The 525,390-nt window shown below is 38.5% G+C and overlaps 2 protein-coding genes, 2 long non-coding RNA genes, 1 other non-coding gene and 2 pseudogenes across 8 annotated transcripts; 4 read left to right on the top strand and 3 right to left on the bottom strand.

The window, feature by feature from the left end:
- The first annotated feature begins 42,893 nt into the window (after window positions 1-42,893).
- HECW2 (HECT, C2 and WW domain containing E3 ubiquitin protein ligase 2) lies at window positions 42,894-447,240 on the top strand. Of its 4 annotated transcripts, none has more exons than XM_035305193.3 (29): window positions 42,894-43,001; window positions 209,737-210,063; window positions 296,694-296,801; window positions 308,275-308,369; window positions 313,392-313,467; window positions 317,892-318,061; window positions 320,695-320,837; window positions 322,818-322,918; window positions 323,349-324,698; window positions 325,874-325,957; window positions 335,906-336,056; window positions 336,759-336,862; window positions 337,367-337,491; window positions 350,781-350,966; window positions 363,755-363,889; window positions 367,213-367,315; window positions 369,720-369,816; window positions 382,726-382,809; window positions 388,457-388,566; window positions 398,855-398,975; window positions 400,465-400,578; window positions 412,127-412,279; window positions 414,792-414,890; window positions 418,216-418,345; window positions 419,856-420,002; window positions 420,647-420,761; window positions 423,791-423,876; window positions 424,863-424,975; window positions 440,248-447,240. In XM_035305193.3, exons 2-29 carry the CDS (start codon window positions 209,772-209,774, stop codon window positions 440,357-440,359), a joined length of 4,704 nt encoding a protein of 1,567 aa, XP_035161084.2. In that variant the 5' UTR covers window positions 42,894-43,001; window positions 209,737-209,771; the 3' UTR covers window positions 440,360-447,240. The 4 variants fall into 4 exon arrangements, with proteins under 4 accessions (XP_035161084.2, XP_035161082.2, XP_078184192.1 ...); XM_035305191.3 differs by lacking the exon at window positions 42,894-43,001 and adding an exon at window positions 43,046-43,146; XM_078328066.1 differs by lacking the exon at window positions 42,894-43,001 and adding an exon at window positions 178,065-178,159.
- LOC100411538 (cytochrome c oxidase subunit Va pseudogene) lies at window positions 256,897-257,623 on the bottom strand (annotated as a pseudogene).
- On the bottom strand, window positions 382,737-392,149 carry LOC118154634 (uncharacterized). The gene is made up of 3 exons (XR_008482208.2): window positions 391,989-392,149; window positions 385,383-385,476; window positions 382,737-382,870 (listed from the first exon to the last, which is right to left on the bottom strand). It is a non-coding gene; the product is annotated as an uncharacterized LOC118154634 (long non-coding RNA).
- On the top strand, window positions 410,456-410,574 carry LOC118155204 (5S ribosomal RNA; annotated as a pseudogene).
- LOC118154633 (uncharacterized) lies at window positions 424,860-432,781 on the bottom strand. Its single transcript, XR_004744766.3, has 4 exons — window positions 432,671-432,781; window positions 430,343-430,467; window positions 426,664-426,750; window positions 424,860-424,936 (listed from the first exon to the last, which is right to left on the bottom strand). It is a non-coding gene; the product is annotated as an uncharacterized LOC118154633 (long non-coding RNA).
- On the top strand, window positions 425,525-425,629 carry LOC118155163 (small nucleolar RNA U13). Its single transcript, XR_004745382.1, has one exon. It is a non-coding gene; the product is annotated as a small nucleolar RNA U13 (small nucleolar RNA).
- Window positions 447,241-470,647: 23,407 nt separating the features above from the next.
- STK17B (serine/threonine kinase 17b) lies at window positions 470,648-505,833 on the top strand. Its single transcript, XM_002749582.7, has 8 exons — window positions 470,648-470,880; window positions 479,093-479,258; window positions 485,622-485,834; window positions 494,676-494,820; window positions 496,671-496,797; window positions 499,363-499,411; window positions 500,852-501,031; window positions 501,447-505,833. Exons 2-8 carry the CDS (start codon window positions 479,137-479,139, stop codon window positions 501,727-501,729), a joined length of 1,119 nt encoding a protein of 372 aa, XP_002749628.1. The 5' UTR covers window positions 470,648-470,880; window positions 479,093-479,136; the 3' UTR covers window positions 501,730-505,833.
- The last annotated feature ends 19,557 nt before the right edge of the window (window positions 505,834-525,390 follow it).

Genomic DNA, 525,390 nt, shown 5'->3' with positions numbered 1-525,390 from the left:
ATTCTCTCTTCTACCTGAGGGTGCAGCCAAGAATCACTTCAGCCCTCCCAAACGCAATCAGATCTGAGATGAGTTCTCATTTACTTAGCCTGACTATTCATCTTGCTATTCTAATCCTTTCCATAGCGGAGCCTCAACGTGAGATGGAGAGACTGCCCATCAAACCACAGCCATATTCATCAAGCTTTGAGCTGATCCGATGAAGGAGAAATGAGTACTGCTTACATTATTCAGAGGAAGAGACCAAATAAAGCTTTTAATAGGAAACGAAAATGTATTTTAAAGCATTCGTGCAAAAAGCCAATTATTTTCATTATGTATGTTTTATCTTACAATGACCTCTCATTTATAGTGGAATTAAGAGACGAGTGATACGTGCATGCATTCCAAAGATATCCACGTGCTTCTGTGTAATGAGAGTTTTCACCTCCTCACATCTCCATGTTAAGCTGCAGTCAAGGAATCAAATTGATTAGTGTTTTTTGTTTGTTTTCCCCTATCCACGGTCTGGCAAACCATATAAGAAGCTAAGTGATTACAAAGTTAGAGAAAAGGATTTGAAGTCTTCAATAAACTTGAAATCGGGGAGTACAATATTCCAACTTTGTCCTTTTTCAAATTTGCTTGGCTGTTTCTTTAACTTTCTAGTTGCTTTACCTTTCTCCCAATTTTTTTGAATCAACTTGTTGATACCTACAAAAATTCTGCTGGGATTTTGACTGAAATAATGCTAAACACATCGATTTTCTTGCTGATTTCCCTCTTGATTTTCAGTTGATAAATAGTTCTCAGACATTACCCCATTTACCAAACAAGATAATTTCATTCATGGAAATCCTAGATATTCCATGAGGACCACATTCTCTTTCACTACACTACCCTCCTAACTGGTTTTTCTATTACCACTTCCCCAAAGTATCTTTCATAGGACTACCAGAAGATCTTTCAAAAAAAAAGTAAATCTGATTATCTCCTGACATTGCTTTAAAACATTTAATGGTTCCTCCATTGAACTTAAAGTTTTCCATTGAGCAGAATGAAGACCATACTGCTGATAGCTTCAACCAAATCCTCCAGCCTCCTCTGCACCTAGTGGCCCAGTGGAACTCTGAATTCAAGCCTGCTAGTGTAGAATGTCTTTGTGCGTGCAAGTTATGTTCACTCTGCTGGGCATGGTCTTCCTCTCATCAGTCTCTCAAGCTCAAAAGAAACTTAGCCTCTTCTGTGAAGCCATTCTGTTCCCTCCCAAAGCACTTTGTAACTATCAATATATCTTATTTCCCCTTAGTTGAACTGTAAGCTACTTAAGGACAGGAATTCTATTATTTATTTTCAACACCAAGTACAATCCCTGACACACAGTAGGGATTTGGAAAGTTTTTGTTAGGTGAGTGAATGAATAAATTTTGAATGCCTCTACCAGTAGAAGCTGTGTTTCATTCTCTACTTGTAGGCCAGGAAAAGGCCTACAAATAGAATATGCTGCTGATGATTTGCCATTGTAGTTACACAAATGGCAGTAAAGTCACCTGCAACTACTTCCCCTTAGAGTTGGAAATGTATTCCGTGGACAAAGAAATGCAAACAAAACAACCCAAAGTTTTCATATCCTTTTTGTACAATAAAAAAAAAATAAGAATGGCAAATTCACAAACTGGTTCCTCACCTTATGTGGGCAATCCAGATATTTTGGTGAAGTATTGGGTCTGGGTATAGAGATTAGTACTTGAAAGAGTCTCTGGCTTTTTAATGAACTGGTGAATCAGCCCAAGGCTGAGAAGATAATTCTGTTAATTGAAGCAGCCAAGGGCAACAGTGTTTCTTACAAGGTCTCTGTCATTTAGCTCCAACTAAATTTTATAGTCAGGTAGATTCTCACCTTGTTCCATTAACCAAGCTTATGAATAAGGTCAAGGCTATGATGAGTTGCTGCAGATCTATTTTACATTTCCTAAGATTAAAGTAATCTTTTGTACTTTCTCGTATCACCACACATGATTCTGACTGTAACCTGTGGTGTAGTAGTTACATTCCCATTTTATTGATAAGGTAACTGACACTGGGGGAAGTTAAGTAACTTGCCTAAGGGCCATACAACCAATAAGTGACAGAATGGTTATTTGAAGTCGGCTCTATCTCGCTTCAAAGCCTGTGCATTTTGGTTAGACCCATCTCCTACTGTCAAGTGATTCTCCTGCCTCAGCCTCCAGAGTAGCTGGGACTACAGGCACATGCCACCACACCCGGCTAATTTTTGTGTTTTTAGTAGAGATGGGGTTTCATCATGTTGGCTAGGATGGTCTCGATTTCTTGATCTCGTGATCCACTTGCCTCAGCCTCAGCATGATCCACTGTGCCTAGCCAAAAATTTTTTTTTAATGAGGGAAATTTCTATGTACTTACACGGAAAATTCTATAGGATATATTTTAAGTTGAATGAGTAAGGAGGTATTCTGTGACAACAGGGGTGATAAGAATTTTATATTTGTATAAATAAGCACTGGGAGTACACAAAAAAAGTGTCTTTTATTATCTGTGTAGATAATGTGACCATATAATTTTTCATCCAAACCAAGATAATGTATCTCTCCACATAGTTAAGGTCTTCTTTTATTTCTTTAGTGTCTTATAGTTTTCAACATATAGATAACATATATTTTTGTTAGATTTGTATCTAAGTTTTCAATTTTTTGTTAATAGTTTTTTAAAAATTTCAAAATCCATTGTTTGTTGCTAGTATATAGAAATATAATTGACATTTGTGTATTTTGATCTCTTATCCTATGACTTTGCTAGACTCCTTTACTAGTTTTAGGACTAGCTTTAGGCCTTTTTTGTGTGTGTATTATTTAGGATTTTTTTACATAAACAATTCTGTCATCTGAAAGTAGAATTTTTTTCCCCTTTCAATCTGAATGACTATTTTTCTTGACTCATTGCACTGGCTAAGACTTTTGTATTATTGAATAGCAGTGGTGAAAGAAGGATGTCCTTATCTTCTTTCTGTTAAGTATGATGTCAATCATAGGTTTTTATAGTTGTCCTTTATTATATCCAGGCAATTTCATTTCATTCCTAGTCTGCTGAGAGTTTTTATTGGAAAGAGATTTGAATTTGTCAAATGCTATTAAGATAATCATGTTTTTTTTCTTTAGTTTGCTAATTGGTAAATTACATTGGTTGAGTTTTCACAAATTGAACCAACCTTGCATTATTGGTATAAGTTCCACTTAATTATTCTGTATTTTCCTTTTTTTTTTAATTTCTAGACCCGATTTTCTAATAATTTGTTGAGAATTTTGTGTCTATGTTTGTGGGAGATATTGGTGTTTCTTTTTCTTTTTTTTTGGAAAAAGAGTCTCACTCTGTCACCCAGGCTGGAGTGCCATGGTATGATCTCAGCTCAGTACAATCTCCACCTCCTAGGCTCAAGCAATTCTTCTGCTTCAGCCTCCCAAGTAGCTGGGACTATAGGCATGCACCACCAAACTCAGCTAATTTTTGTATTTTTAGTAGGGAAGGTTTCACCATGTTGGCCAGACTGGTCTCAAACTATGGGCCTCAAGTGATCTGCCTGCCTCAGCCTCCCAAAACACCAGAATTATAGGCAGGACCTACTGCACCCAGCCTGGTCTTTTTTCTTCTTTCATTATAATGTTGTTATCTGGTTTTGGCATTAGGGTAATGCTAGCTTCATAGGACTCATGGGAAGTATTTCCTTCTCTTATATATTCAGAAAAAGATTGTATAGAATTGTGATTGCTTCTTTCTTAAATGTTTCCTAGAATTTTGCAGTAAAATATATGAGCAGGGAGTTTTCTTTATTGAAAGTTTTTAACTACAAATTCAATTTCTTTAATAGTTGTAGAACTATATGGGTTTCGTGTTTGTGTGAGAGAGTTTGGGTAGCTCTAGCTTGTGTATTTTAAGAATTGGTCTGTTTTATCTAAGCTGTTGAATTTATGGGCATAGAGTTGTTTGTAGGACAAGTCCTTACTTAACATCATCAATATGTTCTTAGAAATGGCAATTTTAATTGAAAGTTTAAGGAAACCGCTTTTACTATAGTCTAATTGATATAAACAAGACCTAGGTGCCTATGACATAGTTTTGGTCACAAAACATCACCAAATTTCTAAATAAAGACCAGAATGCTTCTAATATTAAATATTAAAATAAATGAGAGCTATACATACATTTAAGAAAGATTAATAGGCCAGATGCAGTGGTTCATGCCTGTAATCCCAGGACTTTGGGAGGTCGAGGTGGACAGATCACCTGAGGTCAGGAGTTCCAGACCAGCCCGGCCAACATGGTAAAGCCCCATCTCTACTAAAAATACAAAAATTAGACCGGTGTGGTGGCATGTGCCTGAAGTCCCAGCGACTGGGGAGTCTGAAGCATGAGAATTGCTTGAACATGGTAGATGGAGGTTGCAGTGAGCCAAGATTGTGCCACTGCACTCCAGCCTGGATGATACAGTGAGACACTGTCTCAAAGAAGAAGGAGGAGGAGAAGAAGGAAGAAGAAGAAGAAGAAGAAGAAGAAGAAGAAGAAGAAGAAGAAGAAGAAGAAGAAGAACAACAAGAAGAAGAAGAAGAAGAAGGGGCACACACACACACACAATCAGTTACATGGGGTCCATTTTGCACAGCAATTTACCTCACATGCACACCTTTGGGATTTGGGAAGAAACTGCAGTAACCAGAGAAAACCCACAGACACAGGGAGAACATGCAAACTCCACAGTGTGCCATGAATCAATTTTTTGTTAATCATCTTCATCAAAGTTGAATGAAATGACATACTTTGAGGACCTTCTGTATTCCTTTTATAATTTTAATTTCTGTGGGGTCTGTCATGGTAGCCCCTCTTTTGATAATTTTTGTCTTCTCCCTTCTTTTCTTGGCCAGTCTGGCTAGAAGTTTATCAACTTCCTTGACAGAAGAATCTGATTTAGTTTCATTATTTTTTCTATTGCTTTTGTTTTCAAGTTCATTGATTTTTTTTCCTCCCAGGTTTATTATTTAAACTTTTGAGAGTAAATGGTAAATGGGGACACGACTAATAATTAAACCAACACAAAAGGCATAAACTGGAGCTGCTCTTGGGGAACCACAATGTATGATCACTCTGCCTATAGGATATATAACAGGGAGAAGAGAAGCAGATGGGAAACTCTGTGGGAATAAAACTTTAGAGTGTATACCTTTTAGTATTAGTTTGATTTTAAATCATTTGGATTTTTCTTCAGCTTTATTGAGATATGATTCACAAATAAAAAATGAATATATTTTAAATATACAACAAGATGTTTTGATATGTGTATACATAGTGGAATGATTACCACAATCAAACTAATTAACATATCAATCGCCTCACATAATTACCTATTTTTTAAATAAAAATACTTGAGATCTACTCTCTTCGCAACTTTCAAGTGTATGTTATTATTAACTACAGCTATCTGATATGATTTGGCTCTGTGTCCCCACACAAATCTCTTCTCATGTTGAATTGTAGTCCCCAGCGTTGGAGGTAGAACCTGGTGGGAGGTGATTGATTGGATCATGGGGGGTGGTTTCTAATGTTAGACCATCACCTTAATGCTGTCTTGTGATACAGTTCTCAGGAGATATGGTTGTTTAAAAGTGTATGGCACCTTCCCCTTCCCTCTCTCTCTCCTGCTTCGCCAGGGAAGATGTGCCTGCTTCCCCTTCACTTTCTGCCATGATTGTAAGTTTCCTGCGGTCTCCCCAGCCATGCTTCCTGTACAGCCTGTGGGACTGTGAGTCAATTAAACCTCTTTTCTTTATAAATTACTCAGTCTCAGGTACTTTCTTATAGCAATGCAAGAATGGAAAAATATACCATCATACTGTACATTGGGTCTCCAGTACTTATTTACCTTATTTATGGCTGAAGGTTTGTACCTCTAATATCTTCTTTTCCCCCTTCTCCATAGTCTCTGGTAACAACTATTCTCTTCTCTGTTCTGTGAGTTCCACTTTTCTTTAAACATATAAATTAGATCATGCAGTTTTGTTTTTCTGTGTTTGGTTTCTGTTACTTGGCAAAATGTCTCCAAGTTTAATCCATGTTGTAGAAAATGGCAAGATTTACGTAGTTTACAAGGCTTGATAATATTCCATTGTATATGTATGGCACCTTTTCTTTATCAATTCATCTGTTGACAGACACTTAGGATGTTTTCACATCTTGGCTGTTGTGAATAATGAACATGGGAGTGCAGAAATCTCTTTGACACACTGATTTCACTTTCTTTAGATACATACCCAGTAGTGAGATTTCTGGATCACATGGTGATTCCACTTCTAATTTTTTTGAGAAACTTCCATACCATTTTCCATGACAACTATACCAATTTACATTCTCGCCAGCAATGTGTGAGTGTTCCCTTTTCTCCACATCTTTGCCAACACTTGTTATCCTTTGATGTTTTTGTAGTAACCATCCTAACAAGTGTGAGGTAATATCTCACTGTGAGGTGATATTTCAGTTTAATTTGCATTTTTCTGATGATTAGTGAGGTTGATCATCTTTTCTTATAGTTGTTGGACATTGTATTTTTTTTTTTTTTTTTTGAGACAGAGTCTCACTCCATCCCCAGGTGCCAGGCTGGAGTGCAGTGGCACAATCTTGGCTCACTGCAACCTTTGCCTCCCGGGTTCAAGCAATTCTCCTGCCTCAGCCTCCTGAGTAGCTGGGACTACAGGCATGCACCACCACACCCAGCTACTTTTTGTATTTTTAGTAGAGATGGAGTTTCACCATGTTGGCCAGGATGGTCTCTATCTCTTGACATTGTGATCTGCCCACCTCAGCCTCCGAAAGTGCTAGAATTACAAGTGTGAGCTATCATACCCGGCCTGTATATTTTCTTAAGGAAAATGTCTATTCAGGTCCTTTGCCCATTTTTAAATTGGGTTATTTAGGGTTTTTTGTTTTTTGTTATTTTTTGCTATTGGATTTTATGAGTTCCTTACATATTTTAAATAACTACTCTTTTTTTTACAAATATTTTCTACATTTTTATAAGTTTCCTTTTAATTTTGTTTGTAGTTTTCTTTGTTAGGCAGAAACTTTTTAGTTTGATACTGTATATTAGGTAAATTTAGTTTTATTACTGTACATTGTTTATCTCTCTTTTTGTCATCTGTGCGTTTGTTATCAAATCTGAAAAACTATTGCTGAGAATAATGTTATGAAGGTTTTCCCTTATGTTTTTTTCTAGGAGTTTTATAGTTTCAGGTCTTATGCTTAAGTCACTAATCCCTTTTAAATTGATTTTTGTGTATGGTATAAGAGAAGAGTTCATTTTATTTATTTATTTATTTTTCTTCCTTTCTTTTCTTTCTTTCTTTCTTTCTGCATGAGGATATCCAGTTTACCAGAATCATTTATTGAAGAATCTATTTTTTCCCATTGTGTATTCTTGTCACCTTTGTTGAAAATTAGTTGACCAAATATGTATGGGTTTATTTCTTGGCTGTCTATTCTGTTCCATTGGTCTATGTGTTTGTTTTTATGCCAGTGCCATACTGTTTTGATTACTACAACTTTGTGTTTGGAAGATGTCTTCAGCTTTGTTATTCTTATTCAAGATGGTTTTCTCTATTTTCTCTATTTGGGGACTTCTGTGTTTTCACAGAAATTTTAGGACTGTTGGTTTTTTTCTATTTCTGTGAAATATGCCACTAGAATTTTAGCAGGGATTGCATTGAATCTAGAGATCATGTTGGGCAGTATGGACACTTAAAAAATGTTAACTCTTCCAATACAGGAACACAGGATATCTTTCCACTTCTTTGTGTCTTCTTCGATTTCTTGCATCAATGTTTTAGAGTTTTCATTGTATAGATCTTTCACATCCGTGGTTAAATTGATTCTTAAGCATTTTATTTTTTATGCTATTATACAAGGGATTGTTTTCTTAATTCGTTTTTCAGATAGTTCACTGTTAGTGTATTAAGCAAGCAACTGATTTTTGTATGCTAGTTTTGTGTCTCACAATTTTACTGAATTTATTAGCCCTGTCATTTTTTTAAGGTAGTTTTTGGGATTTTCTATATATAAGATCATACCATCTGCAAACAGAAGCAATTTCACATTTTTCTTTTTGATTTAAATGCCTTTTATTTATTTTTCTTGCCTAACTGCTTTGGCTAGAACTTGCAACACTATGTTGAATAGAAGTGGTGAGAATGGGCATTCTTGTCTTGTTTGTGATAGAGGAAAAACGTTCAACTTTTCATTTTTGAGTATGATGTTAGTTGTAGACTTGTCGTACATGGCCTTTATTGTGTTAAGGTATGTTTTTTGTTGTAGCTAATTGGTGAGAGTTTTTATTATAAAAGGATGTTCAATTTTGTCAAATATTTTTTCTGCATCTATTTTTTTGAAATGATCACATATGGTTTTTATCCTTCATTTTGTTAATGTGTTATGTCACATTTATAGATTTGTATATGTTGAACCATCCTTGCACAGCAGGAATAAATCTACTTGACTATGGCATATGATCCTTTTAGTGTGCTGTTGACTTTGGTTTGCCAGTACTTTATTGAGGATTTTTGCATCTATGTTAATCATTTGAATGTATAACCTATTTAAAAATTAAATAAATGCATTATTCAAATATCTGGCATAGTTTCTCTCATGTAAAAAGATCTCAATGTAAGCTCATTGAATAAATGAATGAATGAAGCAATCTGTTAGCATTGTGATAAACTGGGCTTCATTGAAGAAAATGGAGGTAATTATTATATATACAAATCTGAAAGTCTATAATGTGTAGCAGAACTGAATGATTGATTTGTTCTGCATTCCTAAACTGTGGGTTTGGTAACATAAAGTATTATCAACACAGATTTTGTTTTTTTTGTTGTTGTTATTTATATACTTCTCTGCCTGATTTCCAATTCATTTGAGGCACCATGCGTACAAAGAAAGAGTAAACTGCAACTTGCTGTACAAAATCAAGATGAAAGAAAAGGAGACTCCAGATTCTCTGTAGAGGTTGCAATTGAGAGTCTCCCTATCTCTGATCCTTTTCCTCAAAATCTGTGTTCCATCTACATGGTAACTGTGAGAATTTTTATTTTCATATATGTTCTAAGTATATGTCTGCAGCACAGCCAGTGTCTCTTCCACACAACTTTTGCACAAGAAAACCCACACAATAATAGGAGAACTGATTGGAAATAACATTTATAAAGTCATTATTTAGAATTCAATGTCTGGATGAAATGTTGTAACTGCAGTCAGAACTTTGATTCATTTGTTCCTGAGACCTAGCTGCATTTTTGGACATTTAGTACGTCTTTGAATTCCAGAAGCCAATAAATCAGATGAATAGAATACAGTTGTTTTATTTATGGAATGAAAAAGGCTATAACACTATTCCTTCTGTAGATTTGGGGGAAAATTATGTCTTTCTTAGAAACATATGAAAAACATGGGCATGTACATATATACCTTAAAGAACTGATTTGATAAATTAAATGCAAGTAATACATTCGGATAAATACAGTTGTTTCTTTATATCTATGGAGGATTCATTCCAGGACTCTTGTAGATAAGAAAATCTGGGAATGCTTGAATCCCCTACATAAAATGGCACAGTATTTATATGCAATCTATGCAATCCTCTCCTATAATTTAAATTATCTTTAGATTATTTATAATATCTAGTACAATGCCTATGCATCACTTCATTTATGTGGATCCAATGTAGTATGTGGTGCACCACAATTTAAGTTTTGTTTTTATGGAACTTTTTTTTTTGAGACAGAGTCATTCTCTACTGCAGTGGCTCAGTCATGGGTCACTGAAGCTTCAACAACCTCCTGGGCTCAAGTAATCTTCCCACCTCAGCTTCCAAAGTAGCTGGAACTACAGGTGCACACCACTACTCCTGTTTAATTTTAGAAATGAGGTTTCACCAAATTACCAAGGCTGGTCTCAAACTCCTGAGCTCAAGCGATCCACCCACCTTGGCTTCCCAAAGTGCTGGGATTACAGGCATAAGCCACTGCACTGGGCTTTGTGGAGGTATTCTCAAGTTTTCTTTCTCCTAATATTTTTTATCCATGGTTGGTTGAATCCATGGATGGGAAAGCTGTGGATATGGAGGGCTGACTGTATTCCTGAAAAGAATAAGAATGTTCCTGGTTATAGTAATTAAAGATTAATATAGCCCTCCAAAAAACACAAGGCAGCTAGCCTGATGGCTCATGCCTATAATCCCAGAATTTTGGGAGGCTAAGGGGGGAGGATCACTTGAGGCCAAGAGTTTTGAGGGTACAGTGAGCTATGATTGTGCCACTGCACTCCAGCCTGGGTGACAGAGTGAGACCCTGTCCCTAAAAGTTATTATTACAACAAGAAAATGTCTCATAAAAGATGTAGAAAATTTCAGGTGGGTGACAAAAGTGGTAATCAAAATAATATTTTCCCAAGACACTGATTTCCAAACGATTGATTTATAAATCCTATTTCTCAGGATATTTTCCTTTCTGGGAAAGGTTCTCTGATTCATTTCTAGATATTAATTGTATTTTGATACAGATGACACTTTATTGTTACAACAGTGGTAACCCACTACAAAATACAAAAACATATATTCTACTAAAATAATTAAAATTGAGCTTAAGGTATTACTTGGATATCTTGGTGAGACAATTATCAGATGGTAAAAGGTTAAATCTTTATAAAACTTTCTTTGGTATGATTACATTACAAAGTAGAATTGTTTCTCCTCTGGCCCTCAACAAAGAGAAAAATCCATATTCACATTGCTTCCTTTGCTTCTTCCTCATAATAATCAGTAGAGAAGACTCATCGAGGTAGTACATCAATCAAACATATTGACAAAAATCAAGTTTCTACATTAGCCCTGAAGTGCATATTGTCTTGAACTTTTGACAGCTTGGCTGCTTTCATTTTATACTCCCATATACTCTCTTCCTGGAAAGCATCCTGGTTTCTATAAATAACTGTTCATGGAAAACATTCTCTCTAGTTACAGTGCTACCAAGATACAATTTTTTCCTTATATGAGTGGACCAGCTTAATAAATTCAAAAGGGCTACCATTTTAAATGATAATAAAAACAATTAACCAATATGCCTGGCTCTACTATTCATTTGCTGTGTGATCTTGGGTAAGTTCCTTACACTGCCTGTGTTTTAGTTTCCATATTTGTCAAATAGAGAGTATTAAAGAAGTTAATAAATACCATTAGGAGACAATTGTCTTTAGGTCTTTCACATTTCTACAAGACTTATTAGAAAAGGCACTGAATGCCTTTTATTTTGGACTGTCTTTTCAAGAATATTTGCATAGGGAATAGCTTTGGAAAATGGAGACAATGTCTTCCTCTGAAGCGAAGGGCAGTCTTGCTTATCATCAATTATAAAAAATGTGGATTCCCTAAACTCAGGGATCATCCACCAAAACTCAACCCACTACATGTACAAGTACCCATCTGGACTGATATGTGACATCCCTCTGGTACTTTGGGGCAAGAGCAACTAATACGAACATGCTGATGATCATGTTGCTTGCTGTATCATGAATAACAAAGTCCTTTGTCTCTGACCCAGGAGTTTCGGGTCTCTGCTAGCATCTGTGAAACTGGCAAAATAACTTCTTACCTTGCAAGTAAGGTCGACTCTCAGACCCTTTACAGTTCTTGACACATAAAAGATTAAGAGTCTAGAATATGGCCGGGTATGGTGGCTCATGCCTGTAGTCCCAACATTTTGGGAAGCTGAGTCAGGTGAATCACCTGAGGTCAGCAGCTTGAGCCCAGCCTGGCCAATATGGTGAAACCCCATCTCTACTAAAAAGATTACAAAAATTAGCTGGCACGGTGACGCGTGCCTGTAATCCCAGCTACCCAGGAGGCTGAGGCAGGAGAATCACTTGAACCCGAGAGACAGAGGTTGCAGTGAGCCAAGATCATGCCACTGCACTGCAGCCTGGGTGACAGGGTGAGACTCCATCTCAAAAAAATAAGTCTAGAATATAGGAAACGCTTAACAAACATTAACATTATTAATATTTATTACTATCAACATTATATGGCTTCAAAAATACTAAGCTCTCATCTAGCAATTATATTTCTGGGTACTTATCTGGCTTAGAGTTACAAGGTAATTTTTTTTTGAGATGGGGTTTTGCTCTCACCCAAGATGGAGTGCAGTGGTGCAATCATAGCTCACTGCAGCCTAACCTTCCAGGCTCAAGTGATCCTCCCACCTCAACCTCCTGAGTATCTAGAACTACAGGCATAGCCACTGTGTCTGGTCACAAGATATGTTTAAAAGGATGGATAGTAATTGCAAAATTGTTTATGACAAACAAAAAATTATAACCAACCTAAATGAATATTCTAAAATACCTTATATTACATTCTTATAGAACTTTCTGTAATTTTTTTTTCTTTTGAGATGGAGTTTCACTCTTATTGCCCAGGCTGGAGTGCAATGGTGCAATCTTGGCTCACCACAGCCTTCACCTCCCAGGTTCAAGCGATTCTCCTGCATTAGCCTCCCGAATAGCTGGGATTACAGACATGCACCACCATACCTGGCTAATTTTGTATTTGCAATAGAGACAAGGTTTCTCCATGTTGATCAGTCTAGTCTTGAACTCTTGACCTCAGGTGATCCACCCACCTTGGCCTGTCAAAATGCTGGGATTAAAAATGTGAGCCACCGTGTCTAGCCGAAATATAATTCTTATATTGCCACAGTAATACTGCCTAACAAAACCAGTCTAAAACTCAGTGTCACACATAATTAGCATTTGTTCTCACATACTGCCTATGAGTTATCTGGGACAGTTCTGCTTCACATGTCCCTTTCTAGGGCTCAGGCATATGGGACCTCACTACCTCACACATGCTTTTCTTGGCCATGATAGAAGAACAAGATGACAAGTCTAACAGCACAAGCACATTTGAAAACTCTGCTTGTGTCACATAATAATATCCCAATGGCTGAAGCAAGCAACATAACTGAGCCCAACGTCAAGGCAGAGAAAATCACATTGAGGCCGCCCATGGCAAGGGTGTTGGATATACTACAGAATAGTAAAGAATTAGAATCAATAATTCAATCTACCATACTCATTAACAGAAAAGCGGTTAAGTAATAACAGTATAGCCAAACTAAACAGCTATCAGAAAGACTGAGTACATCTGAATGCTCTAAAATGGAAAATGTTCACAATACATCACTGATTGAAAGAAACAAGTTATAAAATATCTATAAGATGATCCTATTTTTATTTTTAAATGTATTTACACATGTTTATTTTATATGCATAGTAAAGAGATAAATATACAGAGTGTTAGTATTTATCTGTCAGGGTTGGAATTGGGAGATGAAGAAATAACTTTCATTTTAAACTTTCATGTACTTTTGTATTGTTGGAAAAATGTTTTATATACATGTATTACTTTTGTGATGAAAAACTAATATAAATAGAACAAAGAAATAATAAAAGAAAATGACTGACAGCAAGTATTTTTATTTTCCAGGTATTTTCTAGTTGGTGATACATTTTCCATCCCCTTTCCCTAGCACACAAAATAATAAAATAACAAATCTAATATCTAGGCGTTGTAGATCTGAGATCCTTCCCCTGCAAAACTTCATCCTGCTTTAGAAATGATCTACCTTATTCCTCATAGTTACCCTTTGAATTGTGGGGTACATCTTAATTCTATTAGGTATCTTCAGAAGCAGAGCATTTCTAAGAGTATTTGAAGATTTTCTGAGTTTCTTGACAGTTATTTCAAATATAGTATTTTTCTGTTTTAAAAATTCCATTTTATTCTTTTTAATAGTTTCTATTTCTTAGTTGAAAATATCTGTTTTTCCATTCATTTCAGGAGTGTTTGCCTTTACCTTGTGGAGTATGGTTATAATAGCTGCTTTGGAGTCTTCATATGATGTTTCTAACATCTAGATCAGGAGTTTGCAAGCCACAGCCTTTGTGCCAGATCCAAACTGCTGCCTGTTTTTGTATGGCCCATGAATAAAAATTGTTTTGTTTTCAGTTTTAAATGGTTTGGGAGAAAATCAAAGAAAGACTAACATTTTGTGTCACATAAAAATTATGTGAAATTCAAATTTTGGTTTCCATAATACAATTTTATTGGAACATAGCCATGCTTATTTGTTTACATGTTGTCTGTGACTTTTTTTGTCCTAAATGACAGAGTTGAGTTATTGTGATGGAGACCATTTGGCCCACATGCCCTAAAATATTCCTTCCATCCAGCTGTTTACAGAAAAAGCTTTCTCCTGATCTGGGTTAACTCAGGTTTTGCATCTGTTGATTGTCTTGTCCCTTAAGAATTGGTCACTTTTTCCTGGTTCTTTGTATGTTGAGTAATTTTGGATTGTATACTGGACATTTTGAATATTATCTAATGACTACAGGACCTGTCAAAGTCCTCTAGAATGTTGCTTACTTATTGTTTTAACAGACAATCAACCAAGTTAGGTTCATACCTAAATCTCTATTTCAATTACTGTGGGAAATAATTCCAATGAAATTTTAGTTTTCAAAGGCTTCACTATATTGCTTTACATCTTTTTCATGTATGCTCAGCTCAGGGGTGAGCTTAGAACTTGTGTTGGTTTATACTCAGAATTAAGGGATTTTCTTCTCCAGCTCTCTCCTCTATATTTTCCTCCTTCTCTATAATTCCTGAAGGCCCCTCCTTGCAGTCCTCTGTTTAGAAGGCTGGAATTTCTCTTATAATTATAGATGCCCATGCTAATGCACCATTACACACAATTAGAGTTGCTCTTAAGTCAACACCAGCAGAGAGAAGAGGAGCAGAGAAGGAAAACTTACCCCAGTACAAGTTATTCACTAAGTTTTGACTCCTTTCCACAATCCACTTGCTATTGTTTTCCAGAGTCTTGAGGTAGCTACTTTTTTTGCATATTGTTCAGAGTTTTTATTTACATAAGATTTTGACTCCTGCCAATAAAAAAGGTTGAAATTTCCAGAAAATGAGCACATCCTAAACAATGTCTTGATAATCTTTATATCACTATTTGGGAATAATTGAGCTCTAAAATCTTGGTCTTCTTGGGATTAAGCATATGCAAAAGGCAATATCATGGTGGATTTACCCAGGACCATCAATTCTCATGACTCCTGAGGTTCTTTACTAGTAAGAGTAAGTGAATGAATTCCTATGACAAAACAAAGTTGACCTAAGAAAAGAGGTTTATAGCTGATCGGAAAATGTAAGTGTACTCAAAGTATTTATTCTGTTAGATTTAATACAAGAAGTTAAATGGTCAGTGAGGCGAGAAGTCTTGTTTTCAAGTGACAGGAAGAAGAGAAGAATGAAATAATTATTTTGCAAGTCCAGAAGTGAGGTTAGGGTGATAGAAAGACTAATGGCTCCCCAAAGATATCCATATCCTAATTCTCAGAATATGTGACTGAGAAATATGTTTTCTTCATGGCCAAAGGGGCTTTGGTGATTAAGATAAAAATCTTGAGATGCAGAGATTATCCTCTGTTATCAGGTCCAAATATAATAAAAGGGTCTTTATCACAGAAAAAAAAGAAAGAGGGAGGCAGAAGTGTTAGAATCATAAGACTTATGATGATGGAAGCAGAGGTCAGGGAGATGGAGCGAGAGAAAGAGAAATTTGGAGATGCTCTACTGCTGACTTTGAAGATAGAGGAAGTGGCAAGGAGCCAAATAATGCAGATACCTCTACAATCTATAAAACTCAAAGAGCCAAATTTTCCTCTAGAATCTCCAGAAGGACCAAGCCCTGTCAACAACTTTCACCTCTCTTCAGCCCTGTGTCTACAGAGTTAAATGGGGCGTTACCCTTTGGAGCCATTTAGGGCAACATCAGAGCAAGATGTTAGCTTGGGTCAACTGCACAACCATTGAATAAATAATCTGAGTAAATGGAAGAGAACATAATTATAAGCCAGAACCACCTGGGTTACTTGCAGCCCCCCTTGACTAGGGAGAAGGTAATGTAATTGCGATTACAGTAGAAACACATGGAAAAAGTAACCAATTTTTGAAAGGAGAGAGGGGTGCTGATTAGCCAAAGAGAAGAAATCTTCATCATAGTTGGTCCTTTCACAGATGAGACCCAGTAAGGCCATAGCAAGAACAATGTCAACACATATCCCCACATTTCCATTGTGATTACCAACTTATCATACCATTTCTAAGACCACAATCTGTCTCCTCTTCTATCAGCACATCTGCACTCACTTGTCCACTTTACTAGCTATATCAGTTAATATTAGATTTTGCTTTGAGTGACAGTAAATGCAAAATAATGATAGCTTGAGGTATGTGTCTGTGGTAGGAGGGGGAAAACTCAGTGAGGCATTCTTTGTTGGATCTTCTCCCTTTTCTGTTTCACTTTCTCTGCCCCCTTATTTCAGCTGCCTGGGATCATCTCCTAAATAAACAATTTGCATTTCTCTACATAAATGAAATCTGGAGGTAGATAGTTCAGGGCTGGCAGATGCTTTGCAGTGCCAGGGCCTCAGAGACTTCCTATCTTGCCGTTTGCCATCCTCAACAAGTTATTTCAACCTCATGGTCCGAGATGGCTCCTGAGGCTCTAGCCATCATGTCTGTATTCCAGAAGGCGGAAAAGAAGGAATAAAGAAGAACCTGTCTCTTTCCTAAGGATATTTCCTGAAAGTTGGATATATTCCACTGATCAGAATACAGCCACATGTAGCTGTGAGACAGGACAGAAAATGGAGGTATGTTCATGACAGTGAGCCCACAATAAGCTTCTGTTACTGAGAAAGAAAGGGGAAATACATATTGGGAATAGCCAGTGGCATTAGCCATTTCACCTCCTATATTCTCTAGGAGGTTGAATCATGATTGCCTCTACAATTTACCTAATCAATCAGTCTACTTCTGTTCACATATAAAAATCATCTTCTGGACTCCATAATCTGTTGCTTCTGATGTCATCATGAACACTTAGACATACGGATGGGTGTGTCAGTCTTAAACTCGGACTGCTAGCTCTTCCCTCTCTCCATCTAGGCTTGATTTCTACCATATTGTGTTTTATGGTTATTAATTGGTGTAAGGTAGAGAGCTGTAAAAATGTAAGAACTCAAAGTTAATATCTATTTCCAAGGATTCTGTTGTCTTTGTATGTCTACTAACCCTCTTTTGCCTCCCGCTGTGTTGTCTTCAATCTCTGGTTTTACACCATCCTCACCTCACCATCTTCCTCTTCCTCCAATGCCTCCAACAGGTCCAGGGAGGGAGACAGCACTAATAGCATCTGTGAAAAGTACATGATTTTCTCTCCCAGAAGGCCCAGGAAACACTTTCTCACATGTTTTTGGCTCTGGGTAATGGCTTCAATAAATTACTGACTGGGAGAATTTTGCCCCCTTATTATTTTATTTTATTTTATTTTTGCAATAGGTTCTCACTCTGTTGTCAAGACTGGAAGGCAGGGGAATGACTTTAGCTCACTGCAGCCTTGAACTCCTGGGCTCCAGTGATCCTCCTGCCTCAACCTCCCAAGTGGTTGAGGCTACAGGTACACACCACCAAGCCCAGTTTACCTCTTTAATTATTATCTTCTCTTTAGAACATACCCCTGGCTTTTGATCTTCTGTTTATAGATATGCCCAGACAGCCATTTGTTGGAAGAGGAGGGAGTGTGTGGAAAAGAGTACATAAAAATAAAACAAAAAACATCATTTGACCCTGGTTATCAAGACACCAGCCTGAAAGTGAGTGGGGAAAGTAATTGAACTAGAGGGCAAAACAATCTGGCTCTGTCAACTTTCAGCTCTGTGAGTTTGGGAAGTCACAATCTGAGACTCAGTTTCTTTATTTGCAATATAAAGGTGTGATAGTTAAAATAATAACTAAGAAAAACTCAGTGATTACCTCCAATTTGTAACATAAAGAATTTTCTAAACTGTGTTCACTTCTTTTATCTGTCTATCTTTAGGGACTGTAATTGGACGCTGAGCTTCAGTACTTTGCCTGCAGTGGCCATCTGGGAGGCACTATTGAGCTCTATCTTGCAGGGTCCTGGTGGCTTTAAAAATTTTTGTCTTCATTCTTTCACCTTTCTGTAGCATGTAACACCATTGACCATCCTTGTTCTTTTGGGCACTCGGTGTTTCTTTGTCTTAGTGTAGAGCCCTCTGCATCAAGCACAGATAGACTCCTAACCTCAAAACTGAGCTGAAGCTAGGCTGTCCACTCTAACAAAACTTAACGAGTCTCAGGACAGATGGAAGCACAATGCAAATAACTGGCTACCAGGCATGGTTCTTTTTGTAACTGTGGTTCATCCATAGGGCTGCTCTTTTGCCTGGTTATCACATATTTTCCCATGGCAGATGCCAGTTTCCTTTACTCCTTATGAGTAGCTTCATGTATGTTCTTAGAGCCGAGGCCTAGAGAGCTGAAAAAAAAATCGCTTCTCATCTGATTTAGGATCCTCCTCTTCCCAAGATGATTGGCACGAAAACAACCATGCCCTTCATTTATTTTAATCAATTAATTAATTAATTTTTATTTATTTATTTTTGAGACAGAGTCTCGCTCTGTCATCTAGGCTGGAGTGCAATGGCATGGTCTCAGCTCACTGCAACCTCTGCCTCCTGGGTTCAAGGGATTCTCTTGAACCTCTAGAGTAGCTGGGATTACAGGCCCCTGCCATCATGCCTGGCTAATTGTTGTATTTTTAGTAGAGACAGGGTTTCACCATGTTGGCCAGGCTTGTCTCGAACTCCTGACCTCATGACCTGCCCTCCTCAGCCTCCCAAAATGCTGGGATTACAGGCGTGAGCCACCATGCCCTCCATAACAACTCACATATCCTACTCAACGTGACACCTCAGAGCATAGTATCCAGTATCAGTACAGGAGATGCACACCTAATAATAGCAGGATTACAATCTTAAATGCCCCACTTCCAAATAGCAGAGACAATAAAACATTTCTTAAATATTTCTCAAACCTGTGTTTTTATATTTTCAATAATATCATATGCTTGACAACAGCAGTTCAGTCCAAGGTGAGCTTTGCTAAACCCAGACTGGTTCCTTTTATGAGTTCTTCTTCAGTGTGAGATGAATAAAATGTCTGAATATGCTTCCTGCAAGTTTGAGGATTACAGGGCCTGATCTGCAATAACTGCTCAAATGATAACACAATAATCTCAACAAAACCCAGCAACATTTGCAGGAACAAGGCAGTTTAAATCTATTCACAGGAAATATTTCTCCAAAGAGGACATGGATGGCAGATATTCAGCTCTGGCTATATCAATAGAAAAAAATGCATGACCCCAAGTGCAGTTTAGCTTCTTAGAATTCACAGCAGACACTTGGGTGTCCCAAACCCCCTATGGTTTCACCATAGCTGTGATGGACAATTCCAAGCATAGTGCCATATCCAACCTCAAATGTGGGTAGTGGCATCTCTCTGCCTTTCTACTTCAATGCTTTCTTTGAAAGACAGAAGGCCACTCAACCCAACCTGAGCAGGTTCAGCTGAAAAGTTCAGGGAAGAGCATTGGAGGAGGTGGCAGTTGCTCCTAGGGCAATCCTCAACCAACTCCATTTGCCCACAACTCTATGAGGCACTCTTTGTTGGCTCTTCTCCCTTCTCTGTTTTACCTTCCCTGCCCACTTATTTTAGCTGCCTGGGATCACCTCCTAAATAAACAATCTGCACTCAGGTCCTTTCTCAGATTCAGGTATTGGAAAAATCCAATCACTAAGAACTCCAATACCTATACTGTCTTATATGGGCTCTGGTTTTCTTTTGTGCAATCAAATGTTTTATTTGAGTTTTTTCAAATTAAAAATATAACCCATATCAGGGCTGCATTCAATTCTCAGTACCTTCCTTCCAATACGCAGGGACTGATTGCAGCTCTGAGATGACACTGAGACCTAGCCCAACTTTCTGCTATTTTCACCAATGCTTCGGAGATCTTAGGCCTGTAGGGCCAAGACCCAAGTTCAAAAAACCATGTTAAACCTCCAACCATCTTTTTCTGTAAAGAAGCAGCACTTTTGAAAAACATGCCCTAGAAATGGAAGCTTAGTCCTGAGCTGCAGGCAGAGGAAAGGCTGCTTCCCTATTTCACATTGCTCCTACAAAAGTCTCTGCCTTCTCCCTGTGCAGTTAATAACTGCATTTTTCTGCCAAACTGTATATGAGGTATCCGCTGACTTAATTCATTAACTGACCACTTATTGCTTGGATCAGATACTATGCTAACTGTAGGGGTAGCAAATTAATAAGGCAAAGTTCCAGAAGACAAGGACCTCACTGTGTTGTAAGAAAGACTGAAACCCAGACAAGTAACCCAGCTCCTGCAGTAGGCTCAGGAGGGGAATCTAATTAGGATAGGGGTCTAAGAAAGTTTTCTGGAGGAAATAATGTCAGAGTTAAGTGAAAAGCGATGAACAGGAGTTATCCAGTTGACTAAAGACAGAAAGGGAGCCCCAGGTGGGAAGAAGAACCTGTGCAAGTGTGTTAGGCACTGAGAAAGCAAGGTGCATGTGGGGAACTGAAAGTGCAGTGTGACTCGAGCAAAAATGGTGAGGAATGAAAGTAGGCAAGTAGGCACTAGTTAGACCAAAGCTGTGATAAGGACTCTGAACTTTGTCTTGAAGCTGTCTGGATTTTGTCAGTAAACCACTGAAGTCGTTTATTTAGGGAATGAAATGGATAGATTTGTACTTTAGAGAGATAAATGTGGTAGTTCTATGAGATTGAATTGGAAATAGTAAAGAATAGAGGTAGAGAGACAAATTATAAAAGGCTATGGTAGTGATATGGCAAGCAAATGATTCTAAAGATCTACATCTCCACAGATGCCTGCATTACTTTCACTATCTGAATTTACATATGGCATACTTGACACTGAATTTTGTGTGTGTGTGTGAGTAGAACATCTATTTGAAGTCTATGGGATCTAGTTTGGGAACTGCTGAATGAGAAAGCTATTCAGGAGGCAGAAATGATGGCCCACAGAGACCAGTTAAATGTGGGAGTGGAGAGGGAAGAATTCAGAATGATTTGGTCAACAGGGTACAGTATGGAGCCATTTAATGAGACAGAGAAAAGAGGAAGAGGATGAGATTTGGGGGTATATATGTTGTCTATTGCTGTGTAACAAATTTTCACAAACTTAGCAGTTTAAACAACACATTTATTATCTCACAGTTTTTTGTGGGGGAGGTCAGGGATCTGGGCACGACTTAGCTGTGTTCTCTGCTTAGCCTCTTTACAAGGTTGTACTCAAAGTGTTGGCCAAGTTGCATTCTCATTGGTTGTTGGCAGAGTTCATGTCCTGTGGTTGTAGGACTGAGGGTCTCAGCTTTTTACTTTAGCTCCTTAAGGTCTCGTGGGGTTTCTGAAGACTAGCCACAGTTTCTTGCAACCTGGGCTCTCCCAACATGACTGCTTAATGTTAGTAAATCAGCAGAGAGAGTCTCTAAAGTGATCCTGCTTGCAAAATGGAATGTTATATAACATAGTATGACCACAGGAGTGACATCCACTACCTTTGCCATATCCTACTGGTTAGAAGCAAGTCACAGGTCCTGCCCACAGTCAAAGGGCAGGGATGACACTGAGGTGTGAACACAGTGAGGCAGGGATCAAGGGGCTACCTTAGAGTCTGTCCATCCCAAGAGGAAAGATGAGTTTAATTTGAACATTTTGAGTGTCATGTAACATTCAAATACAGATATCCAGTGGAATATGTGGATCCAGGGCCAGAAAAGAGGTTTAGAGATGGAGCTGTAAATTCAGAATCTACTTGTAGATCCACAACCAGTAGGAAAAGCAGTGGAAGTCGATGAGATTGCCCAAGGAGAGTGTATATAGTGAGAGTAATGCAGGCATCTGTAGAGATGTAGATGAATTAATATCTTTTCTCTAAACTTGAGGACAGCCAATGTGTTCTCCAGCCTTCTCATTTTCAGAGTGAACAAGATCCACTTCTGTTTTCCCTACACCTACTCCCTTTTATAATCCTTTATTTTGTTTGCTCCCCTCTGAATTATCTCTTGTTTCTCTATGCTACACTTAAATAAAGGAATTAAAATTAGAGGCAAAGCTATAGTAACCAAATCAGCATGGCACTGGCATAAGAACAGACACATAGACCATGCAACAAAATAGAGAACCCAGAAATAAATCCAAACATTTATAGTCAAGTCATTTTCCAAAAAGGCATCAAGAACATACAATGGGGAAAGAAGGATGTCTTCCATAAATGATGTAATAAATGATGCTGGGAAAATGGAATATTCCATATGCAGAAGAATGAAACTAGATCACTGGGAGGAAATATCTTCAAACTATCCTTCTGTCAGGAATTAATAGTCAGAATATATAAGGAGCTCAAACAATTTAATAGCAAAATAATAATAATATTGAGATTGAAAATGGGAAAAGATTTGAACACACATTTTTCAAAAGAAGACAAATGGCCAACACATATATGAAAAAAGGCTCACATCATGACCATCACAGAAATGCAAATCAAAACCATGATATATCATCTCACCCTATTTAAATGACTTTTATCAAAAAGATAAGAAATAATAAATGCTGGGAAGGATGGGAAGAAAGAGGAACTCTCATACACTGTTCATGGGAATGTAATTTAGTATAGCTACTATGGAAAACCGCATGGATGTTCCTCAAAAAACTAAAAATAAACCTACCAGATAATTCAGCAATCCCACTACTAAGTATATATCCAAAGAAAATAAATTCAAAGTGTTAGATACATCTGCATTCCCATATTTATTGCAGCACTATTCACAATAGTCAAAATATAAAACCAACCTAAGTGTCCACCAATGGATGAATGGATACAGAAAATGTGGTATATATACACAATGGAATATTATTCAGTCATAATAAAGAATGAAATTCTGTCATTTGTATCAACATGGTTGGAACTGGGGTCATTATGTTAAATGAAATAAATCCAGCACAGAAAGACAAATATCACATGTTCTCACTCATATGGGAGCTGAAAAGTTGATCTCATAAAGGTAGTAGATTGTCAATTATCAGAAGCAGGAAGAGTAGAGGAGAGGATGAAGAGAGGTTGATTAATTTCTTCTATCAAATGTATACTTTCGTAGAAGAAATAAAACCTAGTATTTGCTAGATCAGTAGGGTGACTATAGTTTACAAGAAGCTATTGTGTATTTCAAAATAGTTAAAAGACAATAATTTGAATGCTTCCACCCTAAAGATACATATTTAAGGTGATATATATATTTCAATTGCACTGATTTGATCTTTACAAACTATATGAATGTATTATCATGTGTACCTCAAAAATGTGCACATCCTTTATTTATCAATTTAAAAAAAGAAGAACACTTAAAGGCAGTGCATTAATAAAGGTTCTAATTAATTCCCAATAAAGCAGAACTATTTTCTGGGTATTTCACGATTTTTTTTTGTTTATGCCAGTAACATCATTTAAAACTTTTAAACAGTCTATTGCATCCAAAATGGTGTTTCACATATCTTACACAATATTGCAGGAAGCTAAAGATAACTGAAATTTTTACCAAAGTAATATCTTGGAACATATCTAAAGTAATTTAAAAGAGTAAGAAGTGAACATGTAGTTATTGACGTGTTTAACAAACTAATTATGGCATCCCTGGTGAAGGGTAACAAATAAGGGAAAAATGTTACTTATACATTCAAAAGATTAACCTAGTTTACTCTCTCAGATTTGAGAGTCAGAATTTAGAAGAAAAGCACATATTGCATGTGCCATAGAGTTATATAAATTAGACAGTAATGTTAGTTCTTTCGGTGTTACACCAAATGATCAAAAAAGCCGAAAAAGAAAGTGCATCAGGTTGATGACTTAAGGGGTATGGGTTTCTTCTTGGGGTGATGAAAATGTGCTAAAATTGATGTGATGAATGCATAACTCTAAACATAGTAAAGACCATTAAATTGCACACTTTTAATGAGTGAATTATATGGCATTTAATTATATCTCAATGAAAAAAAATTTTAAGGCAGGGCAATGGTATTTATGGTATTGATTTGCTAACAGCATTTGTTTCTGCTGTCATATCTCTGTTTCCCACTAGGGCAAGGTGAAGGTAGAACACTCAGCAATTCTGAAGTTGTTCAATTGACAAGAAGACAGAAACTTCTCTTTTCTTGCTACTTCTGTAAAACATCAGAGAGGAAAAACAAATCTACCCTTTTCTTCAGGGAACTCTGGAATCAATCTCTCTCTCTCTCTCCTTCTCTCTCTTTTCTGTTGTTGTTGCCAATTCATACTAGTAAACAAGTGTAGTGTCAGAAACAAAACTTGTAGTTTAATAACTTGGATTTTTAGTTTATGGTTTTTTTCTGTATGGAAAGAAATAGTTTACAGATCATTTTAAAATTAAGTTTATGTACTATCTGCTAATATTTGTGTTAATTATGAAAATACAAAACAATCACACTGATAATTATCTATCTGCCTTTCCAAATCAATTTTCTCCCCTTCTCTTTCCTGTTTTGTGCTGTAAGAAACTGACCTTTATGGACAGCATCATATATTATAGGTTCTCCTGGCTTCTGGTTGGTTTTGGTCAATGAAAGGCACAGACAGGGGAGGAAGGAAAGAGAGCCTGGTGTTGATTTCCCTAGCAGACCTTGGTTTAGGTAGCAAGTGAGATCCTTTAATTTCTCTGCTGAAGTTCTCAGCTCTTTTCTGACTCCTGTCCCACTGCTGCAGCCCACACCAGCCTCTGGGATCATTACTTCCTTCCCTTCCTCCTTCATGTTCAGAGGTGGTAAGGGTCTCTCACTCTCATCACTCCCTGAACGTTTTACCATGTCTTCTTGTTCTTTGAAATTGTCCATCCCTCTTTAAATAGTCCCTTCATTACCCCTCTATTTATTCTCTCTCTAATTGATCCTTTGAGTGTGCCATCAGTTTCTTGCTGGGATATTAACTGATTGAACCATAGTATATCTTGTATCTGAATATATGCACATGAAGAAAAATGTTACCAAAAATTAAACAAAAAGCCCATGAACAAAGGATGAGAATTATATACATCAACCTCAGGGTAGTGGTTATGTCTGAGGAAGAGAGGGAAAATGGGAATTAGGACTTTTTAGCTTAGTTCTTTTTACTTTAGTTCTTTTTAGGAATTTTTCTTGCTTAGTTCTGAAAATAGTACCTAAATTCTAAAAAAAGATGTGAAATAAATATGGAAAAGGGAAAACAAAGACCGAACATTTAAGGACCTAGACTGGTGGTCCAAAAAAAGTAGCTGAGTCTATACGTATAACAAAGACAGGCTCCTATTGTTCTCATGAGATGGTGCAAATTCTATTTCTGGGTTCCAGGAGAAATCTCTTAGGAAAGTGGTTTGCTGCCACCTTAAATGTTCTAGACATCCTCGGAGTTAACATGCCCGCATACTATGGCACTTTATGATTCCCTCCCTGGTTCTCAGCCATGTGGTTTGTATGGGACAGACCCCACTCCTATCTGTAGGGGTAGATCCTGATTGGCATAAACGAAACCAATTAACCTGTTTCAGCTTCTTTTCCCTGAGGTGTTGGTTCAGAAATGCACACTTAGCCTGGGCATGGTGGCTCAAGCGTGTAATCCCAACACTTTGGGAGGCTGAAGTGGGAGGATTGCTGGAGTCCAGGAATTCAAGACCAGCCTGGGCAACTGTATTAGTTCATTTTCACACTGCTGATAAAGACGTACCTGAGATGGGGAAGAAAAAGAGATTTAATTGGCCTTACCGTTCCATATGTTGGAGAGGCCTCAAATCATGGTGGGAGCTGAAAGTCACTTCTTACATGTTGGCAGCAAGAGAAAATGAAGATGAAGCAAAAGCGGAAACCCCTGATAAACCCATCAGATCTCATGAGACTTATTCACTACCACAGAATAGTATGGGAAAGACTGGCCCCCACGATTCAATTACCTCCCCCTAGGTCCCTCCCACAACACATGGGAATTCTGGAAGATACAATTCAGTTGAGATTTGAATGGGGACACAGCCAAACCATATCAGCAACATAGCCAGAACCCACCCGATATGGTTTGTCTGTATCCCCATCCAAATCTCATCTTGAACTGTAGTTCCCATAATCCCCACATGTTGTGGGAAGGACCTGGTGGAAGGGAATTGAATCATGAGGAGGTGGGGTGGTTACCTCCATGCTGTTCTTGTGCTTGTGAGTTAGTTTTCATGAGATATCATGGTTTTACAATGGGGTTCCCTGCTTTGATTTGCAGTTCTCTTGCTGCCTCCATGTGAAGAAGGATGTGTTTGCTTCCCTTTCTACCATGATTGTTAAGTTTTCTGAACCCCCCCCCTCCCGGCTCATGCTGAAGGGTGAGTCAATTAAATGTCTGTCCTTTATAAATTACCCAGTCTTGAGTATGTCTTTATTAGCAGTGTGAGAACAGACTAATACACTGTCTCTACCAAAAATAAAAAAAAAATAGCAAGGTTTGATGGCATGCACCTGTATTCACAGCTACTTGGGAGGCTGAGGTGGGAGAATCCCTTGAGCCCAGGAGCATGAGGCTGCAGTGAGCTATGCACTTTAGCCTTGGTGACAGAGCAAGACCCTGTCTCAAAAAATAAAAAAAGGCAAGGAAATTCACACTTAATTAGAATCAATACTCAATAGAAGACCTTGTAGGAATCTTCAGTAAAAGAGAGGCTTTCACTCTTTTTCTGAGATCATGGAACTAAAGATATGAGGAAGATTGGATTGTTGCAGCCATCTTGAAACCATAAGAGGAGCCAGCCTGTTGATGAAACCCAAAGAGGCAGAGTCAACCTAGGTCCTGGTGTTCCAGTTTGACTTAAAGTCAGGCTGTGCCTGATGCCAGCCCTAAATTAAGGTTTCAGTTATAGGGGCTTACATACTCTTTTTTCTTTTTTGTTAAGTTTAGCTTGATAGCTCAACGGATACAGAGGCACACAGTGCAATGTGACTCTCAGCAAATACCCCTGGGCCAATTGACATGGTAGATTTGCTGAATTAGTTTGTTGATGTTAGTTAGGCAAGAGTTGTGTTTGACTGATAGTAACATAAACATCAACAGTGACTTATATACTCAAGAGTTTATTCCCTCATGTGCAATAAGCACAGAGTTTGGCAGTTCAGAATGGGGTATAGGGGCTCTACAAAGGCCTAGGCTTATCCTACCTTTTTTGCTTCACTATCTTAGACATAGATTACATGCCTGGTATTAACCTCACAATCCAATGTAGCTATTGAACTCCAGCCATCATGTCTGTCTTTGAGGCAGAAGGAAGGAAGGAAAGAGGAAGAAGAAAAGAGTGTGCTTTCCAGCTAAATCAGCATCCTTTAACCATTCTTCCCCAAGGGCCCACCTGTTTGCTTACTATTATCTAAAATTTAATATTATAACTTTTATAATATTATATAATGTATAATATTAACTATTATAAAGTTTAATATTAAATAATACATACTAATGTATTATTTTAGATGGTGATACAGCTACATGTGGCAGACTGAATCCATGAAAACCTGTGACTATGTTATTTTATATGGAAAAAAGACTTTGCTGATGTGATTACATTGAGGATCTTGGGATAGGGAGATTGTATTAGTCTGTTCTCACACTGCTAATAAAGACATATCTGAAACTAGGTAATTTAAAAAGAAAAAGAGGTTTAATGGACTTATAGCACCATGTGGCTGGGGAGGCCTCACAATCATGGTGGAAGGCAAAGGAGGAGCAAAGGCACATCTTACATGGTGGCAGGCAAGAGAGTGTTCAGGGGAACTGCCCTTTATAAAGCCATCAGATCTTGTGAGGCTTATTCACTATCACAAGAACAGCACAAGAAAAATCTACCCCCATGACTTAATTATCTCCCACTGGGTCCTTCCCATGACATATGGGGATTATGAGAGCTAAAATTCAAGATGAGATTTGGGTGGGGAACACAGCCAAACCATATCAGAGATTATCTTGAATTATCCATATGGGGCCATTGTAATCACAAGGATCCTCGTACGAGAGAAGAAAGAGGGTTAAAAGCAGAAGAAGGAAATAGACATTGGACAATGAAAATAGAGGTTGGAGTGATGAGTTTTGAAAATGGAGGAAAGGGAAACAGGTGAGCTTTAGAAGCTAGAAAAGACAAGGAAATAGAGCCTACAGAAGGTAGACCTGCCTGACTTTAGTCCAGTGAAGCTGATTTCAGACTTTTGACTCCCAGGACTGCAAGATTATAAATTTATGGCTTTTTAAGGTCATCAAATTTGTGGTCACTTGTTACAACAGCAGCAGGTAATATATTGCCCCAGATGAAGTCAATGTTCTGTTAGCAAGGAAATAAATTTTATGAGTTTCTGCTGGAGTGGTAGGTAAAGAGTGTCTGCAATGTTATGCATCTCCCAAACCCACTGCAGCTTGGGTGTAAGTTGAGAAGATAATTATCATTACATTCTACTAACCATAAAAATATGGGTCATCTAAAAGATAATCGTCTTAAGTCAATGCACTTTAATTTGGAACCATATTTGGTAGTAGAAAAGTCCCCACATTGTCATTTTTATCAATTTTTTAGCACAGAAGAGGCATTTTCTCTTTTTTTGTGGTAATGGTGGAGCGAGGAAGAGGAATAATAGCATCTTATATTTGCTACAGCTTTAGTTAACAAAAAAATATATATATTTGCAACTGGATTTCAAGAAGTGGTTAGAGAGCTTATAGTTATATTAGAAAAGCTACCAGTGAAAGTCTGATTGTCATGAATACAATGGTTACAATAAGAGTATTGGGACAATTTTAATCACAGTGTAATTTTCTAATGTTGTTGATACATACTAAGCATTTTAGAGAAGTTTGCATGTTGAATGTCAATGAAGTCATAATGAATCAGAATTCCTCACCAAAGTGGGAAGGCCAGGAAGGTTTTCCTGTATCTTTTGACAGCTGAGTGGTAAGACAAAACTCATTATAAATAAACCAAATGAAAAGAATCAAATGCCTAAAATAATAAACTATTCATTACTAAAAGTAATTATAGTATGCTCAGAGAAAAACGATATTTTCTTTAAAAGAGTTAAGGCAAAGTGAAAAGAAATTCTTTATTGTGGGGTTTCTTTAATGATTATTAGTTTCATTTCTTGAATGATGTTTAAACAAAGTCCCTCTGGCATGTCAACTGTTGCCAGATAGGGCTTAGCTTCCTAAGGAGTTCATTGAGATAAGAGGCTGCTTTTAATCAACAAGCTAAAGGAACCATATGTAGGCTGTAGGCTGAGCACATAATGTTTGATCCTACAAGTCAACAGCCAGACAAAATAAACAAGAACCAAAGTGACCACAGTGCAGATCTCTGTCCACATGCAAAGCTGAGAAAAATGCTGGCTTTCAAATGGGGAGCTGCTGGCACCATGGCAGTTTCTCAGATGGCCCTTGGGCTTGATTTTATGATTTTTCTTCCCTTTAGCTTATTGTGGCACTCCCCCATAGCTTATTTTTGTATAAAATCAGCTAAACAGGACTATGGAAAAGTAGTCTTTTAGGGGTGTGTGTGTGTGTGATTTTATTTATATAAAATAAAATTATCGATTTTAATCTTTTTTTAAGTGTAAAGTTCAGTGGCATTAAGTATGTTCACATTGTTTTGCAACCATCACCACCATTCAGCTCCAGAACTTTTTCATCTTTCCAAACTGTATTCACTAAGCAAAACTCCACTTTTTCCCCCCCTCCCTAGATCTTGGCAATCACCATTATACTTTCTGTTTCTATAAATTTGACTAGTCTAGGTATATCATATAAATAGAATAATAAAATGTTTCTCCTATTGTGTCTGGCTTATTTCATTTAGACTAATATTATAGCATGAGTCAGAATTTCCTTTCTTTTTAGGATAAATAATATTCCTTTGTTTGTACATGCCACATTTTATTTGTCCATTCTACCGGTGATGGACATTTGTATTGTTTCCACCTTTTGGCTATTATGAATAATGCTGCTATGAACACTGGCATATAAATATCTGTTCACATAGGAGCATGGTTTTTAACTATGGAAGTAGCAATTCACCTGGGACATAGTCTCAAAATACATATGACAAGAAAGTGGGAGGAGACTGTCTTAGTCTCTTTGGGCTGCTATAACAAAATGCCATAAACTGGGTAGCTTATAAACAACAGAAATTTATTTCTCACAATTCTGGATGCTGAGAAGTCCAAGATCAAGTCACCAGCAGAGTTGGTATCTGTTGAGGCCCCATTTCCTGATTCGTAAATGGTATCTTCTAGCTGTGTCTTCACATGGTTAAAGAGGCAAACAAGATACCTGAGCCTTTTTTTTTAAAAAAATAAGGGTACTGATTCTATTTATGAGGGCTCTTCCCTCATTACCTAATCACCTCCCAAAGGCCCCACCACCTAACACTATCACACTGGGCATTAGGTTTTAACACAGGTATTTTGAAGCATTCAAACATTCAGAGCACAGCAGAGACTCTAAGTATAGAGGTTTTGACTCAGTGCCTGTGGAGACTCCAAGGCACACATCTGGTTACAAATCACTTCTCTTATGTATCAAGAAGGCATATAAACAATGACATTAAAAAACTGAAACACATCAATGGGACTCTCCAGAAATAGCCTAGCCTAAGAAATGATTTCTAAGCATTTTTGTGAATGAGACCAGAGTGTTATCATCTGAAAAAGTGTTATGTTTCATCTGGAAGATATCTGAAAAGGATTAATATGATAGTTGTAACACTGGACATTGTTACTTGAAATAATGTCACGGTAGAAGCTTTTAGTACTGTCAATGAGTACGCCATTGGAGAAGCAGAGTTGGGTGGTAGTTTGGTCAGTAGGTTTACAACATTGTCCCAAAGAGGGCAAGCTTTGGTTCTAAAAGTGGTACTGGTAATTTTTAAAAACTTTTCATTGACATGCAATGTAAATACAAAAGGTACACCCCTATTATAAACGTACAGCTCAATAAAGTTTCAGAAATGAATCTACCTGTGTAACTAGCACAAAGATTAAATAAGAGAATACCATCAACTTCCCAGAATCCCACCTCATGGCTTTCTGTCAATCATAACCTCCCCACCCAAGGTAACCACTATCCTGACCATCCGATATATGCTTTTTTGTGCCTGTCTTTTTTCACTCAACATTACACTTGGGAGATTCAACCATATTGTTACAGACAATGGTTGTACAGACTCTGACTTACAATGGTTCTACTTATGATTTTTCCACTTTACCATGGTGCGAAAGCAACATGCGTTCAGTATGTACCTCAAGTTATGATGGAGTTATATGTGGATAAACCCATTGTAAGTTGAAAATGTAAGTCAAAACTCCTTACGATGGGTTTATTGGAATGTAACCCCATCGTAAGTCAAGACATATTGGTATTTAGTTATAGTGTGTTAATTCCTATTACTATGTAGTATTCCTGGTGTGTACTGTTTTTGGTTTTGTTTTTTAAATGTAGGCATAAAACTGTGTATATAATAGCAATTCATATGTCAACATAAATTCATGGAAAAATTCCTTAAAACTATCCAGTGCCTCTAGTTTTAACTCTGTGCTCATCATGATATAAACATCTGATCTGTTATTTGGGATTCTAAATGATATTATACACCAGAAGGGAGAACCTTGGATGGATGGCCTAATAGTTTTGATACCAGTGATTCTCTTCTATACATTAATAAATTGAAATGTGGAATTATCAGTGTCCTATGGGTGTGTTTGGCATAAATAGATTCCCTATGGTTATTATCTCCAGATGAATTGATAAAATTAAAATTTTTGAACCTTCAAAATGTAAGTAAAAATTCTCAGTGAAGCTAGGCCTGAAATGATCTGATGGCAATTGATTTGGGCTGCATTGACCCAAACTCTATTAATCTGAAATGTAAAGACTGTCTACTCTAAATATACTTCTAACTGTGTCTGAATTTATCATTTCTTGGAGTGTAAGTATCCTGAAACAGAATGTCGGTTGAAAGCTCAGCAGAAAATAGAAGGCATGCTGAGCTGGGATGTTGTATGTAATGTTATGAAACGTCTACTCGCAGAGGCTTGGACAGGGTTAAGAAAACTAACAAGGAATATTGAGGGACACGGGGACCTGCAACACTGGAATGCTGCTGCTATTCATAGGCACAAATGAACAAGGAAAGACAAGGATGTCCCTGGAGTCCAGAGAGGGCTGGGGCAGTAGAAGGGGCATGGACTGACAGGAGGGATGCTGGACTTGCATCACCAAGTCAAGAGGGAAGTTGGGAAGGAAAAATCACTCTCACTTTTTTCTCTCCCTCCTCTCCAACCTCCTCCAGTTCCAGAGGGCAAGAAAGCCTGTTGTGTGATTCCTAGGGTCAGCCTCCCAGGACTCAAAGAAGGGCAGGGAATGATAGAACATGGGTCTCCAGAGAATTGGCTTGGCATACAGAGACAACCTGTGCCAAAGGATAAGTTTTGTGTGGCGTAACATCAGCCCAGGACATAGGTAAAGAGTAACACTTAAAAGGGCACCATTAAAAATTTTAATTTTATATAATTTTTCTAGGACCTTACATTTTAAATTTAGCAATGTATTTTTTATGTTTCTGTTTCACTTTAGCTTTCCTTAGATTAATTGCTGCATCAGCTGTCACCTGTGTTGTAAATCACAACATAAACTCCTTGGCACGAGTTTCAGTAATGATACAGCTTCTGGGAAAGGTGTCTTTCTTTTAGCCAAAAGCTGTAGCATCACACACAGTCTTCTCAACAAACACAATCTGTTTTGGGTTCGAATTTGGAGCCAAGTGGAATTGCTGAGTTGATCTGATCTATTTTTCTATCAAAAAGAAAAAAATTATATTATACATTTAAAGCATTCACTATACATACCCAGATATATACATATATACGCATATATATACACATACACACACATGCGCGCGCGCACACACACACACATATATGGAGTCTTGCTCTGTCATCCAAGCCGGAGTGCAGTGGCATGATCTCGGCTCACTGCAAGCTCCGCCTCCCAGGTTAAGCGACTCGCCTGCCTCAGCCTCCTGAGTAGCTGGGATTACAGGCCACTGCACACCTGGCTAATTTTGTATTTTAAGTAGAGACGGGGTTTCACCATCTTGGTCAGGCTGGTCTTGAACTCCTGACCTCATGTGATTTACTCGCCTCAGCCTTCCAAATTGCTGGGATTGCAGGCGTGAGCCATCTCGTCCAGCTGATATTTCTTAGATGTATAATTACGCTTAAGAGATTCACCCATATTGTTACAGATGGTAACCAAATAGTAGAGGATAATAACCGAAGTATTATCCTCTTGGGAATCTCTTTCTACACATCTGTTTATTTTGCCTTCTCATCTCAGGAAGTTATGAAGATGTCTATATCTATATCTATATATATCTATATAGATATATATATATTTTCAAAAAGTGATTTGGGATTTTTCAAATGTAAATACTAGTGAAAATTCTATCAGGGGGTTACTACCATCATGAAATATACTAACAAATAAAAACAATAAGGAAATAAGAAATTTTAAAAAGTGATTTAAACAAATGGAAAAAAAATCTGAGCAAGTGAGTAATTTGAATGAGAGTGAGAATAATTTTAGGTGTCTTCAGGTAAGAAGTAATTTTAAAACTATCTTAGAAGTAAGAAGTAATTTTAAAGCTATCTTAGCTTCATCCAAGAGATGATACATCATGGTGGAAAAACCACTGGATAAGGAGTCCAAACCTGGAACTCATCCTGGTAAACAACTTATCCTTTCTGTGCTTCAATTTCCTCACCATTAAGTTAGAATAGTAGTGGAACTAATTCCTCAAAAGGGAAATTATATATTGAAATTATTGAGTTCAATACCCTTTGCCAATAATGCAAGTGTAATATATTTTAAAGACCTCCTGATTTAGTTCTCCTCATTGTTAAGCAGACCTCTTTTCCCATCCTTACCTCCATGGAGGCTTAGCAGTGTGGCTAGGTTTGGAAGGGAACAAATGCTGTAAAGGCACTGGGAAGCCCAGAGGCTCTGCTTCTGACCAGAGGAAGTCCCAGAAGGAAGCCCCAGAGGACGGGGCAGTGAAAGAAAAGACATCTCTTCCAGGTCTGGCAGGTCATGGGAGAAGGCAGAGATAGGAGAGGTTCACAGTTCCTCAAAATATGTGCCCTTGCCAGGCTTTGGCCCAGAAGTGTGGATATGTTAGGGCAGGGACTCCTGCTTCAGCTTATAGTTAAGAGTGAGGAAGGAAACTGCCTCCCAGGATTCCCTGGTGTCAACCTGAGACCAGCTGTATCCAAGTAAATTCAGGGTGCAGTGTCACGGTTAGGCAGAGGGAAACCCTGAGTTTAACTTTATTTACTGAGCCCAGGTCACGGAATTAATGGCATGTATGACTAAAATGTTAGAGGAATCTATAGCAGCAGCAGCAGCAGCAACTATGAGGAGGTCAAATCAGCCAGGGAGCAATGCTGGGCCTTGTGCAAGCTGAGAGACCAAACTGTGAGTCACAGCAGCCACGGGCTTCAGTTGCATTAAGCGGAATCAGCAGGGTGGACCAGTCAACTTTCTGGAGTCCAGGAAACCCAGATGGCCACTCCCCATGAGAGGCCAGCATGCTCAAGGATGCCATGTGGACAGCTGGATCCAGCAACCCAGCCACGGTCATGCAATCACAGAAGCCACCACTGCCACCTTTCTTCCCAGCCACCAGCTTGAGAATGGAGACAAATCTGGGAGACTGAGTCTTAACAAACTAAACAAGTTGAGAATTAATCTAAACAGATTCCTTTAACTATTATGTCAGACTAATTTTTATCAGGTTGGGTTTTTTTTAGATTAAAAGAATGTTTTTGTTACCAAGCAGAAAAGACGAAATCATACACACAAAACAAAATGAAATACAAGTATTAGTAGTGATAATACATTTCCAATGGAATCATACATATATTCACACTACACTCATAACTTTGTATTAGTCTGTGGAATACTGGAATACTTAACTCTTTTGAATAAATGGATGAATGAAGCTCATAAAAATAATAAATTTTTTAGAATCTTGGTATGAGCAAATGCTGCTGTAAAGAATTTAAAAACAAGGTGATGGTGGACAGAATCTCTGCTACAGTCAGTACCTTTGTACTTGCTGTTTCTCCTTCTTCTTTCTCTGCTTCCTCTTTCCCTTCTCCTTCTTCTTCCACAGAGTCTTGCTCTATTCCACAAGCTGGAGTGCAGTAATGGCATGATCATAGTACACTGCAGCCTGGACCTCCCAGGGTTAAGCGATCCTCTCACCTAGCCCCCTGAGTAGCTAGGACTACAGCCATGTGCTGTACAAATTTTTAAATTTTTGTAGAGATAGAGTCCCACTATGTTGCTCAGGCTGGTCGCAATCTCCTGGGCTCAAATGATCCTCCCATCTTGCTCTCCCAAAGTGTTGGGATTACAGGCATGAGCCACTGTGCCTGGCCTGTTTCTCCTTAGAATGCTCTTCCCTGACATGACTGCTTATTTGGTTCTTTGATTTTCCTCAGGTCTTTATTTAAAAATAATCTTCTCAGGGAGGGTGTTTCCCTTCACTATCTAATATTCCAACCCCTTGAAAACTTTCTATCTCCATCTTCTTCTCTTTTCTTATACATTCTCTTGGGTAGTAGCTCTTTTCCAAGTAGAACTCAAAAAGCCGGACTTCCATGTTGCAATACTGCTGTCTTTCAAAATGTGGCCTTCATGGTCTCTAGGGAAGGGAAAAGGAGACAGAGAAGGCACGGTGTGTAATTTACCATCTCAGCACCGATGTGATCCATATTCTGCTCACATTTCATTGGACGGAATTAGTCACATTGCCATTTAACCACAGAAAGGCTGAGAAAGATATAGAAGCACACAGTTATTGGTAAAAACAAATTTATTGCCTTCTGGTCACCAAATATCCATTTTAGGCAGACAAATGAGTGAAGTCTCTGAGTGTGGGTGAGATATGTGACTTGCTTCTACCTGACAGAATATGGCAAATATTATATGATGTATAAATTTACATCTATATCTAGATATAGATAAATGATAAGATGTCATCTTCCCTTATTAGGTTATAGTATATAAGGCTCTGTTTGACAAAGAATGGAAAGATAGGTTCTTCTGCTTGCCTTGAAGAAACAAATGGACATTAGTTCTAGAGTCACAAGGAAATGGATTAAACCTCTCAACCTAATGGTAACCCTGAAGCTATCTGGCTATACCCTCAAATCTGATATTTTCCTCATCCCAGTTTAACTGGGTCTTTGTCTCTCATGGCATTTATAAATCCTATCTTTTACTGTTGAGATCTAAAAGCAGTTAGCTTTTCTATGTCTGCAAAGACACAAATTCCTAGGCTGTCTATATTCTCTTTTTCCATATTATTTTCCCTATATCTTCTACATCTCTTTTTCATACATTTCTCTTTTTTTCTAACATTTGAACACTGGCTACTTCTTTCTTGAAGTCATCCTGTTTTGTGAAACCTTGGAATGGATAGTTTTCATTACTAATTGTTTCTTTTCAACCACTTGCCTTAGAGCTACTGACTCAGTAGGCACAAGATAAGCTTCAAGTTATCACAATAACATTTTACTCACTGTTTTGCCACTGCATATTATTATCATCACCTTTCTAGCTTCCAACATTAGTTTCCTTGATGCTTGCTATTGAACTCCTGAACAACATATTTTAAGTTTTCAATACCAATTTCCATTATAGTCAGGATCATTAATACTGGCTGCTGTAACAAACAATTCCTGCATCTAAGTAGCTTAATACCTTCTTTTTTGCTCACATCACAGGTCCCCATCAAATGAAGGCTCAGGGATCCAAGCTTCTTCCTTTTGTGAGGATACTTTTTCAACATATAGCCTCTGTGGCTTCCAATGAAGGTAAAGAGAATGAGAGAAGTCACACTATATTCTTAATCTTCACAGCCACAAGTAACACACATCACAATTGGTTAAATTCTGGATGGAAAATTTAGGAGAGCATATGGATTTTGTAAGCACTGACACTCTGTCACATGTTGCTTATGATTTGACCTCTGCTTCCCTATCCCATTAGAATATCAGCATCACAAGGGCAGGGATTTTTGTCTATTCTGTACACCTCTGCATTCTCAATAGTTAGAAGAGATCCTGGCTCATTAGTAAGTGGTTATTATTTACATAATGAATATGTGAATCAGAAAACCCAGACATTCTCACCATTGGCAATGAGTGAGAATTAGACGACAGAAAGGATACTGAGCAACCAAAATAGATATCACAAAATTTATGCACCAAAGATCATGTCCATTATCCACTGAATCTTCTCTCTCCCACAAGCCATTTTAGACAAAGTTCTAATGAGTATATTTATTTAGTTTATCAATTCCATATAAACCATAAGCAGGAAATTAGAATGAGATAAGAAAGATTATCAAGAAAGGAAAAAAATGTGAGGTTCTAGAGAAAAAGTTACTTTTAAAGTATAACAATAAAAAACCCAGTAGTAGCCTGAGGTCATTTAGAGTAGGGGCAAGACCACTTATACATACAAACTTCTAAGAGTATCACTGAATTAGAGCATGATAAATAAATAATAGCCATTACAAAAATAATGAGTCAATTACATTTAGTATATTTTCTTTAAAAAGGCTGCTGTAACAAACAATTCCCGCATAATTGAAAAGTCGTAATACATCTAAGAATATATTTTGGCATTTAGATAGGTATCCTTTGGTCATTCCTCAAATTCCCTAGTTGTAACTATTAATTAATTCTCTTAGGATGGTTGACAGATAAAATACTACAGAAATGACTCTCTCAAGGCAATATTGTGCTTAAGTTAGTCATCTCTTCAATTGGAAGCTCCCATCTTTTTTTCTTTGAGATGGAGTCTCACTCTGCTGTCCAGGCTGGAGTGCAGTGGTGCAATCTTGGCTCACTGCAACCTCTGCCTCCCAGGTTTAAGCAATTCTCCTGCCTCAGCCTCCAGAATAACTGGGATTACAGGCATCCACCACCACACTTGGCTAATTTTTGTATTTTTAGTAGAGACTGGGTTCCACCATGTTGGCCAGGCTGATCTCGAACTCCTGACATCAAGCTGTCCACCCACTTCGGCTTTCCAAAGTGTTGGAATTACAGGTGTGAGCCATGGCACCTGGCCTGGAAGCCATCGCCTTTTGTTCCCCCCCGAGACAGAGTTTCACTCAGTTGCCCAGGCTGGAGTGCAGTGGCATGAACTCAGCTCACTCCAACCTCTGTCTCCTGGTTCAAGTGATTCTCCTGCCTCAGCCTCCTCAGTAGCTGGGATTACAGGCACATGCTACCATGCCTGGCTAATTTTTCGCATTTTTAGTAGAGACTGGGTTTCACCATGTTGGCAAGGCTGGTCTTGAACTTCTGACCTTGGGTGATCCACCCCTCTTGGCCTCCCAAAGTGTTGCGATTACAGGCACGAGTCACCCTGCCCAGCTAGCTCCCGCTCTTTGAATACTACGCAAATTAGGTCACATCCAGGGAATCAAGTTCAGCTGAGGGCAGCTTCAGGTTCTGTGAGGACAGATTCAGGTTCTTCAGATTATACAATTCAGGACACTGGTTAAGAAAAAAAATACACATTATAAATACAAAAAGAGGTACTGAAAAGAATATATATCCAGAATAAAAAACTCACAACAGTTTGTGCATTTAAAAAACCTTACAAGGTGGGGCACAGTGGCTCACACCTGTAATCCCAGTACTTTGGGAAGCCGAAGCGAGTGGATAGCTTGAGGTCAGGAGTTCGAGATCAGCCTGGCCAACATGGTGGAACCCAGTCTCTACTAAAAATACCAAAATTAGCCAGATGTGATAGTGGGTGCCTGTAATCCCAGCTACTCTGGAGGCTGAGGCAGGAGAATTCCTTGAACCCAGGAGGCGGAGGTTGAGTGAGCTGAGATAGTACCACTGCACTCCAGCCTGAGCAATAGAGTGACACACCATCTCAAAAAAAAGAGAAAAGAAAGAAAAATAAATCTTACAAATATTAGATCACCAAATGCCATGATTTTTAAATTAATTAACTGCCTGACAAATCTCTGTGATGTTTTTCCTACGTATTTTGGCTTTATACTCTTTGATTTATTCTCTATATGAAGATGATTTTGTGACATTATGTTCTATAGAGTTAATAGATATTCCGTCTTTTCACTAAAGTTGATTCAATTTTGTTTTTATTATTGATAGTTTAGATGAGTTTCTTTTGAGTCCACAATGCATTATTGGGAAAGTACCATATTTTTAGAATTGTTTTCAAATTTGGGAAAATTGCTATCAAATTTCTTTCACATATAAACAATAAGATGTGGGAGATTCTACTTCTAAATCATACATTTCAAACATTATTTATCTCATTATTCTACTTCTAAATCATACATTTCAAACATCATTTATCTCATTATCCATATGCTTCTGTCCTGGGTGCTGAAGTATGCAGTCATTAATTCTTGGTGGTATAATTTCTGTCTCTTTACCTTTGTGTCACAACACTGAAGGGCCCAAGTGACTGTAAATCTTTGCACAGTCAAAATAGATGTCACTGTTACAATGAGCTTTAACACCCACAGACCACATAAATATATTCCACATATCTAACTCAACTTCCCCTTAGCCAGATCTTAAAAATGTCCACAATCACTCCAATTCTTTCAGACACAAGGGGAATTAGGACAACAGGGAAGTTAGAATGAAAAGAGAGAGCAGTTTTGTCTTAGTTCAAACTACAATAACAAAGCATCCTAGACTAAGTGGCTTATGAACAACAGAACTTATTTTTCATCATTCTTGAGGCCAGAAGAATGAAATCAGGGTGCCAGTGTAACCTGCCAGGAGTTACACTGGGGTGTAGTGGTGCAATCACAGTTCGTTGCAGTCTTGAAATCCTAGGCTCAACTGATCCTCCTGCCTCAGCCACCAGAGTAACTGGGATTACACCTGCCAGGGTGCCAGTGCCAGGGTGCCAGGGTTCCAGTGATGTGGGAAAGGCCCTATTTCAGTTGCAGACTGCCATCTTTTCTTTGTATCCTCTAGAAACAGAAAGAAGGTGAGAGAGTTTTCTTTTTTTTTTTTTTTTTTTTTTTTTTTTTTAATAAGGGCACTTATTCCATCATCTCCCAAAGGCCGCACCTCCTAATACCATCATATTAGGGGTTAGGATGCCAACACATTAATTTGGGGGAGGACAACTATTCAGCCCATTGCAAATCTCTTGAGATTAAAATATCTTACTTTGGAAGCTTTAACAAAAATATGAGATCACCCACACAGACATGTCTCTTAGGCTCCTCTTTTGTTGGAAGAGGGTTGGAATTTAAGTTTCTTGGAATCTTCCTTTGGGTTTAGCTTTGGCCATATGCTTCGGAAGGAGCATTCGCAAACCTGAGCACATCCATAGAAAGGAAGTAATCTAGGCTCATGAAGGGTCAGGACACATTGCTATATGACAAGCAGTTATGGGTCATACAAAGATCTTGGAAAAGAGACAATTCAAGTGGTTCACAAGTTTGTCTTTAGTGCTTGGAGTCCTGTCAGGTGGAAGAAGTATTTAAACTCAATATAAGGGATCACTTCCTAACGTCAGGCTAGTTTCAATGCAGAATTGGCCAGCTTGTGTAGTATTGAGTTCTCTTTAAGGAAATGGTTCCAGAAGAGGATAAGTGAGACCCAGTCAGGGATCCTGTGAAGGGGAGTGGTGGTGATGACCAATGGGGAGTGCAGTGTGAAAGAAGCTACCTAATCTTTACACAGCTTTGCAAGTCTGAGATTTTTAGGATGACTTTGCTATTAATGTTATTTGATGCCTTAGTCTCGGTTTTATTGGTTGATACATATAAACTTTTAAAGGTAGTTGGGGCTGCTTTTAAAGTGAGAGAAAAATGTTTTTTAAAACCTAGGGTAATGGTGATTCACTTTACCTCTATTGATTTTTAGGCTTATTTGTTTTCTTCTTCCTCCTCCTTCTCTTCCTTTCCCTACAGGGTGACGGGGTCTTGCTCTGTTTTCAAGCTGGAGTGCAGTGGTGCAATCGCAGTTCATTGCAGTCTTGAAATCCTGGGCTCAACTGATCCTCCTGCCTCAGCCACCAGAGTAACTGTGATTACAGGTTCAGGCCACCATGCCTGGCTATTTTTATTTTTATATTATTTTATTTTTAAAAAGTTTATTATACTTTAAGTTCTGGGATACATGTGCAGAATGTGCAGGTTTGTTACATAGGTATAGGCGTGCCATGGTGGTTTGCTGCACCCATCAACCTGTCATCTACATTAGGTATTTCTCCTAATGTTATCCCTCCTCTAGTTCCCCCCCACCCCCACAGGCACTGGTGTGTGATGTTCACCTTCCTGTGTCCATGTGTTCTCACTATTCAACTCCCACTTATGAGTGAGAACATGTGGTGTTCAGTTTTCTGTTCCTATGTTAGTGGGGTCTCACTAAGTTGCCCAGACTGATCTTAAACTCCTGGCCTCAAGAGATCCTCCTGCCTCAGGCATAATTACAGGTGTGAGCCACTGCACCTGGTCCATTTTTAATAGAATGTAACATAGTAGTTCATCAATACAGGAAGTTAAGGATTGCAGGTGTGGGGTTGCTGGATTTGAGCAAGTTGTGAAGGAGAACATCAGGTGGGAACCACTAGGATCCCTGTTCTTCCAGCAAGAACTGGAATTGGACCTTATGTGGGGCGGGTTCATTGATTCTGTGGAGGAGCCTAACAGTGATGCCTGGGCTGATAGATACAGGGACTAAGGAGTCAGGGCTCCTTTGTGGCATGTGACAAAACACAGTTGAAACGGATTTGAAATAAAAGGGAGAGGATTTATTGGCTTCAAGGATAGAGTTCACTGCAGATACATTTATCTGCTGAGGTTCCTGAGAGGGCAAGATAACACCTTCTCACCCTCAACTTTTTTTTCCCTCAAAGTTGGCTTCATTGGCATGCACTGTTGGTCCTTGTTACCATGGGCTTATACCATTCCGATTTAGTTTTGCTAGTTTAAAGGGCGTATTTTTTCTGCAGTAATGCATCCAAAGCCCCGGATCGAGTTTCTGGACCAACGTGCCCATCCCAGAACCGATCACTGCGGTCCAGAAGATGACTGGCTAGTTCTGGGGGATGAGGTGGGAGGTGTCAGTACCCTGGAACCACAAAGACTCATTGTGGGTGAGGGGGAAGGGCAGTTCCCATAGGAATAATGAACCACTGTTACCAGAAAAGGCAGAGAGATGGATAATATTGAGCACACATACTCAAAAGTCCCAAAGGAATATCCATTATTTGGGGACTTCCTTCATATGGATATAAACTGTAAAACTGAATAAATCTTCCTGATGTCTGGATAGATGCAAGGGGAGGGACACAATATCTTTACATTTCAGCATTTTTGCTTTTTCTCCTAAGTGGGACTGAGTTGATGAAGATGCTATGGAAGTAAATAGAAAGCCGAAAGTATTAATACAGTAATTTTTAATTTTAGTGCCCTCTTTGGGCAAAGTATCCCGGGAACGCTTTCAATAATCCATTTTTCATCGTGACCACACCCTGTGTGTGCGACATAAGTATTACCGTCTTGCCCTTGCAGTTGGGGAAACCGAGGCATGACACTCCCCCATTCAGCTTTCTGGTGGGGTTTAGGAACAGTCCTGTCTGCATGACCTCAGTGGGTCTCCTCCATCCTTCGCGACGACTCTAGGAAACCTGTCCTTCAGCTTCGCAGAAAGAGCAGCTCAGGCTCCGCCGCAGCCTCGGGAACTCGTCCTCCGCCCAGCTGCACCCGCCCCGTTCTTCCGCACCTTCCTCAGGGAGGTCCCGCTGGCCAAGGTCTGGCTGTCCCTCCTGTCCTCTGCCCCCGCCTCCCTTCCGCCAGTCCCCGACGTGCAGGCAGCTCCCAGCCCAGCGTCCTGCAGGGCTGTGCGGGCAGATGCTGCCGAAGCGTCCAGCGGGAGGGGCGCCGGCGGGGCTGGAGGTGAGGGGGCCGGGCCCTTCGCTCTCCGCGGACCTGGACGCCACGGCTAGAGCGGGCGCCGGGCAATCGGGCGGGAGGAAGGTGGCGGGCGGGAGGCCTGGAGCGGCGAGAGGGTGGCGACGCGGGCGGGCCAGCGTCTGGAGAGCGAGCGGCAGGGAACCCGGGCGCTGCGGGGCCGCTCGGAGCTGCGCCGCGTTCGGCCGCAAACCTCCGGCGGCGCAGGATCCCCGGCGCCCTTCCGAGCGCGGGCGGGAGTCATGGTTTCGCGCGTCCCCGCCGCCGCTGCTGACTCGACACAATCCGCGGGTCTCGCGGGGGCCGCGGCGTAACTCCGGGGTGGGCGGCGGCGCGGAGCCGCCTGGGGAGCTTCGGGTGTAGCTGCGAGCTAGGAGGATGCCAGCACAAAGGCAAGCCGAGACTCAGCTCGCTGAGGGGGGCGGCGGGAAGAGCGGCTGAGGGGCGAGCCGGGCGCGCTCGGCCCCTGCTCCGAGTCTCTTCGGGCACTTCTCGCGCCTCGGCGTCCGGGACTGCAGCGCGGAGACTCTCGGCTCCGTGCGCGGCAGCGGCCGCCGCGGCCGGGAGCTGCATGCGACGCGCGGCGGCGCCCCCGGCCGCCTGCTTTCTCCGCGGCGCGCACGGACCGGCCGGAGAGCGCGGGGGCCGCGGGTCCGGGCGGCTGCGGGGGCGCCCTCCCACCCCGCGGCCCGGTTCCCACCCGCAGCCCGCGGCGACGGGCGCAGAGCCCAGGTGAGCGCGCGGCCCTCGCCGCAGGTAGCGGACGGCGGGAGGTGGCTTTGTTTTCTTTCCTCGCGTCCCGGCGCTGTCATTCATTTGACATTTCGGTTTCCGCTGCCCAGAATCGCGGGCGAGAGAAACCAGAACGTGTTTGATGGTTTGGTTCTCCCGGGAAACTGGGACTTTGGGGTCTATTTGAGCATCACTTGAGGGAGAGGACGCTTCATTTCCTATTCGGTTGGGAATGTGCCGCGAACATCCTCTGCTGGAGCTTGGGGCCTGGAGGAAACCGGGGCTGCAGATTTAGACGTCGACGTTTCGGAGGACGAGCGACTGCAGAGGTCTGGCTCTCTCATGCCTTGTCTTCTCTATTAGCAGCGCTCGGGTGCTTTTCGTTTTTTATTATTATTAATTTAGAGAACATCTTTACAGGCACATTTGTTTCTTTTAGAGTTGGAAGTCTTTAGAGTCGGCACAGAGAGCTCACAACAATTAGAGTTACAAGGGTTCAATCGATATTAAACTTCACGAAGGAAAACATTTGTGATCATTACAGATAGAGGTGGATGGCATGCAAACTTCGGGGGCCTTTAGCCTTTCTTGGATACAATTTATGCTTTCACTGTCCTAGACTCAAGCAAACTCTGTCTTCCTATGTATACCTTTGTCGAAGTGTGAAACTTGTCTTTTTTGGAGTAGTGTTCTATAGTTTGTCATTTAGAAGAAAAATCTTTCAGTGTAATTAGTAGAGTCCTCCATGTGTTTGTCTCATAACTATTTTCTTCTGTTGCCTAGAGAGAGCTTTTTTCTCTCTCTCTTCCCAACAGATGGCTGTATGTTCCAAGAGGTTATCTTTAAAATGATACACACGTTACCCACAAAGAAAGAAAGATCAGTTATTAACTTTATCTTTGGAGTTATTAAAACAAAAGGCCTAATCTGGGTGGGGATATTATTAATGGTGTGAAAATCTGGAGTTTGCTAATCTGTTTGGTCATCAGAAGAATCCTGCAGGGATTGTTTATATAGCGTGGGAAACAGATGGCATCCCTAGCAGACTAGAGAAGCCAGGCATAAAGTGTCATTGTATTCTTCAGAAATTATCCACTTCACTATTAGAGGTGGAGTAGGGTGTGGTGGATAGTGGCAAAGACATAATTTTGATCTCCTAAAGGAGACATTATAAAATTACCATCCAGCAGTATAGCCAGCTTTATTTATTTATTTATTTTTTGAACATTCAAAAAGTCCTGATTGAGCTATTTGTTTTGATTGTTTCATTGGCACATTTTGGCCTCTATATGGTTATGTGAAGCAGTTTGTTAACAAAAATGTCTTTGCATTTAAAAATAATCGTGCTGCTTCTGGAAGAAAGTCAATTGCACCTTTCTTAGCTCTTGTATACTGTCTCCTGGTTGGAAAGACTTTAGTCTGCTTTAGTTTGAATTTAGTTTTCTTCACCATCTCCATGATAGGTGGTTTCCTAATCCCCAGCATTTGGCCGCAGACTCTGAGGTTTGAGCAGTACTGTACTTCTGTGATGATTTCCCAGCCTCAGACATTTGCTTCACCATCGCCTCTATCAAGGTATTGGGCAACATTTGGCAATGAATCTTTGTGAATGACTGTGGTGTCGGTAAAGAAATGAAAATAATTCTGAACATTTGAGATAAACCAGCTGGAGCTTTTTTGCGCCTGTTGTGGATTATCTGTGTGCTGTAGATTGCAACTAGATCACAAAACTTGTTTTCCCTCTTTATTAATGTGAAGGAAAATATTCCAGTAAATTAACATTTGCCAGCCACAGGACTAAATTTAATGAAGAATATGAGCAATGTGTGACGCCTCTGAACAGGAGGCAAGAAATAAAAGTAAGCATTGGTTCTGTTTCACTTGGGCAATGTGATATTGGGAGAAAAACATATTTTTTTACTCTTTTAAAAGGCTTTTGCAACACTGATTTCAGCCAAAGGCAAAGAAACCAAGGTTGTTACCTATAGTTGTGGACAGATGCTATGGCGTTTTCTCCTGATGAATGTGTTTTGCAGGAGAGGTGGCTTTTGAGATCTTCCCAGTTTTAATATGTGCCCAGGAATCAATGAAATGATCTTGCATTCAAAATGCTTGTTAAATCTGTATCATTGGTATCTGTGTAACCTCTAACCAGGTGGCTCTCTTTGTTGTGAAGTATTCCTTTAAGAGAAACCAGAGGCTTCTCGCCTGGGGCTTGCTGTGGGCCTGGCCTGGATCCACATTCTTGTGCACTGCTGACTGTTTTCTTGGGAAAAACTGGAACCAGTTTTGCTCGGTGTGTTGGATAGGGTATGGCAACATTGGGTGAAAACCTTTCCAGCTCTGTTATCAAAAGCCAGGCCTGGCCTGAAAGAGAGAGGACTGTGTTTGAAGTTTGATTGATTTAACAGAGGCAGAGATTGCTTCATTACACACAGGATGCCTTTTGTATCAAGATATGAATGAGAGATTAGAAAGGTGACCAGATGCCCTGCTTTGCTTGTGACAGTGCCTATTTATTCCCGTTGATTTATCTTAATTATCAAAAGCGCCCCTTTTCACATGTGAAAGTACCCTGATTTGGGTGATAAGTTAATTATCTGGTTACCCTAGGTATTAAGGAATCCTGATTTTTTTTCATCACCCCGCTTCCAACACCAGATTTTGAGTCTTGCTTTGTTTCAGTCTTTTATTTATTAAATGGAAAGACAGAAAATCAGAAAAATTTAAACCTGAAAAATATATAAGAAAAAATGAAATAGGAGGAAGATAGGAGAATGAGATAATTTCTCGTCATATATTTACGCACATAGTGAATAAAATAGTTTTATTCTTAAGTTATTAATTGTCTGCCATGGCTGTAAGCCCATATTCTTATTGGCTTCAAGCACAATATGAATTAGCACCTGTCCATATATCTAGGGCTGACACTAATTGGGGCAACTCCTGTGAATGAGGATGGCAGTTTCTATAAAACTGGTTTGCAGACCTGATGGTTAGCATGGCTCTTGCAGGTAAGAATGAAAGTTTCAAGATCTAGTGTCTGGTCCAGATCTTGGATATTTACTGAGATTACAGAACACAAGTGTTGTTGTGAAGATTTGACTCCACATTCTCTTAGTTTCCACGCTCTCTGGGCCACCAGGATAACAGGAGGGCTTTTGTTTTCTGTACTCTTATGTCTTCAGTGTTTGGTTTGGGTCTCAGCTTTTCATACAGAGGAGTTGCAGAAAAGGAGAACTGGTGTGTCTGTTTATCACATGAAAATTCTCATAGGAGGTCTGAGATTATGCGGGTGACCTGGTAAGAGTTTGGGTTCTTTACTAAAGTTAGATATATGAAGCTTGTGGCACTTTCTTCTGCAATAGTTGCTATGCTCTTTTGCCAAAGAATTGCGTGTTTGTAACACAGCTCACTTGCTGTGTTATAATATACTATATATATATATTGAGGCAGGGTCTCACTATGTTGCCCAGACTGGACTGCAGTGGCGTGATCTTGGCTCACTGCATCTTCTGCCTCCCGGCTTTGAGCGATTTTCATGCCTCAGCCTCCCAGGTATCTGGGATTACAAGCGTGTGCCTCTACTGTCCAGCTAATTTTTGTATTTTTAGTAGAGACAGGGTTTCACCATGTTGGCCAGGCTGGTCTTGAACTCCTGACCTCAAATGATCCACTCTCTTCAGCCTCCCAAAGTTCTGGGATTACAGGCATGAGCCACTCCACCTGGCCTTTGTATCTTTTTTTATAAGTAGGATGACTATGTAATTAAAAAAAATCTAGACAAGGACACTTTTGAGAGTAAAATATGGTACAAACTATAAGGGGCATTAGATCAACAAGTATAAACTGAGACTGTGCCAGAAACACCAGGATTTATGGCTATTCTAACTATGACCCAAGTCATAAGCTTTTATATGAACTATATCCATATGATGGAGAAATGTCTTTAGCTTCTTCTAGACTTGTTTGACATATATGTTTGTGTGTGCAATGTATGTATACTGTATACATAAGCATAGATTATGTATCAGTGTGTTGTACAATCAGTGCATTGTAGGTTGGAAACAAACCACTTAAGAAGTCCCAGTAATTGGAAATTTATGTCCTTCCTTATCTCTTTCATTGGTTGACTTCTTAACTAAACTCTCTGGATCTAGCCTCTCCAAACTTTAAATCATCTCCTGATCTTGTCTAGTTTTAATACCATTCTGTTGATATAATTCTTTTGTTTAAAAACCTTTGATAACTTATCATTTTCTTTTTAATTCTCAAAGTAAGATCCATAGTCAGTTTGGTGGTTATAAGGGGAAAGAAAAGAAAAAAATTAGTTCATCCATCCATTCATATATTTGTTCATTCAGCTAATATGTATTGAGTTCCTTCTGTGAGTTGGTCTTTGATCTAGGTTCTGGGAATATATCAATGAATAAAGCCAAGATCCCTGACATTGTAGAGTTTTCTTTCTGTTGGGGGCAGGCAGGTGGGAGGTGGGAGACAGATAATAGACCAAATAGCTAAATTATATATGATGCTAGAAGGAGATGAGAGTTTTGGAAGAACGAGAAAGTAGGACAGTGTAAGTGTGGTTGAGTAGGCTTCATGGAGGAAGAGACCTTAAGCAAAGATTTAAAAGGAGGTAAGAGAAATTGCTTAATACAGATACCTGAGGGATAGAGTTGCAGGCAGGGAAGATGGCCAGTGCAAAGGCCCCCAGAAAGGAATGTGTTTGGATATGTTCAAAGATTTTCAAGATCAGCATGAGTGGGTGGAGTGATGAGGGGAAAGTCAGAAATGAGACCAGAAGGGTGGTGTGGGTGCTGCAAAGCATGTAGGGCCTTGAGATAGGCCATTTAATTCTGATTTCAGCAGACATCCCCTTATGTTCTTAAAACATATTACAATATTTAAGATTGTGTTTGTGCTGCATAGACTGCACTGGTAAGTGTGTATAGCTTACATTTTGTTAATGGTTCACTTCATGTTCATTAATATAATTTTTATATCATTTACTTATTTTTTATTTGTTAAAATAGTATTTTTTTTGTTTTTGCTCTTCTTAAACTGTATTCCTATTTCATAAAATTAGATAAGTGGTTCAAAAGTAGTTCATTGAAGTGTAAAAATAGTGATGAAAATAGAACTGTAAATGCTACATTTCAGAATGCCATAAAAATGCTTAGAAAACTGAATCCCACTGCATATGAATTGGGAATATATATGTGTAGAGACAAGGGAATCTGTGAGAAAGACAATTTCAGAACAGTAGCTGAAATTGAAAAATACAAATGGAAATAGGACAATGACAGTCTCAAAACCGTTTTATATTGTCCTTGCTATCCCCATTAGGACCAAATGAATCTGTAATCATGGCCTGTTATGAAACTCTGTCCAATAATGGCATGAAGCCATGGATGTTTTTGTGTCATTTTCTAACAAAGCACAGTGGCTTCTCTGTTACACTATTGAAGTTTTCTAGGACAAACACATAATAATGTGTTCCTTTATAAAATTAATGTATTGTATGGCCAAAGGTAGGTTAGAGATTATAATTCTATTAGCATCATTAAAGGATCCTTGTAGCAAAAATAGGAGTGAGTCATATTATTGAAGAGACACTTGGAAAATCAGCTGGAAAGTTAAAGACAAACATTATCCTTAGAGAGAAACCAGAAGTTATTGACAAAACTCCTTTGTTAAATGACATGGTTGGCTGTTGCATAATATCAGTGGAGTGGAGTGTGGAAGAGCGATTACTATCAAGTGCATGCTAGCAGATATTTCAGTTTATGGTAGGATGAAACCAGCAATGTCATGCAGAGAATGAATCAGCTTTTGGCATTGATTTAGAGATGAGTGCTTGGTGATGCTTTTGTTTATTTATCACTGCAAACTCATGCTATAGGAAGAGTTTTTCGTTGTTGTTGTTTTATTGGTTAACCATTATTCATGAGATTAGAAACGTTGCTCAGGGGACAGAACTGACAGGGTACCGGGCTCGGGTACAGATAAGGTGATGGCTTCATGAAGAAAAGAAGTTGTGCTTAGAAAGATGCCAATCCACATGCTACCCACTTCATGGAGAAGATGTAGTGCCTCTGATCTTGAGGAAATGCAAAAAGAAACAGTGGAAACTATGGATTCAACCAAACTGTGGCCCCTGAGTCTATAGTTTGCTGTGCAAGGTGATGGGCAGTGAGTGTAAGACTGCTTCCCCAAGCTGACATATGCTAGGTGTATAGCGAAAAGGTACTTGTTTAATATTTTATGTGTGGAGTAAGATATCTGTGGAGCAAGAAAAATGTTTCCTTATAACACTGATTAAAAATGATTTTTGTTATATCAAGTGTCATACCTAAGTCGTATGCTTAGCCTGTAGTGAACCATGGCAAGGACAGAGAAGGAAGGTAGAATTATTAACCAAAAAAAAAAAAAGCCACAATCTTAGACTATGAACTTTTTAAATAGAGAGTTGACAGTCCACATTGACTATAAATTAAGGAAGTGATATTTTCCATAATGGACAGCCCTTCATATAATAAACATAGTATCTCTCAGTGGCCTGCTAGAAGAATAAGAGCTCAGAGTAATAGAACTTAGACCCAGTAAGTTTTGATGGGGAGTGGATACAAGTATGTATTTGGTATTTGAGAGCATGCAGAGAACCATGGCGGGAGGAACCCAGACTTTTAGGATTTTGCATTAAGATACTGGGTGGCAAGGAGAACAGGCCAAAGGAGGTAGAGAAAACTGTCAGATTTCTCTGACAGCTGGACATGACCTTTCCTTCTTTCTTTCTTTCTTTCTTTTTTTTTTTTTTTGAGATGGAGTCTTGCTCTGTTGCCAAGCTGGAGTATAGCGGTGTAGTTTCAGCTCACTGCAACATCTGCTGTCCAGGTTCAAGTGATTGCCCTGCCTCAGCCTCCCAAGTAGCTGGGACTATAGGTGTGTGCCACCATGCCTGGCTAATTTTTTGTATTTTAATAGAGACGGGGTTTCACCATGTTGACTAGGAAGGTCTTGGTCTCCTGAGCTTGTGATCCACCTGCCTCAGCCTCCCAAAGTGCTTGGATTGCAGGCGTGAGCCACTGTACCTGGCTGGACATGACCTTTCTTGTGTTTTTGCCTTAGGCTTCATGTCATACAAATGGACTTGATACTCAAAGGTTTTCAGGACATGATCTATATTGCCATTGGCCTAATATAGAAAATATTGATTTCTTGTTGTCTTATAGTGGTCTTGGATTCTTTCCACATAGGCCCCCACCTCTTCCTTCCTCCATGTTTTCTTCTCTCCTTCCCTTTCTTCTTCTCATCCTTTGTTCTCTCCTTCTTTAAGCCATTGAGTTAGCATCTCTAATCTAGATGAGCCAGAAGGGGCTCATCTCCTGTATCACTGTTATCTAGGCAAATATATGTGCAATTCAGGGAATAAGGGAAAGGAGCCTCTAGGTAAGGGAAGTTCTGTACCTTGCTCAACTAACTCATCCAGCTATAGCATGCATTTAAATGTAAACTCTCTTTCTTCAATAAAGACGTATTTCCTTTTTTTCCCTCTTTGGACTTTTGATAAAGATGAAATCATTGTCCTTTGTTTAATAAGTCTCCTATTGTGATGGCCATTATTTAATGCTAGGACAAAAGTCATTCATGCGTTATTTATAGACCCTTACATGCCAGCCTCTAAGCTAAGTGATGGGTATAAAAGAGGTGAATAATCGGACATGTCTCTGTCTGCCCAGATAAAACAGAATATAGTGGAAAACAGGCAATACAGATATGAAAATAAGTAAGTATATAATTGCAAAGTAAATGTGGCAAAAATATTCATGTTTGTTAAATCTGGGTGTTGGTATATGTGGTATACCTCAGTAATATACTTAGCCCACAGTGACTCATGGCAAGGACAAAGAAGGAAGGGAAAATAATTAACAAGTAAAACAATGTGCCACAATCTTAGACTATGAAATTTTTTATTAGAGAGTTAGAAGTCCACATTGACTGTAAATTAAGGAAGTAATATTTGGTATATGGGCTGCTGTTATATTAAGTTCTTAACAATATGAACTTCTAAACATATTTTAAATATTTCATAAGCAACAAATGAAAGAACATAGTTGGAAGTATGATAAGTGCTTTGCCGAGGTGGGCTTTGGCAGAGAATGTTGCGTAACTGAGACTTCCTTTAGATGGAGTGGTCAGGGAAAACCTGAAGTGTAATTCATCACTTGTGTATATAAGAGGGATGGGGATAATTGGGAAAGGGTTCAGAGAAGAATCACAAAGATGATGACAAAGTTGAAAATAGCCCTGTGAGAACAGTCTCTGAGAACTGGGGCTGCTGAGCAACAATGGAATGCTTAACCTAATGCAGTGATTTAGGTTTTTTTTTTTTTTAAATTTACAGGGACTTTTACACATCCACATTCTCTTCACTTGTCTTCCACGGTGAACAGCAGGCAAGACAACTGATTTAATTTAGAATTATGGGTTAGAGGAGAATTGGAATTTTGTTCTGTACTTGAGTAAAAATTGGTAAGGATTTGAGAGGTAAACTAGTTTAGCCTTTCTGTAAAGAAATATCTCTTCAGTGTTTTTAATAGATGGTCATCAGATTCTTAGGAGATAGTTTCCATGCTTCCTCCACTAAGAATAGGGTGGTGGTGAGTGGGACACTCTAGTTTACTTTAATTAGACGGGTCTTCCTTCTGTCCCATAAATACCCTAGACTCATCTCCACCTCAGTACTTTTACTCCAGGAAGCACCTCCCACCTGGAATGCCCACCATTTCTACTTACTCTTTCAGGCCACAGGTCTCCATTGCCCTTCTGTATGGAATTTAAAAACAGTGTTTTTTTTTTTTTTTATCCAAATCATTTTTCCCACCTTATGTTTCTGAAAAATGTGGCATTTCTGGAATTCAATGTAGTTTCCCTTGTCAATGATTGACAGTAAGGATAACGGTGAAGTAAGTATCTTATGGGAGGAGTTGGGAGAAAGTGTGTTTAGCCTTCCACCCAGATGCTGATATGCTACCCTCTTGGGAATCAATGGTTTGTAGCAATTAAAATCTTAATCATCTGCTGTTTTAGGTGGTACACTACTTATTGTTTTCCATTAGTCTTTTTGCCAACTAGATTTTAAGCATTCTAAAGATATGGAAACTTGGCAGCTGCCCCTGTGTAATATCCAGTATTGATCATGTAGTGAATATTCAATAACCAATGCTTACTGGCTAAAGGAACCATCTGTCTCTTCTTCATGGATCATTATGAAGGTTGTTACTTAGATAAATCAGACATTAACTGACACAGAATGCTAAAAGATTAACATTTTCGAGTTTTAAAATGTCAGAAAGTCAAGTCTTGGAGGTCTGATTTCATTCAGATAACTCTCATCTCAGAAACTTTCTTCCTTCCTAAGTCATCTAACCTTTGCTATTTTTTTTTTTTTTTGAAACAGAGTCTCACTCTGTTGGATGTGCCAGGCTGGAGTGCAGTGGCGCAATCTTGGCTCACTGCAACCTCTGCCTCCTGGGTTCAAGCAATTCTCCTGTCTCAGCCTCCCAAGTAGTTGGGACTACAGGTGGGTGCTACCACGCCCAGCTAATTTTTGTATTTTTTAGTAGAGACAAGGTTTCACCACGTTGACCAAGGTCGATCTCTTGACCTTGTAATCCGCCCTCCTCGCCCTCCCAAAGTGTTGGGATTACGGGCATGAGCCATGGCGCCCTGCCTAACCCTGGCTATTCTAAGTGTGGTCCACAGTCCAGCAGCATCAGGGTCACCAGGGAGCTTGTTGGAAATGCAGAATCTCAGGCTCCACACTAGACCTACTGAATTTGAATCTGCATTTTTAAAAGATCTTCACATATGTTGGATACACAGTAAAGTTTGAGAAACATAGTTTTAACTAGAACTCAGAAGTTTAGGAGTATTTATCTTCAAAGAGAAGTGTGGAAATAAAGATTACATCAGTCTGTGGATGAGATCCTTAGTGCCTTCTGCCATGTGGTCTGGAATTTTGCTACTTTATAAAGGAGCTTGCCAGGCCAGAAGATGCCTCTGCAGGAGTTCCCTGGGGAATTTCAGGTATTTAGGTGATATTTAGGGTTAGTGATTATAGGAAAAGTAAGCAGTTGTTGGCATGAAAAACTAGGAAGGGTTGTCACAGGTAGAGGAGCATGCAACCCTAAGCCAAGACATCCTTTTATGATTGGACACAACTTCTAACTCCCTGGACATGGACTTGTTTCAGACTCCAACACCTCCAGAACCAACAGGTCACAAATGAAACCAGCTGGATGTGTTGTGCATGGTAGCTTTGTGGAGTGGTGAGCATCATGGAGGGATGCACTTCATCAAAAGGAAAGGCAGTGTCCCCACTTGACTCACCTTATTGTTGCCACATGGGAATTTGGGCCCAGCATGGGCAAATCTTCAGATTTTTCAAATGAAGCTAAACTTATTAACATGCAAGTTTGCATGTAAAAAATCTTTTGGGTATAATTTGTTGGTAAGTAATTATACTGTTTTTAGAAGAGCTCATGCCAAAGAAAATTCATGTGTTGTCTGTATCTGGTTTGCAGTACCTGTTTTGGATCAACTGAATGTATGAGGTGGTTTTGATACCTGGCTTCTTCAGTGCAGGGCACCAGACACAGGCATTATGGATCTTTATCAAGAAAATGAAATAAAAAGACATGAAGGAAGGGAGCTGCATATGCTTTGATGGCCTGACTTAAAAATCTGTGATAATCCGAAGACCCTCAATGGTGTTTGAAGAAAGGGTTAGGTGCCTAATGGAATAAAATCTAGGACTTATAAAAACAGTAGTTGGGGGTTGAGGCAAGGGTGAGGAAATACAGAAACAGAAAGTACTTGGCACCCCCAAGCTAGGATCACACACTGCATCGAGGCAGTCAGGGCAAGGAGGCTGGACCACAGTTGGGTCCTTCTTGTGCTAGGAAAGAAACGTGACTGTAGCTAGAATTTGAGTTAGTTTATCTTCAGCATCTGGTTATTGAATTTGATGGCTACTAAAACTGAAATTTTGTTGGGTTTTCAATTAAAGTTTGTCATGGTAAAATTACATATTTTGAGAGTGAAAACCAGGTGAAAAACCAAAGATTCTTTCTAAAGATTTGCTACTTATTTGTTAAAGACTAAATTTCTCCAGGGTAAGGATGGTTTATTTATCTTTGCATTCCTAGCATCTATCACAGTCCATGTCAATGAGTGCTTCTTGACCTGAATTGATTATAAGACAAAACAAAGTTTATTTTCTATCTTGGAAGACTTTATGTAGGTGTTCATTTTCTGAACTGAATTAAAAAAAATAACAGCTTTAGACCGGGCACAGTGGCTCACGCCTGTAATCCCAGCACTTTGGGAGGCCAAGGTGGGTGGATCACGAGGTCAAGAGATCGAGACCATCCTGGTCAACATGGTGAAACCCTGTCTCTACTAAAAATACAAAAAATTAGCTGGGCATGGTGGCACGTGCCTGTAATCCCAGCTACTCAGGAGGCTGAGGCAGGAGAATTGCCTGAATCCAGGAGGCGGAGGTTGCGGTGAGCCGAGATCGCGCCATTGCACTCCAGCCTGGGTGACAAGAGCGAAACTCCATCTCAAAAAAAAAAAAACAAAAAAAACAACATAACAGCTTTATTGTTAAGGTGTCTAATTCAGTATTTATTATTTTAGTTTTATTTTTATGTTTTATTTATTCATTTTTTTTGAGATAGAGTCTCACTCTGTCACCCAGGCTGGAGTTCAGTGGCGTGATCTCAGCTCACCGCAACCTCTGCCTCCCAGGTTTAAGTGATTCTTGTGCCTCAGCCTCCTGAGTAGCTGTTACAGGCATGTAACACTATGCCCAGCTATTTTTTTGTATTTTTAATAGAGACAGGGTTTTGCCATGCTAGCCAGGCTGGTCTTGAACTCTTGACTGCGAGTGATTCTCCTGTCTTGGCCTTCCAAAGTGCTGGAATTACAGGTGTGAGCCATTGTGGCTGGTCAATTTAGTACTTTTTGGTACATTATGCAACCATCACCACTATCTAATTCCTGCAACTTTTCATCACCTCCAAATAGAAACTGCATACCCATTAGTAGTCACTTCCCATTTTTCCTGCTCCCAAACTCTGTCAACCACTACTCTAGATTGCCTATTATGGAAATTTTAATAAATGAAATAATATAATATGAAGTTTTTGTGACTGGCATCTTTCACTTAGCATATTATTTTTAAGGGTTATGTATGTTGTAGCATGTGTCAATACTTCACTCCTTTAAATGACCAAATATTTCACTGCATGAATTTTGTTCACCCATCAGTTGATGGACAATGGGATGGTCTCACTTTTCAGCTATATTGAATAATGCTGCTATGAATATTTATGTAAAAGTTTTTGTGTGGATGTTTGTTTTAAGTTCTTTTGCATATATATGTAGGAGTAAAATTGTGGGCCATGTGATAATTATGTATTTGAGGACCTGATAATCAGAAAGTAGGTGTCCCATTTTATATTCTAATCAACGATGTAGGACAGCTCCAATTTCTCCACCTCTTTCCCACTTTTTTTTTTTTTTTGCCAGTCTAGCGGGTGTGAAGTTGTATTTCATTATGGTTTTGGTTCGTGTTTCCATAATGACTAATGATGTTGAACATTTTTCCATGTGCTTATTGGTTACTTATTTATTTTCTTTGAATAATTGTCTATTCAAATTCTTTGCCAAGTTAAAAAATAGAGTTGTCTTTTTATTGTTGAGTTTTAAGACTTTATTATGGATACCAGATCCTTAAGAGATATATGCCTTGCAAATACTTTCTCCTATTTTGTGGATTGTCTTTCACTTTATTGATAGTGTCTTTTGAAGTAGAAAAGTTTATAAATTTAATGAAATCCAACTTAACCTTTTTAAAAATGCTCTTTTAAAAGCATTGTGCTTTTGGTGTTATAATTGTTCTTGTTGATCTTTAGTTGTTCTATCCATGAGGAAAGTGGAATATTGATGTCTCTGACTATTGTCCATTTCTCCTTTTAACTTTGTCAGTTTTTGCCCATGTATTTTTATGCCTTGTTGCTAAGTGTATATATGTTTATAATCGTTATGTTTTCCTTTTCAATTGATCCTTTTATCATTACAGAATATCCTTCTTTGTCTCAGTAATAATTTTTATCTTAAAACCTATTTTGGCCGGGTGCAGTGGCTCACACCTGTAATCCTAGCACTTTGGGAGGCCAAGGAGGGTGGATTACCTGAGCTCAGTAGTTGGAGACCAGTCTGGGCAACATGGTGAGACCCTGTCTCTACTAAAGGACAAAAAATTAGCTGGGCATGGTGGTGTGTGCCTGTAATCCCAGCTACTCGGGAGGCTGAGGCAGAATTGCCTGAACCCAGGAGGCGGAGGTTGCGGTGAGCCGGGATCGCACCATTGCACTCCAGCCTGGGAAACAAGAGTGAAACTCTGTCTCAAAAAAAAAAAAAAAAGTGTTTTTTAAAAAAGTCTATTTTTTCTGATACTAATATTATCACTTGAACTCTTTTTTGATTGCTATTATCATGGTGTATTAGTTTGCTAGGGCTGTCATACAAAGTCCCACACTCTGGGTGACTTACACAACAGAAATTCATTTTCTTGCAGTTCTAGAGGCTGGAAGTATAAGATCAAGGTGTTGACAGATTTGGTTTCTTCTGAGGCTTCTCTCCTTGGCTTCAGGTAGTCACCTTCTTGCTGTGTTCTCATATAGTCTTTGCTCTGTGCATGTATGTCCCCGGTGTCTATCTGTGTGTCCAAATTTCCTCTTCATTAAGGACACCTGTCAGATTAGATTAAGGACCTTCCTAATGGCCTCATTTTAACTTAATTACTTTTTAGAGGTTCTATCTCCAAATTTAGTTACATTTTGAACTATTTGGGTTTAGGACTTAAATATATGAAGTTTGTTTTAGGGGGAAATTCATCCTATAATACATGGTACATATATTTATCTATTTAAAATTTTTATTCTACTTGTATCTCTGAATATAATGTATCTCCTGTAGACAGCATATAGTTGGCTCACTTAAAAAGTGTTTTCTGCCAATCTCTGCCATTTGACTGGATTGTTTTAATTTATTTACATTTAATGTCATTACTGATAATCAAGTAGCATTTATATCTGTCTCTTTCCTATTTGTTTTCTACATGTCTTATAGAAGAGTTCTCGAGTTCCATTACTGTCTTATCTGTGTTAAATATATATTTTCTAATGTACCATTTTAATTCTCTTGTTGATACTTTTCATAGGTCTTTACTCTGCAATTCCTGATTATATTGTTATGGTATTTTTTGAGTTATTTTCTTAGTAGTTACTCTGGGGATTACAATTACTTCTTAACTTAAAAAAATCCTAGTCCAGATTAATCAACTTAAATTCAGAAGTATACAAAACATCACTCCAACCCTTCACTTTGCTCTTATTGTAATACAAATTACATCTTTATATGTTATAAGGCCATCACTACACTTTTTAAATAATTGCTTTGCTTTGTGCAATTGTCATTTAAATTAGATAAAAAGAAAGGGTTATAAACAAAAATACATTTATCCTCTCTGTATAAATAGCTTTACCAGTACTCTATTTCTGTGTGGATTTGAGTTAATGTTTGGTGTTGTTTTTATTTCAGCCTCAAGGACTCCTTTTAGTATTTCTTTTAGGATGTGGTGGTGACAGATTCTCTCAAGTTTTGTTTATCTGAGCTTGTCTTAATTTTTTCTTAAGTTTTTGAAGGATAGTTTTTCTGGATATAGAAGTCTTGTTAGACCTTTTCTTTCAGCACTTTGAGTTGTTATCCTACTGCCTTTTGGCATCCTTGATTTCTAATGATAAATCAACTGTTAATTTTATTCAGGTTCCTTGTACACGATGGAACATTTTTCCTTGCTGCTTTTGTTTCTGTTCATTTCTCTCTTTGTGTTTTAACATTTTGACTATGATATACCTTGATGTGAATCTTTTTTAGTTTATCTTGTTTGGAGATTGTGAGCCTCCTGGATGCATAGACTAATGCTTTTCATCAAATTCAAGAAGTGTATGGCCACTAATCTTAAAAACATTGTTTCCTTCTTTCCATTTCTTTCTTCTTTTCCTGGAACTCCCAGTGTGCATATGTTGCTTTGCTTGTTGGTGTTTTACAGGTTTCTGAAACCCTGTTAATTTTTCTTTATTCTTTTTCTTTCTATTCCTAAGACAGCATAACCTCATTTATATATCTTCAAGTACATTGATTCTTTCTTATACCTGTTCAAATCTACTATTGAACCCCTCTAGTGAATTATTCATTTCAATTACTTTATTTTTCTACTCCACATTTTCTTTTCTTTTCTTTTTCTTTTTTTTTTTGAGATGGAGTCTTGCTCTGTGGCCAGGCTGGAGTGCAGTGGCACGATCTTGGCTCATTGCAACCTCCACCTCCTGTGTTCAGGCGATTCTCCTGCCTCAGCCTCCCGAGTAGCTGGGACCACAGGCACGCACCACCACACCCAGCTAATTTTTTGTATTTTAGTAGAGATGGGGTTTCACCATGTTGGCCAGGATGGTCTCGATCTCCTGACCTAATGATCCACCCACCTCTGCCTCCCAAAGTGCTAGAATTACAGGCATGAGCTAGTGCGCCTGGCCCACATTTTCTTTTTGGTCCTTTTAAAATTTTTTGTTTATATTGATATTCTTTGGTGAAGCATCATTTTTATACCATACTTTAATTCTTTAGACATGATTTCCTTTAGTAACATGAACCTATTACATAGCCTATGTAAACTCTTGGACTATTTTTTGATTGGCTGCTTTATTTTCTGTGAAGGGGCCAGGCTTTATTGTTTATTTGTATGTCTTGTAAGTCTGTTGAAAAGTGGGTATTTCAAATAATATAATGTGACATCAATTTTCCTCCCTCCCCAGGATTTGGTATTGTTGCTTGTTATTGTTATTTGTTTATTCACTTCAGAATGAATTCTGTAGTCTGTATTCTTTGTCATATGTGACTACTGAAGTCTCTGTCTGGTTATGTCAGTGGTCAGCTGATGAATAAAAGAGATTTCCTTAATTGCCTTGAACTAGTAAATCTCAGTCTTTGCTTAGAGCTCTGTGTGCATGTTGGAGGCATACCTTCAACAATCAGTATGGCAGTTGACAACTCTGTCTTAGCCTTTGCTTACTGTTTGCATGCATCTTCTAGGTGAGCCAGAGATTAGGGCCTTCTTAGGTATATCTTGGGTATGTATACATGCATGTGGCATTCTAGATCCTAAGGAATATGTCAGAGCTTTGCAAATACCCCTAGGGACATCTTATTTCCCAGATCTTCCTTTTAAATTTTTTCTTTTTGCCAGTCTTTCCCCCAGCCCCAGGTTCAATAGATCCTTCTCTTTGTTAGTATCAAAGCATTAAATAGATAAATAACATTATTATATTTAGTAAAATTTAATAAATGACTATTTTTAGTAAAATGATTAATTCACAAAAGTAAAAATAAAAGTATAGCGAAAACAACATAATTAGAAGTTATAATAAAAACTTAAGCACAGCACACCTGATTTTTCCCTCATATTTTTCTGGTTTTGAAGGCATATATATTCCAATTGGGCAACGTTCTGTGAATGCAGCCAGCTTCTCCACATGTGGTGTATATGAACGTTGAACATACCCATCTTGTAAATACTGATTCGGAGATTCAATATGTCCCTAATAAGTTCTAGCCTATCATTATCCCTTTTCCTTCTTCTTACACTTGCCTTGACAAAATGCATTGCTTGCATCATTTTGAAACATTTAATGTATCATAACTTTGTTGAAGAGGCTTCAGCTATTTTCTTCCTGTATAAGTGGAAAACATTTTTTAGATGATTGAAAACTGGATTGATCAATGAATCCAATGGTTCATTTTTATTTCTCCATCTATTTCCTTCTTGTTTCTAATCTTCTTTCAGCTTTATTGGGATATGACTGATAAATGGAAATAGTATGTTTATAATGTATATAATATGGTGTTTTGATATGTGTCTACATTGTGAAATGATCACCACAGTGCTTGTTAACATTTGTAATCTCACATGGTTATCATTTTTTTTTTGGGTGAGGACACTTAAGATTCCACAGCTTCTGCACACCAAAAGAAACAGTCACTAGAGTGAATCGGCAACCAACAGAATGGGAAAAAATTTTTGCAGTTTACCCATCTGACAAAGGTGCTGATATCCAGAATTTACAAAGAACTCAAACAGATTTACAGGAAAAAAACAAACAAGCCCATTCAAAAATGGGCAAAGGATATGAACAGACACTTTACAAAAGAAGACATACATGAGGCCAACAAACATATGAAAAAATGCTCATTACCACTGGTCGTTAGAGAGGTGCAAATCAAAACCACAGTGAGATACCATCTCACGCCAGTTAGAATGGCGATCATTAAAAAATCTGGAGACAACAGATGCTGGACAGGATGTGGAGAAATAGGAACACTTTTACACTGCTGGTGGGAGTGTAAATTAGTTCAATCATAGTGGAAGACAGTGTGGCGATTCCTCAAGGCCTTAGAAATAGAAATTCCATTTGACCCAGCAATCCCATTACTGGGTATGTATCCAAAGGACTATAAATCATTCTACTATAAGGACACATGCACACGAATGTTCATTGCAGCACTGTTTACAATAGCAAAGACCTGGAACCAACCCAAATGCCCATCGATGATAGACTGGACATGGAAAATGTGGCACATATACACCATGGAATATTATGCAGCCATCAGAAATGATGAGTTTGTGTCATTTGTAGGGACATGGTCGAATCTGGAGAACATCATTCTCAGCAAACTGACACAAGAACAGAAAATGAAATACCACATATTCTCACTCATAGGCAGGTGATGAGAAATGAGAACACATGGACACACGGAAGGGAGTACTCACTGGGGTCTATTGGGGGGAATAGGGGAGGTACAGTGGCGGGGGGAGCTGGGGAGGGATAGCCTGGGGAGAAATGCCAAATGTGGGTGAAGGGGAGGAAGGCAGCAGAACACACTGCCATGTGTGTACCTATGCAACTATCTTGCATGTTCTGCACATGTACCCCAAAACCTAAAATACAATAAAAAAAGATCTATTATCTTAGCAAATTTCAAGTATGCACTACAGTGTCGCTAACTATAGATATCATGCTGTTTGTTAGATTTCCCCTAACCTATTCATCTTGCATACGGTAACTTTCTATGTTTGATGACTATATCCCCATTTTCCCCAACTTCCCAATTCCTGGCAACCACCGTTCTACTCTGTGCTTTTGAGTTGGACGGCTTTCAATTCCAATTATAAGTGAAATTATGCAGTATTTGTCTTTCCGGACTATTTCACTTAGTATAATGTCTTCCAGGTTCATTCATGTTGTCACAATGGCAGGATTTCCTTCTTTTTTCAGACAGAATAATATTTCATTGTATATATACATATACAGTTAGGTATCACTTAATGATGGGGATAATTTCTATGAAATGTGTAATTAGGCAATTTTGTCTTTGTGTGAACATCAAAGTGTGTATGTACACAAACTTAGATGGTATAACCTACTCCATACTTACGCTATATGGTGTAGCTTACTGCTCCTGAGATACAAACCTGTACAGCAGGTTTGTACTGAATACTGTAGACAATTATAACACAATGGTATTTGTCTATCTAAACATTGAAAAGATATAGTAAAAATATGGTATTATAATCTTATGAGACCACCATCAATGTAGTTTAGATATTTGTCCCCTCCAAATCTCATGTTGGAAATGTCATCCCCAATGTTGGAGATAGGGCCTAGTGGAGGTTTGGGTCCCACTCATTTATGAGGGGGTGGATCCCTCATAAATGGCTTGATGTCATCCCGTTGGTGATGAGTGAGTTCTTGCTCTGTTAGTTCATGTAAGAGCTGGTTGTTTAAAGGAGGCTGGCAGCTCCTCACCATATGACATACCTGCTCCCACTTAGCCTCCCATCATGAGTAAAAACTTCCTGAGGCCTCACCAGAAGCCAAGCAGTTATTGGTGCTATTTGGACAGTCTTTAGAACCATGAGCTAAATGAACTTCTCTTCTTTATAAATATGTACTTTCACCACATGCTGTGGGGATAGGGCTTTTCCATTGAGTGGGCACTGAGTTAGGTTCTGTAAAGACAAATCCTGAAAATGGGGCTTTTCCAGCTAACTGCCAGGTCATATAGTGATAACTGTCTGGGTTATAGTGATAACTGCCTTTGTGGGGTGCTCCAGACCTGCTTGCTTCCTCTTCCATGCACTCTGCCAGAGTGCTGTTTTCCATAGTTACCATGGCACAAGGATCTCAGTTTTCAAGAGTCCTGTGATGCTGGGAAGAGAGTGATGGAAAAAGGGCAAAAAATTTAAAAAACATAAAGCTCATTGTTCTTACTGAGACTCAGACATTTTTCTTGAGTAAATCATCCTCATAATATAAGCCTATTGTTGATTTCTAGAGTTGTGAAAAAGTTGATTTGACATTGTTTGGTCATCATTCTTACTACTTTTATGGAGAAACAAATTTCTGGAGGTCCTTATTCAGTCATTCTGAAAGTGTTTTCTCCTTGCATTGAATTATAAAACTGCCTGCCACTCTCGTGATGTTTTATTTGATTTTTTTTTTTTTTAGATTTTGAAACATGGTTTTTATTGTCACCTTTCTTATCTTCATCATCTGTTTTTTCACCCCACCTCTCCCACATATATATATATATATATATATATATATATGTCCATATGTAGATTTTAAAATATTTTTAATTGTGGTAAAATACACGTCTTAGTCAGCTCTGACTGCTATAATGGAATACCATAAACTGGGTTGCTTAAACAATGAGCATTTATTTATCTGTTTTTTCACCCCACCTCTCCCACATATATATATATATATATATATATATATATATATATATATATATGTCCATATGTAGATTTTAAAATATTTTTAATTGTGGTAAAATACACGTCTTAGTCAGCTCTGACTGCTATAATGGAATACCATAAACTGGGTTGCTTAAACAATGAGCATTTATTTCTCACAGTTCTGGAGGTTGGACAGTCAACATCAGAGTGCCAGCAGGGTTGGGTTCTTGGTGAGGGCCCTCTTTCTGGCTTATAGAGAGCAGTCTTGTTGCTGTGCAGACATATAGCAAAAAGGGAGCTACATAACTCTCTGGCCACTTCTTTATGACCTAATTACCTCCCCAAAAGTTTACACCTCCAAATGCCATCACATTGGGAGTAGGGTTTCAACATGAATTTGGAGGTGGCAAGCACAAACATTTAGTCTATTGTAATACGTACCATAAAATTCACCATCTTAATCATTTTTAAATGTACAATTCAGTAATGTTAAGTACATTCACACAGTTGCGCAGCCAATCTCCAGAACTCCTTCATCTTTCAAAACTGAAACTCCAGGGCAGGTGGCTCATGTCTGTAATTCCAGCACTTTGGGGGGCCGAGGTGGGTAGATGGCCTGAGCCCAGGAGTTTGAGACAAATCTGGGCAATACAGTATGACTTCGTCTGTACAAAAATTTAAAAAATTGGCCAAGCATGGTGGCACATACCTATCATCCTTGCTACTTGCGAAGCTGAGGTGGGAAAATTGCCTGGGTCTGAGAGCTGGAGGTTACAGTGAGCCGAGATCAAGCCACCGCACTCCAATTTAGGCAACAGAGTGAAACCTTATCTCAAAAAACACAAAATAAAAACCTCTGAAACTCTGTACCCATTAAACAAAACTTCCTGTGTCCCTCTTCTATCAGTCCTTCACAGCCACTATTCTACTTTTTGTTTCTGAATTTCTGAATCTGATTTCTCTTGCTACCTCATATAAGTGGAATCATACAGTATTTGTCATTTTGTGACTGGCTTATTTCACTTAACATAATGCCCTCAAGATTCTTCCATGTAAGACTGAATAATATTTTCTTTGTAAGACTGAACAATATTTCATTATATGCATATACCACTTTTTATTTATTCATTCATTCCTCATGAGTGAATTCCTAAAAAATAGTTGCTTCTACTTTTTAGCTATGGCGATTAATGTTGCTATGAACATAGGTATACAAACATCTCTTTGTGACCTTGCTTTCAATTCTTTTGGGAATATGATTGGTTTATTTTTGCTTTGTATAGAAGCATCTACAGAAATCCCCAACTTAATAATTTTTTTTTTTTTGAGACAGAATCTCACCCTGTTGCCCTGGCTGGAGTGCAGTGGCATGATCTTGGCTTGCTGCAGCCTCCACCTCCTGGCTTCAAGTGATTCTTCTGTCTCAGCCTCCTGAGTAGCTGGGATTACAGGTGACTGCCACCATACCCAGCCAATTTTTGTATTTTTAGTAGAGATGGGGTTTTACCATATTGGCCAGGCTGGTCTTAAACTCCTGACCTCAAATGATCCACCTGCCTCGGCCTCCCAAAGTGCTGGGATTACATATGTGAGCCACTGTGCCCAGCCTCAACTTGATAATTTTTTAATAGACCAATAAATTTAATGATTTGCTCAGATTTTATTTTTGATACATTCTTCAGTAGACAGGGAAGTATTGTTTGCTGTTTATTCCCAAACATTAGACATCACCTCACTTGTTCTCTTGTTTTTAAAGTGGTAAAGTTAAAAATATTTTAAATGATACACAGCCATGTCAGAGATTAGGAAATGAGTACATTACAAAATTAAATGTCATCTGACTTCTGATTCCTAATTGAATTCTTAAACTGCTGTGCTCTTATTGTTTTTGTCCAAAAGAAAGAGTAGAAGGATAAGAAGTATCGTAGTTATTTCGAATAAGCAATTAGCACAGCGTTTCCTAGACTAAGTTTCATTGGCAAATTAGTAGGATATTGGGGAAATATATTTAGTGAAAGGAAGTGACAGTTTTAGTTATTGAGATAGATGTGAGTGGCTATACATTCTTTGTACCTCAGGGAAACAAACTGAAATACCTGCACTGCACAAGCAGGTAATATAAGTCTGTGAAGCAAACCAGGTGGAGTCTGGCAAGCTGGGCCTCACATGCACTTTCTAAAGGGACAGCTGCCACTAGCTGTTGCCAGTTATCATCCCATAGATATGCCAGTTTTTCAAGAAAAATCAGAAATAATAATTGTTTAATTTCAAAAGTGAGCAGATAATTTAAACATTTTAAAATAAAATACCATGCTGGCCAATCAGATAAGTTTGCAAGCTTGATTTATGACTCTGAGGTCAATAAATTTGTGAATTCAGAGGGTAGCTGGTTTGACAGATACAATATAAATGATATGTTCATTATATTCTGAGAGAATTGACTGGAATGATTATGATAATTACATTTCTAGTGTTGTAGAGTACCATAGGGATCATCTAGTGTATCCATTTTGTTTTATAGTTAAGAAAACAGGATCTTACAAAGTTTAATGACTTTCTATGTTTGTGGCCATATCTATTGAGACTTTTAGAACCTACAAAGCAAGCTAAAGGGTAACAGTGCCACGGTTGCCTTCTGAAAATACATTTGGATTTGTCTTGTGTCTTTTATTTTCAGAAACAAGGTATTACTGTGTTGTCCAGGCTAGAGTGCAGTGGCTATTCACAGGTATGATCCTAGCACACTGTAGCATTGAGCTCCTGGGTTCAGGCATTCTCCTACCTCAGCTTCCCAAGTAGCTGGGACTGCAGGCACGTCCCACCATGCCTGGTTCTTGTGTCCTTTTAGTAATAACTTGGGTTTATATAGAACTTTTCCATGTGCCTTTACATATATAGGTGTTATTCTCAATTGGCCAAAGAAGAGACTAAATCCTAAAGAAGTTTTGTAACTTGCTTAAGTTCACATGGCTTGTTTATGAGAGAGAGTATGTTCACACAGCCTGGTGTAGGATAAATTATATTTATCTTTGAGCATGATAATTACACTAGGACCACAGGCACAAATGGGGGGTCCTGGGAAGTCTCAGATATAGGGTCACCCTAGTGACAGAACTGATGTTAGGATCTAGTGCCTTTATTTGTAAAGTTTCCCCATCTTAGCAGGAAGATAAATAATATGACAAAATTAAGGTTTCTCAAGGGGAAAATATATGTGAGCTGAACAGAGAAGCATAAAAGGTATATGTGGAAAAAGTAGACAGAAGGCATTTTCTTTTTTAATGGTGTTTATTTATCAAGGAGAAGTTGATGCTTGAAATAGTTTTTGTTTCTATATTATAGATACTTCTCCACTTATGATAGGGTCATGTCCTGATAAATCCTGTAAGTTGAAAGTGTTATAAGTTGAGCATCCATTTTATACACCTACCCGACCAAACATTATAGCTTAGCCTTAACCATGCTTGGAACACTTACATTATTTAGCCTAGTTGGGCAAAATAATCTAACACAAAGCCCATTTTATTTTATTTTTTTAGAGACAGTGTCTTACTCTGTCACTCAGAATGGAGTGCAGTGGCACAACTGTAGCTCATTATAACCTTGAACTCCTGGGCTCAAGTGAGTCTCCTGCCTCAACCTCCTGAGTAGCCGAGATTACAGATGTGGTACCACCATGCCTAGCTATTCCTTTTTTCAGTTTTTGGAGAGATGGGGTCTCACTATCTCTTGAACTCCTGGCCTCAAGTGATTCTCCTGCCTGGCCTCCCAAAGTGCTGAGATTTCAGGCATGAGCCACCTTGTCCAGCCAGAGCCTATTTTATAATAAAGCTGTGAATGTCACTAGGGTGACTCTGTATCATGTAATTTAGTGAATACTGCATTCAAGTGAAAAACAGGATGGTTGTATCGGCACTCACCATTAATGTACACAGCTGAAAGCACATGGGGCCTGAAGATTGTTTGAAGCATTGAATTAAAATTAATTGTGGATGATGAGGATGCTACAGTGATCAGATTATCAATTTTTCTGTCTCCTGATGAGGCTCGAGAGTAGCTGGTAGGGGACCCTAGAGTATCTACACTTGTTGATGGTTTAGCGGGCGTATTGCTCTTCAAGAAGTTAGTAAGTATTGGTTGTTTACCCTTGCAATTGCGTGGCTGGCTATGATCTGTGGATTGCTGCACTACCCAGCATTGCAAGAGAGTATCACACTGTATTTTGTTAGGCCAGGAAAAAATCAGAGTTCAGAATCTGAAGTACGGTTTCGAATGAATACATGTTTCTTTCACACCATTGTAAAGTTGAAAAACTCTCAGTCAAATCATGGATAAGTCTGGATGCTCCTTGACTTAGATGGGGTTATGTTCTAATAAACCTATGGTAAAATTGAAATATCATAAGTAAGCTCAGCTGTCATTAGTAAGGGGCTGTCTGTATTTCTTAGTTTTTGGCTTAGTGCTGTGTTAGACTCTTTTTTTTCTCCCATGTATTTTACTTATACTTCAAGTCTCCATTTTGTAGCAGGTACGAGTGGGTGAAACTAAGTACTGTTTGAGTTTTTAAGTTGGCCGCACTGTCTGAGGTGCTTTTAGGAAGTAAGGTTTCATATAATGGGAATACAAAAGTAACTACATAACATAGAGGATTTTAATTTAGATATGTATTTTAGTGTCCTAATGACTATTTTCCCCAATTTTTAAAAAGAAACAAGACACACAACTTCATCCTATGAGGTTCTAATGGGTCCTTGACTAAATTTGGAAATAAAAAAGTAATAAAGAGAGAACAAATATAGCAAAATATGCAGACTCTCCAATTGGAACAATTCAGTGTTTCTAGGAAATATGTTTGAAATATTATATTTATTATTTTATTTTTAGATATGTGTAAGATTAATGTAAAATGAAAGATTTACTTAACTATGATTAAAATATTTACTGTATAACATTTATAAAATATTTTCTTTCAAGCTTTAAGATAAAATATTCCATTTCTCAGTTTCCAAAATGTGAGAAGACTTTACATAGTGCTTTCAGTTTAATTCTCACCAGGGAGGAATGAAATTAATCTAGAAACATTTATTAAGACATCCTACTACTGACATTTTTATTGTGTGAAGAAAGACTATGACTTTTGCCAAATAACATAATTAATTCCAGAATTTCTTTGTGATAATGGCCCATGTCAGTGTTAGATAATGAATTCTGGTTGGACACCTGGAATCAGAGAAGGATCTCATTCCTGCCCTTTCTGTCATCTACTTTCCTGGAGCAATAGGCTCTATAGGCATGTGGTTCGGCCTGCCTTCAGGGGAGTCTCAGATGACAGGTTTGCCAGGCATTTTACTGTGACAAACAAGGGTCACCAGTTTATGACCTTTTCCAGTTAGCAACATCTGCTTTCTTGTTTTGAGGGACCCAGCTGCTAAACCAACACTTCATATTTTATTAACATCAGCATTCTGGCATCAGTTTCTATGATTGGGTATGAGCTAAGCTGCCATAACAGATACTCCTCCAAAGCACAGTGGCCCAATAAAGACAGAAACTTATTTTTGTCTGACATTCTTTCTGTTATTTCTCTCTTATTTCTACCTGAGGGAAACAGGTGGGTCAGGATAGACAGGCTCTTTGAGCACTGCTCATTTTTTTTATTTTGTTGCTCTGCCATTTCTTGTCATCTGTGCGGTCAGCGCTCCCTCATTCACATTTGTACCCCAGCCTGTGAGAAGGGAGAGAAGCACATGACATGGAAATGGCATGTCACTTCCACTAACGTTGCATCAGTGAGAATTTAGTCTTATGACGATGCCCGCACTGAATGGCGGCGGGCAGATGTGTTCTCTCAATGGATGGTCATGTACCCAGCTGAACTGCTGTTGCTAGGAAAGAAGGAGAGATTAGATTTTGGGGAATGCCTACCGATCTACCAGAGTTACTTAATTTTTCGGAATCTTAGTTTTCTCTTATCTATAATTGTATCTACCTCAGAGAGTTGTCTCAAGAATTAGGTAAGATAATAAATAGAAAGTATAGTTTCTGAGGCTGAGGAGGGCAGATCACTTGAGTCCAGGAGTTCAGGACCAGCGTGGCCAACATGAACCCCATCACTACCAAAAATACAAAAAAAACAAAGAAAAAAGCTGGGTGTGGTGGCCAGCACCTATAGTCCTATAGTCCTGGATACTTGGGAGGCTGGGGCAGGAGAATCACTTGAACCCGGGAGGTGGAGGTTGCAGTGAGCTGAGACCGCACCGCTGCACTCCAGCCTGGGTGACAAGAGTGAGACTGCGTCTCAAAAAAAATGAAAATAAAAAGTATAGTTCCTGGCATTATAATATGCTCAGTAAATGTTAGCTTTTAATTATGAAGATGTTTTTCTAATGACAAGAGTAACTATTACTTTTTAGTTTTTTAATGCTTAAAGAACTTGTAAGCAATGCTTATTTTACTTCAGAAAAATTCTACTATTTAAAGCAGTAAAAGGCACAGACCTAAATACATGGGGATCATAGATACTACAGCATCATAACATCTGGGTTTTTTTTTTTTTTTTTGCTTATTTTTGAAAAAGCCAAATTATTAATGGAACAACCATTTATACTGTTTCTTAGCATGGTTTTAATGTAGATAAAACATAAGTAGGTTTTGAGGTAAGTAGTCCATAAGAGTAATTTTCCTTGCCAAAATTTTAGCTAGTTTCTTTTTCTTTTAAAATGGGTCATCGTTAGGAGCAATTCATTTATTTGGCAAGGTATTCTTAGCTTATAGATTTGTTGCAGAGGTGAGAATTCCAAAATGCCCATGTAATTTAAAAAGTTGTTTCCTGGTATTTGGCTGAGGGGAATAAACAATAAAGTTTTTAGTAGCCTAAAGAAAAACAAAAGCTAAAATATATACAAATATGGAAATACTGTACTAATATTTTAAACTACCTGAGTTTGAAAGTAGGGAAAGTAACCTAGTATTGTGACAATTCTTATGTACCATCTATTATTTGCCATTGATAGCTATAATGAAACATTTAAATTTATAACCAATTATTCTTTATTATTTCATAGACAATTATTTTTGAATAAAGAAAGATAACTTTATTTTGGATTTTTTTTTCTTGTTAATTTCAGGTGGTTACTTGTTAAGGTTCATTATAACTTTTGAAAGCTGTTTTTAGCAGAACTCAGTTTTCGGTCAAAAAGCAAAGATGAAAGGTGACTAGGAAATTATTCAAAGATTTTTCACTAGTTTTGTAAAATTGGTGGTTAATAAGGTTAAAGCAGTCTGTATCCATTAAACACGTGTCTTGAAGATGAAGAAGCTGAACTTTAAATCTATTTGTTCATCACTTCCCTACTTTCAAAGGACATATGGGGGAAAAAAGGAAAGAACATGTAAAGTTAAAATTAAAAAAATAATTTTAGCATCTCTAAAGCATGTTCATTTGTTGCATAAGAATTATTTGGTTTCCTACTTTTTGGGCAAAATGCCAAAAGAGAATATGTGTGCCATCTGCCTTGTCATCATCAATTTTAGATTAAAATTCCCCAAATTTAGATTGAGTTTTCACTGATTTAACCTGTAGCTCTTGGTATTTTTCTTCCTTGATCTCTGGAATAGCTTCTGGCTATTTTGTGGGTGGCTTAAAGATGACGTTTAGATGTGGTAAGATAGGGGTTGGGTCACTGCAGCTGCTGGCCTTGCAATTAGTTAAGTTGGACTTCATGATGAAGTTAGTGGGGAGCATTGGGCCAAAGACAGTGGTGAATTCACCAAAAGCCTTTTCTGTTTAATTCATTATTAGCTAGGCTCTCTTTAATTATCTCTGTGAAGAAATAGTTAAATGACTTGCCAAAAAAAAAAAAAAAAAGCAGAGCATAGAAATAAATTACCACTCAACTTTTAATGTATTGTCTGCTAGACTATACTGCTCATTAGACTTTTATTTGATATGCTATTTTATTTTTTAATTTCAAATGATAATCTATGTAAATTTGGAACATTGAATGTATAGGTTAGAGATGACTTTAATTGCTATCAGACTCCAAAGATAAGCTATAGGACGCATGAGGTTGAGAAACTTAAGTTTCTATGAAAAAAAATAAGATTAAGAGGGAATAAGGAAAAACAGTAATAAATGTTCATATTAAAAATCTTTCCCTTTCCCTCAGTTTTTAATTTTGGAAAACTTCTAACTGTAAAAAATGTTGAAATAAAAAGAAAAAGAAGAACTCATAAGACCCATCTGTTTTCTTAGCATTCTGTTACATTTGATTCTCTCTGTATATGATATATTTATTTAGAAAGCTTTTAAAAATAAGTTGTAGATATTACATTTTTTTTTTGAGATGTAGTCTCGCACTGTCACCCAGGCTGGAGTGCAGTGGCAAGATCTTGACTCACTGCAGTCTCCTCCTCCTGGGTTCAAGCAATTCTCCTGCCTCAGCCTCCTGAGTAGTTGGGACTACAGGTGCGCACCAGCACACCTCAGCTAATTTTTTTGTGTTTTAGTAGAGATGAGGTTTTACCATGTTGACCAGGATGGTCTCAATCTCCTGACCTTGTGATCCGCTCATCTTGTGGCCTTCCAAAGTGCTGGGATTACAGGCGTGAGACACCGCGCCTGGCCTAGTTGTAGATACCATTAAACATCCCCCCCACAAATCCTTCCACACTTCCTGAGAATAACGACATTCTCCTACCATCCCTGATATTATTGTTATTGTGGTTATTACTGTTGCTGAATCTTCCTAATCAATCATCCAATAATGCCATCTCATGTACATTTTATGTTGAATTATCCCATTTTTTTGGATCTAGGATGCAATACAATTTCACACATTGCACTTGATTGTCATACCTCTTAATCTCATTTTAATTTGGAAAAATTTCCCTGTCTTTTTTTTTCTTTTAATCAATGACTAATTTGAAGAATGTAGACCAGTTCTAGGATGTTCTACATTCTGGATTTGTCTGTTTCCCATTTTTTAGATTCACCTTTTTTGGCAAGAAGACAGCTGAGGTGATATCACTACATCCCATTAGGAGGCATAGGATTCTCTGCTACTGGTGGTTTTGGAATGGGATTGCTTGGTTAAGTGTTAACTACTGTAGCTTTCCCATATACCAGTACCTATGTCTTTTTGTGATTAGTCAGTAGTCTGTGGGAAGATACTATCTATGAGATCATGTGAATGTCCCATTCCCCAATAATATTTTCGCAGGTAATTCTAGGCATTCATAGGTGATTTGTGCCTGAATTAATTACAATGGGGATTGCAAAGGGATTATTTTCTAATTCGATAATTCCCTTTTCATCTAATAGATAGCATTTTGCAAGAACTTCTGGCACATCCTTCTACTCCCCCTTAATATGGATTCATGGATTTTTAAATTAAATGTATTATATTTAATAATTGATAATCAATGTTATACTTTTAGATGCACAAATTGTTCAAATCTAGCCAGTGGATGCCCCTTCAAGCCAGTTCCTGTGTTCTTTACATGACTCCTATAGTCTCTGAGCACTTTTTTTGCTTTTAGGAATGAATTTTGTTTTGTTTGTTTGTTTTTGAGATAGAGTCTCACTCTGTCACCCAGGCTGGAGTGCAGTGGTGCTATCTTGGCTCCCTACAACCTCTGCCTCCCGAGTTCAAATGGTTTTCCTGCCTCAGCCTCCTGGGTAACCAGGATTACAGGTGCCTGCCATCACATCTGGCTAATTTTTGTATTTTTAGTAGAGATGGGGTTTCACAATTTTGGCCAGTTTGGTTTCAAACTCCTGACCTCCAGTGATCCACCTGCTTCAGCCTTCAAAAGTGCCAGGCTTATAGGTGTGAGCCACCGTGCCCAGCCAGGAATGAATATTTTTATGTGACTATGTTATAATATTTATTTTATAATAAAGGAGTAGAAGTGGTTTAGACATTTTAAACAAACCAATTTTCTTCTATCAATTGTTTGATGGAAGGTTCTTATAGTTTCAGTGATAACTGAAATAATAAGTGTACACCTCTTATTTATTGAAGATTATAAGCATATCAAGAGGCTGGTTTCTGGTGTGTTTTTCAAAGCTAGTACTTTTCTCTTATTTTCGAGACAGGGTCTCTCCCAGGCTGAAGTGCAGTGCATAGTCATGGCTTGCTGCAGCCTCAGTCTCTCAGGCTCAGGCTATCCTTCCACCTCAGCCTCTGAGCAGCTGGGACTACAGGTGTGCCCCACTACACCTGGCTAATTTAATTTTTTTTTTTTTTTTTTTTGTAGGCAGAGAGTCCCACTGTGTTGCTCAGGATGGTCTTGAACTCCTGTGCTCAAGTGATCCTCCTGCCTCAGCCTACCAAAGTGCTGGGATCACAGGTGTGAGCCACTGCACCTGGCCAAAGCTGATACTTTTCTGATTTGTGATTCAGAATAAAAAATTCTGAGTGCTGCCTCCTGGGACTCACTGTGAATGGATGCCTAAGATAGAGAAATGCTTTGGGACAGCCCTCCTTACATGTACTTCTGCTCTGTCCTTTCCCCTGCTCATATGTTTTAGAAGTGCAGTGATAAGGCCTGGGTTTAGTGCTCATTTTCCATTATCTTTCCCAAATTTTAATTGGACAAAATCTAAATTGCTTCTCTGTATCCAGTTTACCTTTTATATTTCCAAGCCCTCTTTAAGCTTTAGCTACTGAAAATGCCATTGAAAACAGTTTAAATAAATATACAGGGAAAATATTAAATTTTAAGTATTGTTGAAAGAATGTGCTGTAAAGTATACTGAACTCCTCTTTTGTAAAGTTCTGATACAAGTGGCTTTACATCTTTATACATTTAAAGTACATATAAGAAATTTAGTATGTATCACTTGTGGTAATTGTTTCTAACTTGGTTGGAGGGTGGGAGGGTTTAAATTTGGGAAAGGGAAGGAACTATGAAGGAATCTCTTATGAGACTGTCATTTATTCCATCAATTCATTGTCTTTGTATATTCTGTTTAATCAACTGAGAATCAATTCAGCATGTCATTATTTAGGCTGCATTTCTCTATTCTTGGCCACAAGAGTGTTTTAAGAGACTTCATACCATGCTGGCATCTAAATATGCTGTCTAAAGCATTGTCATAATCTTCCATTCTCATAACCCTGTCAAAAAGGAAATAAAGTGTTTGGCATAACTTATTCTTAGTGAAATCCTGCTGTTTTCTACTGATTGCCTCTTTTTATTGCCTCTAGGTTCTCACAAACCACTTACCTTTTCTCCTAATCTTGCCCATTCCAAGACATCACTTCTTTCCCTGAAGTTGGATGTTGCCTGTTCGGTGGATAAGGCAAATCTCTAACTAAGAAGTCATTGTATGGACTCTTTTGTGGGAAAATTGTTTGCGTGGATCCACCAAGCAAATGTCTGCAGAGTCCATTTTGAAAGAAACTGACTTAAGAAACTGATTTTCTGGACACGTTGTATCAATTATTACTGTAAAAGAGAAGTCACTGAACTGGTAAAACATATCTTTTTTAGATTTTCCAAAAAAATTGAACATGTAATTAAGAATTGTTTTCAAGCTCAGTTCCCTGGGGCAGGGATAGAGGATGTGGGCATATGAAGATCTCAGATAAGAAACAGTGGTTGAGGCCAGGCACAGTGGCCCACGCCTGTAATCCCAGCACTTTGTGAGGCCAAGGCGGGTGGATCACCTGAGTTCAGGAGTTCAAGACCAGCCTGGCCAACGGTGAAACTGTCTCTACTAAAATACAAAAATTAGCCGAGCATGGTGGGCACTTGTAATCCCAGCTACTTGAGAGGCTGAGGCAGGAGAATCACTTGAACCTGGGAGGTGTAGGTTGCAGTGAGCCAAGATGGCATCATTGCACTCCAACCTGGGCAACAAGAGTGAGAACTTTGCTGTTAAATGGTGGTCTCTGTAGCAGCAACATCAGGTGCTTCATAGAAATACAGACTCTCAGACCCTAATCCAGCCCTGTTTAATGAGAATCTGCATTTTGACACCATCTCCAGGTGGTTCATATAAAAGTTAGGGTTGAGAAGCCCTGGAAATCAATTTCATGAGACCGTCCTGCAAGTGAACTGGTAGAGAGATAAAGACTCATCTTGTGAAGTACCTGCAGATACTAAATAGCAAAATTAGGAAAATCCTTTTAGAGTGAAAGGAATTCAGGTAATTATTGAATACTGTCGACTCAATACAATTGTTTAGTATTGACCTTCCCACACTATACCTTGTGAGATTTAAGATATATCCAAGTACTATGACTGTTATTTTCAAAAAATGATTTTTGTAGTCATTTTACTAGTCCTAGGCCAGAGTGCTCAAAATCTTTCCTTCCTTTTACTGCTTTTTGTATTCTTTGTAAAGGTGGCTAAATTGTTATGCTTTAGCATGAAGGAAAAACTCCAAGAAGAAAGGCTCAGCTGGGGCTGTGCCTCTGTTGTTTTCATTTTAACTTTGTTGGAGCTCCTTAAGCACAGTAGGGCCTCTTTTGTTCCATGGCACTGTAGGCTTGTCACATAACCCTGGGAGTAGTAATCAATTGGACCCCAGATGTTGTTATTGCATATTAGACCAGTGTTACCTTCAATAATGTTGATGGCAGCTTGATGATATATGAGGGTTTCCTAGCTTTCTAGATGTCTTACTTATATTGGGGGTGATGAAGGCATTGAACCTCCTCCCTTCATCCAAGACATTCCTACATGTTTCTGAGGGGTGGACACGTCCGGTAGGACTCTGATGGGCTGGTGTATGTGCTATTGAAGAAAATACTTTAAGCCAATGTCAGATTGCAGGTGCATCTTACTGGCTTACTCAGGTGGGAGAGTCTAGTGGGAACTGTGGGTGTTATGAGCTGCAGAGGGAATCAGTATGGTGTAGTGAAAAGAGCATTGCATTTGGAATTAGATAAATGTCGTCTGAATCCCAGCTCTTCTGCTTGTTAGTTCTGCAATCTAGTAACAGTTATTTAGTCTCTGATTTTTGAGTTCCATAATTGTAAAAATAGGACTAATTCCTATCTCTCCAGGTTGTTGTGAGTCTCTAATGAGATGATGTATTAAGAGCCTAATATAGTACCTGGCATAGAGTAGGTGCCCATTGAATGTTAAGTTCACATTACTAATCCATTTGGTATATTAAACAATTCCTTACAGTTTTATTTATGTCTGCCCTAGCTAAACTAAGTAAGGATTTAGGTAGCTTCTGATAGTTTTGCCCATCAAATGTATTTCCAAATGATTCTTTGTCAGGTAAGTGTCATCTTCTGTTATTGCCACTGCAGCAGACACAGGCCTTCAAAGGCACAATGCTGTCAGCCTGGCAGATTCATCAGATGGATCAGAACCAGCAGGGATTACATGTCCAGAAAGTTGAGATTATTTCATTTTACACATGGGATATGCCAGCATGTCAGTTAGAATCAAGGAAAAGGGACTATGTGTTTTAAACAATAGCGAGCGGTAAAAAGAGCTTTGGTGAATTAATCATGTTCAAATGGTTGCAGTACATGGAATTGTTTTCTGTGAAGAAGGCTATGAAATGCAGCATTTTATTTCAAAAACTATGCTCATGCCTATATAATATCCTGGAAAGGATATTTTCTTTTATAATTATAAAGGGTGTAGATTTTGATGTAAAGCTTTCCAAATTCGCAACTCTGCTTATGTCAGGAAACCAGGAGGTGTGGCACTTATTAAGTGCCTAAAAAGTGCCTCACAACTCTGCTTATGTCAGGAAACCAGGAGGTCTGGCACTTATTAAGTGCCTAAAAATCCTAACTTATTAAGGTTCTACCTGTGAATATTTGACTGTAGGCTTCTTCCATTACCTTTCTCTTTCTCTGACTCTGAACCCATAGCCCATCTGAGTTTGGAGGCTCTAATTTTAGATATCAATATAGTGTGTTGGTTATTTTTTAACTTTTTTTTTTTTTGAGACGGAGTTTCGCTCGTTACCCTGGCTGGAGTGCAATGGCGCAATCTCGGCTCACTGCAACCTCCGCCTCCTGGGTTCAGGCAATTCTCCTGCCTCAGCCTCCCAAGTAGCTGGGATTACAGGCTACTCGTGCACGTGCCACCACGCCCAGCTAATTTTTTGTATTATTAGTAGAGACGGGGTTTCACCATGTTGACCAGGATGGTCTCGATCTCTTGAGCTTGTGATCCACCCGCCTCAGCCTCCCAAAGTGCTGGGATTACAGGCTTGAGCCACTGCGCCTGGCCCTATTTTTTAACTTTTAAAGTGGTTAAGTGGTTGCTGTTTAGAAAATGTTAGAAAAATAACTTTAATCAGATTTAAGAAAACTACTGGATGAATATTTTTGGTTTTGACTAAATTACAGGTATTCATCTTTTAAATGGGGATTATAATGATACCTATTCCATAGGATTAGTATTTACCTCATAGAATAAATGAAGTATTAATAATATATGTGAAGTGCTTAGTAGATAGTACGTGGCATGCCATAGCACATTTTATAATACTGTTAAGTATTATTAATTTTTTGCTATTGGTTTCTCTCTGCTTACAAAACAGGAATTTTCACAGTAGAAAATGTAAAATAAAGAAAATAAAAATTACATAAATGCTCCACCTAATAACAGAAACTGGCATCTTAGTACATCTTCCCAGTTTTCTGTTTCCCTGTATACATATATTTTACATAAGAAAATCAAAATTATAGTAGTTTTAACCTTGGATTTTTCACTTATTATATTAGCAATATTTTCCCATGAAATATTATCACAATTTTAATGCCATTTTATTTTATTTAGGTCCTCAAACTTGTTTCCTCTATTGTTAGATATTTGTGTTGTTTTCAGTCTTTCATTAGTTGTTAGTAACTCTCCAGTGAATTTTTTTTCCCCTTGAACTGAGTTCTTGGAAGAGAAATTGCTGGATTAAAAGCTGAATACACTTTTGTGCACATTGCAAAACTGCCTTTTGGGGAAGTTCTATAAATTTATATTCATACATGGAATATATGAAATTTGGTGCCTACTCCTTCTGACACTGGGACATTATAATTTTTAAAAAGTCTCAATTTGATAGGTAAAAAGATATTTTTATGGAAAATTTAAATATTTTCTACTGGTATTGAACTTTTTATGTTCAGAAACTATATTATTCCGCATGAGATTGCTTATCTGTGTCCTTTGAACATTTTGTGGGAGTTATTTATAGAAATCTCTTTAATTTTTAAGGCTATCAACTCTTTTTTAAAAAATAGATATTTTATTGCACTTTGGGTTCTGGAGTATACATGCAAAATATGCAGGATTGTTGCATAGGTACATACATGGCAATGTGGTTTGCTGCCCCCATTCTCCTGTCACCTATATCAGGATTTCTCCCCATGTTATCCCTCCCCAACCTCCTTACCCCCCACTATCCCTCCCCAGTCCCCCCCCAACAGATCACAGTGTGTGATGCTCCCTTCCCTATGTCCGTGTGTTCTCATTGTTCAACACCTGCCTGTGAGTGAGAACATGTGTTGTTTTTCTGTTCTTATGTCAGTTTGCTAAGAATGATGGTTTCCAGATTCATCCATGTCCCTACAAGGAACATGACCTCATCATTTTTTATGGCTGCATAGTATTCCAGAGTGTATATGTGCTACATTTCCCTTGTCCAGTCTAACATTGATGGGCATTTGAGTTGGTTCCAGGTCTTTGCTATTGTAAACACTGCAGCAATGAACATGTGCACGTATCTTTATAGTAGAATGATTTATAATCCTTTGGATATATACCCAGTAATGGGATTGCTGGGTCAAATGCAATTTTTATTTCTAGGTCCTTGAGGAAGCCCCACATTGTCTTCCACAATGGTTGAACTAACTTATATTCCCATCAGCAGTGTAAAGTGTTCCTATTTCTCCTCATCCTCTCCAGCATCTGTCGTCTCCAGATTTTTTAATAATCACCATTCTGACTGGCGTGAGGTGGTATCTCAATGTAGTTTTGATTTGCAATTCTCTAATGACCAGTGATGATGAGCATTTTTTCATATGTTTCTTGGCCTCATAAATGTCTTCTATTGAAAAATGTCTGTTCATGTCCTTTGCCCACTTTTGAATGGGTTTGTTTTTTTTCTTGTAAATCTGTTTTAGTTCTTTGTAGATTCTGGATATTAGCCCTTTGTCAGATAGGTATATTGCAAAAATGTTTTCCCATTGTGTTGGTTGCCAGTTCACTCTAATGACTGTTTCTTTTGCTGTACAGAAGCTCTGGAGTTTAATTAGATCCCATTTGTCTATTTTGGCTTTTGTTGCCAATGCTTTTGGTGTTTTGGTCATGAAGTCCTTGCCTATGCCTATGTCCTGAATGGTTTTGCCTAGGTTTTCTTCTAGGGTTTTTATGGTGTTAGGCCTTATGTTTAAGTCTTTAATCCATCTGGAGTTAATTTTAGTGTAAAATATGCCCTTTCTGTAAAGCAGAAAGGGGTCCAGTTTCTGCTTTCTGCACACTGCTAGCTAGTTTTCCCAAGACCATTTATTAAACAGGGAATCCTTTTCCCACTGCTTGTTTTTGCCAAAGATCAGATGGTTGTAGATGTGGGACATTGCCTCCAAGGCCTCTGTTCTGTTCCATTGGTCTATATCTTCTGTTTTGGTACCAGTATCATGCTGTTCTGATTACTGTAGCCTTGTAGTATAGTTTGAAGTCAGGTAGCATGATGCCTCCAGCTTTTTTCTTTTTTCTTAGAATTGTATTGGCTATGCAGGCTCTCTTTTGGTTCCATATGAAGTTTAAGGTGTTTTTTTCCAGTTCTGTGAAGAGGGTCATAGGTGACTTGATGGGGATAGTGTTGAATCTATAAATTACATTGGGCAGTATGGCCATTTTCATGATATTGATTCTTCCTAACCATGAGCACGGAATATTTTTCCATCTGTTTGTATCCTCTCTTATTTCACTGAGCAGTGGTTTGTGTTTCTCCTTGAGGAGGTCCTTTACATCGTTTGTTAGTTATATTCCTAGGTATTTTTATTCTCTTTGTAGCAATTGTGAATGGCAGTTCGTTCTTGATTTGACTCTCTTTAAGTCTGTTATTGGTGTATAGGAATGCTTGTGATTTCTGCACATTGATTTTGTATTCTGAGACTTTTCTGAAGTTGCTTTTCAGTTTGAGGAGATTTGGGCTTAGATGATGGAATCTTCTAAATATACAATCATGTTGTCTGCAAATAGAGACAATTTGATTTCCTCCTTTCCTAATTGAATACCCTTTATTTCTTTTTCTTGCCTGATTGCTCTGGCTAGAACTTCCAATACTATATTAAATAGGAGTGGTGAGAGACGGCATCCTTGTCTAGTGCCAGATTTCAAAGGGAATGCTTCTAGTTTTTGCCCATTCAGTATGATATTATATTGGCTGTGGGTTTGTCATAAATAGCTTTTATTATTTTGAGATACGTTCCCTTCATACCTAGTTTATTGAGAGTTTTTAGTATAAAGGGCTGTTAAATTTTGTTGAAGGCCTTCTCTGCATCTATTGAGATAATCATGTGGTTTTGTCTTTGGTTCTGTTCATGTGGTGGATTACGTGTATAGAGTTGTGTATGTTGAACCAGACTTGAATCCCCAGGATGAAGCCTACTTGATTTTGATGGATAAGCTTTTTGATGTGCTGTTGGAATCAGTTTGCCAGTATTATTGAAGATTTTTGCACCTAGGTTCATCATGGATATTGACCTGAAGTTTTCTTTTTATCATTGAGTTTCTATCGGGTTTTGGTATTGGGATGATGTTGGTCTCATAAAATGATTTGGGAAGGATTCCCTCTTTATGGATTGTTTGGAATAGTTTCAGAAGGAGTGGTACCAGCTCTTCTTTGTATGTCTGGTAGAATTCATCTGGACCTGGGCTTTTTTTGTTTGGTAGGCTATTAATTGCCGCCTCAACTTCAGTGCTTGGTACTGGTCTATTCAGGGTTTCGACTTCTTCCTGGTTCAGGCTTGGGAGGGTGCAAGTGTCCAGGAATTTATCTATGTCTTCCAGGTTTACTGGTTTATGTGCATAGAGTTGTTTGTAGTAATCTATGATGGTAGTTTGTATTTCTGTGAAATCGGTGGTGATATCCTCTTTATGGTTTTTTGTTGCGTCTATTTGATTGGTCTCTCTTTTCAGCTTTATTAATCTGGCTAGCAGTTTGTCTATTTTGTTGATCTTTTAAAAAAACCAGCTCCTGGATTTATTAATTTTTTGAAGGGTTTTTTTGTGTCTCTATCTCCTTCAGTTCTGCTCTGATCTTAGTTATTTCTTGTCTTTTGCTAGCTTTTGAGTTTGTTTGATCTTGCTCGTCTAGCTCTTTCAATTTTGATGATAGGGTGTCAATTTTAGATCTTTCCCTGCTTCTCATATGGACATTTATTGCTATAAATTTTCCTCTAGACACTGCTTTACATGTGTCCCAGTGATTCTGGTATGTTGTGTCTTTGTTCTTATTGGTTTCGAAGAACATCTTTATTTCTGCCTTCATTTCATTGTTTATCCAGTCAACATTCAAGACCCAAGTTGTTCAGTTTCCATGAAGTTGTGCAGTTTTGAATTAGTTTCTTAATCCTGAGTTCTAATTTGATTGCACTGTGGTCTGAGAGACTGTTTGTTATGAGTTCCATTCTTTTGCATTTGCTGAGGAGTGATTTATTTCCAATTATATCGTCAACTTTAGAGGAGGTGTCATGTGGTGCTGAGAAGAATGTGTATTTTGTGGATTTGGGGTGGAGAGTTCTGTAGATGTCTATTAGGTTTGCTTGGTCCAGATCTGAGTTCAAGTCCTGGATATCCTTGTTAATTTTCTGTCTCATTGATCTACCTAATATTGAAAGTGGAATGTTAAAGTCTCCCAGAATTATTGTGTGGGAGTCTAAGTCTCTTTGTAGGTCCTTAAGAACTTGCCTTATTTATCTGGGTGTTCCTGTATTGGATGCGTATATATTTAGGATTGTTAGCTCTTCTTGTTGTATTGATCATTTTACCACTATGTAATGCCCTTCTTTGTCTCTTTGATCTTTGTTGGTTTAAAGTCTATTTTATCAGAGACTAGGATTGCAACGCCTGCTTTTTTTTTGCTCTCCATTTGCTTAGTAAATCTTTCTCTATCCCTATATTTTGAGCCTATGTGTGTCCTTGCATTTGAGATGGATTTCCTGGATACAGCACACTGATGGTTTTTTACTTTTTATCCAATTTGCCTGTCTGTGTCTTTTGATTGGGGCATTTAGAACATTTACATTTAAGGTTAATATTGTTATGTGTGAATTTGATCCTGCCATTTTGATAATAGCTGGTTGTTTGGCCCATTAGTTGATGCAGTTTCTTCAGTGTCGATGCTTTTTACCATTTGGTATGTTTTTGGAGTTGCTGGTACTGGTTGTTCCTTTCCATGTTTAGTGCTTCTTTCAGGAGCTCTTGTAAGGCAGGCCTGGTGGTAATGAAATATCTGAACAATTGCTTGTTCATAAAGGATTTTATTTCTCCTTTGCTTGTGAAGCTTAGTTGGGCTGGATATGAAATTGTAGGTTGAAAGTTCTTTTCTTTAAGAATGTTGAATATTGGCCCCCACTCTCTGCTGGCTTGTAGGGTTTGTTCTGAGAGTCTGATGGGCTTCCCTTTGTGGGTAATCTGACCTTTCTCTCTGGCTGCCCTTAGCATTTTCTCCTTAATTTCAACCCTGGTGAATCTGATGATTATGTGCCTTGGGGTTGCTCTTCTTGAGGGATATCTTTGTAGTGTTTTCTGTATTTCCTGGACTTGAATATCGGCCTGCCTTGCTAGGTTGGGGAAGTTATCCTGGATAATATCCTGAGGAGTGTTTTCCAGCTTGGATTCATTCTCTCCATCACTTTCAGGCACACCTATCAAACAGATTAGGTCTTTTCACATAATCCTATGTTTCTTGGAGACTTTGTTCATTTCTTTTCACTTTTTCTCTAATCTTGCCTTCTCCTTTTATTTCATTGAGTTGATCTTCGACCTCTGATATCCTTTCTTCTGCTTGGTCGATTCAGCTATTGAAACTTGTGTATGGTTTGCAAAGTTCTCATGTTGTGTTTTTCTGCTCTATTAAGTCATTTATATTCTTTTCTAAGCTGTTTATTCTCGTTAGCATTTTGTCAAACCTGTTTTCAAGGTTCTTAGTTTCTATGCATTGGATTAGAACATATTCTTTTAGCTCAGAGAAGTTTGTTATTACCCACCTTCTGAAGCCTGTTTCTGTCAATTCATCAGACTCATTCTCCATCCAGCTTTGTTCCCTTGGAGGAGGAGAGACGTTCTGGTTTTGGGTGTTTTCATCCTTTTTGTGCTAGTTTCTTATCATTTTTGTGGACTTATCTACCTGTGGTCTTTGTATTTGTTGACTTTCAGTTGGGGTCTCTGAGTGGACATCCTTTTTGTTGATGATGAAGTTACTTCTTTCTGTTTCTTAGTTTTCCTTCTAACAGTCAGGCTACTCTGTTGTAGGACTGCTTGAGGTTCCCTCCAGACCCTGTTTGCCTGAGGATCTCCTTCGGTGGCTACAGAACAGTAAGGGTTGCTGCCAGTTTCCTCTTCTGTTATCTTTGCCCCAGAAGGATACCTGCCAGATGTCAGCCTCAGCTCTCCTTTATGAGGTGACTCTTTGGATATTCGGGGGTCAGGGAGCCGCTTGAGGAGACAGTCTGTCTTTTATAGGAGCTCAAGTGCTGAGCTGTGAGTGCTGTTGTTCTGTTCAGAGCTGCTGGGCAGGTAAGTTTATGTCTGCTGCAGTGGAACTCATAATCACCTTTTTTCCCAGATTCTCTGTCCTGGGAAGGTGGGACTTTGTTTATAAGTTCCTGACATGCTGCTAATTTTTTTCAGAGCTGCCCTGCCCAGCAAGGAGGTAGCCTAGTGACAGTCTGCCAGCAGAGGCATTGCTGAGCTGCCATGGGCTCTGCCCAGCTGCTATATGAACCTCCTTGCAGTTTTGTTTATATAGTTAGAACTGCCTTGGTAATGGCTGTCTGCCTCAGTAATGACAGATGCCCTTCCCCTATCAGAGCTGGACTGTCCTGGTCCAGCTGTGCTTTCTGCAAAACTCTCAATCCAGAGTGTTTCAGATTGCTGGTCTTTGTGGGGGTGTGACCTGCTGAGCCAGATCACCTGGCTCCCTGTTTCAGCCCCTTTTGTTTTCAGTTGAATGGGTGGCTCTGTCTCCCAGGCATTCCAGGTGCCAGTTGAAACAGCCATACAGATTTCTGTGAGTTTTTGTGTAGAGACGCACTGTGCTGGCTGAAACAGCCATGCTGGGAACTTGTGGCACTTTTCATCCCGGGAATCTCCTGGTCTGTGGGCAGTAATAATTCGTTTGGAAATGTGGTGTTCACTGACCCTCTGCATTGTTCTTGCTGGTAACTGCACTCCAGAGCTGTTCCTATTCGACCATCTTGGATCCGCCCCAAGGCTATCAACTCTTAATCAGGGATATTGCAAATATTTTTCCATAGTTTTCAATTCACCTTTAAGTTTGTTCACAATATTTTTGATTGAGATTTTTAGTTTTCAGTAGTCAAAGGTAACAGTTTCTTTTTGTTTGTTGTTTCTGCCTCTGTGTTATGCTTAGGATGTCTATCTTTATTCAAAGATTACACCTCATCTGCATTTTAATTCATGCCTTCATCCATGTACTTTAATCCCACAGATATTCCTTGAGTGTCTCTTATACATCAGGGCTAAGAGAATTGTCAGACATAAAGTAATAAACCTTGCACATTTGGAGCTTCAGTCTAGCAGAACATTGACCTTAATAAGTACATGATGCTAAGTGAAATATGCCAGGCACAGAAACATAAATACTGTATAATCTCATTTATAAGTGGAATCTAAAGAAAGTCAAGTCATAGAAACAAGGGTAGAAGGGTCAGGCATGGGAGAAAGCAGGAGATGTTGGCCAAAGGGTACACACTTCTAGTTATAAGATAAATGAATTCTGGAGACTTAATGAACAGTATGGTGTCTATAGTGAATAATAATATATTGTATATTTGAAATTTGCTAAGACAGTAGATCTTAAGTATTCTTGCCACAGAAAAGAAGGTAACTAGGTGAGGTGATGGACATGTTAATTGGCTGGATTTTGGTAATCATTTCATAGTGCTTACATATATCAAAACATCATGTTGTACTCTTTAAATATATAGAATTTTCTTTGTCAATTATACCTCAGTGAAGCTGCGAAAAGAAAAAAATAGGCCTTAATTTATTTTAAATTTGCACAAATAAAATTAAAACTGTGCTAAGTATTATGAAGGAGAGGTAAATAGTAAAATCAAAATGTCTACTGAGGGTAACTGAACTGCTTGGAGAGGTCTGGGAGGGGTTTCCAGTAGAAGTCATCTTGATGGAAGACTGTAGTTAAATTACATAAGGAGGTGGTGGAGAAAGGCATTGCAGGCCTGGCAGACACCATTGTGGCTGAAGCACAAAGATCAAGCACGATAAAGCAAGATATGCCAAGATATGGCTGGAAAGGAATTTTGAAGCTAGACCATGTGGGGACTTGTAAGTCTTGTTATGGATTTTGATATTTTGTTGTAAGAGCAATGGAAAACCACTAATGTCATTTAAGGAGGATGTTCAAAGTAGATGATACAATGCTGTCTTTTCTTTTTAAAAATACTTAACTCTTTAATACTTTTGGAATTCGTTTTTATGGGGCTTACAAATATTTTTTTTTCCAAGCAGTTAATCATAGTCACTGTACCTTGTGTTGAATAATTTTTTCTTTTCTCATTTTTCTGAAGTGTACTTTTATCATAAAGTAAAATTTTATATATCACTTGTATCTTTTATGTAGTAAGATGTTTTGATAGGACCCATGTGCTATGATCTAAATGTTTGTGTCTGTCTCCACCCTTGCCAAATTCATATGTTGAAACTTAACCTCCAGTGTGATGGTATTAGGAGGTGGTCTTTGGCAGGTGATTAGGTCATGACAGTGGAGCCCTCATGAATAGGATTAGCAACGTTACAAAACAGGCCCTGTACAACTGCCTTGTCCCTTCCACCACATAAGGACACTGCGAGAAGGAGCCCTGTGAATCAGAAAGATGCCCTCACCAGACACCAAATCTGCCTGCTTGATCTTGGACTTGATCTTGCACCTCCCAGCCTCCACAGTGGTGATAAATACATTTCTGTTGTTTATAATCTACCCAGTTTATGGTATTTGTGATAGCAGTCCAAACAGAAAAAAAAAAATCCTTGATTTTTCTTCCTTATTTAGTCTTACTTTGGGGGAAGTATGTTCATTTTTGTTGTAGGCCACATTTATCCTTATCCTTGGTGTCTCTATTTTGGGTGATCTTGAAGGGTTGACAGTCTTCCTTTGGCCTTTTAAATTGAAGGGCCAAGTGCTGTGCACAGTCTGGACCTAACTGTGCTTTATCTTGGCCTTTATTGGCTGTGGATCTGTTGTCCATTGCAGGGATTTTTTGGTCTCTTGTTCAGGTCCTTTTATGAGGGTGGGAATTGATTCTTTAATGTTGTGGAAACACAAGTATTTTCCAAGCCAACAATTCTGCACACTGCACAGCATACTGCTATTCATTCTTGTAGGCTAAACTTCTCTGATGATTGACTTAATATTTGTGATTGCATGCTGGAAAGTGAAGACCCATTGCATTCTGGAAAGTGAAGCTGATGGAAATTAAAGTGGAATTGGTACAAGAACAGACTTACTAAGATATAGGGGAAGTTCTCAGTGACTTTAGAATGCAGGTTGAGGGAGTAGTTTCCTCCCCGTTGTGTGCAAAGCCCAGTTTCTGGGAGGTGGGGCACATATTTTGGCTAGGTGGAGAAAATTATGCTATTTGATCATCTTCTTTATTCCTTGATTAAGATCTCAGGGCTTCAAATGAGTTTTAGTTAATAGATGTTTCTTCAGTTTCTTTGTAGGTTATTGAGCCATTTATCAAGATTCCAGGACTGTGAAAACATCAATAAGTTGATGAGCCAGTGAACATAAACCACGAGTTGTTTGTTTTTTGCCATTGTAATTCAGAAATCTTTTTAAGAAAATCCCTCCAGCCCCATCTTAGATATCAGGGAGATACCGTCCCTGGAAAACAGTCTCTTGGCTTCTGTGCCACTTGGGGCTGGATTATTTTGTTTGAGTGAGATGTCAAGTTTACTGACTTGAAGAGTTTTTTATTAGGTTAGGTTAGGTAGGTTAGGTAGAAGTGACGCTAGCATATAAATATGCTTTGAGGTTTGTGTGGATTGGCTATTACTGATGGCTCAAGTTAACAGTGTTTTAGGTTAGAAACTTACCTAGTATGTGGAACATCAGTTTGATTGAATATAAAATTTTATAAGAAGGCTCCTTTGGTCTGGTGAGCCACTGGTCTGAAGACTTCTCCAAACTGTTCTGCAAATCAGAACAGTTTAAATCCAGATGTTTCCTAGACCAACAAATTGCTGCAATTTTCTATCATGTTTTCTTGGTCACTGCTTCATCCTGCTGAGGAGCCTGATGGCAGTGGGGTAGTGCTTGGAAGTATAATTTTGTTGAAGGGTGTAATGCAAACACTTATTACCATTTGTAATGCTCTTCTTACTTGCTGATTATCTGTCTCCTCAGTAGTCTCTAAGCAGTGCCATGTGTGTCTGTTTTATTCTCTACTGTGTGTCCAGGGCCTGGCACACTATCTGGTGCTCCATTCATTCATGTATATTTGATGAATGAATGAATGAATGAATGAACTTGAAAGAGTCTCAGTTCCAAGTACCCACAGGTTACAGGAAAGTTATAGACACGTTTTTGCCTTTATTGGTTAACCTGCAACTTTAGTTAATTTGGTTCCAAAACCTCTTCCAGGTGTAGAAAATCACTCCATGTAATGCATACTGTTGGGTGGAATTTGAACAAAATGGTATTTCTGAAGAAGAGCAATTGCATGTGAAATACATTGTCTTGTGACTAGCAAAAATAATTTATTAGCCTCTAGCTTATTTAAATTTGATTCCTAGAAAGCAGTTATAGTAAAACACAAAAGCCTGTGAGAAAGGATGGGATATTTTTCCCTTAGGCCCTACTCACCCACCTTTTCTGGGACTTGGGACACAATCGTCTCCCCTTGGAGCCTTATCCAGACTAGGAAATGGAAACTGTTTTTATTCAGTGGGATGGAGATTTGGAGACTTTCTGGGTTCTAGGGTTATGCCGAGAGGGATTTCATTTTGCTAGAGACTTCCTTAATGCTGGAGACATTTTGAGGCCAGATCTGGAAGTTCTTTTCTCCTGATTCTCTGAAGAGGAAGGATTCACCCTGTCACTGCCATTCTGGCCTCTACCCTTTATACAGAAGAACAGTCTAATGGAACCAAATGATGGAGATGCTTGGCCAGCCACAGAGAAGGATGAGAGGAAGCCTCAGGCTCAGGAAGAGGAGGTAAGACACTTACTGTAAGGAACCATAGAGAGAGGGAGACAGGAAGGACTTCCCTGGCCTCTCAAGGTGGTTTTGTGAGGAGTTGAACTGGTGATTTAGGAAACAATAAAAGCACTGTTTTGTACCATGCTCCTGACTCTGCGCTTTATCTTTTAATAGTAAGGCTTCTCTGCTAATGGACTATGAATATATCTCTGTTTTCTCTGAAGATGGAGACTAGGTCATCTTCTGTGAGCGAGACAGATAAAGGCTGTGTGGAAATTTTGAGGAGAATGGGGAAAGTAAGAAACAGTTGTCATGAAAGTGGACCAGAAAGCTGCCAGGAGAAAATTTAGAAGGCTTTCCAGGCAGCCAAGGGCCTAAGGGTCACTTTGTTGGGAGAATATAAACATCTTCTGACACAAACCTGATTGGTGAGCTGCATAGCATTTAAGACGCTTTCTTTGACCATAAATTTTAGGTTTGATTCATGACTTAAATATTTCTCCCTGGTACTCTGTTGTCAACTTGGCCATGCATTATATTCTTATCATTTTGGGTCAAAATACTAGTTTCCTGCATCTCTCTTCTCAAGGACAGGTCATGCCTTCTTTCCTCTTTACCTGTAGGACCTAGTCCTGTGGCACTGTCTTAATAGGGTCTGGGTAATGTTTGAATTAACTAGATAAGAAGAGAAGGGTGAGAAGTGATTCAGGATGGTATGTTGTCATGAAGGCTGAGGAAGTGATAGTTGACAGTAAGAAATGCTATAAAAATGAAATGAAGAAGTATTGCATATGAAGGAAGTCAGCTGATGACCTTGGAGAGGAGAGTGCCAGGCAAATTTGGATCCTGAAGACAGATCACAGAGGCGTGTGAAAAGAACACATGACTGAATATTATTGTTTTCTCAAAATTTGGTATAATTTTCAATTCATATTGATTCTCTTTTAAATCAGGGAATAATTATTGTACACCTAAGCTTAACAGAAATTAATATTCATGTTTACCATTTAAACAAAGTTATCAGATACTACATTTAGATGACCTGAAACTGTATAGCACTGCAGAGATGTTAGATCTTTCTTTATGTAAAATGTGCAGGGGAAAAATTATGTTATACCTTTATAAAGAAGCATATTAAATCCAGACATTTGTGTGTTTTAAATTATTATCTGGAATAGAGTAAACAAAAGCCAAGTTCTGCTAGGTTGTGTCTATGAATATCAGTTTTTCCATTTTCTAGAGTGGAATGATTCAAAATAGTTGTGTTTTTTATAGTCTGTCACTTTTTAACAGTATCTTGACATTTTTGTGGTCTTTTAAGGTCTCATACAAATGTTTTCGAAAAAGAGTATCTACTTACTATTTCTTTTCACTTAACTTTCTCCTGCTCCTGTCTTTGGGTATAAGAGTGATTGCGTTTCTTCCTGATAAAATGAAGTGAGTGTATCTCTTAGGCTGTTTTCTTTTTTTTTTTTGGGAGGAAGGCAGGAAGGGAGGGAAGGAGGAAGGGAGGAAGGCAGGAAGGGAGGGAAGGAGGAAGGGAGGAAGGCAGGAAGGGAGGGAAGGAGGAAGGGAGGAAGGCAGGAAGGGAGGGAAGGAGGAAGGGAGGAAGGCAGGAAGGGAGGGAAGGAGGAAGGGAGGAAGGAAGGAAGGAAGGGATGAAGGAAGGAAGGAAGGGAGGAAGGGGGGAAGGGAGGGAGGGAGGAAGGGAAGGGAAGGAAGGAAATCAAGCAATGAGAGAGACATTGCCAACCTGGATCTAGAGGTTTACAAGTTGATTTCTTTCTTTCTTTCTTTTTTTTTTTTTTTGAGAGAAGGAAAGAAAAAAAATGAGTAAAGGAGAGGAAGAAAGAGGAAGAGAAAGAGGGAGGGTGAATGGAAATATTGCTTTATTCTGAAAAAAAAAATGGGTATTAATAATGGCCACTCAATGTTTCATTTAAACCTATGAGTAGGTGTGATGTGGTATTGACAAGAATGTATATTTTGTGTATTTGAAGTGGAGAGCTCTATAAATATTTATTAAGTTTACTTGTTCCAGATCTGAGTTCGAGTCCTTGATATCCTTATTAATTTTCTGTCTCATTGAATCTAAGTCTCTATGTATCTGGGTGTTAGGATCGTTAGCTCTTATTGTTGCATTGATCCTTTTACCACTATATCTTTGTTGCTTTAAAATTTATTTTATCCGATACGAGAATTGCAACTCCTGCTTTTTATTTATTTATTTATTTATTTTTGCTCTCCATTTGGTTGGTAAATCTTTCTCCATCCCTTTGTTTTGAGTCTTTGTGTATCCTTGCATGTGAAACAGGTCTGAATGTAACATGCCGTTGGGTTTTGGCTGTGTCTTTTGATTGGGGGATTTAGTCGATTTAAATTTAGGGTTACTGCCATTTGATGTTAACTGGCTGTTTTATCCATTCGTTGATGTAAATTCTTCTTTATGTTGGTGCTCTTTACTTTTTGGTATATTTTTAGAAAGGCTAATACTGGTTGTTTCTTTCTGTGTGTAATGCTTCTTTCAGAAGCTCTTGTAAAGCAGGCCTGGTGGTAATAAAATCTCTGAGTACTTGCTTGTTCATAAAAGATTTTATTTTTCCTTCAGTTGTGAAGCTTAGTTTGGCTGGATATGAAATTCTGGGCTGAAGGTTCTGTTCTTTGAGGTTGTTGAATATTGGCCCCCACTCTCTTCTGGCTTGTAGAGTTTCTCCTGAGAGATCTGCTGTAAGTCTGATAGGCTTGCCTTTGTGGATAACCTGACCTTTCTCTCTTTCTGCCCTTAGTATTTTCTCCTTCATTTCAACCCTGGTAAATCTAACGATTATGTGCCTTGGGATTGCTCTTCTTGAGGAGTATCTTGGTGGTGTTCTCTGTATTACCTGGGGTTGAATATTGACCTGCTTTGCTAGTTTAGGAAAATTTTTCCTGAATAATATCCTGAAGGGTATTTTCCAGCTTGGATTCATTCTCTCCGTTGCATTCAGGTACACCTATCAAACGTAAATTTGGTCTTTTCACATAGTCCCACATTTCTTGGAGACTTTGCTCATTCCTTTTTATCCTTTTTTCTCTAATCTTTTCTTCACATTTTATTTCATTAAGTTGGACTTTGACCTCTGATATCCCTTCTTCTGCTTGAACAATTCGAGTGTTTAAACCTGTGCACACTTCTCAGAGTTCCTGTATTGTATTCTTTAGTTCCATTAATTCACTCATACTCCGCTCTAAGTTGTCTATTCTCAATAGGATTTCATCAAACCTTTTTTCAAAGTTCCTAGTTTCTTTACGTTGGGCTACAACATGGTCTTTTAACTCACCGAAGTTTCTTATTATCCATTCCTTGAAGCGTGATTCTGTCATTGGGATGCGCTCGTTCTCCATCAAGCCTTGTTCCATTGTTGATGTGGAACTGTGATCATCTTTAGAGGGAGAGGCGTTCTGATTTTGAGTATTCTCAGCCTTTTTATGCTGGTTTCTTCCCATCATTGTAAATTTATCCTTCTCTCATCTTTGAAATTACCAACTTTCAGATTAGGTCTCTTGAGTGGACGTCCAAGTTGTTAGTTCCCAGGGCCAGAACAGCGGCGTTAAGACTGATGGTGCTTTTCTGCCCAGGATTCTCCTGTCTGGCTTCCTTCTTGTGTCCAAAATAGGCAACTCTGCCTTCCCGGGGCTCCAAACCTCGGTCAGAAGGGGAGCCAGCCCTGTTTGCTCTGAGAGCTGCTGCGCCGAGGTGCTGGCGAAACCGCTGCGCCAGCCACAGGAGTCGCGCTGGTGACCCGTGTGACTCCTCCACTGGTGATCTTCTGCTCCGTGAGTGACCAGAATTTGTCTGAAAGTGTGGCATCCTTTAGTTCTCTGTGCTTTCACTGCGAGCTGCAATCCCGAGATGTTAGTGATAGGCCATCTTGGATCGTTCCCCTCTTAGGCTGTTTTCATTGTGAAACTTTTATTTTTTTGGTCCCTGAAGTATTGCATACTAAGGCATCTTCTAAACTTAAGTAGCCTGTGGAGCTATTTATCTGGTCTGTTGTGATGGAGATGAGAGGAACATTTGGATTTCATATAACTTATTAGTTGCCATTGGAGGCAATGGAATTTTTACTGGACAAAAGAACAAACACTTCGATTTCATCCTAAGTGGAAGTTTGAATGCTTGGCATTGTCTTGTGTACATGCTAGCAATGAGGCATGAAATATTTAAAATCTTTATTGATCTTATTAGAAATTCTTTTTTAGTCATTACTCTTCTTGGTTGTAACTAAGATTCTTCCACTGTATTTGGTCTTAAGTTACAACAAACTGCTAAGGCAGAAGATAAGAATTGGATGTTCTCATTGATCATGTATACATTTTCCTGAAAGAGATTATTTAAATAGATGCCTAATCAATTATAGTACATTCTTACAATAGAATTCTATTTTGCCATTTAAAATGACACTATAAGGAAAAATGGATTTCCACAAGGTGGTCTCTGCAATATATTTTTCAGGCAGTAAAGGTAGTAATAAAACAGCATGTATAACATTTTGTCATTTTTGTTATTCATTTACCTGTATATTTGTGTATTTATGAAGAGAAAAGTCTGGAAGGATATATGGCAAAATGTCTCTGAGTATTAGAAATAAGGGTGACTTTCACTTTATTCCTAGTAACATTTATAGAGACTAAAGTAATAGTAATTTTAAAAGGAAAAGCTGTTTTCTTAAAGCATTTTCAGTGAAAATGAAAGCTTCATGTTTCTTAATTTTTTTTTTTTTTTTGAGACACAGTCTCACTCTGTTGCCCCAGCTGGAGTACAGTGGCCTGATCTCGGCTCACTGCAACCTCTGCCTCCCGGGTTCAAGCAATTCTTCTGCCTCAGCCTTCTGAGTAGGTGGGACTACAGGTGCTCGCCACCACGCCTGGCTAATTTCTTTTTGTATTTTTAGTAGAGACGGAGTTTCACCACGTTGGCCAGGCTGGTCTTAAACTCCAGACCTTGTGATCCACCTGCCTCAACCTCCCAAAGTTCTGGGATTACAGGCATGAGCTACTGCACTTGGCCAATTCTTCTTTTTTTTCTTTCTTTTTACTTAGTTCGTTTCTACTTCATAGAGATATATCTGGAATGACAGACAAAACAACTTTCCAACTGTGATTCATTTTGTAGAGGAGTCACATCACTGTTTGAACTTGTATTTAAATTACAATCAGAAAATACAGCTCATCATCAGGACTAGGAAATGAAGACTGGATGGAGATTTCTAAGCAGAAATTAGAGTCCAAGCTTAGAATATGAAGTGAAAGAGTCAGTCAGTCTACCTCCATATGGCTTGTAGATGAGTTAACCAAACTAGTGTCCAATTCCAACCTGCATAGGCAAGGTCAGAGTAATGAGGAAATCTCATGTTGAATCGATCAAGAAGCAAATACTTTCTGACTATTGAAAATCCATCAAGAATTGGGCAAGCCTCTAAGGTCAGTGTAGTCTGGCAGGTTACACTGAAGATTCTGTGTTCATCAGTGAAGCTTGTCAGCCAGACTCTGCAATGCCTGTCCCCTCCAAGCACTGAATCATACTCTCTTACAGCTTTAGTTTGCCATTTACACACCTTGGGAGAAAGGGACTACAAGCCAGTTCAGCTTAAGAATATTAATTCATTGCCTGAAACATATCAGGTCGATTGGTTAATATACTTTGCTAAGTGTATCATTTCTTTTTCAGTTTTTCTGGGAAAATATCTGTGGAGGCATTGCTGAAGAAAACTGCTGGTATTATAATCTGTCTATGTAGGAGCTTTAAACAAAAATGCTTTTTATAAGATAACAACTATAAAAGTCAGTTGTAGTCATAGTAGTTTCAATGTGTAAATATGACTTTGATGTAGACATTGAAGGATGTGGGGACATTAAGAGCAAGACTGGCAAATATCAGAAAATGCAGTGTTGACCTGCTAAGTTGAATTTAGGTTAATAGAATATTCTTTGAAACCATTTAAAAATGTAATTATATGGATGAATCTTACAAACATCTTGAGTGAAAGATGACCCTAAATAATGTACAATATCGTTCTGCTCACATGCAGTTCAAAAACCAAACTGTATTGTGTTTGGGATACATTTAAAAGTGGTAAAACCATGAAGGAAAGAAAATAAGTCATTTTCCTTAAAGTAATGATAGTGAAACCTGCTGGAGGAGGGAGGGGCACGTGATCAGGAAAGGGCATACAGGGGTCCCAGGCTGCTGACAGTGCTCTATTTTTTGATCTGAATGGTAGTTATGTAGGTGTTTCCTTTATAATTATTTGCTATGTTGTAGATTGATGTCTTAGCATTTTCCGAATCTTATATTTTCCAATAAAAAGAATTTAAAAAGGGTAAAATGACTATCATACTGAGTATATACTCTTTGGTCTGAGACTTAAAGGGTTTCTAAGTTTGTGGGGTTGGATTGCGTCGCTGCAAAGTACATATATTGAAGCGCCAACCCCTTGTACCTTGGAATGTGACCTAAGTTGGAGATAGGTTCGTTAAAGAGGTAATGAAGTTAAAAGGAGGTCATTAGAGTAAACCCTAATCCAGCGTAACTGATGTCTTTATAAAAAGGGGAAACATGGGCAGAGAGAGATGCACAGAGGAAGACTATGTGAGGAGACATAGGAGGAGGACTGCCACCTATAAGCCAAGGTGAGGAAAGAACAGATTCTTCCCTCACAGCCCCAAGAAGGAACCGACCCTGCTGACACCTTGATTGTGGGCTTCAAGCCTCCAGAACTGTGGGAAAGTACCTTTCTGTTGTTTAAGCCACCTAGGCTGTGATGTTTCTTATGGTAGCCCTAACAAAGAAACAGTTCAGAAGACTGACAGACATTTTACCTTTTAATCAGTGGCTTTACTTATTACAATGACATGTTTTGCGGTTTTCAAAGTAGAGCAGGGGCAGCTACCTTTCCCATGTGACTCAGGAATTTCTAATTAAAGTGATTGAAAGCTGGGAGCAAGGATGTAGTTTATTCTCTGGTCATAGTTATCTAAATTATCTTTCATAGCCTTGACTATTTTTTGGTGCCTTTTCCTCTTTTTGTAAGCATCTGTATTATGTAAGATTTCATACCAGATTTCTTTCTTTTTTTTTTTTTGAGATGGAGTCTCATTCTGTTGCCCAGTCTGGAGTGCACTGGTATGATCTCGGCTCACTGTAACCTCTGCCTCCCGAGTTCAAGCAATTCTCCTGCCTTAGCCTCCTGAGTATCTGGGCTTATAGGCAGGCGCCACCACAGCCTGGCTAATTTTTGTGTTTTTAGTAGAGATAGGGTTTCACTGTATTGGCCAGGCTTGTCTTGAACTCCTGAACTCAAGTGATCTACCTGCCTTGGCCTCCCAAAGTGCTGGGATTACAGGTGTGAGCCACTGCATCCAGCCCATAGTGGATTTCTCATTGGTGTTATTTAAGCAATGAGTTGTATTTTTATATTAAAATCATCCATGCTGTGAAGAAGACCTCACTCGAATTCCCTCAGGTGATGAGAGATGTCCAGGGAAGAGGTCCTTCAGGTGTTGTCTTACAATATAATTCCACTCAGTTGCCCCTCACTTGCTGGTAAAGAGATGAGTTTCCTCGCTGACCTTGAAGCTGGATATGATCATGTGATGAAGTCTAGCCAATGGGGAAAATCTAGCCATTTCTCTTTCTTCCTTCCTGCTGACTGAGAGATGATGAGACTTGAAAGAACCACCTGTAAATAGAAGTGGAAGCCCTTCCTGTGTATTGCTTACCTCTTGTCTGTTAAATGTAAAATATAAATATTGCTTTTGTTCAAGCCACCTTGGTTTTTGTGTGGTGGCACCTGAATCTATATCCACAACTAATTTACACCAGTAGTTAGAGATAGGTAAGGACTATAGTCTTCTACCAATGCCCCCATCCCTCAGACATGAAAGCAAATCTTTATTTGCAAGAGGACACAAAAACACACCTATAACCTATTTTGTAAGTTTGATAGAGTCTACAACTCTGCCCTTTTAGGTGTTCCTGCATTGTTTAAGAGGTTCGCTTGGGGCAAATATGACACAATTATAAAGGCAGGATTCAGTTACACTTACAGTTGGCCTTGGACAGCCAGAATCTTCCATCTGAACTGTGCCTGAGTGCAGCATCCCTTCTAGTTAGTGTCCTGTTCTTGAGTCCAGCCTTCTGAACATGCTAGATTATACCCCATTATGGAATGCTGGGGTGTCCTTGAAGTGTTTCTAGTCAATTCACAAGTCTTGACCATCTCAGAATTCAACAATAAAAACCCATCTCTACATTTCTGCTATCCATTTTGATAACTGACAAACTCAGCTCTAGTATCTCTACTAGAGATAAAGATAGCTGAAAATTTAAGAGACAGTAGCCATCTCTTAATGTGGCCCTTTGATTAACTGAGCCTTCGTGCTGTATTGTAGAGGAAGCTTCAGGTCACATAACAGTGGCTGTCATACTTTCCCGATGCTTACTTCAGTTTCTTTCTGTCTTTTCCTTTTCCTCCTTTTCTGCAGTTGTATATGCTTCTTTCTCCCTAGTGTCCTCATAGCTTTTGCTTCTTGGCTTCTCCTGCTTTTTGTTCTGTCCTCCTATATGACAGCTCTGTCTGTACAAGTTGCATTCAAATGCACTGAAAAAGAATCTTGTTGTGTTGCCTAATCACTGTTCAGTACACTTTATCACCTGTGGGGTTGAGCTCTCATGCCTGACCACCTTGAAGGCCAGTGGATTTTCTCATGCCCAGTTCAGAGCTGAAATCTTTAGGTAGATCAGGCACCAACCCCTGATCCAGAGATAGTTGTAGCTGGGGTTGCAGGATACATTTCCAAAGGTTGAAAACTTGTGCCCCATAAACTGTTTCTTAAAGGGAAGTCACATACCAAATTTCTAAGACTTCTTTCCAGTATGTTCCTTGACGCTTGAAACCAAACAATGATGTAAAAGCCACAAGCCAGGTATTCTGGTATAATTCTGACAAATTTAGTTAATTAAATCTATTCAACTGATGTTTATAGAACATCTGCTAGACGCTGTGCTAGACTAGTCATGAAGTCATCTGAAGTCTAGTAGGGGAGACATGTAAACAAATGATGACAATGGTTTGAGGATAAAACTATTTGCTTCTCTTTGTGGAATGGGTTAATTAAGACAAGGAGCTGGGAAGTGGCAATGAGGGGAGGTCCTCAAAGAATGTAACCACAGACAGGATTTGTGCCTATAAGGAAGAAACCTTCATTTGCATAAAAGTTAGCTGTAATAGGAGCTACCTATTATTGTAAACTTGCAAAGATGCACTTTTGTCTTGTCCTGTGAATTTCTTATAGCAGTGAGCATAAACAACTCCTTGTCTTTGAAATAATGTGGGTTTAAAGAACTCACCTTTATCAAAGTATGAGCGATATGTTCTCCTTAATTGAAAATGTCATCAAAGATTGTATAGTCAAAGAGATGTACTTGGAAGTTATTGAGGATGTCATTTTGCTACTGTAAGTGATTTTTTGATGCCAGAAATCACTGGAATGAATTCACTGCATTTAATTTGGAGGAATTGAGTTCTCTTGGGCACCATAGAATTTTATAATCTATTAAGTGGTTTAAATTACTCTTAGACCAAATGATGCATCCTCTTAAGAACTTGGGAACAGGGGAAATCCGATTGCTCTCTGAGAGTTAATTTTTAAAGTTATTGTGTAATGGAGCAGACAGAATGACTTGCAGGCCTGCCAGAGCTGACTGAATGTAAGAACATGGTTTCACAGAGACTGTGTTAATGGCAGGTATGTTTGGTTAGGTGTCAGAGCAGGATGCCCAAGGATGATCCCTGGCTTGCCCTGGTGTAAATGCTTTCAACTAATGCTGATTAAACATTCAAGTGATACTGCAAACTTTCCTTAGCCAGTTCCATTTTCCCTATCAAAACTCTCATCTGTTAATCAGGACTTTTTGTTTGCAAGATATAGATACAACTCCACCTTGAAGTGGATTAAGTAAAAAGGGTATAAATGAAAAGTTCAGGGGGTACTGTGGTCTCAGTCATGGCTTGACTCTGATGTAAAGTGATGTTGTTGGGTCATGGCTGTCTCCATTTCTTCCTTCTGCTCTCCCCTTGGTCTTTGTTTTCAGTCAATGTTCTCCTCTTGAGATGGCCCTCAGTGTGTTCCAGCTCACATCCTTACCCTTTAGCAATCTGACTAATTACTGGGGAGTTTCAGCCCTGAGACTGGCCAGTCCTGGGACTTGTGCCCACCTATCTATCTAAACTGTTAGTTCTCATAATGGATGATGAGTGGTTCCCAGAAGTAAAATTGTGTAATTTTGTAAGAAGGAATGGATTTGAATAGGCAGACATCGCAGTCTATTCTGTCATTCTGTTATTTGACTGCCATGTGATAGGCTTACAGGAAGCAGAATTTTCTCTGTCAATGAATATACTGGCATTCTTTGTGTTTGGATACATATGATCACACACACATGCATCCACACACCCACTCACAGGTAGATCTTATGAGTTTCACTTAGGCGAGCTTACCCTTGAGAGAGGGGTCTACTTAGAATGTGGCAACTCACGGGGTTCCTAAGCTTCCCTGACTAAGAAGCAAAGTCTGGACTTGAGCAAAGCAAGGTATGAGGTTTGAGGTGCTGCAGGGCCCTTTTTCCTTTGCTGTTCCCTGTTTTCCTGCCCCCCATTCTTTTCTATTTAATTCCCACAGAGATTACCACATTGTGTGTGTGGTATGCCAGTTTTTAAAAAGGGCGTGGCAACAGAAGATGTGAATTGCCACAACTGATTGGGCCTGTCATCCGGCCAACTTTGTGTTTAATAGAAATACTCTCCAGGGACCTCTGATTTGACTTGCTGTTTGAGAAGTAGCGTCTTTATTTATCTCATTCCTATATCATGCTATGCAAATATGACTTGGGTTGAAATTCATTTCTCAGAAATGGTGGTACCTGTGGAATGGTGAGGTAGTTTTGCAACAGTGGGTTGAGACTTTCCAGTGCCTTTCAGCTGGAATGGTTAGAGCAGTCAGGCGTTGGGGAGTTGTGGTGTAAGAAAAGGGGATGGCTGTTCAGGTCTTGCCTGTCTGTCTCTCCCCTTCCTTTCCCTTTCACAGTGAGGGACTCATGATTCTTAGCTCCAGGACAAATGAGACCACACCAACCACTCTAGCCTTCCTTTCAGGGGCTCATGAGGCTGAGGGAGGGAGGCTAGCTTGAGTTGGGCACTTGGTCCTGCTAGAGGCTGGGCTGGAGGCCTGCCATCCCACAGAGGCCTGTGTGGGGCCTTGGGAGAAGAGCAAGGCCACACTTCTGGTCTTGATCTGAGTGGAGCCGTGCCAATTTTTCTGAGGAAAACTGGTTACTCTCCTTAGTACTGGCTGTAGTTTTTATAGTGCCTGCTTTGAGAGCTGCTTGAGGAGTCACTTTGCCTCCTTCATCTTTGTATCGCCTTTGCCTAGCAGAGTCCTGGAATGTGGGAGCATGGGGCTGCCTGATGGGTCCATGAATTGAATGCCCTGAGAATGCTGCCTAAGGCTCTCTACATATTTTATTACCAATTTACCTGTCTTTCTAAGAAAAGTTTCTAAACCATGCCTTAGAATATGAACAGCGGCACGCAAAGGATGATTACATACTGAGAAAGATAGCAACATTAAAGTTAAATTTATGTAATTACTTCTGCATCTGCATGTCTATAATATGATCAATAATTTAACATTTGTGTAGGGCATTTTATGTTGAGTATATAATTATATGCATATTTACAAATATATTAAAAATACATTATAATATTTCCAGATTTGTCTTTCTGGGTAGGCCTTTAAAATGTATCTTGAATGTTCTATGTAGGAAATACACATATTTTTAATTCTAAGAAGTTATATGCATCTAAATATGTGACATTCTTCACTTGTAGATTTGTATTTAACTTAAGTATTGATGTCTAAAATATTTTCGGACTATAGTAATATTTGATTACTACATAGAATCTGGAAAATATGAAAAGGCATAAAGAAAAAATAAAAATCACTGAAATGCCACCTCTTAGTGATAGCAATTGCTTGCTACTATTTGACAAACTTACTGCTGTCCTTTTTTCCTGTGTGTGTATGTATTATAACTGAATTTTGAGGATTGATTTTATATATATTAGATACATATAATACTTATATAGCTAATATCTAATATATATAGCTATCTATATTTATATATAGACATTACATATATCAAATATATCTATATATTAGATATATAGTATCTATATTAGATATATATTAGATATATATATAGAGAGAGGTATTTCTTTCTCTTTGTATTCATTTATCTATCTAGATATATATGCACGTATATATATATCTGTATCCTAAATTATAACCTAAATTTATATTATTTTCATACCCACCTGCTTGTATATATGGACTGTCCCTAGAAGGAGACAGAAGAGTCTGTTAATAGTGGTTGCTTCTAGGGAGAGGAATGGGTGGCTGACAGAAAAGGGTGTAAGGGAGGCTTTTCAATATTTACCATCTTGTTGCCTTTGAATATTGTACCATGTGCATATGTTACTTTTTCTAAAAAATGAATAAACTATCTAAAAATTATGCTATGAGCAATTTCCCATGTTAGTAGGAATTTTTTCAAACACGAATTTTAACCGCTGCTTATTTTTCTTAATGTTTATTTTTCATGTCATTCTGGTTTTCCAGGGTTGGGTTTGCCTTTCTCTATGTCCAGTGTGGTTTTAATTCTTTCTCTTGTTCTTCTCTCTTGTTTACCATACTTTTCTTAATTTGTGCCCTTGTCTTTTTTATGTTTCATTCTATTTCTTTTCAGTTTGTTCTGCTATTTCTTTGTATATTTACCAAATATAGAAATAATTATTTTTCTGCAATTATTCCTTTAGACAGTTCTTGCATACTATTGAAAATGTTGAACATTTTTCTGAAAAGATCTTCAGGTATTGGAAGGAGTTTGTTTTTAAGAAATAGAGTCCTTTCTGGTTTCTGGGACTTGTCATTTTGGAATGAAAGCAAAAAAAAAAAAAACCTTTAGATGTTTTCTTATAGGGATCTTTAAATGTAACCAATCAGTTAAAGCAGAGAGTCATGAAAGGTAGTTAAATTATTCTTTATGAACATTCACCAATCTTCTGAAATAAAACTAAGGTCTTCTCTTTGAGTCTGCATCTGCTAATTTGAGTTCTTCTGGGCTTTCTTGCAGAAGCCACACCCATAAGCCTTCCTCTGTGCTTTTCAATTTGATATTCTCATTAGAAAAAGAACTTAAGGACTCTTGAGAAGCAATCTGAGATAAGACTTCTAGAATTTTTTTTTTTTAGGTGGAGTTTTGCTCTTGTTACCCAGGCTGGAGTGCAATGGCGCCATCTCGGCTCACTGCAACCCCCGCCTCCTGGGTTCAGGCAATTCTCCTACCTCAGCCTCCTGAGTAGCTGGGATTACAGGCACGCGCCACCATGCCCAGCTAATTTTTTGTATCTTTAGTAGAGATGGGTTTTCACCATGTTGACCAGGATGGTCTCGATCTCTTGACCTCGTGATCCACCCACCTTGGCCACCCAAAGACTTCTAGAATTTTAAGATTTCCCCAATCCTCTAGCCATTCTGAATTTGACAGAAGTATTTTTAGTTACCTGACTTTTACTAAACCTTTCCAGAGCATCTAATGTGGTTTCCATAGATATAATCACTTTTTCTTTTGCTCTCAAATTTTTGTGCTTTACATAAAATTAAATTATACAATTAAATTACACAATATTAATTACATTACATAATTAAATTATATAATTACAATAACAAGTAGAGTTGGCATAAAGAGGTTTGTTAACAAGTACAGTTGGTTTTTGGGGACAGCCAACCCAGCTGATAGATACAGAGGTGTGCAGGCAGCCTGCAGAGCGGCTCCCAGGAGGTCCAGTGGGCATCGCTCAGCATGTTATGCAGCAAATGAAGAGCATTGGCTATCTGGGTGGTTGGTTAGTGAAGGTTAACTTGGATGAGGTTGATAAGGAAATTTGTAGTATAAATATACTGACTGATGGAAGGGCACATTGATGGATGCCTTTATGTTTAGTCTCTTGGCAAGATGCTACATTTACAAGTTTGCTTTGTTTTTTCTTTCCAGTTCTTGATAGTCACATTCTCTGTCATCAGTAAATGGGATAACCAGCCATTTCTTTGTATGATTATCCTATGGAGAAAGTGTAGTGCTTAAAAATATTGTGCTTCCTCATAGTGACTCCTGTTCATTGTTTTAGAAAAATATATGATAAAAGAAGATGATGTTTGAAATTTAGATTCCTGACCAGGTGCAGTGGCTAATACTTATAAATGCAGAGCTTTGAAATAGGAGGATTGTTTGAGGCCAGGAGTTCAAGACCAGCCTGGGCAACATAGTCAGATCCCATCTTTACAAAAACTTAGCCAGGCATGGTGTTGTACTCTTTTAGCCTCAGCTACTTGGGAGGCTGAGGTGGAAGGATCACTTGAGCCAGAAGTTCAAGATTACAGTGAGCTGTAAGCTATGATTGTGCCACTGACTCCAGCCTGGGCAACAGAGTGAGACCCTGTCTCTACAATAAAAATTTAAAAAAAAAGAAAGAAAAATAAAATTAGATTCTTTAGGCACAAATACTCCTCTGTTACTTGATTACTAAATTCTGATCAATGTCATTGACATTAACAGATTTCTCTAGGGGAGTAATTTAAAGATTAATAAGTAAGTCATTAATGAGTAGAGCAACTACTTGCTCTTTCAATTTTTAGAAGTTTAAAGGGATAACAATCATGGTGATAAAATGTTTATTTAAAAATTTTAACCTTTTTTCCCCAAAAATTGTATTGAGGGAAAAGTATAAAACATTTGCAGTATAGTGTTTAGTCACAAGTTGTAGTGAATGAAGTCCCCAAAAATATAGTACACATCAAGTTGACTTATCTTGTTACATTAAAAAGCCTACTTCTGTCAAAGTAGTTCACACAGTACATAGCACTCCAACAGTACCTACATACAAACAAATAAAGTGACTGCCCGTTCATCTCCTATCCTGAACAGCTTGGGAAACATTCCTTCCTTTTTACATGGGAAAAACAAAACAAATGATAGTACCGGTTTTGGAATTCTCTGTAACTAAACAAGGCATATTCATGTACCACACATCCTTGTAGTGCTAAGAAGTGACCTCTTCCCTTTATATTTTTAAAAGTGGTAAAATTCCTTTCCTTTTGTGCTATTGAACCTATGTTATATTCAGATCCTTTCAAGCACTAATAAGCAAAATACTTACTTGTTTGAGGAAGATTTAGGCAAATTCAAGGCCTTCCAAAGGGACTCTTATGTGAGACTACTCGCCCATTTTTGCTATATGTAAAAGTATTTGTTTATTGACTGAAGTTTTAGGGAAAGCTGTCACACATTTCCTGACATGTAAGCCTTACCACTTCCTGTGAAGAGTTCCCTCATTTCACACATTCGTAAAAATGAACCTCAGAGGTTAAGTGATTTGCCCGAGATCCTACAGGGACTGAGTGCCTCAGACAAGAACTTAGGAGTGTTCAGAGTTTCTCTGCCAAACTATCTCTAGTCTTGGCCTAAGACTCCTGGGCACTTCTGGACTTCTGCCACTATTCATGCCTTTTGGGCAATAGTTCCTGACTTTTAGGACTAAAAAAGTTGAATCGAGTCTTCCCTTTCAGATCACCACTTCTCATTGTTGGAAGCACTTGGTGCCTTTCTTCAGGGATATTTAGGAAACCCTTCATTTTTTTCACTTTCAAAGAGTTCTTGAGCTCCGAGGAAACTGCTGTGGTGGTGCATTGATTGTTATAAGGAGGTGGCTGGTTCCCAGGTGACTGCTAAGCTTTTATTGCCCGTGAGTTTTGATGAGCAGCCTGCCAGCTGGCCTCTCTTCTCTCTTATTACTGGAGCTGTCCTTCATATAAAATGAAGGTACCTGGGAAAAAAACTTATACGAGCAGAAACAAAACTGTCAGAACATGTTGGCTCATGAGACTGTTATAGATTAAAAAACTGAAAGTTTTTAATAAGACAAGTCATTTTTTCTTACATACTCAAGGGTGGGTATAGGGGTGCACTGGCTAAGTATGGGACTAACCAACCTCCAAGGTGGCTTCCCTGATAGAAAACTAATCTAAGCTGGCTTCCTAAATCTCCCATAAATGTACTATGGGACAGGAGTGTAAAAAATTCCCGAAACCTCTCTGAGGACTGCTAAGCGCAGGGTACCTTTTATGCTGCCCTAATGGATGTGGGGCTGCTGCACCTGCTAGCATATCATCCTTTTTACTGCCCTCGCCACGATTCAGTATTTGCCAATGTGTGGTCCAGAACTGCTTGTGTCACAGAATCTCTTGGGGTTGGGCCTGGTGTTCATAATTTAAACAAGCTTTCCAAGTGCTCACTGATACTCTAAAAATTGACAGCCACTGGCTCCTTTATCACCTTCCTTGTTTGTCTTTATCAGAAACAGTAGGGGATATGCCTTTCGTGAAAGGAGGTGGGGAGGTTAGGGGGAGATCTTGGTAAGGTGGAGAAACAATGGAGGTACTTGATTGTCTCTGTCGGACTCCTTAGTCTTTCTATTGAGTATCAGTGTTACAGAACAAGAGATCCAGATCCCAAGAGAGGGTTCTTTGATCTCCCTCAAGGAAGAATTCCGGGTGAGTCTGCAGTGCAAAGTAAAAGCAAGTTTATTAAGTAAAGTGGTGAAAGGACAGCTACTCTGTAGACAGAGTAGGACATTCCCGAAAGTAAGAAGAGGAATGCATCTGCCCTAGGTACTGAGCTGGTATATATGGGGGAGATGTAATCTGCTACAAGGGTTTATGATAAAGGATTAATTTTCTCAATTACAATCTTGTGCAAGAATCAATATAATTATCTTTAAAGCAAAATTAGGAATGCCTTTGTTCTCCAGATATTAGGATATCTGGGCACTCCCAAGTCTGGGTCTGTTTAGTAAACATTATTAATTTGTTGCTTTAACTGTAAGCATTTAGAGGTCAGGAAGGCCTGACTTTCTGAGAATGTAGCCCAGCAAGTCTCAGCCTCATTTTCCTGGCCCTCACTCAAGATGGAGATGCTGTGGTTCAAACGCCTCTGACATGAGTACTGTTCAGCCACACCTCAGCCCCTCCTGTTCTTCGTCCTGGTTCATGCTGTCCCTGGTTTTCTGAGATGTGGTTTCATAATTATGATCATCTGTAGTCTGGTCTGCTTGGCAGGCCAAGAGCTTTGCTCCTTCTGATCTCCAGCTTCAGTTGAATTAGAAATGTTTTGAATGTAGCTCGCTGGTCTCTGGGTTGGATGTTTCAATTCCTCTTGGATCTATTGGCTTCCATCCCAAGGCTTTTCATCTTCCTACCTCCCACCCTGTCCCCATACATGGACAGCACATTCCCAGATTCCACACAGGTTTCCCCAGTATTGCTTTGTCAGTTTCCTGTTTATGTCTAGGAGCACATTTTCCTGGAATCTCTATTGTAGTGTTTAGATCTTCAGGTTCTTCCACCAAAGCTCATTCACTCCTTATGGAACTGAATTGTTCTTTCCTGGGAGCAGGAGGCCTGAGATATGGAGGGAGAAGGAAGAAGAATAGCTCTCTTTCTTATTCCTAGGATGGGAATGATTTTAGGCAAAATTGAACAGAAAGGAATTGATTTTCACCCCTGCTTTCTTTTTACTAATTTCATCTTTCCTGGCCTCCTGTGTTTGAAATAAGGTGATTAAACCATGAGATATGGGTGATTTGTGTCCCTAGTGAACTTGGGGAGCTCTGGACTTGCTCAGTTACAGTGGCTGCTGTCTTTAGCACAACACAACATGCAGCCATCAAAGATCAAATAAGTTGCAGTGCCTTCTGATGGTGTATTGATGTTCAGTTTGAGTAGCACAGTGGCCATTTAGCAGATTCCATTTAGCAGATTAATGATGGGGGTAACTGACTCTGTGGCTTTTAGCCACTAGTCTGGAGAGTTGGATTATATGCTCCTGAAGATCATTTGCTATGTGACTTTTTGAGATCTATAATCTCCTTTTTTCCTTCAAGTTGGAGGTTAGTCCTGGGAGAAAGTCTAGGAACAAAATGGCAGACTCTAGTGGTTATTAACAACAAAACGTTTTTAAATTGCTTCTTTGCTTGTCAATAGAAGAATTTTGAAGGTTGGTGGGAGCAGAGATATATAGACAGCAGGAGTTTTGTGAAGTTGAGCATAACAACTTTTAGTATTTGTGGGTTTTAGACACATCCTCTGGAAAGCAAGTGCCCACTGACATTTCTGATCTTTCCATCTCTCAGGTAGTCCAGTGGCTTTTACAGTAGTACCTTATACAGAATACTCTCATAAATGTCACAGTTCAAAGTGGCAAACCACGCACCTAGGTGTACCAAGAAAAGTAATGCACTCAGAAGTTCTTTAAAGCCTGAAGGTCTCATCCCATGCATTTTATAGGAGCATCAAAGTGTTTACAGAACATGTTACTGGTCCATGAGGTTAATCATCCTTGGCTATTTAGAAAAATTGGCATTTATTTTCCCAAACCTTGAGTTTTTAGGAAGTCATATAAGTCTCAAGGGAACACATTACCTTTCCAGGTTGTTCTAAAGTGCTCCCAAATTATTTAGCCTCTATCAACCATTTTTTTCCCCTCTGTGGTTCTTTGATAGATGTTAGAGTGGAAAGCATTCTGATTGTATTCTTCATAGTCTAGTGATCCCCCTGGAGGTAGTTAGGTTTTTTTTAACACATACTTGTTAACTCAGATCTCTAATTGATGACATCTCAGGCAATGTATTGTAACAAAATGAGCCATTTCAAACATTCTAGACAAAAGTGAAGGGACAACATATAATAATTTATTGCAGTTTGTCCCTGATATTTATGGTCTCTTCTTCTAAACTTTCTGCTTTCTCTAACTTTATTTTTGCTAGTCTCGAACTCATAGCACCTCTACATTTCCAAGGTGACTGATGATTTGGGATAGATGAGGAGAGGGTAAGGTAGAGAATATTCAGGACTATTATGTAAGCATTTAGGGTTGATTGTGCCACAGACATTAGACCTAGAAAGGTATGTGGTAAGGGAATAAGGGATTTTGATGCAGCATTCTCACTTATAGGATCTAAGTGCAGTGTGCTAGAGCCTTATAATTAAATTGCCTTATAATTTGCCTTTAGCAAGTCTCTTATCTTTTAATAGGTTATCCAAGGCATTATACCAAACTCACCACTCTAACCGTTGCATGTAAATTTGATGTGGTATGGTCTTAAATGTTTAACATCGATGGGTTTGGAATCTTATCCTTTCCTATGCATTATATTTGAAGTGGTGCTTAAGAAATAACAAAACTAGCATGGTGAACAGACTGCATTTCTCACAGTGGTGGCAAGGATCCACCCACATCTAGTTTAGTACTGATCTTGATTTTGTGTTTCTTCATTTGGAGTCTCTGCCAGCTTTATGAATACAGCACTGATTTTCACAAACTGGGAAATCTATTTTTCTCTCTTATGGCAGTGTTGTAAAAAATGAAACCAATGAAGCTTTAAATATGAGATTTTAGGGGCTAGCATTTTTAGCATTTGAAGGAGAGTGGGGTTTTTTTTTTCATTATATTGACAATTTGTTTTCTTCCTAGTCATTTTGTCATGCAAATTGGTATAGATCAAAGGGGACATACATTAATTAGTTGGTGAGTTAGTCACTTTGTTAAGTTAGTATTTGCTGTTTCAAAAATTTCTCTATTAAGATGTGGGGAGCTAAGTGGCAATTAAAATAGGGTTTGATTTTGGTATCTTGGACTTGTAGTGAGATGTCTACCCTACCCTGGTCAATCTAGTCAGTCTCGCCCTGCCAGGTGAAGCCACTGGAGTAGGCAAAGCAAGAAGTATCTTGTTTACAGTACAGACTGACAATGGAAGTGGTTTCTGAGGCTGGGGCAGGTGATTGTGTTAAGCAGGTTCTTGGGAGCTACTTTTAGCTCTTTGAAAAATTTATATCTCAAAGCCCCAGCTCTCCCTCCTGCATCACAGCAGCTGGCCTACATTTACCAGAATATGCAGACTCTCTTCTGATATTTATGGGAGATGGAGTGAGGCATCAGAGACTAGAAGAGGATTCAGCTATCATTTCAACCCCGTTCTCATTTCTAAGGCTGAAAAGATTCTTTCATTCTCCTTAGGCTATATGTTATTTAAAGAGGAGAAAAGTAGCAAATTCCTCCCTAGTGTTTGACACTCACTGAATTGAGATCTCAGAGTACGTTGCTACTAATAACTTATACCTGTTTATTAATGCTGACATATGAGCAGTTTGGTGCATGAAGCAGGGAAGAGCTACCTAATTTAAGAACAAAGCAGAGTAACAATTTTTTTTCTTTTTTTGCACTAAGACTGGAGGCCCTGACATACACCGAAGATTCATTTACAGCAAGACTGAAGCTTTCCTGTGGTCAGGAAATACTTCTGTGAAATAGGACTATAATAGCTGATCTTAAAAAGGATGCTACAGTTTTATACATACTACTTTCAAATTGTCTGATCTTATTTAGTTTAAACACAACGTTGGGACTTTTTAGCAGATACATATTATCAGTGAAAGCAAATGAAATCAGGATTCTGGGAATAGTGTGCAACAGTAAATCAGGGAGCAGCTACAGAAAAACAAATCAAATCCCCATCCCAACTGACAGCTCATGAACAGTATCAAAGTAGCAGATGCACTGGGTAAGGTGGTTCATAGCAATGAGGGTATAAATTATGTATAGTAATTATTTTCCAGAAGGCTAGTATTATATTTTAGTCCCAAGGAAAATTTCGTTTCTTGTTTTCGATGCAAAGCAAAATGAAGCAGTTGTAAAGCTTTCATCTTACTTAATTAAATTCTGGAATTTAGCATTGACCTTATAACTTTTATAGTGAGATAGGTTGAGCAGAAAAAAATCAGGCTTGATTAAGGTGACAGTAACAGAGCTTCTTGTCTGGTTAAACACATTGCTAATGGAAAATAAAGAATGAAATTACACCTATAATCCCTTTTCCAGTGTCATGGACAAGGATACATGTGATTTTGCTGAGATTAAGGAATAGAAGCTCTTCCATCCTGCAGCCTGCAAACTGAAGGGGAAGGCAGGAGGGTGGAGAAAGAATTGAGAATTAGGTAAAATATACCAAAAAAAAAAAAAAAAAAAAGATTAGTCTCTCAGCTGCTATGATTCAAAGTAATTTAAAGAGCAAGATTTATCTGTGGTGATTGAGGTTGCTTCCTGTTATGGAAGGGGCTCTAGAATATCCCATGTTAATAATAAACATTTATATGGTAGAAACTTAGGACTGGAAATAGAGGTCATTGGTTGCTAATTTGTAATCAACATAGGGATCTTTGTTAGATTTTTTCCACAGAGGTTAAGATTACCTGTTTGAACAGTTTCATAGCATTATAATTTATAAGTTCACCAAACCATTAGTTGGCCAATTGTTAATTACCACAAATAATTAAAACATAGTAGCTAAGAATCTGTTTTGGCCTTAAAACAAACATGGCTAATATATAATTGCAATCTTATTTAAGGTAAGGATAGTAAGGGGACATTCAGCTGGTCTCCACACCAGAAAAATTACGTGCTATGGAACTAAAATGTATTAATATGATAGCTGAAGAAACTGTATGTTATCTAACTTTCTTCAACGTCCTTTTCCAAATATTTTGAATATATTTTATTAATAGGACATCTTGGGGAGCAATCCAGATAGAAGAGTTCCTTAAGCCATGCTAAGTTCTGTCAAATTAGTCTGTCCCTCCTCCTTTTCCCACCCCTTTGCTCTCCTTCTCCTTATTTGTGTTACTATAAGTAAAGTGAAATAATAGAAGCAATAAATATAGATGATAGTAAGGTAGTTGGTAAGATCTCTCCAGAGGTCATTGGGGCCAACATGGAGGAATGTCCTCTGGAAGGTCATAATGTTAGATGCCAGTTGTGTGCAGGGCACATTTCTGGGTGCTGCCAATGCAGCAGTAAACAAGCATGATAGGATTTCTTCCTTCAAGGAACTTATAGTGCTTTTGAGACTATTAGAAAACTAAGAACAGTGAAATATGTCAAAGTAATGATGAGAGGGTACAGGGTCTTCTTTTGGAGTGTGTGATAGGAATTCAATGGACTTGAAGATTGGGAAGAATCTCTCTAAGAATATGATTTTTAATTAGTGATTTAGAGCCTTATAAGTTAGCTAGGTTAACATTAATAGGTGGTAAAGGATTCTAAGCATAAGTAACAGCATGTGCAAATGCCCAGAGTAAGACAGAGCAAGGTCTCATCACAGTCCTGTAAAACATTTAATAATAATAATAATAATGTTAGTGCATTTGTTAAGGTACAAGCTAAGCTGCTATAACAAAGTCACTCCAAATTACAGTAAATCGAACAAGACAGTTTATTTCCCCTCTTGAAATAGTCTGGAATTAGTCAATAAACCAGGGTGATAGGCAGGTCTCCTCTTAAAGGTCATTCTGGAACTTGGGCTCTTGTTATGTTGATCACCCATTTCACTAATGAAGCATTATTTCTGGGCATCCCTTATCCTAATCAGTGAAACACTGTGCATAAAATGACAGCTGAAAGCCAGAGAGAAGTCTGCTATTAGAATACATATCAAGGGAAACGAAACCCAGTCTTCAGGTTAGAGGTAATACTGCGGAGGAAGTGAGAACTGAAGTAGAAGTTGGCAAGATGAAGGTTAGGAGGTGGGAGAGTTCTAGAGGGAAGAACATGTGCAAAGAAATCATGGTAGGGAGGATAATGTATTTAAGGAAATGGAAAACACTGGGAGTAGTGTTAGGACATACTTTAAGGCACTGCAACAAGGAGGCCACAAGTTACAATGATTCAAACAAGATAGAAGTTTACTTTTTTCCCATAGAACAGTTAGGATTTGGTGTAGTGGCTTGCGGAGAGTGGTCACCTGTATAGGGTCCTTGCAATGCTAGTAAGAGTAAATTCCTGATTAGGAAACTGGAATTGTTATATTTAGTTGTTTATGAATAACTAAATAACTGTCTTACTGTATTTCAATGTAGATTATAAGACAACTCCCTAAACCATGTTGAGGAGATTAGGATTTATCCAAAGGTAAACGTGAAACCATTTGAAAGGTGGGAATTAAGCTTGCAATTTATAAAGGTGGCACTGGTTTTGATGCCATGAATTAATAGGAGAGCAAGACGGTGTCCACACATTTATTTAATGAGGGTTGCAAAGTCAGATATTTTCTAAGTCTTGCTTAGAACAGGACAGCTAAATAAAGCAGGCCTGCTATAAAAGTGGGAGGTTTTGGGGAACTGAATAGCACGTGCCCCCTTTGAAGAGGACAAGCCTATTTAGTTCCAGGCAAGTGTTGCCATTTGTAAACAAGAATTAATTGTTGCCAGATCTTCTTTTTTTTTTCTTTTTCCAAAGAATCTTGGATTCTGATAAGAAATCTAATTCTTAAATGTTGTTATATAAGTAAAAATTAAACAATGTGCAAACAGAATACTGAGTAGGCCAACATTGTTAGGGCCAAATAAAACAAGTAGGAGGGGGATTTGGTTTGCCTGGCTTCCTTTGTGACCTCCAATTAATAACTGTGTTAGTTAGGGCAGGTTGGTAGAACAAAGAAATCCGGTAAGAAAATGGCCAAAAGAACAGAGATGTTTGTTTCTCATGTGACAGTTCCAGGTGGCCAGACATTGTTGCTCTTTGTCGTCACTCAGGCACTTTCCAAATTGTTACCTCCTAGTGTAGACTTGTTCACTGGTGTGGTTGTAGCTGGCCATCCCCATGTCTGGATTCTAGCCATGGAAGAGGGAAGGAGAGTATGGATGAACACACTCCTTGTCCTAAGGCCCTGGCTATCTGTTCTAATATAATATTTATGTGTATTTATATAGCATACTTCTCTGTTAATTTTTTTAAATCAGTATAGCTGTTTGACCCTGGCATGAAGGGCATTATTCCTTGTGTGACACATGAAGTTCTGGTGAGTCATGACTTGCCCAAGATCACAAAGAGAATTAGTGGCAGAAAGACCGGAATCCACCTCAATTCTCTTTTAGTAATAATAAAATACCTTTTAAATGTATTAATAATAATTTATATGAGTTCCTATTACAAAACAAAATTGAGTCACTCACCAAAGTGTGAAGGGAGATGGCAATATGTTTTTCCTCCTGAATATGTTACCATATTCCCCTTCCAAAATAGCATTCTTGATCACTGCTGGCATCAGGTAGGGAGTTCCACAATAGCCAGAAGTCCTTTGAGTTCTTAGTAAGATGGTTTTGCTCCGGCAGTACCAGAACACTTGTTTGTCTTAAATATTACAGTGTAATTGTGTGTAGGAACATTGATTCCATATGATGTGGCTTCTACATGTGGTTATAAGCTTCAGCTTCATTCGATTTCTGTTTCTGAGAAAATGAGAGAGTCATGGCCAGAATTGCTCTCATTAGTCAAATCACTCTCCTGGTTCTGGGTAACTGCAACTCCCTGCACAGATAAAGGAAGTCTCATTTGATAGTTTTTGGAGCATTTCACTAATATAGAAAAAGAGAAAGCCAGAGAGTTTCCAGATACCTGACTGTTCTCATTTATTGTTACCCAAGTCTTTGAATAAAGCATTTAAATAGTATATTTGGAGTTCTGCAGAATGAAAAGTTGCAGGGATGTGGAATTCTCTCTCTTCATTCTCTTATTAGAATTAGGAAAAGAACCAGGCATGACCACATAATTGTGACTGCTACCACGAAGAATGGGCAGAACAATGGAACAGTGATGTGCTGACAATGCCTTGGATGTGCACAATAGAAAAGCCTTCCTTTTTTGTTTTGTTTTGCTTTTGATGGAGCACTGTGTTCTGGTTGGTTGAGGCCAGGATTATAATGGAAGGATACCAGGGTTCTAGTCCTGGTGTTTCTGCCACTGATTCTCACCACTGACTTTGAAAATCTGTTAGTTGCTTTGGACAACAAATCAGTTTTAAATAGGGGAGGCTAAGTATGATCTGCCTCTCATGTGGAGAACAGAATAGTGTAATGTTGTTTTTATGTAATTTAATTTATGTAATTAAAAATATTACAGTTGACTCTGCTTTCCATTAATTAGTCAATTTCCAATAATGTAGATACCAGTGTTAACTTAATATTTAATTAATTGCTTGGTAATACATTTATACAATTGAAATCATTACACATTTATGTAATTGGATCATTTGAAGAGATATCTTAAAAAATGTAGATCATGTTTATTGTGGGCAGAATTTTGCATATTAAATGGTGGCTCAAATGATCTCTTGATAAATATAAGAACACCGATCAAAGTTACTATCACCATTACAGTTGCCATCACCTCCATCATCATCTTTTGAGTTCCTGCTATGGGACTCATTTTCTAGAAGAGGAAAATGAACCTTTTAGAGGAAACCAAGTCACTGAATCTTTAATGGGCTTTATAAACAAAAAATTAAGAGATCCTTATTATTATATTTTTAAAACGTAGAAACATTTAGAAATGAAACCTGATAGTTTTCAAGTCTGTGGGCTTTTCTTTGAAACATTAATTTACATAACTGCTTATAAAATTTTAACCAGTCATAAAAGTCATTTAATATGTTTCTTAAAAATTTCAAATGGACGACTTCTAGGACAGGACTATAAACCCCTGGGGCTTGGAATGTGGTTCAAAGTGTACTGCTGTATGTCTGAAGTTTCTCTGCAGTGTATTATTTTAAAAATTCATGCAGATATAGTATTCTGTTTTGTATATTTCTTGTTTTAGCATAAAAATACTGCTTTAAATTATTCAGCATAGGGTAAAAGTTGACACTCCAGGAAGGTTTTCTTGTGGTTTGCCCTTAATGTTGCCTCAGACCCTGAGTGTGAGCTTGGGCAAGGCTTTATGTTGTTCGTAGTGGCTGGGTTAAAATGAAGGGGTTCAAGTGACTTGCTAGTATTCATATATATGTTTCTGAAACATTATTGGTAAGCAAATTTTTTGGAACTAGTCTCTGTTAGAAGTTTTCTGTATAAAATTAGGTGTGAATTAGCAGTGATAGGATTTTCTTTTTTTTTTTTTGTATTCACTTTTCATAGGGAGGATGAAATACAGGAAAGACTGCAGTATAGAGGAAAACCCTTTGAAGTGATGAGCCTGGGTGTGATGCTGGTCTCACTACTTTCTAGCTTTCTGAGCTTGGGCCTATTGTTATTACTTTACCTACAAAAGAGCTTTGATTCTTCCTATGTAAAATGGAATGATACCCCCTACTACATTAACTTGTTGTGAAGATGAAATGCAATAATGTTTTTCTCCTGTTCTGAACCCTTCCCAGTGTGTTGGATGCCACAAAGCCACTGGGTTTTCTAGGGCTTGTTTGCTGGCTTTAAACATGTTCTTTCTTCTGTAAATCCTAAAATCATACTGTTTTAGCTAACTTCCTTGTATTCACAATATATTTTTTCTGACCTTATAAATAATTTTATGTCTTATACGTGGTGAGTTATTCTTCTTGCATATCTTTCTGGGTGAACTGAGCTTTATTTTTAACTAGATTGAATCCTCTCCAACTTAACCTGTTTTCGTCTTAGCTATCCTGCTTAACTGTGGGACGTTGATATATGTTCATCATTAAAAGCTACAGTTGAAAAACTGTTTTGAGTATTGTGTTACAAACTGATGTGAGACATTTTGGTTCTGCACTAGTAGGTTCTTTTGCTTTGGTGAACATTTCTAATCTCCAATAGTTAAGGGTGATTTCTTACAAGATTACGGTGAAAGCAATTATAGACTTTATTCCATTTCACATAAATGTGTTTATTAGCAAGAATGTAAAAACATATATACAACCTGTCTTAAAAGCCCTATGAATTCCCCGCTGTCTGCCCTTTTAGGTGCCCTTAAGGTGCACATTACATGATAGTTTTTCCTGAGGCAATTGCAACTACATTCTATCAGGAAGATTTTGTTAAATACAGAGGGTTGGGTAGACAAGAATCCATTGGAACAGAGACTATAGTTAGGGTCTTTAAGAATCAAGCTTAAGATGCCAGCCTTAATGGGGCAGTCTACCATGCTTGCTGAATCTTTTTTTTTTTTTTTGGTAATAATTTGAGATTGGCAGAAAAATTGCAAAGATAATACAGAGCTTTAATATACTTTACCCAGTTTCCTCTATTGTTAGGCTTCTACATTACCATGGTATATTTATCAAAAGTAAGAATTCAACATTGGTACATTATTGTCAACTAAATGTCAGAATTTTCCCCATAAATACCCCTTTTCAGTACTAAAATCAAATCAAAGATACCACATTGCATTTAGTCACTAGAGTTTTGTACCATGTTCATGGAAGGAGTCAGTCCACACATCTTAAACTCTATTAATTTCACCAATGAAAACTTGTCTCTAATCTACAGCACCTATGATTACCATCAGTAGTGTGGATTGGAGAGAAAGATCACTTCCTCTGGGAATGTAGTTCTCTTGAGTCAATGTCAGTTGCCCACCTCTGGAGCATGTCCCAATTAGGATGAAAATTAAAACTAACACATGATTCTTATAGCTCTGGTATTTTAAAAGTAAATTCCAGGTAATATAAGTGCCATCCCATTTATTTTCTTGGCTTAAACATTAATTTTTCTTTTAAATCTAATTACTCCTGTGATCCCTGGCAACAAAGGGAAATGTCAGAAATATCTGCACTCCATGAATCTGCATTTATCCTTCTCCAACTGAATGTTTCTGGGAAGCTTTTGCCTTTTTGCCTTCAGGGGTGAACTGGCCTGATCTCAAGAGCTGAGAGGCAAGAAAAAAGTTTTTTTTCTAGTATAAAGTATTACTTTTGTTTAAGCAGTTTCTTATAGAATTTCATACTTGTATGTTTTAAGAAATAAGAAGGCATGCATTTTCTTCAGAACATAGACTGGTTACCATGCTGATATTATAGCTCAAGCAAGTTGCTAATGCTATTTTCTGTTTATTTATTCATTCATTTTTGGTACAGTTGTTGAGTGCATTGTGGGAGGAATTGATGACAGTGTGGCATTGCATGTCTGCTCTTCTGCTGAATCTATGAAAATGGAGTAGGGTGGCAGAGGGAAGTCAGTTTCACGTGAAGTCGGGAGTTTCAATCCTAACTCCACCACCTTCTAAAGGTTTGAGACTGGACATGCTGCTTAGCCCCTTCCCACTTTGTTTCCTCATCTATAGCATGAAGATAAAGATAAACACCTCCTCAGAGAGCTGATGGTGACATGAGCTGAGGTGATCTATGTGAAGCACTTAAGCATATGCTAGCTATTGTTAGTACTAAATGTGTTATTTGGGAAATAGTTGTCAATTGAAACAATTCCAGTCCTGAAGCAGACATCTGTTGAGCTCCACATGTGATGCTCTGGACATGGCACTAGAGGTATAGAGAAATGACATGTTCAGGTTCTCAAGGTGTTACATATAGTAGTGGAGACAGACTGTGGGATACTGTGGGCCAGGCCTGATAGAAAAACTGGTGAGGAGGGTGAGAAGGCTGCTTGTGAGAGGCAGAGATACAGAGAGGAGATCCAGGTGGTCAAGAGGGCATCAGGCACTGAGCTAAGGCCAAGTTTTAAATTATTGAGGGAGGGTAGGGCATAGCAGAGGAGGACATAGTGAAGGATCCTGTGGAGCTTCAGAGTACAGAATCCTCTAAAGGGGTTCTTTAAGGTGATGCACAGAGCCTTTTGTAAAGTGAGCCATCATAACTTAGCTCTTATCTTATAAATTTGGTTTCAGGCATCCCATTTCTCATCACATCAGACTGCGATGACTCTGCATGATTTTGTGTTGTTTCTATATTATATTTTATTTTTAATCTCATTTTTGGATTACAAGAGATCTGTAACAGCATCACAAAACTTGGAAAACAGAGAAAAGGAGGAAAAATACCTACAGTTCCATTACTGTTTGTTAGTGTAGGGGATTTCTGTCTTTTTTTATTTAATCCCAGATGTGTCAAAAGCTTTCTTCCTCCCCTTTAAATTGTTAAAATTTGATTAACACAAACATTAAAGGATATCTAAATTATGAAGTGCATGCTCTCTAAGGGGCGTTGAAGGAAGAAAGGTTGCAGTGTGAAGGGATTATCCCATGAGGTTTTACTTGGGTGATGCTTAGTGGTGGAATTAGGGGAAGTTAAGCCTTTTTAATGGTAGCTGCCTCTCCAGTCACTGGTGGGCTGCTGCATCCTGAAACTCTGGGGAGGTTGAGTTGGGGTGGTTCAAAGTCAGAATTTAGCAGAACAATTTTCAGAAGTTTTTAACCTTATATGAGTGCCACCTCTATTATTGATTAGTATTTTTGTTCTATTTACTCATTTTTTTTTAATTTAATAAAACATTTTAAAAGGTAACTCTGTACCATTGTTATATGATTAAGAAAAAGTAACTGTAACGTTTTATTTTCAGTCTTTACATTAAAAATAAAACAATGTCATTAACTTCTCATTGGATACTGTTAGTTGCCAAAGGTTCTCAGCTAAATTTCTGCTCTTTGTTAAAATGGGAGATTACCAAATGTTGAAGATTTATTAAAACTATTCTACCATTAAATATAGACTTTATTTCAGTAGAACTATCAAAATAAATTTTTTATATAGTGGTGTCATTTCTTTTTCTTTTAAAAAATTGTATTTTTAGGAACATGTGACCATGGCATTATCGTGTGGTAATTTCATTTAAGAGTGACTTACTATAAAGGGTGTTATTCTTCTCTAATTTTCTCTTTAGAGTCTGGTTAGTTATTATTCCAAGAACCCTTATAAGGAATTAATATCTTTAGTATTGAATATTTAGAACTTCAAATACTGGTTTAGAAATGTACCGTAGATGATTTAATGAGCCTGAGGTATATTAGGAATAATTTTTCATGCATGAGATAAGTGCCTCCTTGTATGAATGAGTGGTGGGAAGTCCAAGAGTCACTGTAGTTTCACCAAGACACTGGTTTGTCCCACCATCAGGATACTCTGGTGTCTCTCTGGGAGTGAGTCTGTCATGTTAGGTGATGGCAAGAAGAAATTGGGACTTCTAGACCTATAAAACAGATTTGGTGGCTGCTGGATAATATATATACCTTTGGCTGAATGTAATCTATGACTTGGTATCTTTGTAACAACTTCTGAGGAATGGGATATTTTGCCTGGTAGCAAGCTTGTGAGGAATGGGATATATAGCCTGTACCTAGCTTAACTGATGTTTACTCAAACACCCAGTCCTCTTCTGAACAGCTCAGCTTGCAATGACTTTCTTACTGTCTGATTCAATGTAATTTAATGCCTAGTCTGTTACCAAGCAACATATCCTGAATTTTGGAAAATATGGCCCTAGGGAAAGCTGTGATTGCATAACTGGCTGGTTTTCTAGCAGTTTGGGGTAGATCAATGTTTTTCAGTGAGGGATTAGTGTTTCTTTTGTTAAATTTTGCTTCCCTATCTTGTGGACTGATACTATGAATTACTAGAAAAACAAAATAAGAGCCAAGCTTACAAAATATAATCCCAGACATTATTATTTGATTCAATAGACATAACTAAATTTTGTTATATAATAAACATAGCATAAGAAAAAAATTACAAAAATTATAATTACAAAAACTGTACACATGTTCCTTAAAAGCCTGTGTATAGACAAGTAATATAGAGAATTCTTATTATGTTTGTAACTTGGTAGACTGCAATCATAGCTAAACAAATGGTTTTAAGAGAAATAATGATTTCCTGCATGTTTATATGCATTCTTTGAACATAGACTGTCTAAATCAGTATTTCTTTTTTTTTCTTCTTTTTGTCTATATCAATATTTAGATTTTCATGCTACAAATGAGCTTGCTTCCTGCTTGTTAAGTTATCTAAACCATGTTGACTGATGATAATGCTACTCACCAGGCTTAACCCCTTTCTAAAAATATTTTAGGTGTTTTTTCTTGTTGTTGTTGTTGTTGTTGCTGTTTGAGACAGAATCTGTCACCCAGGCTGGAACCCAGTGATGTGATCTCAGCTGACTGCAAACTCTGCCTCCTAGGTTCAAGTTGATTCTCATGCCTCAGCCACTCGAGTAGCTGGGATTACAGACGTGAGCCACCTTGCCCAGCTATTGTTTTTTTGTTTGATTTTGTTTTTTTTTAGTAGAGATGGGGTTTCACCCTGTCAGCCAGGCTGGTCTTGAACTCCTCACCTCAAGTGATCCGCCCACCTCTGCCTTTCAAAAGGTTGGGATTACAGGCATGAGCCACCACACCTGGCCTAGGTTTTGTTTTAATAACACTCATAGTAGTGAAACCAGTTTTGTGGAGGGTATGTTAACAGGAATGGAAGAAGAGATTTTTAAAGTAATGTCAGCAACCACAGGATATTAACTTTCTACTTTTATCCAAAGTAAAGCTATTATTTTAAAAATTAATCTTTCACTTATTCTCAGTAAACCATTTCAACAATATTGTAGTAAACAGTTTAAACAATTTGCCTGTTGAAGAAATAAATGATTTCTGTGTTTTCTACCCTTTTGGGTTATAGTTGGAAAGGGCTACATGTTGTTACCTGGTCCTGCTGCATGTTACTGGCATGCAGGCTGTGCCACATGTGTTCTAACTGGTCAGTGACGTGCTTACCGAGCCAAGCCCATGGAAGTTGAGTTTTGATGTCAGAGTGTCACAAGATCCTTAGGGTGTGGCTTTGCCAGCTGGAAACCTCTGTAGCTGGCAGCACCTTCTGCCTGAGTTTTGTTTGTGTTTGCTGGGCTTATTCCACCCACTTGGCCCAGCAGCCTGCACCAGCCTGGATCCCACACCTGCCAGTGGCAAGCCAGGGGCAGAGCAGGAGAATTGTGTGGACAAGTGAGCATGGAGTCCAGCCATGGTGCACAGCCAGGCATGCCAGCTGCTACGGCATGGTGGGCAGCTCTAGGCACCAGCACAGGTGCTGGCTCTGTGTGAGGCTGCAGCTGGATCAGATATACTTCACGTGGCTTCTGCTGTGGGCACCTGTGTTTAAACAAGGGGAATGCAGTGGCCCCTGGAAGCTTGGAGATGCCAGGAACTGCAGAGCTCCAAAGAGGGTGTCACAGCTCTGGCTTGGGAACCCCTAGGTCTGGGCTCCCAAAAGGGCCGCAATCCTTCTCTCCTTCTGGTCACCCACAATGTGGTGAGCATGGTTGGGGGAGGGTATGCTTCAGCCCTGTTTGTGTTATAGCTCTTTTAGTCCCATCATTTGGCTGGTCCCAAGTTGTTGCCCTGCATCCAGGAAGAATGAGGTGTGTGGACAACTGGAGGGTGAGCAATGCAGAGAGGAGCTTCATTGAGTGGCAAAATGTTGTCAGCAGACCCAGAGTGGGTAGCTGCTTTCTGCAGGCAGGTCATCCCAATGAGGGTCCAACTCGCCTTGGAGAAGAGACCCAGAGTGGGTAGCTCCTGTCCTCAGGCCAGTTGTTCTGTCATCTGCCCCAGTCTGGCTGCATCTCAGATTTTTTATGGACTTCAGAGGGGAAGAAGTGCATGCTGATTGGTCCATGGGTGGCCATGGGCATGCCTGGAAAAAGCACCATAAGTTCTCAGTCCGATTTATGGAACTGACAGGCTGGCTCCCAGCTTTCATACTGTCCCTGGCTTGAAGGTGAGACTTCACCAGGGACCCGCCCCTCTCCACCCAGGAGCCTGTCTGCCTCCTGATGCCATTCATGGTACCCAGCCTTTTCTGCCAAGGAGCATCTGCAGGCCTGTGCTGAGCCCCACCATGGTCTTCTCCTGTACTTGTTGGTGCACAAAGTCTGGAGGGGGCAGGGGGCTGGTGTGTCAGCGCTGTGCTAAGGGCATGCACACCTGACTGGGTTGTGATAGTGCCCAGGCTCAGCCACAACTTTGCTCTGAAATTGGAGCAGGCACTAGAAGCGGGGAGAGACTAGGCAGTGGGAACAGGTACTTCTGAAACTATGGCTTTGGGGAGCTTCCTGGGCCTCTGAAAGGGCAGGGAAGCCTGGGTCTGCAGCCCTGATGGGGTGACTGCTGCTGTGCCTGGGAGGGCGGGGCTCCTGCTCCTCCAACTTGAAAGGGGGTGGGACTCCAGCTTGTTCCCGGCTCCCACCGGCTCTGGAGTGGGCAGCCCTGGCAGCACCTGCCCTGCTGTAGCCAGCGTCACGGCAGTGGTGGCTCCAGATGGGCTGCTGCTGCCATCAAGGGCAGTGTACAAATGCTAGAAAGGTTTGTAACCATTTATGCTCTGTTTCTGTACTTACTTCATGGATCAGTGGTAAACTGTTTGCCAACTGGTACTGGCCCATGGACCTCTCTTTGAGTACCACTGGTGTGAATGATCCCTTTTATCTGCTTTGTCTCTTCATCTGTGACTTATATTTTTTACCTCTTCTATCTCTATCCAAATCTCATACCAAATAAGTTGGGATCTTACTTTTGTGACCTCTTACTATGTTTATTTGTTCTGCACAGTTAAATATTTAATTATATACTGTTTTTGTATTGTCTGCTAGTTGTTTATGAGATTTTTTTCTCACCAACAAGAATGTAAGCTCTTTGAGAATAGAAGCTTAGCATTATGCTGAACAGGTATTAAATGCTTATCAAATACTTTTTGTTTTTGAGACAGGGTCTCACTTTGTCACCCAGGCTAAAGTGCAGTGGTGTGATCATGGCTCACTTCAATCTTGACCTCCCTGGGCTCAGGTGATCCTCCTGAGTAGCTGGGAATGCAGTGCCAACATGCCCAGCTAATTTTTCTATTTTTTGTAGACATGAGATTTTGTCATGTGGCCCAGGCTGGTCTCATTCCTGGCTCAAGTGATCCACCTGCCTCAGCCTCCCAAAGTGTAAATATCTTTTATATGGATTGCTGTGAGAGGTGAAATTACTTCCACCTTCATTGTGGTAGATTTATGTTTAAAGACAGCAACATTTACTTCCAAAACTATAGGATATTATAAAATATACTATTATATTATCACTGTAATTCATTCCTTAAATGTACATGAATTTTTTAGGCTTAAGTAATAAAGGACAAGAATAGTGGAATGGATTGACCTATACTTTTTTGTTTTCTTGGTTTGAAGTCTTGTGCTAATGGTATATTAAAAAGTAAAACTGTCCAGGTGCAGTGGCTCATGCCTGTAATCCCAACACTTTGGGAGGCTGATGAGGTCAGGAGTTCGAGACCAGCCTGGCCAACATGGTGAAATCCTGTCTCTACTAAAAATACAAAAAAAATTAGCCGGGCATAGTGATGTGCACCTGTAATCCCAGCTACCATCTCAAACAAACAAACAAAAAAAGTAACATCTGGCTAGGTGCAATCTCATGCCTCATGCCTTATGCTTGTAATACCAACACTTTGAGATACTGAGGCAGGATTGCTTGAGGCCAGGAGTTCAAGATCAGCCAGGGCAAAATAGTGAGACCTTGTCTGTGCCCTCCAACAAAAGTGAGCTATGTTTGGTGGCACATGCCTGTAGTCCTGGCTGGTCGAGAGGCTGAGGTGGGAGGATTGCTTGAGCCTGAGAGTTTGAGGTTGCAGTGAGCTGTGATTATGCCACTGCACTCTAGCCTGGGCAACAGTGAGCCCCTGTCTCAAAAAAAAAAAAAATGTAAAATAAGTCAAAGGGTTAGAAGAGTGTGACATCTTCTGTGCCTAGATAACTGGCATAAAATATTAGAGGAAGGCAAAGTGGTGGGCCTCAAATTTGCTTTATTTGCCCGATATAGTCTTTAAAAACTGGAATGTTTCAGATGAAAATATTTTCAGATTTCTAGCTTCTCTTTTGAAAATCTCTTACGTTTGGCACTGTGGGACCTGCATTCCTACGTGGTCTGTCATTGTGAGTGGAATGACAGTTGCCTTCTGCCTGTTTCCCAGGTCTCCACAGGTCATTCTCACAGCGTGTGCATACAGATGTCTTCATTCATTTTCTTCACCTGCTTGGCCCTATGGACAATGAAATTTGTGACCTCTGGCTTAGAGTAATGTGTTAAAATCTTTCCTGTTCCACAGAACATGCAGTGAACAGGCCTCAATGAGACACCGTCTAAAAGAATCCATCGATTTGCTTCATTAGTAACATCATAAATCCTGTTAGCAAGGGTGCCAACTTCCTGAATCACAGGGCCTTCTCTGAATGGCTACCTCTTTTTTTACCACTTCTCCCACTCTCCTGTGCTCTTACTCCCCTTCTGGCCTCTCTAGAAGCCTCCATGTTGTATCAACCTTGATTATCTACCTGCCCCTTAAGACTCTGCCCTTTGAATCACACACTTTTCTTATGCAGTACCAACCTTGAGATATCCCTGAGTTTGCCTTTTCTTTCTTCTTTGTTCAGGAATATTTCCTCATAGCACTTTTTATTTCTTTAATAACACCTGTCTTAATTTGTAATGATATATTTACGTGCTTACTTATTTAATACCAGTCTTTAGCTTGTGCAGACCCGTCTCTGCTTTGCTCACCAGTGAATTTTCAACCACTGCTATTGTGTCTGGCATAAAGTGAGTAGGTATTCACATGTTTGTTGGATAACTGAAATAAAGGTATCAGTGAAGTAGGCTTCAGGGTAGGTTGTGGAACTAATCTGTACCTCTGCAGTACACAATACAGCATTCAATCTTAATTTAAAGTCCATTTCTACCTTAAAGATTCCAGAAAATGTTTCGATAAGATCATTTGTAGTATTTTTAGAGGTTGTGATTTCACATTTAGGAATTTAATAGTATGTAATTCCAAAAATATTTACTGTTCCTGTATAATTATCACTCAGGTTACAAAGTCTAATTTTTACCAGCCTGGCCTGGCCCACATGGTAAAACCCCATCTTTGCTAAAAATACAAAAATTAGCTGGGCATGCTGGTGCATACTTGTAATCCCAGCTACTTGGGAGGTTGAGGTGCATGGATCACTTGAACTTAGGAGGCAGAGGTTGCTGTGAGCCCAGATCATGCCACTGTGCTTCAGCCTGGGCAACAGAGTGAGACCCTGTCTCAAAACAAACAAACAATACCCCCTAAACAAATGACAAAAAAATCCTAAATAAACAAAAATTCTAACTTTTAGATATTTTTCAAGAGAGTTGGGGAGTAGTCCTCATAGTTCTCACTACTACTTGCTTGTGGTTATAATCCTGAGGGGAAAAGTAAGTCACCATTAAATTAGCTTTACACTACTAATTAAAACCATAGTGCTGCACAATAATTAGAACTACTTCTCTATAAGCTCTTCTGGGCTTTTGACCACATTATTAAAAAAGATAGCTAAGTAAAAAAATGATATCATAATCCCCATATTTGTGGAAAATAACTATTAAAACCCTACCTTAAAAAAGTCAGTGTCTTGGGCAGGCACGGTGGCCCATGCCTATAATCCCAGCACTTTGGGAGGCTGAGGTCAGTGGATCACGAGGTCAGGAAATTGAGACCGTCCTAGCTAACATGGTGAAACCCCATCTCTATTAAAAACACAAAAAATTAAAGAATTAGCCTGGCTGTGGTAGTGCGGGCCTGTAGTCAGGAGGCTGAGGCAGGAGAATTGCTTGAACCCGGGAGGTGGAGTTTGCAGTGAGCCGAGATTGCGCCATTGCACTCCAGCCCGGGCAACAGAGCGAGGCTCTGTCTCAAATTAAAAAAAAAAAAAAAAAAAAAATCAGTGTCTTTAGTATTGAGGGCTAGAAGATTTTTTTTTTTTTTTAAACAAGGAACTGTAACAATTAAGAGAATCTTCTAAAAGAAAACCCCACAACCTGGAGATAAAAGCATGAAGACTTAAAAGTCTTCCTGAGTGTGTGTGTACATTCAACATGAGTAGTACTAAAGGAGTGTCCCCACTAGGTTTTCCTGTTTCTCTGGTTGATCTGGGTGAGAGTAGGTGGAGGAGGATGCTGGTATGACTATGAAATTCTTGCCAAGGGAGGATTAATACTGGTTTAATGATTATACTTTTTCTTTCTTCCCCACATCACCTCAATTTATTTTTCCTTTCCCCTGATGTAGTGGTCCCAGGACTGATCTGCAACTCAAGTACAGAATTCCTAAGGGCCTGATGGTGCTGGGTTGTGCCTTTATCCCATGTGGCAAAATTGGGACTGAGAGTGTATGCAACTATATCGCCTGCCTGGTAGTAAAGATGGCTATGTAACCTTAGCCCACCTGAATAGGAGTGTACTGATGCGGAAGGCACTTACCAGGCTAGGATTGCTGCCTGTAATCTAGACTAGCAGCACAATGGTGGATTCTCATGTTTTTTCCAAAGGTGGAAAAGTTTGGTTATTAATGGAGAGAAGGAGGAATAGTAGCCAAGGGTTAAGAAATGAATAAATAAATAGGTTATGAATTGAGGGGAGCACAATATTACATTAATACCTTAAAAGAGGCTCAGAGCAAGGGATTGTATTGTCTTTTAGCTCACTTATTCCACACACCTGAAAGAGTGAAGCTATGTGTTTGCCAAGACCACTCCTGCTTTTGGAACCTGATGAGATTGAATGGAAGCCTGCAAACTGGAGTGGCCTCACCCTGGGAGTTATTCATACAGTATAATGGACTGAGCTAATTGCTAATGATAGAATGGGATTCTGGTAATGTGGTACCATCTTTTGAGCTATATGTCCTTTTTATTTAAGGGATCCAGATTCAAAGACTTGGAGTGGACTGTGATACTGTGATATACATATTTGGTCTTTGTCCCTGTTTCCTGACATACAACTCCTAAAATCCCTGGTATCCCTAAATTGATGCCTTTTTGTATGATAATGATTGATTGATAACTGGAAACCCCTAGTAGCTTTAGGATTGCCACTGGTCACCAAAAAAACCACAAAGTCATTATTAGAAGATTGGGTTTTATATGTTACATAATATCTTTTGTATATATGTTTAACAAAATATCTTTTGTAATATACTGATAAATGTTAAAAAAAAAAACCCCACAATCCTATTAACCTATTTATTTTCCTGTATTTAAGCTGAAAGCTTAATGAAACTTAAATGACTTACTTTTGTCCTAAGTTCGGTAGAGGACTCATTTTTTTTTTCAGAGTAATAATTGTGGTTATTTGAAAGCTTAAGATGAAAATATTCATAAAAGAGATCCTGAAAGGAAATATTGAAGTTTCCTTCAGGGATAGAGACAATGGAGGAGGGATGAAAGAAAGGAATGGGGGTGCTCATCCCCTGCTAAGATGCTTTTGGGGAATGAGGTGATGGAGGAAAAAGAGAGAGTGGAGGAAGACTGGGGAGCCCCAGTAGGAGTGATTTGCATATCTTCACAGATATTAGTGAGAGGCTGGGATGAAGGAATTAAATTCGCTAAAGAACCAAAATACTGTTCTTTCTTATTATACCCCCACCTACATCCTACACACAACTCTCCGCACACTCTGAAGCTTTTTATAATCTGTGAACTTTGAAAGTCAAATATTTCCAGCTCATCAGCTGCAGCGAGCATCCAGTAGCTGTCTTTGGCCAGCTCTTAAATGATGATCATGAAGAAAATCTTTAATGGTTTAGTTTTCTAATTTGTATTTTAGCTGCACCGCAGGCAAGGATGGAAAATTCGGCCAGTTTGTCTTGAGCATACTCAGAGATTGATGGATTCAAGTTTCTATATTTGAGACAGATGGTTTATTAACTGTTCTTTTCTCCCTTCTGCAGTTGTAGTAAAGAAGTTGAAAACAGGTTAGAAAAAGTAGGTCAAGAGTGTTAGCTGAATAAAAGTGGTGTATTTATGTTTCCTAACATTTTCTTTTTCAGAAAGCCGTACTCTTTTAGAGACAGTTGCAGAGGGATAAAAATAATTGTTTCAAGTAATCCAGTCCCCCTACCATACATAAGTTGTATAAATAGCATGAGAAAATAATTTTCAAAACACACTAGCCTGTTATAAAAATTTCTGAAACAGTTTGAAACAATGAACCCTTGCTTCCAGAGCATATTGAGGTTAAAGAGGAATGTTAATATCACAGGAGAAAAGTTAGCTGGACAAATGCTTTGGTGAACTGCTCTTAAACCATCTGACCATTGGTTGGTGGGAGAAGGAATCCCTGAATTTTCCTTACTGCTAGAAAAGTCATTCCAATGGGGGACGAACACACTCGTAGAGTGTTTCCTCTCCTAATCATGACTGTTCTGTTGGGTGTAATGTTTAGGTAAATTTTAGAGTTGGTTGTTTGGAATACAAAGTGCATTTTTCCATGGAAATAATGTTTTAATTCAGTGATAGGGATGTGGTGGGTACAATTAAAAGAGCCATGGAATCAGAGTTGGAGTTAGATGCTGCCTTTCCTCTTAGTCAGGGTTTCTCAGTCTCATCCACTATTGACTTAAAGGAAATGCAACAAATAATTATTTGTTTTTTCTGTGTGTTCCCTGTAGGATGTTTAACAGCATCCCTGGCCTCTAACTACTGAATGCTAGTAGCAGCCACCCCAGTCATGACCATCAGAAATATCTGTAGACATTGCTAAATGTCCCCTGGGCACAAAGTAATTCCCAGCTGAGAACCACTGCTCTAAATGTAGAAGTTCTAAGACTTTGGTCATGTTATGTAACACTCCTCAGCCTGTTTTCCTCTGTATATATTGGGTCCTGCTTACCTCAAAGAGAGAATGAATGGTTCTGAATGTACACCATAGTCTAGCTACATGTGTTTCTATTTATATGTGTGTAAATTATATTACACACATATAAATAGATTCCCCAGTGTTGAGCCGTTCTTTTATGCCAATATTCCATTTATTTCTGGAATTAAAATTCCAGAAGCTATTCCAATATTTCATTTATTGCTGGAATAAAACCTGCTTGGTAATTTTATATGTGCATTGTTCTTTAAAATCCTTTCTGTATAGGTTTTTCTAATATTATATTTAAAATTTGTATATCTGGGGGTCATCAGTCAGCTTGGCCTGTAGCAATGTTTTTTGAAATATGGTCTGTATGTCAGTACCAAGTATTGGCAGAATGTGAGCTACTCTTAGGTAGTATGTGGAAAAGTATTTTAAAAATTGTATTAGTTGTGCAGTTGTTTTAATTTTGAGAAAGGATACTGGTTTTCTATTTATGATAGTAATATATTTTTGGCTACTTTTAAATTAGCCAAAAATTTAACTACATATTAATTAAATAATATTTATATGTACCCTATAGCAGTGCCTAAATATGTCAGAAACTGAAAAGGTGGTACCTGAATGACTTAGGTTTGGGGACCGTTGATCCAGGAAATAAGTGCGTGTGTGTGTGTGTGTGTGTGTGTGCACGCGCGCGTGTGCGCGCATGTGTGTGTGGGGGCATGTTCATGCTAGAAAAGGGGCAGAGGTGGGAAGAATCCTGTGTATACCAGGTCTTTAATGATGTCCTTCCATTCAGCATCATTTCATCATAACATCGACCAGAAGAAAAATGTATTCCCAGCTGGTAAAATTAGTTTCATCATACATCATTTAACTTGAAGTCACAGTTTCCAGACCTATTGATTCTGTTAAGTGTTTACTGCATATCTTTGTTTGGCTTGTTTTCCAGATTGTGTGAGTCTCATGAACATTCAGAAATTTTCCATATAGGGCTTATCAGTTCTTCATAGCCTTGGTGAAATCCACCTGTATAGCCATCTGAACTCAGTTTCTCCCGTAGTTATTGATCTGTACAGTATTTTCACCTCATTTGGGTCTTTGTTGACTTAGAATGTTTTTTTTAAGGTCCATGTCAGATTATGCCATCCCGTCTCTCCCCTTCTCACTGAACTTGAACTAGCTGAGCACTGGTCAGTTACTTTCTGCTTGACCCACGTGGTCCCATCCTTCCTGATTGTCTTTTTGAGAGATGCCCCTGCTCTGTTGCTTCCCCTTACTCACCTTCATCTTCCTTCATAGCACTTATCACCATATGACATGGTATGTATTTTTAAATTTCTGTTCTCAACCTTACCTCCCCCCAAAAATCTCCACATTGGGAGGGGCTTCATCTGTGTTGACTGTCATAGCTCCAGTGCTTGGCGTATAGAAGCTCCTCAGTAAATATTCATTGAATGAATTAATAAATATATATTTCCTAGAAAGTTACCCACCTGGGTTAGAGATCCAAATTTATTAGTATAAATCTATACTATTTTCTTGATAAGGATTAGCCATTTTGCCTCTTTATAATTTTAAAGAAAATTCTGGTTTTACTTATGCGTTTCCTCTTTTGAAAAATCAGACCAGCCTGTGATTTGTCAGCTTTATTGGTCTTTTCCAAGTATCATCTTTTGGCTTATTAATCAAGTCTAGTTTTTTTTTTTGTTTTCTCACCCTCTCTCTTTTTTTTTTTGAGGCAAAGTCTTGCTCTATCACCCAAGCCGGAGTGCAGTGGTGCTATCTCGGTTCACTGCAATCCCCGTCTTTCAGGTTCAGGCGATTCTCCTGCCTCAGCCTCCTGAGAAGCTGGTACTACAGGCATGTGCCACCACACCCAGCTAATTTTTGTATTTTTAGTGCAGATGGGGTTTCACTATGTTGACCAGGCTGGTCTTGAACTCCTGACCTCATGATCCATCCGCCTTGGCCTCTCAAAGTGCTGGGATTATAGGCATGAGCCACTGTGCCTGGCCTTGTTTTCTCTTTTCTTAATTGCTGTTTTTGACTTAATTCTTACTGATGTCTTGCTTTTGAAAAATTATTTTTAAAGTTTTTTTTTTAAAGTAAGGTGTGCTTATATAAAAATCAACTCTAGATGGATTAAAGATTTAAACATGAAGCCGAACACCATAAAAACTATAGAAGAAAACCTAGGCAATACCATTCAGGACATAGGCATGGGCAAGGACTTCACCAAAAGCAGTGGCAATAAAAGCCAAAATAGACAAATGGGATCTAATTAAACTTAAGAACGTCTGCACAGCAAAAGAAACTATAAATAGAGTGACCCAGCAACCAACAGAATGGGAAAAAATTTTTGCAATCTACTCCTCTGACAAAGGGCTACTACCCAGAATCTACAGAGAACTTAAATTTTCAAGAAAAAATCCCATCAAAAAGCAGGCAAAGTAGATGAACAGACACTTTTCAAAAGAAGACATTTATGCAGCCAACAAACACATGAAAAAAAGCTCATCATCACTGGTCATTAGAGAAATGCAGATCAAAACCACATTGAGATACCATCTCACACCAGTTAGAGTGGTGATCATTAAAAAATCTGGAGACAACAGATGCTGGAGAGGATGTGGAGAAATAGGGACGCTTTTACACTGTTGGTGGGAGTGTAAATTAATTCAACCATTGTAGAAGACAGTGTGGCAATTTCTCAAGGATCTAGAACTAGAAATACCATTTGACCCAGCAATCCCATTACTGGTTATATACCCAAAGGATTATAAATCATTCTATTATAAAGACATATGCATACATATGTTTATTGCAGCACTGCTCACAATAGTAAAGACTTGGAACCAAACTAAATGCCCATCAATGATAGATTGGAAATGTGGCACATACACACCATGGAATACTATGCAGCCATAAAAAAAGATGAGTTCATGTCTTTTGCAGGGACATGGATGAAACTGGAAACCATCATTCTCAGCAAATTGACACAAGAACAGAAAACCAGATACCACATGTTCTCACTCACAAATGGGTTTTGAACAATGAGAACATATAGACACAGGGAGGGAAGCATCACACACTGGGGCCTGGGGGTGGGGGGCTAGGGGAGGAATAGCAGGGGTGGATTGGGGAGGTATAGCATTAGGAGAAATACCTAAAATGGAGATGATGGGGTGATGGATGCAGTAAACCATAACCATGGCAAGTATATATCTATGTAACAAGCCTGCACGATCTGCACATGTACTCCAGAACTTAAAGTGTAATAAAAACAAAAACAAAAAAACAGTAAGGTATGGTTATTAATCTAACTTTATTACTGTTATTGTGAACAAGTCCTTAAAAGCCTATTTAAGGCATGGCGGAGCTGATGTCCCTGTTGACTGATACATAAGATTCTTTGGAGTCAACCATTCATTCAGGGAGGAAACTAATACAGTGGAATGATAGTAACCTTGTATTAATAGGTATACAGATACAGGTAGAGCTCTGTTTGGTGTGGTCAGAGATATTTTTAGCTTTGTGCTCTTGAATACCTTGCTTAATCTCTCTGCACTTATTTTTTTTTTCTGCTTGAAAATGTGTATAGTAATTATGGTTGGTAAAGTTTTGTGAAGAGTAAATGAGATAATCTATGTAAAAAGCACAGTTCCAGAGACTGGCAGATATGTTCAGAAACTCCTTTCCTAATATTGAGTGCATAATATATTAGGTTTGATCATACACTCTCTGTCCCAAAGAACGCACAAATAACCAATTAATTCAAGTCAAATAGAAGAGTTATGTAATATACAAGAGAAGGGTCTTGAATCCTTGTGAGAGTGAGGGCTGGCGTAGAGGCTTGCTGAACTGTAAAGAGTAGACCTGTGTGCTTGCATGGACCTGTTAGCGTTTCTTTAAATTGCATACCATTTGCCTGGTGGATAAATAGAGAGAAAAGAAGGAGAGTTCACTCCTATGATAATCATGTGAGGCAGCCTCCCTGCCACGTGTCCCTGCTTGGAGGGACTGAGTGGGCCTCAGTCAGGTAGGATTATCCCACAGGTGAGCCCAGGAGAGTATGTACTGTATCTCTTTGATTGGGGTTGGGCATAACAGGGTCCCAGCACCTGTGGTTAGCCAGTCATTGCATGGCCTCTGCCAGTTTTTAATGAAGTTGGCATTGGTTGCTCCCAGATTATAAGCATCTGTGATGGATTCGACAGTGGGAGGCCCTGGGTCAGTGGCTCTGCAGTGGAAGTCTCACAAAGCACAGTAAAGCCTGTAGTGGGAAAAGTACCTTATTTTTAAAAATTTGGGGGTTTTGTATAATTTAATAAACAACTTTTGAAATACTGCTACTTATGTTTGTAATTTTTTTGTTTGTTTCTATCCCTCTGATATGGGCAGAACTGGCCTTGAACAGAATCTTAATAAACATCAGTTGCCTTCCACTTTTTTCTTTTTCCTCTCTCTCCTGCTGATTCTGCTGGGCCGTGTACTTTCTTGTTATGGGAGACACCACTCTGCAACAGCAGAGTAGGGGCTTCTCCCATTTCCCTTCTCTTTGCTGCTGTTGGCTGACTGGGTGAGAGGGACAGGAGGGTATAAATGGTTGGCGGGGGGATCACTTAGTGGCATCAGGATAGTATGTATTGTACCCTTGTCCCTAGTTCTTCTGTCCTTTCCTCTCAATGTTGCTCTTGACTGACACTGAACAATCTGCTCTACCTCTGCCTATGGAAGAACCCACTACTGCCTATAGATCTGGGCAAGAGGCCCTTCCCTTTTGCTGTCCCTCTTCTATCTTGCCCCTCTGCATAGGGCAAGGAGTCCATAGGCCCAAGGGAGTGTATTTATCTGGAGCCTGTACCCTGCTTATGGTACTCTGGGGTATAGGATTTCCATGGCCTAAAGTCCCAAGCCTGTTTCTTGGGGTTGTTTGGGCCTCTTTGTGGCGGTTCCTATTAGAGGTGAACAGTGAAGCCAGTGTACACACTCTCAGTCCCATGGGGTGTCTAAGAAACAGCTAGTTGCAGAGATGTGAATAGAATTTGATGAGCTGGCTCAGGTGCCCATGAGTATGCAGAGGTGAGGCCCCTTGTGGTGCTGGATGGAGTTGGGGCAGAAGGAGAAAGGTACCTGTCACCTCCAACACGCCTGCATTCTGATCAGAATTTGCAATTCAAATCTGCCCTTTTAGGCCATTATGAAAGTCAAGGTAGAAGAATAGAGCATACTTATTAGCTTAATTTATAGCCTTTAAATATTTAGACATAGAGATTTGGACTTCCATGTATACTCTTTGCAAGTATAAGGGACAGCCCTGTGTAAGAACATTGCCCATGCCTGTTCTCATCTGCCTGTTGGTATTGGGAGGAGTGAGACTGGGTGAAGAACATGCCCCTCCCACCACACATGAACGCCATCGTGCAGGAACATCCATCGTTGTTTTTACTCCCTATTGTTCCTCAGACCCATGCCTGACACGTAATTGTTGAAGGAAGGAAGGAAGAGTCATGGGATCTGAGCAGTAGTAGGAGGGAGGGAATTATTCAGAAGAGAAATAGACCAGTGGAGTACAAGTATGTATAACATAATCAGTCACATTGGAGTGTGCATAATCAATTGCATTGGAGTGCAATTATGTGTAACAAACCAAAGCCAGCTGTTCCAAGATGCTCTCTGATACTAATAAGAAGTTTGAACTTTTTGTAGCATTTAGGGATCCTCAGTTATGTGAATTTGATAATATATTATTGTTTGATTTTGTATCTGTATCATTTTCTCTCTGAGGAAAGGGAGCTTCACAGTAATTTTCTAATTTGGATTTTCACTTTAAATATCCATTCTAGGATGATGTATAGTTCAATTAGGTTGAAACAAACACAACAAACAAAAACAAAGAAAAGTCCAGACTGCCAAAATTGGTTAAATGAAGACAAAGAACTAAGAAATACATTATAAAAAACTGTTGTAATTGTTGTTGATCATTGAGACTGTGTGTTTTAAGCAAAATGAGAATATTAAATTTTTTGACTTTTAAAAATATAAATACCAGCACTATTTTGAAAGCATTTTACAAAATAAACAAAACTACATGAGCTGGATTCAGGGAAAGTTCAAGTTTTCATACTAAAGAACATTGAACTTAATATGACTTGAGAGATTGTTTGTAATCTAAGCCATTTGCAGGGATTGGGGGACTGTGCTAGAAGAGAATGTAAAGTGAAATTCGTCCTATGTCTTTGCTCCTGTTTGGGAATTAATGATAGATGAAAGCTTAGCAAAATGTTATATATACAGTTTTATTTAGGCTTTGTAAAAGTATGCACTAAACATTATTGAATGCTCAAGAGAAATGTAACCATTCATGTTTCCAAACCAAAAGATATTATTTTTCTCTAAAATTTAATTAGAAGTAAGCCTAAGTCACGTAATGTTTTGATCTATGACAGTACTTACAGGTTTAGATATTGAGAGTCTTTTACATTTTAAGTAAGTATTTTAAAAAATCTAAAGCAGAGAAATTGTCCTGTCATAAATGTAAATGCAAAATACATGGAGAATTTAGACTTTTGGTTCTAATTTGAGAATTGGTAGTTTTTTCCTTAAAAGAAAATTTTTGGACAGGCATGGTGGCTCATGCCTGTACTCCCAGCACTTCGAGAGGCTGAGGTGGGCAGATCACTTGAGGTCAGGAGTTTGAGACAAGCCAACATGGTAAAAAATACAAAAACTTATATTTTTGTAGAGATTCCCATGCCTATCTCTACTAAAAATACAAAAATCAGCTGGGCGTGGGAGGTTGTAGTGAGCTGAGATCACGCCACTGTGCTCCAGCCTGGGCAACAGAGTGAGACTCTGTCTCAAAAAAACATATATATTCTTTTTGTCAATTTCTGTAATTGTGGCATGTCTTCCAGCTGTCTCTTTAATATGGTGCAATATTTAAAAGGAGAGTTTCACAATAAAGAAACCAGTTTTTGGAAAATATTAGTCACCTTTTATAACTTACAATTTAAAAAAGTTATTCTGATATTTTAGGGTTTTCATAAAAAGGATAAAATGTATTTCTGACATTCCAATCAGATTACTTATTGCATGAAAATTATGTTATTATTACTTCAGTTTCTGAAAAGAGCCACCTTCTGGACAAGGATTAAGGAGGTCTTAATCTTTACTCTTGTTAATGATTTAACCTAGCCAGTTAGGGCAGGAAAGTAAGGAAGCCCTCACTGCTGGAATCTTACCTTCCATCAAGATTCAGAAAAAATCTTGATTGGAGGCTTTGTGTCCTTCCAGTAAAGCTCGCTTTGATGGTAGATTCTAAAGTGTTGAAGCCTGGATAGGTGATCCTGTTGACAAAGATGGGGTGGAGGATGAAAGGAAGTAAGGGGAATATAGACAAGAAATGGAGGTGTGCTGGGGACTGTGGTTGTCCTTAAAATCCAGTTTAGTCTAGATAAGTTGTTTTCAAATGCTGTTCTGAGACAATGTTTTTATGGGCTTAGAAAAACATAGACAATGGACTGACTTTTTATTAATGCATAGGTTATTCAACCTAAGGAGTTAAATGGTAAAATGGTGTTTATTGTGCTAGTTTAAAAAATATCATTGTTTGATAAAATAAATGTCAGTTACTTTATGTCAGTCTGAAAAATGTTTTTGGAATTTTATTGTTCTTTGGAACTCAGAATTTTCCATTCATGCTTTTAGTGGCAGCAGCGATTACTTTATTAGCATTTGCTCTTTTTTTCCTCAGCAGTGGGAATTGTTTCTATGCAAATTATTTGAACTGCTCACATCCTTCAGTGGTGTAAGATTACATGTATGTATCTATGTAAGTATGATGAAGCGGTCCAACATACTGCTAATGCTTACAGTGTCTGGAGGTCATGGGATGGGGAAGTAAACTTTGTATTTCTCCCCTCACCCCCCCAAAAAAATTGATATTCACAGAGTTGGATCTAGTTAAAAAAACTTGAAGTTCTAGAGTTGTTTAAAGCATTTTTATATTATCATCTCATTTGATTCTTCTTGGGTCATATAGGTAGCATCAATTGTTTGATAATTTTAATTATGAGCAAAAAGTTTATATAATCTTTCATCTTTTTTTTCTTGAGGAAGAACATTTTTGGGGATGTTTGAGACTGGAACAAAATATGTGGTAGAACTTTATATAAAATGGAATCCAATATTCATTATTCTACCTGATGTCATATGTGTATAGAAAAGAGTAGAAATGTAATACACAAGGGAGGTTTGTTGTAACAAAGTTAGGTCTCTTTGAAAGGCCTAATAGTTAAGGCAGAATAATCCTTAACTCAGAATGATTCACAACAATGGAGTTAAAATAAAGCCCTATAGGAAAAGAACTTTCTGGAATAACTTGAGTTCTTTAAGGAGGTGTTGAGGGTTTGGTCAGCATCAATGTTTAGTTTATAGTAAGTACTTTTTGAACTAATTTTTGTACCTTTTAAAAAAATGCATGGATTTTAATGCATTGTCAACTCTTAGAGCGGGAAGTAAGTCCTAGAATTTAACTGAATATGAAAATTTGCAGAGTGGCAGGCCACAAGTTTGCCTTTGAGAAAGTTCGCAATAAAGATAAAATATGTCTGGAGCTGTCTGTAGATGCTAAAGAAGATGTGAAGCCCCCATCTAAATAGCTTATTTCCTAATAAGTTCTTCTGAAGTCTTTATAGGATCCCCTGCTTTGAAACTATTAGACACAGAGGGCATTGTTTATATTTATAATGTAAATAATTTACATTATCAAGGCATGTTTAAGTTAGGAAACCAGCATTGATTAAAAAAAGAATGCTTAATACTGGCAAAGGTCCAGTAGAATGAATACCTGTATATACTGCAGTCAGAATGTATTTAAGCTTTTTTTTTTTTAAAGAAGTTTGTCAATATGTCAAAAATTTTAAATATATTACTTTCCTATTTTCATTTCTGGTTTCTATTGTAAGAAGTAATCATGTTACAGCCCAATGGGTTCTTGCCCACTGCCCAAAAAAGCCAATACACTGAGATGATGGGTATTGCAGCAGAGAAAGTGTTTAATAATTGCAGGGCCAACTGACCAAGGAGATGTGGGATAGTTATCAAATATGCCTTCCTGAGAATTTTGAGGCTAGGGTTTTTCAAGGATAGGTTGGTGGCAGGGGGCTGGGAAAAGAAAAGGCTAATTGTTTGGGTCTGGGATGAAATTATAGGGGCGATCGAAACTGTCTTCTTGTGCTGAGTCAGTTCCTGAGTGCCAGTTGCCAGTCTGGGTGGTACCAGTTAGTCTGTTGGAATGCAAGATCTGAAAAAAAATCTTAAACACAAGTCTTAGATTTTACAGTAGGGATGTTTTCTATAGAAGCAATTGAGGAAGTTATAAATCTCTGACCACTGGCCGTGTGACTCCTGTTAGTAAGCAGTTACAAAAAAAAATGGCAAGTTATAAAACAGTGACTGGTTAGAGTTTAACTATACCTATATCTTAGCAAAGTTCAGGCCTCTACTATAAACTAGATTTATGGCCTTTCATTAGTTTTATAAAGGTGATTTCAGTTCCCTAGCAAGGAGGGGATTAGTTTTGGTAAGGGACTGTTAGCATCTTTGTTTTAAAGTTAAACTATAAACTTAATTCCTCCTATAACTTGGCCTATATGCAGAAATGAGCAAAGACAGCTTGGGAGTTTAGCAGTAAAACGGAGTCAGTTATGTTAGGTTTCTCTCACTGTCATAATTTTGCAAAGGTGATTTTAGTCAGAACTCCATACAAATCTTTATTCATAAAGATGTTCACCATGACATTGCACATAAAAATAAAAAAGGGACCTTTGGGCTATTTCCAGTTAATGGGAATGGTTAGAAAAATTATGGTGTAGTCATGCAATAAGATATTTACATAGCTTTTAAAATGATATGCTGAAAATCTTTAAGTGAAAAAACACATGTTATAATATTAAGTGAAAAAAACAGGTTCTGAGATTCATATAAGTTTCAATTATTAGGAGTGACTTTATCTCTTGTAGTCCAAAGTGCTTTTTCCTTACTGATTAGTTGGTACTATAGGGGCCAAGGAAGGGCTTTCCCCTTGACCCTGTGAAAGTTTGCTGAAAAATCAACTCTCAAAAGACAGACTAATTGGAGAAAAGGCATAAAAATTTATTTAATGAGTATACATAGGGGCCTTTAGAATGAAGACCCAAAGATAGAGATGAAATTCTCCATTTTCATGCTTAGGTTCAACAAAGTATGGACAGCCATGTAGAAATAACATTGGACAAAAAGAGTATGATCTAATGCAAATGGACTGAGTGGGGAAACCTGGAAAGGCCTGTCTAGATGCTTCTTTCCCTCAATGAGCAGCATTCCTTCCCTCTATTGTCATGTAATTTCTCTATGGCTAGGTTTTACACAGAAAGGTGGAGGGTAAGTTAGAGTAATATTTTTAGCTTTTTGGCTAGCATTGGTTCTGATTTCTATGACATGCTTTGTGGAAGAGGGATTCTAGTTTCTGTGGCTAGCCTCAGTTGGGGAGAATGGGACTGAGAGACAGGAGCACAAAAGGTGGTCAGAGAAAACCTTTTGCTTCTAAGGCTACTGCTGAGGCAGGCCTTCATTTGGGGTATTGTTTTCTGAATCCCGACAGTGTGTTATCATCACCTAATACTGGTCTTACAAGTCATTCAGTTAAGTCAACAATTATTCATCTCCCCTCTACTCTGCCAGATATTTAGCTGGTCCTTGAGATACAAAGATGAATAGCCTAAGAACTACAGTATTTGAATGCAAACTTAATATTTACTCATATTCATTTACTGGGAAGCTATAGAGTTTTAGTCAAATGTCACAGCCTGGATTTCTTTCCTGGGTGAAATGATTTGTTTGCTTTGGGAATCAAAGTGGTACAAACTAAAGTTCAGCTGAAAAGAGGCCAGGAAATACAAGTTACCTTAGGAAATCTTAAGTGGATGACTTGATGTGAACATTTTTAGCGTGCATATTTTGGAGGAACCTATAGATCTTAGAATTGGGATTTGGGAGTAAAATTTGATGTACTTTTTAATATTGTATTCACATTTCTCCCTCCTTTGGGCTCCTAGAAACCAAGCCTGGTTTGATTTCGTCTACATTATTAACTGGGAATGGGTCTGTCTCTCCCACTTAATTGAGAATTCCTGTAAGGCAGATACCAAGACTTAGGTGTATTACTCATTTTTTTCCCCCTAGTTTTTCATAGTGTCTGGCAAATGATAGGTACTCATTAATGTTTGGAAAAATGAATTACTGGTATAGTTATAGTTAACTGCCATAATATAGAATGGCTGGATGGAGAAGTAATGTTTGAGTAACATGGCCTCCACAGTGCTGTCACTTTTCTGCAGTGAACTTTTTGAAAGAATGTTTACTTCTCTTTTACAGGCCAGTAAGGTTATATAGTATTTCATCTCCTATACTATCTCATAGGACTTAACAAGTTTTAGACTAAATATAAAGCAACATAAGCTCCTTGGAAGGAAAGTGCTATGTATATCTGAATTGGAAATTCAGTTATTTTTAATTCTAGTGGGAGTTAAATGGCAAATGAAGAGTGAAAAAGGGTTAAGATTTGGATGAAAGCATGCTGTAAAAGAATATGAGCTTTATGTGTGATAATTATAAAAAAAGCGCTTGAGATTAGTCATCCTGATAGAATATAAACATATGAGAACTACTGTATATGTATGCATACATGTGTAAATATATGTTTTATATATACACATATATGGAAAATGTTTGTCAGTGTTGCTCATATCATTCATATCAACCCAGCATACTGCATTTGTGATTAGTAAAAAGAAAATATTATAAAAAACATGAACAAATATTCTGATTCTTATGTTTCAAATATAGTTCTGTTCTCTGAGGCCACCATGGCCCAAAGGGCTTATACAGCTCACATGTGCACTTGTGCACACACACACAAAAGTAAAGTTAAAAAATATGTGTAAGCTGTAGAGTTTCAGCAAGTTTTTTTTAAAAGCAGATCTAGAATTAGTATTTTCAACCTCTGTACTTACTGAAAACTCATATGTGGCCAATCATAGGGTGGGAAGTAGATCATTTTGTAATTAGAGTTTCTTATATTTTAAATAAAAAGTCTGATGTTTTGTCCAGGCATGGTGGCTCACGCCTGTAATCCCAGCACTTTGTAAGGCTGAGGTGGGTGGATCACCTGAGATTAGACGAGACCAGCCTGGCCAACATAGTGAAACACAATCTCTACTAAAAATACAGAAAAATTAGCTAGGCATGGTAGCAGATGCCTGTAATCCCAGCTACTCGGGAGGCTGAGGCAGGTAAATCACTTGAACCCAGCAGGTGGAGGTTACAGTGAGCCAAGATCGCACCATTGCACTCCAGCCTGGGCAACAAGGGCAAGACTCTATAAAAAAAAAATCTGATTTTGGAAAGATAAAGGATGCACATCTTTTCCTGCTCTAAAACCTTTAGTGGCATCTCTTGCCTGTGGAATGAAGTCCAACACCTCCTTTGCTTTTTTTAACCTCTACAGTCTATTTTATACTTTCTGCCTAGTGCTTAACATCATAAACTGTACACTGCAAATTCACCTTCCCCAGTTTTCTCTGTATTTCTGCTAAATATGATGCCAGCTGCCATGTGCCCTGTGCTAAGAGTCTTACTTAAATTATCCCATAGAATCCTAATGATGACTGAAAGGTAGTTGCAGTTATTCTCATTTGGGTTTACTATTTTGTCCAAAGTCATACGGCTAGTGAGTGGGAGTCCTAACATAAAGGCAGGCTCTCTAGAGCCGAAGCCTGTGTGCATGCCCTCTGGCCTTTCACGTAGAATGCCCTTTTGTCTGTCTCTACATGTCTAAATCCCACTGATTCCACAGGCTGAATTTATATGGAAGTTCTTCCTAGATCTTTCCTATTGGTGGTCCCTCTTTCTCCGACCACCCATCAACTCTGTATCTTTTTAGAGGCATCCATCACCTTTCACAGTATATTATGGTATTTTTATGTTACATGTCTCATCCCCCCACCAGATCACAAGCGTTATAGTATAAAGAATGATATATGTTACATATTACCACCTTTTATTGATCACATACAAGGTGCCTGGTATCATGCTTGCCTTTCCATGCAGTTCTTAACACTCACAGCAGTGCTGGGTAGAAGAAATCTGCATTTTATAGAGGAAGAGAGTAGGTTAATGATTGTTGGAGACCACAGAGTAGGTGCAACCTGGATTTGTAATATGAGAATCTTAACTCCAAGTTTGGAGCTCTTTTCACCATGTACAGAAGCCTCATCAAATGCTCAGTGGAATACTGATTGTGTCTGGGAAGCTGGCAATAAAGATCTGGCAAGTGTTTAAACAGTCACCTAAAGAGTTATGTATGAAGAAAATGTCCTGGAAATTGTGTCTGGGAAGCTGGCAATAAAGATCTGGCAAGTGATTAAACAGTCACCTGAAGAGTTATGTATGAAGAAAACATCCTGGAAATGTTCAGTAGTCTTAGACTTTTGGATTTCATATATTCAGTTGTGTATCTGACATCTTAAGTTTACAAGTATCTTGAACACAACTATCAACCCCTCAATTGTCATGCCTTTCCTATGTACTCTGGTTTTGTAAGTGGTAGTAGCATCCACTCAGTTGGCTGGAGGAATCTGGAAACTTCCTAAACTTGTCCCTTCTGTAACTGTCCTTCTCCTTGCCTTCTCCCCATTTGATTGAATACTAGATTCTGGAAATTTTGCTCCTTAAAAATATCTCTTGAATCTGTATCATCTTCCTTGTTACCTGGGGCCATTGGAGTTGTTTTCCAGTTTTCTCCTTTCGGTATTGTCCTCCACATTGCTACTAGGATGCCCTTTCTAACATGACAATCTGGTCATATCACTTTGTGGCTGGAAATTCCTTTTCAGGGCCCTTCCCCACCCCTGCCAACATATCAGCTTGGCATACATGTTGCTTTATGATTTAGATTTCAACTCTCTGTCCAGCTTCAGCTCCCACTACTACATTCTTGGCAGCACAGAAACATTTTTTCTGAGCAAGTCCTTCTCTCGGACTTTTGTTCCTCTATCTTCAGGATTCCTTTCTCTTCGAATGCCTTTTCTTACTGGTGAATTTCTACTAATTTTTCAGTACTGAACTCAAAGCCATGATGTCTGTGAGACATTACTGAATCTTTGGAGGAGGTTAGTCACACTCGTTTTGTTTCTAGTGCAATTCATACTTAATGTTGAATTGTAGTATATCTACTTATATGACTGTTTTATCTCTTAAATTTTGAGCAACTCGTCTTTATAATCTAGTACTGTGCAGGTAACCACTGAACAGTCATTCAATAGATGCTTATATTGGGAAGCCAGTTTCCAATAGCATGTCAAAACTTCTCCCTCCTCCCCCAAATTTAGGAACTAATGTTGACTATTCTATAAACCTGATTGTAATCTCTCACCTCCAGCCCCAAATTTGCTTTTTGAAAAGCATTCAAAGGACCTGGGAAATATTTCTCTTCTGTCTCTGGCTTAAATCATGACCAATTAAGCCCTTGACAAAGAAGACAAACAGATACCTAATTTTTTTTATTGTGCTTTAAGTTCTGCGGTACATGTGCAGATCTTGCAGGATTGTTGCATAGGTACACCCATGCCATGGTGGTTTGCTGTCTCCATCCCCCCATCACCCACATCAGGCATTTCTCCCAGTGTTATCCCTCCTCAACCTCCCTGCCCACTGCTGTCCTTCCCCTAGCCCCCAACCCCTCAACAGACCCCAGTGTGTGATGTTCCCCTCCCTGTGCCCATGTGTTCTCATTGTTCAACACCTGCCTGTGAGTGAGAACATGGTGGTGTTTGGTTTTCTGTTCTTGTGTCAGTTTGCTGAAAAAGATGGCTTCCAGATTCATCCATGTCCCTACAAAGGACACAAACTCATCGTTTTTTATGGCTGCATAGTATTCCATGGTGTATATGTGCCACATTTCCTTTGTCCAGTCTATCATTGATGGGCATTTGGGTTGGATAGCAAAAACCTGGAACCAATCCAAATGCCCAACATATACCTAATTTTTAAAATAAATTGATCACGTTTAATTTGTGGTGAATCAGTTTATTCTGTTTTTGAATTTTTTTGCTATGAGGGTTACGTCATACTGCTTTAAAAAAGATACTTTAAAAAAAAGAGATTAATAATATCTAATACACCGACAGACTCAATGGTTAAAAATAAGCATTTTCATCAGTGGCATATGTATATCTGAGTTTCTGTTTATGTCATCTAATTTTTTTTCTGTGCTTTGTTGGTGTCATTGTTCTAACAGGGTCTCAGGACAGGGTCTCTGAGGCTGTTGCCCAATCTGGAGTGCAATGGTACAGTCAAAAGCTATGGCTCACTGCAGCCTTGAGCTTCTGGACTCAGATGATACTCCACCTCAGCCTCCCTTATCGCTAGGACTACAGGTGCTGCCACATGCTTAGCTAATTTAAAAAATTTTTTGTAGAGATGAGGTCTGGCTATGTTGTCCAGCTGTTCTTGAACTCCTGGCCTCCAGAGATTATTCCACCTCAGCCTCCCAAAGTGCTCGGATAACAGGCATGAGCCACCATGTCTAGCCTGTGTTATCCAATTTTGGTCTTATTAGAAATAGGCAGACTCTTCTTAAATACCCTGAATGTGTGTATTTCAGTCAGCCATCTCTATTCTATTCCACCTATAACTTTTTGTGTATTTATTTTTCAGACTCAAGCTGTTTATTAAAGTTAACATCTCTGCTCTCTAACATCACAAACTTGAAAAGCCTTTGTTGTTTTGTCAAAAAAATGAGTCTGTTGAATTTTATTTATGAAATTTTTGTTGAAGTAGCAGTTTTTCTGACTACTTCAAAGGTATGTCTTAACAAAATGGAAGCTGATGAAGACAGTGAAAGATGTGATAATATTTACTTGCCACCACCCATGTTGATCTCTTTTCAGTATAGTATTTTTTCCCCCAAAATTTTCTTTTAAATTCAGGAAAGAGAATACTTTGGTAATAACAGCGGTATCCTTGAATTAACACCTCAGAAAGAAACAAGTATTTCATATGGATTCCACTCCCACCCCTTTCCCCTCAATCCTTTGTCCTCTGACTGAGGATGAATTTGCAGGAGAGTTTAATAATTTCAGTTTGATAATCTATTCTTTAGCAGGCTGCCACTTTATGGACTATGTGATTTTTTTTCCCTACTCTTCTGTAAGTTGCTTGTAGGTTTGGCCATTCCACATGAATGGCACTGGGCATTTTCCATGTGGTTTGTGGGAGTAACTTACATAGGAGATTTTTAGTAAGGGGCAGGAGGTCACCATAACTCTGTCTAGTGGCCTGGCATCATGGGAACTCACAGCCTGGGCGACGGTCCAGGCTAGATGTTGGCATCTGTTGGGTAATGAAGGGATAGTTGGGCTTGCTCACCGTGATGCCCCCTTTGTCCCTGGAGCATTCCGTGACCTGCAGGTTTTGTACTGAGGAGTGTAACTCTGAAAAATAAATGTTTGTTTTTCTCTATTTACCTTGCAACATTTTGACTATGTTAAATTGTTTTGTAGGAGATGGTATATTTTTATTTTAAACATTAAATGGTGGTGTATATTATTTTTAAATCAAGATTTTATTATAGGCTTAACATTTTAAGTGTTCATCAGATTCAGAGATATAAATTACTTATTTGAAAAAAATTTTTACAAAATTCTTTCTCTTTTAGTTCTTTTACTATTATGTTCACTTTAAATGAAAGAAGAGCTGATCTGGAATTACAGTTCTTTATAATTGTTATATTTAACTTAGAAGCCAATTATGTACTTGGGAGTAAGTTTGTTTTCTTTAATTATTACACTAGTATTGTAGGGAATTATAATACTAAAGAGTTTAGAATTGAGAGCATTTACAAATGATATCTTTGCTATTTTAAGTTATATCAACAATCTGATAAGGTAGTTTTGATTGCGATCAGGTTTCTTTCCTTAAAGACACAAAGCTCGGCCAGGCGCGGTGGCTCAAGCCTGTAATCCCAGCACTTTGGGAGGCTGAGGTGGGTGGATAACGAGGTCAAGAGATCGAGACCATCGTGGTTAACATGGTGAAACCCCGTCTCTACTAAAAATACAAAAAATTAGCTGGGCATGGTGGCGCGTGCCTGTAATCCCAGCTACTCGGGAGGCTGAGGCAGGAGAATTGCCTGAACCCAGGAGGCGGAGGTTGCGGTGAGCCGAGATTGCACCATTGCACTCCAGCCTGGGTAACAAGAGCGAAACTCTGTCTCAAAAAACAAAGACACAACGCTCTTGATTAATAAATCAGTTAGAAGACTTAAACTTCTCTGTTTTTTTATTTTAACATTCTAATATATATGTATAAATACACATATATATGTATATACATATGTATATTATTTTATGCTAATACATATATACACATACGTGTGTATATATGTGTATATATATTAAATATGTATATACAGATATGATTTTGTATTTGTTTTAGAGATGGGGTTTTGCAATGTTGGCAGGGCTGTTCTTGAACTCCTGGCCACAAGTGATCCACCTGCCTCAGCCTCCCAAAGTACTGGGATTACAGGCATGAGCCATGGTGCCCAGCCAACATTCCATTATATTTTAAGTTTGTTGAGTACAATAGAAATGGAATAATCCTTATGTTTAAATGGTCTATGTACTCACACTTTTCTTACAACTTTATTGAGGTATGATTTATATAACATAAAATTTTGAGTGTGTGATTCGGTAGTTTTTAGTAAATTCCCTGAGTTGTATAAGCATGACTAAAATCCAGGTTTAGAACATTTTAATCGCCACAGTAAAATTCTTCATGACCTTTTATAGTTAATTCTTTTCCCACCACCGGTCGCAAGCAACCACGAATCTACTGTCTGTCTTTCTGGATTTGCTTTTTCTGAATATTTCATATAAGTAGAATCATACAATATGTGGTATCTTGGTTTTGGTTTTCTTCACTTAGCCTGATGTTTTTGAGGTTCATTCATGTGACATGTATCACTACTTCATTCCTTTATATAGCTGAATGGTATTTCATTGTATGGACATACCATATTTTGTTTAATCTTTCACCAGTTCATGGACATTTGGGTTGGTTTTTACTTTTTGGCCATTATAAATAATGCTGCTGTGGACTTTCATATACAAATTTTTATGTGGGTGAAAATATGTTTTTATTTCTCTCAGATAAATATCTAGGTCTGGGATTGCTGGGTTTTATGGTAAATGTATTTTTTTTTTTTGAGACAGAGTTTCGCTCTCATTACCCAGGCTGGAGTGCAATGGCACGATCTTGGCTCACCTCAACCTCTGCCTCCTGGGTTCAGGCAATTCTCCTGCCTCAGCCTCCTGAGTAGCTGGGATTACAGGCATGCGTCACTGTGCCCAGCTAATTTTTTGTATTTTTAGTAGAGATGGGGTTTCACCATGTTAACCAGGATGGTCTCGATCTCTTGACCTCGTGATCCACCCGCCTCGGCCTCCCAAAGTGCTGGGATTACAGGCTTGAGCCACCGTGCCTGGCCAATGTATGTTTAACTTCTTAAAAAACTGCCTATTTTCTAAAGTGGCTTTTCTGTCTTGCATTCCCACCAGCAGTATGTGAGGGTTCTTCTTGCTGGAATAACTCTTTTTAAAATCTTTGAAAGCATTTTTTGGGGCCAATGAGAGCAGCTTTGTGAATGAATTTAGTTTGTGGGCAGATGTAGTTCCTGTCATTGTCAGGCAATTGGTGGCATAGTGTGGCTGCTTTCACGAAAAAGATGGAACAGAAAAGGAAGACAAAAATAAAGTGGAGGGAAAGAGGGACAGCCTTTGAACAACCCCTGTTTAATTTGTTGTTGTTTTGTTTAATGTGGGTTTAGTTGTTGGTTTCTCAGAGCTTTTCAAGTGTAATTAAATAAAATCCTTCCCAATGAGGGCCCAGCCCAGAGGGCAAATGGAGTTTGCCAGGCGATTGGGCACCTCTGTTGTTTTTTTTGAAGGGTGAGGGGTCCATTGGCCATCTCCCACAGTGGCTGAGTGTGGGAAGGTAAGGCTACTAACATTTCCTCTTGATTTGCAGTGATCTTAGTGGAGAGTGGCATGGACTTTATGCAGTATGGAGGAGGTCCCATTTAGAATTAGATAGCTTTGGCTTTGAAATTTGTCTCTGCCTCTTACTGTATAGACCTGTTCAGGTCCCTTGACCACCCTAGTCTTCAATGACCACATTCTTCTTGGTCACTTGGCTCTTCCCTGTTTGTAGTGTTCTCTGCAGAGGAACCTCAGATATAATAAGGGAGGCTGAAGTGTTATCCACTGAACAGAAGAAAGTAGGGGACAGTGCATTACCATCCTTTACCTTTTGCTGTGCCGCCTTCCCACTGTATCTTTGGGTCCTCAGTAATGAGACCTACTTCCCATGTCTGAGGCCAAGTGGATGGGTCATCCTAGACTTGAAATGGCAAACTTGAGTGTGTGAGGGGTAAGTGTTTGAAACAGGCTTGTGGTCTACTCCTTCACACACCAGGGCTGTTTTTCTTCAGAATTTTTTAGTTTAACGGTTTGAAGGAAAGGATTTGGAGTATGTTATCCCTGTGGGACTTTCATTACAGAGTGGAACCATGATGTGGGTTCTTTTGATCTTTCTTCTGGTCACTCATTAGTTCCTGTTGAATTTAGCTGTGTCCCTCCAGCACACCACTGAATTATAACAGTGTCTTTAGGAGTAAATATCTTTGAGGACCTTAGAAGAAAAACAGTACTTTGTGCAGAAAATGATAGCTTTGTTATGATAGGGTAGTTATATATCTCTTTCAGTCCTTGAAAAACCTCCTCACAGTTTCTAGCCTAGCATAAAAACAAAGCACCATTTAAAAATATGTTCAGTGTACGCTTCCATAAGCCTACTAATTTACGACCTCATGCTGTCTTCTGATTAGCAAAGCAAAAAAATGCCAAGGACATATTGTCTCTGTAAATTCCATATTTCTTGAGATCTTCTTTCTGTATAGGTATAGGTAAGAATTCTTTTAAAAAGGAATTTAAATAAGACTACAGGAATAAAAGGTAACTAACTCTATTTGCGTGACTCCCAAGTCTCTTGTTTGTTTTAGTTAGTGTATATATTTTAATATAGCATAGTATGTGTAGGTAATATGTTTCCCTTTGCTTTTAACTTCAGCGTATGCATTTGATGCCTGGAATTTTAAGTTAATGTTTGTAGAATGCTTATTATGTGTAGGCACTGAGTTTTGTGCTACTCCCAGGCATCATGTCATTTAGTTTCCACAGTATCTTATGTGAGGCTAGATCCTACTTTGACCTTAAAAGTCATGGTCATTGTAGAAAAACAGGAAAAGTAAAAATAAAAAACTGTATTAGGAATTCAACCACTTAGAGATAACATTTTAGATAAATTAATTTTATTCTTTTTCCCCCTAGAGTTTTATGGACTCAGTTATGTTTTATGTGGTGGTGGTGGTGGGGTGTGTGTGTGTGTGTGTGTGTGTGTGTGTGTGTGTTCATTCTTCATTATAAAATTAGGATCTCATTGTATATGTTGTTTTGAAATGTGCTCTTTATTGTTTTAACAAGGTATAGTAGTATAGTGGAATGAACATTTATCCGTGCCATTACATTTCCTTCTATGACATCACTTTAATGACTTTCCCTGTTTACCATAAAGGGAATAAAGCTCATTGTCATTCAGTTAGTCAACTCAGAAAGATAAGGAAGAAAGAGAAAGAATTGCTGTTTTGTGTTTATGGTTTGAGGCTTTTCTTCTGGTCTCGATCTCCTTTGAAAGAGCTATTTACTTGTGGGTGGAAATATTTGTCAGAAATATAATGTGACATGTCTTAACTCTTACTGGTTTTTATTGTATGAGGGGAAGTCATTCAAAATTTATGTCATTTTGAATATAAGAAGGATATGATCCTGTTCCTTATAATATGCCCTTGAGAAATGGGATCATAATAGACACCTTGGAGAATATGAGCAAGCTGACTTCTGTGTGTGTAGATCCATTGCTCAGTATGGTAATGACAGTCTTACTGAATAACCCCCAATCTTGGAATACACACATACAGATTCTTATTTTTAAAAGGAGGCACGGTAAATGGAGTTTCAAAAACATCATAGTGTTTGAAGCTATCTCAATTGTTAATTTGTAGTTCTAGAGCTTTATTGTTATTTTTAACTAAGGTTTGTTCATATTCCCTAGCCAGCAAATTTAAAAATAGAAATGTCCTGAAAGACCTAAGGACTCCTGTTGTAAAGATGTTGCATTCTGGACAGATGTCATTGATACTGTATTCTTGGGAGTACTCCCAAGAATGCACTGATCTCATAGAGTTGCTATTTTCCATGGATATTTTATCTTATAACTATATCAAAATGTTTGTGCCATGCATTTAGGGTCAGTACTACAGTTCTGAGATGGTTAAATTCATGCAGTCTTTGGTCGTTCTCTTAGAAGTCTGTGTGTGTCAGAGTCAAAATCTCTTGACAAAGCATTGCTCCATGTGGGATGTAATGCAAGGCACCCCTTCTGTTGGTACTGTGACCAGACAGGCCAATTTATTTCCCTGGAGGATGGGTGTGGTTCCGTGGCAGGGCTGAAGTCTCAACATTAGCACATTGAAACATTAGTAAGCAAGGTCTGGATAAGCTTACATTTTCCCAGGAATAAACAGGGAGGCTTTCTTCATGAGATAGCCTGAGCATTATCACCCAGAGATGGGGGATGTAGTGATAATTACCCACAGTTCATGGCACCACTTGGGCAATAACAGCAGTTTATTTACATCCTTGTTATTTTGTTCATTTGTTTGCTTTTGAGACAAGGGTCTTGCTCTGTCACCCAGGCCTCAACATCCTGGGCACAAGTAATCCTTCCACTCAGACTCCTAGTAGCTGGGACTACAGGTGGAAGCCACCACCCCTGGCTAATTTTTTAAAAAGTTTTTTGTAGTGACCGGTCTCACTATGTTGTCCAGGCTGGTTTTAAACTCCTAGGTTCAAGCGATCCTCCTGCCTCAGCTTTCCATTAAAGCCTTGTTTAAAGATTTAATATTAGCTCTGCTTTCCTAATTTTAGTGAATAGAGGTGAAGCTGCTTAAAATTCTCTAGGCTTATATTTGGAATCACATGTATAAGAGGTGGACACAGGATTTCTATTCTTGTTTAGTAGTTCCCTTAGATGCTGGGTCCCAGTTTACCAGGTTAAAATATCATTCAATTTATTAAACCTCTCTAAAAATAGTCTGAGTTTGCAGTAATAATTAAGGGAGCTTCATTCTCTGTGTCTTCTTCCCATTTCTGTCCCTTCCAGGTGAGGGCTGCCACCCCTACACCAGGCCCTTAAAGGAGGCTCAGTGTTGCCACATCTTTATCTTTTCTGTTAGGATCACTCGTGTGTATAATGCTGGAAGAATGCATGGGCTTGAGGGTTTTCCAGAATCATAGTTTTTCTCTGAGCCCGGGGGGGTTGCATCTGTAGCGTGTGACCATGTGAAACTTGGCCACCCTCCCTGTTCCCTGACATAATGAGAAGCTCTGTGTAACTGCTAGTCCCACTGGCTGACATCAGGGTTAGGAAGCATGCAAGCAGCTCAGCAGGGAGGCTCTGGAGAGCTCCCTCCTAAATGGTGAAAATACCATTTAGTTTGCATACAGAAATGTTGTGACCCCATGTAAAGGCTCCAGCTAGAACTTCTAGAACATTTTCTCATGTTTAGCATTGTTCTTTGCCCTTCTATTAAGCCTCCTTCCTTCCTTCTTCATAACCGGAGTCAGAATCCAAATCTAGACTACCACCAGGCCCTTTACAAAACCCACAAAAATTGCCATGTTTCTCACACTATTTTTGTGAGATATAGTGGGGAAATTATAGGTGCCATATTTGGTATTGGTAAGAAGAATAGTGTGGTATGTATGATGAAAGCCAATTCTGAATTGATTCAGGGATTTACCTTCCTTTGTTGTGAGAGTGTCTACCTCCTGAGTCACTGGGACTGCAGATGCACACACTGTGCCTGGGTCTCCCCTTTATTTTTCAGAGTACCTTCCTCCCTCACACTTTTGGTCACATTTTTCATCTTAACACTCATTTTTGTTTTTTTTTTTGTTTTTTTACAAATTACTTTATTTAAGGCTTGGCTTTTATGGGGATAAATCATCTTCTTTTCCTTAGTATCATCTCTCTCGCCCGTTCCTTCCCAGTGGCTTTCCTAAACACACCTTCCTTGGTCCCCTTTGTTACATGTTGATGTTTACTATGGTCTGGATATCACCTAAAATTTGTGTGTTGAAACTTAATTGCCATGTGATAGTATTAAGAGATGGGGCCTGTAGGAGGTAACGAAGTCAGGAGGGCAGAGCCCTTTCTGCTCTCTCACTCCCCTGCCTTCCACTTCCACCTATGAGGACACAACAAGGTACCATCTTGGAAGCAGAGAGACCTTGCCCTCACCAGATGCCAAACCTGCTGGTACCTTGATCTTAGTCATCCAGCCTCCAGAACCGTAAGAAATGAATTTCAGTTCTTTTAAAATTACCAAGTCTCAGGTATTTTGGTATATATAACACAGACTAAGACAATGTTCTCCCAGGTTTGTCTTTGACCTGATATTTTTCTTTTCTTGGTTTCAGCTGTGTGCTATGCTCCCAACTCAGCTTCTTTCGCCACACGTTTCTGGAGACACCCCTTCTTTAGTATTTCACAGATACAACATATGCTCCAATAGAACTCATTTTTTTTTTTAATATTTTCTATTCTCCAGTGGCTCTTTTTCTTGTGATCCCACTCTTAAGAAAATGTGGAGTCGTTCTGGACTCTTCCTCCTCTCAGTAATCACAGTCAGTTACTCACTGAGCCCTGTTGGCCCTTCCTCCTTGCTGACTGATAACTCTGTCCTCTTCTCCCCTGCTCCCCAAACCCCACACTGGGTTGATTCAGACTTGCCTCACTTTTGACCTAGAATCCTGCAACAGAACCTCTTAACAGTTTTGTTTTGCTCCCTACCCAAAGGGTTGCTTACCACATTGAACATTTAACTTTCATGCCTATATCCTTTCATCACTTTCATAGTTTTCAAGATGAAGTTGAAAGTCTTGCATATACATTTGGAGCCCTCTATGATTTGGCATGTGGAGTGAATGAAGTATGAACTTGCCACTCCCTCGGGTTGGTGGGGGGTGGTGCCTGGCACAGGGTGTATTAACTAGTGAATGTATGAACCATAGGTTGTACCCAAAGAGTCTTAGTCTAGGAGATGAATAAGAGCCCTTTTCTGGAGATCCCTTGATTCCTGGTATGGTACTATTTAAGTCTATAGGGCAGTAAAGGATAAGAACAGGGATTTGTGGATTCAGCAGCTGGGAAGGCAGGAGCAGAATAGGCTGACTGTGAGGAGGGACCCTCAGAGGGAATGGTGAACTCCCATTAAGTGCAGCCCTGCAGGCTTCAGGGTGTGCTGGGCAGCCTTCAGGACCACACTGTGTAAGCAACCCAAGGGAGATTGTGAGCAAAGTCATTTTAAACATAAATTCTAAAGAAAAAACTAAGTTTTGATCACTCAGTGAGTGTGCAGTATTTGGAAGTTGCAAGAGGAATAACCTCATTCAGTTATTAGAGTTACTGAGCTGAGTGGAATCAATAGCAAGGTTTTAAAAAGTTCCTAATTATCTTAACAGTAATATACATGGAATGAGTGCTCACTGTGAACGAGGCACTATACTAAACACTTCTTCATGCTGGAGCTCATAAACCTCCAACAACTTAATGAAGTAACAACTATTATTATTTCCCTTTTTAGAGAGAGGACACGAAGTCAAACTTACCCAGGAACTTAGCCGAATTTTTGTTGCCCAGTCTCAGAAGAGATATTTCAAATCAGGAAACAATTCCAAAGCTTGGACCCTTAAACATTACTCTGTCTTGCCTCTTTAACCATACATACATCACTATTATGACATCTAAAAATGAGCAGTTCCTTAATTTCATTAAATATCTTGGTCTCATTAATGTCATGTTTTCCCCCCCACAAAGATTCAAAAACCTTTCACAGAAGGCCCACACTTTGCAAGAGGCTGATTTTTTTTTTTTTTTTAATTGAGACGGAGTTTCACTGTTGTTACCCAAACTGGAGTGCAATGGTATGATCTTGGCTCACCGCAACCTCCCCCTTCTGGGTTCAAGCAATTCTCTTGCCTCAGCCTCCCGAGTAGCTGGGACTACAGGCACGCGCCAGCATGCCCAGCTAATTTTTGTATTTTTAGTAGAGACGGGGTTTCACCATGTTGACCAGGATGATCTAGATCTCTTGACCTCATGATCCACCCGCCTCGGCCTCCCAAAGGGCTGATTATAGGCGTGAGCCACTGCGCCCGGCCGAGGCTGATATATTTTTAAAGCCTCTTTTTATTTAATAAGTATTCCTCCACATTGCCATTTAAGTTTTGAAGAAATTGAGTTATTTGTCCTACTAGAATTTCCCACAGTTTGGATTTTGCTGAATGTGTCTCTTGGTGGTTTGGTTAATACAGTTCCTTGTCCCTTGTATTTCTTGTAAATTGGTAGTTGAAACTGGAGGCATGAGCAAATTTGGGTTTGATATTTTTAGTAAGACTGTGTTATGCTTTAGAGGTGATGGTGTGTTTTCACTTACTGGATTCTGAAAGTTTGTAGGAAAAGGACTGTGTAACTCCAAGGTACTATCAGTTTTCTTGAGAAAGATGTTTCTACTGCTTAATGGGAAGGTCTGGTAAACCTCCTCCCTGTCCCACCCAGCAGGGTTAGATGTCTTTCCTTTGTCTTCCATGGCAATCGATTCTGTAACACTTATCAAACTAAAGTGTAAATTTTCATGTCTGTCTTCTCTATTTTAATGAGCAGTCTTCATTCTTCAGGGGGTTGTATAATTGTTGATTTTTGTAACATGGAGCTCAGCAAAATGCTTGGCATGTAGACACACAAAATTTATTAAATATCCATCAAGTAAATAAATCATTAGAGATCAATGCATTATGAAGGCATGTTTTAATCCCATATTATTGTTATGCATGTCAAATTGTCTATATTGTCAGTATTTGGAGGCTACCATCAGGCTTGGAAACATGATAGATGAATTTTTTTTGTTTTTGTTTTTGTTTTTGGTTTTTTTTTGGTGCAACTGTGAAAGGAACACACATTGTGGATGTTCCTTAGCTTTGAAAATACTGGTCTGAAAATAATTTGTTCATTAAAGGGACACCTGAGTTTTCTCGAGGTAAGCCATAGAGTTGCAGCTGTTGACAGAATTGGGCTGTATTTGCACGTTAGAGCTGTAATTGCACATTAAGGCACACCCAAGAACACTGAGAAGGAAACAAAAAGCCAGAGAAGCGGAGCTGGTGTTGTGGTGTGTAACCGTGAGTCACACAGGGCACACCACTCAGAAAGGCTCTGCATCTGGGGCTCAGTGCTTGCTATCCTGAATTCTTAGTAACTTTATCTTTGAATCTGTGATTCTGTAAGTGAAGTCCAGTGGGACAGTTGAGCCTGCGTCAGCAGCAATGAGCACTGCCTTCTGCTGCCTCCTCGCCTCCCCAGATCAGATGCTCAGCAGCCAGCTCCCCTGCCTCTGGGTACTCTTGTCTCTCCTGGCCTCCCTCTGCCCCCATCGTCAAGCAACCACTATTGCCCTCTATCCGCAGCTGGAGTTTGGGAGTGGGAGGGTCAAAGTCTGCTATTCATACCCTGTGGTATATCGTTATAGGCATGGTGGTGGCTGTCCCCACTCCCAGCTGGCAGTGCCATCAGTTTTTCAGCAAGCAATTCAGGTGGCAAGCCTCCCACTCACTCCTGTTTCATACTGAGTGCATCCCAGCACAGAGGTTGTAATCCCTTTGAGTTTCCTGTCCACCATGAGCTAGGCAGCACATTACTTTGCAAGGGGAGATACCTGGCTCAGGCTCACTACCTCTGGCTTGGCACTGTCAGTCCAATATTGGCAGGAGGGGGAGTCCTGTAGCTGATGGGCCACACACTTGTGCCAGATCATGGGACTAGGCCCTTGGGTGTTTATGAGGGTCCATACTGGCTCCACGAGCATCCATCTGCTCAAGGGAGTTTGATATTAATAGCAGTTTAAAAGTACCATGAGAGGTTGAAAGAGAGACATGGAAGAAAGGAAAAGTTTTATAGTTTAGTGCCTTTAATGGCACTTTGATCCTACTTTTTCAGTAAGGAAACTCACACTTTTATTTTGGATTGAGCCCTGAAAATTATGTATCCCACCCTGAAGAGAAGGTAATTAGAAGGTATACAGAAAAAGAGGGCACCTGGACATTGTGCAGGTAGTTCTTTCTGTGGGGTAGGAGGGGTGGTCAATTTACTTGGATTTTTATAGCAACAGTCTCTTAAGGTATCTCATCTGAAATACCTTTTGTAAGAGCATTTAAGTCTCTTTTTGTTTGATTTCAGTGTTACCAAAGCAATCTTATGATTGTGGTTTGTCTTTCATATAGCTTAGCTACAGGGGAGAATGTAGTGATCAGGGGAAATTTAAGTTTTCTAATTCCTATGATAGTTATTTTTTACTGTAAACTAAACTAACTAGCATTTTGAATTTCTGTTTTGTCTGCAGGCTTGTTTTATGAAAGTCTGTCTTTGAAGATATACTCAGCTTGGCAGAAACCCACAGTATGTTTTTGAGCTTTGCAAGCCTGACAGCTTGAACCATGGTCAGTTAATCCCAGAATGAGCAATACTCTGTGAGGTCTCCAGGGAGATGGTCTGCCGGTGGTTTCCTCTGTGAATGAGTCCACAATATTGCAATGTGGCAGAGCACATATGTGCTCATTTTTCCAAAGCACTTACGCTCTGGGACACAAATAGCAACTGTGAAGCTTACTTGAGCCTGAACAATGCAAGCATAACTGTATCTCTTTTGGCAGCACCTATAAGCCTATGGCTTCTAAAAAGGATGAAATTAATATGTAATTGAAAGGGTTGGGGAGGCCAAGCTAAAATTGTGACATTCCACCTAATTTGAGAAAGATGAACAAATTTGTGGTCTTCAAAAGATCTTTTAAAAAACATTTGCTGCCAAACACCTGCTTTACCATATGACACTAGTAGTTAAGCAACCCTGAAAGCAGGGATGGGTTTTCACAGGAGAGTTTAATTATGAATCCAAAGCTTTCTTGAAACTTACTAATGAAAGCTTTTCAGTGTCTACTGACTACAAGTGATAAGGTGTTGACTAAAGAGACTGCAAAGGGCTAGAATTAAGTCCTTTCTTTTCTCCCAATTAAAATATTTATTCTCTAATTCATGTCAAAAATATTTCTTGAGTACGAGTACTTAATAAGTACAATGCCTGTATGTGTATGTACATATGTCTTGTGTACAGTGGCTCGGTTGAGCTATGCACAGAGGGAAACGTGAGTCAGGGTCAGACATTTGGCTTGACTATCCAGTAGACAATAGGAAGTCCTGTGTGGCAGGACTCTATGGTTGTGAGGGACCTCAAACTTCCTTAAGCAAGAAGATAATATTTTTTACTCACATCACTGAAAATTTCAGGTATAGGACTAGGTTTTGTGTGGCATTGTTGCCAAGACAAGGCCTTTCACCTTTCAGCTCAGTGTCCTGCAGTGGATCCAGCTCTCCATCCTCCCTATTCAATGTTCTTCCCAGTCCTTGCAGACAATTTAGGGACTGAGTTCTATCCCAACAGTATCTTGTTGACTTGTAAAATGTCCACATTCCAAACCCATCACTGTGGCTGGGGGATGGATTATGCTACCTGTCCTAGGCTGGGATCCTCTGCTCTACCCTTGGGGCCTTAAGGGAGGCCTCGCCTGATTTTAATGGACTGAGAGTTGTGGGGACAGGGGTTCCCAAATAGAAGTCAGTTGTTTCTCTATGTGGATAACAACTTCAAGATATTTTTTTCACTATATCGGATAAATGAGCACAAAGAGAAGTATATAAGGATAATCAAGTTTAAACCTTGTGTGGAAGGGCAGATAAAAGGAGAAATATATCTTATATTGAAGGAGTTGGCAAGTTGGCAGAGCTACATGAGAGCAACCCCCCCCATTGTGATTTGACTAGGAGTGTGGAAAGATATTTCATACAGACACCTTTTTTTTAATTGGGAGAGATGGGGAAAACATATGGCTGAGATGGGAACCTGGTTGGGGAGGAATATGTAGTTTGGAGAATAGGTATTTTTGAGGGAGTGGCAGTGGTGTGCCAGGAAAGACACTGGGGTCATGTTATAAAAATTCTCAAATGCTAGGTCAAGGTATTTAATTTAATAGGCAATAGAGAGTCTTTGAACTATTTCTAAGCATGAATAATGTACAAATAGAGTTGAAGACAGTAGAAGTAGTTTCAGGATGCTTTGAAGGAGGGAGCTGGTTTAAGAGATAAGGTAAGAGTTCTTCAGGCAAGAGAATGGTAACAGGAGTAGAAAAGCAGGGCAAGGTGGAAAAGAAAATATGGGGCTGGAAGGAAGATCAAAGGTAATTCAGAGCTCTTGGCTCAGGGTTCTATTACAGAAGTAAGCAAGTCTGGAGAGGTTGCTGGTGGAGGGAGAGGAGAGAGATCCTGAGTTTGTCCTTGGAAATATTGAGCACTGTGTTAACACAGTGTAATGTGCTTGGTTAAGCTTTGGGTGGAGACTCAGCCAATGGGACAGAATGCATAGCTGTGGCCCAGCGATTCAGTGGTTCTCTCTCTCTCTCTCTCTCTTCTTTTTTTTTTTTTTTTTTTTTGGCATGCAGGCACACCCAGCACAGTTGTTTTTTTTTTTTTTTTTTGAGAGAAGGAAAGAAAAAAAGGAGTGAAGGAGAGGAAGAAAGAGAAAGAAAAAGAGGGAGAGAGAATGGAAATGTTGCTTTATTCTAAAAAAATGGGTATTAATAATGGCCAATCAATATTTCATTTAAACCTATGAGTAGGTGTGATGTGGTATTGACAAGAATGTATATTTTGTGTATTTGAAGTGCAGAGCTCTATAAATATTTATTAAGTTTATTCTGGATCTGAGTTTTAGTCCTGGATATCCTTATTAATTTTCTGTCTCATTGAGTCTAAGTTTCTGTGTATCTGGGTGTTAGGATCGTTAGCTCTTATTGTTGCATTGATCCTTTTACCACTATATCTTTGTTGCTTTAAAATCTATTTTATCAGATACGAGAATCGTAACTCCTGCTTTTTATTTATTTATTTTTGCTCTCCATTTGGTTGGTAAATCTTTCTCCATCCCTTTGTTTTGAGATTTTGTGTATCCTTGCATGTGAAATGGGTCTGGATGTAACATGCCAATGGGTTTTGGCTGTATCTTTTGATTGGGGGATTTAGTCGATTTAAATTTAGGGTTACTGCCATTTGATGTTAACTGGCTGTTTTATCCATTCGTTGATGTAAATTCTTCTTTATGTTGATGCTTTTTACTTTTTGGTATATTTTTAGAAAGGCTAATACTGGTTGTTTCTTTCTATGTGTAATGCTTCTTTCAGAAGCTCTTGTAAAGCAGGCCTGGTGGTAATAAAATCTCTGAGTACTTGCTTGTTCATAAAAGATTTTATTTTTCCTTCAGTTGTGAAGCTTAGTTTGGCTGGATATAAAATTCTGGGCTGAAGGTTCTGTTCTTTGAGGTTGTTGAATATTGGCCCCCACTCTCTTCTGGCTTGTAGAGTTTCTGCTGAGAGATCTGCTGTAAGTCTGACAGGCTTCCCTTTGTGGGTAACCTGACTTTTCTCTCTGGCTGCCCTTAGTCTTTTCTCCTTCGTTTCAACCCTGGTGAATCTAACGATTATGTGCCTTGGGGTTGCTCTTCTTGAGGAATATCTTTGTGGTGTTCTCTGTATTATCTGGGGTTGAATATTGTCTTGCTTTGCTAGTTTAGGAAAATTTTCCTGAATAATATCCTGAAGGGTATTTTCCAGCTTGGATTCATTCTCTCCGTTGCATTCAGGTACACCTATCAAACGTAAATTTGGTCTTTTCACATAGTCCCACATTTCTTGGAGACTTTGCTCATTCCTTTTTATCCTTTTTTCTCTATTCTTGTCTTTTCATTTTATTTCATTAAGTTGGACTTCGACCTCTGATATCCTTTCTTCCGTTTGATCAATTCAAGTGTTTAATCCTGTGCATACTTCTCGGAGTTCCTGTATTGTATTCTTCAGTTCCATTAATTCACTTATATTCCTCTCTAAATTGTCTATTCTCATTAGGATTTCGTCAAACCTTTTTTCAAAGTTCTTAGTTTCTTTACATTGGGCTACAACATGTTCTTTTAACTCACAGAAGTTTCTTATTATCCATCTTCTGAAGCCTGATTCTGTTAATGGGATGCACTCGTTCTCCATCAAGCCTTGTTCCCTTGTTGATGAGGAACTGTGATCATCTTTAGAAGGAGAGGCGTTCTGATTTTGAGTATTCTCAGCCTTTTTACGCTGGTTTCTTCCCATCATTGTAAATGTATCCACCTGTCATCTTTGTAATTACCAACTTTCAAATTAGGTCTCTGAGTGGACGTCCAAGTTGTTAATTCCCAGGGCCGAAATATGAGCAACCCACTGCGACGGCCAAAACAGCAGCATTAAGACTGATGGTGCTTTTCTGCCCGGGAATCTCCAGTCTGGCTTCCTTCTTGAGTCCCTAATAGCCGACTCTGCCTTCCCGGAGCTCCAAACGTCGGTCAGAGGGGAACCAGTCCCATTTACTCTGCACCAAGAGCTGCCGCGCCTAGGTGCCAGCAAAACCGCTGCACCGGCCACAAGAGTCGTGCTGGCGACCCGTGGGGCTCCTCCACTGGGAATCTTCTGCTCCATGAGCGACAAAAATTTGTCTGAAAGTGTGGCCTCTTCTCGTTCTCTGCGCTTTCACTGGGAGCTGCAATCCCGAGATGTTAGTGATCAGCCATCTTGGATTGTTTGATCCAGTGGTTCTCAATCAGAGGCAGTCTGGAAAATGTGTTGGGGCAATTTTGATTGTGACTGGGAATGGCTACTGGAATTTAATGAACATTGTTCTGCAGTGTTGGACACAACCCTGCACAAGGAACAACTGTTCCACCCAACTATCAGTAGCACCTCCTGTTCAGAAGATTGGGAACTTCTTACTGATGAAAGCCTCAGGACCTTGTCAGTGAAAGAGTGTGCAGTCTAGATGGCAAACTTAAATTGTTACTCCTTGTTGTTTTCATGTCTATAACGGAATGATAAATATTATGCCAAGAGCCAAAGGTACTTTGGGGATTTTAGATAAGAACATTTTTGGGGCGGTAGAGAAGGGGAAGATGCGTGGCTGAGATAGAGTTAGAAGGGGTGTGAAAGGCCCTGGGTTCACTTTATTCAACTTGTATGTGCTCACAGTGATTAATTTTCTGCACCACTGCTTCTTTATCCATTGCATCAGAAAAGGAGGGGGAAACCTTGCATGTGAGTGATAATCCCAGTGGAATGAGTTGATGCTCTACAGTATTGTGGCCAATTCTGAATTACAGAACCCTCTCCTTGGCCCTCACATTGGCTGTGTTGTTCTTCACAAAGTAGGGTCTTAATGGGTGCTGCTTGGCTTCTTCTTTCTCTTGGGATAAAACCCAATAATCGCCAAGTTTGCCATAAGTTTACCCCTCTTCTATGTACCACAAATATAGGTTGTCTTGGTTGTAGCCTTGGCTCCTGCTTATTCTATCTAACTTTTGCTGTGGGTGAATTTCTATTTGGGAATGCACATCAACACAGAATTTCCCATGACGTGGGGAGGAGGTAACTTTCTAGTGCCTTAAACTGTGTTTTCCTCCATTAGAGGATTGGGTTGCTTCTTCTGCTGAGTTGGGGTCTCCTCTGACTCTTTTGACATTTTTTTTTAAGTGATACTGTTCTTTATGAAAATGTTTATGGGGATTAGGTAAAAAGTAACTGCTGAGAGTGAAGGTAAAATGAATAGTGGTAATAATTATTCCCCCTTAACATACCCTTTTAATCCACTCAGGTTGTTGGTTATAAGCAATAGAATGTTCAAAATTAAAGAACTGGATAAATAACAGTGACTGCAAAGCTACTGGAGAATATGAAAGCTGCTTTTTACATCACTGAACAGTGAAAGTAGTAATATCATTATAGACCAGCAGCGAGGAGACCTGTCTGTGGAAATGTGTTCATTGTCACAGGAACCATTGTGAGTCAGTTGAACAGGGACTTCAGTGGGATGTTTTTCCTTCTCTTTTCTGCCTGTCTAAATCCTACCACTCCTCAGAGCCTAGGTCAGGTCCCTTCTTGGCCTGAAGCTACTCCTGATGCTGGCGACAGTCTGATTTCTCCTTTTGAATTTTCTTCTGTTTCTGTTCCTCACAAGCAAGTGTCTAAGTGTCTTTAGAGACTCATTTCATGAGTGGGACCTGTGTCCTCTGTGAGGTGTTTAACTCCTAGAAGACAGGGGTGGTCTTTGTACCTCCTGCTTTCTAAGCCTCCTTCCAAGCCTGCCAGTGAGAGCTTGGAGTGTACCTGTCAGTTTTATTCAGATTTCATTTAAAAGAAGTATGTAGCATTCATTCATATTTTTCTGATAATAAGTATTTTAAAAGGATTAAAGGGAAATAATAGCAGAGACTTTGTATGAAATTATGGCCCTATTGAAAATGAAATCCCCTGTGACATTTGAAGGGATTTCGAGGATAGATGCATTGTATATCCCATTTAGACTTTTCCTTCTGAAACACTTGAAAGCTGAGAGCTGCCTGGAAGAGCAGTTTTCTTTATTTTAAAAAGCATATAAGATTTCATACAAATGGTCTATTAATTTCTAACTTTAATAAATGAATTCTGATTGAGTTTGACTTTTTTTAATGGCAGCAATTTGATGAATTGAATAGACCAATTTTTTATGAGACAACTGCTGGAAAAATATTCATTACCACATTCTCCCTCATGTTAAATATGGCTAATTTCACCTTTGCACGTATTCATTTAGCTTTTTCTTTTAATGAGTTGAGGTCATGATATTATTTCTGTCTAATTTTTTTTCAGTGCACAGGAGTACAGTGGTACAATTATGGCTCTTGTAACCAACTCCTGGACTCAAGTGATCCTGTCACCTCAGGCTCCGAAGTAGCTAGGATTACAGGTGCATGCCACCATGCGTGGACTAATTTTTAAAGTTGTTTTCCTTTTTTTTTTTGTGGAGATGAGGTCTGTTCATGTTGTCAGGGCTAGTTTTGAACTCCTGGCCTCAAGTGATCCTCCTGCTTCAGCCTCTCAAAGTGCCGGAATTATAGGCATGAGCCATTGCACCCTACTGAAAAACCTCAATCTTTTACAGTTCAGAATTCCACTGTTCTGTTTACCCCAAATGTTAAGCTCTCTTCTTTTCTGAGTTTATCAGTAACCAACTTAGATAATTGTCATAATATAAAACCAGTGAGAGCTTTGGACAAAATGTAAATGAACTATAATCTTTTTAGATTTTAAGATGTTTAATATCTTTTGAATTAAAAAAAGATCTACTTGCTGGTTATTAACTGAAATTTTTCATAATGGCTCTGTTAGAAGACTTAATTCCTAACATTTATTGAGAGATAACTTTCTGCCGGGCACTGTTTTAAGTACTTTCCCTCTGTCATCTTGTTTATTTGTCCCAACAACTTAATGATAGATGTGCTATTGTCCCCTGCCTTTTTTTCCTTTTGAGATGAAGTCTTGCTCTGTTGCCCAGGCTGTAGTACAGTGGCACAATCCTGGCTTACTACACCCTCTGCCTCCCAGGTTCAAGTGATTCTAGTGCTTCAGCAACTGAGTAGCTGGCACCACAGGCATGCTGCACCACATCCGGCTAATTTTTGTGTTTTTGGTAGAGATGGTGTTTTGCCATGTTGGCCAGGCTGGTCTTGAACTCCTGACCTCAGGTGATCTGCCCACCTAGGCCTCCCAAAGTGCTGGGATTACAGGCATGAGCCACCATGCCTGGCCAACCTGCCTTTTTTAAATGAAGAAACTGAGGCACAGAGAGATTATACAGCTTGCTAAAGTGATGAGCCAGAATTAGAACTGAGGCTGTTTGACTCTAGGGTCATTCACTACACCAAATGGGTTTTCCCCATGTCAGAGAAATGTATTGAGGGTCTATGTTAGATGGACATGGTGAGACACAGCCAGTCCTAGGCTGGAAAAATGTTCAAGAGAATTTGAAGACTGGGCAGAACAAGGAGAGTTCTGGGATTGGCTGTGGTTTGCCTGTATGGTCTCCTGTAGCAACACCCAGCTTGCCTTTTGAAACTGTCCTTCCTTGTAATGCCAGAAGTGGGCAAATGGCCCAGGCCAGGCCAATCAAAGGAGTCTTTGCACCTCTCAGACCACAGTGATAGGTTCATGGATGGGCACATAACCAACAGAGGCCAATTAAGCTGATGAGTTTTCATTCTGGAAATTTTATTGCAGTGCTTTAGAAAGAGATCCTGTCTTTTCACTGAATTTAAAGCTGGAAAGATGTAGGCCTGGTGCTGCTAGCAGGTATCTTGCAACTACTAAGGTGAGACCCTGCTAGAAAAAGGAGATCAGGTAGAGAAAAGCAGAGATTAGAAATCGAGAACAAGAGATGAAGTTCTGATCATATACCCTGGAACTGGCTACTCCTCAGATTTTTCAGTTATGTGAGCCTCTCTCCTTTTTCCCTCCCCTTGTCTCTCTCTCCTCCCCTCCCTTCACTCTCTTCCTCCCTCCTCATCTTTCCATCTCCCCTCTTCCCTTTGCATGTTCCCTCCCTCTCTCTCCCCATCTCCTTTATTCTCCGCTCTCCCTTCTCCTTACCTACCATTATTTTTAACTGAAAGAATTCTAGCATAAATAGTGATTAGATTTGTGAACTCTCTCATCTGGAAAGTTCTTCATTTTTGTCCCTGGCTTGAAGGGAGAACTTTTCAGCTTCTAACAAGGGTATGGAACCAGGTGGATGGGGGCAGCGTTATGTGTGTATGGGTGTCTTCTGGGCATCTCAAAGAAAACCATTGACAAAGGGCTTTGGTTGTTGATGGCCCCTGGGAGGCAGAGCCATGGGACCATGGGTCAAGCCACTGTAGGTGCATCAGAGAAATTTGTTCAGATGTGGAGCCCCATCTGTGACGACACTTCTCACTGGGCCCAGAGAGTTGAGGATCAGGTGTGGGAGTGTGATGATATATAGCATGTCTTCTGGTATTGAACATATTCTAATAAACGGGCCTCTGCCTTAAGAGTGATTAATTTGTTTAGTTTCATGCCCTTTGGGAAGAAATTAGAAATTTCAGCAAGTGCTTTTACCAAAAGTTTACCTATCCTGGGATGACATTATAAAATTCCATACTGTACCTTGTAGGAATCAATCCTTAAAAAAGACAGCAATGGAGACAGAATGAGAATTGCTTCCATTATCAGATATGAAATGACAGATAGCTTTCTATATAAGCTTTGCACCTTTTATAGATCTGTGTCGCTTCCTTACAGCAAGTCATGAAACAGATGTTTGTATCTACTAAAGGCCTGTGACCTCTAATGAGATTTTCGGAGCTGGTATCCAAATGAATGCTTGTGAAGAATTCTTTGGGAAGGCTTTCTTTTGCCTGTTGTGAGAACATCAATATGATTAGAGTAAAATGCACACTATCCTAATAAATATATGAATGTCTCTCAATTTATGACTAATGATATTCATAGTATCCACCCACCTCCATTTCTACTTCTGCCAAAATGCAAGCCATTATGGTAGCTGGTTGATGTGCACTTTCTTACATTTTCTGCTCATTGTTAAATTGATAAATGGTACGTGTGAATAGTCATCTCATTGTCCCCAAAAGATATTTGAATACTAATTTCCACCAAAAGCATATTTATAATACTTTGCTAAACATTTGACAAAACTATATCCTGTTTATTATGAGTGCTGTTGGCAGTAACCAAGATCACTAGCTTAAAGGCCAAGAGGAGGAGTTTATTTTAAAATACAGCTTCTTTGAATAGTTATTTATTGTAAGATAATACTACTTGATTTTGTATTACTTGTTTTATTAGAGGATTACACTCAAATCTAAGGTTTTGTGAAACATACTTTTCTGGCTCTTGAAATTGGTTCTAGAAAAATTTAGCTGCATTGTATTAGGCAAAATCCCACACGCTCACTCACATTTTCTGGTGATGTGCCATTTTCTAAATATGTCCTGCCTGTTCCAAAATGAATATCAATAGCTGGAAGCAGTTGGAGAATGTTAATTTAGCACTTGTGTTACAGAGTGGTGTTCACTTTCCTAGATTGTGTCCTGTCCCACATGGATTTTCAAGTGATTTATTATCTTTTTCAAGAAAAGCATCCAACACAAATAAAGCCAGACCTGTTACTGCACTGGTTGGAAATTATATCAACCTTGGTTTTGAAGCCTGGTGTGAAATTCAGTCTATAGAAAGTTGGCAGACGTAGGCAGTTTTAGTCATCTAGTTCAAGATATTTTTTTCACTAATAAATTATCTCTAAAAAAATACAGTCCTCCTCTAAAATCTCTGTTTTTTAACTTTCAGGGTCTGGATGTAGGTTACTTGGATGAGTGGTTTATAAAGTCTATTAATGGTCATCTTGAACACTGGTTTTAAACTTTTTAGAACTTGCACCATGATCAGTAAAAAATTATTTATAAATGACATAACATACCACTGTGCAGGAATATATTATATAAATTAATTTAGTTTTGCATCTGTTACATGGTTTATATAATAGATGAAACATAGAAATGGAAAAGATTTTATGGAAAAACACACAGTTTCAATATTTTCTTCCTGTGGCCCAGTGCACTCCACTTTGGGAGCTACTGACTTAGAAAACAAAAGATTATTCAGTACACTCAAATGGTTCTTTTTGAGCTATCACACTTATCTTAGTTCGATTTTTGAAAAACGTGGTTTTTGGTAAACTTCAGAATAAATGTGCTTTGAATACAACTTCTGGTCATGATCAATTGCTGTCAGTTATCTGTTATAGGAGCATGGTAACCAATTAACCAGGACAAGATTCTCCAATTTTACTATGAAATATTTAAGAAATATAAAAGTATAAAATGTAATATGACAAATGCACATGTTTTAATCTATCACCTGAAAAAAGTTACCTTCTCACCAGACATGATGGCTCACATCTGTAATCTCAGCACTTTGGGAGGCTGAGGTGGGTGGATCACCTGAGGTCAGGGGTTTGGAACCAGCCTGGCCAACATGGCGAAACCCCATCTCTACTAAAAATACAAAATTAGCTGGGCATGGTGGTGCATGCCTGTAATCCCAGCTACTTGGGAGGCTGAGGCAAGAGAATTGCTTGAACCTGGGAGGCAGAGGTTGCAGTGAGCCAAAATTGTGCCATTTCGGCTCTAGCCTGGGCAGCAATAGTGAAACTCTGTCTCAAAAAAAAAATTATTTCCATCTTCCACTATTTCTGAAATTGTCTTTTCTTATTTCCATGTAACTGTAGACCTATGGTCGGATCCTAAACAGTGAGTTACAGTTTTGCTTTTTTTTTTTTTTTTTTTTTGAGACGGAGTCTCTGTCACCCAGGCTGGAGTACAGGGTTGCATCTTGGCCCACTGCAGCATCCACCTCACAGTTTTGAGCAATTCTCCCACCTCTGCCTCCTGAGTAGCTGGGATCACAGGGACCTCCCACATTTTTGTATTTCTAGTAGAGGTGGGTTTCACCATGTTGGCCAGGCTGGTCTTGAACTCCTGACCTCAAGTAATCCTCCCATCTTGGCCTACCAAAGTGCTGGGATTACAGGCATGAGCCCCCGCACCTGGCCTTTTTTGCATTTTTTTAAACTTTATACAGTACATACATACAATATATAGTATTCATTTGACTACAACTATTTTTTTTGCCCCCTAAATGTATTGATTATGGGTAAATCTAGTTCATTCATTTCACAGCTGCATTCTCTAAAGTTTGAGGATGTCACAGTATATCCATTCTTCTATAAGTGACTTTTAGGTTTGCTCTTCTTTTTCTTTTTTTAACTTTTATTTTAGGTTCAGGGGTATACATGCATGTTTGTTTTATAGGTAAGCTGTGTGCCACAGGGTTTGGTGTATGGATTGTTTTATCACCCAAATATTATGCTTAATACCCAATAGTTATTTTTTCTGATCTTCTCCCTCCTTTTCTCCACTGTCCAGTAGGTCTCAGTGTCTCGTGTTCCTCTCTTAGTGTTGTGTGTTCTCATTGTTTAGCCCCCACTTGTAAGTGAGAACATGTGGTATTTGGTTTTCTGTTCCAGCATTAATTCGTTTAGGATAATGGCCTCCAGCTCCATCCATGTTGCTGAAAATGACATAATCTTACTCTGTTTTTAAGGCTGCATAGTATTCCGTGGTGTGTATGTACAGCATTTTCTTTATCCAGTCTACTGTGGATGGACATTTAGGTTAATTATATGTCTTTGCTTTTGTGAGTGGTGCTGCAGTGAACATATATGTGCATGTGTCTTTGTGACAGAACAATTTATTTTCCTTTATGTATATATTCAATAATGGTATTGCTGGATCAAATGGTAATTCTGTTTTAAGTTCTTTGAGGAATCACCACACTGCTTTCCACAAAGAATAAGTTAATTTACATTTCCAGCAGCAGTGTATAAATGTTCCCTTTTCTCTGCAAGCTTACCAGCATCTGTTAATATTGACTTCTTAATAATAGCCATTCCGACTGGTATCAGATGGTATCTCATTGTGGTTTTGATTTGCATTTATCTATTGATTAGGGATATTGTTTTTTTATTCCAAATAATCCTGCTAAGGATTAAAAAAATAAAAATCTGTTAATGTTTTCTTAGAATATACTTAGAGTAGAATTGCTGAATTGTAAGATGTACACTTTCTTGCATTCATGAGATACTCCCACCATTGTCCATATGAATTTCCCCTGCTCCTTATCTGTGTTTACACTTGCTATTGTCAGACTATTTTTTTCCAATTTGATGGATGTGAAATAATATCTCATTGTGACTTTATTTTTTTTGAAATGGAGTTTCACTCTTGTTACCCAGGCTGGAGTGCAATGGCGCGACCTTAGCTCACCGCAACCTCCGCCTCCTGGGTTCAGGCAATTCTCCTGCCTCAGCCTCCTGAGTAGCTGGGATTACAGGCACGTGCCACCATGCCCAGCTATTTTTTTTTTTTGTATTTTTAGTTGAGACGGGGTTTCACCATGTTAACCAGGATGGCCTTGATCTCTTGACCTCGTAATCCACCTGCCTCGGCCCCCCAAAGTGCTGGGATTACAAGCGTGAGCCACTGCACCCGGCCCTACTTAATTGTTTTGTAAACTGTTTATTAGCTTTTTAATTTTATTTTCTGTAACTTGCTTACTCATATATTTTGGTGTTTTCTTTTTCCTCTCTGAGTTTTATACATTCTATAACTATTCAGGATTCTAACCAGTTATCTATTATAGATGCTTGTGACCTACCTTCATTTAAAAAAAATTTTGTCTTTTAATAAACAAAACTTTCATATATAAAGCTTCCATATATTGATGAGTTTATTTCTCCAAGCTCTATTTTTCAGTTATACTAATAATCTAAATTACTTTGACTGGATAAGTATTAGTAATGGCAGAATAAGTGCTTTGCCTATCTTGTTCCTCTACTGTACCATTATTTTCTTCAATTTTGCTTAGTTTTTTATGCGTTACTTAAAAAATTGAGTGGGCAACCAAGAATCATCAGACATTTTCTGAAAACAAAACAAAACTCCAAAATATAACTTGAATATGAAAGCAAGAGGCACATATAAACAGAGAAAATAAAGTTTAGTATCCAAAGTGCTAATATGCATAAAGCAGTATTATTTAAGACTAATCTTTACTCATTTGCAAAATATCCCTAAATTTAGCAGTGTTAACAAATCAGCCTTAATGTGGCCCATTTATTTACTTAATATGTTTTATTGGGAAACTCAAAATTGTATACTCTTTTTTTTTTTTTTTTTTTTGAGACAGGGTCTTGCTCCATCACCCAGGTTGGAGTCTATAGCACTCAGATCCTGGCTCACTGCAATCTCTGCCTTCCAGGCTCAAGCAGTCCTCCTGCCTCAGCCCCTGAGTAGCTGAGACTATAGGCACATGCCACCATACCTAGCTAATTTTTGTATTTTTAGTAGAGATGGGGTTTTGCCACGTTGCCCAGGCTTGTCTTGAGCTCCTGAGCTCAAGCAATCTACCTGCCTCTGCCTCCCAGAGTGCTGGGATTACAAGTGTGTGAGTCACCACACTCAGCCAAAATTGTATACTCTTAAAGAGTTGAGTCTGCCTGTATTCCCTGTGAGTTCAACAAATACAATAATATGTTAAAAATTCTGAGACCCTTAGAAGAAAGGTAATATTTTCCTGTATTCATAATCTCTTGCCAGTCTTAGTGAGAGCAAAGTCTAGAAGTCTCACATTAATTCTGTGAATTAGGAGCCAGTTGCTTGCAATTGATGCTTGTCCAGATGAATAAGTAGCATACTAGAAGTATAGTAAGGTGGTTGTTTATTTGCCAGGTATCACTGTGACTTGGCTGTGTTATAAAACAGAATATAATTTTTTATTTTTTTTTGCTTATGTGAATGCTCTTCTGTGATCTTAGTCTTCTCTGATCAGTCTTTTGTAGTAAATATGTATACTATTTTTGTAAATAGATTGGGTATTTTTTTTAAAGAAAGAGTTGTAACTAGGATTTTTCTGATAATTAGGTTTCATTCTAGAAATTCTTGTAAGTTAAACTTCAATTTTTTTTAGATTCAATGTAAGAAAAAGTCAATTTCCCTTATAAAAAGTCATTTATGTATCTTTTACTCTTATGACCTCCAATTAGTCTCCTGCCCCAGAGATAACAGTCTTATTTTTTTCTTCATACTATATATATTCCTGGTTAACTACTTATTATCTCATAAGGATTATTTATATATTCTGGATATTAATTTTTCATCATATTTCCTTAATTTTTTATTCATCTTTTACCTTTGTTTATGAACTTTCTTATCACCTACATTTAAATTTTTTGTTATGACTATTTAATGTCATGAGTAAATAGCCGTCTCTATCTCAAGATCATAAAACAGATTTAATTTTATTTTAGTACCCCTTTACTTTTTATTATGTTTCTTATTTTTAAAATATATTATGAATATTCCTGGCCGGGCATGGTGGTTCATGCCTGTAATCCCGGCACTTTGGAAGGCCGAGGCGGGTGGATCACGAAGTCAAGAGATTGAGACCATCCTGGTCAACAAGGTGAAACCCTGTCTCTATTAAAAATACAAAAATTAGCTGGGCATGGTGGTGCGCACCTGTAGTCCCAGCTACTCAGGAGGCTGAGGCAGGAGAATTGCTTGAACCCAGGAGGCGGAGGTTGCGGTAAGCCGAGATCGTGCAGTTACACTCCAGCCTGGGTAACAAGAGCGAATCTCCATCTCAAAAAAAAAAAAAAAATTATATATATATATATATATATATATATATATATATATATACACATATATATAGTGCAGTTACACTCCAGCCTGGGTAACAAGAGCGAATCTCCATCTCAAAAAAAAAATATATATATATATATATATATATAATGAATATTCTAGATAGATAAAGGATGAGATATTTAGCATCTGTGAGTCCACCAGGTGATTCAGGAATAAACTACAACCTGTCTTCCTGAACTCTGTAGGTGTTCCTGCCCAGTTGTGTTTCCCTCCTTTTGCCCCAGAGGTAGCACCTCTGCCAAAATGATTAGACAATTGTCCCTATTTTTAAAATATATAGACCTCTTATTAAAGTCTAATTTCCTACAGAAACCTGGTTCTGTTTCTGGTCCTTCTAGTTTGTTCTGTTTAGTTGTCTCTACATTTTGGCACCCAAAGCATGTTCTTTTATTTAAGGCAGGGCAACTCCCCTTATATTATTCTTATTTTTCACAATTTCTTCTGGCTAGTCTCACTTTTTCACACACACACACACACACACACACGGGTTCAGTGACCTGCAGCAGGGTAACTCCCCTTATATTATTCTTATTTTTCACAATTTCTTTTGGCTAGTCTCACTTTTTCACACACACACACACACACACACACACACACACACACACACACACACACACGTTCAATGACCTGCAGAAGAAAATAAAACGATTCTTTGTCTTCCTTCTTGACATCTGGCTCTGATGGGAAGTACCCTATCACTCCCCTCTCCTTGAAAAAGAATTGTTGCTTCTTCCATCAGGATACAGTGTAGGGCAAGTAACCTGTCATTAGCCTGCTGAAAAAACATTTTGTAACTTAAATGTTGTCTAGGAGGATGAGGCAGATAAAGGTAGGAGAAATCTCAACAACCCAGGCTTTCCATAATTTTTGCTTGAACTCCTGCAGGCTTGACTTAGTTAACCCATATATGTACATCATCCTTCCCTTTTCTGTCCCCCTCCCTGAGTCCAAGTCCCATATTACAGATCTTGCTGACCCTAGAGTTATTTTGAAAAACATACCTCACACCTTCATTCATTTGGAAAATCTGTAGCTTTGGGAGTGGAAATACTAACAAGCAGGGGGGAAAAACTGAATAGTTTAGAGAAATGCTTCTTGAAGTGAGGTCTGCAGATGGCAGGGTCACCATCACTTGGAAGTTTGTTAGAAATGCGGATTCTCAGGCTCCACTCCAATCCCGCTGCTTAGGATTGGAGTGCTGCTCAGGCTGCATTTTAACACATGACTCTTGAGAAGTCTTGCTTTAAAAATCAGAATCCCAGTCAAGGTTGACCTGCCTCAGAAGTGTCCACTCCTCCTCTAATCTTTAAAAAGTAACTGAAGCGTAGGAGTGGGTGGGTGTTGACAATATTATACATACTCCATGCAATTTGAGGCTGTACAAGTGAGAGATGAATATTAGTTAATGCAATTAATTGAAACATTCATCTTTAACGAAACAACCTACTGGGCATGGTAGCTCACACCTGTAATCATAGCACTTTGGATGCCGAGCCAGGCAGATGACTTGAGGTCAGGAGTTTGAGACCAGCCGGCCAACATGGCAAAACCGTGTCTCTACTAAAACTACAAAAATTAGTTGGGCATGGTGGCATGTGCCTGTAATCCCAGCTACTTGGGAAGCTGAGGCAGGAGAATCACGTGAACCCGGGAGGTGGAGGTTGCAGTGAGCTGAGATCATGCCACTGTGCTCTAGTCTGGGCAACGGAGTGAGACTCTGTCTTAAAAAAAAGAAACAAACGGGAGAATGAAGGGGTTACTGGCTATTTGTATTGTCTGTATAATTATTAAACTCTGTTGATGCTGATGATTATTAGACTCTGCTACTGTATGTAAGGACACATTTAGCAAGACAAGAGAAAGTAATTTTGTAACATGGACACTTAGGGAATAGGGTAGGCCTGGATTGGAGGGGACTATCTGGGAAACATGACATTTACTTACTAAGAAGAGGAATTAGAGGGTGGGATAAAGGTAGCATGGGGGTTTTGCTCAGAAATAAGGAGAAAAATCTTCCCTTTTCCTGCTTTTATGTTGTGATAATTTATATGCTCAAGACCCAGTGCTATTATTTTAATTTGACTTTCCAAGTCTAACCTGGAAAGTTAATTGCCACTTCCAATATTGTTTCTGTTTACCAACACATAGCCATTTCCTGCATGTAGTGTTCCCTCGGAAGAGTCAAACACTGAAACCAACATTAGAACGAAGTACAGTAAGCGCATCACAGAAATATTGACTGGAGCCTCCATGTCTTCCTTTCTCACAGGATTAAAACTTGGATTAAATGGAATCTGCAAGAAAGCCCAGAGAAAGCTCTCAATAAATAGCAGCTCCTCCTCCCCTCACTCTCTCCTTCCTCTCCCTCCCTCTCATCCTATCCCAGGCAGTTTGATTCCAGATTCTGTAGAGGCTAGTAATAATACTAAGAATAGCAGTAATGGTAGACATATTTACAAGGTGCAAAGATAAGGAGGAAGTGATTTTGTATAGGAAGAGGTATTTGGGATTCCAAGGGAATAGCTTTAAGAATGCATATGCAGAGTTTTGAGAACCAACTTCATTTAAATTATAATAATTTACAATTTACTGAAGGCAAACGAGGCTGAAATTTGTTCTAAACCATTTCTTTGGGAACCCCCAACAACTTTAGGAGTTAAAGCTGATGTCAGCTGGTACTTGTAATCCCTAGCAGGAGGTTTGGGGTTACCAGTTGACATGGCAGCAGGCTTGGTACTAGTTTGCATTCTATCTAGTCTAGCAAGTCTGAAAACTAAGAAGGTTGGAGTTATCAGAGATCAGAAAAGAAGTTAAAGATCAGAAAATCTTTAACTTAAGGAGTCAGCAGAATTTGAAAGAATATTTTTAAAACATTTCTTTATCACTCTCATCATAGAACTTCAGTAGCTCCTTCTGCCAGCTGATTTTCCAGATATTGCCAGACTGACCCAAAGCCCATTTCTAGCTCACTTTATGCTTTTACCTGTTTTTCTGCCCATTCAGTTATTCTACTGGATATGACTCTTTCTACTCTTTCCAGCTGTCTAAAATCATGATCATCAATTAAGATCTGCTTCAAATCTCACCTCCCTTTCTTCTCTAAACTCTTCTGGAGAATTTCAAACAATTTGAATTCCTGCTGTTCAACCCTCTCACCAACTTCAGTAATATTTTTGCACCTGCTTCCCTATGCATTTCCTATGTCTCTTCCCTGTGAATACTTTGGAAGTCTCCTGAGGACTGAGAAGCCTATAATTTTTTGTTTTTACAAGTTCACACTTGTTTCTTACAAGTAATAATTTCGTAATGTAAAAGGTAACCCTTGATAGCTAAACTTGGATTATCTAAACCCAGGGACAGAATGGATTCGGATAACATTTTGGAAAGGGAAGTATTTGGAGGAGAGTCATTGAGGTGTAAATACTTTCGTCGTGGCTTCTTTCTTTCTTTTTTTTTTAATGTTAACTATTTCTTTTTTTTATTGCATTTTAGGTTTTGGGGTACATGTGAAGAACATGCAAGATAGTTGCATAGGTACACACGTGGCAGTGTGATTTGCTGCCTTCCTCCCCTTCACCTATATCTGGCATTTCTCCCCATGCTATCTCTCCCCGACTCCCCACCTCCTGCTGTCCCTCCCTTATTCCCCCCAACAGACCCCAGTGTACAGTGCTCCCCTCCCTGTGTCCATGTGTTCTCATTGTTCGACACCCGCCTATGAGTGAGAACATGCGGTATTTCGTTTTCTGTTCTTGTGTCAGTTTGCTGAGAATGAGTTCATTGCAGCAGTGTTTACAATAGCAAAGACTGGGAACCAACCAAATGCCCATTGATGATAGACTGGACAGGGAAAATGTGGCACATATACATCATGGAATATTATGCAGCCATCAAAAATGATGAGTTCGTGTCCTTTGTAGGGACATGGATGAACCTGGAGACCATCATTCTCATCGTGGCTTATTCTAAGCCGAAAACCTGAGGTCCCAGGATGGGGAAGCCAGCTCCAGCACACTGCTAAAAGGAATCCCCTGCTTTCAAACTTTTTATTCAAATCTTAGGAACCAAATATTGATAGATTTGGATAACACTGTTTTCCTCACTGTCAACCTCATGGATGGGGTAGAGAGAGTCTTTGTACTTGATCACTGGATTCTGCTGGTATATATGTGTGACAAAGAAAATTTTTAGCCGTTAGGTTAATATGATAGTTTCTAAAAAATATTCTTAACAGCCAGTCTGTTAGAGAGCCTATTAAAAGGTTATGGGATTGGATGTGAGCATAACTTTGTAGCTGTATATTTGGACAGCCTGTGAAAGCAGTTTCTTTGGAGGACTATGAATAGCAAATGTTCAATGAATATTGGCTAGATGGCTGATCAAAGAAATGGGCTAAAGAAAGGGGAATGATTCCATTGCACATCCAGTGGAATTGCATGAGGCTAAAGTGATAGAAAACAAGAAATGGTGAAGCTTTATTTTCATTTTCTGTCCTTTTGGATCAGTGGTCAACCAGAATGGCCACATATTTGCCTGGCACAGTTAGGAAGCATGAGTTTATTTGAAGTTAACATAAGCACAGAAATTTGTAGAGAAAGTTTACTAATCTTATCATGGAAAAGCAATAGTTAAGGCAGGCTCCCTAACCATTTCCCAGTAGGAAAAATGTTGACTTTACCTCAAGAGCACCCTAAAAATCATGATGTAAGCTGGGCCCAAATTGTCCTAGGCACATGGTTATTTTTAAATTCATGATTCTTACTTTGGAGGACTAAGAACACTGAATCCAGCATTATTTTAATTATTTGAATTTGAATTCCTAATTAAAGCTAACTACTGCTTCACAGATTAATCTAGATAAGAAAGTTAAAGCAATTCTGTTGCCTTTAATAAATACCTCTGAATCTGGAAGAAGACTAGATTAGCCAAAATCTTATTTTATAACTTGAGATTCTAAAAAGCAATAGCAAATCAGTCCCTTAGCATTTCCCAAAATATTCCAATCCATCTGCTTAAAAAAATTACTGCCAAATACTTTAATTTGTTAGAAATAAAACACTCTACTCTTAAAGCTATGCTTTGAGTTGTTCATTCTCCATTGAGGTGCATGGAGAACCCTACCTCTCCAGGAGAGCATATTAGGATTATAGGCAAATAAGGATATTACTATCCCCTTTCTTTAAGCAAACATTCTTACAAGCACAAAGTCTTACCCTACTTGGAGGTTTATCATTCCCTTTCCTAATATGAGCTTAAAAATATTGTCATTACACTAACCTTTTGCCTCCCCTGAATTCTTATGGGTTCGAGCATGGGATAATTATAGGCTGAGTTTTTGCCTCTTGTTTGTAAAGTCCTGAGAATTATACTCAGATCTTCCTTTGGATTTTTCCCTTTCTTGCTTATTTGGTAGTTTTATAGTGGAATGAGGAGTGAATGTTTCAGCTTAGTCGCCAAAAACCTGTCATATTTGATATCTTAAAAGGAAACAGGATCTGGTTTAGTTTTGATGGCATCTTCATGATTAGTAAAACAGAACAAAACAAAAATATTGATGATACTTAAGTTATCATTCTAACTCCCAGCATTATTATTGAACTCTGGTTCTACATGAAAATTTCCCCCCTCCTATGTAACCTATGCAGTTTTTCAGAGGGAATTCTGGGGTATGTTTAAAGGCCCTAAAATGGGAGTTTAGATGAGGTGATAACAGCTGGTAATGAAGTGGCAGCATATGCTTTTAGGTACCATTTGCCTAATGTTTTATGTTGAGAGATCCAAAATCAAATTGGAAGCGGTTGAGATGATAATGGCCCCAAAAGTGGGTAGCAATTTTAATGTATTCCTCTTCAGAAGTATTGGTTAAATTATTTCCAGAGACAAAGAAAAAGTTTGAAGATGGTAAGATGGATTTGGAAGTAAAATAAAAGGACCTGACTCTTTATAGATGGAAGAAGGAGGATGGGAAAGTAGCTCAAAATAGTACTTATTTTCAGTTCCTTTATATGAAGCTTTCAGCACAGTTTGATTTGTATTTTCTGGATCAAGGTGAAGCCCAGATATTGAATGTTGCTAGTTGGGCTCGGTTGCCTCTATGGATTTTCAGGGAAAGGAAGATCACTGGACAGGCTGCCACTTGGTTGTAGCAGTTTAAAGAGTAGAAGGTTTCAGAGTGAGGCAGATTATAACAAAGAACAATGTTAGCTAATAGAATTCAAAGAACAAAGAGATCAGGTAGTTCATTTAATCACTTTAGAAATAGTTTCACTTTATAATATAAAATACAATATTATATAAGCAAGTTCAAAACAATGATGAAAAAGTTACCACTCTCTTTGCAATTACTACTGTTATAGTCATAATGCAAACGAATGCCGGTCTACATTAGCATTCTCAAAAAGCCCAGCCTTGTATTTTTGAACTTTCATTTTTATTAAAATTTCCCCTTTGCAGTTGGAATTTTTATTTTCTTTTTTTGCAGGGTAGAGGGTGGTGGTGGGTGGTGTGCAGCCCGACTTGCATGACGAATCTGCATTGGATCTGTTTCAGTCCATTCCCAAAGATTCCAGGCAGCTCTGTTATTTTTTAGGGAACTCATCTCTCACTCAGTAGTAACCCATGCTAACAGTTACAGTTGATAATGCAATCACCTGTTACAATAATTACTGCTGCTTTTCTCCTAATCTCATGTGAAAGAGGTAAGCCACTCCTTCTGTTATATACCCAACAGGGTTATTGATGCTATCTCTAGTGACCATTAGAGAAGAAAGCATTGGGGTATTACATATCCCTATGACTAATGGCCACTTAGTGACTACAGAACTTACAAGTTAAATTTCTACCAAGACTCAGAAGCCCTGGCATAGCACCACTGGGGAGTGGGAGAATTTGCAATTTTTTTCACTGCTGGTGTGAGTAGAGGGCACTTCCCTTGTGTATTGGAGTCTCCCCAGAACAGGGCATAATGAATAAGTGAGAGCTTGTTTCTTTCATCGGGCATTTGTATCCATTTGTTTCATCTCCTTAGGCCACTCTTTTAAAGGCTTTACCTTGTGTTTTATTTTCTAGTCTTTGTTGTTGAGATGAAAAGCACAGTTGTTTTGACCTGACTTGTGTCTAAGATTGCTCAGAATTGTGAAGCATGTTGAAAGATCATTCCATTTTGTTTAACGTCTTTTTTTGGGCACTTGGGAATTGCTGCAGAGATTTACAAGTGTGTAATTTACCAAAAAATTCAAAACCATCTGTTTTGTAAACAAGTGGTCTTAAAGGAAGACCTGCTAATAAAAAAGAGAGCTGTTTTGGTTATGTTTCTGAGAAGGAGAGATTATATTAGGTTTTAAGTTTCTGTTCACCTAAGATCTGATTAAAGCATAACCAGAAATTGGCCATCTGGAAAGCAGTATTAATGGATCCAGAAATGTCACTGTCGTCTTGATCATGTAATCATATAATTTGCATGGAAGAAAAATAAGGTGGGCTGAGTAGAATTGAAAGTCTATGACAAAGTCAGAGTTCCTTAATTTTATTCTTTCTTTGTGCCAGTTTATTGTACATATCATTTTTAATTATTATTTTCCCCTTTCCCATTTTCTCCCTTGCTAAATTTACATTATGATAGGCTGCTTTTCAATATGTTTTGAAATATAAATTCAATGATTATATCAAAAATAACAATCCAGGTTTTATTACAACATTTTACCTTTGTAAAGTTTTTGCCTTTGTTTAATATGATTCAAATTATGTTATAAACAGGAAAAAAAACTGTTTCTAAATATCTGTGTGTGTGTATATACACTATAAATGTCATACACTGCCGATCAGAGTATAAAATGGCACAAACACTTTGGAAAACCATTTTCATACACACCATGCCATTTGGCTTTTCCACTCCTAAATATTTACTCATGAGAAATGAAATATATATGTGTGTTTACATATACACACACACACAAACACACAACACATACACGCGCGTGCACACACACACACACACACATATATATGAGTACAGAAAAGGTCTGGTAGGATGCTGACACATTGATGGACATTAGAGTTTTTTTCAGTTATGAGTTATTACAAATAAAGCTGCTAGTGAACATTTGTACATAAGTGATATGGATTGGCTGTGTCCCCACCCAAAATTGCACCTTGAATTGTAATCCCCAGGGTTTCTGTGGTTCCCATGATTCTCATGTATCAGGAGAGTTACCAGGTGGAGGTGGTTGAATCATGTGGGGGTTCCCCCGTGCTGCTGTCATGACGGTGGTTCCCCTGTGCTGTTCTAATAATGGTGAGTAGGTTCTCACGAGATCTGATGGTTTTGTGGGTGCTTGGTGGTTTCTCCTGTGTTCATTCTCCCTCTGGCCGCCTCATGAAGAAGGTGCCTTGCTTCCCCTTCCCCTTCTGCCATGATTGTAAGTTTCCTGAGGCTTCCCCATCCATGCTGAACTGTGAGTCAGGTAAGCCTCTTTCCTTTATAAATTACCCAGTCTTGGGCAGTTCTTGAGAGTAGTGTGAAAATGGACTAATACAATAAATCTTTGTGTGGATACATGTTTTCATTTCTCTTGAGTAAATAATTAGGAGTGGAAAAGCCAAATGGCACGATGTGTGTATGAAAATGGTTTTCCAAAGTGTTTGTGCCATTTTATATTCCGATCAGCAGTGTATGACATTTACAGTTGTTCTAGACCCTTGTGAGCATTCAATATGGCTGTCTTAAATTTTAGCCATCCTAATAATGGGTGTGTAGTAGTACAGTATTTTATTATGGCTTTTTTAGTAGTTCCTTGTTCATTGTTTTAACACTAGACTTTGGTTTTTAATGTAATTCTTCTGATATGTTTTTAGTCTCTGTTGCTTCTTGCCTGCCTGCCTTCCTTTCTTTCTCCCTTCCTCTCTTTCTTCCTTCCTATCAGGCTGTGCACTTATTCATATATGCTTTCCTTTTGTTATTACCCATCTTCAACAGAACTACATTTATTTTAATTTTTTTAATTGCATTTTAGGTTTTGGGGTACATGTGAAGAACATGCAAGATAGTTGCATAGGTACACACGTGGCAGTGTGATTTTCTGCCTTCTTCCCCTTCACCTATATCTGGCATTTCTCCCCATGCTATCTCTCCCCGACTCCCCACCCCCCGATGTCCCTCCCCTATTCCTCCCAACAGACCCTAGTGTACAGTGCTCCTCTCCCTGTGTCATGTGTTCTCATTGACACCCGCCTATGAGTGAGAACATGCGGTATTTTGTTTTCTGTTCTTGTGTCAGTTTGCTGAGAATGATGTTCTCCAGGATCATCCATGTCCCCACAAAGGACACGAACTCATTGTTTTTGATGGCTGCATAATATTCCATGGTGTATATGTGCCACATTTTCCTTGTCCAGTCTATCATTGATGGGCATTTGGGTTGATTTCAGGTCTTTGCTATTGTAAACAGTACTGCAATGAACATTCGTGTGCATGTGTCCTTATAGTAGAATGATTTATAGTCCTTCAGATATATGCCCAGTAATGGGATTGCTGGGTCAAATGGAATTTCTATTTGTAGGTCTTTGAGGAATCGCCACACTGTCTTCCACAATGGTTGAACTAATTCACACTCCCACCAGCAGTGTAAAAGTGTTCCTATTTTACCACATCCTCTCCAGCATCTGTTGTCTTTAGATTTTTTAATGATTGCCATTCTAATTGGCATGAGATGGTATCTCAGTGTAGTATTGATTTGCATTTCTCTGATGACCTGTGATGATGAGCATTTTTTCATATGTTTGTTGGCCTCATGTATGTCTTCTTTTGTAAAGTGTCTCTTCATATCCTTTGCCCACTTTTGAATGGGCTTGTTTGTTTTTTTCTTCTAAATCTGTTTTAGTTCTTTGTAAATTCTGGATATCAGCCCTTTGTCAGATGGGTAAACTGCAAAATTTTTTTCCCATTCTGTTGGTTGCTGATTCACTCTAATGACTGTTTCTTTTGCCGTGTAGAAGCTGTGGAATTTGATTAGGTCCCATTTGTCTATTTTGGCTTTTGTTGCCAATGCTTTTGGTGTTTTGGTCATGAAGTCCTTGCCTACCCCTATGTCCTGAATGGTTTTGCCTAGATTTTCTTCTAGGGTTTTTATGGTGCCAGGTCTTATGTTTAAGTCTTTAATCCATCTGGAGTTAATTTTAGTGTAAGGTGTCAGGAAAGGGTCCAGTTTCTGCTTTCTGCACATGGCTAGCCAGTTTTCCCAAGACCATTTATTAAACAGGGAATCCTTTCCCTAGTGTTTGTTTTTGTCAGGTTTATCCAAGATTGTATGGTTGTAGATATGTTATGTTGCCTCCGATGCCTCTGTTCTGTTCCATTGGTCTATATCTCTGTTTTGGTACTAATATTATGCTGTTTTGATTACTGTAGCCTTGTAGTATAGTTTAAAGTCTAGTGGTGTGATGCCGCCTGCTGTGTTCTTTTTACTTAGAATTGACTTCGCTATATGGGCTCTCTTTTGATTCCATATGAAGTTTAAGGTGGTTTTTTCCAGTTCTGTGAAGAAGGTCATTGGTAGCTTGATGGGGATAGCATTGAATCCGTAAATTACTTTGGGCAGTATGGCCATTTTCACGATATTGATTCTTCCTAACCATGAACATGGAATGTTTCTCCATTTGCTTGTGTCCTCTCTTATTTCATTGAGCAGTGGTTTGTAGTTCTCTTTGAAGAGGTCCTTTACGTTCCTTGTTAGTTGTATTCCTAGGTATTTTATTCTCTTTGTGGCAATTGTGAATGGCAGTTCATTCTTGATTTGGCTCTCTTTAAGTCTGTTATTGGTGTATAGGAATGCTTGTGATTTTGGCACATTGATTTTGTATCCTGAGACTTTGCTGAAGTTGCTTATCAGTTTCAGGAGATTTTGGGCTGAGACGATGGGGTCTTCTAGATATACTATCATGTCATCTGCAAATAGAGACAATTTGGCTTCCACGTTTCCTATTTGAATACCCTGTATTTCTTTTTCTTGCCTGATTGCTCTGGCTTGAAGTACATTTTATGTATTATAACTGTTGACTGAAGTATTGAATGGGGAGAAGATAAAGGGTGAGTTGGGCCAATATCATCATTAATTCAGGCATTTTATCTCAGAGTATTTCCCACCTAATTAATTTGATCCTGTGCTATGGTGTATTTCCATTTAGGAGTTTCTTTGCTGGGTTGGAGATGGTGGCTAACATCTGTAATCCCAGTACTTAGGGAGTCTGAAGTAGGAGGATCACTTGAGGCCAGAAGTTTGATACCAGCCTGGGCAACATAGTGAGAGCCTATTTCTACAAAATTGTTTTTAAAAAATAGCCAGGTATGTGGTGGTACACGCTTTTAGCCCTAGCTACTTAGGAGGCTGAGGTGGGAGGATCATTTGACCCAGGAGGTTAAGACTGCAGTGAGCCAGTTATGGCACCACTGCACTGCAGCCTGGGTGACAGAGCAAGACCCTGTCTCAAAAACCAAACCAAACCAAAACAAGACAATAAAAGCAATTGAGGTTTTTACCTGCCCTGGGGAGAAAAGCAGAAAATTAGACAGAAATAATATGTTCTCAACTCTTTAAAAGAAAAAGCTAAGTGAAAACATTCATTAAAAAAAGGTTTAGTCTGTTTTGTTTTTGTATTTGTACTCAATTTGGTTCAATTTTTACTTTATTTGAAATTATTTCTCATGGTTTGTATATGAGATGGCTTTCTAGTTAGGTTGAATATTGAGACCTTCTTATTTTGGTTGGCCTTAGGAGGAAAGTCAAATAAAAATGCCTCTCCTCTGTTAACGTCAATCAAAAGTCTTACTTCATATTTCTTAGTCTTTTAATTATGTCTATCTCCCCTTCAAACAACTGTTATTTAGTGGCTCAAATGCATCAAGTCTGACTCCTTGGTTTTCTAGATTTTTAAACCAGCCTCGTTGTAAACTGAAGAATGACAAAATTCGCAAGTTTGGAAAGGAGAGCTTTATATTTTATAAAGGATTGCAGCCTGCATGGTAGCCATTCTGACAGACTGGGAAGCATAGCCTTTCATGGGAGATGAAAAACAAACACTTGGAAGGTGAGAAGAATAAGACAGGGATTCACGCTCAAAGAGGTGGAGGAATATACATGTTCAGTAAGCAATAGGAGGAGTGAGGTGTATTTAGGAAGGGAGAAACATGCATATGCGCAGCTGAGTCTCATCCTTCTCCAGGGGACCCATAGTTAAATATGGCAGTGGTAGCATGATCCAGGGTGGAATTTTCGGATATCTGACTTCAAAAGGTGAAGCAGAGGATGCAAAACCCGTTTCTGCACATCCTCCGTGGACTGGTCAGAACCGCTCTGTGGTCTGTGGTCTCTTATCAGGAGGGAATGCTGGTTGGTTATTTTGTTGAAAACCACAAAAAGGAGGGGTGGTTTCGGAAGGGGTGGAGCAGGGCGTTCCAAAAGGCTGGTTTGTGCTTAATTCTTAGAGAGGAAATCCTAACGGTGGTTATGGAGGGAGGGGACGTAGTGAGGAACGTCTGACCTTCTGTCTCATGGCTGGGAACTGAGTTTTCAAGGATTTCTGGGGTCCCCTTGGCTAACAGGGGGTCTGTTCAGTAGGTTGGGGGCTTAGGATTTCATCTTTATTTTTCACTGTATTTATACAACCTAATTTTTTAACCACTCACCATTACCCTCCTTTATACTTGAATACTCTAATCTGTACTTTCCCTCCCTTTAACTGCTTTCTCCTCTTGCTCACTGGAGTTTCTAAGCCCATTTCTGTATTTCTCATAGTCTACATCTCCCATCTCTCTTCAGCTAAGCCTTCTCAAGCTTTAAGACTCAGCTCAGTGTTGCTGCCTCAAAGATGCCTTCCCGTTCTAATCTGATCTGCAGTGGTCCTCCTTTTCTGGAAATTTCTCCATCACTTATATGCAGAATTTAGCATTTTATTATATGTATAGTCTTGTGGTGTTTGTTGTGCTTGTTTGTTGGTTTAGCATTATCTCCCCAGCTGGACTACTCAGAGAACTACTAGAGAACATGGACCAAATCATTCCTTTCTTTACATCCTGCAGTACCTAACATGGTAGTGGGCAAATGCTTAATGAACAACTAGTAGTTAATTAGTCATGTGAATATATGAGTATTAGGCAGTGTGTTTACACCTTTTTTTTTTTTTTTTTTGAGATGGAGTCTCCCTCTGTTGCCAGACTAGAGTGCAGTGGGGCGATTTTGGCTCACTGCAACTTCTGCCACCCGGGTTCAAGCAATTCTTCCTCAGCCTCCCTAGTAGCTGGGACGACAGGCGTGTGCTACTATGCCCAGTAAAGTTTTGTATTTTTTGTAGAGATGGGGTTTCACCATGTTGGCCAGGACGGTCTTGATTTCTTGACCTCATGAACTGCCCAACTTGGCCTTCCAAATTACTGGGATGAAGGCACGAGCCATCTTTATCATCTGGTTGCAGTTTTCCATCTGAGTTTTTTAGAACCTAGTATGATGTGCCTTAGTACTAGTAATGCCAAGTCACATATTTTCATCCCCTTGGATAGAGCAGTGTGTGTGTGTGTTTGTGTGTGTGAGAGAGAGAGACAGAGAGAAAGAGAGAGAGAGAGAGAGAGAGAGAGAAACAGTTAAAAGCCAGAGACTCTCAGCATTATGAGATTTTCTTTTTCAGAGCCTGGATAATTCAGGTGTAGAATATAATAGAGGGCATAGGAAAGAGATAGTTCCCAATATTAAAAAAAAATTGGGCTGGGCGCGGTGGCTCAAGCCTGTAATCCCAGCACTTTGGGAGGCTGAGGCGGGTGGATCACGAGGTCAAGAGATTGAGACCATCTTGGTCAACATAGTGAAACCCCGTCTCTACTAAAAATATAAAAAATTAGCCGAGCATGGTGGCGCGTGCCTGTAATCCCAGCTACTCAGGAGGCTGAGGCAGGAGAATTTCCTGAACCCAGGAGGTGGAGGTTGCGGTGAGCCAAGATCGCGCCATTGCACTCCAGCCTGGGTAACAAGAGCGAAACTCCGTCTCAAAATAAATAATAAATGAAATATTAAATAAATTATTTATTATTAATTTATTTAATATATTAATTTATTAATTATTAGAGAAAGGGTTTTGCTCTGTCACTTAGGACGGAGTGTTCTGTCACTTAGGATGGAGTGTAGTGACATGATCATGGCTCACTGCAGCCTCAACCTCCTGGGCTCAAGTGATCCTCCTGCCTCCACCTCCTAAGTAGCTGAGACTATAGGCATGCGCTACCACTCCCAGCTAATTTTTACATTTTTTATAGAGATGGGTTCTCACTATGTTGCTCAGGCTGGTCTTGAACTCCTGGGCTTAAGCGGTTCTACCACCTCAGCCTCCCAAAGGGTTGTGATTACAGATGTGAGCCACTGCATCCAGCCAGTTCCCAGTATTGTAGACTATGATGACTTTTAAGAATCATAGCTATTATTCCTTTTGATTATTTGTTTAGATCAAATAGCATGTTGCTTTATTGATAAATACTTTGGCATATTTGGACATGCTTCCTAAGTACAGAGTGCTTGTGTATTTAATGCTTTTCAGGTTTTGTGGTAGTAGTGCGTTGTGAGTATGCTTTGAGGAAAAGACAAATAAAAGTGAAAACACGGGGCCAGGTGTGGTGGCTCAAGCCTGTAATCTTAGCACTTTGGGAGGCCGAGGCGGGTGGATCAAGAGGTCAACAAATCGAGACCATCCTGGTCAACATGGTGAAATCTTGTCTCTACTAAAAATACAAAAATTAGCTGGGCATGGTGGCGCGTGCCTGTAATCCCAGCTACTCAGGAGGCTGAGGCGGGAGAATTGCCTGAACCCAGGAGGCGGAGGTTGCGGTGAGCCGAGATCGCGCCATTGTACTCCAGCCTGAGTAACAAGAGTAAAACTCCGTCTCAAAAAAAAAGTGAAAACACATGACTTATTTATTTATAAATGAATCACAGACTTAACAAAATTTATAGAGCTGAGAGATATCTTGGAAATCATATAGTCCCACCCCTTCATTTTTAGGGTTGGGAATATCAAGGACCAGTGTGTTTGACTTACATAAGGTCACAGTAGTAGTAAGAAATAGAACAGTGCTGTGAATAGGCTGAGATAATCAATTTATATTATTTCTGGATTTTCTGATCCAGTTTTAGGAAAGTATTATCATATGGATAGATATTTCAGAAACTGACACATTCTTAAAAAGTAATTTTTTTTAAAAGCCTTTCAAAAGGTCTTTCATATGCTAAAATATTGAACAGCATACTTGGAATGTAGTTAAGAGGTGACAGTACCATGTAGTGGGCATTTAGTTTAGAAATGTAGGTCCTACTTCCAGCCCTCGTGCTTACAACCTTGGAAAAAGACACAGAATGAAGAAAGTCAGTTTGTATGATTCAAAATGAATGGATTAGGTGAGATTCTCTCTGAGGGCCCTTTTAGTTAAAACATTCTGTGTATAAGTGAAGCAATAGTAAACCATTGAAACTTGACGTGGTTAAAGCTTTATGACTTCAGAGCAGAGACATACATGTAGTATCTCTCCAAAGCATATCAGCAGCTCAACATTTAGAATTTCGTATCTTGATTTCATATCATATCTACTCTTAAGGCACTATTGATGCTTTCTTAGGCTTAATTTCGCTTTCTTAGGCTTAATTTGGATGTTCTTTCTTTGCTTGGAGCTTGGTACAGGAATATGAATACCAGGAATAGATATACATGAAGCAATAAACCTATTATTTGATCATCTTTTGGCTCTTCCAAATGAATAGTTCACACATGGTAGATGTGTTGGTGTATTAAAGAATAAAGAAAACCCAAGGATGCTTACATTTATAGCATCTTTTACTGAAAGGTACTATAACTGCTCTGTTGGCTAGTTTTGTTGAATTGGTATGTTTTGCCTGATAAATTTTCCTTATCTGACATTCTGGAAATTCTGTAAAAAAGTAAATCCGGAGTTGATTAGCCAGGCTTACTCTAATTCAAGGAAAGTGTCCCATAAGAGCAGTAAACAGGAAGACAATCTGGACACACTTAAGTGTCATTGTACCTTGTCCCCTATCACTGTGCTGGTATATGCTTACTCTTATTTGCTGATTGCAGTGATCTCCAAGTAATGAATCTGTCACTAGCCTAAGCTCAGACTGTGTTTGCAGTGAAGCTTCCTCCATCTTTCTTCAGAGGACGTATGGTCAGTTTCAGGGAGCCATTTACAATCCATATATAGAAAGTGCTTTTGGAAGATTGTGTAGCAAGGGCAATGTGAAGCCAGTAGTGTGGCAATACTTTCCTTGCCTGGGACAAGGTAAATTAGTGACAGCATAGCTTAGAGTCTGGCTCATTTATAAATGGTCAGTAAACATGTTCTTATTCTGCTTTACAATTTTGCCTTTAGACTTATAACCGTCAAGCCATCATGTATTTGGTTAAGGCTTGAGAAATCTTCTAGAATATTTGAGTTTTGATATAGTATCCTTTCTTCTGTTGTTTAAGTTAAAGAAAAGCTTAAATGTTTTGTGACTTCAGTATTCCTTATTTTGGGGCAGCATGATTTGTATTAAAGACTTTTATATCTAGAAATAATTTATGCTTCTTCTCAGGGTGTGGGAGTATAGGGGTATGAATTGTAAAAAATTGAGTCTCCTTTCTGAAATTTATATGCTGTTTTAGGTCGAAAACACAAGAATGATAGATGAAAATGTTATCTTTTAAAGTTAAAGGGCTCAATATTTTTTATTGCAAATGGTATTCTAAATTTTTTCTGTTATTTATATCATATATTTATTTAACAAAATAATTGCTTTGGGGTATTGGATAAACTGCCTTATTGTCTTTTTAATTTCTTTTGCCTTGCAAATTAATTTGAATAAAATAATTTTTTATTTTATCCTTTGTATTTCCAGTGTTAAGAATTACTGTGGTCTTTATTAAAAGTGTGTGTTCAATTTAGTTAAAAAAGATTGTTTTAACATAAAATATTTGTACTTTTTTTCCCAAAAGAGAATGTCACAATCTAGAAGGATTCCAAAATTTGTATTTAAAGGACTATTTATAAAAAAAACTATATAGAAAAAGTTGTCTGAATTACAACAGTTTATAATTTTTTGTTTGAAATATTTTAAAAATGCTTTTGCTATCATAAAGTCAAAAATGAGATAAGGATATTTATGATCACTATTATCACTCTCCGTTGTTTTAGAAGTTCTAAACAATGTGGTTATCTCAGAAAAATAAATCAGAAAGATACAGAAATTACTATTATTTATAAATGATATGACTGACTACTTTAAAAAAAAGTTCTTAAAAATTAAGTAAAAGGATCTGTGTTCAATCCCAGAAAGAATCAGATGAATGCAGATTAAACCAAAACATGAGATTTGCTTTTACCTTTCAAGTGGACAATATTAATATAATAAGTACATATTTATTAAGTGTTTATTGTGTGTCCAGTATTGTATTAACTCATTTAATTATAATAATAACCCTTTCAGGTAATATACAGTGATACAATATCTATTTAACAGAAAAAATGCAGAAAAGTTGAGTAGCCTTCCAGATGTCATAGAGCTAGTCCATGGCAGAACTGAGATATGAACCCAGCTATAGAATTCTAGTTCTAATTTGAGTTCTACTTCTATTTCTAGTTCTAGTTCTACTTCTAGCTCTAGTTCTAATACTTTTATCCACTAAACTGCCTCCAAAGATGGATAATGTTCAGTGTTGGTGGAGGTATTTGGAAGAAAATAACTAACTTCTCTGCACTGCAGATATGGGAATGCTTATTATGCCTCCTTTTCAAAAGGCATTCTGATTAACACTTATCAATCGCTTAGGATACAGCAATTTTACTTCTAAGAAATAATCCAGCAAGTGTACAATAATGAATGTGAGAATGTGTTTACAGCACAGTTTACAACACTAAATGGCTATCTTGAGGGAATTGTGAAGCTAAATTCTAGTATACATCATACAATGGAATGTTAAATAGCTATTAAAAAGGATGATACAGTTTTATGTTTATTAATATGAATGCCCACTTCATTGTTGTGTAAAAACAAAGCAAGTGACAAAAGAGTTTTATTTTAGTATCATCCCATCTTATCTATACATCAAAGTGGTTATACATGTATTTATAGGCCAAAATGCTGTGTGGCTGTCAACTGCAGGTGCTGGCCTTACAGATTATAACTTATTTTCTCATTTATATTTCTTCATGTTTTTCGAAGTTTTACAGTGGGCATGTGTTATTTTTATAATTGGTGGTGGGGAGGAACCCATAGGCCGCGCGTGGTGGCTCATGTCTGTAATCCTAGCACTTTGGGAGGCCGAGGCAGGTGGATCACTTGAGGTCGTGAGTTCAAGACCAGCCTGGCCAATATGGTGAAACCCCATCTCTACTAAAAATACAAAAATTAGCTGGAAATCGCTGGAACTCGGGAGGCAGAGATTGCAGTGAGCCGAGATCACGCAACTGCACTCCAGCCTGGGCAACAGAGAGAGTCTCTGTCTTAAAAACAAACAAACCCCATAGAAGTATTTCTTTTTTCTGTTCCCCCAACCCTTATTATTTTGTGGTAAAATTAGGCTGGCAATTTTCAGTTTGGTTTTTTGCCATCTTAATGTGAAGCAGTCTTATATGGAGCTTTTCATGAAGCCCACGTCACAATTTTGTTTTTGAAGTTTCAACTTCGAAGGCTATATTGATTCTCTACTCTGAAACTGCTCCAGAAATCTAGATGTGTTGTCATTAGGTGGGGCTAGTGAGCTTTGGATGTTCTAAACTTGAGTTCCCACCCTAGTTTGCCTGAGCTTCCTGATTTAAACATGACTTTTAGGTAATATAATTTATAAGAAAATAGAACTCTGTAAAAGTAACTAAATATAAGCCATCACTGAATGTTAAAGCAAATATTTTAAGCTGCATTTAAAGTCAACAAATGTCATTATTAATTAGGAATCTTTCGTCAGACAGAATTTTTCTCTAAGATTATCTGTATGGATCCTGATTACAATACTCTTTTTCCTAAGTCTTAGAAAGAGCTTCGAAAAGCTTCTGCTCCACAGCACATTCTGCCCTGGGTTTGGTCTTAGAGCTGGTGTTAAAGTGCTTTGAGACAGTTCATTTTCTACTCAGATTTTTAGTTCACAGGCTTAAACTAATTTAGTTGGCTGCGTTCTTTCAAAGTCTTCTTTAGAAGTAATTGTCTGACACATTTTAGCATCACCCCAATCCAAGACCCTAAACTTCATATAATGTAAAAGAAGAGTCACTACTGATTTATTGCAGAGAACCCAAACTCTTGGTGTTAGAGATCATAAAATTCTGTGTCCCTAAAGAGGAATGTAGCCTACTCATTCTTTCTTATGTGAATGGATTAATTTGCTTACATGGTCCCTGTAGGCAGAACAAATACAAAGGTCTTGCTGAGTTGCCTAAACATATTCTTTAGAATGGAACTTCTATAAGGAGAATTTGCTCTTTATAGCAAATTCTACAGAAAATAAGCTTTTTAAAAAAAATTTGTCAGAGGCCATAATTTCATCAGAGAGTCTCACTGGTTCTTATGGATGAGGTTTGGTCTTATTTTTTTGTATTCCCAGCCCTGGCATTGATTTGTTCAAATTAGATGATTATCTTATTGAGTAGGCCCATTGATAAGCCCTGCTCTGGAAATAGACCAGGCTACATTTATTGGGCCCATGTCTTTTTCTTTAGGGCTTTGGGATCAGTCACTCGTTTGATCATGCATAGAAAAATCCTAGAGTTTTTTTCTGAGAAAGATTTTGCCCAGAAATGATCTCTCCACCACCCTCCGTGTAGAGAAGAGTAGTCTTTTTTGCAGGTAGAGGTGCGGTTTTCTTCATGTTCATAAAAGGATGAAACCCTTCCAAAGTCACTTTGCACTGAATAACATGTCAGATGTTCAAGGTCAGATTTATATTAGTGGATATTACCTTGAACTTTTTCCTGCCAGTTCTTATAAGAAACTCATTATAAAGAATTGCTTGAAAAATAGGAAACCCTGACATTGCTTTAAGAGTTAAAATTTAAGTCTAAATTTTAGCCTTGGATTAAGTTTGGAGTATAGTTGTTTATTCAGCACCATTCTAGTGAGTCACATGTGTTAATTTTTTAAAAATAGCCACATTAAAAACATGTAAAATTAATTTTAACAGTATATTTTATTGAACTCAATATATCTAAAACACTACCATTTGTAATCTTGTAAAAACTTGTGCTCAATATAAATCTTATTGATGAGATATTTTACTTTTTTGTGCTAATTCTTTAAAATCTGGTGTGCATTTTATACTTGCAGCATCTCAGTTTAGACTAGCCACATTTCAAATGATCAATAGCCACATGGAGCTAGCAGCTCCTGTAATGGACAATACAGTGCTGGACCATTACTGAGCTATGTATGCTTGTCCCTAAGTTGGGCCTACTGGTATTAGGCCAATGAGATGCCATAAAAATGTTAATACAACACTAGTATTTCATGTAGATAGAAGAATGGAGACTAATACTTCATACAGCATGAAGACCAACTGAAGAAAGGTCTCCCAGGTCTCATCACTAGGAAATCATTTCTTTCATATGTATGTATGCATGCATGCATGTATGTATGTATGTATGTACGTATGTATTCAGGCGATGTCTTGCTTTTTTGCTTAAGCTGGAGTGCAGTGGTGTGATCTGGGCTCATTGCACCCTCCACCTACTGGGTTCAAGGGATCTTCCTGCCTTAGCCTCCCAAGTAGCTGAGATTACAAGCATGCACCACCACTCCTGGCTAATTTTTGTATTTTTAGTGGTGATGGGGTTTCACCATGTTGGCTAGGCTGGTCTCAAACTCTTTGACCTCAGTGATCCTCCCGCATTGGCCTCTCAAGTGCTGGGATTATAGGCATGAGCCACTGTGCCCAGCCACTAGGAAATCATTTCTGTTTATCTTATGGATGGGGAATGGGCCTGTGATTCTTTTAACTCTTTAGATGTTAGAAAGCTCAGAGATAAATTAATGGCCTGTTTCTAGAATCTGAGCAGAGGAGAAAAGCATGAGTTCTGGGTATACACTTTACTCTATATTTTTTATGATTGCTTTCCTTTTTTTACAACTTTCAGCTTGTTGAATATAATACTACAAGTTTCATGCTTTTTAATTAAAAAGTAAAATACATAATTTCAGTTTTCACAATGTTTGAATAATTATGTCTGTTCAAATTTTATGGGAAATAAAAATTTAAAATTTTTAGGAAGACAAACCTCTCGGCTGACTTTTGGTTCTTTTTAACTTTGTTTAACAAATTTGGAAATACTTGGAGAGAGTATCAGTTATTTGGTCTAACTTGGAACTACATATAGATAATACCTGGTGATTTCTTATGTCAGCAATTCTTAAATTTCAGCATTCATCAGTATCAAGTGGGGAACATGTTAAAAAATCTGATATTTGGGCCAGGCACAGTGGCTCACGTCTATAATCCTACCACTTTTGGAGGCTGAGGTGGATGGATCACTGGAGGTCAGGAGTTTGCGACCAGCCTTGCCACCAAGGTGAAAATACTAAAAATACAAAAATTAGCCAGGTGTTGTGATGCACCCCTGTAATCCCAGCTACTTGGGAGGTTTAGGCAGGAGAATCACTTGAACCCGAGATCACGTGCCACATGCCACGTGCTCATGCCTATAATCCCAACATTTTGGCGGACCACCTGAGGTCAGGAGTTCCAGATCAGCCTGACCAACATGGTGAAACCCTGTCTTTACTAAATAAAAAAATTACTGAGGTATGGTGGCACATGCCTGTAATCCCAGCTACTTGGGAGGCTGAGGCAGGAGAATAGCTTGAACCCTGGAGGCGGAGGTTGTAATGAGCTGAGATTGCACCATTGCACTCCAGCCTGGGCAACAAGAGTGAAACAAAAAAACAGAAAACAAAAAACAAAACAAAAAAATCTAATATTTGGGCTGCATGTCACAGGTGGGTTATGATCAGTAGATGTGGAATCTAGACAATGGTGGTTGAATATGCTCTCTGCTGTTATATTCCTAGTAGCTGCCTCTTCCATCTTTCTTCTTCCTCTCATTTCCAGAAAAAATGTTATAACCCCACAGTCCTTATCTTTCTTTCTCTGACCCTCTCTGGCTAAGCACCATGTTTTTATCAGCCAACTCAGATTCTTTCCTCCCTGCTTCACCTATTATCTAGGTTTTGTGTACTAAACAGTGGAATGTATACATTGTATTACTGAGGTTCTTCCCATCTATGACAGAAACTCAACCCAAACTGCAACACAAAAAGAGAAAATTTTGGAAGAGCATAGGGGTGGGCTTTGTCTTAGGCATACTGGGTTAAGGCTGGAGGAATGCCCATGGCCTTCTGTCTGGTTTTCAGCCTGGCAAACCACCAAGGCCCTCATAGAAGGTGGGGGGAAGGACAACTGTAGGCAGAGAAAATGCATATAAGAAAAGCAGACGAGGAGTGCTAATACTTATGATTACAAGTTTCTTCTTTATCCCTGTTTTCCATGCATTATGACAGAAGGAATCACCATTGCAAAGGGTGAGTTCTTGTCTTACCTTGCTATAAATTAAAAAAAAAATTGGATTAATGAGGTAATGGGTGCGTAGTATTTGGAAAGTTTTTCCCAGTTACCACCAGTTAAAACTGGCTTGCATTTTAATTTGTTTGAAATTATTAAGGCCATGGTATTTTCCACATCTTAATAGTGCAGCATTATTAACAAAAATAATTTATTTATAAACTGAATGAATTTATTTCTTTGAATAGATTTTAATGTATTAATGAAAATGCAGCTTCTTTTATTTTATTGAATTTGGGAGCAGGAATCCAATTTCTATAAATATAATGAGTTAATTTGACCCATTAAAACAAATGAATCTTTTAGCATCTATAGAAAGAAATTGGCAATTTTACTTATAGTCATACAGTACTATCATTTTGTAAGGATTATCTAATTATCTATTCCATAGAAATCATTCCATCAGACTTCAACCCTTACTTCATTTATACTTTCTAATTTGTTCCATTTTTAGTGAATAGTTAAATTCTGCCCCTGCACTAGATGTGTTGCTAAACTAGTGAGATAGGATGGAGGTGGATAAGACCATAGACCCTACAACTCATAGTACCAAGGTCAGCTGGAGAGCTGTAGCGTGTCCCAAGGATTAGTTCTGTGCATCGATGCGCTGGGGTGGGAGGGAGCTTGGTACTGTAGCCCAGCAAAATTCCCAGACTTGGCACCACAGTTTCTTCCTTTTCCCCCATATCCTTAGGCTAAGAAACCACCAGTGTCTTCCTTTTTAACACATAAGCAGGTGCTATGGACTCTCACTCCAACACTGATGTAGGTGGCAGAACTTCCCATCTCAACCTACTGTAGGATTCCTGTGTAGAAACATTCACGTGCTTGATTTACTTTGACTCAAGGAGCCATCCAAATACTTATTATTTTTTTTCCCAAAAATGGATAGGTGCGAGAGGAAGGACAAAAAGGATGTGATTTTTATTGAGCTCCTACTCTGGCAACAGAGCCACTCCTTCAAGTCTCTTTATTATGCCTGTACATCAACGAGTTGGCAGGGTCCGTGGAGACTGTCTTGAGAGAGGGAAATTGCTATTCTCAACAACGTGGTGGGCTTCTAAAGTTGACTTAAATCTGTGGCTCACAACAAATCAATAAATAATTGCTTTCTGTATCGGCAAAGTTAGCAGTAGGTAAACCAAAAGTGAGAGTGAGAAAGGGTGGAGACACAGCAGAGCCATCAGGCAGTTCTGCTTTGGCAGTGGGAGGCTGCTTGGCTCCTGTTTATGCCACTGACTTTAAAGCTTGTAAACAATTGATTACATCTTTCTCCTCAAATTTTGTGGGTAAACCTGGGTACCATATGACATAGCTTTCATAACCCAGTTGTAAGCCAGAAGCCACAATGAGGTGTAGCATATTGGATTAAAATCAGACTTTAAAGACCTCAGAGTAGGTCTCAGCTGTGTCACCCACGAGCTTGGTGTCTTCGTCTGGAAGTAAAGTCTGGGATTAAGAGTTGCATAATAACATGGGAGTGAGGAATGAGAGTGGAGGATAGACAGGAGTTACCAGGAAGGCAGGCCTCTTAAAGTGAATCTGTTTATACTGATTGGGAAACCAAATTTCAGAGTAAATAGGGAGACAAAGGGATTGATTTGACAAAAGTTCAAATGATGGGAATCAGTTTATTTTATCTTAAACCAAAATTTAGGTTATTATCACAAATGTGGCCTAATTATTAGAAGGAACAAAGAACAAATGAAGTGTTGAAACTTTTAGAGAGTTGGGGTAATTCACTTTTTCAAGAAAATTGTATGATAGTACAGTATAATATTTGACTTTCTCTGCAATCATAAAGAAAGTCATACTGCAAAAACTGTTTCAAGCCTCACTTTCCCCTAGCTTCTCTCTAACCCTCTGTTTCAAGCCTCACTTTCCTCTGGCTACTCTCTAATCCTAAGAGAGACAAATTATCCTTAACTTTTTTCTGCTTTGGTTATCAATTGTTCTAACTTTGCCAGATCCTTATTAGTCACTGGTTTTGCATGTGACTTTAAAATCACTTTGACTTTTAAGAATTCCTGAATCTTTTACAAGCTCATGTAATTTCACTTTGCAGTCAGTTTATTGTTGGAACATCTAATATTCAATGAGAGAACAGCAGAAATGGGGTTGGCAGGAATTGACTCTTTCATTGCATGGGAGAAGTGGTTGAATAGGGTCTAATTTTATGTCTTCAGTTCATCATTGTTTTGTGATATTTTTTGCTTTCATTGTCAGTCCCTTAATAGAGTGGAGCTGGGCCAAAAACACTTAGGTAAAAAGAATCTCTTCTTTGTCAAAAAAAATTTTGGAAAGTACAGTCTTCTGTAGGTAGTCCTTTTGGAAAAGATTCCAAGCATTTTTTTAATACCAATATTTGAATTAAAATTAAAGTTGGTATCAACAAGCTGAATCATGACACTGAAGAGAACTGTTTTCTTATTCACATGTTGCTTATTCATTTAGTTTTTCGGTTCTTCCAGATGAGTCTTTGCCCTCATTGGGGATCTCATAAATTGAGTAATTTATTATTATTATTTTAAATTCATTCTTTTTCTAGTCTTAAGACTATAAGTCCCTTCAGAATGGAGTTTGTTCCATTTGTTTGCTCTAGTGCTAGAAGAGTATCTCACACTTAGTAGGCATTGGATAACTATTATTTGTATGAAAAACTAGACAGGTTTGACACTCTATGTTTGTTACTTACATGTGCCTTTTCTTCCTAATGTGGTTCTTCCTTCTTGTTTGATTCTGTCCCTTCTTGCATTTTTTCAGCTTTGATGTACCTTTTGTTGATTTCTGAAATAATGGTAAGCATCAGTTGGTAACCTCAGACTTTGAAATTTAACCTGTGTGTTTGCAACATCTGCTCACAACCATTGCATTCTGCCAGTGAAATAACTTCAATTAAAAATCTTACCATGGTGCCAAATAATTTGTGAAATTAAAGATAATTGATTAATTAAGTGAAACATTGTTCTAGGTGCTCTATCAAGAAAACCATGTAGGTCCAGCTGCCAGCTTAGAGGTGACTTCGGACTGTCAGTTCTGACTCCTCATGAAGCATACATTCTAGGGGGAAGAGACACAATAAACAAGTGAATAAGTCATACTATATATTAGAATATGAAAAGTGCTGCAGGAGAAAAATAAAGTAGGAAAAGGGAGTAGGTAGTGTAGGAGTGGTTGAAATTTATCATGGGATGGTCAGGGAAGGTCCTACTGAGAGGCTGCCATTTGGTAAAAACATGAAAGAAATAACAAAGTGAGCCATGTGCATATTGACGAGAAGAGCAGAGGGAATAGCATATGCAAAGGCCCTGTGGTAGAGAGTGGCTGGAACATTCTAGGAGCAGCAGTGGAACTGGAGTGGTATGAACATGGAAGGTAGTAACAGAAGATGAGATCAGAGAGGACTAGCGGCCAGATCATATGGGGCTTTCTAGACCACCGTAAGGGTTTTGGCTTTTTTCCTGCATGAGATAGGATTTTTGGTAGAGAACCAAAATGATCTGGCTAAGATTTGAACAGGTTCACTCTGTCATATTGAGAATATACAAGAAGAAATCAAGAATGGAAGTGGGGAAGGAGGCTATTAATTTAGAGGAGAGATGGTAGTAGCTTGGATAGAGTAAAGGCAGTGAAAGCTAACTCCTATCCATCTTTTACTTTTTAGTTGTATTGCATGGCCTAGAATACATGCCATATGTTTAAACTGTATTGTAGTATGGCCTAGAATGTACACCGTATTTCATGGCTCCTTCATATCTTTCAGCATCCAGCTCAATTTTCTCATTAGACTTTTCTTTAGCCCCTGCTCATCATGCCCCATAAGGAGCTCTCTTACTGCCTTTTGCACTTATACATTATATAGTATAGAAGGCAATTGCTTTCTATTTCTTTCATGTGGCTTGACTTCTATTTTTTTTCTATGCTGTAGCAAGAGCCTTATTTTGTACTTTTTAGCACATAGTAGGCACTTTACTAAAAAAATCCTGTTTAAATGGTTGTGGCTAATTCTAGTGACAGACAATTTACCTATATAAGAAATCTGCACAGTACCCCTGAACCTAACATAAAGTTAAAAAAAGCCAATAGTGCTAATTACACAAGTGAAGGGAGATGCTGTTAACACTGGCATTTTTCTGTGATGGATCTATCTTTGAAACTCAAAAATAAACTCCAAGTTTGGGGTGGGGAAAGATTTATTCATACTATTTACTTTGTCCTTTTGCATTGTCATTTTCTTACTGGTGGCATTTGAAAAAGAAACCCTATTTGTGTAAGAGAGACAGTAATTTGTCTTTAAAAAGCTTAGAGTCTGGCAAGAGAAGATGTGTCTTCATAATTAGAATATTGAGGCATTGTGAAGTATAAATGATAAGAATAATATAAAAAAGGGAAGTAGAATTCACTAGTAGGAATGTTGCCTTCTGGCTAGGTGGTCTCTAAAAAAGAGAGTGGTCTTTAGCTCTTGAAGGTGGAGTAGGTGGAAAGAATTGCATGGGCACTGCTGGACTTGCTAAGCATTTGCAGGGGTAACAGAATAGATAAATTTGCATGGAGAAAGTTTGCATGGAACTTTGGGTTTATTCAGGGAATTATAAAGAAATCCAGGGGAAAAATCCACCCTCTGCTCTCCTCCCTGACCCCCAGAGCTACCACTGAAATCTATGCCTTCCTTGTCACTGAACTAGACGATGCAACAATTTGCCAACTTCAGGTCTCAGCCTAATCAGCTTTAATGTACTACTTGTGAGAGGCCTTCCCTATTCACCCTCACCAAACTTCCCTGTTCCTTTGTTCACTTTCATCATGGCTTTTTAATTATGTCATTTACTTGATTGGAAGCATTGGCATTGAAAAAGTGCTGTAGGGAGAAACTGGATAGATTGGCTGGGGAAAATAAAAGGACCCGAGAGGTCTTTTAAGAAGTAGTGATCTGAGTATGAAATGATATAAACTTGGCTTAGTGCATTAAGGTTTAAAAAATGTACTCTATGGGGTATAGACTGCATGATAGAATTGCTAGAATTTATGGTTATGACCTCTGGTGTCTTATGGAACAAACAATTATATTTAAATACAGTTGGTGTTCTTTTCTGGAAGCTTTTACTAATCAGTAATTAGGAGCTTAAGTTTTGTGATTTGCTTTGCAAGGAAGACTTCCCCACCTAATGTGTTTCAACCACCACAACGTAATGTGGAATTCTTAAATATTTGAATTTCACTTACCAGTAGTTTACCAACTTGAGCTACAGGTAATGTTTTGAGATGTATTCCACACAAAAGAAAAAAGATACCTTCCCCTTAAGGTTGCACAGGAATAAAAGTTTTGTATCTTTCTTTTTTTATTTTTATTTTTTTATTGCATTTTAGGTTTTGGGGTACATGTGCAGAACATGCAAGACAGTTGCATAGGTACACACATGGCAGTGGGTTTTGCTGCCTTCCTCCCCTTCACCCACATTTGGCATTTCTCCCCAGGCTATCCCTCCCTAGCTCCCCTATCTTTCAAAATGAATGAACGTTAGAGGAAATGATTCCACTTCTCCCACATAAGCCATTAATAACTTTTTTTGTTTCTGTTTATGTGACAGGTTCTCATCCTGTTACCCAGGCTGCAGAGTAGTGGTATCATATCAGCTCACTGACACTACGACCTCTCAGCCTCAAGCAATACACCCACCTCAATCTTCCAAGCAGTCCAAGCAGGGACTATGGGCGCATACCACCATGCCCAGCTAATTTTTGTATTTTTTGTAGAGACAGGATTTTTCCATGTTGCCCAGGCTGGTCTCAAACTTCTGAACTCAGGCAATCTGTCTGCATCAGCCTCCCAAAGTGCTGGGATTACAGGTGTGAGCTACAGTATCTGGCTAGTATTTGTTAATAGACGAGCAAACCACCAAAAGTTGTTGATATAAAAGCAAAGGATATTTCCTGTTTTCTTTTCTTTTTTTTTTTGACACTTGGACAGACTATGACTTCATGTATGTGTACTGAAAAATAGGTTGGAGTTTTTAAAAGGTAGTGAAAAAATATGAAGTTCTGGTTTTCATTTTCCTAATCTGGCATGACATTTACAAATGATTCTTGAAATGAAATTTTGCTCTTCTTAACTGACTAGCATTTTTAAAGTATAGGTTAATGTTTTAAAAAACTGATACCTCTGCCAATAAATGTAATTTCAGTGGGGGCTCATCACAGTCTAACCTGTATTGAGATAAATGAGTAAGAGATGTTGCCCTCATTCTTCCCATATTTGCTATTCTATATTCTTCTCTCAAGTCTGTGATACTGGCACTGGTATTTTGTTAGTGTTCTTTTTTCTTTTATTTTTACCCAGCATTCATTTTTTATTCACCTAGTAACAGCAAACCTTTGTTTTCACTAATTTAATTCTTTTTGAGGAATCACTTCTCCCCAGCTGCCTTCAGTTTTGGTAGAATTGCCCACCCAGATGCTGTCCCCTCTTCTCTGTAGGTCCATAGGATTCCGTCTCCCACCAGTCAGTCCTGAGCAACGTCATGGAGAAAGGAGGGATGTTTAGGTAGATTGATCCTGGTGACTACTGTTACCCAAGAGTATCTTTGGCTCATTCTTTTTCCTTATTTTGATTCTGTGGACTATCCAGTATCTTTCTAGTAAATTTCCTTTCTGTTTCAGTTTATCAGAGGGGGCTTCTGTTCCTGGCAACCAAGGAGCTCTCAGAGACAACTATTTATTGTATTAAATAGATAGTAGGAACCATCCTTTCATATCAGAGGTCTATTTTAAATAACATTATTACATATCTTATTTGTAGAAAAATTCAAAAATTGAGTATCAAGAGGTAAAAACAGTACTAATCCCACTATCTGTAACAATTGAAAAAGTATGTTCTTTTTTCTAGGTGTGTTATTAACACAGTTTAATTATGTTGTATATGTAACAGTATATGTTGTATATGTAACAGCTTAACCTTATAGCATGAGCAAATTCCCATGTCAAATCTTAAAAATATGTTTTTAATGGCTTCATAATAGTCTATAAGGTAAATATGCCACAATGTAAATATTTATCCATTGTTAGATGTTTGTTTTGTTTTTAATTTGTTGTCTATTTTGAATAATGTTGTGGTGAGCATCTTTTAATAATTCTTTAGTGGCACCTCTCCTTCTTTTCTTAGGGTAGGGCCCTGGAAATGAATCACTGGGCCTAAGGGTATGAGCATACCTAAGGCCCAAGAAAGCTTTATAAAACTAAACTCTCAGCAACAAAGGAGTTTTATATCTCACTTGAGTACTGTTGTTTTTTAAAGGTTACATTTTAGTGGACAAAAATTATATCTCCTTTTTAAAAATGTGTTTTTCAATATATACTTATTGATTTAAAATTATTTGTAAAATATCTACTCATACCTGCAAAGAAGGTTTTAATTAAATAATTGGATTTAAAATCTCACTAAGTTTAAAGAACTAAACCCATCGATGATAGACTGGACAAGGGAAATGTGGAACATATATACCATGGAATACTATGCAGCCATAAAAAATGTTGAGTTCATGTCCTTTGTAGGGACGTGGGTGAATCTGTAAATCACCATTCTCAGCAAACTGACACAAGAACAGAAAATCAAACACCGCATGTTCTCTACTCATAGGCGGGTGTTGAACAATGAGAACACAGGGACACAGGGGAGCATCACACACTGGGGTCTGTTGGGGGGACCAAGGGAGGGACAGCAGTGGTGGGTGGGGAGGTTGGGGAGGGATACCATGGAGAGAAATGCCAGTTGTAGGTGACAGGGGGATGGAGGCAGCAAACCACATTGCCATGTGTGTACTTATGCAACAATCCTGCATGATCTGCACATGTACCCCAGAACCTAAAGTACAATAAAAAAGAAGAACCAAAAAGAGTTAAATATGAATGACTTTCTCTTTTTAATCTAGTTGTGTATTTAGTGATCTAAAGCTAAACCAACATCTCGAAAGCACTCATGACCTCAGTCTTTAAAATTAACAATTTTTTTTTGTGGAACTTAAAATTATATTTGTGTACATCCCTTTTCCAAGTTTACAGGTGGGAAATTTTTATGTTGTGGATTATAACATATTCTTTAGTTAAATTGTGGGAACAACAGGATTTTCCTAAAGGGCAGCAGCCTGGAGGATAAGTTCTATTTTCTGATTCTTTTCCACCTGGAAAGCGGAAGTGAGGGGCAGCTCCAGTTACCCCAGGTTCTCTGTTGCGTTCTCATTTCCTAGCAGGTTGTGTAGAGGACTTTTTCTGGTTTTCCTAATCATTTTATTAGCATACTCTTGCTGAGTAAGCTAAGCATCAAGATATGATTATGACAAACACTGAGTTTATCTGAATGTTCATTTATACTGAATGGTTCTGTAAATGCTCTCTTACTACACACAGGGGAAGTCCACTGGGGAGGGAGCTTTGGTGGAAGATTTGGTGATGACTTTGTTCATCTCAAATGCCAACTGGCCTTGCTGGGAATGGGTTACTGCTTTCTTTTCCTAGAGTTCTCACATCTGTACTTATTGCAGGGCAATTATGTCTTGACTCTAAATGTGGTTTTCTCCTCTTGATTTTCCTTATTTAAATAGTTTTAAAAAATCACTTGGAGTTTGAAGCATAGTATAGTTGAACAGATTGTGTGTGTGTGTGTGTTGTAGTGTTTTTTTGAATTTGAAGGATTAAGCAAGTTTGTTTTTTAATTATTATTGGTTTTATTTATCAATGCCAACTATAAGAAGTTAGAATCCTAGGATGCATTTCTTAAATTCTATAAAAATCCTCTGACGATGTTTTCCAGTACCTGCCCTTCAGGTGAGGTTTAGTAAATTGACATTCACCTCCAGATTCTTTAGCAAAACTATTCTAAATAAAAAATACTTGCTTAATGTATTTGTCATCTGCTACAGTCTGTAACTTCTGAACAAAATCTGCTGGTTTTGGAACTGAAGTTATATACTATGGCATTTTGTGATTTGCTTAGTAATTAAATCTCTTGACCTCTGGAAGAGAAGTGATTTTGTTTTCAGTTGTTTAGAGCAGATGTCTTTTATCTGGGAGAGCAGCAGAATCCAGACCTAATCATAATTAGAGGAAGGAGAGTTTTTTGTTTGTTTATTTGATTTTTAAGGGGTGCTACATAATGTTAAATTGTGTCCACTGGGAAAGGGACGTATAGCTGCAGCACAGAGTCACCCTGGGAGGGATGTGTTATTCAAGGAGCTTTAAAGGACCAGCTTTCTGTTTAATATGTATGGTGAATATTAACCTGTCTCCCTTACCATTAGCTTTATTTTCTAAAGCTTTTTAAAAGAACGTGGATAATTTTCTGAAGAAAATGTCTTTTTTACTGCAGAAGGCGTAGATGTGAAGCCAAGAAGCAAATTGAGAGTTCTTAGGTTTCAGTATTAGAAAATGTGCATCAGCCATTCTCTGTTATTAACACTTATTTTCCCATATGAGAATATTGCATTGAATAAGGTAGTTATGAGTCAAATTTTAGGTATAAAATTTGGAGTGCTTTTTTCATTTTTATGTGACTTAGGAAATTAATTTTTGCACAATACTTACTTACTATCAAAACATGAACTCTAAAATTTATATTACATTTCCTGTAAAGGAAAAATTAAGGTTTCCAAAGCAGTTGGAAGATAATAGTTTCTTGTTGTAATCTAAATAAAACCACTTGACCCAGGTTATGTAAAGTAAAGCCTTTAAATAAGGCTTTTAAACCCTCAAATAAGACTTTTAGAGATATATTGGCATATTCAATTTTAGTTAATACTAATTTTAATTTAATTTTAAATTTTAATTAATACTAAATAATAATTGAGCAGAGCCTCGCATTTGAATGTTTGTTTTATCCCTGGCCTCGTAATAGACAATTTGGACCCACCCTCATAAGAGTCATATTTACTTGTATATATTGCCTTTACTTCCATCTCACCTGAAATGGTTTTGATTTTCTCAGCCTTGTCAATGTTTCTAGGATTCTGTTGTCACTTAGATTGAAACCCAGAATTTAGACCTAATATCACCCTCACTTTTATCCCTTATATTCAATCTGTCATCATGGCTATGGGTTCTTCCTTTGAAATATTTCTGATTGATATGTCCTTTTCATGTCACTAAAATCCATCTTCTGCAAACAGTGCTGGGTTCATTGACTAATCAACTTCTCACTGGTTTCCCCACCTCTGTTTTCTTCCTATAATAATCAGTCCTTCATAAACTCTCAGATTACGTTTCCTCAGACTTCCCTTTCCTATTTTTGCCTCTCTTCTCAAGACCCTGGAATGGCTCCCACTCTTGGTCAGGTTTCAGCAGGACTACTTCAAGTTCTGTGCCCAAGCTTCTTAAATTCTCATCTCCTGTCTCTTACATCTTACACTGTCCAGTCTTTGGCTTGTGGGTGGTGGGCTCTGCAATTTTTTTCTAAGGGGGCTGTTTGGAAGTTGTCATTACTTTTTAATGCAGAAGCAGTTACGTAAAAGCTACAGTTGAGTTCTTAAACTAGAACTCTAAGGCCTGTATAACGTAATATGTCTGATTTCTGAGCTCTGGAAACGAGAAGCCATGGGAATAGGTGGAGGCAGGTGAAGGATGGATGTTTTCTTTTTTTCTAAGTACATGGTCATCCAGACTAGGCAGAACTTCTAGTGGTTCTTAATGTGTAAAGTTGGTCTTCAGCATTTGTTTTCTGTTCACTGTCTTCCAAATCCTGGCATTCCGCTCTCCAGGCTCTTAGGCATAAATAGTTACCCTAGACTAAATAATGCATTAATTAATTCAGTAGTTATAATGGTTTGCCTACTAAAATAACCATAGCTACTATTTATTGAACACTTTCACCCACAGTATTTCAATTCTTACCACAACCTTGCATGGTACATTAAAATTACTTCCATTTAATAGATAAATAAATTGAGGCTGGGTGAAGTTTAAATATATATAGCTATTGATTTATGTGCTGACTTAAAAATAACCTGTATATATTTGAAAATTCTTAAGAAAAGTTTGTATCATATGAGAATTTCTTAAAGGAATATGTAGAAAACCTCCATCCCTTCCCCACTTCATCTCCTCCCCTGATGCACAAGCACCTCTGGGGCACTGTTCTCCTTTTGAAGTCTATACAGCTTCAGAGTAGAAGAGAAGAAGCAAAAAGAGATCTAAAAAGTTTCTGAGACTTGTCAGCCTCTCCATCCGCAAGCCTGTCTCCAGAAAACCCTCTACTCCCTGGACTGGATGTCTTCATACAACCGGATTGCACAGTGATTCCTGTTAGAGATTTGGTTCAAAAAGTATCTTTGTGCTAAAGTGTAATGAAAGAACCCTTGGAAGGATTAAGGAATTCTCGGTTATTAACACATCACCATCAGCTAGTTCAATGATGTCTTCCTCTTAGCTACCTCTGGGGCCTTTCTGATTGCATAGAGTTGAAAAGGAAGTGGGGGCACTTCCATGGTTTAGATCTGTACCGCCCAGTCCAGTATGTGGCTGGGGAGCACTTGACATGTGGTTAGTTTTAACTGAAATGTGCTTTAAGTGTAAAATTCACACTGGATTTAAAAGCCTTAGTATTTAAAACAAGAAAAAAACCATTAGTAACTGTTTATATTAATGTTGAAACAATAAGTTTGGATATATTGAGTTAAATAAAATATTATTAAAATTTTCACCTGTTTTATGTTTTTAAAATGTGATTACTAGAAAATTTTAAATTACACCCATGTGTTGTGTTATATTTCAACTGGACAGTGCTGGTTTAGACTAATTCTCCACCTGTCCTGTGTATTCCAGCTTTTGTTCGGCCTGGTAGCCGTGCTATCACACCCAGCTAATTTTTGAATTTTTAATAGAGGCGGGGTTTCACTATGTTGGCCAGACTGGTCTTGAACTCCTGACCTCAGATGATCCACCCACCTTGGCCTCCCAAAGTGCTGGAATAACAGGTGTGAGCCACCATGCCCAGCCAGTGCTTGGTTTCTTTTGCAGGATTGTCATTATCTTCACCGATTTCTGGGGAAACTATGTTTGTTTGTTTTTTTCCTCCGCCTCTCAATACTCTTCATTGGTAGCTTTTTCGTATCTGTGCTCCCAATTAGAATGTTCTTCATGCATTTCTTTTTTTCTTCTCATTCTTTTTTTTAATGCTTATATTATTTTAATGACATCATCAATATAAGGTAGTTGTAAATATTTTTTTTAATTTATTTATTTTACTTTAGGTGCATACTATATCTGGCATTTCTCCCAGATATCACCTCTGCCACCAAGTGTTTTCTATCTTCTTCAGCCAACCTTTTGCTTCACAGATCTTTCTCAATTTCCTCATCTGAAAACAGAAATAATGATGTTATCTCTCAGATTTAATTCACAATATTCTGAGGTCTCACTCGAGATACCTGATGTGAAAGTGCTTTGGAAAAGGATAAGCACTTTATAAATACATTGTTACCACTTTTAGATGGCCCTGCAACATTTGTTGTCCCCATAACATATTTGTCAAGATAAATTATACATGTATATAAGGTGCCATTGATACCAGCTTGAATTCTCTCATATATGAATATTTGCTGTTGTCTTCTAAAATTCCAAGTTCCCAGGTGGGAAGGGCTATGTTAGGAAAAGAAAATAAAGAAATTGAAAAAAAAATCTTACTCTTTAACTTTTTAGCATACACTGCAGCTTTATGGTAGACATGTAGTAATAGATGCTTCATACATTTTTGCAGGTGCAATTAAACTAGCAGATTCACACATTTCTAGCTCTTTTTGCTTTTCACTGAAAATATATTATGTATGATGTATTCAGTTTTTGGTCCTTAATCACATGTCTTTTCTTGTTAGAATGCAGCCTTCTTTGAACTAGGGACTTTGACTTTTGCTTTCTTGTATCCTTAATGCTTTTCATGTAGGAGGAGCACAGTATTTTTTTTTTAATACTTTAAGTTCTGGGGTACATGTCCAGAACGTGCAGGTTTGTTACATAGGTATACACGAGCCATAGTGGTTTGCTGCACCCATCAACCTATCATCTACATTGGGTATTTCTCTTAATGCTATCCTTCCCCTAGCCCCCGACCCCTGACAGGACCAGAGAATGGCTCTTGTCGGCATTACGGGGCTAAACCTTGGGCTCTGAGATTTCTGAGGTCCTTACTGCCTACGAGGCTCTTTTGTTTCTGTTAGAGGCTATGCTTTGAACTACCGAAGATGCTGATTAAGTAGAAGGGGTAATGGGAATTATGGGAGTATGAAACCAGTTCTCGATATAATTAAAGTAGAATGTAGCCATATATTATTAATAGCTAAACTTTACCAAGCACTTACTATATGCCAGACACTGTTTTATCAGTACTGATTTATTTAGTTCTCTTCAAAATCCTATGAGGCAGATGTTATTATGTTCTTCCAGGATAGGTGGGAAAACAGAGGGACAGAGAGTTAAAATAAATTGTCTAAGATCATAGAGTGATCGAAAGTAAAGACATGACCGAAATCCAGAAATTGGGCTTCAGAGTTTATTCTCTTAGCTGCTGTGCTAACTTATCTCTCTGCTTAAATACAGATAATTTTAAAACAGCAATGTGGATATACGTACGTGTTATTTCACATTTTTCTAGAACAGAATAATTGTCAGTAGTTCTTCTGTTGTGGTTTTAAATCGTAAGGGTTGTGGCCTATTTCTTTCAGGGAAGTAGTCTGGTTATATACAACCTGCATTTTTTATTCAGCTACAGTGTGTTGGGAGTTAATTATTTATAGTTCTTGCTGAAGCTGATGTGCTTCTTGAGTCACTGAGTTTATAAAGAAATAATGGCCTGTTGAAAGTCACTAAAGTGAAATTTCATGAAAACTGTCAGAAGTTGACCTGTATTTTAAGCTTCATAGATTAGAGATTTTCTATTAATTATGGATTCTTTTATGGTATCAGAATTAGCATAAACCACATACAGAAAATAAGTGCCAATTTTATGAAGAGAGACATGGGATTTAAAACCATTGAGCTGAGTAAATCAGCTTATCTGTTCATTTTTATTTCTGTCTTTTTCACAAAGGATTTCTTGTCCAAATTCTTTTTATTCAAAAGATAGTGCTAAAGTATGAGATCCACTTTATGGCAGAAATTACTTGAATAAATACATTTACAAGTGCTATAAACCTAGCAGAAAAGTATGTCCTCTTCACCCAAAGTGTCTGTGAACTGAATGGGAGGATGGGAGAAATTAGGAAACATTACATTCCCCTGCCCTCCTCTCAGACTCAGTAGCCAAGGTTGTCAGCTGTCATGTAAGTACTGCACCCAAAGTTACTTTGTTTTTTAAATGGAAACTCATGCTGACTTCCCAGGACCCAATAGGGTTTGCCTTGAAATGAAACATATTATAATGAAGATGGTGGCAGGTACTAAGAGTGCAGAATAAATGTTAAATTGATAAATGCATGAGGGGATTCTGTAGATCTGAAAGGGATGGTATAGAAGAAAATCAGATCAATTCTATGTAAACCTGGTGAGATCTGAGTGAGGTAATGTAAACCCAATGCAAACAGGTAAAGCACTGGCAGATAGAACCTCAGTTGTACTGTGTTAAAATACCAGAGGTCCTGGAGTCTCTGTTTATATCTGGAAGTATTTTGGAACTAGACTCAGTGAGCCAACAAGGGGCTGTCTAAGTTCCAACAGGGAAAGCCCTGTTCCTTTGGAAGGAGGCCAAGTGGGAGCCAAAGGAAAGAGCTTATCGTGATCCAGATGGCCCAAATAATGTGGACCAGCCAGAAAGTCAGGATGGCAAGGGGCAGGCTCAGGAAAGGGGCTAGAGATATAAGTTATGTCAAGAAGTATCTAGGAGAAAGATGTTCACTCTTCCTGCGTCTGTTCATTTAACAAACATTTATTGACATGTACTGTGTAGCAGGCACTGTTGTAGACACTGGAGGTAAAGTAGCCAACAAAACAGATGACAATCCCTGCCTTTGTGAAATGTACATTCTTGTCAGAAGAAGTAGACAATAACCAAATAAATAAGTAAATTGTATGGTACATTAGATCACAAAAATTGCTACAGAGAAAAATAAAGCAAGAAAGGAGGGATGGGAAATGCTGGGGTGCTGCAGTTTTAAATGTGATGGCCACTGCATTTAAGTGAAGAGGTGACATTTGAGCAAGCTCCTGAAAAGATTTCATTCTTATGCTAAGAAAACTGAGTGAATGAACTTGTACTCAATGGTTTACTTCAAGTGTATTTAGCATGTGTCTTGCTGTTTTAAAATTTCATTGCAGAAGCAAATAAATGTGGGGGGGGTGGATGAAAAAGAAGAGGATACCATGTTTGTTTGAACTTGGAGTATTTGGAAAGGATAGACCTAAAAGGAATCCCTTCTTCCTTGATTGCTAGGAGAAAGCTGTGCCAAGTGCAATCAAGGGTCACAGGCATGTGACAGCCTTTGCCATCATGTGACTTTATAGAAGCTGTTTCTGATATCATCAGTTGACAGTAGAATAATAGATTTTATTTTGACAGCAGAGTATTATTACATGGTCAGGCTTTAATAAATACTCCTTACAGCTTTATGTCTGGAAAGATTAAATCTAATTCTTCATGTTGTAGCACTAATGTTTTATGTTTATCTGTCTCTTGCAGCTTTGTAGGCAGCCAACCTCAAAGAGGCAGACAGGATGGCTAGTTCAGCCCGGGAGCACCTGCTTTTTGTACGGCGTCGAAATCCCCAGATGCGGTACACACTGAGCCCAGAGAACCTCCAGAGCCTCGCCGCCCAGAGCTCGATGCCAGAGAACATGACCCTGCAGCGGGCCAACAGCGACACCGACCTGGTGACTTCCGAGAGCCGCTCCAGCTTAACTGCCAGCATGTACGAGTACACGCTGGGGCAAGCCCAGAACCTCATTATCTTTTGGGACATAAAAGAGGAGGTGGACCCCAGTGATTGGATTGGACTTTATCATATAGGTAAGTCAAATGGAATGGACTTGCTTGTGACTCAGAGCATACAAGTTTTACTCTGACATTTTTACCATTCTGTATTTTCTCCTGGAAAAAAATTCACACACACACACACACACACACACACACACACACACACGCAGCAGATTCTGGGAAATTTCTTTCTCCTTTGGGAGGAGGAAATTCAGCAGTACCTTTGCTTATATGAAGTTTGTGGTTACAGCTCTACCTAATTAAGTGTCAGAACCTTCAGAACCTGCAGGTGTTACAGTATTTTCTATTGGTGCAAAAGTAATTGCACCAATAAAACGTCACATTTCTCTTAATCAGCAGTCCCATTTTAGAAAGAGATATCTATTAGCATTTACTGACATTTTTAAACTGATGAAAGAGATGTCTAGATTTAGATAACATATTTTAAAAGCTCTGTATTTTCTAAAATTTGAGTTTTGTTAAGAACTACTTGCAATCTAAGATGTCTTTTTATTTTTAAATTTCATGAATCTGTCCCGGATCAATTAGGGAAAGGAAGTGTCTTGTTTTCCTGACAAATGACTTAGAAATAATTGCTATTTGTTTTAATACAAACCGTTCAGCTCCGTTTAGCTGATTTATGTTTGCTGTTCTTAGGTGAGTAAGTGATAAATGAAACATCCCAGAAAGTATGAAGTCTGCCACATTGGAAAGCAAAAATCGAACTTACCAACTAAACAGAAAGAAAATTGAAATCCAACCCAATAATAAAATCTAATATTCTCCAAAGTTGGAGAACTTTTTCACTGAATGAAGAAAATTCTCTCCAAAATTTAGCATCAGCTATTAGGAAGACATTGTTGCTTTCAATGTAAGTTGTAAGCCAACCATCCCCTCTTTTTTTTTTTAATGAATAAATTAGAGGGAAAAAAAGACCCATCTGTTTATGGCAGTGCTTCTTAGCCAGGGAAGATTTTGCCCCCTAGAGGGCATTTGGCAAAGTCTGGAGACATTTTTGGTTGTCACAAGTGGGTTGGGGGGATGTGAGGCCAGGATGCTGTAAAACATCCAGCAATGTACAGGACAGCCTCCCTCCACAAAGAATGATCTAGCCCCAAATGCCGATAGCACAGCCGTTGAGAAGCCCTGTTTGAGGCAAAACAATACTCTTGCTGAAATTTTGTTAGAATGTTAAACCCACTGAAATTTATTTTTCTCTGGGATAAAGAATTTTATATTGATGAAATAAAAACATTTGGTTTATATTCACTTATCTAACTCTTAATGGTTAGTGATGCTGGAAAACAAAAAAATCTAAAATGAGCAAAACTTTAATGAATTATTATCTCTCTTTTTTTCTTATGGTAACCAAAAGGGGTAAAAGTCTTCACAGCAGTTTCCCTACGTGTGTTTAAAAATATAATCAAATTGAGGAAGATACATAATTTAAAAATTACATTTGTATCATTATGTTCACAAAAAAAAATCTTACAGATTTGATGAGACTCTAGGAACTCTGTTGATTTGAATGCAGTTTCACTCTTTGGACTTTGTATAACTTCTCTTTAGACTTTTCTCATTTTTTCCCATTTTAAATTTTATTTTATCTTAATATAAGACTACAAGTAGCAAATTGTTTTTTAAAAAATCCTTTTATGATATTTATTTGGGAAATAATCAATTTTACTTTCTCATATAAGATGATTTATTTTGTATGAATAACAATCTGTAAGATGCTAGAATCACTTAAAAATTGACTACTTTAATCATATTAGTTTATATTTTTTTTCTGCCTTTCGGTTTCTACCCCCACCCCATACACACACTTGTTATATTCTCCATCTAAATTTAATCAGGAAGGAACTAAGGGATTCCAACCACAATGAATCTTATCTCCAAGTGACCAAAACCACAAAATCTTGATGTTGTTGTATTTTACTTCCTAGAGGAAGAGGTATAGGTCACAGTTCTAAGTCTGGAATTAATCAAAGGCTATAACTAGGAAAGCAGAATTAGGAAATAAATCCCTTTTGAAAAGTTATAACTCTTCTTCAGTTTATTTCAAGAAGTTTCTGTGTCTTTCTTGTCTAAATCATCATTGTGTCTTTGTCCCCCTGTATTTTATGCATATTTTTTCCTCTCCTTTGGCTGCTTTCAAGATTTTTCTCTTTATCTTCGTTTCCAGTAGTTTGATACACCTAGGTGTGATATTCTTTTTACTTATTCTCGTTGATAGTCCCTGAGCTTCATAAGTTAATGTTTTTGATGAAATTTGGACAAATGTTGGCCATTATTTCTTCAAATGTTTTTTCTAGTTTTATTTTTTTCTTCTTTTTCTGAGATGCCAGTTATATGTGTGTTAGAATCATTTCATGTTGTTCCACAAGGCCCCGAGGCTCTGGTCCATTTCCCTTCAACATATTTGCTCTTTGATATTCAAATTTGATAATTTCTATTTATCTATCTTCAAGTTCAGTAACTTTGTCCCTTTTTTTCTTGTCTTCATTCTGTTGTGAATCCCATCCAATGACTTTTTAAACTTTAAGTTATTTGACTTTTCATTTCTAGAATATGCATTTGTCTTTTTCTAGTTTTCATTTCTCTTATGAGATTCCTTGTGTGTTAACTCATTCATATATTTTTGTTCAGTTCCTCAAACTGAATTGAATATAGCAGCTTTAAAGTCTCTGTCTTCTAGTTTCAACATCTAGGACATCTCAGGTTAAGTTTCTATTGACTATTTTTTTTCATTGACCATGGTTCTTATTTTTTTTGGTTTCTTTGTATATCTAGCAAATTTTGATTTTACACTGGATATTGAGGATTCTATGTGGTAGAAATTCTCTGTGGAATAACAGTGTTGGGTTTTTTTCTAATAGGCAGATTTATTTCTTTAAACTTGTATAGGTTTGATTTTTATACTCTGTTAGACTGGATCTGTGGAAAGGCCAGTGTATTTTCCTAGTATTTCTAACTTGGTAGAATTCAGCCCCTGAATTTGATCTCCCCTATGGATTTTGTTAGGTCTTGCTTTTGGGCTGTGGTAAAATAAGTGTATGGTTGGCCTTATTCTAGTACACTGTGCTTATTCCTAAGCAGTAGCATTTCTGGTGTCTTAGCTGGATGCCTGGAGTGCTAGCCAGATCTCTTCACTCTGGCTTGGGGCCTGTAGCTTCCAATGTTCACCAGCACTGCTTAACCTCTGGTCACTCTGTTGTCCTCTCAGCCGTGAAAAGCTGCTCTCTGTAAAGCCTTGGTCATTTCTTTCTGAGTATGTGCAGCCTAGACCTTGGCCAAAGATTTGTAGGGGATCCGCCTTGTGGATTTCTGGCCCTTAACCATCTAGAGCGCTCTCCTTTTCAGTGCTTTGGCCTGGAGATTCTAGTACTTTAGTTGACCCAGACTCTGATCTCTGTATCCAAGTTCAGCAGAACTGCCGTGGACTCTAGCTTCTTGCTCTACACTCAGGAAATTGTCTTCCATCTGAGATCTGGGTGATCAGAGAGTCGCCTGATAAGTTTCTCTTTTCTCTGAGATTATAGTGTAATCCCATCTGTCTTCCAATGCCTGAAAACCACTTCAACTTCCTTCTAATTTTATAATTGTGTACATTAGGAAGGCTATTCTGGTGCTAATTACTTTGTTAAGGCCTGAAGCAGAAATTCCTCTATAATTTGATTAGGTTGGGTGATAAGAGATCTCAATTTTCCCCTCTAGATATTTCCAAAGAACTCTGAATAAAATTGATTGCTTATATCCACGTTGTCACTTCTTACTGTGTTTTCTAATAGATTTATATCCTTAGCAGGAAAGAGGGGTGAGGATCTGGCATACCAGACCCCTCAAGGGGCCATTTCCTGCCCCCTTACCTCTGTAGTCAGAACCCTGATGGGATTAGTGGGGTAAGCAGTAAGTCCTTAATTTCAGGGCAGGTAGGCCTTCCCTGGGCTCAGCAAAGGTCTAAACTTGTATGTTAATCCAACCATTGAGTAGGCTAGAGGTAGACATGTGACTCAGTTCTTGTCCATGAGATCTAATTGGAAAACTTTGGGTGAACTTTGCTTTCCAATGAAAAGCCAGAGTTTCATGAAGGAAGAGTCTTTTAAACTTCCTCTTCTCTTGTACTTGGAACTCTGGTGAAAACACGTGATGTCTTGAGCTGCTGCATCCATGTAGCAATCATGAGGCATCAATCAAAAGAATAAAAAGCCAAGGATGGCAGAGCAGAAAATAGAAAGATCTTGGACTGGCACTCTGAAGTTCATGTTATATGAGGAAAAAAAAAAGTTCTTCTCTTTGTTTAAGTCACCAGCAGGCTTTCTCGTACCTGAGCTCCTAACTGAGCCACTAAAACAGCTAGAAATATAAGAAAGGTAAAAGGGTAACAACTGCTGTTTAAGGCAAGATAAAGAATGAGTGGGCTGCTTGGGTAGTTACTACTTCATGGAGAGTGTTGAGGACTATTTTGATATCTGTAAAAACTACCAGGTTGTTTTGAAAAGAAGTAACAAAAATTTTGATGTAAAAATTCTGAACACAGGAACTCGAAGTCATGTGATAATTTTCAGTGCTTTAATAGGACCAATAATGTGATGGGAACAATTTTTCAAATGAGTAATTAGTAACATGAAAACATGCAAAACAATTTTTTGGATGCTATCATTTGTAGGTAAAATGATACATTTAGAGAGGAATTGAAAGAAAAGAGGAAACACCATGCTGGAATGGGAAAAGATTTTTGAGGTTCAGGTTAAGTCATTACTTTAATACTGTTGTGGCTAAACAGGAACATGCATTATAAATTCTCTCTTGGGCTCTGTAAAAGAGATGTGCTGAGAATCTGGGTTTCATAACAATAGCATGTATGGCAGAAATAGCTTCAGATTTCTATACTTCTTGGTAGAAAGCAGCCTTTCCCGTTCAGTTGTGTCCTTAGAAGCCAGACTGTTTCCTAGCAACTTCTAGTTTTAGTTATGGAACAGAGAGATGGTCTCTATAGAAATAAGTCCCAAAGGAGAAGGAATTTAGTGGAACATTGAGCTGATGAGGTGTGGCTTGTTGGCACACTCTGCATTTTGATTGTGTTTCTCTTGGCTAACATTTTCTTCCCCTCTAGAAGTGTGAGTTTTGTTTTTGTTTGGCTCATTGTGAAGAATGTTTTGAACTGTACAACTCACTCCAGATGACCTGCTAATCTGGAGGGAAAACATATGCATGTGATTCAGAAAAATAAATCTTTCTTTAGGCATTTTGAGGCAGCAAATAAGCCCTATTGGAAATACAAAGAAAAAGGTTGAAAATATCAAAGCATCATTTGAGGAGACTTTGGGTGTGAACACAGTTCTCAAAACATGTGCTAATTATATTTCCTCCCTCCAGAAAGCCTCATATACACCCTGAGATTTCTAGAAATGATCACAATAGAGCTATAACCCCAAATCTCCAAATTGCAACAATTAATGCCTTGAAGATGGTTTGCAGAAATCACTAGGCTTATAATTTATTGTTGGTCTCCAAAATTAGAATTGATTCCTCACAAATTTAACAGTGCTACTTATTGCCTCCTCCTAAGTGCATCAAATAAAAAGAACCAAATGCTTATCTTACGCAAAGACACTTAGGTCATCTAGTACAAACAGCTTTCCATGAAGAATCGAATGGAAACAGTTTGAAGAGGAGGTAGATCATACTAAATTTGTTTCAGGCTCACTATCTAATTCCCCTTCACCTTTGGACCTGTGCTTATTTTTCTGGCTGTTCAGAAGAAAGACAAACACTCCAAAATGCTTTGTTTACCATTTCTCATTTGTAGGCAACTTCAGGTATTTAACAGAACTAGGAAAGTGCACATTAAGATATTTATTTATTTATTTTGCATAATGAAAATGTAAAAGTGTATACTATGCTATATACCAGTAGTTGTTCAAAGTACTGGTCTGCAAACTGTTACTGATCTGTGACCAGGTAAGCTACTCTCTCCAGCATGTAAATCAGTATACTGATTCCTTCATTGAGAAAATGTTCCTATGAAAAAAAATTCATTTAAACCAAAGTTTCTTGAAACAAGTATTTTAGATTCTGGCTCTAAAGCTTCTTATGTTGCCATGGACTGGTAACAATTTGCCAGCATTTCTCTGGAATGAAACAATTTAAGTAGACCTCTCAGTGCCCATGCATTGATTATGTTTTCAAAAATGAATGGCAGAACAACTGTATTTTGACTGTCAGTCTTTAAAAAGTATCATGGTAATATATTATGACATTTTTCATGTTTCTTCACATTTGGAGAATAAAGTAAATTGCAGTAGTGAGCCAAGGCATTATGATCATGTATCTTAGAGCTTTAAGATCCCAAAGTTTAAGATTATGTTTTATAAATAAATAACTTAGGTCTAGAATGGTGACACCATACAGCTTGCTGGGGGAAAAGTCAAGGCTGGAACTTCAGTGTCCTATGTCCCAAGACTTCACTTTTCTTTCCTGTGCTTAGCATTGTAGTTTGGTATTTCCCAATCTTTAATTACTTGCTCACCACCTTCTTGATTTTTTTGCAGTTTTAGATGATTGGCTGTAGTGTTAATACTTTTCTTTAAACCATCAGATTGACAAAGGAGCAGAATAGACACTTCTCAAAAGAAGACAAGCAAATGACCAACAGCATATGAAAAACAATCTCAGCATCGCTAATCACCATGGAAATGCAAGTCAAAACCACAATGAGGTATCACCTCACACCTGTTAGAATGGCTGTTATCAAAAAGACAAACGATAACAAGTGTTGGTGACATTTGGAGAAAAGGGAACCCTTACACACTGTTCTGGGAATGTAAATTAGTACAGCCATTACGGAAAACAGTGAAGGCATAACTCAGAGATAGTGTGGTTTCGGTTCTGGATCCCCACAATAAAGTGAATAGCACATTAAAGCTAGTCACACAAAGTTTTTTGGTTTCTCAGTGCATATAAAAGTTGTGTGTACACTAAACTGTAGTCTAAATATTAAGTATGCAAAGCACTATACCTAAAAGAACCCGATATACATACCTTAATTTAAAAATTCTTTATCATTAAAAAATGCTAATGATCATCTGATCCTTCAGTAAGTCGTCATCTTTTTGTTTGTGGATGTCTTGCCTCCATATTGATGGCTGCTAGCTGATCAGATTGGGGTAGCTGCACAATTTCTTAAAATAAGACAGCAGTGAAGTTTGCTACATTGACAGACTTCCTTTCACGAAAGATATTTCTGTAGCATGAATGCTATTTGATAGCATTTTACCCACAGTAGAACTTTTTTCAGAATTGGAGTCAGTGTTACCAAACCTTGCCACTACTTTCTCAACTCAGTTTATGGAATATTCTAAATTTTTTGTTGTTGTTGTTATCATTGCAACAATATTCACAACTTCATCATCAGGAGTAGATTCCATCTCAGAAAACCACTTTCTTTACTCACCCATAAGAAGGAACTCCGTATCCAAGTTTTATCATAAGATTGGAGCAACTCAGTCACATCTTTAGACACCAATTCTAATTCTAGTTCTCTTGCGATTTCTACCACATTTACAGTGTGACTTCCATCATGGAAGTCTTAAACCCTTCAAAGACATCCATGACGGTTGGAATCAACGTCTTTCTGACTCCTGTTAATGGTGGTATTTTATTCTACCCAATGAATTGTGAATGGCATCTAGAATGGTGAATCCTTTCCCAAAGATTTTAAATTTACATTGCCCAGATTCATCAGAGAAATTACTATGTATGGCAGCTATATAGCCTAAGAAATGTATTGCTTAGAAGGAAGACTTGAAATTCAAAATTACTCCTTGACCCTGGGCTACAGAATGAGTGTTGTGTTAGCAGGCATGAAAACAACATTAATTGCCTTGTAAATCTTCATCCAACCTTTTAGGTGATTGGTTGCAGTCTTTTTTTTCCAAGTAGTAGGTTTCAATAGTGGCCTTAAAATATTCAGTAAACGATGCCGTAAACAGATGTGCTGTCATTTAGGCTTTGTTGTTCCATTTCTAGAGTGCCAACAGAATGGATTTAGTATAATTCTTAAGGACTCTAGGATTTCTGGAATGGTCATTGAGTATTGGCCTCAACTTAAACTCACCAGCTGCATTAGCCCCAACAAGAGTCGATCTGTCCTTTAAGCTTTAAAGCCAGACATTGACATCTCCTTTAGCTATGGAAGTCCTAGATGGCATCTTCTTCCCATAGAAGGCTGTTTTGCCCACATTGAAAATCTGTTGTTTAGTGTAGCCACCTTGATCGATGATATTAGCTAGATCTGGATTACTTACTTCAACTTCTACATCAATACTTGCTGTTTTACTTTGTACTTTTATGCTATAGAGATGGCTTCTTTCCTTAAACCTTGTGAATCAACCTTTCCTACTTTCCAACTTTACTTCTGCCATTTCTTTACCTCTCTCAGCCTTCATAAAATTGAATGGGATTAGGGTCTTGCTCTGGATTAGACTTGGTTTAAGAAAATATTGTGACTACTTTGATCTCTCCAGACCCCTATAATTTTCTCCATATCAATAATAAGGTGGTTTCACTTTCTTATCATTTGTATGTACACTGGAATAGCACTTTAAATTTCCTTCAAGAACGTTTCCTTTGCTTTTACAACTTGGCTAACTGTTTGAAGCAAGAGGCCTAACTTTTGGCCTGTCTCAAATTTCAGATGCCTTCCTCACTAACCTTAATCACTTTTAACTTTTGTTTTAAAGTGAGAGATGTGTGACTCTTCCTTTAATTTAAACACTTAGAGGCCATTGTAGGGTTATTAATTGGCCTAATTTCAACATTGTTTTGTCTCAGGAGATGGGAAGGCTGAGAAGAAGGAGAAAGAGGATTGTTGGGTCAGTGGAGCAGTCAGAACATGCACAATATTCATTGATTAAGTTTACATTCATACATGGGCACAGTTTATGGTGCCTCAAAACAATTACAATAATAAAATCAAAAGAATACTGATCAGAGATCTTCACAACAGGCTTAATGATAATGAAAAAAATACTTCAGGAAATACCAAAATGTGATACAGAGATATGAAGTGAGCATATGCTGTTGGGAAAAAATGGCACCAATAGACTTGTTCAATGTGGGGTTGCCACACGCTTTCTAGTTGTAACAGAAACACATTATCTCAAGTGCAATAAAGCAAAGCATCATAAAAGAGTTTTCTATGTGGATTCCTCAAAAAATTAAATACCATATGACCCAGCAGTCCCACTTATGGGTGTACATATCCAAAGGAACTGAAAACAGCATACAAAAGAGATACCTGGACTCCCACGTTTATTGCAGTACTATTTACAATAGCCAAGATATGCAGTCAACTTAAGTGTCCATCAATGGATGAATAGATAAGGAAAATGTGGTGTGTATATATATATCTATATATCTATATCTATATCTAATCTCTCTGTCTAGGAATACTGTGCATTCATTGAAAAAGAAGGAAACCTTCTCATTTGTGACAACATAGATATACCTGGAGGTATTATGTGAAGTGAAATAACTCATTTGATTAAAACCAAACAAACTCTCTACCCTGACAGTGTTCTAAGCAGTACTGTTAGAGAAAGGTTTGCATTGTTAGGTATATTTTTTTCTGACATACATTAACCATTAAGGAATAACTTTTGTCAGTGAACTCCCCAGGACCATCACAGCAGCACACTTTGAGAAGCTCTGAAGTTATCAGTTGTTGAGATCATAGGCAGTACAGTTAGACACACTAGTAAATTCAATGAATGGGTAGCTGAATAACCATGGGCAGATTATTTAACTTTTTAACCTCAATTTCTCCGTCTTTATAAAAAGACTTAAGAAACCACCAATATTATGAGAATTAAATAAGATATTGCATATTAAGTGCTCAGCAAGGTGTTTGGGCAGATTGTAAGGTTATGATGATTATAAACTATCATTAATGTTTTGGTAATTATTAATAATAATAAAATAATTTTACTGGTCGTCTGAAGCTGCAGCACAAACTTACCCACTGAATGAATTCCCAAGAAGGGATTTCCAGTTTAAAGTGACACCATGGGACACTTCTATTTAAGGAAAAGAAAATTCATTTCTTGAAGGAGAGCTTTGGAAATTATATAAGCACTTAAAATGTGAATGTTAAATAATGCAGTATTTTAATTTGAATGTGATGTAGGTTCTAAATCAACATGCCTTACAAAGGTGATGGGAAATCTGTAATTTAATCTGAAATTCAGTCAAATGGAACAAAGAATTAATGTTATTAGGTACCAAATACATTTCTTCAGAATAGCTATTAAATACAGTTAAGAGTACCTGATTTCTAAGTTCTTTTTGATATTTTATCATGATTCCTGCCAAAGAAAAGTTGCTTTAGGTAATATCTTTAAAATTTTTAAATGCCCTTACAAAATAAGAGCTTTGAACATGAAATTGTTTTTTGGAACAACTTAACTCTAAATTCTTGTAACCTAGTCAGATTATGCTGCAATAATTAACCCTGAGTCCTGAGCTTAACAGAACAAAGGATTGTTTATTGCTAATGCTGCATGTCGAGCGTGGGTTGGCAGGGGGCTTGATTCATACTGTCACTTATGGACTCAGGCTCCTCACCTTCTTTATTTTTTCCATATTGGATTACTAAAGGCTCGACCATTTTATTATTATGCCACCGGGAGCACATGACCTCTTTGGGCAAGTGTTGGGAAGAGAGAGCTGGAAACTCTTATGACAGCTTTTAAATGCTTGGACACCAAAGCGACACACTTCACTTCAGCTCACGACTCATTGTTCATCATTGTTAGCAAAATTCTGCCTAACTGCAAGGGGACTGGGAAATGCACAGAAACCTTTGGCTATTCAGTGAGCACTCGGTGTCTCTGCCATAGTAGAATGTCTTGCTAACAATGTGTCTGGTCCTGTAGTGTGTTTGAAAGCCTGAGACATCCTTGCATGGTCACTGCAAGAATAGATTCTAGGGGTTAGAAAGTTTCATACTTTGGAATACACTTTGTAAGGTGTTCAGAAACTGAGTGAGCAGGCATACCCTGGGCAGTACCAAGGACAGTGCATGACCAGTATGGATGAAAAATAGCTTTCAGTGGAATCTGAATTTACAGGATCACCTTGGTGTCTCAGACAATCATGAGTCTTCCTTTTAATATGCATGTTGAAGATTCGGTCCACAGAGGTGTCCACATGTTCAAAATGCTTATGAAAGACTCCCCTGGACATTAGGTAGGTTTCAAAAATTGCATAGGTTGGTGTAGCCAAAGAAGCTTTAGCATATTTTATGCCTTAACATATTGGTTGCAAGCGATACTTCATACAGGCATTTTTCTGTTCATAGATTGAGATGATTGTAGAAACATTACCTTCATTGTATTTTTATTGTCTCCCATGATTATTTATGTCACTTTTCCTTATAGGAGACTCATATAGCCATAATTAGTAAATGTTAAATAATTGTAAATATTTTGTGATGGAGTTAAGATAGCATTCACATGAGGTTCTGGTTGCAACCATTACTAACCCAAAAAATAATTGTTTACCACACATACTAATTTTATCATGTTTGTTATAAGTAGGTTTTATATTTTCTTAAGCATTAAATAGGGGCACACCTATAAAGTTACTTATAATGCCATTATTTTATCCTGATATATTTCTTAAAGTTCGTTTTGTCTTTTATCAGTTGTTATATCAACTTCCTTTTGGCTAGTTTTTGCTTAGTGTATCTTTTCCCATCAATTTGCTTTCACCCATTCTTTGGCATGATTCAGATTTATCTGCTGTAAATCGTGTAAAGCTTTATGATTTTTTAAATCTAATCTGAGTGAGCATCTTTTAAAATTGGTACATGTAAAAAACAAGAGTTTTTTACATCTGCTTTTACTTTTTATATATTTGACTTATTTGAACATCTTATTTATTTTCTGTATATCATACTTTTTCTTAGTTTTTTCCCCCATTTTTTTTTTTTTTGAAACGGAGTTTCGCTCTTGTTACCCAGGCTGGAGTGCAATGGCATGATCTCAGCTCTCTGCAACCTCCGCCTCCTGGGTTCAGGCAATTCTCCTGCCTCAGCCTCCTGAGTACCTGAGATTACAGGCACGCGCCACCATGCCCAGCTAATTTGTTGTGTTTTTAGTAGAGATGGGGTTTCACCATGTTGACCAGGTTGGTCTCGATCTCTTGACCTCGTGATCCACCTGCCTCAGCCTCCCAAAGTGCTGGGATTACAGGCTTGAGCTACCACGCCCCGCCTTTTCCCCTTATTTTTATACCTTCACTGGAAATGGTAAGTGGTCTTTACTTCCACCTCTCACATCCTTCCTAAGCCTATTTGCTTGGAATTTAAACATTCTAGTCTATTCTGTTAATGGCTATTCTTTTATTTTTTGACATGTGTAATTGAGTTAGCATATAATAAATCAGGATATTTAAGTGCCTCAAACCGTACAAAAATCTTAGGATCTTTTCATTACAATAACTTTCTTCCCCATCTTCTCTTTCATTGTTGACAACATTTAATTCCATCCTGTTTTAAACCCCTTCTTCTACATTAGTGATTATTCTTATCATTGTTGTGTTTTTTCATAGACATATTCTATGTAACAAACCTCCATAAAATAATGGCTGAAAACAATAATCTATTGGATAAATAAACAATTTAAAGATGAAAAAAAACCTGACTTACCTGAATCAGCAGCACCAGAGTACACTGGGCTTGATTTTCTTATAAAACACATACATACAATAAATGGAAACTCATAGGTGAAGTTTGCAATTTAACTTCAAATCCTTGTTGGTTTACCAAACCAAAGACTATGTTTTTTTTTTCCTGATTAATGTAGGTTATGATGAAAGGTGTCAGATATGTCGAAGATCCTCTCTTCATTTTCTCCAGTGGGTTTTCCCCTTAACAGGCTCTCATGTGTTCTCTATTTCATTTTGTACCAGCTATTTTTATCATTAGTTGTAAAGTCAAGGCCTTAAACCAGGCTTATGCTTGCAATCTTTGAGTTACAGTGGAGCTGTGATAACTATCAAAGTCATTATTTTTTTTTCCGTCAATTGTTTCCCACAATCTGGCTGACATTATTGTTGAATAAATACAGACTTGCTTCACAATAGTGCACTTCATATGGACTTTAGAGAAATTACATTGAGCAACTCAGATTTTTTAACCTGTTTAAGTTGTAGAAACTGAGTATTGTAACTCAGATTTAGTGGTGATGGTAAGGGATTCTTTCACATTTTCATGAGTTTTTGTACTTATTTTATATAAATTATGAAATGAAAACTCCAAATATATATTCATTGAGAAAGCATGGTATTTCTCTTCCTACATCAAAATTTGTAAAACAAGTCAAATACTATAAATAATCACTTTTCTCAAATCTATTGTAGTTCATAAAATCATTACCAGACCACGGTAATGCCTTACCTACAAACAAGCTTGAACTGGGGAGAGTCTGTTGGATCCATTAACTTCAACATTGGATAATAATAGAGTGGCTCTGAGGATGGTTTTGGAGTTGGGGGTACAGGACAGACCTGGATTCAAATGTGGCTCTGCTACTTAGTTGGCACTTGGAAGAGTTACTGAACCATTCTGAGCCTCAGTTTCTTAATGTACTAACCTTATAAAATTACATTGAAGGTGAAACAAGATAACATTTGTTGTAATACATGAGTATCCAGGTAGCCACCCCACTACCGACATCCCTAACAAACATTCATTGAGAACCTACTATGTGGCTGCCACCAGGAAATGGGATAAAACATGAATCAGCTCACAATAGGGTGAGATGTAAGTAGGAAGGAAATGATTATAATGCACTGTGTTCAGAACAACATTACAAAGACCACAAGAGCATGGAGAAGGGGCAGTTTAATGCCTGAGATAGATTCAGAGATGGGAAGGGTATAGAAAGGGCTTTACCCAAGAAGATGATATTTGGACTTAGTGTGAAATTGAGATGTTTTTTGGTGTCCACACAAAAAACAGATCATTCCAGGAGATGGAAATTGTTTATGTGCACATGCCAGTCTTTCGTCCTGAAGGGCTTACAGATGTGCTTGAAGAGAACACCTCCTGTCCCCTTCTCCTTTTCTGTCTGACTTCCTGACTTCTGTGTATCTTTTAAGACAGGATTCAAAAAAGTCACCCACTCTGTGGGTGATCTACCTAACTATTCTAGGTAGTTAAGGAGTTCAGTCTGTTTGCCTACTCCCTTAGGTATTTTATCATATCACTGTTTCAGTGCTGATCACACTTTGTTATTTATAATTGGTCTTTCTCCATGTGTCTTCCTTCCATTGCATTTCTAACTTCTTAACTGCATCTTGTTTATGTTGTAGGCTGAGCACTTTACCTAGCCTCTCTGTCTGACTATTATTGGTGCAGATTAATTCAGTCATTCAAAAATAGGTTTTAAGCTAGATTAATTGTGGTATGAGTAAATACTCTTTTTATTGAGGATGATTCCATATTATGTAGTTTTCAGCTAATGATTTTATTGAACATAATATTTTTGGTATTTATTCATCCATTTGTTTAACTATGTATCAGGCTTTTAAAATTGTTTAAAAGATATCCTCTATATTCAGGATCATGGTTAATGAGTCACCATTGCAGGTTTTTCCTAATTATTTTACGGTGTGCCAGCCTTTTGTTTCCTGTTTCCTTACCTATAGGATCTATCTTCAATATTGAAAGCATTTTATGTTTAAATAGAAAAATGAATTCAGTGTGTCTACTGCTTTATATTCTCATTTTGGTCCTTTCTTGTTCTCTTGTTTCTGAAAATATGCATCTGATGCTCTAAGCAGTCATAGATGTTTTCCTGAAAGTTATAACTTGTTTGGCATGATGAATATCTATAGTATTTTTGACATTCTGAAATATGTACCAGTATATTTGTAAGATAGTTATTATACGTCTAGTATAAGCAAGTGTTTTGAGATTATTGATGGCTCAAGCAGTGATCATCCTTTCAGTCTACAAAATTAAGTACCGCTTTTTTTGGGGCCTATATTTATAGCACTAAGGTATACTAATAGAATCAAATATGTTAATGAATGACTAACCTAAAATTTTTGAAATTTTCAACTGGAAATTTACATTAAATTAACAGAATTCTAAATATTTGCTATGTATCTTTTTAAGGCACCCAAATAAATAGCAGGTTTTTTTCTTTAAGTATAAGTCTGTGGCATATTTTTGACATTGTAAAGAATTCATCATAAAAAGGAAAGCTATAAGAATTCAGCAAACATCTAGATGTTAAATTCTTAGTTTTGGGCTCCATGACAACCACTTTTTCTCTTTTCACTTTAACCGCCAAAACCTGTCATTTCTGAGACATTTCAAGGAGATAAACAAGGTGAACTGTGCTATGCACATGACCCAATGTAACTGCTGATTTGAGCAAGGTTACTGGTCAGCATACATAAGGTAACTTGGAGTTTTCTGGTCCATCATGTGATTCATTTCCCTGAATGGAGTGCTATGAAACTAATACAATTCTTTTGAAAAATTAGGATTGTTTGCCTGTAGTACCAGCTACTCAGGAGGCTGAGGCTGCAGGATCATTTGAGCCCAGAAATTTGAGTCCAACTTGGGCAACATAGCAAGATCCTGTCTCTAAAATTTTTTTTTTAATTAAAAATAATCAGGATGATTACTTGTAAATTCTTGCTAACTGCAACACTGCTAGGACAAGCAGCAACACTGTCATCTTAGTGACATCTTATTATGTGATGCTGTCTTTGGAACCTCCAGAATTCTATATTTTAAGTAAGTTTCACTCAAATTTAAGGTAACTGTATTACTTTTTAAGGAAATTAAATGCCAGCAGTGAAGTATGATATTTTTCATCATTCAGAATCATTAAAATATTATTTATCTTTTGAAGTGTATTTTAAAATTTAGAGCCATAAAGCTTTTAAATTTTGAAAGAAAATTAATGATCATTTACTCTACAGGTCTCGTTTTACAAGTTAGAAGCTGAAGGCTTAGATGGATTAAGTAATGTGTACATGATTGCTCAGTAAAATAGCAGGGAAAAAGACATGCTTAATAGGAATTTCTTTCATCATGGAGTTGCTTCTTAAAAGGAATTAGGTGCTAAAGTCACTTCCTGAAAGTGATTTTTTGTATAGCCAAAATTACCCATGAAAACTCCTTAGGAAAGCAGTATGACTTAACACCAAATTCAATGGCAGATTTTTCTTCCACCATTGGAACAGATTGCTGTCTCAGACTGAGTGCCAGAGAAGCAGTTAGCTTGTGTTTATGGGCTGTTTTTATAAGAAAACAAACAAACAATAACAAAGCCCTTGTCATCAAAAACTAAAATTCCCTGGATGCTTGGAAGAATTGCATATTTCACGTTCCCTCTTGGGGCACACATGCAGGGTTTGGAATTGTTCCCATGCTGCTTCTATTGTCCCCTTTGTCAGTCTCCTCTCTTGCACCCAGCAGGCTTGTGTGGTTACACTACAATATGTTAAATGGGCATTTGCTGGGCCTCCCTCTGAACATGAATCAGATCCTCCAAGATTCAGTAGAGTAGGATGCTTCAGTTTCTTAGGAGGCTCATAGAGGTTTAATTTATAATTTTTTGCTAGTTTTTAATAGCACCATTTAAAATATCCCACCTGCACTGTTTTTGTGAAGGTGCCACGGTTTTTCAGGTGACCTTTATGATCAGATATATTAGAAATACTTTTTCTTTTTTTTTTTTTTGAGACGGAGTTTCGCTCTTGTTACCCAGGCTGGAGTGCAATGGTGCAATCTCGGCTCAACGCAACCTCCGCCCCCTGGGTTCAGGCAATTCTCCTGCCTTAGCCTCCTGAGTAGCTGGGATTACAGGCACGCGCCACCGTGCCCAGCTAATTTTTTGTAATTTTTAGTAGAGACGGGGTTTCACCATGTTGACCAGGATGGTCTCGATCTGTTGACCTCATGATCCACCCGCCTCGGCCTCCCAAAGTGCTGGGATTACAGGCTTGAGCCACCGCGCCCAGCCTAGAAATACTTTTTCTTCTTTTATCTCTTTTCCTTTTTAGTGCAGCACACCTTCCTTGGGATTTTAAATCCATAGGGCTGAGTGCTTACTTATATAAACGCTAGGCATAAGAGAGACTGAGGTGATCTAACATGATTGTGTATAGTACAAACACTTCTTTGCCATAAAATTTTAAACCTCTTCATCTTTCTCTAAACCGTAACTGATGTAATTTATTGTTTTCTAAAGGTCGATGTTACCAATGTAAGTGTCTATGAGCTAAAATATTTCAACACAATTTCTTCAGTATCTCTATTAAGAAAAAGATATGAAGAAATAAAATACAAATAGAGAATTATTATTTTTATGAGAAATTACAACTAGAACCCCTCTATCCATACTGTGTACTAAAACCAAGCACTTGGAAGTCAACAATAACTCTTAAAAGTCAGATTACTAGACCGTTTGTACAATTTTCAACCCCCAACACCCTTTGATGCTGTTTTTTGCCCCTTCTTTTTGAGACCTTTCTCTTCATTGGCTGTGACACTGTCCTGGATCTGTCAGTTTTCTCACCGATCCTTTTAATTTTACAGGAATTTGTTTCTTTCCTTATTCTCTAAATATTCTTCAGGCTTTACTGTGGATTTCCTTCTTTTAAGAGGCCAGTTTAAGCAGAAAGCTTCATCTCCAACTAAATGTGCCTGGAGCCATCTCTTACTGGCTCCTGAGAGCTGATTCTGCACGTCATGCACTGAAAGCACAGCTCTGCATTCGTTGCATGCACATTGGTAGCAGGAAATCAGCTGTGATGACAGCATTTACACCACAGGAAACCTCAAACACTACAAATCAGGGCTTTTCCTCCCTCAGAGAGCCAGTGTCCCAGCATACTCCTGTTGAATCCCAACCTCTGTCTAAAGCTCCCAGGATCATTTTTCTGTGATATGCTGCTCCTCAAACTCAGTTTGTTTAAAACAAACAGACTGACATGCGAAACCAGTCTTGATTTCCCTGTTTTTTGTTGGTAGAAATGCTATTTTTCAGGCTCTCAGGCTTGGAAACCTTGTACAAGATTTTGACTACTACGGCACTTTTAATATACACATTCAGTCTCTATGAAGGAATATGTTTTAAGTTAACAGTGTTTCCCGGCACTATCCTTTCAATTCTCACTTTGGGTGTTTGTTATGAACCTCCTAGTTAATCTTTTCAGTCTAACATCCTCTGGCTCATTGATATTCCATATCACTGCCAAACATTTAATTTTTAAAGTTCATTTTTGCCAGGCATTAAGCCAATTGTCTTATTTAATCCTTAAAACAGCCTTATGGGGTGGTATATCAGTTAGGATTTGTCAATGACAAAACAAACAAAAACTAGCCCTCTCTCAACCCCAATAACTGTGGCCCAGAGAATGGCATATTCAGATTATCTTCTAAGCCAACAAGGGCCAACTTGGAGCTAAGGATGGGGCCAATGTGATACAAGCCCCTCTGCTGAGAATTGGGAGGGAGATGGATGCTGAGTACAGCAACAGATATCTACATTAGGCAGTTATCAGTATCCTCATTTTATGGCTGAAGAAGTAGGCCACATAGTTAATTTACATCTCCAATATTTTTCAGCAAGGACAAGGAGTTGAAATTTTCCTGAATTTGAAGCTTATGCTTTATCCATTATGCTTTGTCATAAACCTCCCAACTCATGTACTAGAAGCTAGTGGTCAAGTGCCTATACTCTGAATTTGGGTAGATCTGGGTTTAAATCTCTGCTTTGCCACTTGCTTCCTGGGTGACACTGGACAAGTGGCTTACTCTCCTATGATAACAATATCAACTTTACTGGAAAAAATAAAATACTTGGTAGGATTTCTCTGCATACTTCTAAAGTGCTTGGAACAGGATTTGCTTTGGTAAGATTATAGTATATGTCAATTCTGATAATCATGATGATGATTAAACATTTGTGCAAGGATTAGAGTATATTTTTATGTTTCTATTTGCTATAATTCTAAGTATAGGTGATTGCTTATCATAAATTATTATTGAGTTGAAAAAACTAAAGATATATGGGAAAATCTGATGGTGGAATTTGTATTTCAAAGATTAATAACATTATTAAGGTGCAAGGATGTTAAAGTGGAACTTGTCTTGGATCAAAAATTTCAGCTGAGGCCCCAAAGTGAAAGGTGACAACCATCCCCAAAGTGCAAAGCGAGATGCTTGACTGTCCAAGCAGGACTTGGGAAGGAGCTGGTCCAGAATCATTCTCATGACCCTTACTTGGCTACCAAGTGAGAGAGTTGTTGATTTCATAGGGGATTTCTCGGGGGGCAATTGTCTATGTTCTGGGGAACCTGTTATCTTTGTCAAAAACATATGCATATACTGAAGAGAAGCAGGGGTACTTCCCTTGACCTCAAGTCAAATGAGAGAGGCATGGAGGGAACTGCTCTAAGAGCTTCATGAGTGCTGTCTGCAGTGGACTGGTGTCTGGCCCACAGCTGAAGACTCCGAAGGTGAGAGGCTGTGAAGAACTCAGAGTCAGAAGGGCTGCGCTGACAATAACCTGCACTGTTTGAGTTGCTGGGGCAAGAACACATGATTCTTGTGAACCAGGTTTGGGGGATCTTGCCCACAGCAGAGCTGGTGTTGGGGAAATTGTTACTCCTGCTGGAAAGGAGCCCCAGGAGCTGATGTTACCCAGGGCCCACAGAGGCCAGATGGAAGGCCCTGGTAGAAAGAGGCAGTGTGTGCTCCAAAGCCCAGTATCTAGGGCAGAGGCCTGTAAGTGACCATCTCAGGGAAATTCGCAAGCCTGAGTCTCCAGAAATGGGATCTCTCTCCAGGACTCAGGAGGCCCCTTTGAGAGAAAGAGAGACACTCCACACTCAGAATGTTGGCACTAGATTATGGCAGTACCAGCTCAATCAGCCCTTCCCTATCTTCTAAGCACATTTTATCTTTGAAGTTAAAAGGGGAGAGGATCCTAACACATACTGAGATTTGTTTGGCTTGATTTTTCAAGTTGGAAATGGAGATGTTACAGGAATGGAGGACAGGTAAGATTTCAGTCTCAGATATAGAGGTGAAATTGAGCTGCCTCTGGCTGAGTAAAGTGGGATAGAAAATGGTGCTGTTGGGGGAAATGTTGCCTTTCCCTAATCTCTTGCTTCTAAGTCAAGCTAACTGACAGCTGTGCTCAAGTCCCCTGGAGAGAACCACTTTTGAAGAAATATTCATGTGGCATGAGGCTCTGAACTATTTATGGAAAAGCAAAGCATGCACTCAAAAGCCATAAAGAAGAGAAAATCAGGGGACTGTCTTCTTAGTGCTTTTTGATGACTGTGCTGGGGTGTAACTGAGCGCAGAGGTGAGCTGCAGAGTAGTGATCACCAGCAACACACAACGAAGGCAGAACCTGCCTCACTCCTTGAGGCTTGAGGCCTGGGGTGATGGAAATGAGGTTATCTGTCACTAAGAACAGCTTTGGCGTTCCTATAGAGACCAGCACCAGCGACAGGCTAAGAGAAGTGCATGCTGGTGTGGGCGGGCAGTGTAACTGTAAGAAACCTCAGAGAATACAGGGAGAGCTCCAAATTAGAGAGTGGAAAAGAAGGTAGAAGTAAAGGGTTCATGTTTTTCATCTGCTGTCCATTTTGTATGATAATATTTTTATAGTGCTTTTATATTGAGAGAGCTCTTCTAATCGTATTATTTCTTATATAGTATATTTTTTGAGACAGGGTCAGTTGGGCGTGGTGACTCACGCCTGTGATCCCAGCACTTTGGGAAGCCAAGGTGGATGGATCATCTGAGGTCAGGAGTTCGAGACTAGCCTGACCAACATGTCAAAACCCTGTCTCTCTACTAAAAACACAAAAATTAGCGGGGCATGGTGGTGGGTGCCTGTAATCCCAGCTGCTCAGGAGGCTGAGGCTGGATGATCGCTTGAACCCAGGATGGGGAGATAGAAGTGAGCCAAGATTGCGTCACTGCACTCCAGCCTATGCAATGGAGTGAGACCGTCTCAAAAAAAAAAAAAAGACAGGATCTTGCTCTGTCACCCAAGCTGGAGTGCAGTGGCAAAATCAGGCTCACCATTACCTTGCACTCCTGTGCTCAAGCAATCCTCCCACTTCAGCTTCCTGAGTGGCTGGGACTGCAGGCAGCGCACCACCATGCCTGGCTAATTTTTTAATTTTTTTGTAGAGACAGGGTCTTCTCTATGTTGTCCAAGCTAGTCTTGGACTTTTGGCTTCAAGTGATCCTCCCAGCTGGGCCTCCCAAAGTGCTGAGTGTATAGGAGTGAGCTATCATGCCCAGCTCTATTTCATATAATTCTTAGGGTAGCTTTCCACTTGATTGACAGTGCCACCTGATGGTGAGAACCAGAGAAGGAAGCTAGCAGGGTAAATTGCTTACCCACCACAGATGATGGTGACAGAATTTGGACCAAAGTTGTCTAATAATTTCCTAATTCAGAGGTCTCCTTCCAGTGCACCAGACTTTAGGGCTATGTTGAACTGGGGTGAAAGGGTTTCAGATGATTCAGGGGCAGTATTTTAAAATTTAATGCTAATGTGTTTAGTTTTAAATTTGCCTTCTATTTTTGGCAGGGATACTGGTTTTCCATTAATGGACTGAGGTAAACTCACTTAAGTAAAAAGAGCACAGATTAAAAAGCATCAAGTAAGTAGTAGCATCGAGTTGTGGCAGTAATTGTGAAGGGGACTGCATGTGTGAAATTTCGAAGCAGCTGCTTTAAAGGCTTCCTGGCCAAAACAGAGAGGGATCATTTGATTACATTCTCTAAAGGGAGTTCTGAAAGTGTCCTGTGACTAAGTCCTGACCTCAAAATGGGATAATAAACTCTTTGTGAATAAGGGCTGTGCCTTGTAAAATCCAGGTGTTGTGTCCTCTCTCCCCTCCCCCAGTTTATAAATTCCTAACCCTGGTACCTCAGAATGCAGTCTTATTTGGAGACAGGGTCTTTACAGAGGTAAGCAAGTTAAATGATGTTGTTAGGGTGGGCCTTCATTCAATATGACTGTTGCTCCATGGAAAGGGGAAACAGCATGGGACATGAAGACAGTCACTTGCACACCAAGGAAAGAGGCTTAGAACAGATTCTCCCACACCACTTGTGAAAGAAAACAACCCTGCCAACACCTTGATTTTGGACTTCTAGCCTCTAGAACTTTAAGACAATAACTTTCTGTTGTTTAAGCTACCCAGTTTGTGGTACCTTATCGTGGCAGTCCTAGCAAACTAATATAATAGGTTTGTGCATAAATACTGGGGACATAAATAAATAATAAACTTTAAACCCAATAACAGGATCTTCCTGTGTAATTTTTTTTTTTTTTTTGACAGAGTCTTGCTCTGTCACCCAGGATGGGGTGCAGTGGCACAATCTCGGCTCACTGCAACCTCTACTTCCTGGGCTCAAGTGATTCTCCTGCTTCAACCTCCCAAGTAGCTGGGACTACAGGTGTGTGCCAGCTAGGTGTTTTAAAAAAAAAATTTTTTTTTTTGAGATGGAGTCTTATTCTGTTGCCATGGCATGATCTTGGCTTGCTGCAACCTCCGCCTCTGGGGTTCAAGCGATGCTCCTACCTCAGCCTCCTGATAGCTGGGATTACAGGTGTGTGCCGCCAGGCCCAGCTAGTTTTTTGTATTTTTAGTAGAGACAAGGTTTGACTATGTTAGCCAGGATGGTCGTGATCTCCCGACCTTGTAATCTGCTGGCCTTGGCCTCCCAAAGTGCTAGAATTAAGGTGTGAGCCACCGCGCCTAGCCAGTTTTTATATTGTTAGTAGAGACAGGGTTTTACCATGTTGGTTAGGCTGGTCTTGGAACTCTTGACCTCAAGTGATCCACCCACCTCAGCCTCCCAAAGTGCTGGGATTACAGGCATGAGCAACCACATCCAGCCTTCCCATGTAATTTTGATCAAAGTCACTCCAAGTTTCTAATTAAAAATGCCTCCTCTTGAGCTTGAAGGCCTTGTTGACTGGCTTTTCTCTCTCGTTCCATTTCAACAATGCTTCACCCTGTCTCAGTACCGGTATCTCCTGGGCTTGGGCACTTCCTGGTGTGTCTCCTTTTATGTACAGTGCCCTAAATATCTGGAATTTGCCACCTGATTCATGTGGAAAGCCATCCTCCTTTGTACAAGTCCTTTGTATTGAACCAGGATTGCTTTTTTAAACCTTAAATCCTTTGTGGGTTTATTTTATTTTTTTACTTCTCCGATCAGAAAATAATTGTTACCTTTAGAAGTGATAGTACCCACTAAAAAGGAAGAACACTGAATTCACCCTGGAACCTGGCACTTAATTAAAAAATGCTGCTAGGCCAGGCGTGGTGGCTCATGTCTGTAATCCCAACACTTTGGGAAATGGAAGTGGGAGGATTGCTCTAGGCTAGGAGTTTGAAACCAGCCTTTGCAGCATAGGGAGACCCTGTCTCTACAAAATTAAAAGCGAATACTTAGCCGTAGATGGTAGTATGCATCTGAAGTCCCAGCTACTCAGGAGACTGAGGCAAGAGGATCACTTGAGCCCAAGAGGTCAAGAAGGCTGTAATAAGTTGTGGTCATACCACTGCACTCTAGCCTCAGTGACAGAGTGAGAACCTTCCTCAAAAAAAAAAAAAAAAAAAAGCTCCTGCTTCCAGCTGAGCCATTGCCTGGAATGGCATTATGATCTCAGAATCTGCATGTATCTGAGCGGGCTGTTGTTTTCACTGCTCTGTACGCTATGTTTTTACAATTGTGGATGTGTTAGCCTTCTACTGTACTCTGTGGACTTCTTGAGTTTACAGACTGGCCATGTCTGAATCCAGTTTGGATCAAGTTCAATACAAGTTCAATAAAATATGTTGAATAATGAACATTTTAAAAGGAGAGCTGAGGTTCAATGTCCAGTTGGCTATATTTCTATTTGACATGCAATTGAATTTTGTGATATGCTACACTGGAAATATTCCTCTAGTCTTTAGATTTAAAATCTTGTTGATTTGGGGAATGCTTTCAGTCCTGAAGTAAATTTCCAAGACTTCATGGGTCCTATTTCTTTAGGGAGCTTTAAGAATTGTTTTCACTGGTTTAAGTACTGATCTGATTGTACATAACAGACTGACCTAAAAACTCCCCCCTTTTTGCTTTAGTCTTTTAAAGATTTGTATTTTTGAGTTAGATTAGATACATATGATCATTTTCTAGAATCAATTCTAAGTTTAAACCACTTTGTCTAATTTTAAGTTCTGCTCTCTGTGACTGAATTTTTAGAAATCTGGCTCCAACACACTGACAAATAGATCCTGCTAGATATTATTCTTGTCATCACTTTTTGGATTATGTCAAAATGTACCATTGCAATTTACCAATTATATACTTCATCCCAAAATATGTTACGTGTATTTTTCTTTTGAAGCTCATAACTATGGAACAATGATCATGTTTATAAATCTCTGCATGCATGAGTGAGAATACTTGGCAGAGCAGGAGCAAGATTTTCATTTTTTTTTCATGATTGAACCTTGCACAATGACACCGCCATCCTACATGATAAGATAAATCTGTGCTGGCTTGTCATGAGCACTTACTTAACTAAATGTTATTTGTTGCTCATATACCAACATCAGGTCAATGAACCCCAAACTCTACCAAACCAGGGAATTGACTTTACCAAATTTTTTTATGATTCTTGTGCCAGGTATTGTGGGTAATACACAGTCTTCCCCTTCAAGGGGCTTACTTTATAATGGATTCAGGGTGGTGGCTCATGATCAAGACTGGAACTCTGGTGTTAGGACATGGGCTTTTTAAAAATCTCTGGTAGCATGACACTTTTCATTCCTGCCCTTATGCCCAGAGGGTTCCTTGTGGGACCTCACAACTGCAACAAGATAGAAGTAGCATGCACTTGACAACTATGGACAGAAATGCTCTGAGAGTTTCTAGCTTAAGTCTAAAGGTAACCCTTGAGTCAGCTGGAGGCTTTCTGAAACAAATTAAAAGATCTCGAGAACTTTAGAACTATAATCAAGTTTGAGTGTGGTGCGTTGGCCAGATGCATCGGACTAAAACCACTAAACTGTGGTCTAGCAGAAGATGGGAAGATTGATCAATGTCTTGGTGCTGCCCAGCTTTTGTTTCATGGAGTATTTCCTGTAAGATCTTGGGAGTCAGCGTAGGTATGACCCAGACAGAGAATCATAAAATCCCAAGTTTTAGATCCTAAAGAGATATTTGAGTTCATTTGTTTAACTTCTCTTAACATTATAGCCAACAACACAGAGATTTAGAAACCTGTTCCAGTTTTCATGGTTGGTTAATGGGAATATTAGAACTAGAACTCAGGTTTCTTGGTTTATGAATCTTCTCTTTGTTCTCTGTTGGTGTTGCATGATTTGCTTTTCCCAGAGCCTTTCTAGCCAAGTGCCATGGTCAGTAGTGTGTTGACAAACTGGATCTCTGTTTCAAACAAAAACAAAAAGTCTTGATTTGCAGTGTTTGTAGATTTCCATGGTGTAAATACTTCCTCCATGGCCAGTTTCAAGCTACCAACATCTAACAGCCAGCTTGCAAGTTTCCTGAAAAAGTTAACAGTAGGCTCCAGCATACCATCGATTGTATTCTCCGCTATGCTTGTTCTTTTTGTCATTGTTGGAAGCATATCAATGACCAAACTTTTGTGAGGTAGGTGTACCCCTTATGGCGATGGGAGATAAAATAATGGAATTAAGAGAAGGACCTGTTTCATCGATTAGCAAGTCAGCATTCCCCTGATCCTAATCTCTCCGTAAGATTCAGTAGTCTTCTTGATTTAATATATGATAAAAAATACTGGATGCTAAAGGGAGATATTTCCTTTGGTTCTAAAGCATTTTGAAACTGTTATGTTGTGGGACTTAAGATTTCCTGTTCATAAAAATTCTGCTTCTACTTTGTATCTTGAAAGAAAGTTTGGGGAGGGGTGTAGAATTGCCCATTTATCTAATCATTTGGTTCATTCATTCATTTATGTTTGACTATTACCACTATCCTAACCTAATTATGATACTCTTCTAGCTATTTTGAGTTTAGAGACTGAAGGGGATAAGATATACTGAATGCAGTATTATAAAAATCTTAACTACTTAGAGAGTAACAGATTTTAGAGCTGGGAATGACCCTACATATAATCATCACTCCTATACTATAGTTAAGGAAGCTGAGAGACTGACAGAAATCTGCATAGAATAATGTAGTTGTTTGGAGTCTTCACTGGATTCATAATTTGTGATTCTTGATACCTCATTCAGTGTTTTTTCATTATACCATTATAACTCATTTTTTCCTCCACATTCAGAGCATGAAAAAAATATAGCATATGTCTCTAGCCTGTGACTTCAGATTGAGTAAATCTCAGATTTTCAGCACAGCCTTTTGATTATATCAGGAAGGGAGAAGTGAATTGGAGTAATGATTTAGAGGACTGCCTACTGCTTTTCTAACCTCCTGCAACTTGTGGTACATACATTGTCAGTGAAAGACCCAGACGGTGCTGGATAATGTGAAACTTAGGGCTTTTCAGAAGAATCATTAAGGGTTTTATATATTCAGAGTGAAGTCTTTAGTATTGAGATAGAATAACCAATCTGTTTTGCATGGAGAGGAAGACTTGGCTCTGATGAGTATTCAGTTAAATTCAAGAAGCATTTTAATACCTACAAGGTACCACACAGTATGCTAAGCACTAGGAATACATAGATGAATAAAACATCAACTTTGTTTTATAGGAACATATAGCCTGTGAGAAAAGAGACATATGAACAAATAACTTCAATATAGTCTTCTAAGTGCAGCACACACACAGTTCAATACATTGTTTTCATTAGTTAATTTAGGCTTAGTGGGAAGAGCACTGAGCAAGGAGTCCAGCCATTTAGGTTTTAGTCCCTGCACTGCCACTGCCCAACAGTGTGACCTGTTATAGATCATTTAGCACCTCTCTGTCTCTCTCGGGGAAAGGAAGGATCATGAAGACCTTCTAAAAGGTAATAGGGAAATAAAACAAATGTCTGTGAAAGTGTTTTGAGCCAGGTGTGGTGGCTCATGCCTGTAATCCCAGCACTTTGGGAGGCTGAGGCGGGCAAATTGTGTAAGTCCAGGAGTTTGAGACCAGCCTGGGCAACGTGGCAAAACCCTGTCTCTACAAAAAATAAAGAAAATTAGCAGAGCATGGTAACATTCACTTGTAGTTCCAGATACTCTGGAGACTGAGATGGAAGGATTACTTGAGTCCAGGAGGCAGAGGTTGCAGTGAGCCAGGATCATGCCACTGCACTCCAACCTGAGTGACAGGGTAAGACCTTGTCTCAAAAAAAAAAAGTTTCAGAAGTATTATCTGCAACATAAACCTAAGTATATTATTTTTATTTTGCAAATAGGTAACTTTTTTTATACCAGAAAGCTCATATTCTTTGACTAAGCTCTACTGAGAAAGCACTTGTTATCAGATATTTATTGAGCATCCACTTGGGTCTAGACATACTTCTGGATCCTGAGATAGGGCAATAAATACAACAGAGTATTTCCATCTAAAGGGAAAAGATGGAAAATACATACACGGAAAAATATCAGATAGTATTTCAAGTAAGTACAATGCCGATAATAAAAACAGGGTAGTGTAACAGGAAAACAGGAATGATTAGGCAGACTTCAGATTGGAGGTCAAGAAAGACCGTTCTGAAGGGTGATGTTTAAGTCGAGTGACAAGAAGGAACAAGCATTGCCAACATCAGAAGTAGGAGCATTCTAGGAAGAGAGGGTGGTTCCTAAGGCCCTAAGCAGGAAGTAGGTTGGCAGGTATCAGGAACAGAGAGAGGGCCAGGGTGGCTGGAGCACAATGGGACAGGTGAAAATAGGATACAGTGGGGTGAGAGAAGAGGGCTGGGGTCAGATCACAGAGAACTCTGTCAACCAGCATAAGAAGTTTGGGTTGTATTCCAAGTACAGTGGACATCAGTGAAAGATGTTAAGCAAGAGATTAGTGAGGCTTGACTTTTAGAAGATGACTCTGGTTTTTGGTGGAGAATGGATTACAGGTCAGTTTTGCAGCAGTGCAGATGAGAGGGAATATGGGCTTATACTGGGCTAATAGCAGAAAAGTTGATAGAAGTGGAATATGTATAGGGTATCAGTGAAGATGGAATAAAGAGAAACTCCTCATAGCTTAGAATGGTGTGGGAAACGGAAGAGTCAAGTGTGGTTCCTTGATTTTTGGCCAGAATAGGACAATTTATTGAAGAAAAAGTAATTGTAGGGAACAAGGAGGAAAAGGAGTTGGGAATTGTTTTGACCCTGTGAAATTTGACATGCCTATCAGTCATCTTGGCGAATATGTCAAGAAGGAAGAAGCTGGGTCTGCACATCTCTAGTATGGGTATCACTGGCACATAGATGGAACTGGAGGAGCTTACCCTGAGGGAGTGTGTACACAGAGAAAAGAAGGGGGTCTAGCATGGAGGCTCAGCCTGGAGAGGAGACACAGAAGGCTGAAAAAGAATAATTAGTGATGAAAACCATGAGAGTGAGGTGTCCTGGAAGCTACTAGAAGAAAGTAGAGGATAACCAAGTAGGAGGGATGTCAAGCAGTGTAAGAACCAAGAAGCGACCGCTGGACTTGGCAATGTGTCAAGGGAAGCCATCAGCTGGCATCTTGACAGGATTGGTGGGAGTAGAATTTGGAATGAAATGTGTCGAGAAAGAAGATGTGAGGTGAGGAAGTGGCTATTTCACCTATAGAGAATTCCCTCAAGAAGTTTCCTGTGAAGGGGGACAAAGCAATGTGGAATGCCTAGTGGAGAGTTCAGAATAAAGTAAAGATATTTGGTATGTTTGCACATTAGTGGATATGATCTAATAGACATTGTCCAGATGACATTGATGATGCACAATAGGGGGATAATTGTTGGAGATAAATTCTTGAGGAGGTGTGAGCAGATGGGATTTAGAGCACAAGATAGGGGCTTGGACTTCAACAGGAGTTCAGGCTGGACTTCATCCAGAAAAGCAAAAGGGAATGTAGAGAAGAATGGCAGATGAGTGGTAGATCTGGCACTGAAAAGGTGAGTCTGTTTGCTTCTGTTCTTTATGCATTTGAAAGTGGTAGGGAACTAGAGGAGGAGGTAGACATGTAATGCCATCACCTGGAGAAGTGAGAAAACATGTATGTTAGAGCAGCATGGCAAAGTTGCCTGGCAGTATTGAGTCCCCTGCAAGATTCATGGTCATGAATCTAGAGAAAGACGTGTGAGCATGCTTGTGTTTGGTTTTGTTTTATTCTTCTACCAGCTGGACTGCAGTTATGGTCTAAGTAGTAGCAGGTATGGTCTAAGTAGTAGCTAGCTTAATCACTGTTGGGCTTTGCCAGGGGAGTACAGTGGAAGAGGGGACAGAAGATGGAGTTAGACGTATTACCAACAGGATGATTATAAGAATGGATCAAGGAATCTGGCAGGATAAGGAGGAAATTGATAGCTGCCGGTGATGAATGGAAAAAAAGTGGGTTGGAGAGCTTAAGATGGAAGGGTTTCTGTAGTGGCAGCACTGGTACTGATGACCTGGAAGATCAGGAGGCGTTTGCATGCAGAAATGTGCCAAAAGACAGGAAACAATTTCCAAGATGGTAATATATAAATCTCAGGAGTGAAAATCCCTTTGGGGTTTAATGTGAGTATTTTGAGGTTTTCACTACAATTAAAAAGTGACACTAATTCTCAAGTTATAGATCTTTGACTAGGGGAGGCAGTAGAGGACCCTCTAAAACTTGCTGGCTGGTCAGGATAAGCTTACTATGTTTGGAGAAATGAGAACATCATTTTCTTCTCCTAAAAGGTCTAGGAAGAGACTCTGAAGAATCTTTATTACATAATCCTAGCAGTCATGATGGAGAGAAGCATGACTAATGCTTAGGCAAGTAAGTAAATATTCCTGGGGCAAATCATAGAGAGAATTATGCTTTTTAACTATTAATATTTACTTAATGGGACTCATCCCAGTCACCAATTCCAGTGCCATGTTTCTCCTCAGTGATTACAAAAATCAAGAGTATTCTATGTGGATACTACAAGTTGCTAAGCTGTTTATTGTACAGATTCAAACAGAATACTTTTTTCTGGCAGTCAATTGCATTTAGTAAAAATCCAGTGTATCATGGTTAGCCAACCATGGCCATTGCATGGTTCCACTGTATATTACTAGAGTGTTTATCTCAGGTGAATGTGAGGCCTAAAACACATCAATGTGACATAATTTCACAAGAGTCTGGTTGCTCTAGAGAAGGTTGGCAGTGTGATGCTGAAATCTACAGCCTGAAGGAATACTTGAAGACATGTCTGACTTTCTGCTACACATCTTAAGCAGGAAGACAGGCATCTTCCTTTTTCTTATTATTTTTTCCTTTGAAAGATCTGAGCCCATGTTACATGCGGTCATTCTTCTTCCCTGTGTACCTCCTTAGGCGGACCAGTCTTATAGCCATGGTTATCTTACCTTCCGTGAAGAGAATGAATTTTCCAGAATGTTTTGATTCATTTCCTTGAGAGCTTTTAAGCTTTAGAATTTTTTCACAGACTAGAGATAGCTGTAAAACTTTAGGGTGACTCAGTCTTCCAAAATAAATCATGTAAGCAGTGAGGACTTTGTAATCAAGTCACATTTTGCAGAAATGAGCTGCATAGTATGAATGTCTTTTTTAAAAGGCATTTAAAAAATTATGGGCATCTTGAAGATCTGAAGGTCTGTCAGTATTGTATCTCTTTCATAATGAGGAGATTAATTTTTAATGACAGATTCTACCTTTCCCTGGAAGTCGTTTTAATTATCTCCATGGATATCCTATGTGAAAAGCAGAAGCACTTAATGATCTGCTGCTTTATTAGTATGACCATATTCCTGAATGTATATTTGTTAAATACTTTCTTGCACATTACATCCACTGTCAAATGCAGTATCAAAATGCAGCATTTAGTTGAGTAGCCTGTAGCTATTCAGTACTTACTTGCTTTTTCTATGCCTATGTCTCTGTCCTACCCAGCACAGTTAAAATTGGTCATCAGTGGAAAGAATGATGGAAGAATAAGAATCCCAAGGTGGACAGGCGTGGTGGCTCATGCCTATAATCCCAGCACTTGGGAGGCCAAGGTGGGTGGATCACCTGAGGTCAGGAGACCAGCCTGGCCAACATGGTGAAACTCCATCTCTACTAAAAATACAAAAATTAGCCAGGCATGGTGATGCATGCCTACAATCCCAGCTACTTGGAAGGCTGAGGAACGAGAATCTCTTGAGCCCAGGACGTGGAGGTTGCACTGAGCCGAGATCATGCCACTGCACTCCAGCCTGGGTGACAGAGTGAGACTCTGTCTCAACAACTCAAGGCCAGGAGATTTTTTTGTTAATTCATTATTACATTTTTTGATTTACAGTATTTACATTTCCACATATGTATCTGGCCTCCCAAATTAAATTGTTAGCTATAGAAATTTTGTGTGTTCTCCAAGTCCATTCAAAAATGGGCAAAGGATATGAACAGACACTTTACAAAAGAAGACATACATGAGGCCAACAAACATATGAAAAAATGCTCATCATCACAGGTCATCAGAGAAATGCAAATCAAAACTACATTGAGATACCATCTCACGCCAGTTAGAATGTCGATCATTAAAAAATCTGGAGACAACAGATGCTGGACAGGATGTGGAGAAATAGGAACACTTTTACACTGCTGGTGGGAGTGTAAATTAGTTCAACCATTGTGGAAGACAGTGTGGTGATTCCTCAAGGGCCTACAAATAGAAATTCTATTTGACCCAGCAATCCCATTACTGGGTATATATCCAAAGGACTATAAATCGTTCTACTATAAGGACACATGCACACGAATGTTCATTGCAGCACTGTTTACAATAGCAAAGACCTGGAACCAACCCAAATGCCCATCGATGATAGACTAGACAGGGAAAATGTGGCACATATACACCATGGAATATTATGCAGCAATCAAAAATGATGAGTTCATGTCCTTTGTAGGGTCATGGATGAATCTGGAGAACATTATTCTCAGCAAACTGACACAAGAACAGAAAATGAAATACTGCATATTCTCACTCATATGCGGGTGATGAACAATGAGAAAACATGGACACAGGGAGGGGAGCACTACACACTGGGGTCTATTGGGGGGAATAGGGGAGGGACAGCAGTGGGGGAGCTGGGGAGGGATAGCGTGGGGAGAAATGCCAGATGTGGGTGAAGGGGAGGAAGACAGCAAATCACACTGCCACGTGTGTACCTATGCAACTATCTTGCATGTTCTGCACATGTACCCCAAAACCTAAAATGCAATTAAAAAAAAAAGAAATTTTGTTTGTTCTCTTACAGTTTGTTTTTTTGAGTTTCAGGACTATTGTTGAAGGTATACCTTGACAATGTGTATTAGATACCATGAAAAATATATCATTGAATATGCTGTATCACTCACACTGAAAAAAAGCTGTTAAATGAATGACAGAGAAACATCATAGAACATAATACCTGTTAGGGGGACTGAATCAGTGAAGAAAAAGTAGCCAAAGTGATCCATGATGTGGAGGTGCACCATGCACAGTATTAGTGACTCAAAGTCTCTCACTCGTATTCCCATGTTAGACAACAATTTTGAAGTTGCTTTGACTAAGAATAAACAGTAAATCTCTTGCAAGCCATCTTCCCTCCCCCGCCAAATGAAATGCAAGGTCTCTTAAAGGGCCAGGAACTGTATAGCTGTATAGCTGTATAACTGTATAGCACGATTACAGACTTCCTGAGCTAAAGCTTGTCTTTTCTTTTTTTCTTTAGTAACTTAAGTTTATTTTGGTAAATTTCTATTCTTATGATGGTTAGTTACTGCTGGTACCCTCTCCATTTGAGAACGTAGTAGGACATTCCTTGATTCAATGTTTTAATTTATCTGAGGGATTTTGTTTTCCATTGGAAATCCTATTGATGAAGAAAATATTCCCATTAGTAAAAAATTTTTCTCTAAGATTACAAATGAAAGCTCTTTAAATGTTCATTTTGAAACATCATGTATATTCACATCTGTGTGATATACAGGATGAATGTATACCCTGACTGTATTCACACCTGTGTATATAAAACATCTGTGAAAGGTATATGTCATCTGAACCTAATATTTTGAAATATCCTCTTAGAGGAACAACTGATTCATATTTTTCAATATAAAGTTTTTTTGTTTTTTTTGTTTTGAGACCTCTGGAGTCTCTCACTGTCACCCGGGCTGGAGTATAATGGCACAATCTTGGCCCACTTCAACCTCCACCTCCTGGGTTCAAGCAATTCTCCTGCCTCAGCCTCCTGAGTAGCTGGGATTACAGGTGACTGCCACCACGCCCAGCTAATTTTTTGTGTGTTTTTAGTAGAGACGAGGTCTCACTATGTTGGCCAGGCTGGTCGAACTCCTGACCTCGTGATCCACCCACTTCGGTCTTTCAAAGTGCTGGGATTACAGGTGTGAGCTACCATGCCTGGCTGAGATAGAGTTTTTAAAGAAAAATTCTGTTGCTTACAAGAGTATTGTATTTCAAATAATATGAATTGTTTCCCTTTCTCCACCAAAGGAAAGAAGTGTTAATGATGGATTGTATATAATAATACACACAGAGAAACAGATACGTGCACAAATGTACTTTTAAACAAAAAATATGTTATATGCATTCTTCTGTAAATAGTTGCTTCTACTTTGCAATATGCCTTAGACATCCATCCATCTCAATATTCATTGTTTTTAACTTCTTCATAGTATTCCTTAATATGCTTGTACTATAATTTCTTTAACCATTACCCTATTAATGATCCTTTGGGTTGGTCTTAATATTTTATATTATAAATAGTGCTGCAGTAAACATTCCTACACTTACATTTTTGAGCTTTTGTGTCAGTATTTCAAAAATTAATTTCTAGGCATGGAACTGCTGAGGCAAAGAATGTGCACATTTAATTTCAGACATAATGATAAATATCCCTACAGAAATGTTGTTCCAATTTCTGAAAGTCCCTTATTAATCATGAAATGAAATAAATTAGGAATTTCTCAAATGATAGGAATTACAAGTCTGCTGAATGATTAGGGCATATATCACAGATGAAGTTTTATAACTCTTTTTGGTTTTGTATACATTTAAAATTTGTATTTTAACTAGATGAAAGTTGAATACAATACATGGAAATTATTTTAACTTTTTTTTTTTGCATTTTGTGGGAATGGAGGTTAGTGGCTCAGAGAGAGGACAGGGCAAAGAGTCACTATTTGGTCTTGGAAATGGAGAAATGTAGGTAAGTGAAAGCATCTTTATAAGAAGAATATGTTGTCTGGAACAAGATGATATCTAGTAAGGTTTTCATGATTTTTAAGTAAACCAGCTGTGACTGGGATTCAGTCCAAGAAGGTCTTTGTGCTGGGACAATACAGATCTTTAGGCTATGGAATAAGAGCAGAACAACAAAATTTCCTGTGCATATTTGGTTTATAAAAATATCCTCTTTGAAAGCACATTTTAAGTTTCAAGTATCCCGTGCTTCTGAACTATTTCTAGACTATCCTGTTTCAGTCAAAGGGCTTGATTTTAATACAATACCTAAGCTTATCTTTTCACTCAAGAGTAAAATTCTATATCTTCTCCAGAGTTATGCGGGCATTAGTCATATACACTACTCTCCTTCCGCCCAACACGAAAATCCTTCCTCTGTCTGTCCCATTTCCTCACTGATGTATGTAACAGGAGTGATGCAATTTCTCTGCAGTGTTGGCGGTTATAATTAGGCGATCTCTTTTGGAAAGGCCTAAGAATCCCATAGTGAAGTCTGCAAAGGCATCACATGCTTTTTATTCACTGTGTGATTAGAAAAATTATTGAAAATTTGAGATTTGATTCTTAGATCTATGAAGAAGCTCCAGTGAAACTGGCCTGAGAAAGGGAGCCAGTTAATTTCTTATAAGACAAATTATCCATGCTTTCAGATTGCAGCATATTTTATTATTTTAGTAGGCACCCAGTTATTAATTACTTTAGTAATCCAACTAAATATGATAAATTGTTGAGTGCCCTTTGGGACCTTCTCCAGGCATCTATTTAACTCCTGAGGACCCTTTCTCATGCTAAGACTGGGCTTGGCAGGATCTGGTGTGCTATTCTCTTACCTAGGAGATGTCAGTAGACAAGCTATGAAGGGTTATTGAACTATTTGTTCAAAGATACATTAATACTTGCTTATAATTTGGAATATTCTCTTCAAAACTAGTTAGGTCTACAGGTCTTCTCTGTCAGTCCTACTTAGGAGACTATGGTTGGAAAGAACAATAGCAATGGTGTTCAAATAGGCTTGCTTTTGAATCCCACTTTTGTTACCTACCACAGCGGCTTCAACTTGGGCGGGTTATATCAGATGGCCACCATAACTCCTGTGGGACTAGAGAAAGAAGTGAGCAAATGTTTGTAACGTGCATAGTAGCATACTTGACTTGGAGGAAGAGCTGGATCAACAGTCGTTCTCATCATTAGCACTTCCTTCTCAGTTTTAGGAAATCCTTAAAATAGTGCTTCTCGGAGTATTTCACAAGGATATTCCTGCTTAAGAGCTGAATGCCTCTGGCCTCTGGCCTCTGGAAGTTTAGCCCAGATTAGTCTGCTGCCCAGGAGAAATGTCTTCAAGTCTTGTTTTACTTCAACCTCTTTGTCATGAACATGTTTTCGTGCAGAAATGATATTAAAATTACCAATTAAAGTACTTAATGTAACTTGATACTTCCCCTTCTTCAAATCCTTGGGAAAATATTAGCCTCCAAAAATGTGCTCCACATGTCTAATGGGGCTGAGTCTGGGGCAGCACACTAGTTGTGCTTCCAGAATGTACATGCTCAATGTGAGAACCATATCCAGGAGAAACTCTGGAACTTATTGGAGTTTGTATGCAGTTGGCCTTTTGAGTTGAAGAATAGATTTTGAGGGCCAGTATGTCATCACGAATTGAAATAGAATCATATGATAACATTGGATTGTAAATATAGCTTGGTTTAGAAGCCATACTTTGATCTCTATTTTGTGTTTTTAAAGAGACAGGGTCTCCCTCTCTTGCCCAGACTGGAGCACAGTATTGAAATCACTGCTCACTGCAGCCTCTAATCCTGGACTCAAGCCGTCCTCCCACCTCACCCTCCCAAGTGCAAGTAGCTGGGACTACAGGTGTGCACCACTGTGATTAGCTCACTATTTTTAAAAAAAATTTATTTCTCCTCAGAGTTGTTGAGCTTCTGTATCTGCAGAATAACACGAGTCTTTTTCTCTTACTGGAGAAACCAGATATGGAGATACAGGGTATCAGAAGATTCATAGCTACTACATACAGTGGCATATGATTAGGTGAGAAATGGTGGTGTGGATCATAAATAACATGTTTAATAGAGGAAGATGCCACCTTGGACCAAGAGCCAGAGATGGTTTCTTCGAGATGCATAGAGAACTTGAAGAGTTTGGAGAATGGGTGGGATTTGATTGGTTGGGAAGCAGGCACCTTGGGATATTTATTCTTTTCCTTTCTCATAGCTATTACTAAATCTTACTGCTTATGTTTTCTACCAGCTCCTGAAACACTAATGTATTTGAACCGATAGCAATATCTCTTGCTTTTAAAAAGACCTGTAGGAACAGTATAACATTTACCTGGGTTGACGTTGTTAAATGTGTTTATTTAATGTTTCTCTGCATGCATAATCAAAGTATTATTTTTTTCCACTGACTTGGCCATATTGTTTTGTCTTCAAAACGCTTAACTTGATCATTAACCTTTCTCATCAAATTATGAGTCTTTCCCAGTTAGCTAAGATTATTTTCAGGACAATGTATCCTTTCTACTCACATGGATGCATTTTGACTTCTCAGGCGGTTTCCTCTAACTCTCCCACCCACCCACACACCCATCCAGCCACCTTTCCCCTACTCCCACTTTTTTCCCCTTCTATTGTGTCTTTCCTTACCCTTTGCTTGCCTGAAACCACCTACCCCTTCTTATATAAGACTCACTTCCTGCTGAGGTATCTCAGAAGGGCATGCTTTCTGCAAGGCTGTTAGAACTTTGTGGAAATTACTTGACTCAGTGTGACTTCATTGAGCCCTTCCATGAACATCTTTGGGAGCAGGTGAGAAGGATGGGGTATATGAAGCAATGGTATTGAGACATGCTGTTAAATTTTAAAAGACTACATTGGGAGCATTTGGAAAACAATGTCTTGGCATGTGTGGAAGGAAATGATATCTAAACAGTTGGTGGACATCCCAACCTAAAGAATTTAACAACTTCCAAGGGAAAACAGATTGTAGCAATTTACTTTCTTAATTTAAATGGGAAAACATGCCTTGGCTGTTTTCTAATGATGCTGTCTGCTATTTGGTCGGGGATTAAAGGGGATCCTGTCACTATTATCTGGAGGTTGTACAGAGAGCTAGCAAAGCTGTTAAGCATAAATAGAATACATTTAAAAAAATAATAAGAAAACACAGAAACCAAACTCACTTTTATCCTTGCCCTCCACTGCCTTCACCCCAAAAAGAATTTAAGATCTGACAAAGCCATATCCCTAGAGGATGGCCAGAAGAGGTTTGTGTGAATAGATGTAGATCATTGAGATGATATGAAATGAAGTAGGTTCACACTGGCTCTAGGAAGTGAATGTCAGTAAATCCTTCCAGATATGAATGTAAGGCTTTTCAGAAGAAAAGACATTTTTCTGGTACCTGCATCATATTAGGTGCTACCTTATGTTACTTTAGTTAGTTGGGACAGAAAGCAGGAACACACAGTGTCTTTCCTCTGTCACACCAATCTTTCTAAACAGCTCTGATTCTTCCATATGTAGAAGAATTCCTAAAGACACTTTCCTTTTTTTTTTTTCTTGGAATATATGCAAACATAGGTCTGTAATATGTTTGCAAGACAACAGTTTGCTGGAACTGGCAGGGACATTGCCACATCCCACCCGGGCCACTTTACTAATTCATGTTTCTTCTTGATCTCTGTAAACATTTCAGAGCCTCTAAGGATACCTGTAGGCAAGGCTCTAGGTACCCAAAAACATTAGTTTGGGGCATATTTCTCCAAAAGGGGAAGCAATAGAAATACATTTATACCATGTATTGAATATTCATATGTTATTCTTTAGAAGATTGAAATGGTCTTATATATTGCAACCAGAAATGTGTAATAATGCCTGTTTTTACCTATTTATATGGCACTTCTGAACTTTTCTCCATGTGAAAATTTACTATCTTTTTGGTTCTGCATATATTTTCATTCATCATTTTTGTAAAGAGATCCTGGGAATTGACCATAAGTGTTTAAAAATGATTTCTATAGTTTGAATAATGAAGTTCTCAATTACTTTTGTGCTATTGCTTTTTTGTATATTTTTTATTGCATTTAGACATGCAAACTTTTTCTCATTCATTCTCTCCTCTCCTCAGCCCTTGGCAACCATCATTCTACTTTCTGTGTTTATGAATTTAATTACTCTAAGTATCTCATATATGTGGAATCATACAGTATTTGTCCTTCCTGACTGGCTTATATCACTTAGCATAATATCTTCACAGTTCAACCGTGTTGTAGCATGTGTCAGAATTTCCATTCTTTTAAGGTTAGAACATTCCACTGTGTGTATATACTGCCTGTTGTTTATTCAATGGACACTCAGTTTGCTTCCACCTTTTGGCTATTGTATGTAGTCCTCCTATGAACATGAGCATACAGATATCTGTTTGAGTCCCATTTTAATCCCTTTAGGTATATACTCAGAGGTAGAATTGCTGGATAAGATGGTAATTCTATGTTTAATTATTTGAAGAATTACCATACAATTTTCCATAGCAGCTGCACCGTTTCAAATTCTACCAGCAATGCACAAGGATTCCAGCTTCTCCACGTCCTCACCAGCATTTATCTTTTTTTTAAATAGCCATCCTAATGGGTGCTCAGTGGTATTGTTGCGATTTTGACTTGCATTTTCCTAATGATGATATACATCATTAGTGATGTTAAACATCTTTTAAACGTCCTTAGTGGTCATTTGTATATCTTCTTTGGAGAAATAGTTTTTAAGTTTTTTGCCCATTTTCCCAGCACCATTTGTTCAAAAGATTGTCCTTTTCCCATTGAAGGGCAGACATTTTAAAAAGTAATATTTTCAAAGCCATTTTTCTCTCTCTCAGAGAGGTATTGTGATATATGGAACTTAGGAATCATATAAATCTCACTTCGCTACTAATTAACTGATCTGGGATGCGCTAATTGACCTTTCTGAGACAGGATGTTGAATGGATCATTCATATTTCTGGCTCTTCTGTCTGCCTCCAGGTGGTCTGAACTCTTTACAGGGGGTGATGTTTGTTGACTCACTAAAATTACACCAGAGCCAATTTCAGGCAAAAGATGGAAGGAATATTTTATTCTATACATGAGATTTTAGTTTCTCTTTATCTAATTGATCTATCTTATCCCTTACGTTATAAGAAAAACAGAAAATAAATTCTGGTCTGTCTTTATATTACCATCTGTACTATTTTTCTGGGACCATTTTCTAGGTGTGAAAACATTTTGTATATAAATAGTGGTGTTTTCATGTCTTCCTTTTCTCCATTAATTACTGTTTCAGTGTTGATTTCTGTTGCTTTTGCATTTCTTTAATGTTTTCCAGAAATATTTCTGAAACATAGTGGTGGCATTTGACATTTTTCTATTTTCTATTTTGGTAAGGGGAATGATTCATGCTTTTCTGTTACCTACTCCTACTTGTAAGATTTATAATTATTTGATGTTAGAAGATTGAGCGCCTTGTGTTGCATTGCTGACAAAACACAAACAAACAAATCTTTAATTAAAAATTATTTTTTAATACACCACTCTTCCTTAAGCATCTGTATATTGCATTTTAATTAAGGAATATAAAGCTTAAAAGCAAAGAACTAGAAGGAGCCTTATAGGTTACACAGCCCTGGCACTGAAATTAGGTTTTATCTTACATTCCTATCAGAGTTGAATCATGGAAGCTGCATAGAGTGCTATGCTAGGAAGACTGAAGCTTCATTCTGGAAAGAGTTATACAATCAATTAGCAATGTTTGGCATGGGCAAGAGAGGAAGCAAAATATTACTCAGTTTTATTCTATTCATTACCAATCTTAATATAATTTATTTTACAGATAAAGAGATTGAATCTAAAAAGGAAAAACGTTTGCATAGATTTACATAGCATATGTATAGTGCCTTGAATAGTGTGCCCACAAAAGTCATGTCTACCTGAACCTCTGAATATGACCTTGCTTGGAAATAGGGTCTTTGCAGATATAATCAGTGAAGATAAGGTCATACTGGATTACAGTGAGCCCTGACTCCAATGAATGTTGTTCTTAAAAGAAGAGGACAGGATAAGAAAAAGACACAGAGAAAATCATGTGAAGACAGAGGCAGCAACTGGAATGATGCAGCTGCAAACCAAGGAGTGTTGAAGATTGCCAACAACCACTGGGAGCTAGGAAAAGACAAGACAGGTTCTCCGTAGAGCTTTGGAGGGAGTGTGGCTTGCTAACACCATGATTTTAGACTTCCAGATTCCCGAAGTATGAGAGAGTAAACTTTCTACTGTTTTAAGTCACTCACTTTGTGGTAATTTGTCATGGAAGCACTTTGTCATGGAAGCCCTAAGAAACTAATACAGTATCTGGGTCTAGAACCCATACCTCCTTAATTTAGTTTCAAAGAGTTAAGCACAGCATGAGAGAAAAAATATAGAAGAACTAAACTTTGAAAAGTAGAAAAACTATGGGGTTACATGTGATAAGCTTTTGGGTTCCATATGTGAGATTCTATCATCTAAAACATATATCATGAGAGTTAAACAGTATAATAAGAGCAATATCAATTCAGTACAAAAACAGTACAAGGAAGTTCCTGATTGATTGCTATGTCAGTCAGGGTCCCAGCCAGATGCAGATGGCCATCTCAACTTAGGTCATTTATGTGACATTTAATATAGGAACGGTTTATAAAAACCTAGAGAAATCACAGGGGTGATACATTACAACACGGCCAGTAACAATGGGGCAGGCTACTGTTACCAGTCTTAGGCTGAAGATGTAAGAAGAGGGAACAGTTACTAGAACCTGGCTTACAGAGAGAGCCGGGTGGAGGGGTCACCTGGTAGGAGATAAATAACCTGTGGAGAGACTATATGTTTAGAACCAGGAGTTTAAATATTCCAGTCTTATTCTTATCCCTCCCTCCTGCCTCTTGCTGGTGCTCCCTGTTAACTAAACCCAATGCCAACCTTGAGGTCAGTGGATCTCAGTGATGCAGTGCTTATAGGTCAGTTTCCCAGGGCAGACAGCAGAGTGTATGGGGGAGGGGGTGAGGCACATGGAAGACATCCAGCCAGTGTCAATGAGTATAAGACAGCAGATTAATAAAGAAATCAAGCTATCACAATGTAGAATTTCCTAGACCATATGCAAAGTTCAAAACAGAAAGTCCTTTTGTGTCTAAGTACTTAGCCCATTGAAATAAAAACAACATTCCTGCCTGTTGTGAAGTCTTAATCTACTTATCTCCAAGCATCTTATTTCTTATGGTGACAGATTTTTCAGAAAATGTATTTGCTTTCCATATCCATGAATGCCTCGGCCCCAACAGGTGTCAAGTATGAAACTGTTATGTTAATGAAAAACAGTAAGATTATAGAGGGCATTATTTCCTCTAGGAGGCTAAACATTGCAGTCACAGTACCTTCTCTACCACATTATGAATTAGTGCAAGTGTAATTTGTGTTTTACAGATGAGCAAAGGCAGGCACAGAAAAGGCTAGTAAGCTACTTAGGGTCACCTAGTGTGTTTAGTTTTCCATGCAGTGACTTTTGCTACTCAGTTTCAAAGGTGATCAAGTGGCTGCTGCCAAGTCATGATATGTGATCATTTGGGGGAGTAAAAGGAGTGCTGGCACGAATGTAAAAGCAGTTCCTTCTGATAATTAAATTATAAAGTTGAAATACTGATCATTCCAAGAACTTGAAATGTTCTCAGGTCTTAAAACCAGTAAATCAGCTGGTGGAGAATGTGGATATATTATATATATAAAAAATATATATAGATATAGATATATTATATATATAATATATATCTATCTATATCTATCTATATATATAATATATCCATTATCTCCATTATCTTCAGACCTTATCTCTACTATAAAAGATATAGTCTTTGTGCTTATATTGCTGTCACCAAGTAATACTGCTTTAACTGTTTGAGCTTATGAGAAAAGAGGAAAGTTTAATATGTAAATTATGTGTTTGTGCCAAGAAAGGGCCAAAACAAATATTTTTCTAATCATCACCTAGCACCACGCATTATTCTCATGATGAACTCAAAACAATCCTTGCTGTTAGGAGTATTATAGCCTCATTATAAGCATAGTGATTTAGTTCTAGCAAACCACTGTCATCTTTCACAGTGAGTGAGTGTTGTTAATCAGAACTTGATATTTTTTTCTAGTTTTGTTTGTATTTAATACATAATTTTTTGTTTTATAAATTTGTTTAGCACTATTGGCAGTTAACTATATATTTAATGGTATTATGATGATAATATCTACACTAGGGATTGCACCAGAAATTTTTTGCGCTTCATATAAGAAATCCATTCATTAGTCACTTTCAAAAATCATTGCCTGGTGAGGAGATGGTCTTGGCCCTGAGGCCTTCATTCTGCTTAAAAAGAGACCCAGAGCACAGAAGGCCAAGGAAATTTTTCTCACCTTTTCCTAATTTGTAGTGCTGGAATCCCCAGCTTATCAACAGAGACAAGTAAAAACTATGTACAGTGGCTGCAGTGAAAAGCTAATTCAAACAGGTGATCTGCTTCTTTATATTGCTGTTAATGTCTGCATTCTGTTTATCACCTTGCTGCTTCTCAAGCATGTTAGCAAGCTCCCACATTGGGGCCTTTGTACTGGTTGTTCTTTTTGTCTGCAGTTTAAGGCCAAATCCAAGACCTCACTCAGTTCTTTGCTCGAACGTCCCCTTCTGAATGAGGCCATGCTTCCCTACTCTGGAGCCCCTTCTTTCCCTCTCTGCTCTCCTTTTTTCCTCCAACACTTATCACCATCCTGTACACTATATGATTTACCTTAATATGTTCCTTGTTTACTGTCCATCTCCCCTTTCCATCTCTTGCTAGAATGTAAGCTCCATGAGGGCAGGTGGTTTTCTTTTTGTTGAGTTCACTCATCTATCCGAAGGTCTTGGCACAAAGTAGGCACTCGGTAAGTAGGATTGAATAAATTAGTCTTTCTACTTCTCATTAGTCAAATTCTTCATGAAGTTATAGTCTAAGTTTCTCCTTTCCAAACAGTTTCACCTTTGGGGGTAGAAGTGGCACATTTGTGTATATTAATACAAAGAAGTTCTGGATGTACAACTCTACACTGTTGTGACACATTTCACATTAAATGAGGCATTTTACATTAAATGAAACATACCTGAGAGGTATTGATAAATAGGCTTCCAATCTAGTTAGGTCCAATTTCATTTGGACGAATTTGAACTAAGTAATTAGGAAAAAAAAATCCTAATATTTTTTAATATACTACAGCAGTTATTTTAATGTAGACAAGTTATATTTGCATTTATATTGCACTTGACAGTTTGAAAAGCACCTTATATAAAATTTCCTTGGATTTTCTTTTCAACCACCATGACTGGGCTGAACAAGTATTTTCAGTCCCCGTGCATTCCAGTTCCAGAGAAGTTAAAGGACTAGGGTCAGATCACAAAAATGATTCTCTAAGACCTGCAACCCAGGTCTTCTAGTGTCCTACCTAGGTGAGTAGAGTGCTCTTTTTATAAGAGGCTTTGGTATCAGGGAATGGGGCTATTAATAGAGAGGAATGGCCAATAATCCATAATTTTAGGAAGAAGTTCTAGAAGTTGAAAAACTACTTTCTACTGAGATGATATTTTTAAAATTTGCTTTAATATTCCCATGTTCAGTGGTTTATTGAATACTTTTCATTAAGTAACTAGAGCGTTTATATTCCGACTAAATAAATGAGCTTTGTAAGGTGTTTGTAAGATGGGGAAGATTTTTGCTGTCTTAATTAAATAGCATTGTGATTTATTGCATGTGAGATACAGAAAAGAAACCATCAGGCCAGGCGCAGTGACTCATGCTTGTAATCCCAGCACTTTGGGTGGCTAAGGGAGGAGGACTGCTTGAGCCTAGGAGTTCAAGACCAGCCTGGACAACATAGTGAGACCCTGTCTCCACAAATAAAAATTATCTGCACGTGGTAGCTGGTGCCTACAGTCTTAGATATTTGGGAAGCTGAGGCAGAAGGATTGCTTGCCCCAGGAGTTGGAGGCTGCAGTGAGCTGTGATTGTGCCACTGCCCTCCAGCCTGGGTGAAAGAGCAAGACCTTGACTCTTAAAAACAAAAAAGAAAGAAAAGAAAAAAAAAGAAACCATTAAACAGATGGCTCAGGAGATTTACTGTTAGTTTCATGAAGTTACTGAGAATTGGAGAGAAGAATAGATTAAATAAAAGTATTTAAGAGAAGTGATTAACATTTTATAAAGCATGCAAAAGAAGTTAATCAATTGGCAGTCTAGTGTTTTTGTTTGTTATAACCTTAATTCAGGACATCATAATGAAGGAATGTAAAAAATACTAGGAGTGATATTATAAGTGTTGTTTTCATTATTTTATTGTGTAAATACTTATGAAGAATTCTTCAGACTTCTGTCATTTTATTTGCCACCTTATGATTAAAACAATTTTTTTTGAGGCAGGATCTAGTTCTCTTGCCCAGGCTGGAGTATAGTAGTGCTATCCTGGCTCACTGCATCCTCTGCCTCCCAGGCTCAAGCGATCCTCCCACTTCAGCCTCATGAGTAGCTGGGACTGCAGGCAGACACTACCATGGTTGGCTAACTGTAAATTTTTTGTAGAGATGGGGTCTTTCTATAGTATCCAGGCTGGTCTCGAACTCTTGGGCTCAAGCAGTCCTCCTGCCTTGACTTCCCAAAGTGTTGGAATTACAGGTGTAAGCCAGCATGCTCAGTCTAAAGGAATTTTTTATAGAGCCTGTGAGAGCTGGGATCAAGCCTTACTCATTTTTTTTTTGGTCCCCAAGTTCCAGTACATTAAAATCCATGGCAGGGCTCAATAAATGTTTATTGTCAAGTGAATAAGTTTAATGACCAGTGCTGAATGATATTGTTAAACAATCCAGCCTTCAGTTAGGGAGGTCAAGATTTAATTTCCTTTTGGTTTTACACAGATGGAATGAGTTAGCAGGCACTAAGCTAGTTGCTCACCTCATCTAACCCTCAGTAATCGGTTGAGTTTGTACAATTCCCATTGCCATTTTTTAGATGATTAATATGAGACACAGAGGTGTTAAATTATTTGCCTAAAGTCACACAAATGATAGAAACAGGATTTGAACTCAGGGAGTATATTTGACCATTATACCACACTGTTTAACCTTTTGCCATGAAATAAATGAGAATATGATTTCCAAGTTCACTTCTTAGGGATTTGAAATGAAGGATGTGTAAGGGGCCACTATTGAATGATTTAGTTTTGTTAGTTGAAATGCTCACTTTCTGTTTTACTCCTCAGCTCACCTCAGCCTAACTTTCAACTCCAAGCTTTGACTGTCACTGCCCGATTGAGGCCACTGAAGACCTTATCATTGCCAACTGAAGTGGGGCTTTATCCTCTTAAATCTTGGCAGGATTTGATGCTGTTGATGTCACTGTTTCCCTCTTGAAAAGGTCTATTCTTAAGCCTGTAATCCCAGCACTTTGGGAGGCCAAGGCAGGTGGATCACGAGGTACATGGTGAAACCCCGTCTCTACTAAAAGTACAAAAAATTAGCTGGACATGGTGGCGTGTGCCTGTAATCCCAGATACTCAGGAGGCTGAGGCAGGAGAATTTCCTGAACCCAGGAGGCGGAGGTTGCAGTGAGCCGAGATCACGCCATTGCACTCCAGCCTGGATAACAAAAGCAAAACTCCGTCTCAAAAAAAAAAAAAAAAAAAAAAAAAATTAAAAAAGAAAAAGAAAAGGTCTATTGTTTAGTCTTTCCTGAGACCCTTCTTTTCTAGTCCTGCCTGAAGTAATTTCTACTTTGTCCTTTGCCATCTCTTCCTCTACCTTAAATATTGGTGTTCCACAGGCTCTTCTAGGCTCTTTTCTTCGAATTTTGCTCTTGGCACTCTGCAATCTCATCTATTTCCATGGATTCAGCCAATACCTATACACTTACATCTCCAATCCTCATTCTTTTTCTAAGTGCCATTATTGTATTTCTAGCTGTTGACTTGGCATCTCCACCTGGATGGGCCTCAGACTCCTCAAATTCATTGTGGCCCAAACAGAACTTACCGCACGCATCCTTCATCCTCCTTCATACGCCTCTTTAATGTTGTTGGCAACAGTTATGCAAATCAGACATTTGAGACTTATCTTGCATTTTTCTTCATCACTTCTATCCAGGTGGCCCTGTCAGTTAACCTCTTCAACTTATCTATATCTAGTTCCCCTGCTTCAACTTTTATTCATATCTTTATTATTTTTTGCATAACTTCAACCACTCTTCTGACTGATGTTTCTGCCACCAATTTCCTCTTGCTTCGATTCATCCCCTCCTACTGCCACCGGCACCACCTGTTTTTTTTTTAAGTTCAAACTCATTTCCCTTTTATTAAAGTACAGGTTACCATTACTGGCTTGGTACTCAATAAAGGAAAACTTGTTCAAATAAGGTAATACGTTATCATCAGTATTTCCAGGTGACTGTTTACACTCAAGTAGCAATATCAATAAATCCTTGGGAAGCCCATCCATGGGATTTACACTTTGTCAAGGCCCAGTTCCTCTGTAGTGGAGATTCCCAGTTCATTTAAAGTTGGTCTAAGTTCCTGGATGACATATGGGTAGATTTCCTTATGAGGTCCTGCTTTGTCCTTAACAGCCTCTAGGATGCGAACTGTACTAGCAAAATCATTTAACCGTCTGCATGCCCGCAAAGCAGCATCAATGATTTTGGGCTCTGGAACCAGATCATAGGTAACAGGTGTGTTTATCCCTTTACGCAATTCCCAGGCATCTATATCTGGCTTGTTGAAGTATGTTACCCAGCGAGCATCAAACTCCTCATCTGTCTCACTTGACCCATGGGAATAGCAGCGAACTGACTGGATAGCCGCGGCTGGGCCGGGGGTCGGGGCGGAGTGCAGGAGGCCTCGAGGGCCGGCCCGGGCGGTTGCGGCCACAGCGCAGCGGAGGAGAGCGGCGCCCAGCATGACGGCGATGGCGGCCCGCGAGCAGAGGATGGAGAAAGAAGCCGGTGTGAGCTCGCGGGTGGCTAGCGAGCTGGCGGGGGCCGGACTCACGCACAGGCGCACGGCGGGCCAGCACCACCTGTTTTATGAAAAATATAGTTTTATCCCTGATCATGAAAGTTAAGCTTAGTGAAAAACATGTAAAATACAGCAAATGGAAAGAATAAAATGAGAGTTATTTGTGGTCCTGCTACCATTTGCAATATCATTTTTACTAATATTGAAGTTGGTTACATTTCTAAAGGGCAGGGTTATCATGTCAGCTACCCTGGTTTAGAACATTCATGTAAAGCAAGTGCAATTTCCACTAGAGTCAGTTGTTATAGATTTTTTTAAAGCCAGGTTATTTATAAATAATGAAGACAAAGTAGGGCACATGTTGCTACAAGACGGAGAATACTATCCACTGTCATATTGTACAGACTCGTTCTATCCTTTTCCACGTTATATGCTTATTCAGAAATTCTTTCCGGGGTTTACTTAGGGCTTCATCAACTTTCTATTGACAACAGGGATCTGCAAAATTTTAATATATCTCTAGTTTCTTTCTTTCTTTTCTTTTTTTTTTTTTTTTGAGACGTAGTTTCGCTCTTTTCACCCAGGCTGGAGTGCAATGGCGCGATCTCGGCTCACCGCAACCTCTGCCTCCTCGGTTTAGGCAATTCTCTTGCCTCAGCCTCCTGAGTAGCTGGGATTACAGGCACGCACCACCGTGCCCAGCTAATTTTTTTGTATTTTTAGTAGAGACGGGGTTTCACCATGTTGACCAGAATGGTCTCGATCTCTTGACCTCGTGATCCACCCGCCTCTGCCTCCCAAAGTGCTGGGATTACAGGCTTGAGCCACTGCGCCCGGCCTATATCTCTAGTTTCTAATTTTTTTAAAAAAAATGTGAGATAATTTTATTACATTTTTTTGCCCTATGTAAATAACCAAAGGCCTTTTTGGATTAAGTAATACAGTTATTTGGCTCAAAAACCTTTTTAAATGCACAAAAGTAGTTTGAGAAGTTTTCTTTCAACCACTCATGCATTTCCAAATTTTTTCTCTTTTTCTCACAGGTAACAATGCTCATTAGTTTCAGGTTTATTCTTTTCAGAGTTTTCATACATATGTGAATGAATATACATTCCATATAACTGGTACACTTGATGTGTAAAGTAGTGGACATTTAAATGGTCTCCAGTTTTCTCTATTACAAACAATTAATGCTATAATGAATAATTGTACATATATGTATGTATTTAAATCACATCAGTGTTTTGTCTAGTATTATGATTAATTTTATTTCAGTTTAAACTGGTTAAAGAACTAACGTCAGCTGTATCCTGCAGTGGATAGTACACTTCTGGCAGTTTAGGAAAGTGTTCTTCTTTACATCAGACTCAACTTCTAGTCATGGTCCACAGTAGCCCTTATCCTGGGGATATTGCCTTATGAATGACCCTTCTAACCTCAGCTGGGTCTAGTTTCTGGGAAACGCTTGCCCTCCTGGTAGGAGGTAAATGTCTGCTTCCTGAATTCCCAGAGCTTCTCCTCTACTTTTATTTATTATGATATAAGGACCATTTTCTGGCTATTGGAAACTGCTTCTTTATAACTCTGACACTATGAGAAACCAGTGACCTGCTTGAAAACTTCACTGTTGGTTGATTTTTGGTAGAATTTTATATGAACATTGAATTTACTTTGTTTTTCTATGATTTACAACTTGCTAACAGCTAAGTCACCAAAGCATTATGAAATGAAGATGAAAACCTTCATAGAAGCTGCTGTCATAGTCCACATGGTCAGTGAGACATGCTGAACTTAGTTGTTTTTCCAGTAGGAGGGATAACTTTGTGCTGAACTGATCCTTAGACTCAGTGACATGATAACCATGTGGGGTGATTGGTGAGGTTCATGGTCACAGAACAGTGTCTTAAGGGACTTTTGACTTTCTAAAGAGTATCATGCTTTTAGCAACTGTGCTTATTGTAAATGGTAGCTCAGAAGCCCAATAGGGTTTCCCTACAGAGCTTAGATAAGGGGTTTTCCTACCCCTGATCTAATCTTCAAGGGATGATTGTAAGGAGAAGCACTTTGGGAATGGTAGAGTAAGACCCCACCCCCAACACATTATGCTCCCCCAAAAAGCAATGAGAACACCGGAGAAAATTTCAAAAATCATGCTTTTTAGAACTCTGTAAATGAACCAGAAGCTTTCAAGTACATGAGGAGCATTTATTCAAGAAACAGGTTGAACTCAAGTAGGCCTTGGCTGTGTAACATTTTATTATAACTTGCCTTATATCATTCCTGTCTCCCCAGCTTTGGAATAACTGAAAACCAGAAACTCTGCAACCACGGTAGTCATGAAAACAAAAATACCTTATGAGCCACTAATAGCAGCAGAATGGGTTTGGAGCTTCCCCAAAAACCTCATCCCTAGAGAACTGTCACTACCTGACATGTCTGGCAGCTCTCTGGAAAAGCCTGATTTGCAAGATTTTCATTAACCTGGCTCACAGCTTCCTTGGTGCAAACAGCCCTATCACCAGAACACTTATCAAAACAACCAGTGGCAGTTGTTTGACACTGCACCTGCCTGAGGTGGCATACCACTTGGGGCACATGAAGGGCTAGCCAAAAAAAAAACAGAAAAGGACAATATAGAGAAAGAGATGTGCAAAGGAGGCTTTGAAAAGCTCAGATATATTCCTAGGAATCAGAAAAGCCATTCACATATACAGGGATGTGTGCGTACCCAGGAAAGACATTATTTTCTTCTGTGCCTGGCCTTGAGACTCTGCGCAAGCAGGAAGTTAAAGCTAAGGCAGAGCTATAAACTGCTAGAGTACTGAGGGAGTGATCCATCGTACACACCGAGCCTGTCAGCAAAGGCTAGAGGACTTACTGATTGAGGGCATTTAGGCAAATCTTTGTGCATTTGTTATCCAACCACTGAGTGAACTGAGAAGAGACTTAAGTAGCCACACAGGATAATTGTTTCACCCCTATGAACTTCTCATAGGAATATTTTCTTAAATAAGCACAATGTCTTTATTATATTATTATACACAAGAATTGTCTAATATTAAAATTTCACTATTTCTCAAAAATCAATGATTTAAACAAAATCCAGTTAACAATGTATTTATTGTGCCACCTTTAATATAGAGCAGTACCTCCTCCCCTCATTCTTTTTTTTTTTTTTTTTTTGCTGGGGAATAATATACATGCAGAGGAGTAAGATCATCATAAATATATGGCTCTTGCCTCTTCTTAGTAACACTCCTTCTTAAAGGTAACCATTGTCCTGACTTCCAATACCATAGGTTAATTATGTCTGTTTTATTGTTTTCAGTGTTGTTTCATTGAATTTTGTTGTTTTCATTTTTGTTGCACATATTTAGGAAAGTCCTTAAGGTGCCATAATCTTAAGTGGACTCTGTGGTGAATGTTTACATATGCGCAGACCCATGTAACTACCACGCAGAGCAGGATATAGAGAATTCTCATACCTCAGAAGTCCTCCTTATACTCCCTTGTGGTCACAGTCTCCTTAAGGTTTGACTTCTAAAATGTATGTTAGTTTTGCATATTTTTGAACTGTAAATAAAGAAGAGAATTATTTAGAGCGCATTAGTTTTATCCGGCTCTTTTCACTATCATTTTTTTCCTTTCATTTTTTGCAGTGCCAATGACAACTGTTATCTGTTGTCTTTAAGAATACCCCACATTCTAGATTTGTTTTTTTGGTCACTGGTAGTGTATTTTGACTTGTTCCACTGATTCCCTTATTCTATTTTTTTGAGACGGAGTTTTGCACTTGTTACCCAGGCTGGAGTGCAATGGCGCAATCTCGGCTCACCTCAACCTCTGCCTCCTGGGTTCAGGCAATTCTCCTGCCTCAGTCTCCTGAGTACCTGGGATTACAGGCACGTGCCACCATGCCCAGCTAATTTTTTGTATTTTTAGTAGAGACGGGGTTTCACCATGTTGACCAGGATGGTCTCAATCTGTTGACCTCATGATCCACCTGCCTCGGCCTCCCAAAGTGCTGGGATTACAGGCTTGAGCCACCGCGCCCGGCCGACTCCCTTATTATAAATTGGAGGTTAACCAAAGGGGTGTTGAATACCATCGAGTTCATGTTTTCCCACAAGGATGCTTCTTTGGTGGTGCTGTGTACTTCATGTGGCATTTCATCAAAAGTTACACAAAAGTGTGCCTGCCCCATTCTTCATGATGCTAAGATTGATTCCTAGGTTGAAGTTGTTGCAGCATAATGTCTTCATTAGAATGTTTCTCATTGATTTTTTGTCTGTTTTCAAATATATTATTTTCTTATGCATTGAAAAATTATGAATTTTGTAATTCTCTTATTCCTTCTATACTTATTTTCTGGAATTCTTATGTAAAAAGCACTTCTCATCAGCTATGGCTCCTTAGTACCTCTGAAATACTATTCATACTGGAAAAGCAAAATGATGTTTAATTTTTTAATTTTCATTTGACAGTTTTCAGAATATGTGAGCATTGGTATCCTAGTTGTTGCCAATTGTGACTAATGAGATTTATTTTAGTTAGGGGCTACATATATTTTAATATTGTTATGAACTCATGTGTTTAAAAACTTTTATGTGTTTTAATGAATTGCAGGTGTTTGAAAATATTCTAATTGGGCTAATGGGGAAATATACACAAGAAAATATTTTAAGAGTAGTTTCATGTTTTATCCCTGATATTTTCACTCTGAACACTTATTCTCCGTGTAGGTAACCATTTGTGATGGCTTCTTCTTTATCATTTCCATGTTTCTTTTCATAAATAAAAGCACATTGTATAAAATTGTATGTGTATACAATTTTACACAATTGTGGCGGGGGGTGGGGGTGGGGTTGCAGTATGTATGCTATTTCGACCATAAGCAATGGGAGTTACTCAGGTGACTTAGCCAAGATGGCAAAAAGATAGCATGGTATGGCCTGGATTTAAACTTAGGAATATAACTTCTGAGGTTGGGATTTTAACTCCTCTGCTATTATGGCAGTCCCATTGACATGCAACCCTAGGAAAGGCCAAAGAGGCAGTTGTGATTTTGCTACTCTTAGGGTAATACATGCAAAAATAATCTGAACACAGATTTAACAGTTGAACTTGGTTTTAAAATAATTGCAGAAATACTTTGTGAGATTCCATCTGAGTAAATTTATGCCTAGAAAATATATACTTCTTGATTTTCTTTCATTTTTTCTCTTTTTTATTTTGCTTCTTTGTTTGGTTCACATTTTCTAATTTGCCTTAGCAGTATTGACATAATATGCTGATAAGAAACCATGAGAAAAGCTTATTTTAAGTGCTTTCAGATGTTGCAATTGTTACTGCATGAGAAATTTGTAAAATGGAAACTTTGCTTCATTCATGCATTACTTATGTGGAGGATATTTCAGGAAAATCTGCATGATATGGTTTGGCTGTGTCCCCATCCAAATCTCATATTGAGCTGTAGCTCCCACAGTTCCCATGTGTTGTGGGAGTGACTCAGTGGGAGGTAATTGAATTATGGGGGGTGGGTCTCTCCCATGCGGTTCTTATGATAGTGAATAAGTCTCATGAGATCTGATGGTTTTATAAAGGGGAATTCCCCTGCACAAGCTCTCCCTTGCCTGCCACCATGTAAGATGTCCTTGCTCTTCTGCCATGATTGTGAGGCCTCCCAGCCAAGTGGAACTGTGAGTCAGTTAAAACTCTTTCCTTTGCTAGTTACCCAGTCTCAGGTATGTCTTTATTAGCAGCATGAGAACAGACGAATACACTGCATCAGGACAAGTTTTAGTACCTTATATCAATAATGCAATTGTTGCAAGTAGATAACTTTAAAACTGATAAAAAATTAAAATGACCACAGTGTAATTTGCCTCTTAGGGGCTGTGTTTGAGACCCTCTCTTCAGGATTCTCAGAATTTACTCATTATTTTATCACTACAAGTTTAAGCTACTTTTCCCTGGCACTAACTAGTGAATAGCTTTGGGCAACCTGGTTTCCATTTCATTAAGAAATTAATGTTATTAAAACTTCCCTGGTGTGTTTATGAAATTTGAGTATGATCAAACAATAATTTTTATAGAGTTTGTAACTCTATGTTTTTTCCCCTAAGGAATGAAAAACTATTTTAATTTATGTTTTATTTTTAGATTCTTGTTTTTTACTTCTCAGTATAATGAGATTGTTTTGAAGTGGCTTTGTTTCTGTTACATTCTGCATATCTCTTCAAATTTGTATTTAAATAGTTGCTCTTAAATACACAAATTTGGAGACCAATAAGTTCTGATGTGCTTTATACTTCTGGTGTTTGGGGCAAAGTTAGAGGGAAATAAAAGCTAAGATACAGAATATGTTATTATTATTTTTAGTAGTTTTAACAGTGAATTTTTTTTTGTTTTTATTGTACTTTAGGTTCTGGGGTACATGTGCAGATCATGCAGGATTGTTGCATAGGTGCACACATGGCAATGTGGTTTGCTGCCTCCATCCCCCTGTCACCTACATCTGGCATTTCTCCCCATGTTATCCTTCCCCGACCTCTCACCCTGCTGCTGTCCCTCCCTTGGCCCCCCACAACAGACCCCACTGTGTGATGCTCCCCTCCCTGTGTCCATGTGTTCTCATTGTTCAATACCCACCTATGAGTGAGAACATGCAGTGTTTGATTTTCTGTTCTTGTGTCAGTTTGCTGAGAATGATGGTTTCCAGATTCATCGGTGTCCCTACAAAGGACATGAACTCATCGTTTTTTATGGCCGCATAGTATTCCATGATGTATATGTGCCACATTTTCCTTGTCCAGTCTATCATCAATGGGCATTTGGGTTGGTTCCAGGTCTTTGCTATTGTAAACAGTGCTGCTATGAACATACATGTGCATGTGTCCTTATAATAGAATGATGTATAATCCTTTGGATATATACCCAGTAATGTGATTGCTGGGTCAAATGGAATTTCTATTTCTAGGTCTTCGAGGAATCACCACACTGTCTTCCACAGTGGTTGAACTAGTTTACACTCCCACCAACAGTGTAAAAGTGTTCCTATTTCTCCACATCTTCTCCAGCATCCGTTGTCTCCAGATTTTTAAATTATCACCATTCTAACTGGCGTGAGGCAGTATCTCAATGTAGTTTTGATTTGCATTTCTCTAATAATCAGTGATGGTGAGCATTGTTTTGATATGTTTGTTGGCTTCTTATATGTCTTCTTTTGAAAAGTGTTCATATCCTTCTCCCACTTTTGGATGGGTTTGTTTGTTTTTTTTCTTGTAAATCTGTTTTAGTTCTTTGTAGATTCTGGATGTTATTATTCTTTTAATCAAAAAGATATATTGTGCCCTTCCCACCATTAGATAACTGTTAGGAATGTGGAGACTAATAAAATATGGTCTGATCCTGAAAGAACTTAGACTGATAGAGGGAATTGGACATGACAGTGTATCAAATAGACCAGATTTTCCTAACTGGCATAAGAAGGCACATGTGAAAGTACTTTGAACAGTAGACATACAAGCTTTAAGAACATGTTTATCAGCCTTGGAAAAATGTATGGCATTGGTGACATAGAACAAGTGTCATTCACAATATCTGCATACTTCAATGAAGTAATAAGTAGAGGCTATTTCACATTTATTCTGGACAATCTCCATTAGAAAAATTGAAATAGATGATGTTTCTCTGTAGACATTTCCCCTCCTCTCATATTTGATTCCATTTTCCTAGCTATTTCATGACACCAGTACCCACATCTTTTCCACTGTTGTGTTCCCACTAATAATCAGTTTTGATTCTCAAGTATAACCAGTGCCAATCTTTTACCTATGCTGATATTTTGAAAAAGGTTATCACTTCCTCTTGTTTCAAAACCTGATGGTAACCAGCAGTGAAATTAAAAAAATATATTTCACAAACTGGCAAAAAATATTATCTTAATGAAAAAAGTAAAATTTGTTTTTCTGATAGACTTTATTAACATTTATAGAGAAACTGATAACACCTGTGATCATGAATGCTCACAATGATTGATTGCACTGTGAGTTCTGTGTATGTCTGTCTGTGTGTGTATGTCTGTTTCCAGTCAGACTTAGAGAGGCCCTAAGATAAACTGGGACTCTGAAGTGTGTTTGATTTAAACTGATGTCATAATTCCATTTGGAACAGGTCTCTTTAAGCTGATGTCTGCTGAATACTTGAAGTTTTGAATACAACAACTCAACAGATTGAAACTAGTTTTATTTATTTTCTTTTTTTGAGATGGAATCTTACTCTGTTACTCAGGCTAGAGTGCAGTGGCATGATTTCAGCTCATTGCAACCTCTGCCTCCTGGGTTCCAACAATTCTCCTTCTTGAGGCTCCTGAGTAGCTGAGATGATAGGCGCATGCTACCATGACTGGCTAATTTTTGTAATTTTTGGTAGAGGCAGAGTTTCACCATGTTGACCAGGCTGATCTTGAACTCCTGACCTACTGATATGCCTACCTTGGCCTCTCAAAGTGCTGGGATTACAGCCATGAGACACTATGCCCAGCTGAAACTAGTTTTCATGTGCTATCTTTGCTTCCATTTCCTTCCCTCCTTCCTTCCTTCCCTCCTTCCCTCTTTCCCTCTTTCCTTCCTTCCTTCCTTCCTTCCTTCCTTCTCTCTCTTTCTTTCTTTTCTTTCTCTCTCTCTCTCTTTTTCTTTTCTTTCTTTCCTCTTCCCTTATTGGACGTATCCCATATCTACGCTTTGACCCCTAGAGGTGCCCATATGATGGATGATACTTTTATTATTTAGAATCTTGAGACATGAATTGTTGATAATACTTTGTGGATAGCTACATGGTCACGTTTTGGGGGAAACTGCTTGATGAATGAAAACTTGTTTTGAATGAGTATTTTATAAATCCACAGTACAAATAAGATCTTCAAATGTCAAAGTAGTTGATGATTAAAGAGATTTGCAAGGGTAATTCAGAAGATGTAGAAAGGTTGGAGAGAGATGCCAACCTTCATTTTTTCCTGTATTACTGTTTCTTGTATTTGTGACACCAAGCCACATTGAAGCCTTTCTTTTCTGATTATTAAAGTAATGCAAGTTCCTTGTAGACCACTTGGAAATTATGGACAAATATAAGGAACTTAGGTTTTCCTGTCAAGCTACAACTACTGTAAACATTTTGGCATATCTCTTTTACAACTTTAAATATATATCAGATATATATTTATTTTATAATTCAGTTAAGTTCATATTGTACATATAATTTTGTGGTATGTTTTTCCACTTATTATCTCATGAACATTTTCCATGTTATTAAAAAGTATTGAGAATATCATGCGATGGCTATATAATACCGTATAATATGACTGTACTGTAATTTACCTTTTCATTAATTTTCAGACACTTATTTTGCTTCTAGTTATTATGAATCATCACATATTATACACCATTGAATTTATATAATCTTTGGTGGCACATATTTCTTGAGCATTCACCTTATTTTGCTTATCAAACCATGGCAGGTAGTTTTTTTAATGTGTAATAATTACTTTTTTGTTTGTTTCCTCCTGTACTCTTATCCTTTACTGAAGGAAGTTGTTAACTTTTAAAAACAATAGCTTTTTTAAAAGTTTGAGATGTTTATATATAAACTCTGAAATAGGTTAGAAGGTAAAATTACAAATCCTGATGACAGCAGTTTATGATGGAAATGCTTACGGACCTTTAAATATAGCTTGGTAGGGAAGGGCGGGAGTGAATCAAGTTGTTACAGTTTGTTCCAGGAAGGGCATTTTGGATGAACGCCATCTACTTTTAAAAAGATGTCCTGTGATTTTAGTTCTATTTGCTCCACTTAACCTTTCCCAAAGTGATTGCTGAAGCAAATATATATGATACACTAAAAGAAATTAACATAATTATAATTCCTTTGGTTAATTGAAAACAGGCAATTCTCTTTCTCCAAAGATGTTACTTGAATTATAATTAAAGTACTGAATTTCAGCATGGTTTGGGCATGTCAGATAACATAGATCAAGGAGACTCCAGCGGTCAGTTCATCTAGCCAGCTGCCTTCCTGCTGGACTGTCCTTTATCTATTAGTGTATTTGTCAGAGTGAGAAAATTCTAAGAACTTCTCTAGATTTTATGTCAATGATTTAGAGACTCCTTTGTTAAGAATAACAAGAACACTCATATCTGAGCTTTTACTGCAGCAAGCATGGAACCAGGCCCTGTGCTTCTGACTTTATGTAGCTTCACAGTCCTCTCAAAACTGTACTGGCTGTGCCTTGTTATCCCCGTTTTACAAATGTGGAAACTAAAGTTTATGAAGTTAAATCACTTGGCCAACCTCACACAGCTAATAGGTTTCCATCTTTGACCACAGAACCTAAGCTGTCCTGGACAGCCTACAAGTTGTCAAGTTGTCAAAGAGTTCTTAGTCATATATTATATAGTTAACTGATTACATGAGATAATATATTAAATTGAGTTTCTAAAAAATGTTAAGCAAATATAATGAACAGATTTAGTGTGCAACTTATAAGCATCAGAAAGCACATTTGGACACTTAATGGTTGACTTCCTAACTCTTCTAAAAGGGGGACACTATTATGTAGGGAGGAAAAAAATCCTTATTTTTATTCTTCCTGGCTAGAGATCTTGGCAACTGGGAAAGTGGTTGCTATTATTGTGACTTTACCCATTGTATGCCCAGATTCATACTTCCAGGTTCTCCATCCTACACCTTTTATAAACACCAAGTTTAACTTGGAAAGGGAAAATGTTATTCTTGGCAACACTTATATACCAAAAGTAGAAACTGTAGGAGACCACCAAAGGATATATCAACCAGGAAGCAGAAACTGTAAAGAATATACCTAATATGTAGCTTTAATACTGTTTGGAATGCAGGTCTTCAATAAAGGAGATAATTATTATTCAAAGTTTACTAGGAGGCAGGAAAACTGCAAAATGAGATCCGTGTCCCATGTATTTATGACTAGAATAATTTACTGATACTTTGTGCTTCTAATTACTGCTGCCATTGCCACATATCAAGAAAATCATTAGATAGTTGATAGGGACCTGGCATTAAGATGAATAAAGCAGTTAAAGAACCTACTTTTTGAGAATAGCCTGAAATCATAGTTTCATGTTAGCAAAAATACATAGATAGGGTACAGATATTAATACAATGATGGCATTCGGCACTAAATCCTCAAATGTTAAGAGTCAGAGGTCTCTTTGAAAATTAAAAGAAATATATTTATAAAAGTGAAAAAGTACTACTTTATACTGTTGAAAGTAAACTTTTAAGAAATGTTACTAAAATGTTATTCTAAAAGGTGACACTTGCTAAAAACGTTGGTAGACTCATAGAAAACAGAGATTGCTCATTGATGACAGATTCACAGTGAGTAATTATGAGAAGTTGAAGATATTCACTTTTGTATTAAAATCCTGGGTTAGGAGAGGCTCACTGGACTAACCAAAAAGGCCAGTTCTTTTCTGTAGAGTTCACCAATGCTTCGCAGACTACCTGTGGACCCATCAGGGACATTGATCTTTTGTAAAATAGAGTAAAAATAAGCTAGTAGAAAAAGAAAGGGAATAAAATATAAGATCTACAAAATATGAGCCCAAATTTGATTGAATAGATGTACAATTACTCTAACAAATTTCTGTAAAGTTTCTAAGAGCTTACAGTCAGTTTCTAGACTTACCTCAGTTTATTATCAACCAATTCATGAACCAGCACTTGCCCATGGCCTGTATTTTTAGAGCACTGTTCTCAACCTTGAGTCTAAACTTTTTTCTCATGTTAGTGCCCCTTTCTGTCTTTATTCCTGTACTTGCTTGCGCTTTTACTATGCTGTTTTATTCTTGATTTAAAAGTAGATTGAACATAGTTATTGTGAGTTATTATGGTAGAAGGAACAGTACAGGTACAGATGTATGTCTCTTTTTGAGTTTTCTAATAAAATAAATATGCAAAATCAAAAATAACATGTACCTATACATGTACATTAATATATGGTCTATTGGATTTTACACTGTAGACCATTGTCTCTTAGAAATGTGTTTCAGAGAGTGCCTGTATCAGAATTACCTGAGAGAGAGACAGAGAGAGAGGGAGAGACTGTTTGTTTAGGAGAAAGTAAGGGAAGAGAGCAAGAGTTTCTACCAGGTAATCCACAGAATTCTCCTAGATCTTATCCAAGACCAACAAGTTGATATCTATACAAGTCTGCAAGAGTCACACTGTTACTAGGCTTGGGGTGCCACCTAATGAAGATACTGCAGTGACCAAAAACTTACATCACAACACCCAAGTCCCTTAAATATCTGGAATACCTTCAAAGAAAGACAGGCACAAACAAGCCCAGACTGTAAAGACTGCAATAGATACCTAATTCTTTAGTGCCCAGACACTGAAGAACATTCACAAGCTTCAAGACCACCCAGGAAAACATGATCTTACCAAAGGAACTAAATAAGACATCAGTTACCAATCCTGGAGAGGCAGAGATATGTGATCAATCAGACAGAAAATTCAAAGTGACTGTTTTGAGGAAACTAAAAGAAATTAAAGAGAACACAGAGAAGGAATTTTGAATCCTATCAGGTGAATTAAACAAAGAGCTTGAAATAACTAAAAAGAGTCATGCAGAAACTCTGGAGTTGACAATGCACTGACAACTGAATAATGCCCCAGAGACTCTTAGCAGCAGAATTGATCAAGCAGAAGAAAGAATTAGCTTGAAGACAGGCTATTTGAAAATATATAGTAAGAGGAGACAAAAAAGAATAGAAAAGAATGAAGCATGCCTACAAGATCTAGAAAATAGCCTCAGAAGGACAAATCTAAGTTATTGGCCTTAATCAGGAGATAGAAAGAGATAGTGGTAGAAAGTTTATTCAAAGGGATAATAACAGAAAACTTCCCAAACCTAGAGAAAGATATCAATATTCAAATACAAGAAGGTTATAGAACACCAAATAGATTTAACTAAAACAAGACTACTTCAAGACATTTAATAATGGAACTTTCAAAGGTCAAGGATAAAGAAAGGATGCTAAAAGCACAAAGAGAAATGGAACGGCATACAATTGACTTCCAATATATCAAGCAGCAGAGAAATGAACATCAAAACTACAATGAGATATCTCACCCCAGTTAAAATGGTTTGTATGCAAAAGACAGGAAACAACAAATGCTGTTGAGGACGTGAAGAAAAGGTAACCCTTGTACATCTTAGTGGGAATATAAATTAGTACAACCACTATAGAGAACAGTTTGGAGGTTCCAAAAACTAAACATTGAACTAACATATGATCCAGCAATTATACTGCCAGGTATATATACAAAAGAAAGGAAATCACTATATCAGAGAGATGACTGCACTGTTTGCTACAGCACTGTTCATAATAGCCAAGATTTGGAAGCAATCTAAGTGTATATTAACAGATGGATGGAAAAAGAAAATGTGATATATATATACATCACATATATATTATATATATACACAATGGAGTACTGTTCAGCCATGAAAAAGAATGAGATCCTGTCATTTGCAGCAATATGGATGAAACTGGAGGTCATTATGTTAAGGAAATAAACCAGGGGCAGAAAGACACAATTCACATTGTCACTTATTTGTGGGAGCTAAAAATGAAAACAATTGAACTCATGAAGAGAGAGAATAGAATGATAGTTACCAGAGGCTGGGAAGGGTAGTAGGTTGCAGGGGAAGTACAGATGATTTATGTGTACAAAAATATAGTTAAATAGAATGAATAAGATCTAGCATTTGATAGCATAACAGGGTGACAACAGTCAATAATAATTAATTGTACATTTAAAAGTAACAGAGTATAATTATTATTATTATTACTTTTTTTTTGAGACAGAATTTCCCTCTTGTTACCCAGGCTGGAGTGCAATGGCACGATCTCAGCTCACCACAACCTCCGCCTCCTGGGTTCAAGCAATTCTCCTGCCTCAGCCTCTCGAGTAGCTGGGACTACAGGTGCGCACCACCACGCCCAGCTAATTTTTGTATTTTGGTAGAGACAGGGTTTCACCTTGTTGACCAGGATGGTCTTGATCTCCTGACCTCGTGATCCACCCACCTCGGCCTGAGAGTATAACTATTGTTATTGTTTTTTAGACAGAGTCTTGCTCTGTAGCCAGGCCCCAGGCTGGAGTGCAGTGGCACGATCTCTGCTCACTGCAACCTCCGCCTCCCGGGTTCAAGCAATTCTCCTGCCTCAGCCTCCTGAGTAGCTGGGACTACAGGTGCGCACCACCACGCCCAGCTAATTTTTGTATTTTTTAGTAGAGACAGGGTTTCACCATGTTGGCCAGGATGGTCTCTATCTCTTGACCTCATCAGGCCCACCGCAGCCTCCCAAAGTGCTGGGATTACAGGCGTGAGCCACCATGCCCGGCGAGAGTATAATTATTTTTAACACAAAGAAAGGATAAATGCTTGAGGTGTCGAATACTCTATTTACCCTGATGTGATTATTATGCATTGTATGCCTGTATCAAAGTATCTCATGTACCCTGTAAATATACACACTTATTATGTACCCACAAAAATTAAAAATTAAAAAATGCAGACTCCTAAGACCCATCCTATAACTACCAAATCACAATTTCTGTGGTTTGCTCTATGGGGTCTGAATTTTAAACATGAGTCCCAGATATTCTAAGACACAATGAAATTTAAGAACTACTCTTTCAGCATGTGGAAATCTGTGTGATATGTTTAATTCTGAATCATACACTACAATGGTAAAGTATAAATGCCAACTTTGAAAATGTTCACTAATGTGAATATATTGGAGTTTCTAACTGTGCTTTTTCAGGAGAGCATCTCCAGGGCATATTTTTGTGTTCATTGCTATATCCAAAAGCATTATTAAAAAAGGGTAATGTTCCCATTTTACAGACAGAAACAACACACATATACAGATAAAATAATTTTACATTCTTCTCTACTAGTTTAATCTTAATTGAAGATTTTTGCATGCTTAAAACCTATTTTTAAATTCCCCCTGGTTTACAATAATATAATTTAATTTGGAATAAAAAATAGCAGAGCTGAAGAACCAACTAACTGTCCAGTTAAACAGTTATAAATTGAATTAGAGAAGGATTGTTGTATTCAAACCCCTTAATATTTCGCTTGGAAACATTAGTGTTTCTATTAATATGGAGTTAATGCAACGTTGACACAAAGTTCACTGTTCAGGAAAAATATAATACTCTTAGATATTGATATGGAATTCTCCCATAAGGAAAAATGTTACATCCTAAGAGCTTCAAGACATATACCAGTCAAATAAAGCAGACACCGCTATAGCTGGGTTTTTAATTCTGTAGTGGAAGAAAGTAAAGGGAAAAGAACTACATTTATTCTTATTTGTGTATATCTTTCAGAGTTTTTGGCACATTACATCTGCTTGTGGGTATTGATCTGTTAGTTGAGGATAATTTTTTTGTGTGTATTAAAGTGATGGATCACAATGCTGATTTTTTTACTTAAATGGACATTCCCACAGGGATTTCCTTGTCCACCTAAGATGAGGAAATCAGTCCTTTGGGGATTTTCTTCTCTTCCAAAGCATATTGATAATTTCCCAGATAAAACTGAAAAACCCTAAGAACGTAACAAGTCCTTAATTACTTTTACTGAACTCAGAGTACCACACAAATGCTGCTCTCCTGAAATTGTGCAGGGTTCTGGGAAATCTCTCTCCACACATTTCAGCCTTGCTGTGCTGTTCCCTTGATCGAGTTACTGAAATTCTCTGAGCTCAGTTTCCTCATCTTGGGGCTAAGAATGCTTCTTAGAATTACTGTGAGAATTCTTTCAGTGGATGATTCCTAATTACTATGCATAGTTCTTGGCATTCAGTGACTGGTAGGTAGTTATTGTTGGGGGAAACTGTAGAAGAGTGGCAAAAGTATTGGTAAGCTTTGATGTCATACAGACCCAAGATTTGAAATCCAGCTAGTTTCTAGCTGTGTGATCTTTTGTGAACAAGTTATTCAATCTATCCCCCAGTTTTTTAAATTTATGATGTCACTCTGGTTACTCTGAGGATTAAATGAGTGTATATGCACACTTATAGGGCCTAGCATGTATTCAGTTATTACAAGATAACAAATAATAGTCATGATTGTTTTTTAGTGAATGTAACAGCCTACTTTCTAAGCTAAATTTACAAAAACACGTATTTTGTACACGTGTATCAACTTGGGTTTAGATTTAAGGTCCTACCCTTGATATTTTAGCAGCTATCTCAGTTTCATATATATTTTCAAAAAGCTTTCTGATATATTCACAGACTGATATGTATTCCCATTGAAAGATTTTGGGAATCTGAAAACGGAGTGACAATGGGACAAGCATTTCTCTGGCTGCTTTGGGAACACAGGGTTGGAAGAAAAAGTCTCCAATAAAAAGTGCAGCAGATAGACACATGCTGTGAGGCTTCAATAATGTATATGAGTGATGTCAGCCTCAGAGGCATGCAAAATGCAAAACACAGAGGAAATTCATAATGGGATTTTCAGGAAAAGGGTTGTTCCTTCCTGATGTGCTAACCTTGATTCTAGTTTGTGTTTTTGGTACCAGCGTAAAGATAGATGGAGGAGGCACTGCTGAATTTTTCCATTGCCAGTCTGTGTTGTAATCTAAGGAGTATGTCTTTGCTCTTCTCTGCTTCACTCAATAAATATTCTGTGAGCTTTGGGGAATAAGCTACTTTAGTTAAGTGATGTCTTTAATTGTGTATGATTAATCCATTCAGCATCCATAAGTCACATTTCTACCCATGGGCATCCCTGCTAGATCAATACTTTGAATGTCAGAAAGTGTAATGATCAGTTGGGCTTGCAGTAATCTGACAGAAATGGGGAAGAGTCTTAATTTCTATTCCTTTATTCTTCAGCTTCCCTTTCTCTCCCTGTACATCAATGCTTGAAATTTCTAGATGCCATTCCTCTTCACCAGCTTAATCTCTCCTTCCCTCTGTGTGCTTGACCCTGTGCTCACACTGGTCTGATCTTCCCTCAGTTTTTGACAAGGCCATGCTCCTTCCCACCATAGGCCTCTGCGCAGCTCTTCTGGTTCATACACCAAAGCCTTGAGGGAGCTTTCTCTTACTCTCCTGACCACATCATGTTGGTGGCGCATGCTTACTCTGAGGACCTTTTCTTTTTCCTTTATAACCTGTGTCATAATTGTAATTAAGGAATTCATTTTATATTTATTTAATATTTTTCTCTCTAAATTACAAGCTGTCTGAGGGCAGGGGCTATGTTTATTTTGTTCACAGCTACCTCCCAGTGCCTAGCACCATAGGATATCATAGTTAGTAAAAATATAAGTATGTTTTGTTGATGCAAAGTTGTTATGAATGTGCTTCCCCATTTTATTTGTTACTGTTGGTTTTGTTGGACTTTTCCCACAAAGGGTTGTGGTTTAGAGAAAGGAAAGCATATGTGAATTTATGATACTCTGGCTGTACCTCTCAATATAATCATTTACTGTGATTAAAGTAGTACTGGCTGAATCACTTGTGCTTGAAAAATTACCATCCCAGTCAAAGAGTACATGTTATGATGGCTTGAAATTGAAGGCCCAGCATTCATCAACCACTCCTGCCCTACACTTTTAAGTTTCTATCTCGGTCAGCTGAGAAATCTAATTTCATTATGATAGTGGCTTATGCTGGGGGAAAGTAGGTTTCCTCCATATAGGAAAATAGATTGTGACATGTAGATGTTGGTAATATATGGGTGGTCCAGAATCTAGACTGCAGGTAAAGTGGTGTACGTACCAAATGTTACAGTATTTGGAAGGCAAAGAATCACGGCTTGGAGGACCAGAGTGGTAGGTGTCAGGTGGGATTCAGAGACCAGGGAGTGAGCGATAATAAGAGCTGCACTGGAAGCAGAGTAGGAGAGTCTCTCTTCTAGCCAACAGAGTCTGTTGGTCCATAACTAGAAAGTAGTCAAGAGCTCAAAATTATACTCTATCCCCGCCTGGGGATAAAAACAGAGAGGCTTACATTGTTAATAAGTCTATTTGTTGTTCATAGGCTGTAGCCAACTTTGATATCCAAAAGAGGAAATAAATTTATTCTTTCTTGATTTCTTATTCTTTCTTTTCCTCGTTTTTTCTTTTTCTTTTTAGAGACAGGGTCTTACTCTGTTACCTAGGCTGATTTGCATTGGCAGGATCGTAGCTCACTGTAGCCTTGAACTCCTGGGCTCAAGTGCTCCTCCCACCTCAGCTTCCCAAGTAGCTGGGACTACAGATGCATGCCACCGTGCCAAGCTAAGTTAAAATTTTTTTTTGTAGAGATGGTGCTCACCATGATCTTGAACTCCTGGCCTCATGCGACTCTCCTACTTTGGCCTCCCCCAGTGCTTGGATTATAGGCCTGAGCCATGGTGGCTGTGATAGATTTATTTTTCTTAATCTCCCAGTGGTGACTGACACCACTAAATTAGTGAGGTTGCTGGCATTTTCAAGAGTATTATTTGAGTAAAGCAGAACATCTTAAAAGAGTTTGGGTTTAAGTGTCTTTCAGGTGAGACTTCAAATCTTGGCCGTTACCACTTCTTTTCCATGAGCCTCAGTTTTCTCATCTGTAACATGGGCCTAATGACACTACTGACCTTATTCTTAGAGCACAGTGGCACTCATTTGATACTATTTTTAAAGCATCTCCTATGTGTCCCTGGCAGATAGTAGGCATTCTGAACATGCTTGCTATTATTGTTGTTTGCTAGGACACTGGAAAGTCAAGTGATTTGTTCTAAAACTGGGTTGGGTTTTCATGTTCAGAAGAGGCTTGGACAGGGTGATGGTGATCCTGGAATGCCTGGCTTGCTGTGTTCACTCTACCAATTCCAGAATCAGCCCAAAGTTCTGTGGCCATTCAAAGCTTCAGGGCAAACTGTGTCTGGGTTAAGGGAACAATAGAGAGGTAATTGCAGCCATCAAATGTAGTGTGAAGCTTAAATCTAGTTTGCATCATTTCACAGCAAAGGTACCTGACATATGAGACCTTTTCATCTAGTTTTCCTGATGTTTGCTGGAGATAGATGGTTTTATAGCCTTCGTTTACATTAAACCAGCACTTGGTAATAGCAACCGCTGACACAGGTGGGCTAACAGCTTCAGAAAGCCCCTTTCTCTATTAAAGAATAATGGATCTGAACTGGGGATTTCCCTACCCCAACTCTTTCCAGTAGTATAGGACAGGAGCATTAGCTAGATTGATGATTGTATTATTTTTGCATTAAAAGTCAGGTTTGAAAATAACTTCTGAATTGATAACTGCGTGTTTGGATTTTCGTTAAAACTATATTATGATTGAAACCTTTTTCATAGTTTGAAATCACAAGTCCACATATTTCGCTCTGGATTTGTTAAAATACTGTAAGCCCATTTCAGTAATCTAATTGAATGCTATGTCTGATTCATGGTAATGGTAAGTTGGAGTTCTCAGGTAGTGACCACTGAGTAAATCAAACAGCAAGCTCCCCTCTCTGTGATTGCAGTCAGCTTGTTTGGCATCAGCCCACTGTGTGTGTGTGTGTGTGTGTGTGTGTGTGTGTGTGTGTGTGTACACATAACTCATTCTTTGGAATTCTCCCATGGAAAAGCAAAGGAAGGAAGCTGAGGGGAGGATGGGGCGATTGCATCCTGTACCCTTTGCAGGGGTGTGGCCAGGACTGCCTCAGCTGAAGGGACGTGATACATTGTTTTTTCACTTAGGATGCCTGGACAGTGATAAGTCTTGATGAAAGGCAGGAGTGGCTTTTATTGTCCTTCGTACTGGACAGGAGCCTCTTGCTAGAGGCCTGCCGGAATCCTATCTAGTATTTTATTTCTAGAACTTTGGGGGAAGAGGAAGAGAAGCAGGAGCATCAGTGAAGTGAACCTGCAGAGCTTTCAAAGCCACCTTAGAACTCCAGACCCGCCTTGACTTCGGTTCAGCTCTGGCTGTTCCTATGAATGAAACTACCAAGTGGGTTGGCCAGGTGTATGATTTTCAGGAGAATGCCATGTTTCTTCTTGCTGCTTCCTAAGTCTCATTTGAATGATGGATTTTACCCTAGCAGAAAGAAACTCTTTGGGATCATATGAGGTAAGGTATTGGAAAGTGCTGTGGAACGAATTCCACTGTCACCTGATTTCCTTGTCCAACTGTTTGGGATTTAAAGTTTTTTCTGCCTTTCACCTTGAAAAGCTCTTAAATATGGTCCCCTCCCAGCTTGCTTAGGGACAATTATTGACAAACTATGCAGCACATTTATCACTTGACAACTAGATGTAAGAGATCAGTGCTGAGATTAAAGCATGCAGAACTTTTACATATAGCTAGATAATCACCTCATGAATTTTTAGGGTCCTGGTTGTTTTAAATGGATTTTGATGTTACTCTGATGTTAAGTACAGGTTCTACCTACAAGAAAATGCTTTTGAAAGCTGCCTTAGGTTGAGTCTAAATAGATTTCATGCTAGGTTTTCTGTCCCTGGAATAATCATGGTTTTTGACTAATTTTATAGTTCTTCTTTCAGGCAATGAGATGGGAAAACAGATTTGCTTTTAAGGTAAAGTTCATATGGACAAGTATTCATTGACATCCATATTCTGGAGACTGGTGATTTACTGGCAGTCTTAAAACAAAACTTTAAGAATAAGACCACGGTTTTTATATATTAATCTTGTGGCAATTATGGCAAACTGACCCAGTTTTCTATAGACCTCTAAAATTTACAAGCAGAAAATCTACTTTAATTAATTATTTAAAAAGTGGAAAAACTCCAGGGCAAAATTTTAGTTCTGTTCTAATCCCTTAGAAGTTAGTTGTATACAGTGAATTTTTTTTACTTTTTGGCTATTAAATGTCAATCAGTGATTCTCAAGAGGGGTGGTGATCTTAATTTTTATTGCCGTGTAGGGTGCACCTGGCATTTAGTGCCCGAGAGCCAAGGATGCTAATTTTTCTGCAATGTATTGGATAGACTCTCACAAAGAATTACCCACTAGAATGCCTGTAGTGCCTCATTGAGCTCAGTTTAGTGAAAAGTATGTTGATGCTTTAGTAAAGGTTTACATGAGCAGTCATCTCTGGAAAGGTCATTGATCTTCTGATACAGCAGTTGTAGAGAGGGACCCACACAGAGCAGTCACTTTGTTGCATTATTCTTTAGGATCAGGAGCAGTGAATGTTTCAGAAATACTGGTCCCACATGCTTCTTTTTTGTTTTTTGTTTTTTTTACTTTTATTTTAGGTTCGGGGGTACATATGCAGGTTTGTATATAGTTAAACTTGTGTCACAGGGGTTTGTTGCCCAGATTATTTTATCACTCAGGTACTAAGCTTACTATCCAATAACTTATTTTTTCTGATCCTCTCTCTCCTCCCATCCTCCACCCTCAAGTAGGCCCCAGTGTCTGTTGTTTCCCTATTGTGTTCATCAGTTCTCATCTTTTAGCTGGTGAGAAAATGCAGTATTTGATTTTCTGTTCCTTTGTTTGTTTTCTAAGAATAATGGCCTCCAGCTCTATCCATGCTCTCGCAAAATACATGCTCTTATTCTTTTTTATGGCTGCATAGTATCCCGTGGTGTATATGTACCACATTCTCTTTATCCCATTTGCCACTGATGGGCATTTAGGTTGATTCCATGCCTTTGCTATTGTGAACAGTGTTGCAGTGAACATAGACATGCATGTGCCTTTATGGTAGAATGATTTATATTGTTTTGGGTATATACCCAGTAATGGTTTTGCTGGATTGAATGGTAGTTCTGTTTTTAGCTCTTTGGGGAATCACCATACTGCTTTTTTGTTTATTTTATATTTTTTTTAGAGACAGGGTTTCACTTTGTTGCCCAGGCTGGAGTGCAGTGTCATGACCATAGCTCACTGCAGTATGGAATTCCTGGACTCAAGCAATCCTCCTGCCTCAGCATCCTGAGTAGCTAGAACTGCAGGTTTGTGACACCATGTCCAACTAATTTTTAAAAATTATTTGTAGAGACAGGGTCTTGCTGTGTTGCCTGGGCTAATCTCTAACTCATAGAGTCAAGCAATCCTCCTACCTTGGCCTCCCAAAGTGCTGGTTTTATAGGCATGAGCCACCTACCCAGCCATTCCCACATGCTTCTAACTAATATTTGCAGGCTGAGATTAGATGAGCTCCAACAAGCTTTTGGTTTAGGTCAATAAGAGTAACCTCCTTCTTTAAAATTAGCCCTTATAGTTCCTCATCCATATTATGTGAACTCATTAAAATAAAAGGAATAATTTACTCCTAACCAAACATTATATTTCATAATGACTGTCTATTTCTCTGAATTTTCTGCCTTAGGCGCAATGTAAAAGTAATATCCTACAGGTTCTAGAGTTTGCTTTTAAATTTCATTTACTATTAAGAGAGGTTATCTTTGAGAGCAAGCTTAGCGTATGCATGGTGTGTTTTAAATAATTAGAGGAAAGAAAGGAGGGTGTGTAATCAAATTTCTACTATCATTCCTGGTAACTCTTTACGCACATAGTGCCCAGGTAGCGATTCTCAAGGTAAGCACTACATTCAAGGTCGTGGTTTCATTGTGTAGGGAGATGAGGGTGCCTCCGTCTGGTTTTTTATCAAGCAGGCTTAAAGCTCATTGACAGAATTTTAAGCTTTGAATGACCTTCCATTCAGGAACCAGGCAGTATTGAGATACTATGTGTGAGATATCGTGCTGTGCTCTTAGTGGCATAGTTCACAATCACCTTACAGTAGGGACTTCACCCTTGATGTCTATTCCTTTGGCATCTGTGGATTAAGAAGGCAGAGCTTCAGGAATCATATAAATAAGCATGTTTCTGTTTTAATTTATGTATATTTATGAGAAGTTAGAATAAAATAAAATTTAAAAGTAAAAGCTAAGGAAATGAGGTTTGAGAATTGTGCTTTTGAGTATTCCAGTAAAAACATAGCTCCCTTTAAAAGAAGGAATAAATAGAGTTTCATTTTGTTTTGTTTTGTTTAGATGGAGTCTTGTTCTGTCACCCAGGCTGGAGCACAGCAGTGCAATCTTGGCTCACTGCAACCTCCATCTCCTGGGTTCAAGGAAGATTCAGGTGATTCTCCTGCCTCAGCTCCCCAAGTAGCTGGCATTGGCATTATAGGCACCCGCCATTATGCCAAGCTCATTTTTTGTATTTTAGGTAGAGACCAGGTTTTGTCATATTGATCAGACTGGTCTCAAATTCCTGACCTCAAGTGATCCACCCAGCTCAGCCTCCCAAAATGCTGGAATTACAGGTGTGAGCCACTGCGCCTGGCTGAAAATAGGGTTTGGAAACTTGTATGTTTAGTTCCTGATATGTGCCAGGTTCACATACTATACTCATGTACTCCTCATAGCTTTCTGAGCTGAAGTGTAATTATTATCATTTTATAGATTAAGAAAATGGAATCTATGCAGTTTTTAAGACTTTCCCAAGGTCATAAATCCAGCAAATGGGAGAAATAGCCAAATCAGCTACTACCTAGTAGTGGCAGCCTGGCAGCATCAGTATCAAGCAGTGTATTATTCTCATTGCACCTGTAATGTATGATATATAATTGAAAAGGAAAACATACTTCTGTTGGTGTATTAGTCCATGTCACACTGCTATAAAGAACTTCCCTGAGACTGTATAATTTATAAAGGAAAGAGGTTTAATTGACTCACAGTTCCACATGGCTGGGGAGGCCTCAGGAAACTTATAATCATGGAAGAAGGTGAAGGGGAAGCAGGCACTCTCTTCACAAGGTGGCAGGAGAGAGAAATGAGCAAAAGTAGGAAGAACTGTCTTATAAAACCATCATATTGGCCAAGTGTGGTGGCTCATGCCTATAATCCCAGCACTTTGGAGGGCCAAGACAGGCAGATCATCTGAGGTCAGGAGTTCAAGACCAGTCTGGCCAACATGGTGAAACCCCATCTCTACTAAAAATATAAAAATTAGCTGGGCATGGTGGCAGGTGCCTGTAATCCCAGCTACTTGGGAGGCTGAGGTAGGAGAATTGCTTAAACCTGGGATGTGGAGATTATGGTGAGCCTGTATCGTACCATTGCACTCCAGCCTGGGCAACAAGAACGAAACTCCGTCTCCAAAAAAAAAGTCAGATCTCATGAGAACCCACTCACTATCACGAGAGCAGCATGGGGGAACCACCTCCATGATCCAGTGATCTCCCTCCCTCGACATGTGGAGATTACAGATCCCTCCCTTGACACATGAGATTATAGTTTGAGATGGGATTTGGGTGGATACATAGAGCCAAACTTCATCAGTTGGTAAATAAAGGTTCGTGTAGACTGAACCCGAGTGCTATAGTAAACAAGTTGCATTAAGGGTTTTAATGAACTACAAAATGATGAAGAATCTTTATATTTTGACTGATTAAAGTTGAGTGTGGGGAAAATTGGACTTTCAGGAGTTGTTTGAACAAAGAGAGGGAGGAAAAGAGCACGGTAGAAGTAGACAGTGAAATTACAAGACGGTTTGACTTGGAGAGGGCTTAGAGGAGGATGAGTTGCCCGCCAGGGTTGTTGAACTGAAGAGTATGAAATTTGATCACAGCCTTGTGCACTAAGGGTGGATATTTGTATTGCCTGCAGCTGTATCTGCACAGGGAGGATGAAGATGGAGGAGATTTAGGTCCAGGTTATGGGTACCATGCTTGGTGGTTGGCGTGGGCATGAAGTATCATGTGCCATCCTCTCTTGCCCTTCTAAAATCTGTTCTGCACACAGCAGCCAGAATTATCATTATCATTTTTTTAATGCAGATCATGTTACTTCCCTGCTTTAAATCCTCCAGTGACTTTCCATTATCCTCAGAGTGTGGTCTAGACAGAGTGTAAGGTGTAGTGTTGAGGAGCATGGTCACTGGAGCAAGACTGGGTTCGCTCTGTACATATAGTAGTCCCCCCTTGTCCATGGGGGATACATTGCAAGACCCCAAGTGGATACCTGAACCTGCAGATAGTGCTGAACCCTACCATACACTGCTTTTCCCTATATACCTATGATAACATTTACTTTATGAATTAGGCACAGTAAGAAATTAACAATAACAGAACAGTTATAACAATATATTATAACAAAAGTTATGTGAATGTGGTCTCTCAAAATATGTAAATGTGATCTCTTTCTCTGAAAATATCTTACTGTACTATATTCACCCTACTTCTTCTTCTCATGATGCTGTGAGATGATAAAATGCCTGCATGATGAGATACTGTGACGCTGATCTGATAACTGAGATGGCTACTAAGTGACTGACAAGCAGGGGCCATCTACAGCATGGATCTGCTGGACAGAGATGATTTACATCCAGGTGGGACGAAAGGGACAATGCAAAATTTTATCACACTACTCAGAATGTGCACAACCTAAAACTTATGAATTGTTTCTGGAATTTTCCATCTAATATTTTCAGACTGGGGTTAACCTTGGATAACGGAAATTGCAGAAAGTGAAACTATAGATAAGACGGGACTGCTGTACCAGCTTTGTCATCTTAGACAAATTTCTTAACCTCTCCCTGTTTTACTTTCCTCATTGTTAAAAATTTTATAGATAATAGTTCCTACCCTAAAGAGTTGTTGGAGTTTTAAATGAGTGAATACAAGTGAAACACTAGAACAGCACTTGCACGTATAAGCTCTAGAAAGTATTATTGTTACTACTACAGTCTAGAGGCTGTACCTTGCCTATTTCTCTGATTGCGTCTTCTCCCACTCTATGCCTCATTCATGCTGCTCTGGCTGCATCACTTTGATGTTCCTTGGAACTTGGTAGGCTTGCTTCTGTTTCAGGGCTTTGCATTTTTCTTTTATGCCTTTTCCCAAAATCTCCCTATGGTTCACTCCCCTGCTTCATTCAATTTCCTGTTCAAATACTTCCCTGATCAACCTATGTAAAACTGTACTTTCCTACCAACCTGTCTCCACCCCATACCCAAGCTATCTTTCTTTAAACCAGTTACTACTACTTGACATTACATTTTTGCTTATGTATGTTCTTACTGACTACTTTCTCCATCAGACCAAAATCTCTACCAGGACAAGGACTTTGACTCTTTTATTTCTATACAAATCCCTGTCACTTAGAATATTGCCTGGCAGATAGTGGATGCTCAATAAATATTTGTTGAATTAACTTTTATGAATTTCATTTTCTCTGTCCCTTCTATAATTACTGTTTTCCTTCTGTCTTTGAGTCTTAAACTGTTCTTTCCAACTCTCAGTGGCCTGTTACACTTGTCCAAATTATCCAAATGGAAAAAGAGCATTTACTCTGCTCTTTCTAATGAAAGTTCTTTGACAGTCTTGTTCTAATACTGCCAGCCTTGGTACTGGGGATAGGATTGAGACATTTTATCGTCATTGTCATAGAACATTCTTGAAGGGCCTACTGTTGGATCTTGTGCTGTGGTGTTTACTGAGCTACCAAATGCTGGCCATACTTCCCCATTGAAAAGGGCTTGGGTTTACATTTTCATTATAAAGCATAATTGTCAAAGGAAAGTAGGCATGCAAGTATGCATGAAAATTATGTACAGAAAATTATGTACTGACAACAATGTGTATTTGAAAGAGACTTTGGAAATCATTTTTTTTTTTTTTGAGACGGAGTTTCACTCGTTACCCAGGCTGGAGTGCAATGGCGCAATTTCGGCTCACTTTAACCTCCGCCTCCTGGGTTCAGGCAATTCTCCTGCCTCAGCCTCCTGAGTACCTGGGATTACAGGCACTTGCCACCATGCCCAGCTAATTTTTTGTATTTTTAGTAGAGACGGGGTTTCACCATATTGACCAGGATGGTCTCGATCTCTTGACCTCGTGATCCACCCACCTCAGCCTCCCAAAGTGCTGGGATTACAGGCTTGAGCCACCACGCCCAGCTGGAAATCTTTAAGTCTCAAGTTTTACAAAGAACACCTCCTTCCTGCTAATGTTTTTTATCATGAAATTGGATGCAACTATTGCAAATGCCTTATTCTGTTTTCACATGAGATTTATTGTAAGTTTTTACAATAGCCACAGAAATTGTAAGTTTCTTGTTTGATGTAAGTAAGCCTTTAGTCATTTTTCCATGTGAAGTATTATCAAAGAATTTGAGTTCTCACAAATCCTATGTAGTAAAACATTCAGCTGGGGGAAAAAATCTTAATTTAGAAATGGTCTGAAAGTCTGTGTCAAGAAGGAACTTTAAGATGTTTCAAAGGCCTTACCCAAAACTGGTTATGCGAACTTAAGTAAGCCTCTTAATCTTTTTTGTGCTTTGGTGTGACCAACTGTAGGATATAAACAAAGTTGAATGTCACCTCAGCAGTGTGGATGAATTAAGTGTGAATGTTAATTGATAAGTCTTATTATAAAGATCTAGAGTTTAAGCTGGTCTTACGGAATTTGCCTGATAATGCTTACCAAGAATTTGCAATGTTGTCCTTGTTTTTCTCTATACTGAATAAGATGGAGATCTCTTTAAAAAGGCTTTATGTGTTCCATGGTGAGAATTAATATCATATAGTCAAAAGAAAATATCAGGATACTGAGGATTTTTCTCGGCTTGTTTGCTGGGCTCACAGCAGGAGGCACCCTATTTAGTCAGCTCACTGGGCCATGTTTGGCTTGCACTCCGGCATGGATCTTGTGGCTGCTACAACTGTGTGCTTAGCCCCTAGCAGGAGCAGGTGTGTAAGCAAGGGAGTATGGGCTCCAGCCAGCCATTCCAAGCACTGGCACAGTGGCAGGCTCCATGCAGGGCTTGTGGCTCAGTGCCCACAGTCCTGAAGCCCCAGGATTAAGCTTAAAGATAATTCATTCTTTTAGTTCCATTCTCTGTAGCATGACCAATGGTGGCATGTTAGCCCAGTCAGCTCCTTGCCCCACTCCGGCCCATGGCTCTGGGGCTGGGGCTTGGCACTGGTATTACTTCCCATTGCACGGGGTGGCTGCCCTCCACTGGTAGAGGGCAGAGGGCCACAGTATTATAGCCTTGTGAATACCTGCATTTGGTGGGTCCCAAGTTCTTGCCCCACGTCCAAGAAGAATGACGTCCCGCTGACAATTGGAGGGTGATGAGGTCAGAGAATTTAACTGAGTGACAAAACAGTGCTCAATGCAGAGGGGATGGGAAGGTGGTCTCTCACCCTGAGTAGGTCTTTTGTCTCACTGTGGCTGAGTCTAGGGTTTTTATAGGCAGGAGGATGGGGGAGGGGCAGACCATAGGTGGTATTGGAAAAAGCAATGTTCAATTGGTTATAAAGCATTATTCAGAAAGAGCTAATGAGGAAAGGGTGGGCAAACAGGAACAGAGGTTCTCCCTCCAGATCACAGCTTTCATCCAGAACCAGCAGCCTGGTCTTTCAGCCTTCAGGCCGTTTTTGGCTTGAAGGTGGTGTTTCACCAGCAACTCACCCCTATCTACATAGGCATTTATCTGCCTCTTGTCACTATCAGTACCTTTTATTCAACCAAATCTGAGCACCTACTATGTGCCAGGTTTTATTCTAGGCACTTTGGATACATCAGTAAACAGAGTAAACAAAATTCCTTGACTTCCTGGAGTTTACATTCAAGAGAGGAAGACAGACGTTCTATTGGAACGTGTAACTAGATTCTTACAGAGTATGTGAGAAGGTGATAAGGATTATGGAAAGGAAATTGAGCAGAGTAAAATAGTCCAGGAATGCTGGAGGAAGACTTGCATTTCAAAATGAAGCAGTCAGAGTAGGCCTCATTGAGAAGGTGATGTATAAGCCACAAAATTGAAGGGAGGAATTGAGCCATAGGGTAACTGAGGGAAGTTTCAGACAAATGGAATGGCCAGAACACAGTCCCTGGGGCCAAATCCTGACCACACCCTTGGGGACATCAGGGATGTCAGGGTGGCTGGAGGGGAGTAAGGAAGGTGGTGGGGAAGGTAGGGAAGGGTGAGGTCAGAGTGAAATTGGAGGGAGTGGGTGACCATGTCCTGTAGGCACTGGAAGCCATCATAAACACTTTGAATTTCACTCTGAGAGAAACAGGGAGCCACTGAACAGAAGAGAGACATGTTTCTATATGCCAGTGTGATCGTGTTTGAAATTGATTCTTCTCTAAGCCATTTCTGAACTGCTCCTAATTATCTGGTATCCTGGGCCATGACTGTAACTCTTGGGAAGGATTTACTGAAATGAATCCAAGTGTTTCTTCTCACTGAGCTGTCAATGATTTTTTTTCCTTGTCAAATGAGTGTTTAATCAATAGTTTAGGATCAATTCTTTTTATCTAGGAAGTTGTTTAGCAGAGCCTCCTCCCTTTGCCTAGTACTTCCAGAGGTGTGAGTGTGCAGGTGACCCCTCAGCAGTGTGGCTCAGACTTGACTATATGTCACCCAGTTTGGATCTAGTGAAACATTTCACATTCTCCAGTTTGGCTTCACTCACTGCTTGTGATACCCCACTATACAGGACACAGCAATAAAACATCTCTCTCAAACTTGGCAGTGGATGGCGTGAGTTCAACAAGTGTACCCTGTGCCTCTTCACTCTGCCAGCATTCCCTTCCAGGGCAGTGATGGGTCCATGTCAGAGATAGTGTCCTACATACCTTTCAGTGCACAGATATTCCCCAGGCCAGACCTTACAGTCTTGTCATTGGCTCTTCTCGGCCTGTGTTTTTTTTTCTGCCCTGTAATGTGCTGATGCCCATTTCTGCAATCTTGGGCACATTATTTTCAGCAAATCATTCTGGTGCCATTCAAGTGGCTTCAAACCTGTAGTCACCAGTAGGTGCCCTCTTAGCAGGTGGCCTGATTGTTGCCATGATTGTGATCTCTAAACATGTCAAACACACTCTTTTTTTCCATTCAGAGAAGGCTTTACTGTAAAGAATTGGGCATCTAGAAGGATTGTGTTAAAAACTAATGCTAAGTTGTCGAATTCATAAGGAAGTTTGCCAGTGAATTCTCCTAGCACTTAATAAAATTGGTGCTCCGTTTTATACCAAATATATACACACAGATATATTTTGCATTGCATTATATCTGTGTGCCAGTCTCCTCCCACTATCCTGTCAGCTCTTTATGGCAAGAAATAGGTGCTCATAATCTTCGTAGTAGTCAGTCAATAAATACCTGTCAAATGAATGAATGAACAAGGTAACAAGTAAGAGGGACAACAGTCAAAGAGATATGTGTGTTCTACAGCATTGGTGTGATTGCTCAACTTCCCTGGAAATAACCATGGAGCTCGGTGAAAGAGTTGGAGAGTTTAGTAGAGTTGGGGAGCCACCCCTCTCCCACAGGCTAGCTCAGCTTTCAAAGTCATCGTCACAGTTTCCTCTTCAACATTGCTCTGGGATTCCAGTAACTGGCTTGGTACATGCTGGTACATTTGCACCATTTTAACAGTCAAGCAGTCCCTCTGAAGGTACATTCTTTGTCCAGGTCTGGAACGATTATTTTGATTCAACTCCTGGCTTAATATTGCTCTCCAATCCCAAATTCCAGACTGGCATCTAATTCCTGAGTGTGAATGCAAAATAAGATCAAGCACATTATGGTTCCAATCTCAGGACATAGTTGTTTTCAATTTATATCCAAAAGGTAATCAAAAATCAATTTAGAAGTTTATGTCTTTTTTTATTTTTTTTAAAGAAAATGTAGAGAGGAGATGGAATTACTTTAAAGCAAAAGAAAATTTGAAAGTATTGTTTTTCTTCTCTCTGGCACAGTCCGTCACATGGCATCTTTCTCAAAAAATTTCTCCTCTATTTTCAACCCCTCTGGGTTGATTTGTAGGAGAGTAAGTGATTTGGATTCTTTTTTTTTTTTTTAAGGTGGAGTTTCGCTCTTGTTACCCAGGCTGGAGTGCAATGGCGCGATCTCGGCTCACCGCAACCTCCGCCTCCTGGGTTCAGGCAATTCTCCTGCCTCAGCCTCCCGAGCAGCTGGGACTACAGGCACGCGCCACCATGCCCAGCCAATTTTTTGTATTTTTAGTAGAGATGGGGTTTCACCATGTTGACCAGGATGGTCTCAATCTCTTGACCTCGTGATCCACCCACCTCGGCCTCCCAAAGTGCTGGGATTACAGGCGTGAGCCACCGCGCCCGGCCTTTTGTTTCTGTTTTATCTCTCGTACTACATGGAGGTTTTAGAGATATTTAATATAAGCATAAAAACATTTCCAAATCTAGAATATGTTTGGATATGTCTGGTCATGTTTCCTGTATATTCTCTTGTTTTCTTAAAAGAATAATTATCTGGAAATCCAAGAATCATGTATAGGAAAAAATTAATTTTTTAAAAATAATTTTCACAACCATCTCTGTGTTTGAAATATTATGGGGAAGAAAGAACTTGAAAAAGATTTAGATTTTTTATTTATATTATTTTAGCTTTGTGTGTCTTTTTTTTTAAAAAAAGAACTTAGTTTTTAAAAATATTACTCTCTATAATTACATTGTAAGTTAATATAATTACCAACTTTTCCAGGGAATAAAAGGATAATCTACTGGAGCTCAAGCAAAAGTAGTAACATTGACCCCTGAATTCATCTTTAAATGTGGTTGCTTGTTTGTTGTTTCTGATGGCCATTCATAGAACCAAATTTTGAACCATGGAAGGTAAAAAAATACATATGTCTAGGTAATGGATGAGAAAACAATGACTGCCTTAGATTTGCAGATTTCTCAAAGGAGATTTCCATAAACGCTTTCCAAAGACACTTTTAACTTAACAGTGCAGAGCCATATGAATCATACAGTCACCAGGAACATTAATCATTCCTCCTCTTTTGTTCTCTTTTAACAAAACATACACACCTTTACCATATTTTTGCATTGCATTATATCTGTGTGCCATTCTCCTCCCACTATCCTGTCAGCTCTTCATGGCAGGAAATAGGTGCTTATGATCTTCATAGTAGTCAGTCAATAAATACCTGTCAAATGAATGAATGAACAAGGTAACAAGTGAGAGGGACAACTTGTCCTTCTCAAAGGGCATATCTCAACAAGTCAAAGAGGTACGTGTATTCCACAGCATTGGTGTGATTGCTCAACTTCCCTGGAAATAACCATGGAGCAAAGTTTTCAAAATGTGGTCTTTATGGTACCTGCATCTGAATCATCTGGCTGGGTTGCTTACTAAAATTCAGATTCCTGAGCCTAGACTCAAGCCTACTGAATTCAAAATCTCTGGAAGAGCAGCAGAGAAATTAACATTTTTTCCTTTTTTTCAAATGGAGTCTCACTCTGTTGCCTAGGCTGGAGTGCATTGGCACAATCTCAGCTCACTGCAACCTCCGCCTCTTGGGTTCAAGTGATTCTCCTGCCTCAGCCTCCTGAGTAGCTGGGATTACAGGCATGCACCACCATGCCCAGCTAATTTTTTGTATTTTTAGTAGAGTTGGGGTTTCACCATGTTGGTCAGGCTGGTCTCAAACTCTTGACCTCAAGTAATCCGCCTACCTCAACCTACCAAAGTGCTGGGATTATAGGCATGAGCCACCATGCAAGAATTAGCATTTTAAAGAAGCACTGCCCACTCCCCCTCATTCATTGTGAGCAATGGAGTTGGGCATTCATTGCCCTGGAGGATCAGTTAGCTTAAAGAGAAGGTGACCTGTGAGGATCTGTGACAGTGAATATACAGGAGATGTTGGCAAGTCTGCTTATATAGAGATTCTGTTTAAGACCCCTAGGTGTTCTTCCTGAAAGTGATATGGTTTTAATAAGGGAAAAGAGGCCCAATTTCTTAGCTCACTAACAAGCTCTGAAAAAATTCTCTGAGTCACTGTTTAGTTAATAGAAGAAGGTTGTGTGTTGTAATCTTCTATTTCTATTCCTTTATCTCCTGGGTCCAAACACTTTGTTTCTCCCTTGAAGAAACAGAATTAATGTAAGTAATTCCAGTATTACTAATAGGATTAATTGGAATAGCCCTAAGTTGTAATTTTAAAAAATAATAATAAAATGAAATCACTTTGGATGCGTATCATGGCCAGGCATGGTGGCTCACATCTGTAGTCCCAGTGCTTTTGGAGGCCAAGGTGGGAGGACCACTTGAGTGCATGCACACTACACACACACACACACACACACACACAGGTTTCACTTTTCTATTTAGAGAAAATGTGCAGCCAACTAGACTTGTAAAAGAATAAAGAAGACATGAGAGATGAAGGGACAAGATTAATATAAACCCTATCAAACAAAATCATATTTAGAAGGTATTTGGGTGTATGTATTGACATCTACAGTGTTCCTTTTATTTTTTTGTAATTACATTTCCACTAGGAAGTTACTATCTCAAATATATTCTCCTGTAATATAGACTGTATTGTAACTCAAAACCAGACACTTTAATCCTAGTAGGAGAAGAAATAGGAATAAGGATGGGAAAGAGGGCGAGTAAGGTAATGGTCAAAGAGCAAAGACAAAAGCAGGAGAGTGTACCTCATGGAAGCTGACAGGTTTCTAAGTTGAGTGGAAGGTTCCTCTAGAAGAAAAGCTTAAAGCTTACAATGAGAGAATGTGACTGGGGTAGGGAAGGGGGCTGCAGGCACCACTGTAAAAGGGAGTAGAGCCCTGGGCAAGAAGGCAGGAAGTAGGCACAGATACAGAAGAGATGGTAGTAGAGAGACAGAGAAATCAAGGGAGATCAGGCCTAATGTCCTCTGTGTTTTGAATGCCCATAGGATGCATGATACCCTGCTCCGAAGAGGGTGGAAATTAGGTAGGGGATGTGAGGATGGTGAGGCAGATTTGGAATTGTTAAGAGGAATGAGAAAGAGAAATGGTCAACTGTAACCTGGTTTTAAAGACCAGTGTCATTCTATGATCTGTTGAAACCTTTACTCAGTTAAAGGAAGAAATAAATTTATAATTACCTCTACATTACACATACGGAAGATTTAGAATTGTTTCTTTGATATGCCTTTTTATATTCAGTTATTGTTCTTTTTTTGAGGGTCTTGCTCTGTCATCTAGGCTAGAGTACAGTCAGTGGTGCAATCATAGCTCACTGCGGCCTTGAACTCTTGGGCTCCAAGGGATACCCCCGCTTCAGTCTCCCAAGTAACTAGGACTATAGGTGCGCACCATCATGTCCAGCTAATTTTTATTTTTACTTTTTGTAGAGACAGGGTCTTGCTATGTTGCCCAGGATGGTCTCAAACTCCTGGCTCAAGTGATCCTCCTATCTTGTCCTACTGAAGTGTTGGGATGACAGACATGAGCCACTGCACATAGGCCAGTTATTCTTACTTTGGGATGGGGGCATTTTGAAAAGACCAATTCACTGCATACAGGTACTAAATGAGGATAAAAAAGAATGGTTCATAGCTAACAGGAAAAAAATATGTGGGCCTAAAAAAAATATCCATGAACTGTAGATCTGAACTGAGAAAATGATATCACTCTAAGAGGATTCTCAGGCTGGACTAGAAGTGACTCCGCAACCTAAACAAAGGTATAAACAAACATTTAATCTGAAGAAATAATTAAGATTTGTCTTCTTGGAACAAAGCAAAGGAATGAGTCATTCTAGGCATTTCTTAGCATGAGGTGCCAAGGCTGGCCAGAGCTCTGCTAGTTGCAGTAGGAGCAGTAACAGTGGTAGAAGTTGCAGTGGGCATTTCACAGTAATGTGAACTCTGTGTCCCTAAACTTGTTTATTTCTCAGGACTTATATTTCCAATTAAGGATTGCTGCCACTTGATGGTGGAAGTGTTTGTATCTGTCAAGGATAGTGAATTATCAACAAAATATGATCTCATCAAAGAAAAATTTTCATCTAGAATAACCAGAATATTAACTTGAATATCTCTTATTAGTCAAGCACCATGCTTGGCAGGGAATTACGCAGAAGCTTTCCTTCCTTTTAAAGGCCAAAGGATGGTCACTGGCTGTGGCATTAGGACTTGTTTTCCGTAATCAAAACAGGCCCATCCAGCTTCTGCTCAGGGTCAGCTCATTCTACTTCTGAACCATTTTTTTTTGTCATATATGGAACATTTGTGTTCTGTGTGAACCTGAGTACTCATGGGACAATTTAGCTACTTGACTTCAAAGGGCCAACCTTTATTTCTTTGAATATCACAGATTTCACCAGGCTGGGTGCGGTGGCTCATGCCTGTAATCCCAGCACTTTCAGAGGGCAAGGTGGTCAGATCACCTGAGATCAGGAATTCAAGACCAGCCTAGCCAACATGGTGAAACCCATCTCTACCGAAAAAAACAAAAATTAGCTGGGTGTGGTGGTGTACACCTGTAATGCCAGCTACTGAGGGAGGCTGAGGCAGGAAAATCGCTTGAACCCAAGAGGCGGAGGTTGCAGTGAGGTGAGATAATGCCACTATACTCCAGCCTGGGTGACAGAGCAAGCTGCATCTCAAAAAAAAAAAAAAAAAAAAAAGATTTCACCAAATGGAAATAGAATTTTCTATATCGCCTATGAAAAAAACCAGGGGAACTAAGTCAGAAATATATAGTTTATCCCAACCTACAGGAGCTGGTGGGTGAACACTTAACTCTAGGTTTGCTTCATGGTAAAGGGTCTGGGAAGAAAGCACACATTACTTATTCTCCCTTATTCCCTACTTCTGAGACTAAGCAAGGATATGCAGGTAGTACAATATTTCTACCTTGGGTTGAACCTAACTAGCAAAGGAAGTGATATTAGCGACCCTCTTAGAATTAGAGATGCTGACACCAGTTCTCTGTCCTAAGTCCCTTCTAGGGACCATGTAAAGGAGCCTCAGGGAGCGCCTCTGTCCTGGGCTCAGGCCTCATCATCATCCCAATCCCATTTCTACCTGTCCATTCTAATTTTTGCCCCTCAATGGTCCATGTTCCCAAAATTGTTATGTCAGAAGTATGTTTGGCTTAATTTATTGGCTTAATTGATTGCCTGGGGAGAAAAAGTTTAGTAATACCAAATATGCATACCCTTTTACAGTGAGGTCACATTAATAAGTACAACTTGGCTGGGCACGGTGGCTCACGCCTGTAATCCCAGCACTTTGGGAGGCTGAGGTGGACAGATCACGAGGCCAGGAGTTCGAGACCAGCCTGACCAACATGGTGAAACCCTGTCTCTACTAAAAATACAACAACAACAAAAAATTAGCTGGGCGTGGTGGCGTGCGCCTGTAATCCCAGCTACTCAGGAGGCTGAGGCAGGAGAATCGCTTGAACCCGGGAAGCAGAAGTTGCAGTGAGCTGAGATCATGCCACTGCACTGCAGCCTGGGCAACAGAGTAAGACTTTGTCTCAAAAAAAAAAAAAATAGGTACAGCTTTTTTACAGTTGCTTTTTATTTTTGTCTCCAAAAAAAAATAGGTACAACTTTTTTACAGTTGCTTTTTAAGGAGTAGCAAGCACAGTGATTCTAGTGCTTGCTCCTTAAAACCAGATTTGATACTGCCTCATTTTTTCCAAGGCCTCAAGAGGAAGGAAACTGTCACAGCAACGTTTTTGAGACATTTCCATGTACATAGCTACTTTTTAAAAAAGCTTTGTGAATAGGTGGACACCCTCTATTTCCTATGTCTGTGTTCTGTTTCTTTTAGAGTCCAATCTTCTGTGCCTTTCAAGTGATGAGTAGATAATAAGTAAATTTATTTGTGAAAATATGAGAGTCCTCCTCTCAGCATCCAAGCAGCTCTGCTGATTAAAGTCTCTCTTAGAAGGTGAAGCAAATACCCTTGGTGTCTAACCTGGAGCAGTGGTGCAAACTGAGGATTCCAGATCAAGTCAGAAATGATGAGTCTGCATGATTGAGTCATTTTTAAGTTGAGTATATCTGTTAAGAATTGTGTACAGCTGCAGGTAACAGACACACAACCACAGTGGCTTAACCAAATAGGGCTCTAGGTAGCAAGAAGCCTGAAGGCAGGTGTCTCAGGGCTCAGCGAATCATCCTGATTGCTTCTAGCTTCTTGCTCTGCCATCTTAGCAATGTAGCTCTATGACAAAAAGAGGGGACACAGGAGAGCAAAAGGATGTTGAGTTTGTCCTTTTCTTATTAGCACAATTACAGTTTTCCTTAAGGTCCTACCTAGTAGAGTTCCACTTACATCTCACTGGGCAGAACCAGGTCACATGTTACCCTTAGCTGGATGGGATTTTGGAGAGGTAAGATTTTTGTTTGTTTGTTTGTTTGTTTGAAACGGAGTCTCACTCTGTCACCCAGGCTGGAGTGCAGTGGCACGATCTCTGCTCACTGCAACCTCCACCTCCTGGGTTCAAGCGATTCTCCTGCCATAGCTTCCTGAGTAGCTGGGATTACAGGTGAGTATCACCATGCCCAGCTAATTTTTTGTGTTTCTAATAGAGACAGGGTTTCACTGTTAGCCAAGACGGTCTCAGTCTCCTGACCTCGTGATTCGCCCGCCTCGGCCTCCCAAAGTGCTATTATTACAGGCATGAGCCACTGCACCTGGCCTGAGAGGTGAGTATTTTTAATAAGGCACATTGTTGCCTTGAACAAAATTGGGGTTCACTTGGCAAGGTAGAATCTCAATGGTTACGCAGCAAGCAGGGTCTGCCCTGAGGAGCCATGTGATACCTTTCAAATCTAGTGATTTTTAAGTGATTGTCTGAGTACGATGTAAATATCAGCTTCTTGGTTATATTTCTGTGATGAAATGGAGTTGTTTGCTTGCATTGTTTGTCTAGGAGAGGATGTGATGCCATGAATGGGTTATGTCTTTCCATTCTTATAAAGAACAGTGGCTGCTTCTTGGCCTTTCACAGTAAAGAACCTTTGACTTAAAATGTTCATAATGCAAATGCATAAAAGGACCACCCCTCCCAAAGTTCTCTGGCTTTTCAATATGATGAAACTAATAGGGCAACCACAGAAAAGGTAGAAATTCCTCAGACCTGTTTTCTGTTTTTCTCATGCTCAAAAGAAGAGAGGTTTTTCATCTCAGGACTGTTTCTTTGGGCTTGGGACCTTTTCTCCATCTTTCCTTTTTTAGTGTAGCTCTTACTTCACCTGTCTGCTTTATTCCAACTCTCAGTTAAAGGCAACCTTAATCCTTCCTTCTTGAAAAGGGATTTTGGGAAACAAATGAGGTACATCTGACTTTAAGAGCCAGGATCACTACATACTTTTTAATGTGTCTATAAAACTCTGAATGGTCTCCTTTTCATGTTTACTAGTTTCATTTCCTATTCAAGGCCACTAAGAGCCTCAAACTATGCCATGTGAGCAAATTACAGAATATGAATCCCCAGTCTTCAGGGTGCCGGGGTCAGAGCCTGAGGAAGCTAGAGCTTCCCTGCCTGTCATATTCAGTTGTAAGCATGGCTTCTGTTGAATCTAGTGTACCATACAAAAATTACCATTTTCTTTGTGCCATGAGGTCAGAAAGCACAGGAAATGCTGCTTTCAGGCCTGTTTGGGAGATCACCCTCTTTCTATTCTTCTTTCACACTAAAGCCTGTAGAGACTCCTTTTTTTTTCTTCTTATCTTGTCTCAAATATACACCTTTGGCTTTTTTCAAAAGACTGTCCTGGCAGATGTGATAAACTTTGTTTGTGTTTCCTAAAAACTGTTCCGGGCAAAGCTGTGCTGATTCTTGACTCACTTGTGTAGCTTAATGTCCCTTTTGTTCATCCCATCTTGAGCCCTGTTATATTCTCCTAGTTTTGCTCTTCCTTTGCTTTTTATAAAGGGGTTTTACAAATGGAAGCTCACCCCAACCCTTTTGTTATAAATTAGCTGATTGCCAAAGTTACAGCAGTTGTACCCTTTGTTCTTCACAGTTTTGTCTTGCAACACTGACCACTTTGGCCAAACCCAGAGATGCCTCCTTCTTTCCACCAAGCCCCCTTTCTCCCACATAAATGCAAATGTAGAAACTTGGGTAATACTCTGCTAAGAGGTAGTCATTTAAAATAATGTGCATTATATTTTCTCATTTATCTTCTTTCCATTTATTTTAGAGCTTACGTTAGTCTTCATGCTAAGGAGAGATAGGTTATAATTAAGCTGAAAAGTGTTTCTTTGGTTTTTCCAGATGAGAATTCTCCAGCCAACTTCTGGGATTCTAAAAACAGGGGTGTGACTGGAACACAAAAAGGGCAAATTGTATGGAGAATTGAGCCTGGGCCCTATTTCATGGAACGTAAGTAATTGAGTGTGAAATATAAACTTATTATTGAACATTGCATAAGTATGCAGAAATCTATGGAGTCTTTTTGAATGTTATTTTGAAATTCTTTGGTTTGGATTTCCATTGCCACGATGGAAAATATATTGTTTTAGAGAATGCTCAGTAGGGGAGAGATCCAAGATGGCCCATTAGCAGTACCTCAGGATTGCAGCTCCCAGTGAAAGCACAGAGAGTGAGTGGATGCCACACTCCCAGACAAATTTTTGTTGCCCACAGACCAGGAGATTCCCAGTGGAGGAGTCCCATGGGTCACCAGTGTGGCTCTATTGGCTGGCACAGCTGTTTCGCCGGCACTCTGGTGCGGCAGTTCTCAGTGCGGAGTATACGGGACTGGGTGCCCTTTTAGTTGGTGTTTGGAGCTCCGGGAAGGCAGAGTCGCCCATTCAGCTGATTGAATAGGGGACTGAAACAGGGAGCCAGACCAGGAGATTCCCAGGCAAAAAAGGGCCACAAATCTCAATGCCGCTGTTTCAGCTGGCGCAGTGGGTCACCACAAGGGAAATTATACAGATTCCAGTGCCCTTTCAACAGGCGACTGGAACACCTGGGAGAGAATTGACCATTCAACAACAACAACAACAACAACAACAACAACAAAAAATGGCTCTGAGACAGGGAGCCAGGTGATCAGGCTCAGCTGGTCCCACCCCCACGAAAAAACAGCAATTGAAAACGCTGAGGATTGAGAGTTTCACAGCAAGCACAGCTGAAGCAGGGAAGGTCCAGCTTTTTGGGGGAGGGGTGTCCACTGAAGGACAATGAAGAAACAGAAAAAACTTCATCACCAACAAGTTGGACGTCCACTCAGAGACCCAATCTGCAAGTCAGCAATTACAAAGATGACAGGTGGATAAATCCATAAAGACGGGAAGAAACCAGCACAAAAAGGCTGATAACACCCGAAATCAGAATGCCTCTTCTCCTACAGGGGGTCGCAGCTCCTCATCAGCAAGGGAACAAGGCCTGATGGAGAATGAGTGTGACAAATTGACAGAATCAGGCTTCAGAAGGTGGATAATAAGAAACTTCTGTGAGCTAAAAGAACATGTTCTAACCCAATGCAAAGAAACTCAGAACCTTGAAAAAAGGTTTGACAAAATGCTAACGAGAATAGACAATTTAGAGAGGAATATAAGTGAATTAATGAAGCTGAAAAACACAATACGAGAACTTCACAAAGTATGCACAAGTTTTAACAGTCAAATTGATCAAGCAGAAGAAAGGATATCAGAGGTTGAAGACCAACTCAATAAAATAAAATGAGAAGACAAGATTAGAGAAAAAAGGGTAAAAAGGAATGAGCAAAGTCTCCAAGAAATATGGGACTATGTGAAAAGACCTAATCTACGTTTGATAGGTGTACCTGAATGTGACAAAGAGAATGAATCCAAGCTGGAAAATATTCTTCAGGATATTATCCTGGAAAACTTTCCCAACCTAGCAAAACAGGACAACACTCAACTCCAGGTAATACAGAGAACACTACAAAGATATTCCTCAAGAAGAGCAGCAACCTCAAGGCGCATAATCGTTAGATTCACCAGGGTTGAAATGGAGGAGAAAAATACTAAGGGCAGCCAGAGAGAAAAGTCAGGTTACTGACAAAGGGAAGCCTATCAGACTCACAGCAGATCTCTCAGCAGAAACCCTACAAGCGAGAAGAGAGTGGGAGCCAAAATTCAACATCCTTAAAGAAAAGAATTTTCAACCCAGAATTTCATATCCAGCCAAACTAAGCTTCATAAGAGAAGGAAAAATAAAATTCTTTGTGAAGAAACAAGTACTCAGAGACTTCATCACCACCAAGCCTGCTTTACAAGAGCTTCTGAAAGAAGCACTACACATAGAAAGGAACAATCAGTATCAGCCATTCCAAAAACATATCAAAAGGTAAAGAGTATCATCATAATGAAGAATCTACATCAATTAATGGGTGAAACAGCCAGCTAGCATTAAATGGCAGTATTAAATTCACATATATCAATATTAATCCTAAATTTAAGTGGACTAAATGCCCCAATCAAAACACACAGACAGGCAAATTGGATAAAAAGCCAAAACCCATCAGTATGCTGCATCCAGACCCATCTCACATGTAAGGATACACAAAGACTCAAAACAAACAAACAAACAAACAAAAACCAGAAGTTGCAATTCTCATCTCTGATAAAATACACTTTAAAGCAACAAAGACCAAAAGAGACAAAGAAGGATGTTACATAATGGTAAAAGGATCAATGCAACAAGAAGAGCTAATGATCCTAAATATATATGCACCCAATACAGGAGCATCCATATACATAAGGCAAGTTCTTAATGACTTACAAAGAGACTTAGACTCCCACACAATAATAGTGGGAGACTTTAACTCCACATTGTCAATATTAGACAGATCAACAAGATAGAAAATTAACAAGAATATCCAGGACTTGAACTCAGACCTGGAACAAGTAAACTTAATGAACATTTGCAGAACTCTCCACCCCAAATCCAGAAAACATACATTCTTCTCAGAATCACATCACACCTATTGTAAAAGTGACCACAAAATTGGAAGTAAATCACTCCTCAGCAATTGCATAGCATTTCACAGGTTTAAATGAAATATTGGTTGGCTGCTTGTTTGTTATTTTCCTCCCTTATTCCTTCCTGTCTCCATTGTTAAGCACAATTATCGGCATAAAAGAGGTTTTTAATACCTATTTTTAGACTGCATTCTAACCTGGGCAATAGAGGAAGATTTCCATTCTCTTGCCCTCTTTCTCTTCCTCTTTCTTTCTTTCATACTTTTTTCTTTCTTTATTTATTTCTCTTTAAAAAGAAAAGAAAATTTTCAGTAAAGAATGTTCACATATTTTGAAAAAACTGTGTGTGTTTAAATATACAGTTAGCCATCCATATCTGTGGATTCCACATCTACAGATTAAACCAACTATGGATCACAAAAAAAAAGATGTCATTGTGTCTATACTGGACAAGTATAAACATTTTTCTTATTATTATTCCATAAACAACACAGTATAACAATTATTTGCATAATATTTATATTGTATTAGGTATTATAAATTATCTAGAGATAATTTAAAGTATATGAGAGGATGTACACAGGTATATCATGTACTCTGATACTTTATATAAGGAACATAAGCATCTGTGGATTTTGGCATCTGATGGGGGTCATGGAACTAATCCCCCACAGATATCAAGGGACAATTATATAGGTACATGTGTATCTATACACATACACAAACATACACATTTACATATATATGCACATAAATATTACATGTACATACATATACATGTATTTATACATATATATATAGCGCATTTTATAGTTTACATTTACATTATGAATGTATGGTATGTAAATTATGCATGGTTACTTTAATACTTTACACATTTTTATATACCCTTTATATCTATAATTAATATTCATTCATATTAATTTCAGAAATAATAATTCAAGATTTCAGTTAATTTAATAATATGACTTGCCTTTGAAATACCTCATTATATTTTTGCCAGCAGCAGAATAACTTTGTGTTTGGACCCCAGTCTTTTCAAAGTGTTGATGAAATGGCCTGGGTCTCACTACCATTGAGGTCAGCTTACTAGAAAATCAGACACTGGCTGCAAATAACTCAGCTATTACCCAGCTAATCCAGTGTTATAGTCATTTGTAAATTCAAATGCTTGTATATAGCACCTGGTTGACAAAAATAACTTGCCCCCTTTTATGTTGTATGATGATGTTATTTATAGTTGCCACCAATATTATTAAAAATAGTAAATACGCAATATATTTTTGTGGAATATATAGAAGAATGAAGGAATAAATGATTTACTAGTTGGTCCAGGTTAACTTCTACATTTACAGAATTTATTTTTCTTTAATATAGAAAAAAATGAGCTCTTTAAACTTTTTCTGAGTTGTTGAGCTTCTGAGTGAACCTTAAGACGAGTATATGCAAAAGATTTAATATAAAAGACAGTGTGTGGGTACTAGTACTTAAACATAGTACTTGGTAATGTGAACATTAAGATTTCATTAAATGAAAACCTACCGCAACCATATTTTTGTTGAAGCATATAAAGCTCTTCTAATACATGGTTGTCTTAAAAGATTAACGTCTATTACTTGAATTGCTATTAAAGGCATGAGACAATTTCTTCCACCATTCTTAGTAGTATATCAACATTCTAGAACTTTCTCTAATCCTACTTCTGCCCCATAAGGAATGTCTTTTTTTCGTATTTCAATTTCTGACTGGATTATCTCTTTAAACCTTAAAATAAATGTAGTTTTTTAGAGAAACTGCTCACAAAAAGAGGAAGAAAGGAAGATCGGAAAAGGGAAGCAGATATATTCAGCAGAATCCTAGCTAATCGCACAGCATATAGGAAACAGTTTGGAAGAAAACTTGCCAACATGAATGAGGATGGTTTCTGGCAAGTGGAATTATGGATGATTTGTTTTTCTTACCTATGTCTACGTTACTTTCCAACATTGTTCCAGCTGGTACGACTATCTAAGTAATGAGGAAATAAGTGATAAAAGAATGTGGGGAAAATGGAATGGGAAATAGCTGGTTTTACTTTCAATGTGATTCCTCTTTTGAAAGGATCCTGGTGTTTAAAAGGCTGATGTAGCTGAGAAATATTGCCAACTGAACTTCAGGGGAAAAGATAAAATCACTTCCTTTGGAGTAAAATCACTCCAAAATGATGAAGGCTGCTGGTAATTATTGCCTGTTGGAGGGCGCAGATTGTTATTGCAAGGCTCATGTGAACCCCTGTGAAGAAGCCAGTACCACATGCTGCTATAATTTGGAATATTATGTGAGAAAAAGCCCATTTTCAGAGTATCCCCTTTGCTGTGATTGATTTCTTTCTCCCTTCGCAAGTGTTAGAGATTCATAATGTCCTGGCTGATAAGGCTATAGTTAAATATCTCTGTCTTGACTGGATTCTCTACATCTCCCCCTAGTATTTAATAGAAATGGGCTTGACATTGAAGCTAGGAGTTGGGAATAATAAAAGAGAAGGTTTTTTCTTTTTTCTTTTTCTTTTCTCTGTATTTTAGCATTTCTGCCTTAATTCTTCTCATAAAATTGGGAGGATTGCATAATTGTAAAATTTGTTTTACAATTCAGTGATGCATTTTTTTAAAGACTGAGAAAATTAGTGTCAGTTAAAGTTCAGGGCAATGAATAGTAATTTCAGAAATATTCTCCTTTGAATAAGTCTTTCTTCATTAATTAGAATGAAGCACCAGCCCCAAAAACACTCATCCCTACCCTTGCAATATGAAAGAAGTTGTAATCATATTTATAGTGCCTAGAAATCAAGTCTGTGTCTTTGGATGTCATTTTTTTCTTTTTGAGACAGAGTCTTGCTCTGCCTCCCAGGCTGGATTGCAGTGGTGTCATCTCAGCTCACTGCAACCTCTACCTCCTGGGTTCAGGCGGTTCTCCTGCTTCAGCCTTCCAAGTAGCTGGGATTATAGTCATTCACCACCACGCCTGGCTAATTTTTGCATTTTTAGTATAGATGGGGTTTCACCAAGTTGGCCAGGCTGGTCTCAAACTCCTGACCTCCAGTGATCCACCCGCCTTGGCCTCCCAAAGTGCTAGGATTACAGGCATGAGCCACAGTGCCCAGCTGGGTGTCATTTTTAAAACCTATTGCCTAGCTAGAGCATTCTTAAAGGGACTCACAATGGAATGTTGCTTGAATCTCTGGAGCTGATGGCATGGAACTTCTTTAAAAAATTGAGAAGAGTAAGACAGCTTCTAAAATATTTTCCACCTCCAATTTTGAAAACTTAAAGTATTTAAAAATGTTTGTTTTCATCAGCATAAAGGATATTTGTTTATCTTTAGCTCACCAGAAATCCAAAGAAAGCTTTAAAAAATCTCTGATAATTGATCTATTAAAGTTTTAGGGAAAATTTGGATTTGAGCACTATGTGGGCTGTTTGTAAATTTAAGTTTGTCTGGATAAATCCCCAGAGGAGGAAGGTAGTCCAAACTTATTTCAGTATAGGGCTTCCTGAATGGATTTGAAGAACAAAACCAAGTGTAAATGTGGGTAGATGATCCTCTGGGCATTCAAGAGGCGGGTCAACTTCATCTGCACCTGCTTGTCATAAGATAGTCAGATAGTCCTCAAGAGAGCTCAGGTTCACAGACCATGAATGGGTCATCTGTGCAGTATACATTCGTGATTTTTAAAATTTAAGAGGTTTCAAAAGTTGTCTTGGCATGCAAGAATTTCTGTTTTATTCTATACAGTCTTTTATGGGTCATGGTCATTCATTTATTCATATTTGCTTTTTATTCTTCCTTCCTTCCTTCTATCCATGTGTCCATCTATCTCCCTATTTATCCTGAAATATTCATTGAGTGCTATCTTTGTACTAGGTCTTATTCTAGGTGCTCACTAAATCTTACATCAGTGAGTGAGCTTAGAGGTACTAAACTTCATCCTGCATTGCTATGTACTGAGTTGATAGATGATCATTGAGGAATATGACAAAAACCTGATATTTGTATAAATTACATAGTGATTTCACATACTTACCTATCCCAGCCCTGGGAAATGTATATAGGATTAGAAAAAAATATGCAAGTGACAATTGTGAGTGAGTCTCCCCTCTGAGTGGCGCTCAGGTTGGTACAATTCCCAAAATAGGTGTGTTAAGGTGCCTTTTTATTTGGTGAAGATGGGGTGGCCCCAGTCTCTTATTTTTGCCATCAGAGCTGTTTCTGTAACTTTCACCATTTCTAAGTCCCCTCCCACCAATATCAAAAAGGTCTTTTTGCCCCTTGGATGGAGATTTAATGCTTTTCATCCCCCATCCGCATACTTTATATTTTAGGTCCCGTTAGTTCTCTATTCCTATTAGGTTTCCGCCACATCTGCATGGATATTGTCCCTTTCGTTTGAGTTTTAGCAGAGGAAAGCCTGGCCATTTCAGGCTCCACTGGTCCTTGTTAAAGAGAAGACAATTTGCAGTGACGTATAACTGCCAAGTGAGCATGTCACTGGCATGTGGGCAAATTTCTTCAAAAGCATGAGGAGTAAAGCTGTGAATCAGAATTATAATATTAATAGTTTAATGAAAACACATAGGGCAACAGTTAAAGTCATGTTCTAGAATAAATTATAATTAGTTTGATTTTTTAAGATTATTCTACCATTTAAGTAAAATAGAGATGATTAAAGAAAGAAGGATATTTATATTCCATCCATCTTTCTGCTTCAAAATATTCAACTTCTGGAAACTTGGGGAACATCCAGACTCTCTAAATAGGAACAGGCTGCTAACTACTGCCTAAGTGAATCGTGTAGCTATTTAAGATGATGGATGAGATCCTAGTCTGAGGCAAAACCATTTCTTGCAGGGAGTGGCTTATAAAACCTTTATTTCAGAGAGGGCTTGAAATATAATCTTATATAAATACCTAGGGTTAATACAGCTGAGCTGAGATTGCTTTTCTAAAAAATAATTTTGAATAGGTAATATACAAAAGAGTGTAACATTTAAAAAGCATAAAAATTGAAAGTAAATGTCTCCCCAGCTTCATGTCCAGTTGCCAGTTTTTCCACTCTGAAGGCAACCAATACAACCAGTGTCAAGTTATCTATTTGGAAATACCTTTTTCATATACAAATCCAGACATATATTCTTGTTTTAAACAGGTAGTAGAATGATTGCTTTAAAATGCAGTGTCAGAATCACACAGTTACAGAAACTCCTTTGTTTGAGAACAGGTCTAAATTCCTCAACACTGTTCAAAGCCTCTCTGCCTCTCCAACTTGCCTTTGAATATGTCCCAAGTGATGTCTCACAAATGTTCACCCTCCAACCCATGGTAGAGGGGAGTGGGCATGCTGCTACCCTCAGGGACATCGTCATTTGTATTTATGAAAATTAGTCAGAAACTTGAAAATAAATGGACTTTTCTGTTTGAAGAACATCCAGATACAGAGTATTAAATGTGTATTTTAGTAACACTATGAGTGAACTTATCCTGAAGATTATTGAAAGGAGCCCATATATTGCCATGATCTATGACCAGCTTCAGCAGTTCAGAAGGGACCTCGGAGAGGAGATGCCGCTTGTGCTCTGCTCTGTTCCTCTTGAGGGAGGCTAGACCTGTCTCAGCCGACAGCAGGTCCTTACAGGTTAATATGGGATGCCTCTCCCTTTTCCTGGCTCACTGCCCTCTGAGGCAATATGCTTTTGATAAGTGGATTCAAAATACTCTTCTTTTTACAGCCCGAAGGAATGGAGACATATATATTTGGATATATATAAATATATGCAAATATTAAAATATATTTCTATACAAATATGTATATATACAAATACATTATATATATTTTTTCATAATTTGTGGCCAGCAGGGGGCGATATTGCCAGCCACATCAGGCTGTGAGGACAGCATGTAGGATAGATGGACTCATTCATTGCTCTTTGGTCCATGTCCTCCATCTCCCCTGCTTATGAACAAGGCTGGGCTCTGTTGATCACTAGGCTCGTCCATAATCGGATGTTCAGTCATCATACCTGTGCTTACTTCCACCTGCCTTTGTATATATTTTTCAGAAATAGCATTTTTGTGTGTGTGTGAAGTGTTCCTTTTGCAGTTAGAGGTTACACATTGTAGCTGGAACAGAAGCCCATGCCCCTGGGCACCAACTTCCCTTTTCCATCCTTCTGAGTATTCTTCTGTTATCTCTTCCAATAACCAAAATATTCAAATACATTAACCAAGATGATGTTCTCCCCCTTTGTCAGAGGAGATGTTGCTTAGTTATACCTTTGTTTAAAATCTTGTGTGACTTTTCTAAAACATTAAATAATACTTGAAGATGAAAACTCCCACTCAGGGCTGAACATTCTGATATTGTAAGGTGCAGGGATCTTCACTGATATCCTGCTGAAGGATTCAGCTAGTTTTCATCCCTACACAAGCAACTCTTCATTCTGTCCAGGATTGTTTTCCTCTCTAGTGGCAAGCCTGTGTGTGTGGTTTTGTAATGGGTGATCTGTGGAAATTCCCTCAGCTTTTTGCTTCTTCAACACAGCTCTGTAGCATTTGGAGAGATTGGATCATGCCCACAAAATCTGTTTTTGTGCAATTCAGGATACATTGATCTTAGTTTCAGGGATTCTACTTTGTCATCTGGGTTGGAGATTTTTGTTATAGCAAGGAATAACACCCAAAATGGTTATGTTTTTGGTATGCTTTCAACTAGCAAAGTTGGCGTGATTATCATCATCCTCCAAAAAAAAATAAGCAGTCACTTTTTTTTTTGGTCTCATTATCTGTTACCTAGTTGACTATTAAACCCTTAGGAATGCAAATAGCATCCTAACTTGAGAGAGAGCTAGGGGAAGATGTCTTATAAAAATGCACTTCTCTCTATGGAAAAAATCACCTGCTCACTCACTAACCATTGCTTTTATCTACGAGGTGCTGCTGCAGGCAGAGCCGTGAACATTGCTTCCCCAGCATTAAGAGTGTGTTACCAATGAGCTCATGTCCAAAGAATTCAATCCCCATGCATGTTACCACACCGTATTCTGCTTTGACAGTCCTCATGCATGCAACTTAGGTTTGTTCTTGCAGACTACATGCTACTGGTCTTGGAAAAAAGCAAGTGGGAGAGTAAAGTTTGCTCAGATCTGTTCAGCTATTTCAAAAATAACCAAAAATACATGTTAGTTTTCAGGAAAGTCATTTGCAGAAGAGTTCTCAGGAAGACAAAGTGATAGTAAAGCTAGAATTCCTGCGTAGGTCATCTCGCTGTTCCTCAGACCCAGCATGCTTCATCTGTGCCTCCCTGCTTTTGCCACTCCTTACTCCTAACTCTCTCTAACCCCATTTTTCTCATCCATTAGATCTGTTTGTTCCATGAGACCTTTCTGATTCCACCATATCTTCTCTCATCTTCTCCACAGTCTCTATGCTCTTCTACCTGGTGCTCTTCCTTTTCAGTGTGTGTCTTCTGTATTTTGCCATGCCTGCAATTGGCATCTCAGCAGCTACACTACAGAGCACCCACTAGACCAGAAGCCTTTCCTTGATTCCCTTGCATTGTCTGGCACAGTGCTGCCTGGCCATGTGCTGTGGCAGGTATGTAGTAAACATCTTCTGGCCGATTATGCTTATTAAATTATGAATTATTGGATAGTGAGTAACATAAATAATAGACGGACTCAATATTTTTACCCCATAACAACTTTTTTTTGAGATTTAGTATTTGATCATTGGTAGGAATAGTGTAATGATATACATTCCTGGAAGAGAATTTTTCTTCAGTTATTATCTCTTCCTCTTAAAATAAGAACACCAAAGACTCTGTAGGAGGCCATTTGCTGCAGTCAGGAGAGTCAGTGGAAGATGAACTTCCTTAAGGAGATACATTGAGCACCCCCACTTTAATAATCCCGGTGACTCTGTTCAGAGAGGAACTCCCTCCTGTAGCCTAGGATTCAGCCCTTCAGCATTTTTGCATATTTAGAATGATGTCTTGGGAAAAATGCATCTCGCAGTGACACTTCAGTGACTCAGATGCTTTGTTTACAGAGAAATTAGGTTTGTCTTTAACACAGTTTGGTTTCATGCTCTTTGGAATTGTAGTCGCTTTCCAAAAACCATAATTGGCATTTGTATTGCTTTCTATCAAAATGGAATTATCAGAACAAAGTTTATGAAGTATGTGGATTCCACATGCTGTGAGATACAGACATCAGTTGTTTGTAGATTTGATCCTTGTCTGCTAAGTGTATTTAAATGACTTGGAAAATTAAAATAATATAAATTTCCAGATGCTGTCACTAGAGAATCTACTACAGTATAACTTCCATGCTTTGTTAGATTGTTTTTCCTCTATTTCCATTGACAACTATAGTCAATGTAGAGGTTATGAGTGAAGGCTTTGGAATCAGACAGCTTGGGTTTGAGTCCCGACTCTGTCATTTCTTACCTGTCTGGCCTACAGCAAACCTCAGTATCTCATCTGTAATATGGGGACAGGAATTTTTGCCTCCCAAGGTTAATGTGAGGGTTCAGTAACAACATGAATGTGAAAGATAACACAGTGGCACATTGTGGAGCACCTCAGTAAATGCTAGCCAGTCCCATTCTTATCACTACACTATTTCTATCTTGGCATGTTGTTTTCGTGCATCATTTTTCTGGTATGTTCGAGAGGTTAGAAAGTTTCAGAGAAGCATATAAAATCAAACTGAAATTGATGTAAACTGTTGCCTCTGAGTGGAAGCAAACAGGTCATTCAGAGTCATGAGTAGGATTCCCTGAGAGGTGATATGTTGGATTTCCACACCCGATTTCTAAATGACTTGTTTCACTGTTTAAATTACCTTTTTTCTCCAATTGCTTTGCAGCAGAGATAAAGATCTGTTTTAAATATTACCACGGCATTAGTGGGGCCCTGCGAGCCACAACCCCCTGCATCACCGTGAAGAACCCAGCTGTGATGGTGAGTGCCCCTTGCTGCCAGCTCCTTTTTGAGATCCATGCTGGGACTTGATTTCTGTTTTTGCCTCTGCAACCCTGACAGGGTTATCGGGAACATGAAAAAGGAAACACAACAGTGTGGGTGCTGTTACAGGAAAGGAAATAGCTTACAAGATTGGCATACCTGAATCCCTTATTCAAATCAGTGGAAACATAGGATTTGGTATGTAACAGCTGTTTGTAGAGTCCATTCTCCAGGGAGCCCATTCATGAAGCAAAGTAGCAAGTGCCCCATCTTGAAAGGTTTTAAACTTAGTCTGGGCGACCAGTTGGTAGGAAAGAGTGGCACTGGACCTTATGCGAATTTTAACCATTTAAACTGTGAGTGATTCTACCTGCCAGTAAACTCAGGAAGCTGTTGCTTGGAAGAGAATATAAGTTGGAAGTCACAAATGCACTGTTTCCTTAAGGTCTTAGTGCTGGTTCCTTCTCAATGCTGAGTTCGGGTCTAGTACCTAGAGATACTGTTCATATTTTGGAACTCAATGGAAGTCAATTTCTTTAACCTGAGAAGTTAGGCCCTCAGTTGAAGAAACAGATATCTAATTTATTTTTGTAGGAAACTCGTTTTGTTGGACTTTTGAAAGAAAACCTGCCCATTTCCAACATGGCAATTTTGTGATTTTGTTAAATTTTATTTTAGAATCTAATAGTCTCACAATACCCAACTCCACTGTATATGGGTGGTTAGACTCAGGTGGTTTGGGAGATTCTTAGAGTCCAAGATATGTAAATTACTTAGTTTTAATTAGTTATTGATAAAAATGAGGTCTTCAAGGCATACAAAAAATACTGATTCCATGACATAGAATCTTTACAACATTCCATGTGTGGGTATGTGTGTATACCCACATTTATAGATGCTTGCATTTTTGAAAATAGGCAAGTAGTCAGGTTGAAATTCAAAAAGCAGTCTTTGCAAATGGCACTTTGAAATTGTTCACACTCACCCTATGCTGTCTCTGATAGTGCTTGTACCTCTGTATCAAATAGTCTTTCCCTTTTATCTATTCATTTAAACAAATATTCATTCAATGTCTGCTAAGTACTAAGCATTGTTCCATCACTACAAATGAAATGATGAGGAAAACGTCATCATTGATTTCATAGGTCTGGTGTAGGAGAGAGACATCAATCAAATATTATATTTATTTGAGTGATAATTGTAAGAGGGAGAGCAAAAACAGGGGTAGCAGAACATGTTCTATGTAGTAGGATTTGTCCTGATCAGAAAATTCCTGAAGGCTTACCCGAAGAAGGTGTGTCCGAGAGACAATCTTAAGGATGAATAGGTGAAGAGGTTTTATAGATGAAGAGGGAGGGAAGAGCATTTCAGGAAGAGGCAGAGGGAATAGTATGTGCAAAATCCTCAACATCTAAGTACTCTGCTCACATTAGAAATATATGTGAGTTTCCATTGTAGTAAACATAGTATAGGACATAAAAGAAAAGCTTACATTTACTATATGAGACTTTGAAGGTCACAAAATGAATAGCAATTGTTGATTGCAGAATCTTCCATGTCACATAGTAAGCCCTGAAACAGACTTTAGTTAATATTGTAAAAAGAAAAGTTGCAAAACTAGAAGAGTGGGACTGTTTAAAATCTTCAAAAAATTTATTGTGTCTGAAATTAGACAATAACTTTTAAATATGATTAAGCATTTTCTGGATTTAGATTTTTTTACTTGAGCAATTTCAATATTCAGATATCATTAAAGGCAGTGGGAGTTTATCGTTTGTTGAACACTGATCTTATTCCATTGATTTTTGCATTGATATTGCTCTGTCAAGGCCTGTGGATAGTTTGGAGATAATTAATTTGCTTCAAACAGGTTTCACAGGATCTTAAAAGCTTCACAGATACAGCCCTGGCAATCAGAATAGTGTATTTTGGTTCAAAGACTGACTAATGCAATGGGTGGTTAATCGATTTCTGACCAAGCTTGAGACACTTTGGTTTATGTCCAACATTGAAAGGCTGTGCCTCATGGCACCTCATTTTGAGGATCAGAAACATTTATATGTTTCTCTAATAGCATGATGGTTACTTAGGTATATGACATATGTTTAGTTATTGTGACTGATTGACATCCTTGATACTTACAAATCTCACTTAGTACAATTATACCATGATCAGATACAAAGAATAGACCTGGAAGAAGTAACTTGGAAACTCCACATGGAAGAAAATAAGCTGTCATCCTAATCATATGATCTCTTTTCTTACATATCCTTTTGCAGTGCATCAAATATAAAAGAAAATTGTGACTTTTCTGTCATTAGTATTTTGATATATTCATCAGCGTACACAGTGATATGTGTCTCAGATACTTGGGACAGGAAATCCTTCGGCTTCAGGGACAAATTAAGGCTGCCGTTACTCACTACCGTGTATTGTTTCAACACTTGGTTGACAGTGTTGTTTCTGGGTTTTCCTGGAATGAATCTATGGAGTGAGTTTATTTTAAAGCCAGTCTCTAAACATTGAGCGCAGATGTGATCCTGGATGTCCCTATATCTAGTGGTACAGGGACTGTGCCTGGTCTTTCCTGGCTTTATTGTAATGAATGACAAAATTGAATTATTTGGATATTATTTCAGATGAGCATTTTGCCAGAGTTGTGCAGGACACTGTTTTTCTGTGAATTATTTGAGAATTGTTTCAGAGAAGCCTTTTGCTAGAGGGTGAATTACATTTGAAAAATGAGAATTAGAGGACATTTACTTTTGTTTCTCATGATTTCTTATAATTTTTTAAATAGGTTTTAAATGAAGACAGGTTATGAATTGTTTCAGCCTCATTTAACTCATTTAGCACAAGTATCCACAGCTGACCAAGATGTTGTGTTTTAAGGGGTGGCACATTTTACTGGGCTGTGGAGCCCATTTGTGAAGAGGCCACAGTTTCTGGGATGTCTTCCTGTGCCCAGGCACAGAAGGAGTGGCAGGTTGCCGAGGGTGCACCTCAGTCATAGTCCAGGGTAGTGTGTGGTGAAAGCAGGATGAGATGACCACAGCAGTTAGTTGTCTAGCCAGTGTACTGCTGCCTCTGCCCTATAGTAAATCTGGGAATGCTGAGTCAGAGTAGTACAATACAATGTAATAAACCACATGTGTCTATTGAGAGCCAACTCTATGATCAAGGAGTTGGATCTATATAGATGGAAGGAAATACAGATACCTGGATGGACCCTGGTGTGTTATAGAGGACATGTGAAGCAATCAGGATGCAGTTAAGTGGCACGCAAAATAGTTTGATTAAGGTGCAGGAGTTACAGTGGAGGCAGTAGAAATTTACATTTCAAAATTTGAATGGAATTTCTCAATTTTGCATGGATTAATGATGGCTTTTATCTCTTTGTAGTGTGTGATTTTTATAGAAGTGTGGGGAGTGCAGCAAAGATAAAATGGAGAAAGAGTTAAAACAAAAACAGACCTGGACAGTGGTTAAGTAGTAAAAGCAGATTCAAATCAGGAATTATTGCAATAGGAGGAAAGATAACTCCATATAGAATTGGCTCAGTTTGGCCAGGAACAAAGGCTCACACCTGTAATCCCAGCAGTGGATCACAAGGTCAGGAGTTCAAGGCCAATATGGTGAAACCCTGTCTCTACTAAAAATACAAAAATCAGCCAAGTGCCTTGGCACATGCCTGTAATCCCAGCTACTTGGGAGGCTGAGTCAGGAGAATCGCTTGAACTTGAGAGGCGGCGGTTGTAGTGAGCCGAGATTGTGCCACTGCACTCCAGCCTGGGTGACAAAGGAGACTCCATCTTAAAAAATAATAATAATAGTTGGCTCAATTCCAAATATAAGAAGGAAAACTGGGGGTTAATAGTCAAGGAGCAGGGTTAGAGTGAAGGGATTGGTGGATGGAAAATTACTAAGAGCTTAAGGGATTCTTGTTAAACTGACCTAACAAAATTCTTGCTGAAGGCAGGACAGAATGATCAGACATCACATGGAGGATGGTGGGTGATGAGAAATTGAATCGGATATCAAGGGTGGTCATATACTGAGGGTGGGGATTCTCCAAACTGTCATAGCAGGATTTTTGCTAAAACTGGACTCTATAAGGATGGAGATAGAAGCCCAAGGCCGGAATAGTTGAGCAGAGGGCTCAAAAGAGCCTGGCTGAAGTGTGTACAAGGAAAGAATCCTGTCAGAAGAGTTTAATCTAAACTTTAGAATTAAAACTTGGTTCTCTTTCCCACATTTGGGTATATTTTGCCTTCACTTCTGTCTCTTACAGTATTGTGGACTTCTTTTGCAGAATATTATGAAGGTTTTTCTTCCAGATGTACCACAAATTGTGCACTAATTGTACATAAATTGAGAGAATGGTCTAAATTTGCTAGGTGGTTTATAAATTACTGGCTTCTTGTGAGGTATAATTTACTCAAAAGCTTTTAGGAAAAGGTTATCAGCATAATAGCACTGCAAATTATTATTGCTAATTATAATAGCGTGTGCCATGTACCTGCAGCACAATAGAACACAAGCTTACAAGGGAGGTAGGACTCCATGTGGATTTTCAGAAATACCTGACGAGAGAATTCTATACGTATGGATAAGTCTGATATAAATCAACTGTTTCATTTATTCTAGGTTTCCCTAACAAATCTGAAGGAATTTGATATTTAACTAGAAGGAATATTTAATATAGTAATTGTACTATATTTACTACAAATCAACTATATTCTTATCAAAGGGCAAAAAGGATATAAAGTAATTTGATTCATAGTTATTGGGAATTTTGAAGCTTACATATTTTTTATTTGGGGTTAAGTTTACATTTTAATCTTTCCTTCAAGAATCAGCATTTGTGTCTCTGTTCCAAGATTGGGAAATGAAAAGACACATGATACAGTACATGTTTGATGCAAAAAACATTATATTTGTGAACATACATGGTTTCCTAGATAGATCCGGTGGCATCACACTGCTCTGAAACCTCAGACACATGTTTTTTCTCTTCAGATGGGGGCAGAAGGCATGGAGGGAGGTGCTTCAGGAAACCTGCATTCTCGGAAACTCGTTAGCTTTACACTGTCAGGTAAGAATGTCTTTAAATGTGACATCCAGTCTGAAAGTGCACGGTTTCAAAGGTATGAGTAGTCACTTCTTTCTACAGACTTTCGTAGAGGATATGATGATATGTGAACTAGTTTTTTGGGGGGTCATACTTCTGAAAATTCAGGTATATCTCTTATGATGATACAATTAATTATTAATATAAATTCAGAAATTATTTCCTCTACCAAATTATCTGGTGATAGACAGTGTATATAAATATGCATAGTTACTTTAAAAAAAAACTGTAATGTAACATGTGCTAACGCCACTGAGGAGCTTTATTATTGAAAATAATTTATTCTTACTTCAGCTACAGAAAGGAAAAATTTGAAGACTGGGAGGGGAAAAAGCCAATATACTTCTTTATCTGTGAAGGAATACAAATAAAAATTGAAAAGTGGATAAGCCAATTATTTTGGGGTTGTCTTCTGACTAGCAAACTGTTCAAATTACTTGTATGTTTACCATACAAGTAAAGCACTGTTTTTCAAGGTATAAGACAGGACTCATTTGCAGTTTGTAAGTTTGATTTAGTTATATCAGTAATTTTAAAAAAATGAATAATGTCAGAGTTTACCACTAAAAGGATTTTTTTTTGATAAAGCATCAGTTTATACAAACTGAAAATCTTTATATAAAATAATATACATGCTTATATTTGTGTACACTAGGTTGCAATGTAAAATGTATTTCATAAATAGGACACTGTCAAAAAAGTTTGAAAGGCACTGATTTTAGAAAATGAATTGGTAGTCGTAAAGTCAAGAATACTCTAAGAAAATCCATATATGAAATAGACTTTTAAAAGAGATGACTGTGCTATAATACATAGAAAATGAAGTCTAATGGATCTCCGTCACTGGAAGATGTTTTGTTTTTATTTTTCTGTAGTTGTAGTACTTCCAAAATTTAAATTAGATCCACTTTTCTTGACTGAAAAAGAAAGACATTGTAAGTGAAAATAGAGGTTCTCAAGAGTGAGAGTTAGAAGACCTGATCCTGAAACAGACACTTCCACAATGCATAATTACCACATATGACTAAAACATACACATCAGTTCATTGCTGGCCCATGGCCTTCTGAGTATCTATGTTTGGTTTTGCAAGTTTCTCCTTTCCCCTGCGTTTTTACTTTGCTTCTCTGGTGAATCTCAGCAGTTGTAAACCAGTACTTATGAATCAAATTTGGCCAATAAATATGTTTTGTTTGAAACCTTCGGGGTTTAAAAAATATCTAGGTTTTTAGAAGGGCACTAAAAATAACCAGTCCCTGTGGTACTATGTCCCTACCCCCTCATCCGCCTGTTTCCGAAAAACATTTTGGCTGTACACCTGTGCTTTGAACCTTCACAGTACTGAGGGTCTGAAGCTACTGAAATGCCTGGTGACAGGCAGGAAACGATTTGTCAACCCCAATAGCTAAGAAAATTTAGAGTATTACCACACCACAGTTTTCTTGGTTTTGTTTTTTTAATTGAGAGGTAAAAATTGTTTATTTTTATGGTGTACAGCATGATGTTGTAATATAAACCATTGGTTTCTTAGTTTAAAATTATTACCCTATGCTTTTAGGTGATTCGTATCATTCTAAGCATGACACAGACATACTGATTTTGACTCCAGATGGGATGTTATTAACTATGTGAGAATGACCATCTGTAAGTTAAAATTCCTAGGCCATTTTCCTAAAAAGTAGGAAATAAGCCTTGAGGCACAGCCAAATGCTCCTTCCTTACACCTTTCTTCCAACATCGCACCTCTATTCACGTGGAGGCTAGCTACCTAACATCTGTTTTATTTCTTACCATATAGCCTGACATTTGCAGACAGTGTGCAGAAATGACTAGGAACTGAAACCAGTTCTATAATGTTAATTCTAAAAAATTAACTGGTTGTAGCATACTAACAGGGAATGATAATATTTGTCTGAGAGCATTTAAGCACTGTAGAATGACTGCCTACAAATGTTCCACTCCTGTTATTATGAATAAGTAGGGGCACAAATAATTGAATTTTACAGCTAAAATTGAAAATATATTTTGATTAATATTTTAAACATACTCCAAATAAGGCTTTATTTAGGATGTTTAACACATCATACCTTTGTGACTTTGAGTCCTTCTTTGGCCTATTATATGGTGTGGATATTTGTGAGCAATAGGATATGTAAAAGACAAAAAAGAAAAGATCAGAAATGAGATGGATAAAGGGAACCAAATAATCAGATTATAAATAATTGGTAGTGTATTGTATTTATTAAAGAAGATTTCTTTGTACAGTGTCCCATTGTGGGAAGTTTAGTATCGGGCTTATCTAACAGTGATATTGTTTACCACAGTGACTTAATCTTCTGGTGGAATGCTTTTTGTTCAAAGGAATTTTTTTTTGTGTGAGTGATTTAGCTCTGTCAGACTTTGTGGCGTTCATTTCTATGTTACTCTTCACTTGCTACAGAGAAATCCCTTTTGGGGGCATATAGTTAATATATAAAGAATATCATTCTTCTGTCTGAGTTCAAGGGGAATATAATCAAGAAAGAAAAGAAAATAAATGTGGCAATTGCATTTTCTTCTCAGAGCTGCTCCCTGCTGAAGAAAATCAAGTGAAAATATGTAGCATCATTAAATTGACAGTAAGATGCAAATTCTGCATTTAATAATGACTACATACTTTATGAAGTGTCAGGAATGGGGACTGCAAGGCTAATAAGATTACGGCAGCTTCTCTGAAGTGCCTGTCTAGTTATTTACCTGTCTTTTCCTTCTCCCACTGGTTTTCAAATCAAAGATCTTGCTAGATATTCCATGCAGTGTTCTCAATGTGTGGCAGCTCACGCCTGTAATCCCAGAACTTTGGGAGGCCGAAGCAGGCAGATCATGAGGTCAGGAGATCGAGATTATTCTAGCCAACACGGTGAAACCCCATCTCTACTAAAAATATAAAAATTAGCTGGGTGTGGTGGCGTGTGCCTGTAATCCCAGCTACTCGGGAAGCTGAGGCAAAGAATCTCTTGAACCCAGGAGGCGGAGGTTGCAGTGAACCAAAATCATGCTACTGCACTTCAGCCTGGCAACAGATTGAGACTCGGTCTCAAAACAAACAAACAAAACATGCTCTTGGTTGAATTTTTAACTATTTGCAGATATATCAAACTTCCCCCCTTTACTGCCAGGTATGTGTCATCAGACATTTCTGGAGTGTTTTCAGCACATGTACCTGGGCCATGAGTTCTTGTGGGCCACTGGTGAGTCACCTCCTGGGAGCACTCTTTCGAGAATATTGCTCTATGGGCAACTTCAGGCCAATTCTATTTTTCTAAGAAAGACCTTATGTTTCAGGAATAGGCTTATATGGGATGACCCTGGTGACTTCCTGTAATTTAGGGTCACTATCCAGGGTCTGTTTGCCAGCTGATCTGGGTAATCCAAAGGTCTTTGGAGGTTCAGGGACTGTATGCAGAATGGCTTTCTGAACCATAGTGTTTAGAATGTCCCTGGATTGATCTTCCAGCATTTTCAAAGATGACTTAGCTCTCAGACCTATCTTATTCAAGCTGATATTCTCAGAAAATGTTGCAGACTCAATGGAGCCAGCTTTATTTCCTAACATGTTTGTGTCTCTTAGCCTGACCATGGAAAAACATATCAATCTTCACACTGAAATGGACTTTGGCTAGGACTTTTAGCAGCTCATACAGTGTGAAACAGCAATTTGTGAATCTAAGATGAGTTATAGGACATTCATCAAATATTTAAATTACTTTACTGGCTATTTAAAATAGCAGGTAGCACTCACATTTCAGAAAACATTTTCCCTAACATTCATCACATTTATGGAATGTATATGACATTTAAATGTAGTACAAATAAATATATGTGCTGATGTTTCATCTCCAATTAAACTTAGTTCTATGTATATGTAGAAGATTCATTTTTCTCTCATGAAGGAACATGTGTTTCAGTGAGCTGCTTACTAAGTATTTCGCTCAAGATGTTGTCTGAAATTCTGGTTGCCGAATTACGTTGCCCTAGGATAAAGATGGTGAAGTTGCACATGTTGGAATCCAAGGAATTCCCAGGAAAAGTCAGTTTAGAGAATGTGAGGTGGTGCTAAAGGTTTGGCTTCACTTTTGCTCCCTGTTAGGAGACCCCTCTGCTGGAATTAGTGCCATAAGCCATTTGTTTTCACTTACCTAAGCAACCATAGTGTGAATAACTGCTATTGTGTTATTGAATCGTTTTTGTTTAGAGCTTCCTGTGTTTAAGAACAAATTGTCTTTGAGTTGCTTATTCTAATCAGAATATATGTATCCTTCCTTCTTCTGTCCCTTCCTCCTTCCTCCTTCTTTTCCTCCTTCCCTCATGCTCTCTCTTCGTTCCTCCCTCCTTTTCCCTTTCTTTAAAGATCTTAGGGCAGTTGGGCTAAAGAAAGGGATGTTCTTCAATCCTGACCCCTATCTTAAGATGTCAATTCAGCCAGGGAAGAAGAGCAGTTTCCCCACCTGTGCCCACCATGGGCAGGAGAGACGGTCTACTATCATCAGTAACACCACTAATCCAATTTGGCACCGAGAGGTAAGATGATCCTCAGGGGTCTCCTACTTGACAGTGAGGAAGTCAGCCCAGTCTCTCTAGTTCTTGGGACTCTCGCATCCTAAGGTTGTTTATGAAGTGTCTAGGGGTTCTCTTGGGAAAGGGGTACAATGCAAATGAGCTATTCCCGTCTCTCCAGAGCCAGGTCTAGAGTAAGACAAATGAAGCTCTCACTTCAGGGGAACAATTTAAGGAGCCTCCAAAAAAACTCAGTTGTTAAATATCTTAATGCGTTTTTGTTTAAACTATCAATGTGAAAAATTCATGATGAATAAAATGTGAAAATTTTAAATAAGGACAAGATCAGTAACATTGCCTTGTAGAGTCATAGTGGGGCGTGAGGCAAGAGGAATCAGCAATACTGATCTTGTTTTGATTTAAAATTTTGATATTTTGTTGTAGCAAACATTTAGTACAAATTAAAGGAATTTCTCTCTTTACGGGCTTTGGCAAATGTTTTATGAATTTCTAGATTTTTGTTAATTAGTTGAGCCATTCAAGGAGTCATCATCCTGAGTGAAGCCAGATTGTGTTGATGGTATTTTAGACTTTCGCACAGCTACAGTATGCTACCAGTCATCTTAGTGCACCATATCAATAAAATCAAGCAAAGGGTTTTCTCATTTGAACTATGGAAAGTCGAAGAATGAACAGACACTTCTTATCTAATGAGCAAAGCTTGAGCTCTCCCTCCATTTCTCAGAGATCTGAGTTATGTTTTACATAAGTAATGTGAGAATGTTTCTGGGCTGGCATAGGAGTTACACAGTTAATTAGATCATGCCCTAAATATTTAATGACAACAATATGTTCTAACAATGTTGTAGAAATATTTACTTGGAGAGAGGTATTTCAGGGGATCTAAAACCAATTGGAGAAAAGATATCGTTATTTGAGACTTGCCAACCCTGTCAGGCATTTCTCGGGGGCGGTTCCTGTGGTTTTGGAGATGACGAATGATTGGTGCTTGTATTCTTATACTTGGTTTAAAAACTACTAATGATCTCATCATGGTAAAAAAAACAAAAAACCTCTTAAGGGCATGCCACTTAGTCTAACACATTTCAAAGCCTAGAAGACATAAAAATATATCTCAATATGATTCTAGAAGGTGCATGATAGATATGATAATGAAACAGGCAGTAACTATTTTCCTAACATTCTTAATTTGCAAAGTTTTTGACCATGTCACCAGTGCAAGCCTGAAAGGGAGGCACAGAGGATGAGATCATCATATCTTCATTTTGGTGTTTAAGAAATTGAAGCGTAAAGTGTTTATGGGACTAACTATTCAGAGACAGAAGTGGGGCTTTAACTCCGCTTTTTTATTTTAAGCAAGTACCTTTTTCCATTAAGCAGACTGCCAAATTGCAAGGCCCTTTGGAAAACCTTAATTGTTATGACGAGATAAACCTGAAGGCACCCAAGTGAAAAGTTGGCTAACACTATTCCCATCATTATAGTTGCATGGATACTGTCAGGGAAGCAGTGAAGTGATTTAGGTTAGATTCCTGGCTCCATCATTTACTTATCCTGAGATTCTCATCCTTAAACAGAAAATTATATTGTTCTAAAGATAAAGTGAAGATTTATATATGTAAAAGTCTATGTAAATAAAACTCTTCTTATTTTATGTCCTTATTAATGTCCAATCAAAATTTCTCCAGTGGCATTCTTTTTTTTTTTTTTGAGATGGAGTTTCGCTCTTGTTACCCAGGCTGGAGTGCAATGGCGCGATCTCGGCTCACCGCAACCTCCGCCTCCTGGGTTCAGGCAATTCTCCTGCCTCAGCCTCCTGAGTAGCTGGGATTACAGGCATGCGCCACCATGCCCAGCTAATTTTTTGTATCTTTAGTAGAGAGGGGGTTTCACCATGTTGACCAGGATGGTCTCGATCTCTCGACCTCATGATCCACCCGCCTCGGCCTCCCAAAGTGCTGGGATTACAGGCTTGAGCCACCGCGCCCGGCCTCCAGTGGCATTCTTAAAATGAAAACCACAAAACCTATCTTAACCTCATACTTTTATTTTTCTGTCCCAGAATAAATGACCCTGTATGCCTTATAAACTTAAGTAAAAATTCCATTTGAACATTGTTTTAATATTTATCAGGGAAACCACAATATTCTGCAGATGTTCCTATTTTAACCACTAAGTGGAGGAGTATTTTCAACCATGTTTTACAACTTCAGAATTTCATGAGATGAGGGTTTCAAATTGTCAATCAAATATACTAGTTAATTCTAAACCATTCTATAACAAGATATTAAATATCAAAGAATTGAGATACAATACATGTAGGGAGTACTAAAATTGCATTGTGCATAACTGAATATTTGATTAACATCTCCTAAAACTGTTAAACTAGGAAAGGCTGTGTGATTGACTGATAGGGCTTCTTTTGTCGTACAGATCCTTGACTGATGCTTTTTAATCGTGGTGAATGCTAATGATTCTGAGTGAATAAAGGATTGACAATAGCTGCAGCTGTTTCTAGCTTTGTGGAACTCTATGTTGTTAGAATTTAAGAGATATAATTTCCTATACAAATAAAATGATATAGTATTGTATTTGTCTTTCTTTTGAACCAGCATGTTATCTGTTTGTGTTTTCAGAAATATTCCTTTTTTGCACTTCTTACTGATGTCTTAGAAATTGAAATTAAAGACAAATTTGCCAAGAGCCGTCCCATCATCAAGCGTTTTCTGGGGAAACTAACCATTCCAGTCCAGAGGCTGCTGGAGCGACAAGCCATCGGGTAATCAGCCCTTACCTTTGGGGATCTTGTTGGGATTAGTTCATAGAGGAAAATATGGAGTGAATCTTGGTAGTCCTAGCACTTTTCATATTGATTAGAAGTAGTGACACAATTCTTTTTAAAATAAAAACATCATTACACTTAAAAATATATACTTGACAAAAAGTAGTTTGTTTTAATTATATATATTTTTTGCATCTTTATCTTTTCCAAGATGTAACCACCATTAACATTTCAGTGTCAAATCTCAGAGTATTTCATTGTTTCTCAGGATATTGAAGTTTTTTTTTTTAATAAAATCTCCCTAGAGCAGAATTCTGGGGTCAGGTTGATGCCTACTTTATCCTAATTAATTCCATCCAGAGAACTTGTTATTCTTGAAAAACAGAAACAATCTTGTTTTGGAGCCATAAAAAACAAGAACTAGACTTGAGGAAGTGTTATTACCAAGCTCCTAGATATATACATTCATTCAAACAACTAAAATGTATTCATTGACATACTCAAAATTTAATGGGTAATGTCTCTTGTGAGCTTTTTGTAAGTTGTGAGTAAAGTAGTAAGAAGTCATACCGAGGAGATAGAGAACAAAAACAAGTTATGCCAATTAATGATGCGTAGCTGACTAGAGGCTCTAAACTGTACAGTGCAGCAAACAATGGATAGAAACATTGTGTCTTCCTTCTGAAATAGCCATTAGAGGGCAGTGTGAGAGCAGAGGTGGAATGATTTGGCTCTATCCTTTTTTCTTAATTAAGAATAAGTTGGCTGGGCACGGGGACTCAGGCCTGTAACTCCCAACATTTACGAGGCTGAGGTGGTGGATCACCTGAGGTCAGAGTTTGAGACTAACCTGGCTAACATGGCAAAACTCTATCTCTACTAAAAATACAAAAAGTTAGCTGGGCATGGTGGCAGGCGCCTGTAGTCCCAGCTACTCAGGAGGCTGAGGCAGGAGAATTGCTTGAACCTGGGAGGCAAGGTTTCAGTGAGCCGAGATCACGCCATTGCACTCTGGCCTGGGCAACAGAGGGAGACTCTGTCTCCGAATTAGTCATTTAATTCAGAATAAGATTGTTGCTGTGTGCAAGAAAATGAAATGATTGCATTTGACTTTGATACAAAGGCTTGAAACAGATGGACAACTCCATCCTTGAGGAGGCCGGCAGCTCGAGCCTGAGGCCCAGGCAGGGCAAAAACTGAGCCTGCTTCTAGATCTGGGACATAACCCCACCACAGTGGCACATCTGGCTCTGCCAACCACCCCATAAGCACTGCTCATAAGGCACCCTGAGAATCAGTGAAAGGCCAGGCTCCCCAGCAGGGAGAGCCAGCAGCTCCAGCCTCCTTACTCTATAGGTGAGGAAGCAGAGTTTAGTGGCCCCCTCCCCATCACATAGCCAGGGCTGCTGTCTTGGGTATGAAGGGCCCTTTTGTTCTTGTGTTCTTGTGCTTCTCTCTCCTAACTCCCAGCTCCTGTTCTTCAGGATGTTGCACAGTGTCCTGTGTGCGATGTTGGGTGATAATCCTTAGCTGTGAGCGTCCTTTTAGAACCAACTTCCTGTTGTACTAAATGCTGAGGAACCAGACCCTCTCCCCTTTTGCACCCGAGTCAAAAAACCCCTATAACTTGAGGCCTTTCACAGCTCCTTTATGACCTTCAAAATCTCCTTCTTCTGATCTCCCTTTGCAGTGACAGAATCAGTGTCCTTAAAAATATCACATAGCGTATGATATCTCGTGCTCCTAATAATATTTTTTCTTGCAGCAATAGTTCCTTTTTTCCTTGGGTTTATAAATGTTCCATTTGTGTGAATGAATAATATTACATTGGACTATAATGTGCCTTGAACCTTTAATGTTCTTGTGAGTCAGAAAGTTTTAAGAGAGATATGAGGGATTTGGGGGGTGGCCTGTGGAAAGAAAGCGAAGGCTGACTCCAGTGTAGTCAGGATGAAAGAAGCATTTCTCTTCTTGCAGTGATCAAATGCTCAGCTACAACCTTGGCAGAAGGCTCCCAGCTGACCATGTGAGTGGGTACCTCCAATTTAAAGTGGAGGTTACATCTTCTGTTCATGAAGGTGAGATATAAATATATTTGCATGAATACACTGCTATACGTGTTAGACCTAACTCAATTATCAGTTTGCTTCTGAACAGAATTGAATTAGTGTCCTGTTATGAAAGTAAAACAGCTGTCAAATAGTTACCTGTTGAAAATTTCTAAGCAAGTAGGAAAGCCTGTTTTGCCCAAAAATGTCTCTTAGATTGATGCCTGCATTTTGAAACTGGGGCGTAGAATTTTGAGCCGTATTAACTTATATAGCTCCTGTGCCAAACTGACTAGCAGTCTCCTTGTTTAGTAGTGAGTGGTGAATCTTAGCAAGCCAATAGAGAGCCCTCAGTGGAATGACTGAATTTTTTTAACTTATTGGTGGCAAAGCAAATAGTTCATAAAACGTTCATTTGTTATTTCTAGTTCATTTTTAGAAATGCTGTTTTCTCATTCAGATGCCTCTCCAGAAGCTGTTGGCACAATGCTTGGAGTCAATTCTGTGAATGGAGACTTAGGTAGCCCTTCTGATGATGAGGACATGCCAGGGAGCCATCATGACAGCCAGGTGTGCACTAATGGGCCAGTTTCTGAGGACAGTGCTGCCGATGGGACCCCCAAGCATTCATTCAGGACTAGCTCTACTCTGGAAATAGACACAGAGGAATTAACCTCTACTTCTTCAAGGACCTCACCTCCCAGAGGACGTCAGGATTCACTCAATGATTACTTAGATGCTGTCGAACACAATGGCCACTCCAGGCCGGGGACAGCCACCTGCTCTGAGAGGTCCATGGGTGCCTCTCCGAAACTGAGGAGTAGTTTCCCCACCGACACAAGACTCAATGCCATGCTTCATATTGACTCAGATGAAGAAGATCATGAGTTACAGCAAGACCTGGGTTACCCATCTTCCCTGGAGGAGGAGGGAGGCCTGATCATGTTTAGCAGGGCATCCAGAGCCGATGATGGAAGCCTGCACTCTCAGACAAAGCCAGAGGACAACCCCGTTGAGAATGGGGAAGGCTCCTCACATGAAGCCACTTCCTTTGAGGATAAGCCAGAAAATCTTCCAGAGCTTGCAGAGAGCTCCTTACCTGCAGGCCCAGTCCCAGAGGAAGGTGAAGGTGGCCCAGAGTCTCAACCCAGTGCTGACCAGGGCAGTGCTGAATTGTGTGGCTCTCAAGAGGCAGATCAGCCCACAAGTAGGGCAGACACGGGGACTTCTGATGCATCGGGAGGAAGCCGAAGAGCTGTCAGTGAGACCGAGTCTCTTGATCAGGGCTCTGAGCCTTCCCAGGTGTCCTCTGAAACAGAACCCAGTGATCCTGCCAGGACAGAGAGTGTGAGTGAAGCCAGCACCAGGCCCGAGGGAGAGAGTGACCTGGAATGTGCGGACAGCTCCTGCAATGAGAGTGTGACCACGCAGCTGTCCTCTGTTGAGACGCGGTGCTCCTCTCTTGAGAGCGCACGGTTTCCTGAAACCCCAGCCTTTTCTTCTCAGGAGGAGGAAGATGGAGCCTGTGCAGCAGAGCCCACCAGCAGCGGCCCTGCCGAAGGGTCGCAGGATTCCGTGTGCACTGCTGGTTCTTTACCTGTGGTACAGGTGCCCAGTGGGGAGGAGGAAGGGCCAGGGACAGAATCGGCCACGGTACCTGACCAGGAGCTGGGGGAGGTCTGGCAGCGGAGGGGGAGCCTGGAGGGAGCCACAGCTGCTGCTGAGAGCCCACTCCAAGAAGAGGGCAGTGCTGGGGAGGCTCAAGGTACCTGTGAAGGGGCGACTGCCCAGGAGGATGGCGCTACTGGAGGTAGGATGTGGATACCACTGTGGCTCTTGGCTTGATCATAGCTGTGCAGAGAGAAGTTCTGTAGTTTTCCCCTCAATGTAAATAAGGCCGCAGGTTGCTTATTACCTGAATTCCTCACCTTGAGCTTCAACAGGGGAAGAGAGGCAAGATTGAAAATAGGGCCAGGAAGAGAAGGAAACAGGTAACAAATGTGTGGCAGCTGAAGCCCTTCCTCTAGATTAGGCCTCCTGTTTCAGAGTGGGGAGGCCGAGGGACTTAATCACATAGCAAGGAAGAAGGCACATGATTTACATCCAGATGGCTTGAGTTCAAATTCAGCGCTCTTTTAAAAACTGGATCGTCTATTGCTGAAGCAAGAGGCCTATTAAACAGTAGTCTTCAAACAAATAATGTGTCTCTATTGGGACCTGGGTTTGTAGATACACAACCCAACAGGCGGGTAGCTTCAACCTTAGTGTAATCCTCAAAGGTATGAGAGACACCTAGTCACTCCCTTTTTCTAAAATTTCACAGTGAAGGATAAATGTATGCTATGCATCAAAGGTAATATTTTTGTCTTCTACAGTTTAGGAATGTCAACTAAGTTAGGTGATGCATTCTGATTTGAAGAATGAGCTGTTTTTGTAAGCAAGGATACACATTTACATCTGCAGTTTGTATTACACTCAGTGAATGCAGCTCTCTTGAATGATTTCTATAAAATGCCCTGTGAGGATGTATTAAAAATCAAAGAGCAATTTCATATATCTAGCTGGCATAACTCAGAAATAGGAATGATTTTCTTCTGTAATTTATTTTTCTACCTACATTATCCCCTTCTCTTCTTCCTCCTCCTTTTTTTCTTTTTCCTTTATTATATTGTAGCCACCATGTGACCCTAAAGCATTAGTGCATGACCAGGACAAAGGCCACTGTGGCTGAGGGATGAGGAAGGGGAAGTTGCAGGAGGGGAGGGGTACAAGCAGAAGACAGTTCTTCAGGAAGCCCGCCTCTAAGCATCCACCTCCTATTTATTCTCTTCTTTTGTTTCTACCTTCTCATATTGGAAATGAGACTAAACAGAGAAAAGAAACTAGAACTGGGATATATGTTAGGTTTTTAAAAATTTTTTATAAAGTCTGTTTTGAAACTGAAAGAGAAAACAATACCTGGTAACTTTCTACCTTTAATCCTAGGTTCTCACCAACCACTGCGATCACTACCTTCAGTGCGCCAGGATGTTAGCCGCTACCAGAGGGTGGATGAGGCTCTCCCACCAAGTGAGCACCTGTTAGTTAAAAAGGGCCCACCTTAATCAAAGGGTGCAAGGTGACAGGCAGACCCTTTCCATGAGTCTTAAAAGATGGATACATGGTCTTCAAGCGGAAGGAATCTGGGTGCTGCCACTTGGCCCAGCAGGTGTAGTCTGAGAAGTGCCAGGCCAGCAACTCTTCTCTGGCACCATTCTGCTGAAAGAAAGGGCAGCTGTAAATCCTGCACTGCCTGTGGGGTAAACATTATAACATGGAGATAGACCAAGATATTTTCAAAAATTGGGTGCATAATAGAATTTTTTTAAATTATGCCTAACCACAGCATGAATGTTCTTTCAGCTAATAGAAAAATTGGTACGCTCTCTTAGGAAAAGCTTCACTCTACGTAATATACTGCCTTTTTGTTCACTTACAGCATTTAAAATCATTAAGCACAAGGTTCTAATATTTTTTAGGGATATGCAGAGAAGGGTTACTAATTTCAGAAATTAGTCTCCTACTTATTTGGGACATGACAATTATCTGGGGATTTGAAAGACATTTTATTTATTTTGCTTTCAGAAAACACTTAAAGGAGTGATGGTGGAGGATTAGGGATGCTGGGATATAGTTACATAACCTTTATTCAATGGTATGAGTGATACCCCTGGCCAGTCATAATCCAGATGAAATGTAAACTCTATTTAAATTTCTAGAATTCTTTAAAGAGATATAGCTCTGTAAGAGCAATGGATTTTGATGAATATTGGTAAAGCCTGGTAAACATTGTTATTAAAAATACATTGGAAGGTGCACCCTGTTGTCTTACCTCTTTCTCTTCTTGCTCACCCCCTCCACTTGCCCATCTTACATATGATTATGACAAGAAGCTAATGCCTTGGCTTCTCTGTGTTTTAAAAATGGTGGGACATAAGTGGGGTGTGGTGGCACACACCTGTAATCCCAGCACTTTGGGAGGCCAAGGTGGGCAGATAACCTGAAGTCGGGAGTTCAAGACCAGCCTGGCCAACATGGTGAAATCCCATCTCTGCTAAAGGGCACAAAAAATTAGCTGGGTGACATGGTGTGTACCTGTAATCCCAGCTACTCAGGAGGCTGAGGCAGGAGAATCACTTGAATCCAGGAGGTAGAAGTTGAGGTGAGCTGAGATGGTGCCATTGCACTCCAGCCTGGGCAACAAGAGTGTAACTCTGTCTCAAAAAAAAAAAAAAAAAATAGTGGGTTATAAAGAAGGGAGGGAACGAATTTAAAGGACTAAAATTCTGAGTGGTTGTCTGGCAAGTACTGACAAAAGATCTGAATGGTACTATGGAGAGTTTATCAAAATATCAGCTTAATCCTTTTGAAATTCTTTTGGGCACAAATCCTTCCTTCCCTTGTTTGTATATTTGGATAACTGAGGGCTGTGACTCATAGAAAACATATTTTAAGCAGTTTAAAATAAAATAGACTGAGAGATTAATTAACCTTGTGTTATCTTAAGCAGGTACAGGGTCCCAGGGACTGAAGAGGGGCACAGAAAACTTCCTTATTGATAAAACAATTGGTAAAGCCTTTGAGAAAAGATGAGTCAAAAAAGGGAAAATGTTCCTGGAAGATATTTAGGTATAATTGGAGCAAAACAAATTCAGAACACTAGGAGAGAGTTCTGGGAGAACTTCATTTTTATGTGCATACAGATTCATAGTCATTTAGAGTTTCAGGGGGTTGACAGGAGCATTGCAGAAGTGCATTGATAAATGGCTTTTTCTTAGCCACATCCAATTGCTGTAATTTTTCCTGTATATAAGTGTGGTCTCCTGATTGTATTTAATAAAGACAGGTACAGTCCTGCTGAAATTATGATCACTATTTGGGATATCTCAATATATTGTTTAAATACTGGTGTTTGCATTACACCTGTAGAATACATCTTAGGAATTTTTTTTTTACAATTGGCAGTTCATTTTAATGAGCTGATATATTTGCAAAAGTAAAGGAAACTTTGTGACCCATCCTATTTAATCAGTGAGTGACAAACGAGGAAAATTCTTAAGATGTGTTCCCTCTAATTCAGAAGTTTTCAGTGGTGGCAGAGGATGCCACCTACTAGGCAATGTTTAGAGCTGAGGTGGAGTGGCCTTTCAGTATAACAGTGTTTGAAGGGTGCCACTGGCATTTAGTTGGTAGGGGCCAGTGTATCAAATGTCCTACAGTGGTGAAACAGTCAGATACAACTAAAGAATTGTCCCACCCCGAATTGTGCCCTCTAAGAAACATTTCTCTGTACTAATTTGTTTAATACTTGGTAAATAATATTTTTTAAAAATATAAACAGAATTTTTATATTTTAAAAACTCAGAAATGAAGTTGACTACCTCTAAAAATGTAAATTATGCACACACGCACACACACACATTTATACACTCGTGCTATAGCAACTTGCAAATTTGGGGATGTATATTTTCATGGGTAGGCTATGGATTATGGTCTGGGCATGCCTGGTCACTGTTCAGCTCTGTCTCCCATTCCCATGTGTGTCTCATCCTATGACAGTGTTTAATCACTTGGCTGCCCTGGCTAGTTGTCTGTCCTTACCCTGCCTGGGACCCTCCTGTCCTTTTCTAACTGGACAACTCTGCTACCACACCTGGCCATGCGTCTGACTTACATCTGTGGCATCTACACTCTGTGGTGTCCTGTGCTTTCTGAGGCTCATCTAGGGGTGACTGGCTGGAGCATACAGATTGGTTCATCTCTTAAATGACCTCACTGAATTATTTTAAGGCTAACAGTTGTGATTTTTTAACACTATTAGTTATCATAACTTCATTTTTGTGATGCTTTACACTTTACAAAGCACTTTTGCATGCTTTCCTTTATTTTTTGTTCTTTCAATAATTTTGCAAGGTAGGTGAAGCAGATCTTGTCCATAATTTGTAGGTTGTTGCATAGAAGTCGGCTAATCTGATTCTATAATTGCAGAAACTGAAGCCAAGATAAATTAAGTAATTTGTTTAAGATCCCATGCAAGTAAAAGTTGAGACAGACTCTCCAATATTCCCTCTCCTGTATCAGGTATTCTGATCTGAGATAGGAAGGGAAGGCCTATTTTGTGGGCAGATGCATGTGAATTCTGAAAGTCTGGTTTGAGGCAGAGAGTCCTTACATGGTGATATATGTTTTTTGGGCACCAGCAATGCCGCATTTCAGAGGATTTGGGGGTTTTGCTGAAACTTCAATATATTACAGTGCTTTGAGGTCAGACACCCCCAGGAAGACTCAAAAAGTCTGCTCAGCTTTCTCTTCTTCTGGGTTAGAGTTATGCAAGGAGGCCCTCCCCCAGGAGGCCCCTCACCTATTAGGAAAATGGCTGCAGTGGTTTTAGCCAACATCATGTGTGCCAGACAGATGTGCTGTATTCAGTATCTGTATCAGACTCAGCAGTACCTTTCCTCTCTGTGCAGGTCACTCTTCTTCTACCCTAGGGACAAGCTTCTGAAGCAGTGTAGTTTGAGCTGCTTTGACGGCCCCCATTTTTTTTCTCTCTGTCACCCAGGCGAGAGCACAGTGGCATGATCATGGTGCACTGTAGCCTCAAACTCAGGGGCTCAAGTCAAGCTCCCGCCTCAGCCTCCTGAGTAGCTGGGACTATAGGCAAGCATGATCATACCTAGCTGATTATTTTTTATGTTTTTATTTTTGTAGAGACAGGAGTCTTACTCTATGTTTCCAGGGCTGGGTGAACTCCTGGCCTCAAGCAATCCTCCTGCCTTGGCCTCCCAAGGTGCTGGGATTATAGGTGTGAGCCACTTTGCCTGGGCTTGATTCTTTTTTTCTTTTTCTTTACCATTGTTATTGTTGTTCTTGTTACCTCCTTTTCATCACATTTTCAGGGGTTTACTTGTTTGCTTTCTTCTTTTTTCATTCTTATTTCTCCCATCTCAAGATCAGGGAACAGCTCTTGGACTTAGCACTAGTACTGATCAGCAGTGATGGTGATCTACCAACTGGTTCTCAAAATCTTACTCTTGCCTTAGGCCACACAGAGTGCACTGTGGGCTTGTGGCATGTGTAACTCCAGCTCTGGTTGAGAGAGATTCTAATGATTCATAAAAAATAAGAAAGTGCCAGGCCTTGGAGGCAGTATGACACTGTTGAGAACCTTCCAAGGAAGTAGCTTTGACTCAATTTTGCACAGAATGCCTTAAAAATTTGCTGTATCTTCTCATTCTGAGGTTATCAATGGTCTTGGCAGCTAGAGGTAGTTCAGGGCTGAAGCTCTCTAGAATATTATTGGCCTGACAAATCTTGGTCTTTTTAGCATTAAGATGAGTGATAAAAGAATCACCAGCCCAGCCCCTCTGAAAAATTATTTTCTTTTTATCTTATTGATTCCAGTGTAATTGCAACTTAACCCATTGCTTCATTGGAGACAATATGGAAGTGTTGTATAAACGTATTTCACCAAAAGTAGTAGTTTTCTAAGAATATGACTAGATTCAGGATGACCAGTCTGGGTTAGTGGACTCTGATAGGAATCCAGGATGTTGCACATTGTTAGAACTAGTCTGTTACTTATGTGAGGGATTCAAATGGGTAGTATCGGGAAACAGTTATCATTTTTTGTAGTTGTATACATTCATTGTTAAAGTGTTTGATGTTTAAATGATGGCCTAAAATCATGCAGTGAATCTGAAAAGTATAATTAATCTAAACTTAGAGTTTCTACTATGTTTAGGGTTAGGATCTCTTATTCTCTAAGCCCACAACTTTGTTTCCAGGAAAAAAAATGGATACTTTTAATCTAAAAAGCTACTTTATTAAAAATTGAAGATTAAAGTGCCAAATATGCAACTACTTGACTTTTATTTTTTTATTTTTTTTATTGAGACGGAGTTTCGCTCTTGTTACCCAGGCTGGAGTGCAATGGCGCGATCTTGGCTCACGGCAACCTCCGCCTCCTGGGCTTAGGCAATTCTCCTGCCTCAGCCTCCTGAGTAGCTGTTATCTATGACTTTAGGAATCAGAATGGTAGGCCCGTTTCCTCATACAGAGTTGGGGGTCAGTGATTGGAAGTGGGTACAAACGGGACTTCTAGATGCTGATGGTGTGGCTGCCATGTGCTTTCAGTAGAAAGAATTCACCAGTAAGTATGTGCTCATTTCTGCTATTTTATTTGAACAAAAAGTTCTTTAAAAAAGTCAAGTAGGCCGGGCGCGGTGGCTCAAGCCTGTAATCCCAGCACTTTGGGAGGCCGAGGCGGGTGGATCACGAAGTCAAGAGATCGAGACCATCCTGGTCAACATGGTGAAACCCCGTCTCTACTAAAAATATTTTTAAAAATTAGCTGGGCATGGTGGTGTGTGCCTGTCATCCCAGCTACTCGAGAGGCTGAGGCAGGAGAATTGCCTGAACCCAGGAGGCAGAGGTTGCGGTGAGCCGAGATCGCGTCATTGCATTCCAGCCTGGGTAACAAGAGTGAAACTCCGTCTCAAAAAAGAAAAGAAAGAAGAAAAAAAGTCAAGTAGTTGAGATTACAGGCATGGTGGCACATGCCTGTAATCCCAACTACTTGATTTTTTAAAACAACTTTTTATTCAAATAAAATAGCAGAAATGAGCACATACTTACTGGTGAATTCTTTCTACTGAAAGCACATGGCAGCCACACCATCAGCATCTAGAAGTCCCGTTTATACCCCCTTTCAATCACTGACCCCTAACTCTGTATGAGGAAACAGGCCTACCATTCTGATTCCTAAAGTCATAGATAAGTTTAGCATACTTGTATACTTCATACAAATGGAATTTTACTTCCTTGAGTGTTCAAATAAGAAAAAAAATGATCTTTTAAACACTGCCATCTATCACTTATCACAAAGCTTATAATTTTCCTTAAAAGTTCCTTTAGTTCACTAGAACTTAATCATCTTTCCATTTTAATGATGGTACCTGTGGTTATTACAGTTTTTTATAGTGGATTTATACATTTACTTCATAACTTTCAGATGTTTGATTTTACTAAATCCAATAATAACCAATTCAAAACTCTACCTATAGGCCCCCATGTCCCTGATATGTAATTCATCTGTTTAGTTGTTGACTTTCTCAGTATCAGCATTCGCTGAGATGTATTCACAGCTCATCTGATCGTGAGCTGAGTGGTCCAGTGGAGGTCGAGGTCTAGTTTGAAGGGCATGGGAAAGGATGATAAGGTAAGCAGAGGAACCATGGGGTATCTAAAAATCCACTTGCTCCTGGAGTTCAGTTTGGGATATTTAGGCTGAGGCTTAGGTTTTTTTGTTTTGTTTGTTTTGTTTTTGAGATGGAATCCAACTCTGTCTCCCAGTCTGGAGTGCAGTGGCATGATCTGAGCTCACTGCAGCCTCTGCCTCCCAGGTTCAAGCAATTCTCCTGTCTCAGCTTTCTGGGAATACAGACGTGCACCACCACATCCAGCTGATTTTTGTATGTTTAGTAGAGATAGGGTTTCACCATGTTGGCCAGGCTGATCTCAAACTCCTGCCCTCAGGTGATCCACCTGCCTTGGCCTCCCAAAGTGCTGGGATTACAGGCATGAGCCACTGCACCCAATTGAGATTTAGTTTCTTGTGAGCCCACATTTCATGGTCTCTGAGAAATCTAGCATTTGCTTCATGGGTTTGTCCAGCAAATGAGTTACAGTTTTAAGTTCTTGTCAGTGTTGCTCAAATTTTAGGATGTCTAGGAATGAGAAGGTTGTTAAAAATGTAGCTAACTGAGCCCTGGATTTAGCTAGTTTGATTCTGAAGACCTGGGGTGCATCATAGGAATCTGCATTTTTGTTAATCCTCAAAGTGATTCTGGCACAGGTTGTCAGAGTCCCACCTGCCTTGAGAAACATTTCTCTAGGTAATAATTTTTAAACTTTATTATTGTCATGAAGCTATTTATGCAAGTGAACTATTATGTGGAACACCAGTATACACAACAATAATATTGGAGTAGTCATGACTAAAATAGGATTGGCAGGTGTTTCTGGAGCCCTGTCCCTCGGAGACTCAACACTTCTGGCCCCATAAGGCTTAATTAGTTTAGTTTGTAAGTTCTAGCCTAGACATAAAATGTTACTAGGTTCTGTCTAGTATGATATGAACCTAATATGATAAAATGGGCATCATTTTATAGTTTTATAGAGTACTAGAACTGGAAGTGACCTTGCAATTGTTTGATTCTGTCCTCTAATTTTTTCAAAACCATGATTCACAGAGATGTAGTGACTTTTTTTGAGATCTTGTAGCAAAAGTGTGACAAGCCACAGCCGGTCTTCTACCTCCCAATTCAGTGCAAAACCACGCCCCCACACACACTCCAAAACATTGCTCTCAGTCTCACTGCACCCTGATTATGTGACCTATTTGACAAGTGGCAAGACAAGGAAATAAATGTCAAGCTCCCAGTCTTCTAACTCTGCATATCTCATTTTAGCATTGTCTATCTGAGAGAAACTTTGATGCTATCAAATGAGTTTTCATATGCTTTCTTATACCAAAAACAAACCAGGTCCAATATAAAGACATATGAGACATTGGAGTAGTTGTATTCAACCAAGTAACTTTGATAGATACCACAGAGAGCTAACCTTCCTGCAGGCACCTCTGCTGCCTTTGCCAGGGGAGAATGATACTGACAGGGTGGGTAGAAGTGGATATGTAGTTCATGGATAAACCAATAGCATAACAGTCTTTCCTGATTCAGGGCCAAGCATTCACTTGAAATCAGCAGTATAGAATTTGTCTTTATGGGGACTCAAGTAATTACATCAATATAAAGATATAGTAATTGATATGGATAATTTTAATATGCACTCAGTGTTCCATGACCTTAGAAAGCAAATTTTTGGTCCTTGTTTTCTTATTCTCCCCATTGCACATAGAAAGGTCTTTATTGAGCTATAAATTAAGGCTATTACTGGCCTTTGTGGAAGGTGAATACAAGCATCATTTTTTTATGTGGCTTTGTGTCATTTAAAATTATTTTTCATTTATTACATGCCATGTGCAAGACACTTTTATTTGGCTGTTCTATCTTCCACCTCCCCATTTTGCTATACATATAGGCCTCAAGCACGCCACATTCATATTTCACTTAGTAAGTTCTTACTTTGTTAGTTTCAGGAAAAAAATCCATCTTTGAGGATTTTTTTTTTACTGTTTTTGTCAGAAAATGGAAAGTATGCAACAATGTGTTTTCTTTACTGCATAACTGCCAGAAAACTGAGAGCCAAATTTTAGTAATAATCTAATCTTGGGAGTTTGGCAGCATCTCCTCTCTCTGTTTCTTTTAGTTGGTCTCGTTGGTTTCTATTTTTTTTTATCCCGAATTGACCTATTTTGCATTTTTTTTAAATTTTGGGGGCTACTGTAAACATTCTTTGGAGGATTGGTCATTTGTTTTCTTGTGCATTTGATTTGATGTCTATGTGCCTGAATCGCCCTGACTCTAATGAGAAAGGAATGAGATGGGGGTAATAGGTTTCCCAAATCTTTCAGATAGAAAAGTATGCAAGAAGGAGAGCCAGACAGTGAAATACATCAAAGTGTTTTGAAAAATGGTTCCTGAAGACGCTTTAATATACTTGCTATTTGTCAGCATGTCAGCAGGCTAAGCATGAGGTTTTTTGGAAATGTCTTATTGATGGGACTGTAGCTGTGCCCAAAGAATTCATATTTGGCAGGCTGTTTCATGGTGACTCTATGTTACCTTGGAGCATGAGTGGCATTGAATTGTTTGCTCTCTGTGTGGTGCTTTTCCTCAGCCCAATTTTTCTTTCTTTTGTCATAAATTACAATGTGCTGAGATCAACAAAAGATGTCTTTCTGCTCCCAGCCGAGGTGGTGGCCTTCAGCGATGGTCTGGTGCAGGCTGAGCTATACTGTGCAGGTCTTTCCAACCCTAAAGACTCTGTTGGAAAACTTGCCCTGTTCCTTTACAGAGCAAATGCCAACCCTACTGTGTCTGTTGATAAGCCATGTGATCACATGGACAGTTTTGAGATAATTGAACTGCTCAGGAGAAAAATGCTTGTTAATTTCAATAATAATAAGTTACATAGAAATATATATGTACAAAGAGCTTTACTGGTTAAAGAATGAATTTCTGCTTTTTTATGTTTTCTGTGTAAATTACCATTCCCAACTGCAGTAAGTTTCAAAATTTGGCCTTTTGAAAAGATCAACTCATGCTCTGTGGATTTCAGTAGGGGAATGGCCTTTTAGAGAGTCGCAAAGGTGGGGTGTCTGACCCTGAAGACCAGTCTGCCGTTGAACATGCGTTTACATATTTGTGTACAAGGGTTTAACACACTTAAAAATAAAATTAATCTTTTAAAACATTATGTTTATTTGAGGTTGGGAAGCAAGAAATTGCCCTTGCTCTGAAAATGTACTCATCTTTAGGAAAGTACAAATAGAAGTTTGTAGATAATGATCACTAGGAAAGCATTAATTCATTATTCTTTTTCCGAAGACTAAATTTACTACAATTGTGCAGGAATCTGCATGTGAAAGTTTCCAGCTACGAGTTTTTCACTGGAGCTAGAAAAGAGAGGGAAAAATCAGTTTTTTGGTGAAAATAAACATCAATACCCATTTTGATGTGAACATCTGAAGTATTATGAAACCAACTACATAAACTTTTAAAATTCTGAGGCTCATATATGAAGGGTGAGCATTGTGGGCAAATTTAGAAAGATTCTCTACATTTAAAGATGATTTAAGGGATTGGTACTATATGCACAGGATAGGCTTAATAATCAGTCACAGCAGATTCTGGAGTGGACTGGGGAGAAGTATGGGATAGTGCAGTGAGATGTACATTACTAGTCTCAGATTATAGCATGTCAGAGAAAGAAGACACATACTGAACTTAATGAACCACATTAATGGTCACAGCTCCTCCTCCTAATTCCTCTCGGTGCCTCATTGCTGTTTAGACTGGGAGGCACGCATTGACAGCCACGGCAGGATCTTCTACGTGGATCACGTAAACAGAACCACGACGTGGCAGCGACCGACAGCTCCCCCAGCCCCACAGGTGCTGCAGAGATCTAACTCCATACAGCAAATGGAGCAGTTGAACCGGCGGTGAGGATGAGCATTTTACTGTGACTGTTGTATTTTGTGGTTGGGCTAATTTTTACTTGGCACAAAGTAGAAGACATTGTTGTCTCTTTCATCTTTGGGTGTCCTGTCATTAAAGTGTAGCTGTTACCTCTTTTGATTCCCAGGCTTCACTGGACTTCTCTTGGTTAAAAATAATAATAATACTCAGCCACATATATACCTTGTTTGGAAACCAGAGAACAAACAAATGAATATGACTCCTTTAGTCAATCCAAGTATTGATCCTTAGTAAAGCAGAACATATATATGTGTTATTTAAAGCCAAATATCTTTTTTTAGTCTCTAGAATCTTTGTGGTTTGTCATTATTATCAACCTAAGCATTTTAGTTCAATCATTCTTTTTCAAGAATTAATTGCTGTAAAACATAAAGGTTTTTTTTTTTTTTTTCCTTTAACAATATGGGAATTTACTTTTCTTTGGTTAAGGGACACAGAATTTAGTTTTATTAGTTTGGCAGGAAAATGTTCCCCAAACAGTGGACAGAAGAAATTTAATGCAGTGTAATTTAGTTAAACAGCAGATGAAGAAGTCCAGGGAATAGAGGTTGGAGGAAGAAACAGTTGAAGCTGAGAAGATAGTGAAAAGTTCTAGACTGTTGGGAGGCAGTTGAGTCCCATCTTTTAAAGGCTGCTGGAATGTAACTCTAGGCTCATGATTTTAGATATCAGAGTATCCGCAGAACCATGACCAATGAGAGGCCTGAGGAAAATACCAATGCTATTGATGGGGCAGGGGAGGAAGCTGACTTTCACCAAGCCAGTGCAGGTAAGAGCTTTGGGCTTTGTTTTTGTAATTTCATAAAAGTTGAAAAAAAATTAGGACTTTCAACAAATGAGGCTTTTGGTTTAGATAACTTTTGCTCTTCAATAATGTCTGGTAATGAAACTCCAAACACAGAGTTCACCAGAAACCTCTTCTAATCCTCAACTTTTAATTAATATTAAGAGAGGTATGACAAAACCCAAGTAGAATATAAATTATTTTAATTTCTTGATTTGTGGGATATTGGAAAACGAATCATCATTTAAAACATGTAAGAATGCATTAAAATGTCAATAGTGACTGGAAATATTACTTAATTCAATTTTAGTGTAATTAAGAACAGTCAGGTTTTACGTATGGATTTATAGCAAAGAGAAAAAGCATTGGGAGATTAAAATGATAGCACATGATGTAGGTATCCTAGGGTTCTTTTGAAATATAGACTGAAGTGAGTCGATGTTTCACTCATAGATTTTGCTGACAGCCTCTGTGGTCCGCCCTGTCTAGATTTCCGACGGGAGAACATCCTGCCTCACTCTACCTCCAGATCCAGGCTCACGTTGCTGTTACAGTCTCCCCCCGTGAAGTTCCTCATCAGCCCAGAGTTCTTCACCGTGCTGCATTCTAACCCTGTGAGTAGTGAATCTGAAAGAATGTGAAGAAAAGCAACAGGCCAAAGAAAACGATTCTTGTTTTTGTAATAATAGTAGGAATGATAACGATGACTCTTTCCTGAGCACTTAGTGTGTTCTGAGCCCTGTGCTGAACACTGTACACTTCAACCTGTTTAGTCCAAAGAAACTGTTTAAATTCACTGGGCTGCTATAACAAAGCACTGTAAGCTGGGTGGTCTATAGCAGCAGAAATTTATTTCTCATGGTTCTGGAGCTGAGAAGGCCAAGATCGAGGCACTAGCAGATACCATGTCTGATGACAGCCCATTTTCTAGTTTGTAGATGGCCGTGTTCTCCTTCCATCTTCATATGGTCTAAGGGCTGAGAGCTCTCTCTCAGGCTTCTTTTATAAGGTTATTAATTCCTAATTACATCTTAGGTCACCTCCTACCCCCACCTCCTAATAATATTATATTAGTGATTAGGTTTCAACATGTGAACTTTGGAGGACACAAACATTGGACCCATAACAGGAAGATTACCCCATGAGTCTCTGAGGGCTGAGGGAGTGGATTGCTGAAAGTAGTAATTAGAGGAAGGCCATCTTAACTGTACATGGATGATTTAGAATGAGGTGAACATGAACTCTGTCTGGATGTAATTCATTCATCATGGCATGTGTTGTTAGCCTAGATTAGGAGATAGATAAGACAATAGAGAAAAAGGATTCTGCATAAGAGGAATTGCAGGCAGGGATTTGGCAAGATTTGGTGGATAAATAGGTTGAATAGAAACTGAAGAAGTTGATCTCGAATGTTAATAATAATAATACATAAATAATGAACAATACATAATTAATAATGCTAGGAAAATTCAAATGAGGGATTTGTTAAAGGAATTGAAGGAAAACATACTGAATTTAAGAAGATATATCATGCACTTTAGGAAAAACAGAGTAGACCATAGACAAAAATAAAAATCAACATAGTCCTATCACCAGGAGCTGGTGATGAGGTAATTAGTATATATTAACACATATTTATTTATATTAATATATTTCTGCCTTACTTCTTCAGCTTTGTTTTACAAGTATAAACATCTTTCTGGTTTTCTTTATCATTGTCTCCTGGTTTACACGTTTAGCTTGGAGCAGAGAAGACTGGAAGGAGAGTAAGCAATGAATAACATGCTAGCTGTCCTCATATATTATGCAAGAAGGGTTAGATTTACTGAGCACTCAGCTTAGCAAGTTTGTTGATTATTATGTACAAGGCACTGAACTAAAACCTAGGGATACAGAGATGACAGTAACTGTGGGCCCTGACATCCCAGACTTGAGAGTAATTATAATGTCATAACCAGAATGACAAGCGCAATAATGGATGGCTATACACTGCTGGGGTGGGCGATTAACTCCAAAGGGAAGGCACATGGAAGAAGCCATAGACAAGTTTGCATTTGAGATGAGTTTTAAAGGCTGATTAGGAGCTTGCCCCGGAAACAAGATGGGCAGGAGTACTCTAGGCAGAAGGAGCTTTTATAAAACAATAGATTCATGAAGCTACCAGGCTGTCTTGATAATTACTGCTGAAGTTCTAAACTTGGATTATTAGTACTATATAGCAACTCGGTGATGCTGGTGTATTGAGAACATAGGACACTAGTGAAAGTCAGATTTGAGCCTGGGAAGGGAGACAGAAGCCAGGTTACACAAACCTAAACTCATGTATGGGACAATTCTAGGAGGTGACAGCCTTTCATACAAGACAGAATGGGCTAACGTTTAGAGTTCTCACTGTAGCATGAAAAAATCATGCTTTACCAGGAAGAGCACAGATGGCACAAACTCCCCTTTGTTTTTTGTTTATTTATTCATGCCTTCATTTAATCAGTATTTCTTAAATGCCTGTGATTTGCCTGGTACATTCTAGACTCTGGGAATAGAGTGGTAAACAAGACAGAGTAGACTATAGCTAACAGACTAGTGAATAGAAAAGATAATGCAGGTGCTACAGTGTGGCATGAGGCAACTGAAACCACACACTGGGATAGTTACTTGGGGATGAGGTAGAGGAGGCACTATTTTATTTTTATTTATTTTTTTATCTCAAAATCTCACAGGGAGGCACTATTTTAGATTAGGTGGACAGGAAGGCCTTTCCAAGGGAGCCACATTCAAGCTGTCATAAAATGTCCAGAAACCAATAAGGTAAATGTCTGAGAATAGAACCTACCTTGCTAAGGAAGTGCAGAGACTCATGGGCAGGAATGAGTTAGCTGTGGTACATAATACAGTCAGGGAAACAAGCAGGGTTACAGAAGGTAGGGCTTGCATGATCTGGCCAGGCATTTGGGCTTTATTCTAACAGCATTTTGCATATGGGAGTAATTTAGAGTTTTTAAAGTTATTTCTAGCTGTTATGCAAAGAATGGGTTTTAGAGGGCAAGATTGGCATCAGGGAGACTAAGTGAAAAGGTCCTGTAGTAACACATGGAAGTGGCTTCGGCTAATGCAGTTAGCAGCAGAGATGGTGACAAGTACATGAATATGGGATATATTTTGAAAAGAGAGTTGACATTCTTGCTAATAGATTGGAGTATGGGATAGGAGAAAAAGGGCTTCAAGAAGGAGCAACTATAGCTAGACTAATAAAGAAGAAAAGAGATAAGAATCAAATAAACATGCTCAGAAACGATAAGGGACATATTAACAGTGACCCTGCAGAAATACAAATAACCATCAGAGAATACTATAACACCTCTATGCACACAAACTAAAAAATCTGGAAGAAATGGATAAATTCCTGGACACATAACACGCTCCCAAAACTGAACTAGGAAGAAATTGAATCTATGAGTAGACCAATAATGAGTTCTGAAATTGAGACAGACATAAATGGTCTGCCAACCAAAAACAGCCCAGGATCAGATGGATTCACAGCTGAATTCTACCAGAGATACAAAAAAGAACTGGTACCATTTCTACTGAAATGACTCCAAAAAAATTGAAAAGGAGGGTGTCCTCGCTAACTCATTCTATGAGGCCAGCATCATCTTGGTGCCAAAACCTGGAGAAGATATAACAGAAAAAGAAAACTTCAGGCCAATATCCTTGATGGGCATGGATGCAAAATTCTCAATAAAAAATAAAATATTAGAATCCAGCAGCACATCAAAAAAGTTATCCACCACAATCAAGTTAGCTTTATCTCCAGCATAGAAGATTGGTTCAATATATGCAAATCAAAAAATGTGATTCATCACATAAACAGAACTAAAGACAGAAACCATAGGATTATCTCAATAAATGCAGAAAAGGCCTTCAATAAAATTTAGCATCCCTTCATGCTAAAAACTCTCAATCAACTAGGTACTGAAAGAACATACCTCAAAGTAATAAGAGCCGTATATGACAAACTAACAGCCAATATCATGCTCAATGGGCAAAAGCTGGAAGCATTCTCCTTGAAAACCAGCACAAGCAAGGATGCCCTCTGTTACCCCTCCTATTCAACATAGTATTTAGAAGTTCTGGCCAGGGCAATCAAGCAAGAGAAAGAAATAAAGGATATTCAGCTAGAAAGAAAGAAAGTCAAATTATCTTTGTTTGCAGATGACATGATTCTGTATCTAGAAAACTCAATCTTTTTATCTCAGCCCAAAAGCTTCTTAAGCTGATAAGCAACTTTAGCAGTCTCAGAATACAAAATCAATGGTCAAAAATTGCTAGCATTCCTATACACCAACAATGGGCAAGCAGAGAGCCAAATTATGAATGAACTCCCATTCACAACTGCCACAAACAGAATAAAATATCTAGGAATACAGCTAACAAGGGAAATGGAGGACTTCTTCAAGGAGAACCACAAACCACTGCTCAAAAAGAAATCAGAGAGGACACAAACAAAAGGAAAAACATTCCATGCTCACAAATAGGAAGAATCAATATTATGAAAATGACCATACTGCCTAAAGTAATTTATAGATTCAGTGCTAATCCCATTAAACTACCACTGACATTCTTCATAGAATTAGAAAAAAACTATTTTAAAATTCATATGGAACCAAAGAGGAACCTGAGTAGTCAAGACAATCCTGAACAAGAAGAACAAACCTGGAGGCATCACACTTTCTGACTTGCATATACTAGTAACTTACAACTATACTAGTAACCAAAACAGCATGGTACTGGTACAAAACAGACACATAGACTAATGGAACAGAATAGAAAACTCAGAATTAAGACTGCACACCTACAACCATTTGATCTTCACAAACCTGACAAAAACAGACAATGGGGAAAGGACTGATTCCCTAGTTAGTAAATGGTGCTGGGAGAACTAGCTAGCCATATGCAGAACATTGAAACTGGACCCTTTCTTTACATTATATACAAAAATTAACTCAAGGTGGATTAAAGACATAAATGTAAAACTGAAAACTCTAAAATCCCTAGAAAAAATTCTAGGCAATACTATTCAGGATGTAGGCGCAGGCAAAGATTTCATGACAAAAATGCCAAAAGCAATTGCAACAAAAGTAAAACTTGACAGATGGGATCTAATTAAACTAAAGAGCTTCTACACAACAAAAGAAACTATCATCAGAGTGAACAGTCTACAGAATGGGAGAAAATTTTGGCAGTCTGTTTATGTGACAAAGGTCTAATATTCCAGATTCTACAAAGAACTTGAACAATTATTTACAAGAAAAAAACAACCCCATTAAAAAGTGGGCAAAGGACATGAATAGACATTTCTCAAAAGAAGGCATACGTGTGGTCAACAAACATATGAAAAAAGCTCGACATCACTGATCATTATAGAAATGCAAATCAAAACCACAATGAGATGTCATTTCATGTCAGATAGAATGGCCATTATGGAAAAGTCAGAACACAACAGATGCTGGTGAGGTTATGGAGATAATGGAATGCTTTTACACTGTCAGTGGGAGTGTAAATTAGTTCAACCATTGTGAAAGACAATGTGGTGATTCCTCAAAGATCTAGAACCAGAAATACCATTTGACCCAACAATCCCATTACTGGATATATAACTAAAGGAATATAAATCATTCTCTTATAAAGATACATAAACATGTATGTTCATTACAGCACTATTCACAATATCAAAGACATGAAATCAACCCAAATGCCCATCAATGATAGACCAGATAAAGAAAATGTGGTCCATATACACCATGGAATATTCTGCAGCTGTAAAAAGGAATGTGATCATGTCCTTTGAAAGGACATGGATGGAGTTGGAAGTGCTTATCCTCAGCAAACGAACACACAAACAAAAAAACAAACACCACATGTTCACTTGTAAGTGGGAGCTGAATAGTGAAAATCCATGAACACATGACTGTGAACAACACATACCAGGGCCTGTCAGGGCTGAGTAGGGAAAGGGAGAGCATCAGGGATAATAGCTAATGGCTGCTGGACTTCATACCTAGGTGATAGGATGATCTGTGCAGCAAACCACCATGACACACGGTGATCTATGTAACAAACCTGCACAAACTGCACATAAAATGAACTTAAAATAAAAGTTGAAGAAAAAAAAAGAGCAACTGATTGGATGGTAATGTTCATGAGTTTTCTGATATATGTTTAACCACTGGCTTTCTGGAGAAAAAAGGTGTGTGTATATTTGTGTGTATGTCTGTTGTGTTTATATACACACATCTATATGTGTGTGTATGATATATATGCATATGACATGTATATGTAAAGATATATCTGTACATGTATGTGTAGATATCAATATCTATACAAAAAATAGTAAAAGAGACAATGCTTTTCTTGATTTTTGCTGCCTATAGTGGTAATTGATGAACAAGTATAGTTCCAACAAGAATATTTTCATTTGCATTAACAAGTAAAGACAACAGTGAAACCGGGAGACATGTTGGTGTTTCATACTCCTTTGTCAATAGTTTTTGAATAATAGACTTAGATTTCTTCATTTTATGTGTTTGTCTGTGTTACTTGCAATGTAACAGCACAATTTGAAGTTTCATCTGCATTTTATTTTTTTCCATTAATTTCTTAAGTCTGGACTTTAAGTAAAGAAAAAGACAGTAAACTCTTCCTGTAAAGGACCAGAGAGTAAGTACTTTAGGCTTATGGGCCAAAGACAACATGTAAGAAAATGGGCTTGGCTGTGTTCCAATGAAACTTTGTTTACACAGACAGCTAGCCCTTGATCCTGTAGGTTGCCCACCCCAGTCTAGACAGCCCACAGTACAATAAATCAAGCCCTGATATTGCATTTTCTGATATCTATAGTGTTAACATGCCTACTATGGGCGATGTCAAACCACCAGCGACATCATGAAGCACACAGTTCTAACTTCTTTCTTTGGGCTGCCTTTTTTTATACAAGTTCCTCATCACTGCAATGTTTAGAGACTGGATTAATGGTCATTGGGTTGTGGTATAAGGCTGTGGTTTTTAAACTTGGTGACTTTAAAAAAATAAAATGCATATTCTTGGTTCCCAAGCCTTAGAGATTCTGGTTCAGTAGGTCTGGAGTGGGTCCCAACAGTCTGTTTTTATTTTGTTTTGTGCTGGTTTAGGCCCCTAACGTGATTCTGATACAGCTGGTCTGTGGCCTGTAGTCTGGGAACTCTTAGGATAAACAGATTTTGCATTAAATGCCCTTACAGCCTTTGTCATAACTATAACTCTCCTGAACTTTTGACAACTAACATGTTTTATCAATATGAAAATACTAAGCAGCTTACAGGCTTTGCTTTTTTAAAATTTGTTTTGTTTTCATGTTTTTGTCATGTTTCCTTTTTATTTAGTTGGACATGATTTTAGAATTTATTTTCCCGGATAGCTCATCTTGATTTCAAAGTATTCTTTCTAAAGCATTCTAATTTTTTTCTTCCTCGTACTGAACTGCATTCATACTAGCTTAGAAAGATGATTCATGCTGTGCATTTGTGCATTTCTATGACTTAAATTCTGTGAGTTTAGGAAGTCTTATTTTCCTAACTTGTATATGGCAGATATTGAAGTAGCTGGATTTGTTCTGCTAGAGGTCTCCAGGTATGAATTAATGGAGGTAACTCAGACAGTTTTTTTAAAAGGGATTACTTGCTGGAATGTTTTCCTTTTTCCCAGATTAACAGAAAATGTTACAAAATAAACTGATTTCTGCATTTTGAGATTTATTGTCTAGGGTTTTTGCTTGAATTCTTTATGATCTATACATTTTTCAGTGGATTCCCTGTTAATATTATTGAAAATGTTCAATATGCAAAAGGAATGTATTTAATAATTTTCCTTTTTTTTATGGCATGAAGGTATCAGTTTATGTTGAAAGAAAAAGTCACGAAAAATAGATTATGTGTAGTTGTAATACCTAGTAATCCTTACTGAAAAGAAAAGTGTTAAATAGATGTATGGTTGTCATGACGCTAAAGTAAAACTTAAGAAAGAAAATTTTGTGGGTTTTTTTGGTCTTTATTTGCATTGTATTTGCTTTAGGGATTATTTTACTGCCCTCTACTGGTTGTGATCAGATTTCTTTCAAAATTGTCCTGACAAACTATTTCTTGTGTTAAGACTGCTGCTAGTGCCATGTCTTTTATAGCTGGTGTGCCTATATTTGTCTAATTAATGTCATACTTAAATACATTTTATTATATTCAACTAAATAATTTTCCAACGTACATTCCAAATAATTACTCCTGTGGCTTTTAATGAGCTCTAAAAATACATTAATTCCATCGTTTAAATTTCTTAGTACTTAATGAAGAAAAATACTGTTCCAAAATCCATGAGTTTATTCTTAAACCTCGGGAATTCCTGCTATTGCAATTGATGAATTGATCATTTGTGCTTAGTTTTGTTAATGTTAAAATTCCCTTCCGTTTTACTCTAGCTAGATGAAAACAATGCAAATCCCATATAATTAAAAATATGAAGACAGACTCTATAAAATAGGACTTTTTTCATATCTTTGCATACATATTATACAAACGTTTATTGATTTTGTGTATATTAAATTTTGTTTAGTGAATAATGTATACAAGTGCTCAAATCTACTTCTTGTGAATATGGGAGATGTTTGCTATAGATTCAGTTATGTGCTTTTCCAAACCTGAATTCAGAATGCCTATTCTTGATGATGGCTTTCTGAAATATGAAAGACTTTATTCATCAGTAATGTACTTGACTGTGTTATTGAAAAGAACAGAATTAGGTAAAATTATAACTGGGCCAGGTAATCTAGGATATTTGGTCATCATAATGCTTAGGAAAACCTGCAAAAAACAAGGAAGAGGGATTGATTATTATTTGCACTGTGGTTGCTAATAACTGAGCATTTGCATGTAAATTTTTTTTATTCTCTTGCCAAATGGCAATAACATTTACTTCTACAACCTCAAACATGTAACCAAACAAAGACACATTTAAGTTCTAAGAAACGTTATTTAACAAAACTCCAATAAAGAAATTCAGTTGATCATTCACTCAACCATCAAGTAGTTTATTTCTCACTAGGAAGATGAGAAACAACCAGAAGGGAGGTTGGGACAGGGATTTTTGGAATTGAGAAGGTATAACTAAAAAGAATATTTAAATTATGTCAAAGGGAAACAAAGTGTTGTTTCCTTTCAAGATCATTTAAAGGGGCTTTGTCTTCTATTAACAATTGACAATTCCTCTTAACTATTTGAGTACACGTGCAGTGGCTTCCCAGGTGAATTCTGTTCGTTATCATGAGACTGTGTTATGAAGTAGGCATCACAGGCTCTTCTCTAGTCTACTGTTGTTTCAGGTAAAATACCAGATCCATTTACTGCATCTTTTTCTCTAAGACAAGCAAGCAAACAAACAAACATAGAAAAGCATCCTCACCTAGTTAGAACCACTAAACCCCAGAAGGAGAATAAAGATGCCTCTTTCCTCTTAACCCATAGCTATGTCAATATCAGCTTCCATGAAGACTAAACTCGGTCAACCTAATCCTATGTGTTTGGTGTTTCTGATCCTTTGGACTGCTCCCATTCTTTTTTTTTTTTTGAGATGGAGTTTCGCCCTTGTTACCCAGGCTGGAGTGCAATGGTGCAATCTCGGCTCACAGCAACCTCCGCCTCTTGGGTTCAGGCAATTCTCCTGCCTCAGCCTCCCAAGTAGCTGGGATTACAGGCACGCGCCACGATGCCCAGCTAATTTTTTGTATTTTTAGTAGAGACAGGGTTTCACCATGTTGACCAGGATGGTCTCGATCTCTTGACCTCGTGATCCACCCGCCTCGGCCTCCCAAAGTGCTGGGATTACAGGCTTGAGCCACCGAGCCCGGCCCTCCCATTCTTAGCTCTGCTTGTTCTGTCAGTGTGTTTCTGTATTTTCACCACTGTTGTGGCTTTCTTTTTTCTAACTCTTTCTGCCTCCAGCAAATCTCTTCCTCCCACCTACCCCTATAATTCTCCTTCTTCATCCTTTTGAATGATTAAGGCTTGCCCATTTCTGTATCCTAGGGGCTTAGCACATAATTAATGAAGGTTAGGAGACCCTTGTTCAGTTCGTAGAACGTGGGATGCTGGCCCAAGATCTTCAAAGACTAAAAGTAGCAAACAATTTTGTAACTCAATCTGTTTGGGTATGATAGATATAATCTTCTAAATATTTTTATTTACTTATACCCTGTATTCCTAAAGTTATTTTGACCTTTTCAAATTACTTTACCATCCTTTGCCCCACTGGATTTGACTCTCACATGCCTATGGAGAAAGCAAGGGAATTATTATTATCCCATATTACAGTTAAGCAAATTGAGACAGAGATTAAGTGGTTTTCTTTGTCTCTGTCTATGAGTGACAGCTGAGACTAGAATCTGTACTGTAGTTCTATATGAAGTGGAATGTAAATATCCTTCCGAAACTATAGGTATATAAATTATATATACATACACACATATATAAACTATATATACATATATTTGTGCTTATTCAAACATAGTTTTTTCATAGAAACATAGCAGTCTAGAAGTATGTTCCAGTTTGGCTTAAGTGTTTTGTATAGACCCTAACAGTCATGTACTTATTATTCAGACTTGAAAAGGCTGTGGATCTAAAGGTTGTTTACTAGTTACTGAAAGAAATCTTTCTTGCATTGACTTACTTTAGTAGATGCTCTTTGCAAAGATCAAATGTGTTTGGCACCATATTATATGTTTCAATGAGTGGAGAGGAGGAAGTTGAAAGGACATAATTAATTATAAGACCAGCCTCAAGATTTCTGTGCTTAAAGAGCTTTTCAGCCCCAGGGAATTACTTCAAGCCAGAGGCTAGGATAGGTTTCTTAACTTAATTGCCACTATTTCTTGCCCTAATGAAGTTCTTTTTTAACAAAGTGTGGAGCATTTCTTGTGCTCTAGATAAGGAATCAGAATGTGGCCTATTTACTTACTTCAGTGGGAAGAGAGAGAAGTGAAGTCGACAAAGAGGTATGTATATTTAGAACAACCAACTGTTAATGTAATGGTTTATCCAACAGAATCACCCCCTAAATAATTTGTCTCTGAAGAAACTTAGTATTTGTTTTACTCTTGGGAGTAAGACCTGAAAGCTCATTATGATCCCTACCCAAACTAGTGTGGTCTTAGAACTCTAACTTGCAATGACTTATGTGAAAATGTATCAGCAACACTGAGCCAAATGCAGAAAACAGTTGCCTTGCTGATTATATTTAAAACTCCAAAGCAGAGTCAGCCAATAGGACCAAACTATCACTTAGCTGAAGTTAGGTTTTTTTTCTGACAGTGCCCAACTTCTGTTATTAGTTTCCCTTTCTGCTTTCATGGTATCACTTTCTTATTCTTCCATGCTGTCTTAAGAAGCCCCTGCAGAGGCCTGCCTGCATTGACAGTACTCTCTGCTCTGAACCACACAACTGCTCAGTCATCAAAGCCTACACTCATTTAGACTGTGGTTAAAATATGACTCCAAAGTATTTTATACTCAAGTGTACTGAGGAACTAAGCTTCAAGGATGGTTCGTTGTGGTCTTCTTTCTTCTTCCCTCCCTCTTCCCTTCCTTCCTTCTTTCCTTTAATTTGTTTGGATAGGGAACAAGTATTTAGTGATGGTGAATCAGTAAGAATAGTTTAGGTTATACTTCAGTAAATCTCAGTGGCTTAAGCTAACAAAGGATTACTTCTCATTTCCAGTCAGGTTGTCAGGGTTCCTGTGGTCATTCAGGGATCCAGGGAACCAGGCTGGGGAGCAGCTCTGTTCAAACATTGCCAGTTGCTGTGTCAAAGGGAACAAAGCTCTAGAGGGACTCACATCAGCAATAACTGCTTAGAGCTGGACGTGACACATCTTGAGGATCCCTAGAAAGACTGGAGCAGTGTTACCTGTCCTCATACTCATTCCTCTTTGATCCCTAATCATGAACACAGTACTGGGCACAGCAAAGACAGTAAATGTTTATTAAAATAAAATAATTTCCAGAGACTATAGAGTCCTTGGAGTTTGCATTGGTCTGTCTGAGACTAAAATAGATAACAGAACCCATAAAGTTTTGACTAAAATAGATAACAGAACTCATGAAGTTTAGACTAAAATAGATAATAGAACCTATAAAGCTGGAAGACCTCCAGACTCAGGCTAGTGTACCTGAGACACTAAAGATAAAAGGAATCCATAGCCCTTTGAATCAATCTGAGAAGAACAGAATTCCAGGATAGATCATTCACAGCCTGGTCAGTTTCATGAATATCGTATTCTCTCTGATGATTCAAGGAAACAGCTGCCGTACAGTTATTCCTCTTCTGCTGCTTTGTGCATGGTATTATGCAACAAACATTTATTGACTGACTTATTTGTGAACAATCATGACTTATCATCAATTTTTGGAATATTCTTTAACATAGTAATGAAGACTGAAAGGTTTTGGACAAAACAATCTCTTTTCTATGTGGTGGTATAGTGGAGTTTTTTAAAACTTGCATTTCATTCATATACATTCAACTATATATATACACAGGAAAAAAGAAAAAGAAAAAAGAATGAGATATACAGCCCAGGCACCTCAGCCTGCTATTCCATTCACCAAGCTTATATGCTTTTATGAAGGGTGAGATTCTAAAACCTCAGTCTATTGTGATCTTAGTTGAGTGTCATGGTCAATGAGAGCAGCTCATTCCATTGCATGTCCTTCAAGTATATATGGCAAGTATATATGGCAAGCATTTTTCTATGCAACTTGGCCCTTAAGTATCTACTAGTTGTGTCATCTGGCACTCACTCAAAGAGCCCCTAACCTAGTACTAGGGGAGAAACTGGTTATATCAGGGTTCTCTATAATGTGGTGTATTCATCTCCAATGTGGTATAATTTTGACTGTGTGTTTTTTTCCTAAAACCAGCTTCAGGATTTAGTGCTCCATGTGCAATGAGACTCCACAGTGTGCTTGTTCTTTAGTAAATTAGTTCAACCATTGTGGAAGACAGTGTGGCAATACCTGAAAGATCTAGATCCAAAAATACCATTTGACCCAGCAATCCCCTTACTGGGTATTTATCCAAAGGAATATAAATCATGCTAATACAAAGATACATGCACATATCTGTTCATTGCAGCACTATTCACAATAGCAAAGATGTGGAATCAACCCAAATACCCATCAATGATAGACTGGATAAAGAAAATGTGGTATTATATACACCATGGAATACTATGCAGCCACAAAAAGGAATGAGATCATATCCTTTGCAGGGACATGGATGGAAATGGAAGCCATTATCCTCAGCAAACTAACACGGGAACAGAAAACCAAACACCACGTGTTCTCACTTACAAGTGGGAGCAGAACAATGAGAACACATGGACACAGGGAGGGGAACAACACACACAGGGGCCTGTTGGGGAGTGAGGTTGAGGGAGGGAGAGCATTAGGAAAAATAGCTAATGTGTACTGGGCTTCATACCAAGGTGATGGGTTGATACAGCAAACCACCATGGCACATGTTTACCTATTTAACGAACCTGCACATCTTGCACATGTACCCCAGAATTTCAAATGCAAAGAAGAATTTAAAGAAAACTAGATACCAACTGTGGAGACTGCTTTACCTTCTGTAGTCTTCATGTTTTATTTTGTTCGAGATATTTTGCTCTGTCTGCTTTCCTTACATAGGTCTAGAATTCTGTTGAAGCCTGTGTATGCATTTCGTTACATATTGGAAGATTGATTAGCCATACCCATATGTGGTATTTCTGCTGCTTCTGCATGTCACAAGTGGGTTAACATTGGTTCTCCATTCTTTTCTTTAGAGTGCCTACCGCATGTTTACAAACAACACGTGTTTGAAGCACATGATCACCAAAGTCCGGCGGGACACCCACCACTTTGAACGCTACCAGCATAACCGGGACCTTGTGGGATTCCTCAACATGTTCGCGAACAAACAGCTAGAGCTGCCGCGGGGATGGGAAATGAAACACGATCACCAGGGCAAGGTAATATGAGGAAGATGCCTCAGGGAGTGCCGAATGCCTGTGGGCTGCTTGTGGCTTCGGCACTTGGCACTCCCCTTCAAGTGAGGGCCAAGACTCTTTGTGAGGTGAAACATTCCACCTCCTGTTCAACTGAAACCTGGACAGCAGGTTGTTTGTGACCACAAACAGTGACTGTGCCATTCTGAAGGGAGTGCCATTGTGGAGGGAGTGGAGGGAGAGCTGTGAGGCTGGCAAAACATTCACTTCTCCCTGGAAACCCTCCTGCCTGTCATCTCTCTTCATGCTCTGCTGATTAGAGAAAAGGGTTCTTAGGCAGTGCTTCCTTCTCCCGAGTGATACAGCTTGTGTTGCAGATATTTGAATAAAAAGTTGTGGTATTGTTTAGAGAAGGTGGCTAGGAGGTCACGAAGCAAGCAACTGCATGACGTGTGTCTTTGTGACACTGTCTGGGCTCGGGCCTCAGTCTTATTGGTTCAGAACCCTGATTTTGTTGGCACATTACCAAGACTCAATGATTGATCAATTTATGACAAGAAATATGTAACTGTGCAGCACAGGCCAGAATAGCTATATCTGTACTTCCTCTGTAGATGGATGAACCAGAAAGCCTGGTTACAATCAGGAAGTCATTCTATGAGTAAGAAATGAGAATGAGAAAGTTAGTGCTAATTATAAGGTGTTTTTAAACTAAGATTGAATTTTTATTTATTTAACTCTTATATAGCACCTACTCTGAGCTGTGAAGCATCTAACCTCTTTATAGATAGAAGGTCCTCACCACAACTTGATAAAGCAGTACTGTTATTATTTCCATTTACAGTTAAGCAGCCCCAGGTTCGTTGACTTGCCTGACATCACAGAGACAGGCAGTGGCTCAGCCATGCTGTAGGCCAGCCAGGCTGGTTCCAGGAACCATGCTCTTAACCGTGACTCCAACTATGGAGTAACCAACCTCAGTTTCTCTGTCTATAAACAGTCTGGGAATATGTGACTTGAAGGGCAGGGAAGATTACAATGGCATGATTTTTAAAGTAACAAGCCTTGGAGTGTTTGTTCAACAGATACTTATGAGCACCTAAACAAAATAGATAAGCCAACGACTTTATAGAACTGCCATTCTCATGAATGCAGCATTCATGTCTCAGAGACAGGCAATAGACGAATAAATAAACATACTATTCTTAATATGCCAAGAGCTGATTAATGCAGTGATTTAAAATAAAGCAAGGAATGAGTTGAGGTCTAGAGAAAGAGGAATGGAGAATTTTTTTATAGGGTGGTTGGGGAGGGTGTCACACAAAAGGCCATAGGTGAGCAGACACCTGAAAGAAGTAAGGAGTAAAGTATATCAACACTCAAGGCAAACAGAACATGTAGAGTACGCAGTAAATGCCATTTCCCCCCAAAGTTCCCTCTAGCAATAATACCACAATAGCCTCTTACTTATCCTGAACTCGGCTTCCAGCAATATTACCTGAGAACCTGTAAGCAGTCAAAATGTTTGTTACAAAATGCATGTATTTTAATGCAAGGGCGGAGCCTTCAAACTCTCATTGAAACGACTGACTTGATTTCTGCAAATGTTTTTAATAAACCTCTGATTCCCAGTCAAGAGATTAGAAGTGGCAAGTGTGAAGTTTAGAATAGGTGAAAGAGAATTGGGCTTGTGATTATGTCCCTGGACCACAGGTAAAATGACATTGAATTAGAGTCAGAAATGGGCATGACAAGAAGCCTTTCCAGGGGAAGATAACGGCTTTGCTGGTACTGCGTTTGGTTCAATAGCCTGAGGGCCCAATATCTGTAAATGTTCTGTTGGATGGAAGGGCATAGATGGTCCAAGTAAGGATTTTTGAAAAGTACTAGTAGTATTATACCTGGGTATAAAAGAGTAGTAGCACACCAAGAATTCGTCTGTTCTCAGCTCTGTCAAGACTTTATGTGGAATCATGAGGAGCTGTGTTCATTAGAGAATCAGAGGTCCAGGGAAAACCCAAGTTAAGATAATGGATAATGCTGCATCTGTTTCTGCTCTGTGTTGCACTTTAACTTGTTAAGGCAGGGGTTGGTCCCTTCTTGCCAGTCATAACTTGCTAGACACACTTTAGGAGAGAGGTTCTTTTACTAACCCCTGGACCATGAAAAAAGTTTAAATTAGATTTAGGATACTATTTAAGAAGAGTTGTAATGTATTCTTAAGAACAAGTTTTGTCTCATAGCTTTCATAAAAATTTTGGTGCTTAAAAGGAGTAAATACTATCTCAACCATGTTCATAACATGACTACCCAAAACATACTATTCTCTGGGGATGTTTCTACTAATCTGGGTGTTACAACTTGAATTTGGCATTGTACAGAACCGTGAGTATAGGCTGGTTGATAGCTGACCTCACAATCTTGCTGGCTTTTACATTCCAATGCTATTTGGCATGAAAGACTTGAAGGACCCCTGCCTTGTGGACAAGACAGATTAGCAGATGGACCCAAAAGCTTATCACTTTAGCCTGATCTCTCTGTGTTGTGCATTAAGACTTTAACAAGATTTTTAGCTAAGCTGGACACCTTAACTAAAGTAGGTTTATCTTAGTGTAATTCTCCCATATAAGTTCCTTTCCAAGCAACCAGCTTCAAGTAAATTGAAATAACTTAAAGGAACTTTTGGGGAGGCTGGTGCTCGGTCTCTATTTGCTGTTCTGCTTTGGGCAGCATGTCAGGAGTCCTGTCTCCTGTCTTACGAATAGGCAGCTAATAGGTTTCTCTTCAACCCTGGAATTTTAGCCCCTTTTAATTTAGTAATATTTATTTTAAGAGACAGCATCTTGCTATGTTGCCTGGGCTGGAGTAAAGAGGCTATTCACAGGCATGATTCCACCACTGATCAGCATGGGAATTTCAACCTGTGCCATCTCCAGCCTGGGCTGGTACCTCCGGTTTTAGGCAACCTGGTGGTCTCCAGCTCCTAGGAGGTCACTATATTGATGGGGAACTTAGTGTGAACACCTGATTGACATAGCACACTGTAGTCCAGAACTCCTGGACTCAAGCAGTTCTCCCACTTCAGCCTCCCAAGTAGCTGGGCCTATAGGCGCGTGCCTGGCTGGCCCCTTTTAAAAATGAGTTGCTTTACTTCTAGAACATTTGAAGGGAGAAAACGTTTTTCATGTAACACAACATCAAAAGCTATTAAGTATTCTGAAGTTATTTTCCCACAGTGATGACTGATTTCTAGAGTTGACATAGAACAGGACGTCCTTATCCTCATCAACATGAAAGGAAACGATTCTTAACAGGAATTTTCTCAGGCTGAAATTTGCCTCTGTCTTCTCAAGTGTAACATCTTCCTTTTATGCTTTCCCTTATTTAGTCATTCAGCAACACTTCTGAGGTGTGTGCCATTGTGCTAACAATGATAAAAATTTACCACTTAATATAGCATTCTGGAGTATGTAGCATTGCCCCCGGGCCAGGCACTAATTCATTTAATGCTCACAGCAGCCTGGAGATAGATGCTATTTTTATCCATGTTATATAGAAGAGGAAACTGAGGCACAACATGATTAACTGAATTGGCCAAGGTCCACAATTAGTAAGTGGTGGAATTGGATTTGAACCCAGGCAGTCCATGTCCAGAATCTGTGCTCTTATCCTTCCTCTCACCAGTAAGGAGGATGAAGGGATATCTTCAGCAATTATAATGAAGATAGTAAGGGCTTGGCAGGATGCTGTGGGAGCCTCCTGATAATTTATAAGGTAGGTATTATTATCATTTATAAGTTACTGAAATTTAGAGGTAGAAGCAGGGATCTATATAGAACAATAAAGAGTTTCATCAATTTGGCAATTCATGGAAATGATACAGGTTTGTTAACTGATGAATCTTTTCTCTTCTAGGAAATACGTGATGACTTATGAAGGATATACTGTAGGATTAATGTCAGTGTCCTATTCCTCTTTTTAAAGAATTGCTGGTCTCCCTAAACCATGGTGATCTGACAGAATGGCATTTTCACAGCAGAATTTTTTTTTTTTTTTGTTACAGTTTTTTGCTGTCCATGTTGTTCTTGATCACTGCAGGGTAGTCTGACCTGGGCTGTTTGCTCCTGCCTTACACCTGTATAATGACACAGAATGCTCTCTGTTTCTCTGTGATGCGTTCTCTATACTGTGGTATCTCAGCGGATTTGTTCTCTTGCTATATCAGTGGATTTCTACTCTGGTGGTTGTATTCTCCATCAGCCATGATCATGAAACTAGGGTTTTAGAAACATCCTTGAAGGCCAAGTAGCTTAGAACTGGAACTGAAATTAGATACATACACTGGCACAAAATCATGTACTTCCTGTGTAAAGCTATTAACCACCCTTTTCCTAGACATTGCTCTTTTACCCTAAATGCCTCTTCTTTGAATTATAAAAGAATGTATGCCTTCGCACTGTTATATGTTAGGCACGGGTCCACTGAAGAGTGACATATTTCTGGCATGAGATACCTGGAAAGTTTTCATAGTAATAGCAGCATTTGAGGTGAGCCTTAAATGATGGGTAGAAGTTTGGTTAAAATAAATTTTGGAGGAGAGAGAAAATAAGAGTGGGGAGGGGAAACACCCAAAGTGAGGGCACAGAGACAGGAAAGCACCAGGTGGGTATTTCTGGTTCCTTTGAAGAAATAATGAGTAAATTTCAAGAGACACGTATCAATTGAATGAAATCAGTGGATGCCACGCTGCAGAGAGTTACACTGAGAGAGTGCTACGAAATGACTTGGATAGTGAGAAAACAAAACTGTGAAAGTGGTTATTTCGAGTTTACATAATGGGCTTATTTGATTTAATTTTTAGAAAATAAAAAGTCTTTTTTTTTTTAACTTCCCTTTAAGATGTTAAATACGGTGTATTTCCCCCGGCCTTTTTGCTTTAGACTCTCAAACAATATTAACCCAGAGTTTTTTCTTCAGATTATTCTCTTTGGGCCTAAATTGAGATGCTAAGAAACTTTGAACTTTATAAGTAACATATTATAAATGTCATGAGATTTTAAAAAATAAAAATGTAAAATGGGAACTATCTTCTTACTTAAAGTGAAATCTTTCCCATAGTTTCTTGTGTTTTTCCCTACAGAAATCATACGTTACAATATCTCCCAGTTAAATTGGCATCCATTTTACATCCAAGCTTTGTAACTCTAGAGGTTTTGACTTTGGGTGTCAGATTGGGAGTTTAAGTATCAGAATGGTCCAAATACCCAACTTTGAGAATCAAAGCAAATAGCAGTTATGCTTATGAGGACAGATTTTAGAACAGAACAAATATTTGTATAGTAGAAATTACCACAGGCTGAGCCAACTTGACAATTCTCATTTTACCAGACCCTAATAGCCTGTGTGGCTAGAGAAGTTGTTTCAGTAATGACCTAGACCCTTGTTTCAATCTTGCATGAAACTGATGGCAAACTATTTACTGGGTCAAGTCCTATTTATCTCAATGAGTAAAGTACAGCTTAATATTTGGAGGCCACAAGTTATTATAATTTCAAAAGTCTCTTAGCAAGATTAGTGCTACATTTTGAAAAATATGTTGTCTGTTTGACCACCACGTTTGTTACTTTTGTGACATGTTTTTAATTGCTTGGAAACAACTAATACCTCTTGTGGTGGGTACCTGGTTTAATCGCCTTAAGTTATGCAGCAATCTAGCTGTTTATAGAATCCAACTATGAATGATAGCATGTGGTTTTAAAGGATCTCTTGCCTATTTTAAGGGGTAAAAATATGTTAGAAAAAAATAATGCACAAATAAATTTACATAGAAGGCAAATGGCAAAAATAAACTGTCTAGGGGTTGTATACCTTTTCGAATGAGAGAATAGAGCAGAGATCAGTTTTATGAATATAATTCTGAGTAAAACACTAGACTCATGCAATCTTGAAGGAATTGCCTAAGTACAGAGATGATCTTTGCCTTTTCTTTAACAGTTGTTTTTATGACCTGCATGGATTTAAAAAAAAAATATATATATATATATATATATATATATACTATTTCAACATTTCATAGTAATGCCCTTCTACTTCACCTAAAATGTGGTGATTTGGTTAACTGTATTGCCAGTCTTCCACACTATAAGCTAGGAAATGTTGGACAATCAGCTCTCTGAGGCAGATGGGGAGGAGGGCTGATTTGTAGCACTTGCCAATTTTAATGGTGTAAATTCTCCTAATGTGGTCAATTACCTGCTATCAGCATCATATCAACCTGCTCACAGAACACAGTCAGCTCTCATGAGCTGGTACAAGCCATCTCCAGCATAACACTGGCTCCCCTCTTACATGCTGAATGACTAAATACACTGCCAGCTGGCGTGGTGGCTCATGCCTGTAATCCCAGCACTTTGGGAGGCCAGGGTGGGGGAATGACAAGGTCAAGAGATTGAGACCATCCTGGCCAAAGTGGTGAAACCCCATCTCTACTGAAAACACAAATTTAGCTGGGTATGGTGGGGCATGCCTGTAGTCTCAGTTACTTGGGAGGCTGAGGTTGCAGTGAGCCAAGATAGTGCCACTGCACTCCAGCCTGACTATATAGTGAGACTCCATCTCAAACAAGCAAAGAAAGAAACAAATTAAAAACTACTCTCTTAGCTAACATTTTACATCAAAGTGTTGCACTTATATTGTACTTGTCCACATCTACTAATTGGCTATTTTCAGTACTCCAGCTCAAGTACCACAACTTTACAGCTACAGTCATAGCAGTTAAATGTAATACTTTTCTTTAACCATTTTTGTGACTGATACAGATGTCATGAAATAATTGGGACTACTGATTCCTTCAAAAGAACCAAGTTAGCATGACAATTTTTTTACTGAGGATAAACTGTATCATTCAGCCCTTTACATCTCCACTATTTGTGACGAATCTGTCTAAGATATCATGTAGAGGAAATAATGGCATGTTTATTCCTTATAACTGGGGGAATCTTGGGGAAAGGAGCCAGCAGCTGAGAAGAATTTTATAATTTGGAAAGAAGAGAATGGGTAAGTAAATACAATCTTTAAAAAATGAAAGTAGATTACAATGAGCCTTTTTTTGAACACTTCTAAGACTTTGTAGGCTGAGAAACCAGAATTAGAACAGATACAATACATAGTGCTTCTGGCTTATCCGTTATTATTCTTTCACTGTTTCCATGATTCTTTATAGAAAGAAAAATGGAAGATCGGATGTTCTTTCTGTAGCATAGTTACAAGCACTTCTTCTTTTATTTTGTTTAAGTAGCCTTCTAATATGTATTCCTTAGTGGCAAAATAGTGACTGGAAACAATTTCAAACTTCTTTAACTTAGATTTGTTGAGCCTGAGGTTGGTATTTCTTTGTAAATAGTGATGGATTTTTTTTCTTAAAATAATAGAAGCTTAAAAAAAGAAAGAAAGAATTGTGTAAAGAAAGAAATGTATTTTGTTTGGCATCAATAAAATACCACTTGGCTCCAACTAGCCCGTATTTCCTGACTCTGACTATGCCCTGAAGCAGTGAAAGGGTAGACGTTTTCAGAAATGAGATTCAAGTTTGTGTATTTGCATTCCTTTCAGTTTTTGAGTTGTTAGTTGGCCCAGCACTATAAAGCTTGAGTGAATTTCCTCAATGAAACTTAGCATTAGGGAATCAATATTATTCGAAATTTGCTTCACTAGTGGCTAATGTGAAAAGGATCTGTTTTTCCATACAGTTTCTTTTTTCACTTCTGCATTCTCAAGATACTCTACTCTAGACAGTATATATTAATATATGGTAGATACTTTCATAAATAATTGCAGGCTATTCAAAAGTTGTGACATAAAGTAACTCAAATTTACTAGGTCAGCTTCATTGCTGGCTTGAACTAGGTAGCATTTCCTGTGGGAAAGTGATCTACTTTCCTGACATAATTGATATGTGTGTCACAAATAGAAATGGCAAGCTTGGACTTTGCATGCTCTCCTCTTCATTTTAAAGTAGAATCTATTTTTCACAACTCAGCTGTGACCTGAGTAATCCCCTTTATGTGAATAAAGCAAAGCGCTAAGGAAATCTGTCCAAGATCACACAGTGGGCCCAGAGCAGAGCCAGAACTCTCGCCAAGCAATTTGCTCCTTAGAAGCGCTGTATTGGAGGCTTTGATGGAGGTCTTAATCGAGACCTTTCCCCCAAGTAGTTGGCAGACTTAAAAAGCGTGTGTAAACAATATACACATTCCATTTGACTCTGAAATAGAGCCCCTTGTGGGATACAAATAGGACCTATTCCCCACCCATAGCCATGCTTCCAACAGATTAGTGATGAAAATTGGGCACAGTATGTAGAGCATGTTGTTGAGATCAATAGCAGTCCTTCCACTTGAAACATTGCAGTGTTGAAACTGGTGAGGCCAAGCACTGTGAGTGACTGTTACTGTCAGCCTTGTTCAATATATACTGAAATGTTTTCCTAAAATAAAGTATGATGTAAGGTGTGGAGGGAATGGAAGAACGTAAAAAGGAAAATATGGTAGGTAGAAAGCAGAATGGAAAAAAGGAGATGATATATGAAAAGAAGAGAGGTGAGGAAAAAGGTATTGCTCATTGGGCTTTGGGGACAGATAGAAACATGGGTTCAAATCCTAGCTTTACAAGTTCCCAACTATACATTTCATGTACATTGGGAATTATATTCTAATTGTTTTAAAGGTGAATGGTAGATATATCATTATTCACCAAATAGGGAAAATCCCTATATATAATGGTGATTTCTGGTTTTACTTTTAGAGAGACTGTCTTTCCTCTGCAGTGTGGAAGCTTCACTGTTTCCAGTGGGATTTGATTTGACTGTATTGTGGTGGAAAACCCACATACATTTCAATGTACAAGATTGTATTCTCACCAGGTGCAGTGGCTCATCCCTGTAATCCCAGCACTTTGGGAGGCTGAGGTGGGTAGATCACCTGAGGCCAGGAGTTCAAGACTAGCCTGGCCAATGTGGTGAAACCCCATCTCTACTAAAAATACAAAAAATTAGGTGTGGTGAAGCACACTACACCTGTAATCCCAGCTACTTGGGAGGCTGAGGCAGGAGAATTGCTTGAACCTCGGAGGTGGAGGTTGCAGGGAGCCAAGATCATGCCACTGTACTCCAGCCTGGGCAACAGAGCAAGACTTTATCTTAAAAAAAAATTATATTCTTTCACATAAAGAAGTTCAGAGGCAGGCAGTCTAGGGTTGACCAGGGAGTTCATCATGTTGCAAGAGCCTTCAGCAACTTCCAACTTTTTGCTCAGCCATCCTTCATCTTGTAAACCAAAAAAAAAAAAAAATTCTAAGCCCCACAACCATCTGAATGGATCTCTCCTCTCAGCCAAGGACATTCCAAAGTTAACCTAAAAAACTACTACAGGCCATGATGGGAAGTCGAGGGTTGGATGTGTCTCACAGCTGACCAGCATTAACATCAACACAGAGACCTTAAGACTGATAGAACACTTAGTGTCTGATAAGAAACATTTACACTCTATTCTCTCTGAAGCCTGCTACTGGGAGGCTTCATCTGCATAATAAAACATTCATCTCCACAACCCTTATAACCCAGACATCCCTTTCTATTGATTCCAGATCTTTAGATAATAACCAGTTGCCAAACTGAAAATCTTTGTATCTGGCTATAACCTAGAACCACCCCTACCCCTACTTCCAGTTGCCTCACCTTTCCAGACTAAACTAACAGATATCTTGCATGTATTTTTGGTGCCTTAGGACTCTCTAAAATGTATAAAACCAAGTCTCCTTGGGTAGACATTCTCAGGATCTCTAGAGGGCTGTGTCACAAGCCATTAGCCACTCATACTTGGCTTAGAATAAATCTCTTCAAATATTTTACAGAATTTGACTCTTTTCCTCAACAATCCCCATGGTTCAGTCTGGCTACTGGGGCTCCACTGTTAAATTTGTGTTTCCAAGAGCAGGATAGATGAAGGACAGAAGGATCACCTGACCCTCGTTGGTAGATTTCCCAGAAGTACCATGTTTAACCTGGTACTTTACTCATATTTACAATGGGATTTTTAAAATCTTCTGTTTGTGGTTTTGGGGTCTTTAGCATCCCTTATTTTTCCCTCAAATCTTTAAGTATTTCTGTATTTGTGTAAAAGAACATGCTTTTTTTTTTTTTTTTTGATGGGGGTCTCACTCTGTCATCTACCCAGGCTGGAGTGCAGTGGTACGATCTTGGCTCACTGCAACAACCATCTCCCGGGCTCAAATGATCCTCTCACCTCAGCCTCCCCAGTAGATGGGACTACTGTGTGCCACAGCATGCCTGGATAATTTTGGAATATTTTGTAGAGACAGGATTTTGCCATAGGCTGGTCTTGAGCTTCTGAACTAAAGCAATGCACCCACCTCAGCCTTCAAAAGTGCTGGAATTACAGGTGTGAGCCATCACACCTGGCCTAAGAACATGCTTATTAATATTTGGTTAGTTAATTGTTGGTTTTCTCCTTGTATTTTGGTTGGTAATTCAAGTTTTTATCAATTTGTTATTATCTTCTCTCTCTCCCAGGCACAGCCCTAAAAGCCATTGGGGGACAACAGAGTGAATAAGTTAGAGTTACTACCGTCAAGTCTTTTGCAGTATAGTTCTTTCGAGAGTAGATTTTAGACAAGCCTCCTCATGTCACATTAGGCTATGACAGTACATGCAAATCACAACTGACCTATATGTAGACACCCATTTGTCTTTATAATGACAAGTGCATCATTGTACTATTAATGGCCACCCATCCCTTCAAAACATTTCTAAGAAATTAGGTAAATAGGCCATTCTACTTTATGCTCTTTGTATTTTTTCCCTTAAACAAGATGGTTTATATGATTGTGTTAGTAATAAAAACTTGTTACTCTCCATTTACATAAAGAGGATATGGGGTTGGTTCTGATATGTATTATTTAAAAATAGGTATTAGCCATGTCCTTTGGTACAAAAAAATTTAATTGCTATTTTATGACATTTCAAATAGTGGCAGAAATAGTGGACAGTTGTATTAGAAGCACAAACTAAATGGGACCAATGTGATGTTTGGGGCCAGAGCCTGTCAATGCAAGCCCACACAGGTTTTATCACCAGAGTACTTTTTACAAGACCTGAGAAGAAGGATGTTTCACCCGAGGTTAGGGAAGAGGAAACATTACCCAGGATGTGAGGCTGATGACAAAATCTCACACAAAACCTTCATTTTTTTGGACCCAGAAATTGAAGAGTAAGAGAAAGTACTGGGAAAGATTCCTGTTCTTTCCGTTTTTCTGCCTTGTTTTCTGGTACATCCATTGCTTAAAGTTGTTTCTTTATAAAGATGTAAAAATGTTTTCTTTATGGGACCTGCCCCATTTCTTGATGACGTACATGCAGTTCCGTATGAAACATTCTGTTCCATAATGGGAAAGTAGTTTTCTAAATAGGCATAAATACACTATCAGCCTCTGGCATTTGCCTAGATACCTTCATCCCTAGGTGTTCAGGTACTCCTTTAACTGAGCTCCATTGGTTTGAAAGGTCAGTTCTTTTTTTGCCTGTTGTTTGGCATGCATCATGTACCTCTACACTTGGTTTATAGGTACTGAGTCTCCTGGCTCTCCTAATAGCCCCTTTCATCTTTGATGACCTAATTAACTTTATCTGATCATGGAAAACTTATAATTTCTAATTGTACTTAAGATAATGGATTTCATTATCTTATTATTACCTTGAGTGATTTTTACTTTGAAAACTTATAACATTGGGCCCCTAAGGGTAATGATAAATGGCACTTGTATGGTTTTAGAATTAAACAGACCAAAAAATGCTTTGCTACGTAGTATTCCGTCCTAATTGCAATGCTGAAGTAAATGGTTTATGCTCATTCATGATTTTATGTTACCAGAGATTCTGCAGTAATGATGATAGACGTGGTTTCCAGACTCCTAACACATTATCAGAGAGAAATGTTTACTATGAATGAAAGAGACATATTTTTGTAAGAAATATATAGCTCAGAGTATGCATAAGTGACATACCCAAAGTTCTATTGGGTATATGATGAGTTTGTATGAGTGTGTAATGGGTGACTACATTGGAAAGGCATGTAGACAGATGGTTAAAGAGTGAGGAAAAACTGACCAATGAGCAGGGATGTCTTTTCTGTGGACAAAGGATAGCCATGAGAAGCTTTGGATTGAGGTGGTGAAGAATATTCATATAGTAATGGGCCAGTTAAATGACTACAGTGGTGGAGATGTGAGCAGCTGAGAAACCACCAGTACTTACACATGTAAAATAAAGTCCCAAATAATGGGGTGGTGTTCAGGCTGGGAGGGGACAAATAGAGGATACTACAGTGAGTATATGAGAAGGATTTTGGTGCCCTATAGGAGAAGGAAAAGAGAAGTCAATGATGTTTAAAAGTTTCAAGGTGGTAAGAACTTTATAATAGCCGTATATGACAGGAAGAACTCGAAGACCATCAGTTAAGAGAAGCCCAAATGTCCATTCTTCTGGCTTCCTTCTCAGATCATCTCTATGATGACTACCTCGTAGAGTATTTCCTAAAATCAGGCATAATGTTCCTTCCTGCTCTCTTCATTCTAGCTCTCATCTAAGCTTGGCTTTCTCTAGTCTGAACTGTCCTATGGAGATAAGGAGAAATTTCTCCAAAGATTGAACATTATGAGAAAATAGAGCTAAGACCATGACTCAAAGTGAGTCTTTTCCTGACCGTCTGATGTATTTGATTCACTGTACTGTATCCTAGGCTTTCTTTGTGGACCACAACTCCCGCACCACCACTTTCATTGATCCCCGGCTCCCCCTGCAGAGCAGTAGACCCACGAGTGCACTGGTTCATCGGCAACACCTGACGAGGCAACGCAGCCACAGTGCGGGTGAGGTGAGTCAAGCATTTTAGGGACTCACCTGCTGCTTGATTGATAGAAGCTTCTAAAATGTGGTGGTTTGTGGGATTTGATTTTTTTAAGCTTTTTTTTTTTTGAGTTTGATTTGGAGGCTGAAAAGCTTTGAAATAATGTTGACAAGCCTTCTCTGGAAATACATATGGCCTAAATCACAAAATCTAAAGGTAGGAGATATGAGGTATTTAAGATTTTTTGACTCAGAGGAAGGTGAGAGGGAGTTGATAATGTACTAAAATGTTCAAGGCAGGAAGATGATAACCCCTTTTGCACACCCATTTTCAGCCTCACAGGAAGAAATGAATGTAACTTGGTTAAATATAGAATTTCTTAAATGAAGTTTTCTATATTGCATTAAAACACTCATCCAGGGCTGTGAGATTATAGACTCCTCACTGGTATTCTTTAAAATTAGAATATTCCTGCGAAAGTTGATTTATATATACTTTAAGTGCCTGGGGAAAATGGGCTGAACTAAGAATTCCTAAAAACTGCTCTACTTTACCATTTTGCAGGGACCCATGATAACCACATGAGGGCCCTCTAATATGCTAACCAAAAAAAAAAAAAAAAAAAAATCTTGTTTCACTTCTTCCTTTGCAGCTTAAATGTATAAAAGAAGTGTCTTAAGGCAAGTTTTCTTCTCCTTCATATGGGCTTATGATTTGAGTATATACCATCACTTGATGTACATTGTTTTGAAAATTTCCTTAGACAAATAGAATTAATATTTTTACATTACTTTTCTATGTCTATGTGCATGTATTTTCAATATATTGTACATCAGATATCTTTGTAGCTTTATATTTTGTATGAGAAAAAATATGAATACAATAAATAACTGGATTTGATTCATTAAAATTCTACTCTTGGAATTTCCCCTCCTAATTTACATACTTGCTCTAATGCATCAAGGGTTTGCTGGTTGTAAGTGCAGATATGGAAGAGAACACATGAGAAGCTCATATGAAAATGATATATAAATATATTACAGGATGAGGCATGCACAAAATATTTATGTTTTATGAGTAGCTAGTAAATCTTTACCTTGCTGTCATGTACACCATTAGTGGTAAACTGAATGACGCTAACAACATTCATCTTGAAAGCAGAACAGACCTTTCACCTTTGGACCTTGTGTGCGATGTGTAGCACAATTAGGGCTCTTGTCTGATATTTTATTGCATAGCCAGTGCACTTTAACCACTCACCTTATCATGACTTCACAGGATGAAGCTGGCTGTTTCACTGTTTTCCTGGGAAAACATGCATAGATTAATAGCTATACTTGCATTTTCCTTCAACCCCTCTACCTTAGAACATGAATTATTTTCATGGTCTAGTAGTAGCCTTTTTGAGAGAGGGACCCTAAGGGATACATTAAGACTTTTCCTCCTATGGCTGGAAACCGAGCAGTGACCTGGAGATAACTCCATACAGACTGAGCGTCCAGCCCTCAGCATTGTTAAACTTTCCAGGGGAGTGTCCTTTCTGACACAGCTGTTGGAAGCACCCATGTCCTGAAGACCTGCCCATCAGAGGGATTACCCACTGTCTGCTGGTCTGGTTGCCAGGACTGAGGTCTCAGGGAAAAAGACCTTTGAATTTTCTGAGAAATGATGACACATGGCAGAATATTGTGAGGAGAGAAAGTATATATTGGAGTGTTGAAATATGTTATCTGAATAACAATCTGTACTTAGTGATCAGATCTCCCCAGAGAGTAGCTGTGTTCATTCCTAAAGCCAATAACTCAAGAGAAGCAGGATGAGAAGACTTCTAACTACATACATGGTAATTTCAGCCACCATCTTATATCCCTTCAGCAAATATTCCAGTCAGTAGAAATGTTGATGTCTTTCCCATCTAACAAGTTAACATTGTCAAACACCTACTATGATGAAGAAACATCATGGTTGCTGTTATGAGGGATGCAAATAAATAACACACTTCCTGCATTGTTAACCGAAGAGGAAAATATGAAACCATACTACAAATCAATAAAAATATGAGTGAAAAATGCTTTGTAAACTTTCTTTTTTAATAGTTGGAAAAGTATACCTTAATAATGTTTTTGATAACCGTGTTTTTTTCTTTTTATTTATATATTTCCAGTTTTAGAGAGGTATAATTGACAAATAATATAAACTGTTCACAATGGCATCTGCTGGAGAAATATACACCAAGTTCTGTGGGAGCTCAGACAAGGTTGCATTTAACTTGGGCTTGAAGGAGAGGGAAGGCCTTTTTGAGGAGGGGCTGTTTGAACTACACTGTGAGGAATGAGTGAGAGCATTCTTGAAGGACAAGCAAGCAGTGGAGGTTGGGGAGGATATTTCCAGCATTAGAGTCTTCAGAAAAATCCTCAGCAAATACCCAAGTGATGCAGTATGACAAAATGCCTGCAAAGGGTTGTGAGTGGAATAAAAACTATTTTCAAAATCCCAGTTTATAAATCCAGTACAGTATGTTATTTTGCCTCTTGTTCTCTTATTCTCTCTTATATTGCTGTTCTACTATTGTCTTAAAAGAGTTCTGTAATCTGGGGGGAAATGGGAAAGCAACATCAGAGTTTTCTGGTAAGACTCTTAATGGGTATTTTTGGCTATCTACTTTTATGTATGAGTTTCTAAATCTATATTAGGTGCAATAAATAATTCAGGTTAGCACAACCCTATTTAGCTCCTCTGCACCTGCTCCTATTAGCGCCCTGGTGTGGGAGGCTTAAACCAGAAAGATCTGTAGTACCAGGTGTTCTAATAGGCATGGAAAATTGCTCCTGAGGAGATACTGTACTAACTCGGAACCCCACGTGAAGATTGCTGGTCTTCAACCCCTCCTCTGCTGAGCCAGGGAATTCCCTGGCCGCCTTAGCCAAAAGAAGAAATATCTTGGCACTGCCCCAAACATTTTATAACACTTAGTCTTTCCTTTGATTGTATTGTTGCAGACTGTGCTCCGTCAATGCAGACGTTAGTCCTGATGAACAAGTCTGCTATTTAGATGCTGCAGCCTCAGTAATTATGAGCAGATTGAACTACTTCTGTGCCACTTAGTAAAGCATTACTAACCCAGCCTCTCTCAAGAATGTGGATGCCTCAACTCTTCCCCCCATTTAGCCACTAAAACAAGGCTTTTGATAACTAAGAACCCTGCTTCACCTCCACAGCTGATGTCTGTTCTGATCAGGTGGCACTTCACCATGCTCATTGTTAACATTTTAAACAGCTTGGTTTGGGATACTGATATAGAGCATTCTCTGGCTCTTGGTGCAGAACATAAATGATGCTTCTGTTTGCAGGTAGGAGAAGATTCTCGACATGCAGGACCACCAGTTCTTCCCAGGCCATCCAGTACATTCAATACAGTCAGTAGGCCACAGTACCAGGACATGGTTCCAGTGGGTATGTCAATCTTTTCCAGAAATTATCTGTCCTTTTCTGCCATTATCTATACCACGTACACTGCGCTGATACTTCCCCTGTTGTTAACCTGATACTTTTTGTCCTGTATTGAGAAATGGCTGCATTATCCTTAAGAAATGTATGACAAAATCCTATGGACTTGAGTCTCACAGGGCTTCTGTCTTGTAAAATCCTAAAGGATAAGATTTTTTTTAAATACCACTCTGCCTTGCCTGAGTAGAGGTATTATGTTAGATTAATGAAGTTAAGGTAAAATAATTTATTAAGGTAATATATTATGCAATCATTATAAATTAAGAATTTGGATAAGTATATACTTAGTATATTTAAGACCAAGACAGAATTTAAATGGTGTGTGAATCTGTAGTAGCCTCACAAAATAAGCAAAGACAGCACATTCTTAAGGGTTTTTGTCACAAATAGAAGGCAGCAAGAACCTCTAAAATAGTAAAATAAAAATAAATGAATGTGGGAGAAAGGCCTAAAAAATGACTTGAGTTGTTATTAGAATGATGAGGTTGAAGAAGATCAGTGGTTGTCAAACTAGGAGCCCTTAAGGCAGGTGGATTGGACAGATTGATGAGAGGCCATGTGGGCTCCCTGCTCGTCTCAAATTAGACCAGCTCTCTATTTGTCTGTTTTTGTTTTAAAACTTTTTCTTTAAAAAAACTATCATGAAATTCAATATAATTCCTATGACCTAAGAAGTTTGACCTCTGGATAAGAAATCCAGAGGTGAAGTCTAACAGTCTAGGTTTTTTTATGTTATTACTAATATGACACTAAATACTGCTCATAGAATTTTAAAGCACTATACAATTGTTGCTTAGAAAGTTATCTGGGCTCTGATCTCAGATGCACTATAAACCCCAATTCAATAATTATAAAAAGTCTTCATTATTTGTAGATAGTGAAATGTGCATTTAGGGAAAATTTGAGTTGACAGTGGTATTCCATTTTAGCAGATAGTATGACTTTAAAATTGTTATTCACATTTAACTAAAATGTGTATGTATAGGCAATATGATGTAGGTAAGATTGAAAACAGCAGATCTCTGCAGAATTATTCTTCATTGGTTTAATTTGTAAGTTTAAGAAAGGCATGTATTTTGATCATATCCTATACCAGAATCTCTGATGTTTAAGAATTTAGACAGTCTGTTTTAGTTCTGTGAATTTAAATATATTTATGATTTATTTATGATTATCAAATTTAATCAAGATAATCATCTTAAGTAAACAGTTTCATTTTCTTGGCAAAAGAGGTATTAAAGATATTCTTAATAAATTTTAATTAACTATTTTTAAGTTTCTTTAGCCGGCCTTGACTGGGATATAGATTTTTTAAAATATTTTTTTCATACTTGGTAATGATGGTTGTGCTGTAGCTGTTGGTATAGTTGATTTGGTAAAGAGCTGTTTGTGGTTTAATGGCACTTATTTTCACATAGAGTTTGGGAATAGTTTATCCTCTGCATTTTGGCCCTAGTTGTTTGGCAGCTAGTACATTTTGGCAAATTTAGTTCTGCCTCTACCTCCCTGGCTGGTTGCTAATTAATCAAAAGATGATTTTTCATTTCCAACTGTTGTCATTTCTGTAAGGCTGATATTTGATAATGATCAAGATCTAGAATCTCATTGATGACCATATCTTGCCATTTGATAATAAATATGGCTTATCAAATGAGTTTACTAAGAATGGTTAACTAAGCCACAGCTCTGAGTCCAATAATTATGTAAAGGTTCGATACAAATTGGAATATAAGTACCTATAGGGGTGGGCATAGTCTAGGTACAAACTATAACTTTGACTATAATATTAGCCAGAAAACAGATTTTATTTTATTTTATATTTTAGTAGAAACAAGTTCTTACTGTGTTGTCCAGGCTGGTCTTAAACTCCTAAGCTCAAGTGATCCTCCCAAATCAGCCTCTCAAAATGCTGGACTGACAGGCATGAGCCACCACGCCTGGCTGAAAAACAGATGATTTTGAAAAGTTTGGATTTATAGGCTAGGCATGGTGGCTTATGCCTATAATCCTAACACTTTGGGAGGTTTGAGGTGGGTGGATCACCGGAGGTCAGGAGTTAGAGATCAGCCTGGGCAATGTGGCGAAACGCCGTTTCTACCAAAAATATAAAAGAAAAAATTAGCTGGGTATGATGGCAGGCACCTAAAATCACAACTACTTGAAAGGCTGAGGCAGGAGAATCACTTGAACCCTGGGGATGGAGTTTGCAGTGAGCTGAGATCGGGCCACTTCACTGCAGCCTGGGTGAAAGAGTGAAACTCCACCTCATACATACACAAAGTTTGGATTTATATGCATATAACTAATAATAGACTCTTAAAAATTGTTATCTTTTTTGATTTTTTTTTAGCTTACAATGACAAGATTGTTGCATTTCTACGTCAACCCAATATCTTTGAAATTCTACAGGAGCGTCAACCTGATCTTACCAGGAATCACTCACTCAGGTAACAATAATATTCGTATTTGGTTCAAGTTGCATAAGCACAAACCATTAAATCCTAGTAGCACTGATATTTGTCTTGGAAATTTATTCTTTTATTCTTATATCCTTTGCAAATACATCTTGTGTGCAAATATTTTGTCATCATCATCAGGTATTGTAGTGCTGGCTTCTCTCTATTAAGTATAAAAGTTGAAGAAAATTAAACAACCCAGAACCCTATTTAAAAAAAGAAATATGAAAAAAAAGAAAGTGAAAAAAAAAGAAAATGATCGTTTACCAACCTTGCCCCCCAAAAAATAAAAAAAAGAAATATGAAAAAAACACAAAAATTTAAGCCAAGAGTTTATCCTAGATGTGTAGATTATAAGGAAATTAATGACATAATCTTTTTGAGTGTAACTTGAGTAAGCAAAAGTAGCATACAGTTTACTGAATTGAGATTTGTGTGGTCCCAGACTTGGTATTCACATTTTTCTGTAATAAAAACAGAGAAGAACATAAGTAGTGAATCTGATACTCTCTAAATCTGAGCCTTCCCTTGCATGAACCCTCTCTTCTAAACAACTTTTAAAAACATCATGCCTCAGGCCCAGTTTTACTTTCCTGAATACATGCTGTTCCCCTTCCCTGGCAAGCTTACCTCTCCTAAGTTTAGGCAGCAAGATTTTTCCATTATAACCCAGCAGAAGCTTTCCCTTCTTGAAATTTTTCAGCTCCACTGTGGACCCTCACTTTCATGAACTAGGCTAGTATTTCTCTATCTAAGTGTGCTAGGCATCAATGGAGATAGGAAAAGAAGAGTTTCTGCTGAAAATCTGTCTTAACCCAAAGTCCAGTTGTCACCTTTACTAGTGGAAGTATATTTGCCTGGTGGTACCATCCTGGCCCATAGCAGTGATTCTTAAATACTGATCTACTAAATTATGCCAAACTGTTTTCATCAGGATCACCTGGGAAGCTTTACATAATACAAAATGCTAGACCATGCCTCCTCCAAATCCTCTCTCATCTCTGAATACCCCCTGTTCTCCCATACCCTACCCAGAAATTTAATTCAAGAGGTCTGGGGTAGAGCCTAAGAATTATTTTTTTAAAGCTTCTCCATATAATTCTGATAGCACAGTTAGCTGTAATAGCCTTTGGTCTTGACACGATTTTGGTGATTCATCGTGAAATGTATCACATTGTCCTTTGTACTGTTTTGACTTTATGACTTTTGTGTTTTAATTTGACTTTTCGGGTCCTTATGCTTTATTTTCCAATTAGATTAGAAAAGCCTTGCAAATAGGGATCTTATCCAACTCATCATTATTTTTCCTCCTTACTGTTCAAATATTTAGAACTGCATTTTGCACATAGTGAATATAAAAATATATATGTATATAATTGTTGATTTGAAAATAAATTACCAAATATTCTTACAATATTCTTGATCTCATGTCTTCTTCTTTTTTTTTTGAGACTGTGTCTCACTCTGTTGCCCCAGCTAGAGTGCAGTGGTGTGATCTTGGCTCTTTGTAACCTCTGCCTCCTAGGTTCAAGTGATTCTCCTGCCTCAGCCTCCCCAGTTACTGGCACAACAGGTGCCCACCACTACACCCAGCTTATTTTTGTATTTTCAGTAGAGATGGGGTTTCACCATGTTGGTCAGACTGGTCTTGAATTCCTGACCTCAGGTGATCTGCCCACCTTGGCCTTCCAAAGTGCTAAGATTATAGGCATAAGCCACAGTGCCCAGCCTTGGTCTCATGTCTTTAAAATTGTTACTACCTTCTAAAGTTTGTAAAGGCTAAAGCTCCACAAAATTTCAAGTATTACATTAAAAACATTGTGTATATAAAAATCCCAGTTTCACCTGGTTTCACATAGTTAATAGCATCTGACTCAACTCTTAGTGCTTTCCTCAACATAAGCATGCTGTTCTTAACCACAGAAAAATTATAATAATTATACAAGTGAAGGTTTTGTATGTTTGTTTATAATCTACTCAATAATGCATGTTCCCCTTGAGAATCTTCTGTAAGAAGTTTTAGTTTAAAAAATTGCAGAAACAAGCTTCTCAATGGTCTAATTAGAAATATTAGCAATCCTAGACATCAAAGCAAAACAAACAAAATTCTTTCTCTTTTGCTAATCACAAAATAAAGAGAACTCTGTTTTCTCTCTCTTCTACCACTTCCAGCCAACCCACACCACTACTTAATATCTGTTCCTCTAAATATACCCCATCCCCCACAAAAAAGAGGAAACTCAAGAAGTTTCTCGCTTTTTCTCTGCACTCCACAGTAGTATGTAATACTAATTCACATATCTTTAAATCTCCACCATCAGAGAGATTACCCAGACAGGGCATCTGTCATTATTCTTTAATGACTCGACAGAATCTTAACAGATTCTAACAGAGGGAAAAGCTGCAGGCCCAAGTTGGTAGCTTCAAGTTCTGTTTTGTTTACTTTCTGCTTTTTAGAGTCTGAAAAGTCTCTAATCTCCTAAAGATTGCTGAAGATTTTTTTTTTTTTTAGTGGCATCTAGGGTCCTCAGTTAAGCACAATCATTCTTCTAACATAGGCTTCACATGGTAATCTATTTTTATGAAATTATTTGATAGGCTATGAAATATATTTCTATCTTTACAGAATGTGACCATGGGAAGCAGATGCAGTCATAACGAGTGAAAGGAAGGAGGAACTTAAATCAATGAGATAATGCCATTCCTCCTATCCAGAGTGTGTCACACTGCACTTTCATTTTCCATAAAGTTTTTGGTAGTTAAACATTTTGCTTATCATAACATTGTAAAGGGGAAGTTCATATATCTAAGAGAACATTCTGTTTTATACAGTTGTGAGGAGTATTCCCTTAACACAGGGGTGGGAAACCAGCTAAGCTTCTTTAATCTCATATTTCAGAGATATTTTTGATAACAGATTTATGCATGAAATGGAGCTACCAGGTAATCTATGTGTCAAAGTTCACTGGGGACCTTATATTCATACCTGGAGCAAGGATTCCCAGCACCAACATAGCCTTGTATGTGTTGTTCCTCATCCATGGCACACCATTTAAGATAAATATTCCTTCTTATTTTTCCCACAATGTAATGATAAAAGTGGTGGCCCTTGAGGGAGTCAAGTAGGTATACCTATTTGCTTTGTGTTCTCCTAGTTTGCTTGTGATTCCTCCTAAACCAGAGGCTAGCAGGCAATTCATTTAGTTTGCATCTATGTATAGTTTTCTCTTCCCTGAGACTTCACTGGTGTGTCTTCCTGTCTATGTGGCTATGATTTTCCATGCATTATGATATCGCTTTTACTTTCAACTGCTATATTTAAATCACAGCTCCTTATAACTTCACTTATCACACAAATGTGAATGGTACTAAGTTGACATCCTTTAAAAAACAAGCCTCAGGAGATGTTTATTCCCCCGCTAAAAAAATCAGCTCCCCAAAGTCAGTACCATATCTGTAAAATGGGTATTTTATTGGATTATTATATGCTACTACTGCATCTCACTGAAAGAAGATGTTTTATGCCATGGTGTTAAAATAAAAGCTGAAAAAAGTTCTAATATTTTATATGAATACAAATGTATTCATTAGAAAACAACCTTGAATAATATTTTATAGGTGAATGTAATGCATATTTAAAATTTTAATAAAATTTTTAGTATTGGTGTTTGTATGGCACTGTGTAATGAGAAAGGCTATGAACCTGAGTTAAGAGTTGAAAATTTCCCCTCTAATATGATTATTGGTCAAGCCAGTAAATCTGTTCTCTGCTAGTCCATCTCTCCCCAGGCATCAGTGATTATTTTTGGCAGCAGGCTGATTCCTCTTTGAGTGCTTCCTATATAACTCCCCTTACCATGAGGACATGATCTGTGATAATTTTTTCATTCTGGGTAGATTAGATCATTCCATATTTTATGTTATTAGGAAATCAGTAACTTGGGAGTCAAGAAATTCTCTGAACTACAAAAGGCAAATGGATATGTGTCTCAGGAGTAGAGGCAAATGCAGACTTGAACCTTCTATTTCCTTTCATCATCCTATTTGAAGAGCCCTGGGGTTTTGCTAGAGTCTAATTTTACTCTTAATTTTTTTATTTTAAAGATAATTGCCCATTTTGAATTTATCAAACAATACAGAATTTTAGGTAATAAAAATTTAAAGTTTCAAAAGATGTCTTTTATAAAATAAACCCTAGGGTTCAAAATTGCTAACCTATTTATTTTCCAGCTTTGTGAGAAATGAATTTTTACATATAATATTAGACAGGAATGTTAATTTTGGTTAACATTTGAACCACGTGGTGAAAATAGCATGAATTTACTTCTGCTGATCTGTATGCATTTTCCTGTTAAGACCTGCCTAGCTCTCTCACTTATTCCTCTCCTGATTTGTTTACTTGCCGCTCAGATGTCTGAACCAACATGGCAGACTTTTGATCTTTAGTGTACCAAATTTAAATAGTAGCAAATATGGACTGAGACTATTATTTGCCTACAGACAATTTACATACGGATAGTTACTGAACTTTTAAAGACACCTTTTTTTTTCTTTTGAGACAGGGGGTCTCACTCTGTTCCCCAGGCTGCAGTGTAGTGTTGCAGTCACAGCTGACTGCAGCACCAACCTCCTGGGCTCAAGCCATCCTCCTGCCTTAGCCTCCCAAATAGCTGGGACTACAAGAGCACACCACTTTGCCCAGCTAATTGTTTTATGTTTATTTTTTTTTTTTATAGAGATAGAGTCTTGCTATGTTGCTCAGGTTCATTTTGAACACCTAGACTCAAGATATCTTCCTGCCTCAGCCTTCCAAAGTGCTGGAATAACAGGCATGAGCCATTGCTCTGGACACCTGATTAAAATAATTTACTGACACCACATAGTAACAGTCATTGGGAAGTCCTAATAGTAGACTCTCTCTCACTGGGAGAGCAGCAGTAATGGCTCTTAGAAGGTAGTTGAGTATGGCTCTTAAGATTTTGTTCAGGTTTGGAGTCTGGCTCTGAATTTTACCCACCAGGTGACTTTAAATGAGACATTTAACAACCCTCCAGGTTGTCATCCTTATCTGTAATATGGGGATAGGAATTTCTAACTTGCAGTGTCTTTTTGAAGATTAAATGAGTTAATGTATGTATAAAGCACTTGATGCTGTGTGAGCATAGTAAGCATAGAGTAAATTTAAATTACTGTTATATTAGTACTCTGCCCTTCACTACTTTGTTCTATCAGAGGACTCAGTTTAATTTGCTCCTAAACTTATTCTAATTCTTAAAACCACTATTCCTGAGATTGATCATACATATAAATGGAACCATGTAATTATGTGGATATAATTTAAATGCAACTAGGATCTATGATCTCTTTTCCTTTTTGGGAGTGGTGGGGAGCAGACAGAGTCTCACTCCATCACCCAGTCTGAAGTATAGTGGGCATGATCTCAGGTCATTGCATCCTCTGACTCCTGGGTTCAAGCAATTCTCATATCTCAGCTTCCTGAGTAGCTGGGACTACAGCAATGCACCACCATGCCCGGCTAGTTTTTGTATTTTCAATAGAGACAGGGTTTCACCATTTTGGCCAAGCTTGTAGCAAATTCCTGGCCTCAAGTGATCTGCCCACCTCAGCTTCCCAAAGTGTTGGGATTATAGGCATGAGCCACCGTGCCCAGCCATCTCTAATTCCACTATTAATTTGTGTGTAGGAGGGCCTTTTAGTGGCACTGTCACACTGTTTCCTACAGGGAGCTTTACTCTAAAATCTTTTACACTTACACAATAAAACCAGCCTTGACTGCTCTGTGCCTAAGCTGAGGACTGAGGCTTCTGGCTCGAGGTTTAGCCAGAAATTACTGAGGACCAAAATATCATGGCAATATCATTAAGATAATATTTCAGAAGCCATCCAGAGGTATGTTAAAATATCTTTCCAAGCAGCTAATTATCTTGCACGCCTAATAAGAGATTAGCGATTTTATTCTTCATGGTGGTAAGGAACACAGATTCTTCAAACCTGTCACCTATTCTATGACTTCTGCAAAAGGAATAAATGCTAGTTATGTTTTATTTGAATGGATGTGCTAATTTATAGATGTACATATGCTTTTGAGTTATGTATCATGTATATATCTAATTTTCACATTTTTGATACATGGAATCTCATTACTGTTAATGTCAACTTTAAGATACATAGTATCACACTCAGATATTTATTATTTTCCCATAAGCATTGTTCTCTGATGTAACTTTGAAAGATTCCCCAAATTACAAACACATTCATCCACTGGATATTTCTCCAAAGTATCGTGTTTTTTTCCTAATAAGTGGCTCAATTATGATTTTCAAGACCATTTTCTTACATGAGGAATAATCACATTTTAGGTATATCTTTTACTCTTGATTTTTCCTATGTTCTGTTATATTTATCAAGAAAACAGTTCAGTAAAATGTCATTTCCTTTAGTGACTCATTAGACTTGGACTTTCTTTGGACCAAAGCAAAATGTCAGTGCGAAACCAGTCTCACTGAGTTTCCCATCCCCAAAAGAACAGTAAATCATAGAGAACAATGAATTACTTATGATAGCACAAAGTAGTTTTTAATAAAATCTGCTTTTTAATTATATTTGAATAAATTGCCAGATAGTCAATCAGAAGCATTTCTTACAAAGCAAACAAAATAAGCATCCCTTCTATGTTAATAACATGTTAATAAGATGTTGGCAAGTTGATTTAGAACAACTTGCCAACAATACAAGCAGAAAAAGGAGTGGGTCAACAGAAATCTAGTTTGGCTCCGTTTTCAATAGATCATACTGTCTTTTGACAAAGGAGTAAATAATTTTGGGGCCTATCTAATAATATACTCAATAGTTTAAAATTATTGAGTGCTTCCTATATAATAGGCTCCAAGCGAAGTATTTTATTTGCCTTCTATAATTATATTTAACATGAGGAAACAAAAAGAGTTAAGTCAGTCTCTAAGTTCTCAGCATGTAGATAACTTATATTCATTTATGGCAAACTGTCCCTACACATGTGGCTAATTAATTTCACTTCTCAGTATCCATAAGAATCATATGACCATAATGGACTTAAATTCCCATAACCTTTCAACTGTTTGGCTATATCTGTCAAGTCAGGCAGTGCCCTGTGACTCTAATAATGAGTACGAATGATCAGTGCTGATCTTCCTTTCTTGACATTATACCAGTAGGGAAGTCAAAGGCACTTCTCTAGAACTGCCTAGGGCAGTTTTTAAAAACATGTATTTGTGAATGTGGCACTGAAGTGTATCTAGAGGAACCCGGATGTGCAGAGTTGGCAATCCAGTTTTGTGGTTTTGAGCATTGCAGCTTCTGATTGTCTCTGAGCACGTGCCCCTCTTTAACTTCACCAAAATGTTGGGTGGTTTCATGAGAATGTTTTCTGTGGGAATTCGGTCTTGAGACTTTGTTCGTTGTCCTCAAATGATCCACTAGAGTTGATCTTTGGGGGTGATTCCGTGCACTAGAGGAAGTGGTTACATATATTGTGAAAGTCTGAGAGACAGCAGTAGCTGGAGACTTTTTCCTGAGCTTGTCTCTGTATGGTTTAGGTTCTCGTGTTACAGTTGTGAGTTTTCATAAGAGATTGTCTTTTTACCTGCCTTTACATTTCTCTCCAGTGGATTCTGTTTTAGAAAATAGTTGGACATGAGCTTTCCAATTCTTTATTTCTCTGCCATAGCAAAAAAAAAGCAAGATTGTTTATTCCAAACACCAGGTATATTCTTAGGGGAAATTGTTAGGAGCCACATCTGTTATTTTGGCCTGTTTTGTGTTTTACATGTCACTGGTTTGTGTTTTACAAAGCACTCATCAGGTAGACAGAATAGTATTTGGTACCTGGGGAACACAAAGATAAAGGAGGAAGGGCCGGGCACCATAGCTCACACCTGTAATCCCAGCCACTATGGGAGGCTGAGGTGGGCTAATCACTTGAGACCAGGAGTTCACCTGGCCAACATGTGAAACCCCGTTTCCACTAAAAATATCAAAATTAGCCAGATGTGGTGGCGTATGCCTGTAATCCTAACTATACTGGAGGCTGAAGCAGGAGAATCATTTGAACCCAGGAGACAGAGGTTTCATCGAGTTGAGATTGGGTCCCTGCACTCGAGCCTGGGTAACAGAGTGAGACTCCATCTCAAAAAAAAAAAAAAAAAAAAAAAAAATAGAGGCCAGGCACGGTGGCTCAGGCCTGTAATCCCAGCACTTTGAGAAGCTGAGGTGGGCAGATCACAAGGTCAAGAGATCGAGACCATCTTGGTCAACAAAGGATGAAACCCTGTCTCTACTAAAAATACAAAAAAATTAGGTGGGCATGGTGGTGCGCACCTGTAGTCCCAGCTACTCGGGAGGCTGAGGCAGGAGAATTGCTTGAACCCGGGAGGCGGAGGTTGCACTGAGCCGAGGTTGCGCCACTGCACTCCAGCCTGGCGCCTGGTGACGGAGTAAGACTCTGTCTCAAGAAAAAAAAAAGGAGAAAGGGCTTTTGCCCTCAAGAAACTTGTATTTCAAAAGGAATTTAAGTTGTACCTTACTAGCCAAATGAGAAGGTGCACCCATAAAAGTGCTGGAATGTACTCTAAGGGGCACACAGAGATAAACGTACCCATTCAGAGAGGTCCAAATGATATTATGTTGTATTAGTATAACCTTAATCTTAATCATAATAAACCACTAAGGTTGAATTGAGTTTTTTTATTAAGAAGAAGGCAGGCTGATGCAGTAGCTCAGTCCTGTAATTCCAGCACGTTGGGAGGCTGAGGCAGGAGGATCACTTGAGGCCAGGAATTTGACACCAGCCTGGAAAACATAGCAAGACCCTGTCTCTACAAAAATGTTTAAAAATAAGCCAGATGTGGTGGTACATGAGTCCCACCTACTCAGAAGACTGAGGCAAAGGGATCACTGAGCTCAGGAATTTGAAGCTATAGTGAGCCATGATTGTACCACTGCACTCTAGCCTGGACAACAGAGAGGACTACCACAGATTCCTTCTAATTCTATAAGTTAATAAACTTGAATAAATGTATTAAAGTAATTTTCAAACATTCCTCTAATCATGATCAGTTGTCTTTAACAACATTTCTCAAACTCGTTATGTTACTCCAAACACTGGGTGGACTCATTAAGGTTTGTAAGAGTTACATCTGTTACTTTCCACTCTAAAAGGAGAAAGAAGTATCACAGACCTATAATGTTCATGTTGACCACTTTTATTTTCAACTTAAGTGTGTACAAATATAAAATATGTATAAACCTCTTATGCTTACAGCTTTTATAAACTATAAAACCAAAAGACAAAAAATTAAGTTAAAAACTACAAAAAATCAATGACATTTAAATTAATGCTCTTAATGTGAGAATATTTTGTTTTTCAGAAGCTAAATCACCAATGTTGAGACTGTTATCAGTGGAAAGATATATTTGTGCTTTTCTGTGCTTGTGTTTGACTTGATTCTTTTAATTTTGCATCTCTGGTCTAGCATGTGCCTCCTTGGAATTGTCACAGTCATCATTTTCCCTTCTTAACAAAAAGCTTATTTTTATTTACCAATTCATTGTTTTGATAAGCCAATTCATTTAACAGTGCAACCCCAAAAACAATACCGAAGGAAAAAACATATTGTTGAATGTGCCCTGGGATGAGTGGATTCTACTACCACTTTTCTGTTTGCAAACTATTGCAAGGCTTTTGTTCTTAGAATAAACCAGGATATCTTTGATGCATTATTTAGCATAAAGGCATAATTTTCTTTTTAAATCCATCTCTTTTGCTTTCTCTTTAGCCTATGGCAATTTGCTTAACCCCACTTGATCATTTTCATGAAGCAAGTTAATACTGTAAGAGAAAAGGTTTTTTAGTTAGTAAGCGAAGTGTGCATGAGTGGCAGACAGGGACTGGTTTTATTATCATATTGAACATCAAGGCCCTGCCAGCCTAAGGGCAGCCAGGTCTATTCATCATCCTTTAAAAGCTCATCTATGATCACTTTGCACCAAGTGCCCTATAAATATAAACATGGGACCCAAAGTCACATGACAAGATTCAGTCATAAATGTCATCCATCTCATCTAAAATATTATATTGTTTCATGTGTTTTGATCATCAAAGTGAAGACATAAAATTTAAAAATTCTTGCAGAGCTTGAGCTTATGTATGCAAATTTCTAGTAGACCAAGGATGCCAGTTTGAGAAACACTTATCTGTAGCATACTGGGCAAATACTTGATAACCAAGAAGCAGTTCCTTTGTTTTTCTCAGAAAAGATTGGTGACATTTCTGGGGACATCTGCTAACTTCTGTCTCTTCCTCAGCCTTGATCTGCTCTCCTTGCAGGCAGTAAACTAATGCTTCCTTTGTTTCTACATGAAAGGACTTTATAAAGAACTGTTTAGACCAGGAGCAGGTATAAAGCCTAACCACCGTGCAATTAAGTGAACAGAAAAATTAGGCATGCAGAAAATGTTCGCTGAAAGAATGAATCAGTGTCAACATAAGAAAGTACTTTACATCAGACGGCATGTTCCAGTGTCTGGTTCCTGGAAGCATATGACCCATAGCTTGTCACTGTGATAAATTAGTTGGCCCGGTAGAAAACTGGTCTCAGACTGCCTCTCATGTGTTCTCACCTGAAAAAATCAGACTAGTTGCCTTCACAGCCTGGTAGTTTACATCTGGAAAGTGATGAAAAGTTTCCCAGTTGGCATACTTCCTCTGGTGCCTTTATCCTTTCTATTTCTCACCCTATCATCCTTGTGACTCAAGAAGTGATGATGTTTTTCTTATTCACAGGAAACTTACAAGCCGCAGCCCAGGGCCTGATATCTACCATCACTCAACTCCTTCTGTGTTAGCTCCAGTTAAGGAAGGAGGGGAGAGTGCTCAGTCTGTTTGTTTTTTGTCTTGTTCTATTTGCCTGGATTCACTGTGTTGATAGAAGAGATAAGTTGCATATTTGCGGGAGATAGCTTTTGATTCTTCAAGATCAAAGCATAGTGTTACTGACCCTTATAAGAGTAGTTCTTTGGTTATTATTCATTTTTTTTCAAAATAACTTTTCTCTGATTTAGCTTGTATAAGCCAACATTTACATCTCTTATCAGAAAAACCATTCACCAGATAATGGGCCTGGGTTTCCATCACATGTTTCAGATGTATGATTCCAACACTTGAGGGAAAACGTTCTGCCTGGTTCAAGGCTTCACAGAAGTAACCTTAAGCAGATTCCTTTACGTACATGCCTGCCACTAACTTCTAATAGTCTTTTTAAAAAATAGTAGTTAGCTGCTGGCAATAAATTATAGAAAGGAAAATTTGGCAAATACTAAAGATTAGCTGCTCCATGTATCATATAAAATGGATCTAGCCAGAAGAAACCGAGGACTGAACTCTGTTTATCATACCTCGTAAGCTGTGTGGCTAAGGGCAAATCCATTGACTTTTCTATGCATTAGGGAATTTTTCATGTGAACATGGCACCTTGCCTTCCACCTCAGTGCCTTCAAATCAGCAAGCAGTCTTAAGAAAAGTATTTGAAATTTGGAAATATAAAAATCAGTGGAACTTGGCCAGGCATGGTGGCTCACGCCTGTAATCCCAGCACTTTGAGGGGCCAAGGCAGGCAGATCACATGAAGCCAGGATCTTGAGACCAACATGGTGAAAATGGCAAAACCACAGCTCCACTAAAGTACAAAAATTAGCTAGGCATGGTGGTACATGCCTATAATCCTAGCTACTTGAATGTCTGAGGCAGGAGAATTGTTTGAACCTGGGAGGCAGAGGTTGTGGTGAGCCACGTTGCACTCCAGTCTGGGTGACAGAGTGAGGCCCTGTCTCAAAACAAACAAACAAAAACATCAGTGGAACTTTGTGAAAATATCAAATAGAAAAACAAGTTGCTTTGTAGATAAGAACTAAATCTAAATAAATACTTATATCAGTGATTAATATTTTACTTTGTGGTACAGAAATCAGAATATATTGTCTATGGAATAGAATTGTTTATTTGTGTCATCCTCTCTATTTCAATGAAATATAATGACTTTAGTACCATAGTTTATGTTCTTTTTTTCTTCATCTTATGAAAGTTAATATGATGTGCTTTGAAATAGCATGATGTAAATGAGGGAAGAAAGCAACTAGGAAGAAATTTATTAAAATTGTATTATATAACAAATTGAAAATAGTTTACCTCCTCATCAAACAAAAAGAAGAAAAACTGGTGTTATCCCATTTATCTATAATAAAATGATGGTAGAAATAACTCAGCTTGTTGTGTTTGATGTATATAGGTATATATACATTTGCACAAGTATGTACACAATCTATTTCACCAAGTGTAGTAGCAAAGTATTTCAGTCTTTTCCTTATTTAAAAAAGCCATATGCTTTTACACTGAATATATGATGCAGAGATACTATCTGCTTCCAATTAGGAATGAGTTCATCACATGTAACTTAAAGATATGGCCTCGGGAAAATAGATGACTCTCCCAACACAATCCCTTTTTGGCACAGCTGGGGATCAGCCTAAGACTATCACTAAGATTTAGGTCCACAGTCAGCTTTAACTCAAAGCAGACACTGATTTTATTGGTTGAATGGTATACTATTTATAGTAGTATTTGGGCAGCAAAACGATGAAAGCAATAAAACAGTCTTTCTCCCACAACGTTAGAACTGGGAGGTGTTGATGCTCATCACAGGACCTTCCCTTGAAGGCAAAGACCATGCCTCTCTTGGATATGTATTCCTAGAGATGTTATAACTGTTACAGAAAATGCTCTTTGCTACTGAGTTATAGCCCGAAGGTTTATCATATACATTTTGTGCTTTTTCTTTTCTTGAATAGGGAGAAGATCCAATTTATCCGAACTGAAGGGACTCCAGGATTGGTGCGCCTTTCAAGCGATGCAGACCTGGTTATGTTGCTGAGGTACCTATGTAACACTCATTCTTGAGGCAGAAGGTCTCCTGTCATCAGATATCATGGAGCACTGTAGAAAATAATATGCCAATATTAATAGCCTTAAAGTTATTCTTATTCTTTAGACTTGTGGAAATATGCTGAAGATTTAGGGCACTGATTGAGTGATCATTCACTTCAGGTTGCATTTGTTGCACTGAGATCTGTTTAATTTTGTTTTTACCCTGCTATCAAAGGAGGTTGTATTGGAAAAGGGAAAGGTTGTAATGAATAAAATCTCCCACTCACAGAATGGAAAAGAAGGGTATCTGAATAAGGTATCCACACTTACCTCCTCAGTGTAGAAGAGTTTGCTCCTTCAGTTTATATATTCTTTAAATGTTTTTCTCAAAATGTGTTTTGTCCCCTTTTGCTGACTCAAGAAATTATTTATTTAGCTTGTGGTTTTAAGAGTGTGCATTTGGGAAATCAGATCAAAAAAAAAAAAGAAAGTTGACATTTAGTCCCTGCTACTCACTGCCAACTTGATAGCCCTTCATAAAACTGACCAGTTGTTTTTTTCTTCCCCCTCTAATGGTTAAATCAGCTTTGGTTTTAAATTTTAGAGTAGTTTAGAAAGAAAACTGGAAAGTTTTCAAAAGACTCTCATTTTTTGTATTGTCACTCAAATGTAGGCAAGCCAAAGTAAAATAGCGCTTTGCTCTATCCAGTGGTTGTGACACCCACCCCTGTAACCTCCACAGAATTAAAGGGAACCTCATACTGAACCTTTCAGGCAAGATTTTGTTTATCCCTGAGTGTTAATAACCTCATTCAAGTAATCATGATGATCTTGACCCTGACCATGTCTAATTCTCACTCCATAGTTGTCATATCTGTTACCATATTTCTGACTGCCCACATGATTGTTGTCAGAAAGTTATTTTTCTTTATGTGTAGTCGAAGCATAATTCAAAGGGATGGACTTACTTTCTATAGATACTTGGCTTCAGTTGACTCTGAATAGGACCTATGGTGGGGGACACGTCTCAACCTGTGGGTGGCATTTGGTATTGAGCCAGTTCTGAAAGCAGCATATAGTATGCCAGGAGGTCAGGAAGACTACTGGCCAATTAATATTAGCATGATGTTTCTGTCATGGTTTGGTTGGTGATAAAATAGTTATAAGTTTCTGTTAACAGAATTCTGGCCAGAATATGCTCTTTTTCTTCATTCTAGAAAGCTAAGATGTTTTTCTTTTAAACTAAGAATTCTGCTGTTGGAATTAGTAAAAACAGACGTCATAATTATCATTCAGATGTCCATAGTTAAATAATCTTTAGATGGTATAGTCTTAAATTTATTATACTATAGCTTATAATGTTTTACTTTGATTGCACAACAGTTTGCATGAGTTTCTATATGTTATGTAGTAGAATTCAAAAGTATTTGAATTCGAACAATTCAAAATTCGTTCATACCTAAAGAGCAAGCTGCATTTTCCCCTCTTTGGGAAAATAAGCAGGTTCTCCAAAGCTAATGGGCTTTTGGAGAAGTGTGAGAAATTTACTTACATATAATAGTTCTATAATTATTGCATATAAATGATGTAATTAAATTCTAGACTTTTCATGTGGGTGATCAAATGTGTTTATTATTTTAATAATAGTAAACAACACAATGTATTATATGTTCATGCTTAATAAGTAATAATTCATGATTATTGAAAAATTTGGGGTTTTATTCATGTCCTCGGTTCTTTATGTTTTATTTTACTTTGGAATTGGAATGATTTGAATTAGTGACTGCAAACTTCAGTCAGCATACTTGTCACATGGAAGGCATGGAAGACTTTGTGTCTATTTTTATGTGTTGTCTAATTTCTTAAAAAGGAAAATCACTCCTGATACATATTGACTTAATTCAGTAAGCTGCAATGTAAAGATAATATCATTCTAGGACATTATTCAATTCAAAATAAATCTATGTAATTTTCCAATAGGGCTATTTTGAACCTCATTAATTTTTGTTTTGTTTTGTTTTTTTTTGAGACAGAGTTTCGCTTTTGTTACCCAGGCTGGAGTGCAATGGCATGATCTCGGCTCACCGCAACCTCCGCCTCCTGGGTTCAGGCAATTGTCCTGCCACAGCCTCCTGAGTAGCTGGGATTACAGGCACACGCCACCATGCCCAGCTAATTTGTTGTATTTTTAGTAGAGACGGGGTTTCACCATGTTGACCAGGATGGTCCCGATCTCTTGACCTTGTGATCCACCCACCTCAGCCTCCCAAAGTGCTGGGATTACAGTCTTGAGCCACCACGCCCGGCCTGAACCCCATTAATTTTTAAATGACCTTATTGAGTTTGTTATTGGTTTTTCTATTTCATGAATTTTTTCACTAACTCAATTCATGTAAAAAAAAAGAAAGTACCTCTATCAGAGCCCATATAGGAAATGACTGATAAATTTGGTTACATAAATATTTTTAAATTCATGTAATGAAATATATCACATATAAATGCATAGAGAAAGATAGCCAACTGGAAGAATAGATTTACAAGACATAAAACAAACAAATTGGCTGGGTGCAGTGGCTCTCACCTGTAATGCCAGCACTTTGGAAGGCTGAGGCAGGCCGATCACAAGGTCAGCAGATCAAGACCATCCTGCCCAACATGGTGAAACCCCATCTCCACTAAAAAACAAATAAAATAAAGAAATTAGCTGGGTGTGGTGGTGTGCACCTGTAGTCCCAGCTACTTGGGAGGCCGAGGCAGGGGAATCACTTGAACCTGGGAGGCAGAGGTTTCAGTGAGCGAATATTATGCCACTGTACTCCAGTCTCGTGACAGAGCAAGAGTCTGTAAAAAAAAAAAAAATTCATGGATACATAAAGGCCTTTAATTTAAAAGAAAAGAACCCAATAGAAAAATGGATAAAGGATATGAAAAGGCATTTCACAGAAATGGAAGTATGAATAGCCAATAAACCCATGGAAAAATGCTAGTAATTATAAATCCAGTTTTAAATAATGAGATACCATTTTACACTATTAGATTTGTAAAAGTCAAAAAGTCTGAAATACCTAATGATACATAAGAACTTTTGTATTATCTGGGCTTAGTGGCATTGCAGTTTCTACACCTTGTTGGAATATGAATTGACACTATCTTATACAGCTGAAAAGGCATATGCATTATGATAGAGTAACTCTGCTTTTAGGTATATGCCATGTTTGCACTAAGAAAGTCTTTTACACATATTCAAGGTATTATATATAGGATGTTCATTGCACTATTATTGATAAAAGCACACAATTTGAAATAAAGTATATGCTCATCCAAAGAGGTATGAATAAATTGACTGATATGTTTGTAGAATGGCCTACCATAGCAGGTAAAAGGAATAAACTAGATCCTTATGTATCCACATAGATACCAGAAATATATTGTTGAATTTAAAAATCTCGAGAATACTATAATTTACATAGCATGTATGTAATTTTTAAACAATGCATAAAGTAAAACAATATATTATTTACCTTTCTGTATAAATGTTGCCAAATATAGAACTATGGAAGGAAGGATACCTATACAATCATGATAGAGGAGAACAAAAGGAACTTTATATACACACATGCACACACACACTACAGATATCTATACATCTCTATATAGATACATATAGACTTTTCAGTGTGTGTGTGTGAAGCAAAAATAGTGTTAACATTTACTAACACTGCATGATGTATATTGAGCATTTTTATATTTTTATCTTTTAGGTATTAAACTTTTCAAGTAAACTCTTTTTCTTTTGATATGAAAGATTTCTGAGTATTAGTTATATTTAAGGGAAAGAATATAGGCCATCACAGGAACTATAGGTATAGATGTCTGTGGGAAGAGTGCTGATTCCTACTCTTTTTTTTTTTTTTTAATTTTTTATTTGATTATAGGTTTTGGGGTACATGAGCAGAGCATGCGAGACAGTTGCGTAGGTACACACATGGCAGTGTGCTTTGCTTTTCTTCTCCCCTTCACCCACATTTGGCATTTCTCCCCAGGCTATCCCTCCCCACCTCCCCCTCCCACTGGCCCTCCCCTTTTCCCCCCAATAGACCCCAGTGTTTAGTACTCCCCTTTCTGTGTCCATGTGTTCTCATTTTTCATCACCCACCTATGAGTGAGAATATGCGGTGTTTCATTTTCTGTTCTTGTGTCAGTTTGCTAGCTGTAGGTTTCTAGATTCTAGTGCTATCAGTTGTTACATGAGACTTTTTCTTAACAGTTAATTTTAAATTCACATTATTCCATTTGATTTTTTTAAAAAGAAAACTAACTATTTCAGGGATTAATTTGGTATTACAGATAAGATTACTTACTGCTTCTATATCCATATCTTTTGACTTATAGTTTAAAAGTACAGTGGTGGCTTGAAAAAAACATCACATAAAAATGCTTTTGCTGCAGTGGTCCGGCAGAAGTGTTGTTACACACTGCTTAACAGTGTCTCAGCCTCAGCAGCATGGACATTTTGGGCTGGCTAGGTATTTTTTTGTGAAGAGCTACATTGTGAATTATAGGATGTTTAGCAGCATCCTGACCTCACCCACTAGAGGCCAATAGCACCTCCTCCCCCAGTTATGACTATATTAAAGTGTTAATAAATGTTAACACTATTTTTGCTTCACACAATATCCTCAGACATTGCCAAATGCCCCAAGGAATGGCGGTAGCAAACTCACCTCGGTCTAGAACCAGTGCTATCACACTTAGAAGTCCTTGCCTTAAATCTCTACAAAATTAAACTGTTGCCACTTCTACTGAACTTTTTTTTTTTTAAAACAAGTAACTATTTTCTAGATTTGGCTACATTTGAGCAAAAAGAAATCTACTTCTACCTCTCAATTAAAAAACACAAGCCCTCTAACTTTTTTTTACTGTTGTTTTAATTCTATTTAGCCAAATGTTTATATATTTGAGCTTGGTACCATTAATAATAGTTTTCTTTATTATAATATTTAATGAAAAGTCCAGGATTCTAAGATCTCAGGTCTCTGGTTACTATCTTTTAGGAGAATATCAGAAATAGACATTTCAATATAGAAAAAAAAAAGACAAGTAAATGGTCTAAGATCCAAATCCTCACATTTGAAAAATAGTAGCCAGGATAAACAAGGGAGCTCATTATTTTGCGACTGTAATTATTTAGAAGGTGTTTTGTTTTATTTTGCTTTTAATTATCTAATAAAATCCTAAGCTCTTCAAAGTCTAAGACCCTATTGTTTATTTCTTAAAATGAGGATATAGAACATACTTTGTGTATTTATGATGTGTTCTCAATTAATATTTTCTATTTTGTGTTGGAATCCTGTTTCCAAATCTAAAAACCCAAGTATGATTTTCAAACGTGTACACTCAAACTCATATATTGAAATAGTAAAATCAAATCATGTTGTCCAAACTTGGTAGGAAAACAGGCAAATAGCCACAGGTTTCACAAAAATGACCAGAGCCTGCCATTTTGTTCCAAGAATTACCTGCAAGAGAAAGGGGGTGGGTGCTGTCTTTGGGAGGTGAACCAGCTCTCGGATGGAATGTTCTACCCCCTTGGGCTTTAGGCTGTTCCCCACTTCTTTGGCTGAAATACCCATTTTGTTTCTTGTCCTTCCCCAGCTTATTTGAAGAAGAGATAATGTCATATGTGCCTCCACATGCCTTACTCCACCCCAGCTACTGTCAGTCCCCACGTGGCTCTCCCGTGTCATCTCCTCAGAACTCGCCAGGTGAGTCCACCTGCTGCTCACAGTGAATTCTCTGAGGAGTGAACCTACAAGCCAGATGTTCTCTCCTCCCTAAAGACAGGACAGGAAGGGAATACTTCAGATACATCTTTAGTGTTAGCACAGATACATGTGTGGCATTTCCTGTCTCTTAAGAGTGACTTATTTCCATGGGGATTCATTTTGACAAAGAGATAATGAATAGGAGGATTTGTGGTAAGGCATACTCAAATATACAATTTACTTTCCATGATATTATATCATGCAATAGCAGGACACAAAATATTAGGTTGCTTTTTGGCTTTGGAAAGTTCTAATGATGAGACTGATTTGACAGACAATGAAGTTAAATTCTCTACTCTCAAGAAATAATATAGAATTGAAATTATTTGGTTTAATGGACTTGGATATATTTCCCTGCAATTTTCATTAATTGCATTATATATAAAGAACAGAGATGGATTGGCAGATAGAACATGTTTATAAACTGAAATGTGTACATTTGATCTCTTTTTAAAGAGATAGGCATGAATGAAAGAGTGAATGGGTACATCAACAAATGGTAGAAAATGCAGCTTGGCAAATGAGCTTTGAAAATGAAGGCAGTCATGATGTTGACAGAATATCAGCTGTATATAGGTCCTTATTATAGTCAATGCATTATTCACACTTTAACAGCTATCAGAATTGAAAACTGTTTCAGTAGAAATGCAAACTCCTTATGTGTCACTAAGCTGCTGTATGTTCTTTGGTATATAACATGCGTTTTCACATACTGCAATGATAACGAAGCTGCAGCCTAATTGGATACTGCAAACAGGAAAAGATCTATTAATTTGTTCATTTAACACAGATTTATGGAGCTTCTAACTATGATCCAAGCACTGAATTAGACTCTGGGACTGCAAAGATGACTAATACAGTTTCTGCCTTTGAAGAATTGATGGTGGGGCAGTGAGTCAACAAATGACTCTGTGAAGCTCTGTAGTTAGTCTTGTAATGAAGAAATGTATGGGAACACAGTTGTGGGAGCACATATTCCTTTAGGGCTAGGGATGGGGTGTTTGGGGAACTATGAAGTAGAGTCTTGAAGGATGATGAATAGGAGTTTACCAGGTGGACCAAAGAAAGAAGGACGTTCTAGTCAAAGGGGTAGTGTGTTAGGCCATTCTTGTGTTGCTATAAAGAAAATCTGAGGCTGGGTAATTTATAAAGAAAAGAGGTTTCATTGGCTTATGGTTTTACAGGCTGTACAAGCATGGTGCCAGCATTTGCTTGGCTTCTGTGAGGGCCTCACAAAGCTTCCACTCATGTCAGGTGATGGAGAGCCAACATGTCACATGGTGAGAGTGGGAGCCAGAGAGAGCAGGGGAGAGGTACCACACACCTTTAAACAACCAGATCTCCTGTGAGATCACCCCTCACCAAGGGGGTGGTACTAAGCCATTCATGAGGGATCCGCCCTTATGATCCAAACACCCCCGAGAAGGCCCTACCTCTGACACTGGGGATTATATTTAAAAATGAGATTTAGTGGGAACAAACATCAGAAAAACCATATCAGGTAGCATAAGCTAAGCCACAGGAGCATGAAAGTAGTGTAGGAAAGTAATAGATACAAGTGAAGGGCAGTTCGCAAAGCTCAGGTTGGAAAGGTAGGCTAGGACTGGTTCATCACTGAAGCCTTATTTATTTATTTATTTATTTATTTATTTATTTATTTATTTATGAATCAGAGTATCATTTCTTTGACCAGGCTGGAGTGCAGTGGCGTGAGCTAGGCTCACTGCAACCTCCGCTTCCTGGGTTCAAGCAATTCTCCTGCCTCAGCCTCCCCAGCAGCTGGGATTACAGGAATGTGCCACCACACCCAGCTAATTTTTGTGTTTGTAGTAGACTCTGGGTTTCACCATGTTTGTCAGGCTGGTCTCAAACTCCTGACTTCAAGTGATCTGCTCACCTGGGCCTCCCAAAGTGCTAGAATTACAGGTGTGAGCCACTACGACTGGCCAGCCTTATTCTATAGTCCATGTAAAGCCACTGAAAGGGTATAAGCAGAGGAATACCAATGTTTTTCAAAGATCAGTTTGGTGGCAATTGGGAGTAAATTAGAAGATGAGAGACTGGCGACAGAGTATCAGAGAGGCTGTTGCGTTAGCCAGAGTAACATAATGAAAGGCTGGACTAGGCAGTGGAGATGGAGACCAGGGAAAGAATTGAGGAGATACATAGAAAGCAGAGTCACCAGGACTTTGAGTAGAGGTAGGGAAGAGTTAGGGCCTCACTACCTAGACTACCAGGCAGAGGGTAAGAATGGAAAATGGTTAGACTCAAGCAGGAAAGTTGAATGAGTTTGGTGGTGGACAAGTTTTGTTGAGAAATCTTTGGGCCATCAATTGGAGATTCCCAAACAGAGCTGGAAATGACAGCCATGGAGCATGGGAGAGGTTGACAGCAAGGAATTCAGTGTACTGGTGGCAACTGAAGCCTAGAGTGTAGATTAGAGCAGCTGGGGAGAAACTCATTGAAAAGAAGACGAAACAGGATAATGAAGTGAGAAACCTCAATATTTAAGGGATGAGCTGAGACAGAGGAGCAAGTGAAAGAAAGAGAGCCAACAGATTTTGAATAGAGTTAGGAAAGTCTTTTCAGGGGAGCCAGGTTTCACAGAGGAGGGGTTAATAGATCCACATGCCCAAAGGGTTCGGGAGACCCAGCCACTCATGCAGACTGAGGTGGGAGGGTTGCATGGGCCGAAGCTGCAGTGAGCCATGATTGCGCCACTACACTCCAGCCAGGGCAGCAAAGTGAGACCCTGTCTCAAAAAGGAGGTGGGGCATCAAGAAGGATGAGACCTGAAAAGAGGCCTCATTTAGGTTTGAAAATCATGAAATTATAAATCGTCTTTGCCAAAGCAGGTTCTGTGAAGTAACAGGTTATAAACTGGATCATGATCAGTGACAGAATGGTACAGGATATGAAACAGAAGTCAAATGCTCTTTTACTAAATCTGGAGGTGAAAAGAAAGCCAAATAGAACAGTAGATAGAAGAGAGAGGGAAGGGATTTTAGGATGGGAAGTTGAGTATACATGAGCAGAGGCCACAGGACATGAGTGGAAGGAAAGTGGTTTGTGGAATAAGGCAGAAAAGTGGCAGCCCACACAGTACAGGCCCATGGGCAGCAGGACATTGAGGGCAGAAACACAGGCCAACTTCAGAACAAAATAGGGGCACCTATTTTGATGGCACAGGCTGAAAGGAAGTGTATGCCACTTTAGGTAAGCTTAAAGATATAGGGGAAAACTTCATGAAATTCCCAGCTGACCTCAGTCTCTTAGCAGCTGTCTGACTTAGGCTAGGATACCTCCTTCCCTGAGCCCGAATTTCTTTTTCTATAAAATAAGCATAATAATAATCACCTCACCTCTCATGATTATTTTTGGAGAACTCTTCGCTTGGTGCTTGGAACATCATAAGCAGCCAACAAACGTTAATGGGTCACTCTTTTCCTTCCTTTCTTTCTTTCTTTCTTTCTTTCTTTCTTTCTTTCTTTCTTTCTTTCTTTCTTTCTTTCTTCTTTCTATTCTGAGAAGTAGAATTTGTTCACATTTGAGCCATTAATGATTGGAACATATGAACCCTGATTTGCAGAGCTGTCTGCTTAGATATGTAATCATGCAGTGATCTTTATCTTAGTAAGAATCTATGCTGGGGTTTAAAGTGGACCATCCCTTTATGTTTTACCATTAAAGAAATGACACTGTGTGGATTGTTACTGTGGCCTGTCCTCCCCGAGGCAAAGGTAGATCGCCAGATGCTGCCCCTTCCATGCTCTTTAAAGGCCTGCACTTCAAGACTGGCCACACATTCTTCAAGACTGTAACTGTATGAGCATTCTAAATGTGGCTAAGTTCACTTCCTCATTTAGCATCACAAATGCACATGAGTAATCCTTAGTGACAATAAAATCCATTCTAGAATCTTACATTTAGAGTTAAACATTTTCCAAAGACATGTGTAATCCAAATATATCTAAATTGCTAGCAGTGTTTGTGGTGGTTTTAATTTTCAGGAAGAATCATCTCCATATTTTTGGCCCACTCTGTTTCATTGGGCTTTGTTTGATCTTGAAACTGGGTTGTACAGCCTGATATCAATGGAAGTCCCTATAACAAATTCCATATGATACCAGGGCTGGACTCACTAACCTCATTTCCTTGTGGAGGAATCTTCTGTTTCTTTGAATAAAATAGCTTCCCCTTCTACCAGTGTTCCTGAAGGTCTTGTGAAGGCAACATTTCAAACCGATTTTTTAAAGTGGTCTGATCCTCCTTGGTGACTAGAATTTCACCCCTTTTAGTGGTGTGAGAATAACACCATGAAAATTATGACAGTAATAAATTTTAATGAACTTCATTGAGAATTCCTAGCAACTTTCCACACTTTTCTTCATTCCAAGCACACTGACATGTCTTTTCAACTGCAGAAGAGAGGGGGGCTTTGGAAACTTTGACTCACTGTTTTTTGCAGCTGTTATAGTGCTCACCAAAATTTGTCAAAATTCTGGAATGTGAAGGTTTGTTTTTCTAGGACCATTATAATGCCAATCCCAACCTCAGTGATGCCAGAAGGAAAAGATCTTCCCAAACCCTATGTGGCTTATTCTGCCAAATATGGGACCCAGAAGTTTATTTAAGCTGCACATTTCTAGGAAGTTAAAGGCAATAACACCTAATTTCTCTGATATTATTGGAGATCTGCTCTCTTATGTGGATTTTCCAGGTAACCAAAGCTATGATTTTAACTGTATGAGAATTTGTTTAACACACTATTTGCTGAAACTCTTCATAAATATATTACATTTCTCCTTACTTTCCTATAAACAGCACATTGAGGGTACTTTATGGTTTGGGGGGATCATCGTGCCCATGAATCATGATGCAGAGCTCTGGTGACATCACTAGAACTGGACTTCCTGGAAACCAGCACCAGCAGTCACCCTCAAAAGAAGCCAAACACTCAGCACAGAAGAGCTCATGGGTCTTTACTAAAGGTGTCTTGAGCGGATGGGTTATGAGAGGGAATTATTTCTCCCAACACATTGTATACCCTTAAGGATCTTCCTTTTCTCTCTCTCCTACCACAAAATCTTAGCATTTTACCAGCTGTTTATGTCATCTTCTACTCTTTTTATAAACATTTCCTCTTCTCTCCCCACTCTCTCTCCTTTTCTTCCTCTCTCTCTCTCTCCCTCCTTCTCATCTGTCCTTCTCCCTTTCCCCATCTTTCCTACTGTCCCTGAAGTAGCTTTATACCTGTTTTTAGAAAAGGCATTTGATCCCTTCCCTTGACTGAGCCCTGCAAAGATGATCTAGGAACTAAATTGCACAAATGAAGGATGCTCCCTGGGTGGGCAGGGATGGGGAAGTTGTGATTCCAGAGACCAAAAGAAAGCCCCAGACACTGTCTCCATCACAGTATAGAGACTTAACTTTTTGTTGTTGTTTTTGTTCTTAGTCTCCCTTGCCCTCACCCATATAGCTGTCAAAGGGTGCCTGCTATTGGCAGACCCTTCACCTTTCTCTTTTTAATAAATTGCTTTCCTGCCAAGACCTCTGTCAAGGTTTGAGAAGTTAGAGCATTAAGTTGTTCTCAATAAATGGTATGTACATGAGCATCAGCAAGCTCAAAAAAATGACCCGAGTGCCTTTTACTACTGAGAGAATAAAGCAAAAATGCCAGGTCTTCAGTGGTTGTGCTTTGTACCAGCAATTTGGACGTGTTTTTCTTAAGTTCCAGTGTTGAGCTATGTTCCAGAAGAAGGAGCCTTCCAGAAATTATTGTAGTGCTTGATGTTTTGTTTTCATTCACTCACAGGGCATTTGTTTTAAATGTCATAGGGATTTTTTGAAAGTGAATCAGGAAAGAGGTGAGCTTCTGAGCTGTCCCAGGACAGAGGCATGGAGCCATGCTGGATCAAGCTAAGCTCCAGCCCCTGTCCAATACGGAGAACTGGTGTTAGTCATCAGAGCAATCTGGGTTCTGGGCCGGATTCACACCCAGAATCAAAAAGGACTGAGACTGCCTGGGAGTTGGATGCCAAGCTACTTTTAGTGTCTTCTGAAATATTTTGCCAGATAGAATTCTTTAGTTTATATATGATTATGTAATTTTCTAACAGTATATGAAAATATAAAAGTTCTTTAGGGCTGCCTAGCAATGACAAAGCAAGAAGTCCCTAATATCTATTACCAAAATTTTTTCCTGCAAAGAAATAGCAAAATGCTGACTATTCATGAAGTCAACCCTTCATTTGTTCACTTTCTAGATGTAACATTGATCTTTTGTCTCTGATTTTCTTTTTTAAGACTGTAAAGACCATAAAATTACTCTGTCTGTAAAGTATTATAATCTGGAACTTCACTTATAGTTGTAGTTCCCATACAACTCTATTAGCTCAATCTTCCAAGAACATTCTATATTTCCAAAGTGGAAGTAACATCATTCCTGCTCTGGAATTTCTTGGCAATTATACCTCACTGTATTAAGAATTTGACAAAGGTCAACAGCATAATTTACTGTAATTTTAAAATGAAGTAATGTGTAAATGACTTTCTTCATAATGGAACTATGAGCAAAAGAATTTTTGCATTTAACAATTGCTGTGTCAGAGTTTTTATAATTAAATCCCTTTACTTAGAGGATAAACAGTCAGAGCTAATTTTTATTGTGTCTGTATTGATGTTGATGGAATGCATTATGGCATTTCCCACATCCTTTTAAGCATCTCAAATTATATAGGCATAGTTACTGTGTGTGTTGTTTTTTTTTTAAAAGTAATCAGCTCTTTAAAAACCATGTTTCTTTTGCATCTTAAAAGATTTTCATTCAGTTCTTCGTTCTTCATTTTTCTCTTTCTTATCAATGATTGAGCTCTTGGAAGTTGATTCACTACAGCTGTGTTCTTCACTGTCTGGCTTTTCTAGTCTGAAGTTTCTCAGACTGGAGCACTGACACCTTGATTGTGCCACCCCTGAGTGGACTTGAGACTACACTCTCCTAGCTCTCATCCATTTAGGAGCGCAGTCTTGTGTTCGTGGAGATAATGTTCCTTCATGTTATAAAGGATGCCTTTTGGATACACAGGAAACATTTGCCTTTGTGTTTCATTGGTGACATTTGACCTTCCTATAAAGGAATAGTGGTTCTCAACCATAGCTGCACATTGGAATCATCTGGAGCCATATTAAACACTCATGCCTGGGTGTTTAAAGACACATTCTGATGTAATGCATCTTGGGTGTGGCCTGAACATTGGAATTTTTAAAAGCTTCCTAAGTGATTCTAATGTACAGTCAAGATTGAGAACCCCTGCCTAGGAGTCCTTTCTGCTTCCCAGATCTTTAAAGTCAAGTTTATTTGCTTGCTTTATGACGTAACTCAGCCCTTTGCCTGACTCTACAGAAATCTCCAGACAGATTACTGGTCAATAGCTAGTTTTGTACAAATTCATTACCAAAATCTCAACTTATTTCCCTGTCTTTAGTATTCACCTCTATGCAGATAACAATAGCAGACACTTCTGTGGGATCTCTTATGCAACAGGCACTGCATAAAGTGCCATATACACACTAACACATGGCCCTGATCTCTCACCCCACCTCCAGCCCTATATTTTCCAGTCTCTAGGGCACTTGGTCAGTTGTCATCTCCAAGTCAACACGTATAAAGCTTCACATGCCCCTGTCCACCTGCATCACTTCCCACACTGTTTATAGCATTTGTGCTCCAATCCCAAATCTACTGTCACTGGAATATGACTTGGACAGGAAGCTGCACCTTCATTTTCCTTAGCTGCCAAGTGGTAATGATGGTCCTAGTAATACCTTCTTTGTAGACTTGTGAGGATTTCTCCAGATGCCCTCTGTAATGTGCATGGTCTGTAATGTATAGCAGGCACTTAACAAATGAGATCTGTTGTTATTGTTTAAAAAAACTTTATATTAACATCATGCTTCCCTCTTCTTCCTTATCTACTCTTTTCCCAGTGCTTATTTCACATTGTAAAAGTTTCTCTGAGTCACTCACTCCAGTCTAGTCCCCTCGGGCTTCAGTTACTGCAACAACTCCTAACTGGGGCTCTCCTCTTGCCCACCCTTAATTTACTCAACACACTCTGAAAATAATTTCTTGAATAAAACACCACTTGTATGTTATTCCCTTGCTCAAGAACCTATAAAGGCTTCACACCATTCACTGCATCCTGCCAAACTCCTCTGCTAGGTTTTAAAAATTCTTGTCATAATTTGGCTCCAACCCTTCTGATCAATTTCATTTCCCATTTACTCCCAGCATTCCTCCTCCACTCTAGGCTAGCTTAGTTGTCTTGGCATCTTCCGAACACACATGCAGTGTTTATGCCAGCTCTTGCTGCTCTGTTCCAGAATAGAATATAAATTCTCCTTCCTTTGCAAGGTGTGGTTCCAACTAAGCTTCCTCCCTAAGGCCTTTTCCACTTTGATCTCTACTTATACTCATGTCTTTTTTATTATATTACTATTACTTTCGTATAACACTGATCTTAACAAATGCCTGTGGGGGTTGGGGGGCAGGTAGCCAGTGTCATTGAGTGGCTGTGGCAGAGTGGTGAGCGCATGCCTCGTCTAACAGAGTAGCTGCTGCTGCCCACTGGATTCCCAAGGAAATGCAAGCCAGTCGTTGCAAGATTACCCAAATAATTTTCAAGAGAAAAATCTGGAATTTTTAAACTTGAAATTTAATATGTAAATGTTGGCAGTTAATTTAAAATCTTCAAAAAAGGTTATGGAGGAAACAGCAGGGATCTATAGAACTAGGAATAGCCCCAGGGATATCGTTTTGTTCCCTCCGCTTTCTAGTCTGTATACCCTCTAATTCAGAACTTATTCTCTAGTTGTTCGATGTTTTATTTCTGCTTCTCCATCCCACTCCAGCAACCCCACCTTATTCATTTTGGGCATCCGTTGTTGAACTTAACACAGTATTAGCAATGAATAACAACCATTTAGTTCACTTATTTGTTAAATAAATTTTTAATGAACTTACATGGTATGTAATGAACAAGACTTCCAAGTTTTTGTTTTCTGGTTTCTTTCATTGGTTGGGTTTTTGTCATGGCTCTGTGTCTGATTTTCATATTCATCATCAATTTTATATCCCGTCCTGTTGCTTAGTCACCCGGTGACACAAAGCCAGATTTTTCTATGGAAAGAGGAACAGTGTTACTTTTATATTTTATTAGTGATATTTGCCATTGAATAATGTATAAAATATCCTTATATAACCTAGATATTCTCAGTACTTGGCATATGTTAAGAATGCAATTAAATATTAGTATTATTTATTCTTTGTGCAAGCAGGAGACAGATACCTTTTGCACTTATGTCTTATATTAAGATTATTTTACCCTGCAATATGATATTTATGCAATTATGTATCTAAAATCATTCTTGGTGATAGTGCATATCTAAAATAAGTTTTGTAGGCCGGGAGCAGTGGCTCATGCCTGTAATCCCAGCACTCTGGGAGGCTAAGGCGGGCGGATCACCTAAGTTCAGGGGTTTGAGACCAGCCTGGCCAACATGGTGAAACTCTGTCTACTAAAACTACAAAAATTAGCCAGATGTGGTGGTGAGTACCTGTAATCCCAGCTACTTGGGAGGCTGAGACAGGAGAATCGCTTGAACCTGGGAGGCAGAGGTTGCAGTGAGCTGAGATCATGCCACTCTTCTCCAGCCTGCACCACAGAGTGAGAATCCATCTCAAAAAAAAAAAAAAGTTTTGTGAGGAGTTTTTTGGTGAGGAATTTAGAGTAATTATTAAAAACTCACTTTTTGTGCCACTGACTTATATACCACATACTTTTCCACTGCAACTTCCTGTCTAATTGCCATGATATCATTTCAGCAGCAAGCAAAGATATTTCATCCTAACAGTTACTACTAGACATGAGTAACTCTTTTTGACTCATATTAGTTTGGACTGAAAAGGGGAACATGCTTGAGAAACACATGGGCACCATTGTAACTATTCAAACAGGATTTTAATTCTCAACCAAAATGCTACAAAGAAGACGTCGCTTAAGACTCTGGTTGAGGTTATATCCTTCAACTTGCAGAAATCAAAAATGCAGAAGTTAAGACTGTTGCCTCCTTTGACTTGTTAATTGTGATTGCTTTTGTCCATGGTGATGTGATAAACATAAAAATGATGCACAAATCCAGATTGTTCTCTCTTTGTGGTTTGCTGCAGGTACCCAGCGTGCCAATGCCCGGGCCCCAGCCCCTTACAAACGGGATTTTGAAGCCAAACTGAGGAATTTTTACAGGAAGTTAGAGACTAAAGGATATGGACAAGGCCCAGGGAAGTTAAAGTAAGTCAAATTGACACAAACCACATAATTTATAGGTGGTTAAAGGATGGGATGCAGTTGAGCCTCTAGGAAATTGATTGTGATTTGTGATGATTAGCCTTCATTTTCGTCGGCATATTTATTTTGGCATTTGTGAATTATAGATCATCTAAAACATAGTCCTGGAATTAAGTATGATTAAGCTTAACATTTTAAAACAAGTAGTGAAGATGCTGCCACTTTTCATGTAAAAATAAAGGCAAAATAAAAGGCTGGTATTTTTCCCTCTGAAAAGTACTTCTTTGTTGGTGCATAGTATATTCATTAGCTATAAAGCTATTCCAGTGTCCTCCACTGCAAGTTTCTGTCTCCTGAACTGACCTGAGTGTAGGTTGAATAGTGCCCAGCTCTGTTCAGTTCTGTGAAACAAACTTCACAACAGCACATGTCATGAGTGTTGTTTCTGCCTTTCTTCATCTACCTTCCCACTTCAAATGGGGAAACTGAAACATCATCATGTTGTTTGGCCTAGAATGGTTTCCATTCCCTACTTACCCTTCTTTCTCTCCTCCCTGCCTTCATCCCTGTCCCATGTCCCCACTGGAGATTATTCTGCCACTGAGAGAGGAAAGAGGAGCGAGGGTCTACACTGGAGCACCCCCATGACCCTGAGTGACTGAGAAAGGGTCCAGAGACCAGACCAACAGCAGTCCCAGGGTTCACTGCCCCACCCACAGGAAGTCTTGCTTGATTAAATTCCACCCTCATTGCCCTAAAAAATCATCAGCCTGCCCAAACACCATACTTCTCTGAGCTTTGCTTTTCTCACACTTACCAACTGTCATGCATTCAGCTGCCCTATCATCTCTCTGTCCATTACCATTTACAATAAGAGCAAATTGATATCTATGGAAGGATGACTTTAATTGTCATCATCACAAGTAGATTAAACTGCCACTTACATCATTCATTTGTCCCTGATAATTGAATGTAGGAAGATTCACTTAATTTAACAATTAACAATTGGAAACTCTTGCTTTGGAGGACATTGAGAATTTTTTTTCCCTCTTGTTTCTCACAGTCATCTCTCTGGGCACTTAATAATTGAATTCTTTGTCTAAGTGCATTGAGGCTTAAAACATTGCCTCATATAGTTGTTCTTGCTTTACTAAACAAAATGTGTGTGTGTTGTTTTATGATCATTTTTGGGGGGGGATAAACTGATTTGACCATTTAGATAGGAATCTCCAGTTGTTTTCATAGGTCATGGGTAGGGTGCTCTATTTACCAATGATTCTCTCATACAACTTTTGCTAATGATATTAGGAGTTAAAGACAAATGTGTACTTTTTATTGCAGACAGCAATGATATTAGGTAACATTACTCTTGCCTAGTTAATTGTGGCAAATGAAAATTAAATGGCAAGTGCCAGGTTCTAGAAAGATAAGTAAATTATCTGTAATAGTATAGTAATAATCTGTATTTTCCAAATTGTCTCTTTATGGACAGGTTAATTATCCGAAGAGATCACTTACTAGAAGATGCTTTTAATCAGATTATGGGTTATTCCAGAAAAGACCTGCAGAGAAATAAGCTATATGTCACCTTTGTCGGGGAGGAAGGGTGAGTAGAACAGAGAAGTGGCCTGTGGAACATAGGCTGTGGCCACAAGGCGGATGTTTCTCCACGTCGCTGTGGTTGCCTGAAACAGGAAACCCTTCTGGCAGGAAGTGCTGTTCTCATACGCTTAAACATTTGGGCTTTTTTTTTTAAAGGACTCCTCTAAAGTTTTTAAATCACTTGACATAGAAATTCTTTAGTAAAAACTGGTAACTTTAGATCATTTTTGAGAACAGAGGCTGGTGTAGTTTCTTCTCTCTGCACCTCTCTTTCTCTTAAAGGGAAAATGTAAGGCTTTGCTGGGAAAAAAACAAGAATTTTGTGATCTGTGATCTTATTTTCTGCCCTGCAGGGCTCAGTAGAATGTGCTTCCTCTTGCTGTTCTACCCAGAAGCCTCCACAGCAATAATTCTTGGGCCTTGGCTCTTAGTTCTTGGCTCCCAGTTGTTCTCTTCCCTTGGGAGGGCAGCACACCTACCATGATTACTACCTAACATAAACAGACGTGTCCTACCTGTATGACACTTCCAGGACTGTGCTCATTGAGATAAGGGTTAGGAAATGAAGGAGTGAAGACTCCTACACAGTGTCTACTGCACCCAAATAGACATAACTGTTATTACGCATATCCTTAAAAGAGGCCAGCTGTCATCCCTCCCAGAGGACTTCTTCTTCCTCATTTCAGGTCTGGGTTCAAGTCTCTGCACCTTCTTCATAACTCAGCAGCCGCTAGAGGGAACTTTTTTAATACCATACAATTAAAAAAGTTCTGGTTATGTTCTTTGTGGCTCTTGTTGATTTGGATTATTTTAAGGCTATGTCTCTCAGTCATGCCTGGGAATAAAGTATACTAGATTATGGAATCATATTAGTGATATTCAACAAATTCAGCCATTTAGTACCCAGTGGATGAAACAGTGACTCCAAAGTATAAAATAATTGCCTGTGCTGTTGGAACTAAGGAATGGCAAAATCAGGATTCAAACTCAGGCCCTTTGTCTCTCATCTAGTACTCTTGGACTAGTTCTGGAACCTAAGCAAAACTTCTGCACACCAGCCCATCTGATTTTTTTTCCTATACCTGGACATTTTGCCCATTCCAGCTAATGACTGGTAACTTCTGCCCTTGTCACATGTACTGCTGTATAGTCTCCCAGCTCTGCCTACATACGTTAAGGTAAAATATTATGTGCCATCACACTATGACATGACAAAATTTGTACAGAAGTTTGCCTGAGACCTGATCCTTTCATTGCTGATGGGCATTAGTGGACTTCTAGTTAGTTGGCTTAGTTAGTTGGCTTAAAGATGAAGGTACACAGTTGAAAATGAAGGCAAATGGTGTTAGCCTAATCACCGGTATGCATGAGATTCCAAGTATTTCCTTACATAATCAGTCTGGTTTGGATGAAATACTTTTCCTCCCCCAGAACTCCAGCTGCCTCCCTTCATTGTTGGACAAGAGTTTGTTGAGATCTCAAAGATATGGGGAAGAGTTTTTGGAAGCACTGACATTTAAGTTTGAATAGAACAGATGTTTATCATCGTTGGTTATCCTAAAGCAGTCTCCCCATGGCTTGGACTGATGTCATTGGTTCCTAGGAGGCTATATATGTTTTTAAATGCTCATTGCTAGACCCCGACATGAAGGAGGAGGTTCAGGAGGAGGTCCTAGGAGGTGGTCCAGGCTGAGTGGGGCTTGGTACCTCTGTATTTGATTACATTACGTTGATGACCAAATGCTTCCTGCCTCCATCACCTGTCTCCTTCCTGTGACATCAGAGCGAAAACAAGGAAGAGGATGTTTTAAGGTGTAAGCTCAATTATCAGAGACAATCTTTTAATCTGTTCACTCTACATATGGCTTATTGAAGCTGGATTTTTGGACTCATGACTTTGTCAGGTCAGTATCATGGATAATTAGATATAGACTTTAATTTTCTATTGAGACACTGAGAATACATATGCTGTTTTTGAGAGATTAAAACAGTAATTGTGCTGGAATACTAGAAACCTCAAAGGAAAAAAAACTCAAACTACATAAAAAGTAAGGAGCTCTTTTAGCCTTTGCCACCTTCTCAAACACATTGACTCTATCATGTGGAAATGAAAGATCCTAATTTTTTTCTGGATTATAATAAATACCCAAAGGGAAAAGCTACCCAGTTTTTCCACTGAACTATAAAAATGGAGCTGGGGGTTTTCTGTTACTTTCCCTTTACCAATTTTAATCTCCTCAAAATGTATCATTTTGTAAGTTCTTCATGTCTAGGTCTAGTAATGAGTGTTTAAGAGCACACATATCTGGCACCCAGACCTTGGCTTCTAATACCATTCTTTGATGAAAATAATTAGGGTATTTAGAGAAATGGCTGATTCTAACACTAGGTGGGAAATACACAAGATGGAGCCTGAAGCATTTTGTGGTGTCAGCCAGAGATTAAAGAAGTCCTCAAAGATCCCATAGTCATGGGGGTATTTTGAAAGGACCCGGGAGCCAAATGAAAGAGTTCCCAATGAACAAAGCTGAAATAATTTGAGCAACAAAATGAAGAAATCAAGACTATTGGATTATAAACCAAAGTTTAAAATCAGTATTCATACAGATACAAATACATGGTTGAATACATAAATAAATGGTGAAGAATAGAAAAATAGAAAAATCTTTTTTGTAAACTATGGACCCAGCTCAAATGCCCATCAGTCAATGAGTGGATAAAGCAAATATGGTATGTGTGTGTATGCCATGGAATACTACTCAGCCACGAAAAGGAACTAAATGATATTCACAGCAACCTGGATGGAATTGGAGACCATTATTCTAAGTGAAGTAACTCAGGAATGGAAAACCAAATATCTTACATTCTTATGGGGGAGCTAAACTATGAGGGCACAAAGGTATAAGAATGATACATTGAACTTTCGGTCTTGGGGGAAAGAGTTGGGGGTGGCAATGAATAAAAGACTACACACTGGGTACAGTGGACACTGCTCAGGTGATGGGTGCACCAAAATCTCAGAAATCACCACTAAAGAATTTAAGTAACCAAACACCACCTGTTCCCCAAAAATCTACTGAAATAAATAAAATTAACAATTATAAAAAAGAATCACTGCTTTAAAGGTAGATATGAATTAATTTAAGGCAAACAATAGAAAATATGCCCTTCAGAAACAGCTGTAGGTCTGGGGTAGAGAAATGATGTAATTTGGCCCAATTAAACTGAAAGACACTCTGTTATGTTGTAGTTGGTGAAAGCTTTCACTAAAAATGAGGGGAAAATCCCTTTTGTAGAATATTTCCATACAATCAGCATAACTCTCTGTTCCTTAGGTATAGAATGTGCATAGTGACTTTCTTCTAAATAGTACACTATAGAAAGAAGGGGAACAAAGTAACTTCACAGTCAAGAAACCTGACAAACACTATGGCAGTCAGGTGATCAAGGTCAACATCAATAGCTGCCAGTCATGTTGATAATGTATACCCTCGATATGATACGATGAGAATGGCACTTTACCTCTGTGGTCTTCCTCCCAAATCCATAATGCTAGTCCAACCATGAGAAAAATATTAGACACAATCCCAACAGAGATGTTGTACAAGATAACTTACCAGTACTCTTTAATACTGCCAAGTTCATCAAAGACCAGAGGAGCCTGAGAAATTGTCACAGCCAAGAGTAGACATGACAATTAAATGTAATGTGGTTTCCTAGATGGAACAGAAAAGGGACATTAAGTAAAAACTAAGGAAATGTGGATAAAGTATGAATTTTAGCTAATAACAGTATATCAAGATTGGTTTTGAATAACAAATGTACTGTGCTAATGTAAGACGTTAATAATCTGTGTGTGATATATACAAGAACTCTCTTTTATCTTTGCAATCTTTCTGTAAATCAAACCTATTCTAAAACAAAAAGTTTCTTAAAAGAAAATATACAGTCAGGATTTGGGGAGATTCAGGAAATGTTTCCTTGAACAACTTATTTCGTTGTTACCTGATAAATGACTGCCCCCTCAGGGTAAATTTTGGTATGTATGTATCTATGTCTGCACTTGAGTTCATTAGTGTAATAAGTATATATATGGGGTTAATTATGTGGGAAGTCCAAATTAGTAGTGGCATTGGCATATATAAGTATTATTTTGTGTTTCTTATGTCAACTGTGTTATCTATGAAGGAATAATACTTTATAATTCATATTGATACCATTTCAATGATTATATTTTACCTGTCACCATCAAGGTCTTTATTTACAGTAGATTAGCTAAAGCATTTAAAAAAAGGGAATTTATTTTAAAGAATAATGCATCTACTTGCTCTCCAAAATGGGTGTGAATGAGCAGAGAGATTTCAGCTCTGCTTTGTTTGTTTGCATAAGTCTAAAACATGATATATGGATAGTTCCTTAAATAGAATAGTTGAGCCAAGAGAAATGATGGGAACGTTTATGGTCAAAAATTTACAGGATGGCTGCAAATTCCATGCAAAGTAGAATTAGCCCCAGAATACGAGAGGTATATATTCAATTTAAAAATACAAAAATAATCCTAGAGTCTATAAATACAAATGCATTAGTTGATAAGAAACTATAACATCTTCACTGAAACCAGATTTTGAATGATGCTTTGGCTTTTTACCAAAAGCAGGTAGTTTCTAAGCACTATCTTGTAACTAGTGATTTAATTTGGTTAGGCCTCGAGATTTTGTTTTCGTCATGAAAATTTCCACACAACTTAATCTGGTTATCTGCCTTTGCAAAGTTGTGGGGAAGGGAGATCAGCAGTGGTGGAGTGGCTGAAAACTGAGTCATCTTGATTGAATGTGGTGTGAAATTGCATGCAGGGGTTGCCTGTTTCTGCTGGGCTTCAGTCTATCTAGAAGTTGCTTCTCTAGGCATGAGGTCAATGAAATATACATATTCTCTAGTGAATTATTCTACATATTTTCCCACTATATTATGATACTGCACATTCTCCAGTGTATTATTTTCTTTTGAATTGAAAGTCCTAATAAACTAGCCACTAAAAGTTACGTGATTTCAAAAGTTACCTAGATGCTAGGCATGGTGGCTCATACCTATAATCCCAGCACTTTAGGAGACCAAGGTGAGAGGATTGCTTGAGGCAAGGAGTTCCAGACTAGATTGGGCAACATAGTGAGACCCCATTTCTATAAAAAGTTAAAAAAATTAGCCAGGTGTGATGGCTTGTACCTGTAATCTTGGATACTTGGGAAGCTGTGGTGGGAGGATCATTTGAGTCCAGGACCTAGAGGTTACAGTGAGTTATGATTGTGCCTTTGTACTCCAGCCTGGGTGACAGAGCAAAACTCTTTAAAAAAAACACACACAACTGGATTAAACTGTTGTGTTCTGATAAGGCATGGGGCCACTAACTTTTTAGTACCTAAAACATTAAAGAAATAGTGGCCTGGATAAAGAGAGGAGGTTTGTGTGATTGCCCCACCTGTTTTTCCATGGCCAGTTCTGTAAAAGGCACCTTTCTTTAAGAAAGAATGAGTTTATTATGTGTGAGTTGCCATCAATATGACATCGATCATGTCTTGCAGAGCCACACTTTGACTAGGGAGGAGATGTGTACAAGCAGTTTTAGTTTGGGAGTTTAAGAACTTCCTGTGGTATCTTTCTTTTGAGCTTTCTGTAATCCCCCTGAGAGAGGCAAATGAAAGCAACTAGGGAGGATGAGATCTGAAAGAGTTTTCTTCAGTCCCTGCTTATAAAGTAACCAGCCAATTCTTACATATGACTGGTCAGATCCTCACTAGAAGCTGTTTAAGGCTCATTAATTTCTCAGACATCTGTGAAGCTTCAAGGTATACTTTATGGTGTTGCTTTCTTTTTCTTCCAAAAAGAGACATTTGCAGGAGAACCTAAATTACCAAACCTTTCTAAAGAAGGGTGCTTCTTTATCTCAGCTTTGGCTTGGTAGCACCAGGTAAGACTTTGTTTATCATATCAAAATTCCTTACTCATTTACCAGGCTTTCTTAATTGGCTTAAGAACTCACGCCTTGCTGCTATAAATATCTGAGGGTGAATCAGAAGGTGTGTAGGCCGTATATGCCTGAACCAACATGTAGGAAATGATGGTGTGACTTCCTAAAGCCATTATCTTCTCTCATTTCATAGTCTGCTTTCATTGAGACTGAGAAAACTTTCATTAAGAAATACTGAGTTTTCAGTAATTCTTAGTTGAAAATAAAGAATGAGAGAATAGAATTTATTATTTTAACAAATATTGGGTGCTACTGACAACTTGGGTGGATTGCCAACCCAGCAATGTGATGATGTTTAAAATGCTCTGTCAGCACTTGGGGCTCCACACTTACATGGCCACCCTGGAGACAGCTGTGTGTATTCGGAAATGCCCTCAGATGCAGCTGTTGTGGGGCTACACACCCGTTGTTGAGAGTTTTTATATTTATGTGCCAAGCCTTTAGCTGTGGAACCAACCTAACTGGCAAAACAGGAATGTAACAGACAATCCCAGTGATATGAGTCATATTAACTATTTATATGAAAGAGGTTGCTAAGACATTCCAGGAAGCAAAGGCATGATGTACCCTGCTGTGACATGTTTTACTGAATTAGCTAGGCTTATCTGTAAATTGTAATCTACAGCCTGTTCTCAGATAGGCAGTTCTAAGCTTTGGATTATAACCAAATCAAAGTTTAAAAACGATTTTGGCTTTAGAGGTGACTCCATCAGTGCTTCTAGAGTTAAAAGTCAGCAGATAAAAACTTGACCAGTTGAAGATACATTTTCTCCTAGAGGAACTAACTATTAGCTCTGTTTTCACTTGGGCAAACAAGACTTTTCCTTTTTAGTTTAATTCCTCAGGGAACATTCATCTCGTCTTCATCCAGATTCAGCTATTATCATAAAAAAGGAACTAATCAGTAAGGTCTGTCTTTGTTGTTTTATCAAATTTTACCACATGAAAATTTAGCAAATTTTATGTAATGAGAGGATATTACATATTAAACTTTCTAAACTTAATTTACCTGATGATTTCTGACAATGTTTTCAAATTGAGTAGACTTTTAGGGATTGGTATAAGCTGTTCATGTCATTGAATCTGTATACCACTCCAAGGCAAATGTGCATATCTGCTAAATACCAAATAACAAGGTAAGCAACGTTGACTTTTTTTTTTCTTTATTTGAGACGAATTTCTCACTCTGTCTCCCAGGCTGAAGTGCAGTGGCATGATCTCAGCTCACTGCAACCTCTGCCTCCCGGGTTCAAGCAATTCTTCTGCCTCAGTCTCCTGAGTAGCTGGGACTACAGGCACATGCCACCATGCCAGGCTAATTTTTGTATTTTTAGTAGAGACGGGGTTTCACCATATTGGCCAGGCTGCTCTCAAACTCCTGACCTCGTGATCTGCCTGCCTCAGCCTCCCAAAGTGCTGGGATTACAGGCGTGAGCTAGTGGGCCTGGCCAATTTTCTTTAGAAAGCATCAGAGAGCTCCACTCATTGATTCAACAATATATATTGAGCCCCCACTCTGTATCGGGCTAGGTAGTTGGGATATAAAAATAAGCAAAACATGGTCCCTCCCCCCAGTATAGTTATAGACTAATATGTATGTATAAGGGAGGCAGGCACATACACGGGTAATTGTAATGCACTCTGTAAGTGCAGTGTGAATACTCAGAGTTAAAGCTTAAAGAAACCCTGGCACTTCTAACTGAATGCCACAGTTTAATTTTAAGCAGGCAAAATCCCATTTTACTTTTACCAGTTGTCTGTAAGAAAACTGACTCCTGAAGTATTTGCCTCATGCTTCAGCTGTCTGTGACCTTATCCATTGTATGCTTGATTGTGTCTGAAAGCGCCACAGAGCAGTGACCATGACAGACGGGCTCTCACTGTGTGCCTCACACTTAGTAGTCTGCCCGCTCCTTGAGGTTGCATACACCCTAGGATATTGTAGCCATTTTACATTTCCTTGAAGAAATCTTCACTAAAGAAGAGGATCAATAATAAGCTAGATATTTTAACAGCTAGTACTTTCCTTCTACTTTCTTTCTTTTGTAACAGAGGTTAGCAGGATTTTTCTGTAAAGGGCTAGGTAGTAAATACTTGAGGATTCACTGTTCATACCTTCTCTGTGGCACCAACTCAACTCTGCCCTTGTAACAGGAAAGCAGACATCATCCATACATAAGTGAGCACAGCTGTGTTCTAATAAAACTTTATTTACAAACCAGAGGGTGGGGCAGATTGGATCTACAGGGCATAGTTTGCCCACCCCTACTCTATTAGCAGTATTTTTTAAGTCTTGATGAACATTTAAAATTGACTGAAGGGTAGGCTAAGAAGTAACAAGCATTAAACTTGAGGTCAGGGCACCTGCCTTAAGACCTCATGGTCTACTGGTTCTTCCATTGCAGGTTTCATGTGATACAAATCAGTGATCTCTTTCAGCTTCCCTATAAAATGGGGATTGGACAGCATGACTTCTAATACGACTTTGATCACTGGCATACTCTGTTTCTGGAAAGACACAGGAGACTATGTATCAAAAATGAAATTTTAGTAGGGAAAAGTACAGTCTAGTACTACCACTTTTAAAAGATACAGTTACATGCAGACACATTGAGGGGGTCCTGGGTTAAAGTGCCTAGTGAAAGGTTTGGGGCTTTAGCTGATGACTAGCTCTTTACAAGTCAACAAAGTAAAGTGGTTACCCCAAAGGCAGGGTAAGTTTAACCCTCATCATGAAGAAAAGTGTCCAGGACTTTCTAAGCTCTGTGCTGAGAAGACCTCATGTGGAGTGTTGCCATCAAGTCTTTTTTTTTTTCTCTCTCTCTCTGTTACCCAGGCTGGAGTGCAGTGGTGTGATCTTGGCTCACTGCAACCTCCACCTCCCCAGTTCAAGCAATTCTCCTGCCTCAGCCTCCCGAGTAGCTGGGATTACAGGCATGCACCACCATGCCCAGCTAATTTTTGTATTTTTAGTAGAGACAGGATTTCGCCATGTTGGTCAGTCTGGTCTTGAACTCCTAACATCATGATCTGCCCATGTTGGCATCCCATAGTGCTGGGATTACAGGTATGAGCCACCACGCCTGGCTGCCATCAAGTCTTTACTGCCACCAGGGTAGAGAGGGAATTCTTACCGCTGCCCTGAGAGGGTTGAAGGAAGTGGCCATGCTCAGGAGTGGGAAAGGGAGAGAAGGAGGCAGAGGCCAGGAGACAGAAACTGCTAAACCTAGAGCTCCTATGGAAAATGACTTTTTAAAACGTTTTACATCTTTAGGATCTAGACCAGTACCCCATATATAATCAGCACACAGTCATTTGTTGAAAGCAAGCCTCTGAGTATGTAAAGAACGTTCAAGTAGAAGAAGTATTCTGGTGGAGTCACAGGCCAGAAGTAGGTCAGCGGGAGGAAGCCACAGAGGCTGCCTTTGTCACAGCATGAGGAGGGACAGGTAGTCTGTGGGTGTCTGCACTGGGGAGGCAGCCAGGGTACTGCTTTGGGAGTCCTCAGAGTAACCTGAGGGTAGTCCCACTGATGCTGGGAGCCACCTGTTAACATGTTATATTCAGCTGCACCAGAAGGCAGACCCATCATGTCACCTACAGCCTCTTTGGCCCTGTGAGTCTGCTGTGTGCATTTTTCTGTACACATAGGTTTCCTGTCAGCACAGTATGGGTGTGAGGATTTTAATACCACTGGTGATGTGTTAAATGATTTTAACTACTACAAAGACTGACCTTTTTATTTTAATATTCATATGTTCATTTTAAGGCATATTGGAAAACAATAGGGCAAACATCTCAAAACTTCATAAAGATTGTGTAAGACAAAGTTCTGTTTAAAAAGCAAATAGATTTAATCTACAGCCATACCACCCTGAATGTGCCTGATCTCATCTAATCTCAGAAGCTAAGCAGGGTCGGGCCTGGTTAGTACTTGGATGAGAGACTGCCTGGGAATACTGGGCACCATGGGCTTTAAAAATAAAGCAAATTGATTTAATGAAAAAATTAATAAAAGTACATATATATTCAGATATGACAAAAATTGGGAAAGTAGTATGAATAGGTGAAGCCAGAAATGGCTGTGTAAGCCATTTTTATTTATCTTCTGCCTATAGGATTCTTTTCGTTGCTGCTGTTTTTTCCCCATCACCCAGGCTGTGGTGTGATCATAGCTCATGCAGCCTCAAACTCTTGGGCTCAAGAGATGCTCCTGCCTCAGGGCTCCCAAGTAGCTGGGACTACCAGCACATGCCACCACACCTGGCTAATTTTTTCTTATTTTTCGTAGAGACAGGGGTCTCACTGTGTCGCTATGTTGCCCAGGCTTGTCTCAAACTTCTGGACTCAATGAATCTTCCCTCTTTGGCTTCCCAAAGTGCTGGGATTACAGGCATGAGCCACCACACCCTGCTTAGTATCCATTTTTTTCTCCCATCACACAATCCTAACACTGGACAAGACTCAGATTTTTTTTTAATTAAAAAAATGCAATGATGCCTACAGAAAAAAATTCAAAAATAAGAAAAAATAAGATAGTGGGGGAAAAAAGGAAGAAGGAGAAGAGGAGTCTTTCATAAGCCCTCCTCCACCCCAATTTCTCAGTTGCCTTCATTCCTTTTGAGCATTCCTTCCCTATCCTTGAGCCCACTTGTATACTTTTTATCATAGGGTTGAAGTACTTTATATTTTTAATTTTAAAAATGGCATATCACATTGCTTTACTGCAAACTCCTCCTTACTTTGCATTTTTTGCTCTCGGCATTCTTGGCCACTTGTCATTCCTCAAACCTAACACAATCTTTTCTCATACTTCAACTTGACCCTGACATCTTTCTGAGTAAAGTAGAATTTATACTGTAGCTCAGGTGTTAAGAGTTTTAGCCTCTTTCTCCAAATGCCTTCCTTAGGAAGCTTTAGGCATCCTTTTCTTCTCCGTAATTTTCGTTGTGTTTTATAATTTAAACTTTTCATTTGTACCCTATCACTCAATTTTTTGCTTCTGATCTTTGTAGGGGGACTTGTATCTGTAATGTCTTATCTCTAATTCACAGATGTATCTTCCTTCTCCCATTTAAAAAGGTTTCAGACAGCCATGAGCACTTCATGTCCTGTGAGCATATGTAGCTGATTCCTTCTGGTTTTACCCTTTTAAATAAAGCTTTCTCATTGTGATCCCCTTTTGTATAGTTCGCTCCTGACATTTGAAAGATTTACCTCTTTATACTATTTACATAATCAGAGTATTAGCATATTGCCTATTGCATGTATTAGAATATTGCCTATTGTATCCCTAATGTGTGGCTTAGTTTTAGATATACTCCACATAAATGAGCATTTTACTAATCTGGGTCAAGACACAATGAGATTAGAAACTATGATCATTCAATTTGTTTTGGACGGCTCTGGTATGTGGACAGTTAGACTTGTGATGAGCATTCTGTGGAAACTTGAGCTCTGGAGAAAAAGTGCCCAATATTTTGAAAAAAAAAGTAACAGATTATTCTTTTTTCGGTTTTTGTTACAGGCTGGATTACAGCGGGCCTTCCAGAGAGTTTTTCTTCCTGGTATCCAGAGAACTCTTTAACCCATATTATGGCTTATTTGAATATTCAGCAAATGACACATACACAGTACAAATAAGTCCTATGTCTGCTTTTGTAGACAATCATCATGAATGGTAAGTGTTTTTCCCCCAACACTTTTCTTCAGGTGATTTTCTATGATATTAGTTTTTTTTATAGAACCCACATTTAAAAATTAAAACATTTTTTTCCCTTGGATAAAAGCATATTTTCAGTTAAATACCTCATTTGACTCTTGTTTTTATTGTCAAATTTAAAGACACAGGCAGTCTCCAAGCTAGGACTAGATCTGTTGTTAGTTGGAAATTGATCTGTTCCATAAGATCAGTTTAAGTAAGTTGGGTAGAATTCAAAAGGTATTTCCCATTGCAAGAAGGAGATGATGAGTTTCGGGTGAGATCCCTAAATTCCTCTGCACCTTTGGGTGCCTGTGAACCCTAAGCTCGGGTGGGAGTGAGGAGGGGAAGGGACTGACCCGGAGATCAGCTTCTGGAGTAGCCGTTGGGGAAGTGGCTGCCGTGGGAGGAGGAGATGGGCAGCTGGAACTCTGACTATCGCAGTGGTGCTCTAGTGCGCAGTGGGGCTTGTGGGGTGACCTGGAGATGTTGATAGTAGAAGGGCAGGGTGGGAAGTCACAAGCAGTGGCCACTCACTGTATTAGCCATTTGAAGTTTGTAACCAGTTTTTGCCTCTTTCCTAATTTCTCACACAAAATCAAGGAAACTGATTTAGGGTTCCCATCTGAAGATTATTTATGCTGAAAATCCCAAATTACATTCTTTCCAAATGTCCCTATATCTTTTTAAGATCCCTACATTAGTAGACTTTAAATATTTGTATAACCCCTGTTTGCTTATTCCTTTCATTTTCCCTGATCTCAGCAAAGGAAAGAATATGAGCGGCCGGGCGCGGTGGCTCAAGCCTGTAATCCCGGCACTTTGGGAGGCCGAGGCGGGTGGATCACGAGGTCAAGAGATCGAGACTATCCTGGTCAACATGGTGAAACCCCGTCTCTACTAAAAACTCAAAAAATTAGCTGGACATGGTGGCATGTGCCTGTAATCCCAGCTACTCAGGAGGCTGAGGCAGGAGAATTGCCCGAACCCAGGAGGCGGAGGTTGCCGTGAGCAGAGATCGCGCCATTGCACTCCAGCCTGGGTAACAAGAGCAAAACTCCACCTCAAAAAAAAAAAAAAAAAAAAAAAAAAAAGAATATGAGCAAGATTCATGGGAAAAGCTTATTTGAATCATGAGATTAATATTGGTGGGTGGAGAACATTAACTTTTAGGAGTTACTCTTCAAATTAGCTTCTGTTTAGCTGCAATTTGGAGTTCTTCTAACTGTGACTATTATAGTTGTGCTAAATAAATGGAAATAAAGTGAAACCACACTACTGGACATTGTTCTTAAAACAGCTGCCTAATACTAAAATTACAAACTTACAGTGTGAATCTCAGTATGGATTTATACTTTTGGGAGGCATCAGACTTTCAAAAACCTAGAAACTTGAATCCTTTTGAAAGAGAAAGTAAGTTGACATCTCAGGCAGCACATCCAGTCATAACAAATATATTTAATAAAGTTTCCAAAGTGAATCAGAATAGAATCAAGGCTTGAAATTTTAGAGAACAGAATGTCCCAGAAGGAAACTCCCCCAAATGTCCATGTACATAATTCTTGAATAGTGAAAGTATCAGGAATGGGGCTTGAGAGAGAATAGGGATAGTAACTTTCTCGATCTGAAATAGGGCTTTTCCTCAGAAGAGAACTACTGAGTTTGTATTAAAGAAATCCTGCTAATATTCGTGAACACACACTAGGAGGGGAATAGCATTTTCCCCACCTTCAGAGGTCTCATCTGTAAACATCTCTTAGAAGTGGTTTGGGGAAATTTCTCTGAAATGCTCACAGGGGATTCATGAATGTAGGGTGCTACATTGTTGACATGGAGTGAAGAGGGAGCAGGTTCTCTAAATATGAGTGAAACCAATTCTTCAGCAAGTAGGTATGAATTACTGGCTATATTAGCCCATGCTTGCATTGCTATAAAGAAATACCTGAGACTGGTAATTTATAAAGAAAAGAGGTTTAATTGGATCATGATTCTGCAGGCTGTATGGGAACCATAGCACCCAAATCACTGGGCTTTGGGGAAGGTCTCAGAGAACTTTTATAATCATGGTGGAAGGTGAAGGGGAAGCAAGCACACCACATGAAAAGGGCAGGAGAGAGCTGGAGAGAGGGAGAGTTGGGGGGATGTGCCACACACATTTATATGACCAGATTTCATGGGAACTCCCTATGATGAAGATAGTACTAAGCCATAAGGGATCAGCCTCCATGATCCAGCCACCTCCTACTGGGCCCCACCTCTAGCACTGGGGATTGCAGTTCAACACGACATGCAGGCAGGGACAACTACACAAACTATATCACTGGCCTGATGAAGATACCGCCCATGGTGCATACAAACTCTCACGACCTAGCAGGCAATTAATATTGGAAAAATTTAGATGGTTAGAGCTGGAAGGCATTCTAGAAAGCAGATGGAACCACATAGAAACTGCTCTGTGACATGTAAACCATCTCATGCACTTCCTTCACAGGTTCCGGTTCAGTGGTAGGATCCTTGGTCTTGCACTAATACACCAGTATTTGTTGGATGCCTTCTTCACACGGCCCTTTTATAAGGCTCTTCTCAGAATGTAAGAATATTTTTATTGCTCGTGTAATTAGCATGTAAAAATGCAGCATTTACTTTATTGAAAAAATTCTTGTCAAGTCATTGTTTATCTGTTCACAATCTCAAATCTGTTGTTATTAAATCTAATAGTGGTTTAGATTTCTGAAACTGATACAATTTCAACTATGATCCCTGTGTTTTTCCTGCCTCTGACTATTTAGCCCCAGAGTTTTAGTTTTGCTCCACTCTAAAAAATTTATTCTCATTTGTTGCAACACGTGTTTCTTCAAAACAATTGTACTTCCAACACAGCCCTAAAATTCCTGTGGCGTTAATGCAGATAATTAATAGAATAGTTGTGGGTTAGTCTTAGAGACTCAAAGCCCCCCTCTCCTTTATGAAATGCATTTCATGTTTAGTCTGATGCAAATTTTCAAATATTTACTACTCATTCAAATCTTCATTCCCCTTTGTTTTGGTTTTATTTTTTCTTTTTTGTCAGGGGTGGACAGTGCCATATTTTTTAAAAACTTTATGCCCTTAGTAATTTATTATAGAAGATGAAAATTCAGCATTCACAGAACTTTTTCTTCATTGTTAATGAAAGATTGCAATTATTGTAAAATGTAGGGCTAATAGTTTCTGTCCTATAATCAGCAGCCATTTACAAGGCTGAACAGAAGGCAATTGTCTGTGGGGTAGTATCTCAAATTTGCAATGAGAAAGCACTGAATTATCACTGGGCTCTGTCCAGCCCATTCCCTAACTGAGGCCATGCACCTGCTTACTGTAAAATGGAGCCCAGACTTCAAGTGAAAGCAGACAAAATGCTTCTTGTGGGTCCTTGGGAGGGTCAGTAGGAAGACTTTTGCATTCCTGCCTGTCAGTGTCTTCACAGTTGTGGCCATTTTCTGTCTCTTTGGTTCTTTGTGGCCCGCTTTGCATCTTCCCATTTCATTGCCTTTTCTCTTATCTTCTTATTTAAGCTTCCTGAAAGAGTATTCTATACTGGCTATCTACACTTACCTCAAATTCACACCCTCAACACACTTCAGCCTGGTTTCTTTCCCACCTGTGGAGGCATTTAGAGAATACTTGTTAGTCCATATCTTATTGGATCATGCTGCTGCTTCTGACACTGTACCAATCATCATCAGCACTATTTATTCTTGGATCTTTTCTCCAGAGCTGGCGTCTATGACACTTTACTTTGCGAGTTCCTTTTTTAATTTTTCTGTCTCTTTCGTGAGCCCCTCTTCTGATTTGCCCTTAAACCTTGGTGTACCTGAAGCTTCTATCATCAGGTCCCTGCTTTTCTCACACAGTGTGCTCTCATAGGGGAATTGCTTCACCTGTCTTATCTCCTCTGACTCCCGAATCTGTACTCTCAGTCTTGATCTCCCTTAAGGTGTAGCTTTACTTGGTCAACAGTCCATCAAATACCTCCACTCAGATGTCTTACAAGGACCATAGAATCAACATGGTTAAGACTAAGCTCATCAAGTTTCGCTACCTAAACATATACCTTCTCCCATGTGCCCAGTTACAGTTAATAGTACCACTATTCTCAGGTCACTCTGATCAGAAATTGGGAGTTGCCCTTAAACAGTGATGACAAATGCATGTTCTACTCTTCCCCATCTCTACTCCACCCCATCATTCCCAGGGTAGAGTTCACAAATCACTTGTACTTTTTCCCACTGAACTCATTGTGGCTCTGAAACCTTTTTAACTTATAGTACTTAAACCTGGCAATGAAATACGGTTGGTTTTGACATGAGTTCATTTGTCACCCCTATTTTAGATATCCTTCTTTATACTCCCCCAGTAAAACCATTTCCTGATTTCTACATGTTTACCTCCTAAATGATTTTCAAATTCATTTTCTCCTCTCCAACCTTAATAACCCAGCCAGTTAAGGCCCTTATCTTCTATTTTGCCACATTGCTGTAGTACTCTATTAATTGATCTCTACCCTCTAATGATAACCACTCCTCATCCCACCCCATTTTAAAGAATCCTTCACACAGGGACTTCCAGAGGAACGGTTTATATTTTGCAATTCACGTCTGATCGTGTCATGCCTATCTTTAAATCTTTTGGTAGTTCTGAATCACCCATCTCCTTAGGGTGACATTTAGGCCTGCTCCCTTTCTGGCCTCATTCTCTGTCTTGAGGTTAACGCTCTCGAACTGCTCATATGCTTGGAGTTTTCTGTACACTTCCATGACTTTGTATTTTGTTCATCTTATTCTCTCCTTCTCCTTTCTCTTTCCACTTCTCCTCCTTCCCTTAATTCCTTTTCACTTCTTTTGCTTTTAAACATCCTGAAAGATTTAATGTAAGCATCATCTTCTGTAAAAAGCTTTTCCTGAATATCTCAAAGAGAATGTTCCTCATCTTTGCTCTCACAGCTCCCTGTACCTACCTTACCTTTTGTTAAATTGAAGTGTGACATACATTTTAAAAGTACATGAATTTTAAGTGTTACCAATCTTATGTTATCACTTATCACTTTATATCATCTTATTTGTGTACCTGGCTCCCCAACTGGCCCATTAGCTCCTGAGGTAGTGACTATGCATCAAGTTGCTATTCAGATGTCTGGTACATACTTGATGCCTAATGAATGTTCAGATTGAACTGAACAAAATGACCTTGAAATTGGGCTCTAAGGGGAGTGTAATTTCAAAACAGCTATGGCAAATCAATGACTGCCACTGTACAACAGGGCCATGGAACAGTAGCGATACCTCATGTAGATCCTCTTTCTGCAATTAAAAAACATGGGGGAGAAATATAGAAAGCCACTCTAATTTAAGACAAATTCTGTGGCTTACTGTTTTCAGAATAAGAACTATGCAGAAAAGGGGGGTATATGTGAACATGAATCACAGAATCTAGTCTTTGAACAAAAAGAGTTAAAATATACTATATAAATATATAAATAATTTCAAATTAGGATAACAGTGTTTTAAGGTAGTATAATATAGCCAGAAAGAGTACTGGATCCAAGTTGTCCACCCAAGTGCCAGTTCCTAATCTGGCATTGATGATGGATGACTGCAGATGGCACTCATTCTTTGCACCTCCAGTTCTGCCTCTATAAAGAAAGAGGCAGGCTCAATGATTCCTGTGGCATATTATATATTTAGGACTTTCTAATTTTATAACCAATTTCTGAATTATTTCACTGGTTTAATTACTGCCTTGGACTAAGAACATTCTAGAAACCACTGCCCATTTAGTGGCTCTTGTTTTTCTCTTTAATTCTTAATTTCTTTCCTTATGACTCTGGGTTTTTGCTAATAGCCATGCCTACATATTTGTTTCTGTCTGTCATCTAGTTTGTGTGACCTGAGTGATCTAGAATACCTTGATGAAGAGTTCCATCAGAGCCTGCAGTGGATGAAAGACAATGATATCCATGACATCCTGGACCTCACGTTCACTGTGAACGAAGAAGTATTTGGGCAGGTGTGTGTATCTGCACACCTGGTGCCTAAGTGTGGTAACTGAAGGCTATTGACGAGTGAAGAATTAATTCCATGGCTAAGATCAGATGCTTATTTATTTGTGGTTTGTTGGGTGATTTAAACTCAGGATCACACACAGTTATAATAATTGCAGTTACAAAGGTTAGAATTAGTGCCAACTGCAGATTAAGATGCTGTAAATTACAGATGATGATAGCCGTTTATGTTGTAAGCAATCTTCTTTTTATTTCCAACTAAAATATCCCCCAAAATATGAGAATGTACCTTATGTAGAATACAGTCCACATTATTGAATTTTTAAATTGGTATTTATAGAATTGAGGCTGGGCATGGTGGCTCACACCTATAATCCCAGCACTTTGGGAAGCTAAGGTGGGAGAGTGACTTGAACCTAGAAGCTAAAGACCAGGTTAGGCAACATGGTGAAACCCTGTCTCAACAAAAAATACAGAAGTTAGCCAGGTATGGTGGCACAAACCTGTAGTCCCAGCTACTCAGGAGGCCAAGGTGGGAGGGTCACCTGAGCTGGCAAGGTTGAGGCTGCAGTGAGCCTAGATCATGCCACTATACTCTTGCCTGGGGGACAAGAGTGAGACCCTGTCTCAAAAACAAAAAAAAAGTAAGAAGAAAGAAAAGAAAGAGAGAGAGAGAAAGAAAAAAGAAAGAGAAGGAGGGAAAGAAGGGAGGGAGGAAGGAAGGGAGGGAGGGAGGGGGGAGGGAGAAAAGGAAAGAAAAAAAGAGCCAAAATTGATTTTTTTTGAAGCTAAGGGAACAAAAACAATGTTTTGGGGAAAACTTGAAAACAGAATATATTGATTTTTTTTTTCAAAATTGGTGGAAGAGTATGGAAAATATTTCTTCCAGAAATTATATACTAGTTTATAAGAAATATTCTTATTTAGGCATTAATATTTAGCTGCTGTTTTGAATTCCGTATGTTTTGAAAAAGCAGTTTAACATTCACTTGACTATAATTCTGCTTCCTTAAAGTAAATCTTCAGATATTTGTGAAAATGGGTTTTGTCAAACATTCAAATAGTAGCAGGCTAGTATCTGGAGCCAGTTTGTCTTTATTTTAAAACTTAACCTGTAGTACCAGCAATACATATTTTTTTAATCACTAAAGCTTTCAAGCATCAGCTCAATGCCTAGGTTTTTCTAAGTGCATGTGCTCCGTGAGTGCCTGGGGCTTCACCGCCAGCTTGTGGGATGCACCTAGGGCAGGGCTGGGACAGGTAGCTGGCTGATTTCAGTTTATTATACTTTACAAGTGTAGACTGTTTCTGCTGTATTTACTGTTGCTTTCTCTATGTGAAAAGTTCAGTATTTTTTCTCACATGTTTCAAGAACACCAAAAAAAGCTTAATTCACTGTTACAAGAGATCATTGAAATAAATGTTATGAGCTGAATGTTCAGCTCACTGCTAGTAATGTTCTTACAGCATCGAGAGTATTGATTTATGGTCATTCTTTTTATTTTTTGATCTCAGATAACTGAACGAGAATTAAAGCCAGGGGGTGCCAATATCCCAGTTACAGAGAAGAACAAGAAGGAGTACATCGAGAGGATGGTGAAGTGGAGGATTGAGAGGGGTGTTGTACAACAAACAGAGAGCTTAGTGCGTGGCTTCTATGAGGTAAAGATAATCAGAAGTAGCAGGAGTTTGCAGTCTGATATCAATGAGGCTATAATCCATCTTATTGCACTTTACAAGTGTAGGCTGTTTCTGCTGTATTTACTGTTTCTCTTTCTATGAGAAAAGTTCCGTATTTTTCCCATATGTTTCAAGAGCACAAAAAAAAAAAAGCTTAACTCACTGCTACAAGAAATCACTGAAATAAATGTTATGAACTGAGTTGAAGTAGCATTTGTTGATTTAACAACCACTAGGAACATTTAAGCATCCATCTTTTGCTTAGATACTGGTAATCAAATCTCATGCCTGCTATGTGAAATAATTATATCTGAGGGTCAGAATGAGTTGGTATGTATTTCATGTGACTTTTTCTGTAGAAACACTAGATATTTTCCTAAAGGTAGACAGGACCTAGATGAATCAGCAGTCAATTATAAAACAAAAATTCTGTCAAGGCAAATCTCATCAACCTTATACTAAAGAATACCTTATATTCGTAGGGAGTGTGACAGGTTTTCACGTGCCAACACAAGGTACACACATATTATTTCTGAAACTCCATATGTCCTCTTTTCTAAGGTTTAATTACAGCTGATATTTCTCCAGGGTCTTAAGGCACGCCTTGTACTCTTCTTATTCCACAGGTGGTGGATGCCAGGCTGGTATCTGTTTTTGATGCAAGAGAACTGGAATTGGTCATCGCAGGCACAGCTGAAATAGACCTAAGTGATTGGAGAAACAACACAGAATATAGAGGAGGTGAAATTTGATTTATAGATGGCTAGATTTTAAATTTCAAATTAAAGGAAGGCATGGTTCAGCTTGCCAACTGAATATAGGACAGGCAAAAGCACTTGTGCTCTAATCATAGGTCTGATGCAGACTCCCTTGAGACCTTAGGCAAAGTACATTCTCTTCTTTTCCAAGTTACCTCATCTGTCAGATGGGAGAAGGACTGTTTACACACCATCAAAGGATGTCATAACTCTTAATTGTTGGGGAGGAAATGTGACCATAAGAACATTAATTAATTACTTTATGATGTTGTCAGTGAAACACCATTGAGCTAACATCCAGCTAGTCAAACTCCACCTATTTCATTTTGTTTCTAAAACTTTAAAAAGCACACCCTTTGACCTTCCTAATCAGCACAGTTTTCTACTGTTCACTACACTACTTACCAGTTGTAATTCATAGTCAGAACACTTGAGTGGAATAAGATACAGTTCCCAAAATACAATATTAATGGAGAAGTTCTAAATTCAAGCATGAATTTCAAGTGAAAAGCAGACTATAATAAGATTAATTAAAAACTGTACTATCTGACACTTCACCAAATGGGAAGCTTTAAAAGTGACATTTCTGCAGATCAGTACAAATTATCAATTAGTAACTGGGACCAAAGCCATTGAAATTTGAGTGTTAAAGCAATACTTTGCAAGCGACTTGATGATAACCCAGAGTTAATGTCTTATTATATAATTTTAAGCAAAGAATACATTTTCTGAAATTTATCACTGTGTTAGAAAGCCTTCAGAAATTCATGACAAATACCAGTTGTTTTCTGGTTTGGGTTTTGTTTTTTAACTCAAAGTTTAAGAGGTTGGAAGGAGTTCTGAACTTGGAGAAGAAAAATACAAACTTAATGTCACTGAATCAATCACTTAGCAGAATAAATTGAGAGCTGAACTGTTGTCAGTTATCTCTAAGTTGAACCAGATATATATATTTTTAAGTAGTTTTAAAAGTTTGGATTTTAAAAATGCCTTAACATTTGCTAAATTGCTTTTGGTTATGCCTGTGCTTGCCTCTTCCAGCTCATCCCTGCACCACAGGCTGGCCTTGCTCTTACATTTAATCTGAAAGTCCGTATTTAATTGCAGTTTCCATTGCTGTGATTTTCCGAAGTCCAGTTGCTGAAATAAATCTTTTCCAATTTGCCCTATGTATGATCCATATATGGATTTGGTTATTATAACTTTGTTAACTCATCGATTTTTACTCAAGAGCACAATTTCTCTGACATGCTACATAACTTACCTTTTACCTTGAGTATTATTAGTTCACTGTCTCACTCTGTTGCCCAGACTCACTGGAGTGCAATGGTGCCATCTCGGCTCATTGCAACCTCCGCCTCCTGGGTTCAAGCAATTCTCCTGCCTTAGCCTCCCAAGTAGCTGGGACCACAGGCATGCATCATCATGCCTGGCTAATTTTTGTATTTTTAGTAGAGATGAGGTTTCACCATGTTGGCCAGCCTGGTCTTGAATTCCTGGCCTCAAGCAATCACCCACATTGGCCTCCCAAAGTGTGGGGATTATATGCATGAGCTATTGCACCCGGACCCAGGAGATTCTAATAGCAGTGCTTTAATGGAATCAGCCATTTTTGTATTTCCATGGCATAAAATTTTATTCACGAAATCTGACTAATCAAGGACCTGTTTCTATGGTTACTGTAAATCTTATCAAATAAAATCTTTGGGAAAGAGTAGAAAAATGCTGAGATCCTCAGCTGCCATGTTTGCTCACCCAGCTACTTGGCACTGAATAAAGAAGCAGCTGTGTGGCTGCCACCTGCCATATGTTCACACACCAGCTGCCAGGAGAGAATACGATGAGACATATTGACTCTTCCTCCTCCAAAAGGTTTGGCACAAATAACAAAAGGAAAGCAGAAAAGGGCTAATTCATAAGGTCAAAAAACTTTAAAGCTACAAAAAGCCAGTGTGCTTCTTTTGTAGATGAGAAACTGCTCAGTACCAAGTTGTTAGTCTTCACCAAAGTCTGGGCATGGGCCATGTGTCCTCATGTCCAATCCAGTTTTGATCACCCTTTCCTTCAATTCTTTTTTTCTCCAAAGGGGACTAAACATAACTGATGAAATAGTAAACAATAAGGTGAGATTCCTCCAAAATCCTACAACTACTGAACTGTGAGGAAAAATTCTGATTAAAATAATTTCTACCCACCTGCTATTCTGGACTACTAACTCAGAATTAAAGTAGCATTTGTGCCTATTAACTAGGTGTTCATTGGTTTGAAATACTAAATCCTTGTTAGCCTTGTCTCTGAATTTAATTTTTTTTTCAATGAAAGGTTTTTGGAATCTACCACCACTGCCCATGAAGTGATTCCTTTGACATTTTCTTAAATTCTACTAAAGTATGGAATAAAAGTAAAATTAAGTTGGCAATTATTTAAGATTTATTGAAGGAATTAAAGGTCACTTTTCCCTGTAGTAAATCAATGTGAAACTAATTTGATTTTAAAATATGACTATTATAGATAGCTTTTAAGAGAACTTGCAATTATGTATTTATTTCTATAAATTATTTGGTTAGTGTGTCTCCCCTCTACCAGAAGCCCTGGGTGGGTTTTCTTTGCCATTATTCTCCCAACCTTAGTACAGTTATTGGCATAAAGGCACTTGAAAATTATTTCTCATGTGGATGACTGAAAGAGTTAAATATTTCCAGTAACAACTGTGACATTTTACAGAAATGCTATGGTTAAAATAACTCATTGATTGTTCTCTTTACTAGTTTCATTTAGTGACCACTAAATGAAAACAGAGACCTCTTGGTTTCACTTAGCATTGCTTTTGTCTAACTTTTGACCCTCATATGATCATATATACAGTGTTATTCTTTAGTCTTAAAGTTATAGACAACTTTTAAAGAATCCCAAGAGGATGATTTATGTCTGGGAACTCTTTTGTGTCATGTATCTTGGTGGCTTAATATAGAAGAGTCAAAGTAATATGGGCTTTTATTATTGGTTTGGTAGGATACCATGACAATCATATTGTAATTCGGTGGTTCTGGGCTGCAGTGGAAAGATTCAATAATGAACAACGACTAAGGTTGTTACAGGTAAGATGCCATTTTTAATCTTTTAAATATATAAATATGATTATTGTTGGAAATGTATGTTTTTAATAACTGCTAATTATTCTCCATAAATACATACCGTGTGTATCTGGAAATGTGAGATACACCATTTCTAGACTCCTAATTGCATGGTTATGTGACTCCATGGCTATTCAGAACATCCCCAGCCAAGTTAAAGCATTTCATCAGAATTGTAGCGAAGTGTCAAGCCCAGTCCAAGAATCCCAGTAACAGTATCTGCCTTCAGGACAGTTTGGTCCCTTCAGCAAGAGGCACCCAGGGTACCCAAAGTGCAGGCTGGCATCCCTAGCAGCAGAAAGACATGATCTCCAGTCCTTGAAAAAGGGATGCAGTTAGTTGATAAACAGTTCTTTATTCTGTTTCATCTAACTTTCCACAACTTTGAGAAAACAGTGACATTCAAGAACACTGAGAAAGCAAACTTGTTTTTTTATTTGTGGTGTTTACAGTCAATCGCTGGTTGGTTGCAGCTAAAGAGATACCAGACATGAAGAAGCCTCTGGATGCTCAGGCAGAGCTTTACAAGAACTCTGGATCTTTGGGTTAAGGGTGTGGGCCTCAAAATTGCAGGCCCAGACATTCTCTTTTTTAAATTCATCCGATATTGATCAGGGACTGATGCTAAATAGACTCGGGTTAATTGATATTAACTGAGACTCTTTATTCATCTATAGCGGGAAATGTGCCTGGTTTGAGCTGCATCAGGTGCTTTATTTTCTACAAACCCTTCACATCCCCTTTGCCTTTATCATGCACAGTCCTTTCTTAGTATTTTCTTCTGGCTCTGTGTCAGAATTGTGTTGTGGTTATTCCACGCCTATGAAGTTTTGTCTTCAGAACTCTCCTGCCTACTATTCTTCAGGAGCTCTGCCCATGAATGACGTGATGCCTTTCCTAGCTGTTGGTCTCTGGCTTCACCTTCTCCTTCTGTTTTCTTGGGTTGACAGTTTGTTACAGGCACATCCAGTATTCCCTACGAAGGATTTGCTTCTCTCCGAGGGAGTAATGGCCCAAGAAGATTCTGTGTGGAGAAATGGGGGAAAATCACTGCTCTTCCCAGGTAAAATATAAAATAACATTTCTTTACTGTCACAATGTTTGGGGGAGACATTCATTTATGTATATATTAATTAATTGATTACTGCTTTTATGCTATAAGTTTGGGAGAGTGGAAAAAGCTTTTAGAATGAAGTTCTCCCTGATAACTTTTCTAAATGAAAGGGAAAAGAAGATCTCTCTGGTCACAGTTAAAATACATGCATCCATGTCTTAAAATGCAAAACACAACAAAAGCAAAGCATTTGTTAGCATCAGTAAAGCAACATTGGTTATCATGTTTGCAGCTTATGATTGTGGCTCTACTCTAGGTGTTTCCAGAAGCTTGAGTTTTAACTTTATAACTATTTGGAATTCCTTCATTAAAAATTATCATTTTAGTTTCTAAAGAATATTAAATAATGTCGATGTGCTCTAGATCTCTTTAGCCTGTATCATACATGTCTTAATTCCATGTTCTCTGCATTGTATTCTCATTCATAGTAAGATCACATATTTTCTCAAGGTAGAAAAAAATGCTTTGCTGTTGCTGCTAATAGAAGCAAAAGAACGGATCCTTTTGCAGTTCATAAGTGTGATAATTGGGTGTTCATGCAAATACGTGAGATATTGCCACCCTCAAACCTTATTATGACATCTGCACATTACCCATCTGACATGACAAAGAAAAGCAAGGACTAGTAAGGTAGTATTTGTGAAGACAAAAAGCGTTTGAGATTGAATGGAAAAAACTGGAGGTGGAGCAACAGAAAAAAGAGCAGATGAACAAAAGAGGAGTGAAGGAAAATTTGTTTTAGAATTCTTTTGTCCAATTAGTAGTAATACTGTAGCATTTTTAAGGTAAAAAGGACATGAAATTGCCTCTAACTTTACTAATAATACAAATACAACTATACTCTAGAGAGATTAAATGATGCTAGGTATCCCAAGCTGTTAGCCTAAGTTTAAGTATAGATGATTTTGAGAAACCTGTTTAATTGGTGATATTTGTGATATTATACAAGGTGATATTAGGTACGCAAGTGATATTAGGTATCCCAGATGTCATCTGTTTCTTTTAAGTACAAGCAACTGAGCCATCTGTTATCAAGGCTTTCTTCGAATTAGCAATTGAAAGATACCAGTTCTTAAGAACTGTATAGTCAGCATCAACAGATGAGAAAAGTGGGTGCTGAAAATACAAATGGAGAGGACGATAAATAACAACCCCTCAAGGGCTTGCCTGAGCCTCCTTGGAGGCCCCGCATCATTGCAGTCTATGAATAGGCACTGCATCCAGACACCTAAGTATTACTTGGCACATTTGATTTCCACATCTGGGAGACTGGGATTTCATTATCTGAAGAACTAGTTTATTTTATTTATGCTTAGATAATGAGTTTTCTTCCCTTCAACACATAAATTAGCAGATTTAGACTATCTGAATAAGGCTTTTTACTCTTCTGAGAAACTCTTTAAGAATATGTGTTGAAGAAGAAAAGGGCAGATTAATGGTCACCTTTTTGTTGAAATCTATTTCTGTCAAGCCTTTAAGGTATATGGAGTAAAGTGTAACAGTAAGCAGGTATGTCAGCTGTTCATATTTAATCACTGTGATTTTCACCAAACCCAGTGGGCAGAGACAGGTAATTTGATATAGACTTGCTTTACCTTCAGAGAGACCTGGGCTCAGTGCCACCTCTGTTAACTTACTTGCAGTGGGGTCTTGGTGAAGTTGCATGATCTTTCTGAGTCTCTGTTTCCTCATCTACCTTGTGATTTTGAAAGTCTGAGGCTTATCTGAAATCATTTATGAAAAACACTTAATACTGTCTCTGGCCATCAGTAAGCATTTAGTCAGTGATAGCTGCCATTGTGATTTCTGTCCCCATCATTTGTAATACATATCGGGCAGGAGATTTGCATATTAGATAGAGGGCAGGGGTAAGAGTTAGAAGACCTATGTTCTAGTCTCACCTCTGCCACCAGCTAACTTTGGGACCTTAAAGATCAATTCATCTTTGAGCCTTGGTTTTCTCATCCATAACAGGCCAGGAGGAGGTGGTATATTAGGTTGGGTTGAGTAAGATGTAACACCGAAGAGTTGCTGAAGAGTCTTGAGGGTGAGGATGGATTTGCATTTCTACTTCCCCCGGAGCTCCAGGAAGTTCATGTGCTAACTCATTGTAAATGGTGGTGTTCTTCATCCTTGTTGCATACGCACAGTTGGGTAACAGACACGGTGCTTTCTTCCTCTCTTCACTATGACCTAAGGTTGCTTCTACATTCCTAGTTTTACCCAGGTTATAAAACAGCACAGATAAAGATGGTCTGAGGTACATTGAGCAAGCAGCCTCTTTTCATACCCTCTCTGTAACAAGTGCCATCTTTTGGGGTCTGATAAGGAAAAAGAGTTACTTGGCTTTTCTGCTTCAGAGTTGCAGCCACTTTATGTAACCCAGCTAACACGCATGAGCACAGATCTAAGCCCGATGACACAACAGTTACATCATCCTAGGCAAGACCCTCAATCCATCCCTCTAAGGTAGGAGTAACAATGTTCAGAGTATTTTTGACAATTGTAAGATAATGTATATGAAAGTCTTAGGAATACTGTGTTTACTTTGTTCTTTTTTGACTTTTTATCCTGAGTCTTTAGTAAGCCACAGTACTAAACTATTAGTTTAACTATTAACATTGGCTCCACAATGTTAATTTAGTTATTAACATTGGCTCTACAAAATAAAAAAGCACATTTGGAGGGAAAAAAATGAAAAGAACTTCATTGCATGACAGTATGGTTATATGAGAAGCAACTTCTTCACTGACACAACATTGTCATCACCCTTAATGAAATGTGGGGCATTACTTAGGTGTAAAAAAAGATCTGTAAAATTGGTTCTGGTCTAAAGAGATTCTTTTATATTATCGAGTCCATTTCTCCTACCATCAGAACAGATACACTGAAGTCATTTTTCTGCTATTTGTTGATAGGTATAAGTTGCATAGCTGAAGAGCTGGTCTGTCTCAGGCTAGTCAGTCCTAGTGTATTTCTTTTTCCCATGGGTGAAATGATGTTTAACATTTAAATTGTGACATTGCACAGAAAATAACAGATGCTGGTAAGGTTGCAGAGAAAAGTGAATGCTTATACACTATTGCTGGCAGTATAAATTATTTCCACCAGTGTGGAAGACAGTGTGGCAATTCCTCAAAGGCCTAAAAACAGAAATACCATTTGACCCAGCAATCTGATTACTGGGCATATACCCAAGGGAATATAAATCATTCTATTATAAGACACACGCATGTGCATCTTTATTGCAGCTCTACTCATAATAGCAAAGACACAGAATCAACCTAAATGTCCATTAATGGTAGACTGGATAAAGAAAATATGGTACATATACACCATGGAATACCATGCAGCCATAAAAAAGAATGAGATCATGCCCTTTGCAGGAATACGGATTGAGCTGGAGGCCATTATCCTTAGCAAACTAACACAGGAACAGAAAACTAAATACTTCATCTTCTCACTTATAAGTGGGAACTCAATGATGAGAACACAAGGACACATAGAGGGGAATAACACTCACCTGGGCCTAATGGAGGGTGGAAAGTTGGAGAACGGAGAGGACCAGTAAAAATAACTAATGGGTACTAGGCTTAATACCTGGGTGACAAATAATCTTTAAAACAAACCCCCATCACACAAGTTTACTATATAACAAACCTGCATATGTACCCTTGAACTTAAAATAAAAAAATGTTACACTGTACACACTGGGAGAAAAATGGATAGATGTCCTTCTTAAAAAATTACGTGGTTCATGCCTGTAATCCCCGGACTTTGGGAGGCCAAGGTGGGCAGATTGCTGAAAGTAGGAGTTTGAGACCAACCTGGCTAACATGGTGAAACCCTATCTCTACTAAAAATACAAAAATTACCCAGCATGGTGGCACATGCCTGTAGTCCCAGCTACTCAGGAGACAGGAGAATTGCTTGAACCTAGGAGGCAGAGGTGGCAACAGTGAGCCGAGATCGTGACACTGTACTCCAGCCTGGGCAACAGAGCAAGACTTGCATCTCCAAAAAAAAAAAAAAAAAGAATCCTCTAAAAAATCTGGCATCATCTTGTGTTGGACATGGGAGTTTCTACCCTGGGAGTCAGAGGGGCTATAAAGGATGAGGGCAGTCCTGGCAACCAGAGCAATGAGGGAGAAAATCTTAGTCTTTCTAGACAAGGATAATGGAGGGCCTTTCAATTTTCAATCAGGCAAATGTGAGTCTCATTCTTTTCTCAGATTTCCTACTCTCACTTTGCGGTAGCAGTGGATAGTGCTGCTCACAGTGTGAGCCAAGGAGTATATAAAAGTATGTATGATTGTCTCTGAAGCCAGTGCAAGTTGAATCCATGGTTCTTTTTATCCTTGTGGTTATAAAATGACTAGAGATCCAGATGATAAATGATGATGTAGACAGAAGGGTGTCTCCATGGAGACTCCTGAGCACATGACTACACTTCCTCTGTTTCGCGGTTGGTGGTTAGCTCTGTATTTTGCATTTCTGTAGAAGACTTCATACCCCTGGTGCTCTGATAGACTTTATGAAAAGAGAATAAATTCACTTCATGGCCGTTGCTCTCAAACAGTCCAAAAAATGGGCTGCTAAGATGCCAGCCTGGAAACTGCAGAGCAGTCCTCTCTCCTGCCATGGTATGAGTTTCTGTGTTCATCCCCCAGGCTCTTGCCAAGTTGGGTGATGGGACGGAGGACTTGAGAGCTGCAATTGCCATGGGGGTGTGGTGGTTTTTGCCAGAGGGAAAGGCATTAATTTTTTTAAATGGCTGTGTCTGGAGATTATTATGAATGAAATGCTAACTGAAATTAAGAAATAAAATGTAAGAGTTAATTATGAAATAGATGTTTTATGGAGACAGTTAATCTAATGGAATACAACTTTAAAAGATAAAATTATTTTTTAAAGACATGACAACTTTTTTGTTTTTCAAATTCTGCTTTTTGGTGGGGCACGGTAGCTCACGCCAGTAATCCCAGCACTTTGGGTGACTGAGGCAGGCAGATCACTTAAGATCAGGAGTTTGAGACCACCCTAGCCAATATGGTGAAACTCCATCTCTAAAAAATACAAAAATTAGCCAGGCATGGTGGTGTGTACCTGTTATCCCAGCTGCCCAGGAGGCTGAGGCAGGAGAATTGCTTGAACCCAGGAGGCAGAGGTTGCAGTGAGCCGAGATTGCACCACTGCACTCCAGCCTGGGCAACAGAGCAAAACTCCATCTCAAAAAAAAAAAATTTATAGAAAAAATTTTTCAAAAAAATTGCTAAGAAATATAGGTATATATTAAACATATATTCGAATACCTACATATGTATCAATCCAAAGTCCACTATTAGCTAGGCATGGTGATGCATGTTTGTAGTTCCAGGTGCAAGGCTGAGGCTTGAGCGTGGGGATTTGAGTCCAACCTAGGCAACATAGAGATCCCATCTCTGAAGAAAAAAACAGTTAACTACTAAGATAAGCTCTGTTAACATGTTAGAGTATGTAGTTTTACTCATTTCTTCAGATACACACACATATATACACACACATTTTAAAACAACATTCTGTTTATCACACAGAACATCTTTCCATGTCATTAAATGTTGCTCTATAATGTCATCAATAATTCAGTTTTCCCTCCTCTATTATAGAGAGCATGGTCTACTGTCAAAGTGAATTATCAGCCAGTATATATGAAAATAACCAAGTCCTGAAATAGAATGTCACTTTCCTCAATTAAAAGAAAACCCATCAGAACAAGAGATGAGCACTGGAAGGACCCTTTGGGGCCATCTCCTGTCTGTCTTTGCCTTGAGCTGTCCCTCTGTGGTTTCCCTAATTCCCTACCGCCTGCTGATCAGCTGAGATGGCTTCTGGTGTGGGAGAGAATTGACAGAAGATTCTCATATAGTAGTCTGTTCTGTAGTTTAACCTCTGATCCAAGAACTTCTTCAACTCCTTTCCCTTCTGGCCTCCCACTCAGTTCTATATAACTATATTTTAAATTTTCACTTTATTCTGCAATCGAATCTGCATGTACTAACAAAAACATGCCAGAGTTAACCCATCACATCACTATTTTAAAGATCCTTAAATGCTGGCCAGGCACAGTGGCTCATGCCTGTAATCCCAGCACTTTAGGAGGTGGATTGCCTGAGGTCAGGAGTTTGAGACCAACCTGACCAACATAGTGAAAACACGTCTCTATTAAAAATCCAAAAAAAAAAAAAAAAAGATTCTTAAATGTGAAATACCTTTTGAATTGGTCTTTACTTTTGGAGGTGAGTAAATTTATCATAAAAACAGATTGTATTTAAAAAGGGACTCTTCTGTAATTAATGTAAAAAGTCAAGCTATTGAAAGAATTTATGACTTTAATAGAATGAGATAATCATTCCACTTGCATTCCATCAGTCTTGTTGCTGCTGACAACAGAGGACAGGATAGTCCAAGTCAAACCTGCTAAAGGTCCTTGAAAGCTGTTTCACAAGTCAGATTTTAAAGTGTCTATTTGTGAGTGACAGACATTGCAACAGTTAAAGAATACTTACCCCCTTTTCCTTGCCCTCAAGAGCAAAAACCAGTTTGGGCTCATTTCTTGCCACCAGCCTAGTCCATGACACCATCCCCCCCGACCTGGACTACTGCAGCAGACTGCTGGCTAAATGCCTTCCTTCTCCTACACCCTGCCATTCATTCATTCTGCACTCAACCACTGGGATCTGCACACATCTCAAGGTCACCTCCTTCCCTTGCCTACACCCTCCAGTGGCTTAGAATAAAATCCAGACTCCTTCCCAAGGACTTCCTGTGGAGCCCTGGTCTGCTTCCCCCTGCAACCTCAATACATACCTTCTCCCCCTTCCCAAGACAGCCACCAGCCTCCTTCTGTCTACTCCTCAAATGTGCCAAACTCAATTATGTTTCAAGGCTCAGGGACTTGCTGCCTAGAACACTTTTCTGCTGGTCCTTCATGTGGCTGGCTCTTTCTTGTCCCCAGGACTCAGGTTAGAGGCAATCTCCTGAGAAAGGCCCACCAGGCTTCTGTCCCTAGTGTACCTGTCACTCTGTCACCCCTTACTTCCTTCAGACTTAACCCAATTCAGTCATCACATTCAGTTATTGATTATCTATTCTGCTCCTCTGGAATATAACCCTGTGAAAACAAGGAACTTAACTGAATTAAACATGGCTTTGCTCCTGGCACTGAGCCCAGTGCCTAGCACATGTACTCCATAAATACTATTTTTAGTGAATTTGTAAACTTGAGGGATAACTTCAGACCACTCCAGACAAGAAATTCCAAAATCATAATCCAAACTTTCATAACTCTATCCATATCTGAAAAGTTGGGATACAAATTAGCATTTACCTTACAAAATTGTTTTGAAGATTAAATTAGATAACACATGCAAAGTGCTTAGAATAAGGCCTAACACATCATTCAATAAATTTAGCCATTATTACTATTCTTCCCAATATCCAGCCTTCAGGGCTGGCTGGATACTTTACAATCTTAGGTGTGTGTGGCACACAGTCTTTAGTGTGCCACATTCACTCAGGGTATTTATATTTTGTTTGGACTTACAAGAGTTTCCATTCCTGGAACTGCCCTTACTGAACTTTGTTCTATTGAGCTTAAATTCTTACATTTGAAAAGTATGTACTCTTCATCTTTCCCCAGAGGCATTCACAGGTAAAGAAGGTACCTGCTCAGGATGCATAGTTTGAAGAGTTTCTTCCGCTAGTTACCCCAGATACAAGAATTCTCACTCCAGGAACATTCTACTTTGTGGAATTTACAGATCCAAGTGCACTTTAACCAAAGTGACCTAATGAGACTTTGGAATAAGTCTCATTTAATTAGAGAATAATTCCCCTCGCCAGGCTGTAGACACTCATCATGCCTTTACTAAATGCTGAACTTTGTGGGAGATATACATTGACCTTAAAACACAGGGAGAGAAGCAGTGGATACTTACATGAACAGATAACCAACATCATTGGTCCTCAGATGGCATATGACAAATGAGTAGTTGGGGTAGCAAGTACCATAGAATTTCTTTCCATGAATTCACCTTTACCGAACACCTGGTGAAGGTTAGGGTCTTGTGCTGTTCTGCCATAAGTTACACACATATTTGTGTCCTAGTCTTAACAGGAATTCCTGCTCTAAACCTTATGGCCTAAGAAGGTATTCATGAGGATATTAGATAAATTATGAATATTTTTAAAATCCTAACAAGTTATACCATTAGTTGTGTTAATAAAGCTACCCAGGATAACAAAACTATTATAACTGGATTCCTTTCATGGAATTCTATCACTGTTTGATTGGTAACTTTGGATTTCTCATACCGATTTCAAGCCCTTGAATTCACCCTCTGTCCCACTACCCATTTCCTATATTCCCTGCCTTATTTAAAGATACCTCTGCCAACCTACTATTCTCCCTTTCATCAGTGAAATAACTAGAAAAAGTCTTTGCATGAACACACCTGGCTTCCTGATGTGACCCTGCCTCCCCATCTGGCCTCAGGTCCAGCCTTGGCTCCTGTCCCTTAGGCACTTGCACCTCTCAGGTTTCCTGATGATGCAATGCTTTCTCATGCTTCCGGGCCATCTGCTGGGAACATCCTTCTCCTTGTTGTTGATTCAGAAAAACCCTGCACACCTACAAATCTTTCAAGCCTTAACACAAGTAGTGTCCTCTCTGAACCTTCCTTGGCTCTGCTGAGCAGACTTGTAACTCATTGTATTATTAATTGTTTGTATACAGGGCCATTAACAGCCCATCTTTGGGACTTAGGAAACAAAGTTGTCTCCTAGGCTTCTGGAGAAATGCAGCCCGCAGCTAGGGCTCACGGTTTGGCGAGCAGAGCCAAAGGAAAGCTGGATTTCAGTTCCTGCTTGCCCCAGAGCACAGGCACAGGCTACACAAATTTTAGAGGGTCTATTTGCCTGTACATTTTCTTGCCACAGTGTAAACTCCTTGAGGACAGAAACCAGACTTTTCATCCTCATCTCTCAGGGGACAGCTGAATGCCTGGCATGGAGTATGTGCTTAGTAAGTATTCATTCAGTGGGAGTGAAGGAATAAATGAAATATAATGCAAATTGGAAAATTAAATACATTCACACACAGAGAGAGAAATACATTAATCAATGAACCAATCTATGGAAATGGAAATGAAATTGATACTTTTGGCTCACTGGATTTGTCTATCTGTAGGGACTTGTCTATCTGTAGGGAAAAAGAGACAGTAAGCGTGTGACCTCCCAATTAGCATTTTTGAAGAATCCAGAAAGCACCAAGAGGTCTATTAAGTCAGACCAGATGTCTGGGGAATTTTTAAATCTTCTTAATATTGATGCCAGCATGATTTCCCAAAGATGGGTTCAGACCTGCTCTCCTTGAGTGGTTCTGGCTGCATAGATTAAAATGAGGTAAAGCCATTATAGCTTTAGTGTGGCTGGCTTTGAAAGATTTGAAAAATGTTCTTTTATTGAGACCGGATAGCTGGATGCACTTTTGCTGCCAATATCAACACAGTCCAAGGGCCCTCCTGTTATTTTCTGCTAGAGTTTTCTTAGGACATGGAATGGGGTGGGGGTGGGGGTGTGAAAAGCCTTAGAGGATTATGTGTTGCTGGCCTTTTTGTTTTTTTTTCTGGTCTTGACTCATACAGTAAGTTGAAGGTAAATATTGGGCAATTTATTTAACCACACTATTCCTCAATTTCCTTATTAGCAATGCTGTCTTGTTTATAAGGAGTTGTGAAATTTTTGCAAACACATAAAACGCTGGTGCAAATATCCAGTGTAGCTATCATATCACCAATCCATTTGATGTCTCTCCAACAGTGGAGATCACCTGCATCAAACTCACTTGGCATGTTTGTTAAAATGCACATTCCCCCAGACCCACCCTAAACCTTCTGAATTAAAAGCTCAAGGGGTGTAACCAAAATTTTCCATTGTAAAACAAGCTCCTGGATTGATTTTGATACATTCTAAAGTATCCTTTTGAGTATTTGCTTTCTGTTAAGCCTGAGATTGAACAAGATAGTATGATCACCTAAAAATCCCCTGGTATTTTTCAGGGTTTTCTGGATTGACCCAATCTCAGCCACTTTTCCCAGAGCTACTGCATACTGTGATTGAATTATTCATTTAAAAAATATCTGAAGCTTTATTTTGCCAGTCCTTTTCCTCAAAATGTCAATAATCTGGTAGGATGGTGAGGACTAATAGTTCATAGTCAGAGGTAGGATAAAATTAGTACTCAGGCTTCCAAAAGTAAAAGAACAAAGCCAGTGAGCATTAACCTCCCTGCTTTCAGTTTAATGTTGGACTTCCCCTAGGAGACCCAGGATTGAGGTCCTATTCTTGATCTGGCCACTGACTCAGCTTTAACTTTGGAAAAACCATTGACTCTTTCCACACAGTTTCCCCCTCTACAATATATGCTTTCTCCATCATCACGAAATATTTTTCAGAGGAGCTTTTCGTTTATTAGGAGGAAAGTTGTGTTATGGTAACCATATATTATGCAACCAGATGTAATTTATGAAGCAGCAACAGCCTTAGATTATGGATTGGTAATGGTGAGTATGTCTTATGACTGAAGAGGAACAAAAAAAGGTTTTCTAGTCCTTCCCTTTGTGTTGAGAACTCAAAAGAGTATTCAGGCTTGTGGATTTATGGAATAAGCTACTAGAGTGCCTGCAAAAGTACTACAGAAATGGCAAAGAGACATTCAAAGTTCTGGTTTCTCTACTCAGAAACCTGGGAGAATGGAAGAACTGCTGCCTACTTCTAGCTTTGTTTCACCACCTGCTCTTGATAGATTATTCTACTGTATCACACTTAACATCCCTTTTGCCACCTTTTCTTGAACTGTTTCACTACCTCGAGATCTGTTACTAGTTCTACTGATGCAAAACAAATCACCACAAATTTAGCAACGTATGTAAAACAACACACATTTGTTTTATTTATTTATTTATTTTTAATTTTTATTTTTTTGAGACGGAGTTTTGCTCTTGTTACCCAGGCTGGAGTGCAATGGCATGATCTCGGCTCACTGCAACCTCCGCCTCCTGGGTTCAGGCAATTCTCCTGCCTCAGCCTCCTAAGTAGCTGGGATTACAGGCATGCGCCACCGTGCCCAGCTATTTTTTGTATTCTTAGTAGAGACGGGGTTTCACCATGTTGACCAGGATGGTCTCGATCTCTTGACCTCGTGATCCACCCGCCTCGGCCTCCCAAAGTGCTGGGATTACAGGCTTGAGCCACTGCGCCTGGCCCTAACAACACACATTTATGATCTCACTATCTCACTGTTTCCATGGGGTGGAGTCCAGGCACAGCTTATCTGGGTCTTCTGCCGCTGGTCTCACAAGGCCGAAATCAAGGTGTCAGTGGGACTGCATTCTCATATGGAGGACCAACTAGGGAAGAATCTGCTTTCAAACTCCCTCGGGTTGTTGGCAGCATTCATTCCTTGCAGTGGTAGAATTCATGGTAGCTTGCTTCTTCAAATCCAACAATGGTGGGAATCTCTCTTGATTTCAATAAGAAATCTTAAGACTTTAAAAGATAAATGGACTTCATACCCATTAGGATAGTTATTATGAAAATAAAAGAAAAAAAAACAAGAAATAAGTGTTGGTGAGCCTGTAGAGAAATTGGAACTCTTGTGCACTGTTGATGGAAGTGTAAAATGTTGCAGCCTCTATGAAAAACAATATGATGTTGCACTTCTGTGTGTATCCCTCAAAAAATTGAAAAGAGAGACTTAAACAGATAATTGTACATTCATGTTCATATGAGCATTATTTATAACAGCCAGATGGTAGGAAAAAAACTACTGTTCATCAATGAGTGAATGGATAAAGAAAATGTGGTGCATACATACAATAGAACATGATTCAGCCTTAAAAAGGAAGGAAATTCTAACCCATGCTACCACATGAACCTTAAAAATATTATGCTAAGTGAAATAAGCCAGTCACAAAGGATAAATATTTTAAGATTCTACATATATGAGGTATGTAGAGTAGTGACATTCGTAGAGACACAAAGTCGAATGGTGGTTTCCAGGGGCTCAGGGGAGAGGAAATGGGAATTACTATGTAATGGATATAGAGTTTCAGTTTTGCAAGATGCAAGAGTTCTGGAGATGGATAGTGATGATGGCTGCAGAATAATATAGGTGTATTAATGGCATGGTACTATGCACTTAAATATAGTTAAAATGGCAAATGTTATATTATTTATATTTTATCACAATAAAAATATTGAAAAGATAATCAGGCAAGAGAGATGAACAGAAGAGCATGTAGATCACAAAACAGGAAATGTAAAAAGCAAGAGGACATGGGGGAAGGATGCTCAACTTTAATGGTAACCAAAGAAGTGAAAATTTTGAAATAGCATTGTGGTACCATCTTTTAGTCTAATAGGATGATAAATGTTATTTGTGTAACATACAAAGTTTGGCATATAATTATATTCAAAACATATTTCATTTCTCTGCTTCTTCCTCCCCTACCCCTGGAACAGAGATGAGATAAATCTTTATTTAATATTTTTATTCCAATGTTTCACAGAAGGTAGATTGTAAACCACTCCTAGGACTCTATTTTAGTATACAAGTTTAATTTTTTTTTAAGTAAAACCTTTTCTTCTGGCCCAATTTGGGTTCCAGTCTAAGGATATCAAACACAATTCTGAGATGCTTATTGTATCAAAAAAGGGTTTGGTTTGCCTGCAAAGATTCATTAGATAATTTCCACCATTATATCCCAGAGTTTATAGTACTAGGAATAGGTGAGTTGGTACTCTGTCTATATCCTAAAACTGATACAGCTTGAGTATCCCTAGTCCAAACATTTAAAATCAGAAATGCTCCAAAATCCAAAACTTTTGAGTGCCAACATGATGCCACAAGTAGAAAATTTCACACCTGACCTCATGTGACAGGGTGCAGTCAAAAACACAGTCAAGGCCTGGCGCGGTGGCTCACGCCTGTAATCCCAGCACTTTGGGAGGCCGAGGCAGGTGGATCACGAGGTCAATAGATCGAGACCATCCTGGTCAACATGGTGAAACCCCGTCTCTACTAAAAATACAAAAAATTAGCTGGGCATGGTGGCACATGCCTGTAATCCCAGCTACTCAGGGGGCTGAGGCGGGAGAATTGCCTGAACCCAGGAGGCAGAGGTTGCAGTGAGCTGAGATTGTGCCACTACACTCTAGCCTGGGAAACAATAGCGAAACTCCGTCTCAAAAAAAAAACACAGTCAAAACTTTGTTTCATGAACCAAATTATGTAAATATTGTATAAAATTACCTTTAGTCTGTGTATACAGTGTGTATATGAAACACAAATGAATTTCATGTTTAGACTTGGTTCCTATTCCCCAAGATACCTCATTATACATATGCAAATATTCCAAATACCAAAGAAATCTGAAGTCCAAAGCACTTCTGGTGCCAAGCATTTGGGATGAGGAATACTCAACCTGTATTCTTACAATATAGCAGATCCCCTTCACATTCCTGTTTCTAAAAAGCCATGTGGCCACACACCTACTTTATTATCCCTTTATTATCTCATCGTTGTCATGGGTCATTACTATTTGTGGCAATTTACTGAAGGCAATTAGAGTCAATATTGTTGATAGTAATGAAATGTAGCTAACAATACATCCATTATTAATTGGTCAAACACTATGAGCCAGTCATTCTATTAAGCACCTTTCTGTTATTTCACTTAATCCTCACATCCTTCTGAGACGAGTTATATAACCATCCTTTCAAAGGTGAGAAACAGAGGCTCAGAGTTTTAATAACTCACTTCGAATCACACGCTTGTTGGTAGAGTTAGAATTCAAATCCAAGTCTGTCTAACTGCAAATCTCTGGTCTCCCATTATACTGAATCAGGAATATTAATTATATTTATTTCATAAGGAAAAGGGATTTATCAGAATTAAAATGTAAACATGACTTTGTAGAAACAGCTTGTTAATAATCATAGGTCCTAAAATTGTATATTAATTCAGGAGCATTTTTTATAGTCAAAGTTATGTAGGTCCTGCAAACAAGCTGTTGTACATTCAGAATAGAATGCTTCCTATTTCATGTCAGAAGTGCAGATTTGCTTCCTGATAAGATGTCCTATTTGGAGACTGTCTATTTTTTATTGTGATTCAGGTGCAAATAACAGGAAAACATATTTTTTTCCTATCTTGGCAAAAGAGGTATTTCTAAAAAAGAATGCTCAATGTAATGATTTAAATTGCTTTTTGTTTTGTTAATGTGAATTGGCAAAAAGCAAATTTTAGCACAAGATTCAAAGAAGTAACAATGGTCTACTGACTAAAATTCCAGCCAGGGAATTTCCCAAGACTCTAAGCCATGAGGTGAGCCCTCAGAGACACTGACTGCTCTTCCCTGTCCAAGAAAATGAAAAAATGCAGAACTGAAGAGTATTGAAGAGACAGCCAGGCATATATATTTTTTTTTTTTGAGATGGAATGTAGCACTGTCACCCAGGCTATAGTGCAGTGGTGGGATCTCGGCTCACTGCAATCTCTGCCTCCTGGGGTCAAGCCATTCTCCTGCCTCTGCCTCTCGAGTAGCTGGAGTCCCACTACAGGCATGCACCACCACACCCAGCTAATTTTTTTTCATATCTTTAGTAGAGATGGGGTTTCACCATGTTGGCCAGGATGGTCTTGATCTCCTGACCTCATGATCCACCTGCCTCAGCCTCCCAAAGTGCTGGGATTATAGACGTGAGCCACCATGCCCAACCCAGCCAGGCATATTTCAACTCAAAATGAACTACTTTGCAAGGCCTTATATACATATATTTTTTAAAAAAAAAAAGTCTAGCATCAAAAGAGAAACAAAAAACCAAACTTGTCTTTGTAACCCTTAGACCACTCAATAAATGGTCATTTATATGTAATATACCTTTTAAGTGGTGCTGAAATGTAAAGAAGATATATTTTTAAATAACCTTTTTTTTTAAGAGAAATTCAGTTCTTAATTCTTAAGGTCAAAATGTTTTCAAAGATTTTTCAAAAGGAGTGTAAAAATTGGCAACAAATAAATTTGAATGGGAAAGACAATCATACTCTCTCTCTCTCTCTTTCTCTCTCTCTCATTTCACTCCATCTGTTCTAAACTACATGCTGTTTCTTGTGTTTTCAGAGCACATACATGTTTTAACCGTCTGGATCTGCCCCCCTACCCATCCTTTTCCATGCTTTATGAAAAACTGTTGACAGCAGTTGAAGAGACCAGTACTTTTGGACTTGAGTGACCTGGAAGCAGAATTCCCATCTCTGTGGATAGGCAGTTTCAGAAGCTGCCTTCTAGAAGAATGACTGAACATTGGAAGTTTCAAGAGGATGCTTTCTTTCGGATAAAGCTGCGTGCTGTTTTTTTTCCAGGAACAAGTGCTCTGTCACATTTGGGGACTGGAGATGAGTCCTCTTGGAAGGATTTGGGTGAGCTTGATGCCCAGGGAACAACCCAACCGTCTTTCAATCAACAGTTCTTGCCTGCCAAACTTTTTCCATTTGTTATGTTCCAAGACAAAGGTGAACCCGTACATGATCAGCTCCATGGTAATTTTTAGGGACTCAGGAGAATCTAGAAACTTTGAAACGTGGTTCAAGCCAAACTGGCAGCACTTGGCCCAATCTCCAAATTAGTGCAAGTTAAATAATATAATAAAAGTAAAATATTTCCTGAAAGTACATTCATTTAAGCCCTAAGTTATAACAGAATATTCATTTTTTGCATATGAGTGCCTGCATGGTGTGCACCATAGGTTTCCGCTTTCATGGGACATGAGTGAAAACGAAACCAAGTCAATATGAGGTAACTTTACAGATTTGCAATAAGATGGTCTCTGACAATGTATATGCAAGTGGTATGTGTGTAATTATGGCTAAAGACAAACCATTATTCAATGAATTACTAATGACAGATTTTATGCTTTATAATGCATGAAAACAATTTTAAAATAACTAGCAGTTAATCACAGCATATCAGGAAAAAGTACACAGTGAGTTCTGTTTATTTTTTGTAGGTTCATTCTGTTTCTGTTCTTTAGGATGTATATAAGAACCTACCTATCATACTGTATGCATCACTCGTTCCATTTTCATGTTCCATGCATACTCGGGCATCATGCTACTATGTATCCTTTTAAGCACTCTCAAGGAAACAAAAGGGCCTTTTATTTTTATAAAGGTAAAAAAAAAATCCCCCAAATATTTTGCACTGAATGTACCAAAGTTGAAGGGACATTATAATATGACTAACAGCAACTCCATCACTTGAGAAGTGTAATAGAAAATAGCTTCTAAATCAAACTTCCTTCACAGTGCCGTGTCTACCACTACAAGGACTGTGCATCTAAGTAATACTTTTTTAAGATTCACTTTATGTGATAGTATGATATGCATTTATTTAAAATGCATTAGACTCTCTTCCATCCATCAAATACTTTACAGGATGGCATTTAATACAGATATTTCGTATTTCCCCCACTGCTTTTTATTTGTACAGCATCATTCAACACTAAGCTCAGTTAAGGAGCCATCAGCAACACTGAAGAGATCAGTAATAAGAATTCCATTTTCCCTCATCAGTGAAGACATCACAAATTGAAACTCAGAACTATATTTCTAAGCCTGCATTTTCACTGATGTATAATTTTCTTATTAATATTAAGAAACAATTTTTCTATGGTATCTCCAAAACTGCATGACATCACTAGTCTTACTTCTGCTAATTTTATGAGAAGGTGTCCTTCATTTTAATTGCTTTTGGGGTTACTCCACATCTGTTTATTTCTTGACTAATCAGATTTTCAATAGAGTGAAGTAAAATTGGGGGTAATAAAAGCATTGGATTAAAACATGGTTTGCCAGCCTATGGGTTTACAGACATTGCCCAAACATTTCTTTGAGATCTATATTTATAAGCAGCCATGGAATTCCTATTTATGGGATGTTGGCAATCTTACACTTTACAGAGGTCATATGCATAGTTTTCATAGGTGTTTTGTAAGAACTGGTTGCTCTCCTGTGAGTTAAGCTATGTTTATTATTGGGACCCTCAAGAGGAATACCGCTTATGTTATACTACCCGCACTAAAGGCTTGTACTGCAGTGCGGGGAGATGTTCTGAAAAAAGGTTATAGAAATCTGGAAATAAGAAAGGATGAGCTATCTGTATACTATAATTGGAAGAGAAAAAAAAATTTTGACTGGAAATGTTAGTTTGTACTTATTGATCATGAATACAAGTATATATTTAATTTTGCAAACTCTTTTTACTTGTTTGTATTCTTTTCATTATAAGGAAAAGCAATATAACACACTTTATTTAAAGTCACAAATTTGATGGTATATAAGATGTTTCAGGGCTGGCATTCTCCAAGCAACAGGTAAAGGTGGAATCTTTTCAACCTTCAATACATTCAAAGATCATGTTAGCATTCATTTTGGTTTGAGACATTTAGTTATGCTATTTCATATTATTAGGTAAAAGAAATTTGAAATAAAATGTCTCTCCTTAATTATTTCTAACAAATACATTTCTTTAAGGCATCCAACTTTTTCCCAAATAACAGTTCACTCTAATGTGTGAAGACATTCTTAATTAGTATAATCACCTAGTTGATACTATTACAGATTGGGAATTATCAAAGATGTACTTAGCATATCAGAACACCATGCTAACTTATCGATTATTCTTAGTAAAACAAAACAGCCAATAATAACTATATAGAATATTAAATAACATTTCCACAGAATAAATTAGACTTTCCTATACTCTACAATTAGAAATATCCATAAATATTTTCTTCTGGACTGTGAACCCAGATAACTAGGCTTTATGGTCTTAAGTGATGCCTTTTATACTATAGAAGACACTCTTGATACATCATATAGATGAGAGAACAAGCACACCATTGGCATTCACTCTGTGCCAGTTTGATGTTTGTTTGACGATGGAGCTGCAAGAGTGTAAATCTGCCCATGTAAAGCTCAGCATACAGTTTAGTAGAGTAGACCCCAAGGTTGAATAAAGTATTTAAAATAAAATTTGGTAAGTTCTATAATCAAGGAATGAAGAGAGAGAAGAAAAGAACAGCAATCTGTGAGATTCAGTAATGGCTTCATATATAGATGTTAGTCTGACTAAAATAATGACATCAATGCTGTTTCTACTGGGAACTAATGGCAAGTAATGGTGTCAATACTGGTCAAGTGTCGAAGCCAGGATGCCAAGTACACAACAAGAGTATAAAGTGTATAGGGAGCTGAACTGTGAAGGAGCAACTCAAGGATTTTCAAATGATCAAAGAAATGCCAAAATTAAGTCGGGTCATTTCCCTGTTTTCCATCATCAATTTTACAATGCACCATTGGTTTTCAATGTGAAAAATCCTAATCCCTGAGCCCAAACCACTTCTGGGGTCAAAACATTTTTCTTGTGCACAAAATGAATGGATCTTGGTAAAAGAAGTATGGTCACAATTTTCTAGCATTTAAAAAGGAAAATCTGTTTTACCTGCACAGCAATCAAAAATGGCAAAAATGCATTCAAGTGTCTGACAGTAATGGTAGAATATGGTTGCATCGTGCTGTATAGTTTCAAAGTGCTTTCAGGTACATCATCCATGTTGCTCCTCACACACTTTGTAGGGTACAAGTATCATGTTAACTGGGTTGAGGCTGATTTTCATGGATGGCCTGTGGCATCAGTTTCATTACTTCGTAGTCACAATTCTGTGTTTCATCTTGAGAAATGCAGAGGCTAATATTTGTACCTATATATTCCACTTTCAGTGAGGTTTCCAAGATGCTTCCTCCAAACTCTCACTTTCTTAAACAGACACATTTAAAATGCGACACCTTCTGAAAAGTCCATGAAGAAATTAGTACATTCATGGGAAAAATTTTCCCATAGACCTATTTGCACTTCATAACTTGTCATGAGAAATTTAAAAAACAGAAAGCAAAATTTGATTGCTTTTGATGGATTTTTACAGAATAGTCATTTAATTTTCTCAAAGGTTATTTGGAAACAAGATAATGGAAAACACTAACCAGAAGCTTTATTTTATTTTTTAATTTTTAATAGGGATGGATTAGTAAGCCCTAATAGCTGAGTTCCAGTGATATCCAAGAAGGAACCACTGCAGCTTCTCATTTTCTCCCATCCTCCTCCCATTCATCTAATGACTTTTTCCATCTTTCTACACAAATTTTATTTATGATTTGACCACCTCTAACAAGACAAATATCTTATAATGAATATGGGAGTCTGTTCAATTTTACCTTATTCAGGAAACTCCATAATTATGTGACATGATGCAATGTCATTATTAAGAGATATCTGTAACCCTGCATAATAAAAGCATGCATAGGAAGAATGTGGTCTAATCTCCAAACTGAGTCAGAGTTTGAGGACCTTTTGCATTTTTTTTTTGGATAGTCTGGCTCTGTCACCCCAACCTCCACCTCCCAGGCTCAAGTGATCCTCCCACCTCAGCCTCCTGATTAACTGGGACTACAGGTGTACAGTACCACACCCAGCTAATTTTTGTATTTTTTAGAGAGACAAGGTCTTAGAATGTTGCCCAGGCTGGTCTCAAATTCCTGAACTCAAGTGTCCACCTGCCTTGGCCTCCCAAAGTGCTAGGAATAATTGTAGGTGTGAGCCACAGTGCCTGGGAGGCATTTTTTTGTTTGCTTTTGTTTTTTGTTTGTTCGTTTGTGATAGGTTTGGCTGTCACCCATGCTGGAGTGCAGCGGTGTGATCTTGGCTCACTTCAACCTTTACCTCCCAGGCTCCAGCCAGTCTCCCACCTCGGTCTCCGAGTAGCTGGGACTACAGGCATGCACCACCATGCCCCCCAGTCAATTTTTTTGTATTTTTTATAGAGACAGGATTTTGCCACATTGCCCAGGCTGGTCTCGAACTCCTGAGCTCAAGCAATCCTCCCACTGTGGCCTCCCAAAGTGCAGACATGAGGGATTACATATGTGAGCCAGTGGGGCTTGCTCTCTTTAATCTGCTTTCTGATTTAGTAGATGAGGGACCTTATCTACTCTGGACCTTAGTCATTTATTTCCATCTTGCTGCCATAAGTTTAAATTAATGAGAATGTCACTTTTAGATTCTAATTTTGCCAAACTTAGTTCTTTCCCGTTCATTCGTGTTTTCCAAATTAATTTGTTTGTCTAGCATGGTTACAAAGGAAAGACATTAAAGCTCTCTGAATTGTGGCTCAAGGCCAGCTACTGCCCACTAAAAGGGTGATGAAAATGAAAAAGAGAAAAGAGGAGCCCAGCAGTTGTGCCTCCCTCAAGAATGTAATGCTAATTATTGACCAACTGTCAAGATTCAGAGTGGTAATGGCATTCCAAGGAGCTGGCACGAAGGATGAGAATGTGTGTGCTGGCCTTATCATAGCCATCTGGGCCAGAAGGAGCAAAAGGATGGTTAGGACAGCAGTATAGCTGAGGGAAAGTTAAAACAATGGTGATCTTAGGGCATGCTGGTGCAGGGTGGGAACATACTTCGATTTGGTTTCTGACCGAGAAGAAGAAAGCTATGCTGCCTAATGAAGGCACAGCTTGATCTATTTGATAAATACCCTCATTTTATAACTTCAGTAATTTAACATTTTCTGTATTGCAAAATGGAATTCAGTCCCAAAGTATTAAAGCTAGCCATACCATAATCAGGAGACTCAACAATTAAGCCTGAAATTATGTTGTGGACTTTTTTCATTTAAGAATTAGTGTTATTATTATTGAACATGTATGAAATAAAAGAAAGGGTGCTTTTATTTCATTAAACTTAATTTGTATTTTAGCAGACATTCCTTGACATTAGAATAGCGTTTGAGACATTTTCATGATTTTTGTTAATCTGGAAAGCAAAATCCTAAGAGTGAGGTTGCAAATGCAGACTGAATCAGTGTTTCCAATTCAGGAAATTAATCAAGACCAAAAATACATTTGCTTAGATTTTATCTGCAAAGTCATTTATTTGGCTTTCATAATTGAACAGCTCAGCAAAATAAGATGGCCCTGGTCCTGGTTGTATGGTTTCTGGGGAACACAGGAGAATTAAATGTATGTATGTGATTTTTATGTTTAGTGCCCTTCGGCAGGCGATACCTTTCTATCTGACTTTTAAGATATTACAAGCTGAGGAGTGTGGATAGCTGTGTTTTGTGATTCAGACTGAATCAGCTATTACTGATGCAGGTATGGAACCATCGGCAAACTTCTGGTTACTATCACCTTCTGTAAGAAAGAATGGCTGATGTTCCGGAAATACTTTGGAAGGATTGAACAGGAATGAACATAGAATGGGATGTTCTTTTAGGACCCTAATGCTCTAAAAGATATAATTACAACCTATTTTTCTGTATATGATAGCATAAGTAAAGTTTGGGGCTATTAATATGTTGGAAAGTGCTTAAAATTACACATTTTTATAATAGGGATGCAGGCATTCCAAAATAAATGAATAAAAATACATGCATCTCTCTCGCCTCTTACTGAAAGTATTAACCTAATTTTATAATAATTATTACTTTTTAATATTAAGGCTCTGTAAAAAAAATTATTTCTAAGATTTCAGTAGAACACAGGTGGTGTATTTTTTTAAGCTTTTCATTTCTCTTCACCAACCTCAGTCATTATGTTCACTATTTGGTGTGTCACAGTTAATGGTGGTATTTCAATTTTTGCATTGATTTAAGCTTCGTATTTATTTAATGTGACTTTCAATGGAGAATAATAATGGGAGAGACTTGCTATTAGCATTAAGGTTATATGGCTCTCAATTCACTTTATGCGTAATTTTTTTTTCAAAGTAAATAATGCAGACTGTTGACATCCTAGAAATGGTTTCTGAGTGGTATTATATGGGGCCTAGGACTCTGAACTGGGACTAGTTGTTTATTTTCTGGGAAGTCTGTGTTCTTATTCTCAACTGAACCCCTGACTCTTTTGTTGTATTTTTTATGATTCTGAAATGCTTTGAGGGAAAGATATTTTAATGTGTACAATTTGTTTTATTTTCATACTGATCTCTATTTTTGTTTAAAACCATGTTGCATCATGAAATCACTTAATCCAAAATAAATCTTCTTTAAGAAAATTGATTATGACTTTCCTGTAATACTTTTGGGGAGAGAAAACTCAGAAGGGAGGAGAATAAAAGTAGAAATAAAGATTTCAGGCATTAGTATGCAGCTCTAGAAATATGGGATGTTCCATTTTCATAGTTTCTATAACATTTTGTTTATTTTTATTTATTAATAAAATATTTGTGTATTTTGTTTGGAATCTATTTTGTTTATCCCTACAAGAATATTTTACTATTTGATGGGCAGTTAATGTTAAAGGAATGAATTATAACACAAATCATAATTTCTTAAGAAACTCACATAATTTCTTAAGAAACTATTTGTTAAGCCATCTTAATTGAACGTTTAATTCATAAATACATATGCACACCACTACCACCACCACTACTAACACACACATCAATTTAATCTAGGTCACATGTTTGTACGCCTGCAGGGACAAGGCAGGTATTTAACAAGTGAAATTGTCTAAGTGGAAGCAACACAGAGTGGTAGGGCTTACCTAAAGGGGCATTCTAATATTTTGCTCCAGCAGCAGCCACATGAAATTCCAGTCTAGTGTTAAAAGATCTGGTATATCAAGGGAAACCCAGAAACTCAAATTTTTGTGTGATATTTCCAGATATTTTTAGTACTGGGTGAATCAAACCAAATATATCTACAGATTGATTTGCCTTGCAGCTCACCTGGAACACTTGTTTTAATGGATAACATTATCTTTTATATCTGGTTGACTAGTGGTGTAAATCTACCAGTTAAGTAAAATGTTTCTAAAACATGGTAGTTAATAAAAAGAGATGGGGAAGGGAGAAAGGCATATATAAACACACACACACACACACACACTGTGAGGGCAGTCAGTCACTAAGGGTTGCTCTTAAAATGATCTATATTTACCAACTCATGTTAAGTCATATGAATTAACTCGTGAAAACCAACCTGTATTAATTCATATGAGTTAAGAGGAGCCCTGTCAAGATTTTATGGAATAGATGTGTCATTAAACTTTTTATTCCACATTTTAGACTAGAAATGCACTTCATATATCACATGAGAGCATTTAAAGCAGAAGATTCATCTGCTATCACTGACTGGGGAAGAGCAAGATACTGATTCACAGCACTGACTTCCTGGTTTTTGTGTCTTGATATCCCTCTATACCCTTTGACCTTAGTGTGTTTTTAGAATGATAAATATATCTGCCTTCATGATTTCTTTTAATGTAAACCTGAACCCCATTTAATTAGTGAGTGTTTAGTAGTAAATAATAATGAATAATTCCCATTATCCATCGTGCCAGGAAGTCTTTCATACTGTTCTTTATTTCATACTTAAACCATTGTTCTTTATTTCATACTTAAAAACATTGTTTTAAGCTTGAAGTTAAGTATGAAGTTGAAGTCTCTTCATACCTTTCTCCTCCTTTCCTTGCTCAAAAATGTTTACCCATTAATGAGTTTTTTTCCCTTCTAAATAGATAGCTCATTTGTCAACCAAAGTAAACTTTGGAATTATAAGAATAAAAAAATGACGGTGGCTCACGCCTGTAATCCCAGCACTTTGGGAGGCCGAGGCAGGTGGATCATGAGGTCAAGAGATCGAGACCTTCCTGGTCAACATGGTGAAACCCCCTCTCTACTAAAAATACAAAAAAAAAAAAAAAAAAAAAAGCTGGGCATGGTGGCGCATGCCTGTAATCCCAGCTACTCAGGAGGCTGAGGCAGGAGAATTGCCTGAACCCAGGAAGTGGAGGTTGGGGTGAGCTGAGATCGCGCCATTGCACTCCAACCTGGGTAACAAGAGCGAAATTCCGTCTTAAAAAATAAAAAAAGAGAATATCTGATAAAGATATGTTTACCTTGATACACATGAATTTCACACACTTTATTTATCTAGTTATTTTCAAATCCTTGTATGGATAGATTCTTCCAAAAGTTGTTTAGTCACTGGTTTTTCATTTGGAAAGGAAAAGCTAAGCCAGGTGTGTTGGCTCACACCTGTAATCCCAGCACTTTGGGAGACTGAGGTGATCGCCTGCGGTCAGGAGTTTGAGACCACCATGGCCAACATAGTGAAGCCCTGTATCTACTGAAAGTATGAAAAAATAGCTGGGTGTGGTGGTGAGTACCTATAATCCCAGCTACTCAGGAAGCTAAGGCAGGAGTCACTTGAACCTGGGAGGCGGAGGTTGCAGTGAGCCAAGTTCGTGCCATTTGCACTCCAGCCTGGGCGACAAAGAGCAAAACTCTATCTCAAAAAGGAAAAAAAAAAAAAGAAGAAGAAGAAAAGCTAGAGGTTTCTAAAGTGTAAATTATTGGAACAATATATTTTTTCTGACAATTTATAATGTGATTAAATACCACCCTTGCTACACAGAATACCAACCCTTAGCTAGTATAAGAATTTGTATCTAGGTTGGCATTCATTTGGCATAGAAAATGGACCCCAAGTCCAAATTCTTGAGCCTCGTCAACACATCCCTCTCCCTGCTCCTGCCCCCAAATTAAATTCCTGATTTCATGGCTGAGTAAAGACCTACTTTTTAGAGGCTTTTTTCTCAATATCCAAACTAATCTCTTTAGAATTGAATTAAACCATATGAAGGACCTCCTTTGAGTATAAGTAGAGTCAGGTCTAAAAAGACAATGCTTTAGAATAAATGTTTGTGTCCCCCTCAAAATCTGTATGTTAAAACCTAATTTCCAATGTGATAGTGTTTAGAGATGGGGCCTTCGAGAGGTGCCTAGGTCCTGAAGGTGGAACGCCAATGAAAGGGATTAGTACCCTTATAAAAGAGACCCCATAGATTCCTTCTGCCATGTGGAAACACAGTGAAAGGACAGCACTCTATGAACTAGGAAGCCAGGGCTTACCGGACTCCAAATCTGCTGGAGCCTTGATCTTGAACTACAGAACTGTAAGAGACAAATCTGTGTTGTTTATAAACTACCCAGTCTCTGGTATTCTGTTACAGCTGTTCACATGGACCAAGGCCGGAAAGAAGCCAAGAGGTTGCTTGTTTTTTCCTAAACCCACATTGACAGCTTGACCCTCTACATTTTATTTCAAGGGAAAGGCAAATTCCAGAAAGAGAAAGCCCGCATATAAAAAGAAGTGGGATAATATATTTTCTAATACTTAAAACAGCGCTGGTCCAGATTGCCCACTTCATGTCTTCTTGGGGCAGAGGGACTCTGAAAAGAGTCCAGGTCCTTTTGATGTGTCCAGAAAAATGAGGGCCCCAGATGAGATGGTCAGACTTGCCTAAGACTGGACAACTTCCCTACACTCCAGACTGGCCTGGAAATTCAAGAGAAATCTGAAGTGATCAAATCCCCAAGAAAGAATACAACTCTGGATTCTTGAGCCTGTCCTAACTAGAATAGCGCTCCTCGTCTGGGAGGAAGTGAGGGAGAATGAAGAGGAGCTATGCATTTCCCTTAGGAGCCAATTATACTCTTAAATGATTGGCTTTCCAGAACAAAATAAAAGCCATTTTTAATTGTTAGCTAAAGAACTATTAACCAATTAGTGCTAATTTACTATTACTCCTTATCAGCATTTCTAAAACTTTGTATTAAATCACCAATAATAATAAAGGACCCTTCAAATATGAACATGTAGCTAGCTCTATCAATACAAAATTATTCGTGTTTATTTTCACAGAAATTAAAATTTTTTAATATGTCAAACTTGGTTTCAATTTGAAAATAGAATTTTTCCCCTTTAGCTTTAACAACAACTGGTTATCATTAAATAATCCTAATTATAAAGACGTTGGATGATACAGTAAGATACTAACTTTGACTTTGCCCCTTCCTTGACTTGCTGCTGTGTACCCTGAGGTGTGCATACAACACTGGCTTGAAAAGCAATGTATATATCATCAGAGTCTCTTCTTACACCATAGTACTGATCATTTGGAGTGAAAATGTTTGGGTTTGTTTTTCTCTCATCTGCAATTAGCCTGTCTGTTATGTCACTCATAACAATATTTAAGGAGGAATGAAGATAACAGGCTGCCTGAAACTTAAAACCAAGCAGGAATGCCAATAGTGTGTGGCTGGAGTGTAGGTACCTGTCTTTTCCATCCTGCCACGGAGTTTAGGTGTGGTAATGGTTGTGTGAGTGCACGTTAGCAAATGTTTTCTAACTGACTTTGAACCTGTAGTTAGCTAAGGCTTTTTTACTTAAGACATAAAATCGTGTGTCAAAATTAGCCTGACACCTTGGAGAAATGACTGCTTTTAGGAAAAATACAAGGTAAGCCTAAAGCATCTTGTAGTGCTAGAAACTGAAGGGATTTTTTAAAAAGAAAACCAAAAATCACCATGAGAGTCTGTTGAAGGGATGCAGGAGCTAACTAAAAGAGCTCCAGTGGCCAAAGCTGCAACCATTGGACAACAAAATAAAGTAGTATCTGATTATAACACAAAGCATAAAATAACTAAGTTCATACTGATAAAAATTTGATTGAATAGCTAACAAATGAAGAGACAAATCTGGGCAGAAGAATTCCAAATAATTTATGTAGATACTTCACCCTCAAGAAGTCAGCTACCCATACTGACTTCTTTCCAAAGAGTACAGCAAAAGAAGGAGGAAAGGGGAGAGAAGTTACTTTACAATGAAGAAGGCTGAGAAACACTACACCTCGGCCAGATGTTCAAGTTCAACATCAACAGTTATAAATTACGTGAACAGTGTATTTGATATGAGGTGATAAAAATGACACTTTATCTCTGTGGTCTTTCTTCCCAAAACACATAATCTCAATCTAACCATGAGAAAATCATCAGACAATCTCCAATAGAGGGACACTCTACAAAATATCTAACTAGTGCTCTTCAAAGCTGTCAAAGTCATCAAAACCAAGAAAAGTCTGAAAAATGATCACAGCCAAGAGGAGCCTAATGAGACATGATGACTAAATAGAACATGGTGTGCTGGATAGGATCCTAGAACAGAAAGAGGACATTAGGTAAATACAAAAGAAATTTGAATGATGTATGGGCTTTAGTTAATAAAATGTATTGATTTCTTAATTGTAACTAATGTACCATACTAATGTAAGATGTTGGCCAGGGAAACTGGTGTGAGGTAAATGGAAACTCTCTCTACTAGTTTTTCAATGTTTCTATAAATCTAAAACAATTTTAAAAATTAAAGTCTTTAAAATTTAATAGCTAATTTTAACATTAGCCCTAAAAGCAGAATATGTAACATAGCCCCCAAATCGACTCATTAATGGTTCTTTACTCATAGGGTAACCAGAGGCCAATATTTAACTGCAACCAATAGCAAGTATAAGAATGAGCAGAGACCACCGCATAAACACCAAGCAAGGAGAAGAATATGAGGAAGCATTGGTGGTTCAGTGGTAGAATTCCCACCTCCCACACAATGGGAAGAATATTTGTTTGATAGGTAAGCAATGTTTTCATTCTAAGCAATATAATTGTGTTATAGATAGTAAATCTGATATTTTATATTAAAAGTAAATGAAGTTTAAAAAAAACAGAAAAGAAAAGAGAATTATTAGTTACAGAGAAATACTTCAGTGACAGAATCCACATAGTAAAGTGAATAAAGTGCCAGAGATTTGGAAAGCAGCTACTGTGGTGCCATGCCTAGAAAGGTTCTAGGGCAGGTAGCTCATTACACATATGGGTGTGCAGAAATATAAAGAAGCAGTTTTAACTAAGTAGTCAACTAAATTTATCATTCAAGCCACACATGACACTGTCAAGTAATTGATAATACATCTATTTCTCTTTTTACTTCTTAGAGTAATACCTTCACTTATCTTCTATTCCCAAGAACTAAATTATTCCACACAAAAGACTTTTACAGCTTATTATAACTCTCTAAGTGTGAAAAGTCTAAATATTTTAGCTCTCCTTATGGGAATCTTTTGAAAGATACACAAATGTCTATGATCTTAAATAGAACACACTGGAGAAAATGTGTTTGTCAGTGACTGAGGGTCACCCTTATAGAAAACAAACAATATTATGCTGTAATTGTTGGATAGATATTCAACTGTTTTATCCCTAAATTAAATGGTCCAGACTGTGCTTTACCATTAATACCTTTCTAATTGTCTTCCTGGTTCACTAAAATTTCATCTTTGCTTCATTTTGACTCAGATAGCCCCTCCCCATTCTCTACTTTGCTGCCTTAAAATAGTGATATGTTGGGAAATCAGATACACAAACTTACCTAACCTCTGGCTACATGAATAGAGAGGATGTTGTTGACAAGAACCTGAGGGCTATTCTTGGATACAGGATGAAAGTGCATGTGTTAGAGAAGAGTGTGAAACAGTAACTTACTCACCTGGTTGTCGTGTAGCAGTAAAATTTATCCCCCCACACTCCTCGGGAAAAAAAATTGGTGGGAACAGAAGAATGGCCTAGTGTTACAAACTATACGTATAGTTAAAAAGAACATCTACCAATAACAAGTAGTAATTATCATCCACTCACCATTATTGCACAAAAAGGAATTAATTTTAAAACATTCATAAGAAGAGAAGGAGAATTTCAGAATAGCTGTCCTTTAAGTAAATTAACCTTTATTAATAATCAGGTTGGTCCAGAGTGGGAGAAAATTTTGCCATCTATCCATCTGACAAGGGTCTAATATCCAGAATCTACAAGGAGCTTAAACAAATTTACAAAATGAAAAAAAACAACCCCATTAAAATGTAGGCAAAGGATATGAACAGACACTTCTCAAGAGAAGACATTCGTGTGGCTAACAAATATAAAAAAACTTAACATCACTGATCATTAGAGAAATGCAAATCAAAACTACAATGAGATACCATCTCATGCCAGTCAGAATGGCAATTGTTAGAAAGTCAAGAAACAACAGATCCTGGCAAAGTTGTAGAGAAATAGTAATGCTTTTACAGTGTTGGTGGGAATATAAATTAGTTCAACCATGTGGAAGATGGTGTGGTGATTCCTCAAAGATCTAGAACAAAAAAACCATTTGACCCAGCAATCTCCTGGGTATATACCCAAAGGATATAGATCATTCTATTACCAAGACAAATGCACACATATGTTCATTGCAGCATTATTCACAATAGAAAAGACATGGAATCAACCCAAATGCCCATCAGTGATAGACTGGATAAGAAAAATGTGGTATATATACACAATGGAATATTATGCAACCATAAAAAGAAATGAGTTCATGTCCTTTACAGGGACATGGATGGACCTGGAGCCATGTCCTCAGCAAACTAACGCAGGGACAGAAAACCAGACATCACATGTTCTCACTTATAAGTGGGAGCTGAACTATGAGAACACATAGACACAGGGAGGGGAACAACACACAGTGAGGCCTGTCCGGGGGTTGGGGTGGCAGAAGGGTGAGCATTAGGAAAGACAGCTAATGCATGTTGAGCTTAATAACTAGGTAACGGATTGATAGGTGGAGCAAACCACCACAACACATGCCTACCCATGTAACAAACCTGCATGTCCTGCAAATGTACCCTGGAACTTAAAAATCTTTTAAAAAATCAGGTTGGACTCTGCTTTTCACAACCCAACAGTCCTAACTATTGCATTCTATAAAGCATAAAGCACGGTGTGTAGCACATACAAAGTGCTCAAAATACAATAACTGTAGTGGCAGTTGTCTGACCCCCTACATGAGGTAGGCACTTCCTTACTAACTTCAAAACAGTTCTGCTCTAATAGTCCAGTTCAAAAGGTGGACTGACTTTGATGAGGCTTTATTCACCTCTCTGTTGGAGGTCTCTGTGGTTCTGACCAAAGAAGTGAAAGTCTTGCCCTTGACTCTGACCCATTTCTCTATTTGCCTTAATCGCATTTGTGAGCCAGTTGTTAGTCTATTCCTATTCTTTGGGGAGGCTCCACTTCACCTAGTAGATGGCCAGAAATGTAAGCCTCATTTTCTTGAGAACTGGGAGTAGTATCCAGTCAGATTCATGTAAGAACCAGAAGCAAACTCTCAGTCTTTCCTTGTGTGAGGGCTTATAACCCATTCTGAGGTGCCATGCATAGTTTATAAAAGCATGGCTTACCTTCACCAGAGTGACTCAAATGAAAAGAACTGATGATAGTAACACCTGTCAAGCATATGGAGCAATGGGAATTCTCTGCATGACTGGTAGGAGTGTAAATTGATGTAACCACTTTGGAAAACTGTTTAGCAGCATCAACTACAGCATCCCGTTTATGAGTGTGTACCCAACAGAAATGAGGGCTTACACCCACCAAAACAAATGTTCAAGAACTTTCATAGCACCTTATTAATAAAACTGAAAACACCCAGTAATGAGATTACTGGGTCAAATGGTATTTCTGATTCCAGATCTGTGAGGAATCGCCACATTGTCTTCCACAATGGTTGAACTAATTTACACTCCCACCAGCAGTGTAAAAGTACTCCTATTTCTCCACATTCTCTCCAGCATCTGTTGTTTCCTGACTTTTTAATGATCACCATTGTAACTGGCGTGAGATGGTATCTCATTGTGGTTTTGATTTGCATTTCTTTAACGACTAGAGATGATGAGCTTTATTTCATATGTTTGTTGGCCGCATAAATGTCTTCTTTTGAGAAGTGTCTGTTCATATCCTTTGCCCACTTTTTGATGGGGTTGTTTGTTTTTTTCTTGTAAATTTGTTTAAGTACCTTGTAGATTCTGGATATTAGCTCTTTGTCAGATGGATAGATTGCAAAATTTTCTCCCATTCCGTAGGTTGCATTATAAATCATTCTACTATAAAGACACATGCAGATGTATGTTTTTTGCAGCAGTGTTCACAATAGTGAAGACTTGGAATCAACCCAAATACCCATCAATGATAGACTGGATAAAGAGAATATGGCACATATACATTGTGGAATACTATGCAGCCATAAAAAAGGATGAGTGCCTGTCCTTTGCAGGGACATGGATGAAGCTGGAAACCATCATTCTCAGCCAACCAACACAAGAACAGAAAAGCGAACACTGAATGTTCTCACTCATAAGTGGGAGTTGAACAATGAGAACACATGGACACAGGGAGGGAAACATGACACACCAGGGCCTGTCACATGTTCAACCCTGGCAAAGGATATGAACAGGGTTGGGGGCTAGGTCGGGATAGCATTAGGAGAAATATCTAATGTAGATGATGGGTTGATGTATGCATCAAATCCCATAGCACATGTATACCTATCCAACAAACCTGCACATTCTGCACATGTATCCCAGAACTTAAAGTATACTTTTTTTAAAGTAACAACAAAAAATAAACTGAAAACAACGCAAATGTCTGTCAATAGTAGAATAGATTGTGATTATAGTAATTCATTGCAATATAAATTGGTGATGAAAAGATCAATTGCTGCGTCAAGCAACAACAAAGATGAATCCACAGACAAAAGAGTCTGTAACACAAAGAGGGCACACACCATTAAGGTTCCATTGTGTGAACTTTAAAAACAGTCAACAGGAGCTGGTGATGATAGAAGTCAAGACTACGCTTGCCATGGAGATACTGCTGTGGGAGAGGACTTCTCTGTGCCCAGAAATGTACTATTTCTTGATCTGGGTGGTGGTACAAGGGTGTATACATACTCGTTATCAACTGCACATTTAAAATATAAGCACTTCTTGTATGTAAATTATTGGTCAATAAAAAAAGAAAAACATGTTTTAAAGTAAATTTGCTTTTTTTTTTTAGACAGGGTCTCACTTTATCACTCAGACTGGAGTGCAGTGGTGTGATCACAGCTCACTGCAGCCTTGACCTCCTGGGTTCAAGTGATCCTCTCACCTCTGCCTCCTGAGTAGTTGGGACCACAAGTACACTTCCATGCCCAGTTAATTTTTATATTTTTCATAGAGATGGAGTTTTGCCATGCTACTCAAGCTGGTTTTGAACTCCTCAGCTGAAGCAATCCTCCCAAGGTTCTGAGATTACAGGCACGAGTCATTATACCTGGCCAAATTTGCTTTATTAAAAAAAAAAAAAAAAAAGCCTGGTCTTAAAAGTGACAGATTAACATCATATCCTGGTTCTGCCTTTTTGTTGTGTGACCTTGGGCAACCTCACCAGCTTATTAAATCTCACTTTTTTAATGTATAAAATAGGGGTGTTTCTTTCTTGTGCAATGCTTTTTATGTTAAATAAGTCCATGTATATCTATTAGATTGGTGCAAGAGTAATTGCAGTTTTTGCCGTTACTTTTACTACCCCATTGTTTTGTTCTTGTTAAGGGCTACGTAAATGTTACTTCCCTTCCGCCTCCTGTCCCAGTGGACTGGCTTCATAGTTCCTGTCTGTTGTCTTTGGGAGGCTACCAAATCTCAAGACTATTTATAGAGAAACAATGATTGAGCTACCCTAGCTCAAAACGTAGTCCAGTCTTCTCTAGATCAGATGGCCAAACCACATTTTTCTGTAGGTTTATCCATCCATCCATCCATCCATCCATCCATCCATCCATCCATCCATCCCATCAACACTTACTGAGTGCCTACTTTGTGCCAGACACCATAAGTGCTGGGAAACACTGCTGAATAAAGCCGCCATGGTCCCTGCATTTGGGAAATACAATGTCATGGGGAAGACAGGCAATAAACAAATAAGTCCATAATTACTAATTGTTATATAACGTGCTATAAGGAACAGGGAGCAGCAAGGGACAAAGAAAGCCTCTCAGAGGATTTAACATTTAAGATGAGAACTGAAGTTGGACGATCAGCCAGTCATTGGAAGATCAGAGGGAAAGCTCGCGCAGTATCCTATCATTGCAGTCCTATAAACATCCAAAATAATTACAGAGTATACATGAAAGACAGAATCGCTGCCAAGGAGAATCTTCTCACATGTGAACATTGTAACATCTATTATGCTTCTCAGAAGAGTTTTGGCCTACTTCCTGTTCCTTAGAAGTTAGACAACCAGAAAAGTAGGTTCCCACTTTAATAATATAAACTTATTTGAAGAATGAGTTACAGAGATGGGACATAATGGAAAATGAAAGTGAGAACAGGTAAGCAGTACTTAGATTATAGTGCAGTATCCTGAAAAAAAATGGGATTTATAGTCTGAGTTCAAATTTTTTCTTCACTCACTTCCTATATGGCCTTAAATAAGTCACTCAAACTCTGCGAGCCAGAGTTTTCTCATCTGAGAAGTGAGAATAATGATTCAAGATTGTGTTCCAAGAATTAAATAAAATGACGAATACATTGCATCTTACATATAAATGTATTGCCCTGCTTTACTTAGAACATTCCTCTGTGTCATTTCACTATAAAAACAATTAACTGTTTATACTCTCAGTTCTTCAGTCTTACTACAGAAATGTCAACTTCTAAAAACAGCAAGTACATTCCTTTCTCTTAAATATCTTCCTCTAACCTTAGCTCTTGGTTTGCAATCCTTAGTTCTGTGCTAAATCTTACTACTCTAGGTGGTAAATCATTCTTGATTTTCCTAAATCCCCACCTGAAACCTCCTCGGCAATCTGGGTGGCAGCAGGAAGGGAGTATGGCCCAGCCAGGTGGGGAGTCATGAACACTGATTTGGGGCTTCTGGTGCTGCACACACCTGCAGGTAAGGTAGCCGTGGGGCTCGGCCTGGCTTGCCATCTGGACTGTGGATCCTTTCTTCTGCATTGTCTGCAGCTGCTCTGTCATAGGGCTCCTTTAATGCTTCAGGCAAGGGGTGGGGTGAGAGAGAAGAGAAAGCCCACAGGTAAGTGTTCTCTCTGGAGAGTCTTCTCTATTAGGGGTAGCTCAAAAGAGCCCACAGTCTTCAGCCCTAGACTGAACCCTGACCTCTGATGGACAAATCACTCTCATGACCTCTGTTCTCATCTGTAAAATGGGATGACACTAGCTTTGCTAACAGTAATCCCTGGATTGTTGAGGCTCAGATAAGTGATTGCATGTGAAAGCTCTATATTGACTAAAATGCTGTACAGACATCAAGTGTTATTAATATACATATATCCTGTGCCACATTCAGCACGTGTGATTGACCCAGAAGCTTTCAGACCTACTCAGGACTGAGCTACTAGAAGGGGATTTTTCTAGGTCAATGAGTAATGGAAACTGTCTCAAAGGTATTGCCTGTTTTTACTGTGAAAGGACAACCTCAGAGACAGGCTTCATAGGAAGAAGAACACAAGGATTGACGATTAACAGATAATTATATACAAAACTAGCCTATTCTGATACTTTCTGTGATTTATTTGGGCAAATTATAAAATGTGCTGTTAGCTTAGGTTAAACAAAGCTCACTGAATTAATGGGAACTGATCGAATCTTTATTTCTGCAATTTCCTATTCTTAGCAGGAAGAAAAAAAAATGCCCGCGGTGAGTGACAGGAAGAAATAAAGACAACTGATTTTATGCCGATGGAGCATCTCTCAAGTAGACCAAGATAATCATCTGTAAAGTGCTCATATTTAAAAAGATGGGCCCATAGTTTAGGCTTGCAAGAAATAGATTAACATTGGTCATTCATGTGCCAGTTTTTAAATTTCTCAACCTGCTCTCAAGGTGGGGTGTACTGATTAATGCTTTTCTGTGGATTTCTACTATACATAAGCCTTTCTGCTGAGAAGTTAACTGTGGAAATTGGAGATGAGAGGAAAAAGCAATGGGTTGCTCTCCTTATATGTTTTTCCTAAATTATTTCAAGACACTGCTTCAAAGAATCCTTAATCTGTGGTAGTATTTAAATTGCAGAATAGGATGCTTTTTCCAGTCAAAATTAATTTAAGTTTCTAATAATTCTAGTTAGCATGAAATGAGAAGATCTGAAAGGCCAAACTGACCTGCACACTTTTTACCTTTGATGTCTAGCGATAAGGTAATAACTAGACTATAAGAGGAATGCGTTACAATTTGCTTGCAAAATTGTAGAAGGCAGAACTATTCCAGGCACTAGCAGGTCAAACAGAAAAGAGTTATATTTTATATGTTGTATTAAATAATAATGAAAAGTAACCTAATAGAAACCAGTTCCAAAATTCTTTCTGGATAATTTGGTACATTTGAAATCTGGTGTGCCTTTCATGCCTCTCTTAAGCACTCTATAAAACAAAATTCTCTCAAATGTGTTAGAACATTTCTGTTTTGATTGGCTCAGAGAGGCTGGAGGTACTTGAAATGATTTATAATGAACTAAGCACATGGCATGGCGTCACCAGGCAGTCTCTTCAGAGCCTTTTGCCCATTTTATAGAAATTGCATAGCTGGGAAGTAACACAATGAAAATCTTACACTCTGCTTGTTGAAAGTTGGATCACAATTCCAAAGTCTAAGTAAAAGTTTATAGAATGCCAACATTTTTTTCATCTTTCAAAAAGCTAGATGTTTTAATTTATTTGTATTATTATTTGTTTTCTTTTTCCTTTTTTTTTTGAGACAGGGTTGCCCAGGCTGGAGTGCAACAGTGCAATTATAGCTCACTGCAACCTTGAACTCTAGAGCTCAAGCAGTCCCCCTGCTCCAGCCTCCTGAGTAGCTAGGACTACAGGTGCATGGCACTACACCTGCCTAATTTACTTATTATTATTATTTTTTGTAGAGACAGGGTTTCACCATGTTGCCTAGGCTGGTCTCAAACTCCTGGCCTCAAGTGACCCTCCTGCCTCAGCCTCCCAAAGTGCTGGGATTACAGGCATGGGCCACCACGCCTGGCTGTTGTTCTTTTTTTTTTTCTATGGCATATAAAGCAAAGGGTACATTTATTTTGCTTTCTTCTTATTTTAGTTAACCATGGTTTATTTGTAGAATTTCAGAAAGGTCGATTAATGTAAAAGAAGTCAAGATACATAACCACAGAAGTTAACTAAGAAATCAGTTTTTCATAGGACCAGTCAGAGTTCTTAACTGCAAGCAATTAAACATCTCTGGATGTCTGAAGCTGAAAAAAATGTTTTTAAAGGATATTAAGTAGTTCACAGAAAGGAGATCCAGGCTGGAGAACCAAAGTCAGGACAAGATAACTAGAGAAACATCCAAAGTCATGTCTGTGAATTGTTCAGGTGAAGATGACACTATTGCCCAAGCTCAGGATTCCACACTGCAGCTTGTGCCGTGGACACAGGAGATGCCACTAGAACTGCTGCTTCCAGGACCTGATCGCTCTGCTACCCTCCTTCTGTCTCAGCATTCTTCATGGCCCAGCCTCACTTGCTCCAGATTCAAGTGCATATATGTGATTGGTTGATGGAACGTAAGGTAACTGCTCCTCCCAAGCTACAAGGAGTATATTTGTCACTTTCACTGTCATGGACTCAAAGGTGAGGAATTCTGTAAACACTGATGGAGTTAAGACACAGGGTGGCTATAGAGGGACAAATGTCCCAGTCTTGAAAGAGCAAACTGGTCACTATGATGAGAACTGGTTCTGAAGCTATTTGGTTCTCAAACTTTCTACACTCAAATATTATTCAGGACCTCAAAGAGTTTTGGTTGATGTAAATTATATCTACACAGGTAATGGTAAATGCAGTAAATATGGTAATCTAGTAAGGATGGTCCATAGGACACGGTTAGTATGGTCAATACTTACCGTATTACACATTAAAGGAGAGGCCAGGCATGGTGGCTCATGCCTGTAATCTCAGCACTGTGGGAGGCCGAGGCAGTCAGATCAACTGAGCTCAGAAGTTCAAGACCAGCCTGGACAACATGGTGAAACCCTGCCTCTACAAAAAATACAAAAATTAGCCAGGCGTGGTGGTGTGTGCCTGTAGTCCCAGCTACTCAGAGGTGAGGCATGAGAATTGTTTAAGCCAAGGAGGCGGAAGTTGCAGCGAACACTTGTGCCACTGCACTCCAGCCTGGGTAACAGAGCAAGACCCTGTATCAAGAAAAAAAAAAGATACATTTCAAAAATATTTATTAGTGTATTTAAAATAACAATTACATGTTAACATAAAAACATTTTATGAAAAATAGCTATTAATATATAATTGAAAACAAACAAAATAGTAATAAGCAAAACATTGTTTTACATTTTTGTAATCTTTTTCAGAAGACAGTTGGATTTTCATGTATGCTTCTATGACCATCTGTTGTGATATTGCACATCCTGTAGTCTCTGAAAAACTCCATCATACACTTTTGAGAAATAACACAGAAAAAGGTAAATAGCATTTTAGTACCACTATGAAAATAATTTTGATCCTGAAGACTCTCGAAAAGGTATTGAGATCTCCTTACCACAGTTTGAGAACTACTAGATGAAAGATTCACTTTGTGATTAAAATCAGATGATATACATTATATTGAAACACAATTTTCTGGATCTCTTTCTGCATTCCTATCACATATACTTTTATCTGACTTGGAAATTTTGATTAGAGGTTGATATTGAATTGAACCTGCATCAAATTACTAATACAATGGTGTTTTGAATAGACTGCAAAAATAATAGCAGGGCTATATTTTGATTATTTTATTAGTTCTACATTCTCTAAATTTGAATATTTAAAGCAATAACAGATTTATTCATTTTTCTAAACAAAGCCTTTTATTTTAGAACAGTTTTAGATTCATACCCAACCAACTTCCCTTTTTGCTATAGTACCTTACATTAGCAAGGGTGCATTTGTCACAACTGATAAACTAATATTAATATGTTATTATTAAATAAGAATTTCCTTAGTTCTTCCCTAAGGTCATTTTTCTTCTCCAGGATCTTACCCAGGATACCACACTACACTTAGTCATCACATCTCCTCAGGTTCCTCTTGGGTATAATTATTTCTCAGACTTCCCTTGGTTTTGATGGACTTGACAATTTTGAGGAGTATATGTCAGGCATTTTATAGAATGTTCCTCAACTTGGATTTGCTTAATGATTTTCTCCTGGTTGCACCTGGGTTATGGGTTCTTAGGAGGAAGACTGCACAGGCAAACATCATATTTATCACGTTATATTAAGGATACATATCAACACGACTTATGACTATTGACATTAACTCTGATCATCTGGCTTGAGGTAGGTTTCGTCAGCCTTCTCCACCCTAAAGTTGCTCTCTCCCCATCTCTTCCTATATTTTAGTCTTTGGAAGAAAGTCACTATGGGCAGCCCACACTTAAGGAGTGGGGAGTTATACTCCACTGACTTGAGGGTGGAGTATCTGCATAAATTATTCATATTTCTTCTGTATGGAAGATTTGTCTGTTCTTTCAACTATTTATTTATATCAATATGAGTTCATAGATATTTATTTTATACTTTGGATTGTAGTCTACTACTGCTTTATTTCTTGTGTTGCTGAAATTGTCCTAGCTTTGGCCATTGCAAGCTCTTTCACTTGGCTCCTGGGTCCCTTCCCTTTGAATGCCCCCATTATTGTGTGGTGGTGTTTGCGTGCACTCCCTTCATTCTGGACTACAAGATACTTCAGGCCTATCTGTATATTTTCATCCTCAGTCACAGAAGCAGCCAATTCTCCAAGGAGCTTTGATTTCTTTTCTTAGAGAATGGTAGTAGAAACTAAAACCTGAGTGCTAAGTATGCTGTTGTTTCTGAGGTGTCATTACTTTAAGGCACTGTTAGCTGATAGAGCAAGGAGCTATACATATGTATACAAACCCATGTATATATACATAACCTTCAAATATTTCTATATACAAACATCTGTATCTATATTAAGCTAAATAGGAGTTTTGACCAGCGTCTCCAATGCTGATCCATTGCCATGGTGATCATTTTAGCCCTCTCCCTTTGCATTTTTTATATACTTGCAAAGTTATTTTAACAATAAAGCAATTTTAGAATGGTAGATATGAGAAGAAACAAAAGGCTAAAAAGAACAAGGACTCCAGGAACGAGATGAATGAAACATCCAAGAATGTGTGCTCTTTTGTTTGTAGCTCTTTTGTTTGTAGTAAATAGCCACACAGTAAAAGTTTGTGTAGGCTAGGTGTGGTTGCTCATGCCTGTGATCCTGAGACTTTGGGAGTCCAGGGGAAGGTATACTGCCTGAGCTCAGGAGTTCAAGACCAGCCTGAACAAATAGCAAAACCTCATCTCTATTACAAAGAAAAAAAAATACAAAAAATTATCTGGGTGTGGGGCACACACCTGTAATCCCAGCTACTTGGGAGGCTGAGGCAGGAGAATCACTTGAGCCTGGGAGGTAGAGGTTGCAGCGAGCTGAGATTGCACCACTGCACTCCAGCCTGGGTGACAGAATGAGACTCGTCTCAAAAAAAATTTTTTTTAAGTCTGTGTAGTGAGGATGGACTTGAATCCTGACTCTACTCATTACTGCTTGGATGACTGTGAGCAAGTATATAACTTCCATGTCCCTTTGTTTTCTTATCTTTAAAGTAGGAAAATATAGCACTGTAACTCATAGGAGGATGTGAGGATTTGATGAATTAACATAAGCAACACATTTAGAACAATGCCAGGCTCATGATTTATGAACTGTTGTTGCCATGTACACTATGGGGCAAGTACATTATCTCCATTTACAGATGAAAAATAGAGGCACAGATCTCACAGCTTGTAAATTACAGAACCATTTTTTCATAATCTGTGACCTTTTAAGAGTTTCTGAACAGCTCTGAACTTAATGCTTTTTCTGTAAAAGTGAAGCTATGAAATGCTGCTCTATAAATCTAAAGGTAAGGCCAACTACTAAAAAGACTCAAGAATCTTTGAATATTCTCAATGTCAGGAATACTGTGATAGTCAAGAATAGTATCATTTTCCACATTACTAACGCCTTTACGCCACAAAATGGCTCAACTTTCAGAGTACCTTGGCCTTCTCGATGCTCATGGTGTCACCTTACACCAGTTGACATAAAGATCACTCCTAAAAAGGGAGTTGCTGGGGATTAAAAGTTGGCTCTGCCTTATCTATACCTGCTACTGCCTGCTGTAAGAAGACTACCTCAGTGAAGGGTTTCTGAAGCTTTACTCTTCCTTACCTGCCATGTTCCCCGGAGAATGTGATAGCAGGTTGTCATTCACAGTATATGCAGTTGGTAGAGGAAGTTTCATAGCAAAGTGAAAAAGGAAGAGATTTATTAAAGAGAGCTAGTAGGCGTTACCTACTCAAATCAAACAGATGGCACCCTATATTTATACCTATATTTATTTATTTGCGCCACCTGGTATCTACTTTAACAGTTGTGACTAATTTCTTCATCTCACATGGCCTGCTGGGCTCCGCATTTGTTGACCTTAGAGCTTCATTCTGAACCTGGGTGTCTCCAACAGATAGATTCTGAAAGGAAAAGCAGTCACCTCCCTCTCTCCTTTCCTTTACAATGACTTTTTTTCCCCAATGACCCCTCCTAGCAATAACCATAAGATTTGAGGGAATCAACAGTATCTTATAAAGCCATTTGACAAATATTTACATAGGACCCACAATGTCTTGAGCATCTTGCTAGTCACAGGGTGCAGTAGTGTGCAGACAAATACAGTCCTTCTCCTTGGGGAGCTGGCAAACCACTGCTAAATAATAACAGCTTGTAGGAATGGAACCAAGGGTTTACTCGTTAGGCACTGTTCTTAGTATGCATTATGCCGTTTCAATCTCATGGAGGTAGCTATTATTATTATCCCCATTTTACAGATTAGAAAATTGAAGATTACCCAAAGTCACACAACAAGGAGTGAGCGGAACTTGGACTTGAAGGCAGGCTGCCTGATGTCACATACTTAATCACACATATGTCTTCTCTTTCTCTCTCATAGCTTCTCATGAGGTAGAACTTTAGAGCCTGATATGTTTGTGGCTGGAGCATAGCAGCTCTTCTTCAGCTTTGCTACAGTTTCTACTGAATATTTTGGTTTGCAAATATAAAGGATTCTCTGAAGCACAACCTGAAACAAAGTGTGGTAGACAGCTGGGAGAGGACAACTGCAGACAGAAAAATGTGGCCGGATGCTCTGGGGGCAGGTGGCAGCAATGTTCAGCCAGGTGGCTCCAAGGAGAGGAAGCAGTGATGCATTGAGGTAAGACAGCTGACAGATGAAACCACACAGACCCCAAGGCAGAGTAGAAAGAGGTGCCTTAAATCTTGTAGGGTGTGCAGGTTATGAAAATGCAGTTGGGATACAGGTTTGCGTTCTGTTGCCCATATCATCAGAGTGATGATTCAGATAGATTTAAAAATTATTTTATCCTGAAGTATGTCTGATGTGAAGAGGTGAAAATAACATCTTAGGATTAAGAGTCAGAGACCTAAATTATTGCTCAAATATGCACCACCTAGTTTAGGTGTGTGAACTTTTGCAAGTCCCCTAACTTCTCTCAATGTAGATTTCCTTTCCAAAACAAGGGAGTTGGGTTACTGAACCACAAGAATTTTTCTACTTCCAGACTGCTCTGTTTGTCTCTAGCACTGGAAATTTAGACACATTTAGAAGGCATGTTTCTAGCCCTTTAGACCCACAGTGCCTAACTCAGTAGCCACATGTGGCCATGGAACACTTGAGATGTGGCTAACATGACTAAATTTTCAAATTTATTTCATTGTCATTAAATTTAAATTAAGAAATGGGTACTGTATTTAGTTATTGAAATTTTTTATTTATTTTTGAGACAGAGTCTTGCTCTGTCACCCAGGCTGGAGTGCAGTGGTGTGATCTTGGCTGACTACAACCTTCACCTCCTGGGTTCAAGTGATTCTCAGCCTCAGGCTACCAAGTTGCTAGGATTACAGGCACCTGCCACCATGCCTGGCTAATTTTTGTACTTTTAATAGAGATGAGGGTTTCACCATGTTAGCCAGGCTGGTCTTGAACTCCTGACCTCAGGTGATCTGCCTGCATCAGCCTCTCAAAGTGCTGGGGTAACAGGCATGAGACACTGCACCTGGTGTGAAAAACTTCAGTATGTTCAAAACAACTTAGGAATGTGAATCTGCTTTTTGCAACAGTAAATTTTGTAAAATCTAAATACAGATCAAGTGTTTCCGATGAAAATTTGGCATCTGAATTGGGACATGCTGTAAGTATAAAATAGACACCAGATTTAAGACAATATTAAAAAAGGAAGTAAAATGTCCCAATAATTTTTATGTTGATTACATGTTGAAGCAACGTTTTAGAAATATTGGGTTAAATAAAATAAATTGTTTAAGTTAATTTTATCTGTGTTTACTTTTAAAAATGTAACTAGAACATTTCCCAATGTGTGTGGCATTTCTTCTGGACAGCTTTTACAGGACAGGTTATACTCTGTAAACTGCAGTGAGTTGTTGGATTGGCACACTGGCTTTAGTTGATCATAGATGTTTGGGAGAGGAAAACTGTCACCCTTTAAGGAAGACACTTGTACTCTCATCAGACGAAACTTGCCCCAATTACCTTTGCCAATAGTGTTTCAAGAGAGCCAGGGGATGTGAGGTCTCTTAGAGTCTCTCTGGTTCTCAATGCTTCCAAAATTGCAATGTGCTGTAGACACCATGGGTAAATGCACTGTGACATCTTCATCTGAGTATACTTGGTATTCATAACTCCAGAGAGGGCATCTGTTTGGAGGAGCCTGTCTCCATTCAATGAGCACCCCTGTTGGGTGGAGAGGTTTGAGCCATGCCCCTTCAGAGGCTGTTGGCCTTGCCTATGTCTGGCTACCTTTAGCCTGGCCACAGGTTTCTGGTGTATTCAGTTCTAGACAGGTAGCAGAGCTTGTTTTGCTCTTTCCACATGAATTCTTCAGAAGGAGGGTGTGTCAGTGGCAAGAGTTTTGAGTTTGAGGCCTTCTTTTTAGTGCAAAACCCTCCTTTTCTGCATCTATAGGGAGTAAACATGGAACTGGTGAGAATCACTTTCCCTGATCATCATGTGGTCAGTATGTGGTGACTGACTTGGTGTGACTGGAGAAAGTCCCTTCCCTTGACAGAATATGGTGATTTGCCGTGGCATTATCAGAGAGGATCCACATCCCTGGCCACTTGTGGTAAGCTACTTGCAGCGACTGGGAAGGATTTTGCACTGACTCCCAGTCAGTGCGTGATTACTAACCTGGAGTGATCCGGGAGGACCACTGTATTTCTTTGCTCAGGCTGCCATAACCAATACCACAGAGTAGACACCTTAAACAGCAGAAATTTATTTTCTCACAGTTCTGGAGGCTAGAGTTCCTTGATCCAGATATCAGCAGGTCTTGTTTCTTCGGAGGCCTCTGCTTTCTTTGCAGATGGCCACCTTCTTGTTATGTCCTCACACAGATGTCCCTTAGTGTTGTGTGTGTCCTAATTTCTTATCAGGACACGGGTCATATTGGATCAGGGCCACTAATGTTACCTCATTTTACCTTGATTACATCTTTAAAGGCCCTGTCTCCACATGTGATCATACTCTGAGTTCCTGAGGGTTAGAATTTCAACGTATGAACTGGAAAAGGACACAGTTGAGCTCCTAACAACCACCATCCCTGGTTGGAATGTGTCATTCAAGGATGGTCAACTTAATGAACTGTGTGTTCAAAGGCAATGACCACAGAATGACCATGAGGTCACCTGGAGATTTCCTGCTCAAGGGAATGGGATCAAGAACATACATCTCTGACATGGTTATGAATGAGTTTAGGTAAATCAGGTGGATGGAGGAATGTGTTGACTTCTGAATTTTCCTGCAAGGCCACAGATGTACTGTCTCCTCCTCAGCACCAGGAATTCCTTGTTACTTGAACCACCGTGCCTGAGACCAAGTAAGTGCTGTTGAATGTCCTTTGGACAGTGTGATAAATCCTAGTTAACGAATCTGACATCAGGCACAAGGGTTAACAATCTATGTAGGGTCATAAAAGAAACACAAACTATCAACCTTCCACCAAAGAATGTGAGGCAGAGGTGATCAGGCTGGGAATAAAAAGTAGGAATCAGCAGAGTTCTGATTCCTGAAGAGGATAACCTTAAAGTCGGAAACTGATGAACAGGTGTGGATGAGGAAGATGGTGAAAACTTGGAGCTAAGGCAGAAGCAGGAAAATGCATTAGATGACAATACCTCTAGGAGGGTGGCTAGTTACAGCAGAGGTATTGTGACCAAGAAGATTGGCTTCAAGTGACAGAGAGAGAAAAGTCTGTGTCTAGGTGTGAAGTGATGTGGGACTGGATTGGTGACAGAGGGGAGGATGGGGTGATCTGCAAGAAGATTGCTAAAGGCAGGCAATTGATCAAATGTTGAAATTAAGGAGGTCCAAAGTTAAACACACAACCCCAAAACCTACCACAGTGACATAATCCTTTGACTCCCCAAGAGGTTACTAGTTTTGGTACTGGTGCTGAGTCCTCTGGAATCAAACACCTATGTTCATCAAAGAAAAGATGGGAGCAGTCTCATTGCTTACGGATTCTTAGACCTCAGAAAAGTTAATTCCAGTGTGTGGGATTTTGTTTATTTCCATTCTAACTTTAGGCTTCTTTAGTCAGCCCAATTGTTAGCAATAAGAAATGAGCTAGATGGAAGCAATGTTCTCCACCTGACAAGCTTTAGGAGCAAGACATTATTAAACTGGGAGGAGGAGTCAACGTAAGTAAAAACAGACTTCATAAAAGGGCTGTGATACATTCTATGCCTTTATCTTGGGGAAAATGCAGTGGGAAAAGGAAACAGCTAGCTTAACAGGAATTTGCTTGGCTTAGTGGGATAGAACATGAAAATCTCAACTTTATATGTTAACTGAGTATTAAGTCTTTCGAAAGCAAGAGGATGCCACTCCCAGTATCTTTTCCCAAGAGTTTTCTGCAATTGTCGTAAACGTCCTCTGAAAGCAATCCTAGATTACATAACTCATCCCATATATGTATGGGTATATGTGTACCCTATATATATAAACTAAGATTATATATCTATGTAAAACAATTGTGTCTTGCACAGAACTTTAGCAATGGCGTCTAGATTCCGTAAATCCCCATCAGATGTCGACGCTCTGAGGAACCTCTGCCAAGTTGTAGCAAACTGGATTCTCCATTTAGAGGGTAGGTTCAAGTCCTAAGAAAGATGCCAGGGAAAGGTCAGAAAATAGGTCTTTGGTAGTCACTGAAGTTTGGTAAGCAGGCAGCTGGGACGACTTTTGGGGCTTCTCTCTCACCGGTCTCCAGATATTCACACCTCTAGAACTGACCGCTCTGAAGGTGAGAAGCAGTACACCCAACGGCCCGCGCGCCGCCTGCGCAGCGACGCCCCCTCAGCCCCTTCCTTCGCGGTCGCCGCGCCGCGCCGCCCCGCCCCGCCCCGCCTCCGGCCCGCCCGGTGCCGCACCCTCTCACCGCCGGTCCCCGCCCCGCACACGCGCCCCGGGCCGGCGCCCCGCCCCGCCCCGCCCGTCACGTGACAAACCCACCCTCCGCGCGCGCTCCGATTGGCTTTCCCGACCTAGGGGGAGGGATATGGCGAACGCAGCTGCCCCCGACGCGGCTGCAGTTTTCAAACCTCAACTGTAAGCCTCGGTCGCCCGTCTCCGCTGCCGTTGCCGGGAATCACCTCACCGAGAGCCCGGTCACAACTGTCGGCCCTTTTCTGGAAAAGTAAAAGTGGAGCTCCCTGGCGCCTCGCCCGGCTGAAGCTAGAGAACTCGTCCTGTGGCGGTCCCCGGCGTGGGGCGGGACAGCAGCCCCCCTCGGAGGGGGCAGCCCCGGGAGAACCTGAGGCGGCCGGAGCGGTCAGTGTCCTGCGGGATTGATGGGTGGGCTCGGGGCTGCGACGGAACCAGCCCCCTGGGACAGAGACCTCGAACGTGAGGAAGGAGGACCCGAGAAGGGTTTAGGCGGTGCGGTTGGGTCCGGGGTCCCATCGGATCCGCGGCTTGGTTGAGAGGGGTTCGTTCGCCGCCGCCCCTCAGGTGGCGGATTGCTGCTGGCGCCTTTCCGCTTTACTGCTGGAGTCCGGGTTCCCTGGGGTTCGGAATGGGGGGCGGCCGGCGGTCCTCCCACCACTCTCCCCAGCCCGGGGCGCGTGTCTGTGACTGTACGCGTTCGTGTGTCCGCGTGCGCCCTTCACCCTGCCGGCCACGGCTGTCTCCGGTTCGCGCCAGGCAGGGCCCCCTTCGCGGCGGGCCGGCGCCGGTCCCTTCCACAGCGCGGCCACGCGGTCCCCGGAGCCTCTCCGAGTCCCAGCTGCGGCGTGGGCACGGGGCGCGTTCCCATCTGGACTCGTGGAAGCGTCCTGCTACTAGCTGCCTTTCCTGTAGAGAAAGTTCGTGCTCATCTTGTGGGACGTTTTCAGTTACGCTTGGGATCAGTGTTTTAAAACCAGCGAGAGAGCAAGACAGCTGTTTCCGTGATTTTCAGACATCTGATTTTAACTTTGTTGCTTTGTAACCCACTTAGTGTGCACGACTCATCCCCAAACTATACGACTACAAGATGCCAACGATTTTTGACATTTACCCAGGCTCTTTGTTTTATTGTAGGGAAAAGCGCTTCATTTGAATTCCGTCCAAGGGAGAAGTAGAGACAAAGTTGAAAGAGGCTTTATGGCAGCTGGTAGCTGGCGTTAGTTTCTGTCTGGACTTGAAGCTCTCTGACATCAATTTGCAAATTGGAATTAAGAAAAAAAATACATTTTTAAAACCAATCGTACTGATCAGATTTCACTAATAGTTAAACACATGAGGACTGTATATCACATTCACCGGTTGTTTTGTTGACGTAATGTTTACATCCTGATGCTAATAATGATAAGCTCAACCTTGCCAGGGACGTTTGACGTGGTGTGGCCACTTGACATTTTCAAGTCTATGAGAATGTTTGCAAGGAGACAGCATAGCCCTGTAGAAATGAGTGGCAGCATATGTAACCTGGCATTTTGAACCTAGGAGCACAATTTGATTAAAGGAAAATATAATAAACCTGCTTTCTTATTGATAACACTGTTTTTTAGTTTTATGCTAAACTGTTCAGAAGAAGTTTTCAACAACTTCTGAAGTGCTTATTTTAATTATATTTAATTTAATTTAATTTTTTTTTTTTTTTTTTTTTTTTTTGAGACAGTCTCACTCTGTCACCAAGGCTGGAGCACAGTGGCACGATCTCTGCTCACTGCAGCCTCCGCCTCCCAGGTTCAAGTGATTCTCCTGCCTCAGCCTCCGGAATAGCCGGGATTACAGGCGCGCACCGCCCCCCTTCTAATTTTTGTATTTTTAGTGGAGACGGGGTTTCGTCATGTTGGCTAGGCTGTTATCGAACTCCTGACCTGGTGATCCACCTGCCTCGGCCTCCCCAAGTGCTGGAATTACAGGCGTGAGCCACTGTGCCCGGCCTGAACTGCTTATTTTATAAATATCAGACCATATACCTGTAAGAATTTGTATTTTTTTTTTTAAACTGGTTCATAGAGGCAGTGCAAAAGTTTTAGTATGTCTTGTCTCTCGGATCTTCCTCTGAACAGAAGCTCAATTAATTTTTTTCTAATATCTTAATAATTGGTAGTATAAATAGGTGTTTTATTTTTGAGATACATATTAGACATTTTGGATCATTTTTTAAAGTAGGGATCAAAAATTGAGGTTAAATATATTTGCTTACATAGCAAGACTTTTTAAAAGTAGAATTTCTGTAATTGAAAACTGTCATTTTTTGTGTGTATATAGAATGGTTAGTTTATCTTGGGATCATTGATTAGTGAATAACAATTTGGTTAAGATAGAATCTGTTTTTTAGGAAGGTGGAAACTTGACTAATCACTGTGTTAGCATATGAGTAACAAATTTGAAGAAGATACAGGCATTTTTATGGCAGATGTTTCTACTCAGATTATTTTTAAGCTTGCACTGATTTACTGTTGTTAGGTGAACATTTTAACATGTGTTAAAGCTCTTTGGTAATTGTAAGGTAGAATTACCTTATCAGAATATTTGTTTTAATATTAGAGACACAATTAAAAAAATCAAGGAAATCAATAAACACTTTCACTTAATCCAGAAATTGTCTTAAAATTGCATGCGTAGTATATTGTATGTAATTCTCATTTTCTGTATGTAAGATTGGCAGTTAAGAATAGTATTCCTAGGCATACTACTTTTAAAAGATACTGATTGATTCTTCTTTTTATAAAGAATTCTTTTGCACTGTAGGGGTATTTGTTTTGTCAGGAACGTTAGCAATCATTACTGCCTTTCCACTTAGGAAAACTTCAAATGTCAGTTGCTTTAGTTTTTCATAATATTGATGACAAAATTCAATGATTTTATGTTTAAGTACTGTGGTTTGTATTCTATGATGGACTGTTATAAAAGGCTATTTCTTTGAATATTTCAATTAAGTAATGTTCCTACAAATTAAGTTACAAACAGATATTTTATCTAAATATGTTGTAATGTTGCAGTGTTCAAGGCATACTTTATTGAAAGTTTTTTCTTGGCCTGGCACAGTGGCTCACGCCTCTAATTCCAGCACTTTGGGAGGCTGAGGTAGGTGGATCACGAGGTCAGGAGATCGAGATCATCCTGGCCAACATGGTGAAACCCCATCTCTACTAAAAATACAAAAATTAGCCAGGTGTGGTGATGAGCGCCCGTAGTCCCAGCTACTTGGAAACTGAGGCTGGAGAGTCACTTGAACCTTGGAGGTGGAGGGTGCAGTGAGCCGAGATCACGCCACTGCACTTCAGCTTAGCCACAAAGCAAGACTTAGTCTCAAAAAAAAAAAAAAGTTTTTTCTTTCATTATCTTTTTTCCAGCACATTTAACCTCAAATTTCAGGGCCATTTAAAACATGTAAATTAGTCCTTTTCTTTTAATATTTATATGCATTATATTTTGGTTCATCCCTGACCATATGCAATTACTCCAAAAAAGGGCGTATTTATACTCTAAGCATTGAAAATTTTTAACAGTGAGATGATAATTTCCTTTTTAATCCTTAAAGGATCAGATTCCATTTTGCATTGTAATAGTTATTGAATAAACAGTACCTCAGTGGTGCCATTAAGTAAACAATAATTTATTTTACAACAGAAACCCAATTTTCCATCTTGTGAATGACAAGCACCCTGCATTTGTTGCCAGCCCCCCACTGCCCCCAACTCTATTTCCGTATTTCAACATCTTATCCTGGTTCACAGTTACAGGGTTTAATTCTTTCTCTGGAGATGGGAAGAGACAGCATTAGGGTCTTGGCACAGAATAAGCCTAGAGTCATTGCCTGACATTTCAGCCCTGGGATAGTATATACTAGAATGGTTAGATTAGAGTTGTTTAGCTGACATCCTATTGTGAGTTTTAGATAATTAAATTTATGAATTATATTTTCTGTTGAATATTTTTTTGAAAACAAAACCTATTAGCAGAATACATATAAGGAATACAATCTTTTCCTTGAAATTGAAAATTATCATTTCCATCTTGATACCAATATTTCTAATCAGTGACCAATTAAAAATGAATACTTCTGCCACACCTTTACTTTTGATGGATGCTAAATCTCTAATTTTTCAGTTTCCTAGGGAAAGCTTGGTAGCAGTAAATGCCTCTGTAGAAAGGAGTTTCTTCCCTTACAGTCTTGTGGCTTACTTTGCTTCCCATTGCCTTTTCAGTTTACTTCATGAAGATCTAGACTTATCAGTGATAAATCTTCATAGGATACTTACCTGAATTTTCTGAATTTTGGTGGCTGTTAAAACAGTGATGTTTTTAACTGCAGTAGGTATTTGTTTTAGTAGCTTGTATTAAAAACGAGTGGCCACCTTGTCTGAAAACAGGGGTAAAAACAAAATAAACAATCTTTTGGCATTACATTATAGTATATGACAAAATAATTTTATCTTTGTGGCTACCATGTTTAGAACTGACATTTTCTAAGTGCAATTTAAAATAGCTACTTTATTTAGCTAGATATTGAATTAAGCAGAAACTAGCTGCAGTCAGAGCTCCAGTACTGTAAATTCAAGATGGATCTCAAGTTCTCCTAACCCCTTGAAGACATGAGATGTACCTACAAATTATTTCCCTATATCTCATAATTCTTACAATTCAGTTCATCAACATTTTTAAAATTCCTACCAGGTGACAGATACCATGCTTAGGCACAAAAGTAAAAGGATGTTGCCCTTTAAACACTAAACAGAATTTCAATCTAACACGTTACATTTTGAGGTAAAGAAGTATGCCAAGGGTCCTCTTTGAAACATAAAGGAGAAGTATTTAAATCAACCTGTGGTTTTTAGGCAAAGCTTCGTGGGGGAGAGGCCATTCTGTATTGACTTATGAAAGATGTATAAGAAGAGCTAGCCATTTAAGGAAAGTAGAAAGGCTTTCTCAGGCAGAGAAGTATAATAAAGATGTGGTGGCAAAATATGAAATCTGAGTGGCAGGAAGTGTAGCTGGTGTATACTTGGCCTCAGAGGCCTTTATGTGTCATGCTGTAAGGACTTGAAAGCTTGTGGCTACTGGGGAGCTAATGAAGGAATCAAAACAGACAATTTGATTCTCTAAATGTCTTTATTATTATATATTCTATTTCTCAAAAATTTTATTTGATAATTTTGAAATAAATATGATAAATACTTTTTAAAATAGAGCTAGAGGTTTATAGAGATTGTCTTGCTTTTGATCACATCACACTTGCTTTCTCCATTCAAGTAAGTGAAGGCCCAGATCAAGCCTAACATTTCCTTCTGTTCTTTTTTCACTGATCTACTTCTAAATTCTTATTTTAATTGTTATAATGAGAATTAATGAAAAAAATCTTTAAAAATAAATGAGATGCCATTATTTTTAATAGTACTGTGTAATTGAAAGCTTAATTGTGTCTTCTGTCACACTTTTCATAGCATCTAATTGTGCCTATAATTGTGTATATACATGCATACAAATTTACTTATCAGGTCCCTTAAGATTTTTTTTTAAACTTGTATAACCTGATAAAATATTTTTTTAAACTTGTATAACCTGATAAAAAGTGGAATCAGACATACTGATAATTTAGAATCAGTTATAGGTAGATGGAGTATGGCAGAAGACAAGAAAAGGTCTGGGAATCATTGGAGTTAAAGAGAATTTGGTGGGAAATTTAGGAAGATACAAGAAGGAGTGACAGAGAGCTGGCTGATAACCCCCATGTACCTTATATGAAGGGCAGCCAGATGTTTGTGGAGGGCTTGGTGGACAAAGACGACATTTATGCTCTACTATATGCAAAACTGGCCAAAGGAAAGGAAATGGAAAAGTATCTTGGTTCTGACAATTGGTTTAAATGCAGTAAATAAAAGGTAAATGAACTTAAATGCTTAATGGATGCCTACAGCAGCTTGTGATGTAGGTATATTAGCAATAAGTAGATGAACTTATGAGGAAATTGTTACCCATATTCATCTTTCAGAACAATGAAAAAATCAGGGAAACTGAGCACTATTAGAACTAAGAAAATACACAAATAGTTAAAACAAAAAGATTTTTAAGAATTAACTTTAGTTTAAGTTGGGATGAGAGTTTTGTATGTGGAAATGGTACAGTTATTCAACAGTGGCAGGGAACTGCAGAGAGAGTAGTTTGGGTAGAACATTAATTTTGTTTTGTGGAACAATAACGATATGCCCTTGTGACTTGCACTGTATGCGTGTCAATGGACATGAGTTCAGTGTATCTTAATTTTTAATCCTTACAGCACTGTAAGATTGATTCTTTTATCATCCATACTTTAGAGTCAGCAATATTAAAGCTTTACATCACTAGTAAACAGGGAAATACAAAGTAAATCACAACATAATTCCATTTCACCTTCATCACACTAGAATTGCCAAAATTAAAAGTCTGAGTTGGGCCAGTATGGTCAAAGTAGTGATAAACCATCCCATGTAGTGCTAGTGGGAGGATAAACTAGGGGTGGGAAAAAGAGGCTACGTCTAATGTGTTCTGTTTATTTTTAATTTAAATGAAATATGACCAAGTAATAAGACTGGAAAGTAAATGTTTGTATATAGTGTTCCTTGTCATACATTTGAAATATTTCATGTTTTGTTTCTAAATAACTGTATTGCCACAGATTAGGTGACTTAACAAGTATATTTTCTCAACAATTCTGGAGGCTAGAAATCTGAGGTCAGGATGTCTGGGGTTGGTTTCTTCTGAGGCCTGCCTTCTTGGCTTGCAGATGGCTGTCTTCTCCCAGTGTGTTCATATAGTCTTTCCTCTGTGTCTGTCTGTGTCCCAATTGGCCCATTTTAATGACCTCATTTTAACTTAGTCACCTTTTTAAAGGCCCTGTCTCCAAAGACAGTCACATTATGAGGTATAGGGGTTAGGATTTTTCAACTTGTGAATTTGGGGGAGGATAAAATTCAGCCCATAACAATAGCAAAGTTAAATAATTTAATTAAGGTATCATAGCTGGTATGATGGATGAATGGAATTCAGACCCAGTCTAAACATTATTCTCAGAATGCTACACTATGACCCTTAGACTCCTAGAGATGTATCCCCAAACTGGTTGAGCTTTGTTTCCCCAAAGGCTAAGAGATGTAGAGAAAACAAACAGTTGTACTATCTAGTTACGTGAAAGCTGTAATTTTAATTTAATTTTTTGAGACAAGGTCTCTCTGTTACCCAGACTGAACTTCAGTGGTGCATTCATAATTTGAGAATTACACCAAGAAGAGATGTAGAAACTGAAAACACTGAACTTTAATGACACCACTTTTTTGCTAAGTAAAATGTAGTTGACATTTGAATTTAGGAAGATAAAGAACAGTACATGTCAAGTAGGAAATAGGAAGAAAAGGTGGCAGAGAAGGAACAAATGCTTAGTGGGTTACTATAGGAGGGTGCTAAAAGAATAATACTTGATATTTTATTAAGTAGGCATAGCAGTAAGTCATAAGTGTCTTGAAATATATTATCTGTAATCACTTATGAATACAGTTAACATAGTTTTGATAACACTGAATGCATACAAATATCACAGATTTCCAGGTATATATATGAGCTTCAGATACATAACATTGTAATAGTGCTTTATGTGTAGGTTAGTCAATTCTCCAACAAAATTATTGAGCACTTACATAGCAGGCTCTGTGCTCGGTGCTGTCAAAGGAAGGATTCTTAAGACATTTGGGAGTTTCTGAGTTCAGTATTGAAACATAGCCAATCCATGGAAAAAGTTATATTTCTTGTAGTCATTAACATCAGTAATATAACTCACAATATGTGCATTTACCACCAATTTTTTTTAGCAATGTGAAAATAAGTTTAAAATGAATAATCACTACCTTGTATTAAATTACCTATTATGTGAAACCTATAACTTTATTTATTTATTTATTTATTGAGATAGGGTCTCACTCTATTGCCCAAGCTGAACTGCAATAGTACATTCATAGCTCACTGCAACCTCAACCTTCTGAGCTCATGCAATGCTCCTGCCTCAGCCTCCCAAGCAGCTAGGACTACAGGTGCAAGCCACTACACCCAGTTAATTTTTAAAGTTTTTCGTAGACATGGGGTCTTGCTCTGTTGCCAGGACTGGTCTTGAACTTCTGGCCTCAAATGATCCTCCTGCCTCAGCCTCTCATAGTGCTGGGATTACAGGCATGCACCACTGTGCCTAGCTGAAACCTCTATAACTTTAAAGAATGGAGTTTTATGATGAAACTAAGTGATTACCTGTGTTATACTTTTATCATAACTATTTTTTAAAAAGAATTGAGAGGATTTTTACAGTAGTTTTATTCTGAAATGAAGTCAGTAACTTCTTTCACATGCCATAGTGATGCTGGTTTATGTGTGTGCTTGTTTTTTTTCTCCTCCTTGTGGGTAGAATGTGCTCTTTACTCTTCGTTTTTTTTAGTTGTATTTTATAGCTATATTTGGAGTTGTGTAATGCAGTGCACATCCTGCCTGAGATAACATCTCTTCTCTGTCTTCTCTTTTTTTTCCATAGGTAAAAATAAGTGACTAAAGAAGCATACCTGGGAATCACCTAACATGTCAAGGAGGAGATTTGATTGCCGAAGTATTTCAGGCCTGCTAACCACAACTCCTCAAACTCCAATGAAAATGGAAAACTTTAATAATTTCTATACACTTACATCTAAAGAGCTAGGGAGGTAAGAAAACTATATGATGTGTATGCTGTCTAAATTCAAATTTTGGATTTGTGTTTTTATAATTCTATAAAACTCACGTGCAATCATTATTTACCAATGATTAGGAAGGAAAGTCATCATCTCTGTTGCTATTACATAGGATATAGTCTTAACTGACTAGAAAATCAAATCTGTGGAGGGTTTAGTGAACTTACATCATATATATATGAAGGTAGGCCTAGCTTCAGAGCCTCCAATAGGCGGTCTCTGTTCTTATGTGAGGCTGTGTGTGGCAGTAGGCAACTCAGCATAGTGGACTGCCGAGTCCAAGTCTGGATTCCACATTTACTAGATGTGTGACTTCAACTAAATAACTATACCTCTTTTTTACATTTTTATTTGTGGCAGTGTCTTACTCTGTTACCTAAGCTGGAGTACAGTGAGGTGATCTTGGCTAACTGCAAACTCCCGTCTCCTGGGCTCAAGGGATTCTCCCACCTCAGCCTCCTAAGTAGCTGGGACTTCAGGCACTCACTACCACACTAGGCTGGTTTTTTGTAGAAACAGGGTTTTGCCATGTTGCTCAGGCTGGTCTCCACCTCCTGGGTTCAAGCAGTCTTCTAGCTTTGGCCTCCCAAAGTGCTGAGATAATAGGTGTGAGCCCCTGTGCCCTGCCTACTGTACCTCTTAGTGCTGTAGTTTCCTCATCTGAAAAGTAGGGGTAAAGATAATTGTGTCTATCTTATATGGTTGTTATGAGGATTAAGTTAGTTAACATTTGTAAAGTGCCTAGTACAGTGCTATGTAAGCTTTTGTTAAATCAATTTTTTTTTTAGTTTCTAGGATATTGTGCTGGACTTTAAAAAAAAAAAAAAGAAAGAAAGAAATAGGGAGATTCTCCCCTCTCCTAAGTTGAACAAAAAGAAGGAATTCATATTTCATAGTCTGATTCTATGTCTCAATGAATGGTGTTTTATAAGTAAAAGCCTTTACAAATTGTTTTCCCTTAACCAATGAACAAATTCTATACAGGCAAGGAGTGACCTGATATTATGAAACCATTCTGTACTAGCATTTTAATATGTATAAAGTTATAAAAGATATACCAAGTTATTTAAGTTATATATTCAGCATCTTTTGAGCTTTAAAGGTGCTTAATGAATGGTTGGACGATGGTGGTCATTATGTATCTTCAGTTTGATTTTAGTTCTGGAGGTAAATGTTTTGTCTTAAGTTAAATGGTTTACTAAGTCTATGTTTGTATTGATAAATGTGCAAAACAGTGTGATTGATTTTTTTTTTTTTTTTTTTTTTGAGACGCAGTTTCGCTCTTGTTACCCAGGCTGGAGTGCAATGGCGCGATCTCGGCTCACAGCAGCCTCCGCCTCCTGGGTTCAGGCAATTCTCCTGCCTCAGCTTCCTGAGTAGCTGGGATTACAGGCACGCGCCACCATGCCCAGCTAATTTTTTGTATTTTTAGTAGAGACGGGGTTTCACCATGTTGACCAGGATGGTCTTGATCTCTTGACCTCGTGATCCACCCTCGGCCTCCCAAGTGTGATTGATTTTTATCTTTGAAAATCTCAATGTGAAAAGAAAAGTAGACTGAATCATGAGAAGTAATTCCATTCTTGGTGGTCTTTTATCTTAAGGGTAGAGGCAGGCCCTGGCTTTTTCACTTTGCACATGTTGGATGCAGCCTTTCTTTTCCAAACTAAGAATGATAATATCTACATCATTGACTAAGAATACTAATTTAATGTGCAAAATATTTGTGTGTTTTAATGGTGTATTCAAAGATACAGTTTTTAAAATGTTTTTAAGAAATTGTCCTAAATCTTAATTACTTCACTTTGCATTATAATAGGAAGAAGTAAAGTTTTGTTTTGTTTTCTCTATCTCAGTTAATCATGGAATCTCTGCATTGGAAAGACTTCTGTGGTCCATGGTCTTACTAATACAATATTTTTATGTAGTACAGCAATCGTTCCCATAATTTCCCCAACAAACTGTTATCCAGCCTCAGTTTGAATGCTTCAGTGATGGGGAAATGAATATTATGCAAAGTCTTGAACAGTACACACAATAAAAGGCACTTTCTTTTCTATTTTTCTAAGTTACTATTTGATGAGCAAATTTACTTACATTTATTAAATTAACTTTTCAAAATCTGGGACATTATGGAAGCTAAAAAGTCTATAAAGTATTTTTGTTTTTAGGGCTTTGGACAATTTAAACTTTGAGGACAATATTAATAATTGTAAATTGTTTTATAAATAAGGTGCTGTCATAAAGTTGAATTAGGCATACATTTTAGAATTTTAGATCAAAAACTCAGGATAGAATTTGATTAAGACAAATTCAGATTGATTGTTAAATTCCTATTTTAAAATATCTTTACGAAAGAGACCAAGTAACATCTTTCTTTTGAATTGATGTGGATTAATGAGTCACATTACTAATGGTAAAGATTGATATGTTTAATTAGTAGGTCTTGATAAATTAGAAATCATGACTTTTCATTTGCCAGGAATGTACTGAAAGTTCTTTCAATATTGTTACCAATTTTAATATCCTATACTTTTGTGAAATGGAAATTAGAATCATAATCTTATTTCTTCTGAGGCTTGCACATTTTGAAAGTTATCTTTCTAAATCAACTGTTTTTTATTTCAGTGTTAGTGTTTAATTCATTTTCCTTTAGCAAACTAAAGGAAATTATGTAAAAGTTAACAGTTCATTTTTTAGTATTCTCAAAAAACTCGCATTGTTCCTGTTTTTTAACATGTTGGGTAAGTTTTTTCTACCCTTCCCCCAACTGAGGCAAAGGTTTCTTAGGACTTCTTGTGGTTAGAAGGGTGAGGCAGATTCAGAAATAAACGTCAGCTTCCTTTGTGGCTTACCCTCCTGCCTCCTTTCACATTTTATTGTGTATTCTAGAATGCAGAAGGGTAACTACTAGACCTTTTCACTGCTGGAAATCCTAGTTAGCCTTGGCTTTTTAGGGTATGACTTAAGGATTATTTTTAAATGCTTTAACTTTTCTTAAATGTTTTAATTACATTGAAACAATATATTTCAAAGATCATTTTTTATACTTCCAAACTATCATTTAGAATGGAAAACAAATTTTTTTTTCCTAAGTCATCTGATAATTATGGTAAAAATATTTACCTTCATAGCATATAAATTAATACACACACACACACACACACACACATAATTTTATTGGAATCTCAAACTTTTAAGAAATACAAACACTTTAAGTACAGGATACAGAATAGCACAGTATATAGTATTGTAGTGGGTACATAACTCTGGCATTCGTTCAACAGATATTTCAGTTCCTATTATGTGTTAACAAATTGTAGATTTTATAATTACTATAATAATTAGGACAGACATGGCCCCTGCCCTCATGGAGCTTTTACTTAGTGATAAACATTGACGAATAAATAAATCATTAACCACATCATTTAGTCAGCTTTGCCCTGGATTAATTAGTACTATACCAGTTCAAGAAAGCCTCTTGGCCAGGTGCAGTGGCTCATGCCTGAAAAATTTCAACACTTTGGGAGGTTGAGGTAGGAGAATCGGTTGAGCCCAAGAGTTTGAAACCAGCCTGGGCAACATAGAGAGGCAGTCTCTGTACAAATTATGTAAAAGATTAGTCAGGAGTGGTGGTGCATGCCTGTAGTCACAACTACATGGGAGGCTGAAGTAAGAGGATTGTCTGAGCCTGGGAGGTTGAGGCTGCAGTGAGCTGAGATCCTGCCACTGCACTCCAGCCTGGGTGATAGAGTTGAGACCCTGTCTCAAAAAAAAAAAGGCGTCTTGGTAATACCTGGAACAATTAGATAAGAAGTGTTAAATATTTACCTTCATAGCATATAAATTAATACACACACACACACACACATAATTTTATTGGAATCTCAAACTTTTAAGAAATACAAACACTCTAAGTACAGGATACAGAATAGCACAGTATATTTTAATTTTGTTCTTTATTTCTGGGAGAATTCTGGCTTGTAGATATAATAAATAATAAAATTATAGCAGAACTGAATTGTCACCAGTGCTACTATAAACTATTTTTTCAGATGCACAGTTTTCTTGGCTAACTAGTTTGTTTCCTAAATTTTACAAGTGAATTTCTTTATAAAACCCAAAATTTCCTTCCTGTTTTAGTTTTTGCTTCAATATCTAAGTAAGAACGGATAGAAACAAGTGAGTTACACTTCTTTACCAAAACTATTTTAAAGGGAGGAATTGTTTTATAGCGATTAGAACAGAAAATTAGAAATTCACATTTCAGAGTTTTATTTTTGGCGCTCTGATTCTATGTGTGACCTTTTATGAGCTGTTTAATCTTATTCTGACTCAGTTTATTCAGTATACAATTTATGAAACACCAATGGTTTGTCTGTAAAGGGACTAACGTGTGTGTGTGTATTCCTTTTGCATACAATGAGAAAACATTTTATAGTTAAACATTCTCAAATCTTAAAACTGCTTTCAAAGAATCAGGTTTTTATATGCAAATTTATTTAGTTTATGTATTAATATATTTTGATAAATGTAGAAAAGTCAAGTTATAGCATGGTTTTTACTACTTTTCATTGGCACCAATTTTGAGGAAATTTTGGTAATAAAAAGTAAGAATCTTTGTCATCTTGGCCTTTGGGGATAGCTAGTAAAATACATTCAACCAATGTAGTCTTTCAGTCCCCACCCAGTACCCGCTAAACACCAAGTTTTGTTTTCCATACTAAGAGTCTGATAGACTGTGTTAGAAATATATTGAAGGGAATTGGGACAAGAGGAGTTATGGAACAAATGTTGCTTCCTGAAGATCCTTTATTTATACCTGATTTATTAGTATCAGAAACCAGAGAGTAATTCAAACTTTAAGGTAGAGGTTCTTAATTTTGAATCCCCTATACTCAGCCTTACAAGGTTTATGAGTGGGCTTCAAGATCTGAAAACCTTCTGGAGTTACATGTAAAACTTCCTATTTAAGGGCTTGTGTACATTTTTCTTGGGAGGCAGTCGATAGAATAGCTTTTATTAGCTTCCCAAAATAATCCTTGACTCAGAATAGCTTTAGGAATTTGTGAAAATAAATTTTGGGTAACTGTACACACATATGCCAATAGAAATGAATTTTCAGCATCTTTACATTTTGGCAGAGGTACTAAGCACTACTATTGGAAAGAGCTAAAAGCATACTTATTTCTAAAATGATAAACATGACCTTGGTAGGTGTGTTTGTACGTAGCTGTGGATAACCACTGATTTTCTTAGTTTATCATGAAGTGTCTTTGAATATTTTCTGTAGGACACATATACCTTTGTTATCTATTACAGACTTCAAAGACTACTGAGCATTACTAAGAGACATATTAGTAAAAAGTCAAATACCCATTTTTGCATTCATTTTTATTTCTTATATTTGAAGGTAAGCTATTCGAATTAGAGTGTTAATGTGATACCCTATGAAGGGTACAGTTTTTGGAAATAGATCTAAGTTTAAATCTTTACCTTGACTAAATTACGTATCTTCTCTGAGGCCTAAAGAATAGGATAGCATTTGTTATATGGAATTGTTGTGATACTTAAACACGATAATTTATATCAAGAGCATGGCATGGAGTTGGTATGCAAATGAGATTATTTCCCTGCAATTATAATGTAGGGAAATAATTTTTATTTTTTATTTAAAATAGTCTCACTCTGTCACCCCAGCTGGAGTGCCATGGCAGATCTTGGCTCACTACAACTTCTGCCTCCTGGGTTCAGATGGTTCTCCTGTCTCAGCCTCCTACATATTCTGCATAGCTGGGATTACAGGCATGCACCACAATGCCTCGCTAATTTTTATATTTTTAATAGAGACAGGGGTTTCACCATGTTGGCCAGGCTGGTCTTGAACTCCTGACCTCATGATCTGCCTGCCTTGGCCTCCCAAAATACTGGGATTACAGGCGTGAGCCACTGTGCCTGGCTGATTTACTTTTTATAGAGAATAAATAGCTTGACTTTTGTTTTCTACAGGTCAGTGGTCTTTATCTTTTCAAAGAGAAGTTTGAAAGTGATCCGCCTGCCTTGGCCTCCCAAGATAACCTATTATTTTAATAGTAAAAAATAAATATAATTGTCTTGTCCTATTGTTATAGTTTGCCATTTACATTTGTAAGTGATAGCACTATAAATTTTGTAAAAGTACATATATTTGATTCAATTTAAAGAACAAAGATAAATTCCTAGCGGCATAAATATTTCAAATAATTGACTTTTAGTCAGAGATATAACAGTATCTGTAATATACTAATGTTGTTCTCTATGGAACAGTTAAAATTTGTTGTCTTCATCTTCCCCCAGAGGAAAATTTGCTGTGGTTAGACAATGTATATCAAAATCTACTGGCCAAGAATATGCTGCAAAATTTCTAAAAAAGAGAAGAAGAGGACAGGATTGTCGAGCAGAGATTTTACATGAGATTGCTGTGCTTGAACTGGCAAAGTCCTGTCCCCGTGTTATTAATCTTCATGAGGTCTATGAAAATACAAGTGAAATCATTTTGATATTGGAATAGTAAGTATATACTTAATGGTACCTATTTTAATTGCTATGATAAGATGATTGAAATGTCAAGAATACGAATGATAAAAGTATGACAAGCACTTGTAAACATTCCTGTTAATAAAATGTAAAAGGATCCTAGTTTATATTTGAATATTTTCATAAGGCTAAATGTACAGCCTCAGGCACATACATAAAAAACTAACAACACAAAATAAACAAATGACAAACACAACATTTGGGAAATATGGAGAAATGAATATACTATTATTTTGTTAATGGCTAATTGAATTTTTCTGGAACTCAATCTGGTGGGCAGATAGAATTGAAATAATTTGTATATTTTCTTCATCTATTTGAAAAATACTTTCAAGAAAATAAGGAGAATAGAAAGTAAACTACATAAAACTATGCTTAATACATTGTTAAAGAAATACATTTAGTATATGTAATGCGTAAAACACTATGTTAGGAGTTGCAGCAATAAGAAATATATCTCTTGCCACAGGTCTGTGAAAAAAGTGAAAACACCTAAATATTCCACAGTTTACCAGGTGGTAGGGATAGAGAATTGTTAAGGTAACTGGTTTGTTAGACATGTGACTCTTACAGAGTGCTTTTGTCGCATGATTATCTGACACATTTATTACAGATATGTAAAATGTGTTGAACATTTGCAACATTCGGAAGAGATCAGCTAGATTTATGTTTAGTACACCTAAGGTGACAATAGTTTTTAATAAGGTAAATCTATTTTTTGGTATGAGGAGGTATTTATTTTAGTAAAAAATGTATTGCTAACTATAGTAATTATTTTTAGTAACTAATTTTCATTTTTGCCTTTTTAAATTTAAAGATTTATTAACCTTATTTTTGTATTCAGTTACTTTAAAATTAATGTTTTTGTTCCATGAAATAGATTGGCTGGAATCAACTTGTGAGTGAAAATGATGATTTTGCAAAATGTTAAACTGACAAGTAGTTCGTTTAAGAATGAATACTCTGTACATTTCTCAGAACCATATTAAGGTGTGTTATATAGCACTTTCAAAATAAATTAGAATTTCAGAAAAGGCCAAGATACTACCAGAATGACTTCATTTTTCATACATTTTGTAATTATTTTTGTCAAAGAGTCTTCAGCTGACCTTTAAAAAGTTAGCTACTTGCATAACATCTGCATGTTTGAAGTATGTAAAAAGTAGCTAACATTTGTCAAAAACAGTAGTGGAATACTAGGTCTGGAGGATGAATATACATAAGAACATTGACTACTTTCATGAAATCCTCTTTTGGGGGTTCATCCAAACAGCAACAACAAAATACATCAGAAAGATTTGAGACATTTTATGGATGGACCTTGTTCATACTCCAGAAAATTGACTCAGGTATCTTGCCCAGTAACTGGCAGAACTTACTGATCTCTATATCTCTGGCTGAAATGTAGCAAGTACTCAGGAAATGTTTAAGTAGATTAATGTGTTAAATTTCTTACCAGAGTGACTTAGACCCACTAAAATTTGTTGCTAGGACTTTGGCTTAATTACTATGCCTACCACTTTTGGGTAGCATTGTCACATTTAGTAGTCTCAGTAGAAGGTAAAAATTTAATCAGGGAGGTTTAGTTATTTTAGTAGTGTGGCATAATTTTTATATGGTGAAAATAAAATGGTGGAATCTTTAATAACTATCACCCAGTCAATTCTGTCCTCAAATCATCCCACACACTTTTTCTTCCCCAACTCTTATTTTACAAAATTTCAAATCTACAGAAAAGTTGAAAAAAAAATAGTACATTTAACATCCTTATACTCCTCACTTGTGTTCACCAATTGTTGGCATTTTGCCACCTATACCAAACCATTTGAAAGTTGTAGGTATTATGATACTTCTTTTTATCCTGAAGTATTTATTTGGTGTGGGTGATGCATATTTATTGTTATCACATCAGATGGCAATAAAGTCAGGTTGTTTTATTACTGGTTTTGCTAAATTTGAACATGCTTAAGGTGTAGTCTTCTAGCTTTCCTCATCATAAAGGAAAATTTTCCCTTTTTAATTAATAAATCTATTAATGATATTTAGAGACCATGTGAATATTATCTTAACAACTTTTTATCTAATGATTTTCCTTCTCCCTTTTTAATGTTTCTAAGGATTTCATGTTTTTTTTTTTAAATTAAACTAACACATGACATTAATGGAAAATAACCTGTTACGTTTTAATTAATGGGTTCTAATCAGTTTCTGCCACATTTTTTTTAAATGCTCAAATTCTCCCAAGTTTATCAGTGGATCCCTTTCAGGCTACTTTGTATGTCCTTTCAATGTAATCTCATTAGTGTTTGAGGACTTCCTTGCCTTATGCACTTTAAGATTTCCAGCGTCATCTTGTTATCTTCCCTGCCCCAGACCTGTAATCAGCTATCTAAGAAGTTCTGCTTCATTTAAATAGGGAATAGCATTTAGAAACCAAATATGGGCGTTGGACATGCTGATTTTTAACAAAGTATGATTATTTTTAGGCCTTTTCTAAGGATAGTGTTAGGAAATCCTTTTTTCCAAAATCATGAATTTATTCTCATAGCTCCAATTCAAGCCCATGACTACAAGGTTTCTCATCACTTCTCACATTCTATATGTGCATCTCCCCTGTCTCACAGTGAAAACTCAGGTTCTCAGCAATTCCTCCTCATTTACTTTATCCAACAATATATACAAGATAGTTTCAGCATTAACAATACTGATACCACTACTAACAGCAAACTACTTAGTACACCTTTTTTTTTTGGATATTGTTTTTGTACTTAGACTATCGCCCATTAATGATATCTAGTCAGAGTTATATATATATATTTCTTTCTGTTTATATTCAATGTTAGGATTTGATTTTTGAAATTCTTAAAAAGGTTTGTATGATTCAAAACTCATAAAAATGTGGCCAGTCATAGTAGCTCATGCCTGTAATGCTAGCAATTTGGGAGGCTGAGGTGGGAGGATTACTTGAATCCAGGGGTTCAAGAACAGCCTAGGCAACAAACTGAGACCCCCATCTGCATATATTTAAAAAGTTGAAAAAATTATTTTTTAAACCACAAAACACCTATAAAAAATTGTATCCCCTGTACTCCAAAATCTTGCTCTCATTCCTATTCCTTCTACTCTCTTCCGACCCAATGAATACATGTGGCTACCTTTATGGGTAACCATTCTTTGTTACCTATAACTCATTCTTTATGTGTTTCTTCTTGAAGATATAAGCAAACTTGTATATATTTACTCTTACTTACAGAAAAGGTAGTATATTATGTACTTCTTTGCACCTTGTTGTTTTTGTTTACTTAACAATATATTCCAGAAATCATTCAACATTAGTTCATAGGCATCTTTCTTACTATTATTATGGCTGGTTTCTTAAATGGCTGCACAGTACTCTGTTGTATGGTTGGATCTTGCTTTAGTCAGTCGACCTCCTATGAATGGGCATTATTAATGGAGATGTAGCTTTAGAGTAAATTCCTAGAAGAATGATTGCTGGTCAAAGAGTAAATGCATATGTAGTTGTAGTAGATGTAAAATTTCCTTCCATGTGAGCAGCACACAGTCACTTTTAAAAGGCACTTTTTGATTTGTTCCATTTGCTAATTATAAATTAATCTGGAACTTCTGGAACAATTATAGCTTCTTTTTGGTTTTCTGTTTTGTTTTGCCTCTACCTAACCTATTTTTTGAATCAGATTGTTTACTTTTGTGAATTAATCTTAAATTCTTGCAACCTGCTTGTCACTTTTAACAATTATTAAAATTGTTCATTTTATTTTAATACGTAGTTCATAGGAAAGTATTTCATTGCCAGTTACAAAGTCTACATGATTTTTTTTAGCCCTTTATTTCCTTGGAAAGTAATATAAATCTTTACTTTTCTGGATGGTAGTATTAGATCTTTTTATACATATGGAGGAAAATTTGAGGATAATTGAGTCATTGCATCACCACTGTCCATGAGACGAAGACTTTTCCACACCAAGTGTCTTTAAAGTGTATTTGGAGAATTAAATAAAATATAGCAATACATTTTAAAAACCTTTTTTAAAAACTTCTGGAAGGAAGGTATTATCTAATTGGACATACTAAGTTTTTAATGCTGCATTTTGAGCAAATTAAAGTTGGTTATAAAGAACAGTTACCTTTTGGAGAACACAGGACAGAAACTTTGTCCTAGAAATAGTGAAGATCAAAAGGGGAACTTATATTCATCAGAGACAACTCTGAGATTATGTGAGAATGCTATTTTCTTTTTGTCAAGAAATTTTGTCTATTACACATCTCTAAGTAAATACTATAGACCAAACAGAAAAGGATGGAGACTGTAACAAAACATGCAAAATAGAAAATCTTACCTTCTGGAATGATCTCAATCACCAGAGAAATACATTTAATACGATCTTAACAATTTCAATCATAACATGTGTTGAACATTTACTATCTGGCTGGCACTATGATCAGCACATTATCTGTATTTTCATTTGATTTTTAAAACAATCCTCCAAAAAGAGAAATTGATATTTACATCATATATCTAGTTAATACTCTAATGTCTTCCCATTCTAAAATCCTGTTGATTTTGTTTCTTCCATTAGAATAGGAATATAATTTTCAAGAGCACTAAATAAACTAAATTTAAAACAAGTTTATTTTGATCACTAGAAATAAATGCTTATTTAAAAATTCTTTACCATGGCTTTTCAAAGCTATATGACTAGATTTGCATTTTATGGATAATTGAGATATTACTTTGTTTTACTGAAAATCTGGGCTTTCTATAACACAAAAATTAGCATTTTTGGTAGGAACATACTCTGATTTTAATTTTTCATATATGTATGTTATAGGAGTCTTTCTAAAAGATTTTTTTCTACTTGCTGTCCCCTATAAAAGACAGATGTAGATCTAGATAATATATAGCACATAGGTTTTTATGACTGTATAACCTGTGCTAAAGTGCTGATATCACAGTTACATGTAATACATGTACACATGCATTAGCAAGTGGACACAGATGCTGAATTTCTAAATTTTTTATATATCCCTGCAAGGGGAAAACTCTTTTTAGAGAGAGAGAGAGTAGAAGTCACCTGAATGTAACTCCCAGGTCAATGATAATGATATAGGTGGCTTTTCAGACTGTAAATATTTTTCCTTTTTCTTTTCTTTCTTTTTTTTTTGTCACTGCTCTGGGTGGCTTCTTTAACAAAAGTCTTGTTTGCTACTCACTGCTTCTGTTTCTTTTTTCCAATTTCTGCTAACTTCTGCAATTTGCTTCTTGTGTAATCTGTTCTTTCCCTTCTCTTATCTCTTCTTAATTTTCTGTTTTCCATAGTTCCACCTGTGTCACTCTGTTGTGTGAGAAATAGCAGTCCTACAAAAGACATTGGCTACCTTGTCAAACTAAAAGGAAAAGACAGTGTGATTGGCTGACGATCATAGTATATTATTTGATCTTATTAAACAAGCAAAAAACTCTGAAGATACTTTCTCTGGTTATAAAAATAATACCTATTCATTGTGTTAAATTTAGAAGACAGAGAAAAGAGAAATCACATGTAAACGATGGTTACTTCATGGTATATTCCTGTATTTAAAAATTATTTTTTGGTCTGTGCATATATACTTTTAGAGACAAAATTTTGATCTACTGGGCATATTCTATTGTAACCCTCTTTTCACTTAAGAATATAGTGTGTGCATCTTTATGTGTACCATATAGTGTTTCTAAAAATAGATTATAATTTAGCAAAGACTTTAAAAATTTCCTTCAAAATCAGAGTTTAACCAAGTCTCAAAATTCGGAAAGGTGAGATGTTGGCTAGATTTGCATTTAATGTTTGTTGGCTCATTATAATAATAGCTTAGCTGATATTAATTGAATATTTACCATGTGTCAGATACTGTGATAAATATTTATTGAAATGATCTGCTTTGATTCTTCTAGGATCTGTTGTGCTCAATACTTTATAAGGATTATCCAGTTTAATTCTTAGACCAGTGAAGTAGGAGCTATGTATTAATGTATTATTCACATTACAGTAGAAGAAACAGAGGCATATTTTGTCCCAGTTCACCTAGGCTAGTTAGTGACAGAGCTAGAATGAAACCCAGGCAGTCTTTATTTCAGTAGGCACTCCTATACACACCATGCTATCCTGTCTCTTCCTAGGCACTGGAAATTGCTTTCATACTTTCGCTTTACTTTCTTGTATTTTGTTTTGAATTTTAGAATTGGTAGAGTGTTCTGGTTATTGAAGTAACTTTAGAGAATTTGTAGTATAAAATGTTGGTAAATAAGTAACATAAAGTATTCAAGAATGAATTTCTTACCTAAACTATGTTGTTGTACATATGAAGAATACACATCTATTTTTTATGTATATTTAGAGGATCTAAATATGTAAATTCATGTTTTACACAGTTTTCTAATAATTTAAAGTTATTTGGCCTGATTTTTATAAGATAGGACTAGATTATTAGTATTTATATCTTGTAAAGTACCTAACAAAGAATATATTCTAAGAGAATCTAAAGTGTTCTCTCGTCATTTTCTTATTTGCTTGATTGCATTAGTAATATTACCTAATGTATTATTTGTAATATTCTTTCGAGTGTCTTTGCAGGAATGTATTTAGATCAGTTTCTATTTTGAGAGAATTTGTATCATCGAGACTAAACAATGTAACCAGAAAGGGAAGGAGTGATGGTGTCACTGCCAGTCTGTGCCTTGGTTCCCACTCTGCCCTCAAGAGACCTTGAGAATGGGTGTGAGAAATGAATACTGACATGCAGACCAAGGTCTCCTAGGTAGTCTGTATACTAATTATTCTGGAAGATTAATATATTTCTTTTTTAAATTAAAAAAAATAATGTGAATTCCCAAAATTGTTATTTTGGAGTTCACTACTACAAATTTAATAGCAATCTCCACTTTTCAATACTCAGATTATCATGATATGTTGAGGCAGATGTTAAAATTAATGTCTCATGAATTTACAGGGAGTTTTCGTGGGTAGAATGGGATTAAAGTGACATATACGTGATTGGAGCTTTCACATGTATTTCTTATAAGCTGTCCTATAGACTTTTTTTCTGCAAGGTCAGAAAGTATACAGCAGCAAATCTTTGTGGCTCCTGACTGGCTCACTACTTTCAGATGGCTCAATTGCAAGTTATATCTGCAGTGTGAAATGTCATTCCTTGTGACTGTCAACTTGGGACTCAAATTTGAGCTCAACATTATTTTTTCTTCTTATGGCACTTAACACTTACGACATATTCCTTCCTCTTGGCAGTCACTGAGACTGCTGAATCCCCAGTTTCGACCCCTCTAAAGAATCACTGCCTAGTCCATCATTAATTCATTCAACAAACATTACTGATTACCTGCTACAGTACATGCTAGATACTGTTCTTGATGTGGTTGTAGCAGTGAGCCAAAGAAGTAAAAATACAGTAATAGTATTTTCTAGAGTGAGTTCCTGTTTTATCACATAGAATATACTTGTGTATTCCCAAACATACCTTACAAATTTGATGAATAATTGTATAAATGTTTTTGCATGATGTTCTGACTGACCAATTTTATCTGACTTAGATTTAATTGCCCCCCCAAAAAAGTTTTGATTTTAATGGTATTTCTGCTTTATAGGTGACTATAAGTAACTGATTCTAAGTTATATTGTGGGTAAATAGCAAAGTTAGGTTTTATGTTCCAATTATTTATTACAAACCTAGGAATTTTTCACTGTGCCACTTTCAGTGTTCTTTAAATTTTAATTCTTTAGAATTTATTTATTTATTTGGGTTCTGGCCCCAAGTATTCTGGATGAAGCTACAATACAGGATCCTGTTGGCTAAGAATGCAGATTCTTACTCATATTATGCAGATTCACATTCTGGCCATCTGTTTACTGTGTGACCTTTTACAGGTTTCTTAACCTAATTGTACTTGTTTCGTCTGTAAAATGGGTGTAATAACCATGTACCTCATGTTTGTCATGAGGCTCAAAATAGATGATATATATATATATATCATATATATATGAATTGATATATATATGAATGATACATATATACATTGATATATATGAATATCATCTATTTTGAGCCTCATGACAAAATAGAATATTAATTGATATATATGTGTATATATATATATATATATGAAGAAAGCACAAAGAGCTACTGTTTTTATTATGTTTATTGCAGTGAAGGCAGGCTGCAGCATTATTGGATCATAAAGCAATTCAGTTTTATTTATTAATATTCAAGTATTAGTACCAGAATTTGAAATAGTCTTATTGCTTCTTTTCTTTTTCTCTTTCTTTTTTTTAATTTTTTTTTTTTTTTTTTTGAGATGGATTCTTGCCCTGTAGCTCAGGCTGGAGTGCAGTGCTGCAATCTCGGCTCACTACAACCTTCGCCACCCAGGTTCAAGTGATTCTGCTGCCTCAGCTTCCCGAGTAGCTGAGAGTACAGGCACCTGCCACCATGCCTGGCTAATTTTTGTATTTTTAGTAGAGATGGGGTTTCACCATGTTGGCCAAGCTGGTCTCCACTCCCGACCTTCGGTGATCTACCTGTCTCAGCCTCCCATGGTGCTAGGATTACGGGCATGAACCACCGCGCCCGGCCATCATCACTTATTTTTTTCCTTAAGGATCTCTCACTTCCCTGCCCTATCTTTAAATGTATGTATTAACATTTATATAGTTGTATGTCTTTTACTTAACAGGTGCACAATATTTAAAAGTTTTAAGGTGAATGAATTTTCAAGTCTCCGTTCTTTGAATTTTATTTTAGTGCTGCAGGTGGAGAAATTTTCAACCTGTGTTTACCTGAGTTGGCTGAAATGGTTTCTGAAAATGATGTTATCAGACTCATTAAACAGATACTTGAAGGGGTTTATTATCTACATCAGAATAACATCGTACACCTTGATTTAAAGGTAACATAACATGATTTAAAGTAATACAACATTTGTCTTCTTCTTCTGCTGTTTGTATACGCAATTGCAAACTGGTATTAACAGGAAACAATGGTCAATCCTGGTTGTCTAGACTGTACTGCTTTGTTTAACTGTGTGCTGTGTGGCTTTAATTTTATATTGGCAGAAAGGAGGAGACTATGTGTGTGAGCAGCTCAAATTAATCACTGGGCTCTTAAAATGCATCATTGCTGTGTTCTAATCCTATTCCATCCCACTCTTACAACCATATCCTGGACCTTCTTATTTTATAAGGCTGTCTATCTCTGAAATGCTTAATTATATAATCTCTATCTCTGAAAATAAATCCTGCTAATCCTCATTCATTTGCTCCCATTACCTTCATTCATTTTTGTCTTGAGGTTTTCAGTCTTTTGGCTCCTTCCAGATCATTCCAACTCTTTACCCAAGCCCCAAACCTCGAGTCTCCTTTCTCCATCTTTCATGTTCTTATTCTTTCTCTTTATCCTTCCTTCATAGCCACACAAGGATCTTAGGATCCAAATCACTTTCTTATTTTTCGAGCATTAGATTCTTCTATTTTTATGTGGTCTCCTTGCATAATCCTTTGGCTTCTACTACCACTTTAATAATAATAATAATTCCAAAATCTCGACCTACCCCAGGCCTCTCCCTTAATTTCCAAATCCTCTTACTGCCTTTTCAAAAGAAAAAACCCTGTAGTTCTGTTTTGGGCCCCACTATGGAACAGGGGAACAGTATTTATCATCTAGCATCCCTGCTATTTCCTCAACTGAAAAATATTGAAAAAGAAGCAGCATAGTAAATGCCAAGATAATCATGCTCTCATCAGCTTCTTCTTGGGTCATTTTCCTGCTGACGTCAACCCAGGTACATTACATAGCATCATATACCACTTGAAGTCTGGGATGGCATATAAACCTGTGGTTGACAACAACAGAGTTAATTACCTTTACCTTTTCTCCTGTAATAGGCTCTGTGCTTTAATAATAAATAAGCATGAGATTTTCCCAAAGCTAAGCAACTGTTATAATTCTTTGCACAGATTTTGGGAGCAGCACCTTGGCAGGGGTATGGGTTATGACAGCATCAGGGGACTTTGTAATAGGCCATGGGCCTGCAGTAGTAAAGCAAAGTCACATGGTTCTAGGAGGCAACAGATGAGGTGTACTATGCCTCTTATTGTCTAAGCTAAAGCCAGGGAACAGTCAGACCCAGCTCATCCAGAATCATCCCATTTTTCGTTTCTGGAAATGTTTACATGCTCATTCCTCATGCTTTTTGTGCTGTTCCCCAGAGCACATTTCTTTTTCTTTTCTTTTCTTTTTTTTTTTTTTAAGACAGGGTTTCACTATGTTGCACAGGCTATTCTTGAACTCTTGAGTTCAAACAATCCTCCCACCATTGCCTCCCAAGTAGCTGAGACTACAGGTTCACACCACTGCACCCAGCTACCCAGAGCACCTTTCTAACCAGCATACTCTTACTTTAAGACTCAGCTTAAGCATCATCTCTACTGCAAAGACTTCTTGGAATTTCTTATTGACAGAATGAGGTAGTCTTTTTATCACTGAGTATTCTATATCTTAAACAATTTTTCCATCTAACTTCTTTTTTCTTCAAACATAGAATCCTTTTTGAGTGTGTTTTTGTCTTTATGCATCATTGAATAATAGCTCCTCCTAAGTAATATGAGTCAGTAAATGTTTGATACATGATTCAATGAAATGTATAATAGCTAAGCAATACATTCCACTTAATAAACCTCCCATCTGAGACTAGTATTCTTTTATTGTATATTACTTATGTTTTTCTTGTGCTTTATTTAGCCACAGAATATATTACTGAGCAGCATATACCCTCTCGGGGACATTAAAATAGTAGATTTTGGAATGTCTCGAAAAATAGGGAATGCATGTGAACTTCGGGAAATCATGGGAACACCAGAATATTTAGGTAAGAATTTCATTTTATTTCCTATACCATTTTGAAATGTATTTAGTAAATGATACCTCTGTGGAACTTGGTATCATTTAGAGCATGTAATTCAATGCAGTTAAAAGGATTTGATTGGTTCAAGTATTTTGATACATTAAAACTTGGTTATGACACAATTATTGAAATGTATTGAATAAAAGTATCAAACATTTACAGCAGTTCAGGGGACACTGTATATTTAAGTGTACAAGTTGAATGTTTGTGTATAAAGGCTTTGTACATAAGGAAAAAAGAAATGGATAAGAGTGAAGTTAGGGAAAAATGGAAAATGAAAAACTGCAACAGTCAAGTGGCCCACGACTGTCTTTGAAGCCTGGCTGTTGGCTAGATCTCACTTCTAATTTCTGTCTGGTCCCAATTCCAGAGTGTTTGCAATACAGGTATCTTTGGTTTAAACTTACAGGAATTGTTAGCCCACGACCCCTTTTCTGTTTATTGCTGCTGCTTTAAAATATGAGGTTTTGTGTAGGGTTGTGAAAGTAGGGTTTGCAGAAGAGTGCCAAAAAGACCCTTTGATTAGGTAATCTGGGCATATTATATGAAATCAACAAATTAGATTATGCGTATGAAAGGTTTTTAAGTTGTATAAAGCAGCCTATACATTTGAAGTATTTTAACTTATAATAATAATCTTGTTACCTTTTTTTGTTTGTTGTTCATACTTACATCCCCATGTGGACATTGAAAAGATACAACTAAGCAGAACAGATGCGACCCAGGCAGCTGTCTTTTACAAAAATAAAAAACAAAGAGAATTCCTAACTTTTGAATGCTAACTGGGTCTATAGTCCTAGAATAAATGAATGTAATTATTGGTAACAAAGCTCACAGAAATATGTGAAAATGTAGGTGGTTTAACAGAAGCTGACTATATATGTTTTAAAGGCTTTATTAATAAATGTTAGGCTTTAAGAAACAGTTTCTTTTTGGAGAAATTATGAAACCATATTGCAAAACAAGAAGCTTATTTTTCAGTCATAAATCCTACTTTGGACTCTCCTAATTTGAAATATATGGTAATGTTTAGAAAGTATAGAGAATTTGTTTTATACCTTTTTTGGCAAGTGAAGACAGCAGAAAATTAATTGCTCTGGAAATTAGGTCCTTGATAGTTTAAAAGGAATGTTTAATCCACTTGAAAGTCTAGCATTTCAAGCCCAGGCGCAGTGGCTCATGCTTGTAATCCCAGCACTTTGGGAGGCTGAGGCTGGCAGATCACAAGGTCAGGAATTCAAGACCAGCCTGGCCAACATGGTGAAACCCCATCTCTATTAAAAATAAAAAAAATTACCGGGGCATGGTGGCAGGTGCCTGTAACTTCAGCCACTTGGGAAACTGAGGCAGGAGAATAGCTTGAACCTGGGAGGTGGAGGTTGCAGTGAGCCGAGATTGCACCATTGTACTCCACCCTGGGTGACAGAACGAGGCTCCATTTCAAAAAAATAGAAAGGAAAATACAGCATTTCTGGCTGGGTGAGGTGGCTCATGCCTATAAGCCCAGCACTTTGGGAGCCTGAGGCAGGTGGATCACTTGAGGGTCAGGAGTTTTGAGACCAGCCTAACCAACATGGTAAAACCCCATCTCTACTAAAAATACAAAATTAGCCAGGTGTGGTGGTGCATGCCTGTAATCCCAGATACTTGGGAGGCTGAGGCAGCAGAATTGCTTGAATCCAAGAGGCAGAGGTTGCAGTGAGCTGAGATCATGCCATTTGTACTCCAGCCTGGGCAACAAGAGTGAAACTCCATCTCAAAAAAGTAAAAAGAAAATCTAGCATTTTCGAGAAGCATAATTTACTCATAATGTCATTGCTGATGCCCATGATCCTATTTACTCCAAAAGAGAAACTTAAATTACTCTAATAAGATAATGCAAATTAATTCCAAAATAATAAAAAAAATTTTAAATTCTAGCTTCCAACATTTTACTTCTTTTAATTGTTCTTTCTGAGATTAACCTTAATGAGTTTAACTACCTAGCCACTAGTTACTCCAAGAATATTATCAGTGTTTTTGAACCATCTGATCATAGAATTGACTCAATATTAGGGATGTTTAAAGGTCCAATCACAGAATAATTAATACTGTGCTAAATTTCTAAATTTCTATTATCTTACTAGGCTTTCCAAAATTAAATCCAGTTATAATTTTTTTTTTTTTTTTGAGAGGGAGTTTCAGTCTGTCGCCCAGGCTGGAGTGCAGTGGTGTGATCTCAGTTCACTGCAACCTCCACTCCTGGGTTCAAGGGATTCTTCTGCCTCAGCCTCCTGAGTAGCTGGGATTATAGGCATGTGCCACCATGCCTGGCTCATTTTCATATTTTTAGTAGAGACAGGGTTTCACCATGTTAGCCAGGCTGGTCTCGAACTCCTGGCCACAGGTGATCTGCTCACCTTGGCCTCCCAAATTGCTGAGATTATAGGTGTGAGCCATCACGCCCAGCCCCAGTTATAATTTAATATAAAGTAATTTTCTTGTTTTAAATTTGTCAATATTTAATTTAAATTTTATCTTCTCTTTCAGCTCCAGAAATCCTGAACTATGATCCCATTACCACAGCAACAGATATGTGGTAAGCTTTTGTTAGTTACCTAAACACCTTTGTGGAAAGTTGGGAAATGTATATTGTGGAGTTCTTTGACTCCAAGAGTAAATAATAAGGCTTTCTTCAAAAGATTTGATTTGAATATCATTATTATGCTATAGGAAAGTATTTACCTATCCATTTTTTTAAAATAACACTTAAGTTCTGAGCCAAAAGTAAAATAAATAGGAAAATTTCTGTGATGAAAACTCCGTTGAGTAAAAGAACAAAATAACTGCAGTATAGTGCTACATGTTTTATAATAAAGGTGAAATGCTTAATAAGCATAGAAGCAGCAGCAGAGAGTCCATTGCTGGATTGCACCTCACAAAGGGAGACATCTGATCTAGGTCTAAAAGAGTTGGCTAGGCATGGTTCATGCCTGTAATCCCAGCACTTTGGGAGGCTGATCAGGCAGATCATGAGGTCAGGAGTTTGAGACCAGCCTGGCCAACATAGTGAAACCTCATCTCTACTAAAAATACAAAAATTAACTGGGCGTGGTGGTGAGCTACTGTAATCCCAGCTACTCAGGAGGATGAGGTAGGAGAATTACTTGAATCAGGCAGGGGGAGATTGCAGTGAGCTGAGATCACACCATTGCACTCCAGCCTGGGTGACGGAGACTTTCTCAAAAAAAAAAGCTAGAAGAAGATATTTGTTAAGCAGAAAAATGAGTTTAGGTCCACCCAGAAATGTACTTTTATGAGAGTACATCTCTAGGAAATTGTGAGTTTTTGTGGCTACCAAAGAGAGAATAGGATAGGAAATAGAACCAGAAGTGATACTGGAGCTTCAGTTGAGACCACAGAGGGGACTGACTCCACAGACCAAGTGGAAGGTTTAGACCTGTTCTTTGTGTTTCATGGAGCTGCTCATGGGTTTGCCCAGGAAAAAAGATGGTATGGCTAAATAAGTTGGTAAAACATGTAATCTATATTGTCTTTTTCTGGCTCCTGGGCATCAGACTTGCCATTAACATATTTACAGACTTTAAAAGGTTTGCAGTGAAAAAATTTGCCTGCCCAGCTTTGTGCTTCACCAAACTTGCAGCCTCTATTTGCACAGAACTTCTCTTTACATCTCATAAGGCATGATTTTGCCCTTGGAAACCATTTAGGAAATGCTGCAGCAACTTTGTGTACTCCACAGCAGGTATCTCTGTAAAGGGTAGATTGTAGCGATAATTATGTATATTGTATACAATGTATTTATGTAACACATGTGCATTCCTTGTATTCTCTTTCTATGAGGCACACTTTGAGATCATTATTTTAGTTTTAATAATACAGGAATTTTGAAAAGCAATTTAAGTCTGTATATAACTCTACCAGTTTTGAGGAGAGGAGTATGTTGAATGTCGATTGTACTTTATATAAATGTTCAAAAATTAACATATATTTTAAGTTCCCCTCCCTTGTTTTTCAGGAATATTGGTATAATAACATATATGTTGTTAACTCACACATCACCATTTGTGGGAGAAGATAATCAAGAAACATACCTCAATATTTCTCAAGTTAATGTAGATTATTCAGAAGAAACTTTTTCATCAGTTTCACAGCTGGCCACAGACTTCATTCAGAGCCTTTTAGTAAAAAATCCAGAGTAAGTAATAATTAGTTTAAATACTATTACAAATTTAATTTGTTTAAATACCATTACAGAATAAATAATATATGCCTATTAAGAAATTATATTTTAAAACAATAAAATTATTAGAAATATGCTCAAGTTCTATATAAAATGGAGAGAGAGGTAGTATGAACAATCATTAGCAAATATATAACTTCAGATATAGAATATACAACAAGGGATTCTTAAGTGAAGGAAAGTTTTATTTCTCTTACAACCCTCTACTCATAATAATTATCATTATTCTGTTCTGTACTGTTTGGATTTTATACTATGAGTATGTGTTATTTTCACAATAAATAAAAATTATGTCTATAATCTCTTAAACTGAAGACACTTTCAACTTGATTTTTAGTTCTCACTTTTCCCTTGGTGCTTTCTTTCAAAGGAAAAGACCAACAGCCGAAACATGCCTTTCTCATTCTTGGCTACAGCAGTGGGACTTTGAAAACTCGTTTCACCCTGAAGAAACTTCCAGTTCCTCTCAAATTCAGGATCATACTATAAGGTCCTCTGAAGACAAGACTTCTAAATCCTCCTGTAATGGAACCTGTGGTAACAGAGAAGATAAAGAGAATATCCCAGAGGATAGCAGCATGGTTTCCAAAAGATTTCGTTTCGATGACTCATTGCCCAATCCCCATGAACTTGTTTCAGATTTGCTCTGTTAGCACTTTTCTCTTTGACTTAATTGGACTGAATTTGAAATTTTATATTCACTCCAATGAGATTATGGTTTGTAGCTTCATATATGACATGTTTATATTGTAAATGCACTTTTGCATAGGATAATTTAGGGACATGTTTTAATGTTAAGTTACTAGTCACTAGCATATTATGATTTCCTATTCTGAGATAGCTCTGCAAAGAAGAAAATATTTAAATATATGAAAAAAGTAAAATTGGACATGTATGTGAGTTTATATGTTAATGAAATAATTCAAGTTCAAATGAACTTATCAAAATGTTTTGCATATCAACAAAAAAAGTGGCTTGGGTTATATTATGGTTGGTGTAAACTTAAGACAATGAAAACATTGGAATTTAATGGGTTCTCTCTCTCTAAGGTGACTGCTATATCATGCCTCTATCAACATAATTTGTTTATGAAAGCAATATGAAGTTTAAGCCAAAATGCATACTTTCTACTTTATAGATGCTCAAGAGATGTTTTACAGTTGAAAATGTTTTTTCTTTTCTTTTCTTTTTCAGACAGAGTCTCACTCTGTCGCCCAGGCTGGAGTGCAGTGGCGTGATCTCAGTTCACTGCAACCTCTACTTCCTGGGTTCAAGCGATCTCCTGCCTTAGCTTCCTGAATAGCTGGGACTACAGGTGCACACCACTGTGCCCAACTAATTTTTGTATTTCTCATAGAGATGGGGTTTCACCATGTTGGCCAGGCTGGTCTCAAACATCTGACCTTGTTATCTGCCTGTCTCGGCCTCCCAAGGTGCTGGCCCACCACACCCGGCCCTGAAATGTTGTTCAATTACAAATAGTTTGAAACTGCATAAGATTTTCATTCTTTAGGGTCTGCTATATGAGAGAGATCCTTTAATGAGAGCAAAGAGGGAGCTAGAAACCTGATCAGGAATATTCCTTACAAGTTGAAGCAGAGAAAAGAGTAGCATGGCTTCAGTTTTTAACTCAAATGTCTTTTTCCTCCTCTCAACTTACTTGAAATCTGATAAGCTCTAGAAGATGGAGATAGTCGGTATGCAAGTGTAGAGGATTTTTTTAATACTCCAGAATTTCTAGAATAGAAGATACTATAGGTAAAGTTAAATATTCTCTATTTTTGGTCAAACATATTTATTAACTGACTATAGAAGAAAAATGTTGACACACTCAGACAGCTTACTGAATTTTAGATGTCTTCTACATCTTAGAATACAAGCCAGTCATTCAGATTTCTAAAAGTATGCATAAAAAATTACAGCACCAGTAGGACTGTTAACACAATGCCCAAGTTAGCAGTGGCAAGGCTGATATGATCATAAAACATGACATCAGGCTCATCTGAAGTTGTTGTGTGAAATTCCTAGTGAGTGAGGAGGCTCAGGTTAGAGTGTCCCCTCATTGTGGTCTTTTGCTGGGACCAATGCAAGAAAGAGACTAGGGAGAGCAAAATGTTTGCTTATGGCCAGTGACTATGTCCAGCCCTAATGGTGGGGAAAGTTAGTCCTTTTTGGGTAATCTTTTATGAAATTTCACCTGATAACCGTTAAGTTATATTGGTCTATTATTATGTTAAGATAACTGTGATCTCATGACCATGTTGCTGTATCAAAAGAAGCTATTTTGACAATCAGTAACAACAACCTGGTGTTCCTCCTTTGAACCTTTAATATCTCAAAGTTTTGGTAAGACTCCAAATTCTTTAATAATAACTTAAAACAGTTTTGAATAACTGTCAGGTCAACTTATTTGACTACATGGTGAATTCATTTAACATCTTCGGCATTTGTTAAGGAAAAGTTTTTTCTACTGTGTGTATATGTGCACATGTGTGTATGTATCGGTGTGTGTATATATCTATAGATAGACACAATATATTCTTTAGACAGTTTTCTCTTCAAGATTCTTTGCTGTGGTATATTGTGCTCAACTCAAGTGCCAAAGGAGAGCTCTCTTTTTTTTTTTTTTTTTTTTTTGAGATGGAGTTTCGCTCTGTTACCCAGGCTGGAGTCCAGTGGTGTGATCTTGGCTCACCGCAACCTCCCCCTCCTGCATTGAAGCGATTCTCCTACCTCAGCCTCCTGAGTAGCTGGAATTACAGGTACGTGCCACTGTGCCTGGCTAATTTTTGTATTTTTAGTAGATATGGGGTTTCACCATGTTGACCAGGCTGGTCACGACTCCGGACCTCAAGTGATCCTCCCACCTCGGCCCCTCAAAGTGTTGGAATTACAGGCATTAGCCACCAGGCCCAGCCCAGGAGTTCTCTTCTTATGACATATACAGATAAATTCCTTAAGTAGTTTTTTGGTCAATAAACCAGATATTGTAGAATCTAAATTGAGCTCTTATATATCCAAAACTGATAAGTTGTTTCTAAATTGTCAGTTGTCCATTTGCTTGCCTTTGGTATTAAGATAATGCAAGTAAAGCTTAGTAAGTCATTGGATAATGAGGAAATGATTATGTTTCTGAAGACCATATTTTTAATTTTTAGAGAAATTTTAAAATTATAAGCTCATTTGTAAAAAGTTGTTATACCAACTTTCTCTGAAAATTTTAAAATACAGAGTTAGTTAATAGAGTTAGAGTTAATAGAATACAGAGTTAGAAATTTCCATGCCTTTTTTCCTAATATTAAGTTTTATAGTTAAAAAAAGCAACTAGTGGTTGCACAAAGCATATAAAAATCCAATCTTTTTACAAAGGTGAATTTAAATAATTTTATTGATTGGAATATGAAAATAAACCAATCTTTTAAGAGCTTTTTAGCAAATGACTCAATTCTTACTCTTTGTCTCCAAAGGTTGAAAAGCATGATGTATTTCTCTAAAGTAGGAATCTAGAGAGCCCCTATGAGTGGACAGAAGTAACACTTGAACACATGTGAAAATAAGTGTTATATTGTGATATTTTAAAGTTTAATTTGCTTTTTGGATAGGATTCCTAGATAGATGGGATTTTTAAATAGATGATATATAGATGACAATTAAAATTGTCATTTTATTTTCCCTGCAGTAAAGAATGTAAATCTGAGCAGTGAAATTGTAATGGCACTTTAAAAGAAGTAAGCCATTAACTATTCTCTAGTCCAGCAATCCCCCAACCTTTTTGGCACTAGGGGTGGATTTTGCGGAAGAAAATTTTTCCACAGGACTTAGGGGTAGGGCGATGGTTTCAGGATGATTCAAGCACATTATGTTTATCATTAGATTCTCATAAGGAGCATGCAACCTAGATCCCTTGTATGTGTGATTCCAATAGGATTTGAGCTCCTATGAGAATTGAATACCATGGCTGATCTAACAGGAAGCAGAGCTCAGGCAGTAATGCTTGGCACCTCCCCTACCCCCCACTCCTTCTGTACAGACTGGATGTGGCCTGGGGTTTGGGGACCCCTGCTGTAGTCGTAATGAGATAAGGTGCTTGTGCCAGAATATAAATCAACACATTGCTTCCTTTATCAAAGAAGTCTTGTTATTTAAAAAAAAGTCAGCTGAGCCACTACAATTCGTGATGTAATTGATTTTCATTCTGGCACAAGCCTCTTTCATTCTGGACAGGTCACAGATAGTTAATGGGCCATACTTTGAATAGCTTTCTCTAAGCAACATTTATAAATATTGATATTTATAACTGTTTACATTTCTTGTGTTTATTTTTGAATTTTCAGTTTGATATCTGAGTTGATAGCATACTTATTCATTGTTGTATAAACACCTGTAATTGCAAGTAGTATTAAAATTACCTGACTTCAGTTTGGGGGGATTATTATCAATTTATAATTTTATAAAAGTATTTTAAAGAACAGTAATTGTAAATTGTACATAAATTATTTCCTTGCCATCTTTTACTAAATAATAATGCTTAAGGCATATAGACAGACATTATTATCAGTACTCTAGTAAACAAACTACATCAACTTAATCATTCTGGCTAAAAATTAAGCACTTTTTTACATCTGTGGTTGTCATTTGTTTTGAAGCATTTCTAAATTTATTGTTCTTAAAAGTGTGTCTAGATGTTCTGGCCTTTGATCTAGGTCATCTTTGAACCACTTTTGTGTCTAATAAACATATTTATAAAGGCATATAAATTTGAAAATGAGTAGGTCTATTCCCTGGTATCGAGGAATAATTTTTAGAAAATGTCAGTGAATGAATTTATACTACATGCTCTGCTACAGTGTACTATATGTTGCACAAAAGATGAAGGAGGGATTCTTCAAGATGTTTATAATCTGGTTGTAGGCTAAGTTATAGTCCATTCCCATTATTCTTGGTAGTTATGTTCTATAAAGTCCCCACAGCCGGGCACAGTGGCTCACGCCTGTAATCCCAGCACTTTGCTAGGCTGAGGCAGGCAGATCACGGGGTCAGGAGATCCAAGACCATCCTGGCTAACGTGGTAAAACCCCATCTCTACTAAAAATACAAAAATTAGCTGGACATGGTGGCGCATGCCTGCAATCCCAGCTACTCGGGAGGCTAAGGCAGGAGAATCATTTGAACCAGGGAGTCAGAGGTTGTGGTGAGCTGAGATCGCACCACTGCACTCCAGCCTGGTGACAGAGTGAGACTCCATCTCAAAAAAAAAAAGTTCCCATACTTCAGTTACTAATCATTGCTCCTAGGGGATATACAGAGTTAGGTTCCTGCAAACTTCTGTTGATAGCATTTTTAACTGATCAATGCATAATTTTGTTTTGTGTATTTCTATTTAATCATACTCCATTTCATATATATTGTTGATTCATCAACATTGAAATAACAAGCAATAGCACTGTAATTCAAGCCTGAATGAAACTTACCTACTACACATATTTTTGAGGGAGAAGGAAAAGAGAGATCACTGGAAAAATTCAGACTGCAGAAGCAGCCTGCCTGATAAGTCACACAGCAACAGGCAAAAAATAAAACAACCTTGGGAAAAACTTGGGCTGCACCTGGACAAAGATCAGGCTGTAAAACACAGATAAGCAACTCAGGCACAGAAGCCGGAGTGAATCTCCTGGGTAATCACTAAACTTCACACTCATACAGTGGATCCCAGTAAAAACAGCCTTAATAGGAACGTTCCTTTTCCTTTAGGCACACTAAGATAGGGAAGCTAGAAGCAGATGTTTCAGGGGGATTCCTGCAGCTGCAAGAAAATGTCTGGGAACAGAGACAGAAACTCTTCCCCCACCCAAATAAGGGACATAAAGCAGCACACAGCAACACAGACTGAGAGTCTGCCTACGTGATCCAGGAATTAGGTAAAGGCTGATAGAAACTGCTCTATGCAGATAGCACACCTGGTCCCAACTAAATCTTGGGCCCTAAGAAGGTAAGACGCCCCTCCTCACTAGCCTTTTTATAAAAACTCTGGCATTTTTTACTGGCAACCCGCTGGGGACCCCTCTCTGACAGAGAGCTGTTCTTTCCTTTTGCCTATTAAACTTCTGCTACTGTCTCACTCTGTGTGGGTTTGTCCACGACCTCCGTTTCCTTGGCTGTGAGACCAAGAAACTTGGTATTTACCCCAATGAAGCTGCTTCATTTTGGGGGCTTGCCCAGAACTTAAAGGTGAATTTATCAGAAGGGTGAGTAAAGGAGTGGACTATCTACTTTCACTTCTGAGGCTTCTCATTCTCTGTTTTTATTCTCTCAAAGAACTATCAAAAAATCAGGCATCTGTCTGCTGATTAATGAGCCACAAGGACTAGCTGCCTGTGTTAAAGACTCAACTGTGAGGCTTGCTGGGGAGGATAGTACATCCCCAGTGCCCTCAGAGTGCTGGGAATGTTGACTGTGGATGGTTTCCTGTCACAGAGAACTTTGCTGTTGCACAGGACTGGAAGAGGGCCTGGAGCAACTGAGGATTTATGGCCAGGGCTACTCCTGGACTGACCCCAGTCTCCGATTGCCCAACGAGGTGTCAGCCATAGGATCACCAAGCTTTCTTACTGCAAATCTTATGTTCCTCCTTTCCTTTCCACAGTCACCATATCTCCCAGCCCCTCTCTGTCTGCACTGCTACAGGAGTTTTTACATCCCAGGGGAATAATTCAATTAGGCAACCTTAGCAACCACCTTAGCAATGAGGAATGCAGGTCCAAGGATTGCTTTTTTTGTGACTTGCTACAGATAGGGGAACTGCATGATCCAGATCTCAAAGACTACTTTGATAGCACTAATGATAGCACTTCCTGGGCTTGGATAGGAGGTTACTCCCACCCAGTGAACATCTCTCTTTCCACCTGGGCTGTTTCCTTTCCCATATGAGGAGCCACTACTGCCCAGTCAGATTGGATAGTCCCTTTATGAGGCAAATTAACTTTCTGCTAGGAGGTATGCTGTGGGAAGAGCTTGCCACATGTCAGACTTCCCTCTCCGCCCTTTGTTTAGAGGGCATTAGGGAGGCAAAATTACTGCCTGGTATTTCAAGGCCTCCAGCGCCACCTAGTGGAATGAGAATCCTCTCCATGGGGAACCTTGTCTGCCCTTTTGCCAAAAGCCTCTAGTTTTCCAATTCTCTTTTTTAACATCTCTCTGCTACAGACCAGATGTTATGCCTTCTCTGTGAGCAGGAGATCTTTGCTTTCAGCGGTGAGGAGAAAAATGTCCTCCAAAACAATATTTTAGTCTCTACTTTTTCCATTAGCAGGAAGGCCACCGATTGACCCTTATGTTCTCTTGAGACATCTATTCTGCCTACAACTAGAAGGGCATCTAAATAGAAAGGGGATTTTATGTCTGGAAGTTAACTGGAACCACTACCTAAGAATTAATTATCTAGTCCAGTCCATAATAGCAGAGTATAAAGCTCAGTCCAGTACACTCCCTCCATTAAAGGGCCTTGCTCAAATGCAACTGTTAGATAATCCCTCCCAAGACTCATCCACCAAGGAGCCACACAGGTCACACAAGTCTAGGAGATCAAAAGGCAATCACCAAGCAAGGGATTAAGGCTACATGGGTATGTGTGACTATCCCCATTACTTAGCTCCTCTGGGACCATGGTTTGAGGGTCATGCCTGCTATCATGGGGTGGCACACAGTGGTGGGACCTGGGTAACAAGGAAGGAGAACTCTCAGGGGGACTCTCCCACTGTCTTCCCCTCCAGCTTGGGCCAAACAAAAAAGAACAAGGAGACTGAGGGATTACTCTTCTCTTGTCTCTTTTCTAGAATGGCTGGCAAGCCATCTTTAGCCTGCACTCCTCTGAAGTGGATTTTGAACTCCTCTGACCCCCAAACTCATTTTCTTTTGCTCAAGAGCATGGCCTTCTTACCATCTCAAGAATGAACATACCTGAAGGGAGCTTTAATCTTATCTAACAATTAAGTCTTTTCTGTAGACAGAAGGGCAAGTTGTCCAAGGCCCCCTATGTACAGGCTTTCTTTGCCCTGCAAGACAACCCAGAGCTTTGCAAGTGTTGCACAATTGGCTCAGCCCTCTTAGCAATCATATCAGGCAGGTCTGTGGAGAGTTGTTCCCTTAAGTCAGAAGATCAGGTTTTGGAGAAGCCATTAATGGGGCTTCTAAGTGCCTCAGTCCTTCCAGTTACCCTTATCCAGGGCTCCCTTCAATTGCACCATCAGCTCCTCCAGCTCCACCATTTCCAAAGCACCCCACTGCCCCACCTTTACTCCTACCCCTACAAGAAATGCCAGATGGAAGAGGTATCACTAGGGCACATATTCCCTTCTCATTACAGGACCTTAGACAGATAAAGGGTACTTGGGCCAATTTTCTCATGACCCTGATAGGTATACAGAGACTTTCCAAAATTTAACCCAAGTTTTTAATCTAACAGAGAGATGTGATGCTACTTTTAAGCAAAACACTAACTGTCACAGAAAAGCCTTACAGGCAGCAGAAACATTCAGAGATAAACAGCATATCTCCTATAGCCAGTCTAAATTTTTTTTTTTTTTTACCAAGTCTCACTCGGTCACCCAGGCTGGAGTACAGTGGTGCAATCTCAGCTCACTGCAACCTCCACCACCTAGATTCAAGTGATTCTCCTGCCTAAGCCTCCCAAGTAGCTGGGATTATAGGCATTGTGTCACCATGCCTGGCTAATTTTTTATATTTTTAGTAGAGATGAGGTTTCACCATGTTAGCCAGGCTGGCAGTCTAAAATTCTTGAAAGGAAAAAGTCTAAAGGAAAAAAAGGGGTAAAAGAGAGACAGGATTCCACATTCTCAATAGAAAGAGAAAGAGTGCCCCTTTAAAAACCCTAATTGGAGCCCTCATGATTCCATAAACGAATGGCAAAGAAAACTTTCTAATGTGCATTTTAAAAGGCTTGCAAAGAACCAGAACCAAACCTCTTAATTACTCTAAACTGTCCTTGTTGAACCAGAAACCAGATGAAAACCCCACTGCTTTTTGGAAAGGCTGAGAGAAGCTTTAATAAAATATACCTCCCCATCTCCAATTCAATATACTCAGGCAGCCCCTGATATCAAAAGAAAATTGCTGAAACAGGCTCTGTCTAAAGATCTTTCTAGTTTGTTTCACCCTCAAGTTAAAATTTTGCAGTGTGTAAATGACATTCTCCTCTGTGCCGTAATCAAGGAAGTCTCAGAAAGGCATTGAGGCTCTCCTCCATTTCTTAGCTGAAAGGAAGTATAGGGTCTCAAAATCTAAAGCTTAGCTCTGTCAAACTTCAGTAAAGTACCTAGGTCTAATCTTATCAGAAGGAACGAAAGCACCAGATGAGGGAAGGATTAAGCCCATTTCCTTTAACAGTTAAGGGAATTCATTTATCATTACTGAATTTTGCAGACTGAGTAGAAATGGCTCAACTTTTATATACCTCATAAGAGAAACTTAAACAGTTAAAACTTGCCCCACCTCCTTTGGGAACCTGGGGCTCAGAAAAAGCCTTTAACCAACCAAAGCAATCCTTCCTTGAAACATCAGCCCTCAGTCTTCCCATAGGGAAAGCATTCAGTCCCTATGTATCAAAAAGGAAGGAAATGGACCTGGAAGTTGTAACTAAGACAAGGTCCAGGTCAAGCCAGTGGGTTACTTAAGCAAGGAACTTAACTTGGTGGCTACAGGATGGTCAGCCTACCTCCAAGCAGTTACAGTGGTGGCTTTGCTGGTGCCAGAGGGCACTGGGTTAACCATGGGGAATAACATAACTGTTTAACCCCACACAATACAGCAGGACCGCCATCCTTTAAGGAAGGGCTCTGGGTAACAGACAATTGCCCACACAAGTATCAAGCCTTGCTACTAAAGGGATCTGCAGGCCAGTTAAAAACCTGCCCTTACCTGAGCCCAGCCACCTTCTTCCAGAGAAAACTGGAGAACCTAAACATAATTGTAAACAGGTAGTGGTGCAAACTGGGGGGAAAAATGGTAAGAATCACTGTTTACGTTCTCTGTAAAGTTTTAATTAAGGAAAAAGGATTGTCTTAAAGAGTGCTCAGCTTAATTGAAAGTTATGGTTATCCAAGCTATGGGTATATTTAAACGGCCTTTATGTTTTTCTCTTCATAAATCTTGTTTTCCTGGAAAACGTTTTTTCTCAGTTGACCGAATTACTTTTTCACTATGTCTTGCCCTGCTGGTGTTTGCATGAAAGACCTTCAAATAACTTCTGGTAGCCTGGGACTCTCTGGGAAGACAGAAAATGTGCCACAAATCGCATTTTGGGAAAAATCTCTATTTTCCTCATGGAACTCCTGGAATTAGAGGTGAATCAGTACCTCTCAAAATCTGTCTTTGTTTTCAGGCTTTGCCTGTTGATTAGGCCCTAGAAATTATATTCCTAGTCAGTTCTTAAAGGACCTCACCTGGAGGCCAATCATCCAACTGGGAAATTGGCAAATGTAAATCTTATAACTTACAAGATCTTCTTCTGTTTGTCTATGTGATTAGATATGTGTTAAGTATGTCATGTCTATTAAAAAAGAGCTCTAATTGGACTAAGAAAAGTAAGTGCTTAAATAAAATATTTTTAAGGAAAAAGTAGAAGTTGTAGTACCTTACAGTTCACATGATTTTAATCTTTAAAAACAAAAACAATCTTAGGAATTATTGGTAAAATACGAATGTCTTCAAGGTGTAAAAATGTGGTCTAAAAGGCCAGGCGTGGTGGCTCAAGGCTGTAATCCCAGCACTTTGGGAGGCCGAGGCGGGTGGATCACGAGGTCAAGAGATCAAGACCATCCTGGTCAACATGGTGAAACCCTGTCTCTACTAAAAATACAAAAAATTAGCTGGGCATGGTGGTGCGTGCCTGTAATCTCAGCTACTCTGGAGGCTGAGGCAGGAGAATTGCCTGAACCCAGGAGGCGGAGGTTGTAGTGAGCCGAGATCGTGCCATTGTACTCCAGCCTGGGTAACAAGAGCAAAACTCCGTCTCAAAAAAAGTGATCTAAATTATGCAGGTCAGATACTAGGTTTGCTAAACGTTTTAAGATTGTAAACTGGGTCTTTGTCTTCCAGGTCCCCAACTCTGTGCTCAGTTCTGCTTTCCACTGTTATATCTCCTCACCTCCAGAAGCTCCTAGCTGACTCTACCACAGTTGCTGTTATCCTGTGACCTACAGGTACTGGGACATCCCTAGGGAGGACCCCGGAACATCCAGAGGCTGGAAAATGCTCACAGGCATGGATCTCATACCTGGACTCAGCCAATAAAAGAGATGTTGATCGGATCCAGGTAACAGATCCAAGATGGCCAAATAGGAACCGCTCTGGAGTGCAGTTCCCAGTGAGAACAACACAGAGGGTGAGTGAACGCTGCATTTCCAAACTAGTTATTACTGCCCACAGACCAGGAGATACCCAGGCTGAAAAATGCCAGGAGTTTTCAGCATAGCTGTTTCAGCCGGCACAGTGGGTTGCTACACAAAAACTCACACAAATCTGGGCAGCCATTTCAACTGGCACCTGGAACACCTGGGAGACAGAGCCACCCATTCAACTGAAGAAAGTGGGGCTGAAACAGGGAGCCAGGTGATCTGGCTCAGGAGTTCCCACCCCCACAAAGACCACAATCTGAAACACTCTGTATTGAGAATTTCACAGCAAGTGCAGCTGGACCCAGGACGGTCCAGCTCTGTTGGAGGAAGGGTGTCCGCCATTACTGAGGCAGTCTGCCACTACTGAGGCAGTCCACCATTACCAAGGCAGTCTGCCATTACCACGGCAGTCTGCCATTACAGATGCAGTTTGCCATTACTGAGGCAGACTGCCATTACCGAGGCAGTTCTAACTATGCCTCCATATACAAAACCACAAGGAAGTTCACACAGCAGCTGGGCAGAGTCCACAGCAGCTCAGCAATGCCTCTGCTTGCAGACTGTGACTAGACTACCTCCTTGCTGGGTAGGACAACTGTGAAAAAAGGCAGCAGCACATCAGAAACTTATAAATAAACCCCCACCTTCCCAGAACAGAGCACCTGGGAAAAAAGGTGGTAATGAGTTCTGCTGCAGCAGATGTAAACATACCTGCCTAGCAGCTCTGAACAGAAGAACAGAGCTCACAGTTCAGCACTTGAGCTCCTATAAGGACAGACTGACTACTCAAGCAGTTCCCTGACCCCTGTATATCCAAAGAGACACCTCATAAAGGAGAGCTCAGGTGGGTATCCTTTTGGGACAAAGACCGAAGAAGAAACTGGCAGCAATCCTTACTGTTCTGCAGCTGCTGCAGGAGAACCCCAGGTAATCAGGGTCTGGAGTGGACCTCCAGCAGTCCTACAGCAGAGGGGCCTGTCTGTTAGAAGAAAAACTAAAAAAACCGAAAGAAATAACTTCATCATCAACAAAAAGCACATCCACTGAGAGACCCCATCTGAAAGTCAAGTGCTACAAAGACCACAGGTAGATAAATCCACAAAGATGGGAAGAAACCAGTGCATAAAGGATGAAAACACCAAAAACCAGAATGGTCTCCTCCTCCAAGGGATCACAACTCATCACCAACAAGGAACAAAGCTGGATGGCGAATGAGTCTGATGAATTAACAGAAACAGGCTTCAGAAGGTGGGTAATAACAAACTTCTCTGAGCTAAAAGAACATGTTCTAACCCAATGCAAAAAAAACTAAGAACCTTGAGAAAAGGTTTGAGGAAATGCTAATGAGAACAAACAGCTTAGAGAAGAATATAAATGACCTAATGGAGCTGAAAAACACAGCACAAGAACATCGTGAAGCATATACAAGTTTCAATAGCCGAATCGACCAAGAAGAAGAAAGGATATCAGAGACTGAAGATCAACTCAATGAAATAAAACAAGGAGGCAAGATTAGAAAAAAAAGTAAAATGAACGAAGCCCCCCAAGAGATATGGGATTATGTGAAAAGACCTAGTCTACATATGATAGGTGTACCTGAATGTGACAGAGAATAAATCCAAGCTGGAAAACACTCTTCAGGATATTACCCAGGAGAACTTCCCCAACCTAGCAAGGTAGGCCAATATTCAAGTCCAGGAAATACAGAGAACACCACAAAGATATTCCTCAAGAAGAGCCACCCCAAGACACATAATCATCAGATTCAACAAGGTTGAAATGAAGGAAAAAATGCTAAGGGCAACCAGAGAGAAAGGTCAGGTTACCCACAAAGGGAAGGCCATCAGATTCACAGCAGATCTCTCAGCAGAAACCCTACAAGCCAGAAGAGAGTGGGGGCCAATATTCAACATCCTTAAAGAAAAGAAGTTTTAACCCAGAAATTCATATCCAGCCAAACTAAGCTTCATAAGCAAAGGAGAAATAAAATCATTTATGAACAAGCAATTGCTGAGAGAGTTCATCACCACCAGGCCTGCCTTACAGGAGCTCCTGAAAGAAGCACTAAACATGGAAAGAAACAACCAGTACCAGCCACTCCAAAAATGTACCAAATGGTAAAGAGCATCCACAAAATGGAGAAACTGCCTCAACTAATGGCCAAAACAATCAGCTAGAATCAAAATGCAGGATCAAATTTACACATAACAATATTAACCTTAAAAGTAAATGGGCTAAATGCCCCAATCAAAAGACACAGACAGGAAAATTGAATAAAAAGTCAAAAACCATCAGTGTGCTGTATCTGGGAAACCCATCCCACATGCAAGGATACACATAGGCTCAAAATAAAGGGATGGAGGAAGATTTACCAGCAAATGGAGAGCAAAAAAAAAGCAGGAGTTGCAATCTTAGTCTCTGATAAAAGAGACTTTAAACCAAGAAAGATCAAAAGAGACAAAGAAGGGCATTACATAATAGTACAAGGATCAATGCAAGAAGAAAAGCTAATAATCCTAAATATATATGCACCCAATACAGGAGGACCCACATACATAAAGCAAATTCTTAATGACCTACAAAAAGACTTAGACTCCCACACAGTAATAGTGGGAGACTTTAACACTCCACTGTCAATATTAGACAGATCAGTGAGACAGAAAATTAACAAGGATATCCAGGACTTGAACTCGGGTCTGGACCAAGCAAACCTAATCAACATATACAGAAGCCACCACCCCAAATCCACAGAATATACATTCTTTTCAGCATCACATCACACCTACTCTAAAATTGACTACATAAATAGAAGTAAATCACTCCACAGCAAATGCAAAAGAACAGAAATCATAACAAACACTCTCTCAAACCACTGTGCAATCAAATTAAAACTCAGCATTAAGAAACTAACTCAGAACCACACAACTTCATGGAAACTGAACAACTGGTTCTTGAATGTTGACTGGATAAACAATGAAATGAAGACAGAAATAAAGATGTTCTTTGAACCCAATGAGAACGAAGACAATGTACCAGAATCTATGGAATACATTTAAAGCAGCTTCTAGAGGAAAATTTATAGCAATAAATGCCCACATGAGAAGCAAGGAAAGATCTAAAATCAACACCCTATGATCAAAATTGAAAGAGCTAGAGGAACAAGATCAAAAAAACTAAAAAGCTAGCAGGAGACAAGAAATAACTAAGATCAGAGCAGAACTAAAGGAGATAGAGACACAGAAAACCCTTCAAAAAATCAATAAATACAGGAGCTGGTATTTTCAAAATAACAACAAAATAGACAGGCTTCTAGCCAGATTAATAAAAAAGAAAAGAGAGAAGAATCATATAGATGCAATAAAAAACAATAAAGGGGATATCACTACTGATTCCACAGAAATACAAACTACCATCAGAAATTACTACAAACAACTCTATGCACACAAACCAGTAAATGTGGATGAAATGGATAAATTCCTGGACACTTACACCCTCCCAAGCCTAAACCAGGAAGAAGTCGAAATCCTGAATAGACCAATAACAAGGGTTGAAGTTGAGGCAGCAATTAATAGCCTACCAACCAAACCAACCAAAAATACCCAGGTCCAGATGAGTTCACAGCCGAATTCTACCAGACATACAAAGAGGAGCTGCTACCATGCCTTCTGAAACTATTCCAAACAATCCAAAAAGAGGGAATCCTTCCCAAATCATTTTGAGACCAACATCATCCTGATACCAAAACCCAGCAGAGACTCAACAAGAAAAGAAAACTTCAGGCCAAAATCCATGATGAACATCAATGCAAAAATCTTCAATAAAATACTGGCAAACCAATTGCAACAGCACATCAAAAAGCTTATTCGTCATAATCAAGTAGGTTTCATCCCAGGGATGCAAGGCTGGTTCAACATACGCAAGTCTATAAATGTAATCCACCACCTAAACAGAACGAAAGACAAAAACCACATGATTATCTCAATAGATGCAGAGAAGGCCTTCAACAAAATTCAGCAGCCCTTTATGCTAAAATCTCCCAATAAACTATATATCAACGAAATGTATCTCAAAATAATAAAAGCTATTTACGACAAACCAACAGCCAATATCATACTGAATGGGCAAAAATTGGAAGCATTCCCTTTGAAATCTGGCACTAGACAAGGATGCCCTCTCTCACCACTCCTATTCAATATAGTATTGGAAGTTCTAGCCAGAGCAATAAGGCAAGAAAAAGAAATAAAGGGTATTCAATTAGGAAAGGAGGAAGTCAAATTGTCTTTATTTGCAGATGACATGATTGTATATTTAGAGGACCCCATTGTCTTGGCCCAAAATCTCCTGAAACTGATAAGCAACTTCAGCAAAGTCTCAGGATACAAAATCAATGTGCAGAAACCAATCATAAGCATATCTATACACCAATAACAGACTTAAAGAGAGCCAAATCAAGAACAAACTGCCATTCACAATTGCTACAAAAAGAATAAAAGACCTAGTAATACAACTAACAAAGGATGTAAAGGACCCTTTCAAGGAGAGCTACAAACCACTGCTCGATGAAATAAGAGAGGACACAAACAGATGGAAAAACATTCCATGCTCATGGTTAGGAAGAATCAGTATTGTGAAAACGGCCATACTGCCCAAAGTAATTTATAGATTCAATACTATCCCCATCAAGCTACCTATGGCCCTCTTCATAGAACTGGAAAACACCATCTTAAACTTCATATGGAACCAAAAGAGAGCCCTCATAGCCAAGCCAATTCTAAGTAAAAAGAACAAAGCTGGAGGCATCACACTACATGACTTCAAACTATGCTATAAGGCTACAGTAATCAAAACAGCATGGTACTGATGCCAAAACAGAGAAACAGACCAATGGAACAGAACAGAGGCCTTGGAGGCAATGCCACACATCTACAACCATCTCATCTTTGACAAACCTGACAAAAATAAGCAATGGGGAAAGGATTCCCTGCTTAATAAATGGTATTGATAAAACTGGCTACCCATGTGCAGAAAGCAGAAACTGGACCTCTTCCTGACACCTTACACTAAAATTAACTCCAGATGGATTAAAGACTTAAACATAAGACCTAACACCATAAAAACCCTAGAAGAAAACCTAGGCAAAACCATTCAGGACATAGGCATAGGCAAGGACTTCATGACTAAAACACCAAAAGCAATGGCAACCAAAGCCAAAATAGACAAATGGGATCTAATTAAACTCCAGAGCTTCTGTACAGCAAAAGAAACAATCATTAGAGTAAACTGGCAACCAACAGAATGAGAAAAATTTTTTGCAATCTACCCATCTGATAAAGGGCTAATATCCAGAATCTACGAAGAACTAAAACAGATTTATAGGAAACAAACAAACAAACAAACAAACCCATTCAATAGTGGGTAAAGGACATGAACAGACACTTTACAAAAGAAGACATTTATGAAGTCAACAAACATATGAAAAAATGTTCATCATCACTGGTCATTAGAGAATTGCAAATCAAAACCACATTGAGATACTATCTCATGCCAGTTAGAAAGGCAATCTTTAAAAAATCAGAATAGTGATCATTCTAAAAAATCAGTTAGAATGGCTATGATTAAAAGACAACAGATGCTGGAGAGGATGTGGAGAAATAGGAACACTTTTACACTGTTGGTGGGAGTGTAAATTAGTTCAACCATTGGGGAAGACAGTGTGGTGATTCCTCAAGGACCTAGAAATAAAAATACCATTTGATCCAGCAATCCCATTAATGGGTATATATCCGAAGGATTATAAATTGTTCTGTTATAAAGACACATGCACACATATGTTCATTGCAGCAGTGTTTACAGTAGCAAAGACCTGGAACCAACCCAAATGTCCATAGATGATAGACTGGACTGGGAAAATGTGGCACATATACACCATGGAATACTATGCAGCCATAAAAAACGATGACCTTGTATTCTTTGTAGGGATATGGATGAATCTGGAAACCATCATTCTCAGCAAACTGACACAAGAACAGAAAAACATACACCACATGTTCTCACTTATAGGCGGGTGTTAAACAGTGAGAACTGATGGACCCAGGGAGGGGAGCATCACACACTAGGATTTGTTGGTGGGGAACAGGGGGTGGACAGCTGGGGATAATGAGGTTGGGTAGGGATAACATGGGGAGAAATGCCAGATATAGGTGACGGGGGGATGGAGGCAGCAAACCACATTGCCATGTATGTACCTATGCAACAATCCTGCATGTTTTGCACATGTACCCCAAAACCTAAAGTGCAATTTAAAAAAAGATTGTAAACTGCTTCTTTAGCCTTTAAAAACTGTCCACTTGCCTGCTTCACAACTGATAAGGCCTGGGAACATATGGAAGTAGCCATGCCCCTAACTATGCTAAAGAAATCAAGCTTTATCCACATCTAGCACATAATTAAAACAACCTACCAGGTTTTACATTAAAGTTAAAAATTGCTAAGAGTTACCATTAGGACATGTAATCTAGACTACTGAACATGGATTGGCATGCAAGGTGTGTTAAAAAAAAAAACAGTAAAAGATGCTTTTAGTTAAAGATTAAAAGAAGGCATGTAAATGTACATTTTGCCTAGAAATAAAGGATTGTCTTAAAGCAGAAGGTTTAAGCAAATTGTAAAAATTTATGAAAATTGATCTTGCAAAGCAAACTGTATGTGAACATATTAACTAAATTCAAAAGGTTATTAGATGGTTTTTTTCTGTAAACTAAACACTCAAATAAAAGCACAACAAGGTTTTCTCAAGATGCCAATCCACCCTTTAGCAAAACTTGACAAGGGTTATAACAGGTATGTGAAAATCTCACTCCATGGTCAAACTGGCTAAGATTAAGTAGGATTGTCTATAAGGTTTCATTAAAAATTAGGGTTAACATTAATAGCAAACTAATGAAAGGGTGAAATTGAATATTCTCTCTCGAACAGGATTTTCATTTAATAGAAAAGGATGATGAATGATTTTGCTTTTTCAAATTTTTGACTCATCATTTTGGCAAAATGAATAACTTACGGTAATCTAAAATTCTATGGTATAATATCAAGTGTTTTACATTTTGAACATATTTAACAGGATTCCCTAAATCAAACTTTAGTCTCAAGGTTGTCTTTCCTGACTCCTGGCTTTTAGGTGCTGTCAAGAACCCCTGGACCATCTGGAAGAGAGGTAAATAGAATTATTTAACATGTTTAGGGATGTGGAATTGCCAGAATGATGCTTTATACTCTTCAGATTATATTTTATGGAATAAAATCAACATATGTTTCAAAACTGTATGGGATGTCTAAGGTTGTAACGTCTGAATATGTGCTATGAGTCACAATTAAGGTTGTTATGTTGGGTTATGGTAAGCCATGGAAATAACCAAATTTGTCAATCATGTTCTTGACTATAACTATCCTGGACATTTTGTCATTTACAAATTGTTGTCTTGTTTTCATCTTCTTCTTAGAAAAAAACGTTTATAATCAGTTGTGAAACTTTAACAGGTGCTCTTAAATACAGGTTTCTGATAACAAAAAAAGAAACAGAACTCATAAAAAGCTGAAATGTTTACAAATATCAAGTAGAACAAGAGTTAATGGAGTGGACTGAACTAATAGAAAACTAAAGCAACATTCTTGCTTTATGCTTGAAACATTACTGATTCTTATTTTATTTTTCAAAGTCAGGGAAACTTGTCTTGAGCTAGCTACAGCCTCTAACAACTAAAGTAGACTCCTGTAAACAACGTTTTGAGCAAGTTTCTCTCTGCCTGGTTCCTCTAAAATTCAAAAGCTGTTTTTTGTTTTTGTTTTTTTTAATTTTTTATTGGATTTTTAGGTTTTGGGGTACATGAGCAGAGCATGCAAGACAGTTGGGTAGGTACACACATGGCAGTGTGCTTTGCTTTTCTTCTCCCCTTCACCCACATTTGGCATTTCTCCCCAGGCTATCCCTCCCCACCTCCCCCTCCCACTGGCCCTCCCCTTTTCCCCCCAATAGACCCCAGTGTTTAGTACTCCCCTTTCTGTGTCCATGTGTTCTCATTTTTCATCACCCACCTATGAGTGAGAATATGCGGTGTTTCATTTTCTGTTCTTGTGTCAGTTTGCTGAGGATGATGTTCTCCAGATTCATCCATGTCCCTACAAACGACACAAACTCATCATTTCTGATTGCTGCAAAAGCTGTTTTTAAGTATTCTTAATTTATAACAATATAGTTGTTTGCATCAGTGCAATAAGAATCCATTTTATTTTGCAACTTGACACAATTAGAAAAAGTGATTGTGTTACCAAGGCTTTGACTGGAAGGGTGTGTTTCCCTTTAAGGAGTCAAGCTTGACTTGCAGTGCCAGTAAAAGCCCCTTGGGAAACTGGCCTATGCCATCTTCATACAGGGTTCCTAACCTGCGGTGAGTAAAGAATGTCACTTTCTAATAGGCCTAGGAACCCCATGTTCTTGGAACCTCAAGAAGAAAGAAGTTTACCCAACTCACAGGTATTTGAAGGTACAAATCCATGGCTGGATTGGGCTTTAGAAAGTCTTATCTAAGATTCCTTGTGGAATAAAATTCCATCAAAGCCAATCTAAAAGCCTATGTGGTCAGGCGCAGTGGCTCATGCCTGTAATCCCAGCACTTTGAGAGGCTGAGGCAGGCGAATCACCTGAGGTTAGAGTTTGTGATCAGCCTGGCTAACATGGTGAAACCCCATCTCTATTAACTACAAAATTAGCTGAGCATGGTGGTGTGCCTCTAATCCCAGCTACTTGGGAGGCTGAGGCAGGAGAATCACTTGAACCTGGGAGGCAGAGGTTGCAGTGAGCTGGGATTGTGTCACTGCACTGCAGCCTGGGTAACAGAGTAAAAAAAGCCTATGTAAAAATAGTTATTCTTGTGGCACTTTATGCAAATAATCAAACCAAGTTTAAAACTAGTCTATTTTGTAAACAACTCAGTCCTATCATAATTTGTTTTTAGGAGAAATGAGGACTGGAAGAGGGAAAATATGTTCCAAACTTATCATAAATCAATTATTAAATTCTAGTCTCATTATTTGTCTTTAAGTTTTTGCCTACATTGTAAACTAACCATGCTTATTCCTATGAGCCAACCACAAATCTCCAGCTATGTCTAAAAGGAGACAAAAAGGAATGGGTAATGTAAAAATCTAGATCACTATTCTAGTTCTAAGCAATTATTCCGCACACCCTGCTGGGTAATAGGAATACACAGGGTGCTCATAACCCAAAAATCTCTTCGGCAGGATAAAATCAAGAAAACAAAGCCAAGCCCCATACACCCAAATCTTAACAAATTTAACTACAGCCACTGGTTATGAGGGAGTGTCAGCAGCCTCGAGATTTTTAAGCATACCCGCTCCTTGTCTTGTTTTAATACATGTCCCCTAATAACACAAATTATTTCTTTTTGCCTAGAGGCTATAAAGATCCAAGTGGTAACGCAAATGGAATAATGCATAAACGTACCTTTCATCTGAGGACCCTTAAACCAGCCCCTGGAAGAATCCTAGCTGCTGTTCCTCACACACTTCCCCTTTCCAGCAGGAAGTAGCCAGAAAGATCAATGCCCAATCTCCCTAACAGCAGTTAGGGCTTCCTCTCCTGAAGTGGGGAATGAGGGGGAAGGAAAGGAAAAATCATTGGAAAAATTCAGACTGCAAGAGCAGCCAGCCTAAAAAGCCACACAGCAACAGGCAAAAATAAAATCACCTTGGGAAAAACTCAGGTTGCACCTGGACAGATAAGACGATCAGGCTTTAAAAATCAGATAACAACTCGGGCACAGAAGGAATTAATATCCTGGGTAATCACCAATCTTCCAACTCATTCAGTGGGCCCCAGTAAAAACAGTGGGCCTTAATAAGCACATTCCTTTCCCTTTAGGCACATGAAGACAGGGAAGCTAGAAGCGAATGTTGTACGGGAATGTCTGCAGCTGCAAAAAACTGTCTGAGAACAGACACAGAAACTCTTCCTCAAAGCAGCACAGAGCAACACACACTAAAAGTCTGCCTACGTGATGAAGGAACTGGGTTATGGCTGATAGAAACTCTGCTCTATGCAGATAGCACACCTGGTCCCAACTAAATCTTCGGGCCCTAGGAAGGTAAGAGTCCCACTCCTCACTAGCCCATCATCAGGTAAAAACCCTGGCGTTTTTACTACAACCTGGCAACCTGCTGGGGACCCCTCTCTGTGACAGAGATCTGTTCTTTCCTTTTGTCTATTGAACTCCTGCTCCAATCTCAGTGTGTGTGTGTGTGTGTGTGTGTGTGTGTGTGTGTGTGCGTGTGTCTGAGACCTCATTTTCCTTGGCCATGAGACCAAGAACCTTGGTATTTACCCCAGACAATGAGGCTGCTGAAAGTCACAGCACAGCCCTCTTGTGCATAGGAACACTTGAGAAACTTCAGTACTATACTTCGGGGTCATTTGAAATAGTGAAATCACTAACTAAAAGCATCAAAATGTTAAAAAAAAAAAAACAAAGGACACTAAATTGCCCGAGGAAGAACATTTGTTTTATAGTATGAGAGCCGAAACAAGAAGGCAGAATGTCATCTCTTGCTCAAACTCAGAATGAGTTGTGTCTGGTGATCTGAATTTTTTTACCACTATGAATAGGTCTACAAATGACCATTAAAGAACCATACATACTGGTTTTGGAGCTCCAATAAATGTTGGCATGTAGGTAAATTCACAGATATGAAATAACAGTTGATTCATGGGAATCAACTGTACGTGATAAAATGACCAGATAAACGGTGTGAAGTGTGATGAGAGAGAAATGGTGTGCAGAACTTGACAATTAATTGAATCTAGGAAGGAGAAATTGGTGTGTGTTGGAACTTTTAAATTATTAGCACTTCCCTTTGAGGTTCCATATTTTCTTATTCTGACACATATGCATTTCCAAATTTTTTGCTTTAGTCCAGATCTTATTCCTGGGTTCTGAGGTTTAGATACAATATAAGTAATTGCAGATATAAAATAGTTCAAAGTAAAATCATGATCATATTCTCCCTTTCAGCATCACCTCACCCAAACTTCCTGCTCTGTTGTTACCTTCTTTAGTTAACACAGTACTACTCACCCACACATCAACTGGAAATCTCTAGATGCCATTAAAAGGTTTTTCTTTCCTTACAGTACCCTTTCCAATTAGTTGTTAACTTCTATCCCTTATATCTCCTTAAGATATCTTACGGTAATCCACTCTTGATTCCTGCTAGTAGACAGTCTTTCCTCTAGCTCGACATTGTCTAGATCGTCTAGAAAGGGGTCAGCAGACTTTTTCTATAAAGAGCCAGTTAGTAAATAGTACAGGCTTTGCAAGCTAGACGCTGTCACTACTCAACTCTGTGGCTGGAGCACAAAAGCAACCATAGACAATATGCAAACAAAGGATGTTCCAATAAAACTTAATTTACAAAAACAAAGGGACATTTAGTTTGTTAACCCCAATCTATATTATTGCAATGACGGTTTAACTGGTTCTTTTAGCTTGAGCATAATTAAGATGGGAGGAAAAGCCAGAAGGAGACAGGGCAGTGCAAAGTCATAAGCTAAGGGAGCAATAAGCCTCATCTGAATTAACTTTATCGAACTGGCTTCCAAGAGGAAGAGAACCGATAGGTGATCATTAACTATAACAATTTCACTCAAATGGTGAGTTTGCAAGTGATTAAGAAAATGTGAAAGTAGAGGCCACAAGAATAGATTATTCTTTCAGGAAACCTGGGAGAAGAGAAAGAGAAGCATAGTTTGAAGAATGCTTTAAAAATGTTTTAGGTTGGGGAGGACCTTAAAATCTTTGTGGACAAAGAGATAGGGAGGGATCCATATGGAAGCAGCTGTTGAAGCTCATAAGAGGGCAAGATGATTGATGATAGAAAACGCTAGACAGCAGGTGTGGTAGCTCACACCTGTAATTCTAGCACTTTAGGAGGCCTGGGTGGGAGGATCACTTGCGCCCAGAATTTTGGACCAGCCTGGGCAACATAGCAAGACCCCATTTCTACAAAAATAAAACAGTTAACTCACCATGGTGATGCACAACTGTAGTCCTAGCTAGTCGGGAGGCTTAGGTGGAAAAATTGAGCCCGGGAGTTTGAGTGTTTAGTAACCTATGATTGCACCACTCCACTCCACTCCAATGACAGAGTGAGACCCTGTCTCTAAAATGAAAAGGGGCCAGGTGCAGTGACTCACACCTATAATCGCAGGACTTTGGGAGGCCAAGGCAGGTGGATCACCTGAGGTCAGGAGTTTGAGACCAGCCTGGCCAACATGGTGAAATCCTTTCTCTACTAAAAGCACAAAAATTAGCTGGACATGATTAATTTTTGTGCTTTTAGTAGAGACAAGGTTTAATTAGCTGGGCGACTGTAATCCCAGTTACTCAGGAGGCTGAGGCAGGAGAATTGCTTGAATCTGGCTGGTGGTGGTTGCAGTGAGCTAAGATCACACCATTGCACTCCAGTCTGGGCAACAAGAGCAAACTCCTTCTCAAAATCAATCAATAAATAAGAAAAAGCCAGAAAAGGTGATAAGACAACAAGCACAAAATGGAGGGGTCAGCCTTGGGTAGAGGAAGGAAGAATATTTTTCTTCTCATGAACAAAAATGAAGAAAAAGAAGGTGGATGATAATAGCAATGTGAGGTGGAGGACTAATCAGTTTCTCCTTTACTAAGACTGCAGCCAGTCTTCTACTCAGAGTGAAGAAGATGAAGGTTGGTGTGGCTTGAAGAGAGAAAATTTGGCAAAATGTGAGTGACAGAATAGTCCTTAAACAGGGTTTGTCCACACTATAGAGCTTATAATCTGTCGGGAGAGACAGACATTAGA

The sequence above is a fragment of the Callithrix jacchus genome, chromosome 6, assembly GCF_049354715.1.
Source record: "Callithrix jacchus isolate 240 chromosome 6, calJac240_pri, whole genome shotgun sequence".
NCBI classification, from domain to species: domain Eukaryota; kingdom Metazoa; phylum Chordata; class Mammalia; order Primates; family Cebidae; genus Callithrix; species Callithrix jacchus.
The sequence above is the reverse complement of the archived record's forward strand: the minus strand, read 5'-3'. Positions and strand labels throughout refer to the sequence as shown.

Excerpts from the sequence above, each read along its gene's own strand:
- HECW2 (XM_035305193.3), top strand. The coding sequence starts at position 209,772 with ATGGCTAGTTCAGCCCGGGAGCACCTGCTTTTTGTACGGCGTCGAAAT. Across the intron at positions 318,062-320,694 it reads ATCCAATTTGGCACCGAGAG|AAATATTCCTTTTTTGCACT; the intron begins GTAAGATGATCC and ends TTGTGTTTTCAG. Across the intron at positions 324,699-325,873 it reads GGAGGATGGCGCTACTGGAG|GTTCTCACCAACCACTGCGA; the intron begins GTAGGATGTGGA and ends CTTTAATCCTAG.
- STK17B (XM_002749582.7), top strand. The coding sequence starts at position 479,137 with ATGTCAAGGAGGAGATTTGATTGCCGAAGTATTTCAGGCCTGCTAACC. Across the intron at positions 485,835-494,675 it reads ATCATTTTGATATTGGAATA|TGCTGCAGGTGGAGAAATTT; the intron begins GTAAGTATATAC and ends ATTTTATTTTAG. Across the intron at positions 501,032-501,446 it reads CTTTTAGTAAAAAATCCAGA|GAAAAGACCAACAGCCGAAA; the intron begins GTAAGTAATAAT and ends TTTCTTTCAAAG.